The following is a 576,716-nucleotide window of genomic DNA, read 5'->3' as shown; positions in this document are numbered from 1 at the left end:
AGATAAACGCATTAATGCTCTACATGATACTAGACCCCGAACTGCACCAGGGGCTCCGGGGTTCTGGACCTTGGTCTTCTACCAGAAGACATTCAACACCATGGTGTGGATGGCATCTTGGAGCCCTTGGAGGGTGAGATTGAAATTCTCTGACTTTTCCACAAGCAAGGCAGCAGCAGCAGCCTTGTTTCGGTTGATGAACACTTCTTGATCAACCTTGATTCCAAGGTGTGGAGTGGCAAGTCCTAATATCCAGTCAATAGCTCGACAGAATAGCAAAGAGGCAAGAATGAATTGCTGCCGCATACCTGAGGCTGTGTAGAAACACAGTGAAAGCTGTGACTCATTGCACACTCTCACACCAGTACCAGTGTGAAAATCACATGCCAGATTTAGCTGTCTATATGGACTGCCAGCTCCTATCAATGCTAACTGAATTGCTGACCTGTCAACCGAATCAAAACCTGCTTTGATGTTGATATACGACATGTGAAGCAGGCAATTCAGTTCTCAGTCTCAGAAGGCTGAGATTCCGTCCCATAGAGCCTGGGAATGGTGGTTGAAAGAAAGGAGGGAAGCTAGACCCCTTGGGAAATGAAGATCTGGGCGGGGCCCAGTTTAAAACTGGTGTAAACTTGATGTTTGTTTTGGGCTATCAGGGAAGAGACACCATTGCGATCCGTTCACGACTGACTTTGTTGCCAGCTTGAATGGAACTGGTGAAGGGCAAATCAAAGGTGAAGAACAGGCAAAAGCCCCAGAAGGAGGGCCGTGGGGTTCCATTAGTCAAGATGGGAAGGGTTTGGGGCCTAGAGAGCCACTGGAGACTGTCCGCAAGATTAAATAAACTAGACCCCATCCAGAAGGGGTATTTTTGTTTGAAATACTGTGAACTGTACCGTTCTTAGGAGGCCCTGAAGAGGAGGAAACAAAGGCAGGGTGCTGCAGAGTGGCCGCCGGCCAGAAGGAGGCAATCAGGAGGCCGGCCCTGTTACAGTCTCCTTTGACAATAGTCTGCATAACAGTAATTTTCCCAGTTCACCAGCTGATTCTCAGCGGTGTGATATTTGCCAATATGAACTCAGAATATTTCGCATCCAGACAGTGTTTGTACCCTCTGAAAGAGGTTAAGAATATCATATTATTGACCCAATTTGACCCAATTAAGCACCAGTTTGGCACTTAATTGACCTATTGACTAAGCCCGTTATCCTATTATACCATCTCCTCCATAAACTTATCTAGCTTAATCTTAAAGTCATGGAGGTCCTTCGCCCCTACTGTTTCCCTCGGTAGGCTGTTCCAGTATTGCACTCCCCTGATGGTTAGAAACCTTCGTCTGATTTCAAGCCTAAATTTCCTGACTGACAATTTATATCCGTTTGTCCTCGTGTCTACATTAGCACTGAGCTGAAATAATTCCTCTCCTTCCCTGGTATTTATCCCTCTGATATATTTAAAGAGTGCAATCATATCTCCCCTTATCCTTCTTTTGGTTAAGGAAAACAAACCGAGCTCCTCAAGTCTCCTGTCATACGACAGGCCTTCCTCGGATCATTCTAGTGGCCCTTCTTTGTACCCGTTCCAGTTTTAACTCATCCTTCTTAAACATGGGAGACCAAAACTGCACACAATACTCCAAATGAGGTCTCACCAACGCCTTATATAACGGCCTAATGCAACCAGACCGCATTAGCTTTTTTAACCCTACGATCAACCAGGACTCCCAGGTCCTTCTCCTCCTCCGTTACTTCCAACTGGTGCGTCCCTAGCTTATAACTAAAATTCTTGTTAGTCATCCCTAAATGCATAACCTTACACTTCTCACTATTGAATTTCATCCTGTTACTAATACTCCAGTTCTCAGATGCAATATTGATTATCTCGTACCTAGGCTTCAACAGCTCCTCCTATCTTTTAACCCTGAAAAGGATCACATGGTTGCATCATGTTTTTCTCAGGTCAAATTGAGTGGAATACCAACTTCGTTGTTCTTAGCATCATAACAATGCTACATGAAGGCATTGCAAAATAGCCTGCCTGTTGATGGGACTCTCTCAGTGTTAAAGCCCAATAATATAAAGCATTTTAAAAAAAAACATTTACATTTAAAACAATAAAGTTAAAGAAAAACCAACACTGTCAGAAAATGATTTCAGTTTAGGAAGCCAGTTGATCAGGGACTTTGGGCCATATGATTTTGAATATGGGTTCATCGATTAGCAGCAATTCAGTTTGGGGACAGATTCTATTTCCACATATGCTGCTGTAAATACAAGAGCAGCCCATTGAAGCCAATAGAACTAGTCTAGCTTCACACTAGTGTATGTCAGTACAAAATCTGGCCCTTTGCCTACAAGTATTTTAAATTATATTGCCAAAATGCCCATAAATACCCCTGTAAACGAGGGTTTGACTTTCAAACAAACATATGCTATTTTTTTCAGGTGTTACATACTTTAGCACTATCTTATTAAAGAATATTTAATAGGCTAAAATTAAAGTCTCTCATTCAATTAACATATATCTAGGAAGATCAATATTTAGTGTCAAAAATACCTAGAACAATATTGATAAGTACTTTTAACCCACGACAACAACTGTCATTCTTACTAAATACAAGAGACCAAAAAGACTCCCTAAATATAAATGTTGGTATTTTACCAAAAGGGAATCTTCTCTAGATCTATCTCATCGTATGCATATTCATAAAGGTATTAACATCAGCACCCTCTACGCTGTGCCTCATCAGTTCATTGACAAATAGATGTAAAACATGGCTGAACAATGCTGTTGAAAATAAAGATGTTTTGGTAGCCAGCCAGCACGTCAATTGATTTTACATGCTTGGCTTTTCTCTGACATTGTTCATTTCTAGTACAGGTTATGAATTTTCAGAAGCAGACACAGGCAATTTAGACTAAACATACAATTACTGCCTGGGCTGGTTGCTTAAATCGATACTACCATACATTTAAAAAATGTTGCAATATATATTCCTTTATTTCCATTTGCCGTAGGAAGTAAACCTCTCCATACATTTTCCTTCCCCTCTAATTTAAGATAAATATGACTAAAAAACCCTTGATTAGAACTGGTACTGGCTGAATGGTACAAAACAAAGAGTGATTCGGTAATAATTTTATGATTAAAGGTGGTGAATTCACTGCTTTTATTCATGGAATCATATTACTCATTGCAAGTGTTCAGTCAGCTACCAAGCTATTCATGAAAAAAGTGTGTGCAAATCCAAGAAGTTTCATTCATTTTAACGTATTATGCATTGAAAAATTTCCATCAGAAAGTGCATTAAGATGCCATCTTAAATTAAAGTCATCCAATCAGGGAGCAGAAACAATATCAGATGTCTTAGGTAGCAAATCACAGAGACGAAGCTAACAGTTCACAAAATACTAGGATGCAATTTCTTAATTGAAACTATTTAACAAATACTTGCAAATTACAAATACATTGGTAAAAAACAGGATCAGTTCACAAGAAAACCATGGTAACTATCCCAGGTGAAATTTTGAGGGGCATGTCTATCATGGCATAATGGGGATGAAATTGGAGACTGTGGTAGAGCAGGGGGTTGAACTCAGATTTCTCAAATCATAGGTTAACCTTTGGACCATCCTTCCTCTCCTGGCTTTGGCTCCACTTGAAATGGGAATGAACAAAACAGCCACTGATTTGTAGTCCAGCTTCCAAATTAAAAAAGCTTGGATATGCACACCAACTTTGGGATCTATCCGTGACCTGAGTTCTCCCAATCACTCTTTATGACCTGTAGTTACTACAAACCAAAGACGACAATATGTGTCTAGCAGTATAGTATGTAAATACATAACAAGCTGAGCAAAGGAACAAAGCAAATGTGACTCTCTCGGTTACTTGAAAATGTCTCTAGCAATAATGTTACAAAAATACCAGGACTTCAATATCACTACCTTTATTTGGCTTGGTGACACAAGGCAGCATGGTCGGATAGATAGTGTGCTGGAACGGGAGTCAGGAAACCTGAATTTTGTTCACGTCTCTGCCACTAAACTGCTGCGTGACCTCAGGGAAGTTACCTAATCTGTCTGTGCTTCTTTTTTCTTCTCCCACCCATTATCTGTCCTTTCTATTGTAATGTAAGCACTTCAGGAAAGGGACTGTCTCTTACTTATTTGTTTTTGTACAGCACAATGGGACCCTGATTTCAGCTTGGGCCTACAATATAAACAATAATAATAATAATAATAAATAATAAAGTGATAGAAACTTTAAAACAATGAGAAAGTAATTATCTTATGGTTCATTGCCTGATTTTAATTATGCCATTATCCACGAATATTAAAATGTTATGTAACTTTAAAAAAAAAAATAAACCTGAATCAAACAGTGATGAGCTTTTTTTTGGAAGGTAAAATAAAAGTAACCATCTCATTCCAGATTATACCTGTAAAGCGGATGCAGTTCACTTTTGTGGGGGGTTTATTTGTATTGTTCATAACTACTAAATGGATTTTTAAATTCTGATTTGGGTTATGTGTTATTTATAATGCAGCCAAGTATGGAAGTAGCTTGTTTAATATTTAACTTTATGTAGGTACCGAAGAGTCACAATGCCAAGGTGAGGTAAATAGTATTAGAGCCTGGGTTACCTGAGGCACACACTGGGTAGGTGATATCTATTGATCCTCGATATTAAAGAGGGTCAGTTGCCACACTGACTAGGCATTAAGGTCTTGATTTTCACAAACATACATTATAAGGGATAGTTACATAGAAACAGGTATATTATCTGAAGACTAAGATTTCCATGATCCCGCTTTCATTTTTGTGCTGCTTATTAGTGTGAAACTGAAAAAGGAGCATTAAAGAGGAAGAATGGTCCAGATAGGGGGGAAAAAAGTGATCACGCCAGGCTCTTACCAATGACCCAGACAGAGAAAAGTTGAGGGTGTTCCTTCAATGCGCTTAGGAAGATCAGTTTAATTTGAGAACCTGAAGTAGCACTACCTGTCCGGTGCCCATATTAGACCTTTTTATCATTGATGCAAAAGAATACAGTAGTATCTTATTCAGAAATAGCCCCACTGAAGTAAATAGGACTGTACATGGGGTAGGGTGCTAATCAAAGTGAGTGAGGGTATCACAAGCTGGCCCACAATGATTAGGTTTGGTCCAACACTTCAAGGTGCAGATTATTTCCCACACACGTGTTAAGTATCCTCAATTCCACTGATTTCATATGATCATGTTTTTACAATAAACAACATCACTGGTAACAGGCTGTGGGTAAATAAGACTATGATGGTTTGTTAAGTTATTATTTGTATTACAATGGCACGTAAAGGCTTCAATTTACATTGACGTCCCATTATGTTAAGCACTGTACAAAACACTAAAAGGAGAGAGAATCCCTGCCGTAAAGAGAGTTTACAATCTAAAGAGACAGAGGGGATTGGAGCGGAAAAAAGTGGCACAGAAAGGGTGAAGTGACTTACACAAAATAACACACCCAGGAATAAAACGTCTCTTGACTCAGGCCAATGCTCAAGCACCAACTACACCGTTTCTCAAAACGGATTCTAATAACGAAGAGGTAATTTTAATGAATAATGAATCATCATTTTTAAGAATAACTTCACCAATGGCCATCACATGCATAAAATATACAGATATGACAGATTAGAAAAAATAGATTAGGTAGTTATACTCAAGCAAGTAATTATATACGTGTTATACTGATTTGAGCGGAGACTACAATTAGAGATAGTTGTGCTGGCGGAGGAAGAATGAATCCTTAAAAGAAAATACTTCTCATATGGGAAATAAATCTGATGTCTGTCTAAGCTTCCTGACTTCCAGACTTATCTAGACCAACCCTTTTGATGTTTGCTAATCACTATAGTATAGTAATGTGTTGATTGAGTATCAGAGGGGTAGCCGTGTTAGTCTGGATCTGTAAAAGTAGCAAAGAGTCTTGTGGCACCTTATAGACTAACAGACATTTGGGAGCATGAGCTTTCATCGGATGTATTGATTGAAAATGTGATCAGCAGTGGAATATAATACATGATAATATATGATGCATCAAACTGACGGCATCAGTGGATTCAGTCCCAATGGGAAATCACAATTATTGATCATGGCAGCTAGAAATTCTCTCCTGTGAATTTGTATTATGGTCTAGCCTTTTGAAGACTTATACAAGTCCATTTCCTGATTGAGAACATGTGAAGGGATGATTGCCTATGAGCTGTCCTGCACTGCAGAAAGATTTGTTCATACTATAAAAATGGAAATATGAAGATATTTTATGACTTTATAACACCCAAAGCTATAGGGATATGTTACAAACTCTGGACTTATCATTATGATTACCATCACTCCTTGAGAATGAGACCTGAAGTTATAAATATGAGGGCTTGGAAATGACTTTCAGGAAATCTCTTTCAAAAGAGAAATTATGTGCTAATTAAACCAAACTTTAAAAATTAAAAAGTGAGTGGCAGAGATGCATCTACTTTGAACAAAAGTTTACCTATACTAGTGCTTCTGTATCACATTACCACAGAGGTCTAGAATATTGTGAGAGAAAACACTTGAAAGATTTGTGCTCTACGACCAGTCCATCCCCTACGCCCCAAAAAATGGTGTGGGGTTTTCAAAAACAATTAAGAGACTTAGGAGCACAAGTTCCATTTAATTTAATTTGCAGTGGCACTTGTGCAGCTAAGTTCCTTAAGCACATCAAAAATCCTACCCAGGTTAAATGGCAAGTACCAGTAGCTTGAGAAAGATAGTTTGACAACAATAAAAAAAGTAGGGAAGGAAAATTCATTGCAACAAAATGTGCTCTCATTTATATATGTAACCTCATTACAGATAATGGAATAACACCAGCAACTGACAAGAGAATTTCACCTTTAGGTTTCAAAGTCAACATTTTCAAAAATAGGAGACTAAAGGTGAACTCCTAAATTCATATCCACATCCCTGAGGGTGAAATTTTCAACTCTCCCTAAATGGCTTAGGAACGATGTCCCATTGATTTTCAATAGGACATATTTTCCTAAGTGTCTTAGGCACTTTAATATTTTTGAAAATCTCACCTGTAAAACTCTAAACAGATATCTAGTACCGCAATTCCTCTGTTGTTGGTTTATTTGGTTGAGGGTGTTTGTGTGTGTAATTGGGAGAGGAGATGGTTGTTTTGTTTGTTTGAAAGAAGAAGTTTTCACTAGAGGAAAAAAATTTAACTTTTGGTCTAGTGCAAAGTATTTTAAAAATACTAGAAGACAATTTCACACACAATTTCTTTTTATAAGTTATAGAAATGCAGACATTTATATCTTCAAAAATTCTATACTTTATTAGAAATAATGAAGGATTCTATAGAAAGAAAGAACTTACAGGTGTTATTAGAAAATTACATGCTTTATAGCAAGATTTAAAAAAATGATCACAGGATTTTATAGCACAAATGTACTGATGAAATAGTTAATTACATTTTTGAATGACGCCAAATACATTTAAAAAGTTTTTTTCTATTAAATTCTATGGGAGTTTTTCATAAGGCCACACAAATTCTCCAGTGGAAGACTAAAGAGCCACAAGCAAAACCAATGCCTCTGACTTCCAGACCAGTGTCCTATATACTGGACAAAAGAAATTGAAAAATGTATCTACTTCATTTAGTTTCCCCAAATATGACCAATATATTGTAAAATGTTTCATTTTCATTTGTGCACCAAAGGAAAAAAAAACTTAAAAAGATGATACGAGACAATTATATACACAACTCTCTGAAGTAATTCTGATAATGTATTCCCACTTATAAATTAAATTAGCTAGAAATATCTGTCCAGCTTGTCTGAAATACGGTACCCACAAGATGCTGAGCAGTTACATTGGAGGACTGATAAAAGAAGACAAGTTGTAGTAGCAAAGCTCAATATTATGCATTAAGTGGAGGCATGCTATAAGTTATACATTATGCAGTAGGCGTTGCATGGACAGTTTTACAATTTTGGTATATGCCTTAACATGAAAAATATATTTTAGTATCAGGGATGTATATTTTTCACTGCAAATTTTTAAAAAATCGTATGTATATGGAAATAATTAAATTAAATACCATCTGGCAGTTCTATGGATATCCATTTAATCTAATATGCATTAGTGATGATGAGCATACTAGCAAAGATTTGGAGGCCTGGTTCAGAGAGCCACTCAAAAGTCTGGAAGTTTATCTGAAACTTATTCAAACTTCTGGAGTTAACTGTTGGTGTGACTTAGGAGACTAAGTCCATAAGTCACTTTTGAAAATTGGTCTAAGGCTAAAGTCACTTTAGGTGCTTTTGAAAAATGTAGCAATAATAATCATAGTGGCACCATCTTGCCTTAAAAATCTATGAACGATTTAGTTACATTTCCAGTAGCTCTTACTTGCACTTAGGCCAGAACCTGGAAGCATTGAGGAATCTGGAAACATTTTTGTGCAAAAAAAAAAAAATAATAATGTGAAGAAATACCTATTTCAAACCTAAAACCAAAGTTCAACAGGTTTTCTTATTTTATCCAAGTTGGTGTATCTGTTCCATACTATAGTAATATAGTTATACAAATAGTAAATGCAGCTCTCAAGGCAACAATAACATTACTAAGGAAGATAGTAGTTCCTGGGACTTTGTTATGTTGTCCAGAACTACTGAAGATTACGGGCAGTCCTTGACTTTACGATATTCAACTTGCAATGAATGGTACTTACGACACTTCTAGACTGATACCCTGATTCGACTTATGACCATTGTTTTCAACTTTACGACGCTTGGTCCCGCAATGGAGTGGATTGCGGTTCCGAGTTACGATATTTCGACTTACAATTGGTTCCTGAAAATTGTGTCATGTCATAAGTCTGAGGACTGCCTGTATATACCAAGCTCAGACAAACTATTTTCACAGTAGAACAACTGTTTTAACCAAAAGACAAATGCAGCAACGTTTGCTTGAATTTTAACATGCTGAAGTCTTTATGCTCATGAAGACTTCTCTAAAGAAACTTGGCGCAGAAGCTCTGCCTGAAAATTTCCCATTGGAATAAGCAAGCACAACCCAGCTGAAGCAAATTGAATCATATCACCTTATGGCAGTGAGCAAACTGGCTCGTTTATGCTTCGGAGAGAGCACATATAAATCTAGCTTTCCTGATCTTCTATCCAGTGGAAGAGGCTGCCTTTTCTTTTGGTTTCAGTCAGTTCATTTTAGCAGGGAGACATCACAGGAACCATTCAATTTCTCTTCCTCATAATAAATATAGGAAAGGCAGGGTTTTTCTTCATCTGGTGGAAGATTCATGGGTACTAGTACCACAGTGTCCAGATATTTTTTTAAGGGTGTCCACATAAGATATCATCCACAACTGTGTCAGGTGTAGAGGGTGGGATTTTCACCACTCGTCTAACTCTGCTCCCATTGAAATCTCTGGGAGTTTAATTATTTACTTCAATAGAATCAGTTAGGCCAATGTGAGTTTTGAAAAATCTCATCCAGAATATTTCCTCCACTATGTGTTATTGGTTGCTTAAAAGGACAATAGCGCACACCTCGTTTGTGCTGTCACAGCGTATTTCACCAATTCAGATTGGTTATAAATGTGAAGGTGTGGGTGTGCATATTTAGATGGGGTAAAGAGCTAAGGTTCCATTTCCCTTTCACCTTTCACCTTTGCACCTGCAAATTTGCCACCTGCTTTTCACTCACAAAATCAACTGTGGGTACAACTCTGAGCACTCACACCCTCTAAAAACCTAATTTCCACCTGCAGTAAGGTAGATACTCAGACTTGTGCTTTCAATTCAATTGTATGGGGAATGTTTTAGGGGTGCATGCTGCCCTTGCAAATGGAGATCAGGTAGCCGAAAATGGTCCTGGACTTAATATTAAGGCAATGGGTTCTGAAATACACATTAAATATCTCATCATATTCACTGTAATGCCAGACAAGGAGTTGCCTGATGGATCCAGAACGGATTGCCTTTAATAAGAGGTGTAAGAAGAAAGTGAAAATTGCCTGCAGATATTACTGCTGCAGCTCAATGCCAGCAAATATCTGCTGCAGTTGGTTAAGGAATAGGTGAAAAATGAGAAAATAAAATCACATTTCACACATTTAGGCATTAATACAGCATAGTACCTAATGCCACAGGAGTGCAACAGGTTAAAGGTTGAGTTTCTCTTAATAGGTAGTTATTAAAAAAACAAAAGATTCATGATCCAGAGCAAGAGCACAAAAGCACTTAAGACTGAGACAAATAGGGTCACCGAGAAATGAGAAGTTACAAGTTAGACTGTCTCCTTGATTTACAGCTAAATTCTAATTGTGGCTGTCAAAATGCAGGGGATAAAAGAATAGTAAAATAATTTGGGAACACTGAGGAAAATATACTTCATTCTTGTTTCAATGGGGCCAAATTCTGATCTCTTTGCCAGCCAGTGCAATTCCACCTGTGTTCATTACACTGGTGCACCTTGAGTGCGGCTCTAGGAAAACCAGGCTCTGAATACACCACATCTCAATAAGTATTGCTTTGTAACTGAAGTCAAAGGAGCTATGAAAATCTGCCCCAGTATATATTCCTTCATTACAAGGAAAAGGAAAAACACAGTAACTACGGTGTGTCTACCCCATGTTATTTCATGTAATATTTGTCTTCAGTGCTCTTATGATAATTTACACCAGCTGAGGATCTGTCTTACTGTGTTTTGTTATATCATTGTCTGAAAATGGTAATTTTTCAATTATTCTAGGCATGGAGAAATGTTTCAGCTATCTTGTGTAGGCGAACCTGCTACTCAGCATCAATACTGATGCTGAGGAAGACTGAGCAATAGCCTAGGTATATCTTAATGAGGGCCCCATGTGCCCTGTGATTCCAGAGGCTCAGAACACATCATACATTCCATTGCTTTCCGCACAATTGTATTCCAGAATCGAAACTTCCAACTGACAGTCAAAAAATTAAGTGCTTTTATGATACATTCAGATTCACTGCATAGACTTCTGCCACTTGAGATAAGGGTGGAGCTGATAGCAATAGTAGGTTGTCATCCTGACCAGCACTATTGGGAGATGAGACACACTAATTTTGCTAGTGGGTTTCAGCAAAGGAATGGTGAGACTCAGGAATCTTAGTTTCCATTCAACACTCTGGAGGGGAGTATTATCTACTGGTCACAGATCCTTCACCTGTTCCCCCTCTAGCCTGATCAAATAAAGAAAATATAGTTTTCCATACTGTATATTAATAATTATACTCTTATAATATCCACTGATTAACACAGATTCTTTCCCACAAAGAAGATTCTCTAAGAAATGTTTCTCTTTCATTTCAGGATTGACCTGATTTGTGAGTGAGCTATATGTATTCAATTCCACCCTTACAAACAAACCATATAATTCCACTCATCAGTATGACCAAATAGAGAAAATCCTAACACATAGCAAATACTTTGAAGCTGTAAGGTATCATAGAAAACGTACAACAATTAGAAGATGCATACATAGTCAGCAGAGCACCGCAGGAGGACACAGATCAATTGATTCCAATTCAAGAGTCCGAGGAACCTGAAAATTATGGAACTAGATTGGATCTTTTATACCCCTTCTTTAAACAACTTATTGGATACACAACCATATTTAAGCAATTTCCTTGACCATAACAAGATCAATACCTGCCTGTTATCATATGTGACACTCTCGATGTCTATGAGAACGCCACTAATAATTACTATTAATGAACTATGTCAAACCTTTCTTAATTTCTGTATGTTAGGGCGGCCTAACTGCCTAGTTACCCAATTGCCAAAGCCCCCCAAACACCTTTATGGCAGAATTACTTTTGTAATACTGTGGTGTACTGTATGCTTGTCACTGTCTCTCAAAATGAGAGTGCAGAATTCATGACTGGGGCTAACTTCTTGGGCCTGCGATCTTTTAACTAAAACTCTGCATTTAGCAGAATTATGTCCACAAGGCTTCACACTAATACAATAGACTTTTACCCATAGCAAAGCCTAATAACCCAATTATTGGTGTTCCCCTGCTTGCCCCCTAATATGCCACTGACCTGCAGATGTTCAGGATCTTGCAGCTTCATTGCCCATACTAAGAAAAGGTCTTAGCTACAGAGTAACATTAAAACGTTGCCCTAATGCACATCTGGATTATTGTTGAACTACACTCCACTTTGGAGTTCAATAAAATGGGCTATACTTTAATATACTCTAGTGGCATCTGGTATGGTAATGAAGTCATCTTTGCTGTGACAGAAATGTATCAGACAAAGATATCCTGTTTGACCGTAATTAAAGGTGACAGTGTGTTTCCTGAATATCCATTTAACATTGCATCCATTTATCAAAGACAATTTTCTGTGAATAATAAAGCGTGATGAACCACCTAAAGAAAAGTTGAACCATCTGTCTGCCTCCTTAGTCATTAACATTCACCTTCAATAAATGCTTGGCTTGTTTTGTAACTGCTTGAGTGACAGGAGAATTAGTTCATTCCCATGGTTTTTTCCCATAGACTTTATTTTTTTCTATCATCTATTCATACGTTTGTTAAACAGAAAGAGAGAGGGAAAAACGTGAAGTCTAAACTAATTAAAGACACGGTAGCATAGTTACAGCTTGCAGATGTCATGGTGTTTGCATTTTACATACTCATAGAAATAGTTTTCTTTTTCGGGAGTGATGAAAATGCATTTTCAGGCTGTCTCTGAATCACAGTAACATCCTGATGTTCTACACATTTTAAAGATATTCTTAGCCTACATGGCAATTAGGGTTTCAACTCTATGGATTGGCTTGTATGCACATACACGGAGCCCGTCAATGTGTTTGTTGCAGGGGTCTACACATACAGATGTTGTTTTAAAATTGAGATCCAATCATTTATATATAGAATTCGCAAATGTAGGTCAAATAACTGTCCATGAATACTGCCCCACATACTGTTCAAGGTGAGGTCTTAGCAAAGCAGTAGAGGTCAGGAGTTCTGACTATGGGGTATTTGGCTCATCATCATCCTCAAGAAATTTTACAGCATTGCAAATCTACATGGCATTGTTAGAAACAGAACATGACTCATTACCTGACACAAACAGTTTAAAATCTAAAGAAGACAAGACAAGGCAAAGACAGTTCAGATTGAGTGAGAGTAATAGTGACTAGAGATGGCCCTAAATCACCTCGACACTTTTGCAAGTTTTACCTAAAGCCAAGATCTCAAATGGAATTTCCTTGAAAATTGTAAGTAATAAATTCTGGGATTATTGATTTGGATGCATCTGTAATAGGAAGGAAAACATGATAGGAAGCATTCTTGAAATAAGTATGTTTTAAGGAGGACATTTAATAAAAGGCATAATATATGCTGTAGATATTTAGGGCCTGATGCAAAGCCTATTAAATTCAATAGCTGCAGTAAGTGAGTTGATCTAATGTTGACAAAGACAGATGTATTCCTCTGCTTTCCTCCAACTACCTCCTTCTCTTCATCTGTCATATGCGTAACATTTTCTTTTCACTACTGACTTGCTAAGATCATCCTTTAGGGTACAATTTTGGAAAGAGTTCTGTTTTACCTTTAGAAATTAGATTGTTAAGAGCTTAATGTTGAGTCTCATATGTGAACGTGATATGAGCTAGGAGTTTTCAAGGTGCTTGGTTCAAAGTTCAACTATCCACAAGGAGTTTACTGCAAAACTACTTTTACTGAAATTCACAGCATTCTACCTAGAACCTCTAGAATGTCTACTATGTTCTACTTGCAACTTCTTCATGTGACTCATCAAAACTCACTGAATTTGAAGTTAGATTAAAAAATGAGCCAACTTGTTACTAATTTACAGAACAGATCTACTTATAGATTCAACATCTAACCTGAAATTTTTTTTCTGAGAGAATTACTGTTCAAAAGCAGCAGGACTGACACTGAAACCCAATTACTTGGCTCTATTGAATGAAGTAAAAGAATTCAGATTAAAATTAATGTACTTAATGATACATTGAAGTGCTATATTGTATTGCTCAGAGTGTTCAGTCGTAATGCATCTGTAGATGTTGACAGCAAGAAGAATTATAGTATCGGTGACTAAAGGAACAGATGTAGCTTCTGATCATTTGGGTACAGTTCTCCAGCTTTGGCCACTCTTATGCCAAGTTTCACCTGCTCTTCTCAGATACCCTGATGGAGATTTAAATTAAGCATGGTACAATCAGACCGAACCAATAGAGTCACATAACTGAGTCATATTCAATAATAGTGCTTATTAATTGCTTTTTAAATCCCTCTACTCTAGAATTGAAAACAACAGACTTGTTGATAATTTAAACAATTAAAAAAAATCCTTTCAGGTCAAATGAAATGTTTTGTTCAGCCCAAAATGAAAGATTTCACTTTGATTGCACGTTAAGTGTGTATATGCATAAAATAAAAGGATCACATACAGTACATATGCTATGGAAGAGGAAGTGGAAACAAAACATACAACACAAATGTTCATTGCTAGGAAAAATATTGGACTTTATCTGATCTTGAGAGGAAATGTCATTTGTATGCATGTGCTGAATGTGGGGCTTTGTATCTTTGGACAGAGACCAATCTTATTGATAGTGATATACTGAACTGCCTGAAAAACATCGTAGCCAAAAGATGCCTTCCTGAATATTGCTGGATATTTTTTTTATGATACAAATATGTGAAGTGACAATGGCATTCACTGAACTGTGTGTGTACACGCAGGCGGGTGGTGCTGTGCCTCTGCTGGCTGGTGCCCAGCGAGCTGCCCGCTGTGCACCTTCTGGCACAGCCAGGGCTTCCATGTGCTCGCCCGGCTGCCTTTGCCGCTGCCAGTACCACCCCACACACGGCCTGCCCGGGTGATTTAAAAGGGCCCAGGGCACCCAGCTGCTGCCGCTGCTACCACAGCAGCTGCTGAGGGCCCCGGGGCCCTTTTACATTGCCTGGGCCCCTGGGCAATTGCCCCCTTTGCACCCCTCTGTTGGCAGGCCTGCTCCCCCTCCTTTAAATCCACAATGGGCATGTCGCACAACCTGTTCTGCATGCACTGCTGCTCTTAGGCCCTGTGCCTGCATGTGCTTCCTTTTAAGCATGCGAGTAGCCCCTCTGAAATCAATGGGACTTCTCCTATGCGTGAAGTGAAGTACATGCTAAGGCTGTACAGAATCAGGGCCTTGCATGCTTTACTTTACACATCACATGAACTTTAGCAAGAGAGCTATAGTAAAAAAAATGAAACAACAAAAATTGTCTGTGCTATGAGAAGTAAGATTTGGCTAGCATGAAATACTCTTTTACGCTACCTTTAAGGAAAGGTACTGGAAAGTAAGACATCAGTGTAACAAGCCACAGCTGTTTAAGGAGAAGCTATTAGCAAGTTTAAACATCTTTCCTTTCCCTTTCAAGTTCTTAAATAATCTGATTTATTTTAATTTCCATCTTCTCCCTCTGTGTTTAGTGTAAGTAATCTCTCCCCTCATGACTGGCTGCTATACAGACTCCTGTGTATTCAGTATAGCTCCATCTCTAATTTAATTACTCCCCCAAAGATATGTCTATTCTCTTATCCATTCACTTAGCATCCTATTGTACCTGTACATGCCCCACCAAACTAAAGCTCTCCTGTCTGTATCAATTCTTCAGCCATAGTCAGAATAGTAATCAGCTATTATTTTCTGGCTTCCCGGCATGGTGCTGGTATAATTTCAGACACAGTTCATGTCCTCATTTTAGTCTTGTCTTCAGCTTACTTCCAAATCCCTTGCTCTAACTCCAGCCAGCCTGGTGACCACATGGGAGAGTGGCAAGAAGGCATCACATCCGTGCTTTGCATACTAAAATCCAGACCAATTTTGGATCCAGTTCAAAGTTCTGTGCTTGACAAGTGTACTGTCTGCCTTGTTTGGAGTCGCACACTATGGTCTTCACCCTACCCATCACTGTACATGATTTTTACATGGCAGTTTCGCTTACTGACTCCCAGACATCAGCCTCGAATTATATTCTGATGAATTAACCATCTCTGTCTTGTGCCACTTCCTCATCATGGACAAGGGCACATCACACGTGACATTTCCCCATCTCCACTGAACATTCGTTATCACCCTTACCCCCGTAGATAGTTGACTGCTATCTGACAGTATCTCTGGAAGGCTTTTCATCTTAATTGGATACCAACCCTTCCTTTTCCTCTTTTACCTATGTTAACCCAGTTATCCAGCTGCTTGTCAGCCAGCTACACACAGTCCACTCCTGATTTTCCTGCTGTTGGCATTTCAACTTCTGCAAATGTTTTAAATGTATATAGATTTTCCTTGCATCTTCATGATGGTTTGTAGTGAGGAGGTGTGGCCTCCATCAAAGGCTGACGCAAAGGGAACGCCAAAAGCTGCCAGGTGGTGGAACCAGGAGAGCCATGCCCCACACGCCAGAAGCAGAAGGGCGAGATGGGAAGAGAAAGTATAAAAGGCCAGTCCAGCAGCTCAGTCATGAGGGAGCTGCCGAAGGAGACAGATGCTTCTTCCCCACTGCTGGAGTGGGATGCCAAGGAGAACCACCGCTGCCCTGAGAACCAGCCTGAGTTTCCAGAGAGCCCTACCTCTCCTGACGCTGAGGAACTGCTACTCATTGGTTGACTAGCCTTGGGAGACTGAGGACCAACAGCAAGATTCTTGTGAGGATTCAGGTTTGGGTCCAGTCATTCCCCCTCACTTTCCACACACCCCCCACACACACCTTATGATATTCAAATCCATGGTATGAATCCTTATCTACTTAGAACATTTACACACACACACACACCCCAAAACATGAATAGGAAACCAGAGGCACTGAAAAGCAAATGCAAATTCTTCCCCAAATTTGTCAGCAACCCTCTCCAACTCTACACACAATGAACACCAGTTTTATCATCTTCATTAAAAATTGTTTAAACTCAGTTTGCAGGTGTTAGCAAGACTGACTAGCATAATGCCACACTTCCTTGTCGGGCTCATTAAAAAGCATACACATGTAAAACAGGGGGATTGTTCCTTACTCAGCTATATTTCTGTTAATCCACAGTCTCTCTGAATGAAGCATAGCTTTATATATCTTCTGTGCTGTCATCTTTTCTCTTCTGCAATATGGTGTCTAAAAAGTAGTATGTAATTAGTTGTAAGGAGCCTAATGCAGCTAGTTTAATGCCATTTTTTGTGTACTTATTTTTCTTATTTTGTTGTAAAGAAGCCACTAAGATCCAAAATTACCAGAAATCTCTGCTGTTTTTAGTATAGAGGAGAATCAAAAAGCACTATGGGGTAACTGTTGGCAAATGCTGGGTTTCTTTTCCCAAAGCAATCAGTTTCACTTGGATATTAACATCTAATTTATGAAGTATGTGTAAAGTGCTAGAGGTGGGCACTGTGCCTTGCTGACAAAGAAGAACCGTCCTATCACAATTACAAACTAAAGGTCCCAGTTCTGCAATCAGCTTTTTGGGGAAATTCCTGCACCCTCCTGGAGCGGTCTGCTCCTGCAGAGCAGCTCGCAGAATCAGGGATTGTATCACAGTATAGTATTGTACTACAGCAAATTGTTCATATTTCAATGCTCTGGTTTGACCTAGCCTTACATTTCCTGCAACCAGAGAACAGTGGTGTGTGTCGTGGCCAGTGAACAAAGTTATAAAATATCTAAAGGATCAGATACTAATGATGAGTCGGAGATAAAGCAGTTTAATGCCAGCATCTAGTCCTCCTAAATACCTCCTCAAAACATCTCTGCCATGACGCCTACAAATCACACCTGTCTGGCAGCGGTTAGGACAGTGACTAACTGTGATTTCTGCTCTTCCTCTAAACTCTGCAGGTTTTCTCTGAACCTTTCTGCACCCAACTAGTTTCATCCACCAGTTGCATCCTGTTTGTCCTTAAACCAGTGGTTCTCAACCTGTGGTCTGCAGGCTCCTGGGAGTCTGCAGACTACGTCTAAGGGGTCTGTGAAAGACTTAGACTGAAAACTGACTGAACAGAATTCAACTATATATACAGACAATAGATTTCCAAAGGGGTTCACACCTCCATTCAAAAATGTTTAGGGGTCCACAAATGAAAAAAGGTTGAAAACCACTGTTAAAGTTTAGACTGTGTTTTCTGGAGCATTCCAGGTGAAGGGACTGTCTTCTTTGTTCTATATCTGTACAGCACCTGGCACAATGAAACCCTCATCCTTAGCTGGAATTCTTGCAAGCTACCATAATCCAAATAACCAAACCATAACAGTGTCTAACCAAATTTTTCACAAGTATTAACATTCCAACTCCCCAGCAGCAAACAGAAAAATTGTCATTTTAGGATTTCACACTCCTTTTTTCCCCCTCTCTCCTCACATTTCAGAGTAGCAGCCATGTTAGACTATATCCGCAAAAAGAACAGGAGTACTTGTGGCACCTTAGAGACTAACAAATTTATTTGAGCATAAATTTCATGGGCTACAGCCCACTTCTTCGGCTGCATAGAATGGGACATATAGTGAGGAGACATATATACACATACAGAGAGCATGAAAAGATTGGAGTTGTCTTACCAACTCTGAGAGGCCAATTAAGTAAGAGAAAAAAACTTTTGAAGTGATAATCAAGATAGCCCAGCCTCTCAGAGTTGGTAAGACAACTCCCACCTTTTCATGCTCTCTGTATGTGTATATATATCTCCTCATTATATGTTCCATTCTATGCATCCGAAGAAGTGGGCTGTAGCCCATGAAATTTATGCTCAAATTTGTTAGTCTCTAAGGTGCCATAAGTACTCCTGTTCTTTCTCCTCACATTGTTTTTACTCCCGAGGATGATACATTTTATGCTTAGTTTCTGTGCATTTGTTATAGGGAGAATGAGATGGAGAGACTTTTCACAATACAAAGGTACATTTTTACTGCTTCACCTTCTCCCTCTCTTTCACTTTCCATCTCTCATTCTCTTTTTCTCATCTGGAGACCTGGGAAAAACCATAATTAGCAACAAGATGAATTTGTGTAGAAGCGATGTTAGTTTTGTCTCAAGTCCCTCCAGTCCAAACCTTTATTTCCCTTCTGTTTGCTTTGTAGCTTCAATGCCATTTCCTTTACCACCTTCTCACTATCACCAGTCTCCAAAGAATAAACACCGGAGAAGGGCTACATTGTTCTCAGTTACACCAAATGTCAAAGCTAGAGTAAACTCATTGGTTCAAGTGGATCCATTCTAGTTTTACACTGATGTAACTGAGAGCAGAATTTGGCCCTGTATATTGAAGAATATGCTCCAGGCCCTTTCTTCTTGAAGAACTTGTACTAGGAGTTATTACTTCAAGACCCAAGAAAACTAAATATTGTTTACAGTACTGTATATTGTGTCTGCATGTTTGTACTGAATAAATAGCATTTACCTTGTGTTTTATTAATACACTACACATTATTCCCCAAAGGTGACTATATCTTTAAATCTACTTCTAGCACATATATAACACACAGACACACTTTCATATACATACAGCACACATGCAGATATTGTTTGAAGGAGAAACCAAAACCCTTAGCATAGATGTACATGATCTTCAACAAATCCCTTTAGCTGTATACTATATAGGATGTCAACAATAATTATCAAGGTCAGCTCCAAAAAATGTCAAGTTCATTGGAGCATTTCATGCTTCTTGGAAAGAAAAATAATGCTGATGCATTTTAAAAACTTAAGGTACACTGAATGTTCTCTCTGGAGATACAAGTAGTTTTCATAGCGTCTTTGTAATGGCTTCTCATCTCAACCTGCACTACTACTTAGTCCTGATGCAGAGATTTTTTTTTAATGACATCTAAGGTAGAAATGGATGAAAAATCTTGTTTGTCTTTCACCAAAATATTTTGTAGCAAAATGCCAACAACCAAAAAAGGCCCACATTTTCAAACATTCCTAGTTTTGATTGCCCGGCTCATGAGGGCCTGATTTTCAAAGGTGCTGCATCAAACGGGAGTCTCAGGTTTTCAGCACCTTTGTAAAAACTGGATTTTCTAACGTGCTCAGTGTTGGCCAAACTGCCCCCATCACAGTTAATGGTAACGCCACCAGTGACATCAAAAAGAGCAGAGTGATGCCATTTTGAGTACTTTTGAGAAATGCCAGATTAAGTGTCAAAAATGGAAGCACCCAAAATTAGTTTTCACATTTGACAATGTGGGCATGCTCAAAAATTAATTTCTGGGCATTCTAATGTCTGTTTACTAATAACAGACAGGAAATAATAAACTGACTTTTTGTCAGCAAAGAAGATACCTCAAATGATGAACAAGAATACATACACAGTAACGCTAAAAAAAGAAGAAGAAAAGTGTGTTGTGCAACCTTTTTGTCTATTTATTGGACGGTTAATGCAAATGGGCACAACCCCAAGATGAATGGGCATGACAAAGTTTCCCCTCTTCCAGAAAGGCAGGGAAAAGATCCACTTGCCTGTGTGAGGATTATTATTTTGTGGTGGTTATTTTGTGCTGATGAGATTGAACATCCAAAACTTTCACCAATAGCTTTTTTTTTTAAATTAAACTAAACAATCCATTATTCCCCTTTGGAGGAAAATTTCAAAGACAAAAAGGGTAGTTTAGCACCCATCTCCCATCATACTTTAACTGCCCTTCATACCTTCGAAAATAAATTTCCCCTAGAGTACATTGTGGGGATGTACTTTGCTTTGTTAATACTGAATGGAAAATAAACCCTAAGAATATATTATCTGGTATATGAAAATACAGGGAGTATTCCAACTTTGAAAAGTTCTTAATTTTTTTCCACATTGATGGGTCAGTTAATTATTACACAGTGATTTGAATAAGCAAAGTGGTGTCTTCAATACATTGCTCAAGTCTATACTCACACTGGATCTTGGAGCTGGAGGACAGGCTCTTACTTCTCCCCATGGGAAGCGCTGATGGAAGAAAGCTATCGTTGGAAGGACTACCCAGCTCCAGCTGCAGGCCTTTCCTGTGACCCTTGCCAAGGCAGGTCACTGCTTTGAGAGGAGCTGTATGGGGGTAAGGGTGAGAATGAAGCCAAGGAAACAACAGGACTAATGCAGTACAGTTTAAAACCTAACCATGTACGTTTAGGCTAATGGAACTAAACGACTGTAATCCTGAAAAGTAATAGAATGTGACTGAGAATGCAGCTACTGTATTTGAAATTCAATTAACCATTATGTTTCCCAAAAGACTGGTGGGGAGGGTGTTATGTTTTTTCATTAACTATAATTTGTTTTTTATTAAGCTTAATATTTAAAAAATGAAATAGACATTTCTCTAATGAAACGTATCACCTCAAATCCACTCTAAAATCTCCCACAACAGCCACATGTGGGATATTTCATCAGGTGCAGACTCACTTAGCGGAGTCCCACTAAAAGCCACAATTCCCTGAAACCAATATAATGACACAAATTTAGTCTCCTGCATTCACACTTGCTGGACATGCTCAGCAACTAGACCTAAGCAATCTACCACACATATTAAAGTCAGCACCAACGTAGCACTGAGCTGCGGTTCTAACTGATGCTAAAAAGGAGAATAAATTACAGCAACACACAAAACAGGTGAACCGGGGAAATGTGAAGGTTGCTGTTACTGATGCAAATGAATATTCTCTTAATAGGTCTGTGATTTATTACAGTTAAGTTCTCTGTGGTGAATAAGGAAAACAGTGTGATAGAACAAGCTACAGAACTTTTTTTCCATTTTATTTATTAAATAAAAGCCATTAAGCCATATCTTAATTGCTTGGTTTTTATTTTAAGAAGAATGTCAAAATTAGACCACGGGGCACCTTAAAATAGAGAAGTACAAATAAATGAACTGATCATGAGAAAGAGAGAGCGAGAGAAAGAGAGTAGGGACTTTCTGAACACAGAATTAAGGATAGAGAGTCTCTCTTGGCTCCCCTGATGCACTCAGCCAAGGTATCAAATCTCAAGTTATCACAGTTTCTGGACATATAAACTCCCAGACCAAACACTTAAGGCATCAAAAAAAAATAACATCACTATTTCTCACCCGTTTCTTTCCCTTCTCTAAACTTTAGTGCCGAAAAGGGCCCACTCCTGGCACTCTCCTACCTGGTCATCAAGGCCGCTGCGCTTGTGCAATGGAGAAAACATAAATCTGCTGCTGACGGTAAGAGTGGCAGGATTTAGTGAGTTCACACAGGGACATCTGTGCCCCAGGCAAGCTACAGAGCCCTGCTACATAGCATTGTTCCTACATAGTTGTCCGCAGGCAGAGATGGGGCAGCAGATGCACCTGTCTATGGACTTCCCAACCCAGCCCCCAGGGAGTACAGGATCACAGAGGGCTACTGTAGTCTCAGGACTCTACTATTACATAATCTGGGAGGGAAGCATTTCTCCCCTCAGTCCATCACCCCACTGTGCCAAGCCCAGTTACAGTATTCAGGCTCACGGTATGGCCATGAAAACGCTGGACCTCAGTGAATGAAATATTACAAGGGCAGAGCATTGTTTCCTTGGATGTATTTTCCTACTTATTTATGGGTATGGAGACTAAGCCTCCACAAACTTCATGCCACTGGAGAGGAGTGGCAGCGGTGAATTTGGGACCCCCCGCCCAAAAAAAAACCCTCTCTCCTCAGCACAGCCCTAGGGCTGGAGGAGTTCTCGCTCCCTCTCACAGCCCCGGGACCACAGAAGGGTCACAGAACTTTTCTGGGCTCAGGGCTGCAGTGGGGGCAGGAGAGAAGGGGTGGAAGGAGCAAGCTGGGGGAAAGGCCACAGCGAAGGGGCAGAATGGGATAGGGGCTTGGAGCTTCAGCCAGGGCTTCTGCAGCAGTCCCAGCTGAGGCTGAGAGCTCAACCCCAGCCCGGGCTGAGCTCTCAGCCCCCCACCACTCCCCTCATGGCCACAACTGAGCCCTCACACACACACACACACACACACACACGCACACGGTCATGGGGGACTGAGAAGGGGCATGACCTCAGCCAGAAGAGCTGGAGCAGGGAGCTAGCCTCCCTAAGAGGAAGCTTCATTTGCCACCCATGAACATCAGCTTTGCATGCAGAACAACTAACTTCTAGGTGGAATTTGAAAAAAGCCCACCTATGATAAGCATAGCCATCATTTGCTATAGTTTCAATTACTGCAACTTCTGTAACCCTTCCACCAGCCATTGTCAGCAGCAAAAATGACCACTTTGCTGGGCCATCATGCTCTTCATGCACATTTGGTTCAGTTCTCTTGCCTTTTCATTTCCCAAACAGAAATAATATTTTATTACCCACAGGCTTAAAATGTGACAATGTTAGTCAAAATTCAGTTACATGAACACAAATGAGGCCTATGCCATTCACTCATCTCCCCTCACCTATCCACAAACACCGGGAGAGAGGTCCCTCACCCATGGAGCTGCTGTCCATCTGGAGTTCTCAATTAGCTCTGGGCTGCTTTTCTCCCTGTTTGCCAACAGAGATCAATAGCAAGTTCCCAGTTCTCTAGGACTTCAGGACACAGGGCTTGCACATCCAGCCACAAAATTATATCACTGCAGAAAGCTAGGTTCTGCTATGCACTCACTCCACTTAACTGGAGAGGAGAAGGGATTGCAAATCACCAAGTACCAAAAAATAAACACAGATGAGTCTGTGAAAATGGTTTATAGCTGCAAAAATTATGGTTCATATTGCAAGCTTCATCCGCCAGGGACTGGAAATAGAGCTCCAAGTTTTTTAAAGGGACCACTCAGTACAACTCAAACAAAAAGCTCTACTCACAGTATTGAAGGCAAGGGACTTGCTGCTTTTTTTTCCTCAACAAAGTGAGAGAAAACGTCCACTAAGCACAGCAGGAAGTAATGGAGGAGGGGTGAAACAACGTTCCATCCCACAATACTGTGGATAACCGAGTTAACTTGATTATGGCTACTTTACCACACCGAGCCTTAACCCCTTTAAGGTCCTTTCCTCAGGCCTTGTTTATTATCTACCTAATAATCACAAAAATATAATCAAGTGAAAAACACTGAGCAATATTTAATTCCTTCACAGCTTTATCCAGTCAGGAGAGGGAACGACACAGTACTGCCTTTTGACCTAGTTTCCCCTTCCTTTTATACTGTGCCCACACGGCCACATGACTAGCCAGGATTACAGGCTACAATTCCTTTACTTTGGTCACACAGATGTTTAGTGCATGAAAAGGCCACTGAAAAGGCTCTATCTGGTGTAAAATATGGTAGCCCATGTGTTGTTTAACACAGGATTCCAGTATCATATCATGCAATGTCATTCAGTCAGTATACTGCCTCTCTATTTTCTATTATATTGCATTGAAGACACTGGTCTATATCTTTAAAGCCCTTATTCAGTTGACCCTGGGCCATAAGAATCCATGTTCAGACTGTCTCTAGGGTCAGCTATTAAAACGATGAGTGTGGTATAAATGCCTGGACAGATTAGATTAGGTCTAAACCTACTTCATAGCCTATCCTTTCCATAGTACTACTACAGAAAGAAAACACTGCATCCACTCTCTGTTGGTTGAGAGAAGAGCTAGAAAGATCAGTATTTCTTTGTTTGTTTGTAACCCACTTCTCAGTGCATGTTGTGTGCTCTCCGCTGTGCCCAATCCACAGAGGATGTAAATCTTACCATTCTTAATTCAACAGGCTCGCTCTTAAACTCAAGGTATAGCAACTCCTACTTTTAGCACTGAAGGTCTCCAGTTCAATGCATAGTGTCTGCCTAAATGATAACCCATCATATGTTCACTTTATAATCTGGGGGAGATGTTCAGCTACCATGGTGATGAGTGCTATATATGATACTAGACAGGCCGTTAGAGATAGAGCTAAGTACAGTTCTCTTGAATCCATCATTGCCTTCTTTTGGCAGATGAAGATGGAGTCAAGAACTTTACATTTAACAAAGGGGAAGAATTCAGAAATCAAACATTCTTCATGACCTATAATCTATGTTCCCACAAGTACAAAGATTTTTTGTTTGTTTATTGAGATGTTGCAGCACATTCCCTGACCTCAGTAATAACAAGAGACATTTCTCTAGGGAATTAGATAGCTCAGAAGATTGGTAATTGGCTTATAGAGACTTTCAGTTCCAGAATACTGGTCCAAATGCAGCCCTAGATAGCAATTTCTGAAACTTGTTGCTCTCTGATAACTGTTTGGTGATCGACATGGAATGAATTTGATGTTCAAGAAGAACTACTCACATGCTTAAAATCAAGCACATACTGGATCAGGGCATTAATGTGCCTGGAAAGCAAATCATCCCTAAAGTAAGAGATGGTTCTCACAGAACAGTGTGTAGTCACACAGGACCAGATCCTGATCTCAGTTTAAGCAGTGTGAATTTTGAAGTTAAGTCTGCTGATTGGAGTTACACCGGTATAAATGAAACACAAACCTGGCCCAGAAGTATGCCCTACCACCGTACTCATCCAACTCTGTCCTGTGACAAAAGATGTCAGCCTGGTAATTGACAAACAATAAATTCACACACACCCTTATAAGGACATGCTGATTTTTAAGATACTTCTATTAATACTCACTAATGTTATAAACTTATCAAGTAACAGCCGTTTGCTTTAGATCTCCGATTAACAGGATTACAGAAAACACACAAAAACCAGTTCCAGCTGTTATTCTAAATAAGCAGAGCCCAGCTAATCAGAAGGATTTTTTTTACTGGATGCTGAGAGCTATAGAACAAAACACACCTAGAATTTTCCAGAAAGCCACCACACATTTTGTTTTCAGCTTCTAATGTTTGTTTCAGAGGCTCTCTATGGAGAAAGTCAAAGGTATGTTCATGTGCCATATGAACACGGCTTTGTTCATACAGTTACCTAACTGAACTCAAAACTCACCCGCCATTTGCGCTTCAAAAACAAGCTGAAATTCACTTCTGAAAAATATCTATATAGTCAAAAATATATCTGGACCACACATGGTCCAAAGCTGGAATTTACTAGTCCCCCGAACAAAGGCCACCAAAAATGTTCAAGAAAAGGATCTATTGTGAAATGTGGGCAATACAGCTTCATATCAAAACAAACGACTACAAGCATGTTAGGAGCCCAAGAGTGTTAGTGAAATCTGGAAACTAATTTTAAATAAGATCACAACCTCAAAATTAAATAATAGATGTAGCCTGCCTGCTGCATCATCAAATTTTAATTAGATTCTTTACAGCTGTATGTCTTTGATCTTAGCTAAATCAATCATAGATGCATTGTGGGCTTGTTGGGTGTTTTGTGGGGGAGTATATGTCATGCTAAGCTCACACATAAAACAGAATAATGTGCTTGAGTCACATTGCTGCAATTATGGAAAAAGAGGGTAATCCCTGTGAAATATCACCTATTGCACTGGACTACCTTACTATTCACATTTATCCTCATCACAGGAAAACAGCCAGGCTCTTCAAAATAAGATAAGTATCATGTTTGATTTTGGCAATAGTATATTACAACAATCACATTATTGGGGTTCATATAGTAGAAGATATAGGCAAAGATTTGAAAAGGAGGGCAAGGGTTTTTTGGTGCCAAACATTTGAAATCCCTAGGTGCTTAATTCCTTTGTGCCTCTTTGAAAATCCCAGTCTTAATTATCTAACTATATTATGTAAATGGCCTAGATCATAGAAGCTGAATCTGGTAGCCTTACACTGCCTGGAACATTACACCACAAGTAGTCTTACTGAAGCTAATAGGAGAACTTATTTTATTTTTATTTTGTTGTTTTGACCATAACAATTAGCCAGAATTAACACATATTTGCAAAGTGTTTCAGTCAGCTTGAATCTGGTTTTTTTTGGCCCATAGGGGGAAAAAAAAAAGTTGTCCAAAAAACTTCACCTACTTCTGCTTTAAAACCTCAGACTTTATCTCAGTCAATAGTTACATGGTCAATAGTTCTGCTCGCCGGCTAGCAGGGCAAAAGTGCATGACTGTTTTTGGTGACTTGGTCGTTAATACTCTTTCATCTGAGTCAGTTCTGAAGCAATGCCACAGAATCATGTTAGCAGAGAGAGTGCTTCTGAAGGAGCTGCCTTGCTTTTTAATGAAGCATACAACAGAGATCTTGACCACATGGGGTCATTAAAGACCTCGTTGCTCTTTTCATTAAAGAAGAGGTCAAATTTCACCTTAGGAAATTAAATGCTGCCCAAATATACTTTCTTCAATTTCAATCAGGTGTGGCATCTTCACTTCCTGTCATCAACTTGTTGTTGCATTGCTACGTGCTGTTTCATGGCTGTCACATTCCATCCCGCAAGTAGCAGTTTAAGGACTGATGTCTGTCATTCACCTATTCTGAGGCTTAACTCATAGTGCTTTGCAAAGGTTTGCGATCCCACAGTGAGCAGTGCATGGTGCATTTTTCTGACCTACAGTAGTACATAAAAGCAATACAAAATGTAAACAAATAAGTAGAGATGCTTATTAAAAAGAGTAATCTCTGTTCTAATGCGGCTGGATAATGGTGTGTAAAATGTACTGCAATTTTTTGCACAAAAGGAAGAATTTTAAATCGCATGATGTCTGCTTATCACTTGTCTTGAAACCTTCATAGCTGAGGCAGGATCTTAATGTTCTGCCCAGTCTGATTTTTGTTGTTGTTGTTTTTTAAACAAAGCATTTTGCATAGCAAAATATCATCTTGGTTACCTACTCCTGTATGGTCAGGGAGGGAGGGAGTCTGACAGCATTTTAAGCAATAATAATGCAACCAAGTCATCTTGTGCTCAATAGTTTTATTATCTCCCCGCCTCTATTAGTTTGCCTTGAACTACCAAGGCACAGAATAGACTTTAAAAATGTGTAATGAATTCCATTACTTTCTTCATCGTATCGAGGCCTTTTCTGGCGAAGAAACTGTACTGTGCATTATACAATACAGTGTATTTATTTTACCTTTTGTTATGCCTTTATAGCTTGTTAATGGCTGTAATGTGTTACTTAGCTTTCATTTAGTTTAACAACTATTTTTTTTGTAAAAGTGCTTCCAAATCAGCTGAAAATAAGAAATTTATAAAAATGCTTTCAACTTACCTAAGAAAATAGCTTAATTTTTTTTAAAGTGACTTTGAACTGATTTGGGTGCTCAACTTAAGTCATTTTAAAAGGGCATCATCAACTTCTGAAAATTCAGGCGCCTTTAGCATGACATGTTGGGCATTCAAAAATCACTGGTCAATGCTGAAAATTTGGGCAAATACTACATTTTGGTGAGATTTTCAAAAGGAGCCTAAGGGAGGGGGATACCAAAATCCTTTAGGTTCATTTGAAAATTCCATTCTTTATTTTGATATAGCATCTTACATACCATTTGTAAAGAACTGAGTGATTAATTCATAGTAGGTCTGAAAAGATTTACCTCCCCCTTTGCTTAGAGAATATCCATGGGAATGATGATCTTTAAGCAGTTCCTGGGATTTTTTTGTTTGAATTTGTTCAATTTAAAGAAGAAAAAAACCCTAATATACATAATATATATTGTATTGATAAGAGGCCTGTTGCGGTTTACTCCTTCTCCAGAGCAAGAGGGGTGATATGGAGTGACTGTGACTTGTTGAGTCACAGTGTTGCTTTGGAGCTGCTTAGAGAGAGCTGTGCTTTTATGCCCCTTTCTAATGGCTAAAATGGAAATGCACAAGCAAGTCCTGAATACTTATTAAGATCTAAATATCAAAGCAGATTTAAAAAAAAACCCTGTGGAAAAACCGCACATTTTTTAGGTAGTGGGCAGTTTTCTTCCTTCCAATAAAGGATTGAAAATTTTCAATGAAAGCAGACATTATCCTCGATATTTAAAAAGGGCTCTAGGGGTGATCCCGGCAATTACAGACCGGTAAGTCTAACGTCGGTACCGGGCAAATTAGTTGAAACAATAGTAAAGAATAAAATTGTCAGACACATAGAAAAACATAAACTCTTGAGCAATAGTCAACATGGTTTCTGTAAAGGGAAATCGTGTCTTACTAATCTATTAGAATTCTTTGAAGGGGTCAACAAACATGTGGACAAGGGGGATCCGGTGGACTTAGTGTACTTGGATTTCCAGAAAGCCTTTGACAAGGTCCCTCACCAAAGGCTCTTACGTAAATTAAGCTGTCATGGGATAAAAGGGAAGGTCCTTTCATGGATTGAGAACTGGTTAAAGGACAGGGAACAAAGGGTAGGAATTAATGGTAAATTCTCAGAATGGAGAGGGGTAACTAGTGGTGTTCCCCAAGGGTCAGTCCTCGGACCAATCCTATTCAATTTATTCATAAATGATCTGGAGAAAGGGGTAAACAGTGAGGTGGCCAAGTTTGCAGATGATACTAAACTTCTCAAGATAGTTAAGACCAAAGCAGATTGTGAAGAACTTCAAAAAGATCTCACAAAACTAAGTCATTGGGCAACAAAATGGCAAATGAAATTTAATGTGGATAAATGTAAAGTAATGCACATTGGAAAAAATAACCCCAACTATACATACAACATGATGGGGGCTAATTTAGCTACAACGAGTCAGGAAAAAGATCTTGACGTCATCGTGGATAGTTCTCTGAAGATGTCCACGCAGCGTGCAGAGGCGGTCAAAAAAGCAAACAGGATGTTAGGAATAATTAAAAAGGGGATAGAGAATAAGACTGAGAATATATTATTGCCCTTATATAAATCCATGGTACGCCCACATCTCGAATACTGTGTACAGATGTGGTCTCCTCACCTCAAAAAAGATATTCTAGCACTAGAAAAGGTTCAGAAAAGGGCAACTAAAATGATTAGGGGTTTAGAGAGGGTCCCATACGAGGAAAGATTAAAGAGGCTAGGACTCTTCAGCTTGGAAAAGAGAAGACTAAGGGGGGACATGATAGAGGTATATAAAATCATGAGTGATGTTGAGAAAGTGGATAAGGAAAAGTTATTTACTTATTCCCATAATACAAGAACTAGGGGTCACCAAATGAAATTAATAGGCAGCAGGTTTAAAACAAATAAAAGGAAGTTCTTCTTCACGCAGCGCACAGTCAACTTGTGGAACTCCTTACCTGAGGAGGTTGTGAAGGCTAGGACTATAACAATGTTTAAAAGGGGACTGGATAAATTCATGGTGGCTAAGTCCATAAATGGCTATTAGCCAGAATGGGTAAGAATGGTGTCCCTAGCCTCTGTTCGTCAGAGGATGGAGATGGATGGCAGGAGAGAGATCACTTGATCATTGCCTGTTAGGTTCACTCCCTCTGAAGCACCTGGCATTGCCCACTGTCGGTAGACAGATACTGGGCTAGATGGACCTTTGGTCTGACCCGGTACGGCCTTTCTTATGTTCTTATGTTCTCGACAAACGTTCATTCTGCATGCATCGTAGGTGCAGCCATGTTGGTCCCAAGATATTAGAGACACAATGTGGGTGAGGTAATATCTTTTACTGGATCAACTTCTGTTGGTGAGAAAGACAGGCTTCCGAGCCCCACAGAACTGACAAAGGGGCCTGCTGTAAAGAAGCAAGGTTTGTGCAAATTATAAATTGCTTTGAGATCCTAGGATGAAGAATATTCCAAAAAAAGGACAAAGTAAATTATTATCCACCAGACTAGTGGACCAGCTGCTCTGGTGGTGTGCCCGCCAGAAATGCATACATAATCATAGCCAGTATTAAAGATGCACCACAGTACAAGCACCTGTAACTCTCCTCTGCCATTGTGCATATCCATCTTTGATACTTAGATGGCCCCCGTTACCTTTACTATCTGAGTGTCTGACAATCCTTAATGTATTTATCTTCACAACACCCATGTGAGATAGGGATATGCTGTTATTTTACAGTAGGAGAACTGAGGCCCAGAGGGTCCAAAGCCAGGCAGAAAGTCTGTGGCAGAGAAGGGAATTCATAGATTATAAATAGGGCCCTACCAAATTCACAGTCCATTTTGGTCAAGTTCACAGTCATAGGATTTTAAAAATTGTAAAATTTCATGATTTCAGCTATTTAAATCTGAAATTTCACAGAGTTGTAATTGTAGGGATTGTCACCCAAAAAGGAGTTGTGGAGGGGGGTCACAAGGTTATTGTGGGAGGGGGGAGGTTGCAGTACTGCTACCCTTACTTCTGCACTGCTGTTGGTGGCGATGCTGCCTTCAGAGCTGGGCAGCTGGAAAGTGGTGGCTGCTGGCTGGGAGCAAAGCTGTGAAGGCGGAGCTGCTGCCAGCAGCAGCGCAAAAGTAAGGGTGGCATGGTATGGTATGGTATTGCCACCCTTACTTCTGTGCTGCTAGTGGTGGGGTGCTGCCTTCGGAGCTGGGCGCCTGGCCAACAGTTGCTGGTCTGCGGCAATACCGTGACCCCGCCCCCCCCAAATAACCTTGCAACCCCCCCTGCAACTCCCTTTTGGGCCAGGACCCCCAATTTGAGAAACGCTGGGCTCCTCCATGAAATCTGTATAGTATAGTGTAAAAGCACACAAAAGACCAGATTTCACAGGAGGAGGCCAGATTTCATGGTCCATGATGTGTTTTTCATGGCCATGAATTTGATCGGGTCCTAATTCTAAAGCTGGAAGGGACCACTGTGATCATGTAGTCTGACCTCCTGTACAACTTAAGCCATAGAACTTCCCCAGAATAAATTCCTGTTCGGATGTTTATCCAACAGATATGCTCTAGTTCAATCTTGATTTTAAAATTCCCAGGGCTGGATAATCCTCCACAAACCTTGGTAAATTGTTCTATTGATTACTTACCCTCAGTTCCTTGTAGTCTGAACTTGTCTAGCTTCAATTTCCAGCCATTGGATCTTGTTATACCATTGTATGTTTGGAAGAAAACAAGTCCTCACTCTGCGTTTGTTAGCAACAAGTCAGAGAGTTTATTTTGAGCAATTGCAAGAGAAGACTGCAGTTGGACAGTCCCCACCCCCACCTCCCGATCGTAGGCAGATCTTCCCCCTACAGGCAGTATTAGACAAGTATTTATACCTTCCTGTTACATAGATCAACAGCCAACTGTTATCCTTTGTTTATACAAACTCCCTCCAGACACTACCTTATCTCAAGGTTTCTCCTTAAATCAGCATTCCATCCTTATCAACTAAAAGCGAGGTAGAGAAGCGAGCGGAGAGAAGCGAGGTGAGAAACAGCACCTCTTACAACTCTCGCATTGTTAGGGTTAGGGTTAGGGCTACCTTTCATTCTATCCTTAAATTGACTAAAACATTTACCCTACTTTTAATTCTGCTTCCACATATGCTAGACTGAAAAGCCCTAAATTATTATATTTGTGTACCCCATGGAGGTACATAATAAACTGTGATCAAGTCACTCCTTAACTTGCTCTTTGTTAAAATGAACAGATTAAGCTCCTTGAGCCTACTGCTATAATGCATGTTCTCCAATCCTTCAGTCATTATCATTGCTCTTCTCTGAACCCGCTCCAATTTATCTATATTCCTCTTTGAACTGCGGACACCAGAACTGGTCACAGTATTCCAGTAGCACACTTCTGTGTTTGACACTACTGCAGTATAACCTACCCAATCAAGATTCCAAGCTCACATTACCCCTTTTTGCCAACGAATTGTACTGGAAGCTCATGTTCAATTGATTATCCCTAAAGTTCTGTTCAGAGTAATTGCTTCCCAAGATACAGTCCCCCATCCTATATGTACAGCCTAGATTATTTGTTCCCAGATATGTGACTTTTACTTCATGCATCTGAAGAAGTGGGTTTTTTACCCACGAAAGCTTATGCCCAAATAAATCTGTTAGTCGTTAAGGTGCCACTGGACTCCTTGTTGTTTTTGTAACACCGCTACCCACGGATACTTTTTTTGTGGTGGCATTAAACATATTTTGTTTGCTTCCATCCATCTTACCAAATGATCTAGCTCACTCTGTATCAGCAACCTATCGTCTTCATTTATCACTCTCCCAGGGTTTGGGTCATCTGCAAACTTTATGAGTGATGATTTTATAGTTTCTTTCACTGATAACAATGTTAAATAGTGTAGGGTCAAGAACAGATCCCTTTGCGACCCACTAGAAACACACCCAATCAATGATGATTCCCTGTTTACAATTACATTTTGGGGCCTGTCGATCAATCAGTTTTTGATCCATTGAATGTGTGCCACGTTGATTTTGGATCATTCTAGTTTCTTAATCAAAATGTTTGCAGTACTAAGTCAAATGCCTTACAGAAGTCTAAATATATTATATCAACACTATTACATTTATCAACCAAACTTGTCACCTAATAAAAAAAAAATGAACCTGCATCCAGACTAGTACCCTAGCCACTGGCCTACCCTTCTCTCCTTCCGTGCCCCAAACTAAAGGGACCCTATACTTGCGAAAGCGGTATGCATCTCTGCTTAGATCTTGGTGCTTAGATTGCTGACAAGATTTGCTCAAGATTTGTCCCAGATAATCCTGAAGAATTTTAGTTAATTTGATCAGCGTTTCAAGTTCGCAACAAAAACTGCAGAGTTTCAGGGTTTATGGTGAAAATGTCACATGAGGAGATCGCCACTAGATGTGCTCAAGTCATAACAGCTACACACTATCATCATGGGCTAGTTCTGCGTCCATTAAAGCAAAAGGGAATTTGGCCTCTGATTTAGGAGCACGATTAAGCCCCATATTGTTACATTCTCACACATTTCAACTTTAGGGCCTGATCCTGTGAGGTGCTGAGCTCCCTCAGCTCCCACTGAAGTTCCTGTGAGTAGTGAACATTCAGAACTTCTCAGAAACAGGCCCATAGCATGGCACCTGAGGCTTTTATAGGATCCCGAAGTGCTGCATATTGATCCTGCATTTAGCAGTGTGACAGCTACCCCGGGGGTGGGGGGGTTATTTCAGTTTCCTCGTAATCAAGCTGAACAACAGCACTTAACTTAATGCATGCAACTGCCATACTCAGATAGGGCATGTCATAACAACATGAAATTTGAAAATGCGTGATTGCTGAAACCAGCAGCTAACAATAGCTTTCTAAAAATAACCATGCTTTTGATTTTGCTCTGTTTTAAGGAAAGGTAACATAGCCACAATACGTTTATCTTCCATACCCACTAATATTGAAGGGAACCTGATACCTGCATTTTACACCAGTGCTGAGCAGGGTAAATAAATGTTACCAATCTTATTTGAAATTGTTTCAGGCCCCAAGAATTTTCAACTCCGAGAAAGGCAGGATTTTTTTTCTTTAACATATATGCTGGTTTTGTTTTTAAACACTGGGTAAAAAGTTTATTATCATCATCATCAGACTTACTAAATGAGCTACTTTTATAAATAGGGGATCTGGCAGACTATTGATATCAGGCTTTGAAATCGTGGTTTAGAAGTACGTGGTAAGTTACGTTTAATTACATTGACTAAATACCATTCATATCAATGCTAGTTCATGTGGGAAAAAAAAATGAATGAGCTAATGTGAATCCTTCATTCACTATCATTCATACATGCTATGAATCCACTGGGCTTTTGTTAAATATAATTTAATTTAATTGCATAATACATCAGCCTAGCTGTCACCTTCATTCTGATTTAGACACATTTTGTAACATTATTATATTTGTCATGAATTATTTACTGGCTGAATTAACTGCAAACAAAATGAGGCTCACTGGGAAAAAAAGTTAATTCTGAAATGGTGATCTATAACACCCATATTGATCTACATCACTTTCCACTGCTCAGCTGCAGCAAAATTTCCAAAAAAAAAAAAAATCAAGCTGATAGTTCTGGAATTGTAATGGTTTGATCCTTTCCAAAGGAAGTGATGGCAAGACTTCAGGCATCATAGTCTGGAGACAATTACCCTGCTCTAAAAGTCAAGAGGCCTGTGTTCTGTTCCTGGGTGTTTGAATTGGGCAAGCCAGTTCATCAGTATAACACGTGTGCATCAGCATAACATGGATACTGATACTTACCTTCCTCCCATTACACAGTGTTTTGAAATCTACAGATGACACACACACTATGCAAGAGCTAAGTGTTATTAACTAATTTAAAGACAGCCCACACCTCTTCCCCTACCCCAGACAAACTTCCTCCTTTACAAAACAAGATTTTTAAAATTTGCCTAGTGCTTATAAAGAATATTATGGACAAACTTCTATCATACTGTAATTCCCATGCACCTGAATCTCCTGCTCAGGTAAATGGGAGTTTGGGGGAGGGCACATGTAACAGCCTCCTCCCTCCCCCCATGGGGGTGAACAAGGATTGAAAGTGGGATCAGTACCAAAACCACTAGCCTCTACCAAAGTGGCAAAGAGTTCTGTGGCACCTTATAGACTAACAAACGTATTGAAGCATGAGCTTTCGTGGGTGAATACCCACTTTGTCGGATGCATGTAGTGGAAATTTCCAGAGGCAGGTATGAATATGCAAACAAGAATCAGGCTAGACATAACGAGGTTAGTTCAATCAGGGAGGATGAGGCCTTCTTCTAGCAGTTGAATCCTCCCTGATTGAGCTATCAAAACTTGGAAAACCTGATATATATGCCACAAAAGTGCTTCACTTTTTAGGAGATAGTATCGTACAGAGTGAAAACACTCCAAGCTATTTAAAATTATTGCTGATTAAGACACTGTACGTCGTGAACCACAAAGAAAATGATTATATTGATCCTTGAGTATGAATTGATGTTTACAGAATTTTCACTTTGTCTTTTAAATACGCTTACATTTCTTTATAATTTCAAGTTAATATTCCAGTTTCAATTAACTTGCACTTTTGCAGCTCATAAAGCTCAAGATGAACTCTTTCCTAAATACAATTTTAATCTATTTAAGATTTTTCTAAAGGTTCTGTACTATATGTCATGGGGCAAATTAGCAGAAGCTGAATGATTTTTTTTTTAAAAAGCATGCTGCTTCTACCTTAAAATTCTGTTTCATCTGATATCCTCACACAGAAAATTACAAGCTGAAATAGCCACTAAATTTCCACTCTGTTTTCCCCAAAGGATATCTTCCTACTGTAAAATCTTTAGGATTTTTAATATTTTGTACATTGCTCCCTTTACAGCTCTGTGGAAGTATTATTTAGAAATATTAATCAAAATTAATAACATTTTCTGCTTTTCTTCAAAGGCTTTTCTTGCATCAGAGAAGGTGGCTTTGGTTTCTCTCTCTCTCTCAAGTGAATATATTTAATATCTGAGAAATATGAAAGTAAATCCATCAACATGAGTGGATGGCTCAGAGGCTTGGTAATAGGATATTGAGCCTTTCACCCCTAGGTCACTGTTTCAGATGTAACCTTGGCCAACAGTGGCTGAAACTCATTAGCATTAGAAGGCGGTTCAGTGGTCTACAAGCCTGGATCCTTAAAATTCAGCCTCTTGCATGGAAATCTTCTGCCTTGTGGAGAGAATTACATTTAATAATGACAAGATACTGTGAAGAAGCTAATCCATTCTTCACTCATGGCAAGAGGAAGGCTGTATATAAATACAGTTGCTGATTCTCACTCCAGTTCCTAGGCCATGAGCGTCCACGGAACAAAAATCACCACTCCCATTAGCTACTAGCTGGCCCCTTTGGCAGAGAGGGCTAGAATTCAATGAGCATGGAGACTGCACTACTTTCTTGCCCCTTGAGAAGGTCCCAACTGAAGCAGTACTGTGGCACTTTGACAGACGTGGAGGGCTGTATCTATTCTATGGATAAACCGAGAATTTCAGTCTCCAGGGCTGTTGACCCCAATACCTTTCACAATCATTGAATTAATTTATATAAGAGCACAAGTTAGTATATTTAATATATAATTAGGGCAAAGAGTCTAATTATTTTTAAATAGCATTATACCCTGATCTTGAACTCATTGAAGACAATGGATGTAGTGCCATTGACTTCAGTGGAAACAGGCTCCAGGCCTTAGTAAATGGCAGATTTAGCAGTTATAGAAACGCAGGTCAACCGTGAAAAAATCCTTTCAGCTCTGTGATGGGTTATACCAGGCTTTTCATGACAGCCTGCTGAAGGACCTGCGGTCCTACTACATGCCATCCCAGGAAAAGAGCAGCAAAGGTGGGTTCTCCAGGGCTGTCTCAAGAGGCTACATGGAAGCAGCCCAACAGATAAAAGGAACTGCAGGGTTGTAGCATGTGAGTTCCTGGCTGGGACCAGAGGGGCACGGAAGGGAGTTTGGTTCTGGCTGCATTTGCTTGGGATGGGAGACAGAGGAACTCCAAATTTTAACCCTGAGGTTAGGGCTGAAGATAAAGGGGCCAGATGGGAAGACGGTCAGGGAAGTAACCGTAACAAATTGAAGTGGTGGGTGGCTGCTGTTTTCATGCCCCTGGGTTGGAACCCAGAGTAGCGAGCATGCCCAGGTTCCCCCACCGGCCAGCAGTGAAGTGGTTTTAAACACATGCCTTGTTCAGCCTGAGTAAAGGGCCCAGAACCAGGGCTGAAGACCCTGGGGAGGGCAGACAGACAGGTTTGTTGGACTCTTTGCTACCCCAGAAAGGGTTCATTTTTTACTGTGACCCAGCAGGAGGGCCGAGCCACTAAAGATCTGCCAAGCGAGGTTAACAACCTACAGGAGTCACAAGGAGCAGGAAAAGGATTGCAGTACTGCAGGCAGCAGTAGGAGGCGCTCAAGAAATGAGCGTCCCCTGTCACTCATTAAACATCTGCTAATGGAACGTCAGAGTAGTCCCAATGGAATTACACTGATGCCGCTATTTTATCATCATCATCTTCTCTAAAGTGACAGCCATATTCACATCTCTTCCCTGGTGCTTTTCTAAATATCTTGAGTTTGCTACTTTATGGAATTTGAGAATTATTCATTATCCAGCTTCCTGTTGCTCCTACAACATCAGAAGTCTCCATTACCAAGGGGCACTGGCTTCAGTGGGTACTGAGGCAGTTTATTTTCCCTCAGGATTGAGCCCTCTAGTGATACAATCACAGAGAGAGGTCAAGCTGATAGTCATTCAATGAAGTGAAATAAGCACTGGTGCATCATACTGAATGCATTCTAGTTCTACAAATACTTGACTATCATTCTGAAGAGAGTTCCCCTGCCCACTAGAGAACATCCTGTAACACATATAGCAGCTCTCTGGAATAAATGTTTCTGAAAAATTCCTGGAACTACCAGCTCTCTGTGGAAGAGAGAAAAAAGACCTGTCTCAAATACCAACTAGATTTCTTGTGTACAAGCCTTATTTAAAGCCTTTGCTTAAATAAAATACGATGATCTAATTCCTTGGGCAATTCATAACCATACCATCATGGCTGGCTAGAAACTATTAAGAGGCATGTAGCAGAGGAATAATAAATCCAATAAACGAGGCTAAGCATTCGTAAATTAAGTTAATTAAAATGTGGCTAATTAACATACTGATAGAAGTCAGGCAATTTTTGTTGTAAAATGCACTTACTTATAGTTTAGACTTAAATAGCAGTTAAGGACAATTCATGAATTATGTTCAAAAAGTACCTACTACTGAATATGCAAGTGGTGGGAAAACACTCACTTGGACAGATGAGTGAGGGAGAAGACATTATTGGGGCCCAGTCAGGGTCACCTCAGCTCTGTCTGGACTCAGAAATGTGTAAGAAATACCGACACTCTGAGAGCACTAGGTGACATGCAGTCTCATCCTGCGTGCCCCTCACCTGCTTTGGGAAGGAAACTATAGGGAGGAGCCAGCCAGACTGAGGCTGGCACAGCAGCTGCAGAAAGGAACAATTAAAGCAGATACCACAGCATAGGGAGTATGAGGTAAAATAGAGCCCGGGTGGGTCACCCCTTCTGAACCAAAAAGTAAAACTCTTTTTCTGGGGACACTAGGAGCTTGTGGCATTGCCCCCTACCAAGTGGGTTTAGGTAAAGAAGATCACAGGGAAAAGCTGCCACAGCAGCTGCAGTTCAAACAGGGCCTGATGGAAACTGATGATGTCATCAAAGTGCTTTCTGCAGTGTTCATTCTGCTGATTCTCTCACCTGTGCTGATTGTCTATTTGCTCCAACTCCCATAATTTAATCTCAAAGTCTGATACAAGCCCCTTGAACATGGAACTACCTAAACATTTAAAGCATATTGCCATAAAGCTTTGAAAAAATACTACGTCTTAGGCGCTATTAGGGCTTGATATTTAAGAGAGTTTTGATTGGGCCTCTTAAATGTGTTTAATTTGAGAGCTCCATTATTTGCATATGCTAAATGGCACCCCTAGAAAAGGGAACTGAAAAATCTGGCCCTTGATCTTCAAGGTGCTGCATGATCATTACCCAGTTAATCCACCCATTACAAAGAAGTGTACTATCATTCTTATTTATTTGATTTTGCTGTTTGTCAAACTGCCAGCTGTTTCAAACAGCAGTAGATAAATGTGCACCATAGAACTTTTAGTGCATAGCAGCAGGTCCATATGGTCGTGTAGTGCCTGGAAGACTGGAGCATTAAATTTACACCCCAGCCTGACATGCACTAAATTGCCTTCCAGACAAGCCCCCAGGAAGTCTTCTCCAAAGACAGAGCCAGCCATTGTCAGATTAGATTCAAGAATGACTGCTAGTCCTATTACCACAGCACTCATTTCTCTTTTTTTAAAAAAGGGTAGTTCTACTCAAGGAACAAAAGTAGGTTTTGAAGGAGCTTTGCATTACCCTGCTATACAGACGGCATTCTCTGTATAACTATCACTCTGCCCAATGTTTTGCGAAGACCACCCACGCAGCACAGCTTCAGACTGTACAAATTGTTGCAGTAAATAATAGGACTAATGAATTAATTGCAGTCTTCTGTCTATAGTGATGTGAAGGTGGCGGGGGGGGGGAGATCATATGCTGAGATAAATAGAGCAAGTGCCTTGCTGGTGTCTAGTAAAAATGTTTGAATAATTAAATGAACAACAAGCTAGCTTCTGCACAATTTTCAAAAACTCCTGAATAACTAGCAGAACAATGTTTATTTATGTTGAGCACAAAAAGAGGCCCCCAAGCAACAACCAAATCAGAGGAGATTCAAGGTGGATGGCTGTAATGGCTGAATTAATTTTGCTAAGTAAGGGCCCTATTCAGCAGCAATTTGATAGTCCCCACGTGCCAACCACAAAGGCCTTGCAGCTGTAGTGCCTAATCCAGATTTAGTGAACAAATACCTCTACTGCAGATATCTTTTTCTTGGATTTGGCTATGCCACACAACAGGAGGCGCATCTTTGGCAGGTGGGTCATGGGTGTGACTTTTTAATGGCTGCATTGTACTAAGAAATGTACAGTGTACACATGCTCAGAGGGAAAGGTTCTCAGGTGCACACCATAGGCAAACACACTGCTTTCCAGTCTGTGTCCATTAGGAAAGAATTTCCAGGCTCAGGCTCACTAAAATCTCACCTGAGTAGGGACACATGCCTTGACAAGTGGCATTAACTCTTGTTTTGGCAATACAAGGGACCAATTATGCTCCCACTAGAGTCAACCTAACCCTTGTCATTGACTTCAGTGGGGAAAAAACATGGGTACTTTCAAGTCGTCTATTCATAAAACTGTGCCTCTCACCACACAGTTATTTTATTCTGTATAAGAGGCATCTTGCATTTCTATACCATCATTCAGTCCTAATAATCACCACGTGCTTTATCAAGTCACAAATTGGAGAATGAACTTTACACCGGACTCACTCACCCCAGCTCTGATATGAAAGATGACCATTGTTCAATAGCACTGTACAACAACAATTTAGGGGCACCTGGACTCAAGACAAGGACCATGCCTTAGGCCATTGGCCTCATCCCAAGGTAAAGATGTGCAGGAATTCCCATGAGGAGAGGTGTTGATGGATAGGGCTCCCATATGCTCCTTTGAAAATCCCAAACTATATACATTTGTATTGACTATGGAGGTTCAGTTCAACAGCCACACTCAAGGCTGTTGAACTGAACGTTCAGGCACTAAATTAAAAACTATACTCAATTTCCCCATGCAACTGTGGGTCTCCTGTTCTAATGCATTCCCTTACATTCAGTGAAGCTGACCTAATATTGTTTCCCATCGCTTGGTTAGATCACTAGCATTTAGATGCTGTTTTTGCCTAAGATTGCAAATACTTTGCCAATGGCAATTCATAACTGTGCCATGGCTTCAGCTTTCCTATCCTCCAGACCTATTTGACCTGAAAAAGCTGTGGCCACTGTACTCAAGTGGTTAATTCTATCATTTTTATACAAGTGACCCAAGGTGTATTTCTTCTTGTTGCCTGAATTAGTTTTTCTTCCATCTAATTGACTCTGACCTTCCTCGGGCCTTGTGTCAAGTCCCAATCTCTTTTCCCCACATATGACATTGGAACCCCTCTAAGGCCTGGTCTACACTACCAGGGTAAGTTGGCCTAAGTTACACAACTCCAGCTACATGAATAACGTAGCTGGAGTCAACATAGCCTAGGATGACTTACTGCGGTGTCTACACCATGCTGCATCGACAGGAGATGCTCTCCCATCGACTTACCTTACTCCTTTCATTCTGGTGGATTACCGGAGTCGACAGGAGAGCAATCTGCAGTCAATTTAGCAGGTCTTCACTGGACCTGCTAAATCAACCCCTGATGCATTGATTGCCACAGCGTCGTTTCCCAGTAAGTGTAGACATCTCCTAAGAAACAAATCATGCTCCCTGAGCCAAGCTTCCATGTACTTAGTAAACCACCCATCACCCATAGTTCCATCTTCATCCCCAGCACTACATATAGGTGGTACAAGTAGGATACAGATCATTTTAATCCAAATACTACTTGCCTTTGCTTTTGATTGTATAGCATATAGTTGGCTATGGTACATGTGTATGAAATACTTGTGACAGGTTGCTGGGCAACATCAGCTGTACCAGCACTCTGATTACCAATTAAATTGCCCCACAGTCAACTGGGGTAAAGCTGTGCCTAATTGGTTGATTGGGGAGGAGCTGGAGAGAGCTACAAATCTAATTAACCCATTAGTCCAGAAATGGGAAAACGGCGCAGGAAGAACCTACATGGGGCATGCTGGCACGTTTTTCAGGATCAGAGCCAGGACAAAACCTCTAGGTGGAAACTACCTTCTGTCTCTCCCACATCCTGGATGAGTGAGCTAAGGAGTGTATGCTGGTGTAAAGACAGGGTTGCACAAGTTTGTAAAGGTGGAGAAGAGAAAACAGTAAATAAATTGCACAAGGTGTTTGATCGTATCCAGAAGGTTTCTGAGAAGTTTGTGGCTAGCAAAGAGACACGAGTGGGAAAGCGCACTGTCACAATGTTAGGTAAAAATAAATATTTTGGTATAGATGATGTTTTATTTGATTTGACTACATTTTGGAGCATTTCTCCAGAGACTTCAAAAGAATTGCTTCCTTTTAATATACTGCTCTATTCACTGACATTTCCAACACTGGGAGCCTGTTTTATTGTTTATTAGACCTGCTATAATGAAAGTTTGCCACCTGATTAATTTTAATAGTTTAGCTGGGAACCTGGGGATAACGTAAAATGGCTGCCAGGCTATCAATAAATTTTGTCCATTTGGTTGCAAAGATTTTGCAAGAAATAAGATCTGCCCTTTGCAGAAAAAGCTACTGTAGAGAGAGGTTTTGTTGGATTAAGGGTTTTTTTCTGAGACAGAGGCTGTTTCATCTTTCTAGCAGGACATTGATGTATTAGATTTTGATGGTGTCCCTGGGCCCAATTCTGGTATCACTTACATCAGTATTACTTATCCTGGTACCCCTGGGCCTGATTCTGTAACCACCAGTAACTCCATTGAAGTCAATGGAAATGCAGTGGTGTAGAATAGCTAAGTGACAGCAGAATGCTCATCTACTAGACTCATAAGAATGATGTCAAAACAAAACAAAAAGGCAGAACAGATCCAGCCTCCTTTCTGATCTACACTAGAGTGACCTAGATCTGTGCACACCTTTTCTAATAGTTGGTTCCAGTAGAATTTTAAAAGCCTTCAGAGACAGGGTGGAGAAACTAGCTGCAGGTGGAAGTATCGGCTAATTGGCTATGGAGAACCATGCTGAACAAGAGAATTTCATATTGAACTGTCACTCTCAGCTTTTTTGTAAGTTACTTGCGTCCTGAGGTGATCTATTTTGTGTGCATCATTTTTTAAAAAGAGCAGGAAAAAATCCCTTTGTTTCTTTCCATCTTGTATTAGCGTAGGCCTGGATCCTTCAAAGTCATTAGGACAGGTAAAATTTTACTAACAATTAAATCTTTGCGGGATCTGGCCCCTAGACTACAATCTCTGCTTTTATTAGGGATATTTTGAATTCCTTATCTGTAGTTCATTCACTTAATGTTTGAGAACCACTCTAAGAAAAGATCAGTGCCCTGTGTATTTTTATTAGGAAGAGTTACAATACACAACCTCATAAAAACAGACATCTCAGGTACTGGTAAGAAATAATCTATTTCCTGCTTTTTTCAAATCTCAATGCTTAATTTGGAATATGAACATTTTTTAACGTAAAACAGTTGCCCATTTCACTAATAAATTTGCAAGGTAATGTGTAGTCCATTGTGTAGCATAACAGAAGCAGAATCTTAGACCTCTGATTCTGCAAGCTGATATGCTCAGGTGAATGCCTGAAACTTAATGGAAACAATTTCGAGTCAACCCATACAGATCAGCTATAAGGACTGGGACCATAATGTATCCATCTCTATTTTAGAATTGTATACTTCTGCCCATCACTGTAGTATCTGGTCTTCTTCCATGTAAAATCATTAGCAATGCCCTTAAGAGATTTTATAGAAATGCATACCATTTTATATTTTGAGAAACATATATGTGGGGGGGGTTGGTTTGTTAAATGAAAAGGTCTTTCTTATAGTTCTGTGAAGTTTTCATGATTTCTCTTTAGGTAATTTTCTCAAAGTTGTCAAAGATTCTCTGCACTGCTATTTTCCCCACTTTTGTAAAATTTATTATTTCTTAGACCCTGATCCTGCAAACACTTGTGGCTATAGGTAATAATACAAGTTTATACATTAGTAATTTCTATAGAATCCTATTCAATTTCAATTGAACTCTATGGTGCAAGTCTCTGTTCAGTTCTATAGAACTTATTCCCTGGGCATGTGTTTTAAGAAAATAGGTTCATTAAAGAAGTGTCAAGGAAGCAGGTCAGAGAAAGGAGAACGTAGAACAGAACAACACAGCAAACCAACTTAATGGAAGAAAAGCAATAATTCATCAAAAAGCAACTCACTTCAATGAAGAGCACTGAACAAAAATTATATAAGGCAAGGTATTCTCTTCAGAAAAGATAAACTAGATCAAACACAAATATCTTCATATCTACTTTCTGGTTTTGCTACAAACCAAACACTGGACTCTTATTCTTGCACCTGAACTCAAATTTGAGCAAATGCCCTTCCTATCCCTACAAGTTCCAGAGAGGAATTAATAGTTTTAAGGCCAAAACCAGATAAAATATGGTGGCTGCAGCTGAGTTGCTTCGAGTTTCCAGCTCATCCAAACCTGAAACTCAGATCAAAACCCATGGGGGAGAGGAACACAAAGAAACAATTGAGGAAATCTCCTGAAAACTGACACTTCCCCTACACCCCCTCCATTCCATACTGCTCCGTATAAAAAAAAACATGCCAGTAGCTGCTAATTTAATTCCAACGTACAGATCGTGCAGTCAACAGTACTGGGGGCCTCAACTTCTCATAGAGTTTGTTAGTCGCAATCACTTCTTATTCCTTGACAGTTACAGACAAATCCCAGACTGAATATTTTTGCCCAGCTGACATGGAAACCAGGTCCCTAAAGCTCAGGAAAGGACAAACAGTATGGACCATGTTTCATTATCTCTTCTTCCACAGCAGCCTTACTGCTCTAAGAATGTCATTAAAAATAAATATTTACTTTTTTCAGTAGTCCCAACAAGTTTGGAAAAATGAAATCTTTTCCGTAAGAGCTGAGACAGTGGCATAATTTTCTCTCTATCACAAGAGAAAGGATGATTCATAAGTTATCTATAGCCATGATAGAGCCAACTCTTAATCAAAAGTACTCAAAACAAAATCAAGTTCGTTCCATAATTAAAGGTGGTTTCTCAGAAGGACCTAGTGTAGCAATGCATGAAATCACTAGTCAAAAAAATCCCTGTACACTAACAAATTACCCAATTAAATATCTGGCAAAGACATTGACAGAAGTGTTTTATAGCACGTTCTCATCTGCTGAATATGCGTTAGTATAAAAAGACTTTATACTGTAGATCTATATTTTTCATTGGCACACTGGGACAAAGTTTATCCTCACCAACTTTTCTTCCACCCGTAATTCTTTAACCTGAGGCTACATAAACACCAATGGAATAAAACCTACTTGACTTTTCTGATATTATTTTTAGTATTATTTAAATATTATGTCCAACCATCAAGTAGTCTGGACAGGCTCGGTAAAGAGAGAGACCCGCTAAATGATAATCTGAGAGTCATTACTTATGTGAGAGTCCTTATCCATGTGATTAGTCCCCCTGGCCTCTGTGTGAAGCAATTCTCATTGCTGTTTCGCACTGGGGGAAAGGGAGGCTGCTGAGATCGCAGATCATCTTCTATTTTGGAAGGTGGGGTTCTAGACTGCAGGGACAGATTAAAGAACGGTAGACTGCAGCAGACTCTGGTTACTGTATTTGAATAATGGAGCAATGTAATTGTTAACGCTCCTGTTGTTTTAATGGAAAGACCGTTCAGCCTCAATGAGACAGCATGCAGGCTCAGGGGATCTCAATGCAGTATGGCACCCTAACGCTGCATGTTTCCAATCTTTATTGCAATCTACACCAGGATAAAAAAACACACACACACACACCTTTCTGCCATTTTCCAGTTTCGTTACAATCTTTGTCTCTAGAATGACCTATCAGCAATGAAATGCCTAATGTATTCGGTGAAATATAGTACAGCTCTGTGCTACAGTGACCTTTTTAGTATTCTGCATTTTGTATTTTGATTAGCAATGTACTGGAAGGAAATCCCCTCCCTACCTTTAGGTAACAGAACTACCTTCTAGTAGTGCATGCCTTTGAAGAAAGTAGAATATTATAAGAATAATGGCATCTAACCATTTTGTAGCAGCAGCAGCTCAGATCCAGATCCAAACTTTTCCAAAATCTAGGGACTGTTTATAGATCAGACTTTGGGGCCAGTGCATGGAATCACGTGTCACAAACTCTCAGCTCCTGCAATCAGTGTTAAAAACCTATCATATTGTTCTCTTCAAAGAGTATCTTTTCATTCGACTCAGCACAAACTGCCTGCACTTTTGTAAGCGTAAAGAAGTGTTGAGCTCAGACTTAAGCATTTGAATCTCTCACTACCAGTTTTGTGAGAGGACTTATAAAATGGGGGTAGAGTTTTGCGGGTGTGAATTGTACCCTCAAAATGGCAGGACACCCACCTGAAGACTACCCCTAAATGTCTAGGTTTTGGTGAGAAGGGTTAAGATTATGGAACATATTCATCCCTGATATAAGCAACATAGAATCAATGAAGGGTTAAGACAGTACATGAAGGAAGGGGTGAAAAAGTACATGAAAGATCCAATTGAATTATGCTTGTATCCATCCAGGATGAATTAGTGACACATTTTTGATCTATGTATCTTAGATATTAATTTTAAAATCTCCATTTTCAGCAGTAAAACTGATTAATTTTTGTAATTAGGAGAAAAACCAGAGTATTTATTTGAAACCCACGTTTATATCAAATGCAAAGGAAAAAAAATTAAAATAAAATATAACAGTATTTCCACAAATTGACAGAAGACAGTGAATTCAGACAAAAATGCAATTCTGTTGCTGAAGGTGATCTGAGAAGGTTTTTCCAATAAAAAGAAAAAAAACTGTTTACTAGTCCAAATCAGTAACAGACAGCATGTAGGGTATGTGCAGACTTGAAAATTACAAACACATTCACACAAACAAAATATTTGACGATCAGTGCCCCTTATTTACGTGCCAAGAGCTTGAGTTCAGGATTCTGATCAAATTTTAGTAACTCAACTTTACTAAAAATGTCCTGATATCAGAGTTGCTGGACATCCACAGCTCCTCGTGACTTTAATGGGAATTTGTGGGTGCCCAGCACATCGCCCTCTGGGTCCTAGGCGGAGGTGCGACTAGGCGTGATGCCTCGCCTGCAGGTGCCGCTCCCGCAGCTCCCATTGGCCATGCTTCCTGCCATTGGGAGCTACAGAGCTGGTGCTCATGGTGGGGACAGCATGCAGAGCTCCCCTGGCCAGAGAGAGATGTCGCCACTTCCGGGGAACTGCGTGAAGCTGACCAGGTAGGGAGCCTGCCAGCCCGGTGACAACCAGAGGCCTGGCAACCCTACAATATCTGGACAAATGGCATCCTGATCGTACATCAGTTGGGTTGCGGGACAAAGAATTAAATATCAGAACAATCTCAATTTTATCGGGACGTCTGGGTACCCTACAAAGCAACTCCCACTAGCCTCTGAATACCTACTCCACCTTTTTCCTCACTGGGTCAGCTTTCCTGCTCATTTCTGCTCTCATGTTTCCCTGTCAACAAAACACTCAAATTTAACCTTGTTTTAAAGATGTTTCTAGGATATAAATGTCACTGCACATGACATAAGCCAACACCAATACTGAAAACTTTGCTTCATTCTTCCACAGCCATACATCCTAGGGACACAAAAACTGCCAGACCACATCAAACCAGATCAGAGCAAATCCGGTGTCCAAGAGTGGTCAGCACCAGCTGACTCAAAAGGAAGGTGCAGGAAACCCAGCAGTATGCAGTTGTGGAATAACCTGCCACAAGGAAAAATTCTTCCAATCCTCTTTATTACAGGATGGCTTAGATTTTGAAGCTTGAAGATTTATATCCCTCCAAAAACTCCTGGGTTTGGTTTTGTTTTTATTATTTATCTAAAGCATTACTATTATATTCTTGGCACTCCTATAAATTTCTCATCTATTTATTAATCTTGCTAAGCTCTTGATATCAAAGAATAGCTTGTGGAACTCATTGCCACAAGGTAATCTGTACACCATTAAGGTTATAAATTCAAATGTTCGAACAATCTACCAACTACTGGAATAATTTACCTAGGAATATGGTAGATGCTCCCTCATCTACAATCATTAGATCAAGATTGGATGTCTTTCTGAAAGATAAGATCAACTTTAATCAGAGGTTATGGGCTTGACATGGGAACTACTGGATGAAATTCTATGGCCTGTGGTATGCAGGAGGTCAGATTAGATGGTCTCAAGATCTATGACAATATGCAACCTAACTGACTTTGTTTCTTTGAGAAGCATCAACATTTTCATATTCCAATTGGTATGCATTTGAATTCAGAGCCTTTGCATGGTATTAATAGAATTTACACGTTTAATTATATGTAATGCACCAACATAAGCATAGACCCTTATGTACCGTCACATACTTAAACACAGGGGTGTAAACATTGCATTAATACCAGAAGAAATTCTAATATTGGAATAAAAAGCCTTCCTTATCTAACATGAGACTACATTATGAAGCCACATTTTTATTATTTAGTTTTATTGTTTTAAATTAAATAGAACAAAGTGGCTATTTCATCTTACTGATTTAATAGGTTAATAAAGTCTATTGCCAAACATATATTTGATATACTGTAGAGTACAATAGCTCCTTCTCAAGTTGAGTAAAGTATTAAAAAAAATCTTCCCCGAAGATGTTTTCTCCTGTCCTGTGCCTGATGAAGCCAATATTTAGTGAATTAAACTGTGACTTATCTGGCACAAGCCTTTTCTTTCAGTTTACTTGTGCTTTCGAGACTTACTCTGTAGTTATATGTCTCTCAAACCCTACAGCAACTTCCCATTAATAACTTCCTCGGCTTTGCTTAATTTTCAACAACCTAATTTCTTTATTATGCATTCCCCACTAGTCAGGAAGGTAGAGCTGTTGGGGGAGGGAGGGGGAGAGGTTGGTTGTTTCTCCTTGCCTTAACTTGCAGGTATTCTACAAGGAAGAACCTGCAATGGGAAGAAAACGGTGTGCCGCTTACACCACTGCTACACCTACCTACACCTCTGTGGGCTCCCACCTGATGCTGGAGTAGGGTGACCAGATGAGAGACGTGAAATATTGGGACGCGGGGGCGGGAGATGCCGGCAGAGCAACAACAACAACAACAAAAAATCCCAAGAGCCGGCAGTGGAGGAAAAAAAACAAAAAACACCACCGCCACCATCAAGAGCTGCCGGAACATAGGAAAAATTGCTGGGGGCTGAGCACCCACTGGCAGCTCCACGCCCCGCCCCCCTGCACCAGCTCGCCTTCACTCTGCCTCCACCTCCCCTGAGCTGGCTTCCACGTCCTGCTTCTCCCCCCTCGCTCCAGCGCTTGCGCCGCCATACAGCTGATTAGTGCAAGCCTGCGAGGGAGGGGTGAGGAGGAGGAGGAATGCGGCGTGCTTGGGGAAGAGGCGGGGTCAGGGTGGGGATTTGGCGAGGGATCCAATAGGGCAGTGAGGGGGCGGGGCTGGGGGGCAGGGCTAGGGCAGGGATTTGGGGAGGGATCCAATGGGGGAGAGAGGAGTGGAGTTGGGGTGGGGAGCACAAGCCCCCTCCGCCTGTGCTCCACAGGGCAAAATATCGGGACAATTTGCATCCTGACCAAACATCTGTCAGGACGTGGGACAAACAAGTAAATATCAGGACCGTCCTGATAAAATCGGGACGTCTGGTCACCCTACCCTGGAGTCTTACACCCAGACCCTCGTATTGGCCTGCATGTCCCCCGATGAAAGCCAGGCAGGGGTAACCACCCTGAGTGAGAGGTGTCCGTTGGTGGAGTCCCTTAGGAAACAAGTAAGAGAGCTGCAGAAGGAGGTAGCTCACCTGGGCAGCATTCGGGAGCATGAGTACTTCTTTAACAGGACACCCATGGGACAGAGGATGCCTACAGCAGCAGCAAAGGAGAACCTATCGCTCTATGGGGAGGAGACTGGCTGTTGCCACCTTGAGCAGTAAAAAGTGCTCCACCCTCAGCCACCACAGTTAAGAACTAGTATGCTGTACTGGCAACAGGAGGTGAGGAGCAGACCCCAATGGCTGAGAAGGAGGTCCCACCTGTCCCCAGGGCTGGAAGGTTCATAGCCACCACATCCAAAGAAGGAGATGTAAGGTGACGGTGGTTAGGAACTCCCTTCTGAGGAGGACAGAGGCATCCATGACATGATTCCCAGGAGGTATGCTGCCTGCCTGCACCCATGCCTGAGACATTATGGAAAGACTGCTGAAGCTCTTCTAACCTTCTGACCACTACTGCATACTGCGCATCCACATGAACACCAGTGATATTGCCAGGTCTGACCCTGAGCAGATCAGCAGCGACTCCAGGGGCTCTGGGAGCTAGCATGAGGGAGTCAAGGGGTCCGCTTCCTTGACCAGGTGATGCTGTTTCAGGAAGAAGATCTGCTAGGAAGAAATGGGAAAGAGCATCTTCATGTACCAACTCGCCAACCTAGGGAAGTGGGACTTAAACTAGGTTCACAAGGGACAGGTGACAAAAGCCCACAAGTAAGCATGGAAAAAAGCAACCTTTACAGAGAGCTAGATGTTGAAGGAAAAATTGAAAAATAAAGGTCATAAGAGCAAGAAAAATGAAATCAGTGAGGGAACCTGCTTAAAATCTTATCTGTCTATACACGAATGCAAGGAGTGTGGGGAATAAATAGTAAGAACTCGAAGTATTAGTACATAAGCTGAATTATGACTTGATTGGCATCACAGAGACTTGGGATAAATCTCATGACTGGAATATTGGTATAGAGGGGTATAGCTTGTTCAGGAAGGATAGGCGGGGGGTGGGTGGGAAGGGAGGAGTTGTTGCATTATACATCAAGAATATTGTTATTCTGGTCCAGACACAGGTGAGAGGCAGACCAGCTGTAAGTCTCTGGGTAAAGATAAAAGGGGAAAAAGAAAGAGTGACATCATGGTAGACATCTACTACAGACCACCAAATCAAGAAGAGGAGGTAGAAGTGGGTTTTCTAGAACAAAACAAATATCCAAAACATAAGACCTAGTAGTGAGGGACTTTAACAAGCTCATTGAGACTACTCATGTGAATGAAGTTATTCATGTGTGTTTCCAAGAGCAGAACATAAAGGAGTTAATTATATAGCCCTGGTCTATAGTACAGAGATAAGTCAACACAAAGCGGCTTACATTGACCTAACTCTGTAAGCGTCTATACTAAAACGTAGCTCCCATCGAAGTCACTCTCCCATGACACCGACTTAATAACACCACCTCCGCGAAAGGTGCAGGGCTTAGGATGATGCAGTTAGGTTGACGCAGTATCAGTGTAGACACTGTGTTGCTTACATTTACTGCTGCTGCCATTGAGAAGTCATCCCAAAAATGCCTCACACTGACAGTTAAATTGGTGCAAAAGTGATTTAATTACTGCGGTGGCTGTAGGTCAACATAACTTAGGTCAGTTTAATTTTGTAGCGTAGACTTGCCCATACATACACTGTACCGCTATGTTACATACATTCATCAAAGCTGCTCCAGTGAAATAGTACCCGAGATAGAAATCTTGTCACGCCGTCAGTCCCTGCCCCGCAAGATTTGAAAGCATAGTTTAGAGCAGTGCTTCTCAAAGCCGGTCCGCCACTTGTTCAGGGAAAGCCCCTGACCGGTTTGTTTACCAGGCTGGTTCGCCACTCCAGGCCAATGGGGGCTGCAGGAAGGGCGGCCAGCACATCCCTCCGCCCACGCCACTTCCCACAGCCCCCATTGGCCCGGAACAGCGAACTGCAGCCGTGGGAGCCGCGATCGGCCGAACCTGCGAATGCAGCAGGTAAACAAACCAGCCCAGAACGCCAGGGGCTTTCCCTGAACAAGCAGCAGCCCAACTTTGAGAAGCACTGGTTTAGAGCATATAGTATAAATATTTACAAATATTTCAGTGTGTAAAATGATCCTGACTTGCCAATGATGAAGTCATTTTTCACTCCCACTAACAAAGGAACATCAGATGTTAAATCGTTTGTCTTCCACAGATCAGAAACCCTTCAAAAACATGCACTTTGTTTTGAACTGTTATCAAAACACCAACACAAGCTAAGAATCTAGAAAAACTTTTGGGAGACCATCTGTCATAAGATACTGTGGTAGTCAAGTGCCTGGTGAACTTGTTTAGAGAGAATAGTTTTCCACTATAAATTACATTTAAAAATTCTGTTAGCTTTCCATGCAGTTTTCTTCCATACAATACAGGTTGCTCTGAACATGGTCTGCACAGCTTAACAAGAATCTGGACCACCTTGGCTTGCACAGCTACAACTGCTCCTAAAAATAAGTGTTTAAAATTAGAGGAAGTGGATAATGGAGGATTAAAAGAAAATTAGACGACAAAACCGTATTCGGTTATTTCGATTGCTCAATTAAGATGGAAATAAATATTAGATTGGATCCTACTCCTCTGCAGATTAGGTAATGTATATTGGTAATGTACTTGGGACATTGGGCCTAATCCTGAGAAGGCTGAGCTCCCTCATGTCCTATTAGCTCTAGTGGAAGTGGAAAGCGCTGAGCACCTCACAGGAAGCACTCAGCACCATAAAGGCCCTTTCTTGATCTTGCAAATTAATGCTGAATGGCTTGAGTCAACAGGAATTGAAAGTCACTCAGCACCTCACAGCACTGAGCCTAAAAAGTGACGTGAGATAGAAGAAGAGAAAATAGAAATGGACAGGCTCATAAAGCCGCACAGGGAAATTAAGACCTGACTGGGTATGAGTGAAAGTCAATTAGAGGAAAGATAATCAGAGAGAATTTGAAACGGGAGCTTTCATTTTCCCTGACGTTGGTTTCAAAGTCTTGAAGGGAAGAGCACAGTTTTAATGAATGTTATATCAAAATAATTAACATCTCACCATACAGCAAGCCAGAGAAAGAAAAACATTACAGGCTTGGATGTATTTCCTTTGTTCTCTGTAGTGCAGCCATTGATGTGATAGAGCTGGGAAGAAACACCATATATATTGGTGTGGGATATTTAATAACACATTCTTATATGTTCCATAAAATAAAGATTCCTAAGTTTAGCTGAGATAGTTTTGAAGCTAACATTTGATTTTACAGTACAATAACAGTCATAGGACTTTATCTGCGCCATAACCTAGCTTGGAAAAAATGCAATTTTGCAGAGGTAATTTTATGCACATACACTAATTAATTTCTATAACAGCATTGACATTAGAGACCGACCAAAATTGAAGCATGTGCTATGAGCTATTCAACCCACCAATTAACCATGAAAATTGGACTTGGGTATTTTCCACTCAAAATGATGGGGTTGGACATTGGCTCATCAACGCCACTGAAAAAGCAGAAGTGCAGGGATTTGCACTAACGTTTCTCTATGCAAGCCACTTCGCCACTGTTCAGCTGTTTTGCAGATATTATAATGACAGATGCACTAAAAATACCTACACTGACTGTAGGGTAGACACAGTATGGGACAATTCAAGAGGTTATTTGGAGGTATCCTTGAGAAACTGGAACTCCAGCCCAAGTGAAGCAAAGAGAAAGAAATACAAGCAAAGGCAAGTAAAACATGTAATAGAAATTAGGAAGTTTAAAAGGAAAATTAGAGTGAGGAACCTAAGACTTGATAACAAGCATTAATAAATTTTTTACATACATCAAAATCAGAAAGTCCAATAAAGAATTAGTGGATCCACTGGTCTACCAGTGACTTAAGGGAGCAGTTAAGGATGATGAGGTCTATATCAGGTCTAAAATAGACAGACCATTCTTCTAACTCACCCATAGCTGATAACTGCTGAGAGTAAGGCCTATTTCGTCCAACACCCATTAAAGTCCCTGGGTGCTTTTCCACTGGATTTTTATGGGCTTTGGATCAAGCCCACAGTGCTGTGTCAGGCTGTAGCTATGCCTATTAACTTTCTTTGTTACACAAATTTTTACTTTTTTCATTTCCATTATGTCTGAGATACTTCGTTCCACATGAGTAATTATGGAAATGAGCTGGGGAGATGAGATTTTAGATTTCAGAATGAGCTCCCATTTATGCACAAAGCCTTCCTCTTCTCAGTGAAGATATCACATGAGGCTCCCCGTGGAGTAACTGCCAGCTATGAAGAGACCAGACTCTGAATGAGAAATCTGTTTATAGCAGTCATTGTAGTCCCTTACCAGGCCACAGGTGAAATTCACCCCTGCGGAGAGAGTCCAGAGCACCCCTTAAGCGCCACATGAGCCCTTAATGCAGAAGGCCTTACCCAGCCCTCTGATTAGGGCAGATTTCATGCTAAATGCCTTAAACACCAGCCAGCATTTGACTACATGTATACGTACGTAAACAGAGACCCTGTGGCCAGACAGCAGAAATTGCCCCCGTCCCTCTGGATCACTATGGAGAGCTCATGGTGTAGATCTTCTGTGGCATGAACATCTCCTCCTCCATGGTATACAAGAACCATGGTCCAGATATCTATGTACATATTACGCTCAGATTAGACAATGATCTTTATGCACAGCCTCACACCCAAATTACTTCTATTCTTAACAGGAATAGAAAACACTAGAGATCTGTATAAAGGGCTGGTTTCCAGCAGAATATAGGTGTGTGTTAATGCCATCTCTCAATGCTTATATACAGCTGTTTAGGGTGATTCACACCATATTCCCCACATTAACTAGAATTTAGCTTCAATTGTACAGTGAGGCCCCAGTTCAGCAAAGCATTTAAGCACATGCTGAAGTCTGTCCCTATTCAGCCAAGTGCTTAAGCACAGCTGTATTCTTCTTCTTGACTACAATGGGACGTAAGCACGTTTAACATTAAGCATTTGCTTCCGTGATGTGCTGAATTGGGGCCTTTCTGTGCAAGAACTCAAGATTTACCATGAGATCTGTTAAAACTCTGTTGTCCTGTTGATTAAATTACAATAGGACCTTATGATTTTATTTTTGTTCTATTCCGTTGGAAAGCTGTAATAATTATATATGAAATAAAAGAATTACGGTTGTCAATCGCAGTTAATACATGTGATTAACATGAAACAAATTAACTAGAAAAAAAACTGTCGTGATTAATCGCAGTTTTAGTTGCACTGTTAAACAATAGAATATCAAATAAATTTATTATAAATATTTTGGATGTTTTTCTGCATTTTCAGATATTGATTTCAATTACAACAGTGCTCACTTTATATTACAAATATTTGCACTGTAAAAAAGATAAAAGAAATAGTATTTTTCAGTTCACCTCATACAAGGCCACTCAGTCCTACTACTTGTTCAATCGCTAAGACAAACAAGTGTGTTTACATTTATGGGAGATAATGCTGCCCGTTTCCTATTTACAATGTCACATGAAAGTGAGAACAGGAGTTTGCATGGCACTGTCAGGGCTGGATTAACTCTTCTGTGGGCCCGGAGCTATTAGATTTTGTGAGGCCCCTCTATACAAGTCTTTTTCCTAATTTAAAACAAAATGATCACAATTATGGCATCGAGGCTATTAACGCTATACTAAACTTGCCTTTTAATTAACATAAAGCTGTTCTGTGGTTACATTTCAGTCTTAAAACATGTAGAATATAGTTAAGTTAATTCAAAATAGCTTATTTCTTACCGTAGAACAGCTGTTCTATTAGTTTCTTTCTGGGAGGGAGTTTGGGTGCAGGAGGGGGCTCCAGGCTGGGCCAGAGTGTTGGGGTGCTGGAGAGGGTGAGGGGTGCAGGCTCTGGGAGGGAGTTGGGTGCAGGAGGAGGTTCAGAGCTGGGGCAGGAGGTTGGGGTACAGGAGGGGGTGTGAGGTGCAGGCTCCGGCCGGGAGGCCTTACCACAGGCGGCTCCCAGCCAGCTGTGCAGCAGGGCTCAGGCAGGCTACCTGCATGCTGTGGCTCCACGCCACTCCCAGAAGGGGCCGGCTGTTGCCTCGTCCCTGCGCGCCGCTCGGGGGAGCGGGACAGCGTGTCTCCGTGCACTGCCTGCGCCTGCAAGTGCCGCCCACGCAGCTCCCATTCACCGGGAACTGGCCAATGGGAGCTGCAGGGACAGTGCTGGGGGGTGGCAGCGCACAGAGAGGCCTCCCCTCCCCCCCGCCCCATCATGGGCCACAGAGACGTGCCGGCAGCCAGCCACTTCCGGGAGCAGCATGGGGACATGACCTGCAGGCAGCCTGCCTGAGCCCTGCTGCACTGGGGCCCTGGGCTGCACTCCCTAAAGCCCCTGTGTTAATCCGGCCCTGGGCACTGCTGTAGCCAGCGTTGCAAGGTATTTATGTGCACAATATGCTAAAGATTCATATGTCCCTTCATGCTTCAACTTGTAGGCTCTAAAGTTTTACACTTTTTGTTTCAGTGCAGTTATGCAAAAAAATAATAATTTTACATTTCTAAATTACACTTTCACGATAGAGATTGTACTACAGGACTTGTCTGAGGGGAATTGAAAAATACTATTTCTTTTGTTTCTTCTATGCAATGTAATCAAATAAAGTGAGCACTCTACACTTTGTATTCTGTATTGCAGTTGAAATCAATATATTTGAAAATGTAGAAAAACATCCAAAAATATTTATAATGAACTTCAGTTGGTATTCTATTGTTGTTTAGTAGTGCAATTAAAACTGCAATTAATTGTGACTTTTTTTACTCTTGCAACTGTGATTATTTTTTTAATCATTTGAAAGCCCTAAAGAAAATCCTAAAGTATAGCAATGAAATGAAACCCAAAGTACCAGACCTCTCATTAAATGGAAATACAACCTGAACAAACAGCTATATAGCAATATACTACAATACAGCGTGTGAGAAATAAGACAAGTTCAATATAGTGCAACCTGTGAGGGGTTGAGGGAGGAAGGGACTACATCATTGTAAAATTTAGGGTCTAATGTAATAACAGATATTGGTTATAATTATTACAGATTCTATCAATTTTATTGTTAAAAATATAGGTTCTGTCTATGATCCCATTTCAGAGCAGGTGGATAATATATAGTGACGCAGATTTCTAGGGACTATAACAAGTAGCAATGTTTCATTCTGTTACAGTACTTTGAGGGGAATGACACCTTGAGATCAGAGAGAATACAGAATATCCCAGCATATTTAAAGGAGATGACCCAGAAAATAAGTGAGGCTATGTCTGATATTATATGTGGGGACTAAAATAAGATAAATTAAATAAAATATGATACATCAAAGTGAATGATGATTTAGGAGCACAGTACAGGTGGTACTGGAAATCTGCTCATCTAAGTCACCCACTTAAATCAATTCTATTAAATGAACACATTTTATATAATTTTTAAAGGCACCTCATCAACCAACCCGCTCCTGGATAGCATATCTCATATGATACTTGCAGACTGATAAGCTTAAATCTGCAATTACTTCACAATATTTTTGTTGGTTTATAGTTATAGATATATACACACACGCAGAGAGAGAGAGAGACAGACAGACAGACAGACAGACAGAGAGATCTAACAACATTTGAGCTGCATGAATCTTAAGTTTCCTATTGCAAAAGTCTTCCTTCACTTGTTTCAGTCCATGTGGCTTTTCACCTACCAAGTTTTGCAGTTAGTTCTGAGAGAGAGAAATGCAAAATCTCCTGATAAAACAGAATCAAAACTATGTCACTTTGCCGGTGTCAAAGCCATGTGAAACTATGGGTTTGATGGGAAAACCACACATTTCTCAAGGGTTTGCCAAAAACCAGCTCCAAATTCATTGAAAGGGTTTATGAATAGAACGGGTTGGAAATAACCTATTTTCTGTCCTGCAGAATTGTTTCAAGATTTCTAAGGGTTTTCCCCCCCCACATCCTGAATCAAGCCAAAATGCCAAAATTTTCCGTGAAAAAAAAAGTTTCAGATCAATTGGAACATGTGTTTTGATAAATTTAAAATATTTTGTTTAGATTTTGACCCTTTATTTTGTTTATATACAATAAAGTACCTTTCTAAACAAAACAAATCAAACTTCTTCATTCAAAACATATCAGACAGAACATGGTGGCATTTTTTAAATGTTTTCTCAAAAAGAAATTTAATCATAATCAATATGACTTCATACACAAGACAATCAGTTTTCTGTAAATGGCATTTTCCAAGAGAAACCTGTTTCGACTAACATTTTCCAACCAACTCTATTTCTGAACCTTGGCAAATTTTTCAAACAAAGTTTCGAGTTCATAATGAAACTGAGTGAACTTAATATGGTATTTGCTTGGTTGCATGCTATGAATTCATTGTAGACATTTCATAGAGCTTTATGTAGCTTATGCTTTATTTTAGTGTTGCTTAATGTTACAGATCTCAGTTTCCAAGCCTTTAGCTTTTGTTCCAACTCCTGATAGCAAAACAATGGAAGCAACATTAAGTGATATTTTTTCTGAACTCATACCCACAATTTGTTGGCATAGTATCACAAGCCTCAAAATAATAAACAATACTTCACCAATAAAGTAGATCAGTAATATGAGTGGCCTGGACAACAGATTTTCTTCTCCTCCTCAACCAATACTAACCTTTAAAAGACACACAGCACGATTTACCAGTGTCCTGAACTTTGTGCTGTTACTTAGACCAGTGAAAATTGAATTCAAAGTGCTACCTAATCAAAATGATAATAGTTTGCACCCACTTTGTACTGGCATTAATAACTGCACAAGGTGCAGGCCAATGGACCACTAGGTTCATAGTCTTGACATTCCCAACTTTGTCATATTCAACGGGAATCAGAATCACAGGATTAGAAGAGACTACAAGAGTCATCTAGTATAGGATAGAAAGAAATATACTGAATTTAAATGATTTTTACTGATTCTTTCCATGGTAAGTTGATTTTATTCGCATCATTTACCAAAAACCCCAAACCACTAGAAACAAAACTTTGTTGAGATGATTAAAGAACAACAAGGTTGTGGGGAGAGATAACAGGTTGAGGAACAGAACAGAAAGGGAAAAAAATTATTAATGGAAGCCTATTCCAGTCAAAAGGCCAACCTAGGCAAATATGTAAAAAGGGGTTTTTTTTAAGCTTTTAAGTTGTATACATTTACTGGGTTTACTAATCTAAGACAAGCTTTAAATAAAGTCATTGCAGAAAATGTTAAGTAAGGTGCTATCCTGTGGCTTTTAAAAGCTTAAATTTTTCAAGAGATAGAATTCTGGATGGAGGAAATGGTCTTTTTGTGTTACATTTGAAGCAGATACTTGCTGGGCAGTAAAAATCCAATGAGAGACCATAAGATTAGTACCATTTATCAGAGAGACAGAGGTAACTAGGCACCAAAATGAAGGTGTGGTAAAGTGACAGGGAAATTAGAGAAATGGAAATATATTTGGGGAACCATAAGAAACATTGGACAAACATGAAAGGAGGAGAGATGTTTGAAGAGGATATTAGCAAATAATCGAAAATAAAACTAAGATATGAATCTGTAAAGTAATTTGAGGGTCCCACTGGCTTGAATGAGAGTCAAGAGTGCTCACTGTTTCACAGAATCAGGTCCTATGTTTTGGTTGACTGGAGGAGTTTAGAATAGCAGAAGTAGAGCTGTATAGGGAATGGATGAGAGATAATTTTTGAATCAATACAATGGACTGGTCAGTTGCCTGGAAACACCGACCGTTGCCATCTCTAAAGCACTAGGAGAGTTATATTACAATTTCTGTAGAACTTGCTTTTGGCAACCTCAAGGCACTCTTCTCTCACCATCTGTTCATATACAGTAGAGGAGTTAAAAATGTTTCATGGGTTTAGAGCTGGTAGGGGTGACTATAAGAGGGTGGCTTACCTCTTAATGGCCCAGGCTAGCCAGATTACAGAATGAGACACATCTGGTTTGGATCAGGTAGTTGTCAGTAAAGAGCAATGGGTGGCTACAGTGTATGCAGAGAGTAAGGAAAAGGCTCCTGGCAGGAAAGACCTGAGACCATGGGAGTAGTACCAGGCAGGGAGGCCTGGCAGAGACTCTGTCCAAGCAAAGGAGGGACAGCAAAGGCCCTAGGCAAGAAGACATGGGAGGAAGACAAGAAACCTTGTGTTGTGTGGACTTGGATTGGATTTTGGTTTTGGAATTTTGAATTTTATTTGCAGTTTTTTATTTTAATAAACCTAGCCCCCAAGGAGGGCTATTTTTGACCAAGAAAAACCCTGAAGGCAAGTTTTATTTGAACAGTCCAAGAAGGAAAACTGAGCAGGCTGCCTATACCATGACCTTAGGCCATGCGGGGGTATAAGGGAAGGGACCAGCTGACTACAGTTAATCAAAACTCAGCCATGATTCATCAAAAAAGTCATGGTTCTTCTGAGATTGGCTGGGTATGATTCAAAATAAACCTGGGCACAAAAGCCAACAAAAGTTGGCTGATCTGTACATGTATGTGAGAGCTTAATTTGTAATGAAAAAGGTGCCAACGCTCAAAGAATTAGGTGCTGGTGCTCAAGCGGTTTTCTTACTTCCATAACTGATGCGGTAAGAGGTGCCAGGGCTATGAACTGCCAAGCCTTGGGTTGCTAGGAATCAGCCTGGCAACGCATGGGACAAATTAAACATGGTTCTGTTCCAACTATGCAAACCGCCAAATTAGAATTTTATATAGCAACTACCACCATGAAACCTAAACCCTTAACTCAATGGGCTACATCCTTTAATTGCAAAAGTAGATGAAACAGAGAACTTTCAACTGGCTAAAACTCAAGATGTTAAAGGCCCGATTCAAAGCTCATTGAAGCCAATGTTTTTTCCCTATTGACTCCAATGAGTTTTGGAGCATATAAAGGGATGTGAACCTATGTGAATTGAAAATGAAAGTTTACACAAGCCTCTGTGAAAACTACAACCACTTAGTTTTATGGAACACTGCAGCCTAAAACCACAAGTTCTGGATTATTTAAATCTTTTTAAAGCACTCCCATTCCATTACTCAGAAGTAATTTACATTGCTACAGGTTTAGTTTTCTCATGTGCTTTTTTTCTGTGAGAAGTCTGCCTTTCACAAAGATTATTACTTTACTCTTGTCAACTTGAGACAAATTTCTGCAGTGAACATCTGCCTTCCTGTCAGAGGAAGAGCAGTAATGAATATCTGCCTTCCAAAGAAAAGTTGGTCAGAATATTATGTTTCCCCAAGTGTGTGACAGTAGGGGGAAATCCAAAAGGCCTTCAATATAAATACAGTACCTGAAAGATGATAGTGAGAAGATTTTAGCTTATTAGGTACTTGTCAATAAGGGGAAAATGCACCTTATACAGTTGGCAGCAGGGAAAAAAAGATGACTTTAATATTTCTCATCTCCCAAAAGCAATCCAGTTAGTCAGGGAACAGAAGTATCAAAGTGAGCAGTACTATTACTTATTAAGTTGGCCTTCAACTAACTTAAATTTTCTATTACAAGGCGGATTTTCTGATAGTATAGCCAGGCAGTTACCATGCTTACAAGTATAAGTGGGCACTCGGCTATAACTAATTACTCTGTGTGCACAGAGCTAACCTGTGCAATCAATGCAAGCACAAATTAGGTGCACCATCATATTGACATTTTGCATGGAAAATTGTAAGCCTAAGATGTAAAAACCTGGCCCTATCATATAAAAGACAGAAGTTCTGAATGCGCTTGAAGCTGTATTTCAAAACTATGTTCAGGGCAACTTTTGTTGTTGTCAATTATCAGAGGGGTAGCCGTGTTAGTCTGGATCTGTAAAAGCAGCAAAGAGTCTTGTGGCACCTTATAGACTATTACATTGGTGGACGTGCAGGTGAATGAACCGGTGATGGTGTGGCTGATCTAGTTAGGTCCTGTGATGGTGTCACTGGTGTAGCTATGTGGGCAGAGTTGTCATCGAGGTTTGTTGTATGGATTGGTTCCTGAGTTAGAGTTACTATGGTGCAGTGTGCAGTTACTGGTGAGTTACTGGTGAGTTACTGGTGCTTCAGGTTGGCAGGTTGTCTGTGGGCGAGGACTGGCCTGCTATAGACGTCTGTTAGTCTATAAGGTGCCACAAGACTCTTTGCTGCTTTTGTTGTTGTATTTTTTAAAATAGGAAAGGTCGGTTTGATACTACTTTTGCATCCTTTGTCTTGACTCCTCTGTGATTTCAATGGACTCCAGCCATTCTTGTCTATAAACCAACTGTGTGATACACATTGCAGAGACCATGGTCAGGTATTTCATTCCTTGCCATTTCCTGCACAAGGTCTTGCTAAGCACACTTTTACTCCTTCACTGTATGTTCCATTTCAATAGCTCTCTTCATTTCTTCTTTACCTGTCTCTCTCTCTCTTTGATCAGGACCGGCCCTAGGCACCAGCAAACCAAGCACATGCTTGGTTTGGCACAATTTCAGAGGTGGCATTACGGGTGCTCTCAGAGGTTTTTTGCTTCAGCAGTTGTGGGGTTTTGGGGTGTTTTTTTGGATTGGGGTGGCAAAAAACCTAGAGCCGGCCCTGTCTTTGATGTTCCACAGGTTTCACAGAAAGGGAAGAGTTCTCTTGCTCTCTCTTTTTTATAAAGCATTAATTTTATTAATGGACCTAAGCTAAATGGGCCATTGTAAAGAATAAAATATGAAGGCCTAGAAATAGCAACATTTGGGCTTAATTTTGGTCCTCTAATCGTAGCAACTTAAAATATGGCTATTTATAAAAAGAGCTGTGTTAATAACTAATTTTTAGTTAACAGGCACTTCCAAAAAATAATAATAATTTCTTTCAACTCAAAATCAAAGTTTTAAAAATATTTTGGCAACTAAAGAGTTGAATAAAAGGGTTTTAATTTCAAGCATTTAACTTTCTTTAAAATAAAAATGAAGGATATTTCAAAATGACAAGTCACTTCAAATGGAAAAAACTAAATGCTTCATTTCAAACAAGTCAAAACAAAATTTTATTTTTTCAGAATGTTTGTTGTGTATAGACACACGACTGATTGAAACTGACACAAGTTTGCAAAACCTTTTGGTGTTGCCAAATCTGCATTTTTTGCAAAAGAAAGTTTTGGCTGAAAAATTCCATCTAGAGCTATTTTTAAACTACGTTTGAGTAAAATTTAGTATGTGAAAAAGTAGGTGAATTATTAATAAGATTGAACTATTTGAATCTGAGTCAACTTGAACTTCAGTGGAGTCACTCCTGATTTACACCTGTGGTACTCAATAGGGCTACACAAGGCGGTTGCTAGTCACCTTGCTTAAATGTGCTACTGTAAAGCACTCATATGACAGTGACAAGGCAGTATAAGAACGTATATAGAACAGACTACTACAGTTGTAAATGAAAAAAATCAAGCCCTCTGTCTTATTCCACACATTTAAATATACGTATTGATTTCACTATTAAAGAATATTTCACATCTACTCAACCTTTATATATATTTGAGACAATAAAAAAAAACCCAATAATGCTGTCTTTTTGGTTGATCCATTTCTAAGATATACCATAAAAGAAAGTGATGCTTTCCAAATGGGTTATATGATAATGGAATTTGGAGATAATGTTTAGTAAAGGAGAAATAAGATGAGAACAATTCCTATAATATTTAATTTTTTTTTGCTTTTCATCTTAGTGACTGCATTTCATTTCTTCTCATTCTGTGTCAAAAGTTGGCATTTGGAATTATACAAAGCTCTTTGCATTATGATCTTGCTCAGACTCAATTTAATTTCTCTGTCTCCATTTTCTCTCTTGCTCTTCCTCCTGCTGCTAATTAAGATAAATATGTCAAAAATGTTATTGCTGAATGGAATGATGTAGCGAGTGTCCTCAGTCTCTATGATATTTTTCCATTTTGCCATGAACTGTCACCAGTGATTTAGGACTGAGTGCTAGAGATTATATTAATCCTGATGAAATTAAGTGAGTGTTTTCTGATGTTGACATCGCTCAGTGTCTAGTGAGGACATTCTTCTGGCTTGCCCATTAACATTGCTGGAACACCCTCTTCCTTTCCTAGAGGATTAAAATGAATGTTCTCTGGGGAGACAAATTCAGGCCTCATCTACAATAAGAATTTGCTTCCTATTCCAGTCAGCAATCACTAGTGAAAACATGGGACAAATTCATGTTTGGTATAAAATCAACATCGCTCCAATGGAGCTAGGTCAATTTTATACTAGCTGAGTGTTTGCCACTCCTACCCAGGGCCAGGGCCAGGCACCAGCACAGAAAGCAATCTCTTATTTCTACTTCCTTGAGTCAAATCCTGAAGTCCTTATTCACTCTTTACTTATACAGAACTCTCACGGATACCCATTAGACTACTGCTTGAATAAGAACGTCAGGATTTGGTCCATTGATTCTATTGCCAACATTATCCTTAGTGATGCAGGAAACTATTTCCTTAAGAGATTAACTGTCACAACGGTTAAAAGCTGAAAGAATAAGTGGGAAGGTATCCGAGTGGGGGGGGAGGCACTCTTGTTGTATGGTCAGGAAAGCAGGGGCATGGAATTATAGGAGAGTGTGATTTATATGGTGCATAAAAATACGGAGTCAAGAAGCAGCTTTCCAAAGAAATCCTCACTTACTGTCTTTAGATCCTAGAACCTTAAAGCAAAGTTCAAGAGTACAGAGCACCAGATAGATTAACAAACAGTTCTACTCTTGTTGATGAAGGACCAAAGATCAGCGTGGTAGCTGGAGTGTGATGAACATTAGAAAAAAAATGGATTCAGACTAAATAGGAGGACTTGTTTACATTTACAGCACTTCAGCGCTTAGTGAAGACGCTGGCAATGCCAACAGGAGAGCTTTTCCCATCAGCACTTCTGAGAGGCAGTACCTACGTCAATGGGAGAAGCTCCAAGAGTAAGGAAGTTTAGAAAGAAAAAGAGGGAATAGAATATTCAATGGGTGTGTATCCAAATTACAGTAGCTCATTGGCCTGCTTTAGATGGCTGTTACCACTGCTTGGGTAGGCTAATGGGTTACCATTTCTGGGAAGACTAAAGATAATGGGGGAGGGTGCGAAGAGGAATGGAAAAAAATTGATCCAGACTGAAACTTGGACTTCCTGTCTTCTATCTAAACTAGGAATTGCCAGAACAGAGGTCTGTCTAGTGTCAGGGAGCCTGTCGCAGGAGGCCTAGTCTCCTAGCAACACACTGGACACCGCTGATCCTGACAGGGGCTGCCTGATTGACTACACTTCCTGATTGGTGGAAGGATGGACCTAATCATTATTTAACCCAGAAACATCCAGAGCTCACTGGATGCTCCACATGTTCCTTGCCTGCTCCTACTCCTGGCTTGCATCCTCCGCTCTGCCTCGGTTTACAACCCTAGTTGATCTTCCAGTTCTGGCATTTGGTTTCTGATCACTGGCCCCGATCCATGGTTCGGCTTCAGGACCAGTCTCCAGCTCACCCATTGCCTCTGGCATTCAGCTTCTGATCACTGGCTCTGATTCTCAACTCAGTTCTCAACTACATCCCCAGGTGTCCCAAGACCCTGATCCTTCTCTTCAGCTTGAATCCGCTCTAACCTCCAGGCCTGACTATCCCCTGGCTCTAACCACTAGACACAACTGCCCACATCCCAGTCATGTCCTTGACATCTAGTCTAGTATACTGTCTCTGGAACCAGATGGTTCTAAGGAAGGTTCTAGGAAAAAAACTCTTTAATGGATGTTTATGTAAGAAATTGAGCCCATTGAAATATTGGATCAAAACATTACCCCTCCCCTCCAAAAAATAGTTGTTTGTTGAGAAACTGGAAAATATCCATGATATTTTTGGGGGGAAAGTGAACATTTTAATTTTTCATAATTTTTGGTGCAAAATGTTTACTATTTTCTGACTAGCTGTAGCCATAAAGCAGTATAGAGGAAGTATAACCAACGATAATAAAAGGCCCAATCCTTCCAGGTGATGAGCAGCTCCAGGGAAGTAATGTGATCATTCAACTCCTACTTATTTAGGCTTTTAAAACTGATCTCAAGAGGCAGTGAGGGTGCTGAGTGCATCCTTGGAGTCATTCAGCATCTCACAGGATAAGGTCCCAGGCTCTTAGCAGTTCAGTGTAGATTATCTATTGAACGGAGTTATCCGAAGCCTTGCTGATCAGTTTATTAATCAAACATCATCACAAACAGGGAGGTTCACACGCTACTGATCTCAGGGGGAACAGTTTGGCAGCAGTTCAGTCTCTCCCAAAGTGTGAACTTAATTTGACTTATATTTATAGTCCACTCGTTTATGACAAGTAGCAGATTAATACACCTTGCTGTCTTTTTCTTATCTAGTTTCATACCTATTTTTTTAGGATACATAGACATCTGTACCAATCAGACACAATACCATTCCAGATGTTAGTAAACCATAAATTACAAATATCATTAGACCAGAGAGACATGAGCTGTTTTGTACTAACAGTACCCAACACAAAATGTATATACAACTGTCCTTAAGAGAACATACATCCTACTTCTGACAGATTCTGAACATATAAGGAACATGGAGTGGAACACTTTAACTATTAGTAAACTTCCACAATAAAAAGAAGTACAAGTACAAAGCATTCTGGGAATCCGATTAAATTGTTATACAACTTAGCCTAAGTACAAACCATTTGTGAAATACTATATAGATTTAGACTAACAAAGGTCAATCAAAAATTGTGTTTAAGATTCTTCTAACCTGATTTTGTTTTACTGAGAAGCAGCTTGTTAAGATAACATTGACTCTGTTAGGAGAGGCAGCATTACTAGAAAGTAATCTCTCATTTGTAATAAGTGGAAGAACTATTACTGAATTCTTACAGGACAAATGGCTCCAGAAATGACCCTTTTAAACATTGGTAATTAAGGTAGTTTGGGTTCTTACCAACATTTCATAACCCACACTAAAAACCCCACCACTGTTAACCACATTTAGAGTACAAAATGTTAAATATATATCAGCAAGTATCTAACTATTTAGACTAGTAGGATATTCCTATTTTCTCTTGGCCCCAATTCAGTCATTCATCCCCATTCAAACAAGCATGTGATTAAGTGCTTAACTGAATAGGGTTGGATTTAAGTACGAGTTTAAATACTTTGCTGAACTGGGTCCCTAGGGCCAGATTTTTAAATGTATTTAGGTGCCTAACTCTTTCAGTGGGTGTTAGATCGTTTAAGTACAGAGACACATGATATTTAATTATACGCTCAATATAGGCACAGAAATATTAGTTCCCCAAGATGGCTACCAAACAGTGAAGTAGCATTTATAGGTAACTAATTAAAATTTAACAATGGGAGGTTTTCACCAGTCACTTGGTGCTAGTAGGAGAACATCTGTCAACTAGACAGGTGTGTGCACATGAATGACATCAAGGGAAATCTGCCTGCCAAATTAATATCTATAGGAATGATCCATATTCCATGAAAAAAGTCCATAGGCGAAAAAAGTGTGCTTGCCAAGGGAATAATGTACCACAAAGAATGTGGTCAGTTGACCCAAAATTTGGCATGTATAAAGTTTTACACTATGGAAAAGCATATCAAGAGGATAAGAAAAGAATTGCCACTATACATTTTGGCAAAATTAGATTGTGTCAAGTCATTTATATATTATATAGTTTCTAGATAAGTTTGTCATAAACTTAGTTAATCTGTCAGAACAAGATTTCTATTGTCTGTGGCCCAGATTCAGTAAATTCTCTCTATTCCAGAAGGGCACTTAAGCACGTGGTAAGTCCCATTGATGTCAATAGGCTTTAAGCAGCACTTAACGCTAAACATTTTCTCGAGGGCTTTCCTGAATAGTGCTGTACTTAAGCATGTGATTAAGTGCTTTCCTTAGTCTAGCCTATCAAACAAACGCAGCCTAAACTCAGCATATTTAACTAAGTAACAAAGGGCATAGGTTTGTTCTTGCTAGGGTTCGCTAATAGCATATTTTTCCTGTTCCTACAGTGTAGCTACTTTTCTCTTGAAACAGGAAGAGACACTCTACATAGGCAACCATCAACAAACTGTATGCAGTCCTGGACGCCCCATCTGAAAAAAGATATTAGAATTGGAAAAGGTAAAGAGAAGGGCAACAAAAATGATTAGGAGAGAGATTGCAAAGACTAGGACTGTTCAGCTTAGAAAAGAGATGACTAAGGGGGGGGGAATAAAATAGTCTATAAAATCATGAATGGTGTGGGAGGGGGAGGAAGTGTTATTTACCCCTTCATATAACACAAGAACCAGGGATCACCCGATGAAGTTAATAGGCAGCAGTAGAATATTTCTCCACACAACTCATAGTCCAACAGGTGGAACTCATTGCCAAGGGATGTTGTGAAGGCCAAAAGCATTACTGGATTAAAAAATTAAGTAAATTCATGGACGATAGGTCCATCAATGGCTATTAGCCAAGATGGTCAGGTATGCAACCCTATGCTCTGGACATCACTAAGCCACTGGCTGCCATATGAAGGGACTGGATGAATCACCTGATAATTGCCCTGTTCTGGTTATTCCCTCTGAAGCACCTGGCATTGGCTACTGTCAGAACACAGGATACTGGGCTAGATGGACCATTGGTCTGACCCAATACGGTCATTTTTATGTCAAACTACATGAAACAACATAAATGTGGTTTAGAAGTAGCTACCACTATTTGGGCCCTCTCCAAACCAGCAGAAGTCACCCCAGAACCTTCATCACAAGAGCCATTGAGGAACTTCTCTAGAGCGGGGCCAGCTCACATGATCTACTTGTTGGTGCCCAACATTCCTTTCTAACAGTCCTAATGCACATTACTTCTGCTTCTTGCAAGGTTAATTCGGGAGACTGCAGGAACTGGTGCCGGTAAATATGGCCCCCCAAAACAGTGAGATCTTTTCATAGTATATTCAGTGACAACTTTGCTCATGCTTCCTGAATTAGGCCTGAAGTTTGGAATGTGGTTGACAAGTGACTGGATTCCAGGAGAGTTTTTGTTTCAGTGAACCTGACCCTGGGAGGTACTAAGAGTGCTCAGCCCCCATTGAGTTGAGGGTACCCAGCTTCTTTCAGGATTACGTCCTGCTCCTACAATGAGCTCATGACTTCACTGGGGCTTCACGTGAGTCTATTTGAGCATGGCAGTTTGCAGGATCAGGACTTTAGGCTATATCTACACTGCAGTTAAAACACCCACCGCTTGCCTACGTCAGCTGCTTGGGCTCGCAGGGTTTGGAATATGGGGCTGTTTAACTGTGGGGTCCCAGTGCCCATGCCGCAGCCCACACCTGAACATCTACACCATAAATTAAATGACCACTGTGAGCCCAAGTCAGTGGACACAGGCCAGCTGCAAGTGTTTAATTGCAGTGTAGACATACCTTTGCGGTGATAAAGAATCTTAACTTACATAGTACACAGTAGTTACTGAAGTTCACAGATTTGCTGCTGCTGAGCAGGAAACTGTTTTCTGCAAGGTGGAAGGCATCAGCACATAGATTTACACTGGGATAGCTGTATTGTCTTAACAGAAAATGCTAGAAAGTCATTTTTTTAAATGAAAGCTTAAAAAGTCTGTGGGAGAGTGCACAATGTAGCAAAAATTGCAGGCACCCCTTAAAAAAAAATCACAGCATTTGTGATTACATTTACATTCTGGATTTTCATCAGCCCTTTTCTCACTGCAAAATGAACTCGGCAGTTTTCTCACCAATCTGCGACTGAAGTCCACCACACATTTTTATTAAAAAGAAAAATTAAGAGTCTACTATCACACTCACTTACTGTTGCAGCTATCTCCTCTTTGCTAGCAACTGTACAGAACTCTTTTCAGCTTCACATCTTCAGAAAACAGCCTTGAATTTTTTGAAGCACTTAAAAATAAATCAAATATTAAAATGCTTATTTTTATAAATTTCCATACACAGCTATAGCGGCCCATAGTCCCTCATAAAGCTTCAAGGTATTTGTTAACAGCTTGAATTCATGCATCATTTAAGTTGATTTTTTCTTTTTTATTCAGATACCTTCCTTTTTGAGTTTCAGCTTGTATTTTGTTACAGAACAGGACGATGAAATTCAGCTCAATAACATTTAAATTGTCTTTATTGTAAAGGACTGTATTATGATACCCTTATTCACACTGGGTACTACACTGCACCCATGAACACCCACCTTGACTTAAATTAGACATCTCATGGTGTAAAATACTCATGCTGAATAGTAAGTCTATCATCTTCTAATCCAAACAGTCTACCAACCATCTTGGCTAGCTACTCTTAAGTAACAACAGTTGCATGTCATACATATAACTGTTCATTAAAATAAAATATATCCCACCCTTTTTTTAATGCTATGTCTGCTATAAGGATGTTGCTTTTGGAACCCTAATATATTAAAACCCAGTGCTGACTGTTCTCACTAGCACTGCTGCTTTAACACAAAGGAACTGTTCTAAACTTTGCATAACTATAGGGGAGAAATCTGCACACAAAACAAGAGTTCAGGGACATTCATATCCAGAGTTACATGCACACATTAGGATTTAAACTGAAGTTAAATGTACATGTGTCTTAATACAGTGGTTCTCAACAAGGGGTCCGGGGCCCCCTGGGTGGCCACGAGCAGGTTTCAGGGGGGTCTACCAAGCAGGACCAGTGTTAGACTCACTGGGGCCCAGGGCAGCTCTGTGGCTCAGGGCTGAAGCCCCGGGCCCCAGGGCCGCCCGGGGAGCAAGTAGGTAATTAGCCCCAGGCCCCGCAGGGGCCCTGCAAGCCCTGGCCCAGTGCCGGTTCGGGTCTTCGGCGGCAGGGGGCCTTTCAGTGCTGCCAAAGATGCGGAGCGACTGAAAGGCCCCCCGCTGCCGAAATGCCAAAGACCTGGACCACTGCCGGGTGAGTACAAGCACCGCAGCTCCCTCTCTTTGCCCCAGGCCTCCTGAATCCTCTGGGCGGCCCTGCAGGGCCCTGAGCTCCACCACCCGGGGCTGAAGCAGAAGCCTGAGCAATTTAGCTTCACGGGGGTCCCTGTGACCTGGGTCCCCAGGCAGTTTCCCTGCTTGCTACCCCCTAACGCTGGCCCTGGCTTTTATATGCAGAAAACAATTGTGGCACAGGTGGGCCGTGAAGTTTTTATAGCATGTTGGGAGGCCTCAGAAAGAAAAAGGGTGAGAACCCCTGTCTTAAGATATATACATAGATCTGTTGGAAAGCAGGGCTATCCTGCTATCACACTTTTCTCAATTTCAACGGGAGTTTCTATAAGTCATGGTCAAATACGGATGAAACTAAAGAATCTTCTAAGTGACATGTACAGTGGGACAAATTCCAGCAACTGCAGAAAATAGCTACTAGCCTGAAAGCCCTCAGGAGAAGCCAGTCAGGAGAAGCATAAAATGGAAGCTGTCTGTCCCTACTCAATCTCTCCACAGAGCCTATGAAGAGGCCTCTCCACAAATTCTCCATCCCTACAGTGAAATATATGTAGTTACATCAGATACAACAGGAGGGATTCAAGGTCCACCTCCAATCATGTTCCCAGTTCAGCCCAAGAACAAGGTACTCCAGAATGTGAAGTACAGAGGGACTTGGCAGGAAGATATGCTGCGAAAGGGACAAAAACATTTCCCCACCCCCTTAGGAAGAACAAGGGAAGTGACAATGCAGAAAAGAGGAGAGAGACTTATTGTACCTGATGATGTGGGGGAAAAGCCCCAATATGGGTTTTTGAACAGCCTGAGAAGAGGTTGTTTTTTTTTTTTTTTTATAATTGGAGATATACCAATCTCCTAGAACTGGAAGGGACCTTGAAAGGTCATTGAGTCCAGCCCCCTGCCTTCACTAGCAGGACCAATTTTTGCCCCAGATCCCTAAGTGGCCTCCTCAAGGATTGAACTCACAACCCTGTGTTGAGCAGGCCAGTGCTCAAACCACTGAGCTATCCCTCCCCCCAGTGAGTCAGTCATGGGACTGGTAAATGTGCAACAAGGAAAGTGTTTGGGGCTAGAAAGTGAAAGCCTGAAAAAAAGCAAGAGCTGTTAATAGGTCTTCACCGAAATACTATAGAAGAAGGTGGGATGAAGGACTGCTTGTCAGCCCCTGGGACTAAGGCTGAACTTTATACTGAGGACTGAAAGCTGTTGGACTTTCATTGGACTACATTTTGGGGCTCTTGTTTACCCTGGAAAGAGAGAAATTTTAGGACGTGGCTGAAAGGCTAAATTACCCAAGCAGTGGGAGAAAAACAGATGCAGTAGTTGTATGTTGCCAAGAGGAGGAAAGCCACTGCTATGCTGGAGTAACATGAAAGTGTAAATGAGATCAGAATTGGGCCTTGTTTCTTTTTTCACATTCCCCAAAAAACAGACCAGGCAGCGCTACTGAACCAAAAATAAATAAATAAATAAACAAATCTCATTCCAGTAACTGAGCAGCACCACATAATTAACTAACTTTTTGGAGGGGAAAATGAAAAAAGAAAAACAGAAATTCTTGAGGACTATGAACCTACAAAATAGGAGTGGGGGGGGGGAAAGAGAGAGAAAAGAACAAACAAGTGACGGGGAGAAAAATTGCACTAAGCAGAACAAATAAATTCCCCCCTCCTGAGGAAAAGCCTTTCATCTAAATCTTCTCGCTGCTGTTGCTGTAGCAATCATGTCAGATGGTACCTGTATAGATGCAAGGGTAGATGTAAAAGCAAGACAGCAGCTGCAGAGGCAAGTACTCGCATCATCTTCACTCCCTGATTGGACTTCACTGACCTGGGTAGCAGCTAATCCTTCAGCTTTCTGAACAGAAGTCACTTTTCATTCTAGTAATTCGCACCCGCAGCAGCTTGATGAGCCATCTCTTTCTCCTATTAGTTTGCAGCAAGTACCACTGCATTGCCAGGAGCACACAATTCACCCAGCAGGATCAATAATATTGACTGCTTACTTAGAGGGTGCATCAACAATCAGTCCCAATGAGACCAAATCCACCTCATCACTACAGCAGCAACACCAGCTCATTATGAATAGAGCACGTATTTTTTTGGTACTGCAGGCACAGCATGAGTAGATCTGAATATTGTTAGGTGAGGGCAGAATCGAAACAGACTATTACACAGGCATTCCAAATCACTGCAGTGTTAGCAAGAGAGACTTAAAGCAATAGGTAATATCACATGATGCCGAATCAAGGACAAGTTATAGTTTTTATGAAGCTGGGGGCTTTTGCAGTCTTGAGAACAATTTGCTTTTTAATATAATTAAAAGATTGATGTCTGCTTGGTTTGAATCCATTAGGAGTAGTTCTATGTACAAGGTTTCAAAACTCAAGCCAGGCCCAAAAAAAAAAACAAAAAAAACCCCTAAAAATTAGCTACCTGACGAATTAGACCTGGAATCTAGAGAGAATCTTGAGCTAAGTTCTGGTCTCAACTACAGTAAAGTAGAGGAGAGTTTGAACACGGAATGTGGTTCACCTGTTACAAAGAAATGGGAATTAGATGGAAAGTTCTGATCTAGACTTTCCCCAAAGTTCTGGTTCCACTTTGTTAAATGCCAGAGCTATGGCTTTGGTTTGGATCCATCTCAGCTAGCAAGGGAGCTATGTTTCTGTCCGAGTTTGAAAGAATAAAATATCTTCCTCAATACAAGCTTTGCTAGATACAAATGCTGCAAATCTGAAATAATCTTAAAATAAAAGGTACATAACTATTGCATGAACTGATGGAAGAGAGTTTCACAAGGTGTAAATTAAAGTGGTTTTAAATATGTTTACAGAATAGAAAAATGAAGACAGAAAATAGAATGAGTAGGCGATGATGTGGTTAAAGCATGTGGCTTTGACCAAAGGGATCCATGTTTAATAGCAAAAAACATATACCAAAGGGGTTATTACTACCAGTCTCTCTGGATAGACACATTTCCATCCCACACATCTTCCAGAAAGCCATGATAAGATTGTAGGAACTGTAAGTTTTCATGTTGCATGCAATGGCTGTGACCTACCCTGGAGGTGGCTACCCTCTTACCCAAGTTGTTCTGTGCCAGTAAAGCATTAAATTCTTCCCAAAATAGATTGAAATGCACTTTGCAAATGCAAGAAGACAGAAGTAAATCACACAGCCTTAAAAAAAAAAAGTAATCTTGATTGTGAAAAGGATAAGAAAGAAAAAATCCAATAATGTACTGCCAGGAATGCTGACTAGTAAATGGATGTTTGCAATTTGGGAAACACAATGCAATTTTTACAGGTCTGAACTGTGCCAATTAATCCACAGAAACACACGCAAAACCTATATTACAGACAGACTGACCAAGCCTCTCAGAACACCTCTTCATCCAAGGCACATGGGCCAAGCAAAATATGGAGTTTACACTCAAGAAGTGCAAGGTGTCTGCTACTAATCTTGAAAAGGGATGTGGAGGAGGTAGGAGAATGGCCCCCTCCCATCCCTTGGAGCTGGTTGGTCACTGGATGGGATTGCATAGTCCAGCTTCTCTAAGGTTGACAAAGCAGTTGTGCTCCCTGGCTCCATACCACTTCCAAGGAGGGGCTGTGGCTATATGCCACAATATAACCCCACACATGACCTAGTGTATGTGTCCATGTAACGGCCTGGCACCCACCTCATGTGAGCACCCCCTTCTGATCAGGTGTGTCTGCACTTCTCTAAATTCCGGTGACCACTTCTGGCTGTTTCTCTGGTTGTTTTTAGTGATTCAGCCCTCTGGCCGAGTCACTCACAGTCTGTAGAAAACACAACTTAAATAGCCCTATTCTGGGGTATTAGTCCAACAAAATCTTTAAGAACTCCTGGGGGCATGGTCCCTTACCAGGACTTCCTCCTTGGAGATTCTTCACCCACTCTGGTCTGCTGTGGCCCCAGCTCTCCAGCTAGGCCTCTTAACAGTTCAGATCCCCTTCTGGGGGGTTATTGCTGTCCAATTGTTGACCACTTCCCCATTGGCTTACGGAGGGGACACAGGCCCACCCACTACTCCAGGTCCCATCCCAGGGACCCTAAATAGCAACCATGCACCACCACGTCTCTTTAGCTAAACTGCTTTCAGTTCCCTGGGTCACTTCCCCACAACTCCAGCCTTCACCAGTGCTTCACCTTTACCTCAGGGCTCCTTTATGTTCAGACCCAGCAGCCCGCCAGGAGCTCTCTCTCATTCTCCCAATCTCCGCTAGCACTGAGGTGCCCCATAGTGCTACAGTCCCTTTGGCCAGCCAGGAAGACCATTTGCATTCCTCGGGCTTCAGCACTGCAGCTCTGTTATACTAGCCTGCAACCCTCTGATTAGTTAGCCTTGTGCAGCCCTCCTGATTGCCTGCTTCCTGCGCAGTCTCTCTAGGCAGCTTGAAAGACTTCACTACTCCTTTCCTGGGATGGGTGTGGTGGGACCCTAAGGCCTCCAGAAGGGGGCTTCTGGGCCTAATCCACTCTGTCAGAGTCCATATAAATAAAGTTGAACATGATATCTGTTATACCAACAATTCTGTGAGGTGTAGTAAATTATCTCTGAGGTATCCCATACCCATTTTCCCTGTAGCTTCAGGCATAACTTTAAGAAGAATTATTGGTATAGACTTAAAGAAAAATGTTCTAAATATTACAGGAATATGTTTGTCCATGGAAACCATGATTCTTAAGTTTCTAAATCTGTAATATTGGATATTCCACAGAAATAATTTTGTACAGTCATCAGCAAAAGCAAAAAGAAAATGGAAAAACTGTTCATTCTGCAAAGAAAAGAAACCCTGGACTGTGAAAGCAAATGTAATGGGCAGCTGTATAGCAGTGACATGAACAACATGTTGAGAAACTAGAGTACACTACATGGCTATTCACAATAATGCTCCTGCATTATCTTACAGTAACAAATTAGCTTTAATTCTCTTTTCTATCTGTGATACCTGCAAGATAACAATTCCTGAGGAATCCTTGGGAACTTTAATTACTTCAATTTAGTGTTTATCAAGTGCATTAGTAAAACATCATGGATCACCCTCAGATCAATTTAGAAAGCATCTCTATGCAAGTCAATCTCAGAGAATAACAAAATCTGTCCCTGCTTTTGAACTGAGAACTGCCTCTATCTCTGTTTTAGTTTTGTGGGGTTTTCCCCTCATAAGGCTCTGCTATAAAATAAAAATTATGCAGGCTTTTCAAAGTAACACTTCAAATTCCTTTAAAAATGTTTTCTTAATTGAAAAGCCAATTCACTGATTGAATATGCCATATGCTTACTAGTCATTTACAGGTGGCAAAAGTTGGTTATCCTAATTCTGATGTCTTCTGGAAAAGCCTATAGACAGACTGCTCTCTGGTCCTTCACAACTGACTTTAAGGGTACGTCTACACTACGGGATTATTCCGAATTTACATAAACCGGTTTAACAAAACAGATTGTATAAAATCGAGTGTGCGCGGCCACACTAAACACATTAAATCGGTGGTGTGCGTCCACGGTCTGAGGCTAGCATCGATTTCTGGAGCATTGCACTGTGGGTAGCTATTCCGTAGCTATCCCATAGTTCCCGCAGCCTCCCCCGCCCCTTGGAATTTCCGGGTTGAGATCCCAGTGCCTGATGCGGCAAAATCATTGTCGCGGGTGGTTCTGGGTAAATGTCGTCAGTCACTCCTTCCTCTGGGAAAGCAACGGCAGACAAGCATTTTGCGCCTTTTTTCCCTGGATTGCCCTGGCAGATGCCATAGCATGGCAATCATGGACCCTGTTTAGCCTTTTGTGACTGTCACCGTATGTGTACTAGATGCCGCTCACAGAGGCGATTCAGCAGCGCTACACAGCAGTATGCTTTTGCTTTTGCATGATAGCAGAGATGGTTACCAGCCATATTGTATCATCTACCATGCCATAAATTGGTAATAAGATGATCGTGGCTACCAGTCCTTTTGCACTGCTCCATCTGTTGCTGTCATAAGTGCCCCTGGCTGCTCTTAGCCAGGGGCGCAAAAGCCAAAATTGGGAATGACTCCCTGAGTCAATCCCTCCTTTTTGGTATGTAAAAATAGAATCAGTCCTGCCTAGAATATGGGCAAGTGTACTAGAGAACCACTGTATCATAGAACCAGAGAGCACAGCTGCTCTGTGTCAGATCCTGCAGAAATTATGAGCTGTATGCTATTCACAGGGGGTGCTCCTGCAACAACCCCACCTGTTGATTCCGTTCTTCCCTCAGCCTTCCTGGGCTACCGTAGCATTGTCCCCCCACTTGTGTGATGAAGTAATAAAGAATGCAGGAATAAGACACAGTGACTTGTTTGTGAGATATGAGTGGAAGGCAGCCTCCAGCTGCTATGATAGTCCAGACAGGACAGTAAGGCGTGTGTAGGAGAGGAGCCCAGCATCCCTCTGCTAGTCCAGGGGCAATTGAATCTTTTCTTTACACATGAAGGGTGGGGGCTGATGGAGCTCAGCCCCCTGTTGCTATGATGACGATGGTTATCAGCCATACTGTACCATCTACCAGGAAAAATTAGGGCCAGGCGCCCTTGATTGACCTTACTGATGCTAGTCAGCATGGTTACCAGTCCTTTTGCACTGCCCCATGTGCCAATAGGCTGATGATGAGGACGGATACCAGCCATATTGCACCATCAGCCATCCATAGCGTGGGGGGAGCAAGGATGTTGGTGTTGAGTGCTGCACCATCGCGTCTATCTGCAGCATTCAGTAAAGATAGGGTGACATGTAAAAGAGTCAAGAGAGGATTGTTTTCCCTTTCACTTCTGGGGGTGGGTGGGGGGGGTGCGTAAATTGCCTAGCTATGCCCTGACCCACCGCGGACACTGTTTTTGACCCTAGAAGCATTTGGAGCTCAGCCAAGAATGCAAATGCTTTTCAAAGACTGCAGGAACTGTGGGATAGCTTGAGTCCTCCAGTCCATGAGCGTCCATTTGATTCTTTGGCTTTCCGTTACGCTTGTCACGCAGCAGTGCGCTGAGTCCCTGCTATGGCATCTGTCTGGAGATTTTTTAAAAATGATTTTGAATTTCGTCTTCTGTAACGGAGCGCTGATAGAACAGATTTGCCTGCCCTTACAGCGATCACGTCCGCATCGTCCATGCGGGAGCTCTTTCTTTATTGTGATTTTTAACTGCATCACCACACGTGCTGATCGGAGCTCCACGCTGGGCAAACAGGAAATATTCAAAAGTTCGCGGGGCTTTTCCTGTCTACCTGGCCACTGCATCCGAGTTCAGATTGCTGTCCAGAGCGGTCAGTGTTGCACTGTGGGATACCGCCCGGAGGCCAATACCGTCGATCTGCGGCCACACTAACCCCAATCCGATATGGTAATACCGATATTAGCGCTACTCCTCTCGTTAGGGAGGAGTACAGAAACCGGTTTAAAGAGCCCTTTATACCGATATAAAGGGCCTCTTAGTGTGGACAGGTGTGGCGTTAAATCGGTTTTACGCTCCTAAAACCGGTTTAAACACCTAGTTTAGACCAGGCCTAAGGAGAGGCATAACGGGACACAACCATGGGAGAAATAGGTGCAGTTGAGATGAAGATGTTCATCTTCATATGTAGCCAGATCGAGCAATGGGGACTGATTCTTTACTGCTTTTCCTCTCACCTGTGCAATGTAACTACACAAAAGTTAGTGCAAAACACTGCCATTCTGATTTCATAGCATTTAACATTCATTCTGTACAGCTAGACTGCACAGGGTGCAATGCAATCGAGAATCATAATTACAGTCTCTGGACTGATTGCATCAGGATAACTCTTAGAATCAGGTTTCTGGTGTAAATAATCTTTCTTACAAGATTGAAATTTGCTTCCCAGGAATATTTTCAAATATTTACTAGAAATTGCTTGTTTCCTGTGCAAATTCGTGCTAATAAGCTTGTTCACTGGAATATGCATGGAAAGCAAATACAGTCCAAGCATTTTCAGATTTTTCATTTGCGCTAATGTTCACCAAAACAAATGAAGGTATTTGCTCAGCAATAATCCAGAGAGTTTTTCCCCCAAAACATAAAAGAAAGACTGTTTGCAACTCCTTTGTTTCAGACAAATAGCTAGCAAAGTCATAGAAACTGTGGCAGACACAATTTGTTTCATTTAAAATAGCTATCTGGGAGCTAAATACAATCAAAGAAGAATTAAAGCTCTAAAGATTTGAAGATGAGAGCGTACAATTAAAGTGCAAGATAGGTTTTTTTGTATCTCTTTATGAGATACAATTGAATCATTCTACCTAATATGTCCACATTCAGCAAAGTGTTTAAGCACATCATTACCTTCAATCTTATTCAGCAAAGCACATAGAAAAATCCTTAAATTCTTTGCCAAATAGGGATGAACTTAAACACATGATTTAGTGCTTTACTCAAGCAGGGGTCACAGCAGACTAAGACTGATCCATGGTATGCAGCAGAATTTAAGAGGAAAGAATTGAGTAGCAAAAGCTGTCCTCCAGTGACCAGAGCACAAGAACTCCTGAGTCATAATTCTGGCTCGGACATACATCCCATTTTAGAAATGGTTCAGTCTGCCTCACTTTTCTCATCAGTACAATGGGTATAACAATAATTATTCACCTTCTACACAAGAATGTTTAGAAGTGACACAAGGTGTACTATGCCTTCTCTGCCCATATGCTGGAGGCTTTGCCACTCTGAGACACCCACTAAGGAAAGAGGGGCAGTGAGTTTAAACCACTGAGCAGTGCCCAGAGAAGCCACACAGGCTTTGATCCTGGTGGAACCAACAAGACTTGGTCCTCCACTGCCAGGAGCAAAGGGAGGAGGCAGTAGCAAATCAGGACCTATCAGGAAAGAGAAGAAATCTTGCCTTCTTTTTATAAGGGTGGGTGCTGACTCAGGCATGGGTCAGAGCCTAACAATCTGACACACCTTCAGCGAAAGCATGTGACAGACTATTTTGTTGTGGAGTTTAAAAGCCCAGACAGGCATTTGTGTGTTACATTTCAAACAAGTTACAGGAGCAGCAAGGTGCTCACTGCAGGAGATACCTTGCTCCAGCCTCCAGGCAGGCTTTGACAGGAAAACTAAGGTCCTAATCCTGCAATTGACAGCATGCAAGCAGAGTCGGACTCCACATAGGCACAGATTGGAGCTAAATTGCTTATGTTGGGTAAAGAGTTTTAGAAGGGGAACACAAAATAGATAAGGGCCACGTATCATTACAGAAGATATGAAGGTTTAACTTAATGATCTTTTTAGTCAGCCATTAAAATGAAGAAAAATTTTGGTTTTCTGTATTTACTAGACAAATTAGATGAATATCTGAAAAACATGGCAAACTCTTCCCTGGTGCTAATGCGCATCACTGTATTTCAGGTGTCACTTTAAATAAATAGCTTGCCAGTCATCACAGCTCTCTCAGTGGTTGGACCAGGATCATGGAATAAACTCCCACAGGATCAAAGAAACCTCACCACCTTCCGTTCCAAGTGAAAAGTGCATTTCTTTGACTTGCCATCACTAACAAAAAATTAACACTGCAAAAACTAAACGTTTCAATTAGCACACCCATTTCCTCCATGTAGAGGGAGAGAGAGAGAGAGAAAGAAGGAATGAACCATCCGCTAATGAAAGGTGCTCAGTGATTGGTTAGTGGGGATTGGCTATGGCGTAAGAATCTAAAAAAAAATAAATCAAATCATTCTGTCACTCAGATAACACGTGAGAAGAATGGCATTCTCATCTGTCTGTTACAAAAATATTTGATCTAAAGAAAACGTTGAAGGGATTGTCACTAACTGTACAAAGGTTAAAGCTCATCAGAAAACAAAGTTCAATTTGAAATTTCCCACAGAATGGAACTTTCATATTAGAATGAAAAGTTCCAGTTTGGAACCATGAAAACGTTCCATTTTCATAATGTCAAAAAACAAAAAGGTGTTTTGTTTCAGTAATGTCTAAACAATCTATTATATATTATAATGTAAAATAAAATACAAAGAAAAAAGTCTAAACTCATCATTTCAACCTTCTGCCATTAAAAGTTTCACTGAAATTGACACATTTCCACTAAATATTTCAATGTTGATGATACTATGGTTTTTTAGACAGAAGACTGTTCCACTGAAAAATTTTCAACCATCTCTAACAAATATGTTCTCTGCTATTAAGTTACTTACTTGGATTTTATAAGAAGAGAGACAGGTAGTATAATTTAACATAGATAATTATTTAAACTGGAGAGTCTTTAAAATTTAAATTGGTGTACCATACTCCATTCTGAGGAATATCTTGCAACTTACTCTCAGGAATACCATTCAGTTTGCCATTCATTTTAAAGTCACTATCAGCCACTTAACATACCACTCAGATTATGCTGAAATTTCAATTCATTTTACCATTCAGGCTTCTATTGAAATGTTCCATTCATTTACTGTCCAGATCATCATTTTAAAAGCCATTCAATTTACCATAGAGAAGACTGCTGGAGGCCTTGCCGTCTTATATTGAGAATACCATTAATGTTCCACTGAGCATTATTAATTACTGTATTAGTAACAGTAATTACTATTGATAACCAGTGAAAAAGATTGCATAAAGTTATTGAATTCTGCTTCTTTGAAAGTCTAATGATGACAATAATGCTTTAAAGGGGTATGCTATTATGCATCTGTATAAGGGGGAAAAATTGCTCTATTCTTCTCTGCTCCAGAAAAAATTTAAATTGAAATGGGAGTCTGACATTCAGCAACACAATAAGACAGCATATGCAGCTACCATGCCCAGAACAAAACAACTATTTTGAAAGCTTCTGAACTTTGGGACATAGTCTTCTTATGTGGCATCTCCATTACTAGAGGTTTGCAACCATGGTAGCCCATTCTGTACAATTCTCTGCTAATCTTTGTGGATGAATAGTCCTTTTGATCCCCCAGGATACCACATCATCCATCCAAGATCTTTTTCTGCCTTGTGTTCTTCTGTCAACTTTCCTTCTAGTGCCAGTAAACATGTATCATCTTACAATGTGCCTGGCAAATCAAATCTTTCCTTTCATGAGATCTATGACCAGCATTTGCTGAGTTCCAGTAATCTTCAGTACTTTTTCATTGGTTATGTGGTCTATCCAGAATATTCTCTATTAGGACACTGATAAAGTTACTTGTGTTAAACAGCCTCTGAAGAGCGGGCTTTATGCATGGTTTTGACATTTAGGAAGTGAGCTGAAAACTCTTTGTTAAAAAAAAAAACAAAAAAAACAAACTGATGTTACCAGAAGTGACAGAAAAATAGAGACACAATACATGACAAAGATACACAGATAAGATACACTTGAGAAGCTTGGAGAAAGAAGCATTTGTCTGAATGACATCAGTGATATCACTTTGTCACTCTTTGAAAGAAAATAGTTTCTGAAAAAAGAATACTTAGCTGGTGCTTCTCACAGTAATTGGAAGAAGCAGCCTGGCCTCTTCCCTATTGTTGCTGACCAGCTGGTAGAATTAGTCAACTCTTGGATAGCCACTGCTTACAGATTAAAATCCACCTTGAACCTATGCCATTTAAATACAGCCTGATCTAAAGTGCATGGAAGTAAATTGAAATACTCCCCTATTGACTTCACTGGGATTTTGATCAGGCCCATGTAAATGGAGGTCCTAAACCATGTAAGCAATGGGATTTCATGCACAGAGGGTTTGCAGATCAGATCCTTTGTACCTGAACATTAACAGTTTGATAGATGAAAGCCACACAGGAAGTTTTATCTGAATAAAATAGCTATCTTAGATGGGCACATTTTACTCTTACCAACTGAACGCTGCCACCAGAAAACCAAAACTGAAACTGGGCCAGAACCACACCTGTAAAGTTGGGCTTCAGGCCAGGGATTCCAAGTTGAAAATTCAGGGGAAGCTCATAGTAAATTTCAATCTAGTCTCATTCCTAATAAAACAACATCTTGCTGTCATAACATCTTTCACATGAGGTTCTCAAAACAACAATCAGCAAATAATCTAGCCTCACTATACCCCCGAGGAGTAGGTAAAGTACTATTATACCCACTACACAGAAGAATTAAGTGACTTAACCAAGGTCACACAACAAGTCAGTGACAGAGATTGGATCAGAACCCAAGTCCAACTCCTGTACAACAAACAAAAATGTCCATTTGGAAGATGTAGTACATCCCTCCTAAATTATTTTTAAGGGAATGACCTTGTTTACTCAATGCAGAGATGTATTTGGAAATTTATACAAAGGATCTGTGGATGTGTACCTAGACCTGGATTGATTAAAATTAGAAAGAAAAATAAAACACTATCCTCTGCCCAGCTGGTGAAGATTTTGTCTCAGTAACATTGGGTTTACACTGATGTAACTCAATTGACCTAAATGAAGTCACTCCTCTTATCACACAACTGGTGTAAATCAGTAGCAGGTCCATTGCTGCCACTATTTGAAGTCAGATGCATGTGAGTGCAAAACCATCCAAACATTTGGACATTAAACTTGAGGGAAATAAAGAATTAGAGACTAAGAGTAAGAGTTTCTTTAATGGCAAAAGGTTGGTAAAATAAACATAGCGTTTACACCTTTTACTCAGAGTCCTCCATCGACCAGATTACATAGAGAAGGGTTCAAACTGAAATCCCAGATCTGGAAGCTTCTGAACTTTGGGAATATTCAGAAAGAGATTCAGAACTAAACCTAGTAGACCTTCTATAATGGGCCAAACCCCTCAGTTCTCACACACACACCCCAAATTTATAACCCCTTGAAAATCACAGTGATGAATATATTACAAATGCTTAGAGTAGAACACATGGCAGAAACATTCAAAGATTAATCAGAATCCAAACTTGATAACGCATGACCATGTCTACAGTAATACAAGTTTTACCCCCATCAACTTCTGCTTTCTTATTGCCATAGAGGCATTGGCACATGTAACTAATAATGATTATATGTTCTTGTCACAATGCAAGAAATACAACAGCTGGATGGCTGGCAGCATCAGCAATGAGAAATGCTTGGGCTTAAACAAACAAACAAACAAACAACCTCTTGTCCCACAAGTAGCAGTTCATACCTACAGGCAAAACTACAGTAATAAGGACTATGGGTACGTCTACACTACGGGACTATTCCGAATTTGCATAAACCGGTTTTGTAAAACAGATTTTATAAAATCGAGTGTGCGCGGCCACACTAAACACATTAAATCGGTGGTGTGCGTCCATGGTCCGAGGCTAGCGTCGATTTCTGGAGCGTTGCACTGTGGGTAGCTATCCCGTAGCTATCCCATAGTTCCCGCAGCCTCCCCCGCCCCTTGGCATTTCCGGGTTGAGATCCCAGTGCCTGATGGGGCAAAAATCATTTTCGCGGGTGGTTCTGGGTACAGCCTCACCCCTCCCTCCCTCCCTGACAGCGGCAGACAACCGTTTCGCGCCTTTTTTGCTTGGTGAACCGTGCAGACGCCATAGCACAGCAAGCATGGACCCTGCTCAGCTCCATACCGCAATCGTGGATGTTTTAAACACCTCGCGCACTCTCGTGCAGTATATGCTGAACCAGGACCTTCGAACCGAGGCGAGTAAGAGGCGGATACGGCAGCGCGGCGATGACAGTGATGAGGACGTGGACACAGAATTATCTCAAACCGCGGGCCCCGGCGCTTTGGAGATCCTGATGGTAATGGGGCAGATTCTATCCATTGAACGCCGATTTTGGGCCCGGGAAACAAGCACTGACTGGTGGGACCGCATTGTGTTGCAGGTGTGGGACGATTCCCAGTGGCTGCGAAACTTTCGCATGCGTAAGGGCACTTTCATGGAACTTTGTGACTTGCTTGCCCCTGCCCTGAAACGCCATAATACCAAGATGAGAGCAGCCCTCACAGTAGAGAAGCGAGTGGCGATAGCCCTGTGGAAGCTTGCAACGCCAGACAGCTACCGGTCAGTCGGGAATCAATTTGGAGTTGGAAAATCTACTGTGGGGGCTGCTGTGATGCAAGTAGCCAAAGCAATCACTAAGCTGCTGCTACGAAAGGTTGTGACTCTGGGAAACGTGCAGGCCATAGTGGATGGCTTTGCTGCAATGGGATTCCCTAACTGTGGGGGGGCGATAGATGGAACCCATATCCCTATCTTGGCACCGCAGCACCAGGGCACCCAGTACGTAAACCGGAAGGGGTACTTTTCAATGGTGCTGCAAGCACTGGTGGATCACAAGGGACGTTTCACAAACATCCACGCGGGATGGCCAGGGAGGGTTCATGACGCTCGCGTATTCAGAAGCACTACTCTGTTTAAACGGCTGCAACAAGGGACTTACTTCCCAGACCAGAAAATAACAGTTGGGGATGTTGAAATGCCTGTCGTTATCCTGGGGGACCCAGCCTACCCCTTGATGCCATGGCTCATGAAGCCATACACAGGCAGCCTGGACAGTGGTCAGGATCTGTTCAATTACAGGCTGAGCAAGTGCAGAATGGTGGTGGAATGTGCATTTGGCCGTTTAAAGGCGCGCTGGCGCACATTACTGACTCGCTCAGACCTCAGCCAAACCAATGTCCCCTATGTTATTGCTGCTTGCTGTATTCTCCACAATCTCTGTGAGAGTAAGGGGGAGACCTTTATGGCGGGGTGGGAGGCTGAGGCAAATCACCTGGCCGCTGATTACGCGCAGCCAGACACCAGGGAGATTAGAAGAGCACACCAGGAAGCGGTGCGCATCAGAGAAGCTTTGAAAACGAGCTTCATCAATGGCCAGGGTACAGTGTGACTGCTGTGTTTGTTGATGAACACCCAACCCCCTTGATTGACTCAGTCCCTGTAAGCAACTCCCCCTCCCCCTTCGAGTACAGCTTACTTATGCAAATAAAGTCACTCATTTAAAAAGCATGAATTCTTTATTGATTCATTATAAAAAGAGGGAGAGAAGTAAGGGTGTGCTTTGGGAGGAGGAAAGGAGGGATGGAGAAGGCCATTAAAAAAATAAAATTCAGAGTAACGACATCCTTCTGGTTGGGCTGTCCACGGGGGTGGAGTGGGCGGGTGCACGGAGCCTCCCCCCACGCGTTCTTACACGTCTGGGTGAGGAGGCTAAGGAACATGGTGAGGGGGGAGGGTGGTTATACAGGGGCTGCAGCGGCACTCTGTGATCCTGCTGCCGTTCCTGAAGCTCCACAAGACGCCGGAGCATGTCAGTTTGATCACGCAGCAGCCCCAGAGTTGCATCCCGCCACCGCTGATCTTCCTGCCGCCACCGCTGATTTTCCTGCCGGTCTTCCTGCCGCCACCTCTCATCTCGGTTGTCCCTCCTGTCCTCACGTTCATCCCTCCTGTCCTCACGTTCACTGGCCTCTTTCCTGTAATTTGAAACCACGTCCTTCCACTCATTCAGATGAGCTCTTTCATTGCGTGTAACTTCCATAATATCCGAGAACATCTCATCTCGCGTCTTCTTTTTCCTCCGCCTTATCTGTGCTAGCCTTTGGGATGGAGGAGGGACGCTTGAAATATTTGCAGCTGCATGAGGGAGATAAATATTTAGAAAGATACATTTTACAGAACAATGGTTATACTCTTTCACAGTGAAAAGCACTATTCACCTTACATAGCACATGTGATTTCCCTACAAGGTCGCATTTTTCATCTTAATAGTGCCTGCTTGCAACTCTTGGGTTACAGATCTCAGACACAGGTCCAGGCATCAGGATTCAGCTTGCATGCGGCCATGGTAAGCCACTGTCTCAGTGATTTACCCCTCCCCCCCCAACGCATGGCTAATACCACGCTAGCTCCCTGCTAATCAACAACCTTCCCCTCCCCCCCACCCACTGCTTGTCCGGTAGCTTGGGGAAGATCGCCTCGCCGGTGACCAAACAGAAAAGATCATCGGCATTTCACTCCTCCCCTCCCCCGCTTCGCTACGTGCAGGAAAGTGTTTTTTTTAAGCTGCTGCATTCCACGAACCCAGTAGAAAAATGGCCACCCCCCCTTACTTAAATTCCTGATTTCTAACCAGGTTATCCTGAACGATATCACTTTGCTGAGGATAACAGAACAAGATAAAGAGCGCATGCTTCTTGAATGCCAGCAGTCACCGGGACCATACGCCGCTATGCTTTGCCACGCAATGATACCTGATTACTTGCTACATGCATGGCATGGTAAAGTGTCCTACCATGGTGGGCGGAACAAGGATGCTTTGCCCAGAAACCTTCTGCAAAGGCTTCTGGAGTACCTACAGGAGCGCTTCATCGAGATGTCCCTGGAGGATTTCCTCTCAATCCCCGGACATGTTAACAAACTTTTCTAAGTAACTATACTGTCTGCGAATGCGTCCCAAGTCCTCAGGGCAAATCAATCATTAAAAAAGGCTTGCTTAAAAAACACTGTTTGCTATTTGCAAAGGTACACTCACCAGAGCTCCCTTCCATGGCGTCATTCTCTGGAATAGTTGCTTGTGAGGGCTGGGAGCAGGGTAATTCCGTCAGGGTGATAAAAAGCTCCTGGCTGCTGGGGGTCACGGAGTGCTGTGTGCTCTCTGCGAGGTCTTCCTCCTCTTCTTCATCTTCATCTTCCCCGTCTGACATGGCAGAGATTACAACCCCCACCTCGGAATCCACGGTCAGGGGTGGGGTACTTGTGGCGCAGCCCCCTAAAATTGCATGCAGCTCAGCATAGAAGCGGCATGTTTTTCGACCTGCCCCGGACCTTCCGTTTGCTTCTTTGGTTTTCTGGTAGGCTTGTCTGAGCTCCTTAACTTTCACTCTGCACTGCACGGAGTCCCTGCTGTGGCCTTTATCCGTCATAGACTTAGAAATTCTTTCAAATACTTTTTCATTTCGTCTTTTGGAACGCAGTTCTGTTAGCACTGAATCCTCTCCCCATATAGCGATCAGATCCATTACCTCCCGAGCGGTCCATGCTGGGGCTCTTTTTCGATTCTCAGGAGACTGCATTGTTAACTGTGCTGATGAGCTGTGCGTGGTCACCTGTGATGATGAGCTCTCCACGCTGGGGAAGCAGGAAATGAATTTCAAAAGTTCGCGGGGCTTTTCCTGTCTACCTGGCCAGTGCATCCGAGTTGAGAATGCTGTCCAGAGCGGTCAGTGGTGCACTGTGGGATAGCTCCCGGAGGCCACGTCGATTGCGGCCACACTAACCCTATTCCGATATGTTAATACCGATATTAGCGCTACTCCTCTCGTCGGGCAGGAGTACAGAAACCGATTTAAAGAGCCATTAAAATCGATATAAGGTGCCTCCTAGTGTGGACGGTTGTGGCGTTAAATCGGTTTTAGGCTCCTAAAACCGATTTAAACGCCTAGTGTAGACCAGGCCTATGATTCAAACACTGCCTGGCTGAATAAGGGATGGATGCTCCAAGAAGAGACCTAGCAAGTATAGGACATAATGTACGATGCAGTGCACTTAGTGGTCAGAGGCTCTCTGTGTTGAATAAATAAAGAGTCCCTGTTGTATTGATGCATCCACTGTATTCCTGCCTCTGCTCCTGAACTGGCAAAGTTTCAGATTCTAACCTAGATTTAAAACAAAACAAAAACAAAAAAAACCACAATCTACTGTTTAACTACAAGGATTTCAGGATATTAATCCAAAAACCAGACATGGAAAATGCCCATTGGAAAAAAGACAAGGGATTTTTTTTTTTGTTTGCATTTCAATTTTGGGAGAGGGAATTACAGCCCTAGAAACACTACAATCTAACAAGGGAGCGATCCGCATTGATAGGTGGTACCTTGTGGAATGCTGACTATCTTCTCATAGCAAAAGCACTTTAAATCACAGTATGCCACCTACCAAATCTTTTTTTTTTTTTAAAACAAAAGGATGTTTCAGCATAGTCTAAAACTAATATAAAATATATTGTATGTTGACACTGTACTGAGAAGCAGCTACACCAAGCGTACTGTAGAATGGATGCAGTAGAAATATAGAGGTATTAATATATCACTCCCCATCACACTGTTGGCTCCTGATGTGGTCTTTAGTACACAGATTGCCAATGCAAAACATTATGGTAAGGAAGGCTGCCATATTTGATACTAGGCTTGAATCTTTAGTACACACTTTTTTTTGCATGTATCTTCCTCCCTACTTTAATGCAGACTGTTATGCTTGTAGAATTATTTCACTAGTATTATATCTTTTATACTGAAGCCATAAAAAATAATGCAAACACAAAACCACCCCACCATGGCCAGCTGTTGGACATCCTGCAAATGTTCAAAGTGGATTAGCTTTAAGTTCTTCTTCACAGGTGTTTCTGTAATTATGCTAATGATACATTGAAAAATATACATTCTATTGCCCTCTAACTCACTTTAACACCTGTGTTTTTCATTGTGATGCAATATAAATTACTGTGTAAGCAGGCTGGCTCCTTCAAGGAGTCACACATTTTGGGGCTGATCAAATACTATTCTGGGTGATGGGAAGGGAGTTAGATGGGGAGGGATAGGTAGGAGTATGGAGGTGACATGGGGAATTATATTAATTTAAAGGAAAGAGTAAATAGAAAACATGTAAAAATACTCATCTAAATTCTCCTCACATCGGTTTTACACTAGTGTAACTCCACTAGCTATAAAATTACTGCTTCTGATTTACTGTTCTGTAAGAGAAGAATCGGGCCCCTGGTCTGTAGGTGACTGCACATTCCCCATTATTCTATATTTTCCTCAAGGTGGTGGTGTTAATATTAACTATATATATTTTAAAATCTGGGACAAAATTGTGGAAAAGCACTAACAAACATTATTGTTTTGACTTTGCCTACCATCCACTGCAATCAAATTCACAACCAACACTAAAAAGGCAACATGGTTACAGGGCAACATAGTCTAGTGGATAGGGCAGATGACCAGGGTTCTATTCCTGGCTCTGCTGCTTACCTGCTGTAGGACTTTTGGTCACATAATTACTCTGTGCCTCTCTTTCCCTTCTTGCCTTTCATCTGTCTTGTCTGCTTAGACCATAAGCTGTTCAGAGCAGAAACTGTCTCTCGCTCTATGTTTGAATGGTGCCTAGCCCATAGCAAACATCTTCAGTTTCTCTCTACAAATACTGTCTATCCAGGTTTGTCTATTGGTGCCCATCACTGGAATAGCTGAAGGCTTCCCAAGAGAGAAACCTGACAATAGTAGTCTGTCCGATGTGTGTAAATTTTAACTGAATAAATATCCTGTTGCGGGAAAATTTAGCCAAAGAACCACCCACTGTGCTTATGCTATATTTTCCTGGCCTGTTTCTAGCATGGTTGTGGTATTTCAGCACACCCTGCAAGAACTCCAGCCTTTTAAATAATAAAATTAGTTTTGTGTTCCCTTGCTCCTTTTTTTTTTTTGCCTTTAAATAATAAGCATTTCTTCATGCAATAGAGACTGTAAGTTTTATAAGACCACCGTGAATAACGCAACCTGATAATTATCTCCTTTAATTGAACACAACTGAGCTTTGTTCCAAAATTAAGCACAGCAACTATCCCATTAACAGTTAATTAACAGGTTATTTCCTCTTAAGCATAGTTTTTTGTAGATCAAGAAAATCCAAGGTCAATATCAAATCAAGGCAAAAATTCTCAGAAAAGGAAAGTAGTGAAGAGATGTTTGTTGGCCTGTTAGGGAAAACAGGAAATACAAACAATTTCTGGCCTTGAACATTTAACCATTTACATCATCATACAAATATAGTCACAACGACACCAAGACAGGACTAGATTGAGAGATGCTTCCCCAATTCACCATGTTAGTTCAACATGGTATCAGAGCCAACATATGTTCATGTATCTTCTTTAGATGGGTATCAGGAACGGGAGTGGAGGGGGAGGAGTTGTGAGTGAGGAACATACATTTTTTCAGAGAAGTCAGACTTATCGCTTTACTCTGCTTCCAATTTGTAAATCTTTTTCAACATATAAATTTACCATGTGACTGTTTGGTGGGGCAGCCTGCCCAATGCTTCATTGAGTGGTGATATTGTATTTCATCGAATATACAATAAGACTAATACTTTTAAACTTAGTTGTCTCTTGTTAGACACCTGAATCTATATTTTAGGCACTAAATAAAAGTGGTCTGATTTATTAGAACTGCTGAGTACCTGACAGCTTCCACTGAAGTCAATATATCCGTACCTCTAAAAAATCAGGACACTTATTTAAAATGGCTAACTTCAGGCATCCAAGTTTTTAGACATTTAGACATTTTTAGACACTTTAGATATTTTTCTCCTAGTCCTTTAAAAATATAGCATCTAAGAGCAAAATGTAATACCCTAAAAGTGTAAAGATCTCTACATAGGCAATATGCCCCCAAGATTTAGTCAGGGGTATAAGTCACAGGTCACAGGCCATGAATTTTTGTTTATTGCCCGTGACCTGTCCATGACTTTTACTAAAAATACCCTTGACTAAATCATAGCCTTATGTATTAGGGATATGAAATGCACACAAACTATTGAGGCTAAAAGTTTTGATGAAATTTTGAAATAAAAAATATCTGGAAAAATGGAAATTTGTGAAATACTTGCCCCTGTTTTTCAACTAAATATACAGCTCTCCTAAATTTTTCAAGTTTCAAATTTTGTATTACATTTTTCATATTATGATTAAAAAAATAAATAAATAAAAAAAGAGAGGCCACCGGCATTTGAAATAAATGCAATTCCCCCGATACCAGCAGCCCTAGTATTTATTTTTTCATTAGAATTTTTCTGTGTTCCTTCCACTCCCACAAATCTGTATATGTTTCACACTCTGCTCTAGTGTCTACTCTTTATTTTCTTCCCATTGGCTTTTTCCCCACATACACAAAATATGAACAATCCAATAGGAGTCAAAATTTCAAGCCTAAGGAAAATGAGTTCCTTGGTTCCTTATTATCCAAGCAACCAAACTAGACCTGCTAAACTAATAACTAGAATTACTACGACTATTTATTGTGGTAATTTCTTTTTGCACCATCTAGGGCACCTTCACACTATGAAAATCATAGAAACTCATAACCCACCCTTGTGGTTTGCTTATTGTACACAGTCATATTGATCATTTAATGCTGCCATTGACTGGCCCTTGTATGCCTGCACCCCACACCCACCTTCTCATGGAGCAGACAATGGAGAGTGAAAATAAATAGTGCTTCTAATAGTTCAATTTATGTTGGATTTCCAGGAGCCTGGCTACCACCTGGTTTTTAGTTCTCTCACGCCCAACATACCCACTATCTAATAAATTAAGGCCAGAAGGAACCATCATACCATCAAGTCTGACTTCCTATAAAACACAGCCCCTAAGCTTTAGCTTTGATTATATTCTATCTTCTAAAAAGTCATCCAGCCTTGATTTGAAGACTTCAAGAGATGGAGAATCCATCACTTCCCCTGGTAGTTGGTTCCAATGATTAATCACCCTCACTGTTAATTTGTGGTTTGAATTAGTCTGGCTATAATTTCCAGAAGTAAATTCCTGTTATGCCTTTCCTGCTAGATTAAAGAAGCTTTTAATGCCAAATATTTTCTCTCTGTGAAGGTACTAGTAACAGACTGTGAACTCCATTTTGGTTTATGTGCTCAACACACATCTAACCTTGCCCAGAACAAGCCTATTGAAATGTATTCCAGATAGTCTACCTGCCCAGTAAAAGGGCTTGAGCCCTAATTGAAGGACCATCATGGAGAAGCCATCAGAACTACTGTCTGAGGTTATCGACATTAAATGAATCTCAACTACTGATCTATCCCCATGACACAATGGGTTTTCTGCACAGGCACCCACATGGGAGAAGGGTCTGGAGCTTTTCAGCTGAGCTAATGGAAAAGGGGACAGAGTCTGGAATACAATTCAAAAGGGGGGCATTGCGTGTCTAACGTGTGCTATTTTCTCAGCAGTGAGGTGAACGAAAGCATACACCAAAAAAAAAAACACCTACGTAAACATACAACAATGGCAAGTGGGAATCAAAATGGTAATTAAACCAGGAGGAAAGGTGTGACCTGTTTTATTGTATTGTATCCCCTGTGTTTTGCTGAATGGATTACGATTTTATGTTCACTTTCCCACTTGATATAACAAACAGCTGTACATTAAGTCAGGGTTAAACCTTTTTTTTTAAATCCCAAAGTCTGAATGATGGAAGGTTGTGAGGCTTTTAAAAAAAATATTGGCATCAGGTGATGACATTCCGGCTGCAGAACTGGAAGGTGTCAATCCTCTGCTGATTGTTTGGCTTCTGTAATCATCATGGTGTCACCAAGTAATCTTTCACATGGCTCTCCTGCAGGAGAGGACACTGCAGACAGAGAGATTTGGGCTTTTGCAAGAAAAAAAAAAGACAACCTTAAAGGAGCATGTGTGGAGGAAATCCTGAATTCTTACAGCCAGAGGTTAGCGGGCACAGTGTGAAGCAACTGCAACTTCTGTCACTTCAGTACATTTGTTCCCATTTTCCCCACTTTCTTTTGCCATGGAAAACTTTGCTTTGGAATATCAATCTCGGATGCATCTTCTCCAGGGTGGTTGTGCCTACTTTGCAGTCAAGTGGACTTGGTACACAATGAGCCACTTCTAACTACTGTGGTCTGATCTTATACAAAAGATGGTGCAGAGCAGCTAGAAAGTTAAGGGCAAGGGAGGCTCACATCAAATATGCAGAGATGCATCTTTAGCTAAGGATGAGTGCTTTTATTCCGTTTAACTCAAAGCAGCAAGGACTTATGCAAGTGATGCACATCAGGTGGACTAATGCTGTAGTCACTCCGATTTCAGCATACAGAGCAGATAAAGGACCATGAGGTCTGAATCCTCCCAGGTATCTCCACTGAAGTTATATTCGGGACAGAATTTACCCCCTATGGTCAGGGCAAGCTGTCAATTTGTGCTACATCCCTGCTCTTGTGCACATTAATTAACTGCCCCCTTGGACAACCTCTGTTTATTCTAGAACTTCGTACTCACATCAGGGATTGGGATATAAGAGTGGGAAACTGAGCTGTGAATTTAGCAAGTGAAATATATTCCTGTTCATGGCATGTCCAGTTTCCAATGTTAAATAACTGTAGCAACAAATTTCCATATGAACAACCCTTCTAAAATATCAGTAGGTGGGAGACACTCCTCAATGTGACACATCCAGTAAGGAAAGAGGCAGGAGAAACAGTCTTACATGTCCCAACTGAGTTCTGCCCCACCTGCTCAGGAGACCAGTGCTTTTGGTATTGACATTCACATTTGCTAAGAGACATGCTACTGAAGCAGTCATCTGATTCATGTGCACTGCAAGTGATGTTATAACCTACAGGACTCGATTTTTCAGAAGGGTTGAGCAGCTCTCACTGGAGTCATTGGCTGCTCAGCACCTTTGGAAAACAGGCTTACATTGTCTTCAATACTGAGTTACTAACTTACCTATTGCTCCTTATCAAGGCAGTGGCTAAATTGGAAGACTCCAGAGCAGTGGTTCTGTGGCCCAGTATTAACTATGAGTTTGTGCTCATTGAAAATATGTTCCTGTTGAACACATTCTTGTCTGAAGTTTGGTCCCGCAGGTAAGGGCCACGGTGGGTTAAAATTGATTTTCAGATGTGTGTGTCTGTTCAGCTAGTTTCATTCTCTCTCTCTCTCTTGCTTAAGGGCTTTCATTCAGTTACTCTGCAACGTGCTCCAGTAGTGTACGGTTTGAGGCTATACAACAGCATCATGTTAAGGAATATAATATTGTCTATAGTTCCCCAACCTGCTGGGAGCTGTTTTACGCTGTGAATACCAGCTACCCGTGCTTTGCTGGTGGGCTGTTTAGTACATTATGGCTACCTCCTAGTTTTGTATAAGAAGAAGTCACTGAGATTAATTGAATATATGAAAGTAAACCTTGGTTAGTCACTTCTTGCCCACTCCACCCTTCAAACAGATTCTCCTCCCCACCCCCACCTCTTTCTTCCCAATTTTCAAATAATGTAAACCCTGATCATCGCTTTCACTTTGTGCTCTTGGGAAGATTTTTAACTCTGGATTTCTAATCGAATGAGCCAAACCCATCTCAGAGGCTTAATGCGGGATGATGCTAAAACAAACAGCACCATTCAATTATATCACTGTCTCAGGGGACTAGCAATGTAACACCAACTTTCACCACTAAGTCAAGTTAAAATCTGGCTCGGGTCATGAGTGTACAAAAAAAAAATGTACAATGGCTGCTTGCGGTTACCATTAAAATAGTTAGGATTTTCCAATAGTTAGCACATAATAATCAGAAAGCAATAAGTGCCTGTAGGTAAATGTTGGCTTTTCCATTGGCAATCACTGCATTGTTCATAGAGTTCCTCAGTTCATAGAGTTACACGGCCTACATCAATCAACACTCTGTTCTCTATTGATCTCAGCAGCTGGACAAAGGACTGGGTGAGTATGGAGGATTTACTACCCCTTCATGCGGAGAAGCATTTCCCTTCAAGTCAAAGTGGAGGCACATTGATCAGGCAGCCTACGGAAGCTCTCAAGGCTGCTGCCTCTCCTGTATCTAGTAGAGGACTTCAGTCTCCAGAAATATCAGCCCAGCACATTTTACATGTCTTGAATTCACTCTTCAAACGTCATCAGTATTTGGCAGGGATTTCATAGTTTAATTAACAATCTCTCACTTTAAAGGCCGATATGTTCTTTTCATGAGACAAGCAGCCCTGCTGCTTTGAAGACTTCAGAGCAAGATGAAGCCTGGTACCTATTGATAATGCTAAGAAGCCTCATTGCACCTCCCTTGCAGTGTGGTTCAAAAGCCTGATTTCATTCCACGTTGTCATCACCACCTTACTTGTGCTGCTTTCAGGGTTTGCCTTTCAAGCTATAATACACATTTTGCTTTTTGATGATGCAACGAAGAAACTGATGTAAATAAACAAAAGGTGATGTTTTTATAAACTATACCGTTTAAGAGGAGGAAAAAAATCACTTTGTAGAAAACTGCTTAGAGAGTCTATAAACCATATTAAGGCATGTTTTAATAATGGCGCTGAAGACATTTATAACATCATAAATAAAGACCTCAAAAAGTGTAAAATCATTTGTAGAACATGATCAACCAAAAATTGTTGTGCAAGATTATGTGGCAATTTTATTCTTTTTAAAAAATAATTTAGAAGTGCCCAAAAAAACAACAACCCTTCTTCTTTACTTTATTCATCAGCACAATTATCTCTGTTGCTGAATACAGCCAGTTTGGCAGAAACTCGGAAGCAGGAGCGATGAGCTACCTGAATTTAATATCAGAAAAGGTTCTCAAAAACAAAAACAGCCAGACAAAAAGGTATTATGACTGAAGTAAAATAAATGTGGGGTATTAAGAAACCAAGGCCAGATACTCTGAGGTGCTTAGTATCTCACAGAGCTGGACTAATAGGGCCTGATGGAAATTCAGTTGGCTTTGGATCAGGGACCTAATTAACAAATGCAACAAGAGGAATTATTAAAATCCATAGTCTGGAGAAAAAGACTCGGACTAATGCATTGTCTACAATACAATCATAACCATGTTAGGGAATTCTGTTACCACATTCTCATGTCCTACCACTTTGGTTTGCCTTCATATACCAAAACATTAGAATGACGTTAAGGAAATCATTCTATAGAGTTATACACTCTTCATTCTGGAAACCATTCCCCTCACCGGCTGCCAAAAACCTAGCTATCAAAGCCCTAAATAATTTATGCCAAGGTTAGCATCTCCATTTCTAATCCATATCACAACAAGCACTTGGCCTGGATACTAGAATTTAACAGTCCCAAGGAAAGAATTCAGAGTCCTGGCACTTTCTCAAGTGGTTCCATGCTTCTGAAATTCATTCTCTCTAGAGGAAAAAAAAAACAACAGCCATTTAAACATGAACTTGGCCACTTTCAGGAAGAACTGCAAGATATTTCTTGTGTTTGTAAACTATGAAATCCTGGCCATTTATTTGACAGATCACTTATGCTTTCAACCTGTGTCTTGAGAGTTATTCTTAGTATATACATTTATTAAGCACCCATAACTGAGCGCTTTATAAATATATGTACTAACAGCCATTTACATCAAGAGAAATTTCATCTAGGAGATAATTTAGTAGAAACAAAAACCAGATTGCAGAAAAGGAAAGTCTGAGCATTTGAGCCCAGATTACTGTTTTAAGGGCAGGCTGCTAGAGCGAATTCAAAGGGAGATGAGGATGCTCAGAATATTTGCGGGATCAAAGTCAATCTTGCAATCCTTACTGAGGATCTAGCAGGAGCTTTGGCTGAGTAAGGATTGAGTAAAAACCACATAAGGATTTCAGGATTGGGCCCTTCCCAAACTAGAACTTTGCTCACATGTTACTATATTCAGCATGTTTAACTAAAACTTTTTGAACCATTTTGCCAAAGTGGGAGAGAACAGTTCCCTTCCCTGCACATCTTGTTGTCAGGGAAAAGCAGTTCTTGCCACTAAAGGCTGCTTTGTGCTTCACATAACTGAAAGTTGGATAATACAATGGCAAGATCCAGATTCAAAGGCATGAGGTCACATTACTTGGTAGTAAATCTGAAACTTACCATCTCAGCTGTCAGATAAAGGGCCTGATCCTGACGGGTGTTCAACACCCTCAACTCTCAATGCTAGTGGGAGTTTAGGATTTTCAACACCCCACAGGATCAACCCCTTAGTTACCAAAATGGAGGACACTGGGAAAATATAGTTGCAGCTGTCTGAGATATACACAAAGGGCTACGGCTCCCCCAATCAGTTGCCTGACTTTAAACATGTAAGTTGTCCCAGTGAAGTCAATGGACCTACTCAAATGCTTGAAGTCAGGCATGTTCTTAGCTACATTGCTCTTGTTAAGAGTCTAAAAGAAGTCCTCTGCATAAAGTTTTGTAAATTCTTCCACACCATACTAAAGTGTTTTATTTTCATAGCTTTCTCTTGTTGTACGACCATCTGCTGTGTCCAAAAGGTAAATAAAACAGACTGAACACCACGCAAAAAACACATCCAGAAAACAAAATTGAACTGCAAGTCACAATACTAGCAGCTGTATGCCTGCAGCTCAAATACCTCAACCATGCCCTATGTTTAATGGCTGTCTCCAGATGACTGCTGCCTCTCCAAACACAAAGTCCCTATTTATTAAAGATCTGCCCTAGAGAGATAACAGTTCTGAAGTCAATTTGAATAGAAGCCCAGACTTTCCAAATTATTTCCCAAGATTGTGCTGTCCTAACCAAACTCCCTTACAGTTAGAAAAGTGCCCATGAGGCTATTTTTGTAAACTTATCAGTCCATCTCTGCATACAGAATATTAAAAAAAAAACCACAATAAAACAAAGACTCTCAGCTGTTTAGCTAAAACACATACAACATGCTAACTTTAATTGTGCTCAGGTGATTTCAGATCTTCATGTTCGTGTGTGTGCACACGTATGCACCAAAAAAAATACTGCTACTTCAGCTCAGAAAGAGACAGCCTCTAGCTCTGTACATGTCCAGTCCAGAAAATAGTAATAAAAATAATTAAGTTACCAAAAGGTCTGTGGAAACCACAACCATAAAAATGGTTAGCCTCAGTTTATGAGAGCAATAGACTATGTGAATAGCACAGGCCTCTTGATATCTTCAGATAGAGGGTCAACATCATCAAGACACAAGCATCTCTGACAGCACAGGGACACCTACATCACAAATTTCTCTGTCCAGAAAGGAAGAAGCTGTTTGAGCAGCAAAATACCTTTAGCAGAAGTATCTTTGTTCTTTAAAAAAAAAAAAAAAAACCCACAACACAACACAACAACGACTTTCCTCTTTGCTGCTGATTTTACAAACTTCAGTGTTACCCAGAGTACAAATTTGGGGCATTTGGCAGCTCTGCCCTTAAAAACCTCACATTTAGTGCAAGAATAGAATTCATCACTTACTTCAAAATAACTCTGAAAGGTCTTGGCACATTTTTCTTACTGTAGGAAGAAAGGAACGAGGAAGACGACTGTGTGTAGTACAGTTTCCCCAGCTGTAAAATGGGGATAATAAAACTTAACTCCTTTTTGAAGTACCTCAAGATCTACTGATGAAAAGCACTATAAGAGGTAGTAGTTGTAGTAGAACTACATCTATAGAAATCCGTACTATATTATCTACATGGCAGGCCCGGGTTCTGCAATCCAGCCCCATAGCTACCCACCAAGCAGTCCATTTCCTGTAGATTATAGCCATATAAATGCTAACTGCTGCTCAGTTTCAATTATGCTATAGCGCATAAACTGAAATGCCTTTGGTCACATTGGGAAGCTCAGAGCTACAGGCTGGCCATGAAAAGCATCGAGGGGGTGGCGGGGGGGGGGGGAGAAGAGAGAATATTCACCCTATTAGCCCAAAGTGTTTGAAGTGTAAGCGGATTTCATCCCTGCAAGATAGCACTCTGAGTTATAGTAATTCAAGAATACACCCAACAGGCAATTTGATACAAGGGAAGGAGAGTTTAAACTGAAGCTGTTTCGCTCTCTCATTGCTAAATCTGCTAATTCACCATATTTTCTCCCTATGGGTATTTACTTTGCAGTCCAATGATGTCAGGTCACAGGTCAGTTTCTAATGCTCCATGGAACATTTACCATGAGATTGCTAATTAAATTAAACTACTTACAAATCCTCACTCCCCAGTTCTCAACCTGAACACGAAGGCAAAGAGGAGAAAGAGAAATTAACTTCAGAACAAATGGTTCATAATTAAATTTTAATTTTAATAAACATTAAGAAAATTAACAGCCTTTCCTATCCCAACTTGGGAAGATAGCCTCTTTGGTTCATGCACGAGCGTACTACCCATCAATGTTTAATGTTAATGCAATGTTTAGAGCTTTCATATGCAATGATCTGCCATCCCTCTAAACATTGCCAGTTCCAGCTTGTTCCCTTCTGCAGACATTCAATAATGCTTTATATACAGTTTTACATTTGACCGATAATGAGAAAAAAAAATCTAACAAGGCTCAAAGTTAAACTGAGCTAATATGGCATAAAACTGTTTTAAAACAAGTCTGCATTTCTATCCCTTTTATGTTCACTTTCCACAAATGTTTTCGTGAACACAGCCCTAACTAGTAGGCAAGACTACAATGCTAAGCCTAGCAGAGCTCCTACTGAATTGATATTGACTTTTGACTCTAAGTACCGGTGCTAACAATGAAGCTAGAAGTGTTTTGGTTGCAGTAACATACCTATGGAGGGTTGGAGTCTTCTCTCACTCAGGTAAGTCAGAAGTAACTCCCTTAAATTCAATGGAGTTACCCCAGCATAAAGAGAGTGTATGTGAGAGGAGGGGGAAATCTACTGAGTACAGCCACAAAAAGGAAGATTCAGTTAATTAGTTAAATTCCACCCTAGCATCCAGATAAGCTTTGTCTCTGGCACGGTAGGGCATCTGCGAACAATATGTGCCGCTTGCTTTCAACATCAGAGTCACAGTAATGTTACCGTGACAAGGCTTAAGAGGAAGTGACGGATGTCATTTAACAGAATATTTTGAAAACATAGATTTTGACAGAAGTCAATGGGACTATTTGCATGAGTAAGAGGAGCATCAGTTTTCCAAGCAGTGTTATGATGAATAATCAAGGTTTCTGAAGCGTTTTGAGATCCTCCCTAGGTTTTTAGACTGCACTTATCAGTATATTACCTAAGCAACATCATAAGAAAGGTGGTAAAAGAAAAAAAAGGCAGTACACAGTATTATCAATAAGTTGAATTCTCATAAATGAAAGTTTACCAAAAAAAAGAGGGCCGGGGCGGTGGGGGGAGAGATCAGGCAGGAAAAATGGGTAGAAATAATCTCGTACATAAACCATTTGTACTGAGCCCTGTAAACATGGTTCATTGTGTGTATTTAATGCCATGCCACTAGGTGCCAACACTGTGGCAGGTTCACTGACCTTCATATATGACCCAAACATCACTAGAGGGGGATAGAGCGCCATTGAGGGGTGTGGACTACGTTTGTAGCGCCAGCTATAACAAAATGACAGCAAGGCACAACCCCAGCAACAGAACCTCAGCTGCAGTAAACTGGCAGAGCTCCATTGAAGTCAATGGAGTTGAGCCAATTTAGACCAGCTAAGGATCTGGCCCATGTTATTTTGCATCTCTGGAACACACAGGGATGAGTTAGGAGATAATTTTCTCTGCTGTAAGTGTTCCATGCAGCAGTCTGCCTTCATCTCTACTACAGCTACCTGCCTTGATGGAATTCTGCACAAGTTCCTACTGAAAAAATAATGGAGATAGAGAAAGGGGAGAAGGGGTTAATGCAGGTGGAAATTCAGAGTCGGTGTTTTAAAATTTACGAAAAGAAGCAGTAATTTAACTTGCGATGGGAGCTATTTTATTCCCATTTCAACTAATGCTCATGTTCAAATTTTAGTTATTAAAATTAATCTGCTTCAATTATTTATTTATTTATTTATTCTCCTAAGGGGAGGATCTACAGGACCTCAGAAACCCACTAATTTCAGGGGACAACTACTAAAAGAACAGGGACAGGTGTGTGGTCAAAGGGTCATAAGAAGAGAGCCTGACGGGGACACCGAGCAGAGAACCCCGGACAGCGCCCACTGCTCCTCGAAGGCATCAAGAGAGCCAGTGGACGCCGCCCAGAGGAACTCTGCCCGGATACGTGAACGGACAGAGGATCGGAACCAAGCCCCACAGTCACAGGAGTCTCCATTGGCCAACCGCGTCTCCCTGGTTACGTAGAAAAATCAGCGGAATTGTGCTCTGCTGTACTGATGGATAAGAGCAAAAAATGCTAAACGTGACTTTGTGATCTGTACCCACTGGAAGCATCAATACCACCACTAAGGCATAAATAGAAAGCAAAAAGCCATGAAAAATTAATAGCAAATAATATGCCAAAAGAAAAATTTTTCTCCACTTCAGCTGGTTACATGGTATGATCACACCCTTTGTGACTGATCTCACATTCCTGGGTGTATTGAAACCTTGCCAGATGTAAGACTTCATCTTCTGCTAAGTTCTCCAGTGTTCACCTCAGACACAGAGCTCATCAAATTCCAGCCTGTACTTCCCTTACCAAGGGTAAATGGGAAAGAATCAGACTGTGTTTTCTCACTGCCACTTGAGGACCAGCGTCTGCAGTGCTGCAAGGAGGCAGAGCTTTCCCTCTGCAGCTCAGTGTATGGTAAAGGCCCTTTCATTATCACTATGAAGTGATACTTGAAAAATGACTTCACTCTCTCAGTAACCTTTAAAAAGCCTCGATTGATCTCATTTACAAAGGGCTCACATGGAACCTGTTTTATTTTAGTTAAGACCAAGGCAGAATTGGTGAAAGGCCTCATGGCTAATGGCTGTATAATACTACAATATTGCAACAGCTTGCAGTCTGCTTTAGATTTATCATGAGTGACTGTTATTCTTTGAGCCAGTTCAGATCACTTTATCTTCCACACCTCTCTCCCTGGGTTTTTTTTTTAATCCATTTATTGAATAATCAGAAGGCTTCTGCTATTACCAAGAAGAGGAATGGGTCATTAAGTACCTGTGTATCAGGGCAAATCCAGCCTCCACCCTCTTCTCCGTGGTCACAGAGACATCCTTTCAATTCTTCTGTGCGAGAGGAGTGAATATGCAGGAAGGACCAAACAAGGGACTTGTATCCTTTTGTGAAACAAGGATGTTCAGGCTGCATAACCAGGCACAGGTAGTGGGAGAGGGCAGGGCATATACGGGCTAAGCATCCACCTCAATTGTATCCTTCTACCCTGCTTCTGCAGTGGAGCCATTGTAAAGCACACGGTGGCTACTTCAATCATTGGGTAAAAGTCGTCTCTCAGGAGCTGCAGCTCCTCACCTGTTCCCATCCACAGCTTGAGGTTGATTTCATTCCCTCTCCCCGCTTTTTCCAGCCTGGAAGTTCTGATCTAGTCTCATTGTGTGGCTCATATTGCAGTAGTACATTAGAACCAAGAGGAAAGCAATGTAGACAGGCAGAGATATAATATAGCATTAATGCCTCCAGCCATATTGTTGAGAACATGCTCACAATTGTAGAATACTTGTAGTTGTAGAACAGTTCTAGCGCAGATCTGCACAGCCCAGCCCTGCAGTTACTAGCCGGTACGTGGGAGAGAGGCTGATGGTTATATCTGCCTCCATCATATGACATAAACCTGTGACAAAGGGCTGGGCACCAGCTGCTGATCTGGCACTCTGCTCTCGGCAACTGTAATTGCTCTAGGGTAGACCTGATTAAGAAGAGCTGTGCCTGATTGATGGATTGGGATGGGGCTGAAGAGAGCTACGCCCATTAGGCGGAAGAGACACAGGAAGGAAGTGGGGGGGAGGGAGAAAGTTTTTTTTCCCCAGAGTCAGAGCCTAATGGGATTTTCTGGGGGAAGAGTGGTTCCATCTGCCCCCTCCTTGATCAAGGGAGCTAAGGATCGTGTGATAGTGTAAATATGGGGCTGCACAAGCCTGTAAAGGTGGTAGGGAAGGACGCTGAAATAAGCCACGTGAGGTGCTTAGCAGAAAAAGGCCTGAGCTGGTTGTCATGTGAAAATAGGCAGGACTGTGACCCAGCCCTTTCACAACAAATGCCTCGTGCAGTGTAAGTGTTACTGGCACCCTCCTGGCTCAACCCTCCACCACTCAGGAAGCATCATTGAAACGAGTCACATGAGCAAGGCAAGCAGGATGTGGCCCACAATCATTTCCTTTGCACAACAAGGGGATCGAACTCACAGCCACTGGATCCAACAGCACAAGCCTCCGCTTCCTGAGCTTAAAGACCCAGCTCTGCTAGCTCCCAGCCAGTAGCAGACTCAAAGCCCTTTGTGGTCTAGTCATTAGTACTGGGGGAGACAGAGCCACACCGTGAGACGAAGTGGGTATTCGCCCACGAAAGCTCATGCTCCAATACGTCTGTTAGTCGATAAGGTGCCACAGGACTTTTTGCTGCTTTTACAGACACTGTGAGAGTGTGAGTTACTGGTACACACATCACACAATTAAGTATTCATATAGCGTTAAAAATGGTCACAGTGCTTTACAAAACACAGTCCTTGCCCTGCAACATAGGTGAGACAAGAGCCAGGATAACAGTGAAAAATAAAATTATGGGCTATATGACAGATTTAGAATTGGACCTGATTTATTTACATGCACCGACAAACTGAGACAGCAGACTTGACAAGACTAACTTGAAAGGGAAAGTTTCAGAGGATGGCGTTAGTAAAATGCAGTGTAGCAATCTTTGAAAGCAATGTAATATTTTAAATCAAAGAGGCTCATAAATATGCAACTTGTTTTTAAGCAATTCAAGTCCCTAAAGATGAGAAAAGAGCTGCTAAAATGCAAGCGCCCCCTTTGAAATTATAGTTACTAGTGCTGAGCTATCAGATATGATAAATTATGCCAGTCCTGAAGTCCACATTTACTTCTGTATTTTTTCTGCCCTTCACTGCTTCACTACAGCTTTAGAAGAGTTCTATTTAGGGTTATGGTGTTACATTTTGAACTAATGCAAGTCTTTGCTAGCATTGACATTAATTCACAGTTTGAATTATGGGCCATTTCTGTAATGTTGAATAGTCAAAAGATATAGAGGTCAAAATGAGATTTTCTGAGGGCTAATGCTTATGATATGCTAAACTGCATATGAAATTTAACAGCTACCTTCTTCCCACTATACAATTCTTTTGGTCATCTTTGGACAGGACAAAATCTAGTCAATGATACGGGGGGAGGAGAGGGAGGTTGCCACACTAAAGGTTACTTTAAAGAAGTAGACAGCTTTTGAAAGTATGTTAGGATGAGCTGTACATTTCAAAATGGACCTTAAAGATTTTAGTGTTGCTTTTAAAAATAATACTTATGAATTTTTATTTGTATATTACTAAAGACTTATTTTGAATACCTGGAGTCACCTTCTTTTTTGGAGCCAGCAGAATGGGCAAAAGTGGAGCGGAATGAATAAATACATTTAAAAAAAAAAAGAGATTAACTTTCAAAGATGGAAGCTACAAAATGTTTTTGTTTGTATTTGTGTCAACACATCATGCATGATTCTGTATGGGCAACATCTGTCATATCCTGGGCCTGGCATTTCACACTGATGTCTACTTTGAGCAATCTTATTAATTCAAGCTTTAAATGAAGTCTGCTTCAGGGGCTACCAAATACAAACTAATGTCAGCTTAATTATAGCTGTAATTAAGCATCCAAATTCTTATCACATAAACTGAAGCCCAGCTGAAGTTCTTCAGCTGAGTTTGACTTGAAGGTACACAAACCCTTACATGATCCGTTCCTGGGAGGGATGCACATACACAGGAGAAGTGCTAAGAGCACAGAAGAGTTGCTTGCTCACACTCACCATTCCTTTAAAAAAGAGTTGGGGTGTGCGGTGTTATTTTTTTGAACAGGCAAATGACTTTCAAGATTGTATTGCACATTGAGGGCCTGATCCTGGGAAGTCAATGGGAATTGTGGGTGTTCAGCCCCTCGTGGGATTTGAAAAAACACACACACACACACGCAGGGAAGAAGGTTGACTTTTTAAATAATTCGCATCACAATTGCTTCCCATATACCAGCATCCTAGGCATCTCCATGACAACTGAGCTGGATTGCTTTCGAAGGTGACTATTAAAAAACAGCAATCCACAATCATGAATTAAGCACATTGAAGAAACCCATTTATGTGAAATTTCCAGCCTATCTTTCTTTGGGCAGATGGTTACAAAGCAGATGTTTTGGTAACCAGGCACTCTAGAAAATTATTGGTTTATTAATATGTTTATGGGGTTTTTTCTCAGTAATAAACACAGCATATGTACGCTCCAGAAGGGTAAAACAATGTTATTACAGAACCATCAGGGTGGGAATAAAAATCCCTAACAGTAACCAGAGATTATTATTAATTACTTATAACTTTGATCCAACTAATATGCAGAAATGGCACTTCACAATCAATTAAAAGCAACAATTCCTTTACAACCTAAAATAGACCTAACACAGTGAAGGGTGACATGAAATTGATATGGGGAAAGGGATTGATAATGGTTACAAAAATGAGGGAATGAGGAAGGCTTATTGTTATACACATGCAATATTATGTATACAGAATAGTGTCTGCACACAATATTATGTATTTGCATATATATGAGTGAGGGGGCATTTAGCAATTATATATTATTGCAGTGTTTTTAACTATGTATAATTTGGAGAATAGTGGCCTTGAACCTACCATCTGATGCATGTGAGTAGACCCAACATTGTGTTCCACAGGCATCAGGGAGGCTTGATGCACGTGCAACATTCTGCCAGCCTGCATCTGATTGGAGGAATCACCAGCCCTGATCCTTCCTCAGCGTTGGTATGCTCTATAGCAGCCCCCAATCTCTAGGTTTAAAGGAGTCTGAACCATCCCATTTCTATTTTTTATTGCAGATACTCCAATGCACAAGACAATCCTGCACCAAAGACAGTTCTGCCCCATTTTTACCTAAAGACCACATCTACCAATTTAAGGCTATGGTGGAGGTACCCAAGGAAAGGTTAAATGAGCATAGAAAGCACTGAGGAGATTCTGAAGGAAAATTCTGCTGCATAATTGCAACAGACCAGGTGGATCTCTCCAGTGGTGAGCTGGAGCCGGTACCCACCAGTTCGCGGGAACCGGTTGTTAAATTTAGAAGCCTTTTTAGAACCGGTTCTCCCGTCAGGGACAACTGGTTCGAAAAGAGCTTTTAAATTTGACAAAAGCCCCAGCAGCTCCCTGCCCTTCCCTCGGCCCCAGCTCACCTCACTCCGCCTCTGCCTCCTCCCCTGAACACTCCCGAGGCTTCTCCTCCCCCTCCCCAGCTTCCCGCGAATCAGCTGTTTGCGCGGGAAGCCTGGGAGAGCTGAGAAGGAAGCAGCGGCTTCCCGCAGATGAGCGGGGGCCAGGATGCGAGGAGGGCTCCAGGCGCCGCGTGGCTCCGGTCCGGCCCAAGACCCCAACCCCAGGCGGTGCGGCTCTGGCCCGGCCCCTGGGCCCGGGCGGCGCGGCTCCAGCCAGGACCCAGCCAGCTGGGCACCCCGACTCTGCCCCGACCGAGCGCCCCGGCTCCGGTCCCAACCCCCAGCCGAGCGACCCAGCCCCGATCTCCAGGCAGCGCTGTAAGGGGGCAGGGAGCATGGAAGGAGTGTTGGGTGGGGTGGATTAGTGTTGGGGCAGTCAGAGGGCAGGGAACTGGGGAATTGAATGGGGAAAAGAGTCCCGGGGGGGCAGTCAGGAAGGAGAAGGGGTTGGACAGGGTGGAAGGGGGCAGGCAGGGAGCAGGGAAAGGAGGTGGATGGGGAAGGGATCAGGGGGGCTGTCAAGTAACGCAGGGGGTTGGATGGGGCAGGAGTCCCGTGGGGGGCATGACCAAATCATGCAGTGAGGAGGAGGGAACCGGTTGTTAATATTTTGACAGCTCATCTCTGCCCATAGGAACCTTAACCCTAGCGCCAAGTGCTCTACCCTTAGAACCCATAAACCTAGGGTGGGAAGCCCTACCCATGGGAACCCTAACCCTACCTCAAAGGGCCCTACCCAGAGAAACCCTAACCCTAGGATGGGAAGCGCAAACCAAAAGAACACTAACCCTAGCTCCAAGTGCCCTACCCTCAGGAACCATAACCCTAGGGCGGGGTGCCTTAACTACAGGAACCCTAACCATAGCTCCAAACTCCCTAACCTTAGGAACCCTAAACCTAGCTTCAAGTGCCCTACCCATAGTAACCCTAACCCTAGCTCAAAGAGCCCTACCATTAGGAACCCTAACCCTAGGGCGGGAAGCCCTACCCATAGGAACCCTAACCCTACCTCCAAGTGCCCTACCCACAGGAACCCTAACCCAAGGACGGGGTGCCCTACCCACAGGAACCCTAACCTTAGCTCCAAGTGCCCTACCATTGGGAACCCTAAACCTAGGGCGGGAAGCCCTACCCATACAATCCCTAACCCTAGCTCCAAGTCCCCTACCCATAGGAACCCTAACCCTAGGGCGGGGAGTCCTACTCTTAGGGACCCTAACCCTAGTTCCAATTGCCCTACCCATAGGAATCCTAACCCTAGGGCGGGAAGGCCTACCCATAGGAACCCTAACCCTAGCTCTAAATGCCCTACCAATAGGAACCCTAACCTTAGGGTGGGAACCTGTACCCATAGGAACCCTAACCCTAGCTCCAAGGGCCCTACCCATAGGAACACTAACCCTAGCTCCAGGTGCCCTACCCATAGGGACCCTAACCCTAGGGCAGGAAACCCTACCCATAGAAACCCTAACCCTAGCTCCAAGTGCCCTACCCATAAGAACCCTAACCCTAGCTCCAAGTGCCCTACCCATAGGGACCCTAACCCTAGGGCAGGAAACCCTACCCATAGGACCCCTAACCCTAGCTTCAAGTGCCATACCCATAGGAACCCCAACCCTAGCACCAAGTGCCCTACCCTTAGGAGCCCTAACCCTAGGGTGGGAAGCACTACCCATAGGAACCCTAACCCTAGCTCCAAATGCCCTACCCATAGGAGCCCTAACCCTAGGGCGGGAAGCACTACCCATAGGAACCCTAACCCTATCTCCCAGTGCCCTACCCTTAGGAACCCTAACCCTAGGGCGGGAAGCCCTACCCATAGGAACCTTAACCCTAGCTCCAAGTACTTTTATTTTAGTAATTTTGGACAGATCCTAGAAGTTTCTGAGCACCCTCAACAGAAAAGATAATTAGCCAATAGAACATCTTGCCAAGGGATGTTGTGGATTGTCTATCAATGGATTTCTTTAAATAGGGTTTGATATAGATTTGGCAGAATTTTAAGGGATTAGACGCATTGGACGCTACAACCTATCCAAACCTCATGAAATTGGCTTTGAAATTGTTTGTACATAAATATTTTTGCCCTATTCTGGCACAAAAACATTTTTTAATTTTATGATGAGATTAAAGTTATATATATTTGACATCAAGTAGTTTTGACCAAGAAGAATCCAGGCCCTGATTCTGCAAAGCACTTAAGTGCAAGCTTAACTTTAAGCATGATAGAACTATTAACTACTAACTCAGCTACATTACCCCATAACACCATCCTTTCCTTTTGAGGAGAAGGGTAGTCTAGTGGTTAGGGTACTAGTTTAAGACTAAGCAGACTTGAGTTAAAGACTCTGTTCCATCACAGATTTCCTCTGTGAGAAGTCTTAGTCTCTCTGTGCCTCAGTTCCCCATCTGTAAAATGGGGCTACTTCCCTACCTTACAGAGATGTTGTGGGGTTAGACCTAGTTGTGGGGCTAAATCTAGTAAACAGTGTGAGGTGCTCAGATGCTCCGGTAACAGGGGGCCACAAAAGTACCTAAGCTATATAGATGTCCTTAGTCAGACAAACTCTGAAGTTAATGGGAGTTTCCCTGAGTATGGATTTCAGGATTTGGTACTTAAAAATGGGGAGAGATCCTCATTTGGTGTATGTTGTCATAGGTCCATTGACTTCAATAAGTCTATGACAATTTACACCAGCTGAGGATCTGTCCTACGATATCCTGACAGACTTCTAGAATGCATCATTATAACACGAAAAACAACCCCACATGAAAAGAGGATATTTCACATAGTAATTGTACATTCATAAACAAAAAACAGGTGGTTACTGGAAAACTCTGAAAGATTATAGTGGTTGCATGATGCGTCCATGCCATAATGATTCTATCAGGATTTCATACGTTATTAAATGTACATTTAACATGGATCTTAATTTTCCTCATGTAGCCTGATCTATAGATTATGAATAAAAATTCTCAGTTATCACTTTGAGGGTTGGCCCAGTATTATTAAAATTATTATATAGTTGGGAACCCCAATGTGCACAAGTGCAACACTCACACTATAGGAACTCTTTTCGATTTACAAATAATTGATTAATACATTTAGCAAAGTCACACACACTCTACCTCAGAAAGGTAGATAGAGATAATAGAGCAGTACATCTGAACATCCACGCTCACACCATCCCTTGCAGAACAACCTGAAATGTTATCCATTATCTTCCTCATCACCGTCACCTTCCTCATCTTCCCCACTGGCCATCATTCTGGCCCCTTCCTGGGATGCCACTTTTATAATATGTTACACTGACATTACCATGCCTCATGCATATTCAATAGGGGTTTCTCCGCTCTTCCTTTTATGCATTTCCTCCCCTTACCAATGTTAATGTTTCCTTCTTCTATAGGTTAGTGTATTTATGATTTCACCCCATTATATACCGTATGTCAATTCGTTGCCATGGCATTCTTGCGGTTGGATGCTCTGTCCAAAACCTTCCAGAAGCTGGTGTCAGTTCATATTCTGTGATTGGCTGATGTCATTATGGACAAAATTCCACCCCCCTACGCTCTACTTCCAGTTCCCCAAAACGTATGAGTTACCTAAGTTTATCTGTGCCAGTGTTCGTAGGCCTCAAGCCTCATGCTAACTGTTGAAGTCAATGTCTTAGAGGACACAAGCCTCTAGTTTCCTTGCATTACTGCTGAATATAATAAAGCCGAACGTAATGCAAAGCAGTGAATAGAATAGAGGTAAGCTGGCCCACTGGGCCACACTCACCATTCAACATTGGTGAAAAACTACCATAGGCATCCTGTCAAGACCAGGAAACTAGGATTATGGCAGTTGCTTCCCCGCCCCCCCCGAAAGCAAAATAGTTTATGGAATATGCAGATACCCCACCTATAAAAAACTCCTTCGTCCTGGGTGGCAGATCTCTCTTTTTATAGAATTGTTGAAAGAAAGGCTGGCTAGTGAGACTTGTACCCCATTTGCATCATATTAAGTTGTTACATCCCTATGTACACAAAACACTGGAAGGAAGGAGGGGAGAAGCAAGTGGAGAGTTAGGAATTGTTAGCCAAGTTATAGATGCTGCATGCTCACCATCAATAAAATCCATTTCTTCCCGCATCTTTTCCCCCGTTGACTTCAACAGAGAGATGTGCTTTAAAGAGGTGAAAGCACAACACATTTATTAACTAGAGGCACAGTGCGATTTCAATGAGATCAGGAATTCAATGGGAGTTTGGGGAGTTACCCAAAAACTCTAGATTGCCCTTTGAACTCTATCTGACCCATGATAAGACCAAGGGTAAAATATATAAAAGCATCAAAGTGGACTTAATTGCCCAAGTCACATTTTGAAAAGCGATTTAGGCATTTGGGAGTCAAGTCTCATTGAAAGTCAATGGGACTTAGGAACCTAAGTCAGCTCTGAATATGAGACTTGGTCTCCTAAGTAATTTCGGCACTTGTGAAAACTTTATCCCATGGTGGGCTATAGAAAATAAGCTGATAATCTCATTCAATGTCCTTATGGATAAATAGCCACACCAAAATTGTGCAACAATCAAAAGAGATAGTCCCTCCTGTACAGGGTAAAGGCACATTGGTGGAACAGTGTGGAGAAGCCTGCATTGTTGCTGTACCTATCATGTTAAAAAAATGACTCCACCACTGTCACTCCAGTGCCTTTCATGAGCCCTAAATTAAGTTAAGAAAACAAAGTTATATGTTTTATGTCTAAAAATCCTGCTGAGAAGTAATTCCTATATGTTAGAAGGTTAGTACAAGTTAAATATTTCATCATTGTTCCAGTTAAAATTATATGAAAAAAAAAGGTCTACCTTGTATAATATCTATGACCCAGATGCTCCAACCCTTCCTCACACAAACTAGCACCTTACTCTGTGAGGAGGACAGTGGAAAGCACTACTTGATGAGCAGGGTATTACTCAGAAAGAAGGTGGAAAAATCTGATCCTAAATTACACAGAGAAGGACCCTCAGTTTCTTCAGAATTGTCAGAAAAGCCTACATGTTTCTTCTAGACTATAACTTAATGGTCAGCTGACAGTTATCAATTAATTTGTCTTAGCTCCTGGCAGTTTTTATATATTAATTTAATGGTGTCAATTCTATAGAGCGATGGCCCATGCATGATTCAGCTTTTAAAATTAGATTCTTTCAAAATGTGTTAGCAATACCTGTCACTTTTTAAACTTACATTCTACTGTCCAGGAGAATTCACATATAATATTGATTTATTCAAACATTCACTGCTGTGACTTATTCCCACAGGTGTCCTAGAGCCATAAACAGTAGAACACTTCATCGACACCTAACACAGTTGCTTCATAAAGTCTGCCTTCCAATCCTGTTCAGCGGGAATTATAGAGCTCAAGTAGGCTTGCATGGAAAATATCATCTTTATTTGTTTTTAAGCATTTTTAAACAAACATTAGGATGTGAAAAATGTCAAAACCACTTTTCCATAAATGTCTGGGAACAGGTGTGGTTAAACTGATGATATATTTATTTAATCTGTGTAGCCTCTTCAGATTGCAGCAGGAGGCAACACACAGGGTTCATGCTAAATATGGATGCATCACTGTCACATTTCTCATGGATGCTTCTACCAATCTCTGTCTGCTATGTAAGAGCACAAAGAGCAAGAGATAAAGAAATTGGGGATCAGCAGTTGGAGTTGACTGGGTCACAGTCATTTTAATGTGGGTGGTGCCATTTTTGTTTTCTGAAATCTAAGCTTTCATGGAAATCAATTTAGTTTCTCGCTTCTATGATTTCATGTAGTGAACCAAATACAAATTGATGCAGCTATGACTGCTTGAGTCTGCCAGCAACCTGAAACAATAGTTCCGAAATATCTGAACAGGCCCATCCATCACAATGAGGAGTTAACGTTAAAGCCCAAGATGGAAATTTAAGTGTCAGTGTTAATTAATTCATAGTAGTTCAAGGAAATAAGTAGGACAATAGAATGAGAATGTGGAATTTCATTAAGACTCACAAGTGGGCAGAGCTTGATAAAGTTTCACAGCCCCAGTAATTAGTTAACTTGCATAGGTAACAAGAATGTTTCATTAGCAATAAGTGATGAAGCAGGCAGGCAGAGTTGTAGCATAGAAATCCTTACTATGTATGCTTAGAGAATAATGTTACATGCTGAAAGCCTGTATTTGTCTGGTAACAAGCTGGCCTCCACTTTGTAGTCTTGTCACGCTAAGCTGGGTCCCTCCTGAAACCTGACACTTTTTCTCCAGTTTCACTAGTAATGCTACAAAGAAGTAGTAAATATATGAAGTGATCAAGTGATTCAGGTCCTCTTATATTTTCTCTAACAAAAACTTGCATTGTATCCAGGCTACCTCAGTCACTTAAAAACATCTAGTGCTGTAACATTTTTACATTAACTGAACAATGAGACCTAAATTACTGTAGAATTCTCGATAGTATTAGCTCTATTCCAAATAAGTCTATCATAATTAATGTCAGGCCATAAATGCCGAAGGCATTAATAGTGATTAGCGGCTGATTTTTTGCCCATCGTGTTCATTCTGTTAACATGCAAAAAACAACTTGCCTTATGAAAGCATGTTTTTAAATCTCCACCATCAGTCTGTAAATCCATATATTGTATTTTTCTAGGATCAGGGAGTCTGTGAAAAGCACTGTGCCGTTCTCATACAAACAAACAGGATGTCATTATATCATTGAAGCAGATTATCAGTTAAAAAGATGGAAGGACTCTCTACTGACTCCAGATTTAATATCTTGAATTTGGCTATAATCCTAATAAAAAAAGATGATGATGGGTATCTCCATGGAACTAATCTGGGTGCCATCCTCCTGTTGTTCCATCCTCCTCCCATGAATACATGAAACAAACATACTTGGAGATGGATCAGACAACGGGGGAGATTTTCAAAAGTGCAAACTTAGAGGTCAGTGGGACTTGTGCTATTAACCTCTTGGGTGCTTCTGAAATCTGCCCCAGACACTCTATTCAAACCAAGTTCTGTTCCTACACAGGATACAGACTCCTACCTACAGGTGGCAGGAAGTTACCGTTGTTCATCCTGACAGAAGCAAAGGTAATTGAAAGATATGAATGCATTTTAAAAGTCTGATTTAGGACTAAATCCAGCATTCTGCTGTGCTGGAAGGTGATATGTAGAGGACATAAGATGCCTTCTTCCTATTTCCATTGGGATACAGACCAGTACCAAAATTTTACTGCAGATTTATTGATGAACAATTCTAAGGTTGGCTTACAAAGTCTTCTGCCAGGAATGTAGTTCGTCCACTCCTTCAAGCTGCAGGGTCTGCGGAACTGGCAGAAGTTTTGACTCTGAAAAGGATTTCCCTTTTCTCTTGGTAAATTGCAAGGTAGGCAAGAGGGTCAATAGCAGTGACCGAAACACAGAGCTCATGTCTACACAGCACAGCACAGCCTTTTAGAAACGCTCTCTCTCTTACCCAGCAGTGGCTACTTTACTACTTCCCCACCCCCAAAACTTGGTCACCAGCCAGGAGGAGAAACCAACAAAGAATACTGTTTGCTGAGAGAAAACTCAGTCTCAACACTGAAGACCAAGGTCTTCGGGCTTAATTCACCCCTGCTCATTTAGATAGGTACAAATTGCTCTCACTGTGCAGAAGCAAAGAAGCTGCTTACCAGGGGAGCCTTACACTGCTGCTGCTAGGGAGGCTGCTAGGGAGAGTAGCTTTAAGCTGTAGCAAGGGAGGCAGAGGCTGCCCTTGATAGATTCCCTACCCCAACAAGAACCACCCACTTCTGGAGCTACACTAGCTTGCTGCAGACCTCAGACAGTAGATCCTGGGTTGCAGATGCCTCCCAATTCCCCTGCCCACTGACTTTCTGCAGCTTGAGGACACTGTGCTCTGTGTTTACAGCAGAAGAAGCCAGCCGGGAATATCCCAGGCTAAATGGAGTCTTTCTAGCCTTATTATAACAGTTGTTCCAAACAGTATTTGCACAGGAGTGCTTGGATAACTGATTTTTCAGTTTGCTGCCAATTCTGCAAAGGTGAAAAAAAGAACTGTTTAGCTCAAAACCAAGAATGAAATGGTTGGCAAATCAAAAAGTCAAAAACAAATTTCAGGTCAAACCAAAATGTTTCATTTGACCCTGCTCCTCTCACAAACATGCACATTTCATTTTGACTGGGCTTTTTCTTTGTGTTAATTGTATAAATAAAATTGAAAAAATGTCAAAATGAAAAGACCTTTCAAATCAAAACATTTTGTTTCCAAAAATGAAAAACTAAACCATTGTGGGTTTTTTCCAGAATTTAAGGGAGACTTTCCCCACCCCCCACCCCCCCCCACACACCCCCAATCAAAACAAACTGGCAAATCTGACATGAATTCACAAAATGTTTCAGTTGACCCGAACCTGTATGTTTTCTGGAAAAAACGGGTTTTGGTTGAAAAATTTCACCCAGCTGTTTTAAGAACTAACCTGATGCACGTGTTGTAAAGGACAACAAGCACTGGCATTTTTACTGGGGAATTAAAATACGGTCAACATAAACATGAATCATATCTTGCTTACTCTTGGATTCAGTTTCCTCTGGGTTGGCATATGTACAAATCTGCATATAAGCAGGTTTTTATCCTACCTGTGATATCACACTTACACATGGATATTGTGCACAGAATAAGATCTGACATGTCCATACCCACAAGAGTTAACAATATTTGAGCTTATGTACCCTAGCAGGGCATAACTGAATGAGGACACACATTCTAAGCTTGCCTTTCCACTATCCTCCTTGGCTCCTAAATAACAACTTCACCTTGGCGACTTGGATTTTTCAGCTTGGAAAAGAAGTGATTAAGAGGAGATATGATAGAGGTCTATAAAAATCTTGACTGGGGTGGCGTAAGTGAATTAAGGAAATGTTATTTACTCCTTCACGTAACACAAGAACTAGGGGTCACCCAATGAAATTAATAGGCAGCAGTCTTAAAAACAAACAGAAAGAAGTATTTTGTCACACAATACACAGTCAACCTGTGGAACTCGTTGCCAGGGAATGTTGAGAAGGCCAAAACTACCACAGGGTTCAAAAAAGAACTAGATAAGTTCATGAAGGATAGGTCCATCAATGGCTATTAGCCAAGATGGGCAGGGATGGTGTCCCTAGCCTCTATTTGCCAGAAGCTGGGAGTGCAATGATTGTCTGTTCTGTTCATTCCCTCTGAAGCACCTGGCATTGGCCACTATTGGAAGACAGGACACTGGGCTTGATGGGCCATTGGTCTGACCAGTATGGCCATTCTTATGTGTAACAAAGGAAGTGCAAAGTAATTTTTATATATATACACCCATTTTTCCTTTTAATAAAGAGCATTATATATATATATATAAAATCTACTGAATCACAAGTTATAGACAAAAGCATGGAGTCTTCCATTCAGGTAGCTGTATTATGTAATTTTGTATCCATAGGGAGTCCTCTAAAGTTAGGAGCCTGATACCCAGTAAATTATAGGTCAGCAATCTTAGCTGTAAAGAGGGGATAAATATCTGCTGGAGTATGAACACATTTCAGCGTGAAAAAGAAAGATAGAGAGCATCCACATTCAGTCTATTACTCAATTTAACTTCTATAGAATACAGCATAAAAAGAAGTAGCTCCATGAAGAATTTTTGCAACAGGGAACAAGTTGCAGTACAAGACCTTTCATTACCATATAGCCAGGGGTCATTAACACAGAAGCCTCAGGCTAGTGCATTAATTTCCCCAGTTAAGAGTGAACCATGTGCAAAAATAAGCTTTTCATTTACATCTTAACAATTTTGAAGTCTGTATTTATTATTATTCCAGCAGATTACAACAGGCCTTTTATCTCTCCTGCATTCTGACAGGCTGTCGGTGTTAACATGGAAGGATGCTGAACTAGTTCTTTGACACTATTCAAGCTTGGAATTCACTGAGCAGAACCAACCTTAAGCAGTATTCCTCTCATAAAAACCTAATACCAATATACAGAGCTACAGGCGCTACAAATTATGGTTAGGGTACTTATACTGGCAAACGGTGCCTATGTTCTTATGCTCTTTATTAAAAGGAAAAATGGGTAAACAGTGAAGTGGCAAAATTTGAAAATGATACAAAAACTACTCAAGACTGTGAAGAGTTACAAAGGGATCTCACAAAATTGGGTGACTGGGCAACAAAATGACATATGAAATTCAGTGCTGATAAATGCAAAGTAGTGCACATTGGAAAACAAAATCCCAACGATACATATAAAATGATGGGGTCTAAATTAACTGTTACCATTCAAGAAAGAGATCTTGGCGTCATTGTGGATAGTTCTCTGAAAACATCTTCTCAGTGTACAGTGACAGTCAAAAAAAACTGTTGGGACTCATTAGGAAAGAGATAGATAATAGAGAAAATTTCATTTTTGTTGCCCTTTTTTGTACTTTTTTTTCCCCAATTCCAATATATCTTAATTTTATATCTTAAAATTTCATATTGCCTCTATATAAATCCAAGGTACGGCCACATCTTAAATAAGATATATTGGAATTGGAAAAAAAAGTACAAAAAAGGGCAACAAACATGATTAGGGGTATGGAACAGCTTCCATATGTGGAGACCGGGACTTTTCAGCTTCAAAAAGAGACGACTAAGGGGGGATATGATAGATGTCTATAAAATCATGACTGGTGTGGAGAAAGAGTAAATAACACTTCCTTAATTCACTCTCTCATAACACAAGAACTAGGGGTCACCCAATGAAATTAATGGGGAGCAGGTTTTAAACAAACAAAAGTATTTCTTCACACAACACACAGTCAACCTATGGAACTTGTTTCCAGAGAATGTCGTGAAGGCCCAAACAACCACAGGGTTAAAAAAAGAACTAGATAAACTCATGCAGGATAGATCCATCAATGCCTATTAGCCAGGATGGGCAGCTATGAAAAACCATGTTCTGAAGTGTCCCTGGTCTGTTTGCCAGAAGCTGGGAATGAGCGACAAGGAATGGATCACTTAGAATCATAGAATATTAGGGTTGGAAGGGACCTCGGGAGGTCATCTAGTCCAACTCCCTGCTCAAAGCAGGACCAATCCCCAACTATATTATATATCTTCCCAAGTATATACTTGATGATTACCTGTTTTGTTTATTCCCTCTGGGGCACCTGGCATTGGCCACTGTCAGAAGACAGGATACTGGGCTAGATGGACCTTTGGTCTGACCCAGTATGGCCGTTCTTATGTAAAAATCTTGCTCACATCTGACCCATATGAACATGGCTTACATAGCTCTCCATATGAAGACACTTCTTTCTCTTTACCAATAACTCTGCTCAGTGCTCCATCTCCACCAAAATGTCTTCTAACATTTCAAATATATATGCAGGTTCTAGCAGTCTCCATTAAAAAAAAAAATACAGCCAGAGAAAATTTCCCCATTTCCCCCATAATGTGGAATTTTCCCCAAAATTATATGAGTCTGAGATGTAAAATAATCAAAATTGAATCCTGCCTCCATGGTAGATTTAAGGTCTGATATCTTACAACCTGTGAAGTATTCCAATGGTGTATCAAACCCATTGCTAAGAGGAGATTTATCCAGCTTTTCAATGGATTCACTCAAAATTTGCCTCTATTCTTGGAAGGTTCAAAGGTATCAGATTTTAAATTATAACATCATTAGGTATGGAACAGTTATTTTAGGTGAAAAGATGGAGCAATATGGAATCTACCAAGGGCCCAATGTTGACTCCAATCAGTATTTTTTTGTCAGGATAACAATTGGACTTCACCTTGTGCCTACAGTGTAATATGCAATACAGTCATATGACATTCCAAACTATTAAATCTAACAATATGAATTTAACTGAATTAATTGGAGTGGACTGGAAGGAACATTGGAATAATCAATTTTTAAAAAGCTGCATTCACTAATGTGAAAAAATAAAAGTTCACATACCAGGATGCGTAACTGTAGAATATGAGACTATGGACATCATCAGGTTATGTAGTTTCCAGCCAACTCCTACGGATAATATTAGGTTCACTTATGGGTTTCACATTTAGTTAAAAAAATAAAGATTTGGTATAATTTGAAAGTACCAAATAAAGTTGGTGAGTGAGAGGTAAGGGTGAAAGCTTCACCTGTGGAGAGCAAAACTAAGTAGTTTAATTTGTTGAGAAGAACTCCTTTGTCAGTAGTTGCAGCAGAAAACTGGGATTCAAGGTGCCTTGGTTGTTCTGTTCTATAGATTTTTGCTTTGACTTCAGTCTAGTCACTTAATCTCTCTGGGCCTCAGTGTCATCATCAATACATTAAATTTTACCACCACAGCACTGTTGCTCCCCTCAATTTGAGGTCTGATCCAAAACCCACTGAAGCCTGTGCAAAGACTCCCACTGATTTCAGTGCTCTTTGGATTAGGGGTGTGGGTGAAGGCACAGAGGGCACCACCAGCTGAGCAAAGCAATGCAGACATGGGAGCCTCTCAATGTGAAGGGAACATCCTCTCTCAATGGAAACCCAGGGTTTAGGAGCATTGGCCATGTCTTCTCATTTTAACATGTACACACACACACACACACACACACACACACACACACCTTTTGCCCTGGTGTATGTGGGAGCAGAAGGGTTGTTTTGCAGAAGCTGCATCAGATAAGTTTCAGATATTTCTGGGGCCTCCGTCTCTGTCCTCTGAAGGAGTCCCTTAATGGCCATGGGAGACTTTCCATTGATTTCAGGGAGCACTGGAACAAGCATTGTATCATTAAAAGCCGTTACTATAAAAGTGACAGGACTGGATGTAACAGACACAAAGAAGAGGGAGCATTTTTTTAAGTATGCCAGGACTCATGAAGGTGCAAGAAGGCCTATAAATCAAATTGGTTTGTCAGGGAAAGTAGTGAGAAAAGAAAGACTTTTTTTTTTACCTAGGAGAAGTTGTGTTGAAATAACTGCCTTCAAATACCAAAAATCTGCAGAGCTAATCAAACCAATCTTTTCAAGCTACCCGTCTTCTAAGAAACTTCCTAAGTATGAGAAATCCTCCAGGGGAAAATCTCACTACCATTTACTGTTCTTCAGAAATATCCATTCAGAGATGAGAACTTAATCAAGCCAGGTCCTACTACCTGCAGAGAAAAATCTGTAGGGCGAGTCAGTCAGACTTTCCATGGGAACCAGTATGGAATCCTCCCACAAATCACCATGCAGCATTTGGATATCAAACCTTTTGGGGAATGTAAATGTAGGCATTGCCATTTCTCTCATACTGTAGATTAAGGGATGGCCCAAGACTCTGATCACCGCTATATTTACACACACTCATCCAAGTGTTAGTTCACCCAATACCCAAAGCCATGACAACTACTTTAACCATAGTTTTGGAAAATCATTGACTTTCCAATGTCTGCATATATTTCCTGTGATCTCATCTAATTCATCAGACTGCTATAAAACTTAGGCACCTAAATAAAAGTAGCCTGCTTGTCAAAGGTGCTGTGCAACTATAACGCCCACTAAAATAAACTTTTTTGTGGGGGAAAAAAAAACAAAAAACAAAACCACCAAAAACCATAACCATGGTTCACGATGCCCTGTCAAAATGAAACTCAACCATCTGCAACTTGATCAGAAAATTATTTGTAGGTGATTTTATCACATTTAAATAATTTTTATTTAGATTTTCTTTGAGACACAAATTGTAGTGGCATTTTGAATGTGTTACCCAATCAAGTGGGTTAGCAAAGTAAAGACAGATGGCAACAGATTAACCCAAATGTTTCTTTATGGGAACAGAGCCATTAAAGACCTCCAGCACATTGTCTCTAAGATCATACCCAGCTTAATTTCTCCATAACTCACATGCCACCTAGTGACCTACCAAGGATTTGCAACTTATCATTTATTAACAATGCATAAATCAGGCATAACAGTGAACTCCCCGGTTAGAATCTTCCTGCTCTTTATCACACTGTAATGAATGTAGGGGTTGGAGGGAACGACCAACTTATTGCTGAAGGGTTTGATCCTGAAAGGTGCTGAGCAACTGTTAGGGGCTACTATCAACTCTCACCGGCCAATGAAGTCAGTGGGAATTGAGGGTTCTCATCATCTTACAGGATAATGCAATATTTTCAACAGTTCTAACCTTAATAAAGGAAAACAGCCCTATAAGTGTTCACCTTCCCCTGCTTCTGCCTAGTATATACTGGTTCACAGACATACAAGCTTTGTAAGACTGGCCTCAGGAAAGATTGCTTACCCACCAGCCTATTCATGGGTAATGTAAAAATGATCTAAGGCCTCTATTCTTCATGATGACACCAAAAGTGGTACTTGCAGGGAGGACATTCCTGCACCAGCCAATCAGCATGCCCAATGTGAGCATCATGATAGCTGGAAGAATTGCTGTTGGGAACTGTACTTCCATGGGGATCACATAAAACAGCGTTGCACTGCAGTTTGCTGGGACAGAACAAGCAAGAGTAGTACCTGACTTATTCATAGGTGTATGCGCAGCTGCATGCTCAGAAAGAAGTGAAGTTTCCCAAATTAGTTAAGCCCGTCACCTGGAAGACCAAAATTAAATAGCAGCTATCCGTGTAAAGTGTTTGGGGACAGGAACTCCTAATGTAATTCAGTGAAAACAGATTCACAGAACAATGACAGTACACTTAGATTTTCCCAGTGCCATCCCATCAGCACTATTATCATTTGTATTACCGTAGTGCCATGGGCTAGGCACTGTACACACACACACACACACACACACCACACACCGCCCCAAAGAGCTTACAATCTAAGTCAGTCCTATGAGGGACTGCTGGGCTTTGGGATGTAAAACCTTGTCCACTAGACTGAGACCACTGAATTCGTTTCCTATAAGCCAAAAAGCCATCAGATGATGGCACCTTGTAGCAGCTCATTAGAGACCTGGGCTGGATTTGAACCTAGAGATAAAAGCTTGGTAATGTACAAATGAAACCTTCCAAGTCAGCCCGACCCCTCACCCCATTAGTATAAGTCGTAACTCCGTATACACCACATTGCAAATTCTGTCATCCTGGCTACAGTCAGGCAGGAAACATGAAAGGAAACTGCCAGCAAGTGCAGTTTCTAGAACCCCAAGTCTTGTTGGCACCTTCTGGAAACAGGCCTTTATAAATTTCTATATATAGAAAAGGTATGAAGATTATACTTGGTGCTCTACAACAATTTCACCCTAAGCCCAAACTCTCCGGGACAGGGCCCATTTTGTTGTTCTGTGTTTGTACAATGCCTGGCACAATGGGATCCTTGTCCATGCATAATAAATGCACACCGGCTTCACAGTAACCCACTTACATTCCCGTTATACCCTCATTGGTCTGCTTTCCCACAAAGACTGTATTCTAGCTACGGGATTTGTTGTAAGTGATGCAAACCTCGGCCGATGGTGCTACCGCATCAGCCCTCAGTTCTTTTTAAAAAAGCATTCGTTCATTTTAACAACACATCTGCACACAGCATCCTCTTCAAAGTTCCTTCATCAAAATGCCTCTTGCTATGTTCATGCTGCATCTAATCCTTTCATTTGACTCTCCTTTTTAACTAGTGAGCATCCCCGAGATACTAATATGAAGTTTTATAGGAAAAGTAGCCATTTGTCAAAACTGGTACAAAACAATGAAATTAAAAAACCCAACATTTCAATTCGTTTTGCAGTTCATTAGGATTATTTTGTAAACCTCTCCAGTCCAGCCCCAGGGTGCTATTTGAATACATTTCTTCAGAGGGTGCTAATTCAACAGGCACTCTTGTTAACAGGTATACCCAGTTTGGCCATCTCTGCTATAAATGACTGCTCTAAATTCATCACTCTCCGTTACAGTTATGGTATAAATGTACTCCTGTATTAAGGGATTTGCTATTAAAAAAATGAAGAAGTCTTATTCCTCTTTTCTGTCATATGACCGAGCACTGGGATCCATTAGCCTAGATAATTAACATATCAGTATAAATCTTATATTTTGTCAATTAGTTTGATTCATTCTCCAGTGATCATTATCTCATGATGCAGAAATGTCAAAGTAAAATGTCAATTAAACAGTATTTTTTTTAAAAGTTATGAAAAAGAGTAAAGATCCAAAAAGACATTGGAATTAAGTCTATTTTTTCTTACAAAACTATTTTAAAGCCTTTGGGGGCACGCAAACTTTAACAAGGAACAACAGCTGTTATATGCAACACACAAAACGTTTTCCTTTGACAAGATTAATGCTATGGTTGAGACTTTCATATAACAACTACAAAGTTTATAGCATGGGTTTTGGGCCAAGATACAGTGCAGAACAGCTTAATATCTGAAACGTTCCCTACCTGGCACTGTGACCGCAATCCTGCTAGATGAATTTTCCACTATCTTTGACATCAATGGGAATGGAGGGCACACAGCAGATCTCCCAAGTTGCTCAGAATCTTGCAGGATCAGGCTCCATATCCTGCAATTGCAAAGTTACACATCCATTTCTAACTCCCCTGACCTTATGCTGTGGCATCAAAAGCTGCTTTACCATTAAATCTGTCATTTAAACTGTTTTGCAATTTATAATTAGATCAAATCAATCTGAAGTCATTGAAAACAAATGTGTTTTAAGATTAATCTTAAGTGAGGGGGAATCTCTGGTGGCAATATGGAAGATGATAATGGTTAAAACAGAAACCAACAGAGTGACACCTGTCAATCCTGAAGATCCAAGGAAATTTATTTTGTTTGGCCTCAGTTTAGGGACAGAGTCCAAACTATCAAAGCATGTAAGCATATCAATAGTCCCATTGACTTCAATGGACTCCTGATAAATTTAAAATGAACCATATGTGTAAGGGGGTTCTCAGAGATGAGCCCAAACTAAAGCTTAGATCTCAGCACCTCCAAAAGTCTGGAGAAGTTCATATGAAATTTCAGATTCAAACTTTGTGGCTTGAACCTATCTCAAGGAGAAATTTAAAGTTGCTTTATTTACCATGTGCAGCTCAGCTTTGACTCCTCAAACATTATTCTTGATCACTGCATTATACAAAACACTTCATAAAGCTTCATAATCCCCTTAATGCAGTCCATACTCATTTAAATATTAAAAATCACTATTGTTTCCATTATCCTTTTAATTGGGTGATAGCATGACTAATATACAATGTCAGAGTCAATTACTTAATCACACACAATCATCCTATTTTTCATTTTGTCCCTGCCAGGTATTTCAAATCTATTTCAGATTTTATACTATTAATTTCATGAATTGTACAATATTTCATTTGCATGTTATATATCAACTGACAAAACAATAAAACACAAACTATTACTGTAATATACCTTAAGAGTGAAATGCACAACAATTGCATGATGGATACTTGATGCTGGAAATATTTAGGGTCAGATTATTGCAATCCCTTTTTGTGGGTGTGTAAATGGAGGGACATGGTGCTAAGAGCCTTTTCCATATCACTTGAGTCCAGTGTGCAGGAGCCAGCCCTGAAATGGCTGGATTTCCCAGGCATATTTTCATCTTATCTCTGTAATGGAGGAGGAATAAGGGTGGAGCAATGGCTAGGGCCTTGATTCAGCAAAGCAATTAAACATCTGCTTAATTTTAAGTATGTGTTAAGTTCTATTGACTTTAATAGAACTTAATCACCTGCTGAAAAGTGATGCAGGCATTTAAGTATTTTCTTGAGTTAGGGCTCCAGTGATGTAATGATTAAAAAGGTGTCATAGCTCCCCTGCTTCCTCAGTATTACAACATTGTGTCCCAAGGCACAATCTAGGCTTTGTTTGTTTACAGATTTCATTATACAACTGACTAGATGAGCATTATAAAGCAATCATCAGTATAAGAAGGGGACATGCGCTGTAGCAAGCAGAATTGCTAAAAGCTAGAGCAACAACTACACAGGTACTTCCTAAGGAATTCTGAAGTCAGATAGGAGACTAGAAATAGCTCATGAGATCAAATTTCTTGTCTGTCCCCCTTTCTGGAGAATCTCAACCCACTGTAACTTTTCCCTTTTGGTGTCAACTTGTATGTTGTTTTCCACATGGTAAAATTTGCATGGATAGTAATTTATGCAAAGGAAGCAGTTTAAGTAGAGTCCTTTCACAGATGCTATACTAAGTCTATAGAGGACTTGTTCTTCAGATACTCAGCTTTTAGAAAAAGACTCCAACATTTAATATATAGAAATCAAGTTTCAGAAAGTTGAATACAGTCTAGAACAGTGGTTTTCAACCTGTGGTCCACAGACTATGTCTAAGATTTCCAAAGGGGTCCGCACCTCCATTTGAAATTTTTTAGGGGTCCGAAAATGGAGGGGAAAAAGTTGAAAATCACTGGTAAAAAAAGGAATATTTTTCATAATAGGAGTGAAAATAAGTTGCATGCAATTGAAATTGTAAAGCCATTAAAGAAAGCAGTGGTTATTAATGGCTGTATAATACAGTAATTTAAAAAAAAATCACTTGTAATTGTCTGAGCTGTAAAATTCAAATCAAGCTACAGAGTAGTCAGGAGAAGTCAATTCTCTCCTAAATCAAAAAACTGCCACCTACAAAACAGCTATTAGACCACCTCAGATGTGTGGAATTGAAACATTTAAAACAAAGTGGGGGACAGGGGACAGGACCGATAGCCTGTCTTTCAGCAATCTCATCTCACAGACGAGGGGAAATACAATTTCCCAAAGAGCAATAAGAGGCTAAGTGTGATTAGAACTACCAGTTCATAGGAAACACAGGAAAAGCACAAGGCTAAAAATTAATGGATTGTTTAGCTGTAGCTACCTCTTAACAAAAGGAGGTTTTAAATGGTGATTGGATTATGGAAACTTAAAAACACATTTCCAGGAGAGGCAGTGTTCGTTGTTGTAGCACAGCATGGAGCATTTAGTTTATGTTTGCTGGCCTTTGTAAAGTTTAGTGAGAGAATAGCTTGGTGGAGTAATATTGCTGATTGTACTTTGCATGTAAGTTGATACTGGAGGATCTCTTGCAGAAGTTATGACATCTGTTGCACATTTGTTATGCTCCACTTCACCTAGAAGTGATGGGCTTAAGGCAACAATCACGGGGTGAAGTTCAGTGGCCTCTGTTCTGCATGAGGTCAGTCTAGATGATTGTAATGGTCCCTTCTGGCTTTCAAAAAATGAGTAGAGGGAATTGGCAAAGGCTAATAGGATGCTGACATCCAGATTTCTTCCCTGAGATGCACGTGCAACATAGCACATTGTCACACAAGGACAGAATGTGGGCCCGCATGTTATAGTTCATATTCCCATAGCTGCCTGTACAGAAGGCTGCAAGAATGTGAGAGAGAGAGAGGTTTTTAAAGAACAATTCTGCTAAACATGAGACAAAACTCCCATCATCTTTAATAGCAGCAAGATTCATCCCTTGGTTGATACTATTTAACAGAAGACAGTGCAGGAAAGTCCCAAGTTGATAGAACAGGCCTCAACAATGAATCAGACCTTCCTGTTGCTCTGAATTTATTTCTGAGCAACTTTCCAACCTGATCTTTCTCCTTTACTACCCTCCAAAACATGCTGACATAGGAATGTAAGTGGACAGCGTGTTGTATGAAAGAACCATAGCATGCAGGCCTCTCTCCTGGGCTACTGTAACCATTTTCTCTCCGGGCTCCACCATCTCCCCACTTTCTGTCTGCTGCATTCAACATTCAGTGGCTAAAATCATAGAATCGTATGACTGGAAGGGACCATCTAGTCCAGTCCCCTGCACTCAGGGCAGGATTAAGTATTATCTAGATCAGTGGTTCTCAAAGTTGTTCTGCTGCTTGTGCGGGGGAAAGCCCCTGGCGGGCCGGGCTGGTTTGTGTACCTGCCACGTCCGCAGGTCTGGCCGATTGCGGCTCCCAGTGGCCGCAGTTCGCTACTCCAGGCCAATGGGAGCTGCTGGAAGTGGCAGCCAGTATGTCCCTCGGCCCACGCCACTTCCATACTGGCTGCCACTTCCAGCAGCTCCCATTGGCCTGGAGTAGCGAACCGCAGCCAGTGGGAGCCGCAATCGGCCGAACCTGCGGATGCGGCAGGTACACAAACCAGCCCGGCCCGCCAGGGGCTTTCCCTGAACAAGCAGCAGAACATCTTTGGGAACCACTGATCTAGACCATCCCTGACAGGTGTTTGTCTAACCCGCTCTTAAAAATCTTCAGTGATGGAGATAGGGTGACCAGATGTCCCGATTTTATAGGGATAGTCCCGACTTTGGGGGCTTTTTCTTATATCAGCAACTATTACCCCCCACCTTCTGTCCCGATTTTTCACCCTTGCTGTCTGGTCACCCTAGATGGAGATTCCACAACCTCCCTAGGCAATTTATTCCAGTGCTTAACTACCCTGACAGTTAGGAAGTTTTTCCTAATGTCCAACCTAAACCACTCTCCGAGCTCCCCAGCTCTGATCCAATCACAACTGATCCAGAAGCATATGAGGTCACAGCTAAGGGTTTGCATTAGAGGGCAAGCTGGATGAAGGTGGGGGTACATACTGATTTTGGATCTCTGTTGGAGACAGACGTGAGATCGTTATGGACAATTAGAACATTAGCTTTACTGACAATGTTGTAGGCAATATGCTGGTGGAAAGGAACGCAGAAGCCTTTCCCCTCAAAAGTTCAGAAATAAGAAGCTGAGGTATTTTTGGGGTGGGAGCTAGGGGAGATGAGGGGCATCCTGCCTCATCCTTGACTGCTACTAACTGTAGTTTTTGTTTGCTAATTTGATCTGATGCATATGTTGTTTTGCAAGACATAAAAAGTGTTTTGATAGATTCTATGACTCTAAGTAAGGATCCATCAAGATTTTCTCTTCCCCGCACCGATGCCCTTTTACAGCCCTGCATGATCTTACCAGAATCATTTTACATTAATCAATGTCTACTGCACAATAATATCACCACATGTTGTTGGTTAAAAGTATCATTTAATTCTTCCCTTCCTATCCCAATCTTTCTAGCATTTTATAGCTCTTTCATCACCGTGCTACTGCAGCCATTTCAGATCACATCTGGCTGAAATTTGATTGCTGTTGCAGAGGCAAGTTTTCCTATAAGTAACTTTTGTAAATCGGTTACAGCATTTTTTATTTAAACAAAAACAGATGGTGCCTCTAGTTTGAGACTTTTTTGTCAAGAGTAATTTAAGTGTATTTATTTAAAAAAAAATGAAATTTTACAGTCTGCACCAGAGAAGTTTTTACTTTGCAAAGTCTGTTGAAATGAATAATTGAGCCGATTTCAATAGGACTGTGTGCAGAGAAAAAAAAACAATAGTAATGTTAGAGTGGCACAAACAATTAAAGGGAAACAGACCAAAACATACTCTAAGTATGGTAAACAAGCACAGAAATCAAGCCTCTCCCAACATGAAAAATTCATGTCAATTTTTAATAGAAAAACTTGGATGTCTGTTTTTGCATAACATAAAGGTAGCGCTGAACAAAGAGGGTAGTTACCATTTCAACAACAACAGTAACTTAAGAAGCAGTGACAGAGAACAGACACTTCTCTTTTCATTTCATTTTAATGTGGATCTAGGGCTCAAGCATGGTGTTGGATTGACAGCTCTAGAAAGTGACATGCTAACACACTATCCAGGCTCCACCTCTCTGGGGTTTGAGCATTCTATAAATCTACCATAAGTATCCTAAGGGACACCTAACAGATATGTAAGGGCCTGAATCTGACTCCCCATTAGAGAGTCTTGGGGAAAATGCACAGATTGAGACTCCAGAACTCCTGAGTTAATTCTCAACTTTGGCACAAACTTCCTGGGTGACCTTGACAAGACATTTAGTTACACAGAGCTCTTCTTCAGGTCTGGCCCAGCTCTGTGCAACATGAAAGCTTGTCCCAATCATTAACAGAAGTAGGTCCAGTAAATGATATTATTAACCCCAGTGTGTCTCTAATAATCTGGGACCTGCATGGATATAACAATACTGCACACTTACTAGATCAGAGCAGTCACCCATCTAATAATCCAATATCCTGACCTTGACATCACCTAAGGTTGCCAACTTTCTAATTGCACAAAACCAAACACCCTGCCCTGCCCCTTCCCCAAAGCCCCGCCCTGCCCCATCCCCACTCACTCCATCCTCCATCTCTCACTTACTCTCTGGTTTGGGGTGCAGGGTCCCAGCAGTGCTTATCACAGATCCCAGAAAGTGGCCACCAACTCCCTGAAGCCCCTTGACACATGAGTGGCCAGGGAGGTTCTGCGTGCTGCCCTCGTGCCCACAGGCGCCACCCCCACAGCTCCCCTTGGTTGTGGTTCCCAGCCAATGGGAGCTGTGGAGCCAGCTCTTGGGGTGGGGGCAGCATGTGGAGCCTCCCTGGCCACCTATGCATCCTGCCAGCCACTTCCAGGAGCCACATGGAGCTAGGGCAGACAGGAAGCCTGCCTGAGCCCCTGGCCCTCAGGGTCCCTTTTCGTCTGGGCGTTCCACTCAAAAACCAGATGCCTGGCAACCCTAACATCGCCCAATACCAGACTTTCAGTTTCCAGGCCCAATAGCACTGTCAATGAACAACAGGCCTGATCAGCTGCCTGATGCCACAGATAGTGGGAACGTCTCAACTTGAAGTGAGGCAATAAGAGGAATGGCTGCCTGCCTATCAGAGCGTGTCGACACTGCATCATCAAAGCCTACTATTGTGTTAAGACATTCACAGCTATAGATGACAAGCAGGACTTGGTTTTCAGCCAAGTCTCAGCCTAGACATCAAAACTGTGGACACAATTATTTACAGGCACAGTTAAATTAGCAAAAAATGAGGTGCACAAATTACATCGCCAAGTCTTGCTGGGGGCTTCTCTATTACACTGCTGCCTCCTAAGGGTGTTTCATGTTGGTGTCATGCGGTATCCTTGCTTATTGATCATGTCCTTTTATTTTGTCTGTAAAGTGCAAAGCTCACGTACAGCACTATAAAAATAATCAAAGTAAAATCCTTCCTTTTCTAATAGTTTGATTGTTCACTCCCCCATTTTCCTTGTGTCTTGAGTTGTAGCTCCTTCACTTAAAGGTCTGACAGGTTGTGGGAATATTTGGTTGTTGGCTGTAATTACGTTCTCCATCAAAACTAAAGGGGCACAGGATCATGCCCGACATTAGTAAGGCATATTAAATGGCCAGCTAGCTCTGTGAGAGCTTTTGCATTCACAGTGATACATAAGAACATAAGAACGGCCGTACCGGGTCAGACCAAAGGTCCATCTAGCCCAGTATCTGTTTACCGACAGTGGCCAATGCCAGGTGCCCCAGAGGGAGTGAATCTAACAGGCAAAGATCAAGTGATCTCTCTCCTGCCATCCATCTCCATCCTCTGACGAACAGAGGCTAGGGACACCATTCTTACCCATTCTGGCTAATAGCCATTTATGGACTTAGCCACCATGAATTTATCCAGTCCCCTTTTAAACATTGTTATAGTCCTAGCCTTCACAACCTCCTCAGGTAAGGCGTTCCACAAGTTGACTGTGCACTGCGTGAAGAAGAACTTCCTTTTATTTGTTTTAAACCTGCTGCCTATTAATTTCATTTGGTGACCCCTAGTTCTTGTATTATGGGAATAAGTAAATAACTTTTCCTTATCCACTTTCTCAACATCACTCATGATTTTATATACCTCTATCATGTCCCCCCTTAGTCTTCTCTTTTCCAAGCTGAAGAGTCCTAGCCTCTTTAATCTTTCCTCGTATGGGACCCTCTCTAAACCCCTAATCATTTTAGTTGCCCTTTTCTGAACCTTTTCTAGTGCTAGAATATCTTTTTTGAGGTGAGGAGACCACATCTGTACACAGTATTTGAGATGTGGGCGTACCATGGATTTATATAAGGGCAATAATATATTCTCAGTCTTATTCTCTATCCCCTTTTTAATGATTCCTAACATCCTGTTTGCTTTTTTGACCGCCTCTGCACACTGTGTGGACATCTTCAGAGAACTATCCACAATGACGCCAAGATCTTTTTCCTGACTCGTTGTAGCTAAATTAGCCCCCATCATGTTGTATGTATAGTTGGGGTTATTTTTTCCAATGTGCATTACTTTACATTTATCCACATTAAATTTCATTTGCCATTTTGTTGCCCAATCACTTAGTTTTGTGAGATCTTTCTGAAGTTCTTCACAATCTGCTTTGGTCTTAACTATCTTGAGAAGTTTAGTATCATCTGCAAACTTGGCCACCTCACTGTTTACCCCTTTCTCCAGATCATTTATGAATAAATTGAATAGGATACAGTTGAACGTGAGCCTGTCCTAACTGCTACAGAGAAATCTGGTTTCTTTATTTATGCCCTTTAAACTTTAATTTCATTGGCGTTTTTAATACCCTGTAACATAGTGCAGTAGGAGCACATCAAAGCACATAATCATCACACAAGTATTCCTAGTACTTGCTTCTACAAATAAGCTTTGTAAAAACCACTGAAACCCAAGTGGAAAGGGAGGTAAGCCTGGCCCTTAGGTGCTACATGTGTAGCGTAGGGGCAGTCCTTATCTCTCTCTAATAGAGAGAGAGAAAAGATACTCAGGTTGGGATTGTTGAAGATGCCTTAGGAAGTTAGGCACTAACTCCAATTCAAAGTCAAAGGGAGTTAGACACCTGTCTCTTTAAAGTTCCTTTGAAAATTCCAGCCTGAGATACTAAGAGGCCTCACTTGGAGCAGCACTGACCACCCACAGTTTCTACTGATCTTAATTGGAGTGGTGGGTGCTCAATACCTCATGTCGATGAAAATGGTACGAATACATAGAAACAAAATACTGAACCAGCCTGCAAGCCAGCTTGAGGAAATCACAACACAGACACATGATGAAAATACCAAATTGGTTACTTTGTTGTTTTAACTGGAGACTCAGACAAGAGCGTGGATGGATGGCAGAATTCTCTGTCAAGTCTGGCTGGATTCCTAAGGGGAACCTGAGTTATGAAGAATTGTTTAAAATTAAGAAAAACAAAGAAAAAGAAAATTGGCTTGGCCACTTATTGGCAATTTTAAAAAAATCATTTTAACAAACAAACAAACAAAAAGCAACCTCATAACAGCTCTATAGTATTTTTCATCGTCATGGATTCCAAATATGTGTATGCAGTATATGAATCACATCACTTACCAGAAAATGCAGCCACCTTTGAAACAAAATGTGACAGCTGGTTGCTAATACACTACACGCTTTATGGCAAGAAATGAAGACAATAACATCCCATTGAAACAGGAGGGCAGAATTTAGGTGGACAGTGCTATTACCCAAATATTTTCATCACCACAGAGGTGCTATGAAACATTTAAGAAATCAGGAAGAGTTTCTATTCTGTTCTTAACATAGTACATGCACATCAATATCATGTAAAACTTGCCCTCTCTCTGAGGGTCAGCTTTATTATTAACTTAAACAACACAAACCTCCATCTGAGCTTCTCTATCAGCTTGGCTTTTCCTAGGATCCCCTCCCTGCAGAACCTCCTCTATCCCTAATTCCCTTTGCTCTAGAAAGCACCTCTCAATCTTTTAATGTGCCTGAATTGGCACAAATAAGATCCACCTGTTGTGGTAACCAGGGTGGGTCAAACAGAAACTGCATCCTTCTGTGCAAGCTCTTTGCACCTGCTAAATAGAAGGTCAGGACAGTGTAGGGTCACCATTAGGACATCCCTTCCAAAAAGCAGAGAAAGTATCACATGGCCTACATCGGGGACACGGGTTCTAATTCTGTTTGCACTGTTAAGTTAATAGCAACACTCCCAATGAATTCAATAGAAACAGGATTGGGTCCATTTTGTTTCTTTCCCTGAGCTGCTGCAGTCTGTCCCTGGTACATGTTACCACTTGTATTGGTTTTCCTATAGCTCCTATCAAACAACAGCAGGTGGCATGTTGTAAGCAAGCAAAGCCATTTGCTTGGGAGAAGCCAGGCTTATGGCATAATTTCTGCCAAGCTGAAAAGCTGGTTTTACTATGCAAATTGTAATTGCAGCAATCTTTAAAGAAAAGTTGTTGACAAGCTTTAGGCTAGGTAAAAAGGAAGCAATTAATGTATTATTTTCCTCTGTGAGGAACAACGTATAGGTAATAGTCCATTGTGGACATGAATAATACTGGAGCTGCAACCATTACCGTATAATTTTAACATCCTACTGCCTTTTTTAATCAATCTTATTGATGTTCATCACATCCATAAAGTGCAGAGGAATGGTTTAGTAAACTTAAGGAAAATATAAGATCTCATTTTGTTCCCCTCAGTTTCTTTGTTATGATGCTATAATGGCACCACTGTAATATATTCTCCCTCCCCCATCTTTTACCACTGTTTTAATGTTCTTTTTTGATTCCACTGTGATGGTATCTGCTTCCTTCAAGCAGCGACATGAGTTATGAACATTGCTTTAACTCCACTACTCACATCCAGAAAAGGATGGTGATGCGTTGTGAGGACAAAAATTACCTGCTGTAGAAATGGGAAGTTAATAGCAGAGGTCTACTGAGAAGCAAAATATATCATGATTGCCTCAGATACTCTCCTAGAAGATAGGTGGAATATGAACATGGAGAGCAACAGTTGGGGGTGGAGGAAAATGGACCTGTACAACCTCTTAATTCCACATGAAGGATTTAGCCAAAGAGATTAGTCAGTTTAGCAGGGAAGTTGCACTCTTTTGCAGTTTTTTGGGGGGAGGAGTAGCTCAGTCGTTTGAGCATTGGCCTGCTAAACCCAGGGTTATGAGCTCAATCCTTGAGGGGGCCATTTAGGGATCTGGGGCAAAAATCTTTCAGGGATGGTACTTGGTGATGCTGTGAAGGCAGGGGGCTGGACTTGATGCAATTCAATGACCTTTCAAGGTCCCTTCCAGTTCTATGAGATAGATATATCTCCATATAATAAAAAAAGAAGTCCATGGGCTAAATTATGGCTCTGAGAGCCAGTGAAACTCTAGAGCAGGGGTCCCCAACCCCCGGTCCGTGGCCCGGTACCGGTCCGCGGCCTCTTACAAACCGGGCCGCGAACCGACCCAGTGGACCTCCCGCAGGCTCCGGTGGACCTCCCGCAGGCATGACTGCGGACGGTTCGCTGGTCGCGTGGCTCAGCGGGACCGCCCGCAGGCACGCCAGCGGGAGGTCCACCGGCTCCGGTTGAGTTGCCGCAGGCATGCCTGCGGGCGGTCCAGCTGAGCCGCGCGACCAGCGAACCGTCCACGGTCATGCCTGCGGCAGCTCAACCGGAGCCGGTGGACCTCCCGCAGGCACGCCTGCAGGAGGTCTACCCGAGCCGCGGGACGAGCGCTCCCTCCGCAGGCATGACCGGTCCCTGGTCCTGAAAAGGTTGGGGACCCCTGCTCTAGAGGAAGTGAGGGCAGGTAGCTGTTAAGGACTGAGTAGTGGTGAAGGAACACATTATGCCTTCATAAGAGGGGCCACAATGATCCAGTAGACAGTGCTATGTAAGGCCACACAGAGAAGTTCCTAGAATATAGCAGTCTATAATGGCAGCACTGGCTACCATGGGCGGAACTAAATAAGTGAAAACACCAATTAATCACTTGACACCAGAAAGGTCCCCTCTCTTGATTAATTCTTGTCATGACTCACTTGTGTGCTTTTTTTTTTTTAAAAAAGCAGTAACATTCAGCAAAAAAATGAGATTTGTTGAATGCTGGGAATGTATTCTCTTCAATTACCTCCAATTTGAGCCTCATTTTGGATCAACTAAGAGGAGTGTTTTCTAATATCTAGGTCAAGAGGCTCAGTCATGAGTTGAGTTCTAGTCCAGGCTCTGCCAATGGCTGCTCTAAGACACTGCAGCAAGACTTGTAACCTCTGTGCCTCAGTTTCACCATCTACAAAATGTGCATTAGATGTAAGATACCTTTTCAAATACGAGCTTTCTAAGTCCAGCCTACTTTTTCTGTACTTTAGCAAAATTCCTCAGTGTGAGAAGCAGCAAAAAATGGTGGAAAATAAGCTTTAAAAACCTAGATTCTTCCAAAGGTGGATAGAAGAAATCAAATAACTTACACTTCTCTGGCAACTTTTAAGGAATGTTAAGATGAAGTTCTTTTTGGGTACTACTTACCTCAGAATTTATATGAATGTTCAAAGGCCTGATTTACCTAATAAATATACCACCTGCAAAATTTCACCTCAATGAAGGAAAAAGTAATTACTGAACAAATATTGAGACAATTTAATTGAGAGAGTTATAATATTGGATTTGGTGGGTTTTTTAAATTTCAGAGCAGGAATGTATTGAAGTAATTCAAAAGCTTTCTAGATAGTCAAACTGTCTATTGATTCATAATTAGGAGTTTTTTTGACTTTCCCTTCCTTCTACTAGCAATAAGAGAAGAGCAATGCAAAAAAAAAAATTGTTGAGCTGGTTGTTTCTGTGTTTTACTTGAAAAGTTTTCAAAGTCATCACTGAACTTCAATGAAATTATTCAAAAATTGTTTGTTACCACATGCTTGCCCTCAATCTGCCTCATATCATCTTGTAATTCCTTAGAGAGAGAGAGAATGACACTTTTTTCCAACAGAAAACAATTACTTGGACCCTCGCCAATTTCCTATTAAAAATGAGTATCTACACCCAACTAGTTGTGTGCAGACAAAAATCTGTGAACATATAATTCCAAGCACAATATTATGCAAATATATTCAGCAATGTGCCTTTCTTAGGAGGGAAATAGAACCTGCTCATGAAAATAAAACCTATGTGAAGCATTCAAACTGTATCCTGATACGTTTTTTTCTGTGATGTGTTTAAAACCAGTGGTAAAGATTACACTTATACAATTGATTTTATAATTATGTTGTGAGATGAGAATCTACAGGAAATAAAAGGGCACGTGGTACCTAATAAACTATAGAAATAGTCATCAAAAATTAGGCACACATCTGAACAGTTTAAGTAATCTGCTATAAGCCTCTTCAAGGTTAATTTTCTTCCACAGTAGTTAACTTAATCTCTCCTTAAATGTTAAAATTATTTTACCACTGGAAGATAGCAAATTTTGAATAAATTGATATAAAAACTTCAATCCATTTTTCACTTTATAAATGTCTTCATTAATTCGTGTAATTTTAGTCAAACTTCCAGCTGAACGGCAATTTACAACAAAACCTTAATGTAGACCTTTTTTAAAAGTAGATTTGTAAGAATTCCAAACCTTCTGTATTATGTGTTTGGTCATTTTATAAGGTAATCTTCTTTGCCTCAGATATGTGCACACAAGGTGATCCAGTGCTTTTAATCTGATTAACATAAATACATGTATCAAGAACAAGAAAACTATACTACATTTTCAAATCCGCACGGGCCACAGCTGAAGCTTATCAAAGTCCCTAAAGAGACATCTATTGATTGGCTCAAGCCCGAACCTATCAGGATGCAGTCTGAAAGCTTCACAATGCTGTTCAGTCTAGTGAATCACTCAGTACTCAAGTTACTGCATCAACACCTGTGCACTAGACAGAAAGGAGCAAGCTGTATAAACTTGGGGAAACTGGATGGAAGGCTGTGGGGCCTCTGGTAGCCATCCAACATGAACCGATGCCTCAGGAGTTTGCTGGCAAGGGGAGATAATCTACATGTATCAGAGAGAGTGAATGCCTACTTTTTGGCACTGCAGCATAAACACTGTATAGACACATCCCAAAACACTCTACATTTATTAGAATCTATATTAAGATTCTTGTATTAAAGACAGTAAGTGTTTTGTTTAAAAAAAAATCTACCATTTCACTCTCCATAAAAAAATCAAAAGTCATATTGGCAGCATAAAACTTTTGTTTTGACAACGCAGTCGTTAGCTACAGTCTGACAGGCCATTGTATGCTGCACTGCAAAGCATTTCTTTGACTAGAACAGAGATTTAATATCCTGTGAATCAAAGTGCAATGCACTGGATTTTCTTCACTTACAAAACAGAGCAGTGATTAGCAGAAGTCTCTAGCGCATACCACAGAGTCACAACTACAATGATGGATGGAGACAGAGGTGGAAGAGCTTATGACAGTGATTTAGGTATCAGGCAGCACACATTTAACAGCCATGTTATGAGGCCTGTTTGGTATAGGGCGGTGTACTAAAGAGAATGGATACAGTTGTGACTGTACATGTGTAAGGTGAGTGCCATGTAAGGGATCAGGTAAAGCTCCCCTATGCAGGGGCTCTGAGAAGCAGTTCAGCCCACCACCACCACCAGTGCTGAGGGCTGCAATAACTTGCATCCCTGCTTCAATAGCCCCTATGGATCACCGCAAGGGTGCAGAATTGCTAAGGTGCTGGTGTGCTCCAGCCACACCCTTTCTACGCCAATGCTCCCCCCACACACCTTCACCCTGCTGTGCCCCAGCCCACCCTGAATGCTGCCCTGAGCTTAGGGCTGAACTGGAGGCAATGCAGAGCCGTTCTGTGCCTGGCATTCAGAGCCCTCGTGTCAGGGGTTCTCGGTGGAGGGGAGGGGGAGTCATGCTCACCTTTGCATCAGCTCAGCTGGCTCAAAGAGCCCTAGGGTGCACCTAAAACAGGCCCCCAGAACATGAACATTCTTTATTAGTTTGACTGTTTTCCTTAGCCGGCACTGAAATGTAATACAGGTGTGGTATTCAACAGCAAAGCCCAGTGCCCTCCAGCCGAAGAAGGTGAGTGGTTAGCCATCCATAAGCGATCAAAGGAGGTTTTGCTTTGCAGCATTAAGTGAATGCAGGAACTGGGCTGCCTCCCTTGCCGTATTCATAAGCGGCACGTACAGAGTCATCTATTTCCATGATTCCATCTTGATAGCTTTCATTATCATTATTGGACGGCTGCACTTGCTGTAAGATTTCTTTCATCAGTAAGAAAAGCACTGGTCTGAACAGCATCATGTGCATGAATAAAATCTCCAGCAGTATCATTTGCCACGTCAGGAAGAGCACACAGCATATCAGAGGTTGATCTAATGACTCCTGACAGTTGTGAGTGATTAAATGCTTCACCCCTCCATTTTAGTTTCATTCACAATTGATGCAGGAAGAACGTCACAATGTTGCCAACAGCTAACAACTGCAGAAGAGGTAACCGGTCTCTAACTGTCATCTATGAAATATAGTACAGACCAGGGATACTATTTAGTTCGGGTAGTTTAAAGGCAGCCAACAACAGCTGATGGCAGCAGTGCAGTGTCTTACAAGTGTCTTATTCCCCCTCTAGTGACTCATGCCTTATTTGTTAGCACCTATACTTAACATTTCTAAGCTGTGCTACACAGACGCAAAGACGCATAAAAAAGCACATACGTTACCTTGCATTTTAGGATATGCACAAAGCAAACTCTTGTAAGCAGCCCTTAAGAACCACAGGAGGTTTCGTTAGCATATTGCACCAATCCAACCTTCAGGTTAAAAATCTGTTCCCAAAACATAGTCTGGGTGACGGCTTTCATCCTCTGTTGCGTAGCACGTCACTTGGGGCCCAAACCTGCTACTAGAGGTAAGCGTTAATAGGAACAGAATGAGCCCACAAAATGCCAGAGCTGGTTGGTAACGTTGCATTAAATTCCATTCCTTAACATACATCTAGCCATGTTTAGGGAAAAAAACAAACACAAAAAGCAGGTTGTTTCCTGGGCCCCAATTCTATAAGCAGCTGTAGGTGGATTTAGGGCTCCACTGAAGTCAACAGGGCTCCACTTGGGCTCAGGATCCACCTGCAGGGAGATGTTTGGGGGTTTTAGTGCATGTTTTGACCCATCTTTCTTCTCTCTCACTACTGACAGACCCACAGGTAAAGCTTTGCGCCAGTTCTAGCCCACTGGCAGAGCAGCTCCAATGAAGTGGGCTGTGACTACCCCACCCACCCACCCACGGCTTTACAGAAGGGGAGAGACATGGGGTAGTACCTTATCTCCACAGGGCCAGATGGGTATGTGTGTTCTCCACCCACATGCATACACCCCCCTGAATGGATCCCCAAACCAACACAGTATGTTCTTGGGAGAGAGGCCTCTGCAGAGGCAGCTGACTCTTTCCACACAGAAGGTCTGTGACCCTCCATCAAGGCTCTTCAGAGCATCATCACATCCCCAGACTTTATAAACATACATGCATCAAAGTTTTACCTGGAAAAACTTGAACAAGATCACTCGAGGGAGCTGCTGGGTTTAGTCAGGATTTTATTTAAAATTGCTTGATAAATGTAATAGCCCCTTTTCAGGAAAAAAAATAGTTCTGTCCAATCTCCCTTGTGCACCTGCTCTGCACATGGCATTTTAGAGTATTTTAAGGCTCCGGACTATGGACGCCAAGCTCTCATAATCAAACTGGATGCATAAAAGTCTTCACTGGCAGAATGATGACAGGTAAAAGGATACCCCCATTAACTAGAACTGAAGCAAGAGACAGTTGAAAACCCCTACGTTGCACACCCAGCAAGATGGTTTATAGCAGGATGGCACACAGAAGCTTAGGAGGCTAATTGCCCATAAATCATTTAATCACACAGAACCACCAGGACAGTAGAGTAGTCATAATCTGGAACAATTCTTAAAAAATAAAAAAAGCTCTATTTCATTAGCAATGTTCTTAATTCATTCATATGCGAGACCTTGAAATTGAATTCACCACGTATTACAGAAACCTTCGCCACACTCAGTATTCAAACAATTCATCTGTCCCTATACAAGCAATCACTGATAAATGCATTCAGGTTATTCTTAACAGGCGATCTATTAAAAAAGAGTGACAAATATTAGATACAACATGGCAAACGCTAATATTTTATTCCATTACAATAGCTGTTTCTGAGTAGGAATTAACTAAAATATTGAATGTATTCATCTTTGTTTTAAAGATGATATAAAGATAGCAATTATCATACTGCTGATTATTGGTGCTATAGTGTGTAAGTTCCCTGCCATAGTTATGGGATGCTTGCTTTAGTATAAAATTCCATATCATGTCATACTATTTGATCTGCTTTGGCTAATATTAAATATATTCATGAGTATTTAACACAAATGGAGAAAAGTATATGAACACAGCTGCATCTGACTATTATAATGCATGCTGCACAGTAAGTATTAATAGGAAGCCTTTGGTTATTAATATTACTGGAACACCGTTTAAAAGAAGTGTTGTTAACCCCAGCGTCCTGGCCAAGTTCCAGTTCTGGTAATTACATTCTGCATATCAGAGTTCCCCCTGCATTTAGAGACAGGACCTCTGGCTCTCAACAAATGCTGTAAGCTAAAGGAGCTGTTCCACTAGCTCATCAGAGGAACTGCCATATGTTAGCAGAGTTATTATATTCCAATAGAGGGCAGTGGTACAAGCCACTATATTGTGTGTTGCAAAGATCAGAAGCCTCTAAATTGCTTTTAGAGGAGTCAGTTAACAATATATTGCAAAGATAAAGAGCATCTTTAGTTTTCAGAAACATTTGCCCTTAATATTTCTGCTGCCTGTACTGTAGCCGCAGCGTGGAATGTACTATTAAAGCAGACCAACACCAACAGAGAAGGACTTGACGAAACATGCAGCTCCTAGGTGCTTAGCCAGACTCTCTCCCTGCATAGGTCACGTTGATTTGTATGTTCCTGATTAGTTTAGTTTCAGTGCAGAGGAGGAAGAATCAAAGTCAAAAGGAAAAGATTTGACATGGCTCGAGACGATTCCATATTCTCCTTCAAGCCCTTCTCTGTATCTCCTGCTTTTTCAATTTTAAAAGTCAGGGATGAAAGGAATCTTGTCATACTTCATGGGGATTTAGACAGCAGACTCCCTAAGTTTCAGAAGTGATATGCCCAGGCGATTTTTGTTATACGAGTTACAGTGCTTCAAAACGTGCTAAAGTAAATACACTAAAATCTAAATAAGATGGAGAAAAAACATTGTAGGGCCGGATCTTCAGCCAGTGTAAATTGGTTTAATTCCAGCACGACTATGCTAATTTACACCAGCTGAGGATCCAGCCTAGAATTAAGGGCAGGGGCCGCCTCTCACTCTGCACAGTACAAGGGAGCCCTGATCATGGTGTAGGATGCTGCTAGAATACAAATAAAGAACCAATAAAGGTTTTGTTTTCCTTTAGGAAAGTCAGAGTATTCAACCACAGTCTGCCCCATAGTAATGCACACCACTGGAACAAGTGATTCTCTAGATAGTCCCTCTAATAAACTACCCAAGGTCAGAGAATCACAAGGACATATTCTGAATCCAGCACCTCACTCCACCTGTGGTTCTACTGACTATGAGAATCTGGTCCATAGAAATTAGGAATGGGAAAGGCCTATTAAGTCATTTACACCACCCTATCCAGTTCATCCACTTAGCAGTGTAGGATGACACCAGGCAGTACATTTTCTAATGTTTTATCCAGGCTCATCTTAAGTCACGGAGTGTGACTTACACCTCTTCCCTTGCAATGCTATTCCACAGCTTTATACAGTAGAAGGGTTTCCCGATATTCAGCCTAAATGTTCTCTGTGTCAGTTTATTCCCCCCTAACTATACACTTGTGTATCTTCAAATCTCTCTCCCTCCCTGGCATTTGCTTAGGCTTCCCTAATGTTTTAGGCAGGCTAGTTTTAAGTGTCTCAATCAGGATTCAATTCATCAGTTCATGTTTGTCCACCCATTGGGTTCACATCAAGGTTACCTGCTGTTAATATTGTGTTCCCACTTCAGCTGAGTGCAACTGCTGACATATTCATTTAACTTGCATAGATGGGCCCATGCAGAAGCAGTGAGAGGAAATCTGTAAAAAGAGAGGAACTTTTCCAGGAAGAGCTGTGTCTTGCTGGCTTTTTAAACATTTGAAATTATTGTAAAGTTCCCCCAAAAAGTTGCTGTTAAGAGGGGCAAGGAAAGATTACTTTCAAAATAAATCTTTTAATTGAAAATTAGTATATGAATAGATACCATCCATATGGGCCTGAACTTTTAGGATTTCTACCCAGAGAACATACTAAATTTCAATGAGAGTCAGTGCACAGAATGACTGCAAAATCAAGGACACTTCAACCTACATTTCCTAAGTGACAAGTGACTTTTGGGTACCCAACTTCAGACACATTAAAGGAGCCTAATTTTCAGAAAATGCTTATCACCTGCCCTCTGAAAATCAGGCCTCTTTAACATGTCTCAGGTGTTTACCCAAAAACCACTATGCACTTTTGGAAATTCAGCTTCAAGTATCCTGTTTTGGTGCAGTTAAGGTTAGGTATAGTATAGTATAGTAATGGAGAATGAGCCAAACTCTGCACACAAAGTAGGGCCTTTAACTTGCATGGGGCTACTCACATGAGCAAGAATGAAAGGAACTTGCCCAATATTGATTCATATACCTGCCCTCCTCCAACTGAAGCTAAGATCATGTGGCTGGAAACATATAGCATAAAATACATTAGCCTTAAGAGCCATTGATTTCCTTTCCTTCCCCCCCCCCCCGCACCTTTTTTTTTTGGTTCTGATTTTTATCAAAATGCATAAATAAGTCTATTTATGACCAAGCTTAGCTGCCACTCAAACCAGTGACCTTGTAGTTTCTCCTGAGTGTCAACTAATATATTCAGAAAGATAACAATCGCAGTAGTCTTTGCAAAGAAATATAATAGAAAGAGAAATATACCCACTCTGTCTGCTGCAATGCAACATCAGAGCAGGATCCTACTGGAGCATCATCAAAGAAGGAGTGGATGTAAAGTAACAGCAAGTAACTTTAGTTAAGCTCTTCTTAGCTTCATGAGATTAGAAGCCATGAGAACTTTTCTTATCATATATATATTTATATATAAAAATTAAAGCTCATTCATTCTCTAGGCAAGTCTTTGCAAGTTCTCACAACTCCATCCGTCATGCCCACTAGTTCGTCTTCCCCCTTTCTTCCCCCCTGTGCCCCACCCCCCGATTTTAAGTAGAGGTGGTCGTCTGTAGAATCAATCAAGAAGGCTTGATACTGAAGTCCACACTTATGCAAAGCTTCCATTACAGCTAATGAGGGTTTTCCTAGAGAATCACACCTATGATATTATGTAGCTGTGCACAGAGGAAATAGACTGTCTATTGGATGTTGTGCTGGAGTCTACAGTCACAGAATTCTCCTCTGGAGTCCTGTATGAATGTTTTTTAGATGAATCTTATTTTTAATTGTGAACCTACGCAGTAGCTTTCCCGTTTTCCTATGACTGTTACATTTAATGGGGAACTGCAAGCATTAAGATAGTCTCCTGTAAAAAATGATTAACTCTGGCGCTCACGAGTGGATTCTCAAACCTCTACAACAGTAAGCTACTAAGAGGCCCATACATCAGTTACAGCCATGCTACCGCCAGGAAAACATCTCATTTTACAACTTGGATTCTTGTACTCAGATACACATTTACTTAATGTCTCTGGTTACCTCAGGAGCAGTCCACAGGCCGAGCACAGTAAGATAAAGCACAGTGAATCCAAAAGAGTACAGGTTTCAGTGAGAGCACAATATAACAAAAAGAAAATTGCTATTTGTTATAACAAACAGCCCCAGCACACAACAAAAGGCATTGAGTGAACAGTGTATCCCACCTTTATCCTCTTCACTTCTCTAACCCTCCAGCCACGCCTTAGTGCAAATAAACGTCTTTACCTGATTATCAGCCTCTGTGTATTCTGCTGGGTTTCCATCTGTGGTCCTTCAGGCAACACTGCCCCAGGTATGTAACTCTACATCTGCCAGCCTAGTCAGAACTAAGTTTTCTTGGTGCTTAAATTTCTGCCTCTGAGCACATGCACACCTGTCCCATTGTAAGCATTCGTACACCTCTCTCTCACCTAAACCCCAGAGCAATCCATGAACCAGAGGAAGATAGGCGTTCACCTGCCTATCTGGTAGGCATGCTCAAAAGCTGCTTACTGAATTGAGTCCCATTCAAAATCTGGCCGGAGGAGGATGTGGTACCACACACCTTATACCTTTTAGTCCAGTGATTAGAACAATCACCTGGGATGTGGGAGAGCCAGGTTCAATTCCCCCAACTCCTGAGAGGTCACCCACCTCTCAGGAGAATGCTCTACTGAGCTATGGGATATTCTGATGTGAGCCTCCCTCAATGTCGCCTTTTGATGCTGTCCCACTGTTTATAAATACTTAGTCAGTGGGCCAGAGAGAGAATGACTCAGTAGCCTGATAGAGCACAAAGGTGGGAAACCCAAGGTCTGATCCCCCGCTCTAATAACTTTATTTGTACACAGTTCATGGGTGGCAGGTATCACGGGCTGGAGGAGGAGAAGCCACCCAAAACAGCCCACATGGCCCCACCCACAATCCACCCCCAGACCTTCTTTGGCTTCCTGCTCTTCCTCCTGTGTGGGGCTAAAACGGCTGGGATTTGGGGCTGCTGGGGCCAGTGTTCACCCTGCATGGTGCTCCAGGGCTGGACGTGCTGGGGCTGTGGTGCCAGCTCAGCGCTCTGGGGTTGGGGGTGCCAGGGCTTTGCCACCCACCCGGCGCTCCAGAGGTAGGAGCACTCGGGTCGCGAGGAGGCTGGTGTCCATGGGGGAGGTGGCGCTGATGGGGAAGGAGTGGGGCCTCGGACAGAAGGGACAGGGCTGGGGGGCTAGCCTCCCCAGTGGGCGGTTCACACACTGTCCATGACGCAGCTGAACAGCTTTAACAGGAGAGATTAAGGGAGCCCCCATAATCTGTGGGCTATGGGAGAGTCTGATAACACCTGCCCAAAGAGAGGGAGACCCTTATTTAAATCCCTTTTCCCCCCCCTCAGGGAGAGTGGGACTGAACCTAACACTGCTACATCAAAGATAAGTGCCTTAACCACTTCCTCCTCCAGCCATTTTGTGCTGAGCAAGGCAGGCACCTAACTCATTTCTTGTAAGAAACAACTTAGGCACCTAAGCCATCTGACTCCAGAAGATGGGTTCCCAGTGACAGGCACCTAACTCCCTGAAAGGGGTGGGGTTTAGCTAGGGTGACCAGACAGCATGTGTGAAAAATCAGGACAGGGGGTGGGGGGTAATAGGAGCCTATATAAGAAAAAGACCCAAAAATCAGGACTGTCCCTATAAAATCGGGACATCTGGTCACCCTAGGTTTAGCACACACCCCTGTTATCAGCATCTCCCAGTAGCTAGCTTAGATGGCTCCCTGCCTAGCATGCTGGCTTTTGTGGGTTACTCTCTAAAGCACTTATCTGTCCCCATGCAATGTATAGGGAGTATAGGTGCCCAACTCAGGCTTTGTGGAAACATAGTGGTGTCGTTCTTCTGATTTTCTAAGTGTCTAAATGTTAGGCATTGCAACGTTCAGCACTGCAGCACCTAAGTCCCTTCGTGGGTCAAGACCAAAATAATTTGTACAAAAGATCCACCCATTTTCCACACTGCAGAAATGCAACAAAGCTGTGAATTCTCCCCAAAAAGCAGACTACTTCAGATCCTAGGGCACTTTCCTTGGTTTTGTTTTGGGGGAGGGGTTTTACAGAATGCTGCAATGTAATCTGTTGATTATCTGCTTTCCCTCTAGCAAGCATTAGTCCTGCCATGCAGGAAGACGCATAAGTCATTGACAATGACTCCCCCTCTTCTATATGCCATGCTAATCATCACAGTATCAAAGACCTAGATCCTCAGAGGTATTTAGGCTCCTAACTTCCATTGATTTTAGTGGACGGTTCAGTTAACTGAAACCTAAGAGGAGAGGAAAAGAGGGCTTTAAACCACAGTTGTGTCCATTGGCTTGTAGGCTACTGTGGGGGACTTGTCTCACACACACACAGTAAAGCAGAGTGGTCAGAAGTGGCTCTAACTAATAGCCCATTTGCACTGGACTGCCAGACAATCCCCCAGAACAGCTTATGCCATGGTGACTCCCCTTCCCAACGCCGCCTGAGCCAGATCTTGCAAAGGGCTCTATGGCTGTATTACACATTGCCTGAACTGGAGGAATTCTGCTCCAACTGGTTAAGTGCCTTTTACAGCCCCTGCAACATACCATGGTCCCAGTCAAAGGAAATACCTCTCCCTCGGTATTCATCATCTGAGGAAATCTGCATCTGAAGAAATGGTAGCCAGCTCTTCTTCCTTGTTATTAACCTCCTTGCTTCTCTCCACCTAATTCTGAAGTTAAATGAGACTGATATGTAGAACTGGTCAATACTGAAATGGTTTTAACTCTGTCAGGATTCCAGTGCATCCTGGGTTGGATGCTCACTAATGGGCAGTCTGGCAAATGGAAGACCTGGAAAACGAACAAGGTGGGAAATGTTAGCAAATCTCATTCCAACACTTCATACTTTAAAAATATTAAAAATCTATTATAGCAGAGAGGCCCATATTTTCAAATGGTTAAGGCATTTCATTTTCTATTCCCAGTTATCTTTAAATAAGGCAAAGGATGAGACTTGGGGCCCCGCAACACGAAGGTATTTTGGTGCCTAAAGATGCAGGCAGGCACCTCAGCAAATTAGGTACCTAACTCCTTTTGACAGTCAATGACAGTTAGATGCCTACATCACTTAGACATTTTTGAAAATCCCACTAGGCATCTCTCAGCATCTTCAGGTACTGAAATACTTTGTAAATCTGGCTCTTAGTGCAGAGCAGAAAAGTAAAAACACTACAAAATTTGCATGCACTGTGCAAGTGAGGTCAGGCCAGCCAAGACCATTCCTGCAGGTATCAGAATGTCTGGTATTCTGAGAATACATGAGTGGCTACCCTACACACAGAGGTTAAGAGGCTTGCTCAAGGGCACACAAGAAGTCTGTGCCAGAGGTAGGAATGGAACCCGGTATCCTCTGACACCCATCCTTGGACTTCGTAAAATACTGACAACATTAACTCGCCTTCACAACAGTTAGAGTGCCTTGTAAATAGTTACATTGGCCTGTGCATATCTCTGGGATCCTTGCAGAGGGACCCTCAGTGTTCAGGTCACGCACACCCATTGCCTCAGCTACTTCTGCAGCAGCCACCCACCCACACATTACTTGGAGGACGCTGCTTGGTCCAACATCCAAACAGGGGAGAAAGGCAGGAGGTGGACAGGGAACAGTGGGTGGGCTGAAGCCATGACAGATGCATCTCCCCCCCTCCAGCAGCCCTATAGAAATCCAGGTGAAAAAAGACAGAGTCAAATGTTATATTATTTGTTTCCTATCAGGCAACCTCTCTAGAGGAGATTCTCCTTTAAATGAGGTCCTCAGGGCAGCTGTATTGCTAGGGAGCAAGGTGGGATCTTTGAAGGCAGTAAGGAAGCACAGAGAGGGTTTTGAGGCCCAGTCCTTGTTGCTCATTCTGCGCAAGGGGGAAAACACACCCACTGCAAAACCATGAGGCCCCAGAAGGTCACCTGGTTCACATAACAGTATTAGTAGAGATAAGGCAGCCTTAAGCACCACTGCCCCAGCTCTCCTCTCTCCCTGAGTCACATGGGGCTCACCCTTAACTCTTCTCCCAATGATCTAGTCCAGCTGCTGACAGTAATCTGGCCCCACCATAACACTACACAGATCTCAGCTTTCCCCTTTCATCTATCAACCCCATAAAAAGAGCAGGGCTCTGCCCACAGTTGTTATGACAGGCTCTCAATGCTAGATCCACAGAGAGCTTTTGGCACCTGATGGGCACCTCAAGTGGCAAAGTCTAACATTAAGGCACCTCCATTCAGCTCAAAACCTCCATGCAGCTGTTACCTAACCCTGGAGGTGCCTAAATTCCCTAGGACCCAAAGTTACACCAGGTAAAGTGCCCACGGTGCCTAAGTTTCTCAGGCCTGGTCTACACTAAGAAGGGGGGTCGAACTAGGGTACGCAAATTCAGCTACGTGAATAGCGTAGCTGAATTCGAAGTACCCTAGTTCGACCTACTCACCCGTCCAGATGCGGCGGGGTCGAACTCCGCGGCTCCCCCGTCGACTCCGCCACCGCCGTTTGCAGTGGTGGAGTACCGGAGTCGACCGCAGCGCTTCCAGAGTTCGAACTATCGCGTTTAGATCAGACGCGATAGTTCGAACTCCGAGAAGTCGAACTCACCGCGTCGACCCGGAAGGTAAGTGTAAACCTACCCTCAGGGTGGGCATGCACAAAGTTACATAAGTCCTGACAACACTAAGGGGATCTGCACCCTAGCCCATGCCTAAGCCTTGGTGTGATTCTCAGACTTGGCATTCCCCCACCGATTACACTGCAGGGCCTGGTCCTGTAAGCATTCTCAGAGTGCAAAACAGTTCAGATTGTGCACAAAAGAGATCAGGGATTTGGCTATGGTGTATGTGCCAGAATACCCAGTATTTCAGGGTACTCACCTGGGAGGCGGGAGATGTGTTTTCCAATTCCCCCCTCTGATTTGGAGTAGGGACTTAAACCCAGGTTTTCCACATATTAGGTGAACACCCTAACCACCAGGCTATCGGGTAGTCAGGGGTGGTACTTTCTCAGTCTCTCTTGTTGAAACTGTTCCACTTCATATAAATGATTAAAATATTCCTTGGGCCAAACTAAGACAGAGCGACTCTACAGCCCAATGTTTAGAGCTCTCACCTAGGATAAAGTCCTGCTCAGAAGACACCCATGTTCAAGTCCCTACTCCAATGAATAACTATTTATACAAAGGTGGCATCCCTCAGTACTGCCTCAGACCCAGCCACATACAGGAAGTGCAAAGCCATATAGCAACATTCAAAATCCAAACTTTACAGGTCCTTAAGGGAGCTTTGAATCCATTCTCCTTTCATCCAAACTGGCTGACCCAGCCTTGCATCCCAGCTCTCTAGCTCCTGGCTGTACTCCTGAGAGACTCACCAATTTTTATGGCTCTTTAAACAATTATATATAAGTGGCAAGACAGTAACTGCCAAAGCCCAAACTACTATCCTGCTCCTAATAAGACAACAAAGAGTCAAGTCTTATTTTTTTGGTTTCAAGAAAAACCTATAGGCTGCTGACAATATGCTTCTGCTATTATCATGTCACATCAAAAGTTACCATGGCCACCAGTTTAATAATATTTTCCAAACAACACAGAAGATATGCACTTTTTCCATGAACTTCCAGACCTACTATTTGTTAGCTGCACTACGTCTAATACCATAGTACTATATTAGGTGGTTAGTTCAAATTGAATAAAAACATTTTGTCTTACAAAGATAACACATGGAGGGTTTGCACCTAAAAACATGCTTAAGTCCCACTGCAGTCAACAGAACTTAAGCACATGCTTAAGTGCTTTGCCGAATAGAGATGGGATTACTCATGTCCTTAAAGTCAAACATGCCCTTCAGTACTTTGATAAATTGAGGTCTAGCTGAATAATGTGTAACATTCAACAGCCTCGGCCCATCCTCAAACATTGATTCTAATGGATTCTAGTAAGCTGTATTCACCTATATATCATTGGCTGCATGTATTCGTAGCACAAAATGACTAGAAAATATGGATCCAATTCTGCAACATTAATTTCCATGAATAATTCTATTGACTTGAGCAGATCTGACATTCCATCCAGTAGGCAGCAGAGAAGAACAAATACATTAGCCAGTATGTCACATATGCAAAGTTTAAATTAGCACTCACACTCTCAAAGATTTAAGACAGGTTTCAGTGCCAAAGAGAAATTCATCCCTATGGAGAGAGACAACGTAAGTCTCACATACAACCTAAATTCCACTCAATTAATTTCTCCCCATGGGAACTGGATATGGGAAGCAGACTGATCGTATCTTGTGTATGAAAGTGAATTGGGAGGTGGACAATTAGCTAATAACTTATGCTCAAAACCAAATCAAACCTTTTATTTATGAAAACTTTCACACAATTTAATATCCTAGCAATCATAATTATATTGTTATTGTCATAGCAGCAGTACTGTTATTCATAAATGCTGATACTTTCATGAGCAGATTTTTTAAATGAATGGTATCTAACCCCATTGGGTTACTTTTGCTTTGTTTAGTTCACACCTCTTAGCCTACTTCAGTAAGTTACTTAATTGGTACAAAATACTGAGGGATTTATTGACCCCTAAACATTGTTCTTGATAAGAGCATCTTAAGCTTTGCCTGAAAGGGTAATATGAATGATTTGTTTACCTGTCATGGTTGAAGAGCAATATTTTTATCTATGTGTAGACTGGCCACAGTAGATACAAAGCAGAAAATTTTCCTCAAGTTGGACTGCAAAATGTACTCAGTAAGATCAGTAGAGCCATTCTATTCGGTCCCATGCAGATGGGAGATTTCAGCCTTCGTACCACCTTCAAATGCCACTGCATGTTCCTTTTATCGCTTCATAATTCAAAGAGGACATCCTTTAGCCTCTTGAGACTTTCAGGATGACAATAGATGTTAGTTAGCGAGGGTTCTGTATGTTTTATTACAAAAGTCAAACGCTGCTTTAGCCATAATTTTCTAAAACTCATTAATGATTGTTCCGTATTCCAGATAGGATAAAGTAGCACTTTAAATTTGTAAACCTATTTTCACTGCTACATGGAATCTATTGCCATCTGTACTTACAATATATGACAAAGGAATACCTTGGGGTTGAGTCTGTTCAAATGCAGATAAGGTGTCCTGCAATGAGTCACTGTCCTTCGGATGTGACGTGCTTGTTAATAAAAGGTCAAAGATCATAGCATCACTATTTCTCTAACAGAGGGAGAAGCAGTGGCTGGATTCCGCATCCCCAGTGTAAGTACTGAATTCCCAGGTATCTACTCTTGTTCCTGCTGTATCTCATTTGTAGATGGGCACCGTGTTAGCCTTTGTTTTTTAAGCACCACAGTCGCCTAGCTTATTCTTAACAAGCTAGGGTAGCTGAAGCACTGAACTGTATAAAGTTCAGATTCTTCAGCAGAATGTTTCAGTTTAACTTTCATTGTTAAGAACATGCATCCTGTACTTTACTTGGCAACACCTTTTTAAAAATTAAGCTAATTCTGAACGGAGCTCTTTGGAGCTCATTTCTAATTGGGAATTGTCCTGCAGGCTTGGCACTAAAGGGAGGTTCATTTCTCCTAATTCCCACTGCATTTTCTGAATGTAAATAAAGAGAATGAAAATTTCTATATAACTTACCAGTTTATATGTGGCAATCAAAGTTATGTTTCTATTTGAAACTTGTTCCATTTTAGGCCCCAATTCAGCAAAGCACTTAAGCACACAGCTTTAAGTGCATGCATCAGTGCTATGCAAAACTGGGGCCTGGGTGAGTGCATCTTGAAGCAGCGGTGGTTTTAGAGGCAGAATTGACAAAGAGCATTAGGCAGAACCAGGCTTTTGCTTCCAAATAGATTTATATTTGGGCACAAGTCTGGGAGTTGCCCCCAAATCCCCAGATGCATTTGTATCTGGAGTGCTTCACCTAGTGAAGTCTGGAGTTTAAAACTCTGGGAAAGAATAGTCCCATAACTAGATCTGAATTGATGGGAGACTAAGGCCTCTGAACATGTTTTGTTAATTAAAAGGCCAGTATCAGCTTAAAAGTCATGGGCTCAATTCTCCATTCTTATATAGCCACATTGCACCAACAAAGCTACATCTATCCAGTTGGGAATTCTCCAGGAAGGGGGAATTTTTGTGTGGCCTGCAGCAGGCACAGTTTGCTCCCAGTTAGTCAGACATGCATGGGGAGATTTTGGTCCCAGGTTTTTTAAAAACACAAACGGACATTTTCACTAATTGATCTGCAAGCAACTTGTCTGCAGAAGTCAACTGAATAAATAAGACCCTCTCTGAGAAAACCTGTCATTCAACAGAAAGAGGGAGATCTAAAAATATTAGTATTCTGAGTAAAGCTGCTGGTCAGCGTTTAATGGATTGTATCAACAGTGAAGGATTGGATTTCATTAACCCACACAGAAGCAGCCAGAGCTATTTACCTGAGCAGACCAATACATTTTACACTGCACTGGGCTTGTATAATTTGTGGCTGTTTCAACAATAGCCATAGGAGTTGTGAAACGTTGCACAGAGCAAGTCCACATCTGCATTTTATTGTGGAACGGAAAATGACAAAAGGAAAATCTTGAAAGGTCGCTTCTCCCATTTGCCTTTCAGTGTCCTTGTCAGAAATTTTCATTCTATCCCCAGCTTCTCTGACCTCAGCCAATCCCCGGAGAGCTCCTTTGATTTTAAAATGTAGCTCTCTGAGACAGTCATATTTATTATGTAAGCTGAGAACATGCTCTGCATGGTATTCAACATTTTTGATGTTTAAGAACTGCTGCCACAGAAGGCCAGCTGTTCATTCAAAGGGGAATGTACAAGAAGAACTCTTATAAAAGCAGCCTTCAAACCTCCCCACCACTCAGACTGCTGCTATGAATTGATTCTGCCAATGTGATAGTCATTGCTTCTTTTGATGGCTTTGCAGACACAAACATGCAACCATAACTGCAGCTCCGAATGGGAAAGGATGCATTTTCTACTACAAGAATCATCAGCACTCATGCAGGCAGAGGGACACCAACAAAATACGAAATGTCAAGTCCTGCAAGGACTGATATAATTTTGGAGCTAATGAGGGATATTATTAGACTCAGTGATCTAAGTTAAGAAAATGCATTTAAAATTTCTAAAACTTTCTATGGCTGCATCATTTTGCAAACCATTGGAACAAAATGATCAAAGCCTCCTTATCTTATGAAACAAAGACATCTTTCAGTCTCAACATGTGAGAGCATTCTTAGGGCCATTCTGAGATTGAGGGCCTGATTTATCGGTTTGGTGCCCAATTCTGCTCTCATTTGCAATTCTTTCTAACTTCAATGGTAATGCACAGATATAAGTGAGGGTGGATTTTTGCCTCAGATATTTTGCAAGAGGAGAAGGTTTAACTTGCCTGGTTGCGATGTTTCTTTTTGCTTATGAGCTGCTGAGTTCTCCCCAGGATCTGCGACTTTCCTCTGAACTGATTTACATCTTACGTGATCCCACTGGAGTCAATGGGTCTGATTCTCCTTGAGCAGCCACTTACACACGGACAAAGTGGGTAGTATAAAATGCTAGCATTCCAATTTAGCCGGATTCCACACCAGCTTTCACAGGTTTCCATGACTGCATGAGGCGCAAGGAAGTGGAACTATGTCCAACTGGTTTACGTGAGAGGTCAAGCAGAACAGAATTTAACCTACAGATCTGCACATCTTCCATGGAGTTGTGAGATATCCCTTCCCTTTTCTGCTTGAAGTTTTATTGTGCATCTGGAACTGAGAGGAACCTACAATTGGCTTAATATTGAGCCTGATTCTCAATTAGACTAAGCCTCGTTTATTCTACTGTGCCAGTTTAAAGAAGAAGTAACTGCAGTTACATACACTTTAGGGCCCCGTTACTCTGCCAGCATGTTATAAGGAGGCCTTGGTATAAGTGAGAATCAGGCTTATTTATTTTTTAATACAGCACCTTTAATATGGCTGTATTTTATCTTCACTTATATTTATGCATCTCAGGCTTTTGTGTTTTAATGTATTATTTCTATTGCTTGATACTGCACTCATTCTTCCTGTGTAATAGCATTGTCTTTTCAATAAAATATGAGAACGTAAAGGGTGAGGAGTTGCTGTTAATTCAAGTCACACAGACTGAGTACAGGGCAGGAGAATGGGGGCCTGTGTGTTTTAAACTTATGTCTTTTTCATTCCTCAGATGTGCCTGTGGCTCAGCCCTGACAACAGGCCTGTTTCTACAACTTTTATTCACCACCAGCTATTGTCAGCTCACTGCAGAGCAGGAATGTTACCGTAGCTCCTATGACTTTATTGTTTCAAACTTATTTGGGGTTGGGTTTTTTGTTTTTGTTTGGTTTTTTTAGGGTATTATTTTCCACTTTCACAGCCCCGAGACAAAAATCATTTCATTGCCTTTTTTAAGGTGTTTTCTCAAATAAATCATGGGTGTTCCAGCATTTTGTCTTGCAGTTTTTTAAATCTTTACATTTGTTTAAGTTATTATTCATTTCTCTTCACTGCATTTTTGTAGGCTTCCAAGAATGTAAGTAGCTATTTCTAGCTTGTCTCATCTGTTTCATTCCTTCCCAGTTACATTTTTAATTTATTACTAATAATAATTTATATTGTGGTAGGACTTATGAGCTGCAGTCGTGGCACATTGTGCTACACACTATACAAACAGAGAACCAAAAGTCATTCCCTGCCCCAAAGAGTTTCATATTTCTCAAGCCCGCTTTTCACCCCTCAGTCTTTTAACTGTTTCATGTCTCACAATTTTATCTCTCATATATTTTCCTAAGAAATAGTCTTGTTTTGTCAACAGTTTCTCTAGACTATCTCATAAAAATAAATCAATTAACAACCATTTTGGAAGGGATAAACAAACATCATGCTTCAGAGCTTAAGCAAATCTTTTAGAGACCAGCATGAAATGTAATGTGGGGAAGAGATTATCCCACATCTGCCTACTGTGGGATTCTTCCACCTTCCTGGCCACTGCCAGAGACAGACTACCGGAGCAGATGGACTGTGGGCCTGATTCAGTGTCTTCCATCCTATGATTCTCACTTTCTGTCAGTTTGCTCTAGAAACACTCACACCTTCAGAAGCCATACAGGATTCTCATCAGTATTAGGGGTGGCTTAGGGGTACCCAGTAAGTTCAGAGCTCCATCACTTATGGGAGGGGTTCTCAAACTTCCTTGTGCCACGACTCCCTTCTGACAACAAAAATTACTACATGACTCTGGGGTGCGTGTGCAAAGCCTGCGTCCACCTAAGCCCTGCCACCTGGGGAGGGGCAAAACTGAACCCCAAGAGCTGAACCCCAAAGTTGAACCCAAAGCCCAGGGGGAGGCTATAACCTGAGCCCCATCCCCAGGGGCGGAAGCCTGAGCCCTACTATCCGGGCTCAGGCTTCAGCCCCGGGCCTCAGCAAGTCCAACACCAGCCTTGGCAACCCCATTAAAATGGGTCCTGACCCACCGTTTGAGAATCACTGAGTTATGGGCATGGTTCCAGACCTCCATCTCCAACATACCACTCTAGAACCCTTCTCTCTGTAACAGAGTGTCAGGGGCCACCATCATGATTTTCATAAAGCTGATAACCCTGATACAGAACCTTGCTGAAAATTGGAATAGCCTCCATTATAATCTTTCAGTTGGTTTCTATTCATTTCTACACACCTCTTGTTTTCATTTGGGGGTCCAGCCATCTCCTGAAATGACCTCAATAGCCAGGGTTGTTTGTTCCAACGCCTCATTGCTAACAAGAACTCTTAGGTGTCAGCTGAAACTTTTTAATTGGAATTTCCATTAAGAAATACAAGTTTGCAAGGACAGATATAGTTGTCACAGGCAAAGTGCATTCATGTACTGGGGGCAAACACACGGCTTAAGATTTTTATTCTGCTATAAACAGACCTTTTAGGGTGTAATGGTTTTTTAAAACATAAATAGTCATATTGGTACAGCCCTCCTAATATAGATACAGTTATATCACTATAAAGGTGCCTTATACTAGTATAGGTTATTCCCCGTCCCTGTATCCACATTAGGAGAACTGTGCCAGTAGAACTATGCCTTTGAATGGTTTAAACCATTCAACTTTTGCATTTAGACAAGACCTTGGGCACTACCTAAGACCTGAAAATAAAGCTTAAGGGGGACATGAATTCATAGACCTTGCGCTGTGGGGTGAATTTCACTGCAACTGCATATCTCTGCTCAGTATCATTTTTGTTTTTCCTTCACTCGTGGTTCCAGAGGTGGGGTATTCTGCCAACAAAGGCAAGATAATGTCAATGGTGGAGTTATTAAACAATGTCAGTGTCAGAAATAATGCAACATTTGATGGGGAAATACTTCCTGGTTTTGATACTAATAGGGTTACTCCCCCAACCCCATAGGTACTGTAACGCTAAGTGTACTGGACACATACCAAACTGCTACCTGGAAGGAGACTATCAAATACATATTTTTTGCAGAAGGAGAGAAAGACAGAACTAATAAATCTCTCAATATGTTCTTTTGCATGAAAAAAGGCGTGAGGGAGAGCAAATCCCTTTAACTGAACAGCATTCAAAAAAAAACAAAACACACCAGTGGACCATGATCCCTTGAAATATTTTACCAAGTGGGGGAAGTGGAACACAGTTTGATATAAGTATTTCCTTTCATGTCAAGATGATTTTGCTTTGTTTTTCATAATGCCATTAATCCAGGAAGATTTTAGCCAGTTCTAAATGTACATTGGAGTGCCTCAACCTGTTTAATGTGGTTGAGTGTGGTGAGCACTCCTTACCATTAGCACAAATCTTCTTTACTCTGGTTCATGGGAGGATTCGTTGGAAAGTGACAGCTGGAGACATATAATGTTGATGTTCCCCACCACAGTGATAACTGCAGACATTTGTCTAAAGGGCTGGTTCCTGTGCTTGTTGAAGTCTGTGGCAAAACTCCGATTGACTTAAATGGTGCAAACTGATTTTCATGACAGGCCTTCACTGAGGAAGCTCCCAAAGCACTGCATATACTTCGGAAGTCACTTACTTACCATGGGTCAGATTCTGCCCTTGGGACATGTTTGTGGAGCTCCTCCTGAAGCCAGTTACGCAACCTTGGTGTTGCTGCTGGATGGGTAGAAGGGAACTGCTGGGGTTATGTGCCCACAAAGTCCTTATCTCATATTAGGTGTGGGATACCGGGAGGTTTGACTGGTCCCTGCTACAGTGACACAGCTGCTGCTGAATTGCTCCCTCCTAGAGGATGAGGGGAAGTTTCCTCTCAAGTGTGCACCCTAAACCATTCTAAACTGCTCCACCCCTCCCCTATTGTTCATACTAAAGAGTTTCCCCTAATATGCACCCCCACCACATACTGAGCTGGAATCACTGCCTGAATTCTCAGGTACACTAAGGCCTCTTTACATCAGTCTGTTGGTGTAAAGAAGCCTGAAAGTGGGTCTCTAACTATAACTTACAAAAGACTTAAAGGCCCTTTCAGTCTACCAGACACTGCAAAATGGCCTTCGAGTAACTGAGAATCAGACCCAATGCTTTTATATGTGAAAATGTTAAGCAATCAGCTATTACTACTAGCGCTATTAGATTACCTCTGCTCATAAACTTCATAGCGGATCCACTGACCATTCTTTTTCTCCCTTGTTAAGAGAATTGTGAAGACCAAGAAAAGCTTCCTTCGCCATAATAATAGCTGGAGATATGCAACACATGATCCGCCAGGGCAGTGGCCCCCAACCTGTGGGGCACACACTCCCCTCCAAGGGGACATAGAGGACTGCTCAGGAGGTTGTGCAGCAGGGTCCTGACCAGCCGCGCAGCTCTGCCCTGCCCCCAACCCATCTCCAATCCCAGCCACAGCTCCCCTCCACCCCCTGCTCTGCCCCCAGCCACAGCTCCAGACCCACTCTGGTGCCTGTTCTGCCTCCAGCCCAGCTCCGCCTTCATTCCCTCTCCAACCCCAGCCCAGCTCTGCCTCTAGAGCCAGGTCTTCCCCCATCCCCAGTTCTGCCTTCAGCCCAGGCTCCTCTGCTGAGCCATCTGTGCAGGAAAGGGGTGAGGGGGGGAAGATGGACGGATTCCATTACTGGTGGGGAGGGGGGTGGAGGCCCATGAGAGGAAAATTTGGGGCACCACTGCTCCAGGGTCTTCTGCAAGAGTCTACCTGCAGCTCTCTCTCACCTGTGCTGCTTGTTGCCCTTTTATCATCTCATGCCCTTGGAAACTGCTGAAGAGTCACAGGTAGGAGCTAAGCTCCACTCCTTATGGAGCCTGCCCTATGACAAAGTGGTTCTTGACCTTTTCCCTACTGTGACCCCACACTGCAGCAGAAAGAGGGGCCAGGTTCTCCCACACTCTCCAACCCTTGGAAAATGGAGAGAAATTGTGATCCTTAAAAGGGAACCCACGAACTAAGGGAGCGTTGCTGGCCAGGGACTGTTTATAGTTGTATAACTTCATCTGGAGAATTGAGTCTTCTAGAGGACCAGAGCAGCACTTGTGACATGAACATGATTAGGGGGCTGGAGCACATGACTTATGAGGAGAGGCTGAGGGAACTGGGATTGTTTAGTCTGCAGAAGAGAAGAATGAGGGGGGATTTGATAGCTGCTATCAACTGCCTGAAAGGGGGTTCCAAAGAGGATGGATCTAGACTGTTCTCAGTGGTAGAAGATGACAGAACAAGGAGTAATGGTCTCAAGTTGCAGAGGGGGAGGTTTAGGTTGGACATTAGGAAAAACTTTTTCACTAGTAGGGTGGTGAAGAACTGGAATGGGTTACCTAGGGAGGTGGTGGAATCTCCTTCCTTAGAGGTTTTAAGGTCAGGCTTGACAAAGCCATGGCTGGGATGACTTAGTTGGGTTTGGTCCTGCTTTGAGCAGGGGGTTGGACTAGATGACCTCCTGAGGTCCCTTCCAACCCTGAGGTTCTATGATTCTATGATTCTATGATGTCAGGAGCCAAGTCATAGGCAGTCAGGCCTAGTGGTTTAAGCAGGAGTCAGGCCTGTGGTCAGAATTTAAATACCAGAGGTCAAGGGTTAAGACAGAGTCAGAGCCAAGAATCAGAACCAGATTACCTGGAATCAGGGAAGGTTGGTTTCAAGGCAGAAGCAAAGCTGGTACAGGACTAGAATAAGGACAGGTGCAACAAAGGGTCTACACTGGAGCAAGGCAAGCACAGAGAGGCAGAGAATCCACAAACACATATATCCAGCAACTACTCATAGGTTGCAGCTGCTGGGCTTAAGAGCAAGCCACCTGACTGCCTTAGCCAATCTGGTGGTTCTGCTGTGGCCCGGCTGTGCTCACTGGCTATCTGAGTGGGCAGGCACAGCTGCAAGTCCTCATTCCGGACCGTACACACAGTATGAAACTGTCCTCTTAACAATTTCAACACCCCGCTTGGGAGCGGACGGGTCAGAAAAACCAGTGAAATACACTGTAGTGCAGGGGGCTGGCTCAAGAACTAAGCATTTATGCTGATGTCTAAGTAGGACTTAGAGAGTGCTTAGACCAGTGCTGATTTCTTCACAGGGGATGGTTTTCACTCTATGTTCTCATTAGTGGGAGTCCAGTCTGCAGCCCTGAAACCAGAATCTAGCACTGTATTTGGTAATTGTATACAAATGAACATCCCCCATATCCTCCGTTTTAATCTTGTTTCTTGCGCTTGTCTCAGGGTGTTCCTCTTACTTTTATTTCCTATTATTTAGGTTTCAACATCCTGCCAAGAACTCCTTTTAGGAGTGGAAGGATATCTTGAAAATAAGATTTAAAATATAAGAATGTTATTAAAAATTTACTAAGCCATCTTAAAAGATCAATAATAGTCTCCGGTCCACATAGCCAAAAAGATGGAGATTTTTCTTTCGGGTGATGAAAGCACTCAGCCTTCGGCCTAATTTCTTCCAATTGATTTTAAGTTCCTTCCATTTGTGAAATAAGCAAAAAGATTAAACAGCCCTTGTGTTTCTGACAGTAGTGTACTCTGGGGTAGATGGCAGGATGCAAAAGGCCAAAGGGTACATTTTCAAAGTGGTGGGCTTTGGCATTAGATGCATGGGTGTTAATGGGAGTGGAAATCCCTGTGCACTGCTGTAAAAATTTGCCCAGAGTTTCTCACCTAGCCCACAAATGCAATATTCAGTTAAAAGGTATTGAATGGAGCATTTTATGCTATTGCAGCATAACACTACACTTAAAAAATATACAGTCTGATCATGCACCACCTAAAGTGAAATTCACTCTTATGCACAAAGCCTATGCAGTCTGATATGCAACTTAAGTTCTCAAAATAGGGCTTAAGTGGTGCATGAGCATTGTTTTGGGGTCTCTGAACATGGTGATTTTCACCGTAGTGAACATTGCTCATGTTATGACATAACTGATGGCACAGCAGATACCTCCAGTCATGGTCAGAGTTCAACGCCATAGATATTTTTTCATAAAACTTAGGGTGAGTAAGAGAAAAAAAATTTTTTAATTTATTCCATAGTGTTAAAATATATTACAAGCAATCAGTGTTGTGAACTTTTGCCAAGAATAGGTTTACCTCTTCTGTGCCTTCCATCCATACATAGCATAGTGCATCTAAAAAGGTGACAACCTTATATGTACTTTTCACTGCTACAATAATTCCATGGCCCAGATTTCAAGTGTCCCTACCCTAGAGAAATGTAATTCCAAGTAATGCTACAGTCTTGTATGCTCTACTAGAGTAGTTTTTTTTTAAGTAACACTCCATACAACAATTGGTTGCATTCAGCTATAAACTGTCACATTTGGCTTTGATTGTCTCATACAGTATGTGCTTCCTACAACGGTTGCTTTCTCATCATTCAGATCAAACGCATAAATCAGAGAGGGCTCTTGTATTTTGCCAGTTAAGAGTTGTGCTCACTGCTCTGCTGGTATCTTCGTAACGTTCTCTGTGTCAGAGAGGGAAAAGGATAATAACGTCTGTGATCACTGAGTGAAAATGTTTGACATTTATCTAAAAACTCCAAATAATCCATTACTTCTCGGTGACTCTTTCTGATGAAAACTCTAATTATTACTAAATTGACTGGAAAACTTCATTTATATATATATATATATATATATATATATATATATAATAAATAAATAAATGTCTTTGATTCAAGACATTTCATCTAAGGCACAGGATTGCAGCTTTGGCCATTCTGACTCAGCTACTTTTAATGGAGATCAGCATCACCTAATAGTATTTGATGTTAAAAGTCCTGTTTTTCCTGCAGATTTTGTGATTACAGGCTCACACTTCAGTGCAATCATATCTATACGTTATGGTCTTAGCCACATTTATATCTCCAAAGTGTGCATTTAATTATTCTTCCTACTATTCCTTCCTTCTGTCTTACTAAAAGCTGTGGAACATATTCAGTAAAGAAACCAAGCTAAAGCAGGATCAGAGAAGTTATTGGGGATATTGAGGCATTTAAATGGCTCAGAGATTTGGGAGGAGGCAGTCTATTATAATAATCACAGTAGTTTAGACTTCCATTGCACCTTTCAGCCGAAGATCTCAAAATGCTTTCAAAACGTTATTTCATATTCAAAACACCCTGGCCTTGTCATATCTATTTTAGAGATGAGTGAACTATGACAGACGTTAAATGATTTTCTGTGGTTCATAGAGCCAAAAAGAGCACAGGAGTCTAAGTTCCAGTCCCCTTCTCTAACCACAGACTGCAATCCCTGCCATTTAAATAGCAGCTCTCTTCATTGCTTAGGTGGTGGGCCTAGGTTGCAGTTAACTTTGTGACTTCTGTCTTGTAACGTAATACTCTGAGTATTTTGCATACAGAGATATTAGTAATCACTACTTAATGGTTTTTAGGACTACATTATATCATACATATTCTATTTGGTTAAGAATTGCAGCCTGAAGAATAGTCATTTCAGTTAAATATTAGTGCTCTGATTTGTGGAAGTGGCCTCCGATTTTTCAGTCACTATGGGTCAGATTTGGATACTCTTGCTGAGTTGTACCTCACTCCTTATATATTTCCACTGAGCTCCAGTTGACTACCTGCACTGTAAGATACAACTTATTGTGAATGTAAATGGCAGAATCAGCCCCCAAATAATGAAAGCTGTAATTCTACATGCACAAATCATTGTGGGAGCATTTATTTAGTAATTCAAGGACTCATTATAAGGTTGTTGGTGAAAGGTTCATCCTTTACCGTACGTTTGTACAGAATCTAACAAAAGGGGGCCCTTACCTGGTTGAGAATACTATGTGCTACCACAATATAAATGAGAAATAATACTAATAAACTAGGTAGTTAGACATCTAACTGCTACAAAATATACTTCCATATATTTGTATCACCTAGTTACCTTTGGGTGCATATTTGGAGACCAGTCTAGAAAATCTGGGCCTAGAGATTCAAAATTTCCTCAAGAAACAAATTTTTGAGCTTTCAGTTACATGCAGTGCTATTTTGCAAGGGTAGGATGAGAAGAGTGATGTTCAGTAACAGTTCCTTTCACAGTCCCACGGTCACTCAATGAGCTATCACACGCACACTGATGGTTTCTGGGAGAATCAGGGTAGCAATAAAGCAGAGGTATTAAAATTGGAGATGGGGCCTTTGAAGATCCATTTCTAAATCTTGAGTCTTGAGCTCAAATTCAGAGGAGCTTAGATCCAGGCATTTGTGATTGATTGGAGTTGTTTGATTTTTTTCCAGTATTATATGAGTCATTTGTAACATTGGGATTGAGACTTGAATCTAAAACTCTCCAAAGTTCCTATCTTGTGTTTTGACTCAGGCCAATTTCAATTCTGATTTAATTCAGATATAAGGAAGAGCTCTAGAGCTGAGGAAAATCTTGGTTTGGAAGGAAAGAGGAACAAAGAAAATTACCATGCAGAAGAAACACCAGGACAGGGAGCGAAATTGTAGAGAATCTGCTGAGGGAGTGAAAGGTGAATGGAGATATAGTGCTGAAGGATGAAGGGAAACTGTGAGCAGGGACAGAGCTCTAGGGTTTATCCTTCAGGCTTAATGCAGAAATTATTGGGTGAGGTTCTTCGGTCTGTGTTATGTTGGGGGTCAGACTAAATGATCATAATGGTCCTGTCTGGCCTTAAAATCTTTGGCAGCAAAAGAACCTAATCGATAGAATGAACCTGGAGGTCAGTGGATTGTTTAGATCTTAGATGCTATGGTTAAATGCATGATATAAGTACCCTCACAGTCATGTCTGTGCTTGCAATGGAAAGAAATGGATTCAGAGTTAATCTGAAAATTCAGGAAGAAAGTCAGATACGAGTATTGGCAGAGAGAGTATTCGTCAGTTGGATTTCTGAAGGCCACAATGAAGGTAAGCTAATGGAACCTGAACTTGTGAATAGTGTATATTGTTTAATAGGATGCTATTATGTTTCATGTATATGCTTTATTTAAAGAACTACTTTTACGTGCAGTGAAATCAGAAAGTGGAAGTAAAGCATTAGGAGTGGCCTTGAGGCTATCAAAAGTAGTGCTAACTGGTTGCTTTGTAAATATGCTTATTGGTTTGGGTTTTTAAAAAAAAAACTTAAATAGAAGTATTTGTCTACATGTGACGTCTGATGTGTATATTTTATACATACGAACAAACAAATATAAAGAAAATATAATCTAGCAGCTTCTCACAGGGCGAGTGGACCCATGAGGTGGGTTGGGGCTCAGCCACACTTGTGCAGGCTTAGACCATCTCTCCAGGGGCAGGGAATGAATACTGGGGTCAGGTGATAGGAGCATGGATCTCAGAGCCAGGTTTGCTGTGAGGTAAGAACAGCCTGATGTCCTTGAGGGAGAGTCTCACAGGTTCAGGAGGGCAGTGAGGAGGACACCATGCAGGAGGGCTGGGTAAGTGTTGTAGTAGCCTTCTAGAATGAAAGCCTCAGCAGAGGCAAGAAAGGCTAAACGCTCTGCACCAAGAGATTGAGCCAGTTGCATAGGGCTGGGTAGAAGATTTGGGTTGTTCTGAACTTTATCTTAATAAACCTGATTCCTAGAAGGGCAGAGTTACTGAGAAGGTATGTCCAGTGTGGAGTGTGATTTTCAGGGCAATCAGGAGAAACCAGAGCAGCAGTGGGGTCCAGTGCTGAACTGGGTAAGGCCCAGCTACGTGGCCCAAGCACAGAACTAGAGACGCGAGGCTTGGATTTTGTTCCTGATTTTCGACAAATTTCCTGCGTGATGTTGGGCAAATCACTTAACCTCTCTGTGCTTCACTTTCCCTTTTAGCAAATCTGGACCTGGCCTTTATCCTGAAGACAGGTGGACTTCTGCACTCATCAGGAGCCCCACTGACCCCAATTTGGCTCTTTCCAGGTGCTGAGGTCTGCCTGTGCAGATCAGCTTTAGCAAGATTGGAGCCTTATTGGGTATGATCCCAGCCTTCGGAGCCCTGAGCCAAAACTTTAAAGTTCTGTCTATACAACCATTTTCAGAGCACTAGCATGAGCCCCGCTAGCCCAGGTCTGTCAACCCAGGCTGGGAGACTTCCTCCAAAATGCCATGTAGACATGCCCAGTGATGATCCTGGTGAAAGGTTCCATGTAAGGAAACAGTGGGCTTGATTGTCTGTTGCCCTTCCCAGTGTTAAGTGAGTAAAATGTTACCAGATCTGAAATGGAGCATTGTACACTCACTTTGCATTGGTGAAATGACCACCCAGTGCGCAGGCCACCAGCAAACTAAGCTGCCCGTCTCCATTAGATATCTGCACCAGTGCAGCTGCAAGTAAGGAAGATGTGGAGCATGAAAGGGAGTGAAAGAAGAATATAATCAATCAAAACATCTTGTTACATAAGTAAAAGTCTCAATATAGTACGGGGCTGGGGAGTAGAACATCCTGTCTAATGAGCCTCTGAGGACGGTGACATTTCTTCTGTTGTGGTGGGTGCGGATGGCTAAAATAATTCTCAGGAGTTTTGCAGTCAGAGCTCAGATTTATATCTGGACTTAATTTCTGCATTCAGTAAAGGACATTATGTGTTCTCTTCCTACCACTTTAAATAATAAATTAATATAATGCATTGCAAATGTAGCTTGGAAAGAGGCGATGCAGAGGGATAGGCTAGATCTGTTCACAAATCTTCTATGCCTTTTACTAGCTTAATTATTAACATTTATTGATACAAGACATTTTAAAAACTAAAACAAAGCTTTTATATACCTCCAAATGCAGCCGTGGGGATTCCCCAACCCAAACTGACAGTGATAGTATGGAAGGACCAGTGGGGCATGGTGTATTCCTGCAGATTTTTGCTGTAGGATCACGACAATTTTTATGTGATGATTGCACAAGCAAAGTCTGCAAACAGTGTATTCTTCATGGCCCTATATTTTCCAGGCAGTGGAGAGTTATGCAAAAAGAAACCTCTCCCCCATTCCTTAGCTTGGCCCTGTATCTTAGGTTATATCTTAAGGGCAAAATACTGGGTAGAGTGACCACATTTGAACCACAGAGAAGATAAAAGGAATCAGATGTGCAACTTGAAAAGTCATAATAGTGACCTATTAGTTAAAGTCCTGTCCACGTTGAGATCAGACTCAAAGGGTGAAATTATTCAAGGGCCTGCGATACAGAGAATGTCAGAATAGATCTAATGGTCCCTTCTGACCTTAAACTCTGAAAAAAAACAACCCCAAAACGAGTTAGCAACAACTATGCCTCCCAGAATCCCTCTTCTTCCCTACCAGAGAAGCCCTTTTGCAAGGGCTCTGCAGAGTTAAAGTTAACTTGGGCCCTGTTCCTTTCTGAACTGTGGAAACCCCGCTTTTAGAGGCAGTTCTGGGTCAGTCCCAGTAGGGGAAGCCCATAGAGGTTTTTCATCCCCTCAGGAGAGGTGCTCCCAGGAGTCAGCGGGAGTTAATGAGGCCAGGAGCAAAAGCAAAGTACATCTGACCAGATGCCGCGTGCCACCTGCGCATATCTGAGATCTCTGTAGTTGTCAGAGACTTGCAGGCTAAAGGAATGAAACCCTCAAATTCATTCCTGGAAGTAGTATTTATTATTAATCAGGTTTATTACGGTAGTACCTAGGGGCCAAGCAAAAGTAGGACCCGGCTGTGCTAGGCACTGTACAAAGAGTCCTTCCCTGCCCCAAAGACCTTAGGCCCAGATCCACAAAGGTATTTAGGCTCCTAACTTCCATTCATCTCAATGGGTGTTAGGAGCCTAATTACCAGTGATGTGCCATGTGCGTATGTGCAACACATGCATTGCATGCCCCAGGACTGGCTGTGCCCGCAAGACAATTCTATCCAGCCCCCGAACATCCTTGGAGGGTGCCATTTTGTAGAACAAAATGGCGTCCTCAACACAGCATGACCTCACACACACCACATGTATAGGGTCACATGACGTGGAGGATGCCATTTTGCATGCAAGTGTAGAATTACATGCCTGACTGAAAATATCACAGCACTCCACTGCTAATTACCTTTGTGGAGCTGGACCTTACAGTCTAAATATAGTGACAAAGGGTAGGAGAAAGGAATGTCACATACAAGCATAGCAAACAATGACATTGCCGTAAAAGTCAGTTAGTTTTGTGAGTAGGAGGGGCAAATTCCTGTTATTCACTGGAAATTGAAAATTCCTTCTCCCCTACTTGTTATTCCTTTTTGAGGAGAATAGGATTCTGTGCTAGAAGCCTGCTAGCAACAACCATGCTGAAATGTAACTGTAGTTGACTGGGTTCTAATTCTGGTGTGCGCAGGGCATGAATCAATCAGGGAAATTAATCAGGAACATACTTTTTATAATGTAAATATAACAGCCCATTGAAAAGCCTCACTCTCTATAGCATCTTAGGCCTCATGTCTGAAAATTCTCTAAAGAACCAGGTAACTATTTATCATCCTGCAAAATGTCTGAATGGTCCCCCTCTTCTGAAGTGTCTTTATGTGGGGAGTTCAGCTTTGTAGTCCTGCCACTATGAAAATGGTTTCCAACATTGTCATGGATATCTAACCTTAAAATTAAAGCCTGAGGGGAAACATTTTGTTTAGAGGGGACCAGAGTTTAGAAGAGTCTTCAGGGTAAACTGCAGTATTAGTAGAAAGCACATAAATACTAGCACAGAGCAAATATCCTTACTGTATCCTGCTTCACTATGAGCATCCTTTTCCAAAGCTTTGCTTTTAATATTCTGCTAACAAATTTCCCCCACTCTCCTGATTTATTTCCCCTTAGATGTAGCTGCCCACACAACTATATCTTAAAAGCCACCTCACTTCACAGACAGATTACCAGTAACTGGTAAGATATAAGATTGATGACATATTTATACCATTTTAGGAGTAGGAAAATCAGACCTCAGGGTGTGCAGCCTCACAGAAATATCTCTGCTTTTCAGATGCTGGTGTTTTTTCATCCTAATTGGCCATGTGACTCACAGTGCAGTGAAAGTATCCATATGCTATATGACTTTACATGCAAATATTCTAATAATACACCCTCCATGAAGCATGTTCAGGCAATCTAGTGAGGCACAACTGGCAAAAAAATAAAAATTAAAAAAAATCTGAAAAAGAATAACTGTTTCAATTTAACTCTATTCAAGTCAGTTTCAATTTGGCCATATTTTTTATGTGAATGAAAAGGTTTATGCGAGATATATAATGGAACAGATTAACAGCCATCCTCCACTTTTGCACACCCATTTTTGTGTGCCCAAGTCTTGTATTTGTATGTGGAAAGTGAGTTATAACAACAACAGTGTATAATAATGGGGCTGATACAACTACTGATACAGCTCCTTCCTGCCAAGGATCTTAAAGTGCTTTATAAAGCTGGGTAAGTATTCTCATCATTTTATGTCAAAGTAAACTTAGGCACAAGGAGGTTAAGTGACTTGCCCAAGCGCACAGAATGAGTCAGTGGCAGAGTGGGAAAATACAACCCAGATCTCCTACTTCTCAGGCCCTATTCTAATTATTAGGCTGTACAAACTTCCATGTGTGTCTTCATTTGCAGAATCAGTTAATTACCACCCAAAACTGAAGGATGGAGCTGAAAATCTTGACTTAGGGGTCTTCTGCCTACTGCACAAATATTGGCCTTAGTAGTTCTCTCCTAAAGTTTCAGTAGAGGGGGAAACAGTGGATCACTGTTTCCAAGAAGCTTTAAGTGTTTTTGATTATAACACTCTTGGTCCATTGCTTTTGTGCAATATACTTTTATTTCTGGAAATCTGGGTTCAGCTCACAGGTCAAAAGTGGAAATGAGTTTAGTAGTCACATGGGCCTAGATCCTCAAAAGGTATTTAGGTGCCTAACTCCCTTTGAAAGCAAGAGAAGTTAGGCATCAGGTACCTTTGTGGATCTGGGTCATAGCATGTAGCGGACATTGTCCAACTCATTAAACCACTTCAACATTGTCAAGTCTTCTATGACAGGGCCAAAGTCCAGTGAAGTAACTTCCTAAGTAAACCTGAAATAATTTAAGTAATATCCATCATTTTGCCAGCACAGAACTCTAAGATGGAAAGACATTGCAGACCAAGAAGTCCATAATAGGACATAGGACCCCATCTGGCATTTTTATGCATGCAAAACTCCCCCTGAACTCAATGGGAGCTTGGGTTGTGCAAACAGTACAGGGTCAAGCCCACTGGTCCTAGCAAGGCAAAGAACATGAAATGTGATACTACTCGTGATTATAGACAACGATACCGTTGGAGTCAATTCTTTGAAGGAAAAATTCCTGCTGATGCTAATGACAATTTTGTCTGAGAATCAAGTCTTTTAATTGTAGAGTTTGTTGGTCCAAGAAAGAGGTCTATCACCATAACTTGTCCATTTCCAGGTAAACTACTTAACCTGTGAATCAAGGACTGCTGTCAAAGATTTTTATGCCAGGGGTCATAAGTCCTGGCATAGTCAGAAAGAGTTGCTCTATTTGATTCAACTCTTTAAATACAAATTTAGCAAAGAAAATGTGCCAACAGTTCTCTTTTTCCATCAAAAGTAAGATGAATCTAGGAGGATGACTCCTAGGTTTACTGAGCCACTGCATCTGCTAGACATTTCATTCCAAGAGTATAGAATGAAGATAGGACTGCTGAGTCAGAAGGAAAGGATTTGGATGCATGAATGTTATTGAAAAAAATTGTTTCCATTATGGATACTAAATCCACTACTGGTTGTGATTTTTGTGTGTGTTTGTTTTTTGAACAGGCTAAATATAGTTAGTGTTGTAACTTACTGCAGTGCTGTTAATGTGCACGACTTGAATAGGAACATGCTATTCCTCTTCTTAGCGTCATGTTTGTCCTTTTCCTTGCCAATTTTTGTTATTACAGCTCAGTTCAAATTTTACGGTGCCTACCCCTGGAATATTATGATTTCAATGGAATAATGTCTGACTCCAATTTTAAACTACCAAAACACTGCACAGCACGCTGCCAGATCTCAGAGGAGAATTAACTGGTGAGACTATATAATAAGGCTTTGCACACGGGAAAATGACTAAGCAAATAGATGCAACCTAGACTTCTTGGTCAAGTCTATTTTATTTTCTGGGTCTGAACTGTTGATTTCAACTTGGGATAGCGCTGTGCAGAGAACTTTCAGAAGACTAACTACTGGATGTCTTTATAAATTATCTTTTCCTGCCCTTCAAGTTGTTGTTGTTGTTTTTTGCTTGTTTATTGATAAAGTGACTTGCCTTGTGATTAAGAGCCTCAAATGGATAACTATTGTGTGATTTGCAAGCAGTGCAGAGTATAGTATTTCATGAAGTTATATTGCCATAAAAACATAACCTGTGTGCTGTGTCAGCTTATTGAGCACCTTGAGAGCAATATTCCTGTTAGTTTTATGGTGCACTAAGTCTCTTTTTGGAATAAATTGGGTTTATACAAGTGGGACTGGTTACGTCCAAATAAAAGAGTCAACAAAACTCGATAGCTGAAAAGAGATAAAATGAAGAGTAGGGGAGGGGAATTTAAAATTTTAAACTAATGGAGATGAGGTGACAGAACAAGAGGTGCCATACATAAGCCAGGGAAAGTATCTGTAATAAATAAATTGGACAGCAGAGCACAAAGTAATATTTAGCCGTGAAGCAGCAAGGCTTTAAAAGAAAAAAGGCACAAAAGAAAGAAGGGCCCAGTTCAGGAAAGCATCAATATTCAGGCTAGTACTGAAGCATGTGCTTGAATTCCACTGAAATCCATGGGACTTGACCACATGCTTAAAGTTAAACATGTCCTTAAGTACCATCCTGCACAGGGGGAGGGATATATGCACATACTTGAGTAGTTTCCTGAACAGTCTCAGGAGAAGGGAAAGAATTCCAGACAACAACAAAATGGTCTGTCAGAGGAAATTCCTAAAGGGCCTATAGTAAATACAAACAAGAGACACATGGGGAAAAAAATAGAGAAGCACAAAGTATATGCAAACACCGGGTTATCACAGTGATAATGGCTTGAATGAAATGCAATGGAAAATGAAAATCACCGGGAGATAAAGACTGAACCTTGCAGCTGTTCACAAGATGACTATGAGTTATGAATCAGGAAGTGGGGGAGTACCATTATAGATAAGGGAGAGTCTGAGTCACAGCATGGATTCTGCAAGACCCATGGATGAGGGAAAGATGTTTCCGTGGACATTGTTTGAAGACAAAAAATAGATAAATAAGTGTGTCAGCAGCTGAATTCACAATGGGCAGAACACGATGAAAAGACGGTAGTGGAAAGCAACAAAGGGTTATGCAGACTGGTTTTGGTAAAGGAATTGGTGACCTCCTTTAAGTTACGACTGAACAGGCAAACTGATTTTTTTTCCATACAATAAAGAAATTAAGAGATACTTTTATTCTGTTCAAAAGATATGCATTAACATCCCACTTTTTCCAAACACACACAAAAAAGATATTTTTAAACCATCATCAGTTTGGCTTTCAGGAATACAAAAAAAAAAAAAAAAAGAAGTGCAGGGCAGCAATTTAGTAATCCCAGATTAAACCAATTTTAAGAATAATTAGCTGCTGCATAGAGGTACATTAAACTTTCAGCATTGTATGTCAGACACCTGTTAATACAAGTTTACAAAGATAGAGCCAGCTTCCACTCTCAGTAAATGCCAGTGTAAATCTACTGAACATCAATGGAGTTACATTATATCTAGCCCACCTTTTTCAGATGAGTAGTGCCAGTGAAGTTCCATGGCAGTCTTCATTCACGCAACATTTCTAATGGGAGTTTTGCCTGAACAAGGATTGCAGGAGCCATGGATTTCCAGAACTTAATCAAAGCATTAATTTTTGGGGGAAGGAAAAGTCACCCTATATTAAAATCTGTAATCCAAATAAATTAAAAGATCATTCAAAAATTACAGACTGGTGTGTAGCCTGACTAAATTGTTGAAATCTAGTCTACAAATTGCAAGTCATTAATAATTAGTATTACAGAACCTATTACAACCTAGATTGGGGGAAAATGTATTGAGGCTAGTATTACATTATTCAATTAGATCTAATTCTATTTGCTATGTATTTTACTTTATTTTAAATTTAATCAGTAAAACAATCATGGTAGCATCAGTCTAAAACGTCAATTAATCTGTATATAGTGCAAATAGCACATGTAATAGTTCATCATATGGTGTGCCTCTGCTGATGGACAGAAGTGCTGCGAGACTCACTATGGTTAATTAGATTTCTTAACGCATTATACAGCACTGTTACAGAGAGTTATGTATAAATAACTTTATTATAAGTACCCATGACATTCATATAATGAAAGACTGTAAAACCCTGTTGTTTAAATGTATGTTTATGTTCTCACCTTGGTACGCTTTGAGTGCATCTTCACTAGGAAAAAAGGTGTGTTCTTAAGTTAACTAACACAAGGTAAAATCCAAGAAAAGACAAGGCAGTTTGTAGTTTTCACACTTGTTAGCAAATCAAGTTTAAGGGCATGTCAACAATTGCCATTTAAAGCAGAAAAAGTCCTTTTTTTGCACAAAAACCATGGGAGTGTCTACACTTGCCAATGACTTTTTGCAGTGAAACTCAGACATTTCACCACAAAAAGAAAACCACCTCCATGAGAGGCATACAGAAAACTTACCAGTCATGCGCAAGTGAAGACACATTCTTTCTGTTTACACAGCTTTTAGCCTATGGGAGGATATCCCACAGTGTCTAGGTGACCGCTCTGCTGCTGGATAAATAGACATCCACCCCCTTCCCTGTAAAGCCCCAGGAACTTTGAAATCCCCTTCCTGGTTTCTTGGCAAGTACTCACTTATCTGGCCAGCTGACAATGCCTGCTTCTGGGAGCAAAGGATCCCCCGCCTGGAGCAATGCTGAGCTACTGGAGCTCAGGGCCGCCCAGAGTATTCCGGGGGCCTGCGGTCTTTGGCGGCGGGGGGCCCTTCCGTTCCGGGACCCGCTCTTCTCTTGGGGGCCCCTGCGAAGCCCGGGGCCCGGGGCAAATTGCCCCCTTTGCCCCCTTTGCCCCCCCCTCTGGGCGGCCCTGGCGAGGAGGGAGGTGCTGATCAGTGGAGCTGCTGGTGGGCAGAAGGCGCTGGGAGCGTGGGAGGGGATTAGAGGGAGGGCTGCTGACATATTACTGTGGCTCTTTGACAATGTACATTGGTAAATTCTGGCTCCTTCTCAGGCTCAAGTTGGCCACCCCTGATCTTGTGGATACCAACAAGGAGTGATAAGAGCAGGGGAGAGAAATAGCTCACACTAATCATGCTACAAGGTTAAGACTATTTAAAAAAAATAAGGCCCTGATCTGGCAAACACTTGTGCACATGCTTAACTTGGCTATTACAAGTAATCCCATTGATTTAAACAGGACTACGTTGAGTAATAGTTAAGCACATCTATAAGAGTTTTCAGGATCAGGCCCTAAGCTGTCAAATCCTACCCTGATGTACATTCTATGCAAACTCACTGATTTTAACAGTGTGGCAAACACAGCACAGCTTTGATTCAGTAGGGCACAGACACACAAGCTTAGCTTTATCTCTAGTGGGACCTGAGGACATGCTTTGGTGATGGGCTAAACAGGGATGGATGTAAGCACCTGCCTAAGAGCACTCTTCATTGAATCAGGGCCTAAACAGGGGCAGAATTTAGTCCTTGGATCTCAGTGAATTCTCAACAAATAGTTTAGCACACCATTTATTTATATATTAAATGGAGAAGAAGATTTCACAGCTGTTAAAATGATCGATGAAAATTATAAATGGATTGCGCAGTTTTTCAAACACATTCTTAGTTGTTTGTCTCCGCAGAGCATGGCTGAATTTTTAGACCCTATGTGTGATGGAATGACATTAAATGTGCTTTTTTGTCAGTGATGCTAGATACATGGGCAAAAAGCAAGCGTTGGGGCAAGTGATGTAGATTATGATCAATTCATGAAGGAGTTAAAACATTCATCAGCAAGAGTACTTGGAAACTACAGAAAGTTGTGATCCATCACTTAGCTGTGGGTTTATGTGACATTTACAACAACTGTGTACATTTTGCGATAGTTGACAATGACATCTTTATGTCTTTGTTATCAGAGCTTCCATCTTACAACCCCCTTTGGTCTCAGGTATTGTTAACAACATTCTAGGGTTACGGCTGTTCAAACCTTCTCTCTTTTAAGAGGTACAATGTGCAGAGACGAGCTAAGTCTTGATTCCTTCAAGGTATTTGAGACCAACACTAAATGACGTTTATAAAGATTTCTAAAAGTAATAACAGAGCTGAATTTTCTGCCGGAAGGTTTTGTTCTCACACTTACAATTGTGCTAGATACCAACTCCCACACTTTTTCTAGAAAAATACATTTAAGTTTCACTGGTCCTGTAATTCTGCTGATAACACTTACAGACTGGCTGTCTGGCACAAATTTCTTTTTTTGAGTAGCAGCAATTCTTAGCAGTTAAGTAGTGCTTCATGTCTTCAGAGAACTTTGCAAACTTTTACTGATTTAGTCTTCTGTCCCCATGAGAAGCGATCAGCTAAGTATTATCCCCATTTTGCAGGGGAAATCTAAGGGGGAAAAGGGCCAGGGCCCATTTAACACCCAAGCTTCCACTTTAAGTAACTCAGTGCTTGAGACGCACGTAGGAGAAAGGAGGAGAGGAATCTTCTCTCAGCTGTTGAGTTGGAGAGGAGATTCTGTGCTGCTTTGTAATTGTAAGGTTGGGTTGGGGTTTAGCTGGGGAAAGGAAGATGGGTCTGTAACTACTCCAACAGCCACAACCAACCATATTGCCTCTATGCTGTGAGTGGTTCAAGATATGACATTGCAGGTCATTTCCTGAGCCCACACAATATTAAGTACATGAATAATTCCACTGACTTTAATGGAAGTACACATCCTTGAAGTTCAAGAGGTGTATAAATGCTCTGCTGGATGGAGGGATGACTTCAATGGTAGCAGGTTCAGGCCCCTGATCAGCGCTTTATGGACTTCTTGTATGAGAAGAGTAGAAAGAGAATTTCTAAATGCTGAGAACAAGCTCCTTAATCGCAGCTAGGTTCAGATTCGGCTTCTATGGGCTGACTTTGCCTAAATAACTATACGAGCAAAGGATCTGCCTGCACAAGTCACCATGGTTAAAGAAAGCCTTGAGTGCAAATGTAAAAAAAAAAAAAAATCTGAAGACAGACAGGAATGATGCTACTCAGCAACCCAATTTCCTTTTTAAAATTCTATTAATCATTTCAGAAAAATGGCAATAAATTCCCTAGAGAAGATGAGAGAATGTTTCACATCCATATTATCAAATCAATTTTACGTTGTCTTTATCATCCTAAAAAAATAGAAATAGAAAGCAGTAAAAAAAATTGTCCGTTGCCTTTCTCATGCACATAGGAAAGTTGGAGGGCATGAGCACCTCTTTCTCCTAGATAGGCCAGATATCTGGCATGTCCCAGCAGAGAACGGGCAATGGCAACCGCTGGAGCAGTTACTCTCCCTACATACATGGGCATGCAGGTGTCAGGAATAGACAGACCTGGAGTCCACCCCAATGCACAGACAGTACACCTTAGCCAGCACACAGTGGGAAGTAACCTGCTACTGGATATATGACTTCTCCCCTGGAGCATGGGATTACATGGCAGAGAAGTGTCAATCACAATGCCCACCCTGATCTGAAATTTAGTATATAGTCCCTAACAATCACATATGCATAATAGAGTAATATTAATCTGATATAGCAATTACTAACTGCCATAGGAAGCTATGTTAAATAGTCACCAGGTGACAATTGACAGTCAAACTGTAATAAGGAATCAGTTAGATCCCCATCAGAACCATTTTCGAGATTAGTGGCATGATCTCCTCTGCTTTTAATATGAGACGTTAAGAAATCATCACACTCAAAATAGTCTATTGCTTTTGATCTTTAATTAATTTCAGCTTGGAAGGGGAAAGGATGGAGGCAGAAAAAAAACCAAGAGCAGCAAATTCTGTTTTGTGTAAAAGCAGTTTCTTGCAGCTACAGTAAGTAACTTTGGAAATGGCCAGATCCTGGGATGCAATAGGACAGCTTCATGCCTCTCTTCCTGCACAAAGTTGCTGTGAATGTGGCAAAAGTGGCTCTGGCAGGAACTTGGGTGGGTAAGAAGTGCTGAGGCGTCTCCTAGACAATCCCACTCCCCATAGCTGGTGCCAATGTGCGGCGAGAGGAAAGAAGGCATGGAAGAGGCACCAGTGTGCCCCATCTATCTCTGGTAGCTGGAATGTCTCCTTCTGGTCATTGGCAGCTGGTGTAACTTAGAGCAGCCCTCAGGTTGCTCTAAATTGCTCAAGAGGATCAGCTTGGTCTGGATTCTGGATCACAGGAGTGGAAAAGTTTCTTAAATCCCTCTTTGTAACCCCTCTCCTTACCCCAAGCACACTTCGACTCTAGCTCAGGCCATAATATTTCAATTTTTCTTTTTACAGGAAAATTGTTGGATAGGTTTCCTATCTGACAGAGATGTAAATTCAAATTTATCTGGACACTGATACTAACTGCAAACCAGTTTTCCCTCTCCATATGTCCTATTCAGTAAGGCCTCCTCCCACAGTCTGTAAGCAGCCAAAACTCCCATCCAAGTCACAGAGAGTTTTCCCTGCATAGGGACTGCAGGACAATGAAATGCTTTAAAAACATTTGGATTCTCTAATATCTTACTTCTAGAAAATCTAAATGACACTAAAAGACATTCTGTCTTTTTGAATTAAAGGAATGTTATTTCACATACACATTTGATGTCTTAACACTATTTATTGGTCTTCAGATATGAAAGAGTAAATTGGCCTGACAATATGCCTTTATCATAACTTGCAGACTAACTCACAGGGAAAACAAAAAAAAACATTGATTGACAACTGCTAAGTCAATCAGCTTCCTTGTTCCCTTAATTCAAGCAATGTTTTAACTTGTAAATAAATTGATTTACCAGTAAAATATAAATTCCATCTCAGTTTTGATAAAGACCACCAAGAGAGGAAGAGAATTGCCTTAACATACTTTGTATTGATGGCTTCTTAGAAGCTGCTTTTTTAAAATAACAATTATGTTGATTTTTTTTTCAGTTTCCTTAGTGAGAGTATGGCACTATTTATAAACATTTAAGTTATTATCAGAAAAGATAAGACTTTATGGTAGTAGCAATATATACAATATAGTGAATATAATATATACTATCTAGTGTAAGTGCAGTTATATTAGTCTAAATCATCGTATGCCAGTATAGTCTACTATGCTTTGCTGAACTGGAATAAACTATACTGATATAACCACAGATAAGCACTATGGGGATTTTGCCGCTTTAACTATATTGGCACAATTAAAGCAACAAAACCTTACATGTAGATGTGGCCTAAGGGAGTTAGGTGCCTAATTCCCATCAATGGGATCTGGATACTCTTAGACTCCTGTGAAAATCAAAGCCTTGGTGTCTCAATAGTGAAATCCTCATATTTAAAAATGTATAAAGATACTTGAGACCGCTCCTAAAAACACTTAATACTCACCTCTGTCTCAAGACATGTGACTTAAATTGGATGGAAAGACTGGCATAATTAGGTCTTAGTTTCCTCAAGTCCGGACAACCACACAAATATGATGGAATTTTAATAACTAAATCATCCATTTTAGTGAGTTATAGCAGGCATTTTGGATGGAACCTCATTCAATAAAACATTGATACTGCAGCCAATGTTTTAATCTATTTTCAGCTTAAAACTAAACTATAGTACACAAGAGAGCTATCCTCTTCTCCTAGCACTCTTTCCTCCTAACCTAAATATGCTGTACTGTATTGATCTGTTTTCTTTTAGATCAAAAATATTGTGATCAGTTCTGCAGTGAGAGCCTGATCCAAATCTCACTGAAGTCAGCAGAAAGACGCCCACTGATTTCAGTGGGATTTGGATTAGACCCATATTTATAGCTATTCAGCATTACAGAACCAAACTCCGGTGGAGCTGTGCCACTTATGACAGGAGCCAATGTGGCGGAAATGACTTCAAAACCAGCCTTTAAGGCTTAGTAGCAGTCAGCAGAGTTGCAGTAGGGTAAATAAGGGCAGATTGTGGCCTGAAATGTCTGTCTAGATAAAATGACAATGTATCCCATTTCTTTTGTCCTTCCTTGAAATCACAGAAGAGGCAACTCCCCATTTTCTTCAATATCCTGCATACTGGTATACAAGTCTATCTATTGCAGAACCAGAGAAATTGCCACTGTGCATCAGAGGACCATTGATCCATCTAATCTAGTATGCTGTCTCTGACAGAGGACAGTGCCACCTGTCATGCACAGTTGTATGTGCATGCACCTCTGTCTCATCAGCTCTTCATCTGAAAATCTCGTCAAGCTTGTGTATTCCTCTTCATGTCTCTTTCTCTGCAATTATTTTTTTTAGTTACCTCTGTAGCCCCATTTAACTCAGCAATGCAGCTTACATGAAAGATGCTATAAGTAGTAAAATTGTATTTGCCTAACTAGAAAATCCACCCTTGATGGATGTACATGCATACGGTCCCCTAGAGTTGGCCAGAAAATGGTTTCAAATTTTCAGAGATTTTTCCACTAAAAGTTTTTTTTAAAAATATCAACCACCTCTATCCATAGCTTACAGTTCAGGGGGTGATGAATGATTATTAAATAACGTGTACCAAAAGGCCACAAGTTAGGCTGAGACCCTAGGCAGTCTAACAACATATCGTGAGTTACAATCCCTGTCTCAGTGTGCATGTCAATCATCCATTGCACCATTTTGGACATTTCTGGTTCTTCTGCAAGTCCTGCTTCCCTGCTAGCATGAAACACTACGTCCCCCTATTTCCCTACAACTTTTCTCAGCTGGTGAGCCAAACAACAAGACAAAATTATGGCTCAGTTGTTGAGCGACGGGGATAAGTAAAGTTCAGGCAGTTTCTCCTGACAAACAATTAGTTTGATCCTGATGTTCTTACTCAGGAAAAATTCCCTGATGGATATTTTGCATGAGCATGAGGTGCGGGCTCAGGTCTTTAATATTTGTATTCCAATGTGCCTTGGAAAACACATTACAACCACTTGGTAGTCCAATTATAGCAACTCATGTGAATTGAATCCCATGACAGAAAGTGTCACTGCTGCCTAATTGAATCACAAAGGGCAGCGATGGAGATTTTCTGTGGCAGCTAGGCAGAGGGAAATGTGAGAGAAGATGTTTTTCGGGGAAAGGAGAGGGACCGAGGAGAAATGACAACTTAGAAGATCTTTTTGTTTGACTATTTTTTTTTATTTGTTGTCTGCCTTCTGTGTTTGTCCTTCTTTTAGATTGTTTAGCTCTTCCGGGCAGGGAGATTCTTGTTGATTTAGTGACTAGTACGGTGGGGCCTCAAAGCTGGTTAGGGGTTTTAGGCACTACTGGAATAACACCACCATAAACAAAAAAAGGCAGTAAATCAAAAATTTGAGATAACTGGAGCAGCCAGTCAAGGAGATACAGCTAGAGATGTTCACTACTAAGGCTATCTACAAACATGGCACCAATCGTTACAATATATGGTGACTTCACAAATGTGGGACTCTACCCTCCCTGCACCCCTATGAGAGAGAGAAGTGTTAACATTCCCATTTGACAGCTGGGAAGCTGAGGCACAGAAAGATTAAAAGACTCATCCAAACTCCCACAGGAAGTGCATGGTAGAGGCAGGAACTGAATCCAGCCCTACCACATTCAAAGCCTTAAACACAAGATGGGCTTCAGGGAGCCTAGTCTTACATCACATGGAAGATTTCAACAAAGATTTCTTATTTTTATTTGTGCCTGAAAACACTCTAAACTGTTTTGGGAGCAGCTAAATGTACTGAATATAGTACATAATCTAGTAAGAGTCAACCCCTGGGGAGAAATATCCACAAAGGTGTTGTTACTCTTGTAATCTCAAAAACCTAAAGGCAGAGTTTGATAGGTGAACAAAGCACTGGGTACTTCTATTTTTGAGGGGAGTCAATGAGTGACAGTAGAGGGAAAGGATGGTGCAGTGGTTAGGGCACAAGCCTAAGAAATAGAAGACCTGGGTTCAACTCCCTGCTGTGTTATGAGCTTCCTGTATAACTTTGGGCAACTCACTTAGCTTCAATTCCCCATTTTTAAAGGGGGCCTTGGGTTGAGGTGGCAGGGAGTCTAGGTGCCTAACCAAGCCAAGAAACTGGCCATGTTAGTCTGATGCAAGTTAATGTCCTGTTTAAGGGTCTTCTGATAAGTCAGCTCATTGTAATCCTTGTGGATCGTCATTCACAGAAAGCAGTGACTTATTTCAAAAACTCTGGCTTTGAACACTGGGGCATGTTCCAAGCAATTATTTTGTTCTGAACCTAGATGACATTGTAAGAAATGAGCAAGGAAAGCCCAAAAGGAGGTCAAGAGCCAAATCTAAAGAAGATGAACATCGATCTGAATGAACCTTCATATTAGAGGATTGTGGAAACACCTCTGAACAAAGGTTCATAGCAGAGGACAGGGGGAATGTTTGCTGAGTTTCTCCTAAGACATTCATAAACATGACCATCATAGCAAAATAGACAGAGGATAATACTTTCCCGCTATAGTTCAACTTTAAGTGATTTTTCTTGGCAGTAAAACCAAAACTTTAAATAGGGTGCAACATTTTCTGGTGTTCTGAAGACAGAACAAACATGAAGTATTTTGTAAACTCAGGTTCAAACCCCCTAATTCTTACTTTTTCCTGGTGTGTCTTCAGCAAAGTAATGCCAGAACGATAACCTCAGAGGCTCCTGCCTTCTTTAAAAGGGCATGATACAGATACAGAATAATTTTTCTTACTCTAGAAAGAATATAGACCAATTTTCCCCCATGTTTGTGGGTATTACAAACCTCTTAACACATGAAGATATAATGACACAAATTATATGTGTCTTCATGGATGATGCCTCACTTCACCAAATCCTGGGAATTTTCAAAGTGACAAAAAATATTTAATTCCTGGTGGTTTTTTAATAAAATTATATATTCAACCTCTACCCAGTGTTTGTCAATCACCTTAAAGAGAAAATGGCCCCCTTTTACACAGATGCACTATTTACTGAAAATCCACTGCAAAATGATTAGAATTCCTTTAAACCAACTCATGACTCTAATGACATGAGAGAGAGGTCCCCATGCAGCCACACAAAGCAGTTTTCAAAAGGACAGGGGTTGATAACTAACTTGTTGGTTTATGTAAGGCTCAGTTTTAACATCAGCCAAGGTTGGTTGCTGTAGTCTCAGGAGCAGTTAGACTCATAAGAACTAGCAAAATGAATGTGAACTATAAAATTAGACACCCGATTAATTCATTCTAATGTTTCCGATTCGTCCCCTCTATTTCTTTTAAAGCAAAGAATCCAGAGACCTGCACGCAGCAAACCAGCTATGTCGCGACTGAGCGCAAACACGGGGACTCTGAATTGATCAGTCTTGCAAGAAACCTCCGCAGCCTACCTGAGCTTTGGAAGCTCTTAGTCTTGCCTAAAGACGCCCCCCTACTCCAGTCTGGGATCTGGACATGCTCACTCTGCTACTCGAATGCGAGCAAAGATCCGTTTTACAGCTGGGCTCTGTGCTTGGAGCTCTATTTATAACCCCCACCCTATGCTCAATCTATTATGCATGGCGCCTCGGCCGAAATATTTGCAATATCACCTCTGCGCACCTGCCCCAATTTAGGATTTCTAACTCAAAGCTGCCCGCCCCTTCTCTTCCCCCCTTTCTATTATCTCTATATAAGCATCCTCAGCTGGAGCTTTTGCCATATCACCCCTGCGCACCTGCCCTGAGCTGGGATTTTCTGTTTATCACCTAAAGCCCACTTCCTTCCCTCAGCCTATGATCAATCCATCATGCGTGCATCAAAGGTAGGCGGGAGCCTCATGCAATATCACTCCTGCGCACCTGCCCTTCGTTTGCCGCTTCATATATAACCCACACACCGCCTCAGACATCCCCAGTCTCTCGGAATCTATATTAAATTGCCTTCCCCCCCCGCGATTTTTAACACTGCCTCCATTTCCCGCCCTGTCTCCCCCCCCCCAATAAAGCACGGTGACACTATTATTCGTGTAGTTATTTATTTTGCAACCTCAGCTAGTGCCTATTTTAAAATAAAGTGGGAACGAAGCGTTTGGACTGTGCCGTCCAAAAAGCCGAGGTGGCAGCGGTGATTAGCTCCTAGCGCTTTTCAGCCTCGCCCCCCTACAGAGGCCGCGGAGCTATTCCAGCCCCAGCTGCTCAGCCGAGGCGACCCCCTCTGCAGCTGCGGCCGCTTTCTCGCGCGCCGCCTACCCCGGTGGGGGGACGCTGCCTGCCTCACCCGCCGGCTCGCGCTTGTGCGCGCGCGCCGCCTGTGAGCGCTGCTGAGAGCGTCCTGGAGCCCTCAGCAAAAGATTCCCCTCCGCGAGAAGGCGACACCCGCTCCCAGCCCTCAGAGCAGCGTGATGGTGCTGTAAGGTCTCCCCCGGGGGCTGGGGGGCTGCAGCCAGCTGCTTGGAGCTTGACCTCTTTCTCTGGGGGGACTGCAGGCAGGAGTGGCAAGCCGGGGGGGAAAAGACGGACGTTTTTGCGGGGTAAGTAAAAGGTTGCCCTTAAAATAGTGTGTGTGTTTGTCTAAGGGAGGGGGAGGATCAATTGCGTAGAAGTAATGTGGGTTCAGGTCAGGAAAGCAAATTACATACCCGCTGCAATGCAACTACTTTTTGCTAACTCTTGGCTGTGTCCTCTCGTCACACATCCGCACCCCAACCCGTGCAAACTTGCGGTTTTTTTTAAAATAAGTTTTAAAATACAGTCGCTTATTTCCCTCTGCGCGTTGGCACCCTATTAACCGGCCAGGTCATTGCACGCAGCTGCACCCCACCGCTGCTCGCCCTTTCGCCGCGGAGACCTAAAGAGCAGGTTTTCATTTGGGGGGCGCGCGTATGTATTTAAAATAAATTGAAACCCTACCGAGCTACGTTGTTTCTTTGCTTGGTGCTTCGGAGGCTTCATTAACCTGAACAAACTGGTAAATGCAAATCAGAGATTGGAGGCGAACCCCACCACTCTTTTTTTCACACACACCCCCCCCGACGTGATTTCCCCTCTAACTTGGAAACAAGGCGAGGGGAAATCCGTAGACGTGGGAAGAACGACCCCTGCAGTTGCATTGCGGAAAATCTCGTTTGCTTGAAGGGAAATTACAGGAGCCAAAGCGTTTTTGGAAGGAGAACTGGGCTATGATACTGTGCTTTCTAGTTTGTGTTATGTACGTGAAATAACACGCATGGGGGTCTCATGCGTAGCAACGAGTATTAATCACCTTCTGATCACTTTGTAGAAGCAGGAGAGGAAACCCACCCTCCTCCTCCGGCATGGGGCTTTGTGGCAGTGCCCCGGTGAGTCGTGCAGAGTTCGGGGGTAACTTGCAGCGGGCTGCCCTGGAATAGAGACTCTCCGGACCGGATCAGCTGGCGTTTGTTGTCTATGTCTTATTGGGAGAGCTGGTGGATTTTTGTCTCACTCCTGGAGGAAGAGCCCAGGGCTGGTGGTTGCCGCCTTCTTGGTCTTTTTTGGAGGGTGAAAGAAGGGAAGGGATCTCGCTTGAGCCGTGCAGAGAGAGAGCTTGGACATGTGTTGTCAGCACATCTGGGGAATACAGTCTGCAAGTCCGAAAGGAGATTTGCTGGGATCGTTCAAACTGCGATATTGATCGTTGTTATTTCTTTTCGCCGAGGGATGCACTTGGCATGAGACTCGGACGATGGAAATTGTTTGGGAGGTGCTTTTTCTTCTGCAAGCCAATTTCATCGTCTGCATTTCAGGTACGCATTGAACATGTAAGGGGGGAAAATACCATGCAGTGTATTCGGGTTTCGCCGTCCGTAGAAGTGCGAGAAATAAAAAAAATAGCAGTGCTAATCGTGGCTAAATTAGTTTAAGAGATTCGTTAGGTGCCTTTGTCCCATTCTTTACTCTGATAGCAGTGCATTAATTGCGGTGCATTGGTTGCAATAATTAATTGCAGTGATTTGGTAGCACACTGGTAGTCATTCCTAACACACAGTGATTGCAATAATTAATTGCTACATTGCAGTAATCCCAGCATGTCATGGCTTTTACAGAGCTAAAACTCAGTTGATCTGGGGGCTTTAAAAGGATTGCAGTTCACTGGCACAGTTCTCATGTTCTGGTGTGCCATGTTTTTTAGGGGTTGCAAAAGATGGAATGGTAGTGAGCAGTGTGTTTACAGTGTGTGTGCATGTGTGTGCTGTAAAAGGATTTAAAAAAAAATCCCAAACAGTGTGGCTGGGAATCCTGTTTCAGACTCTTTCATTTCAAGGTTGCAAAGATCTCTACCATTCTGCAGAAGTCAGGTAATTTCAGTTGTCATCAGAGCCTGTCCAGTTAATGAATAGGCATGGCAGGGGTATCTAGTGTTAATGATTAGAGCAATTTATTCTTGGGGAAAACACTCTTTTTTTCTACTTAAAGAGCCCAGGCTAGCTCCTTAATTTGTCAGGTCAGTCATGCTGGAATAATTATATTGTAGGAGCAACTGTGGGGGAGCCAGCCAGTTTTCTCGTTTGGGACGGCACCAAGGGGATCCAAGCTGCCTGATCTGCTTCTCTTCCCTGCAGGCTGCTTCTGCCCTGGAGTCATTGCATAAACCAGTGAATGGGAACTCTGACAGCATTGGCTGTTCCATTGCAGGGAGGGAGATCCCGCTGGGCCTCAGTGCAGAGCCAGGAGCGCTTAGCAAAACTTGCAGCTCCCCAGTGACCATAAGCATCTGCACCAACTCTCACTACCAGTCCTTGTACCAACTGGCACTCCCTGCACCAGTCTCTGGTCTAATCCGGCTTCTCAACTGCTGGATTGTCACCTCCTCCCCTCCCCACATTGGCAGTATCTACATCATTTGGCATTATCTGCACCTGCCTCACCTCTCCTCTTACCCTGTAGTGCCTGCCTCAGCCCCCTGAGTAACCCAACCCCTTTTCCCTGCATTCACTGGCATTTAGATTGGCACCCTCTGCACCTGGATGATGTGTCCTCTCGTACTGGCAGCATCTCAGCTGCCCTTGTGCTAATCCACTCTCATATGTGCCACCTGGGTAACACACCCTCTCACTCCTTAGACTGGCATGATTTCCCCCCCCCCCAGCCTCTTTCATCCAAGCCTCACACTTTGCTGTCTAACCTAGTGTGATTCGCCAGCTGTCTAGCACTTTTCAAATTAGACGTCATCTTTAAAAATAACAGCAATGGAATAATGAATTCCTTGGTGTGAGCATGGGAAGGAGGAATGTTCTTGTCACTTTGAAGATTAACGTCTGGAGATGGTCACAGGATAGTATCCCCTGATCTCAGCGCCACCCGCTGCCACCCAACCAAAACCCTGCTTCTGAAACTGAGTGGGATAGTCCTGCAGGGGCTCTTTTGGCTCTCCATCTCCCTCTAGCACTGAGAACAGTGGGATATCCATCCTTTATTTTTTAAGGAATACAGTGAAGTACTGGCTGCTTTTTGCTGTGTGGCCTCAGATCGTTTGCTTTAACCTCATACAGGATGTTTGCATACTTTTAGCCTTCAGTTCCATATATTTTCCCCAGGAATCCTCCTTTTTCATGGGTTCTTAGTACTTGTCATTTCAGAAAGAGGGATTAAGAGCTGCCTATATCTGCTTGGCACTAATGCTTCATTTCTCTCTCCCCCCGCCCCCCCCGCCTGCCTTTTTGTATGCACTATGCTGTATTAGGGAAGCATATACAGTTATCATTTGATAATGCTTGAGGTTCAAGAAGGCTTTGAATCCTGTGTAGACTTGTCCCAAATTAACATGTATTCCAGAACTTTATATTCCAGGTTATTCCAGAACCTTATATGTGTAGCCTGTCATGCAGTCAGCATGGTAATCACAAAAAAGAAACTAACTGAGGAAAGTGCTCTAGTAATACATTTCTTGCAAATTACAAAAGTAAATTATTTTTAAATTAACTATAGCATTTTTTCTTGACCAGTTATTTTAGTAATGGAGTATAAGATTGTGCTTTTTCTATTGGTGTTGTATACATGTATCTTTCACTTGCACTTATTGAGGGGCTGATTCAAAGTCCATTTAGGTCTGTGTGTGTCTTTCCATTAACTTCAATGAGTGTTGGATCGGGCCCTGTTTAACATAGTTGATACATAACCAGAGGCTACAATTCAGTGACATCGTTGGTTCTCAGCTGAATATGGAAAGGTAGGTTTCCTTACCCCATTTGTTGACTGGTTATATTAATAAACATAATAAAAATGTTTGGCTAGAAATGTATGAAACATTATTTCAGGTAGTCTTCTGTGTGTGTATCAAAATATAACTTGTAGTGAATATAGCTTCTTACCCAGTTATGCATTTCTATTTCATCTTTCACATGAAGATTGCAGTCTTAACACATGGTTGCCACTTTCTGATGTCATAACCCCCTCCCTCCCATGTGACAGTTTGAGTAGATTGGGAAAGGAAGACTAATAGGAAAGATCATTTATATCTCAAATATTGTGACACGCAGCTTTAATTTTGGTAGCATGTTAGTGGTGTTCCAGATAAGGAACAGAGTTTCATTTACTAAAAGAAGTACAGATACATTTTTTTTTTAAAGGAATGAATTCTTATTGCCTCATCAGGCACCTTCCACCTAATGTTCCTCTTTCTTCAGTGCCTCAGTTAATGATATGTTGGGTTGGTCTAGGAAGAATGGTACTGAAATGCAGAAGTAAAACAATTGTGGTTTTATATACATTTGATTTAGTGACATTTGTTTCAAAACAAGTACATTTGTTTGCACATGTTCTTAAGCTAGATGTTTTTATTTTCTACAAATACTGAATTAGGATTTTGGCTTCTTGAAGCTATTTAAAAAGAGAACCAAGCTTTGATTGTGTGAATGATAAATAAGAACAGGCTTATTGGAACAAGAAAATCATTTTAACTCCATAGAAGGGAATTAAAACCCTCTTTTAAAAAAATACTCTGGTGCATTTCTAATGCTTTTGTAAATAGTGTCTGTGTCTGATTCAAATGATCTTATAGGTTCATGTCCTTTAATGATGCTATAGTATGGCATTGACAGAATGTTGTGCCAATGGAGATGTCGTCCTTTAGACAGGATGTTAAAATAAGATCCCTTCTGGCTGCTATTTCAAGGGAGTTGCAGATAATCCTGACACTGAGTAAAAGGCAAGGGGATTATGGTCTGTGCTATCATGGCCAAAATTCCCTTCCTGTGTAATACCACTGTAGATTAATTAGCTGCAATGTTCACAGCTATGGGTGGGATGTTGCTGCTCACATAATGGCTGCCACATTTGCTTCTACAGTCACTTACATAAACCTTATGTAATATTCTCATGATCTTACACATTTGCCAACCAAGCGTAATAGAAGATACTCTTTTCAAACCTTTGCAGTATGTTAAACTTTTTTTTTTTAAATGTAAGTTGTCCCGTGCATTTACTGTTCAGGTTTCTGTTAAACAAGTTCTCTTTGGATCCATTCAATAGGAAAGTTTGTGGAACTTGGATGCTCAGGTTCTTAGTGGCATACTGCAATTGTGATACACTACCTCATCATGTCCTTGGTCAATGAGAAGCTCATATAAATGAAATGCATTCAGTTCCCCAGAATTCTTATCTGAGAATAGTCTCATTCTGGCTAGGAGTTTGCTGTTGTCCTGACTCGTATGGCCCCTTTCCACCAATTCAGCAGGCAGCTAAGGCTTCCCACATAGAGGAATTCCTTGGTGATCTAAAACTGATATAACCTCCCCTGGTATTGAGGGGAGGTGTGAGAGGGTGTGCTGGAGCACTGCTGCATGCCATCTGATCTTTAACTGGTGTTACGGTCTCTTGGGGGCGGTGACCAGCTGGCATAATGCAGAATAGCTTTTAAGGTGCTCTGAATTGTGCTGGAGGTTAAATTAGCTCCTGGATGGCTCCAGGATTTGAGAAGTGCAAAGAGAACACAAAGCCTACTTGGCTCACCCCATTTCCAGGCCTATATTTGAGCACCTAAAGTTGTAGGACCTGATATTGCTGTCCCACACCAGTATACTGCAGAAGTAAGTCAGTTGTAGTCAGTGGAGTTTCAATGTTGTAGATGTGAGGTAGGAAAGAGTTCTGTCTAGTAGTTGCTATTGCTGTATTGTACATCAATAGTTCAGGACCAAAAACGATGGAAATTTAATTACTCAGATATTTCTACAAAAGTGGATTTTTCTCATGATTTTGGTGATGGCAGAAGGCTGCGGATAAGTAAACAGTGTGTAAGGTTCCAGGGGAAAGAACTATGCATACATGGGAGTATATGCAACTGATGTGCCATCATTAGACATAATGATCTATGGGAATATACAGCCAATAGTTTGGTATGATAAATGGCTTAGAGCTTTTGGCATCCTGTGTATGATGGCCTCTTGTCCTCTTGGGTCCCAGTCCTGTAAACTAAAGTGTGTGGACAGGCCCTTAGCCTTGCACGGAGTCCATTGAAGTTAGTGGGAAATCTGCACTGACTTGGGGCCTTCAATTTATATCAGACTGAAGGATCAAGGCCCGACATTTGCAGGGATTAGGAAGGGCTTTCAGGTCCTAAAACTTTCAGATTGGAACTAGTTGTATGATTTGACTGCTCTTCCTCTAAATGTTTTGAATGCCTCCTCATGTTGGAAGTGCCACAGATGTTTCATCTCTTTCAAAGGGTGTTAAGTTGCTCCTGTTTTTTAAATGCTACTGAAATGGCCTTGTCTGTTATAAATATTTTCATGTCCTTTTTATATTTTCAGCTATCATATTTGTTTCATTACCTTTCCAGCTACAACACATGACCAGATAGGTGGTAAAATTATGTACTTACTTTTTGCTGGTGTGAGTATATGGGAAAGGCAAGTTTATCAATAATCTTGCAGATGTTATAACAAACTGTTTTCTATTGGACAAATAAACCTGAAGGGAGAGAGCTGTAATCTCTGCTATTGGTTCACAAACAACTATGATTAAAATCTTCTATTCCTAAAGCTGTATCTGTCTTTTGGCCTTGCTATGCAGTCTCATTGTTAATGAATCTGAACTAGACTCTAAGCATGCAAGACAAAATTAAAATAATAATCAGTACTTCCCAGTTGGAGGGCCTTGAAAGTGATCATAGATGTAGAAGACACTCATGACTCTAAGATGAATTTGAAAACAACTGTAACTAATGCTAGTTTCTCTAGTTTTGTTCTTGAGTCCACAAACGGTTTCAATCATATCTTTAGCAAACAACCTAGATGTTAAATCAAGGATTTAAATGGTGGATAGCTTTGCTTTTGCATAATTAATATTCCCTGTACACCAATGAACAGGGAGTAGATGCTTACCATAAAACTAGCGTTTTGAATACTCCTGTGTGATTGGCAAAGTGTTATTGTACATTACTGCTGCTTAAAGGTTGGAGAACGGATGCATTTGTAGCTTAAGCTATGCATCATTGCTGACCCGTTGATGACTAACATTCTTTTGGCAGGAAGTGAACCTCTTTCATGGTGTAAATGGAAATAGCAGGCCACCATGTTAGAGTTCTCGTCCAAAAAGGGAAAAAATCTCGAGTCCTTTTGTTTGTCAGGATCTTAATAATCAAATTAAATTCTTCTCTTTGGATATCACAAATTAAGCCTGCTTGCGTTTTTGTCTTGTAATCAGAGCTGTACTTCTCTTGGCTCTTTGGATCCCACGCTAATAGTTTTTTAGCTTGCCTTGCAATCACTGTAGTGTCCAGGCCTTACAGTATCTTTAGAACATGACTGCTGATAAAACAAATATATAAAACTTTTCTATCTCATACTTACTACAACCTTGTGCCATGGTCATAGCTGGGTAGGGTAAGAGTCATAGTTATGACGACCCTTTGACATCTGGGGATAAATTGATTATCTTGCTCCCATCCCTTTTTTATTCTATTTATAGTCCACGTTTGAGGAGTAGAAAGTAGAAGTAAAGTATTTAAATGGACTGTTCAGATTTGTTGTTTCTGCTTCTAGTGTAGTTATATTTGCATTGATTGATGGCATTACAGTGCAAACATAACCATACTAAAAAGTGGTTGTCAACAATCGAGAATTCCAGCTAGCAAACAAAATTCCATTATGGTAGACGAAGGGTAATGGTAACAATAAATAGGAAATAAAAAAGGAATGATATTCTTTATAAGTACTGGCAGTGGCATCTTCTAGTGGGATTTACTGTTAGAAACCAAATCAAAGTAAGAGAACATCTAATTCTGATGTAACAACACAGATAATACCATTCTTGCTGATGTAGCTATCTTACAGGGATGTTATGAAATATAATTACTGGTTATGAAATGGTTTGAGGTCCTCCAGTGAAATGTGCTAAAGGCAGATATTAATTATTATAGGAACTGCTGTATCATATTAAACTACTAGTCCATCTAATCTAGTATCTTGTCGGTGACCTGTGGCCAGTACTGGATGCTTCAGAGACAAGTGTAAGTCCCCCCACACTGGTTAACTGGGCAGTAACATGCCCGTGGGGGAAATTTCTTCTTAAACCCAGGTGCTGAATTGTTGACATGTCAGTTAGAGGAAGCTTGAGGCTATATATATATATATATATGACGGATTGGATCACAGAAACCCTCTTGGGAGCTGCCACCCAATGTGCCAAGACTACTTCTACCCCTGCTTTTCCTGCCATCTCAGGACTCCAGCACTCTGTCTTGCTGAGCCAGACACTCCCGTCTGCTCCAACAAAGACCCAGGGTCTGAATTACTTGCCCCAATGCTGCAGGTTTACTTGAAGGCAGCTAACAGAAGTGTTCTTGTCTTTGACACTCAGATGCTCAACTCCCAGTGGGGTCTAAACCCAAATAAATCCGTTTTACCCTATATAAAGCTTATTCAGGGTAAACTCCTAAATTGTTCACCCTCTATAACACTGATAGAGAGAGATGCACAGTTGTTTGCTCCCCCAGGGGTTAATACATACACCTGAGTTAGTTAATTAAGTAAAAAGTGATTCCAATTTTTTCCAAGTATCCTGGGGTGGGTGGAGATGCTCTCTCTTTAGCCAGCTGAAGACAAAATGGAGGGGTCTCCCGGGGGTTTAAATAGACTTTCTCTTGTGGGTGGAGACCCCCTCCTCCTATGCAAAGTACAGCTCCAATATGGAGTTTAGGAGTCACCTGGGCAAGTCACATGTCCATTCATGACTCACAGTTTTTACAGGTAGCATCTGTTGTTTACATGCTACTTTGAACATCCTCAAGTAGACTTCTTATGTGGATGGGAGCATTCCAAGATCCATTATCCTTTAAGTGTTTCTTGATTAGGTACTTAATTTCAACATTCCTTTCTCCAGGAACTGACCACATGCTGTGCTATGGTTATTTAGAAATCAATCAGTACACAGCCAACATTCATAGTATCAAATACAAAAATGATACATGCATGCATTAATACATTAATAATAATAATATTAATATATCTCTGTCCACATATCTATTCAAGTGACACCATCATAGGACCTAATCACATCAGCCACGCCATCAGGGGCTCGTTCACTTGCACATCTACCAACGTGATATATGCCATCGTGTGCCAGCAATGCCCCTCTGCCATGTACGTTGGCCAAACCGGACAGTCTACGCAAAAGAATAAATGGACACAAATCTGACATCAGGAATCATAACATTCAAAAACCAGTGGGAGAACACTTCAACCTCTCTAACTACTCAGTGATAGACTTGAAGGTGGCAATTTTGCAACAAAAAAACTTCAAAAACAGACTCCAAAGAGAGACTGCTGAACTTGAATTAATATGCAAATTAGACACAATTAACTCAGGCCTAAACAGAGACTGGGAATGGTTGGGTCATTACACTAATTGAATCTATTTCCCTATGTTAAGTTCTCCTCACACCTTCTATGGGTCATCTTAATTATCACTTCAAAAGTTTTTTTTCTCCTGCTGCTGATAGTTCATCTCAATTGATTAGACTCTTCCTGTTGGTATGCGTACTTCCACCTTTTCATGTTCTCTGTATGTATAAATATCTCCTGTCTGTATGTTCCATTCAGTGCATCCGAAGAAGTGAGCTGTAGCTCACGAAAGCTCATGCTGAAATAAATTTGTTAGTCTCTAAGGTGCCACAAGTACTCCTGTTCTTAATACATTCAGTAGATTATAACCTTTACGGAGATATGTTACATGGCATATGTAGCATAAAACACATTCTAAGCATATTTCGATAGAGCCTTATGGGAGGTACCGTCAGAATATAGAATGACATTCACACCCACTTGATAAAGCCCCTTGGCACGGCTATAATGATGGAAAGTAGTTTTGGGGTAAATGAGAAACCCGGCCCATATCTGGCAAGCTGTTGTGCATGGCAGAGCCCTGCTCTGCCTCTAACTTCAATGGGGCTCCATCTAGGTACAAAGGGGTCCACCCACACAGTCTTGGGGCACTACTAGACTTTACGCTAGTTTAGTATTTGCCTTTTACTCAGCTTGAAAAATGGAAAGAAACTAGCAGTTTATGGTTTCCAGGCTCTAACACAATGGTTCAGTGATAGAATAAGGAGACTGCTTAAAACTAAAACAAGTAGCTGTTGTCATTGGGTTTCTCCCTTTAAATTCCATACAAAAATACATTTTCTGTGTATAGAGGTCTTGTAAATCTATTTTTTAAATAATAAAATGTTGACCATAAATTCCCAGGCAGTATCACCTATTGTAACATAAATATTTGACAGTAAAATACCATTATAGTTTTATTTGGCAAATAACTCACTAAAAGATGATAAAACCTTTGAGAAATGGAGGATTAAAATAGACATAATAGTGTAACAAATAATGGTCAGACCTGTCTGATGCTGCTAGGTGTGGAGCACTCTCAATCATTGCCCATTTGCACTTCTTCCATGGGAGTTCAAGGTAATCAGCACTTTGAAAGAGGTGTTAGCAGATTACGTGATCAACCCCTGGTGTGCAGTATATTTATCCTGATATGAGATCGTGTTGTCAAACTTTTAGGTGTGGAGTGGATGAAAAAGTTTGCGGTTATTGGCCCAAAGTGCCCATTAAGCACATGCAGGAAGGAAGAGGAAACTAAGCATCATTATTCTTCCTTTCCTCTGAAGCTACCTTGTATCGGTAGCTTTTGGGAGCAGTGTCTGTCCATGGGGATAGATTGAGCCATCTTGTGTGACATCTTCCTCCTTGCAGATTGCAGGCCATTTCTTGATGAATTTATTGCTGATCCTTCCCACTATGAACTTTCACAGTGTCCGGGTTTGCTCCAGTCTTATGTCGAGAGACTAGGATAACAGGGCTTCTGTAGCACCTGTCATACCAGTGCGGGGAGAGAGGGTGAGGGAGTAGTACAGGATGCCTGGGTGCATGGACAGCTGTGGGATTTGAAGCAGAGGTGGAATGGGCATGCCTTTGGCAAACCATACCTGCACTCTCAACAAGTTATTTAGGTGAGTAACTGAAGGAATTTCCCAATGTAGAGTCACTCCTTTGGCGAGGTGGCATGATCTAGCCACTGGAGAGAGCATTGATCTGTGCTTGCTACACATGGTGGCAAAAGGAAATAGATTGTTCTCTATGCTCTCTGAAGAGCAAGGGTATTTTTTGCATGCAAACGTTGAATAGGAAAAATACATTTTATCACAGAGCCACCTGCAAATGAGGTTTGGTGGACAGCGAGTCATTTGTCCTTGTGTGAGAGGAAATCCGTCTCCTTTGCAGGTGAATTATATTATTTATTACATGGGAAACTGCAGTTTTAAATTACAGAAGGGAGAAGTGTGGTTGCCAGGAGGAAGAGATTCTGAATGATTGAAGTCTCAAAACATCTGGGTCCTAATCTTTCCCTGAATAGGGAAGTCTGAGGAACTCTGTGATTTCTGCATGAGTTTTGTCTGGACCATAGGATATGGGTCCATCAACACCGTGTTATTTTAGTTAAGTTATGAACAAAAGAAGCCTTGTATTGATAAATACTTAGCTCTCATGTAAACTTTTTTCCCCTTTGATTTCAAAGCACTAAACAAGGAAGGTAAGGATCAGTTTCCTCATCTGCAGAATGGGGGACAGTAAGGCCCAGAGGTGTAATGACTTGCCCAAGGTCACCCAACAGGGATGTTAGGCGTTAATCCTTTAACAACATTTAACTGTTGTCCATTTTCTCTCTCCTCAGCTTCTCCTACCCTTTCCAGTTAGCCTTGGGCCCTGATTCCGATGCTGACTGTGCACAGACACAGCCCTGTCGAATTCAGTGGTTCTTCACACAGGTGCAGGGAGTTTGCCCAGCCACTGTCAGGGTCAGAATTGGGGCTTAAGCCCAAACCAATATATTAGCTCTTTAACACCCTCATGAAAATGGCTTCAGAGAATTGCAGGCCCTAGTCCTTAGTTTGTATTTCTAATGCTCCAGTGTTGCCCTTTATTTCTGTGAGTGGAGGGGAGTCTGCACTCCAGCAACTGATGGGTGATGGTGTGAAATCTGGGAGAGCATTACCATTGAGGGCTGAAAAGGGTGGAGGTGAAATCTGCAGTGCAAAACAATGCTAGTTACTGCTGAGTGAACCTGCAGTAATTTGTGCGGCTTCCCGCACCACCCTATGATATACCCCTCCCCCTCCAGGGAGGATTTGGGGCAGCCAACAGCTGAGGAGCCGCTCGCAGTACAGGGGCTGAAGGAGCTAAGCTGTCAGGAGGACTTGGAAAGCCAAGGTGCCTGGCCTGTGCTGTGGCAAAGAGCTCTCATCTTCTAGTGGAGTCCCTGAAATCTGCAGGTTAGACTATTTTGGTCTCTGTAGCATGAGGCAAACTGCACGCCTGCGGTGGAAGGCTTCTAGGGCCACTGCCCTGTGTATGGACAGCTTACATAGAGAAGCAGAAGGCCCTGAACTCCTTGGCCTTGCTGCTTACCAAAACATGGTGCCTTTAAAGCTTTGAGGCTTAACGGGGAAATTTGAATATGTGATCACATTCTCTCCTCTTGCTCTTAGCCTCTGGCCTCTCCATAGGTTTACTGGAGCTTGACTTATTACTCAAGCCTTATTACTCGCTAAATATCAGTTGCTCTCTTTTATTTGTGCCTTGTGTTAAACTACTAATTCCAAAGGCTTTTGAGAACGTGGAACAGATCAAATAGATAATAAATCTGACTCTTATTAGGTTGACCTTCAAATTGGTGCCCGTTTGCTAGAATTCATCCCTTTGTCTTGTGCACCACATAGTTGGGTTAAGCTCTCTCATTATATTGGGCTTTGTGAAGGGACAGGCTCTCGCTCTGGTGGTGAGGAGACTAACGAGCTCTTCTGGGCCAGTTCAGCACTAATGAGGCGCACCTGCAAGGCTTGTTCTGTGCGGGCGGTGCGGGGTTGTTTAAAAAGGGAAAAACCTGCCACAGGAAGGGTTGGTGAATGGTAGAAGGACTGCTCCACCTCAGAGACTGCTGACAGCAGACACAGGTCAGCCAAGAGGAAAACCATCACAGGCCTCACCACTCCTGAAGCGGCACAGACCAGCTGCAAAGCAGCACACCTGAAGAGGAGGGTGTGACGAAGTGGGAATGTTCTTAATGTTTTCTCTGAATACTGTGTGGGTGCCTCCATTTCCCCTATGCCTTTCTTAAGTATCTAGGTGGTGGGATAAGGGTGTGTGATTGTTGCAGAGCCTTAGAGGGCCAGTGTGATGCTGTCTGCACAGAGAATGGCTGAAACCCTGTCTCATGGCAACTGATGGCCTGGGCCCCGCCCCTGCAAAGGTGCCAACTGAAGGTGTTGTGGATCTAAGAGCTCATCAGGTGACCTCCTGGCCTGGGAAAGAGACAAAGTCTAGAGGAGGGGCTGGAGGGGGTTTCAATTTGGAGCTGGCTGGGGAAAGAGAGGGAGGCCCAGACCCAGGGCCTGGCTTCCCTGCCCCAAAGATGGACCTGACTTAGGGGTCCTGTTTCCAGTACCTACAAGCTCTGTTTTGTACTGTGTTCCTGTCGTCCAATACACCTGTTTTACTGGGCTGGCTGAGAGTCATGTCTCATTGCGGAGTTGGGGTGCAGGGCCCACTGGCTTCCCCAAGAGCCCCACCTGTGTGGACTCGCTGTTGGAAGCGCACGGTGTGAGAAGGGGATGCTGAATGCTCCAAGGTCAGACTCAAGAAGCTCGAAGCTGTGTAAGCTTCTTGCTCTGGAGACAACCTGCTCAGAGAGAGGAGGCTCCCTCAGAGTCCTGACTGGCTTTGGATGGAATAGTTCCAGAGCATTGCCCGGTGACTCTGTGACAGAGGGGCTGGAGGTAGACCCCACTAAAAGACAATGGACCCATTGATAGACCGAGCCCAAAGGGTCGAATCTAGAAAGACTGCCTGAAACACAAGCCACCTTTGTCTGTCTTTGTTTTCACTCACATTTCCCGCTCTCCTAAGGGAACGAGAGGCTTTCATTTGTCTGTTTTGCTCCGAGAACCCCTCATGTGCTAGGAACTGTGGGAGAGGACATGATAAATGACTAGAAATGGGGTCTGGAGGGGACTCTGGGGAACCTCTGCCCCCTACAGTCCTGAAGGTCACTCTCACCTTTTGCCTGAATTTCCATTGTCTTGTACCTAGGTGGTCTAGTGCCAAATGGGTATAAAGAGCTCCCAGAACAGTAGCAGGTTGCTCTGTTTTGTACAGGTGTGAATGACTGCACAAGGTGCAAGGTAATGGGGAGTGAGGGCTATTATCTTCTATCCCAGATCTCATTCCCATCTCCCATTCCTTCCTCTGCACTGAAATGTACATTTTGTCTATTACAGCTGAATTAATCTGTCCATTCTGCTGGGTGAAAAATAATACCTGAGTTTCTCGAAAATCATTTACAAAAACACCTTGTCAGAATGCATTATAGAAATCATGAGGGATTATGACTGCCTCTTGGGTATGGAAAACCCCACCATTAAAGCAGGTCTCATATCGCACAAATTGCAGTCATTAGAACTTGATTCTCCTCTTACACCAGTTTATACTGACGTCAATTAAGTTACTCTAATGTAGGGCTGATGTATCAGAAGTATGATATTAGGACCATTAATATTTAATTAAATTTGGTTTATCTTGATTTTGATTCCCCTGATCAGTGGCGCCTGTAACTGGGGAAATCCTCCCCGGATATGCCCTCACGTAGGCAGAGCCGCCCAGATGGGGGAAGGGGACAAAAGGGGCAGTTTGCCCCAAGCGGGCTCACAAAATGATGCCAGGGCACTGTGGGAAGCCTCAAGCTAGCTGGGTGTGGGAAGGAGCACTCCTGCTGAGAGGGAGTGCCAAGCTTGGCCAGCACCCGGGTCCTGCTTCATCTGCTGGAACCAGGGCAGCTGTGCTGGGAACCACTGCAAAGCCTTGAGCCAGCAGGGAGGGGTAATGATTGGGGGTGGGGTAAGCCGGGCTGTTCTCCTTGTCTGGTGTGCAGGGAGCTGTGGTGCGAGTGAACGGACAGGTTGTGGGGGAGCCTGTGCCACTGCAGTTGGGGCAGATCAGCCTGGTCTGTGGGCATCTGCCCACTCCCAGGTCGCGATGGCATCTCCTTCCCAGGGATTCAGAGTGGTTGTGGGACAGAGAGGGGAGCAGGGCTGGATGTGGGACGGAGACGGAAAGACCCTAAAATCCTTTCCCCCCCAGAAACCTTGAGCTGGTAGGAAGAGGGAAGGAATGGGGTGAGAGGAAGAAGTGTGGGGTCAGTGCATCCATTGAATTGGGAGGCTACATCTGCCTCTGTCCCCTGATGTAGACCAAGAGCTATTAAGGTGCCATTCACTCCTGTTGGGGGCGGGGGGAGCATGGACAAAGTTTATGCATCATTTAAAATTCCATTTAAGCCATTACCATTCAGATTTGGTAGTGTTTGACTCTTCCTTTGCACTGGTGTAAATGACAGCAGAATGTACAGAATTATAGAGAATCAGCCCTTAAATTATTCTTTTCCAGTCTTTGTTCCATTAACGTTGTACCTGCTGACTAACAGATTCCCATAGATATTGACATACTTGCAGGATGTTCCATGCACATGAACGTGAATTAATATTCCGGGCTGAAATGCTGATCACCTTGAAGCCAATGGTATTCAGAGTTTTGCCCATTGACTTCGCTATGGCCTGGATTTCACTCATATCATCTACATTTCCTAGTAGCCAGTTTCCAGTATATTCATCTAATTTTCCTTTTGAATAACTCCTACTATAATCTTCACACTTTTTAAGGGCAATTTCTCATTGTTTTAATATGTTTTCATTCCTGCTGGAAAACAGAGTGATCTACAAGGACTCCACAGACTTCTCCACTCTGCTCAGATCAACCGGAGGGTGCCATGTGGCAGTTAGTAATTGCAGACAGAATTTAAGTTACCTGCAGGTGCATATTTTTTATCCTCAGTACCCTTCTGGCACTCTCCTTGCTAGTTGTTAGCAATACATCTTTGCCAGTCTAGACTTCTCATGTAATTGTGCCTTTGCCCTAGAGTCACAGGTATTTAACTTGGTGAAGAGTGGGATGCAAAATAGAGTAATAAATAATGTGATTTATTTTTAATAGGTAACCTTGAGTGAGTTTTTCATGCTAGCATCCTAAAAACAGTTATCTTCATCTACCTTTTATTATGCCTGCACTAACTCCCAGAAACAGCAGAACACTTAAGCATATGCTTAATTCACATTGAAGTTGATGGTACTTAAGCACATGCTTAAGTGCTGTGCTGGATCGAGGCCTAAGAACAATAAACATATTTATTGATAATCTAAATTCTTTTGAAATGCTCATTCTGGGAAGACACGAGAAGTAATTCTTGTACTCTATTCCGTGCTGATAAGGCCTCAGCTGGAGTATTGTGTCCAGCTCTGGGTGCCACATTTCAGGAAAGATATGGATAAATTGGAGAAAGTCCAGTGGAGAGCAATAAAAATATGACCTATGTTATAAGGAGGAGAGTGAGAACTTGTTCTCCTTAACCTCTGAGGATAGGACAAGAAGCAATGGGCTTAAATTGCAGCAAGGGAAGTTTAGGCTAGACATTAAGAAAAAGCTTTCTAACTGTCGGAGTAGTTAAGCACTGGAACAAGTTGCCTAGGGAGGTTGTGGGATCTCTGTCATTGGAGGTTTTTAAGAACAAGTTAGACAAACACCGGTCAGGAATCATCTAGTTATTACATAGTCCTACCTTGAGTGCAGGGGGTTGGACTAGATGACCTATTGAGGTCCCTTCCAGTTCTACACTTGTATGATTTGATGCGAGAAGGAATTTGCACCATCCTTGATCAAACTACTGAAGTTCTGCAGAAACTGTACTTTGATTAAACAAAGTAAACTCTGGATTCCATATCAGGTAAGGTGAAGATCTAGACTATTCTAGATTCACTAATGTGGCAGGAGCAGGTGTGCATTCAAAATTTTAAAACAAATGTATTAACTGTAGTTTAACCCTGACTTGATAGAGGCCACCAATGAAATACATACCATTTTTCTCTTGACTGTACCAGAAACAAAAGCAAAAAATTATAATGCAGAGAAATCACAGGTAATATAGTGGTTAATATGAGCAAAATTGTAATCTCAATTTATTTTTTTTAAAGTAAAACATTTATCGGCCAGATTGTCAAAACCGTGAGCCTGCAAAATTTGCACTTACCTCACTTGATGTTGCTGGGCAAACATGCATTTATGCATCTAGTTACAGTTATATATTCTAGGTCTAAAAACCTCATGCTAGTTTTATGCAAGGCTAGATTTTGCAAGTATAGTTCAGGCAGAGTTATTCTCAGCACTCCCATTTTTATCTCCCTCCTGCCTTTGCCTATAACTAGGGCAATGTCTTCATGTTTTAAAAGTTAAAATATATCCTTTTGCTTGAATATGACACACAAGGCATCTTTAACACTAACTTCAACATCATTTGTTTGTTTTTAAAAAATGCCCCTGAGAAAATAAAACTGTGGCTCAGATTTGAGACTGAAGTAAATTGCAATTGAATATAACCCTCCCCCCCTTAAAAGGTCTGCCTTTCAGTGATAGGTAAATCAATCTCCAGATAATTCCATTGGGAGCCAATGAGTGCAGAATGTGTTAGATGACCGTATGTCACTCATCAGATGATATGAGATCACATGACTATCTCAGGACCCAGGATGTCATAAGTCTATAAGAACCTACAATGGTAACGAACATTTGATAATGGGCTATTCAGTCTAGCAGGAAAAGATATAATGCGATCCAGTGGCTGGAAGTTGAAGCTAGACAAATTCAGACTGGAAATGAGGCTAATATTTTTAACGGTGGGGGTACTTAACCATTGGAACAGTTTACCAAAGGTGGCAGTGGATTCTCCATTACTGGCTATTTTTAAATCAAGATAGGATGTTCTTCTAAAAGATCTGTTCTAGGAATTATTTTGGGGAAGTTCTATAGTCTGTTATACAGGAGGTCATACTAGATGATCACAATGGTCCCTTCTGGTCTTGAAATCTATGTCTAGAAACAGGAGAGAGATTCTTCTCACTTCAGCTGGATACCGAGCACTTGATTCTAGTCCCTGGAGGTTCCAGGGTGGATGACCTAGAACATTATTATATATTTAAAAAAATCTTCTAGGAAAGTTTTAAGGAGTTTCAGAAACGCGTTGTTTTCATTTTTTCTCTCCTTCAGTGGCCTGTGCAATGGTTTCATGGTAACTAAGGGGGCATGGCTTTCTAGACAAGGTTTACATAACACAGGATCTTCTGCGTTTTTAAAAAGCTCAACACTATTTCTAATATGTCTGTACTGCAGCTGGGAGGTTTCATTGCACCACCTGTAGACACGCTAGTCCTGACCACCCAGAATTGAAGGTACGTAGTAAAAAAGCTGCTGCTCATGTTGAGCTTTTGCTGCTATTGTTGTTTGAACTAGCTCAGTGTTTCCGAAACTTGGGACGGTGCTTGTTTGAGGAAAGCCCCTGGCAGATTTGTTTACCTGCCACGTCCGCAGATCCGGCCGATCACGGCTCCCTCTGGCTGCGGTTCACTGCTCCAGGCCAGTGGGGGCGGTGGGAAGTGGTGGCCAGCACATCCCTCAGCTTGCACTGCTTCCAGCAGCATTCATTGGCCTGGAGCAGTGAACCGCAGCCAGTGAGAGCCGCGATGGGCTGAACCTGCGGACGCGGCAGGTAAACAAACTGGCCTGGCCCGCCAGGGTCTTTCCCTACACAAGCAGCGTCCCAAGTTTGGGAAACACTGATCTAGCTGCATGTGCTGCAGTCACACCTTCTGACGCAAGCGTAGACCTACCCTTAGCTTTTGTGTACACTGTGGTATGTGCAGAATACCTGATTTTAGATTTTATAGGCACTTGTTTGGAAAGACACACACACATTTGATGTACATTTATTTAGAATCCTATTTTTCTCTATGTAACACTATGGATTCATTTTCCCTAAATGAAATGTGTGTTGGGTTTTCAGTCAGGGAAACAAATTAAGCTTTGTGAACAGAAACTGAAATGAAATTTAAAACAACCACCTCCCAAATCAGACCTTAGTTGACAGTGATAGGATTAAAACTAGACAAGACAATACTCTGCCAGACCTTATTGGCCCCAGGTTTGCTAGGTAGTGGGCAGAAAAGGAAGATGAGCTTTTTGTGAATAGTGTTATTAAACTGTGACCTCAACTGCAGGGATTCAGGTAGGCTCGAGAACACTGCTTAGGAGCTTTTTCTGGTCACATGGTTAGAATGATTTTCAATCAGTTTGCTCATGGCTGGATTAAAATTGAGGATGCAGAGATTAATGGCCTGTTGTGACTAATCCACTAAACCACGGCTCCCAGTACTCTGAAACTGACTGAACCTATAGATAGTTAAGAAGCACTAGGCAAGTTGATATCATGTCTCAGTGACTTTACAATCTGTGTTAATATTTGATATGGCCAATAACTCACTAGATCCAAATCTTTTTGTACTCCTGATCTGCTGAGATATCTTTGAGTGCAAGTGAAACTTATTTTTCCATTTTCCCCTTTTATACTCTTCTATGGGAGAGTCAAAGTGGGTATTATTTTAAACAAACCCTGGAGGGGAAAAAAGACATACTGTATTGGGACACAAGTTAGCATTAGGACAGGGTTTAGGCAAGCATAAAGTAGAAAATAAGCATGAATAATTGAAATAGCATTTAAAATGCCTGATCGGGTTGCATGCGTGGAGCGAACTTGAATTTATGTGAAGCTAGTGTTTGTAGGATGAGATTAGCCAGACACGATTTATTTGACAAGTGTGACTAATCATAGAGGGCCAATCTCTGCCAGGTTTTGCAAACTGGGCAGGCCCCTGATGATGGAAAATGTCTGAAGTAGGCTGTGGTTTCTGGGGCCCATTCAGCCGGTACAAACATCTCCCTATTAGAGAGCACCAGCTGGGGAGGAGTGTTCCTTGGGCAGATGTCTACTGCATTGAATTCAGTGCATCCCTGCTACTGTCCTTTGTCCCGTCTCCTGTGAAGTTCCAGCAGAGATTAAAGCGGTCTTCCCTGGTTGGAATTTCCAGAGGGAAAGAGGTCACCCTTGGGAGTGAAACTCTTTCAACCCTCTGTGTGCAACAGCCAAGGCTGATGGTGGGAGGCAAAGTTTCAGTGGGGATAAAACTAGCCCATTTTGTGAAGCTGAAGTGGTGGCATTGCCCCTACCAACCAGAATACAGGGGTTTTGCAGCTACTGACCCAAGAAATAGTTCAGTTAGGCCCTTCCTTGCATCCACAAGAGACCTGGGTGCTCAATGCTCAGTGCGCTTTCAGGCGCCTAGAAAATCACAGAAACAGCCCTGCTATCCACAAAGCCTGACTGAGGTGCGTAGGCTCCCTACACAAATGCATGGGGAGAAATAGGTGCTTTAGAATGTAATCCACAAAAGTCAGCACACTAGGTGGCTCCCTGCCTCAGCTAGCTAACGGGAGATGCCGACGAGTGTGGTGTGTACTAAGTTTCGCCCATCTCACGGAGATGGGCGCCAAAATACAGGCTCCAGGGAGGTGCCTAGCTCTGCTTAGTGATCCACAAACGGGAACCTCTGAGTCAGGTGGCTTAGGTGCCTAAGTTGTTTGTTGTGGGATGAGTTAGGTGCCAACCTCACTCGACACAAAGGGGGGAAGAGGTCAGGGTGGTAGGCATCTTATAACAACTCCTGTTGAAGCTAAATAATGTAAGTGTGACTGGAGCAGGGAAACTGTACCCTTGGTCTCCCATCTCCTAAGTGGATGCCCTGAGCACTGGACTACAAAGTCATTCTCTCTCTCTGGCCTATTGGTTGTTTCACTGTGGATAAATACTTAAGTAGTCATTGGGGCAGAAAGAGAGTGAGCAACTCTGTAACCCTATGGTTAATGGCACCCAGCTGGGAGGTGAGAGACCTTGGGTCCAGTCTCCTTGCCCCAGTCACTCTTCCATTATTTATCTACAGTGGTATAACTTCAACAGGAGAGACTGAGGAAGCTCTGTATCAGAGTAACCTATAGCTCAGTGGTGAGAGAACTCTTGTGAGAGGTGGGAGACCACTGTTCAAATCCTTTCTCTCCCTCCAGCACAGAGTGGGAGGGGGACATTTCTTGGTCTTCCACATCCCAGGTGAGTTCTTTAATCACTGGGCTAAAGTTACAAGATGGACACTTCTTCTGTCTGAGTGGGACCTGATCCATGAGGCAGCCTCTGAGCACATCTACTGGATAGGCCCCCACATGTGACTTGGACAGACGAACACCTGTCTTTCCCTGGTTTGTGAATTGCTCTGGGGCTGAGATAGGAAATAGGTGTCTGGAGGCATAGAGTGAAGTGGCGGTGAACGTGTCCAGAAGCAGAAACTTAGGCTTTGCGAGAACGTTCATCCTGAAAACTTAGGTGGTGAGTGAGATTTAGGTGCCTATGGGATTCATTGGGAGTTTTGAGGATCACAGTGGAGCCTAAAACTGGGACTTAGGTGCCTATGTCTTGAGTTTAGGTGCCTAAGTAATGTATCTTTGTGGATGGTGGCCCAAGTGACTACTGTTGAGATCTCTATACTCTGCTTCAAGTAGCAGCTAAGTCTTCCTCAAATGCTGTGGAGGAAAGGAGGGTAGGCTGTTGGGAAGAGTGGGGTTAGAGTGATGATGAAGGGATCATAAGCTGATTACACCATGTTTTCTGTTGGCATATGGCTGGGAAAGTTGTGAGGGTAGTTAACCAGTCAGAGTAGAGGAATTTATAGTAGCCAGCCAAGTGACAGAGCAGTCATATAGATATTGCAATATATTTAAGGTTGCAAGCCAGGAACCACTGCTTATTTTGTGAAACATTTACCTTTTGGGCAGATATTTTCCATGCTTGGTCTCTGACCAAAAGTGGTTATTTTTTTCCTTTCCAAAAGTTTGATGATTAGTTTCTCTCTACAATTTTTCGGGGTAGAGGAGATGTTGCCAAAGCCCTGTTAAACAACAGCTGAGACATGAAAGTTGCAGTTTTGATGAATATTGTTATTGATGTTAAAGGTAGGCAACTTTTTCTTTTCTGCTTGTGAATTCACCATAGGAAATGCAGAATTTTTCAAGTATAGGTGACAGGGAGCTTTCAACTTGCTACAGTCGTCTATACGTGTGTTTTGCATTACTCTGGTCAGCAAAGTGGAAACAACATTTAATGACTCGTACGTGAATTTTTAGGATTATTAGCCTAAAGCTTGTTTAATAAATACTACCCTTTTGTTTAACTTTCAGCATAGTGATGTTTATGGGGTAACCTTATAATTTGCTGCTTATTCTATTAATGGGTTCTAGTAACATAAACCAGTAGAATAAATAAACCTTTTTTATTATGTAGCCATTTCTGTTTCTGACCCTCAATGATTTGGGTCAATTCTTTGCCTGCTGGTTATCTCAATGATAGTACCTGTGATTAACAATACAGACTGTGTTTACAGCTCTTCTTGTTGTAGAGATGCCTAGGCCAAACTGTTGCCAAAGATAATTTAACCTACATCTCTCATGCTGGCCGGCTATGGACCACCAATTATTTGTTTTGTGGGATTTAATTGTGCATTCCAGTGAGAGCTAGGCCATAAAAAAAATCTTTGCTTTTGCTCCTCCACCCACCCCCACCCAAAAAAGAAAAGAATTTAAACAAGTTTTTCCACAATCTCTCTCAACACGGTGGGGGGGAAACAAGAACAGTTATTTAAGACTGGAGTATATGTGACCCAATGTGGCTGAGAAAGGTAGGGTCTTGTCCTAAGGGATTATTACACTGCTGGCTCTTAGGAAATGTAATCCTCCCCCTCTGGGAAAACAGAGGTTGCCACAGGGCTGAAACAACCATTTCAGTTACTGAGGTGGTTAATTTTAAGAAGACCAATGAGAAAAGCTACGATCTGGGAGGGGAGTGACCTCTTTCCCCTTAAACACTGATGATACCAGGTATCAACCAGACTGAAATCGTAGCACCACAGGGACTGTCCTGAGGCTGTTTTATACATAAAAACCTTTCTGTGAAAGCCATGGAATCATTAAAAACCTCAGTCCAACATAAGGTGTTAGGTATGAGGTTGGAGTTTCTGAAACTGCAAATGTATTGCAGTTGCATGCGGCCACATTTTTGAGAGAGCCCTCTCTTGCTGGTGCTAACAACAGACCTTGAAGTATCCGATTTGTGTGAATGATCCATTCATTAGCTATCTAAATTATTTTATATGTACCTATAAGAGGTTTGTGCTTGTGAAGTAGTGAGTGCAGATAAACAGAGGTGTCCAGGTGTTGGTATGGCTTTAGAGACCAGGTTGGGTCAAATTTGACCCGATGTGGCTCAAAGTAAGGGTACATCTGCCCTGCAGTTGGGAGGTGTGATTCCCAGCGTGGTTAGATGTACACATGCTAGCTGTGCTCAAGCTAGTATGCTACAAACAGCAGTGTGGATGTGGTGGCACAGGCCAGATCCTCAGCTGGTACAAATTGGCATCGCTCCATTGAAGTAAATGGATGTAGCCCTAGGTATAAGGCAATGATTAATCAGATTCTGTGATTTGTCACTTTAGTGAGCCTGCCTGTCAGCACATTGGCTTTATTAGCCCAAATGCATAAACTGGTACAACTATTCTAATTCAGTTTTAAGACTCACTTAAATATCATCATAGTTGCCAAATAAAAAGGTTGCCTGCTTCCCCCGCACCTCCTCGATATCTGCAGAATCATTCGCTTGCTGGTCCATTTTAAAAGCCTCTGCCATTTCCTGCACTGTGGGTATTGCGGTTTTCGTAGTTGCTCTTAAAGGCATTATTGACAGATGGTATGTGCTGCTCATTAAATCCAAATCTACACCTCTCCAGTGACTGCAAGGCTGTTGGGAAACTGACCTTTTCACTGTAGTAAGCACCTAGAAACACAGAGCTTATTGTGGTGTGTGTGTGTTTCTAGTGCCATGGCAGTGCAATTATAGACCTTTCAGCGCAATGTTTCTAATGTGGTCCATAGCCAGGTACCTGGTATTTTGTTAGGAAATTGCTTAAGCTGTTTTTTTCCCTCTCAGACTTTCTTTTCTGTAGCATTAAAATAGATAGCCCCTCATTTTAACACGTCCCACTGTCAGTGCTGAGAACAATGGCTATGGTTCTTTATGTAAATAAGGATAATTAGTATTTTATTGTTATTACTTCTGAGAGTATAGCAGTATGTCTACCCTGCAATGAAACACCCGGGGCTGGTCTGTGTCAGCTGACTCAGACTCGTGGAGCTTGGGCTGCTGGGCTGTAAAATTGCAGTGAAGATGTTTGGGCTCAGGGATCCCACGAGAGGGCAGTGTCCCAGAGCTCGAGTTCAGCCCGAACCCAAATGTCTACACTGCAATTTTATAATCCGCAGCCTGAGCTCCGCGAGTCTGAGTCGGCTACATGGGCCGACTGTGGGTGTTTTATTGCAGTGTAGATGTAGCCGTAGAGACCTGCCCTTTCACATCATCTATTTTCTTTGAAGGGAAATGAAAACTTTCCCAACTTTGGCACCCTCAGTTGTGCTGCTTGGGGACTGATAGACTTGGGTAGGTTTGTACCCTCTCTTCCACTGAGAAGCAGCCGTTTTATAGAATCATAGAATATCAGGGTTGGAAGGGACCTCAGGAGGTCCTCTAGTCCAACCCCCTGCTCAAAGCAGGACCAGTTCCCAGACAGATTTTTGCCCCAGATCCCTAAATGGCCCCCTCAAGGATTGAACCTGCAATCCTGGGATAAGCAGCAGGGCTGGCTCCAGGCACCACCGAAGGAAGCAGGTGCCTGGGGTGGCCAATAGAAAGGGGTGGCAGTCCATCCGTTGTTGGGGCGGCATATCTGGGTTGGCAGCGGTGGCACTTCAGCGGCAGCTCAATCGGCCTGCTTTAGTCTTCGGCGGCAGTTCAGCGGCGGGTTCTTCACTCCCTGTTTTCCTCTTCGGCGGCACTTTGGTGGCAGCTCAATCGGGTTTTTCTTTTTTTCTTTTTTTTTGCCGTTTGGGGCAGCAAAAAAGCTGGAGCCGGCCCTGTTTAGCAGGCCAGTGCTCAAACCACTGAGCTATCCCTCCCCCTATCTGTGCCGTGGGTTCTTTTCTTTTTCTCAGTTTCCTTTTCCTTTCACAAGACACAGAAGCAGCAGTTTCTCCCCGGGTTTCGTTTTTACACTGACTTTCACGGTAACCCAAACGCCTGGGAAGGCTGAAAAATACCTGTAGTACAAAATGCCTGCCTTTGTCTAATGCCCCAATCCTTCCTTGTAAAGTGCCTAGGATAACTAGGTCTTCCTGGTACTAATGCAATATATATAAATAAATAATTCCATAATAAACCTGAAGTTGCTAAATCCATTCATTTTTGAGAAACTTCAGAATGGAGTTATCTCTAGTCCATGATTCAGGTTTTGGGGCCCTTTGGATTTTATTATTAAAACTTACGTTATGGCAGCATGGATCCCATAGTGCCAGGTATTGTACAAACACCGAACAAAGGATGGTCCCTGCCCTAATGAACTTGCATTCAAAGTAGTTGGTGTAGGTCCTGCTTGGAGCAGGGGGTTGGACTAGATGACCTCCTGAGGTCTCTTCCAACCCTAATGTTCTACGAGTATATTGTAGCATGGCTATTGTGGTATTGTGAACCTCCACAATGCCTGTTTTCATGTGCCCCTATACAAGTGTCACCAGCAATACCTTTGTTTCTCCTTCATCTACAGTCCTGTGCCTTTCCCTTTGTCCTGACTACAATGAACCAGAGTTCCTGCCACCCCCCATTAGATAGATTAGATATGTAGACATTACTTCTAGGCACACTAAACTGAATATGTTTGCCTCTGCAGATGAAGCCTTTTGACGTGCGAGTCCAAATGTCATTCTGCCAAAGTGGAATTCAGATTCCGGGTGTTTCAGATTGGTGGTGAGAGATGCAGAAATCCAACTAGCGGATAAGAATTCTCATTTCAGCTCCTTTATTACTGTGATTTGGAACTGATGGGATCTGAGTAGCAATCCCAGACACATCAATACAACCAGATATAAGGTGCTCCTAACTTATTTCTCTTAAGTCTCTATTTTTAGTCAGCATTAGAGCAGAAAGGTCAAGTTGCTGTTGGTTTTACGGTTCATGGAAGGTTTAGGATTTAACTTGCATTTCTTTTATTGTTGACCTGCCATGGATATGCTGATAGGGATAAAGAGGTCACAGCAGGGATGGTATACACAGTGGGAATGATTGGTGCTCCTGCCATTTGTGATGGAAAGTGGCATTTCAACCCTTTCAGTGTTTGAGCTGCTTCAGATTGGTGTAATGAGAAGTGGAAATTCAATAATTGTCCTAATAGCTCACATTTATATTTACTATTTCGGATTGGCTAGAGTGCTAGGGATCTCTTATGTTCCAAGAGCTGGTCTACATGCAAAGTTGCATCAGTGTTTAGTTAAACAGGTGCAAAAGGCCATGTGGACACTCTTAATTGATGTAAATCTGGTGTATATCAGTTTAGTTTAAGTTGATTAGGACCAGGGTTAAACCAAACCTCAATAAACTGCTCTCAGATTGAAATAAGTGTGTCTACACAGGCTTGTGCACCAGTTTAACTCAGTATGTTTAAAAATACAATTAAATTAAACAGGGTCTATTTGATGAAGAGTACCACTTAGCTCACTTCTACATTCTGCCCTTGTTGGTATTTTGTTTTAATATAATCTCTCCTGTGTTTTCCTAATCTTCTTTGCCACAGATTGTATTTTAAGATCTAAAAAACCTCTCATCTCTCTTTTTAAATGATCGCTAAGAAAAACCAACATGATCCTTGTGGGTCCTATTTCACAAGCTTTGAAAGGCAATAGGTCCCTGCCAATGACTCATGGGAGACAAGGATTCTGCTGGTGGATTTGCACAAATGGAGGGACCATGTAAAGTAGCATGAGCAACGGTGGAGACGCTTGAAATCCACTTCTTGATAAAAAGGACTGTAATGCAATAGGGCGAGTGGGACAAGACTTTTCACTATGTGCAATTGATAGAACAGGGCCTCTAACTATGCAAATACCTTATTGTGTTACATTCATTATATTGTGATAATCAGCAGCCTATGTGAGACTATTGGACTCTTGAATAATACTTCTGAAAGCACCCAGATACCACAATGATGGGCCTTATATAAGAACTTGAGTAGACTAGACCAATGTAAGGGATTAGGGCAGGCAGCCGGCCTAGTGGTCACTGCTGGGCTGGCATCAGAGAGTCAAGGATGGCCACAAGCAGGGGTCAGTAGGCAAGGGTCAGGGTCAGAGTTGGGCTGGGGTCTGAGGCTGGAGATCAGGAATAGTTACCAGGACGAAGTCAGGAGGGAAGAGTCAGGATCAGAGTCAGGCTGGGGCTGGAGACTAGAGTTTGGAAAGCAAGGCCAGGCCTGGAGCCATGGCAAGCCAGAAGTCTGCGTGGTTGCCTGGTGCACCCTCCAGGGTTAAATAGTAAACATGAGCCAGCCAAAGGGCTGTCATGTTGTCTCCCTGGTCCCTTTGGGTGGTACTTCCTGCGGCATCTACCCTCCGTAGTGCTTCTTGGAGGTGGCTCTGCATAGCCTCCAGGTGGTGACGTGGGGACAGGCTGCCCCAGGCTCCACAGCTATTAGTGTTTCACATACCGTATTCATACAGCTAGTGCTGTTTTTTCTGAATGGAGCAAGTTTAATTGAATTAAAGGCAATTAAGCAGGAGAAACTCTTCTGTTATGAACTGCTGAGTATCTTGATCAGGTTAGCATGTCTCCCACAGATCAAAGATGCCCTTTTATGTTTTAAAATATTGCTAGAAGGGAGGATGAGGAATATTGTTTACCAGCAGTTACTAAGGAAATTGCATCCTCGGTATTGAATATAATTTTCTTCTTCTATAGGGAAGTGCAAAAGTGGCAGAAATTATTTCCTTTTTTTTTCAAAAATACTTCTAACAGCAAATGGAGTTGGTAAGCAAATCACAGTGTGTTTTTTATCTAAAGATGTCAGGCTAGTTTTTAAACAGTAATTTAATTCAACAAGGTGTTTTACAATGCTCACATTCTGTAAGTCTTTATCTATAGTAGTGAATCCTCTTTAGCTAGAACGCTAAAATTGCTGTTTGCTTATTTTCTATTTGCTTTTAGACTAGGCAGCAAATTCTATAGAAAGGTAATCCTTGAGAACTGAAGCTTCCAAATTTAGAGGCAGATTCATGAGGTGTTTGTTTTTTTTCTCCCCGTTCTTGGTGGGGACAGGTTTTCAGAGACATAGCCTGGTGTACACTGGGGGGTGGGATTGATCTAAGATATGCAACTTCTGCAACTAGAATAGCGTAGCTGAAGTCGACGCATCTTAGATGGACTTAGAATCACTTACTTCGTGTCCTTGCGGCGCAGGATCGACGGCCGCTGCTCTCCCGTCAACTTTGCTTCCGCGTCTCGCTAAGCTGGAGTTCAGCAGTCAACAGGAGAGCCATCTGGGTTCAATTTATCGGGTCTATACTACACGCGATAAATCGATACCCAATAAATCGATAGCTACCCTCCGATCTGGCGGGCAGTGTAGACCTACCCATACATTCCATAGCAGTTAATCCAGTTTAGGGAAGCTTATTTGGCTGTTAAGTAACACTCGGAAGTGAGCCACCAACTAACAAAGGGCTTGCCGTTCCGCCTCCCGTATTCCTGTAAAATGCACGTATTTAAGAATTACAGACTCGTTTTGGAAGGCTGCTGAAAGATTTGCGGAGAGCCAAACACCACTGCTCTGTGCCTATATATATTTCCACATAATACAGATAAATGTGCACAGGGCTCAGCAGTATGATCAGACCTACACCATGCACTCACTTTTGTGAGCAAGGGTTGAATATTACAAGAGTTGGACAGGACACTGGTGCATAAATGCAATCCAGATGAATACAAACAATAAATGAGTTCAGAATCTGCCCTATACTTGTGCAAAGTTGCAGTAACTCCATTAAGTTACTACAGATTTATACCAGAACAAATGAGATCTATATTTACTCTCCTGTGCATGGTGACAGTTTTTAAAGTTTGTTATTCCTAGCTCCAACCAGAGGTCTGATCTTGTTCCCATTAAAGTCACTGGGAGTTCTGCCATTGACTTCTGTGGGAGCAGCATTTCATCGTAGGCTGCATGAGTGTGTTTGAGCTTCACCTAGCAAAATGTGAAAGCCAGGGTGTGTGCAACCCCCACCCCGAAAGTCATGAAGTGTGTGTTTCGAATGGTGAAGGAGAAAAGGGTGGGAAAATGAGAGGAAAATAGTGAGTGGTGGTGAGGATGTGATAAAGAATGTGGCATTTGGAATGAATTAGGATGGAGGGGATGAATGAATGAAGGGGTTAATATAATGAGGGAATGGAACTGGGTGAGACTGCAGAACTGGGTTTTAAATATGGACAGTTGGAAAAGGAACATTAGCAATAATCCCACTTCACTAATTCTCTTGGATTCAGTCGTGCTCCTATTGGGCTGGTCTACGCTACCGTGGTAAATCGATCTAACTTATGCAACTTCAGTTATGTGACTAACATAACTGAAGTCAACGTAGTTAGATCCACTTACCACAGTGCCTACACTGCGCTGTGTCGAGGGGAGAGCATCTCCTGTTGACTTCCCTTACGCGTCTCGGGGAGGTGGAGTACACAAATCGATGGGAGCAGTGCCGATCTACCAGTAGGTGTAGACGTGCCCGTCAGTGTCAACAGGAATTTGCAATCAACAGGAAGAAGTCTTGCGATCCTTGTATGAACTACTGAAGAGTCAGGGCTGTTAGAGCAGGGGTGGGCAAACTTTTTGGCCTGAGGGTCACATCTGGGAATAGGAATTGTTTGGCGGGCCATGAATGCTCACAAAATTGGGATTGGGGTGCAGGAGGGGCTGAGGGCTCTGGTTAGGGGTGCGGGCTCTGGGGTGGGGCTGGGAATGAGGTGTTTGGGGTGTAGGAGGGTGCTCTGGACTGGGACCGAGGGGTTCAGAGGGCAGGAGGGGGATCAGGGCCTGGGCAGGGATGCAGGTTCCAGCTGGAGGTGCGGGCTCTGAGGTGGGGCTGGGGATGAGAGTTTTGGAGTGCAGGAGGGTGCTCCAGACTGGGACTGAGGGGCTTGGAGGGAGATCAGCGTGGGGCAGGGGTACAGGTTCCAGCTGGGGATGCGGGCTCTGGGATGGGGCTGGGAATAAGAGGTTTAGGGTCCAGGAGGATGCTCCATGCTGGGATCAAGAGGTTTGGAAAGCGGGAGGGGGATACGGGCTGGGGCAGGGGGTTGGGGCATGGGGAGAGGCTATGGGGTGCAGACTCTGAGTGGCACTTACCTCAAGCAGTTCCCGGGAGCAGTAGTATGTCCCATGCGGCTCTGCACGCTGCCCCATCCACAGGCACTGCCCCTGCAGCTCCCATTGGAGCATATAGGTGCTGTAGTGGGGCCGAGCTATGTGGTGCGGCTCCCGCCCCAGCGCCCTGTTCCCCAGAGGGAGCTCACAGGCCAGGCCGTAGTTTGCCCACCCCTGTATTAGAGAGTATTATAGGCTGACCGGTCAGAATCTTAGCCTGCAAATCTCAGGTTGGCTTCAGAGGCCTTTAACTGAAAGACAAAGTTTTTTAATAACTAAAGTGGTCCGAAGTTCTTCACTACATAGTTGTTCACCTTTGGGGGAGGTCATTGTTTACTTGGATTATTGAATTTGGGTTTGCACAGTTCCTTCCTGCAAAAAAGGCAATCTGCTTTTCCTTTGCATGGTTTTGTTCGTCCTGAAGGTCTCCAGCTGTGGAATAAAATCCATTTATAGCAGGGAGTTGGTGGAGTTGGAAGCTTTCCAACTGCAACCTTCCCAGATTAAACGGATGCTGAAGCATAACAAGTGTTTGTCTACTCCCCCTTGTGCTTTACCTAACAAAGCTGTTCCTGAAGGAGGGGAACAACTAGCTGTATTTTTCATGACCCTCAAAAAGTCATTGTGTTTGTTATTTATAAGATGGTGGAATTTCTACATCATTTTGAACTTGAAAGCTGACTTGTCTTTCTTTGGTCAATCTTTGAATGATTTTTGTTGACACTTTTGATAGTCGCAATGACCACTTTTGTAGTGCTGAGCAGAGTTCTTACGTGAAGGATGGTGCAAGTCACTGGTGCTGTTATTAAGGGCATGGGCTTTCAATGATAAGAATTCATTAGAGGGGTACTCAGAAGATGAATCTGAGTACCCCTCTAATGAATATACTAGACAGACCGACAGATCTAGGAAACCTGCGATGTTGAGGTTACACCTTTCTAGCAGTGTTATGCTGTGTGTTGATTATAATAACTGGTTAACAGTGATTTGGAAAATGGTGTTTGTCTGTCAAAATAAAACTTACTTTCCCTCCTTCCCCATCTGTTTCTTCTGCTCTCAATTCTTTTGTATGTAATTTCTAAAGAATTAATTTATTTGAGGTAATACTGTGTGTGTTGCACTGTTTATCTTTTGTTGACAGTATTTTTCTTTGAACGCTTTGAGGCAGGACCTGTTTTTTTTTTTAATGTAATTTGTAGACATGTAGGGTGGCATTGTAGTAGCTTAAACGCTTGATTTCTAATTCAGGGAAGATGCTCAAATATGGGCCTATCGAGAGAGCAAGCAACCCGTGTTCTACCATCAACAAACAAGTCAGGTGTATTCTTTTATTTAGTAACATAATGCGGTAGCTTACACAAAGAGATCTTTTCTTTAGGTCTGCAGTCACATACTCTGAATTGTGTAGGATACAGTCTTTCTTAATATAAATAAGAAGATTGATTTAACGCCTTCAAAAATGTTTACTCCAGAGTTAATAATTTTAAGGCATGATGGGTTCAGAAACACCAAAGTGACTTAGGAGTGTAAGTTCCATTTTCAAAAGTAAATTGGTCATTGAAAGTCAAAGCATCTTATGCCTGATGGGTGGGGGGGGGGAAATGAACATAATACAAAACAGAGAAGAAAAGCTATCTGGAACAGATACACAGCAAGATAAGCAAATCTGGCAGACCAATAAGCACTAGGCCACCTGCAAAAGACTTTCCAGTTGATACTGGTAGGGTGACCTATAGCAACTGTGGAAAAAATGGGACGGGGGTGGGGGGCGTAATAGGCGCCTATATAAGAAAAAGTTCCAAAAAATTGGACTGTCCCTATAAAAACGGGACATCTGGTCACCCTAGATACTGAGAGGGGAGAGGAAGGAGAAGATAACAGATGTACGATACATCCCTGTCTCTACCCCACCCCCAAATAAGGGAGCAAAGTTTCAGGGGCGGATCTAACATGTCATCCAAAATAGATAGATGGAGCTAGCAGCATTTCTAAAGGCAGTGAAAGGTTCACTGAACCAAAGGGGAGAGAGCAAATTTGCTGTGGTGGACTGCAACTGACAAGCCTATCAAGTACTTAAGGGCTGGATGATGAAGGTATGTATACTAATATTTGATTTTGAATTATATCCTTTGATATATTGGCTGCTACTGCATTTCACAGGCGATGGGAATAACGAACTCCCTTGCTCCAGACTGATGGAGCAAACAAACAGCTGCATTCTGCAAATATTGCAGATTCTGGATCAGTTTCAAGGAAAGACCAATTAGAAGCATATGAAAGTAGCCTAGCATGGATCTTTGGGATGGACTGCGTGACCCTAGGTGTTCATACAGCACCTGGCAGTACAGAATTCTGATCCTAATTAGGGCTCGTGGGTGCTACCATAATGTAAATATTAAATGATGATGATGATGACATGACAAAGCCATGGGGTTACATCCTCAGCTGGTGTAAATCAGCATAGCTTCATTGACTTCAGTAGAGTGAGATTGATTTACACTAGCTGACGATCTGGCCCCATGAGCTGTAACTTCCTCAGTGATAGGCCCATGGTCCTGATTCTTCTCTACATTTAGTCACTGAGGTTACAATAGTGTGAGTGAGTCAGGCCCCATGTCTTGCTTCTCTCTATAAGCCATACACACCTCATTCACACCGATGTGGCTGCAGAGACTATGTATATATGTAGTAAAAATTAATAGTAGTGAAAGATTGGAGTCAGCATTTGAGAGGACAGCAGACTTTCTGGATAAGCTTGAAATATAACAGGCCCAAAAGACTGTGTCATAATAAAGTAAAATGCTTTGGCTGGATTCTGTTATGAGTTACACTAGTTATAAATCCAGAATAACTCTATTTATTTTGGAGTAATTGGGACCAGAATTTGGCCCTTGAAATCATTCTGTCCATTGCATTCCCTTTTCCTTCAAGTTGCCTCTTGGAATGTTTTATATTGTAGACATGGCTGCCCACCTATTATTAAGTTTGCTTAATGGGCACTTCCCAGTGTAAGACTCGTTCTCAGTTGAGTATGAGCTTTATCTATTTGGGATGAAATTTTCCATGCTGTGCATGTGCATCAGGCTGAAATTTACTGGGAAATTTCAATCAAAACAGTTCAGTTGTTTCTGAAAACAAGGCTCAGGAAAAATGTGTTGTACTCATGGTAAAAAAAATATTGGTGATCTTTTATTTGAACAGCTCTTGCACCTCCATACTTTGGAGCAACGACTTAAAATTTGGCAGAGGTGAGGGAGTGGCCTGTGTGTCAGAATGTACCTCTTTTGCCATCCCCAAGAAAAATCTTCCCAAATAATGACTGAATTAGGAGGATTTGAACAACTGTAATTCGCCCATGCTCACCAGAGATGACTTAGACTTTAGCAGTCAGATGTCTCAAAGATTCTGTCCCCACTGAGCATGCTCCACCCTGGGGGCTGAGCTGGACTTTGCCTACAATTGCAAGTCTGACCTGCTGTTGGCCATGTTGGATCCGAGTCTGGGCACATGAACTGAGAGCATAATTTTTTTTAAAATTTGTTTTCCTCTTATAAGATTCAAGACTTAAGTGGGTGGTTTTGCACTATTTTTTTAGTTATTTATTGGAATAACTAGGTATGGTCTGAGGCAGTGCACATAGTAAATAAGACAACAAACAAATCTACTTTAAATGTTTATTTTGGGAGAGGTGCCAAACTAGTCATGTCTTCTACATAACTATGGTGAAACTTTTTTTAAAGGATATTTTGACATAGTATCAAAGATAGACTGTGTGTACCCACCCCACCAGATTTCTGAGCTTTGCACTGTTAGATATTTATCTACACAGAGTACTTTTTTCCTTGTGGCACACTGTTTTCAATGTTATTTATGCACCTTATTCTGCACAGGAGTAACTTTGCAGACATGTATGCACAGGAGTAACTTGGCAGACAGGAGTGCTGTCCGTGAGTTCCATGGGACTACTTGCAACAGTACTCCTTGGTGGGTTGCTTGGAGGGATTGACCTCTACATCTAAATGCACATGCCTCTGCTGATTGAGATAAATTGGTAGTTTTCAGGCAGGAGCAGATTCATTAGCCTATATTCATGGTCTAGACACTAGCGGGGGTCCAAGCACAATCTATTTATAGATGCTTGAAGAATCAGGGCCTATTTTTGTTTATAAAGTATGAACCTGATCCTCCTCTCAGAAGGTGTAAATCAGGAGTAACTTTGCTCAAGTTAATGAAGTTACATTGTTGTGTATAAAAGCAAAATTAGGCCCTATATTATTTAAAATGAATACAGACCTTTGCCAGTGTTTTCATGTCAATAAAGAGGCGAGATTTTTTTTTGTTTAACTTGATGTATGTGTAGTTAACATGTACCTAATCTGTACAGTAGAACCACCCTTCTTAGGAACTTGTGATGTTAAAGTGCAATTCCTCTTTACAGTATCTCATCAAAAATGTATTTTATAGATAAGCTAACCTGAATGACTATGGGAGAGAACATTAAGATATACTTGTCAGATATTTGTCATCTTGCTGTAGCCTAGATAGGAAACTGGTAATGATAAAGTATATAATATACTCCTACATTGTGTGTGTGTGTGTCTGTGTGTGTGTGTCTGTGTGTGAGAGAGAGAGAGGGAGGGAGAAAACATAAATTTCTAATTTATTATAGGATGTGTAGAACAGATGACATTTAAAAAGTCAGTATGTGCTAACAGTAATCAGTATTTGGTGACTAATGACATATTTTGATGGTAGTAAATTAGATAGTCTAGTGAGACTCTGTTTCAGCAGGTTCTTAAATAATTGTTGGTGTGCACTTGTGGCTAAATTTTGCTCCATTGAAGTCCATTTGAATTTCTCCATTAACTTCAGTGAGAGCAGGACTAAGCCTTTGAAAAGCAGGTGCTTTTGATATCTGTAGAACAGGGGTTCTCAAGCTGGAGGTCGGGACCCCTCGGGGTTGTGAGGTAATTACATGGGTGGGTTGCAAGCTGTCCGCCTCCACCCCAAACCCCGCTTTGCCTCCTGCATTTATAATGGTTTTAAATATATTAAAAAAGTGTTTTAAATTTAAAATGGGGGGTCGAATTCAGAGGCTTGCTATGTGAAAGGGGTCACCAGTGCAAAGATTTGAGAATCACCGCTATAGAACAAGCACATCTTTGCATCACTAGCAGTCTTCCTGTCCTCTATGGTGTAGGATATATGATAACCAAAGGAATGTCTGTTGTGATGTATGAAGGAGTGTTATAAGAAATTATAAATCAGCTTGGAGCAAAGGACACAAAGTTGTGTAGATGCTGCAGTGAAAAGAACTGGTGTTCTAATCCATTTTAGCAGTGTTTGCAGGTTTTATTTTAAATGCTGCTGAAACACAATAAATGCGGGGGGGGGGAACCCAACACCAAAACAGCATTTTATATTTTATAGTACCTTTTATATAAGGAGCTCAGAGTGTTTTACAATAATTATTGTATAGAAGAAAAGATGTAGCTGCTCTACTCACACAATTCCCATCACATGTGTGAGGAGTGCTCGCGTGTCTGTAAAGAACCCTGCCAAATCCAATTGGTGGTATTTTGCTCTCACATTGCACAGAGATAATAAATGACTTTGCAGTTTGCACGGCAGTGGGTGTCTTACAGGATCCAGGTCTAAATTTCACATCATCCTTATTGGTGAGTGGGTGTGGTACTGTGTATAAAATTCAGTGAGCTCCAGTGGATAGAGCAGAAGACTGGAAGGATACCAGGGTTCTATTCTTGCCCCCTGCCGCTGGTTCTTTGTGTCTGTGGGTGAGTCGTACTCAAGGGAATTTTCAATGGGCCCCCAACTGGGTGGTCTGCAGATGATTTGGGAACCTGGTTTTGGGCACTTGGACAACAGAGTTTCCAAACCAAATGTCGGTGGTGCTTGTGGAAATTCCATTCCCGGTATTGGGTGTCCAAACTTTCTGGATGTTTCCCGCTCAGAGTGCCATACACTTTGACTTTCACAAGTTCACTGTGATGTGCTGTGCTCTGCATCCCATCTCTGTATCTTCCCTGTTTTAGATACGAGTGCTTCTCCTCACTCCTCAAGGTAATTGAAAAATCTGTATCAATCCTCTTCTGTGACACCTGTAGCCTGCTTACAGAAAAAGATGGAAGGGTAGTGGGGGGACAGCTTTTCAGTCTCTTCTCTCAGACCCTCTCTGTGCACATAAAGTAGAGCGTTTCAAATTTCCCTCAGTGTGCTTGGCTTCTTGACTGGCAGCATCAAAAATGGCCGAAAGAGATAAGAAAACAGGCATAAATTCAAGAGGATGTTTGACTTGACATGCTCTGCTGCCATCCCTATAGCAAAGGGGAGGAATATTTTATTTGCAGGCAGGGAGGTCTAGAGGCAGGTAAGCATAAATACTGTAAAATGAGACATCCGGGGAGCAGCAATGTCTAAGGTCAGCTTTCTCTGAAATGGAACATGGTAACAAGGCTTCTGCCATGGCATAGAAGCAATCAGTAATAAAAGCTGGAGGTGAAGCACAGCAAGCTGTCACCTTCAATAACAAGTGCAAAATGCCCTGTCCTATTTATAATCCATGTCTAGTTTTCAAAGGGGATTGAAAAGTGCCACACGTCTTTGCGATAGGTATTAGCTAGCCGTTAAGAGCAAATCTGGAACGTGGAAATATATAACACACATTTAAATTCTGCAGTTGCAGTTTCCACGCCGGTGTCAGTTTTACCCTTGCTAATGGCAGTTCTTTTCTTCCCTTCATCTTCCCACGACAGCTGCAGCCTCCAGTGTGAGCGCGATCTGTCTGTCCAAAACTTCAGTGGATTCTGATATAGATGAAGCACTGGGACCACATACATAAAAGGAAGGAAAAATCTTTGCAGGTGCATATTTCTTCATCTGGCTCCCTGGAGCCCACCCCAAAAAAAGTATCGAAGCAGCACAAAATAATAAAATATTCTTTTTAAAAAAAAAAAAAGGTAAGGAATTTACCTGTGTCCAGAAGCTCATCTCTCAGAGAGAGAGAGAGCTCTGAACAATACAGGAAGAATATCCAGGTTAAGCTTTTTCCACCTGGAAACTTTGGACCAATTATTAAGAAAGCGATTAAGATCCTAGAACAGCAAATTGGAATAGTCAGAGCCAATGCAGCAAATGGGAAATACTCTCCAGTTTTTTGTTTTTTTTTTAAAAGAGGAGGAAGAGAGATTGAAAAGGAGCCTGTCATTGCCTTGAATAATGGCTGCAGACGAGGCTGTGTGAGAGGAGAATGGGCACACCTTTGCAAACGCTGCAGAGAAACAGGCAAGCCAAGAAATATAGTAAGGTTCAGAAGAATAAGCTGCTCTCTATGTAATCTCCCAAGATAGTCAGAACTGTGTCAGCTTTAGCCAAGGATACTGTTGACCCATCGGTAGGGGATGATTGTTAATTTTTGGGGGGCATGGAAAATGCCCCTCAAATAACAGAATAGCTGCAGAGCACCAGAATAACACTGCCATCTCAGATAGGGGGAAGGATATCCATTGTTCAAGCTCAGTGGATAAACACAACTATGGACAGATGGATGATAGAAGTAATCTCTGAGGGATATTCAACAGAACTGTGGATAGGAGGGGGGAGTGTTTTATCCCTTTGCCAACTTCACAGGAACCATGAAAGCAGAGGACTGCTACTCCCAGTCTTTGAGACAAATGAGATAAATCAAGAGCTCTCCCAGATCAGAAGAACTTTTAGGGAGTGCACCCCCTTTAAAAAAACAAAACCAAAAACAGAACAGCATTATTTTCTCTTATGGTATCTATATGGCCCTCATCACAATAGCTACACATTAATGAATTTTATCCTCAATACACCTGTGAGATAGATAAATATTATCCCCATTTTACAGATGGGGAACTGAGGAACAGCATAAACTGGGCAAGTCATTTAATTTAACACAAGAAGTCTGTGGCTGACTAGGGAATTTGAATCCAAGTCTCTTGAGTTGCAATTTAGCTCCCTATCCATTAGACCATCCTTTCTATTTAGAACTAAGAGCTGTTTGGCTGGCTTAGACTCATTTAGGAGAGCATCTTTTACATCAGCATCTCCTGAACTGAAATCCATCCTACAGCTGCTAATGTGACTGACCTGGAGGCAAAAGAAATTTTACACCAGATCAGATGTTGCATGTTCTTTTTCATCTGTCAGGCAGGCAAATGGTGGCTGATCTAGACAGAACTATTTTCCCCTCTTTCTGCTGCTCCTCTCTTCCCTGGCAGTCTCCTTTCCTGAGTGTCATCCTCCTTCATTAGCTTTAGATCTGTCTTTTCTGAAGAGAGATGGGCCATCGTCCCTTCCATATTCCTCCCTCCAGCTCCACTGTGTTTTACGGTCATTTATAGTGAAATGCATTGTTTAGTACTTGGGACTTGATCTGGCATTATTCAAGTCAATGGAAGTTTTTCTATCAACTAGAATGGGAACAATCAAGCCCTTGATGGGAATATATGGCTTGATTCTCCACTGGCCTGCTCTTTTTCCCCCCACTTACAGATAACTTATGTTGATGAAAAGTGTGTGTAAACTGCTACTGAAGCAGAATGTGTTCATGTTTTTCAGGTGGCCTGTGTAAGTTTTATGGTGTCCTTAACTATTCGCTTCCTATTGCTTGGACTTAATGAAGTGACTTGTGAGTACATTGTTACTGCTTTGCAACACTACCTCATTTGTGAGACCAGGGCCAGAATCTTTGCTGGTTCTAGCTTCTGCTCAGAGCTGTCTAGGAGTTATTTACCCTGGAGGGTTGCTCTAACCTGCCTCCAGGAGCACTGTTTGCCAGTTGGAGATAGTCAGAGCACAATGAACTCTGTTCACTCTTCTTCCCCACCCCCAATAATATACCTCTGTTCTCCTCAATTCTTGAAATGATTGGAGCAAAGGAAACCAATGTGATTTTGATAGTGCCAAATTGGCCACATGGGCCTTCAGTTTTAGTTATATAGGAATTGTTAGCCAGGCCACCAATCACATAGTTCCATGGTCCAATTAGTGCACCTAAATCCTGTAGCGCTGAAACCCAGTGGGCCTCATTCTCATTTACATTGAGGGCCCTTTATACCACACTGGCAGTGTGAAGGGGGTCTTCAATTGAGTAACTGTAATTTATTTCCACTTTAAGGCCCCTTCACACTGCCAGAATGGTATAAAGGGCCCTTAGCGTTAAGGAGAATCCAGGACCAACATCTTGGCTTTTGAAAGGTCATCACAACATTAGAAATGTTATTTTGTCTCACTTGAGCGCTATTCTTGGTATTAAAGGCGTTTCTAGTAACAGCGGTGCTGGTTTCCTGGATAGGCTCTTTGAAAGGACCATATGGTTGATACCCTTGCTCACACAGAGTAGTACTTCACTCCACAAACACTCCAATTAAACCAGATTTTCCAGTGTATTGAAGTCACGTCCATCTGTCCTTTCAACAAGGGAGTGATTAGCACTAAGAAACTACAATAAATGAGGACAAAGAGCTACTGCAGCTATGTTGATGACATTCTCTTCACAAATTTTGATGGTTCCAATTTTCTGTCTCTACACCAGCACCTGAACTAATTCCGTATCTTGGCTTCGTCTCTGAAATTGGGTTCTTTTATGAAGCTAGCAAAGCTGGTATTACTTGGTCAGAATAATGGTGGGTTTTTTTTTTGTTTTTTTTGCGATCTTAAAATAAGCCAGGACATAAGCTTTAAGTGCTGGAGGATTTAGGAAGTCTGTTTGACCGTGAGATGATTTGGATTGGTGCCATGAGTGTGAGATGTAGTATGACTAAAAACCCAGGCCTATCTAACTAATTCAGTATGATCAAAATTATTTTTCTACCTCTGTGCTCTTACCTTTTGAGGATTTCGTTGTTATATGGTTTTGTTGGCATATAGTAGATTACTTTTCCTATTCTGAGACAGTGCATCTTTTTGTATTAGTTACAGTTAGTAAAACATAGGCAATAATTGCCATCTTCTCTTTATAGTTGTCAGTAGTTCACGTATCAGGTATGCTGTCATTATTATTTAAGTGTTTCTAGTAACATTACCTAAATATCATTTTTACAGTGCTAGGTAGGTCTTTTCTGTAGAGTCAGCGCATAGTAGTTCTTAAGAATGCTTGCTTATGAGTAGGACCCTGCAAATCTGCAGATATCTGCTTTATATCCAAAGAGTGTATTTGTGGGCCACAGATGGATGCGGACCCAAATTTTATATCTAGAGCCTTGCAAATCTGCATCCGCGGACCATGTCTGCAGATTGTGGATCAGATGCGGATACGAATTGTATAGCTGCGCGGGGCTCTACTTATGAGTTAAGCTTGTCCACAAATCTTTGTGGGGATGGGTGGACGTGCTATTGACTTCTGCCGTGGGTTTTGAGGGCACTTAATACTTTGCGTGAGGCACTCAGCTTTTCATAGGATTGGGCGCCTAATTTTGATGCCATAATATTGAGATTAACCCTGAGACGTGTTTTTTTCCCGAGTTTTCCCAAGTAGTGATAGATACATGGATTCTGTGTATAAGATTATAGGCTGGCTGAAGAAACCATCTACATTCACTGTGGCTGGAGAGATTGGAAAAAGAAAGAAAATGCATGTCAGTGACACATGATGGGACACACTTCTGCTTGTATGGAAGGCTGCAGTGGGCCGTTGATAATTAGCTTCCCGTTGAAAAAGATATTCTCTGTCAGGAAAGAACTAAAGCAGAGCGGAACTCTGACATGATGTCAATAGCTCATGTGCCCTCTCAGGCAGGAACTTAAAATGGTTTCCTTGTAAAGGAAGTCCTATTAATTAGCATTAATAATTTATTGTACTATGAAGTCTCAAGGATATTGAAGCCATTTCTTTGAAGTGCTGAGTGCTCCCAGCCCTTATGGAAATGAACGGGAGTTGAGGGCGCTCAGCACCTTGTTAAGGTCAGGCGTGTTGTGAAGTTGATACCAAAACATGCCTACTTTCCTTTTATAGCATCATGTTACAAAGCTTTTCAGACATTAAATCTAGGCACGATTGAATAAATTCTCATTAGCTAGGCATTACCCCTCCTTACACAACACAGGGTGGGCTATTGTAGTGATGCATGCAGGCACTGCCACCACAGATAGGAGGGGTACAGCAGAAACTTGTGGAAGTGAATCTTAGAGCCCGAATCTACAGAGTCAGGCTAACGGGACTCATGCTATGGTGCTAAAAATAGCTGTATAGACATTCAGGCTTGGGCTGAAGTTCAGGCTCTGAAGCCTAGGTTAAAGTTGGTTAAAGTACTTGGCTAAAATTTAAAAAATGTCTGCAAGTGACATTTACAAAAACACTTTTGTATCATCACCATGTTACCCAAATACTATTATTTGGAGTGGATAGAACTGCTGTTTTCTGTACTGTCACATGTATTTGTCAGCCTTGTTAAAAGGAAAGTGGCTTTTATGGCAATGTTTGATGTTTTATAGATGGACTTACGAACAGTATGCAAGATTTCTTGTTAAATTGGGTGCAATGACATAAAATGGTGCACCCCGCCGTGCAAACCGTCCTTTACTTCAGTAGTGTGCTTCAGCACTCAGAGAATTGAGTCCAAAGCATTTTTAGCTTTCTCCAGCTCAAAGCTCGATTTAAGAATTTTGGCTTTATTCATTAATAATAGTACCGACACAGAATTTACGTGATGTGGCACATACCTTTTAAGCATGAGTAAAAGTGCTTATTACCAGTTGTGACCAACCAGACCAAACAAGTGCATGTGTGCAGTTTCTAGTAGTAATAAGGTAGTGCTGTTCAGTTCTTTAGAACTTTCCATCTAAGGATCTCAGACTCTTTATTAACATTAATGGACATGATTCTCATTTACACTCAGGCCCATTTAACACACACAGGCAGCGTAAAGCAACCTGAAATCAGGGGCAGTTGTAATTGACACTTATTTTAAAGGCCCCTTGTATTCTGCCTGGGTGGTATAAAGGGACATGAGTGTAAATAAGAATAAAGCTCCAATGACTGTAGCCTTGCAGCACTTGTGTAAAATAAAGTATGATTATGGATGTATCAGGTGGTTATGGGCGGCAAATATAATTTTATAAATTATAACCGATTCACAGCTTTTGTTGAACATCTGCCACAAGAGCACAGGGACCAATTCCACTTCATCATCTCAGGGGGCCAACTTGTGGCCAGAACTGCTCTTCAAGCATCCTTAGATGCTGCAGACACTACTGCCCGGTCTATCTGCCCTCCAGTGGTTACGTGCAGGGCATTACGGCTACATCTTTTGGGGTTTCGGAGAGAAGTACAGTACACCATGGAGGACCTCCCCTTCAACAGTCATATACTGCTCTCAGAAACCATGGGATGAGTCTTTGCACACTCTAAAGGACTCTAGGGCTACTTTATGGTCTCTGGGCATATCTACACCTACAAATGAGAAAAGGTTTAGTAGGTCACAGAATGACCAGATATAACATCCTGCTCGGTTTTCCGGGTTCCTTAGATCCACTGAACCTTCCCAGACAGAGACATGGATTTCAGAGAGAGAGGGTTGTCCAACCATCCTCTATGATTACCCAGCCACCTTCAAAGCAACAGTTGTGATAGGTTGGTCCAGAGTTTGAATTCTGTCACACCTCTGGATTTACAGCTGTTTCCATTAGCCCTCCTCTCCTTCTTGGGAAACTGCTTTGCCTGTTTCCACCATTCTTGAAGATGGATTGCAACAGACATGTCAATCATAGAGGTGATGACATTGCCTATGCCATCCATTTTATGTCACTCCCTTTCCCCATCCATCTTCAGGGATCTCTCTCAGGCTTTTATTGAGACGATAAGTGAACTCTCCTTCAGTTAGATGCTTCAGAACCAGTTGCTGCTCCTCACAAGGGCAAAAGATTTTTCTCAAAGTATTTCCTTGTCTCAAAGAAAGATGGAGGGTGGCGACTGATCTAAGACTTCTAAGCAAGTTTGTAAAGTCTCAGAAGTTCAGGATGCTAACTCTGGCAGCTATAATTGTTTCAGTACAGAAAGGAGATGGATTTTTTCAGACCTGGACCTACAAAATGCCTATTTCCATATAGTAATACACCCATTGCACAGGAAATACCCACGCTTCACTATAGGTCAGGATCAGGAAGAAGAAGAGGTTACTCGCTTTGTGTGGTAGCTGCAGTTCTTTGAGATGTCCCCTTATGGGTGCTCCACTACCAACCCTCCTTCCCCTCTGCTTTGGACTGTTCCTTAGGGGATGTTTGGGTGGAGAAGGAACTGACGGCGGGTTGCCCATGCAATATACCTTTTTATTCCAAAATGAGATGCATCTGCAGTAGTCTGATAAAATGAAAGCCACAGCTATGTCATTTCTCTTCTGTATAAATATCCTACTGCTGTGTTGAAAGGGGTCTGGCAGAATACCAACACAGCTACTTATGTTCAGAGACCACTGATGTCAACACTGAGAAAGAGAGGGAGCTTTGTGGCAAATGGAGATCATTGCAACATCCTGTCACCCTTAAAGGGAAACAGGAATGTAGCACTTTGGATTGCATCTGCAAATGGCGTCTACAGATGACAGTGCTGGTGCTAGCAGCGCTCTTGGGAAAATACTTCTGTGCATAGTCTGTTCCTAGGGGCAAGTGATCTCTCCTAATTGCCAGTAGCTTTTATGGTGGATCCACAGATTCAGTGATGCTTCCCAGGAGGGGTGGGGGGAGTTCTAAAGGTTCTGTACAATATACTGATTTAGCTATTTTGAATTGAGTCATCAGATCTATGAGCAGATCAGAAATGAAAACTTGAGGATTTTTAACTTTCCTCACAAATACATAGTCTCCTTCTAAACTTTTTCCCACTTCATCATTTTTATAGTGTAGGTAATACCACAAAGAACCGATTCTCAGAAGTGTGTAATACAATCTTACAATGGATAAAACCGACACAACCATTAATTACAGTAATCTGAAATTTAGATAGAAAATCAATTTAAATATCGCTTTCATCAGTGAGCACTGAAGAGGAATTCTACTAATACCTTATCACATGGCTTCAGCTAGCTCAGTATGTTGCATCAAAGGCACTGGGCTTCAAGCAGACAGCTCAAACATGACCTCATCCAATTCTTAAATTGGGCACATTCTGCGGAGTTGCCTAAGGATATGGTCTATATGGCTTGAAAAACTCAGAGTAATGAACTAATGTTGGGAAAGGGGAATAACTTAGTCCATAATTTTAGTACTTTTATTTAATTTAATAAAATTGAGCATTTATTATGTAAGTACGAGAAACGGATTGCACAAGGAACATTTTGTATTGCTACGATGGTGGTCACATCCATATTCCCCACTGTTAAAAGATGGCTTTTTTTTGTTTGGAGGAGTTGGAAAGTTGATTGAATGATGTACTGACCAAAGTAAGGCTAATAATTAACAATTAGGGTGGATGGAGGAATTCCTCGAAATAAAATATAGACATGGCAGAAATATAAACTAGTGGCCATAATTGTGCCAAGCTTTGTCATTCCAGACAGTCTCATCTTCTTTCATCTCCTTCCTTTATTCTTAAACCCATCTTGGATTTATAGGTTAATTTCATGTACCCATAATTTGAATGTGTGGATTGATTCCTTTGAACTGTGCCGTTTTTCATTTTGTTTTTGAATGTTTCCACATAGAGTGTATGTGCCCATGAATAAATAAAAATAGGGGTGTGTGTGTGTGTGTATGTATGTGTATGTATATATATTGTATAGAGTCTTTCAATAAATTATCAGCAGGTAAGTATGCCCAGTTGTCTGTGATGGGATGTTAGATAGGGTGGGATCTGAGTTACTACAGAGAATTCTTTCCTGGGTGCTGGCTGGTGAGTCTTGCCCACATGCTCAGGGTTTAACTGATCGCCATATTTGGGGTCGGGAAGGAATTTTCCTCCAGGGCAGATTGGCAGAGGCCCTGGAGGTTTTTCGCCTTCCTCTGCAGCATGGGGCACGGGTCACTTGCTGGAGGATTCTCTGCAGCTTGAGGTCTTCAAACCACACTTTGAGGACTTCAATAACTCAGACATAGGTTAGGGGTTTGTTACAGGAGTGGGTGGGTGAGATTCTGTGGCCTGCATTGTGCAGGAGGTCAGACTAGATGATCATAATGGTCCCTTCTGACCTTAAAGTCTATGAGTCTATAAATAGTGCCAAACACTGAGTGGGGGATGGAACCTAGGACCATCAGTGGCAACACCTGAGCTTAAAGGAGTGACTCCTTTAATTATGAGTAAGTAGCAGAACTTTATCCTTCATAAGGGCCAGCCACTGGGGCGAGACATGATCACATGTATTTAAGCAGTGTATGAAATTAAGTGCCTAATTACTATGGCAATGGAAACATAGAAATACCTAAATAAATAAACCCAGGGGTCTCATTTAGGTGACACAGCAGTGTAGGAGTTGCGATAAAGTATAGGGGGGTTGTACATTTCCATTGTTCCTTCAAGTGGATTAAAAGAGGCACGCTGAGGGAATTTTACTATTTGCAGCATCATGTAGGCTACGGATGTAAAAAGCCTCATTCCTTGGCCATAATCTTTAAACTATAAAGTCAGATCTGTTTCTGTGCAGCGTAAGGCCATCGTGTCAGATGGGCATGACTATAGGTAGCATAGAGACCACATACTGGATGTGCATCAGGTGTAAATATCACAGATAGGATTCCCAGCAAGGAGCGTCCATATGCTGGTTCATCTTTATTTTACAGTCCTGTGTTTACAGCACAGTTCCATTACTAATCCAGCTTTGGGTGTGATTTAAGTTTCAAAAATAAAGAACAGATTCCTTGCTTATCAAATAAGACCTTTTGCTTCATGCTGATTTGCACATTGGGTTAGGAGGGAAGGGTTTTGGAACACTTCCCACCCCCCCTTCATTCTGTGAACTGAAGGCTTCATGAGTCTGTTTTTTTCCATTCCATTGCAAGTCCCTGTAGGATCTGTCAAAACAGGTCTCTGGCACCAGCGTTTACTTGAGCTGCGCAGCGGAGTGCAAAGTCATGTTCAGTGAGACTCTGCACAATTTTTGCATGATGTTTTGCCTGAACTGGTATTAAATGTTGAGGTTTCAGGGTTCAAGGAAGAACATGGCGCTGGGGATTGTCTCCCTAGCTGCCCTCCGACAGCAACACCACTGCCTTCCACTTGATTTCCTCAGTGGCTACAGACTGCCGTAATACAACAATTGCCCCGGCAATGCTCTTTCCTTATCTCGGATGTTTTAAATGGCTGTGATACGTATCTCAGCGTACTTTGCTTCCTTAACTACTTTTTATATGTGTAATTTTCATGTGTGCTGAACTGATAAAGATCTGATATGTCTAGAATGCACGGAGTGATGCCAGGTCATGCCCTTCTACTGTAGCTGAAACAGTTGCACAGACATCCAATTATTTAGTACAAAGCCTTGATAACCTAGTTTTCTTGTTCATTTCACACAGCTGAGAATGATGGCTTTCCATGCTAATGCAGAAAAGTTTAAAAGGATGGCAAATATATTACTTTTTCTGGTATTAGCTTTATTAAATGGAAGGGAGGACATGGCACGGCACAACAGAATCAGTGTGCTTGTGTGTTTTTGGTACATTAGTTTTATGGTATTGATGAGTCTATTAAACAGTTACTCTTCCCCACCCCCCCCCCCCCCCCCGGATGGTCTGAAATAGATCACTGCATGCAATTTTAGAGTTGGCTATAAAATGGGTAAGATTGGTGGTTTCTCTGTTCTATGTACATATATTGGTTATAATAAATAATTGGCATTTATATAGTGCCCTTCATCTCAAAGATCTTTGAGAGGGGGTGTGTGTGTGCGTGTGCGTATAATCACTTCATCCATTACTGAAATTCAACCACCTATGGGCAACTGTGTATAATAATGCTACGGTGACACTTCAGCATCATTTTAAACTGCAGTGGGATTTTAAATAAGCGGAATAATTCCTAGATTTGATTTGGAACTCCCTCCACTCTTGCTGAAGCATCATGGAATTTTTAATAATGGTCAATACCATGCTATTAGATCTTCTCCGAAAGGCATTATCAATAGCAGTTCTCAGAACCCCTTAGTACTAATGGGGAGAACTGTTCTGTGCTGACTTGGAGGCAAGAACATCTCCTGATGGACCATGTGTCTAGCTTCTTGTAGCTGCTGTGAATTTATGGAGGTCTTCATCCAAATAGTCACGTAGCTTGACCCTAGTGAGGCATCTGTCCTGCAATCTGATATACATAGCTCGGAACCCTGTGCCTATATGGACCTCCGCTCCAGATCTTCTGGAATACACAGGCATAGGGGTTATCCTTTACAGATCAGACTGCAGGATCAGGGATAACATTTATGATCTGAATACTTGATATTCAGATAGTGCCTGCCCCAATGAGCTCAATTTGTACTATCATTGTCTATATGTATATACAGTGCCTAACACAATGAAGCCCCACCTGGTTTGAGGTCTCTAGACTGCAATAGAAATGTTGAATAATGATGATCTATAAAATGTAAAGAGTGCCCAGTGGAATAGCAATTCCAGTTAAATGTTTCCTGTCTTATTGACACACCCTCAGTACTGCAAGCACCCTGGGTCCCCACACAACTCCTATGCTATAATGGTTGTGCTTAGGTTTCTCATAACCAGAAGGTTTCTGTCTTTGTCAGTATCATTAACTGAGTTCGGTTTTACTCGTTTCTGTTGTTTGCAATCAGTCACTTAAATCGTCAAGAGAAACCAAATAAATACAGCTTATATGACTGACAGAACAATGTGTAATGATCCTCGTGTTCTATCATTTTTAGTCAGATTGTTTTGACCTCTTTGTAATTTTTAATCAATAAATGTACTGCCATTAGATTCTTGGAATTTTCTCCGGGGTAATTGAGTGTCTTGTATAAAATAGCTGAACTCAAGATGAAATTATAACAGAAAGCTGTGAACTCCAGCATTTCTTTGACTGCGTGTTTACTTTCAGAAGTTGTCACTCACAGTGCAATGGCTTCAGAATAAACTATATACAGCAAAATATAAGCTAGTGGTATGCTGGATAGCTGAGATTTCCATAATACTCTGAGCATATGAAAATACTTAAGGTCAGAAACATTTAAATGTTTGGCTTCATCTTTTGGAAACCTAATGAAATGAAATGCAAGTTTGTTTTCTGTACCTGTCTATGCAGTTTAGACATTTTCTTTTTTAGTTGAGAGACTTCACACTGTGCTGATAAACTTTGGTGCAATTCTAATTTGCTTTAAGACTAAGAGGAGTAATGGTCTTGTGATTAAGACACTGAACTAGGACTCAGGAGGTTTCAGTTCCTGGTTCTGCCACTCAGTTCCTCTGTGACTTCAGACCAGTCACTAAAGCCAAAGTTTTCACACATGGGTGCCTCAATTTCAGCTTCTAAATGCATACTTAGACAGCTAATTACAAGCGGCCTGATTTTCAGAAGTGCCGAACATGCATAAATCCCATTGAACTCCACTGGACCTGCCGGTGTCCAGCATTGTTGAAAATCAGACCAGTTTTATAAAGGAGCATAACCTTTTGCATCCAGGTTTGAAAACTTTGGCCATTATAGCTCTGTCTTTTGGTTTAACTATGTATAACATTAATTGTATTGTTGTAGTTTCTAAGGGCTCTAGTCATGGATGAGGGCTGCATTGTGCTAGGCGCTGTACAGATGCATAGCAAAAAGTCTGTGCCCCCAAAATGCTTACAGTCTAAGTAATGGGAATAATGAAACTCCTGTGCTGTAATTAAAGGTTGTGATGCCATCAGATACCGTGGTGTTGTGGGTATGTAGACATCCCTATCACCACAGTACCTTGATTGAATTCAACAGGAGATGGGGCTGCTCCGCACCGCACAGATGAAGGCCCAGGACAGTCGTACCAAAAATTATATTTCTCTCTTTTCCCCATGTACCCTTTAATAGTTTAACTACATCTCGTATGTTAAAATTGGTTACAGCCAAAGAATCACATTGGTCAAAAACTGTTGTTCTCTGGGTAGTATTTGTTCTCACCATTGGATAAACAGGGTAAGTACCATCAAGCATTAAAGCAAATTAAAAACAAAGGGTGGGGGCTACTCCAAAAAACAAAAAAACCCAAACCCCCTGGAGTGCTTTTGTGCATGCTGATAGAGTGCATGGTATTGAGGAGCTCCTAGGGAATTGCTCTTACTGTACGACTCCTCCCCCATCTCCTTTGGCACAAAACCATCCTCCAGTGATACTGGATCTGTTGCAGCCTTTGTCTCTAGCTGATCAAGAGCTTTGAACTAGTTCTTCAGAGACCGCTTCCGTAGACAGTGATTTATGGAATCCGTTGTGTCCCCACCTCATGTTCGACAGAATCTGAAGCAAACTGTGACAAGGATCTTTGCATCTACTGCATACCCCCCGCCCCCCAAAAAGGGGGGTAGTACATAGGAATCTCTTGCAACCACAGCTAACGAAGCTGAAGCAATTTGGACAAATATACATGAACTGAAATATCCGATGACTGCAGATCATGAATGATACTCCTTTACTAATTCGATGGAGGAGATTTAGGCTCCAATCCTGCCAAAGAGTTATGCCCATGCTTAACTTTATTCACATAAGTAGTCCTATTGGCTTTGGTGGGACTACTTCATGTGCTTGAGTCAAGTATAGATGTAAGTGTTGGCAGGGTTGGGGCCTATGTTAGGAAGAGAGGGTGGGACAATTATTTTAAAAAAATCATTCTTATGACTGGGTGTGGTTAATTGGCTGGAGGGGTCTGTACATTTCTAGCTATTCTAGACTGATTAATATACGTTAATGAATTGTATTTTCATTTGTACATGTAATAAGAGCCAATGATGGGGTGCATCATTATACTTTTGTATGACACTCCAGCCTATCGGACCAGAAGCAGCCAAAGCAGGGACTGCTGCACTGATCCAGGGTTGGGAGTGGTGTAAAGTGGTGTAAAGCTAGGGCCAACCCTCCCTCAGCACCCAGAACTGTGTAGGGGAGATCTCCACACACTCTGACAGTACAAGGCCCCACAAGCAGCTTGGGCGCTCAGGACATTCTAGTCAAAACAGTAAAATGTTCTCTGACTTCCTCTGCCCTGTGCTGATTGATTGCTTGCTCCAACCTTCCCTCTTCCTCTCCCTCACAATCTTTTCACCTCAGCATCACTTCACACCTGTCTGTCTTCCTCCGCCCTGTTCTTCTCACTCTTCTTCCCTTTTCTTTCTATTTAGCTGATTTCTCCCCCCCCACCCCGACTAACCCCCACCTTGCAAAATCGTGGAACAAACATGACATTTGCTGCCATCCCATTGTTTTAAATTAAAACCGGATGTTTGATACAAATTACTTTCTGGCGCTACGAACATGTGAAAACTGTTTCAAATGGTATAACACTTCTCAGAATGATTAACTGAAAAGTCCTGGAGGTTTCTGAACATAAGACATATCTATACAGCGACAATTGGCTGTTCTTTAATGATTTTTCTTGACTCATAGTTGTCCATTGTGCAATGCAATGTTCCGTTCCCCCCCTCCCCCCCCCACTGCTTCCCTCCAGCCCAGAAGAGGCTGCATTTTGGTGGTTCTGTATGAAGCAATACACATATGTGTGAAACACTTTGAAATTCTTTAAGATGTAATATTGTAATGAACTAGATAGAGTAGTGTGGATGTGTGTATATATAAAATTCAGTCACGCCAATGTCCTCTGGTGGATGTGGATTCAGAACTGCTCAGTTGTGTTCAATAGACTCAGTGTTGCTAACAGAGATCCTTTGTTAGCTTAGGTAGTAGGGCTCTGCAGAGGACAATCTGAGTTTTAGCTGCTGCCATGAAGTTCTGAGTGTCCATCGTATGCAGCATAATGGCTGCTGTGGTGTCTTAGATCTCTATAGATTTGTGATTTTTTTTTTTTAGAGTTTTGAAATTGCTTGTATTATTGAGGTTTTCTTAATGTTTTATGATTTCTTTGGTTGTTTCCTTCTAGCTCAACAGAATTCACCAAAAATCCATGAGGGCTGGTGGGCCTATAAAGAGGTGGTCCAGGGAAGCTTTGTTCCAGGTAAGTGCAATTTTAAAGTCGTAGCTTTTAATATATGGTTTTGTTTTTACATTACACGGTTAACAAATACATCTGTATACACCAACGCATTAGAGTGAATGATGTAAAGGTTTTATTGGTGCGTCAGCTGAAGAACATTGCTCTCTTCTTCAGCAGAAGGTGCAGTGTTACTGATGCCATTGTTATGTCTTGGTGGTGACTGTCCTCATGCGACTGTCCCAAAATTCACATTCAGTTCATTTGTGAAGAAAAGAGGGGACTGGTAAGTCTGACTGTAAATTGGCTGAATTTAGCTTATGGATATGAGACTGTGTTAGGCAAAGCAATTTCTACACACCTAATAATAAACTAACAAAGACAAAGTGAGGAAAAATAACCCTAACATGTAAGTGACTAGTATTTTATTATGCAAGCGTCTTTTATTTCAGTAAAAAAAAAAAACATTGTGGAAAAGTAATGTGTAGTAAGGCAGTTCTGCAAAATGATTACATTAGTTATTAGTAAACAATCAATGTGAGTGTAGAACAGGCTAGATGGATCTAAGCAAGCAGCACCTTGGGAATATAGGCAAAAGTAAAATTCAAATCAGTTGAGTCCAGGTATAAGCAAAACATAAAAGTAACCCAGAAACACAAGGGTACAGGGTAGTCAGAATAATAGGATACGGCTTCAGTGGAGGCCCCAGTGGTAAGATACCATAAGTAGCTTAAGCTTAAAGATGAGAATTATTCTTTCTCCTAACTTTGTTATATATGTAGAAATACATATGACATGTTGTGGGCTGTTCAGTGGTTGACGTGTGCGTGATAACTGGGTGGGAAGGTAAGAGTGAAAATTACAGGATGTATCTCTGTTAACAAGTGAGACAATTTTAACCTGTATTTGACGCAACAACCTCAGGAAATGTTTACCTCAAAACAGCTAGAACTCCCTGTGATGACTGGCGCTTAACTAATGATGCTACTGATGGAACAGTCTGATATATGTGCTGCTTCTGTAATTGTTAGTTCAGTAGGACTGGAGACTTAAGAGTAAGGTAAGATAAATGGTTCATGGAGCAGGGGTGTTCATTATAGTTCAGTTCTTTAACCTCCTGCTATCACCGTGGACAAAGGTATGAAGTAGATGGCTAAAATACCAGCTGTTACCATTATTGTTACTATATTTATTTTAAGTGTCAGTCTGTTTTTTTTAGTATGATTGAAATATATGTCTGCCCACATTTTTTTCTGATGGAATCAGGTCACAGCAGGGACAATCTTTTATGGTACTATCACGGGACCAAAACTTCCACCTATACCTTTTTTCTCAGAGAGCTAGAAAATCTCGGGTTGTGCAAGGCTTTTTTTTTTTTCTTTTTCACAAGAATCTGCACTGGATCAGGTATCAGATTTCTCCATTGTTATGGCAACAGCTATGATTTGAGGATCAGATTAGAAATAACATCCCCAGGGTGCTAAATTAGCTTGATATAAGTGATAGTATATATTAAACAGAACCTATTAAACCAGGGAATTCTGGACATGAAATCCATGCACCATACAAAGAGCAGCATCTGCAGATTTTAAACTTAATTACATACTGATGTGATGTAAAGCAACTTCTCAGAGTTCTTGGAAGTTTTTTCTGGACTGTCAAATACCTGGAACTTTACTGTTATGCATACTCAAATCCTAAGGTCAGTAATGGAAAACAACTTGGAGGTTATAACAACCTGTATTCAGCAGGGAACTTCTACTTTGCTTTCCCTACTATGCAGATTGCCTAGCAGGTCCATAATAGATGTAGGATGGTTCTCTTCCCAGTAGGTATGCGGGAATCGTTAAGAATGAGACTCTGCCATTCTGTACTTTCTAAGCATTCCAGTTTAGCTTCTCTTAGTTGAAATAGTTTATTAGCAATTAAACTAATTCATGTATAGAAACCAATTTGATCTGAAGCCAAATAATGCTGTTACACTCTGGTGAGGTTTCAGTCTTTAAGAGCTCAAAATATCGAATCCAGAGAGCCTGAAACTTGACACCTCTGACAAGGTCAGGCTGCAAAATTGTATTGGGGATTCCAGAAAAAAGGCTGGGATCAAATTTTCAAATGTGTCCAAGTTCCATTTTCCAAAGTGACTTAGGATCTTAAATCCCATTGATTTTTCAGTGGGATTTAGGATCATAAGTGTCTAAGTGGCTTTCGAACATGGTGGACTTAGGCTGCTCTGTCACTTAGTATCACTTGAAAATGTTACCCGGCATCATACTTTGTCACATACTGTATTTATTATCAACCAGCTAGTGCTGACATCAGTCAGAGACATCCAAGTAATTATGTCCATGATTTCAAATGTTGATGTCTAAAAATGGGCTTTTTAAATGCATATTTAGGTGCCTGATTTCAAATTAGAGGCCTGATTTTCAGATGCACTCAGCACTGAAAAACTTTGCCTCTGATATCTATTTAGGGACCTAAACATGCATTTAGGAGACTAACATAAAACACCCAAGTTAGAATATTCTGGTCCTAGATCTTTCAATGTGATATTCTGTTTCAGATGTGTTTAGGTAGAACTCTGTTTTAGTACGGTAGATAGTCTGCATTCATGCTCCAGCTCTTACACAGTTTTATCTTTGGTGAGAACTTTTTAAAATTGAACCATATTTTATAATCCATTTTTGGTGTTGCTTAAGAGGATTACAGACCATCCCACAGAAGGCACCTTTTTTTTTTTCCCCCTCCACTAAAAACAAAAAATCAGTTGGGATTAAAAAAAAAAAAGCAAACAAAATAGAAAGCAAGAAATGCTCTGAAATTTAACTTAATTCAAGAACTAAAGTACATTCAACTTTAAAGGAATGTGCAGGAATGCAGAAGTAGAGGAGACTTCTTTATGCCTGGGGTATTTGCATAATTATCCACATTATGCATTTTTGATTGATGTTACGTGCTGGAAAGAGTCACGAGTGCAAAGTAAACTTTGTAACAAGTTTACTGTAAACACACACGATAATATTATTTGATGTGGGCGGTTTGGTTTTGCAGCCATTATGAATTCATCCCACAGCACTAAAATAGGACAAGCAACTTTGGTTTAGCAGAAACTATAATGAATATCTTTGAGCCAAATTCTGCCCCACCTCCTTCAGTCCAGATCCAGAAGGCCGTAAGCACAGCAGAACCTTTGTTACCCTGTGTGTGTGTGTGTGGTGCATGGATTCTGCTCACTCTGGTCTCCACTGCAGCTTCCTCACAGCACTGTGCAAAAGGGTTTGGGTAAGGATGAGCCACAGAGTAGGTCAGCTTCAGTGACTATGGGTTTGTGATTGTGATGATTCACTTGCCAAAATTCCTGCCTTGTGCTGCAGCTTCTATTAAATTATGAGGGCTGTACTAATAGCACTAGTGCTTTTTTTAACCAGTTGGAGGGTTCTCTGCAGAGTTATGTTGCACAGTGGTTAGGAAACTAGCCTAGGACAAGGGACAGCTGGGTTCGAGACCCTGCTCTGCCAGTCTTCCTGTGTGACATAGGACAAATCACTTAATCTCTCCACGCCTCAACTTCTCCATCTGTACAATGGGGAGAATAGCACTCCTACGTCACAGAGGTGTTGTGAGGATAAATGCACTAAAGATTGTAAGGAACTTGGATAATACAGAAATGTAGGCCATATAAGTACATTAGATATCTAGAAAATACATGGACATGGACTTTGCTTGGGAATCCAGGATCTAGTCCTTTCTGGAAAAGAAGGTAATGCCAGAATATTGGCAGTTTTCCTCCTTTTTCAAGGACCTATATACATAAAAAAAATTCTCTTCTTCAGTTGCCAGTTTCTCCATTGCTTCCTCTCTAGAGTTACGCTCTGCTTGAACACAATGTTCAGGGCCACTGTTACCTTTATATGGGGGTAGGAAAAAGTCCATGTAGCTGCCTACCAGTGAGCTTTGCTTGTGTGCCATGTTCTTTTCCTTTCTTATGCTGTACTGCAGTTTGGGTTGCAACACAGGATTTATGAATGTGTGCCATTACATTTAACACCAAACTGCACAAAGTCTGTCGCTATTATACTGTATGTGTCAAACGGCATCTTAAGGAAAAGCTAGTTAATTTGGTTTTGTGAGTCTTGAAGACTTCACTTCAGATCACTTGGTAATGAGACACTTTTTTCCCCTCTCGATTTGTAAGAAAAATTTGTCAACAAGCGACCTTTTCAGAGAAGGGGCATGTGTAGAGGTGAGAATGAGAGTAAGTGTTCTTGTGCTCATGAAAATGCAACTGCTCTTCAAAATATCAGTGAAAGCAAATACACTGTGGGCAGATATCTGTTGCCAGTGCACACCCTTAGTCCTAGCCCAGAATTGTATCTGATTTTTTTTTGAGGAATAAATTCATGTTAAAAACAGGCAGAACAAATATCTGGGCATTTCTAATTGGCCCTGGTGACAGGGGATACAGTTTCTTGTTTGGAGTAGAGAGGTGTAAAAATTGTGGATTTCTCCATAGTGCATTCATTTAAAAACACTATCTGAGCCAACACATATCAACAGTTGTGTCTGCAACCATGCTTTAGTTGCTTCATTCATAAATTGATATTAGTTCGTAAACGGTATTTACATAGAACACTGGGTTGGGTCTATGGTGGCAGTGGTAAGAGCTCACACATCTCCTTTATATGATGGTGATACTGGGAAAGTCTGAAGGCCTGTTTGTTTATAGAGCTGTCTGGTGGTTAGTTGTGAAAATTTGAGCTATAGGTCATGTGACTACTCAGTGGCACCACCATCAAATAAACAGTGCTCACCATCAGCAAACAGGCCAGGTGGGATTGTAATTGGCCATGTGGGGAAACTTTAAAGTGGAATTTTTGGGGTGTTACCCCTGATTTGAAAATTGGATTTGGAGATAGAATTTGAGTATTCAGGGTTTGACTAAAAATAGAGTTCCTACATGCAACACCTCATCCAGGTGCAAGGGTTGCCATTTAAAAAAGCCAGTGGCTGCACAGTAAGATCTGAAATATCACTGTTTTCCTCTGTAATTACAATAAGGAGTGAGCATAATTTCTTAGGTTCCACTTCATGGTCACTAATAAAGTGTTGACTTTTTAATAGCAACCACTATATCTGTTCTCTTTTGTGAGAATTATGCTAAATGGAAGGGGGAGAGACTTCTGTGGGAGTTTTTCTTGTACAAGGGCTGCAAAATAAGGCCCTGTGGCTTTTTCTTTGTAATGGATGGATGCAGCAGAGTCAGAGTGGTTTTTTGAGCCATTTCAAGATACCTTGTTCCTCATTGAATTATTGGAGAATTAATTTTCTTTATTTACAGCACAGCAGGCAGTACAGACTGAAGTTATTTTTTCAGACTTCTGCAAGAAGCAATCAGACCAGACTACCATTCTTGGGTGAAATTCCTAGCTGCAATAACCTAAGTAGAAATATCGACTAGATATCTGCAGGTTACATGTGATTAGGCTAGTCCACAAAGAGGTAACCAGATACTTTACTAAATTCATTATTTCTAGCCATCAGAGGTTATTTTTTGGCTCTCTGTCTCCCGGTGCAAGTGTAAAACCCAGTCTGGTTCACCATTGGTTGGGACGTTAATTCAGTGTACGACCTCACACAGGCTTCAGCCTACCAAGTAAAGAAGGTATCCATTCATCTTGATTACCGATGGTAGAAATAACTTGAGCAAACTTATTTTTGAGCCTTGCTTTACTATAGAAGAGAGCAAGGACTACTCAAGGATAATGCCAGCACTGAGAGATGGTAGAACTATGGCCTGTTGCTTCTCTGCACCATTTAGCAAAGCTACACCCAGTCCAACGGTGGAACTTTGGACATGTCTTGTTGGCTCTTGGTGGCATTGTGCTTGCCTGGGGTATAGTGTCCCATTGGAGCCCTTATTGGAGCATTGGGACTCCCCGCTGTTCTCTGCTATGGACTCTGGTACTGTACAGCAATTGAGCCTTGCATATTCTTCTGCAAAGAGAGTGTCCACCAACCTTTATTCCCGAGTCATCTCTGTATAGAGAAAAGATCATCTGTTGGTTAAAACACAAGACAGGGTCAGAAGATCTGGGTCTTTCGCTTCACTGTGCCACTGACTTACTCTGTTTCTCTTGGGGAACGTTTTTTCTTCATGCTTCAGCTTCCCGTCTGTGAAAGGGACATTGGTTACCTGTCTCGTGGTGGAAGTTGAGGTTTAAATCACTAATGTTTGTGAAGCACTTTGAGATACTCAGAGAGGAGAAGGTGCACAAAGTTGGTAGTTATTTCCCAGGGAAAGATTAAAAATTGTTAGTCCTGGGCCCAGTTTCCAAAGCCCCACCTACGACCGTCCTAGTACATCCATGTGTTCTGTGTTCAGACAGCCAGTCCAAGTGTTCTTGATTTCGCCTTTGGAAACGTTATTTTACAGTATTCTTGAGTTGCCAATGAATGTCTTTATATAGATGCATGAAACTGACCCCTGTGTCAAGGTATAACTTGAGGCCCATGTTGCACTTAAGCCTTGTCTTGACTAATTGAACCAAAATGCTAGATCTGAACACCCCACACACTTTCTGAAAGGGTGAACATGGTGCTTATGCTGGCCTGTTCTCTAAAAGATGCATTTCATCGCCAGAAGCAACCATTAGATCATCTAGTCTGACCACCTGCATAACTGCAGAATTTTATCACTTGACTGTCACCAAGGGCAATGGGATGGCTCTCATAAGGAGGACTGCATTTTGGCATCCTTGATTAAGATCTGAATTTTTGGTTCAGCTCTTTAAGAAGATATAAAACAGCTACTTTCATATCTAAGGTTAGAACTGAGCCTGCAACATGCCATCTCACACCTAATTTCCTTTCCCCTTCAGAAGTCTCCTCTTGTTCTGTACTGCTCTGAAATAAGGAACTGTGCCCATAATTCTTTTGAAAATGGGCTGCTGATTTTTCCACTTATTACAAGTGTGCACTTATCTCTGTGTGGATCATTTTCTTTTTAAAACAAATTGGCTTGGATTTCCTCCCCTATCCTGTTGTTTGTGTCTGAAGAATTAGTTACAAAAAACCCCACAAACTTTTGCTGTAAAATTCACTTCCTCCAAGCTGCCTTTAAGTGACAAGCAAAACAGAAAGATTATTTATACATACTACCCAAAGCACCAATTGATAAGTGAATGATTTCCAGAAATTGTACTGCAGCCCAGAGTGTTCCATTATACCAGCTTCTTAAAAATAGGGCTATTAGCGTTCCACTAAATAATTATATACGTAAGTGGCAGTCAGGATGATTAATTCTTCAAAACTTCTCAGTCTTGTTAATTCTGAAGAGCATGTGCAGATTATTTCAAACACTACTGTTGATCAGAGAGCACTTGTTTGTACTGACAACAAATGCATGAGAAAGTGCAACACTCTCCACTTCTTGAAGGCTTCAAATCAAGACTGGATGTCTTTCTGGCAGATATGCTATCGCCACACAGAAGCAGGCTCATCACATGACAACTGTAAGGAATTCTATGGCAATATTCTGGCATTACCACCTCAGCAAGTGGAGTAGCGCTTAAATCAAGATCGCAATCCCAGGTTAAAGGTATTGTGGACGCAATTCGATGTTGTTGGCCTCCGGGAGCTATCCCAGAATGCTCCATTGTGACCGCTCTGGACAGTGCTCTCAACTCCGATGCACTAGCCATCCGATGCACAAGGGAACTTTTGAATTTCGTTTCCTGTTTGGTCACCATCAGCACAGTTCACCATCACAGGCGACCATCAGCACAGTTCACCATCACAGGAGATCACGCAGTCCCGGATTCGCAGACAACCTCCAGCCTGGTCCGAATGGGAGGTACTGGATCACATCGCATTTTGGGGAGACAAGTCTGTTACGGCAGAACTATGTTCCAAAAAAGGAACGCAAATACATACGCTAAAGTCTCCAGGGCCATGATGGAAAGAGGCTACTCCAGGGACACAGAGCAATGTCATACAAAAATCAAGGAGCTCAGGCAAGCATACCAAAAAGCCAGGTAGGCGAATGGGCCCTCTGGGTCACAGCCCCATACATTCCGCTTCTACTGAGAGCTGCATGCAATTATGGGGGGTGACGCCACCATTACCCCACCACTGTCCGTGGGCACCTGCAAGAGGGGAGTTGCACGGAGCGAGGAGCAAGAGTAATTGGAGGATGAAGAGGAGGAGGAGGACAGTGCACAGGCGGCAAGTGGGGAATCTGTTCCCCCTCCCCCGAGCCAGGAACTATTCTTAATGCCAGAGCCAATAGCCTCCTCCCACTCCCAAGGTGGCTCCTGGACCATGACCCTGGAGAAGGTACTTCTGGTGAGTGAGAGCCTGATTGAAGCCACATGGTGGGGGGACGGGGGACTCAGCCGCGCTGGGCTGTTCACGTTTAGTTTAAAGGGCTCATCCCTGCTCAGAGCCTCATCGGAGCCATGCGGGGTGTGTGTGTGTGAAGCGATCATCCCAGAAAGCCCGCAGGCTCTCCTTTGATATGGCAAACCCACCAGGCATCGCTTGCTATGGGAAAGGGGGCCCAGCAGTTTGAAAGTATTGAAATGAATGTAGAAGAAACAGAACTCCGCATGACCCTAGGCTGCCTGCAAGCTGAATTCTGTTGCCCGGCCGTGTGTGATGGTTTACTCACACCAAAGTGTCCCCTTTGTTTTCTGAAATGTATCTTTTAAAATACTACCCTCCCTTTTTCTCCTCCTGGAGGTGCAAATGTTTCGACGCGGCCCCTATCTACTCTATATCAGAGGCTGGTCCAGATTAGAAGGTGGAAAAATGAACTCGGGACAACATGTTTGCCGAGCTCATGCAGTCCTCCCGCACTGATAGGGCCCAGCTGAATGCGTGGAGGCAAACAATTGCAGAGTCATTACAGGAACATGAAGAGAGGAGGGACACGCATGATGAGAGCAGGCAGGACGCTATGGTCAAGCTCATGGGGAAGCAAACTGACCTGCTCCGCTGTATGGTGGAGCCAATGCAGGAAAGGCAGCAAGACCACAGACTGCCGCTGCAGCCCCTGTATAACCGCCCTCCCTCCTTCCCAAGTTCCATAGCCTCCTCACCCAGATGCCCAAGAACACGAGGTGGGAGGCCTTCGGGACCCACACACTCAACCCCAGAGGATTGCCCAAGCAGCAGAAAGCTGGCATATGCAAACTTTTGATATGGGGCAGGTAACTTCAAGAGAAACACACACAACTGTCATGCCGTACCCTGGCCAGTCATGAAACTGGCTGTCAAAGCTTCTCTGATGTGCAGCACGCCCTGCTGCCTCTTCTAATCGCCCTGTAGTCTGGCTGTGCGAAATTGGCCACCAGGCGAGTTGCCTCAACCTCCCACCCCGCCATAAATGTCTTCCCCCTTACTCTCCAGATATTGTGGAGCACACCACAAGCAGCAATTACAATTGAATATTGGTTGTGCTGAGATCTAACCGAGTCAGTAAACTGCACCAGTGCGCTTTCAAACATCCAAAAGCACATTCTACCACCATTCTGCACTTGCTCAGCCTATAGTTGAACTGCTCCTTACTACTGTCCAGGGTGCCTGTGTACGGCTTCATGAGCCATGGCATTAAGGGGTAGGCTGGGTCCCTGAGGATAAATATAGGCATTTTAACATCCCCAACAGTAATTTTCTGGTCTGGGAAGTAAGTACCTTCCTGCGGCTGTTCAAACAGACCAGAGTTCCTGAAGATGTGAGCATCATGCACCTTTCCTGGCCATCCCACGTTGATGTCGATGAAACGTTCCTTGTGATCCACCAGTGCTTGCAGCACCATGGAAAAGTACCCGTTGCAGTTTATGTACTGGCCACCCCGGTGTGCCAGGGCCACGATAGGGATATGCATTCCATCTGTTGCCCCGCTGCAGTTAGGGAATCCCAGTGCATTAAAGCCATCCACAATGGTCTGCACATTTCCCAAAGTCACTACCCTTGATAGCAGCTGGTCAGTGATTGCGTTGGCTACTTGCAGCATAGCAGCCCCTACAGTAGATTTGCCCACTCCAAAATGATTCCCGACTGACCGGTAGCTGTCGGGCGTTGCAAGCTTCCACAGTGCTATGGCCACTCGCTTCTCAACTGTGAGCGCTGCTCTCATTTTGGTGTCTTTGCGCTCCAGGCCAGGGGACAGCAAGTCACAAAGTTCCATGAAAGTGGCCCTATGCATACGAAAATTTTGCAGCCACTGGGAATCATCCCAGACCCGCTTCTCTATGCGGTCTCACCAGTTTGTGCTTGTTTCCCGGGCCCAGAATCAGTGTTCCACGGCATGAACCAGGCCCAATGCCACCATGATCTCCCAATCGCCACATGCCGTGCCTCTAGGAACGTCTGTGTCCATGTCCTCATCAGTATAGTAATTGCACTATCGTCGATTCCTTGCCCGGTTTTGCAGGTACTGTACATACCTCGCACATTATCCAGAAGTATTCACAATGGTCAAAACTGCAGCAGAGATCTGAGCAGGCTCCATGTTTGCCGCGCGATGGCGCCTGCACGGGTAATCCTGGAAAAAGGGCACGAAATGTAGGAGGCCTGTTCGGTTCAAGATGGACGATAAAAGGTGGTAAATGTCTGTCTTCTGTAGCTTTCATGGAGTCGGGAAGCTCGCTAGAGCTGCAAGAGCGGAAGAGCAGAGTTTGCGGCGGAAGCGTGAGCAGAGTTTGCGGCGGAAGCTGTGCGGCTCAGGTCACGATGGCCGAAAAAGGGCGGGGAATTGTTGCCATCTGTAGCTTCCACAGGAGCCCAGGACTGACAACATGGAAAAAGCGGCGGAAGCTGTGCAGCTCAGTTCACGATGGCCGAAAAACGGTGGAGAATTGTTGCTGTCTGTAGCTTCCACAGGATCCCAGGAGCGACAACATGGAAAAATTAGCTAGCGACGGAAGAGTGGGAGAGCAGAGTTTGCGGCAGAAGCTGTGCCGCTCAGTTCACGGTAGCCGAAAAAAGGCGGGAAATGGTTAGATAAGAGTAGATAGAAAGATGATGGGACATGTGAGGTGGATTCGTAGTACCAGGAGACAGGCGGTGCACCGTACTGCAGTGTCTGCTGGCAGTATGGTGTCTGCCGTAGCTTTCACGGAGGGAGGAGCGAGTGACGGCACACACCCAGAAACACCTGTGAGATGTTTTTGCCCAATCATGCACTGGGAGCTTAACCCACAATTCTAACTGTGGGAACTGTGCTTCCACAGCTTCCACAGTGCACCGCTCCGACATTCGATGCTAGCCGAATTCACGCGCTTTAGTGGGGACACACAACACCCAATGTATAAAATTGCTTCCAAAAATTTGAATACAATAAGTTTGAATTAATTTCGTACTGTAGACCTACCCTCAGTTGTACGCAGGTCAGTGAACTAATTCTGAATCAGAGGTTGGTGGGATTTTTCCCAGAGCAAGGAGTACAGGTTTTGGCCTTGTCTTTCTAAGCCCCACAATACCATTATGAGGGAGGTATACCCATTTCAGAGCTAGATAACTAAGGCGCAGAGAGGTTAAGTGACTTGCCTGACATTGCATAACAAAGTGGTGATAAACCTGGTAACCACAGTACACTGCAATACAGTGAGAAGTATATTTTATTATTGACTCTGTCCACTGCATTCAGCACACCACCTAAAGGATTTTGAGCATATGTGACTATTTGAAGTTGTTTTCTATATTTACCTGTCTTTAAAATATAAATCTAAATGTGTGATTTAACGAACAGATGGGAATATAACTCAATAATAGGAGAACATTTTTTATAATGAGCCTGACCTTTTGAGATATCCCCAAAGTAATCTGCTGCCTAGTATTTGTGCTCTCTCTTTTACTTCATTGTCAATTGAAGTGAGACTCAGTGTTACAGTTATTAGGCAGATCTCCTACTGAAGACCATAAAGAATGCAAGATCATGTCTGGAAAAAACAGACAATTATATTGAAAAGATAAATCTGTAAGTCTTCTTCCTTATCAATTCCCATTTTTTTAAAAAAAGCAATCAAATACAGACAACTCTAAGTGTTAGCCTACATTCAAGCCTCTCATCAGTGTTTTAAGATTTAAAAGTGGAGCTAAATATTCATTGCTGAGAAGTGAGCCTGAAATGAGAATAATTTTACTCTGAGTTGAGTGATTCCTTAATTAAAGCCTAAAGCAATCAACATGGTGCATGTTTCTTTCTTGTAGACTGTCAACAGAAACCCACTGGGATGCTTTGCAGAGTGAAAAGGTCTGGAGGAGATTTGCTAGAAATGAACCTACAAAATGGAGTGAATATTTAAAATAAAACACGCTTAATTTTTTATTAAAAAGTCGCAAATTCAGGCTATAGTAGACAGCTGGGAGTGCGGTGTCGGAGATGAGTGCTATAACCCAGGGACCCTCATCAAGAGCACTACTTGCTGTTATCAAGGATTCAAATGCAATAGAAAAGTCTCACCTGATCTGAGCAATCACAATAGTACATGGGATCAGAAAGGCAATTTCTCTGGTAGCAAGATTAGGTTGGTGACTTGCAGCCCGATTCTGAGCTACTGGGGCCTGATCCTGGTAGATTAATTTAACTGACTTGGTGGGAGTTGAAATTGCTCAGCAGTTTGCTGGACTTATGCAGGAGTAAATCAGTGATTTACTTTGATGTAGTTTAATTAGCGTTTAACAGACTTAGACTGAAGTCACTGGTGTAAAACCAGAATGTTTGGGATCAGAATCGCATTCGTGTTTTCTGCTTTAGGACTCTTTTCTGCTGAGTTAATAAAAAGAAGGTCCATGTCAAAATTTCCTCCTATTTTATTGTGACCTAATGCTTTAGGCCATAGTCCACTTGATTGCTTTCTGTGACTGCAGTAGTATTGATTTGGTAGGAAACCATAAATGCAATATGAAATGTTGAAAGAGTTATGAGGATTCTCATTTCACTTGTCTGAAAAGCCCCTTGTACTATAGCCCCATTACCCAAAAGTGGAGTCAGGTTCAATATTTGCATCGAACTTCGCTACCTCCAAAACATAAAGGAAGCTGGCTTCCCTGGTGAGTGATTATTACATGCAAATAGCATGCTGTTGTAATGCATGATATGTTGTTGTTTGGAAGCTGTGTAGCTAGTACAGCAGACCTTGTATTACTGCGCAGTTTTGTAATCTATTCACATGTCTTGATGTAGATCAGATGATAGGGGGAGCTGTGGGAATGGAGCAGCTGTTCTTATCCCTTTAAAAACTTAATGCATCACATTTTTAGAGCACAGAGCCCACCGCCTAGCTGTGGGCTTGAGAATTTTGCCTTGTTAACTATGATGGAACTTCTGTTTTGTAGCAGTAGGACAGCAACCCTTGATATTTTTTCTATAATATTATCTAGCAACTACAATAATGGTGGAAACAGCAGTTTGTTACCAAGACAGCAATGTCAGAACTGATTTTTAAAAGGGAAATCACACTTGTAACAAATAGGATTTGTATGTTTAAAAAAACACCCAGAAGACAAAACCCAGTCTAACTGCAAGTTGCTGCCAAACACAGTAGCACTACAGGCATTTCAACCATCTCACGAGCATGTTCTCACTAAGTACCATGTAAATGAGCCCTGCTTCGCAGAAGATATATTTTACATCAGACTGTAGCCGGCTGTTTTGGTTATTTTTTGCTAGTGGGTAAAACTCAACACTTCAGCAAAAATTATAATCCAACCCTTTTTATATTAAATGATTGTGTAACAATCCTCACCATGGATTGTTGGCAGCATTGAACTCCCAACTTTCATGTATATTAAGATGTAGAAGCGCAGAACACTTGGCTAAAGGGATAGTCCTGTTAGCTGCCAGGACTAGTAGGCTGTTTCCTTTTATATTGACTATCCCCTAGAGAGAGACAGCAGCACAGACTTTACTAGTGTGTTATAGGTGTGCTGCTCCTCCCATAGCACAGTGGACCTTCTTGCTCCTGCTACTCAGTGTCCAGCTAGCTTTATATTACCTTGAAAGAGTCCCCCAAGCAACTTTTTCAGAACATCATTCCCTGGATTAGCTCTGTAGTTTCCCCCAGGCCATTGTATGGAGGAGGCCACAAGTAGTGGGATGCATATGGCAGTTGTGGCCTCCCATGCACCCTGCATCAGTTTTTAGAATAAGAAGGCTTCCTAGCTGAGTGCCCAGCTGGACTCTTTTGGGGTAGACTATTATCAGGGGCGGCTCTAGCCATTTCGCCGCCCCAAGCACAGCTGCACGCCGCGGGTGGGGGGGGGACGCTCTGCCGGTCGCCGGTCCCGCGGCTCCAGTGGACCTCCCGCAGACGTGGCTGCAGAGGATCCGCTGATCCCGCGGCTCTGGTGGACCTCCTGCAGACGTGCCTGCGCATGCTCCACCGAAGCCGCGGGACCAGCGGACCCTCCACAGGGATGCCTGCGGGAGGTCCACTGGAGCCGCCTGCCGCCCTCCCGGCGACCGGCAGAGCGCCCCCCGCGGCATGCCGCCCCAAGCACGCGCTTGGCGTGCTGGGGCCTGGAGCCGCCCCTGACTATTATGCTGCGGTTGCTGTCGCTGCTTTAGAGTGGTGTCCTAATCCCAGAAGTGCAAGGGGTAGAGAGGAGAAATAATGGATAAAATGGAAGTAATAACAATAAGTGTAAATGATACACAGAAAGATTGTGTGTGTGTTGATGGGGGAATGGAGGTGCGCAGTTGCATTATCTCAATCAAATGGCTGTTACATATAGTAAATATCTCTCTATGCATGATCCTTTCGGCAGAATCTTTTGCTCATTGAAAGCTTTCCCATTGTTTGGCACATGAGCCTTTGAGGATACTGTGGTGTTCTAAGCTGAGGACTTGTGTTTATAGGCGGGGTCACAGAACTGATATTCTCTGGATGTTCTGTACTTTTTAACACGGCGTGAAATGATTATAGCGGTGAATAAGGTTCTTATTTAGAAAGAAGTAATTTTTACTCTTATCACCCCACATTGCTGAGAAACTAGCTTCATTTAGCACTAAAAGAGGATATAGTGTAGCTGCAAAAGGCAAAGTTCACGGGACACAGCAGACCTGTGGATACCACACCCGTGCAACAGTTCTGGAAGGCATTCTGCATGCAGAGGACATCTGCAGGAACAATACCTCCAGGGAAAGCCTTAGTGACTCTTACAGGAGTTGCATGTTCTGGCAGGTAACATGGTGCAGTATGTCCTCCCCCATTCAGTGTCTCCAAACCACTAACTTGTGAAGAAGGGGGAGACTGAGGCCAAGGCCTCATCCCCTTTATGGTGTCTAGTTCCATGAGTAGCAATGTGACTATTCCCCATCCACTCACCAGTTGATCAAGGAATGCAGGATTCTGGATGTCCCCTTTGCAGGTGCTGGGAGTGGAGAAGCTCCCATACATGAGCAGTCAGGATCTAACCTGCAAAGTGACCATGTCTCAGCTCTGCCTCTGAGACACAAGCACTTTCTTCAGTCACCCTAAACATTTCTTTTTCTAGCCCTACCCCCTTCAAATATCATGTTCTCCAGATATAGCTACAGTTTTTATTTCTTAAATGTTATGCCAGCTCTGCTGGAACTCGCAGGTAGGAATGAAAGGACAACAAGCCCTGCTGTATGATCTTTAAAAGGTTCATCTTGTCAAGATGAATGCATCCTCTTAAGTCTTCATTTAAAGGCCAGGATCAGTCATACATTTCTGTGTGCAGGTAATGACCTCATGATTATTATCACTGGTATCACCTGCAACTGTAAATGTCTGGTTTGTGCTAAAAATAAATATATCTGTATAGCTGGGAATCTTTTGGCGTTTTTTCCTCTAGCCTTTATTTTAGGTTATGATGCTGAAGCAGTTCTTGTGCATGTAACTGAAAAATGCAAGAAAATGTCTCTCCCCTGCTTCATCAGGCTGTTATAGATAAAAAGAAGTTGAAATGTTGGCTCTGGATTGAGTCAATAACTAGGAACTGGCTAATTTATACAGTATTGGCAGGATTACTGGGGGATAGCATATCAGGCAGCCAGCACTGTTGGCGGGGGGGTGAGAGGAGTGAAATAGACCAGAATCTTAAGTGGAGCAAGGCCCATTCCATCCCTTGCTACTTCCATATTATTTGAGGACTTTACAGCAACTCTTGAAGGTAGGGGCATGTTGTTATCCATATCTTACACAGAAACATCAAGTGATTTGCTGAGGTTAGACAAGGATGTCTGTGGTGGAGCCACAAACCGAACTCAGGTCCCCTGAGCCCCAATCCACTGTCTTAACCACCAGACCATCCTCCTTCTTTGAGTTCAGGTACACCAGTATAAATCCAGAGAGACTGCTCCAGTGTATTATCATTGTAATGATACTGATAGTGTGAACTGAGCAATGTGATTTGTGGAGTTACAGTGCAGAACAAATTCACTGCCTTAACAAAAGCATGAAGATTAACAGAATTTTGAAAACTTGGCCAAAGTAGATTTTTACTGGAATTTGAACACGGCTAAGCAGAGCATGCAGCTTGCCTTCTGTTATTGAGCTACTTGTACTGACAAATTACTCACAAGGGGATGCTACATAGATCCGTGTGTCTCGCTTTGATTCAGCTGTTTTGTCTCGGAGGCCCAACGAGCTTTTCTATGCTAATAACCCAAAATGAACTTCAATCATGGCATCTGCCATAGTTCTGCATGTGGGATGGAACTTTATTGGAATATTGGCTCTTACATTAATTATCTGAGATCAGTGCTGTGCTGTGACACCTCTATCCTTTTGATTCAGAGTTTTGTGTGTGAGATGGATGGTTGCAGTAATTGCTCTCCCAGTGCTATAACATACTGTGCTATAAAGTGAGTTTGCATTTCAGACTGTAATTTGAGTCTCAGTTCCCCCACAGTGATGGATGAAACAATGGACAAATAGCACTGAGGACTAGCATTCTTATTTTCCAGTAACATCCTACTGCAAGGCCCATGGATTTGAGGTTTGGGTAGCTCTTAGCAACAACACCAAAAAGCCCATTCTGATTTCTACATCTAGAACAGCTTGAACAAATGAAATGGTCTTCCTGTAAGACCGAAGAGGATTTAGGATGCAGCCTGTTCTGAGCACTCTCCTGACCACTATTCAAGGGGTGATCTGACTGCATAGGAAAAGGGGTACTGAGCTTCAATATGTTCTGATAAAAGTGATGGCACAGTCATATGTGCTTCTCCCAAAGAGAGAGGGAGCCCTTGTGCCATGAGGTATAGGCATGGCCTAGTGGTTGGAGTACTGGTCGGGACTCAGGGACCTAAGTTCTGGTCCCAGCTCTGCCACTGGCCTGCTGGGTGACCTTGGGCAAGTCACTTCAGAGCTCTCTGCCTCAGTTTCCCTATCTATAAATAGTGACAATACTGACTTCCAGTGAGGATCTGCTGATGAAAAGCACTGTATAAGCAGTGTTAGGTGGTATTATTATGCCTGCCACATACCGTTTAATGTCATTGGAGTTGTTTGGTGGGGGTAATGCAGAGGAGCAGGCCAAACAGAAAAGGAAATCAGACTGTTGCGTAAATGAAGACATGATACATTATGCTCATACTCTTCTTAGAGCCCATTATAGTTTATTTTGTAAATATGGAGCACTAGATTTTTTTTATAACTAGCCTGCAAAAGCTATTACTGAATATGTACTTTTGGAGTATGGTAGTATACCTGTTGTGTTTGTATTATTTTTAAGTATGAGATATTTTGGAGGTAAAATATGTGGATGGAAGTGAGAGTGGTTTGAAACTAAGGACTCCATGAAGACCCATTATGTTGCTATGAGCTACCCTAGAATGTTCATTTTATAGTAGTTGGAGGAGGATGACTGCTGGAGGAGAGAATGGAGAGTTGGTAGCGGTGGATGGTTTGGGCCAGGCTTGCTGCAGTTGCCAAAAAGGGTCTCTTTAGGGACTGGTCCATCAGGGATGATAAAGGCCCAGGCTGCAGAGAGCATGGGGATGAGAGCATAGGACTGCGGTTTATGAAAAGGAAGCCTGAGATGGGGCGTGAAAAGGATGGTGGGCTCTTTCAGTTGATCAGACCAGAGTTCGTTCATTGGTTTTAGTTGCAAATAGTAAATTATAAGTTCAGTAATTGAGTCTGGAGTGGAGCAGCCTATGAAGAGCATTTATCGTGCCTATCAGGGATCTCTGCTCCTGGGGTGAGGGTTCTTGTAACAAGGGATCAGAGAGAGGTGAGCCAGGAGGTAATATTTTCCAAGTGAGAAGCTTAGTTGGTGGCAGCAGGTATCTGGAACCTGGCCTAGGAAAACCAGGATTGTGATGGATTCGTGACAGTACTTTAATTATGGATTATCACCATGCAGCTTACTTAGACTCCTTCGTAATTGGATCTCTATTGACCTAACAGCCTGAAATTGCTCACTGTAACTTTTGAAAATCTCCCTGTAAGAAGACACACCTATCTAAAAGGTCAATTTTGAATTCAAATATAATTAAATATGATGATCATTAGAGCTAGTCAGAAAAGCTCTGTCAAGGTCTTTTGTTGGAATTTGCTGATTCTAAAACGAAACATTCCTTGGAGAGGTTCAGATTTGATGAAGTTCCTTTGAAAAATAGACAGGATTATGGCAGAACCCTGCCTGCCGGGCAGGTTTCAAAATCTATCTTGTTTCCTACCAGCTCAGTTGCCTAGCTCTTTAGCTTCCTGGGACTTGAGCACTCGGGGGCTGGGGTGGCCTTCCAGGTAGATTTGCCTCACAGTTGGGGACCCGAGACCATGGCTCCAGGGTAGCATGCCTGGTGGGCTGATGAGGAGCCAGGTGCTTAGAAGCACCTGTTCTGCGGTTCCCCTTTCTACTGTGGCTTCCAGTTCCCAACTCTTCAGTCCACCAGGTGGAATTTTGGTCTGAAATTATCAAAACAAAATGTTTCCCCCCCCTAAACTTTTTTTTTAAGCTTTGTTTCTCAGAGAATTTCATAATTATATTTCTGATTGGGCGCAAAAACAGATGTCAAAAGCTTGAAATCCTCAATGAAATGGAAATTACCTTCTCCACTCAGCTCTAATGATTGTATTGGGACAAAATGGATGCTCAGCATTTACTATGTTTCTTTATGCTTAAAAGTAAATGGAATTATTGTTTAGTAGACATTTTATTGCATCTGCATACTGACGTATGATTGAAGTACTCTGGTGGTTTTAGCTAACATCTCTTCCCTGTCACCGCATTATGCTACTTATGGCCACCTGCTGTTTGCAGTGATGTGGTGAGAAGAGCCAGTACAGTCACAGTCTGTGAGAGATTTAGTGCCTCCTGCAAAGAAACCCTCACTGTTGAGTGCAGCCACCTGCTGACCTGACCAGTGATATAAATTGCATTGCAGTCAAACTATCAAGCTGGCCGGACGGGATAGCTCCCTGCACATTGATTGTTTTTCCTAGTGACAAGACTATTTAGCTGAAATTGTCACTTTTTTGATCTTGAATAGAGAATGTGGGTTTATTTGTTTGTATTTTTCATTTTTTGTATTTATAAAACCAACAGTTCCGTAAGTATTTCCAAACCAAGCAGTGACCAGCTTTATAGTGAGGACAGAAAGCCCTGAAAATAACTGTGTAAAATCATAATGGGAAATGTGATAGATCGTTAACTACAGCTGTCCAAATGGCACTGCCATAAGTCACTAGCACATGTACATAACACAGCCTACAAGATAGTGAGAGCCAGTGAAGAGAGACAAATGTGCACAAAACTGTACCAGATCACACAGCAAGTTGCTCAGTGCTGACCCAGAATGCAGAAATCTTTCCTTAGAATGACCATCTGCTGGACCCACTGATTTTCAGAATGGCACCCCTTTGCTCGCCCTTTGTCTGCTCGGGCATTTAATTTGTAGCAAGCTGGGGTGCAAATCTATCCTGCACTAGCCCCTGCTATACACCAACAGTTCCCTAGTGCACTTTTGATTTCTTCCTGTTTTAAAGTGGGGTACATCAAAGCGTACTAGGAAACTGTTAACACAGAACAAAGACAGTCCCTGCCTCAAAAAGCTTATGTTCTAAGTACAGCTATACAGACAGATGTAGGAACGCAAGGAAACAATGCTAGGTGGCATGATAGGCAGTGGTCTTAGCACAACACCTGCCTCTCCATTGTTAAATTCTTTTGATAGGTGTGACTGGGCCCTTCAAGTGGCAGTGGGCCCCGTGAACCACTGTCTTGTCAGCTGCTTCCTAATTGGGTTTTGAGAGGACACCCTAGGGCTGTATAAATGAATAGCCTGCGGGTCAGTCAGGAGATTATGAGGTGAGATCTGCCAGAGATGAGGGGACTAGAGGAGGTCTCTGGGGGAAGCTGCTGAGAGCAGAAAGCTTTGTAGGCTTTCCCTGGGGAACAGGGAGGAATTGTCCGGAAACCAGTGGAGGGGCTAGCCTGCAGACCCCCTGCCACAGGGCTGAAGACTAGGAGACCAATGGAGGACGTAGCCTGCTGACATTCCTGAGCAAGAGAGCCATGGACAAGAAAAGGCTGGAGAGGGCTAAAGGTAGAGAGCAGCAGTGGAAGATGCCTTCTGGCTGTTGGAGCTGAAGAGGGCTGAGAGGAGGGGGTGAGACATGCTGGAGGGTTGAGCGTAGAGACATGGGAGCTGTACTGGGGAGTCTGAGCATAGTGAGAGATACTGGTGCTTTTCCTGGTGTGTTGATGGACTGTTGGGACTTGCAGGGGAATTCTGCATTGTAGTTGTGGGGCCTTTGTTATTGTTTATGTGCACGGGGTTTTCTTTTGTATTAAATTGTCCCCGCAAGGGAAGATACATATTTGGGAAGTCTTTGTGGACTATTTCCATGGGCCAACGGAATGGGAAACTGAGGCAGGCACCCCGTCATTCAACAGCCTGCTGTTGAAGGGTGCTCCAGGAAGGGCTGCATTGTGCCAATAGGCTTCACTGCAAAAGAGTGTTTTAAATAGGGATTTGAAGCAGGTGGCCTTGCAAAGATGCTTGTTTGAAAATGTAAGATGAAGGTCATGGATGTTTGTGAACTTTTTAGCTCCTTTTATATGATATTTCATATATAGTGTGTTTTGATGTGCCTGCAGAAAAATTTAAAGTGATGTTAAGATTCTGAGTGAAATTTCAGCATTATCCTGATACCTAGGCAATAAAAGATTAATGATATTTGAGAGGGAGGAGAGAGAGGCTGGATATCTGCAAACCCTAAACAGACAAGTGCAAGGCACACTCCTTTGACCTTGCCTTCCCTGTCATAAACCCATAGCAGCTTACAATTAAAAAACAAACAAACATATAACCTCCCTACCAAAACGAAACAATACATTTCACATACAGCTCTTCCTCTGGGGAGCAGATGAGAGAGAATGAACCACACATGACAAATATTACTCATGTTTCTTAATGCACTTCTGGAAGACACAAAGCTACTATGGCGAAGAGAAGACTGTATGAACCTGAATAGAACAGGCAATGCTAAAAGCTTGTCTCCTACCCTTTTGGGTTGCTTTGGAAGTGATTGCTCCCAAGGGTGAACTGATGGTTTGGAGCAGAGATTATGCCCCCAAAACAATAGTGTCCGTCTTCTTTCCAAAGACTTGAGTCTAGCCATAAGGGACTGTGATGCTGAAAACTGCATCCAGCTACAACGCAAGACTGGGAAACAAGATTTACATCATTTTAAAATACGATGCCAAGCATGGATTTAACCCATAAAAGGTTGCGCTTTCTTCTTAGCATTGTACCTAGAATTGATACAAATGCAGAATTCTTTTCCAAAATGGGTGACAGACAGGGACAAATATAGTCCTTCTGGAGAATTGGCCTTAATTTTTTGACTATACATTCACTTCTCAAAGAAGGCAAGTCCATGTAAGCTAAAATGGATGAACTTGACTGTGTAGCAAGAATGTGACATCTGAGAATTGTGGGAATATTTGAAAATGTCAGAGGGGAAATTAGAGAGCTCATATAAGTAAATGATTCATTAATGTGAGAGGAGAAATGGGGAGGACCAAGCTCACTCATTTCTGATAGGTTACCCATATGGAGGGAAAGAGATTACTGACTCCAGTCTTTGTAGGTTGGGAATCCATAGCAATTTGGTGTAGTATTTTAATTGGTTAGACTGTGTCTAGATTGGAGTTATGTGAATTACTCTGGAATCTTTATGATATGGCTGGCCAAGGTTTGCTGATATAAAACAGTGAGATCTCAGTCTTAAATTCAGAACATTTAATCTAACAAAGGTGAGAATTCTTTTCATTTTATAGATTTTTGTTGTCAAAGTCTGGGGATGTGGAGATCTTTATTAAGCCAGGAAACCTGAGCGTCTTACCCAGGGACTCAGAGCCAGTTCATGACAAACCCATACTGAACACATATTGACTCATATTTACTTAGTTTTTATATATTGCAGACATTACATAGTAGTTTTAAATGGCTGTTACTGACTCTTCCAGGCATTCTGTTCAGATTTCCTGTGGTTTGTTAGAGGTCTGTTCTTTCTCATTCATGGGGGTTATAAAAGATAGAAGACCTTTCCTGGACATAATGTGGTATGCAACTGGAGGGCCTATTAGATGCAAATGGAAAGACTCTTAGTACAGAAGAACAACAAAAGAGAAGATAAGCAGAATGTTTTCAGGTTATTTTAAATAGACCATGCCTGAGCGAATTATTAGAAATATGTGATGAAGATTACCACTAAAGGTTGATATTGATTTAGGAAATATTACAATGGAAGAAGTTAGAAAAGTTATCAGTAAATTTAAAAAATGGGAAAGCAACTGGAGAGGATAACGTTACTGGTGACATGCTTAAAGCAAGTGACAAAACAGCCCTTCAGACTTCCTTCTCTTTTTGCATAGAATATGGAATGAAGAAAAGAAGCCAACCCAGTGTAAGAAAGGCCTTATAATAAAATTGCTAAAGAAGGATGGCCTTACCAACTGCAATAAGTGAAGAGGAATCACTGCCTGGGAAATATATGTGGAAAATCCTGGACTGTATCAAGAAACAAATAGATCTTCAATTTAGAGAGGAACAAGTAGGTTTTAGGCCACTGAGATCATGTTCAAACCATATTATTCTCAGACATATTATAGAACAAACTGTGGAGTGAAAGCACCTCTTCTGTTAACTTTTTTAGATTTCTAGAAGGCTTTTGACAGTGTGTACAGAGACCATCTTTGGAAAATTATGGTGTAGTACAGAAAGCAGCAAAAATATAATAATCAAGGATCTATATGTTAATACCAAATGTGCAGTCAGAGATGGTGACATCACCACCCAATGGTTTGCAGAAACAACTGGAGTCAGGAAAGGGTGTGTTATGTCCCCACTATTGTTTGCACAGGTCTTTGACTGTGTCATGAGACAATTAACCACAGAAGGCAACTGAAGAATTTGCCATAAGGGCTTGTGATGCTGAAGGCTGGATCACTTCATTTTTGCTGGTGACATTGTCCTGTTTAGTTAACACATTGCTTAAAGGAAGAAAAGACCGAGCTTTTGATAGATACAGCAAAACAAGTAGGTTTGTTCATCAACAAAGGGAAGACAAAATATATGGCTGTCCCCAAGGTAACCATTACAGTGTATGGGGTTAGTCTGAATTTACAGTGGTGTAATTGAAATTTGGCCCACCAAATCCTTGTAAGAAAAGTCCAGATTCTGCCACTCTTATACATCTGTATGTATAAGAGGATGTTAGTGGCAATAAGCCCACAAAGGGATTTAAATATATGAGGAGCAGTCTTGAAATGGTTTCTGAAATTAATGGAGAGCCAGTGGAGTTGTTTAAGGATGTGCTGTGGCTGTAATTCTTTGTACGTTTGTGTTTTTAAAAAAAATGTGCAGGAGTATTCTGCGTGTATGGTAGAGTCTGCAGAACTCGATGAGTAATTTACAACAGCTCCAGAGCACAGGCTTTTTAATGTCATGATGCAAATGGAAACCGTTAATTCAGGCTCAGCTTTGTAAACAGGACTTTTTTTTCCTGCCTCAGCAAATTCATTTAAAGTGATTTGGGGTCAGACTTTCAAAAGTGCTCAAGTCCCATTTTCAAAACTGACTTAGGAACCTGAGTCCCATTGACTTTCAGTGAGATTTAGGAATAGATTTACAAAGGTGTCTAAACAGGGAGATGGACACTTTTGTAAATCCCAGTAGGCACCTATCTGCATGTGTAGGCACCTAAAATCCTTTGTAAATCTGGTCCTAAGTCTCACTGAAAGTCAGTGGGACATAGGCTTCTGTAAGGAACCATATAGGTCAGCACTCCTAGCTATCTTCGAGACACCACTGACTTCCTGAGGAAACTACAATCCATTGGTGATCTTCCAGAAAACACCATCCTGGCCACTAGGGATGCAGAAGCCCTCTACACCAACATTCCACGCAAAGATGGACTACAAGCCATCAGGAACAGTATCCCCGATAATGTCATGGCAAACCTGGTGACTGAACTTTGTGACTTTGTCCTCACCCACAACTATTTCACATCTGGGAACAATGTATACCTTCAAGTCAGCGGCACTGCTATGGGTACCTGCACGGCCCCACAGTATGCCAACTTTTTTATGGCTGACTTAGGGGACGAGAGCTGAGGAAGTGTTGTTCTAACTCCCCTACTCTACTTGCCTACATTGATAACATCTTTATCTGGACCCATGGAAAAGAAGCCCTTGAGGAATTCCATCATGATTTCAACTATTTCCATCCCACCATCAACCTCAGCCTGGACCAATCCACACAAGAGATCCACTTCCTGGACACTACAGTGCTAATAAGCGATGGTCACATAATCACCACCCTATACTGGAAACCTACTGACCACTATACTTACCTACATGCCTTTAGCTTCCACCCAGACCACACCACACAATCCATTGTCTACAGCCAAGCTTTAAGATACAACCGCATTTGCTCCAACCCCTCAGACAGAGACAAGCACCTACAAGATCTCTATCAAGCATTCTTACAACTACAGTACCCACCTGCTGAAGTGAAGAAACAGATTGACAGAGCCAGAAGAGTACCCAGAAGTCACCTACTACAGGACAGGCCCAACAAAGAAAGTAACAGAACGCCACTAGCCATCATCTTCAGCCCCCAACTAAAACCTCTCCAGCGCATCATCAAGGATCAACAACCTATCCTGAAGGACGATCCGTCACTCCCACAGATCTTGGGAGATAGGCCAGTCCTAGTTTACAGACAGCCTCCCAACCTGACGCAAATACTCACCAGCAACCACACACCACACAACAAAAACACTAAACCAGGAACCTATCCTTGCAACAAAGCCCGTTGCCAACTCTGTCCAAATATCTATTCAAGGGACACCATCATAGGACCTAATCACAAAAGCCACACTATCAGAGGCTCGTTCATCTGCACATCTACCAATGTGATATATGCCATCATGTGCCAGTAATGCCCCTCTGCCATGTACATTGGCCAAACCGGACAGTCTCTACGCAAAAGAATAAATGGACACAAATCAGCCGTCGAAAATTATAACATTCAAAAACCAGTCGGAGAACACTTCAGCCTCTCTGTCACTTGATTAGAGACCTCAGAGTTGCAATACTCCAACAAAAAAACTTCAAAAACAGATCCCAACGAGAAAATGCAGAATTGGAATTAATGTGCAAACTTGACACCATTAAATTAGGCTTGAATAAAGACGGAGTAGATGGGTCATTACACAAAGTAAAAACCTATTTCCCCATGCTAATGATTTCCCCTACTGTCACTCACACCTTCTTGTCAACTGTTGGAAATGGGCCATCCTGATTTGCTACAAAGTTTTTTTTTTCTCCTGCTGATAATAGCCCACCTTAACTGATTACCCTTGTTATAGTTAATATGGCAACACCCATTTTTTCATGTCCTCTGTGTATATATATCTTCCTACTGTATTTTCCACTGCATGCATCTGATGAAGTGGATTTTAGTCCACAAAAGCTTATGCTCAAATAAATTTGTTAGTCTCTAAGGGTACGTCCAGACTACTTGCCGGATTGGCGGGTAGTGATCGATCTATCGGGGATCGATCTATCGCGTCTCATCTAGACGAGAAATATCGATCCCCGAACGCGCTCCCATCGACTCCGGAACTCCACCAGGGCGAGTGGCGGAAGCGGAGTCGACGGGGGAGCCGCGGCCGTCGATCCCGTGCCATGAGGTTGGGAGGTAAGTCGAAATAAGATAACGTCGACTTTAGCTACGCTATTCCCCCCCCCCCCAGTGTAGCCCAGCCCTAAGGTACCACAAATATGCCTCGTTCTTTTTAGTATTGAAAGTGGAACTTGGGCTCCATTGTCATTTAAGCACTTTTGAAAATATGACCCTTAATCCCTAGAGCAGCATTCCCTGCTCCTTTGATTTTTTGTATTAAGTATGGGTTTAAAAATGTTAAAAGGAAACCCAGAGAATGTTGAATGTCATAGAAAGTATGATGAAATGAATAAAAGTGAATGACATTCCTCTGTGTGTGTGTGTGTGTAAACTGGGAAGATTTCTGGCAAACTGTTTTCTCAAGTGCCCTTCAGAAAACTGCTAATGTAATACTGGCATTTAATTTTCAATTTCCTGCTTGACCTTGTTATGCAACATGAGCTGTATTGGTGTTCACATATAATGTACATAAAGACACCTTTCACTAGTTAGTTCATGCTGCTGTTGCTAGGCTGTGTATTTAGAGCAAGAGATTTTTGGAGCATGCTGTTCATAATTGGAGAAGAGAGGGTTCTTACCTTTTCATTTAGAAGCAAGCAACTATCAGAATGTCAACTGGTTTTGATGATGAAATATTTTCATCAGTGTTTTGAACATTTTTTTTCTCTTATCCACTGCACCCTTATAGTTAGATTTCCTGAACTATAGTGTATTGTGCTATATTATCAAGTGCATTATTTCTGTGGCTTAACTTTCTAGACAGACAAATGGCCAGATCCTGGAGTCTAATGAATCTGCAAATAGCACATGCCTGTGAAGCTGAAGAGAAAAGGGGTGTAAAGCCTATCTTTGTGTACTGTGTGATCCTGGGGGTTCTGTGGACAGAATCAGTCCCCTCACATAAATTAAAGCAGTCTGGGAGCATCTCTCATTTATGCTAGCTGTTAACAGTCCCAGGAAAGCAAAGCTGTAGCCATGGATTGGTGCAGCATATGGGCATGTTGGTTACACCTCTTTCTATGCTGGCAGCAAGAGGATCTAACGTAGGAGTCTGTCTTGGCTCTGTGCCAATGGAGATCCCTCTCCTTCCCCTCAATTTTAGTAAGGTTTTTGATACAGTCCCACATGACATTCTCATAAGCGAACTAGGGAAATGTGGCCCAAGTTAAATTACCATAAGGTGGGTGCCCAACTGGTTGAAAGACTGTACTCAAAGAATAGTTATCAATGTTTCATGTCAAACTGGGAGGGAATATCTAGCAAGGTCACTCCCCAAGCCCAGTACTATTCAGTGTTTTCATTAATGACTTTGGATGATGGAGTGGAGAGAATGCTTATATAATTTACAGATGATACCAAGCTGTGAAGAGTTGAAAGCACTTTGGAGCACAGAATTAGAATTCAAAAGGACCTTGACAAATTGATAAATTGATCTGAATTCATCAAGATGAAATTCAGTAAGAGAAAGTATGATGTATTTCAGTTAGGAAGGAAAAATCAAATGCACAGCTACAAAATGGGAAATAACTGGCTAGGTGGTAGTACTGCAGAATAGGGCCCAGATCTTATAATTGGATCACAAATTGAATAGGAGTCAACAATGTGATGCAGTTGCAAAAAAACTAATATAATTTTGGGCTGTTTTAACAAGTGTTGTATGTAAGACTTGGGTGGTAATTGTCTTGACATTCCTCTGATGATATCCAGACTGGTGACTCCAATCCTTGATTCTGGGAGCCAGGCGTACCCTGCTCTGCTGTGAGAACCCCCACTCCTGGGCTGTTCACGCACAGCCTCTGGCATGTAAGCTGCTCCTTGGATTGTGCAGCCAAGTGACACTAGCCAATATCTCCGGTCCCAGACACAATTCTAGGAACCTCCATCTTGCAGTGTCCAGTTATGCCCGCTGGACACTGCAACCTGATATGAGTGCGTCAGTTTAACAAAGAAATTGATATGTACCAGGCTTGTTATCCCAAGGGAGTCTCTGACATGCTTCAAACCAAACGCACTGCTTTAGATAGAATAAACAGATTTATTAACCAGAAAGATAGATTTTAAGTGATTATAAGTCAAACCACAAGAAGTCAGATTTGGTCAAATGAAATAAAAGCAAAAACGCATTCTAAGCTGATCTTAACACTTTCAGTGCCCCTATAAACTTAGATGCTTCTCACGATGGGCTGGCTGGTTGCCCTTCAGCCAGGCTCTCACCTTTGATCAGCGCTTCAGTCGCTTGGTGGTGTCCATAGATGTAGGTGGAAGAGAGGAAGAGCACGGCAAACGTCTCTCCCTTTTATCATGTTCTTTCTTGACTTTGCTCCCCTCCTTCAGAGTCAGGTCCCAAACTTACCAAAGGAAGGGGGGTGACTCACTCAAGAGTCCAACAGATCCTTTGTTGTTGCCTAGGCCAGTGTCCTTTGTTCCTGTGAGTCTGGGCTGGGTTTGTCCCATACATGCTCTGATGAGGTGTTGAACTGTCCCTCTGCTTTTGGAGAGTTTTTGCCTGGGCTTGCTTTAAGCCATGAAGATACATTTTCAACCTCATAACTATATACATGAAATTATAACTTATCATTACTATAACATCACTATAACAACCATGCTCAGTGCATCATGAGCCTTCCGAAGACACCCAACATGACAAACTTTGCATTGGATACCACACGGTCATTTTATAAGGATGAACATAGGGGTGCTGGGTATTCCCCCAAGGTATAGAACATCATTGTCCCACTCTGCTCAGCACTGGTGAGGCCTCAGCTCAGTACTGTGTCCAATTCAGGGTGCCACACTTTAGGAAAGATGTGGACAAATTAGAGAGAGTCCAGAGGAGAGCTGCAAAAATAATAAAAGGTTTAGAATACCTGACCTAGGGACAAAAGTTAAAAATGCTGGGCGTGCTTAGCCTTGAGGAAACACTATGTTGGGACCTGATAACAGTCTTCAAATACAGTAACTCCTCGCTTAATGTTGTAGTTATGTTCCTGAAAAATGCAACTTTAAGCGAAACGATGTTAAATGAATCCAATTTCCCCTTAAGAATTAATGTAAATAGGCGCGGTCTAGGTTCCAGGGAAATTTCTTTCACCAGACAAAAGACATTATATATATTTTACACATAAAAATATAAATTGTATTTAAACATTTTGTTTTGTACTCTATAATCTATGGGTTACCTAGGGAGGTTTTTAAGGTCAGGTTTGACAAAGCCCTGGCTGGGATGATTTAGTCCTGCATTGAGCAGGGGGTTGGACTAGATGACCTCCCGAGGTCCCTTCCAACCCTGATCTTCTACGATTCTAAAGCATATTTATCAGTAATTTTCATTTTGTGAAACTTACAGTTAAGGGATAATACAGGGGAAATGGTATACCTATGATTGGAATTTAGTAGTTGAAAAACAAGAGATGTAAATTATAGTACAAGAGGAAGCGTAACTCAGTGAATTTATATGATGTGTGGGGATGGGTATATTGCATTGTGAATGATAAATGACACTTCTGCATTTAGATGTACAAATAAATCATCATAAGGAGATTCTCTGATTTATTTATTTAAGAGGAGAAAGGACCCTTGAAATGCATATCTTATTTCCAGCATTGTCCTGGCAAGAGACTGTCAACTTGTTTACATTTTGTTTTATGTTTTTCCATGAGTAACTACTGTGAGTATCTTTCTTAAAGGATTTAGCCTTTCAGAAATGAGTTTCCTAGAAATGAGCTGCAGGAAAATGGGAAAATAAGCTAATGTGATGAGTTTATACAAGGCTATGTTAATGTCAGCCAACAAATCATCAACAACTTTGTCCTAATTTTTTTTATTTGTACTGCAGGGTGGGGATTGTGCTTTCACCAAATCTTTGTTTCCTGTCTGCATATTTGTACTTCATTTCTTCTTATGCATTTCAGAATAACTCCTATGCCAGATTAACTCATTCTTTTCAGTTTCTTTACCCCTCAGTGTGGGGGCTGTGTGTATGGTACACGATTGGAATTAATCTATCAGTGTTTACATGGCTCACGAGATGGCCATGCAGCATCAGAGACAAGATTGCTTCTGCCTTTCTGCCCATATGCAGCCCCATCCACAGTCTAAGAAGGGTGCCTTAGAAATTGAATGTATTTTCCAGTTAAATATTCCCCTCGTGGATCTTTTTCTAGGGCAGAATGATTGGGACCAACGTGTCCAACTCAGAGAGCATTGTGTCATACAGTTGTTTTGTGTGTTGATGGATACAGAAGGTCAAATTCCCGTCTTGGTTACAGTCAGTGGAGTTATTCAAGATGTGCATTTTTCTATAGCAAATGGCATTTGGTCCAATAACTCCAAATTATGGTTGAGTAACTTTTGCTGTAATTGAGCAAAGTATTAGAGATCACTAAAATTTCATTTTTACACAAGCCATGGAGGAAGCATAATAATTCTATTCTGTAACTGAAGTAAGTTGATTAAAAGTCAGTAATTTTCACCAAGCTAAAATTAAATGACTCCCTATGATTTTAATAACAGAATGTTCCAATGGAGTGGTTTAAATAAAGACTTATTGAAAGATATTTTAGAGAGTAAAAACAAATATTCTGTGTATCAAGCAAGAAGTGGCCTCAAGGGAATTCTCAGTGAAGATGATAGTGACATAGATGAAAAGAGTGTTTTTTTTAGTTGATGATGACAATAAATTGGGAAGAAGAAAAGATCATAGGAGTGAGGAAGATGGAGTATATTTAAATTTTTTTTAAGTTATCCTCTTTGGGTTTTGTGGTATAAGGAATTAACAGGAACAGACATTAAAAGAAAGTGGTGTTGAATCTACTGAAGATTATTCATTTGATAAAAGATCATAGGAAGTTGAATATTTGCACCTCTTGTTTAAAATGGAACTGGCAGTACACAGTATTCCTGTGCAGGCAGAATGAAGAGCAGTGGTGCTGATCAAAAGGAGGAGTTAGAGGTCTTGGCGGGTATAGGAGCAACATATCCATATTGTGCAGAAGATGGCAAGGGAAAGGAGGAAAGTTGCACATTTTGGCTCTGATTCGGTAAGATACTTAAGCATGTGCCTATCCTTAAGCATATAAGGTAGTCTCTTTAAGCTATCATGCATAAAAGTAAGTGTACGCTTAACTAGTTTGATTAAATCAGACCCTTTCTAAGGAGGGATAGCGTCCCACACAGCAGTGTAGGAAGGTCAACAGCAGAAGGATTTCCAGTTGCGGTTCATCTAGGGGCAGCGGGGAGTTGTGTCCAAGGAAAATGCAGTTTTCTGCACACTGCTTTTTGCTTTCACAGAATTAATGGAAAAATTGTTCTGGTTAATTAAAGGAAAAAACACAGGAATCTTGAACTCTCACAAAACTGGCATGTAGATCCAGGAGCATATGCCTGATTTGCTATGCAAGCAAGAGATTTCTGTACATCTCTAAAAATAAATTGTGTTGTGTATGTTTTCAGAAGGTGGAGGCAACCTTTTAGAGATATCTGAGCTTTCGGAAATATAATTCTGAAATAGGAAATGAATCAGCTTTTGCTGCCTACATTGTTCCTTATTCCTTATGCTAAATGTAGGGTCTGTGGGCCTGATTCTCCTCTCACATCAGTTTTAAAGTGGTGTAATTCCATTGCTTTCAATGGAGTTATTCCAGATTAACACGGAGGTAAATGAGAGGAGAATCAGGGCCTGTGTTTGGCCCTCAGTGTGTTTTCACACACAGGGCCCTCAGTGTGTTTTGGATACTACAACAGTCTAAATATATTTAATAATAATGTAAAGATAACACTGATTTCCATTGTGATCTCCCTTTTCCAGCTGATCCTAAATTTCTCCAAAAAACAAACAAACAAAATCTTTTGTGACTGAAAAAGTCCACACTTGGTCTCAGCCCACACTTGGTCTCAGCCCAATGGTAAATTTATATTTAAACATTTGAAGTAATTAGTTTCCTTTGTCTGTAACATCTTCTAATAATTTTGGTTCAACGGCTTTAATAAAGACAAAACTTAGTAGTTATTTAGACTACCACTGACTTAAGCGTGTAAGCACTTCTTCAGATAGTTGCTGGTTTAGTAATCAAGTTCACAGTAATATTACAGCACTGTCAGCAACCCTACTTCAAAAAGCATTACAGTTCTTGACCTGCAGTTTTCCAGTTTACTATTTGTCCTTCAGACTCTTTAATAGACTATTGTAATTGATTTGCAGATAACTGCAGCTACTTAGATGTCTGTCTGCTGCATAACTGCTTGCTTCGGGGCCCTCTGCTGGTTTAGACAATCCAGTCTGTTCTAGTGCATGTTTCTCTTTGCTGGTTTATGAGTCGAGAAGGGGAGAAAAGCCAAAGGTAGCCCTGGTAAGCAGGCATCATTTATTTTAGTGAAGGTGTATCAGGTCCGAATATGACTACAAGACTAGAAAATAAAGTGGGTTTTTATTCAATCTAAAGAAAGACCATAGAGCATAGAACATCCCTAGAACAAACCTTAAATTTTATTTTAAAGGAAACAATCACATGGAAATTAGACTCCAGAATTTGAAGTAAACACTGTGACTATATTAAGATCAAGTTTAGCATCAAATACAGCAGCTATTGAATTTCATGTGTTACAGTATGGCTGTTTTGTCACTTAGATCCTCAGTTTTCTATGCATCTCCTGGCCAAAAAGGCTATCTGCTTAATACTTCACTGCACATTTTTATGATAAATATGGTAGGTTTTTCTTTAAACTGTGTGACAAATTTTAGGTGCCGTGGGAGGCACTCTAAGTCATTTCCTGTCTTGCTTTCTGAATGGTTTGTGAACACCAGAGCAGAAAGCACCCCTTCGGTACCTTATTCAATGACAAAAGCTGAAATGCCCCCATGCTACTTCACAAGAGTAATTGTTCTCTAACAGAAAGGGATAAGGTGAGACAGATGTGCTGATCACATGGGTTTCCAAGGAAATATGCTGTTTTCATCTCTCTCTCTCTCTCTCTCTTATGTTCCCCTAATCCGATGTGCTGGTGGCTTTGTGGTGTTGCTGCAGTCGGGGTAGGAATTGGCTGCAATTTTAACGAGGTGCACAAACTATGTATTGGTTCCATTTATAATTTATTTCTGAATTGCTCTCCTGGATATGTTTTGCAGTAGTGTGAATGAGCCAGTGTGTGTGCAGCTCAAACTCTATTAGCATAATCTGGGATTTGTGTATATCTCTCCTGTGAATGGTTCTGGAAATGTTTTTCATTAAGCTGAAACAGGTTATTAAGTATGTACGAGCCTATGCTGTAGCTTATTTCTTTGTTCTCTAGACACTTGTCCATCAGACTTATATTTTTAAGTTGTAATCATCAGAGTCTATAAAAAAGTTGCTTAAAAAAGAAATGTAGTACTATGGAGGGATGAGTTAAGGCCTTCCAACTTCTGTCCCTTTGCATCCCTGTTCATGGGATATTTGTTTTAATAGTTTATAAAAATTCACTGTAACTTGAAATAAGAAAAATACCAAGCATGGCATTTTCCATGTCGTATTAAGAAGTGACTTAATTCCTACTAATAAATTATGCTTTTATAGAGTAAAAGGTGTCATTGCAGCTTGAAACGAGAGGCATAGTTACATGGTTTGGTCAGAAGACTACAACACCGCTTTCCTGCCCTCTCACTAACTCCTTTCAAGGTCTTAGGCAAGTCACTTACTTTCCCCACTGTAAAATGAGGAAATACTTGTCTCCCTCAGGCAGGGAAATGTAAGGAGTAATTAATGCTTGTGAAGCAATATCAAAATGAAATAAAAAGGTTGGAATTGCAAAGAATGACAGTGATTTTTTTCTGATATGTTTGATTGTGAGAGTATATAGGTCACTCTTGTATTACTACTTTTCTGAAGAGATTCCAGTAAAAATGAAATACTAAAAGGCAACTGGAAAAGCTAGTTTTATGAATGCACGTGCCATTTGAGACCTAGATTTCAGCTAAAATAGTCTTCTCCCAATTTGGACTGACGTTTAATGTTTATTGATTAGATATGCACAATCATGTCTCTCCCTATGGTGGAAGGTGTTGCAAAAATGTATGACAACTGTGTGGAGAATGATTAGTCTGCTATTTGTTTCTTTTGGAGGTTTTATAGTCGTTTTTAATGAGGAAATCTGTACTGGACAGCGTCTTTAACATGCTAACCAAGTCTTGCACATAAGAGAGAGTCTCTGCACTGAAGAGTTTAGAGTCTAAATAGAAATGACGCACAATATGGAGGAAGAGATAAGTAATTTGCTCAAGGTCACTCAGTACGTCAGTGGCAGAGCTTGAAAGAGAATCCAGGTCTCTGGACTCCTAGTGCAGTGCCTTATCCACTATGCTGCCTCTCTAGGATGCATGATACTAGTGTATTGGTCATTAACTTGCATTTCTTTTGGAACTGATCTTATGTCATATATCAGGGGTCGGCAACCTTTCAGAAGTGGAGTGCCGAGTCTTCATTTATTCACTCTGATTTAAGGTTTCGCGTGCCAGTAATAAATTTTAACCTTTTTAGAAGGTCTTTTTCTAGAAGTCTATAATATATAACTAAACTATTGTTGTATGTAAAGTAACTAAGGTTTTTTAAAATGTTTAAGAAGGTTCATTTAAAATTAAATTAAAATGCGGAGACCCCCGGACCGGTGGCCAGGACCCAGGCAGTCTGAGTGCCACTGAAAATCAGCTTGCGTGCCGCCTTCGGCACTCGTGCCATAGGTTGCCTACCCCTGTCATATAGGTTTGTCTCAAAGCAGGGTTAAAAATGCATTGTTTGGGTTCCTGCCAGTTCTCTCTCCCAGAACATTTTAATTATTAGAGCACCAAGGGAAAGACTGTCAACACAATTAATAACATTAATTAAAGGTCTTTTTTTCCTCTATAATCCCAGTGGTTGGTATTCTTGCAGTTTGGATTAAGAAATGTCTGATTCATCGAAATTGAACAATTGTTCAATAAATGCTTCCCTCTCTGCCTGCCAATCATAGCACTTATTTAGTTGTGTGGTTTATATAAATTACAAAGGCTGGTTTTGTTGTGGGCCCAGTGTGCAATTAAAATGAAAAGAAAGTACAGATATTGGGTGTCATTGCTGTGGGTTTCCTGTTCAATAAAGTCACTGTGTAAGGATAATGTTGCTCCTTTATCATTCTGCTATACATGGAAGATACTATATTGTGGTATACTCATCATACTTGATACTTTTTACCAATTTATTTAAAAGAATTGTATGGATTCCTTTCTCTGTCACTTGTGCATTGCAGTGTTTAGCATATATTTGATTTCACTAGGAAAAAAAAATCATATAGGCCCTAATCCTGCTTCTACTGAAGACACTGGGAGATTTGTCATTGATCACTGTAGGCAGCAGCAGACCCATAGCCAGAAAGCTCATCCCAGGAATATTCCTGTTGAACAAGAGTCAGTTATAGCCAGAACAATAAGAGGCCAATACTGCAAAGTGCTGAATGCCCTCAACTCCCATTGAATTTGGTGTTCCCCACACACTAACAGACAGTGGTGAAAAGGTTTGCTCAGTATTCCACCAAAAAATAAAAGGTGGTTTTGTGCAGCTTCTAGTGCAGTGCAGTTTTAACAATGGTGGTTGATGCTATTCACTTTCTGCATCTTGTATATTACCATTCATGATTCTGTACTATGCTAGTTGTGCTATATTTCATACTAAGGACATTTCTGTTGCCATGCACCTGGCTTTGACTTGTTTTAAAAATTCATAGCAACCCTTTGTGAAGGATCAAAGACCATGTTCAATGTCCGAATCTGACCATGTCCCAGTATAGATCAGTAATATCTCCACTGAAGTCAATGGAGTTGCACTGGTGTAAGTAGGATCAGAATCGACCCCATGCCTTGAAATTAATAATGCATATAATCTTTTAAAAGACAAGTTAACTTCAGGGATCAGAGTTATTTTGGATCATTCACAAAGATCTGCTAACTCAGGTTGCAGAAGATAGGTGGTCCTTCTGGTGAAGACACTGGACAAGTGTTTGAGAGATACAGGTTTATTTTGTGTGTGTGCTACAAACTTCCTGTGTGACCTCAGGTGACTGAATTCCTCTGGGCCTCAGTTTCCCATTAATACATCTTCCTTTCTCTCACTCATTGTCTGTCTTGTCTGCTTAAACTGTAAGCGATCTCTTCATGGTGTCGTGTGTTTGAACAGCATCTAGTACAGCGAGCCTTCAAACTATATTAAAACAAGCGTTAAAATCAACAACAAATGTATTCTCAAATGCTGTTGCACTTTATTCATAAGATGACACCTGTCCAAAATGTGCTAGTCTGTATTATTTATCTCCTACTTTTACACTGAGTGGGAAAATGTTTTGTGTTGGAAAGTTCCGTTAAAGATTTCTGTAGAGCGTATACAGTATATTCTGTGGAGGAATAAAAGTTTTCTGACATCACACAGACATTTGGGAAGGATAGCAGAAGTTCTCAAAGGCCAGTGAGTGCCAGCACAATATGACAGGAGTTACTAGTGGTACATAGGCAACCAGGATGGTTGAACAGATGGTAAAAATCAAAGGGCATGGTTGAGAAAAGGTCCTTCTGACATTCAGTGTTGGAGACAATGGTGGCGTTAATAAAGCAGAGCTAATTCTATAGCAAGAAGTGAAATATTATTTAATCAGCAGTACTTCATACATAATTGAATTAACTGCCTTCACTCATCAGTATTAACGAGAGCTGGAGCTTGGATTAATGTGCTAGAGCTTCATAAAGGAGCTCCCAGCCTACATAAATGCTGCCAAAACTTAATAAAATACTGCCAATCAAATTACAGTATCTGGGCCCAATGCATCAATGCGCTGATATTACAAATTATCCTATGCTCTCATCATTGTTTGCTAATTCTTTAATTATGCTGATCTCTGCACTAAAATGTTTAATTAGTGTACAATGGTACAGCAAGTAAGCTTGCCTACTGCTTTCTTGACTATCTGCATTTAGCATCAAGTAAGCAAAAGAGTTTTTAGTGGAAATAATTTTAAAAGATGAATTCAGCTGTTTTTTATATATCATTTAAATTTGGACATTAATTAGAAGGTTTGCATTAAATTAGGACTGCCACAAGGGGATTTCTGTTAGCGGGGTAACTGAGACCACCACATTCATTTGCTTGTGTTCTAAAAGACATTTTCAGTCAGGCTTGTGCTTTTCTACTTAGATACGCCTTAGTTCAGAGTGCAGGGCTCTCAGCTGAAGAATAGGAGAGGGGATAAAAGTCCCACAAAAGGATTGCAACCTCACCACTGCCAAGGGGGCATCTATGCTGTTAGTGGAATCCCACAAGTAGATGATGCTGACCAAATAGTGATCGAGGCTGGGGCAGCTGGGGAATATGTCAGTTCAGTACATCCCCTGCTCAGCTTCCTTTGTGGGGCTTCTGTATAACCTAACAGACTGCTAAGGGGTGGCAGCTGTTTACAATGTAGCACTTGCCTGCCCTTCCTTCTACTGGAGTCAATCTTCACTGCCGTGCAGGGACATGCAAATGGTATCTCCCTTTTTAGGTTAGCGTAAATCAAGCCCAGGGATTTGATGTGCCCTTGGCTACATTTTCCTGGAGAGTAAAATGCAGTGCTGGAAGGTCCTTGGAACAGAGATTCTCTGGAAGTGTTAACAGTCTGTCAAGAGACTGAGGATGATATAAATGACTTCATAATTCCTCACGGGGAAGTGTAAGGAAATCGGCAGAGATTTTATAGTCCTGTTTATTCCAAGGACAAGGGAAGGGAAGGAGAAGTCAAAGGAATCTCATGTTTCTATACTCAAAAAATGCCAGGATCCCAAATGCTGGTTTGAGAAGAAGGTATTGGAAAATGAATCCAGGCCTATAGATCATTTAGTATCATGCATGTTAGGGGATGCCCCTGTGTGAGACATGCACAGGTTCAAGTCATACTTGACTGGAGCTGAGCTTTTAGTTAGTGACTACTTTTATTGGACTTGTATGCAATCCAAAGAAAGGAAAGGATGCCAAAACCAAGGACAAAAGAGCAATAGCTCCCTCAATTCAGAGGAGAAATAATCTGCCAGGGCTGAACTTATACACCAATGTAACTCATTGACAACAATGGATGAACTTGGCCTTGTTTCTGAGGAGGACAAGTAAGGATTGTGACATTTGCTGTAAATAGAGAGTAAAGAAGATTCAGGTCCAGAATGTTATGAAATGGAGGATTTAATTGGCTCACTCTGGAAGCTGGGGAGAGAGAGGCAGGCTCATAAAAAACTGTTTAGAAAACCGTCTAGTCTCCTGTGAAATACTGGACAATTTTTAAAGGCAAAGAGGCTACCATATATAGTCTCAGCAAATGATAAGAAGAATTGACGAACTTGATCTTGAAGTTATTGAGTCGGAAAGAAAGGTATTTTGCTAGAGGAGGAGCAAAAGGGTCCATCTGATTATCTTGGAGCTCATCCAGAATGTAAGGTGTGCTTAAGGCTAAATTTGGTATATCTGAAAACCAGTGAGAAGATTTAAAAAGTGGTAGGACCAGATCCTTATTCGATATAAAACAGCACAGCTCCATTGACTTCAATGGAGCCTACTAACTACACTACAGCAATTTAGAACTTGGTCCACAATGTTAGTTTTCCTCCTCTACTATACTGAGTCTTATTAAGCAATGGCTCCCTGAAGTTTTTTGGAGCAGAAAATAGAACCTAAAATGAGCTTAAGAATTTTCTGATTTGCTAAGAAGTACTGTATTATTTTCACTATTGAAACCCCAAAGCGTTAAAAGCTTGAGTAAGTCCCTTCCCCATGTCCCATTCTCCCAAAAACCCATGAGATTTTCTTAAGTCATACGTTGTTTGCTATGTTGTTATAGCCATCTTGGTCCCAGGATATTAGAGACACAGGGTGGGTCAGGTAGTATCATTTATTGGACCAACTTCTGTTGATGAAAGAGACAAGCTTTCAAGCTATACAGAACTCTTGCACCAACAGAAGTTGGTCCAATAAACGATATTACATCACTCACCTTGTCCCTTTGAAAGTCATAAGCATATAAATCAGGGGTAGGCGCCTTATGCTACGCGTGCCAAAGGCAGCACGCAAACTGATTTTCAGTGGCACTCAGAGTACCCAGGTCCTGGCCACCAGTTCAGGGGGCTCTGCATTTTAATTTAATTTTAAATGAAGCTTCTTAAACATTTTAAAAACCTTGTTTACTTTACATACAACAATAGTTTAGTTCTATATTATAGACTTCTAGAAAGAGACCTTCTAAAAATGTTAAAATGTATTACTGGCACGCAAAACCTTAAATTAGAGTGAATAAATGAAGACTCGGCACACTACTTCTGAAAGGCTGCCAACCCCTGATATAAATAATTATCAATCATGCTCAGCACCCACAATTGGGGCATATTTTTCTAAAGAGCTAAACTTCAATCTAGAGCCCCAAATGAAATTGCCAGATTTTCAAAAGCAGGCCCCACTCTTCTCAGTGGGGAGTTGCTGGGTGCTAAGATTTTTTTTTGAAAGGTGCCTAAATAGGTGCTAAGGACTTTTGAAAATCTGGCTCTCATCTTGAGTAATGCACATCTAGAGGTTGAATCTTGCTCTTTTTTGTCTTTTACATAAGATTTAAAAATCAATTAAATATAAATAACCACAAGAGAAGAAAATATCTAGTGTTACGAATAACAGTAGGCTTAGATTCATGTAAAAGGATTGTTCAAATAGGCTTTGAGTTACTTAAGCAGAGTACATTATTGAATTCATTAGAGAAAGAAGAAACTTTCCAGCGAATATAATGTATCTGAGTTTCAGAAACTTTTAATAATGTACAACATAAAAAATTGATCAGCAAAATCTGCAGACGTGGTCCAAGAGAGAGCATGTGTTAAATTTAATTCAAACTTTTCCTGATGACAGAAGGAGGAAGGTGTCAGTGAGGAAAGTAGTATTTTAGAGGGAAAACAGAAGGTTTGGCTATGGATGCCCTCATTCAGAATGCTTTCAATAGTGGTTACATTTGCTGATGACATGAAAACTGGCAGCAAAGACAAACTCTCAGATTACAAATCATCTAGATAATTTTGGTTTAAAAAGTGGATAAATGACTCACACAGTTCAGCATAGCAAAATAGGACATAACCTCTCATGCTCCCCTTCATTCATTCCGACGAAGTGGGCATTCACCCACGAAAGCTCATGCTGCAAAACGTCCGTTAGTCTATAAGGTGCCACAGGATTCTTTGCTGCTTTTACAGAACCAGACTAACACGGCTACCTCTCTGATACTTCATTCCAAGTGTTATTTCTAAAAGAGTACAGTGCAAAACACAGGGAGACGAGACAGTGCTACAAAAACACTTCAAAACATCAGCATTCTAGAGAATAAAGGAACTGATCATACTGGGGTTGTTGGTACCAGTCTTTCCTTTTAAAGGGGAAACAATGTGAGCCTGATAGTGGAGCCTTAGTCAGAGCTTTCACTGCAGGTTTACAGTCAGAGATTTCAAGGCCAGACATTTAGTCTAACGTCCTATATCATTCAGTCCATAGATTTTTCACCCACTTACCCCTGTCTTGACTAAACCATCTCTTCCAGAAAGCCATCCAGTCTTGATTTGAAGAGATCAAGAAGTGGAGAATTCAACAGTTACTTGATAGTTTGTTCCAATGGTTAATCACCGTCTCTGTTTAAAAAATTGAGCTTTATTTCTCATATGAATTTTTCTGGCTTTAATTTCCAGGCATTGATTCTAGTTACATTTTTCTCTGCTAGATTTAAAGAGCCCTTTAGAAACTGGTCTTTTCTCTCTATGAAGGTACTTATTACGCCATAATCAAATAATCTCTCGATCAGTGAAAGCAGAGTTTGAATACAAGGACTGTAGGATTGGTTTGTCTGTTGTTTGCATTTATGTTGAAATGTGTGTTGTACTCCAATAGGATGTATATCACATTTTCCTCTAAAATGGGATTTTTCTAATCTCCTAATTGCTGAATAGTTAAAGTAATTTAGCTGTATATTTAGCTGACACTGAGGACCTTTTCCAGACCTGAAGTAGAGCTCTGTATAGCTCGAAAGCTTGTCTTTCTCTCCCCATCTGAAGTTGGTCCAATAAGAGATTACCTCACCCACCTTGTTTGTCTCTCCAGTTAAAGGAACAGGAGTTACAGGTTTATGTCTGTTCAAGTATTATAGAATGTTAGGATTTTTTTAATAGATTAGTGCTGTGTGTAAATGAAATAACAAACAGATGTGAATTATTGTGCTATAATTACATGGAAGAGTGGGTTGGGGGATTCTGGTTATATCTGAAACCATGTGAAGTAACTTCAAATGCTTATATAATTATCGAAGCTTAGAAATGCAGTTATATACTTCTAATTCTGTTTCATATTTTTTAAAGATTCATTTACTTTCCTCCTCTAGTGAGATGAGACAGAGGAAAATCATGATGAAATATAAAAAAACCCCACGGTATTGGTTATTAGGAGCCCAGTCCTGAAGTCAGCAAGTGTTTTGGTTGGTAAAAACCAAGCAACCTGCTGAATTTGGCTTCAGGGGGCTTAATTGTGTTGGTAAAAATTCAACTTGGTAATCAAAACAGAAGGTGTCTTAATTTCATGTCTATTCTAATGTTCACTCCGAGACTGAAATGTTGATATCTTTACATTATAAATGAGTAAAAAGGAGCTTACAGAATCCCTGGTCTATTTACTATGCCTGGTGCCACCTGCTCCCATCCATGCAGTGGCTGGAGCAATAGCTGCCAAATTGAGACCCCTGTGGAATTTGCCCCCAGATTCAGAATTTAAAAATAAGGTTTTCTTAGATTTTTAAAAGAATAAAGTAGTTATGTAGAAATGATAATGAGAACCAGGAAGAGGACAAAATGGAGAAAGTAGGAGAAGGATTATGAGGATTTATTAAGAAACCCATTTTGGCAATCTTGAGGAATTTCAGTTATTTTAATTAGTTAGACCTCATTCATCACAAAATGCGGGGAGTGCGAGAAGAATGAGAAGTTAAATACATTCATGAATGTCAACACTTTTGTCTTGAGAAACTTTTCTTTGTGTGGTATTAAATATTATCCACAGAACAGTGTATTATATACTACTTAAACTGAAGAAACAGCTGTTCAAAGATCATCTTGAGAGGGTGTATCTTAGAGACAGGGAAGGGAGAGTTACAAGCTATTTATCAGCATTCAGTTGCCTTATCAGTGTCATGCATCAAAAAGCTGAAATTGCCTGTTATGTGTTTTTATGTATCTGTCATAAGGGAAATGGGATTTAAGGAGTCTTAGCTGTCTTAAAATAGGACTAAATGTAGTCGATTCCTGGATATCATGTACTATTATGGATTTTGTGGGACAGTCCCAGGGAGAGTGCTGTCCGTAGTGCTGAACGGCTGCTTCATAGGTGCCTCTTGAGATAGCTGTAACAGGAAGTTGCTGAAGTATTTCAAGCAGAGGGGAATTTCCTATCCCAGTATTCACCACTGTATGGGTACCCACCTCCCTCCTGATGCTCTTGAAATTACCATCCATACTTCGGTTTTGTTTGTGGCTGGCCTTGAGAGGGGAATACAAAGGAGTGGGGGTAGAGGACTTTGGGAGAACAACTCCTTCCACCTCTGCCCGGGGGCAGCAACAATGCCCCTGGAGAATACAGGCCCAGGCTAGCCATCCGAACTCATCAGGCATGGAGGAGTAATGCACACTGCCCCCTTTCCTAGGGTTAGGGGGCTGCCTCTGCAACATGAATACTACAATAACCCCTTGAAGGAGTTCAGCCTCAGTCCACTGGAATTCTGTCTGTGAGCCTCCAATGCGTCATCCACACCCACTTCTAATGTTGGCTGTGGCTTAAGCACCGCAGTGTAACCCTTTAAGAATTGCTGTTTCTGCTGGTAAATGACTTTCCCTGTTCAGACTGATGAAAACAAGGTTAATCTTCTTAATGAAGTACAGAGTGACTGCAAGGAATACGTGGGATATGACCTCTAAAGCATTTTAGGAAAACTTCCAGGTGTTAACATAAGAAATTACTTAATGAAACTGAACTGTCAAAACATTGCTCTTCCTATTAGTCAGAGGAATTTCTAGAGTTAGAGATTTTGTAATCACTAGGAACTGCAGAAAATTAGAGGATGTCTAGTGGTAACTATTGTTGCCTTATACATTAGGTAATCCATGTGAACTGCTTTATCCAGAAACATTTCATAAGGACTTCTGATTTGAAATCTATCACAAAAGCCCTAGGTCACCAATAACAGCAATAAGCAACCTCAGATCATTCCAGAGAGTAAAACATTTCTCAGAGGTTAGAGCCTGTGAAGTTTTTAGGCCTGTAGATTAAAGCATATTCTTAGGGGAGGGAAAATGCAGGAGGACAATAACTGAAGGTGAAAGGAAAATTCCAGAAATAGTAGAAGTAACAAAATAGGAAAACTTAGCATTTCTTGGATTTTGTTTAAATCAGAAACTTAATGTAATTATAGTATTTTTATTGCAACTTTTTTCCTGTTTTTAAAAAGTCACGTATAGTATGTCTACACTGCATTTTTGGGAGAGCCTCCCAGCCCAGGTCCACAGGCTTATGTTTGCGTGGCTCACTTTAGCGCACTAAAAACAGATGTATAAACATTGCTTTGACATTGCATCTCAGGCTAGAGCTCAGGCTCTTAAGCCCCCACGTCTATACAGGTATTTGTAGTGGCTAGCGTGAGCCCCACTTGCACAAATCTGTGGACCTGCGCTGGGAGGCTCACTCCCCAGTGCGGTGTAGATGTACCTATAGGTTCATAATGTTGCCTTTCGAAGTTGCTCTGTTTTTCACTGGAAGAGCAAGAAATGCTGCCATTGAAATCACAGTGGGATGACAATAGAATGAGTGTGATTTGTCCATTGTGACAAAGTTCCTCCTCTACCTTGGTGGGTCCTGTGCTTATTGGTGGATTTGCTCGCCTCAGAGATCTTCCCTCTTGTGGAACCCACAGTCTGGGTCAACTCCTCCTGTGTCTGATCAGGAGTTGGGAGGTTTGGGGGGAACCCGGGCCTGCCCTCTACTCCAGGTTCCAGCCCAGGGCCCTGTGGATTGCAGCTGTCTATAGTGCCTCCTGTAACAGCTGCATGACAGCTACACCTCCCTGGGCTACTTCCCCATGGCCTCCTCCAAACACCTTCTTTATCCTCACCACAGGACCTTCCTCCTGGTGTCTGATAACGCTTGTACTCCTCAGTCCTCCAGCAGCACACCCTCTCCCTCTCAGCTCCTTGCGCCTCTTGCTCCCAGCTTCTCACACACGCACCTCACTGACTAACTGGGAGGCTTTTAACTAGTTCCAGCCAGCCCTTGATTGGCTTCAGGTGTCCCAATCAATGTAGCTATCTCCACTGCCTTCTAAAAGGATCTTAATTGGCCCCAGGTGTCTTGATTAACCTGGAGCAACTGCCATTTGGTTACCATGGTACCAGGGATTTGTTTAGCCAGGGGCTAACATACCTGTTCCTTACTACTTTACTGTAGCCATCTGGCCTTGCCCCATCACACCATTTAATATCATAGCAGATCATTGGCATAACACTAATTTACTGCACTGGGCGAGTAGCCACTTTCTATGGTATTTAAGTATCTTCCGGGTTTAAATGAAAAAGGCAATAAAAGCAGTTAATCCAAATTATGGGATAAGACTGTGAAGAAAATCACTGGGCCAAGTCCTGGAAGATGATGGGGAGCCCATTTGCTTAGGGAATTGACTGAACTTATGCTACAAAAATACATTAACAGCCCTTTGTACACTTGCAGTAAGTGTCCAGGGGTTGTCATTTTATCAGCTCGGCTTGCTTCCTTCAATAGTGTAATAAGATATATCAGCCACTGCAGTTGACAACAACTAATATTGTAGAACAAAGGAAAGGCATAATTCTCAATGAAGGTGAAGCTACCCACTGACAGCTCCCTAACCAGGAGACTCAAAGGGGTGGCCAGGTTTGAGAGTGCCAATCTTAATAGGGTAGAGAAAATTTGGTTTGATTACTCTGGCCAGTAAAAATAAAGAACACAGGAGATGGGGTTGCTAATGATGTTTTATTTTTTTCCTTCTTTTTCTTCTTGTTTACTTAATTCTCCTGTTCACTTCTGTTTAGCTTTATAAAAAGGTCAGATGGACAGGCATGAGTTTAGCCACTACACATGGCTGAGGTCACTAAACCACTATTGACATTTTTCCTGAAGTTAAATCCAAACTCAGTTTGAGAAACAAGAAAAGTTTTCCACACACCGGCAGTACAAACAATTTTCCATGGCTCTTTGAACAGTATGCTAAGGACTGAATTGTTTTGATCACTGAATTGTCCTCCTTAAAGCTCAGACACACAGTCATTGCGTGCATTGCTGTGATAGATCAAGATAGAACCTTTGATTATTTTTATTAAGCTTTGTATTCACCGGTCTGAGTTATAAAAATTCATTCCTTTCTGTGTATGTTGAAAAAAGAAAAAAAAGACATTTCCGTTGACAGGGAATAAAATAAGACTTTGGTGTTTTCTTTCCTTTATTCAGACAATGCATATACTGCAGAAACTAATTGAGAATGAAACACTTTAGATACTATGAAGAGGTATTTGTAGTGATTTGTTATTTTAATGGGATTTATAGGTCTGTCGCATCTTACGCGCATTTAACATGCACGATTTCAGCTATACGCGGTCGGCAAAAACAACAAAAAAGAGAAAAATAACAATTTTAATACTGTACCTGTAGTGCGGGCGATTCCGCCCACCTTTACACTCAATGTAATTTTGACTATACATGATTTTTGCTTTACGCGCTGACTGTGGAACGTAACCCCAGTGTAAGATGCGACAGACCTGTAATATGATTACTGATTTAGCTTTGACAGCTTTGTATTAAAGAAAGTTTAAATAGAGACAAGAACACTAAAGATAGCTAATCTTTACTTAATAAGCCTTCTGAAAGCTGTTTGTACAAAAGTGCTTAAGTAATACTAAGGCACATTACCATATATCTAACTATATATTGGGCTTTTTATTCCTTTGTATAATGAATCATTTAGTTTTAACGTGAGCATGTTTTAATAAACTTACTTTTTGTTATGTATCTAGCACATATAGCTTTATTTAACTAATAACATTTTAAATGCTGTTTTTGTGCATTTTTATTTTAATTCCAATTTCCATCCAAATGTAGCTTGACACACATTGAGTCCGTCGTTTAGTGAATAAGAAATGCATCATTTGCCATTTTGTAACATAAAGTAAAAATTAAGAATCTGAATAACTATGTTAAGCTATATGTAATTGCTTAAATAAATGTGTATAGCTAGAGTGTATCGTCCTGGTTAGCAAAATGAAATACCAAATTAAACCAACTAATGGGAACTATCCTTCCTTTAGGAAAATAGCTAAAAAGTACAAATGCAAAACTAGATTAAAATTGGTTATTTAAATAATAATTTAAGTAGTGATTTAAATTGCTTTGATTTAAATCAGTCCATCCTGGTGCATTATGTGTTGCCACTTCTGTTTTTCAATGGCCACTTGCTGCTTAATAGTGTTATTTTTGTGCACAAATTGTGCATTCTGGATTGGACTCGCCGTATATCTCGTGTTGGAGCATACAGCCAAATTATTTTGAATTTCTTTTTCTTTTGATGTGGTCTGTTGCTCTAACATGGGCTTCTCCAGAAAGCAGCAGTGAAAATTCAAAGGTAAAAATGACTTGAAGAAATTAAGGGAGTGAACAAAAGCCCATCGAAATTGATCAGACTCTGAAAGAAACAGTTTTTAGAAAACTGATGCTTTCCAAGTTTCAAAAGGCCAGTATTCAACATCTTGCTTAGATGTGGTTTTTGGTCAACTCTGTCCTGTGTTTTTGATACCAATATATATTATTTTGTGTGCTTTATACTAGTTGCTTTTCATAGAAAACCCTAAGGAAAGGTAATATTTTGGGGTAAATCTTCCACCAAGCACACTGGGAGAAACTCTCATAACTTCTGTTATTGTCGTAGGGAATTGGGAGTGCAGCCTTCGATTCAGAATGTGGAGAACTGAAATTTTTTTATTTGAACTCCAACAGTAAACAAAACTCAATCGGTCATATTTTATCATTACAACATCTCTCTTCCTCCTGTGTTAAAGTTGTAATAATTTAACAGATTTTATTAATATTAACAAGTAAATATCTTTAAAAGAGTAATTATTAAATGTTTCTCCTGTAAAGTGTATGTCACAAATACAGAAAAAGCATTATCAGCTGCTTCCACATCTTCCACTGTGCAGGTCACCCTAATAGGAACAACAATCAGGTTGATTTTCAAAGTTATATCATGTCACCATGCACTGGTATAAATATGCAGAGTGCGCCAAAAGAGTCCCTTTATGATTTATCTGTTATTGAGGCTGCAGCAAGATAAATTGTATCTGTTCTTCCTAAGTTTAGTAGTAACAATATTTACCACTTTTCCAGTGCTTTCCATCTTTAAAACACTTCATAAATATTAGTTTCTTAGATATCCCTTCACCGTTGAGAGTTAGAGAAACTTTCATTCTCATTTTACAGATAAGCTGTCTGCCTCAATTTGTCTATGTGGCCCAGACAAGGCCAGAGATCCAAGTGTTAAAACCAAAAGGTGAATTGGGGAATTTCACACATTCCACTCACAAAATATAAAAAGCATGTCCTTTCTCCCTTCCCCCCCATGAGCTAACTCCCTCTTCGGACCTGCAACAGCAGCAACTCATTATGCCAATGTTTTTGGACATTTCAGAAAGTGATTATTTTGTCTGAAGAAATTAGGGAGAAAAAATCTTGAGGTCACTTCTTTCTTTTTGCGGTTTTATAGGAACACTGAAAATTCAGAAGTGAATTTTTTTGACTGTAGAACGGTCAAGAATATACATTTCTTTGATGCCATTATGAGTAGGACTCCATTTCTCAGTTCCTGTATTTTATATGTGATCTCTCCCTAATGCACCTAAATCTATCATACCTGAGAACCAATATCTGGTAACAAAGCACATGTCTACACTACGACTTTTGTTGGTATAACTTATGTCGCTAAGGGGTGTGAAAAAACACCCCTGAGTGATATAAGTTACACTGACAGAAGTGCCGGTGTGGACAACGCTATGTAGGTGGGAGAGCTTCTCCCACCAGCATAGCTACTGCCACTCATGAAGGTGGTTTTATTATGTTGATAGAAAAGCTCTCTGCCGTCATCTTAGAGTGGCTACACAAGCGATCTTACAGTGGCTCAGCTGCATCAGTACAGCTGTGCCACTGTAAACTGGCTAGTGTACATGTGGCAAAAGTTGCCAGGTTACTCTTTGCTTTCATCTCCCTCCTCCCTGCAAGTGTAAAGACAAAACCAGGGTCAGCAAGACCTCTTGTGAGGTTGAGGAGTTGGAAGCTCTTGTCTTCTGTCTTTTTATATACGAGTTCTCTCTGGATTTGGTCAGGCTCATTAACAGAGAAGACCCAGTTTGCCTCACAGTTAAAATTTCAGCTACATTAGTCATTAAAGAGCACAAATGCCCTTCTGACCTCCACTAGATCTTGGAGAACTTCTTACCCCAGAGAGGAAGACCTCCAACAGATTTTCTCTAGGGTTATACATCCATTACAAATAAATTTTACCAAGCACAACCCACATTCAGCTAGATGTGGTATCCCACTGTCTGGATCTTGTCTCTTCCAGGAACACTTGTGGCTGACACATCTCTCATGACAAAAGATGTGTATTGCAGTTGCACCTTTTTGGACTTGTGGATTTACGCTGCCTTCTATATTGCTGCTAGCTAGAGAGGTACGGAGCGCCAAGAAAAACGAGACTGAAATCATCTTGATTGCATTATGCTGGCTTCACAAATCACCATCTCATTTGTTGGTTGTGTTTATCAGCCACCCATGGCAAATCCCCATCAAACGGGAATTTACCTATTCAGATTTGAGTAGACCAGGATTAACTTCAATTAGAATAATTTGCTAATGTTTGTTTGCATAGTGCTTTTGAACGTGAAGCATGCTATGAAAGTGTCTGAATAGTATTAGTATTTATTAGCTACATGATGCCAGAATCAATCTGGAGTCTATCAGTGTTTTGTAGAAAACCATGGTTCAGTGGTGTAATTATTGTAACAAAGACCACTGAAGTTTTTTCCAGGACATGTACTTATTTAAGACCACCTTCTTGCATAATAAACCTAATAGTCTCAGGGCACAGGTTTCTGCAGTGGATGCTTCAGCTGTCATAATTCCAAGATTTTCTAGGTTCATATCCTTCCATATCACCCGTCCTAGAAGCAGTGTCAAAGCTATGATACAGAGGTCAGTTGAAAATATTGACCACTTCTGAGACCATTTGGCTTTTAGACGATGTATTGCTGCATAGTTACATTATCCAATTAATCTTTTTAATCTTCAAAATATCTGCAAAAGAATTTTTTATGATTTAGGAGTCTGGATGCATTAGGGGAAGCTTTATTCCATTTTTCCACATTGAAGTCATCTTGAAATCTTTTCTCTATAGGTAGCCATAAATTTCCCATTCCATTTGGACCAAATAATTTCATTTTTCCCCCTAATCCTTTCTTTCCCAAGGAGTGTACATTTTTTATTCTCAGGGTATAAGGAAGGCCATCAAATGCTATATCCATTGGCTAGAATAATTCAAAAATAAGATGTATTCTGTTCTGTTTGAAGGTCACAAGTAATAAAGCCTTCCAGGCACTATCTCCTGGTGAATCTTTGCTGCCGAAAAGGTAACATACATTATCTTTTACATGTCTCCCCTGGAAGCGATGGATGTTCATTCCATCTGAGCTGTAATAGTCTCAGACAGAAAGAAATGGGCTGTCGTGAGAGTTCTTGAGCTACAAGACAAACCACTATAAAGTAGGTTATGGACTACATGCATGTGAGAGATGTTGTGAATGTGTATGCTGTGCATTGCATCTTTAAATGCAAGGAGCCCCTCTGCAACTTGGCTACGGGTAGGAAGGTGTTGCTGTGTCACCATTCCAGGTGGAGCTGAGATCTTGCCAGGAGCGACATATACCCTCTGCTTTCTTTTGTGCAGAGATAGCATATTTGTTCTCTTTTGTTACTTTCCTTAATCTAGAATAAGTCATTTTGCATAGGGAACATAGCGTAGGTGTTGCCCTATCAGCTTGTTCCATCCTTGCTTGTTGGGTCAGACGAACTGCAGTATATACGTTGGAAAATTTGTGTCGTGCTGGGTGAAGGGGTGAGTAGTACAGGAAATGAGAACTTATCTATAATTCAAGAATATGTAGTGAGCTCAGGAAAGCTTCTGGGTTTCATTTGATCTCATGCAACATCATCTGTTGTACTGATTGACCCTGACACATCAGTCAGAAGAAATATGATCTTGTGATTAAGGCACTGGACTAAGGCTTAAGAGATCTGGGTTTGGTTGTTGGCTCTGCTGCACATTTCCTGAGTGATCCTAGAAAGTCACCCAGTCTTTATGTGCATTTGAACTGTGCAGTCAGTTACTATCAGAATACAAATAACAATAAGCATGTTAGAATGACACAGAAGAGAGACACCTGAATGTTGCTTGCATTGTTCACCTCCGTAGCACTACAGGCAAAATTAAAAACACTTGCCATCATCTATCCCATAGTGGCTAATTTTTATATGAATATTCAGAGTAGCTGAAAAGACTCTTTGATTTAGTCACTAGTTCTAGTGTTGGAGGATTTTCCTCCCCTTTTTATAATAAAATGAAAAAAAATTAGTATGTAAAAGAAACAAGCTAGATACATAGCCCTATATAGTTTAATACCTTGGTATCAAATTTCAGATTTTTAATCTTTTTATATTTACTTATTGTGTGTTAGTGGCATTGAAAACAGAGGATGAAAATAACTTGACAATGGAGTTCAAATTCTGTGCTCTGTGCCAAGCTCCTTCTAAAAACAGGTGCAAGGTTTTTCTCTGAGACTTAAAGGAGAAGGAGCACTCCTGTCACTACCTCCCACTAATCTATAGCTGCTCTCCCAGCTTCAGAGCTGAACTAGCACTCATGAGTTACATGCAATGTGAAAGGTGGACAAGAGACTCTTGTCTGCCAGCCTTCCTGTTCTGTACCCAAGCACTATACTTGCACACTCCGCTACTGGATTGCTTTTGCAGGCACCAGCCATTCTGTGTGCCCCTGTGCCATAAAATGCATACGTTCTATGTCCAGCGTGCTACATGCCCACTAAGGAAGTGGGGGAAGGATTCCTCACTAGGATTTTCCACAGATGTAAGGAAAAAAAGGGAATATTTGGTAGTTGGTTGGTATATTTTCTGTTTTGGTCAGCTTTGCTGTACACAGAAGAGGCAGTCTTGAGAAACTTACCAATTACTCTTTCTTCCTTGAGTTTCAGAGAACATATTTCAATGTTTTGACTAGCTGCTCTGGAATCTTCAAATGAGAGAACACTTACTCATACTATTAAATATAGCAGTAGATGGGTATTTTAAACATTCCCCTAGTATCATGAGAGAGCCAATATATTTGCAGAATGTTTCCTTATTGGCAGAAGAACTCAGCAGTTTCTGTTGCTGTTTCTCTCCAAAAGCAGCCTCAGCAACTTCAGCAAGCTTGTCCTGAAGCTCAGATTTACATCTGGGTACAAAACCTGCTCATCAAAGCACAGTCCCTTTGGTGGATTAGAACAAATATAAATGTGTGAAATATAATCTTGTAGGTGTCAGTTCTCTGGTATATTTGAGAAAGATGCATGTGGAAATTAAAATATAAAAGGTCTGGGAGGACAGGGGAGGCTTCCTTGCAGTGACCACAGTAAGTTTGCTAAAGATGAAGAAAACTAAGAGACGTGCTTGACTGATGAGTAAAAACGTGTTTGTGCCAACATGTGGAGGTTTCACTTGCATAAAAAGTATCCATATATGGTGCAAAAGTCATCAAGACTTTGGAGTATTTTGCTGAATAAGAGTCGAAGGCGCACAAACTGATGCAGCCTTGCTTTTAACCTGTTCACGTGCCATATGAAAAAAAACGTTTCCAAGGTATGTTGCTTTTTTTTTTGTTTGGTTTTGGGAGTTGAGGCATAATACAGAATACAGAACTTCAGGGCTGCCATTTTGAACTGGTAGCTTCTATGATTACAGAAGCTAACATCAGTACTCAACGATGAACTCATATTTCTGTGTATTTTCTTATCTGTACCTTCTAAGAGAGAGATGGCAAGTCAGCAGAGCCAGGAAATTTATGCGTTGCTTGATGTCAGTAGCCCTTAGGGTCTCATGGAAAACTAAAATAGTGTATAGCTACCCGTGATTCTCATGAGGACTCTATTGTAAACTTTTTCTACAAATTGTTCTGGAGCACAAGACAGATTAACACATACTGTTTCATATAATCCTTCGCTGCCACTTGGAGAGAATCCTCACCCGATTATGCTAAAACCAGTGATCTAGCAGTGCCTGCCTTGTGCAGGTTGAATCCTTGTAAACTCCTACAGTCTCATGAGTGAGAGATTCATGCCGTTAATGCTAATGGAAAGATACATCAGTAAATTCAGGTTGGGCTACGAACAGTTAATTTCCTATTTTAAACTGCTCAGGAAGGGCTTTTTATATTACTAACACAGTTGTTGGTTGCCCTGAGAAGCTTTGGTATCAGAACATAGTAGTTTAATAAGTGTGCTTAGCAGAATAAATTCACTCCTTTCATTTATATTCTTCAGCTAAAGGAACAATAGTATCCCAAATACATTAGAATAAAGCTGAACCTACAGAACAATGCTTGAGCTGTCTGCCAGATGAACAATCTTCCTCCTTTCCTTAAACAACAAAGTGCTCATGTTACTCGTGTCTCTACAGCTCCTCTCTATTTATTCTTGATCTCTCTCATCTATCCAGATTTTTTCTGTGCACACAGCCCATGCCTCTTTTTTACAAAAAATTTACTCATTTACTTTGCCACATGTTTCTATTGTAGTCCTGTTGTAGAAATGACCAGATGCCCCAGCTGAGACTTCCTCCCCCAAATAACTTACAGTGTAATCAGAGAAAGGGTGAAAGAGGAAATAAAGCAGTGAAATGATTTGCTAAAACTCTGATTGGAAGTCAGTGGAAGAGCAGGAAATAGAAACCTGGTCTCCTGAGTCCTAATCCAGTGCTTTATTCACCAGACCATGCTGCCTCCCCATGTCTTTTCCACATCTTCTCTTTCCCTTCCCAACCTACTTTTCATGCCAACTACATCTTCTCACCCTCTTTCCTCCTATCCCCGCCCCTTAAATTGAATGGCAGGCAAACGTATTCTGTGTGATTGTCAGCTTGTTGTTTGGCTCTTACAAGGAGATTCTGTTGGGCTGCCAAATCAATTATTTGCTCATTCTGATTGCTGTCAGTGTTCGATGGCTGAGTGGGTGACCATACTTGTTTAGAAACCACCATTTGAGTGTCAAGTCATTGATCTGGCTCGTTACTAGTTCAAGCATCCTAGGCACTGGCAGACATACTAAGGGAGTCTAATGTGTGACTGGCTAGAGAATTGAGAGATGGTCCAGATATCTTTTCTTTCTTTCTTTTTTTTTTTTTTTTTTTTACTGTTGAACCCTAGAGGGTTTTTCCACCAGTGATTGACTCTCTGATGAACAGTCTGTGCTAGTTGCACTGAACATCTCAGTTGCTTTTTTTATCTTTAAATCAAATTCTCTCTTAATCTTTTCCCATCAAGAGCTAGAATTTTCCTAGTGGGATTTCACTTTCTCACAATGGATGTGATAAAACCATCAGCAACAAGTATAATAAGACTCCCCAAGGAGATAGTTACATTTGCACTCCGATTAATATTTTTTTAATTGGAGTGAGAGAGAAGTACATTACAAATATCAAAGCAGTAGCAATGGTAGCCCTAAAAGAGAGATTATTAGCAAAGTTATTTAAGGCTGGATCTGAACATGATTCCATTTGTGGGAAAATCCCCGACCACGTGGCATATCAGGCAGTATCGTACAGAGAAAATGTATAATAGATGGCTCTTCCATGTAGCTGTTCTGACAAGCTCCTCTGAATAAAATGCAAGTAAATTTGAATCAATCACCCCAAATTGTTGGAATTCACTAAAGTAATCTTTCAACATGAAGGTTAGTATTTGTGTTAAATCTAATCATATTGAGGCACAGGCAATCTAATTACATGCAATTGTGTAACTGCTTTTTTTCTTCTTCCATGATTAACACAATTTATAAAGGGGAATTAGTCTTTTTCAATCAATGTAATGGAAGAAATGCTTCTGTCTGTGATCTACGTTGGTAGTCTCAATGTGTAGATGAAAACAAACAAACTCTTTGCCAAGGCCAAAGATCACTAATTGTGATGATTAAATATTTTTCCCAGGTAATACTCTTAGCTGAAAAATACTTAATTATAGCTACCATTTCTGTATAATTAAAAGTTAAAGTCAAGAGGACGTTCCAGTGTGTGTGTGTATTCCATACACAGCAGAGAATGAGCGTACTTTTTTGTGTACAATTCCAGCCTGTTGATTGAAAAATGTTTCCCCTTTCTGTTTTCTCCACTCTTCTCCTCCTATTTTTCTCTTTCTAATTTCCCCTCCCATTTCTAATGTAGAGAAACATAGTCATAGATCTGTATCTGGCGCTAAGATTTCCTTGTGGTAAAGAATCGGAGAGAGCAGCTTAGAGCAGAGGAAACAGAATCAGGAAATGTATTAATTCTGTATTTGGATCCTGGTTTCTGTTCCTGACTTTAACACTGATTTGTTGTGTGATGTTGGACCAAAACAATGTTTACATTCATTCCTTATCTATCTCCTATAGGTATTTATAAATTTGTTTGTAAATCTCCTCAAAATCCTTAGATAAATGGTACCATAGATTAGTGAAGTTTTATTATATTATTATAATAAATATGATAGGAATAAATGGCATTTTGAATCAAACCTAGGCCTCTTCTTGTTTTCTTTATGTGCCAAGTTCCATGCAGGGATTCACGTTCCTTTGCCAGTCGCCTAGCAGCACTCTCCAGCAAGGTTTTATCTCTGCAAGGTATTTGTCTCTCTTTCACAAACTGCCCCGCTGCCATCTCTTAAATGCAATGCTAATTTTGTTCCTCATTTTTTTTAAAAAGTTGATTAAAATTGTTCCTCCTCCTATTCTGCACATCTCGCCCAGCTCACCGCAAAAAAATTAAACTATTTTTTGCACAAATTTGAACTTAAATATGTTTACCAGGCTGATTGAAAGCAAAATCCAAACAGTTAGGACTATGAAAGCAGCAATATACAATATGGTGCAGCTATAGTGGTACAGATGTTCCCCCTTTGGGTTTGTTACAAGATACACAGGTGAAAAAGGGCCAGTAGTTTTAATCACCTGTGAGTAGTGATAGTTCACGTTGTTGTTATACTTTCTGGGCTGTGTTTCATTATATCAATTCTTGGACTGTTACAAAGGACTCAGAATACCTTCTCTTAGTTCTCTGATTTCCTAGTTACTGTGACTACTGTCTAGTCTTGCCGTACACTGGAGATTTCTATAACCAGTTACTTCCGTGAATGCCTTTCTACAGTCTGTAGTTTCTTTGGTGCCCTGATTTAAGGCTGTCTTGACTTTACATTTAGCTTTTATGTAAAAGCAGAGCAGGTCATGTGCTTATCCAAAGGCATTAGCATGGTAATTTTCTTCAAGTTGAGTAGGTGGAAATAATTAATGGACTGCTTTATTGATGTACATAGCTGCTTCTCTCTCTGGTTTCAATTCCCGGCTTCAATAAACTAATTTGAGATTTTATCTAAGGGACCAATAATTACATGGGGCAAGAATAATTGCTACACAAATACAATCTGATTGTGTTTTATACCATTGCTAGGGCCAATTTTAGAGATTAAATATACTAACAAGGATCTGCTGCATGAATAAGTTGACTGGTTTTTATTTCAACTCATGTACTCCAAAAAGAGTTACTTATATTGGGGAAAAAAATGTGTTCTTGAAAGTTAGGTAACAAATTTCCATTAAGAATCATAGAATATTAGGGTTGGAAGAGACCTCAGGAGGTCATCTAGTCCAATCCCGTGCTCAAAGCAGGACTACCAACTAAATCATCCCAGCCAGGGCTTTGTCAAGCTTGGCCTTAAAAACCTCTAAGGATGGAGATGCCACCGCCTCCCTAGGTAACCCATTCCAGTACTTCACCACCTGCCTAGCGAAATAGTGTTTCCTAATATCCAACCTAGATCTCCCCCACTGCAACTTGAGACCATTGCTTCTTGTTCTATCATCTGCCACCACTGAGAACAGCCTAGCTCCATACTCTTTGGAATCCTCCTTCAGGTAGTTGAAGGCTGCTATCAAATCCTCCCTTATTCTTCTCTTCTGCAGACTAAATAACCCCAGTTCCCTCAGCCTCTCCTCATAAGTCATGTCCCCAGCCCCCTAATAATTTTCATTGCCCTCCGCTGGACTCTCTCCAATTTGTCCACATCCCTTCTGTAGTGCGGGGACCAAAACTGGACACACTACTCCAGGGGTGGCCTCACCAGTGCTGAAGAGAGGGGAATAATCACTTCCCTCGATCTGCTGGCAATGCTCCTACTAACACAGCTGAATATGCCGTTGGCCTTCTTGGCAACAAGGGCACACTGCTGACTCATATCCAGTTTCTCGTCCACTGTAATCCCCAGGTCCTTTTCTGCCGAACTGCTGCTCAGCCAGTCGGTCCCCAGCCTGTAGCAGTGCATGGGATTCTTCCTTTCAAAGTGCAGGACTCTGCACTTGTCCATGTCGAACCTCATCAGATTTCTTTTGGCCCAATTCTCCAATTTGTCTAGGTTACTTTGGACCCTATCCCTACCCTCTGCATATCTACCTCTTCTCCCAGTTTGGTGTCATCTGTGAACTTGCTGAGGGTGCAATTAATCCCATCATCCAGATCATTAATAAAGATCTTGAACAAAACTGGCCCCAGGGCCGACTCCTGGGGCACTCCGCTTGATACCGGCTGCCAACTAGACATTGAGCCGTTGATCACTACCCGTTGAACCTGACAATCTAGCCAGCTTTCTATCCACCTTATAGTCCATTCATCCAATCCATACTATTTTAACTTGCTGGCAAGGATACTGTGGGAGACCATATGAAAAGCTTTGCTAAAGTCAAGATATATATATATATGTCAAGACAGATTGATAACTTCAGTGCATTGTCAGTTTTGCTTTCACAGACTGTTTTATTGTTTGTCAGTCCTGTTCTACAGTGATCCTTATTAAAAAGTCGTCAGTTAGCAAAAGTTACCCGATAGTGGAAAATAAGATACTGCAGTCATTTCCTATTCTTTGTATCGTTCTAGAACCTTCAATCCCGCATGTCTTTTCTACAGGAAGTAAATGTTATTAAATGGAATTTCATCAGTAGGGGCAGCATGGGAGGAATGGAATGTTCTTTCTCTGTAGAGCTGAATAACTGCAGTATATCAGTTATCACTGTGTAGTAACTGTTGGCAGATATTGACTTTTAATGCCAAAACTTTTGATACACTAAAAAATATTAACCCAGGAAAATACATTACTAGATATTGTTCTCCAGCAGGTGCCAAATTTTTGCAATCTGATACATGCATGTAATGCCTACAGATTTCATTGCTGGGGTCAGAATTTGGCCACTTGTAAATAAGATGCCTAACCCCCCATGTCTGTTAGTGAAGTTATAAGCTTGTGCTCAACATTTCCCTTGAAAAAGTTAATCTCCTTCTTCTCCTTTCAACCTTTGCCTTATCTTCTCTTTCTAATTTCTGTTCCTTCTCTTCTGTCTCCGCTCCAAGCTTCCACATAGTTTATGCTCTCTCCTTGGCACACTGCTATTACCTGTCACACTGACAGCTGCAAAACAACCTCATCAAGCTCCTATACTGAAATCATTCTGTATGTTGCAGTCTCTGGAATGTAATTAATTGTAGCCATTGTGGAACATATCTAGGGTGACCAGATGTCCTGATTTTATAGGGACAGTCCCGATATTTGGGGCTTTATTTTTTTTATATGAGCTCCTATTACCTCCCCACCCCCGTCCTGATTTTTCACACTTGCTATCTGGTCTCCCTGAACATATCTCCCTCCCCTCCCTTGAGTTGGGTCTCTTTTCTCCCTTCCCTTGCTGCAGTTTTGGTTTGTAGAATTAGGGAGAAGGGGAGGGAGGGTGGGAGAAGTTGATACTAGCATTCAGACCAGGCAGTACCGTATTTATCGGCGTATAACACGCACTTTTTTCCCCTGAAAATAGGGGGCAAATGATGTGTGCGTGTTATACGCCGATATAACCTTGGGAGCTATGACAGTAACCTCCAATAGGGTCCCCGGGTCCCCGCCCGACCCTCACCGGCCCCCCGGGCCGGGTCCTGCCCCCCCCCCCCCCCGCGTTCCCGGCCCCGCGTTCGCGGCCCTGCCCGCCCCCCCCCCCCCCGGCCCCGGGTCCCCGCCCGACCCTCAGCGGCCTCCCTGGCCGCGTCCCCCCCCCCCGCGTTCCCGGCCCCGCGTTCGCGGCCCGGCCCGGCCCCCCCCCCGGCCCCGGGTCCCCGCCCGACCCTCAGCGGCCTCCCTGGCCGCGTCCCCCCCCCCCCCCCGCGTTCCCGGCCGCGGCCCTGCCCGGCCCGTCCCCGGGTCCCGACTCCCCGCCCGACCCTCCCTGGCCGCGGCCCCGCGTTCCCGGGCCCGCGTTCGCGGCCCTGCCCGGCCCCGGTGCCCCGCCCGACCCACATCGGCCTCCCTGGCCGCGTCCCCACCCCCCCCCCGCGTTCCCGGCCGCGACCCTGCCCGGCCACCCGCCCCCCCGGGTCCCCGCCCGACCCTCCCTGGCCGCATCCCCCCCCCCCGCGGCCCTGCCTGCCCCCCCCCAGTCCCCGGGTCCCCGCCCGCCCCTCCCTGGCCGCGTCCCCCCCCCGCGTTCCCGGCCCCGCGTTCGCGGCCCTGCCCCCCCCCCCCGTCCCGGTCCCCGCCCGACCCTCACCGGCTGCGGCACGGCCCCGCGTCCCCGACCCCCCCCAACCCCTCCCTGGCCGCCCGGCTCCGGCCGCACCCCCCCCCCGGCCCTGCCGTGCCCCCACCTACCGGGATGCTCGGCTCCAGCTCTGGCCGCAGCCCTCCCTGGCTCCACCCGGCCAGCCACCTGGCTCCGGCCGCTGGGCTCCCGCTGCATCCTCCGGCCGCGTGACTCCTGTCCTGGCCCGGCCACGTCCAGGCAGCGCGGTAAGGGGGCAGGGAGGGGGTGTTGGAGAGAGGGTAGGGGAGTTCAAAGTCCTTTATTTGAAATTTAAGTTTTTGTCCTGAAATTTCCCCCTTAAAATGAAGGTGCGTGTTATACGCCTGTGCGTGTTATACGCCGATAAATACGGTAATTGCAGTATGGAGAAGTCAAACTTGGAGCACATGGCCTGATTCCAGAACTAGGCTAGATAGTTGCTGCTGGGAGTTGACAACTGCCAGTGTAAACAATAATAAAACATAGGTGTTTGCTGCATTGGCAGCAGGGTGGGAAACACACCAAGACCTGTAGTCCAAGTTCATCCCCTTTTCTGAGGGGTTGCCTTTATGTAACATTGCTCAGAGGTTGGACGGTACTTATAAACACACATCTTAGGCTGAGCTGGCTGTCCCTAGGGTTTCTCCAAACAGGGCTTTCTTGTCCAGCCAATGTCAAAGTTACTCTTGTCTGTTTATACTCCTGAGCTGTAGCTATTGAGATCCCTTTGGTTTGCCTGCCAGGGTGAGTCAGCATAATAGTTCTGAGTCTCTGTAGTTCTAGGAACCTATAGCCTGACACCTGGTCACAGATGAGGAGAAATACAACTTAAGCTATTGATCCAAGGGGTTTCCCTAATTAAGAAAGCATCTCATCAAGGGTTTGACAAAATATCCTGAGAGATCATTAGAGGTAATGAACCAAATCCTACAGTCTCTCACAATGCTCCTGGTGCCTTCAGTGCATGAGTAAGAACTGTAAAATGTAGCCCAAAAATATGCAGTTGTGAATTTGAGAACACCAAGAAACCTGAGAATGCCAAGAAGGCAGATGAAGCCTTGGTAATGCACTAGTTACGTTTCCACTTTTGTACCTGGTGAGGTTGAGAGAAGAGTCCGCTGTACTATTTTCCAAAAACCTCAGTCTTTCTACAGCAGCTAACTAGCAGAGACCAGAGAAGACACAACACATCACTATGTTGAGGAATTCAATATTAGTGCTTAGTGTTCAGTTTAGATGTTGCTTTGTTGTGCACATGGCAACACTGGTCTGTTCGTAGTGAAGATGATGGAAGATTCATTTATCTCACATCCTCAAGGCAGGCTAGAAGGCAGTACCTCCCACTGAAATTCAGCTGTCTCTGGAGCGACATTAAGAAAAAGTTTTAGACAGGAAGAGGAAGGATGATCCAGTGGTTATGGTATTAGCCTGGGACTCAGAAGACCAGAGCTCATTTCCCTGCTGTGCCACAGATGTCCTGTGTGACCTTGGGAAAGTCATTTAGTCCTTATGTGCCTTGGTTCCCCACCTGTAAAATGGGGATAATTGCACTTCCTTAACTTGCAGGAAGAATGTTACCATCTAATTATTCATTCAAGACTACATACGTTTGCACTGGTGCTGAGGGTGTTAGGTATTGATCCTCTGTATTCACACTGAAGAATGCAGTGCCTCAACAGAAGCCTATCTATCAAAACAAGAACGAATATTTTTCAGGGTGATAACTAGTATCCTTAAACTCTCTTTAGGCTTAGAAATTGAGAGCTTGAGCCACATGATCCCTCCCATGAGCAGAGGGGAGCCAAAAGCCACGGATCCATGTTAGAGGAGAATGGGAGAGAGACTGGTCCCACTTATGTGGTAAAACTTCACAAAATGAAAACTGGAAATTTTGCACTGCTCCGATTGGAGAGTGACCTCCCATAAGCTTGCTGTCAACGCCAAAATTCACTTTCTTTTTAACACTCTGACACAGGGAGATGGAAGTGTCTGATCAATGAGTTACATGGGATTTCCGTACCGAGATGAATGACAACAGAGACTCTGTCCCACCGAGGGCACTTTAGGTAGCTGTCACAGTACTGAACAGTTTTCCTGTATCTTTCCACCTTATAGAATGTTCCATCCATATCCATCTATCCAATGAGTTGTCTTCTCTGCAGAGTAAACCTGGTGTTCTTACTCGATCGTTGTCCCTAACTTGAGTCCTGTCCACATACAAAAACACTTAATGTGAGCATGGGGCTGCTTTTACCTCAGAGTGGCTGGCTTGTCGGGGAGTACATAAGCTGGAGTTTGAGGCAGCCTAACTAGTCAGCTACGGAATCACTCTGTTGCTCATCCAGTCACTCTGCAGCTCATGTTCTTTCACAGTGTGACGACTCTCACTAAAGCTAAGCTGATGCGAGAGGAGTCAACTGGAGTTAACTTTGCAGGGAGGACATAGCTATAGGTACTTACATGGCCCTCTTAGCCATAGTGCTTCACAACTGTCATGTACTTAACTTCACCAACACCCTTGTGAAATAGGGCAGTGCTGTTATTCCTGCTTTTTTACAGATAGGAAACAGAGGCACAGAGTGACTAAGTGATTTGCCTAGCATCATGCTGGAAGCTTGCGGTGGAAAAGGGACTTGAAGCCAGGTCTTCAAGTCCTACGCTAGCACCTTAACAAATGGACTATCCTTCCTCTCACAGAATCATGTTCCTTTTTTCTCACTATAAACTTCCCTCTCCCTGTGCTATTTACCTCACTAGCTGTCTCATTGAAATCTGTAAAGCACTGTGAAAAGCAGTCTTCATGAAATATGCTATTTTACCTCACATAAAATGGTGTTGAACTGTGAGCTTGGCAACAACTTTGGGAGATCTTGGGTTACACCTTTACCCCGATATAACACGACCCGAAATAACATGAACTTGGATATAACGTGGTAAAGCAGCATTCGGGGGTGTGGCTGTGCACTCTGGTGGATCAAAGCAAGTTCGATATAGCACGGTTTCACCTATAATGCAGTAAGATTTTTTTTTTTGCTCCCGAGGACAACGTTATATCGGGGCAGAGGTGTATTTTGTAGATATTATGTAATTGTGCTGTACTGGGAATGAGACATCATTTGCACAGCATGCATTTATTAGGCTTTCCTATGCCTTACTGCTTCCTTGCTGACTAATGTACCCCTCTCTTTTGCTATCGTGTACAAGGTTCATCACTTCTGAAATGTTGTTGAGAGAGAGGAGAGAGCGAGAGAGCATTTGTGGGAGTTGTAAAAGAAGTCAGCCGCAGAGCAAGGGTGAAAGGGTTAATAAAATTGTAAACTGAAGTGGGACTGAAAACAGGAAAGGCCGTGAATCTGTGAGCAGTGAGATGTAACATTAAGGGAGGGAACATTAGGATTCTTTTTAGATTTTAAACATATTAATAATGTCTCCTAAGAGGTATTAATCATGGCTGAGAATTGAGAATGAGGCCGTAAATCAGCAGAAGGGAGGGGAAGAGAGATGGGATTTTAATTTTAAATAAAGACTTGTATGTTTTATGGCTCAGAAGTGAAGATTACATAGTTGGTGCAGAATCCCCGCAGAGCAGCATCTCGCCAACTGCAGGCATATTTCAAAGTAACTGAAAGTATCTTTAAGCTCTCCATAGTTGGTGAAGTTGAGAGCTTTGCATCTGGAAGGTGCTGGGGTGACGCTTTCTTATCAGGTACAGTGCGTTCTTCCAGGCTTTCCCAGCAAGTGCAGACTATGAACACGTAATGGGCAACTTTATATTTAGGGCCTGAATATAGCAGACAAATGTAGTCCAGAGTTGGAATTGGGATAGGGTGCACTGTCCCATTGTGAGCTCTGGGGGGAGCTGTCCCCGGAACAGGGTATGCAAGGGGAACATGCCATAGAATCCATTCCCCTCTGTGTCAGGTCATCCATTTCAATCTCCAAGAGTATTGCATGGCACAAATCCATGGTTACGCTTCAAATACTTTCTTGGATTCCCCGGGTCAAATTCTGGCTGTAGACTGCCCATGGGTATGCTCTAAAAATAGTAGCTGAGTGGAGAAGCACAGGGTGGAAGTGTTGTGCCCTTATTCTGGCTTCTGCAAATTTCATGGAGAAATTTTCTGTAAATTCTCCACCGCTGCAGAGAGGCATTCTGGAACTGGGCTTAGGGGTCTGAAATCATCTGTGACCTGGAGATTTGAGACCCTACTTCAGCAAAGTACTTAACCATTTGCTAGTCCTGTTGAAATCAACCATACTTAAAGCTAAGCAAATACTTCAATATTTTGCGGAATCAGGGCCCAAACATGTATACCTCTGAACCCACATAGCCTTTTCCACAGAGGAATTCCCTGGAGGGAGGGAAAGGGGCAGCCAGAACGTAGGCACAGTGTTGTATGTGTGTTATCAATATGCAGCTGTTTTGTGGCCATACCTGAAGTGGGCCAGAAACTTAGACCATTATATTTAGCTCAGTATTTGGTATGGCTACAAAAAGGGCAGGAGTACCTGACTCTGTTCCCTCACTGCCGTTTGGTGAGGGGAGAAGCGTTACTTACCCAGTTTTCCTTCATATATCACTAGCAGAGTAGCAATCCATCCTTCATTTAGTATTCTGGACACTGATATATCACTCTTATTATGTTTACATTTGGAAAAAGGCATCAGAATTCTTAATTCTATTGTGGGATGCTGATACCAAAGTGTTTCATTATATCTCAGTGTAATATGCTATCCACAAATTGATCAAAATGGCAGCAGCAGTATGACACAGGCCATGAATAAGTGTCTCAGGCATCTTTGCATATACCTAATAAAGATGATTCCCCACTTTCATCCAGTATTCAGATAAGGCTGTCAAAATCATCAGCAGGTGTCTTTGATGTGCCAATGTTAAACACTTAACTTCTCCATTTTATTCCCCTGATTCTGAGAAATGGATATACTTTGAGCTGGCCAGTGTCCTGCATTGGAAAAGCAAATAACATATTATGCATGCCTAGCATGTTTCTGTGGCAAACTGGATCCTTAGCAAAGGGAATTTACTGGGATTTATAGCTGATGGCAGGGATGACATGACTGGGATACCGAAACTTTTGGCAGAATGACCAGTATCTGGAAAACTTTGTTTAAATAAGATTGCAGTGTCTGTGTAGACTGCATGCAAATTAGCTTGAGAGAGTAGCTTTTACAAAGTAGGGTGTTGTGTGCTCCAAGGTGTTGAGCATGATAGGTTTAAAATATTTTCATATAAAGATGGTCATGTAAATTGGTTTACTTGAGCTATGCAATTTTTTTACGTACTGTTGATAAACTACGAAATTAGTTCATTAGTGAAACACGATAACTTGGTTTGTGTGCAAAACCTACCTGTCTGTTAGTAATTTTATTGGCTTATGTTTTTCCATATTGTTCATAGCCGGATAAATCCTGTCAACTATTCTAATTTTTTTTAACTACACTAATAATGTGTGATCGATTGTTAAAGTTTTGTTGGTACTGTAAGAAACTGATGACCACCTTGGACATTGCTGTCATGGTGCTTAATGTGTGGATCGACCGCTTCTCCAGCACCTTACTGCTGTATGGTCTTCTCCGTCCACGAACCTGATTCTCCTACATCAAACCTGTAAATATTTTATGTGAGCCTAAACTGGTACGATGATTGGTACCAGCAAAGGACAGACAACCATCCCATGCATCGTCAGTACCAACATATGCTTCTGAGACGACATAGGAAGATTTACAAGAAGACCCCTCATGAGCCCACAAATATACCACTTCAGAGGACATTACCATCCTCCCAGATCTGGACTCTCCCATTCTATCAGAACCGATTCTTACAAAGGTGTTCATGACTCCATGAAAGAAGCCAGTCTCCTATTCTCTCTACTAATCAGGTTATTTCCTCATCGATGATTCTGACAGTTCTGAGGGCACTAACTTTGGAGAGGGAGTCCACATTTTCTTCATAGGGTGATTCTGATATGGGAGGACGGTTGTCATTTCCTCCAAGAGCCATCAGCACTGATAGATGTTCTAGAATCTTCTGGGGCCTGACATAACCATGTAAGATGGGGTATTCCTTTCCCTGGAACTCATGGTACCCTATACCTTGGGGTCCACCTAAACCCCTACTGGACCCTTCTCACTGTTTGTAGTGGGCACTGTGGAACATTATCCTGAATCCGCATGGTCTCACTGAGACACTCACCATCCCTTTCCATTGAGGGACCAGCCTGAACTGTTTATGGAGCCCACAGGGGAAGAAGAAAAAGAGGCAGATCTAGCGGATCCATCAAGCATATAGCCTTCCATTCCTGACGAGGAAGTTGCTACAGCATTACATTTGCTGCTGGACAATCACAAACAGTTTCAGGGGTTGTTAAGAAGGATTGTTGAAGCCCCCCAGATTCCCCTGGAAGAAATCCAAGAATTATTAAAAAAAAAACTCCTGGATGTTTTGCAGAATAAAGGGCCTACTAGAGTAGCATTCTGAGTCAACAAGGCTATCCTAGAGCGAGCCAATGTGGTGTGGCGTGCCTCAGTATCAAGTTCACCCACTCCTGGGTGGAAAAAGTACTTTGTTCTCCCAAAGGAGCAGTCTGTCTTCACACAACTGTTCCCAACTCCCTGCTTCTTCAGGCTGCTACAGAAAGGAGTAGACAACATACAAGATCTACCCCTTCAGATGAGGAGGCCAAATGCTTGGACTATGTGGAGAGATAAGTATTTACATGTACCAGCCTACAATTCTGAATAGCAGGTGCTACTTGCTGATGAAGTCATACTTTGCTACTCTACATTTTTGGAATTTAGGGACAAACTCCCTCAGGAGGACAGAGTACTGTTCTAAACCCTTATAGATGAAGATAGTCTGATAGCTAGATCATCTCTTCACGTTGCAGTAGACACAGATAATACGGCCTCTAGATCAGTGGTTTTCAGCCTGTGGTCTACAGAGCCCTGGGGGTCCACAGACTAAGATTTACAAAGGGGTCTGCACCTCCTTTCGAAATTTTTTAGCAGTCCGCAAATGAAAAAAGGTTGAAAACCACTACTGTAGATCGATGGCCACTACTGTCATTATGCACAGGGAGTCCCAGCTCCATTCCTAGTGTTTATCTTGTGAAGTACAGTCCAGTGTGGAGGACCTGCCCTTTGAGGAGGACAACTTGTTCAGTCAAAAGACTGTCATTGTACTCATTAAAACACTCCAGGGCAACCCTCCATTTCCTGGGAATATACATGAAGAAGACACTGCAATGGTAAATGAAATAAACAGAGGAAGCTATATACATACACCTGTGTGGCTCTTCGGAGTGAACTATCTTGGCAGTAAAAAAATAAATAAATAAAATCAAAGATTGCAGGACAGATTTAATGTCATGGTGACGCACACAATCTTTGTTGAGCACCATCCTAATGTAAAGACTATCTTCTTGGAAATCATAGTGTGCTGTTGTGACAGGCAGCATTCAAGATGCAATGTTGCCCTGTCAAAATCAGAAAGAACCTAATAAAACAAGTGCTTACGGCAGCCATTTTCAGAGAGCCTCCATGCTCTTTTTTTCTGGATGTTCCTAGTTTCATCAATAATTCTTGAAATAATTGGCCATTGTGAAAGTCACCATTTCTCTACTTTGCTTGGTATTCTTTACTGCATTATCCATCATCATCTATAAAATGTCTCTTTATAAAGCTTGCAAAAAATTGTACAGTATTCATTGTGTATTCTTTAATCCCTTTAGCAAATGCATTTCTCCCATCAGAAATCTCAGTAACTCTGGGAAGCTATTCAAATAGCTACAACCTCCTAATGAATATTCCACCTCTTTGAAGTTATAGGTCCGAAGTCCCACCATTAGTACTAATGCATTTTGCATTAGCACTTGGTAATGCAAAAGGTCCTCTTTAGTTGCCATAGTTTTAGAATATATCAAGGAGAATTTGGCTAAACTTGAACACCTATAACCTACATGAAAAAAAACAAACAGTTTTCTCCCAGGCTCCCAGACAACATTAAATAGAATAGTGAGGTCTTGTGGTACTGAAACGTCACTTTTTAGAAAATATGCTACAATGCATTTAGTAGGAAATCAGGAAGTACATCTAATTTAAAACTAAGCTACAATTGACAAAATACGTACGCAAAAGTACATTTTGTTCCTGCTTTGCTATTTTGTAAAATGCACTCTTTTGCAGCAGCCCCCTCAATCATTAGTGTAATTTGGAGAAGTTCTTCTGTGGCATATAAACCTCAGATAGATGGGCAGACATAGAAAAGGCAGAGAGATATTGTGCTTCCAAGAGGGGGATGATGCGCTTTTTCTTCTCATTGTCAGGAAGCAGTGGTGGACCCAACCCCAGCCCAAGCATGTTTATAAACTTATTTGGGGAGATTTTTCGACCCAGTTAGAAACAGGACCTCCCTCCCTCTGGGCTGAGCTTCTCTGAGGAAGAAAATTACAAATAATAGGCCACCTTATTTCCTTGAATGGGTTTCATGGAATTGGAAACTCATTTAGTGTTTGTTCACAGTCTTCTCCTGTTTCCCACGTCAAGGGTGGTGGGGAGCAGAGTTGTCCTCTTCACAGAAATGGCAGGAGGGTCAACTCTCTCTAAACCAAACATCCCAACACTGACTGAAGGCAGAACATCTATGAGCCAGCCTAAGGCCTCAGTGTGGCTTCCTTAGCTCCTCTCTTAATCATGGCAGCAAAGCTTCGATAGTACCCATTCTGTGTCGTGACCTTCTGTCAGCCATTGTACCAGACACCATTCCAACCAGGTGATAGTGGGTGGTTTGTAGCCCCAAAAGGGGGTGAGGTTGCTGGTTTGACCAACAGTAATTTTGGTGTAGATTTCTGCCCATGTCCATTGGAGAGCAGAATACCCTCTGGTGCTGTTCCCCACTTCCTCCTCCACTCTGCCCTTCTTTTCACTGTATCATAGCCCCAGGTCCTGGGGAATGAGGGTGCTCTCCTTCACCCTCTCAGACTTAATGCAGTGCCCTATGTTCATGGGAGTGCGGTGGCTGTGGCCCCAGTAGCAGTTTGTAGTCTGGACTTGTTGAACTGATTTGACTGTCAGTATTATGTCATTAACAAAAGCTTTTCAAGCATGATGGAAATAACATGTCAAGTGGGATAGACATGTTACAGGGACTGCACTGAGTCATTTTGTTGTGGATGTAGTGAAGCATGAGGTTTATCCTGGTGTACTTGTTTGCGTGGGTTAATAGGTGTTGTGTGTCAGAAGGAAGGACAGGAGCTCTGCTTTTAACAGCATCCTGCCATAAAACCTTCCAATACAGTTTGATGGTGTCAGATGCCACAGGTCTCAAGCCCAGGCCTGTGGGGTTGCCAAGCGAGAGCTTTACCCTCTGCACCACCGCACCACAAGGCCAGATGAGGGAACTGCAGCCAACACCCCATTGCCAGAGGCTACATCCACTGATACAGCTGTGTCAGGTCAGGCGACTGGCATCAGCCTACTGATTAGACCCCACCAGACATAAATCTTCCTGTTCCTATCCCATCCTTTGTCAGAGCAATGAGTCATTATATCTGCTCCTTACCAGACCCTGAGACCAAGTTTCAGTCTCCTTGCTTGGCTCCTGCTCCTTGCTCCTGTTGCCCCACCTTAATCCTTGTTCCTATTTCCTGCCTCTTCACCTGATTTCAGCTCCTTGTTCCTGCTTCCTCACTCTAATTCCAGTGACTGACTCAGGCTTTGACCCTTGGCATGGCTTCTGATTCTGATTCCAGCTTAATCATTGGCATGGCTACTGACTCCAATCCTCCTGGTTTGGCTAAGAGTCTCCCGGAATCGAGCTCGATCTCCCGCCACTGAAGCCAATCCAGGAGATTTTAGGCAGCTGAAAGTCCGGTGGCACAGCAGGGCTAAGGCAGGCTACCTACCTGCCCTGGCTCCGCGCCACTCCCGGAAGTGGCGACATGTCCGGCACTGGCTCCTAGGAGGCGAGGCCAGGGGGTCTCTGCACACTGCCCCCACCCTGAGCGCCAACTTTGCAGCTCCCATTGGCTGGGAACGGGGAACCATGGCCAATGGGAGCTGCGAGGGACAGTGCTTGCAGGCAGGGGCAATGTGCAGAGCCGCCTAAGAGCCGCTGCCAGACATGCTGCTGCTTCCGGGAGCCACCCAAGGTACGCGCCTCCTGGCTGGAGCCTGCACCCCAGATCCCCTCCTGCACCCAAACTCCCTCCCAGAACCCCCACAACCCCTCCCACATCCCAACCCCCTGCCCCAGCCCTGATCCCCCTCCTACACCCAAACTCTCTCCTAGAGTCTGCACCCCAACCCCTTCCCCCAGGCTCAGCCCAGAGTCCCCTCCCACACTCCGAACCCCTCTGCCCCACCCTCCAGCCCATAGCCTGCCTCCCAACCCTCTGCCCCAGCCCTGTGAAAGTGAGTGACGGTGGGGGAGAGCGAGCAACAGAGGGAGGAGGGCTGGAGTGAGCAGGGGCGGGGCCTTAGAAAAGGGGCAGGGCTGTGGCCTTAGGGCAGGGCAAGGGTATTTGGGTTTGTGTGAATAGACAGTTGGCAACCCTAACCCTGACCTTTAGCGTGACTTCTGATGGGTATCTATGAAACTGGAAATCAGTGTACTAAGAGGAGATGCATGTTTATTACAGCTGTTCTGCTACTTCAATCTCTTCATAATTTCTGAGCTCACCCACCTCTTATATCAGCACGACATCAAAGAGTTAACAGAAGGAGAAAAAAAAGAGACCCTGGAAATTGAATTTTCTCTTATTACTCTCAGCTCTACTGTTTTTCTGTATCTGTGGCTGATATATTTCATAACACTGCAGAAATGGGAAAATACTCAACAGCTGCAAAACATTTTCCCCTCAAGTTCCGTGTATATTTGTGTTTACTTTGTGCCGCACAAAAAAAAAAGTCATTCTAGTTTTGTATAAAGTTTTCTAGGTGAAATCGAATACTGAGTCCCAAACCAAAATCCTGCATCTAAACAACCCTAAACGTTGGGGTAGTTTGTAGCTCTGAAATAGCTGTGTAGGGTTTGTGGCTGGTATAATTATAAGTACAGTCTACAGTAACAATGAACAGGGTAGCATTATATTATCAGCATCTATGAAAATTCAACATAGTATGTTATCGAAACAGAAAAAAAGTCATACAAATGTTACAGTTGCATGGAAAATGCTCTGGAAATGGAGTACCACAGTTGAGGCTGGAAACACAAACTTAACTCTGTCCCTTTCCATCCATTATGATACATTCTTTAATCACAGGGGCATGTACTATTTGTAAAATAAAATACAATATCATGCACATTTTCTTTCAGCAACAGTACAGGGGCAGAATTAAGGTTGAGCATCATCTCCCAACTTCCTTCCAATCCAGGTTAGCTATGCAGTGTGGTTCATGTGTTACATGAGGAGTATTGTATATTCCTTCCCATCAGACACTTTTCTTCCACCTCCTTATGAGGCCGTACCACCCTCCAGAGTAACTCAACACCGGTCTGAGTACTAGTCACAAATCACTGATTTCCCTTAATCCACTGAATGGAATAAAAACTCTCTCTCTGATAAGTCTCAAAATGTAAGCAGGGAATTCTCATTAAGTGTGTGTGTGTTTCCAGTGGAATCCTGCAGGGATTGGTTCTTGGCCCTTGCGCTATTTAACATTTTTATCAAGGGTGTGTGTGTGTGTGAGAATTGTGTGAATCAAAAAGAGATGAATAGATCTTGTCTATGGAATATTAATATTCTGTGGAATAGTGACATGTCCATGTCTTTTCTAATAATACATTATCCTTATTGTCAACATGTAGGAAATATTGAAACTTGTTTTAATTTTCTTTGAGTGGCTATGTGTTGGCCTCAGTCCAAGGAATAAGTGCAGTGTATGCATGTAAAATGAGCATAAGAACATGAGATATTCAAGTACCCGTTGAGAAAAAGCAAACATTCTATACCCATAATAGTGGATGAGCTAGTAACAGCTAAATCGGGAATGATTAAATCCAGATAGCTTACAAGGGGCCAAAAAAAAAATCTCCTTTGTTGATATTAAAACGTCTCATTATCTCAGATTTGGGTGTCTGTGTATCATGCATTAAAATTCAGTTACTTGATTAATTTTCTTGAGTTGTTGATTATATTGTGAGCACAGACACTACAAGAAGCAGTTTAATTGTTTCCACATCTGTTTTGTGTGGATTTTTCTTCCTCCCTCCAGATTCTTTCTTAAATGTGTATCTTTTTTCCCCCCTTATAGTTCCTTCCTTTTGGGGATTGGTGAACTCAGCCTGGAATCTTTGCTCTGTTGGAAAAAGGCAATCACCTGTCAATATAGAAACCAGCCATATGATCTTCGACCCTTTCCTAACTCCACTTCGCATAAATACAGGAGGCAGAAAGGTAAGTTTTCTGACATGTCTTGATATAAAAACCAAGAGTTGTTAGATGAAAAATATGTGCCACTTTCTGTATTTATGAAGTATTTTCACCTTGTAATGCCAATAAGCTCTTAGGCAGAATAATAACAAATGTAATGCTGTGCAAATTGCACATTGTTACCTCCCCTGCAGTGATCAGAACCGTACACTTTTAGGTGTCCTGAAGCACTTCTTAATTGCCATACAGTATTGGTTCCTTTAAACTCACCTGTGAGTAGAATAAGTGTCATTTACAAAAACTCATGGCTAATCAGTGGTATTTGTCCTGCAAGACAGGTAGGATTTTAAAGCCTCAGAGATGCAAATATTGTCTCGGAAGGCTTGATTCTCCTCTTTCGCTGGTTTAAATCAGGAGTAACTTCTCTGAAATCAGTGCAGTAACATTTGCTGTAAATAGAGAGTAAAGAAGATTCAGGTCCAGAATGTTATGAAATGTAGGATTTAATTGGCTCACTCTGGAAGCTGGGGAGAGAGAGGCAGGCTCATAAAAATCTGTTTAGAAAACCGTCTAGTCTCCTAATTACTCTAGAGATTATCAGTACTTGTGCTCCTAAAACCAAGTTACGCTGAAGCAAAGCGCCTCTGCCATGCATCAATTAGAAAGCATACAAAAATATTTATAATCAATAAGTCTTTGGACACATTAGATCAGATGGAAATGATGGGTCAAAGACGATTTATCTTACTTGAGCTCAAGAAGACTACACGATGATTAAGGTGAGCACGATTTGGCCCATTGGCTTATTTGCAGTGTAATTATTAGAACTGCTTGGTTTTCTAACCTAAATCTGCAAATCTCTATTAATGTATAATATTTTTTCCAAAAACAAAACCAACCCCCCCCACATACACCCAAACAATTACATGGAAAATTCAGTTGCCTTCTGAAATATTTATTGTGCCAATTTGGAGGCTACATCCTATTTTACTGAAGTATGAAACAGGAGGGATTTTAGTCCTGTTTTAAGTGCATATTTTAATGTAACCTTAACCACAGAGTTACTACTGAAAATTCCATAAAAAGAGTTGTATGTTCTAGTAATGTGGGTCACCTTCTGACCTTTTTTATTGTTGCCTTATAGTCTTCTGTATTATTACCTTTTGATTTATTTTGTATGATTAGATATTATGGAAAGGGCAGAGCCATGGGAAAACTCTATTTACAAATTATTTAAATGTTGTGAATTTAAGAGGATTTTAAAGGATTTACCATACTCACAAGAATATATTGTTAAAATTACTTTCCCCTCAATTTAAATATTAAAAAGTTAAGGGAAACATGTTTTGTCAGAGGCAACTGATAAATAACAATATCAGGATAATTCATTGTGTTTGCTATCGTCTGTGAAGGGTAGTTACACAATCTATTATTAATAAACTGCAGCTTTTACGTTGCACACATTTTAGAAACTATAGACCTGATGGAGAATCCTATATGCTTAATTGAGGGATTGTTTAATAATAATAAAATAAAATTCGTTTTATTTATAGTTATCAGGTTGGTTTGTCGTTTTTACCTGTTCATTGTTTAGTATAAGCCAGTTTGTTTTTCCTAACAAGGATCGTTATTCCTTGTCCTCTTTAATCCCCTTCCACTCACATTTGAGGAGTGTTCTTCCTCTGTTGAGGAGGTATGCCAGGGTCACTGGGATTCAAAGTTGTCTCACTTGCCAAGAGGCTATTCCAATCAGCAACAGTCATTCCTGATGCATTTGTTGCCTGGGGCGTGCGCATATCTCTCAGAAGTGCAATTTTCATTCAACCCTTAAGAGCAGGGCCAGTAAGAAGCAGGAGATTAGGCTCAAACGCCTTATGAGGGAGAGATCTCTTTCCCAGGTCAGGAGGACTTCTCTTATGTATCAGTCTCTGACTGAGCATAGTGCACTGTCTACCTCGGCACTGCGTTCACCCAGACCTTGTGAGGGAAAAGTTGGCAAGTACTCAATCTCCAAGAAGAGGCGTCCTAGTTTTCCTCATAAAAAGCCTTTCTGGCCTTGGACTATATATGAGGTTGAAGTATGTGAGTCATCCCATTGACGTTCCTAACTTAAGTACGTAAATTAACTTTAAACACATGCTTAAGGGCCTTGTGGAATTGAGTCCCATCTCTTCATACACAAAATACACCTGAAATTATTTAATTGTGCAGGATGTTAGGAAAATATCATGTATAGTATATAAATATTTGCGTTTAGCAAACAAAAGATCTTATAAATACATATCCTTAGGTCATATATGGCCCAAAATTTGTTTTTACTGAACCAAGGACCAATCGATATGTTTCCAATTCTTTAATTAAAAATTGCACTGGAAAGTTTCATATTAACAAATGTTTCTCTGCGATGTTTGCAACACAAAATTGATAGCATTATACTAATGTTTTAAAACTTAGAAGTAAAATTCTCCAGAAATTATTCATGGTTTTAGTTCAGTAAAATACTTAAGCATGTGCACAAGTGCTTGCTGAACCCAATCCTTTGAGCAGAAATTAAATTATTTTATGTGCAATGTACAAAATGAGAAATGCAAAAAATGAAAAGAAAATTAGACTTAAAGCATAATTTCTAAGGACTTCTTAATTACATGATTTTTAAAGTAATAGTGTTCCTTTAGTTCTAGGCAGAGCTCATGCATTATCTCACCTTTCTATTTATATTTTTAAAAGAATAATAACAAATATACATCGATTTACAAAAAAAAAGCTGCAAATGGGAACAGACGCATTTAAAAATGAATAGATGATGTCTGACTTATATTCAACTCATTTCTAAATATGTCATTTTATGAAAATTGCCATTCAAATGGAAGTAGTTATTTGAAAGCATATTTCAAGGAGGAACTGATCCTAATGATTGCTTTGAATGAATTATTGCTAACAAAGGTGTATTTGGCGTAAAAGTTTTTAAGAAAAACACAGGAAGTAACCAGAGGTCTCAACTGTATTTATTCAAATGCAGGCATGGTATTTTTCAACTCTAATATTAATTTTAAAATAAAATATATTGATCTGGTGAAACCTGTTAGCAATCACAGAAATAGTGTATTCTTTCACCAATCACAGAAATAATGTATTCTTTCATAACATTATATCTCTTAACAGGAAAGTGCTTAAAATGGTATTTTAATATTTCATGACTTACATCTATATAGCAGTTCTCTTGTTTTATTCAGTCCTTTAGTGACATGGAATAATATGGATGAATAGATAATGTGAGATAACAGGATAACCAAGAACACAGAGGACAGGGACTCTTCTAACAAAAGGTGTAGATATTCCAAAGTGATTTATCTTCACCTGTTGTCCCGAGCAATGAGCTTTCTTTTGTGCATTGCTGTTGGAAACAATATGGGACATATGAAATGTGTCCTAATATATTTCCATAGAGAGACTGAATTTTTATATAGACAGAACTGAGAATCAGTTTCATCTGTGGCACAGAATTTGAGAAAATGCATTACTCAGTTAAGTTAATTCTATTAATTAGAGCTGGTCAGAAATTTTCCATTGGAATACTTTTCCATTGAAAAATGCGGATTTGACAAAATTGAGCGTTTCACAGAATACATTGATTTCATCAACATTTTCTATGGTAAATTATGAAAAAAATTCATTTGTTAGGTCAAAACATTTCATGTTTACTTTGTTCTGACTTTTATATTTTGTTATAATTTGTAACATAATAGTCTAAATTAAATGTTTTGATAATGCTGAAACAAAATATTTCATTTAACGAAAAACTCCAAGATTTCTAGTTTTCATCCTGATTCACGACAACACAAAATTTGGAAATCTCAGCGGTTCCCACAGGATGGGAATTCCATTTTTTGACCAGCTCTGCTACTAATAAAACACTGGCAGGGAAGGAGTTCCATGGAGATGTTATATCAGTGGGCCAGATCCTGCTTTCCTCATGCACACGAGAACATGTGCTCCTCCCCTGGATGAGATGATCAGCCTTTGGCCTATATGTGTGAGTTAGCCCCCTATGCAAAAGATTTCTAAAACTGATCAATAAGGGTCAAATGATAAAGGTAGAAAAGAAACTCCAGTCTCAGGGTCAGATTGTGACTGTCAGGTCCCATGGTATGGAAGTCCTCTCACATGGGCCATAGACCCACACCCATGAACTGATCAACAGAGCAAAACTACATGTCTGGGAGAGGAAGCATGTGGCAATGGCCATGTTTGTCTGACTCTGCACTGACCAGCTCATTATCGTGTGAAGTACAATGAAGGCAGCTTGGGTACAAAAGGTGATTCACAGAATACATGGTTTCATTTCATGACACCAGGTATAGCAATCCAATGTAGTTTCACATTTTGGGAAACTTGATTACTTTCAAGAAGTTGCCTTGAAAATTACAACACTTTCTTAGCGTAGCTGCTACTTTAGCAGCACTGCAGTTGATATCTAGGGAAGTAGGTCAGGCCTTTGAATTTGAGAATTAGCTCTTGAAGTATGTTAGATCAAGGTGGGTTGTGGAGTTCTACTACTGAAATTCTACAAAGGGATTTGATCCTTGTCAGAAGCTTCTAAAATTCATGCTGGAAATGTTTGCATTTTCCATTACAGTGCAGTAGCAGAGATATATAACATACTTCTCTGATGTGGTGCTGTCCAAATGTGAAACTGGAATACTCTGTCCATTCATTTTTCATGTGTATTGGCTTGGGTTACTGTTTCTGGAGCTTGGAACGACATCTGTTCTTAACCATTGATATGTTTTGCATTAATTGTTGTTGCTTGTGGGAACCCAGATTGATCTAAATGTTGAGGAAGTGGAATAACAAATAGCCCTTTTTGATTAAGCTTGGGGGGAAAATCCAGACATTTTCCTGAACATCTCTCCACTTTGTTCACTGAATTAATTGTCCTTGCTCTAAGCTGAGTGGTGGTGGCTTTATCTTTCATGGTGTATATTTCAACAGATTTTCTTACATTCTCCATTTGTTGCTAAACCTTGTTAGTCCTTTCACACTGAGGATTTGGTTTAGCAGGAGCCATATTTATATATTTTTTTCATGTTGAAAAAGGAGGTGGCTTTTATGTAGGTTGAGGCACTTGGGTTTTCAGGGCTATTAACCAATTGATATAGCAGCCAGGGAATTGCTTTGACAACATGTAACTTGTGGTTATCACATTATACAGTAAGGGATTTTATGGAATTGATACTAAGAAAATTAAGTGCAAATAACAAGAGACTGTAAATAGGATTTCTTGTAGTTTCAACCACAAGTTAAGATAAAGAAGCACTAGTGAAGATACACAGTAGTGAACCAGAAAACCTACTAGTTGTGCAGTGAAATGAAAATCTTCATTAAATACATCTTCAAAAACTGATTGATTCCTGTACATGAGTGCAGATGGGCAGGGAAAGGTTCAGTTGAAGTTATCAATTCTTGTAACAGGAACATAGAATCTTGAACCCAGGTCTTGTGCAGGTATGTAAAGGGGGAACTGATTTTCTTGTACTTAGATTTTAACAGTAATATTTTTAATAGGACTTTTTAAATTCAGTGCGACTATCCTAGGCCTAAAAAGTCTATAGGCGGGCAGCCCTGTTCAAGGGAGGTTTAAGCAGGTGACCTTCAGGAAGGGGCTGCTTCTTGGTGGTGCATATCACTGCCATGTCATTCTATAAGTTTTACCCTTTTTCAGTTGGGCCTTGATCCTGCAACATGCTGACTTCCTTGGGAGTTGACTTCCATTTCTGCTGACTTCAATGGGAGTTGAAGGTATTCAGCACCTCATGGGTCTGAGCTTTTAATGCCAATGTTGAATTAAAAAGCCAAGTGCTTGATATCACACCGCAGAAATCAGTTGGGAATTTGCCATAGCCTTCAATGGGAACACGACCCAAGTCCCACTTCTGCAGCAGTCCTAGTAACATATTTGACCATCCTGTTACTATTTCCTCAAGCCTTCCGTTGTTAATTGCTAATTCAGTTTGTTCACGGAGCCATCTAAACTACATGCCTGTTGATTTCTGATTCAGCAGCATGAAACCATAATGGCTCTAAAATATTACCATTACATTCTCTTTAGGACTAAGGGCTTGTTTAGATGAAGAGTTAGTGCATGGCGAGCTGAGGTGTAAAGCTACAGTGCACTAGTATGCTGCACATTAAACTGTCTGGCTGGACCCTGCTACTGCACACTAGGAAACCTTTAGTGTGCAGTAGCATGGTCCACGCAGATAGTTAGTGTGTGGCATGCCAGTGCGCTGTTGTAGCTTTTACACTCCAGCTTGCCATGCACTAGCTGTTCATCTAGACGAGCCTAAGAAAATCACCTTTACACAAAATAGTTCCACTCCCAGTCTCCTCCTAACAGTCTCTGTCCTTTCAATATTAATGGAGGAACCCAAGGGATTTTAGTCTTCGAAAACTTTGTTTCAGACTTTTTCAAAAACTTCGTAGAGCTTTTGAATAAACACATTGAGCTAAGTTCCTCCCAGAGAGAACTCCACAGAAGTCAGTGAAAAAATCTGGTCCATTGTTTGTCTGGAGTACGGTACAATCACTTTTTAGCTACAATTCTGATCTATTTATTTTGTAACTGGAAAATCAATAGAAGACTAAAAATGTTGTATAGCCCCTAATTGAACTTTGAGCCAAAAAGCATAGGATTTCTCACCCCAGGACCTCTGCCTCCTTCCAGTGCTTTGTTGACTCAGGCTTTGTATTAGAGCTGGTCAAAATGTTTCCATATTTTTAACAACCAAAAGAAGTGTGAAAATATTTCTGAAAGTTTTCATTAAAAAAATTCTCACCATTTTCCAACCCTCTTCGCTTTCTATACATCCAGACATTTTCCCCCTGCCCCAGGCACACTCTGCACTTAGGATTTCTGTCCTATCCTAGCTCCTCTTTGGGGCATACAACGCATCTGCTTATGAGTATGACAGCTCAATCAGCATCCGTGGACTTTCCTTTTCATCCTGTAATGGTCTGTCTCATCAAGATAACTCTCCTGTTCTTAAATAAAAGGAATGGCCTGAGGGGAGACTGGAGGAACATTACCCCTCTTGTCCTCCCCAGCATTCAGCAAGGGGTGAAGAGAGAGATGCCTGTGATATACAGATCATGCTAGAACATTAATGGTCCTTGTGTCTATAAAATCTCTGAATAAATTAAAGAGGGTGTGGGAGAAGGAACATCTTCACATTCATTCGCTCCCAGCAGCCAGGAGTCAATGGGATGTGTCATGGGTGATCAAAGGGGGGAAAGATATTCCAAAGACGAATTTGGCCCCTTGTTTCAAATGGTATTCATGAGCCACAAAAGAACCATTATGTGGTGTCATAGAATCATAGAAGATTAGGGTTGGAAGAGACCTCAGGAGGTCATCTAGTCCAACCCCCTGCTCAAAGCAGGACCAACCCGAACTAAATCATCCCAGCCAGGGCTTTCTCAAGCCGGGCCGTAAAAACCTCTAGGGATGGGGATTCCACCACCGCCTTAGGTAACCCATTCCAGTGCTTCACCACCCTCCTAGTGAAATAGTGTTTCCTAATATCCAACCTAGACCTCCCCCACTGCAACTTGAGACCATTGCTCCTTGTTCTGCCATCTGTCACCACTGAGAACAGCCTAGCTCCATCCTCTTTGGAACCCTCCTTCAGGTAATTGAAAGCAGCTATCAAATCCCCCCTCACTCTTCTCTTCTGCAGACTAAACAAGCCCAGTTCTCTTTCCCAGTTCTGCAATGGCAGAAGTGTCCTGCCATTGCAGTGCAGTGTTGCAGTAGTCCATGTGGACACTGTTTCGTGACCATGCAAGTCATGACGTGGACACCTCAAGGTGGTGTTACAGTACCAACTTTGCAGTTATTCTGCCTCTCTCTGCTACTCCATTTCATGGCAAGGCGGGTCTCCAGCTCCCCAAGGCTGCATATCACTGGTACAGATAATTGGATTCCAAGATCCAGAATTTCAGCTTGAGTTGCTTAATGAGTTTACATGCAGATGAATTCCCCAGTAAGAATGCTGCTATTGAGAACACCCCACATGCTGCAATTCTTTCGCAGTCCTGGCTTTGTCTCTTGATTATCAATTTTAGTAAAATTTAACACGCAGCCCTTTGGAGATTAAAAAAAATCAGTTTTAATAGACAATCCAAGCCCTTATTAAATACACGGTGCACTCCTCCACTCGCCTGCAAACAAATATGATTTCACTTGTAGTTTCTCTTTATGTTCACTCCACATAAGCACCGCAGCAATCAGCAAAAGAACAAAATAATTTTACTGAGAGGCTAATGTAATCTGGTGTCACTCATGCAACAAGCACTGTGGACCCCAATCTCTAAAGCAACCACAAAATCTCATTAAAACAGAATGACCCACTGTAACAGGGTGGCAGCCTGGCTGAACCACCCATCCCTATTAACAGGAAATGAGATGGCTTAAAAGTGAGCGGGAGTAGCCTGTAAGAGGGGTGACATTTTCCAATCTGTTATGCAGCAGGTCTGACTACATAATCATAATGGTTCCTTCTGGCTTCAAAAATCGATGAATCTCAATTCTGGTAAGAGGGTTTGGTCTGTTGCTATCAGTGGAACCCTGCCGGAGAAGACATTGGGGTGCTTTGACATATTTTGTGGTGTTAAACAAGACCCGGGAGGAGCTCAGGTTTTTTGGAATGGGATGAGGAAATAGTTCTTGCTCATGCCAACTAAATAAAAAACTTGGATCTTTCTGAAACTAGGAAGTGGTGGCCAATTTTACCAGCAGTAGTTTTCCTCATTTCTTAAATAGTTTGTTGAAAATGTATTCCTTTTATTATAAAGTGTTTATCATAGCATTGCTCCCCAAAGTTTACAAATTGTGGAGTTCAAAAGGAAAGGCTGCTGCTGCTGCTTACAGCAGTTTGGGAGTCAAATCTCAAACAGGTGCCTACGAAACCTTCACGTGACAATACACCATCATCTATTTTGTTTAGGCCATTTTTAGAGAGAGGTTACTTTTGAATATTGTGAAAGAAAAATACTATTAGTGGAATTTCAATTATCTAGGTAACTTTTCACTAAATCAGAGTTCCCTGTATTTTAAGACATGATATCTTGCAGCTTGCCAGGACTAGAAACAAGTGCGCAGTTGCCCAGTACCAAGAGAAATACAAACAGAGTTTGATCCGTAGCTGGTTAAACCAGCTGAGCACTGTTGAAGCCAATGCAGCCAGACTGATTTACACTAACTGAGAACCTGGCTCCAAATGGATATCTAATCTGTCATCTGTAAATCAGCAGCAAATAACTGTCATCATTGTGAAATGATAGGCCCCAATCCTGCAAACACGTACAACATTTACCCATGTGAGTAAATTTGCACACGTGATTCCCTTTTTTTTTTTTTTTTTCCAGGATCAGGGTCTTAAATAGTTTTTAAAACACGGTTTATACCACAGCTTATGCCCAATGCCTTCTCAGATGCCTAGGGCCTGCAATTGTATAACAACATGGTGTCTTATCTCTCTACTTGAGCTCTTTGCCTAGTTTGCCTTTTCCTCTGACTAAAAGGACACTGTCACCGTCATTTTAAAAAAACAACATCATTTTCTAGATCTTCTGCATTCCAGGTATGAAGATAAAATTCATGTTTTATTTTGTTGGAATAATTCAAACTTCATGATTTGAGATGTGACTGCAATCACCACTTCTTAGGACTGGCGGAGGAGCCAGATGTTGCTTAATATGATGATGATAAAAAAATTCCAAAACAATTTTTGTCATATTTAAAAAAAAACATACAAGACTAAGATTGTCTCTCCTGTGTTGTAAGTCTTTCTTTTGGAGATGTCTGCTTGCTGCTGCTAAGTTAAATATTATAGGATTTCTGTTCTAAGAAGTCACACTGTTTGAGGGATTTCAAACACCGATTATTTTACTAGTTTTTATTTGATTGTGGAGGTGGTCAGAACGTTGGTGATAATTTGCCTCTTGTTCCCAAAATGACATTTTGACAATAGGTTAGCAAGCCAGCATGTCCGTGTCACTCCTGAGCCATCTACACTACAATCAGTTGCAATTCGTCTTGACCTTGACTGTTAGACTTCTGAAATGGAAGTTCTGTGTTCTGTGTATAGTAGTTAGTCGAGGGCTGGGTTTTCAAAAGTGCCTTCAGGATTTAGGTGCAGAGGTCCCATGGAAATCTTTGGGACTTAGGTTTCTGAATCCCCACCTAAAATCTTTAATACTTCAGCATGGATTTGGCAGCAGAAATACAATTCTCTGCAATATGAACAAGCATAATTAAAAATATAAAACTACTGTATTGGTAAGGTTGGGGCAAAATCCTGGCTCGGGGATACACATGTTCCCTCAACCGTGACTGTGCTAAGTAGAACCATGGGGTAAAACCATTGCATTCCAGTTCTGGTTCCCTGAAAAACACAGGCCATGTCCACATTAGGATAAAACGTGTTAGCTAACACATTTGAACTAATATGTAGAGCTGATTTTTGCTGCAAAAAATGTCAGTGATTTTCATCCACATTTTCACTCAGTTTTTAGGCGAGTGGGCTCAGAGCCTTGGTTCTAGTGCAAATTCAAACATCTACAATGCTATTTTATAGCCCCCCAGCCTGAGCTCTGTGAGCCCGTGCCAGCTGACCCAAGCTCTGACTCGGTGCCATGGGATTTTTATCAGTGTAGCTATATCCTGAGTCCACAAGCCAATCCCACAGATCCCAGTTTACACTGCAGACATACCCACTAGGATTAACATGTTTTGAAATTATACCTTTTCCCCTTAGTTTTTGCAGTGCCATGCTGAGCAGCAAATGAGCATTGTGTGATGGGGTTTAAGATTTATTATTATGAGTGTTACTATAACATCTAAGAGCCCAAGTCATGGACCAGACCCCAATGTGCCAGGTGCTATACCAGCACAGAATGAAAAGACAGTCCCTGCCCCAAGGAGATTACAATCCAAGTATAAAATGAGGTTACTGATTGTTCATCCCTGTCTGGCTGTATGTATGAGACAGTACTGGGGATAGACAGTGGTCACACTAGCAACCTCACCATTGAGTTAAAGGGGTGTGGTCCATACATTGTAACACACACCTTCAAACTGCTTCTGGTCCCTATTCTCACTCCTCCACTTCAGTTTCTTATTTCCTGGCATTTGAAATTGTGTGGGTATTTTGTCCTTCATAGTACTAATAGTGCTCATTTTCAAGAACTCCTTGTTACCCTGATGTGCTTTTAATTTTGGATGATATCCATAATGATATAGAACAACAATACTGTGTTTTGCCAAGTATTGAAATTACAATTTGCCATCCTTCTTTTTTTTTCCTAATAACATGTTAGAGTAATGGTAATAACATGATAGAGTGACAGTATTTACAGTACTTTAGACACAGTGAATCCTGACCAATTAATTAAACCTTGGCAGTTTGGTGATGCCATATGTTGTTAGTCATTTTAGGTCATGCTTGCTTTTAAAGGCACGTAACAGTCTGTTGCAAATTACCTTCTTTTTATGATCACTAAAAACTACTCTACCTGATTTTGATCTATTGGGAATGAACAAATCAGTGTACACTGGCCAAGGCCTGTTATATAAACTCTATAGTGCAATGTGTGTAAATGAAAATGATTCAGTATCAGAAAATGCCTTACATCTTTCCTTTCATACGGAACTTTAATAAATGCATTCGTATATTATTTAAATTAATGCCTTTATAAATAATTGGTTCATTTGGCACATGCTACAAAATAATGATATTATTTAGCAGTTTTCCAACCTAAAATAGGGTGGGGGAGAGAGAAAAATTGTGACTAGAAATCAGTGAAATGGTTTCTCGGCCAGCTGGTTCTGATTCCATGCTGTTCAATCAATTCTGAGTATTACTAGCATTTTTCTCAAGAGTGTAATATATGGCAACTGCCAAGTTTTGCTTTGGTGATTACTAAAAGGACAGATACTGTTGTGAACCATATTTCAGCACTGCAGAAATATAAAAAATGAACTGTTAGAAATGGTCCAGGAGGAATGAATAGCAATAAGACATCAATGTCATCTGTAAACTGATTTGTGTGAATTTTAGAGGACTTAATAATATGATGCTTTGATGTATAGTGTGATCGGAAAGTTAATAAGTCTGATACAACTGTCAGAAAGTTTAATGAATAAAAAATGTAAATGATATACTATCACTAGTTAAAATAAGAATGTATCTTCCCTAATACACCTAGGGCACTCTATTAGTAAGAGAGTATAAAATGCATTTGGCAAGTTAAAATAAATTTTGCATATCAGTCTGTCATTTGCTATTTACAGGAGAGTAAGACATTTTTAAACTCACTGCTACTTGTATATTCTGCTATTTGTAAAATATATGTGAAAATGTGAAAAATGCACTTTAAAGGAATATTTGTGAGCATTCACTCAGGGTTCTATTTTTTTATCACTTAAATGATCCTTAACTGAGATTTAAGTGAGTTGGAGGATTTGTGTAAGTTTGCCACACACAGTAACACAAATCCTTTTCTGGAAATGCCAGGAATCTCTGAGAATTTGTCAGCTTCAGGAGGATTTGTGAAACCTAGAAAAGGAAGGTGACCTGATGAAACCCATTTAAAAGTAAAGAAACCTGGTCCTGAGAGTTTTGCCTGCCTAAGAGCTTGCAGGATCAGGCTCTTTGGAATCATAGACTATCATAGTTGGAAGGGACCTCAGGAGGTCATCTAGTCCAACCCCCTGCTCAAAGCAGGACCAATCCCCAGACAGATTTTTGCCCCCAATCTCAAAATGTCCTCCTCAAGGATTGAACTCTCATCCCTGGGTTTAGCAGGCCAATGCTTAAACCACTGAGCTATCCCTAAATATCCTGCTTAGATACACAATCTTCTTGGGATTAGTGCCCGTGTAAGAATAAGCATCATGCTATCCTTGCATTTACTTCAGAGAGACATAGTAGATTTACCTTACAGTGTGTAACATCCTCCAGTTACTTGTCTTGTTACCCCACAATTACAGCCTCATGGCATATACATTATACCAGTTTTGCTCCCTTCACTGAATATGACCTCCTAAATATAAATGAATTTATGGAAGGAAGCAAGCAATAGAGAGTCCTGTGGCACCTTTAAGACTAACAGATGTATTGGAGCATAAGCTTTCGTGGGTGAATACCCACTTCATCAGACGCATGTCTGTTTGTAGAGATGATCTCCTTCAAATCATATGTGAAACTAGTGTCTTGCTACATTGGAGGAATTAAAAGTGCCATGGGACTTTTTGGAAAAAGTTGGTATGTTCATCCTGATGCCATATTCAGAACTGAGTAATTAAAATTTCACCTGAATAATATGCCCCTAGAGTTTTAGTTGGATAAAATATTGTCCACATTCTTTCCTGAAACGTGTGTGCATTTAAACAGCTGCCACTTGTTATCTCATTGATTGGAAAAAAGCTATCATGTCCTCACATCCAGGTTATCTCTAAATCTTGCAGATTCTTTCTGCATAACATCTCTAAAATACTGCCTTTCCTATCCATCCACACAGATAAAACTCTCTCGCTCGGGCTCTCATCATCTCCCGTTTTCATTATTGTAACGTCCTTTTCTCTGACCTTGACAAAGGTAATTTTGCTCCACTCGTATCCATTCAGAATACTGCAGCAAAGATCATTTTCCTACCTGTTGCTTTCACCATTTCACCTCTTTGCATCTCTCCACTGGCTCCCTCCTCCTTATTGTATCAGTTATAAGCTACTTGTCTACGCTTTCAAAGTCCTTCATGACCTGTCCCTGCTCTACCTATCATCTCTCATTCAGTATCAGAAAGTCGGTTCCCATGTTGCTGGCCTCCACTGGCCACTTGTTAAATTTTGGAAGAAGCACCTTCTTGCTTTCTTCCATGCTGCCCTTTGCTCTTGAGAGAAGCTCCCCAGAAGCTCCCTCAAAGCTAACTCATTATCCTCCTTCAAAACTCTTCTCTACCATGAGGTCTATTAAAAAACACAGCTTGGCAGTGGTTACACAGCTCATGAACTGAGACCAGAGCCTATCATGGTGACCAATATTGTCCCATTATTTCCTTATGCTCCCCAGTCAGTCTGTGTCTATTGTTTATCTCTTGTCTTGCACTGAGATTGTAAATTCTTTGGGGCAGCGACTGTCTTTGTGTTCTGTGTTTGTACAGCACTTAACACAATGGAGTCCCTGTCCATGACTGGGGCTTTTATGTGCTATGATAATACAAATATTAATAATATATATGCATGCGCCAGTCCAGGGCCAAATCTGTACTAAATGTTAAAGTCTCAGTAGCTCTGTTGAAGTGACTTATACTGGTGGGCAGAAGTTTTGCCCACATGTACTAATCAGTTTGTAATTTTCATAGAATGTTTGAGACTGTTGGGTGCAAGGTAGCATATAAAATGTCAGTTGTTAGGTCATTTGAAATGAGGGTGACATATTACCGTGTGGTTTGGGCAAGTGATGCCCTGGAAGGCGAGGAAGCCCATATCAACTTTAAAATATCATGTCTCGTCCTAAACTGGTGTAAATCAGCATAGCCCTATTGACTTCAGTGAAACAGTGCTGATTCACATCAGCTGTGGATCAACCCCTTTTTTTTCCCGTCCCTGGTTGTTCCTCTGTTTGTCATGATATTGTTTTGCCGTACTTGATGAAGATGTTGCTCTAGCCGTCGTTCTAATATCAATATGAGAAAATTGTGGTGCAATTCCATGCAATCATGTTTGGGTAAATTAACAAAAAAAGATCAGTGACTGTTCTCATTTCTGAGTACTGAATTGTTTGAAATATTCAGATGGGTATAAAAAAGATCTATTGCGTGATTTTTTTTATGCCCTTTTTCTGTTTAGCAACACACATGGTGCAGTATTTTGATAATATGCTTTTTGGGTTTATTCCATCCTGCTTTAAATCTGTGCACAAGTCCAGATTTTTATTTTAACACTCACAGATGTAAAACCTGTTTGTTTGTTTTTTCATTTGATTCTGTGTGAGTGAATATATCTGATGATGGGAGAAGATTGAGGATTTTTTTCTTTCTCATAGATTCTGATCTCACAATAAGAGTGAATAGGTCTCTAGCAGTGTATGGTTCAAATAGAATTATAATTTGTGTTTCAGATTCATTAAAATATACTTCATGGGTTTCAGATGGATATTTCATTCTTTACTCGTTCATTATAAAGGATGAAATTATACTGTGCTGTATGGGAGTATAGTAGAGCTTAGTAAAATATGATGATTTTTTTTTGCATGCTGATCTCTTGGGTTCAATATTGAGGAAATGTTTTATACAGATGCCTGCCATTACAGATGAAAATATTCTGTCATTTCATACAGGGCAGCAGTCGGCAAAAGGCTGAGTTGAAAAGCAAATTTAAGATTTCAAACAGACTTTTTTATGATCATTGACTGAATTTTGGTGAAATGTTTTGTTTGAAGAAGGCAAATTTCAGATACCTATTAATTTCAAATATCAGTGACATTGTGGTGATTGGAATGAAGCAGTTGTCCTTTGGGACGATGGCACGTTGCGGACAATAAATAAGATACAATGTAAATATGAAAATAGCTGACTCCATAGTTGTTACAAGCCAACATTTTAACAGCTTCACAAACATTTAGTAATAATAATTCTTCCTTGTGTCTTTCACTGCACTTAGTTTATTGTGGTAACTCATCTGTTTGAATTGATGTACGCCGTGTCCTTGTTAGCAGGTGAAGGGTGTAGCATAATACCTGTAATGGTATATAGACTTGATCCAGCGATAAAACTCCCACTGACTTCAGTGATAGAGAATCAGGCCTTACGGCCCTAGTTGTGCAAACAGTTATGCACATGCTTATCTTTACACACATGATTAGTTCCATTGACCTCAGTGGAGCTACTTGTGTGTGAAATCAAGCATGTGGAACTAGGACCTAAGAGGCGAGGTGGATTTTGGGTCTCCAGCTCTACATATTGCTGTTCTCTTGGTCAGGGCTCCTACTGCTATTTTGCTCTGTTTGTGACAAGAAATCACCTTGTATTTGTCAGGGCTTTCTGCCTGCTCTGCAACTAGAATGCTTTACTTGATAATGAACATGTGTCAATTCCGCTAGAACTAGCTGGGGATAAATTCCACAGTTGGCAGTGTGGAATACAAATTGCTGTAGCAGTGGAATGTGCCATTCAATATTCTGAATAACATCTCGGTATTAGAAAGAACTGCAAGTCTGTTGCCTTTCTTCCCTCTCCTGTTAATCACAGGTTGCAGAGGGGAGAGACAGAGCATGTTTATAGACAGAATTAAACTATGTATTTGGGATTAGAAACTAGAAAGGAGCTTAAGGATAAAACTGAAGAGGTGGTCAATGTACTGCTTCTAATTGGCAAAACAAATCCCAGATCTGTGGATCAGCAGCTACCCATCAAGTCTGAGATCCTGGTGGTAAAATGATGCTGTATTTGAGCTCAGTGTCACTCTGGAACTGAAGAGGAAACTGCAACAGATAACAAATATGGGAAGAACATGAGCATAATTTGGGGATGACAAACTGATCCTAGTGAGAGGGATGGTGTATCCTGCAGTAAAGCTGCAGAAGTAAGAGTTACAAGGAGATTGGAAGGGGAACACAAGTTGAATTCCTAGCCTGTTCTGAAGATATGCTTTTTTATTGTGGGTATGTTCTTGTTATTCAAATAATGTGACAGAAAACCATGCATCATCCTCGTCTTGATTAGTTGTATGCCAGCCCTATCTGTCGGGTGCCTGATTTATAACCATTGTTCATTGTGGATAACTTTCAACTGAAAACAATTATGTTTTCAACTCACACCCCCTCCCCCGTGCTTGCTGTTTTCAACGGGGCTCCGTGTGTGTGCAAGAGACTGCCCGCCTGAAGCAGGTTGCAGGGTCAGGACCTAATCATGTGCATCCTGTAAATACAAGCAGTTCTAAGGCCCAGTCTGTCACTTGCTACTCAGACAAAAACCTCCTGTTGGATGTACTGCCACAGGCTTCCTCACTGCCTCACCTCTCAGAGAAGCCATTGATCAGGAGTGAGCATTGCATTGACCACCACTATCTTACATGGCATCTTGCCACATAACTTAGGTTAGTTTGCATAGGAGCTTGCGTCGTCGTATAGTGACTGTTCCCTACCTCTCCTTAGCCCCCTCTTCTCCCCATCCCTATAATAGGTGCAGTCTAAATCAGGTGATGTTACTGCAGAGAAGGGTCTTTTAGCTGCTAAGTGAGGTGGATGGTGCAGGGACACACTATTAAAGTCCATTTTGCAGCCTCCTGCCCAGTCTCCAATTTCACTGGGCTTCACATACATTGCTCCCCTCCATACGTGGTTGCAGAAGTGTGCACCTGACCCTACGGCCTTTCTTTAGGTGGGTTATTCTCATTAGAGTAATGGAGGCAAAAATACCAGGTGAAATATACTTCAGTTGCTAGAAAAGAGAAGTTATAGGATAGCCACCTCGGTGTGTAAAGACCCACTCAGAAAGTGGGCAGCCTTATAAAGGAACCCAAGTAGTAAAAAGCTGATGCCTACGCTAATCTCAATAGCAGGATATCCAAAGCATACTTTTAGAAGCCTCCCTTTAGAAGTGTGTGTGTTCTTTCTTGAAGGTATTAGAAAATTATATGCTCCATCTCATCTCTGCACTATAATTTTATTCTTGCAAAAAATTTGTACTGTTTTTCTCCAAATCCTATTGTCTGTTGACATAAGTAGGATAAATAGACAGAAATAGCATGCCTTCAAGCTTTCCTCCAGTTCTAATTAGAGCTCTTATGCTTTCCCTTGCTTTCACTGGATAATCTGCCTTTAAAAATATAGTCAACAATACATATAATGGTTGTGAATATTGCAGATGATAAATGTGCTCTGTTGCAGATGCTTGAAAAAAGATAATTTACTGTTTTTGGTAAAACAAACTTGATCTGAATATACCAAACATGGAGTAATACTTTGTGGATAAGTAAATATTTAAAGAGCAAAGGAAGAAGGTTAAACATTATTTTCAAGATTTTCCTAGGCAGAAGTGAGGAATAAATACATAAAGTCACATAAATTCAAAACTGATGCTGGGATGTAGGCTGCATTTGGATTCTTGTTAACATGAACCAGAGATACCAAAACTATTAAATTTATATTTTATCTGACCTGCCTGTTTGAAAATAGTTTCACATTTATAACATATGCCCATAAGATAACAAAGCTAGCAAATAATACTGGGCCCAATAACCCCTTATCCACACCAATAGTCCCACTGAGGCATGAATAAAGATTGCAGTATTGATATTCTGTGGTGTGTAACTGAATAATGATCTCCTGGGTATAAAACAAGATAAAGCCAAGGCATTCATAGAACATAAGGTTTGAGGTGAAGCCAAGACATTTATTTTGGGAAGCTAGAGAACTGAATCCAATTAAAATGTTCTATTCTAGTGAAATCAGTACAGAAAATTAACAGAATCGCAGCTTCATCCTCCCCACTGCAGGATGAATGTCTAATATTATATACTGTGTCAAATGATTTTTGTTAATTGACTAAGTAGGTTGATGGAAGAATGAAGCTTCCTGAATTATTGCTGAAAAACAGTCTTCTGGTCAGCATTTAAGGCCGGAATGGACGACTAGATCATCCAGTCTGACCTCCTGTGTCAACCCCACCACCACCCAGCACCTAAACCCAACAATCGTAATTAGACGGAAGTATTATAGCGCACAAGAGACTAGACTGTATGTGCCACAGGGAGAGAACAGGAGGGACCGAGGTGCACTAGGGGCTGAGGCCTTCTCAGTGGCAGGGAAATAAGCCCAAAGCACAGACGTGTAGCCCATCTGAAAATGGTTTAATTTACAGGGTGTGGATTTAAATCAAAATGAAACTCCAAGTCAAAGGATACCCTCCCAGGGCTCTAGACACCCTGGACATACGTTCAAAGACTGAGTAGCCTAGGAACTATAACAAAGAGGGTCAAGCTCAGGGGCATGTTCTGATTGCAGCACGGCTTGGGGGAAGAGATGTGATCTCAGATAGGTAAGTCCTAAGCTCTCTAGGGATTTATAGGTCAAAACCAACACCTTAAACTCCACCCAGAAACTAAGGGTATGTCTACACTACGAAATTAGGTCGATTTCATAGAACTCAATTTTTAGAAATCAGTTTTATACAGTCGATTGCGTACATCGACACTAAACACATTAAGTCGGCAGAGTGCATCCTCACTACCATGGCTAGCATCGACTTACAGAGCGGTGCACTGTGGGTAGCTATCCCACAGTTCCCGCATTCTCCGCTGCCCATTGGAATTCTGGGTTAAGCTCAGGGGTGAGCTGGAGCCGGTTCGCACGAACCCGTTGTTAAATTTAGAAGCGGTTTTAGAACCGCTTGTTAACTAGCTTCCCTGCGAGGGAAGCTTTGATGGGCTCTGCCTGGGAAGCCTGTAATTCCTCCTCCAGGCCGCCGGGGGGCGCTGCGCTGCGAGAGCCATGTGAGCTGCCTCCTGGCCCTGTTGCTGCTCCTGCTCTTTGGACCTCTGGCCCTGGGGCTCCTGCTGCTGCCTGGTGAGTCCCTGGCTGCCTCCTGCTGCTCCCAGCCCCCCCCCCGTGTGAGTGTCTGCGCCCCTCCCCCGCCTTCCCTGCCCCCAGCCAGCCCCTGCCCCCAGCCGCCCCCAGCCGCCCCCTGCCCCCAGCCAGCCCCAGCCGCCCCCTGCCCCCAGCCAGCCCCTGCTCACAGCCACCCCCCTGCCTGCAGCCAGCCCCACCCCCCAGCCAGCCCCTGCTCACAGCTGCCCTCTGCACCCAGCCAGCCCCTGCCCGCAGCCACCCCCCTGCCTGCAGCCAGCCCCAACCCACAGCCGCCCCCTGCCCCACCCCCCAGCCAGCCCCTGCCCACAGCCGCCCTCTGCCCCCAGCCAGCCCCTGCCCACAGCCGCCACTGCCTGCCCCCAGCCACCCCCTGCCCCCAGCCACCCCCAGCCAGCCCCACCCCCCAGCCAGCCCCAGCCAGCCCCTGCCCACAGCCACCCCCCCCCCCCCAGCCAGCCCCTGCCCACAGCCGCCCTCTGCCCCCAGCCAGCCCCTGCCCACAGCCGCCCTCTGCCCTACCCCCTGCCCACAGCCGCCCTCTGCCCTACCCCCTGCCCACAGCCGCCCTCTGCCCGCAGCCAGCCCCTGCCCACAGCCGCCCTCTGCCCGCAGCCAGCCCTTGCCACAGCCACCCTCTGCCCGCAGCCAGCCTCTGCCTGCAGCCCCTGCCACAGCCACCCCCTGCCTGCAGCCACCCACAGCCACCCGCAGCCCGCCCGTCTGCATCACCTGCCCACAGCCAGCCCGTGTCACTCCCTGCCTCCAGCTAGCCCTGCCCCACGCCCCTATCTGCAGCCAGCCCCACATCCACTGGTGCCCTGCAGTTCCCAGGGCAGTAACCCTGCACACCTGCTTTAATGAGGGGGGGGCAGGGAGCAGCTGGGACCCACACATGTGCACACCCTAGAGTGACCAGACAGCAAGTGTGAAAAATCGGGACGGGGGTGAGGGGTAATAGGAGCCTATATAAGAAAAAGACCCACCCACACATGTGAAACGGAGCTCATTTCTAGTTCAGCCCCATCTTTTTAAAAAAGAACTTTAGGTAGTGTTAAAATGCATCTGTATTTTCGTGGACATGTCAGGCTTTTCGGTTCTTAATCACCTCCTGGGAAAATATGGACGTATGGTAACCCTATTGGTACAAAAAATACATGCTGTCGCACATCCCTTAAATCAGAACTTTTTATAGGGAACCCGTTGTTAAATCAGAACTTTTTATAGGGAACCCGTTGTTAAGATTTTGGCAGCTCATCACTGGTTAAGCTCCCAATGCCTGATGGGGCAAAAACATTGCCGTGGGTGGCTTAAGGTACATGTCGTCAGTCTCCTCTCCCTCCGTGAAAGCAACGTCAGACAGTCATTTCGCACCTTTTTTCCTGGATCACTGCTGCTGTTGTGAGCTGGAGGCTTCTGCCTCAGGCTGCTCTCCCAGCCGGCAGCACTGCACGGTCACGCCTACCTCAGACTACCCCTTGCTTCCATGGCTCATGAAGCCTGGACAGTAGTAAGGAGCAGTTCAACTATAAGCTGAGCAAATGCAGAATGGTGGTAGAATGTGCCTTTGGATGTTTAAAAGTTCGCTGGCGCTGTTGGTCAGACCTCAGCGCAACCAGCATTCCCATTGTTATTGCTGCTTGCTGTGTGCTCCGTAATATCTGTGAGAGTAAGGGGAGATTGAGGCAAATTGCCTAGCATCTGATTTTGAGCAGCCAGACACCAGGGCGATTAGAAGAGCACAGCAAGGCGTGCTGAGCGTCAGAGAGGCTTTGAAAACCAGTTTCATGACTGATGAGGCTTCGGTGTGACAGTTGTGTGTGTTGATTTTAATTCCCTGTAAGCCAGCCACCCTCTCCCCTTTGAAATAAAGTAATTTATTGTTTTGAAACCATGCATTCTTTCTTTATTAAAAAAAAATAAATGAGATAATGGACAAGGTAGCCTGGGTGGGGTAGGGGAGGAGGGAAGGACAAGGCCACATTGCTTATTGTAACCACATTAAAAATCAAACTGTTTGAATGACAGCCTTCTGTTGCTTGGGCCATCCTCTGGAGTGGAGTGGCTGGGTGCCCGGAGCCTCCCCCCGCCTCGTGTTCTTGGGCGTCTGGGTGAGGAGGCTATGGAACATGAAGAGGAGGGTAGGAGGTTATACAGTTTATGCAGCGGGGGTCTGTGCTCTTGTCAGCTTTCCTGCAGCTCTAACAGATGCTTCATCATGTCAGTTTGCTCCCCCAACAGATGCTTCATCATGTCCGTTTGCTCCCACATTAGCCTCAGCATCGCGTCCTGCCTCCGCTCTTTGCGCTCACTTAATTATTTCCTGGTCTCCGCCACTGAAATGCCTCCATACCTTAAGCTGTACCCTATCAGTGCAGGAGGACTGCATGAGCTCAGAAAACATGTCATCGTGAGTGCGTTTTTTTTCGCCTTTTAATCTGCGATAACCTCATGGACGGAGATGATGGGAGCATAGAAACATTCTACGGTCTATGATTCTGGGAGGACTGCATGGTCACATGTGCTGCTGAGTGCTACTGAGTTCGCCATGCTGACCAAACAGGAAATGAAATTCAAAAGTTCCCGGGGCTTTTCCTTTGTACCTGGCTAGTGCATCAGAGTTCAAAGTGCTGTTGTGAGCTGTCACACTGGAGCACTCTGGGATAGCTCCCAGAGGCCAGTGCCGTCGATTTGCATCTGCACTAGCCCAAATTCGACCCAGCAAGGTTGATTTTAGTGCTACTCCCCTTGCCGGGGAGGAGTATAGAAGTCAATTGTAAGAGCCCTTTAGCTCGACGGAACGGGGTTGATTGTGTGGACGCAGTCATTTTTAAATCGACCGAATGCGGCTAAATTCAACCTAACCCTGTAGTGTAGACCAGGGCTAAGGGACTGACAGTGCAGATCATGGAACACTGGCAAGATATGTTACCACAGGGAGGCTCTGCTTAACCGTAGTAGTAGAAAAAAAATCTCTGCTTTTTTTTTTTTTAAAAAGACCTGGCACCTTTTGTGTATTGTGCCTGCCGTCTTATGCATAGCCCAACTTGCTGTACTGTGCAGCACTTACCAAATGATACAGCCTAATAATTCTCTAGCTAAGCTAGCTCTATCCTCGTTGAAGCTGAGTACAAGTTTACTTAATATTATTAAGGCTTTGAATATTGCAGGCGCTTTGGTGCTGAGCAGCGGGGAGTACAGAGTTGTACTTCAGCATAAGTGTAAGTAGAGGCAGTGAGTGAGTGCAGATGGGCTTAAGCAAGCAGCAGAATTCTTTGCACTGAGGATATGTCCGCACTTCGAGCAGGAGGTGTCGTTTCCAGCTTGAACAGACATACGCACACTAGCTCTGTTCAAGCTGGTGCCCTAAAAATAGAAGTGTAGCCTCTGCAGTGGGAGGGGTTAGCCACCTTGAGTACATGCCTCGGATCTCAGATGGGATTGTATTTGGAGTGGCAAGCCCCTTCTGCCACTGGTGCTGAACTTCTGTTTTTAGGGTGCTAGCTCAGTCAGAACTAGTGTGGTATGTCTACTCGAGCCGGAAATTACACCTCCAAGTCTAGACATGGACTGAGTGGCAGTAACTCTGAAGCCCTTTGCGTGCCTGTTCCTTTACGCTGAAGGTTTCCGAGGATGTGTATGTTTATATCTACATATAAAAGGGTGTGGACAGAGAAATATGGTGTTACCTTACCATAATGAAGATTGCATTTATCATGTTAGCTGCCGTCTCCATTCTTCGGCCTCCTTCTTGATATTGGACAGAAGTAATTTTGCACTCTTACTAGGTTCTCCTGCTCTCTCTGCCCTACTCTATAACTTTTCTGTTTCAGCTCCCCGTGTGACACTCCTACCTTCCACTGTGCAGGATCAAGCCCCAAATATAGGGTAGCCCTCCAGCAACCTGATAGACTGATGCCAATTCCAGGTGGTGCAGTAAAGGAGAGGATTGAGAAGTGTCTGAAATACAAATGAAGGATAAGGAGAGCTGGAGCTTATCAGTAAGTTTCAGCGGGGTTCACAAACTTCATAACTAAATCTGTTCTAGCAGCCAGGAGCTGTCAGGATGATAAATAGACTAGTCTGTAATATCAGTTTCCATACTAGGGCAGCAGAAAAGAAGAAATAATTCACACTCCAAAATCTGTTAAAATAACATTATTTGATTTAAAACGGCAAAAGCGAGACAATCCAGAGGTAAAATAGAAACACAAACCTTAATTCATCTAATATTGCAGATATTATAGGCAAATGAATGGCTTTTCTGAAGCCCCTAAGTCAGTGTTGATACACAATAATTATCCACTTACCTGTTAGATCTCCTAAGCTTCACCCCACATTTTGCTGTAGCATTATTTTGTCAGACTGAAATAGGTGTCTCAATAAATCTCATTTCTGAAATAAAATTATTTCATTATACCTCCCATAATAATTATACTATGACTAGGCGTGAAAAGCATCAAGGAAATAACTATTTAATAATATTTTGCATGTATTGTATCTTTATCTGAGCATCTCGAAGTGTTTTGCAAACTGTGCATGTTCAAGAGATTTTGATGTGCATCCTATCTCAAAGATCCACATTGTTCAGCATAAATCCTTTTGACTAGCCCACGGCCATATACTTGCAGGATAGTGTGCCCTTTTTGTGTGTAACTTTTGGTGCTCTCATTTCAATTATCTCCTCTTTTGATTGTGATACACAGAGGCCACTAGTAGCAAAGTTTCAATTGAGGTCCGAACTCACTTAAAGTTTAAGGATGTTCCTGTCCATGGGGCTTGAGTCAGCCCATTATAGAGGTAAGCATCCCAAACTGCAGATTCTAGATCTGTAGTCATTTGTGAATGTCTCCAAAATTGGGGGATTTTCAGATCCAGAGTTTTGATTCAGGACCCTCTGTCTATATTAAACTTTACCTGAACACTTTTTGTGTCAAAGGTGCAGAAAGAAAGAGGGTGCATGTATAAGGAAAATGCAGGCCCATTTACTCCCCATGCTTTCTCCAGGGAAGGTGGCGGAGAGGACTGGACAGAGGTTGTGCTCCATCCCCCAGTAGTGTACCAGCCAGCACAGTAGTGCCACACATGCACACCCACCTACCAGGGCAGGAATTGTGCCTCAGAGTTGCATCTGTGCCACCCAGTGCTACAGCTGGAGTCACACACTTTTCACACAGTGCCTTGCTGAGAGCTGTGCTCTAAAGGCATCAGTTAGCCATGAATAAGAATTTTGCCCAGCATTCTGATTATTAGTGTAAATCGGTGTTTACCCAATGTTCTGTTTTAGTGTATCATGCAACTACTCGTTTAAACAAAATTTTAAAACATACACTTTTCTCATCGCATAGATGTCCTGGCTCCTTCAGACTCCATCACAGCTCTTCTGTGTAAATATGTTTGTATCTGGTTTCTTAAGGCATATTATTTCTTTGATGGACCCTAATAGCATCTTCTGAGCCATCACAGCTTTTGATATGAATACACATTTATGGTCTTTATACAAATATGTATTATTAAAAATGATAGCCTGTTAGGACTTGATCGGCACCATGACAGACTGTCAGGTAAATCCCCGTTTGACCAGTTTGGCGCTGTCTCTAGTTTTTGTGTCAGTTAGAAGTACAGAAATGTTGTTTAGAGGATCTCTTGACACAATGGCACCTTATGGCTCATGCTGCTGGGCAAAGATTTTTTCAGCACTTTATTCCTCTGATGTAATTTGCCAGTTAGATTGTAGATGATGCTCTATTGGTCTAAGCATCCGTTTACAGTATCTAGACTGCCTGGAGCTGCAGGTTCAAGTGTTGTCAGAGTCAACTCAGCCCTTTATCCCCTCTGTCTATAATCTGGTCAATGCAATCTGTCCCCTGCTCATCAGCAGGATATCTGTTGCATCCTTGTCTAAGGTACATGTACTGAATTCTTCTGCATGGGCATTTTTAAAAAAAAACCCACAGTATATTTTTGAAAGAGTAGGAGTGTGCACCAGCATGCTTGGTCATCATTCAAACCCACCAATCCTAAAATGTTACGCAGCATACTGTGCAAAACTCCTTCCTGTTTATCACCCAGATTTTCCTCAGTCCCAGAGGTGGCTGCATTTCAGTGGTAAGTGATTCCTGTATCTACTTTGTGACACTTTGGGGGAACCTTTGGAATGGAAAAATGTGTATTAACAAAAGTGTCTATTATGATTATGAACGTTAGTTATTTGTAACATCTTTTATTATGGGCATCTCTTATCTCAAGTAATGAGTTCCTAGAGAAGCAGGAGCCTTAGAGGAGAGGGTTTGATGTACAGAACGTGGAATTGCATAGGTAGACATATATTAAAGATTAAGGTTGCTATTGCAGAAAGAAATTTGCCATGCTTATATGCAAATGTGTCCTGTAGGTTTCAACAGTACCATAGTTCTGCATTTGAATGTTTGTCTGCTCCCTTCTCCAGCAGAAATTTACCATTTTTAGTATCTTTGGGGGAGAGGAATACTGAAAATTCAGTATCATAAGCAAATAGTTCTGTAAAGCTGATAAGCATGTTAGAATGCTGGCTCCAAAACAAAACAGAATATAAAACCTGCATCTCTGCAAATTATTTTTTTTTAGCTTGCGGAAATGCTGGGAAGATTTGAACATAAATATACTGCTGTCATGTGAAGAGTGTGATTAACTCAGATTGGAGAACGTGCGTTGTGAAATTTCCTGATCGGCATTGCAAACTGAAGTGTGAGGACACATGTAATCATAAGGATTAATATAATATACAGTGTAATATACAATATAATATACAGCCCTATTTTGAGGTAGACTGTAGCTAAGCTTCTCTTACAACTGTGGAGTGAGTGTCCTAGATGGTCTCAGGGCATTTCAGTAGACTAATATTTTTCAAATGCAACGTTCTTTAAACTGTTTAAAGTGAGGTTTCACTTCATGCCTCTTGGAATACATTAAATGCCACCTAGCATCTCTGTATTCCAAGTGGATTATCACCTTCCTTTCCTGCTTTACCCTGAGCCAATGCAGTGGAAGAGGAGAAATTACACAGCAGGCCTGTCTTGTTGCGGATGCTCCTCACTGGAAGTGGGGGCATGAACCTTGACATGAAGAAACCACCCATTTGGGTGAGGAGAGTACTTCAGTTTCCATGTGTGTTTGGGTCATGGCATCTCTGCTGAGCATGCAGACAAAAATATAGATTGTGAATGTGCTTCCTCCTCAAAATGAGCCCCAGTTTAATAGAAACTATATGCAGATATTGTGATGGTGGGTACCCGCATAGAACTGCAAAATGCATATTAATGGGAGTGCAGAGTTTTTCCCCAGAACTCAGAAAGCACTCCAAATTAGGAAGCATTCAGGTTCTCTTATATTCCATGAACATTAGTCCTGATCCACTAACATTTGCCAATCTGAGATGATGATGCTTAGATCAGCCACCTCTCTGTCCTCTAGCCAACCCCATACTAAGGATTATGAAGCATCCTAGCTTGCACATTGTTGCTAGTGCCTTCCCTCTCCTCCCCCTGTTCCTAGAAGCATTTCAGCTATAAAGAGCTGTTTGTTCTCTATTGTACCCAATCTGTTTGTTCTCTATTGTACCCATTTGAGCATATAAGATCATGCATGCTGAGACTCTTCTGTGCATTCGACACAAGGTCACCCATTTTCTAGTTCTGTGTGCATTTATGGCCTTATATAAATAATTATCCTCACTAAAGGTGGGCACACTCTAAGATGCATACTGAAAAAAAGAGTGATTACTGAGGAAGAATAAAAGAAAATTTGCATTTCTTTATGCATCTGACAGATACAATCTGTTATCCTTAGCATGTTGGTTGGGAATAATATTGAGGTTATTGCTGGAGAGGGGTCTGCATTTTTGAATCACATGCCAGTTCCACATTACATGAAAGTATGTCACTGCCTTTAACTGAACACTCCATATATAAATTAGGAACAATATTATGGCATCTGTTGTATTTAATGGGGGAATATAACAGCTGTGCAATATGAAATATTGACTCTATCAAACGATTACAACAAATTTTATAAATATTCCTGTTAGTTTGGCTGTAGTCATTGTTTGATAGGATGAGAAGGTGGTGGTGGGGAGCAGTTCGGCATATCAAAAGTGTTACAATAAAAAGTGTGAATTAATGCAGCTGGGTTTTGTCTAGCAGCTAGATCTCCGGAAGTAGCAGAGAGAGAGTGCCCTGTCCAACCAAAAGATCAGCCTAGGTGAGGTGTCTTGCCCGTCAGTAATGGTAAAGCTATCAGACCCTTTACTTCTGAGATTTCTTTGATTACTCTGAAGGATGTGATGATGGATAAAGTCTTTGCAATATAAAAATCCTTCATTTTACTCTGTCATGCACACCTTACAGAGCCTTTGGTATCAGTTCTGCAAAGGTTCTTTGAGAAGGCTGGTAGAAGAGAAAATTATCTTAATGTTGGTGTAGCAAAGTGAAATATACAATTACTGGAGCATTTACATATGCGTAGAACTCAGAAATAGAATAGTAGTAATAATAATACATTATGGTTATATAGCAATTTTCATCCAAAAATGCTTTACACGATGAGATACAAATGATACACTGTGATTACTTCTTCCATCACTACAGTATGTTTCACCCTAGAGGTGGCTGCAGCAGGTTTTAAACAGCTCCCAACACAAGAGTTTAGATTATTAGACCAGAGACTAGGCCATATATGAGTTGGTGTATATACTGCTCCTGATCTCTCATTTACTTAAGAGGGGCAAGGTATAATCTTATATTTTATACAGATATAAGAATGTCCATACACAAACTCTTTCTCTCTCTCTCCAGTTTAACTAAATTAGTGCAGCATCACACCTTTAGTCAAATAGTCCCACGCTATGTGCAAACCAGGCCTTGAAGTTAAACTGAGGGTGGACAGTCCCATTCAGCTTTTACTTTTCCTAGCTCCATTTGCTCTTAAGGCTTTTGCTCACTGGTCTGTCTGTCAGTTTAGCATTTTACAACTTCCTTTATTTTCCAGTAACCATCCATCTCCCACTCCAAGGGGCAACCTGGGGAATGGCCCTTGGGAACAGAAACTGCAAGGTTCTCCTTGTGGATTTCCCAAATCATCCCACTGGGGAGAGACTGGGGGGTAAGTGGGTGCGAGTAGTCCCTGCAGAAGAAACAGCAGGGTTAGTTGTGCATCAGCCAAGGTCCACCAATATGTGTCCATTGCAAGGCCCTGTTCTTCATACTTAGGGACCTGCTGCCCCCGCTTCTGATTCCCCTGACATCTTGAATCCTCTTCCCATGGCTAACAGGGTATGTGTGTGTGTCTCTCTCTTCCCATGGCTGACAGGATGGGGGGTGGGGGGGTGTTGGTTGTTCCTCAGAGTGCAGAGGGCATTGTGCATTAACTTTTTGAAGATTTTACAACTGATGTTGGGGATGATACTTTCCCACCACTTCCACATGAGCCATGGGGTATCCTAACATGAGGAAAGCAGCAAATCCTAGGGGATAATCTCCCCCTAGCTGCAGATCAACAGCTTATTTTATCATCTTTTCTTCTTCCTTAAACTTTTAAAGGGGCACTGACAGATGTGTATAGGTAGAAACAATTTTGTTTTGTAAAATCAGAACCTGAGCAAATGGAAGTATTGCTGTGAATTGGTTTTTAAACATTCCCACATGGTTGTTTTTTTTAAACATTGCCATGCAGTCTTTGCAACCCAGGCATTACAGTATTGTGCATGAGAACCAGAAAATGAGACTCAACACAAACTGAAGGTGAAACTGAAAAACAACAAACAATGTAAAGAATGAGAAGTAGACATGGCCCCATTCTTCCCTGCCCCTCTTGAAGATGTTAAATGCAACTGCAGAGTAGCACAAGGACTACGACTGTGTCCTGCCTTTATCCTGGTGACATAAGTTCCAGGGGCAATGCTCCTTGCACACCCACACAGCAGCTATACGTAATCTTGTGCTTTAAATGGAATGTGTCTGTTCTGTGGAGGCAGGAAGGCTCTTGTGCCCTTGTACAGAGGATTATGTAGAGATACTTAGTAAGGCATTAAGTGTTTCAGCTACATTTCATTAGGTTTTTTTCTGATATTATTTTGATTCCAATCAATAAGTTTTATAACCCTACTACTCCACTGGCTCATTGCAGATACGTTACCTATCAGTTCTCTGTCATGATATGCTATAGCTGGACAATTACTGTATTTAGTGACTAGAATGTGACACCTTGTGTGAAAACTGATCCTTCTATGTGAGATGTAATTGTTTCCAGGTTATTCAGCGCCTGTTGAATTAGTATTGAAAAGATAATTTCATGCTTAGTTAAGTGATAAATCCAATTCATTTCTAGCAAGACAAAGTAACAAATGTGACTTTAACAGTATTAATTTATAAGCAAAGAAGAAAGTAAATACAGTACAGCTAACGAGCAAAAGTAAATTAACCAGGCATTTCTGTTTATCAGCTGCCTATTCTTTTATCACTGCTGATGGATTTTAAAAGGGCAAGCAAAATCCCTTGAGTCCAGATGAGTTCAGTTCTGATGAAAGGCTGTAGCTGGCCGGTGACTGTTCAGTGATCTGTGTGAAATGAATCTTATGGCCTAGTCCTTATCCTAATATACAAGATTTAGTGCCACAGAAACCACTATCACAATTGGTCCCAAGTTTTGACAGTCTTAGTATAGGGGCCAGGGGTCAGGCAAGCCCCAGAAGACTGACTGGCCTCCCCAAAACATGCCTTGAGTGAGGTGATCTCTCTAGCTCTCAGCTGAGGCACGCTGGCATGCAGTGGTTGAGGAAAAGGTGGCATTGCCACTGGCCATGCTCTGCCTTCAGAACTTCAGTAATTAGGGCTGTCACTCTAGCATCTCACTCTAGCTTTAAATGTATGCGCCTGTGTGCAATATTAGAAGTACAACCAAAAGGCCACACCAGTAAGGTCCTTGCTCCATCCTTAGTCAGAATGAAATCAGTGGGAGTTTGCCTGAATAAAGATGGAGTAAAGGGCAGCTGGGGCCGTTTCCCATCGTCCTCTCTCCAGGCAGTGCACAGAAACCCTATGAGCAGCATTAAAAACTACTGCTTACTCTACAGTTGCATTTTCTGCAGGGAACCAGTAGGGGGCTCCTTTCATCAACACCCTGCCCACCTGAGGTCTCCGGGAGAGAGAGAGCACAGTTACAAGCCATATTATGCCTCACAGTTGTGGCCAGAAATTGAGTCATTCGTTGTTCTCCCTTAGTACTCCCCATGATCATCTCTGCCTGCATTAGAAGTCATTACCTTAGCTGAGCAGAATTCTGATGCTTGTTCTTTGCTGCATTCCACTCCTGGCTTCTCAATCGAGATATTTCTCTGCAGTCACAACACTTCAGACTGTTGGACATATTTGAATCAGAATTAGACTGTTTCAAATAAAACTGCGTTTAAGAACAATGTACAACAGATGGAGATAAAAATTCTGTGAGTTTGACAAGATTAAGCATTCCTCTACAAAGAATAGTAGCAATTCCAGATCTGACTGGAGCTCTCATCACCACAGAGTAGGATTTACGGAAAACCTTATTTAATCTAGAGTTACTCAGACTTTGAGTATTTCTGACACTAATAGTTAAAGTTCCATTGTTAGCTTGCTGATTGCAACTGATGCTCTTGTAAACATAGCAAAACTGTATTATAGACCCTTAAAAATTCCTTCCCTGGGTTCAGCCTTTCCCTGCTGCTTTCCCCTGGCCAGATCCTTTCCTCTCTGCAGTGAAAGGCTCCAGCAGCCAGGCGGTAGCACGGAAATTATGAAGCTTTTCCTTGCTGTATCTGCCTGCCAGACCTTGTCACTGACATGTGCAACTGGACAGCAGGCTGTTCACTGCAGTGTGTAGCTACACATACCCTACGTGCTGCTGCCAGAGGAGCAAAGCAGATATAGCCTATGGTGATATCCTTTGTAGACTTTCCATTAGGATTGACTATAATTTCCTTTATTTTCTTCTCCGTTTGCATGGACCTTTGGGTCCTTATTGCATCCCATTGACACCAATGAGTAAATCTACCATGCAGCTTGGATGGTGCCCCTCAGCCTGAGGAGGCAGCACACTCTGCTCAAGCTAGCACACTAAAAATAGCAGTGTGGGTGTCATGACACGGTGAGCAGATCAGGCTAGCCGCCCAAGCTTGAACCCAAGGGGTCAGGTGGGCATGGAATTTGGCAGCTAGCCCATACCACCACCCATGCAAATCATCCCCACTGCTATTTTTAGCTTGCTAGCTCAAGCAGAGCTAGACATCTCTGTCTACCTGGGCTGGGAAGCATGCTCCAAGATACACTATAGACATTCCCAGTGGGACTCTATCCAGAGCCAGGGGTTTGTGTCAGCAGATCATGGTGCAAGATTGAGAAGTAAGGTCAGTTTGCGAGGTTTAGATTATCCTCAACTCCTAGTGAAGTTCCATTAAGTTGAGGAAACTGAGTACCTTGTAGGATCAGATCTTAATTTATTCTCAACAGCCAAATCCTGCTTGATTTACTCTAATGTGTAATCCATTGAAGTCAATGGGCTTGCTATTGGAAATGAAAGTCGGGGGGACTGTTTGCACAAGGAAGACAAGTGCTCTTTGGCCCCAAACGAGCTACGAGTTCACATGTAAAGCAGTGGAGACATCTGTGGTGAGGAAAATAGGGCTCGAAAATCTATTCTGTAGAATAAGTGCCTTTGAAGAGGAAAGAGAGGTTGCTTGGTTCATGAAAAGCGAGGGTATTGGGCGCATTTCCAAACATAAGAGGTGATATAAAACCTGTGCTACTACAACTTTTAGCCATTGAAATTATGGTTCTGTGGCACCCTCAAGCTTTAGCTCATAGAACAGTTAAGGAATGGTTGGCCAGTTAGGAAGGAAACCCTGGTTTAAATAAAAATGTCTGATAATTAGCAAAAACAATGAGCTTGAGAAGAGTAACTGGAAAGTATGAAAATATATATTAAATAGGGAATAGATTAGAGTTTAGGGTATAGAGTTTCTTTGGCCTAGATGCTCTACTTGGAAGGCAAAGTGATAAATCAAAGCTACTGGTTTGCCGGTGTTGTGAAGCATCTCTGCCTGGGAACTTTGCAATATGCAAGAGACAAGGAAAGACCATTTGGCCCAACAATGTTGTCCCAATCCCACCTTCCATCTTTCTCATTGCGCTTATTTTGTCCCCTTTCTCTTAAAATATGGCCAGATCTTGACCCCAGTGAAGTCAGTCAGTTTGACTAGAATTTAATAGAGCTGGGATTTAGACACATTTATGTGACTGCATGTAGATCTCAATTGCCTTCTCTGACATTATACTGGTCACTTTTTTAATTTATTATTTAACTGGATTATTCTAGCATTTTGGGGCCCAGTCATGCTTCCATTGAAGTCAATGACTATATTTTCATTAACTTTAGTGGGAGACGGATCGTGCTGTTAATTGTTAGAGGTCAACATGCCCCTTAATTTTTCTTTATTTCTTACCCAGAGTCAACATTCCTTAACCAATTAATCTGCTTTGTAACTTTGAGCACACTGAGTTGACTCTAACAATCATTTCCCTTCCCCCTCTCCCTCCCCTTCCACCATGAAGGTATTAAGCCCAACTTCTTTAGCCTTTACTTAGAACAGGGAACTGTCTTTTTGATGTGTTTGTATCATGTCTGACACAATAGGAAGGTGTTAGCCTCCTTAGGATAGGGTTCCTATAGCTGCACACAGTACTCCTCAGTGGATCTAACCAGTGTTTGGTATAGTATCACCTTTTTTATTTATATTCTCAGTCTCTCTACTCCAGCATCTTTGTGTCCTGCTTTACTCCTGGGGGAATTCTGTGCCACTGTGTGCGCGCATAATTAATGAGTTGTGCATATTTTTCATTTTTTGCCTAGAAAAAGCTTCTGCTGAAAAGTTGCTGCGGTTCCAGCTTTTGGCCACCAGAGGGCGCTGTGGCGCTAGAACACAGCAGCCTTTCCCAGACAGCTAGGGAAGAGAGAGAGCCTGCCATCTTTGCAGAGCATGTCAGGCCAGGTCAGGAAACGAGCTGTGGGAAGACAGACAGCGTGGAGTGCTGGGGGAGTCAGATGGGAGCTCGTAAGGGCTACTGGGGGAGGACAGACTGGGGCAGGGGCTGAACGGGAGTAGAGGCACAGGCCCACAAGGGAGAAGGAGGTGCAGGGCCACATGGTGATGGTGAAGGGGGTGCAGGGCCACATAGGGACGAGGAGTAGCTGAGTGGGGGCACAGACACACATGAGGATGGGAGGATGCAAAGACACGTGGATGAGGGGAGTGGGTGTCTGACTGGGAATCGGAGGACATGTGCCTGACTGAATGGGAGAAGCTAGGGGGTCAGCCAGGGTCTGCATGGGGAAAGTTCCCTAACAGTCCCTCCCCACCCTTGCAAAAAAAACTGTTCCATATTTTCCCCTCCAAGTTCAGACCCAGGCTCCTTCCTAGCAGTTATTTCCTTCTCCCTCATCTCCTCTGTTACCCCTGACTCCCCCCAGCCATTGCACGGCTTCTGGGGGGTGCGGGGAATATGGTTCTGTATTGAGTAATAATTCATTTAAGCTACAGAGTTCTTTATTAATATGCCTAGTAAGGAATCTATTTGTCAAAAAACATTTCCTGAATCTTCTTTGTTTTCTCTATTGTTAGAGACACAGTTGCTGACAGGTATTTTGAAATAAATGACCAAAAATAATGGTAATGGAATAATTGAAAAAATTTGAAACTGGTGTGATTATATGGTGTTGTTTTGATAAAGAAAATGTGCAGAATTTTGCAGTATTTGAAAATATTGTGCACATAATTTTTTGTAGCAGAATTTTTATTTTTTTGGCACAGAATTCCCCCAGGAGTATTGTTTGCAGTTGTTGTTTTAAACAATGTGAGCTGAAGGTCTCAACCTTTTTTTTTTTTTTCCTTCCCCTCCCCACCCCCCCATGCTAACTTTTCTAGATCTATCTTTCATGACCCTTTATGGGTCTCTCCTTGAACATATACTTCCTATTTTGATTGTTTCATCTGAAGTTGTCACTGTCTTTCATCGAACAAGCCGGTGTGTATTTTAATGGCTAAGCAGAATATGAGAGCAGCGTGCCTGGGAAAGCACTCCATTGTATTACTGTTGCTTATCTTTCTACTTCCATGAGAAATAGGGAATGCATTTTATGATCTGTAGTCCTAGGATAGGTATGCTACATTTGTGCTTGCACATAGCTGCAGTGGTGCCTGGTATCCTGGCCCACCTTTGTCCAGGCTTTACACATCATGCTTTATACTTAAGGGATAATGTTCATGGTGGGGGAGTACATGAGGCAGTGGACAGCTTTTGCAGGCAATTAAACACACTGAAGCAAAGCCCAGGCATCTGAGAAACCCCAAAACTGTTTGTTGTAACTATAGCCCAGTGTCACAAAGAGAAGCCTCGCTCAACAAGACAAGCATTAAATAAAAAGCTTTTCCTTTGCTTAGCCTTGCGAGGGCTGGAAAGTTCTACAGTGCTGCTTTCTAATACATTCCTTCAATTGAGTGAATAAATCTTTCCTTTTTTTTTTTTTTTAAATAGAGTGGGTGTTTTACACGGTGTCGCTTCTGGTGGAGCAGGAGATAGTTCCAGTGTAATTGCTCTGGATAAAAGCAGTGAAACCTCTTTCTTTAAATCAATATGGAGGTTCATGACAGTCATTTTTTTCCTTCCACAAGTGGCCCCTTCCTACAATTCTCTCGATGCGTCATACGTTGCTTTTTCTTACCGTATCTTTGTCTCTACTTTTTTCAGCATTTCAAAGTTTTATTAACAAGAATGCTTGAGCCTGAGGCGTTCAGACATGACATGAATAAGTTGGAGACGGGAGTGGTTATGAACCACAACACTTTTCTTACTTTGAGGCCTTTGTTTATACAAGTTCCACTGCTTTTATAACTTCACTCATCTCTGACCGAAGAGCAACCTTTTCTTTTTCTTCTGTTTGTCATTATGAACTGATTACCTGAAATATCATGGGTTTTAAGGGTGTGGTCATTTTTTCCTTGAATGTACAAAGGGTCTGATTTTACTCCCAATGAAATCAGTTGAAAAACTGTTGTTGGTTTTCAATGGGAGGTGGAAATGAAAAGAGGTCTCTGTGTCTGTAGGTGCAGTGTTGTGCTCTCACTTATTTATGGGCACAAATACTAGCCCTCAGGTGGTTGCACAATTATTCCTGCAAGTCAGATAGCTTAGACACTAACGTGATATTATTTGTGCCCACAATTAGTTGCTAGTACAAAACTAGATACCAGGTTAAGGCCCTTTACAAAATCAGGTCCTAATTTGCTATTGATATGAATGGAAGTTTTTACAACCAGGAAAAGAGGGAATCCTTCATATTTCATAGTGCTTCAGAAATACAAAGCATTTCTGCTGTATAGGTCTTTGAATATAGTATAGAGCTTCTTGTTTATAGATCAGTCATTTGGATTATATCTTCTATCAAAAGCAAATACGAAAGGAATAATAGAAGTTTCTCAGCTAGAGTGGATGGATATCTTCAAACCCTATATTGTAAAACACCATTCATCAGATCAAGTTATAGTCTGAATAAAAGACTGGTTGGAGATTCAAAATGGTGATCAGCTGAATTGCTTTCTTTCATCTTGTCTTTTTATTTATTATAGTTGTTTTTATGGCAGCAATATATTTTGCACAGACTAATATACAACAGTGCATACGTAAGCCTCTCTAATAGAATCACTAAAACATTGTGGGTCATTCTTGTCTCAATTTAGCTGGTGTAAATCTGGTGCCTGAGTATGTTTATAATTATCCATTATGACTGGTTAACCTCAGCTATTAAGCCTGATCCAGAACTGTTGGAATCAAGCACAATCAAGATGAAAGGTATATATGCAAAGACTAAGGATATTTCTACACCTCAGCGGGAAGATGTTATTCCCAGCTCAGGTAGACATACGAGCACTGGCTCTGCTCATGCTGGGTTGCTAAAAACAGCAGTTTGGCTGCTGTGGTATGGGCAACAGCTCAAACTAGTCACCCAAGTGTGTATCTGTGGGGGTCAGGCAGGGTTATACACGGGTGCTAGCTTGAACAGAGCTAGCAAGTATCTATCTACTTGTGCTTGGAACTACCTCACAACTGCTGTGTAGATGTACCCTAAGTTGGTAGGCCTCAGCGGTGTCAGCAATGAAGCTGTGTCGGTTTATACTAGCTGAGGATCTGGCCCGCTGCCCAAGATCGGTGTTGAGGACAGAAGCGTACAGCTATCTGTGCATTTCAATAACATACTGTGCTTTTGTTGATGAACTTCTACTTTTCCCACCCGCAGCCATTTCACACTCCCTGTTATGATCAGAGATGTTTCCCTCAAGAGGGTTGCACAGATTCTGGGTCAGAAGTTCCATTTGTCATGAGTTGTTTCACCTGCTGATAGAAATATGGGAAAAGTCAGAAGAAAATGGCACTTTATACACATCTCTCCAAGGTGATACTTTTTTCATTATATGGAACTGTGGGTTCAGCTTTGATAAAGTGATTAGTCATTGTGACCAACGCACTTTTTGGCCTGTCATACATTTCATTTATTCTAGAAACGACAGACAACTTGCCAACTGCACAGTTCTATATATCTTTATAGAAGTATGTGTTTTATGGATCTGATGAGTAGGTAACAGAACCTGGCTTAAACATGTAGGTAGAGAGTATTCTTTGTCGTCTTTGTGATCCCATTCATTGATTATTCGGTGTGTTCAGCTGACCATCTCTAAAAGTGTGGGGAAAGGATAACCTAGCTAATCTAGGTGAGGATATGTCTTTAAAAAATGTCACACTGTAGCACTCCCTAGGGGTCATTTTAGGAATAATGTTGCACATCTATAGCCTTGCCTGCCTTTTCAGCTGCCAGGGGAGCATGTGACCAAAGGGAAAGATAGGTATGAGATCATATGACCCACAAAAACTCCAACCTAGAATGTGAAGATGAAGTGAACCCTTCCAAATGTGAATTGTGCTAGATGAAATCCCAACATTACTTTCTCTTGAGGTCATTGTTCCACTAGAGCGAGGAGAGTAGTGCTTTCTAAATACCGCCCTTTTCCCTTCGCCCACTACATAACAACAGAGTGAAAAATAAACCAAAACGGCTTTGGGGGGGTGTTTTTTGGGTTTTTTTTGCTGTTCCTCTGTAGGGGAGTTACGGATTATTTTTGGTATCAATGGAAAGTCCCATTGTCCCAAGATTTTATTAGGATTTTGAACAGGATTATGCATAGAAGGAAAGGTTCTTGTTATGAAAATATGGGCCTCTGCATAGCAAATTGTGTTCTGCTGGCAGATAAAAGTCTTTAATTAAATTCTGTTCCTTTGGTTTCTTTACCCCTGAGTTCCTAGTTTAGCAGTGACCCTCCTAGCTTAATTGCCACCTCTGACACACTTCCAGTCTTCCACATTTAACCTTTGTACACCTACACCAGCATGGTCTGCAGACAATGTCTACATGCATTATACTGGTAGTCCACCCTTATCTCCCTTCCTTTCTTGGCTGACACTTGTAGAGAACAGACCGAGATGTGAAATGCATTTCCTTGTTTGATATCAAATAGCTGCAGCATTGCTGAGGTGTCTGTGGTGTTATTCCTCACCTTGCCAACAGCTGCTCTGAGAGAATGATACTGGCTGAGAAAGATGCTTTTAATTGCAGATACAATATTAATGTGTGGCTTTTTCCTGTTGCTTTTGAGGATATTCTCATGCTGTCTCCCTGTCTGCCTCTACCTCCTTCTCTCTTCCTGTCATGGACTCTTGATCACTTGGTACAACTGACCAAAACACCGCTGCTTAGATAGCAGTGATGATGTTCGTCCATCGTTTTCGAAGAAGACCTTAACATCTAGCAGGTTGTGAGCTGTCCACGGTGCGTCCGCAAATGGCTGGTAAGGCCAATACGGGCACGGAATGTTCTGCCACATGTCGGGCAGACATGCGTGGGCACCACTGTTACAACATTTGCAGCTCTGGCTTTACGGAGTGCTCGCTTCTCTTGTGCTAGGGTTATCCTTCTAGCTTCAGATGTCTGGCAGCCTTGGTGGATCAGCGTACGCCATGTCGATCGGTCTTGTGCCAGGGTTTCCCAGGAGGTGATGTCGATATCCAGGGACTTAAGAGAGGCTTTCAGCGTATCTTTGTATCGCTTCTTTTGTCCCCCATGCGATCGCTTTCCTTGAGACAGCTCACCATAGAAGAGCTGTTTGGGGATGCGGTGGTCTGGCATCCTTACAACATGGCCTGCCCAGCGTGTCTGGGCTTTCATAAGCAGAGTGTAAACTGACGGCAGGCCTGCTCTGGAAAGGACTTCTGTGTCAGGCACCTTATCCTGCCACCGAATCCTCAGAAGTCTGCGGAGGCAAGTCATGTGGAAGTGGTTCAATTGCCTAGCGTGCCTCCTGTATACAGTCCAGGTCTCACTGGCATACATCAAGGTAGTTAGCACTACTGCTTGGTAGACTTTAAGCTTTGTAGCAAGGCTTATTCCATAGCGGTCCCACACGTTGGTCAGCAGTCTGCCAAATGCAGAGCTTGCCTTGGCGATTCTGCAGTTGACCTCGATGTCAATTGTCACTGCGCGGGAGAGGGTGCTGCCAAGGTATGTAAATTGGTCCACTGCTTGCAGCTTTTGCCCCTTCACTGTGATGGTGGGCTCTTGGTGTTGGGCTTTCGGAGCTGGCTGGTGCATCACTTCGGTTTTCTTTATGTTGATAAGAAGGCCAAAGTTATCGCATGCTGCTGCGAATTTGTCCATGCTGGCTTGCATTTCCTGCTCTGATCCAGCATTCAGGGCACAATCGTCAGCAAAAAGGAGGTCTCGTAGCACAGTCTCCTTTATCTTGGTGACAGCGTGGAGTCTTCGCAGGTTGAACAGTTTCCCATCAGTCCTGTATCTCAGGCTGACTCCCAAGGAACTGTTCTGAAAGGCGTCTGACAGCATGGCTGAAAACATCATGCTGAACAGGGTCGGTGCCAACACACACCCTTGCTTGACGCCATTTGTGACGGGAAAGGCCTCTGAAGCTTCTCCGTCGTCCAGAACACGAGCCGTCATGCCGTCGTGGAACTGACGTACCATCAGGATGAATCTATCAGGGCACCCAAACTTCAACATGATACGCCACAGACCTTCACGACTGACAGTGTCAAAAGCCTTAGTGAGATCCACAAAGATGGTGTACAGTTCACGATTCTGCTCTTGACACTTCTCTTGGAGCTGTCGGACTGCGAAGATCATGTCCACAGTGCCACGCTCTTTACGAAAGCCGCACTGTGTCTCGGGTAATAGACCCTGTTCCAGGTGGTCAATCAGGCGATTCAGCAACACTCGTGCAAGGATCTTGCCTGCGCTGGAAAGCAATGATATTCCTCTATGATTGTCGCAGACTTTTCGATTTCCTTTCCTCTTGTAGAGGTGTACGATGGACGCATCTTTCAATTCCTGAGGAATAGACCCTTGATTCCAGAAGGACTGAAACAGTTGAGTGAGTTTGTCAACAAGCACTGCACCACCATCCTTATAAACTTCTGCTGGGATCGCATCAGATCCTGAGGCCTTGCCACTGGACAGCTGGCTGATGGCCTGTAGGATTTCAGACTCTGATGGTGGAACATCCAGACTGTGGTTGATATCCGCCTGGGGCATTCTATCAATCGCCTCGTTATTAATGGAAGATGGGCGGTTCAGTACGGATTGAAAATGCTCAGCCCAACGCTGTAGAATCAGTGTCTTCTCAGTAATGAGAGTTACACCATCTAAATCCAGTAAAGGAGAGCTCCCTGAGGGCCGAGGTCCGTACAAGGATCTGAGGGCTTTGTAGAACCGTTTGGCATCGTTTCTATCAGCAAACATCTGGATTTCACCTGCCTTGGCACTCAACCAGGAGTCCTGGATCTTGCGAAGCTTGTTCTGTACGGTCCTGCGAGTGTTGTTAAAGGCATTTTTCTTAGCTGATGACGACGGGTCGTTCTGATGAGCACGGTAAAGGCGGTGCTTTTCAGCAAGTAAGGCCTTGATCTCTTCATCGTTTTCATCAAACCAGTCCTGCTGTTTCCTGTGTGAGGGTCCAAGAACCTTTAGTGCAGAAGAGTGCACAATATTCCGGAAGCGTTCCCAGTCCTTCTCAGCATTTTCCTCTAATTGCAGCTCTAAGAGTTGGTTGTCAAGATCTTCTGCTAGTAAAGCTGCTGTATTGGGGTTCCTCAGTTTACTGACGTTAATCTTTTTCACCACAGCTCTGTTTCCCTGCGGACGTCTCTTTGGCTTGATGTAAAGGCTTAATTTAGAGATGATGAGTCTATGATCAGTCCAACAGTCAGCACTCGGCATGGCCTTAGTCACCCTTACATCCTGTCTATCTTTCCTCCGCACGATGACATAATCAATGAGATGCCAGTGCTTGGAGCGTGGATGCATCCAGGACGTCTTTTTGTGAGTGGGCAGGCGGAAGATGGTATTGGTAATGATCAGATCATGAGCCACACATGTCTTCAGGAGTAGTAGGCCATTGCTGTTACATTTGCCGATTCCATTTTTTCCAATGACGCCATCCCAGGCAGAGTGATCAGATCCTACTCTCGCGTTAAAATCGCCAAGTAGAATCAGCCTGTCGGTACGCTTCACGGATGAGAGTAGGGCATCAAGATCTTCATAAAACTCGTCCTTTACTTCATCCGGATTCGTCATTGTGGGTGCGTAAGCGCTGATTAGTATAGCTTGCTTTCCTCTCGGTAGTGGAAGATGCAGTGTCATGAGTCGGTCGTTCACACCCTTGGGAAGACTGGCAAATTTGCGGACAAGTTGATTCTTAACCGCAAAGCCAACTCCAGATTCACGACGTTCGTCACTGCTACGTCCACACCAGAAGAATGTGTAACCACCCCCTATTTCTGTGAGCTGACCTTCGTTGGCTAGACGAGTTTCACACAAGGCTGCAATATCGATGTTAAATCTTGCGAGCTCTCTAGCGACCAGGGCTGTTCTTTCTGGTCGATCTGCTGAGGGGTTATCTTGAAGCGTGCGTACGTTCCATGTACCAATAATGAGTGGTGTCACCTTGCGGTTTGTTGTTTGAAGTTTTGTTGTTCGACCGCATAAGATGGGATCCCCTCCAGCCGCGGTAAGCTGGCCAGGGTTCTGTGAAGCAAACAATGTTTAGGGCACCTTTTCTAGCCCCTTCCTCTTGCTACGGAGGTGAGCAGTGCGGTCCTAAAAAGGGCTGCTCAGTCACTCAGGTAGACGCCGAATCCAGCTGTTGCTTCGATCAGCAAGAAGACGACCATTAGACCTGAGCCGCCTGTGTGCAGGTCCACGGCTACAGCTCCCAGTGTATCCACACCTGCTGCTTCGTCGCTCGCCCATCGCCACAGGACTTTGAAATTTACGGAAGTTAGATGTCAAGACTTGCGCGTGGATTGGTACAATTGACCAAAACACCGCTGCTTAGATAGCAGTAGTGATCGCAAAAAGACCGTGTACAGCAAGGTGCTGAGCACCCTTATCACCTGTCGGTCCCAAGGGCCTTTTACTCTCTCTCCTTTCAGCAAATCTTCCTATTTGCTTTCTCATGGGCATTTCTCTTGTGCTGAACTGTACAATCCCCATTGGTTTTAGCTTGCCATGGACCAGTGCTGTGAAGTTTGGATCTAAATCCAAAGTTTGGCAATGTTAAGCTGTGGGGGTTTGGCCTAGGCTGGTCTCTAAGGCAGTGGTTTTAAAACTGTTTTCTGGTGACCCAGTTGAAGAAAATTGTTGATGCCCATGACCCAACGGAGCTGGAGATGAGGGGCTCAGGGGTGGGGCAGAGGGTTGGGGTGCAGGGGTGAGGGCTGCAGGGTGGGGCCGGGAATGAGGGGTTCCGGGTGTGGGAGGGGGTTCTGGGGTGGGGGTTGGGGTGCAGGAGGGGGTCAGAGCTCTGGGCTGGGGGTGCAGGCCTTGGGGTGGGGCCAGGGATGAGGGGTTTGGAGTGCAGGAAGGTGCTCCAGGTTTGGGGGGCTCAGGGCTGGGGCAGGAGATTGGGGCGCAGTGTTGGGGCATGGGCTTACCTTGGGCGGCTCCCGGTCAGTGGTGCAGCGGGGCTGCTAAGGCAGGTTTCCTGCCTGTCCTGCACCATGGACTGCGCTGTGCCCTGGAAGCGGCCAGCAGTAGGTCCAGCTCCTAGGCGGAGACGTGCAAGCAGCTCCACATGGCTCTTACCTGCAGGCACCGCCCCCTCCAGCCAATGGGAGTGCAGAGCCAGTGCTCGGGGTAGGGGCAGCACACGGAGCCCCGTGGCACCTCCTGCCTAGGAGCTGGACCTGCTGCTGGCCACTTCCAGGGCGCAGTGCAGTGTCAGAACAGGCAGGGACTAGCCTGCCTTTGCCAGGCAGCACCACTGACAGGACTTTTAATGGCCCAGTTAGTGGTGCTGACTAGAGCGGCTGCGACCCAGTGCATTACATTCTGTGAACCAGTACTGGGTCGTGATGCACAGTTTGAAAACCGCTGCTCTAAGGCGCTTTGATGCAGTGCTATAATTATATAAATGCAGTGTATCGAGATAGACGTAGTCTGACATTTCAGGGAAGGAAATAAAAGTCAATGTAGCTTGTTGCTAGAGGTGTGTAGTGGTAATTTTCATATAGTTTTTTGTGCTAGGGAAAACCACCATTATCCTCTCTCCTGCATACAGTACTGATATAAATGCGCTTTAGTAGTGTTTGATTGAAAAATGTTATATAATTATTAGTAGTTTCTAAAGGCTTTCTCTTTTTGCTTATCCAGTAAAGTTAAGGTGATGCCAAGTAGCATGGACTGTGAATGAAGACCCTAATGAATACTTTGCACCTTTATAGCAATTATATGTCCATGGATCTCAAAGCACTTTAGAGAAATGTATGAATTAAGCCTCAGAAGTCTGTTTTACATATAGGGAAACTGAGGCACAGAAAGACTTGGGTATATTTACATAGCAAAAAAAACAACAACCCAGCAACGAGGCTCAGAGCTCAGGTCAGCTGACTCAGGCACATGCTGTGGGGATAGAGGTGCAAACTTTTGGGCTCAGGCTGCTGCTTGTGCTCCATAATCCTCCTAGCTCTCCAGGTTTCAGAGCCTGAGCTCCAACCCAAGCTCAAATGTCTACACTGCTATTTTTAGCCCCACCGTGTGAGCCCAGCGAGCCCAAGTCAGTTGACCTGGGCTCTGAGACTCACTGCCATGGGTCTTTTTTAGCTGTGTAGTCATACCCTAGGTAACTTGCCTACAGTCTGCAGCAGAGCCAGGAATAGGATATGAATTTCTTGACAATTCATACTGTACCTGAATACTCTATAAGATCATAGTTGTCGAGGCCTCAAATGCCTTATGAAGTGCTGAAACATAAATACATGTTTGTGAAGAGGGAAAAGGAAAAAAATGCATGTCTCTTTCACCCCTTCTCCGTTTTGCAGGTACTGCTTTGAGAAATTAAAGGCTGTATTTCTCTTCATTCTTTCTTTGTTTATATATATCAATATAAATGTCTGCAGTTGTTCACAAAATGAAAATACAAGGATCCTATTTCTACTAGTGTAAGTCAGAAGTGACCCCATTGGAATCTGTAGTTATACTTGTATATGAGAAATCCGAATCAGACCCAGAATGCTTGTAATGTAACTTCATCACTGTAGGAAACACAGGACAACAGGGAGATCAGGTGCACAGATTTCATTACTGGAAGGAGAGCCATGGGGAAGGGCTACCCCCCACTCCAGGCTTCAGAGCCTGAGCTCCCAGCCCAGCCTGAACATTTACATAGCTGTCTGTAGCACCCATAACATGAGTCTGAGTTTGTAGACCCACACTCTGAGTCTTGTCGCCACGGGTTTTAAAACTCACTGTAGATGGAAACAGGCTGCATGTGAGAGATCTTTTTGAAAGAAGTCCTTATATTGTGAGAATTCTAATGTACAGGAGCCAGATGCCTATTGTCCCTTGCCCACAGCTGTTGATATTTATGTGCCAAAATAAAGTGCTTGGTCCCTAGAGGAGGAACATGAACACATGGAGTACTTAGTCTCACAGGGCAGCTGCCGGTAGAGTTTACATTGTATCAGCCTTCTGGGAAAAAATTTTAAGGCCAGTGAAAGTTGAATTGCATGTACAGACTATGATGACTCTTTGAGAAGGCAAATCCATGACAGATCGTGGCAGTGCAGGGCAGGAGCACGTAGCAAAGAGCGATATAATTTCACTTGTAGCCATTGGTACCCATTCAAAAGTAACTGCTCAGCCACAGACTCCTGCAGCACCCTATTAGGATAAATTCAAGGAGACCATGCACATGTTTGTTCTGAGAATGAAGTCCTTAGATGTGTAGGACAGAGAGATTGGATTGCAGAGCAAGGAGACAATTTAGTCACTGACTGTGGCTGGAAGCAAACTGACGAAGAGCGGTGTGTGGGGTGATGGCAGTGGGGTGAGGATTTTACTCTTAGACTCAGAAATAGGAATTAATAGTAAAAGGCAAGTAAAAGGTGGATTTTAATTTACATTTGACATACTCATTCTCCTTTTGGAAAAACATGGATCTTTAGTTTATTCCTGCCTCAGGTTCTAAAAGACATTTCTACAGATTAGTCTAATTTTTTTCCTTTCTAAGGTTCTTCTTCAGACTTTATACTGCTGCTCTGAAGTGATTTTGCTAGAGCACTGAACTGACCATGTAACAAGCACGTTTAAATAGCTTTAGTAAATATAATCCTTAAATAATCTTAAAATAATGCGAACTGCTAGTTTTAGGGTTTGGGGGAACAACTCTATGATGTCCTGTATTATCCAGTTTTATATTACCTAAATCGCTTTATTGTTTTTATGCCAGTGATGTAGCGTTTTCCATGCCTAAAAATTAGAATGGCTAATAAAATTTGCCTAAGTGCTGCTTTTAAGAGGTACTTGAATGCCCATCACTTTTAAGTCAGTTCGTACTGGTATTTCTACATCATAGAATCATAGCAATGCAGAAATGATGTTAAAAGATTACTAATTAGAATATTACTATTATTATAATCTTGCCCCATTGACTAGCACAGTTCTTTTTCCCTGATCTTAAATGAAAGTTAGATTAACATTGTGGTAATTTTATTTTTACTAGTGAGCAATTTGGCCTGGGAAGCAAAAATGCAACAAAAGAGTAACACTGTCTCCAACACATTTAATTATTAGGAGGAGGGAAATCATAATCAGCTTTATTAATAAAGGATCATATATGAAGGGCTTCAAAGAGCTGATGTAAATGGAAATAGAGTTCTGTAAGGAGATTTGATTAACAACTGCTCTAATCAGCTACACCTACCTTCTAACGTTATAATCACTAGAACAATTATGTGTTCATGTAACAGCTTGAAAGAGGATTTAAATACAAGAGCAGGGGGAGAAGAATTAAATTTGACAATTTCACTAAATATGGCTGCATAGGTGACCCTTGAAAAGGTATTAAAGTGATGACAGCAGCAGCTGGAGACCCTGCAACAAGAGTGGAAATAGAGAGTTGAGCACAGTACTGAAGAGCAAGGGGAATGATTCTAAATATCTCATCACACATTTTTGTGCTTCCAGCTTGATTATTAATGGAAGGCCCCTGGCACATTTACGTGGACCCTTGATTTGCTGAACTGCAGTGTGTGTTTATTCTGTTGGGTATCTGCCCAATAACCTACTCTTTGAAGGGCTTTCCTAAAATTGTATTTACATAGATCTTGCCTAAGAATGGCCATCCTGCATCAGACCACCAATGGTCCATCTAGCCCAGGATCCTGTCTTCCAACAGTGGCCAATTCCGGGTGCTTCAGAGGGAACACACAAAACAGGCATTCATCAAGTGATCTATCCACTGTCGTCCACTCCCAGCTTCTGGCAATCAGAGGCTAGGGACACCCAGAGCATGGGGTTATATCCTGAACATCTTGGGTAATAGTCATCAATGGACCTATCTTCCATGAACTTATCTAGTTCTTTTTTGAACCTTATTATAGTTTTGGCCTTCACAACATCTTCAATCAAAAAATGTTATACCCAGAAGCCTTGCTAGGAGCTGTGTGTGCTATCCCTTCCCTTGCCCAAGTTCCATCTGTGAGTGCTTTATATACAGTACCAGCTGTTAGTGGTGTCAATAATCTCATGATAGCCCAGAAAGGAAAATAACGATATTAAGGTTTACATGCAATCAGAATCTCTAAAGAGGGTTAAGAGGTTGGAAAACTGAAGAGCCGCTTTTCAAAACATGTACTGAAGATTCCTGAATGCAGATCTCTATATCATCTTACTTTCCATAACAGAAACTTTCACTGCCATTATTCGTTTGCTCAGAAAAAGAGATAATAGATATTTTTCTATGTAAAAAGTACAGGAGATCTAGAACCCAAATACCTTGGAGTCGAGAATAAATTTCATAGTAAACTGACAAAAAGCAGAGAAATAGTTGTGGAGCATGAACCCAATTCTTTTTTAAAACACCATTGCATGGAGCTACTCCAAACTTATACTGGTGCAAGTGAGAGTAGACTTTGTCTCCATAATGCCAAAGAAATCTAAAGGATCTTGCTGCCATTTTAATCACAAAGGACAAAGCAGTGAAATATAGCATACCTGCAGCTGAAAATAAACTCTGCACCAAAAATAATCAAGTTGTAGACATACCATAAGACATTGGAAAGAAGAATCCAACTTTTAAAAAAAAATCTCTAGCTCCTCAGACATAGACAACGATTTACTATACCTGGCAAAATGTTTTCCAATCCCAGCAAGAAAGAACAATTTAAACAATACATTTTTAAAGAGGTAGAACATTGTGTTGAATTTTGGAAACAAAGACTTGAGTAACGGTAGTGGTACAAAAATAATACACTTCCCATGAAATTTGAGGCCACCTATCCCCAGATACAACCAAAGGTAGTGTGAATACCATCCGCCTAATATGTGTGGAGTAAAATATATACAGGTTAATTTTTTGAGAACTCTTAGCCCTGAGAAGCTATTTCCAAAGTTCCACAAACTCCAGCTTGTTCAACTGAAATCCCAGCCATACCTCTCACCCCTCCAAGGCTCAACTGTTGGATGTGATATGTATCAAAGGCCCAAAATTAGGAACAACACAAAACTGCTCATATAGGAAACTCAAAATGCTGTGAGATCAAACCTTTAGTGTATGTAACTTTCTTTAACCTCTGGTTTTTTATTTCTAGTGATTCTTTTTTTCTAATCTAAATAATTTTCAGCAGTACAACTGTGGAACATTGGTGACTTTGGGTCTAAAATGAACAATGCCCTTTGAAATGAGAGAGACTTGAGAGATACATCATAGGGTGCTATATACCTAACAGAAGGTCTGTAAATCAGGTAATTAGAAGACTGATGTGCATTTTTCAGAGCTGAGTGCAATCCGCCTAGTCATCTTTGCATTCCTCCCACTTATACGGCCCCATCACTTCTAGATAATGTCAGACAACATGGTGACCGTCTTGTATATACACAAACAAGGCAGGGTGAAATCTCTTCCTTTATGCATAGAAGTGGTCAACTTATGGAACTGGTGCATCTGGAACCATATCATGTACAGAACTCCTTGGCAGACAATCTCAGCAGTCTCTTCTCCACAGAGTTCCACAATTCCATCCTAGATTAAATCTTCACCCAGTGGGGAATGCCATCCTGGGACCTGTTTGTTTCTCAGACAAAGAAGTTGTTCAACCTATACTGCTCAGAGCAGCATTGGGTGGGGACACCAGAGGCAACACCCTTCTGTTCTCCTGGACAGACCACCTGAGATATGCTTTTCTTCCTATCTCACTGTTACCCCAGGTCCTGCAAAAGATTTATCGCAAGAAAGCTCTATTATTCTCATTGCATCCAACTGGCCCAAACAGTTCTGGTTTCTGGACTTCTTACAAATGTCAGCCCATCCTCATATTATCATCTGCCCCTTCCTGGATCTGTTAACTCAGGTGACTATCAAGATCAAACATCCCAACCTGGATACTCTTGACCTTATGGCATGGTGTTTGGATGGGCATCAGACCTAGAATGTTCCTACTCAGAGTCTGTTCAAAGACTTCATCAGAAAATGTAATCTAGCCGAATGGAGACATTTGTCTAACATATCCTCATCCTCAAGATGTTGGGGCTTTCCATTAGCTTTCTGAGGGTCTACCTAGCAGCAATCAGTGCTTTCCCTCCTCTGTTGAAGGTTATTCTATTTTTACTCATCCAACAACAGTCAGGTACCTGAAAGGTCTCATTAGGATCTTTCCACTGGTGGTGAAACCAACACCACAATGGGACTTCCATCTTATGCTCTCAGTACTTACCAGACTCCCTTTGAACCTCTGACCACATATTCTGTGTCTCATCTATCCATGAAGGTCACTTTCCTAGTCGCCATCATAACAGCCAGAAGGGTGAGCCACCATACACCATGTTTCATAAGGAGAAGATTTCCCTGAGCTTCACCTGAAATTTATCCCGAAGATGATTTCCAAGTTTCACTTAAATCAGCCTATTCGCTTACTGGTATTCTTTCAAAAACCTCATGCTTCCAAAGGAGAAGAGACTTAGCTCTCTTGACATCAGATGAATATTAGCTTTCTATTTGTAAAGAACAAAATCTGTTAGGAAAAGACTTGTTTGTTACTATGGTAGGGAACAATCATCTGCTCAGAGACTCTCTAAGTGGATTTCCAACTGTATCCTCCTCTGTTATCAGCTGGTGTGTATTTCTCCCTTGGACAAAGTGCAGGCCCCTTCCACTAGAGCATAGGCAATCTCTGTAGCATCTCTGAGATGCACTGAATTATTTGTAAAGAAGCTAACTGGAACTCTACTCGTACCTTCATGAAGCATTATGCCTTGGTCCAGGGCTGTTCTGCAGATGCAGATGTTGTCGGAACAGCAGTGTTACAGACATCTATACCTATTGCAGCCTTGCCTTCCCCTCCTCTCCCACTTTGAATCCTGCTTGCCATTCACCCACATGTGAAAAATATAAAGTGACCAGAAGTCAAAGAAGAAATAAACATTACTTACTTGTAAGTAACTGGAGGTTCTTCAAGATGTTTGGTCCTTATCTCTATTCCACTACCCACCTTCCTTCCCTTCTGCTTCAGATCTTTCTGATTTGCAGTAAGATAGAAACTGGAGAGATGTTGGTCCGTGCTGCACCATATACCTTCGGAGGGGAGCAACTGCACAGGTGCAGACCAGTAGACACTACTTGCTAGAAGTCTTCAGTCTCAATTGCATGAAGCACATGACTACCCAGGTGTGGTATACAGGTAGGGACCACACATCTCAAAGAACCTCCAGTTATAGGTAAGTAACCTTCATTTCCTGCAAAAATATTTCTTTTGGGAAAACAAGCCTATTTTCCATCAAAAATGTTTTGAAAAGAAAATTTTTCATTAGTTCTAGTCTTTTGTGAAGTAATTTATCATTGATGGCAGTTTTTGCCTCCACTAAATTATGTAGCATTCTTTTATTACAGTAAATATTTTCTTCATGTAAATATTTTCTTCATTCTTCATTTTCTTCCCTTGTAGTTTCACCTGCGCTGTACTCACCACAGTTAATATGAAATGCACAGTGGTTTGAAATTGATGCATGAAAGGAAGATTGATTTATTTCATATAGTTTATAGTCTATTTTATTATTCACATCGAGCATTCATCTGTTCCCTCTGCATCCATATTTTACAGCATTTTAACTGATTGATTTGATTTGACCCATCACTTCAATGGACCCCTTGCCACGGAGGGCACACATGCACACCCCACTAATCATTTACTTGATTTGTTTCAAAACTGTTTAGCTTACCCTTAGATGGTTGTTGTGAACTTCCGGCCTTTTGATTTTGATCAGATTAACCAAGCACGTGTGTTGTTGTCTGCGAGTCCCAACCCCCCACAGATGAAAGCTTAGTGCTCCCATCTTTTTTTACAGTGTTGATACGGTCTGGGTCAAATCCTTCTATCCATATTCAGGTTAAATTCATATAGACTGAGGAAGAGCCCCAGGGTTCGGTTCTATATACATGTAATGAACCTTGTACAGATGCTTCTAAATCGGATGAAGTGTCATATTCTGTGTCAATTGGAGAGGCAGATGGTGTTGATACTGGTGGTGGAGTCGGTAATGAGGTCCAGAAGGGGTCCTGTACTTGCATTGGTACCTGAGGTTGGTAAGGATGTTGAGTTGGTACTGACTGGAAATATATCTGTGCATCCGCAAAGAGTTTCTTCTGCAGGTAGCTCTTGCTCCTCTGTACATCATGTTATCTTATGCTGATGATTCCAAGGCCTTTAACGACCTTATGAAACATACAGCTAAGACCCTATATATTCTGTTGGAGGAGATACAGGATACTGCTTGTTGGACATTTTCCATACATCTCCTCTTGGCAAAACCACTTTGCCCATAAGTGATGCTCTGCTGGCTCCTGCATGTTTTATGTGGCAAACCCCATATGTAAATAGGCAGATATAAAATACCACCTCCTACCCAAATGATCGGAATGTTTCTTTTCCCATCCTGCATCCAACTCACTGGTCGTAGAGGCAGTCAACAAACGGAACAGACAACGCCAGTTCTGTTCTACGCCATCCAATAAAGAAGTAAACACATTGGATCTTATGGGATGAAATAGCTACTCTTTGGCCACACTGCAATTCACAGTAGCCAATTACCAAGCCCTAATGGCTAAATATGATTTTACAGACTATTCCAGATTCTCGAATTTATTGAACACCTGCCACAGGATCAGAGGGAGCAATTTCAAGCTCTTATAACAGAAGGCTAGACAATCTCCAAGGCCTCACTAGATGCTGCTGACATATCTGCTCACTCCATGGCTCTGGCAGTAGCCATGCACCAAGCTGCTTGGCTGTGGTCCTCTAGTCTGCCTCAGGAGTTACAAAATATTGTCAAAGATCTTTCCTTTGAGGGATCCAGGTTATTCAGTGATGCCATGGATGGATCCCTTCAGTCTCCTAAGAACTCCTGGGTGACGCTGCAGTCTCTTGGCACTCATACACTAAGGCAAAGAAAAAATATAGTAGACTGCAGATGGCTCAGTTGTCTCATCCGCTACCCTTGCAGCCCACTAGAATGACTGACACCACCAAGAAAAAAGGACTGTCCTCTCCTGCAATCTCTCAGTTGGCAACATCCTCAAAACAACCATTTCAACCCTCTGGTCGAGGGTCACAATCTCTCTCGTGCTCTGGATTTTAAGCTGCACATATACCCCCCTCCACCCGCATGGGGACTGTCTTTACCATTTTCTACTTTCTTGGGAGTTCATTACTTCAGACAGATAGATCCTGAAAGTGATATCTACAGGTTACTCCATCCAGTTCCCCTTTGCTCACCTCCCCCCACCCACACACACACTCATAAGAGTCTCTTGAGGCAGAAGGTACAATCCCTTCTAACAGTGGGGACAATCAAACTTACCCCATCCAATTTCACTGGGAAAGGATTCTATACCAGGTATTTCCTGGTCTGAACGAAAAACTAGGGGGTGGAGACCAATTCTGGACCTCAGGACGCTAAACACCTTTGTCCGCATTCAGTGATTCTGAGTGGTAACCCTAGCAGCTATAGTTCCCTTTCTGATCCAGGAGATGGGTTTGTCTCTCTCGACCTCTAGAACACTTATTTCCGTATAGCCATGTATCCTTTGCACAGATGTTTCCTATGTTTTGTGGTGGGCAGAGACCACTACCAGTATCCTGTCCTGCCTTTCAGCTGCTCCAAGGCTGTTTACAAAAGTCCTATCAGCTGCCACAGCCCATCTTTCTCACCTGGGAATAATTTTTTTCCCTACTTGGATGATTGGCACCTGAATGCTTGGTCATTTCTCAAAGCTCATACAGCAACCAGCAAGACCACTTACTAGGCCTCTGCCTCAGTGTGGAAAAGTCTGCTCTCACACCCCCTCAATGAACAGACTTCATCGGGGCCATTCTGGACTCTTCTACTGCCAGAGCATACTTGCCCAGGGATGGATTCAACTCTAAGTTCAGCTTTATCTCAACAATATAATAGAGCCCATGGACCACAACAAGGGCTTGCCTACAACTTCTGGGCCATAGGGCAGCCTGTACATTTGTGACACCTTTAGCTGTACTACACTCCTGATATCTTCAGAACCATCTACAGTTCCAACAAACACAGCCTATCCAAGTGGCTGTCTGCACCCTGAAGGGTTCTCAATTCTGTAAATTGGTGGAAGGCTCTGCAGAAGGTCTGCGTAGGAGTTCTGTTCTTACAGCCCATTCCCTTAAGGATCATCACCACAGATGTCTCCCTGATAGGCACACCGTTTCAAAACTTCACAGCTCAGTGCAAGTGGACCCCTCAGGAGGTTATCTTCCATATCAATGTACTAGAGCTCAGAATGGTTCATTGTGCTTCCCAGCATTTTCTTTCACACATCAGGGACCATTCAATCAGAATAAACCTGGACAATAGAGCAGCAATGTATGGTGTCAGCCGACAAGGAGGAGCAAGATATCTTATATGCTGAATCCATAAAACTGTGGAAATGCTGCATATCACACCACATATAGATCTCAGCAATTTATCTACCCAGGTTACAGAACACAGTCGCAGAATCCCTCACCAGATATCTCAGCATCAACCATGAGTGGGAACAGAACAACAAGGTGTGCAGGGAGATATGTTTTACCTGGGGCCATCGACAGATAAAACTCCATCCAATGTGAAATGCAGATGATTCTGCTCAAGGGGAGGGCACAGTTGCACCTCAGTAGGAGATGCCCTAACCATTCCTTGGCCTCACACAGTACTATATGCTTATCTCGCAACTCCCCTACTGCTCAAGGTTTTGAACAAATGAGACAAGGAAAATCAATAGCCATCCTCATGGCACATTATGGCGGAGACAAGTGTGGTTCCCAGAGCTGGTTTACATGTCTCTGTGACCATCTCTCTTCCTTCTCCTGACAGTGAATCTTCTCACGCAGGAGTCCAGATCCATCACCCACTCAAACCTCTCAGTGTATTGCCTCAAGGCGTGGCTACTAGGTGGCTGTCTGGTATAGAACTAGATTGAGCCCAGACAGGGCTGCTTCATAGCAAGAAACCTGCAATGAGAAAAATGTATCTGCTTTCAGACTTAGTGCAGTCACTGATCTGTGCTTCCTCTCAAGCCTCACATAACACATACACCCAATTACCTATTCAGTTTTAAAAATCACAGATGATCCCTGAGTTCAAAGTTTGCCTAGCTGCTATCACTGCTTTTCATTCCCACATTGAGGGGTTTTCCGTCTTTACCCACCCAATTCTGACAAGGTTTCTCAAAGGCCTCTTCCCTCCAGCTAAAGAACCAGTTCCATTGTGGGATTCTAGCTCAGTCCTCAGTGTGCTGAGGAAACCACCGTTTGAACCTATGGTGAACTGTTCCTCCATCTGTCTCTTAAAACCTCATAGCCATTACCTGGGCCAGGAAAGGAGGGGAGCAGAGATTGGAATTCCACATCAGCCAAGAGAGTCACCTTCTTGTATTTTATCCCAAGCATCACTCTTCGAGAGAAGAAAACAGCCTTCATACACTAGATGTAAGAAGAGCTCTTGCCGAGGCAGAACTAGGTCCATTAAGGGCTTCACCTAGACTTGTTATCTGAATTGCAGAATGCATACTCCACTTAGGAAGGAACAATCAGTTGCACACATACAAAATGGGAAATGACTGCTTAGGAAACAGTACTGCTGAAAGGGATCTGGGGGGTCATACTGGATCACAAGCTAAATATGAGTCAGGTAGGGTAGTGCAACGAACCCCACTTTACAGATGGAGAACTGAGGCACAGAGAGACTAATTCATTTGCCTAGGGCGTCTGTGGTGGAGCAGGAATTCAGCCCAGGTGTCTCACCTCCCAGGATAGTTCTGTAACTATTGGACTACCCTTGGTCTCTATCTAAGGGTAGGTTTACACTTACCTTCTGGGTCGACGCGGTGAGTTCGACTTCTCGGAGTTCGAACTATCGCGTCTGATCTAGACGCGATAGTTCGAACTCCGGAAGTGCTGCGGTCGACTCCGGTACTCCACCACTGCAAACAGCGGTGGCGGAGTCGACGAGGGAGCTGCGGTGTTCGACCGCGCCGCGTCTGGACAGGTGAGTAGGTCGAACTAGGGTACTTCGAATTCAGCTACGCTATTCACGTAGCTGAATTTGCGTATCCTAGTTCGACCTCCCCCTTCTTAGTGTAGACCAGGCCTAAATGTGAAATACGTTTGATTTTTTTATTTAAAAAATGCCAGGACAAATGCAGAGAAGTGGTCACAGCGTTGGGGCTGGAAAGCGAGCCTGCCCTGCATTCACTCAGCCGCCGCAGCTCCTGCGGCTCCTGTCTTGTGGGGCAGCATCCGGGTTCCAGCTTCAGGCATTGTGACCTGTTGTCATGAAAGACTGGCCAAACCTGAGTAATGCTGCAACCCCGTGCACCAGGTTGCCATAATACTCAAATTTGGCCTGTCTGCCCTCCCCATCCCTGATCACAGTGGCGGGGCAGTTGGGTCAAACCTGAGTGGCATTGCCACCCCGTGCTCCAGGTGGCGATGCCTTGAGTGGGGAAGCAGGCTTACAAGGCGGGAGCAGCTGCGGTGGGGTGAGTTTATACCAATCAGTGAGAGAGGCAAGTCACAGACAAACAGAAGAATCGTGGTACCCACCATGACCAACTTGCAGCCCTACTTACAGCCACTTTCTGAAGGCATAGACTCCTCACTAGAGCGCCTCCTTGTGGCCCAGCATGAGGGGAGAAGCTCTCTCGCATTGGCTTAGAGCGTCTTCATTAAAGTGCCTTTTAAGTGTAGACCTGCCCATCTGGCCACTTTTTGGGTACTGTGTATGCTGTCAACCTTGGCTTCATTGGGGTTTTTTGTCATCTTTGGCCCCAGTCCTACAAACCCTTTAACGTATGAATGAAGAGTGGAAGTGCTTACATGAGAAAATCTACAGGGTTTGGCCCTTGAGCAGTCCCTGAGTTTTTGCTGCTTTCCAGGGTTTTAGACCTCTCCTCTAGTTGGAAGAATTGCTTCCAGAAAGCTTTTTGCATGTCAGAGTTAGTCTGGCTGCTGCGATCTCTCTCCCTCTTACAAACTGCATCCTAGGTGCTTCTTCCAACTGAATGGCCAACCGCTGTGCCTTCTAAGCTATTTCTAATAGCTGATGGTACAACAAACTCTGAAGTGACACTTGCTCAATGGGACAGTTGTGCTGACCTGCACATCAGAACCACTATTCCATGCTCTTTCATTCTGGGGACTAACTCCCATAGTCTATACCTGCGTCAAGTTTCTATTCACTCAAAGTATGTCTCACCTGATTCTTTCTTTCCATTCTCAAACTAGGATCTGACAAAAAGTAAACATTAGAAAAACTGTGGTGGCTACTATTATTTTGAAATGTCTCAATTTACAACCGACTTGGATTAACTTTAGTTTTGGTGGGAAAACTGCTTCTGTTGGCAAGCTTCACTACTAATCAGATTACGAATTGAGTTCTGGCTGCACAAGGAAAGGGGCAAGAAACTTAGTCTGTTAATGGAAGTTGAGCCAGTCATTTGAGTCGATGTTCCGTATTTACATTACTATTTAAATTCCTGATAACTTCAAATTAGAATTTCGACTTTAATTAACTAATCTTTGATTCTGGGCACGAGATTTCAACCAGGAGAAAAGAACAAATTAAATTTTATCTCTTTTTTTAAGAAAGTAGCAAAAGAAAGTTAGCCTTTTTGAATTCTGGTGAATAGCTCTAATTTTAGGGTGTCCATAATGCAGAATCTCTAGTCCAAGTTGATTTCAAATTTGGGAGAAAAGTTCTTCCTCAGTACCAGAGCTCACTTATCAGTTTTGAGGCCAATATCCTTTTCTTTGTGGATTCTTCTGTGAGGGCAAAAATTGGTCTTATAATGGAAATTCAGATAAAATCTTAGTCCCTGATTCATGTAAGTACTTAGTGTGTGTTTAAGTCCATCCATGTTCAGGACAGAATTTATGCACATGTTTAACTTCAAGCAACAGGTAGTAGTAGGAAAACTTCCCTGAATTGGAACCTTAGCTATAGAGTGGATATCGTATCCCCAGACTGCTACTATTTCTCTTTCTCTAAATGGAGATATATTTTTCTTTAATTTAAATATTTAAATGGTTTCTCCACTCAGTTGTTTTAAATCACAAGACTCTGAACCCAATTATAACTTTCTGACAACTTTCTGAATTCCCTTTTCATACTTCCATTTACTTTTAACATTTCGTTACACTTTGTGTTTACAAATAGACTGAAATTATTTTAAACCTCATTAGAGGGTAATATAAAGATTTTAAATAATAGATTGCAATTTATTAACCTTTTGTGCTGGATGTATTAATGGTTCATGACTTATTTGCTGTTTTACATGGGTGCTTTCAGTTTCTTTTTCTTACAACAACAAAGGTCTTTGCTGAAATGGTCATACCTGGGTTATGATGGAAACTATGCTGCTGTTAGGTTTACAGTACAGTGTATGTCAAAAAACAGTCAAAGTAATTTGAGCATCACGGGAAATAATATGAGAGATTCCAGTGCTTTCTGTAGAAACCTTCAAATTCCCATTTCATTAAAAATTCCATTCTGCAGCTGGTAGCAGAGATTACTGTGTTTCACCATCTGTGCAGATTAATGTTTACTAAAAGAGAACGGGAACAACAGATGAGATGGCTGGCTTTGCAGATAAAACAAAAAAACTCAAAGTAGAATATCTTTTCTTGACTTTTGCATCTTATACCTGTTTCCTTTTAATCGCATGGCTAAATTGTTTAAGGGAAACAATTCCAGCTTTATAAAAAGCTGATTAATTTAGAAATTTCAGATCATCAAGCTGTTTTTGGACTTGTAATTGCACGCTGTTAGTAATGGGAATATTTTGACTTCATTAGGAATTAGCTGAACACCTTGCATTATACCACCTTCTGCTAATCTCTGAATATGATTTCTTTACCCAAGCACCCACAATGGCACCAATTTGTGATATTGGAGAATAACACCAGATGTGCCATAGACTAGATTACCAATGACCAGCTAGCATTTGGAAACTCAATTGCTTAAAGCCCATGCTACTGTTTTTATTTCCATGCCCTTCTTCTCTGGGAGCCTTTACTAATCATTCCAGAGGGCGGCCACCTTGTTTACTGAAACTGCATTTTTAATCAATTTGATGTCACTACATATCCTACAGTATTGTAATTTTCAAATTACTTTAGCCTCATTTTTATCCAAATGCATAACAGAGAACAAAGGAAATATAGTGCCGCCTTCTTACAGCACATCAAACAATGCAACAAATTGTTGGCAATGATCATTGTACTGGGATTCATCACTAAAATTAATGGCTTTGCCAGGAAATGGGATAATTACTTTGATTATTTCTTGAGAGCAAGTGGAAGGCAAAAAAGGCAATTAAGATAACCTTGAACCTCAGCATTGCACTGCACCCCGGACCAGATGGCCATTTTATGCTTTTATGGTATGTGGGAGGAAAAGTGTGTCCATTCAGGGCTCCCCCCCCCAATCAGGATAAAAGGTATTTTGTTGTGTTTTTAAATTCATTAGCTAACACATTTTAACCGTCCAGTGGAGAACAGGGCAAGTTGTTTTGTAATTAGAGTGACTGGTTTTCAGTTTTACCCAATAAACACTGATAAAACACCCCCCATACAAAATAAATAAATTAAAATAATAAAAAACCAAGTAGGTGCTGTTCCAATAAACACCAGAAGAACTCCAGAAATGGTTACTGGTATGTAAGGGCTTGTCTACACAGAGCTGTAATGCAGACTACGAGGCTGTGATTTCTAAAGTGCACTGAAGTGCAGGACATTAGTTGGTCTACATAGACATTGCTGGGGTACACTAAAGGATCCCTAATGCACATTAACATTGTGCTCTTTGAACAGTACTACATGAAAGCTCACAGTGTATACAAAGAGAGAGCCTGGAAAACCCCCAATGTTTGGACATCTACATAAAACTCAAAAATTGCTTAAAAATAAAAAAACTGAAAAATTAAATTAATAAATCTGCTAAGCCAGAAGCCCTAATTTTAGTATATGTTGGCTGGTCAAAGGTGAAACTAACCGGGGGTGCCTAGGATCTCTTTGTTTTTATTTTTATTCAATGCACCCCTTTGTTCAGGCTGTTTTCACTGCTCTGTTGTTAGCTGTAATTTGTGCAGTTCTTCCAGTAGTTTGTCTTAATTATTCTTAAGGAGTAACAAACAAGCCAGCAAATAGTTTGGGGCTATTGTTTCAGTAATATGTAATAAACATATATTGCTGGGAGCTCCAAAGCTTCTCTGTTTCGGAGGATGCCTCTTCAGAGTCATTACTCTCTAGATATATTTCAGATAGTCAGTTTCAACTGGTGCATAAGTGTAAGAAATATAAATATTGGCTCTAGTTTCTCTGTTGATTGCATAGTATTTTGTAACTTTACCAGCTTGAGGTGTGCATAACTCTAATTGTTCTTCTAGTCTCTTGTTGTGTTATCTCATTTTCATCTCTTGATTTATATGAATGTTTTCCCGATAGAAGCTCCACTTAGGAAAGAGAGCTGCTGCTTAGGAAGAAAAATAAAAAATCTTAACTGAGAGTCAGTCCTTTTGCAGTGCATCTTGCATATTCGTGTTGCTTTTTCGTATCTTAAAATATTTGGAATGACAACACAAGTAAAATAGTCTCCATGGTTTTAGATCTGACTAATAATATTTATTAGTGTCATGATGAGTTAGGTGCTCTAGTAACATTGTTAAGGGAGGAACAATTTAGAATGAAAGGGATTAAAATATATTGCTGATACAAAGATGCAGTTGTGTGGAAATTGAATTTCCATCTCATGGAAAATTCAGATGTTTTTACTTTATTTTCATCCTGAAATTCAATGAAAACTTGAAATTGATCCAAAACATTTTGCAGAAAGAAAAATTCTGAAAAATTTCTTTTCAGAAATATATAAACCTAATATTTCTAATAGAAACAAAACACTTTATTTCAAAGTTTCCTATAAAATTTTTGAAAAATTTCTTTGAAAAATTCCCACAATTTTTTTTTAATTTTACCAAACACCATATTTTGGGGCAAAATTTTCAGTTTTTGAAAAATTTTCCTCCCACTCTAATGATTTGCATTTTCTTCTTAGCTGAGACATTGTATCATGCACATTTCACTTTAAAGTGGAGCAGGTGGGAGCTCAGCTAAAAGGGGTGGGGAGCAGCCCTTCATCTCCCTGCGTTTGCTGAACAGCACTTCCCAGTAATGCCATCTCTTGCCTGGCTGGTGCAGTGAGAGCTCTGCCTCCGGTTTGTCTGCTTAAACCGCGGATCCCGTCCTGTGGAAATGGTTGGCTGCTCTTTGCCTTGAAGGTAACAAGTTACCTCTTGAAGATAACTTTTGCCAATAAGACTTTAACCTGCAAGGACATATGTGTCCCAGGTGTAATGAAAATGACTAGGAGGAATGTTCTATAATGAAAATATTTGAGTGAAGGTTGTACTATTAGCATAATGTGTTATGAAATCGAGAGGTGTTGCGTGGTCAGTACCCATGACTGGTTGAAAATTCTTTCCTTACCTGGAAGTTACTGTATCTTTTTGTTGTTTATCTAAGTGACACGAAACTGTAGGGAAGATAAAACTCAAACTACAAAAATGAATGGGACGGGGTAATAATGGCTAGTAGATGCAATGGGAAAACACCTTTATCCAAGAAAATAATATCATAACTCTTAGCACAATATTTTGTTTTCAGGACAAACAAATACTCTCAAAACACCTGGTGTGGAAGGTAAATACAATATTATCACTATTTTACAGTACAGAATGCTGAAGAGGAAGGTAAATGAGTTGCCCAAGGCCCCATAGTGAATCATTGGCAGAGTTAGAGTTATACCCCTGGGGTTCCTGATGCACAGCCCAGAGCACAATCCACTAGACCATGATGTCTCTCAGCATGGAGTTTATAATGGAAACTCAGCACAGTGGTGCCAGCAGCCCCTGTTATAATTATAGCAGGAACTTTTTGAGGAGTAGCAGGTCTATTCAGTCTTTGCAAACCAACTGCTTTTTTTGTGTAGTCCACAGTTCATTTTAATATAGCTTTCTGCCAAGCAAATAGTTTATGGAGCTCATTAAAGCACTTTCAAAGGAATAAAAGTCAGATTTTCATGGAAAAGCAGAAGAAAAATCAGTTCTTTTAATATGAATTTTTTGGTGATTGATCTTTCACTTTTTCTGTATATGACTTTGAAGTGGTTAGCAGTATACGGTATGGCTTAAAACAAGTAATTTTTTATTCTGCTTTTTATTTTACTTGTATGTGTCCATTGTTCATTTTAGATTTGTTTTATGTAAATTGCGTCCCCTGACATGAACCAAATAAAACAAAGTTAGATTAATTGGCTAATTTTCAAAGACTCATTCTGTGTTGATGGTAATCTTTTCATGAATTTTGTATTATTCTCTTGTTTTTAGTATGTCATTGATTTTCTCTGAAAAGATGGTGTGTGAGTTTTTTATGAATATTTTGGAGTGGTGAACCAAATTCAGCTTTGGCATAAGCAGGCGGTAACTCCCATTGATGTGAATTGGAATTTCACCTGCTTTCTATTTTTTACTTTTTAAATGTAGTGCAATCCAGATTTTCTCCCACAATGTTTGGAAAATGGAGGAGCTAGCAGAGAACAGTGCAAGCTGCTGGGTTCTGACCGCTTCTGAAAAGCTGGCTGCTTATTTAGGTGACTAGGAGATGCTGGGGCTTTTGCTAATCAGGTCAGTGATTAGTATGAAAGAGGTTTCTCCATGCTAGTGGAGTTTCTGCTGTTACTCAATATTTGTATCTGTTTTGGTTTTTTTTAAATTTACTTCCGTGGAACTGTTTGTGAGAGTAAAGCTTTGCAGCGTTGGGCTCTCAATTAATATAAATTTGATTGATCAATTCTACCATGTTTTTTCATTTGCAGAAAGTGAATGAACATATGCTGTTAGATCCAAATCCTATTTGTCTTATTCACGCAAGTAGTCACATTGATTTCAGTGGACTTCTCAAATGAGCAACCAGGTCAGAGTTTGGCATTTAGTGGTACCTAAATATCTTGTAGGAAGCCATGAATAGTGTTCAACTACCCCTTTAATGCTGTATCAGAGGTTTTCAATAGCATGAATTTTTGCTGTGCTACACTCAAATTAAGTGTTTTCACTGGAACTTGATACAAGCTGTTTCTGCAGATCATGCCCTCAGCTGTTACTAGCCCTTTTTTAGTATGAGTAAAGAAATCAATAGTTGTGCTGTCAGTGGAGGGTGAATATAAATTAAATACTTGAGAAGAAATTATGGGCTAGTTCTGCTTGATGCTTCATAAATTAAAGAGCTGAGTCTGTCTTACTTGCTGATCATCTTCCAAATTCACAATCAATTTCATGTGTCTGAAATTCAGGGAGATGGTTATTTGAAATAGCGTGCCTGTTTGTTAGAGGAATTTGTCCCAGTACAACTACATGAATAGTTACCCATTAAACCCCTAATGTAAGTGCACTCTACTGATGTAAAGTGATGATTACATGGATTCACTTTACTCTGGCAACTTGCATTAGCAGTTTGTATCATTAGCTACACAAGTGCAAATCTTCAATAATTTTCCTAATGTAGACAGGCTCAGAGCAGTGAGGACAGTTCTGGTGGCTCACGGTGCCTTTATTCGGGTGAATTAGCATACCCCAGCTTTTGACAAATATTCACTAAACCAAACCTTCATTCAGATCCTTCTTTAATACTGGAAACCCTTCCTCTTCCAATGCACTGCCGTTGAAATACTACTTCTCTTATCTATTTTGCTTCCCACGGCTTGGGTTGTCTCAGGATTTTTAATAGATAACTCACTAATTAGCTCCCTGAATCAGAGAAATTCTTCTAACTACGGCTTCTAGAAACTGCAGCCATTAATAAAACAGCATATTCAGTAAATTTTCTGGTTTAAAAAGTGCAGTCCTAATGGTTGAGGTCAGTGACAGATCATCCGTTAAAATTAAGCATGCTGTTTAGGAAGACTCTACCCATCCAGATGTGGAACTTCTTGAAGTGTCCAGTGGAAATACTCCAGAATAGAGGAGAAAAAGCAGAGGTGAGAGGAGGAATCCATGGCCTAGTTGACAGCACATCTGAGTGGGTTAAGGGAAAAAGAACAGAAGGGAGATAGTACAAAGAAATGCAGAAAGAAGAAAGGAGAGCATAGATGGTCATCACGTAAATGCAGAGAAATGTGTTTTAATTTGGCACACTAACAAAAAATGATTTTTAAATGGAGCTGATTTGCTCACCTAAATGAAGAAGAATTAGGGCTGTCTCTTAAGAGAGGAGATTGGCTGATAAAGGTGGTTTCTTGTACAGCTTTTATGCATATATAGCTATTCTGCTCCGCCTATACAAAATATATATGTATTTAGCCTTTACAAGAGACCATCCTTATAAGCCAAAATCCATTAGAAGGGGACTTGCATAAGGGAGAAGTAGAGCTCCATATGAAAACACACGTGACACAAGCAGTACATTGATAGAATTACAAAACACGCACCCCCAGAAGAGTAACCCAAATAAATAAGCGTACCCCAAAGTAACGAGTAACAACACTCAACTGTTATCCTGTAATTACATTATCGCTACAAATAGGACTCTGCCCCCAGCTGCTAAGACAGACCACCCCAGGTGCTGCTAGCTTGGAGCTGAGCTACCATGTCCTGCCTGCAAACCTTGCAGCCGGTTCTCGCTCCCCAATATTATGTCTAAATAGAGGATTATTGGCTCCCACGTCTGAGAAGTGGGCACCATCCAAATAAGAGTCCAGGGCAATAATCGAGAATCCTCTTGTGCTATTCCTAGCTGAAAGGGTGGAAGTTCTTTTTGCTCAGATAAAATCCTTCCATGTCCTCTCTGCTGCCATTGGTCTGTGAGTGCTTCCCCAACCCTGTTGTCATAGCTGCTAAGACCATACTAGCATGGTCAACTGAAAAAGTTCCCCTATTGCAGCACATAATTCCTCTTGACCCAGTTGAGCAGCTCCATGCCTTTCTTCCCAACCAAACTGTTGAACCACCTCAAGGTTATATCTGTGGGGAAGGATTCTGTTGCCACAACCCATAAATCAGAACATCTCATGATGGCTGGGCCCCAAGAAACATACCTGATTCCACGCAAAGCCTTAACTGAGATCCTTGCAGATGACTCACCATCCCCGTGTAGGCATGGCACATAATGAAATGGCAGGTCCCTGGGTTGAGAAAGATCTGCCACTTCAGTCCTGTCCTGTCCTACCCATGGGAAAAGCTATAAAATCAAAGCCATGAGGTTACATATAAACAAGTGCCCCATCACAAGGGATGGGGGAAGAGGATAGGTGAGTCCTGGGAAGAAAAACAGAGCTCAGGATTGTTGGATACTTCACAGGGTGCAGCAGAAAGAGGCCTGCTTCTACCAATCACCACCTTTTATGGGTGGCACTGCAGCCCACTGGTCAGTTCTAGCACTTCTTAGGGTATATCTACACCGCACAGTTAAACCAGGCTCTTACACGGGTTTTAACCGTAATTCTCCTGACATGTTTGGTTGTGTTTCAAGCCTTGGTTAGCTGGCCTGGGTGGGAGGGGGTGTGTGTGTGCACGCACGTTAGACCCTGCACTCTGGTTTAACTATGGCTAGAACCCACCCATTTTGCAGTGAGGATTCAGGCAAAATCGCTCAAGTGCTAATAGTCCCCCAATTCTCTTACCACAGTTTCCCCTGAAGGACAGACAAGTTTTCCCATAATTCATACAGTTGACTGGGAAAGGATCCATAAAGTGCCTCTGCACAAAGAACCATGGGGTAGGCCCCCAAACACATGAGCAATTGCAGAATCAGTGGGGACACAGGCGCATGGTGAGGCCTTGCAATGGGGGATGCTCACATCTGGTCTAGGCTAACCTGGGTGCCAATCACCTGGATTAACTGTGTGGCGTAGACATAGCCGCAGAGGCCGTGGGCCACTCATATGGGGTGCTGCTATTGGCAGAGGCTCATTGCTGGGCCGTCCAGAGCTTAGCTGTTATATCCTTGGGGCAGCCGGTGTAGGAAGCAATCACTTGAGGCCAGAGAGCAGGCAGCTAACCAAAACCTCCATTTTATTTACATATATACAGAGAGCTCCTCAGCCGGTTGAAACCGGTTGAGCTAACCCATAATAATCTAACTCAGTTGCCATAGCAACAAAACCATGACAACCAAATACACAACATATTCCTCCCCCCCTAATAAGAACATCCCCTAAATAAAACATACACTAGACTAGAGAAGGAGGGTAGACTGCCTCCATTCCCGGCTAAACCCTGGGGATTATTTTGCCCCATAACCGTGGGTTCGCCCTAGCTAAAGATCCAGCCGATGAGGAGGCCTTCTGTCTCTAGGTGGATTACGGCGAACTACTGGTGTTATTGCACCCGAAAGCACTAGGGGCTCAGGGTCCGCAGCACGAACAGGTGAGGAGGTGGTATCAACTCGTGCTGGGCAAAGGGGTATCTCAGCCGCCGGCAGTAATGGAGGAGAACAGTCAGAAACAGGTGACTCGTGATTCGATCCCTCACCAGAAGAGGTGAAGTCAGACCCCTCAACTGCAGATGGGTCCTGAGGACTGGCATGACCTGGCAACAGCTGATCTACATGTCGCCGCCAGGTAAGATTCTCTGCAGTCCGGACTGTGTAGGAAACAGGTCCTGTTTGAGTGATGACTGTGGCCGGAACCCATTTAGCTCTGGAAGTATAATTCCGAGCCAAAACTGGCTGTCCCGGGCTAAAGGTTCGGTCTTTTGCTCTGGGTGCCCGTCTGATGACTTGATATTGCTGCTGATGTTGCACAATTTGTCGGGGTTCAGAAGGTTTCAGCAGATCAAAGCAAGTGCGCAGCTGTCGTCCCATCATTAGAAAGGCCGGAGATGCGTGGGTCGTAGCATGAGGTATGTTTCTGTAGGAAAGTAAAAAGGTATCCAGACGCTTTTGAATGGAGTGTTGTCCCCTTGCTGATTTCAAAGCGTTTTTCATTGTCTGCACAAATCTTTCAGCTAATCCGTTGGTGGACGGATGATATGGTGCTGACGTGATGTGGTGTATCCCATTTGCTTTCATAAAATTTTGAAACTCCTGAGAAACAAACTGCGGTCCGTTGTCGCTCACAAGTTGTTCTGGCAGACCAAAACGACTAAAGAGTCCTCGTAGTTTTTGGATAGTACTCTCTGCAGAAGTGGACTGCATTATAGAGACTTCTGGCCATTTAGAATGGGCATCTATTGCCACCAAGAACATGCTTCCTTCAAGGGGGCCAGCAAAGTCAACGTGAATACGTTGCCACGGGTTTTCAGGCCAGTCCCATGGGTGTAGGGGTGCCCACTGGGGTGCATTCCTCACACCCTGACATGACATACAAGCTTTTGCCTTCTCTTCAATAGCGCTGTCCAGTCCAGGCCACCAAAAATAGCTTCGTGCAATTTCCTTCATGCGCACTATTCCACAGTGACCGGAATGTAGCTGTTCTAACATCTGTGATCTCAGTGGTGGTGGAATAATGACACGTCTCCCCCACAACAAACAACCAGATTGGACCGATAACTCCGTCCGCTTGGACATGTAGGGAACAAGGTCGGATGAGACCAGAGAGGTTTGTCGAGATGTTCCATGCATCACCAGGTCCATAACGTGGGACAATACTGGGTCAACGCGAGTTGCCTTCTTTATCTGAGTAGCAGTGATGGGTGTATTCTCTACCTGTTCAAAGTAGAAGATTTCCTTGTGGGCACTATCTTGGTGTTTGACCGGCAAAGGCAACCTTGAGAGGCCATCTGCATTGCCGTGTAGAGTGGATTTCCGATATTTGATTTCATATGTGTGTGCTGAAAGTAACAATGCCCAACGTTGCATACGACTAGCAGCTAATGGGGGAATGCCTGTGTAAGGTCCAAAAATTGATGTCAGAGGTCGATGGTCTGTGAGAAGAGTAAATTTTCGCCCAAACAGGTACTGATGAAACTTCCGAATTCCAAAAACAATTCCTAATGCCTCACGTTCGATTTGGGCGTAGTTAGTTTCTGCTTTGCTTAGAGTGCGTGAAGCAAAAGCAATAGGTCTCTCTTCTCCTGAAGGCATAATATGTGACACGATTGCTCCCACTCCATAAGGGGAGGCATCGCAGGCCAATTGCAGTGGTAAGGATGGATCAAAGTGCGTTAGAACTTCAGAATTTAGCAATGCATCCTTAGCTTTGTTAAACGCAACATCACAGGCTTCAGTCCACTTCCAGGCCTTGTTCTGCCCAAGGAGCTCATGAAGTGGTTTTAGCAGTGTGGCTAACTGTGAGATGAACTTTCCATAATAGTTCAGGAGTCCTAGAAACGAGTGCAGCTGGCTTACATTTCGAGGTGGGGGAGCCTCCACAATAGCTTTAACTTTTGCAGGGGCCTTATGAAGACCTGCAGAATCAATGATATGTCCCAAATATTCAACAGAGGGCTTGAAGAATTCACACTTGTCTTTGCGAACTCGTAGGCCATACTCTTCCAGTCTTTGTAGGGTAGCCTCTAAATTCTTTAAGTGATCCTCTTCATTTCTTCCAGTGACCAGGATATCATCCAGATAGCACTGAACTCCTGACAAGCCACACAAGATCTGGTCCATAGCCCTCTGGAACAGGGCGGGAGCAGATGTTATTCCGAAGGGTAGACGACAGTATCGATAAAGCCCCTTATGAGTCACAATAGTCAACAGCTCTTGGGACTTTTCATCGACGTGCATCTGTAAATATGCTTGACTCAGATCAATCTTACTGAACTTTTGTCCCCCAGCCAGGCCTGCGAAGAGGTCATCGATGCGGGGAAGCGGGTATTGCTCTGCACACAACACTGGGTTGACAGTGACTTTAAAATCACCGCAAATCCGGAGAGAGCCATCTTTCTTCACGATTGGAACGATAGGAGTGGCCCATGAGCTATGGGTAACTGGTATTAGGACTCCATTGGTGACCAGGCGCTCCAGGTCTGCTTCAACTTTTGGCCTGATGGCATATGGCACAGTTCGGGCTTTCAGATATTTTGGTGGACTGCCAGGTTTAATGTTCAATGTCACAGTGATTCCCTTCATACTTCCCAAATCATCTCCAAAAACAGCAGCATGTTTCCTTAGTATAGGGGTTAGACTGGTTTCTTCTTTAGTCATCCGGTGCACTTCTGCCAAGTTCAGTTGAATCTTCCCAAGACAAGACCTACCCATTAAGGCTGGGTAGTTACCTCTCACCACAAACAGTGGCAATTTAGCCACCTGTCCATTGAGCTCCACCTTAACATCAATAGTGCCCAGCATAGGCACAGCTTCTCCCGTATACGTCTTCAGAACAGTTTTTGTTGCCTTAAGCGGAAGATGCTGTAGCTTTTCTTTATACACAGTCTCGGAGATCAGTGAGACGGCTGCACCGGTGTCCAGTTCCATGCGTATACGTTTGCCATCCAATAACGGGGTTACCCAGTATTCATGTGAGCCCATTGCCAAAGACAAAACATGCAGTGGCACTTCCTCTTGCGATGAGGTGTCACCTTGATCATCCTGGGTCTGCTCTAGGGTATGCAGGGTTCCTCTTTTTGTCGGCCAGACCACAGGCCTCTTTTTCTTTTGTTTACAGGCACACTCAATGTGTCCCTTTTTGCCACAGTGTCGACACACCAGGTCCTTACACCAGCATTCTGATGCCTGGTGACCCGGCTTACCACAGCGGTAACATTCTTGACTCTGCACAGTTTTGTGGGTCGGTTCTTGTGACACTTTTTGCACCCTAGGGGGTGCACCGATGTATTGTGCCTCCCTTGTAGCTAGTTCCATGGAGACAGCAATATCAACAGCCTTCTGTAAGGTAAGCTGAGCCTCTGTCAGTAGGCACTTCCGTATAGCTTCACTGTACAGGCCACACACTAACCTGTCACGCAGGGCATCATGTAACATTTCTTTAAATTCACAGTGTTCTGCTAGCTTTTTTAAAATGGCTACAAATTGTATAACTGTTTCATCTTCCTTTTGGTCTCTTTTGTGGAACCTATATCTTTCAGCAATTACCAGTGGTTTTGGGGAGAAATGAGACCCCAGGATTTCCACAATGTCACTGTAAGATTTAGTCTCAGGCTTAACAGGGTGTAGTAAGCTGCGTAGCAGAGAGTAGGTTTTAGCCCCTACAACAGTTAAGAATATTGGCACCTTCTTCGCTTCTGTAATGTCATTTGCAATACCAAAAAGCTCAAAACGCTCAGTATACACATGCCACTGCTCTGTATTCTCATCAAAAGGCTCCAGGGGCCTGGTCAGAGTAGCCATGATTTTTAGTTTCACTTTCACAGTCAGTGCAACAAGCAACTTGTTTGTTTGTTCTTTACCTTAACTTCTACTTCCTTCTGTTACTGGAGCAGCACCGGAGTCTCACCCTCGTCGCCAGTGTTATATCCTTGGGGCAGCCGGTGTAGGAAGCAATCACTTGAGGCCAGAGAGCAGGCAGCTAACCAAAACCTCCATTTTATTTACATATATACAGAGAGCTCCTCAGCCGGTTGAAACCGGTTGAGCTAACCCATAATAATCTAACTCAGTTGCCATAGCAACAAAACCATGACAACCAAATACACAACATTAGCCCACCCTTCTGGCCCTGCCCTGCATTCCAACACTAGCTGAGCCCTCCCTTCTGTATATTTGGGGACCTAATTCCTTCTAGCATAATGAACAACAGAATTCATTAGATTTCTGTATGTGTTGGAAGGGAGATTGTCAACAGCCTGATTCATCCATCAGCCTGCCATACAAATTGTCATATTTTCTGAATGAAGCAGAAGGTGTGAAATCTTTAGCTATTGCCGCCCTTCTAGTTCTGTCTGAAAATGTGTCAGCCCTTTCATGATGTGTTCTCCAAATATCTAAAGAGGTGTTTACAAAGGCACACTGCATTTCAAAACAGTGGTTTGAAGAGCTGCTTGCCATTCCTTCTGCCTGCAGCATCAGTTATTTATTTTATATATATATATATATATACACACACACACATCTTTATCACTGCATCCTCCGAAATGTAATATATTCTGCCACATTATTATGCAGCACATGCTTATACAGGGATGTTGTCCTCTAGGTTTGTACAGGCAGAATATTTGCATATATTCACAGAGATTAAGTATTAAAATAAAAGCCATAAAAAAACCCACAACAATTGTTGGGCTAAATTATTATCTCGGTTCTTGTATTGCTGTAAATCCATCGTAGCTTAATTGGCAGAGATCTGATGTGTTTAAAAACAAAAAGAGAGTGGCATAGTTATGTCCCCAGAGCATTATGCTAAGGGTCACATCCTGCTCTCATTCACATTAGTGTTAATCTGGAGTCAATCCAGTGAAAACAAAGGATTTACTCCCTGTTTTATATTGCTGTAAGTAAAAGCAGAATTTTGCCCTGTGATGGAGCCCCACAACCCAAGCCCCACGAGCCCAAGTCAGTTGACCTGGGCTCTGAGACTCAGTGCCATGGGTTTTTCTTTGCAGTGTAGACATACCCTAAGTGGTCAGCTAAGGGTCAGGTTGCCCTGTTCTGAACACACGTGACTGGCTAGGGGTGGTGAAGCAAGAGGAAAAGCCAGTGTTAGGTTCCATGGAGGCCGTAGGCCCTCCTAAGGTGCTTTGCAAGAACGAGGCCCACACACACTGTGAGTTATTGGCTTTAATGAAGGTAAAGTAACACACCCGCAATGGGGACTTCAAGCGTTGCTGTTACGGAGGCGGGGAACCCAGCGCCTCGGAGCTTGGCCTGGTACGGAGTCTAAAAGCAAGCACAAATCATGCTCATATTTATATAAACAGCAGCAAAGCAGCTTATGCATAATGCAATAGGGACTTTTTACCCTTCGGGGCCGCCCCCCTTGGCCAACAGCCTAGGGGCTTTCCACACAGCGGTTCCAACCGGTTATGGCAGGTTGGAACTAGCATGCCGTGCCCTACAGTAACCGGGCGCTGAGAAAGCGGAACTGCCTAAGCTAGGCCGTAACAAAATCTTCCGTGATTCCCTGTCCTTCTACAGCCAGCAAAGATTCTCTTCATGGAGTTTTCCCTGGTCCGTCTGTCATGGAATATACAGGAGGGCTTGACCACCAAGCTCTGTGGAATTGCAAAGCTTGGGAGTGGGTGGGTCTGAGGTTTTATTTCAGGGCCATCTGTAACGGGAACTGCATTTCCAGCCCGTTGGAATTACCTTCATGGTCTAATCATCTTCAACACGTGCCCTGAGTCCCTGCAATTGCAGGTGTTTCAGCTTCCTGCAAAGATTTAAACAGAGCCAAATAATCCCCACCTCTTCCTCATCCCGAAAATGCAAAGCAAACTAGATGAAGAAGCCCAGCAAAGCAACAACAGCTCTGCCTTTCCCAAATAAATAAGCTGCATTATTTCCAGGCGGCTCCCGCTCTGCTGTATTGTAAACCATGAGCATCCAAGCAGTAATCCTGTCACCTTGGCTTTGCTATGGCGAACAATTCCAGCGCCTGATGACAGCTCTTTTTGTACCCCACGAAAGGGAGGTGGCGGGGGAAGCATATGTCAGTGTGTGTACTGAGTGTGTTTGTGGCTTTCAGACTTGCTGGTATACTCGGAGGCAGAGTTGACTGTATAGTTTCATGGGGAGGAGAGAAACTCTAGGATCGAGACGTTTTGTTTGGAAATAAATTGTTGATGAAGCAGGTGGTTTTGAACTAATTACAGTTTGATAAGTAGCTAAGAGTGTTTTGTCTGTCTGAATCCATCATTTTTTCTCTGTGAGGCATGTACCATGGTTTAGAAAATAGCCCAAATCAAAATGCTGGATCTAAATATCCCAAAACTCTGGAGGAGTTTCCATAATAATACTAGTACTTAGTTCATATATAGCACTTTTTTATCAGTAGATCTCAAAGTGTTTTTGAAAGGAGGCCAGTATTATTATCCCCAAATTACAGATGGGGAAACTAAGGCATAGAACTGGAAGTGACTTGGCCTTGGCCACCCAGCAAACCAGTAGCAGAGCCAGAAATGGAACCCAGGTCTCCTGAGACTTAGTCCAGTGCCCTGTGCACTAGGCCACAGAATCAAACTGTGTAGCATTGATTAATACAAATTTTTTTGTTGTCTTCTAGTTTAACAAGGACTTCTTTTAGTTTCTGAGGGTTGGGTTTTACTTCTTTGTTTTGGTTCATTTTTGTTCTTGAGGTTCTTTCTTCAGCATGTCTGAGTAAAGAATGCTTGCATCCTTCAGTGGAAGGAGGTTCAACTTCAATGAATAAAGTGCTAGAGTTCCCTCACAAGTTTCATGCTAGATCAAAAATTTTAGGCCTGAGAACAGCAGACCAGATTTCGATTTTTATTTACTAATATAGAGATGTGCAATAATAATTAATCTAGTATCCTACTAGGGAATAATCCATTATGCAAGAAAAGAATAAAAATGCGAGTGTTTTGTGAGGGTCAGTGAGACAGATGTGACACTATAAAATCGCTTTATCTACTAGTGAAACCGGCCAGTGCAAGCGTGCGCCTGGCAGTGCAGAAATTCCACAGCAGTATATTAGCTTTGCAAAAGAATCTTTTCTGCCATTTGTTCATTTTTAATGCCTGACTAGTAAACCTCACTGGCAGAATGAATAATTACTACCATTCTGGTTTTGTGTTTATTTCCTTACAGTCCCAATCTATTCTGCAACATCGATATGAGATTCAAGCACATATAATAAATTAGACTAGCTGCCACAGCAGTGTTCTTACTGCTACAGATTTGCATCGGTTGACACTAGATAAATTGCAACAAAAAAAATAAAATAAAAAAGAGGAGAGAAAATGCATGCATTAAAACCATGGAGTGTTTTAAAAACTTTCTGAGGCCCAGAAGTTTGATTCAAATGCTGATTTAGATCCCAAGTCAAATTAAAATGTGAATGGTCTACATTATGCCATCAGAATGCCTCCGAGCACCACTGTTCAGTTTCTGGTTTTACCACGCTTCCCAGCAGCTCTGCAAAGGGGAGCTGGGTGTAATTTGGCTCTGAATGTGTATTGCAACATAAAGTTAAAGCTACCCATGGGCAAAGTTATGGAGACAAGATGGCAGATCCTGTCCCCAGGAGAATATCCTTACTCAAAGGAGTAATACAGAAAAGGTTATCCTGCCTCAGGTAACAATCCCAGCAAATAGAAATGTCTTCTCTTTTTGGGTAGGCAACTTGAGTATTTCCTTGGGTGAATTCTGCAGGCTCTTAATTATGGCGAGGCAGTAAAATTGTGTAAGGGAAGACCTGAGCTGTGATACTGCATTGTACTGTGGGGGGTATTAGTGCCATATAACCAGAAGTTATGGGAAGAAATTAAAAGAAAATTGAGGCTGAATATCAGGAAAAACTTTTTGATACTGAGATCTACTAGACAGTGAAAGAGTTCCCCGAGGGGGAGTAGTGGAAACTCTGTCACCTGATATACGTAAAACATAACTGGACAAAGCAACTGCTATTGAGTATACTATAGGGAACAGCCCTGCCTTGGCTTAGATCTGATCCTGCTATCCTTGTGTATCCAAAACTTTCCTCTTCAGTGGGAGTATTAAATGTACAAAGAGTGCAGGATTGGGGCATTGATACATGACCCCTATTTTCCATCTCCCCCCACCCCCACAAATGAAAATATTTTACACCATTTTTAAATAAATCAGAAAATCCTAGGGTTTGCTCAATTAAAATGATTAATTGCTTTGTTCTCATGTCAGATTATCACTAACTAAAGCAAGTGCCCATAGCTAGGCTGGTACATGTGGGTGCCCTATATACATTTATTTGTCAATTAGAAATTTCCTCTCTGCTCCTTTATTCACAATCCCTGGTAAACAGAACACAGACCTGCTAACAGGTGATGAACTTTTGAACCCAGGATGTTTGAGTGGGTTTTAAATTAGGCTAAGCAAGCTCACCCATCCCCAGTATTATTTATTACATACATTTGTTTTTACTAGCAACGTTCCGAAAAGTGCATATTTCCATCCTGATGTGCGTACATTTCTTTAAAGTCCCCTTCTAGTAGATCTAGTCTACATACCATATGATGTGACAGTTCCTACTGTGGCTTTATTTGTATTGCCAAATACTAATGTCTGTGGGTATTATCTGTGGGTATTATTACTGACCTGCAGCTCTGGTAGTTTTTTTTATCCCTCTGTCTTTTTAATGATTACATGTATCTTTCCTCTAAATGCTTATTCTGCTTTTTGCTGGGGTTGTCTCTCATTCCAAGTGAAGTGCTCACTGACTTCCTGAGTGGTGACCAGTGCATAAGAAGGAAACACGATTTGATTATTTAAATCATATGGACATATATATGTACGCAGTCAGATCAGAAAAACATGCACAGCTGGATTCTCACACTGGTACAAATTATAAGTACCTCCATGGAAATCAGTGGAATTATACAAGTGCAAACCCCAGTGTAAGTGACAGCAAAATCAGTGTATTGAGTCTATACTAAAAAGAGAGACTGCCAATTTAAAATCACATTCCAGTCTGAAAAATGTCTACCTATAATTGTTTCAAGTAAAGCCAAAGGTAACTACAACTGGAAAAGGGATGACAATTTTTTTCTAATTTGTTTTCTTTATGCCTTTGACAACATTTTGCTTGTAATCAATTTCACTCTTTCCCCTGTATATTCAACTAGCTTCCTGTTTAGTTTGTGTGGGTCTTTCCCACAACAACAAGAGAGAGAAGCAATTGTAAAAATAGGGCCATATGTCTCTAATACCACACAATTTGGCAGGGGACTCAGGAGATGTTTCAATACCTGAAACTGTTTTAAAACTTATCTTATGAAATGTCGGCTTTCAAGGTGGTGATGCTACTTTACGGGTTAGACTCTGCTTTGTCAAACCAGCATCAATCTGGGGTAACTCCACTGACGTTGTTGTAGATTTACGCCACTATAACTGAGATCATGACCTGACCCCTGTAGCCTAAATGAACCATGAAAACAATTGAAACAGAACAAATTTGAGAGCATTTTTCCCAAGTCCATGCTTTTCTTCACCCACTTCTAAACTTTATTATTCTGTTATTTATCTAACTCCAGAAATGTGCACAGTGCTGTACAGAAGGATAATTGTTCCAAACAACTAACAGGCTCCTGCTTTCAGAGCTCACTGCATGGGCATGACTGGAGACAATGCAGTGTGCAGAACCAATACAGCCTGACATATGGTCACTTTAGCAGAGTGCTGCGCAGCTAGAATGCTTTTCTGAGCCTTACTTGTGAGCTGGTGGGTGCTTGTGTTACTATACAGATTCTATTTTTAAATCCTGACACAGAAACATCTATGATGGCATCATGGAACTGGGTGAAAGGGTTTTTTTTTTTTTAAATGATCTGGGTTCTGTTTATTAATAATTTTATGTTACTGCTGAATAACAATGCAACCCAGATGAGGACACACTGTTTCCTTTAGTTTCCCCGGGGGTATCCCAAGAAAAAGGAGGATTGCAGTGGGATTCGTCTGATTATATTTGTGCGGTTTAAGAGATTTTTCAATTTTATCTATTTATAAAATTACTTGGAGCTGAGGATTAAAGAGGAAGGTTTAATGCAGGAAAGCTGATTTAAGACTGAGGATCTTTCTTAGCAGCATCCATTTAAAGTTAATCTTTGATCATCTGTGAAGCTGATTACCTAACATATAAAACCTATAAAAAATCCTCTTTTATTATGCAACAGAAATTTTTTTTTGTTCTTCCAAATTCAGTTGATCACACCAGCAAATTCATGAAATCATTTAATGAAGTACAGTCATACTGGGGGAAAGCAAAAAAAAAAAAAGAGAGATTGTGGGATTGCATCATTGTTGCTCTCAATAGTGAAATAGGATCATAGGATCTTAGAGTGAGAGACGGAAGGGAACTGTAAGATCAGCAAGTCCATCCCCTTGTAAGGAATGGATATAGTCCATCCAGCAGAGGATGTATCAGTGGATATGCTTGATCTTAGCCAAAAGACTTACCATTTAAATATGCTTGGAACAACGCATGCTAGTGCTCCCCTTGGTTCCAGGCTGGCTTGTGTAGCTCTGCCAGAGATTCATTGCTACATTAAAGCTAGCATGGGTATGTCTGTATGAACTAAAGTCGCACCACATGATTGCAATGCGCTATGTGCGCAGTCTTTTAAAAGCACAGCTGCTATAGGTGCAGTTTGGGGGTTTTTTGGTGTGGTTCTCTTGACCATTTTCTCTTGGAATCGCACTCAGCTTGAGGGGTTCCACAGCAAGCCGGAGAAGCCCTCGCACATTACAGACTCAGACTTGATAAAAATTGAGTTAATCTAATCCATGGATCAGGCAGGTAGATTCGGGAGGCAGCGTCCCAGAGTCTCACCCTTGGTCCATCTGTCATCACTCCTTCATAGATCTGGATCGCCACTAGACTCCTGCACAAGGGCTTCCATGAGTTTAACTGTCAGGGAAGAAGAGAGAGAAAAGTACGTTACGGTAGCTCTCCTGTCCACCCAGTCCTCCTGCAAGCTAGTTCTGCAGGTTTTAGCTCACCTTATCTCACACAGAGTGTGGTGGGAGCATTGAAGTCCCAAATACTGTGTGGTGGAGGCTGGGTTGTGACTACCTGTACACATTAGTGTTTATGGAGAAAGTACCATTGTTGCCATTTTACAGAGGGATACGGAGATGTTCAGAGACTTGCCAAAAGCTATGTGGCCACTCTGTAAATTAGTTGCAGAGGTAGGAATAGAACCCACATCCCAAGCAATGGCCTGTATGTCTCATCTTTTAATATTAGCATACTAAAGAGAAACTGCCTTCACTACAGCTAAGCCAAATTATATAGAAACCCCAGAATCCTTGGCAGGGCCCCACCTGTTGCACTTCAGGAACACATGCTAGACAACCACCATCCTTTTTATAGCAGCAGCCAGCAAGCAACTCAGTCAAGTGGGTGACAAAGATTGTTCAGTAAAATATTAGGCTGCTTCCTTAACTTGCAACAAACTGACACTTTCCCTTAAACAACGATTTACAAAATTTAAATTTAAAAAATCATGACACCTCCCATCATCTATGGAAAGTAGGTATTGTCCCCATTTTACAGAAGAATAAACTGAGTCATGTTAAAGTTAAATGACTTGCGTGTTCCTGGATCTGAACCAAATCCTCTTCCTGTTTATCTTCATATTTACTCTGTTTTCCCATGGGAAAAACCATAAACACATCTTTTTAATTGAAGAGTAAAAGAAAACAATGCTGCCCTTGTAACCCTAGCTATTTCCAACCACTATTTGATCTGTAGTGAGGAGCTTGATTTTAGCAATCGTGTTGTGTCCCTCCTCAGTCAATACACACACTGATGTCAGTGGGAGTTTTGATGGGTGATGGGACAAGGACTTACCTTTCAGCAGGAAATGCAATTTGTGTCATGGTAATGGGGAGAGACAAGTCTGTCAGGTAACCCAAAGCCGATCAGCAAATTGCAATGACTCAGAGCCAGGTCCTGACATTCATTAATTTGTCTGATTAAGGACCAAACAAGAACTGGGTCCCAATGCTGCTCTCCACTTCCCAGAGTAGGAGGTAACAAAAGCCTATGGCTCTGGCAAGAGGAAGCATGGGAAGGGAAAGAACTTGTGCAACATTTCCCCACAGCCCTGCAGATGCCCCTTGGCAGAAATCCACAACTTCAGGTGGGAAGGAGTAAGTGGGGCTACAGGCCCAGATTATGGATGTGCAGAGTCTGCAGGAACTTGTGTATGTTTTCTTCCCTTTCTATGGACCTTTTAAGCCACTATTTGTTCTGGGAGATGTGTTGGTTGGGAGAGCTTCAGGCAACACAGCTCCTGCAGGAGCCATGCTATCAAGGACCAGAGCCAGGAGCTGGGAGCCAGTGCAGAGGCAAAAGCATTCTGCATGGATGCCCCTTGCCTCAGGTGAGGCAAAGGAGATTGGGGGGAACTGAGCCCTCACTCTTTTCTGTGGAGAAGAGGATGGCCATAACCTGCACATCCCCAGAAGAGAACCAAGAGAAAATTCTGCAACTGCAAACCTGCAGCATTTCCACACTCTATTGCCAATTATTCTCAGGAAGTGGTAGGGGGCATGGGGATGAGTCTAATAACCTCAGGATCAAGCCCAGTATTAATAAGAACTAAGATTTGCTTCTCAGTGTTTGAATGACTCCGTGTTCTACATCTCCCTGATGTGTAATGCATTAAAGAAAAAGATCCTAGGCACATCTGAAACAGGTTTGTTTTTGTTCAAATAAATAAATCAGTCTTGTTTTTTAATTCTCTTGCCATACCTCTACCCCTCCCCTCAAAAAAAAACCCCATGCGATTAACAGTTCAAAGTGCCAGCTGGAAGTGAATTTGGAAAGGTCTTGGGTTGTTAGGAAAGCTGATGGCACATCCTCTTTCTATACCTTCCAAGCCCTTTATCTGCGGTTTTTACATACAAAATGAGACATAATACACAAAATCCCAGGCTTATACTTACTTTAGCTGAAAAAAATCTTGCTTCTCACAAATCAAGACTTTACATTATCTAGACATGAAACCTTTTCAGCTGATTACGAGCGTATCTGTATTACACTGCAATAAGGGGTTTGTTATGCCTTCTGCCGCACAGGCCCATTGCACATGAGATTTATGTTTCAGGTCTATACTGTAAGCCCTCCAGCTTGAAATGAAGGGGCAAGTCTAGTTAGTTTTATACTGAGAGAGACAGAGCAAAGCTCACATGAAAAGAATTAAGTATTTTGGGGATATAAAAATGATTCTAGGTTTGAGGTGCTCCTGGTTAGAAATGTCACGGGCAGGTCTGTATTACCACTGGCAAAAGGTTTTCTTGTTTTCTCCGATGCAGCTGTTCAGACAATTCAGGATGTAGACGCACTTGGCTTACTAGGCGCATATTCGGTGGCACAGAGAATCCTTTTTGAAGGACAGGGATCCACCCGTGCAGACCCCAGGTGAAATGAACGGGGCTCTGTGTTAATGTAAGGGTCCAGCCAGGCCCAATCCAATCACAGGATTGGGCTTCAGTGTGCTGTATATAGTACATAATCCATGGTCAACCCAGAAAGGGAGCAGTTTCCAAATGGAAGCTTAGTGTCATATCTTCAGAACATGAATGCTTCAGTTCAGTAAGTGACTGATGCTGTTTGTTCTTTGTTTCTGTACAATTTAGGCAGCTTGGCTTTGGTAAGTATTAAATTGAATTTCAGTGGCTTTGTAAGAATTATTTTTTGTCATAAAAATGCTACTGAATACATTGAGTCACTGGCACATCCATAGATATAATACATTGTCACTAAAAATAAGGGATTTTTATGTTTTCAAAATGATTTGGACTGTTTAAAAGCTCACATTTTAATCATCCCAAATAATACAAGTTTGGTACCTTAAAGCAATAAAATAATCTCATTTAGAGTAATTAAAACACATTGGGCTGATTAAAAATGCTCCACTGTATTTGTATTTAATGGCTAGCAGCTTTATTGCTCTGTCGGTATCAGTGCAAATTGAGACGGCTGTGCTCTATGCCAGTCAAATAGGCACGTTATTTGAATCGGAAGTTGAAAAGGAAAAAGGTGCATTATAATTTATTTTTATGAATGACAGTTTTTTCACTGTTGTACTTGTTTGGAGAGCCAAGCAGACTTTCAAGGATGGAAGTAACATGCTTGTTTGAGCCTCGGAGGACTGGCAGTGTAAGTGTGCTGTGAGCCGCAGCTCGAGGAAGGTAGCTAACCTGAAACAAAACAACCAAAAGATTCAGTAAAGCCTAAAAGAACAGAGGTACTTGTGGCACCTTAGAGACTAACAAATTTATTTGAGCATAAGTTTTCATGCGCTACAGCTCACTTCATCGGACGCATAGAATGGAACATATAGTGAGGAGCTATATATACAGAGAACATGAAAAGGTGGGAGTTGCCCAACCAACTCTAAGAGGCTAATTAATTAAACTGAACTGTTGTCAGCAGGAGGAAAAAAATCTTTTGTAGTGATAATCAAATGGGCTATCTTGTTTATCACCACAAAAGTTTTTTTTCCTCCTGCTGATAATAGCTCATCTTAATTAATTAGCCTCTTAGAGTTGGTTGGGCAACTCCCACCTTTTCATGTTCTCTGTATATATAGCTCCTCACTATATGTTCCATTCTATGCGTCCGATGAAGTGGGCTGTAGCGCACGAAAACTTATGCTCAAATAAATGTTAGTCTCTAAGGTGCCACAAGTACTTCTGTTCTTTTTGCGGATATAGACTAACACGGCTGCTACTCTGAAACCAGTAAAGACTAAATTTGCCAAATACAGTCCTGGTATAACTCTACTGATGTCAATGGAGTTTCAGCATGGATGAATTTAGCTGACTATCTTATAACTACTCCACCACCCCATGCCAGGATGTTAAGTAGATTAGCAGTAAATTTTTCTAAAACACCTAAGTCCCATTTTCAAAAGAGATGTATAGTTGGGTTTTTAAAGGTATGTGGGCACCTAACTCTGCTTGATTTCAGTGGAAGTTGGATTCCTAGTATCTTTAACAATCTGGCGTTCAGGAGCCAGTGTTGTTGAAAGTCAACGCAATTTAGCTTAAATGCCCTAAGTCCCTTTTGAAAATGGGATGTTAGCTCCTGCTTCACTTAGGTGTTTTTGAAAATTTTGCCCTAAAACACCAACTCATTGCAAGTCAATAGGACTAGTCATACTGTGTGTGTGTGTAACCTGACTAGTTATGGTCACTAAAGAAGTGATGGCACTTTCAAGAAAAGGAGGGCTGTTAACTCTTGTGTCCTAGCCAAAAATCTAATTTTGATGATCATGTTCTGCTGATATAAATTCCTTCTGTAACTTAAAGCACAGAAGTTATTTTTCTCTCCTCGTTGCTGTTGTGTGGTGTTATTGGAGCAGAATAACTACGGCGATCCACCACAGAGGACCAAATTCTGTTATATTACACCCTTGCAGCAACCTGATCGAAGCAGTAGGATTACAAGACTAGAATTTGGCCTACCACCTAATAAAGTACTTTAGGATCTGTCTAGAGGAAAGATGGCAAAAGTAAGTTTTGGTTTTTTTAATTACATAGGTGTTAGCTGTTATCTGTACTATTTATTCTCTCCTGTGTCTGAGTCATTTATCAGATGGACAAAGTTGTTCGTCATGAGTGATTTCAAAAATCATTAGTAACAACCAATATGATGTTTTCCTAGGTTTGGTGTGTAGCTGTTCTTCACTCTCACAAATACTGTCTTAAAAGCTAAGCACCTTACAGTATAGGGAACTGGTTGCTTTAAGCTTGTGGTTACACTGAGGACAAAGGAAAGCACTGTGTACCATTTTGTACCTTATGAATTTGAAGCATATTGAATATAAATCATTCTCATGCATCATATGCTACTTTTAAAAACCAAAATATGCATTAAAAAGATTTATTCAATCTTAAGGATGCCTTCTAGCATCAAAGATCAATGTGTAGTCTGATTAAGTTGTGCTCTATAGATTTCTGCAGTCAAGTTCATCAAAGAACCCATTTCTCTTCCTCTAATGATGCTGAACCTAAAGTTCTTCTCTGAAGTACTTTAATTTTCACTTGGTCATTACAAGAAGACAGTGACTTAATGAACTGCAAATAGAAGAAGAAAGTAACATAAATCATTTTTGCATCCTTTTTTTGTGGTATTAGCATAGCTGTTCTTTCATCATTATAATGCCTCCAGTGATTTTTTCCTGTATGATGGTGAAAATTAAATTATGCTGCATTTTCTGTAATTCAATGCACCAATAAAAATATAAAATCATTACAATAAATAATCAAGACAAATTAATGTTAGGAAAGTATAATATTATTTTACATTGTGCTAAAATTACTGTTGCACAGATGATTCCTGTTAGGATAAATAGTCACTAGACATTTATCATAAATAATCAGTCTGAAATTTGTAAACTCTTCTTCGATGAAAGGGCTTGTTCTTGTCATTCTTTCATGGTTTTTTCCTTGTCCTCCATAAAACAATTGCCTTTAAAAATATAAGCTAATGGTTTCATGCTTTGAACACGTTTCTGCTCCATGTAATAGAAAGTAACATTGAATACTAATTTAAGAAACAGTTTTCCTCTAGTGATTTTTTTTTTGCTAAGTATTATGCTTCATTTTGTATAACTATTTTAAAAAAAACATACTGTCACAGTTCCGGGCAACTGCAGCTATATTCCCCCTCTATGATGCACTAAGGCTCCCCAGACATGAACTCTTCTGGGCAGAGACATGCATCTCTCCCCCTTCTGACAGGGATATTTCCAGGCTACTCAGTTCCCTGCCTACCCTGTGAATTCCCCAGCAAGTGAGACTGCCTAAGCAGGCCAGCTTTTCCTTCTCCTCAGAGGCTATAATAGTGTAATTGTCCTCAGGATACCACACAGCTCTTCCTAAGCAAGCACATTTATTCTTAAGATGAAAGCTTTACCGAGAAAACATATTAAAAACAGTGAGCACCTGTACACATGCTAATTAGCTTGATCACCCCATCTCCACATGGGCTCTTGTTGGTGTCAGTCCTTCCAACCCTTCTCTAATAATTGGGGCCCTCCCTTGGACAGAAGGTCCTGTCCATTGGATCAGAAAGCAGGTCCTGGGTCAGTTTAAACTTAAGCTATTTATCCAATAGACCATTCTTAGTCTGTTGGCCTCTGGAGAATCCAGCTGAACTAGTATAGGTGAATCTCTCCAGGTGCTGGCACCTCTAGCCTAATCACCTTTGAATTTGTCTAATCACTCCCCACTGTTCTTAGTTCCTGGAGGGGCTGTTGTCATCCCTTCTCCCATGTTATTAAATCCAATCACTAGCCCGCAATGATGCATAAACTTAGTACAGTAAGATCTTCCAAAGATATTGCTGGAAATTGCCATATCTGTCACACATACTACTAGTATATTTTACCATAGGTAGAGTGGTAAATCAGCTGTGAGAAGAGTAAAACTCCCAAGGATTAAAAAAAAAAGTACTATACATCAAATGTCTGTTGCAAAGTAAACTGATGGGGCCAAATTCATCCCTGGTATAATTCCATTGAGTCTTGTGCAGTTGCGTCAAATTTAGTTCATCACATGTATAATTTGGGAACAAGAAGTGAGACTAGCAAATGATTTGTCTTTTTTTCACCATGACAAACTATGGACAGTCTGATATACTGTCAGAGCAGATCTAGATAGATATAGTAAATGGACTTCCAGAATTAATATTTGAACTTACTCTTCTAAATTCTTATTTATGTGACTTTGGGTAAAAAAAAAACAATTGAAAATTGAAGTGACTTAGGAGCCTGAGTTCCATTTTCAAAAGTAACTTAGGCACCTAACTCCCATTGACTTTCAGTGAGACTTTAGTCCAGATCCTCAGAGGTGTTAGGTGCCTAACTCCGATTTATTTCAGTAGGAAGAAAACACCTAAATACTTATGCTTCTAAATGAGTTAGATGTAGCAATGTCTAAGAACCTTTAAAAATTGGGGCCTTAGGCACTTTTGAAAATTTCACTTGGCACCTATTTGCATCTTTAGGTGCCTAAGTACCTTTAAAATCTGACTCTACAGTGCTTTTGTAAATAGGGCTTATGCTTCTAACTCCCTGAGACATTTCTTAAATTTTTTACCTTAAGCTTTATAGGGCTTGCTTTGGTCTTGATAAGTGCATGCAATCCACATTAATGCAGATGCGGAAAGGAAAAAAGGCAACTATTTTACAGTTATGCTACCATACAAATTTACATTGCTGCCAAATAATCTGGAAAAATGCTCTCAGCTAAAGGAATATTGTCAAGATTGGTACAGAAGATCTAACTCTTGGCCTACACATACCATGACTGTGACCTCACCTTGGAAAATCTGTGCTTTTACCTATACCTCTTATGGTTGGGAATGATGCTGGACTTACTAAGAATAAGCACACTGGTGCTTGGGCTCTCAGAAGGAGAGCTGCATATAACACAGTTTTTGTCCTACCATTGTCATACTGTATTTACTGTTTAAAATATATGTATATACTTTAGAGGGTAACAACCTCCAGATGCTGCACTGTTTGTTTTTAGGTCTGCGGTCTTAATGTCCTTTGGAATTTCCTTCTTTCTCACCTCAAAATTTGTGGTTGCAGCTTTCACATGTGCCAGCAGCTAGGGGCTAAGCCTGGTTTGCCACTTCCTGCAAGCAGAGCCAGACTTAGCTTGAGGCTTGCATTAAGAACTTAATCAAAAGACACTTTTTCTTCTGTATTAAAAATTGTATTTGATTTTAAGAGTTCTTTTTTCTATTTACATATTAAGCTATATGGATGGACTGGACTCCTCATAAGTCCTTAGTTAGGCAGAACTTTCACTGACTTTAAATGGAGCTGTGACTGAGTGACAGCTTGAAGATTTGATCCTATGAAATCAAATTTTAAGAAACAAAATCTAGAGTCCCCAAGATACTTAGTTTTCCAATGTTTGCTCCAACCTGCGCTGTTACTTGCAGCTTCCACTGAGCCTATTTGTAGTTGTTGAAAAAGCAACATCTCCAATAAAGCTGCTCAGCTCAAAATCCAGGATTTGGGAAAGGAAAATGTATATTTGCTAGTCACACCCAGGTTTTGAAGAAAATGGGGTTAGGAAGATATCAAAAAACCCCTTTCATTTATGGCTTTGAAACACAATTTTGTCTACAGAGATGAAAAGCTGGTTCAGTTAACCCTCTGTACCAACTAGTCCTCTCAGTTTGGAACTCGATCAGTTTTGCTGCAGACGTTGGGGAAAACTGATAGATTATCTAGGATCAGCACAGGGGATCCCTGAAAACTGATCTGGTTGAAAGCAGGACACGTTTTAGAAAGCGAACGTCAGCAGAGTCCCTTTAATTTAGCAAGAGTCACTTCTGGGATGCTCATCAGGGGTTCATTGTGCTGAGTTTAAGACCAGTAGCAAAGCAACCCCTTCAAATAGTGCAGGATCGTGCCTTAGAACCAGGGGGAAAAAAGAGACAGAGAAATAATTACTACTTGAAAGTATGCTGTTAGTAACAGTAGAAGTTGTGAATGTATAAACTTTCCAAAAACTGTGGTTTCCAGTAATACTCTGTATTTAAAAGTAATGAACAAGTGCAGTGGTCACCCTTTAAACCCTTCTTGTTTTGACTTGGATAATTGGGTAGTGTTACTAAATTATAGGCCTTGTCCAGTGGTCATTTAAATCAGTAAGAGCCTTGACCTCAGTGACACCGAATCAGTCCTATTTGCAATATTCCCTACGTTTAGGACATGGAGTATTTGCACTTTCTGAGGTAACGTTATCAAGTTATCCAAGATAATTGAAAAGTTTTTATGAGGGATCCCTGTATACAGAAAAGAAACAAAGTAACAGATACCGAATTATCCCAGCAAAGGAATAAACACACATTCATGGTCATTCCTGACTATAGTATGATTTTTGTTTATCATTGATGATAGTGCAACACTGAATCTCTGCATGAAGATATAGTGTATTTTCTTGTTCATATGACTGTATAATTTAACATCTATGTATTGTAACATAATATGCCAGATTCTCAGGCCTAGTTTTATTATTCTTATTTATTATTTGTATTGTCATGTAGCCTAGGGAGCCCCATTGTGGATCAGGACCCCTTGTGCTAGGTGTGGCACAAACACCGACCCCCCCCCCAAAAAAAGACCCTGCCCCAAAGAATTTACAGTCTACATTCTGTGTCCTTTGCGTTCCTTAGGCAGGGGAGAGCCAGGTAGTCTGGCCACAACTCACCAGTTGAGAATCCCATGATGGAAAGGAATTTTAATCCAGCATAAAGCTGGCAGAGTTGACTCCTTCACCAATCTCACACTGTAGTGATGGTCTGACAGACATGGGGAGGAGGCAGAGCCAAACTTCACTCTCCTGGCACTATTCAGTTGGTCTCTGAGGGATCATGACCAGCTTTTGTAAGTTAGAGCAGCCCTTAAATTGTTCTAACTTGTCAGAGCCAGAGCAGCCTGAGAATCAGGGAGCTGTAACTGGCTACTTTACTCCCCTGACTTGCACCAAGTGCATCTCCTCACAGATGAGAATCTGATCCCCTTTCTGTTCTTTTCTACTCCTGTGTTGTCACATCCGTTCACATCAAATACTTTTGTACTGGCGAATAGCTGTTAGGTTATAGAAACCCCATGAAATAGCCATCTGTCAAAGTATTTAAATGCTTCATGCTCTCATTTGTAAGCTCACATTGTGTTAAACATAAAATCATTTTTATCACTGGGCAGAATATTGCTAGTTTCCTTCATTTTGCATTCTTATTGGCTTTATTTCTATAACCTCTCCTTGGATTTATAAAAAAAAATGTTTTAACAAGATTAAAGTATGTATTTTCTGTATCAGTGAAGTGAGTTATTGCTTGCTTCCAATCTGCAATGCCGCTCGCAGACAGTTGGGTCTAGATACAACTCTGTGTTCTGAAAAGGCATCTAATGTATTGCACTTCTGATAATGAATGTTTATAGCCACTGAGGGCTGTAAACTTTAAAAAATAATAATTATATCCCTTAAAAAATTAAAGGAAAAAGCTGCAGGGTGTTGCAGATTAATGCTCCAAAATTGCCGCATCCATTCTTGGGCAGCACTGTTTGAATAATGTAAATATTTTCAGCGCATGCATTTTGTTACTAAAAACTGAAATCAGTGACTAAACAAGTCTATAAAGATATTTTTGGATCCTTTTCTGCAAATTAAGAAGCTTTTTTAACTTGGCACAGCTATACTTCTGTTTATCAGAACAGCATATTCTTGCAGCACTAAAGTTCCACTAATACCATCAGGGGGTAAATTTCCACAGCAGTAGCTTGAAATTATGTGCATAAGCCCTGTACAGTGCTTTGCGGATAGGATCCCTGGTGGTTTTTAGCATTCATTATTAAACACACACAAACACTTAAGTTACTGAGCAACTCTGAACGTGAAGGGGGTAAATCTTAAATGGTTGACTGATAAGCTATACAACTTACATGCCAATTGTATATCTTAGTGCGTTTTAACCTATTTTATCTATTGATTTGCTTATTCATTTATTTTATAAAAATGATTTTATTTCAATAGCTCCCCTGGGACCCATTGTATAATATTAGGTATCAGCAACACAGTACCAGAAATGCATCTTTAAATATAATGTAGCATTATGTAACAGAAGTAAGGTTACAGGACCTTCAGGTTCAGCTTCATCCAATCTCTACTGAATGCACCTTAAAGCAGCTCTTTATTGGATTTCACAGATACAAAGGGCCAAATCCGGCTCCTCTTGAAGTCATTGGGAGTGTGGCCTGATTACTGGCTGGGAGGAAGAGGGAAAGAAGAATTCTACCCTCAGTTACTTATGTGCAATCCCAAAGCAATGGGCTTCCATGGTGTAGCTGAAGGCAGAATTCAGTCTAATAGATCCAGAAAGAACTTGATTTTATATGATTCTGTTGTGAATTTAGTGAAAAAGATAACATTCCTTGTAGCTGCTGTACTCTTTAGGTCAGAGGTCTCAAACAGGCGGCGGAGTTATTTCCTGCGGTCTGCCAAGCCCCCCTCGCCTCCCCGAGCATGCTGCATCCCTGCTCCTTCACCTGCCTCCCAGTGCTTCCCACCGCCAAACAGCTGTTTGGCAGCGCTTAGGACTTTCCAGGAGGGAAGGGGGAGGAGCGGGGACATGGCGTGCTTAGGGGAGGAGGTGGGGATTTGGCAAAGAGTTGGAATAGGGGCAGAGACTTTGGGGAAGGGGTTGGAATGGGAGCAGGACAGGGGTGGGAAGAGGCAGGGGTGAGGCCTCATGGTAGGGGTGGAGTGTGGTTTTTTTTTTTTTTAGGCATAAATCAACACAGCTTCCCATCACAACACACATTTGCCCACCCTCACTCATACTTACCATAAACTTGAGTGGCTACGTGGCAAGTCCTTTGCTAGTAAGCATATATTGGGCTACAGTAGAAAAATCACTGTAAGATGCTATACAATTTAAGGGTGTAGAAAAAAGATATATGAGAAACAGTATGTGACCCTGTAATTAAAAGATTACATGATAACATATAATCTCAAAGGGGCAGAGAAAAAGTTGTGTGTGCAACCCTAATTTTGGCACGTGTGCTTACCTGTGCAGGCTTCACATTCTCTTAGTGTTGTTTTTTGTATGGAATGTGGTACAATTTGCAAGCAACACTGAGATTGGTTTCGTCTCAGGATATCAAACCTAATATTGATGCTCTGGTTGATGCAAAACACTGCCAGTTAAGTGGCCAAAAATGAAATGACTGTCAAAATTAGCACTGACTTTTCGCATTAGTTTTTAAAAAGTTAATACATTGACTTTTAATAGCATATTATAATACTATTCTTTTTTTCATTTTTGACTGTACTTTTGTATCGTTGTATGAAAAGGTTTCAGTGGTGCAGCCCTCAGGCAATGTACTAGTCCTCACATGGCCCTCGTGGTGATTTGAGTTTGAGATCCCTGCTTTAGGGCCTCAATTCTGCAATCTCTTGCACACATGAATAATTTTGCACATGTGCATAGATGCTTTTTGCTCAACAAAACTGTTTGTACTCTTAAAGATAAACTCGTATGTGTTTGCTGGATGGGTGTCTAATTCCCTTGCTTCAGTCTATGTGTGCTTTAAAATGAGGTTCGTCTCTGAAAAGTGACTGTAAAAATGGCATTGTAAGGTTCCATGCTTACTGTGTCTCACTGATTCCATATCAGTTTTAATTAATCTACCAATATAAAGATATTTTTTATTCTGGAGACTTAACATGGGTTGTGACAGTCGAGCTGGTTTCTTGCCTTTTCATACATAGCAACCAGTAACATAAATATACTGCAGACACACAGAATTACTCCTCTGCCACTGAACTGAGAGCTAACAATGTTGTGTGGCTATAACACAGGTTATAATTTCAAGAAAATGAGTTGCACATGTGTAACTGAAGATACAGTTTGTCATTCAATATCTTTAGTATTTGTAATTATGTGGAAGGAAAAAAGAATCCAACTGGGGTCTTAGATCCCAAATTGGGTGTTCAGGGCTGGCACTTACTAAAAACTTCTTTTTATTTGTAGACTGAGCAAATCTTAGATGAAGTTAGTAAGATTCAATGAGTACAGAATTCCAAGCAGCCTAATGTGATTTTTTTATAAATGTTAAGATTTGTAAGGGGTGCTTGTGTCTTCTGTGTTGTATAAATTTAAATAAATAAAACGTACTTTTACTGTCACATTTCAGAGCACCATCTCACTTTACAGCCCTGTCAATATGTGCACAGCAGAGCTATGAGGAACTGTTCAGAAAATACCTAACTAGGGTCCTCAGGGAAGGGAACAAACCTCTCTTTATGCTTGTGTGTTTTCCCCAATCCCCATCAGTATGACTCCTATAGGAGCCAACCTGCCAGACATTCTGCATCAATGCAAAAAAAACAAAAACAAAAAAACCCACCCTCCCAGCCTGTAGGAGATGTGAGTAGAGAGTTTGCATTAATTGCTGTTTCATCTTAGGCATGGAAATCCTGTCTGAAATCAGACAGTAACGGAAATCTTCACCTCCAGAAAGCAACAGCTGCTCTCATAAGAATTCCAGACTAAGAGGAATGAAATAGAGAAAATATGCTATGAGGTACATGCAGAATTGTTTCCAAATAAAATATTTTTCAAAGATTTCCCACAAGACATCAGCAGCTTCTTACTACAATTTATTCTCAAACTCCCTCTGGGAGCACAATAAATAAAGGCATCTGTTCCATCTCTCTGCAGGTCCATGTGAATGAGCACATTAAAAAGTGCTCCAGCACTGAGAGAGGTACCTGCAGGATGTAGAACAGTTGATGAACAGTTGACTATTGTTTCTGGTCTTATTGAGTTAGTCGGGGCAATTTCAAAGGAACCAAATGGAGTTAGGTGCCCTCTTCTTAATTGAAATTCAGTGGGAGCTGAGTTCCTGGCTTCTTTGGAAATCCCAGCCTTGGTTCAATGGTGTTGAAATAAATGAATAGCAACAATTCTAAAAGCAAAACATCTGTCCATGTGTCTCATGCTGCTGTTCATCATTGTAGTATCTGGGAGCCAGACTGTTTAAGGTATTTAGGCACCTAACTTCCATTGGTTTCAGTATGAAGTAGACACTTAATTACCTTTTTAAAATCTACCCCTTGGTGCCTTCCACCTAAAATAGCAATTGCAAAGTCCCTAGTAGACTTCATGGGATCTCTGGCACATCTTCGTTTATGAGAGTCAAAATTCTGCTTGAGGTAGTCATTTTTCTTTCTTTTTTAGAGCTTATTTCCTCTCTTCTTTTTGTTGGTTGGTAGGGGTTTAGGGATAGAAAGGGAAGCCTGTATTTTGTCATCTTATGGTGGAAAGGCTTTTATGAAGAGGGCAACATTCACTGAGAAACACATAAGCAAAAACCAACAGTTTTGATGTGTTATGTTTAAAAATAAATTATGCCTGCTGTATTTTAATTATGGATGTGTAAACCTCCAAACTTATGGTCCAAGAGAGTGAAAACCTCCCCTCACCTGTCTAGAGAGAGTAAATTTACAACGTTCAAGTCTCCTCTGACCTTGAGCAGCAAGAGCAAAACATTTTATACAAACTCATGACACACGATTTTTTCAGATTCTCATGTTTAAATCCTGACCACTGAGAAATACCTCATTAAATCTCATAGGAGACAGTTCAATCTAGATTTATCCCCAAAGGGGGACTACACAAGGAAATTATGAGGTAAGACCTCTAGTTAAAATGTTGTGAGATGTTTTACAGAACTATAGGACAGTACTGGTAGTGCCTGGCAATGTTTCCAACTCTGCAAAGGATTAAAAAGATGTAATGCTATTCAGGGCAGATAATACAAATTTCTCCTTGTGGAGAAAATACTAGTGTGATATGAAGAAATATTTTTCAAGCTAGACTTACAAAACTAAACACTGCAAACACACAATTCACAACAAAAATGGCATGGTATTGGGAACTTTATATCTTAGGTGAATGTCCATTGAAGGTCACCTGCACTGTTGCAGGAATATTTGATGCAAGATATTTCAGGGATATATATCTCCTAAATCCATATTTTTATGGTGTAAGGGAAAATGTATAGGCATTAACATAAAAATTCCCCACTGAAATTAAATGAGTTGGGTGCCAAACTCCCTTAGGCTCTTTTCAAAATCTAAGCTTTAATCTCTGTGATCGCAAAACCAATTAACCTGTGCAGAACAATGGAAAATTAAAAGCGATGCAACATATGACAGCTGTGTTAGGTTAGGACCTGGAATATTCAGGAAAAGATGGAACAAGTGAATTAAACTCATTGGAACAAATGACTGATTGTAAATGAGTGTGTCATCTATATATGACAGGTTTCAGAGTAGCAGCCGTGTTAGTCTGTATCCGCAAAAAGAACAGGAGTACTTGTTGCACCTTAAAGACCAACAAATTTATTTTAGCATGAGCTTTCGTGAGCTGCAGCTCACTTCTTCAGATGCATCCGAAGAAGTGAGCTGCAGCTCACGAAAGCTCATGCTAAAATAAATTTGTTGGTCATCTATATATATACACTGTACGAGAGTACAGCAGAGTTGATATAGAGTATTTCTACAATGTGTTATCAACAGTTCTGTTTACCTTTTATAAAATGTTAATAATGAAAATGAGTGGGTGTCTCTTAAGAAGTTGTGTCTGCATTCACCCAGATATAAGGCTGTGTTCATGTACCAGCTGGTGTGCACCTTCGCTGGTGCATAGGTGACATGCCACAATGACTTCAGATTGGTAGTGTGCATAAAGCTATATAAAAGCTCTGTTTTGTGCAGGAAACTTGTCCACTGTGATAGATTGGAGCCTCACGCAGCTTGACACTTGCTCAAACCTGAGGATGTTTTTGTGCCAAAATAGAAGGAAGACACTGCATATTCTAGCTTCAATTGACTGCCAAAGAAATATGTTGCATTTAAAGCTGTGCAACCACATCCCAAGTTTGGCTTGAATAGGTTTTGCAAATAAAGATGTGGGTTCAGAAGTCCTGGGGGTGAAACCTTGGCTGCTTTGAAATCCGTAACCAAACTCTCAGGGCCTTCAGTGTGGCCAAGATTTCACCTCTGAACTTTGGAAAGGTTGAACTAACCCACTTGCCTGTTGTCAGATCTTGTTGCAAACCCCATGGATGAGGACTGGGGTTATGCCTGTTTTCAGAGGCCCCCCAGAAATGGCAGAGATCAGTCCTCAACTCAGCTATAAAAGCAGAGCACTGATCTCAAGCAACCTCATTTCCCTTTATAAAACTGGCTAATGACAAAAAATGAGATTGTTCTCAGAACGGAGTGGTATTACAAAATGAAGCTCTACCTAGAATACTAGGCCTCACTTCTCTCAGAAAACTTATCTTGAGGAAACTTTCCAGTTTAAATCTTGGATATAATCGTGTGAACCAAAATTTAGAATAAATAATGGCAGGTTCCTATAAAGAGAGAATTTACAGCACACTGGGCCAGTGCCAGTGTCAAAGAGGTTAAGGGTGTTCATCCAATTAGCAATGAAGTCCATAGTCCACTGACTTCAGTGGGAGTAAGGCCGAGTTCTTGTTGACCAAAAGACTACAGAAGGAGTTGGTAGCAAAGGCAGGATTAGAATTTGGAAGTTCCTGGTGGGCAGTCCCAGGTGCAGTTCACTAGACTACTCTACTGCTGGATAATGGTGTCCACCTTCAGACCCTTTGCCCACAGGGTAACACAGCTCTGGTCTTGCTCTGTGCTCAGTTCAGTCACTGTTGGCCACCTGGTGCATGTGTACATTGTGTGGGCGGGTGTTTGTTTTCAGTTGTCCCTAAAGTTCCTTCCGTAAGCAACTGTGGAAGTACAAGATGAGCAGCCCCCAGATATGAAGAGCTTGAAAGGCCTACCTTTAGATTAGAGTGACGACTGTTAAATATTAAGGGCAAAATCCTGCCCTCTGTATTAGTGAGGGTAGAAAGCATAAGGAGCCTCTTGTCCTCATATACCAGCAGATGAAGATTGCAATCTTGCACCTGAGGATGCTAGGATGGGAGAATGGACAGCAAAGATTGTCAACGGCAGAAACGTGAGTTCGGCACACAATTTCTATTGAAAGTCAATGTGCCTCTTGAAAATCTCCCCTTCCGTGTCCAAGGGGATGTGGTGTACAGGCTTGAAGGTATGGTCAGCCTTTGGACCACTGGCATATGTGATGTGCAGTTGGCAGCCTACCCACTGTGCTCCCCTAATGCTTGACAATCCCTGCTTCCACTCAGGCAGTCTGCTTAGGCCTGGCAGAATAACTGTCATGCAGGATGCACCATCTGTACTGCTCACCTGCCTCTTCTGCACAAATGAGGTCAGTAATTTTGCACTGGGTGTGTTGTTATATTAAGGCTAATGACCATTTTATCATCCGTGATAATTTGATAAACTTTTTTTTTTTCAAAAAAATATTTCAGATTTTTTTTTTATCACAACCAAATTCCTTCCTGAGAGAAAAAACACCCTGGGACCTGATGCTGTCAGTGCAACTGACAAACCTTTAACTTAACTACAAGATTTCTCATAAGTTTAAATAGTTTGTGATTAATTTCTTTCTGCAGAGAGAGAGGGGCCAATACTGTACTGAAAGGAAAATATTAAAACTACATTTTATAATGATAATCCAAGAGATTTAAACTCGCAGTGATTTTCCCTGATGCCATTGTTTAATCGTAGGAATTGGGCACATAGCCACCACTACACTATCGGGAGCGGTTTAAAGCATAATACATGTTTTGCTTTCTGGTGGTTCTTCATAAACAGTATATAAGATGGTATTAAAGCATGTAACATGGGCTCTAAATAGAACCATCCATTGCCACCTTTAATCCCTTGTTTATAAAGATTTTTACTATTTGATAATTATTTCCAGTGCCATGTGATCTTTTTATATGGTTGCAAGGACTAGTTCACATTGATGGCTGATGCTGATTGGAGGAAGCAAATAAGCTGTAGAGAATTAAAACACTATATTGAGCAAACAGACACAGCAATGAAATTCTGTGCCTTGAAATGTTAATAGCAACCAAATGTAGCTCCTGGCCCTGTTAGTTCCGTGATAATTAAAGGATACATTTGAGGTAATTTTTATATACACTCAGGGCCTGATTTTCAGGGTGCCGAACACCCACAACTCTGCTTATCTTCAACAGGGGCTGCAAATGTTCAGCAACCTTTGAAAACCAGGCCCAGAACTCTAACTTTAAAGTGCAAGGCTATCTTTTTCTTTTCCTTTTCTTGGCCAGTTTTGAACATATCTCAGCTTCAGAATTTTACTGTCTAATCTGCTGACCTCTCTACAGCATTCCTAGAGCAACTATTAGCTTGGTATCCAAGGCCTCAATGTCAGTGTGATACTTAAGAATGTACATAACTGTAAGCAGGTGAGAGTTCCTAGAGATGTCACTGAGGCTACTTGTTTGCTTAAGGTTAATCACATACTTATATACGCTGCTGTACTGAGGTCAAAATGCAGAAGTCCTTTCCATGGAATATCTAGGCACATTCTCTCTTCTCTGGCATTCTTTGATAACATATTCCCAGTGCTGAAGCTCACTTAAAATAATTGGTCAGCTTGTGCAGAACCAGTAATGAAGGGGTACTTTGTTATAATAGGCTGTCCTCATCTGTGGTCCCACAGCATTTTTGCTGCCGTGCCCTTCTCAGCTTTAATATTAAGATCCATATACACAAAGCCTAGACGCAGTCTACCTAAGTAGCTGTTAGTGACAAAACCTCAGTATTTGATTTGTATTGTCACTGCTTCCTCAGGTTACATTTCAGTTATATAAACCTTGAAGGAGGAATTACTCCTAACTGTAATAACTCTTTTGGGCTCTCTGAGTAGAAGCCCTCAAAATGATGATTGATTTGAATGACGCGAAAGGATGGTATGATTTTAAATCACCAAGAACAATAATGGAAATTGAGCATAGTCTACATGCATGGATTGAAAATCTGGGAATAATTAGGTGCAAGTAAATTATCTGTGTTGGACGTGTATTCAACTGAGTTGTGCAGAAAGAGAAGACCCGTTTAAATCACAATTCAGAATATACTGGAATGCAGAGTAATAGAAGATCTAGTGAAATTGACTTGAAACACAGTATCAGAAACAACTATTTCCCTCACTCACCACCCTCTTTCTCAAATGTAAAACATTATTTTAAGGGCACACTCCTCCCAAGTTGACACACACCAGCTGTGTTTCAGTTTTAACCATCAGTTTAATTAGTAGCAGTGTGTATAGAATTTATTGTTCCCTATTCCCATTATAATCTTTGACAAAGTTGTTTGACTTCCATGATAAATGGAAAAGTTAAAAATATACAGAAGACACAATGGGCCCTATTAATGAATTCACTGGAGTTCAGGTAAGGATGACTTTGGCCTGTCACTGTTACTTGGGATGTGAGTTATTGTGAAAGCAGGAAGAAAGCAGTTTAAAATCCCATTTATAGTATAATCCTGTGTGACTGAATGTTCTAGGGAGGCATGATGTAAATCTGCCTTCACTGAAGCAATTGTTGACGTACAGCAATGCAACTGAGAACAGTCCAAAGTGACTAGAGAGGGGTAAAAAATGTCCGTACCAACATATTTTTAGAATCCGTAAGGCATGATTCAGCCATAATACAGTTGTGCTAATGATATTGATGCTACAAGGTGATTATAATGTAAGAAATCTTGTAACACTGTGATGCAAAGCTTGATTCTTTCACCATTGGGTCTGCGTAACTTCCATTTACTCTTGCAATGGGAGAATCGGCCATCGTATCCAAAGCAGAATTCACTCTCATTATTGTGGTTTCTCCACGTGCATACACCATGCACAGTTTACAACTGTCGGCATAAATCATTTTTCCAGTAACTGCCACCTTGTACTCAGAGACTGATTTGACAAATGCTTTACATATAAAATCATTGATTGGATGATGCATGTTAGATCTATTTAGTAAGCCAAAATATATTTATTTGGAGAGGACAGAGCAGTGTATTTTTCCAGGACTTGTCAGTTTTGCTTGTAACTCTTGTATAGCACCCAGCTATTTGGTGACTGTAACAACTGTTAAGTATCAACTAGAATAAGTAATTTTCTTACTATGTATGGTGCCTGATCCTTCTCTCCCCATGCACCCAAAACTCTTCTGAGTATACATGAAAGACAGAGTTGGACTGAAAATTAGTAAATAATCTTTTATGTTGAATTTAATAGGGTTCTTCCTTGGGGATGATGCTTCCTTTGTGAATATTAGGGGAGTGCCAAAATTAAAAGCTGAAACTCATATTCATAATACTAGTGTACAGCAGGGCTGAAGTGTAAATTATAAGTCTTTCAGCTACATGATATCAGTTATGCTAATTTGCATTAGCAATGCACACTGCAATTGGACTACTGTCCACGAGGAGTCCATTTCACTTAGGCATGAAGACTGGCTTGAATTAGAGTTTCCAGGCCTCTACCTATGAAAAGTGAATTATTTTCAATATATAGATATCCTCAGTGTAGGTGTTTCATTATTCTACAGCATACGTGCTGTTTGTCATCCTTAACCTTGTGAATTCGAACAGCTAAGCAATGAGCAGAACTTGCCTATAAAAGGTTTCTAAAAGTACAGAAATAAAATGTTATTACAGTAATATATAAATTGTATGCTGTAATATTATAATTGTGTATACTATAGTGCTTGTCAATCAGGAGTATTCTTAATCTTGCAAATGTGCAGACACTTAAATACTGATAACATTTCTTTAGGCTAATAGTATGCAATTCAGATGTGCAGTTACACATCTGCATGTAACAATAAAAGGGTAGTAGTATACATGCTTGCTGTTAAAAAAAATAAAAAAAATAAAAAAAAAAAAAAATTGGACACGTATTTCTGTGTAGAGAGACCCTGCAGACAGTATGTTAAAAGAAGACTGAGTCATTGAGATCAGACGTAGTGTTATCTGTGTGCTGTCCATATTACTAAAAAGTATCATGTCATTCTTGCATCCTTTTTACTCAGGTGGGCCCATATTTTACATTACTAAGAATGCATTGGCACTGTTTGGAGAAATGCAAATGTCAAAGCTAAATGAATAATTTGGGTAACTGGCACACCCTCTTTGGAGAGTGAATCATTAGAATTTTCAACCACCTGAGCAAACCAGCTTGCTGCACACACCTGTAGGTGCTTTAAGACTGAGATTTTCAATTTGCATAAATCTCTTTAATTGTAATGGGAACTAAGCTTCCAAATCACTTTAGGTGACTGAAAAATCTCAGCCTCAATTATAAAACTGGTATAACATACCCTACTGATAAATTGTGCAATTGTATTGGTTTTTGGCCTACTGCATGTGAGCACAATCTTGCAACCCTACATACGTTGATATGTTGCCCTTAAATGCATAGGTATTTACAGTAGGGTTAGAGCCTATATCTGCAATGCCACTAGTTACAATTGAAATGTATTGTTCACTCAACTCCTGAAAAATAATCTAATTCTTTTCAAGCCAAAACAAAATTGTGTGAATTATTCACCAGGGTCCACTATTATGAAATAGTTTATGGTGACACCAGAGAAGTCATTGAAACATATTAGATCATCTTATATCAAATATTTGCTCTTTTATCTTTTTGTAGATATCTTCAAACTGTAATGTAAATCTTGACTCATCCATTGCAAATTGCCAAACCATGATAAATTGCCATATTATCAGTACTGTGGTGTTTCTCTCAAAACTCTCTTAGCTTTTATTTTAGAAATGGTTTTGATATGATTTTTTTAAGTGCCTCACTTCATCATAAAGTTGTATATCCTGCATAAAGTTTAGATACATGTGGAACAAAAAGTAGGATTGTAGCCTTCTGCCTTTGAAAGACAATGCGTTAAAATTAACACATCCCTTTAAAATGGGAGGGAATTCTCATTTACTTGTCTGAAATGACCCAGCACGGGGAGTGTTTAATGATATATCCCTGTAATAAATTTATGGGTGAAATTATAACTTCACCAGTCAGACTTTGGGAGGATCGATTTAAAGGTTATGTGAGAAGGTGCATTTTAAGTACCATACCAAACTTTTGCTTCTGGAGTTGTAGCTGAACTTCAGCCAGGGACACTTAGAAACAAGTCAAGTTTCCAACTCTTTGTCAACAGGAGCAATCTTTATCTGGTACGTTATTACACTTGTAAGTATTTTAGCACAGCATGTCATTCTATCCTTAGCTAAAGATAGTTGTCAGTGAGTATAAAGAATGAATGATCTGGCGCCACCAGAGAAGATGTTCCCATCATATTGGAGTTCACATTGTTACCACACATCTCTGAAGTAATAAATGCTGTGCTGTCACTCAGATCTATAGAGATTAAGAGATGACTTGGATTGACAAGTAGCATGCACTGTAAAGAGGTGGTGCTGATTTACCGTTTATAGTTGATTAGCGTATCATTTTGCATTGGCCTTTTAACTTTGCCCACATAAACATGACCTGAAAACATGCATATGCATCTTATGAGTGTTAGAAAATAGCTTGCACCACAATATTCATTTCCCCTGAGCAAATGTTTCTCAGCCTCTCTCTGCTGGAACCCATCCTTGTGTTGGATTAGCAGATGAATCCCCCACCAACCCCATATGGCCTAGAGTATGAGAGGTTACTGGTTCAAACTCAATAAAAGGCCCTTTTGCTAAAGTGAAGATCTTTTCAGGTCAGAGTAGATAATCACAAGAGTCTCTGGATAAATCCTGCCTCTATTAAAATCTCTGGAGTTGCCTGTCTTCAGCGGAGCCAGGATTTCACCTTCAGAAGCTATGTACCTTCATGTTACACCCCAGTACAATTAACAGTACACTTTTCCTGCCCTTTTCCTCCTCTCTCCTTTTCTGCCTCTTCTCTCTTTCCCCTTTATTTCTTCCCTCTGCTTGGGAAATGATTTTGAAGTCAGTGAAGTTGTAAGAAGAGAATTTGGCACATTCCATAGTTGGGAAACTCTTTATATCATATTAAAACACAGACATTTCTATATTGTTCAAAAATAGGTGGTTTATTTTATGGTGTTTTCGGACAGTACTACATAGCCCATGTTGATATGTATATTTTATACTGCAGGCTGTTGATATAGTGAAGTAGAATTCATAGGCAGTGAATGCAATGGATTGTGTGCTGAAAAAGAATAAAAAAGCATTGTCTTCCTCATTAGCATGGTGAGCCACATGCTGTCTTCATTTATACCTGTGCCAATCCAGAGTAGCACCATTTAAATCAATGTTGTTCTGGCTTTACACCAGTATTCTTGAGAGCACAGTCTGGCAAACCCTCGGCACTTCAGCTGTGTGTGAACTAAGCATTCTGAAAACAAAAGTCACGGGACGGAAAGAAGAGCAGAATTAGGTTAATATTAGAAAGGCAAAAGATTTTTGTGCAGTAAATTATGAGGTGATGTCTTGGTGTTTTAGTCTCTGAGGCACGTTGAAATTGTAGCTTTATGTTCTGTATTGACAGGTTCATGTAAAATTCAGTACAGCCTGTTACCCCTTGGCAGCTATTCTCTGCAAGAATGGATGTGTCAGCCCTCATCAGCAGAGGTGGTGGCTAAGAGAAGCCTTGCCTCAATGCTTCTGGAGTTTCCTCTTTAACAGGCTGCTGTGTGGGCACTTTAACATTGTTGTCAGACAGGCAGGCAGCTGTTCTGGGTGAAAAGGCCTTCCCATTGGTGCTAAAACTGGCAGATGTTTTCAGTGTTCCTCACAACATAGTGACAGTTTAACTGAAACAGGCTGCACAGTAAACAGTGAAATGCACTCTTGGATACCTATGCAGATGACCTTGCAGGTCTTGCTTAGTTACTTTCTATCGACAGCATCTTTAGGTATGGTATATTCTGTACAATCAATACTTGTCCTGATAGAACAGAAAGGAATCTGGACAGCACAGACCAGCCTGTTTTCACGGCTGCTAACGCTATATTCTCATTTACTAATGGGACTCTGAAGTGTGAATAGGGAGAACAGGAGAACAAGACATTTAAACGTTCTTTTTAAGATTTCCTCCGTGGGCACTGAAAACTCTTTAAAGGGTCCATGTCCTCTACTTGTGAATTATTTTTTAAAGATGGAGTAAAAATATCTGACCACTCCAGTTATCTTCCAGAAATCAATAGCAAGAAAACAAACTACTGTTTCTTTCTCTTCTGCCTGTGCAATTGTGGTTTCAATGAAGTAAAATCACTCCATAGTTAATTAGATTAAAAAAAATAGCATAGCTTCTGCATAATTCCCATGGTATTTCTCTACCTCCCAAGCATTTAAAATCCATTTCCTGGAGATGAAGCATTTAGGTAGGGAGATTTACTAACCCACAGGTGAAATAGCTGATCACCTGACAGGCCCTAGAGTGTAAAAATTAGGAATTTCACCCGATTCTAACTGGAGCCATTAACAAGGATCATCACAGGCTTTCCTGAGCGAGGTTGAAGACTAGGGAGCAACGAACTCTATTAATGAAACAATTACTCAGAAAAGTACATCAGGATTCCTGCTATGATGAACTTTCTTTGTGATACTGTAGGGGAGGAACACCTTACTTTTTCACTCTAGAAGCTCTTTGTCCTTCTTTTAATTACATGTCAGTGTGGATCTCACTGTAGCTGTGTATGTGCCTCATGTGCACAAGATGGGATCTTTTTGAGTAGCAGTGTCTATTGGGGCCGCACATGCCTGTGACTCCTTGTGCGCCCATGCAAGGGGGTAAAGGGCAGAGCAGCCATGACCCTCCCTTAGTTCCCTCCTAGCACCTGTAGCAGCAAGACGGAGCCCTTCTAGTTTCCAAACCCTCTTCTGATTTTTCTATCTTACTACTTACATTCTCAATGAAGAAACTTCTGCTCATCCGCCCCTTCTCTTAGAGAGACCCTCCTGGACAGCAGGATAAGGCGCTTCACGCCAACCAACATGCAGGACTCCATATCCTCTGGGTTTAACCCTGCCCAACTTGTTACAGACTCACTCCCCTGATTTCTGGACATAACCATTGGTTATTCTATCTGGGGGGAGAGCGCCACATCCCAGATCGGTGTTCAGTGTGTAAATCCTTCTGCCTGAGAACTCATAAATCTAGGGATGTGTGACTGAATCTGTATCTACTCAAACAATTGATGCCTATCACTTCAGACCCAGAGGAGGCAAACAACTCCAAAGAGTGACTGAAAAAGGTCATCCTAAATAAGTGCTCCCTTGAACACACATCACCACATCCTAAGGTCCAGCAAAAGGAAGGCAAAAAAGAAGACATCATCAAAATCAGCACTGTGTTGAGACTGCCTCAGTGCTGCTCATCTCAGTGCTCACACCGGCAACAACAGTCTCTGCATCATCCTTGGTTTGGTCCAATGTCACTTTGGAGAAATAGGTGTTGGACATAGTTGCTTGAGGCTATCCCATTCACTTCTGCCCCTCTCTCTCTCTGCCCCCTTCATCTTTATGGCTTGCACAGTAGAACAGGGTACATATGTAGCCCTGATGGACATAGCTATTAAAAAAAAATCCAATCTCACTTGCATGAAGCTCATGCACACCTGCAGCGGGATCCACACTGAGTACCAATGTCTCAAAGAACCCCAGTTATTGTAGGGTAAGTAACTGTTCTTTTTTCCTTTTCTCTTTAATCTTCTTGTCCTACCTTATGGCACTTGCCCTCTAGATAGAGGACTCATAGAATATTAGGGTTGGAAGAGACCTCCTTCAGGTAGTTTGAAGGCTGCTATCAAATCCCCACTCACTCTTCTCTTCTGCAGGCTAAACAAGCCCAGAATAAACACCTGTACCCCCCGGGGCTACATTCAATTTGGCTTCATACATCATCCAGCAGGAGGAGCTTTGGAGAGAGGATATTGTGTGCCCTCCACTTCTGGCTGGCAATGTGGGGTTCCAGAGTTTTCACCCCAGGGGGTCCTGTATTGCTAGTCTCGGTGTTGTGCTGCCAATATTTTGACAAGGGTCTCCCACAACACTTTCCCTCTTAGCTTGTGAGAAACCACTTGTAAGTGGGGAGCCCGTGGGCTGCAGACAGAAGTGGTGAAGAACATTTGCTAGAAATGTTTATACTTTGTTCCACCCAAAAGACATTTAAGAAATAACATTATTGTATTCAAGTGCTGAAGTGTGGAGTTGGAAAGTGAAGAGCTCATAAGGGACCTTAAGAAACCTCCCTGAGAAGTTTCATTAAAATACCTGCCATTTTCTGCAGTCTAGTGCATTCCAAAGGCAGAACATTTGCTCTTCAGACATACTTTCATCTCCAGAGAGGTCATCTCTGGCAGGGTTGATTGAATAACATCTGGAATGGCAGTGACCCTCTCAGAGTGAGGGAAATCATCCTAACCTTCCCTTCAGTTTGGTGGTAGAATTTTTACAAGGCATTTTCTTTCCAACAGATCACTGGCTGAGCTTGGCACAACTGGGAATCAAACAGATCAGTAGCAGATTTGTGCATGGTAGAGCCAGGTTCTTCTCTCAGTAAATCACATAACTTCAGGGGGAATTGCACAGGATTTACCACGGAGTAACTGAGATCAGTGTCTCACCTTGGATCATTGCTTTTCCAAGACAGCATGATATTTATAAACAGAAACCTAGGCAAACAACTGCTAATTGAATTTCGCTGTTTGACTATAGGTTGTTTCCCCCTCAAAGAACCAGACGTTATCATTAATTAACACTACTTAATCGAGGTATTTTCCTTAGCAATTATTTGAATGAAAGAACGTTAGCATTTACCTAGGATGATTTCAAAAGCCTTTTCTGTATCCTCATGTTTCACTTTAAATGTAAGATATAGTCATTAGTCCTTTTTCCTTCATCCTTTGGTTTAATTTCCTTGTCTGGAGTGTTTTGCTTTGTTTTGTTTTTTAAGTCAGAGCTGTGCATGATTATTCAAGATTTTTTCCCCACTCTGCTTTATTGCAATGTTGGTATGAACACCATGAATTAATTATTCCCATTCTGTACCAAATGTTTAAAAAACATGATTAACTTTGTAATGAATATTTTTCTTCATAATATCTGTATTAAAGTTTTAAATTTTTCCTGTTCCTTGGTTAGTCCTGTATTCCAAGGGCCTGATTTTTAGAGGTGCTAATTCCTGTGTTTCCAATTCTTGTGTTTTTATTAGGGCTGTCCATTTTAAAAAAATAGTCACAAGTAATGGTGAAATAAAAAGTTGCAATTAATCGCAGTTTTAATCGCACTGTTAAACAATAATAGAAAACCAATTTAAATTTATTATAAATATTTTTGGATGTTTTTCTGCATTTTCAAATATATTGATTTCAATTACAATACAGAATACAAAGGGTAGACTGTTCACTTTATAATTATATTACAGATATTTGCACTGTAAAAAAGATAAAAGAAATGTATGAGCTGAATTGAAAAAATACTAAGTACTGTAGTGCAATCTCTTTGTCATGAAAGTACAACTTACAAATGTAGAATTATTTTTTACATAACTGTGCTCAAAAACAAAACTGTGTAAAACTTAGCGCCTCCAAGTCCATTCAGTCCTACTTCCTGTGCAGCGAATCACAGATGCTGCTGCTGATATTGTAATGTTTGTTGCTTGCGATATACATTTCCATCCATTCACCTAAAGTGCTCAGTAAAGAAGTTTGCATGCATATACAGTAGCATATTTCAACCTAGGTTTATAAAACCAATCAGTTCATGCAAGTTCATCTTTCTTTTCTAAGTATAAAATCTGTGTGTGGTGGGGTGATTGGCAGGTGAGTGCATGGGATAGGAAGGTACATACATCTCGATAGGAAATCAAGTAAATCAAAATATAAAAATAGATTGTGGTTCTGATATCCAGATCTTTGTTTCTCTTTCATTCCATTCCTTAAGCCTCCAGCAGACTTACCAGAGCCTGCCTTGCTCCTCTCAGGCCTGGTCTACACTAGGCGTTTAAATCGGTTTTAGGAGCGTAAAACCGATTTAACGCCAAAACCGTCCACACTAGGAGGCACCTTATATCGATTTTAATGGCTCTTTAAACCGGTTTCTGTACTCCTCCCTAACGAGAGGAGTAACGCTAGTATCGGTATTAACATATCGGATTAGGGTTAGTGTGGACGCTGATCGACGGTATTGGCCTCCGGGAGCTATCCCACAGTGCACCAGTGACCGCTCTGGACCGCAATCTGAACTCGGATGCAGTGGTCAGGTAAACAGGAAAAGCCCCGCGAACTTTTGAATATTTCCTGTTTGCCCAGCGTGGAGCTCCGATCAGCACGGGTGGCGATGCAGTCCGAAATCAAAATAAAAAAAAGAGCTCCCGCATGGACCATGCGGATGTGATCGCTGTAAGGGCAGGCAAATCCGTTCTATCCGTTCTATCAGCGCTCCGTTACAGAAGATGAAATTCAGAATCCTTTTTTAAAAATCTCCAGACAGACGCCATAGCAGGGACTCAGCGCACTGCAGCGTGACAAGCGTAACGGAAAGCCAAAGAATCAAATGGATGCGCATGGACTGGAGGACTGAAGCTATCCCACAGTTCCTGCAGCCTCCTAAAATTATTTGCATTCTTGGCTGAGCTCCAAATGCTTCTAGGGTCAAACACAGTGCCCGCGGGTCAGGGCATAGCTTGGCAATCTACTCACCCACCCCCCACCCACCCCCAGAAGCGAAAGGTAAAACAATCCTCTGACTCTTTTACATGTCACCCTATCTTTACTGAATGCTGCAGATAGACGCGATAGTGCAGCACTCAACACCAACATCCTTGCTCCCCCACCGCCATGGGCGGCTGATGGTACAAAAGGATGGAAATCCATCTTCATCATCAGCATAAGCTGATCGTGCAAAAAGATGGAAATCCATCCTCATCATCAGCCTCAGCTGATGGTACAAAAGGACTGGTAACCGTCCTCGTCATCAGCCTATTGGCCCTAATTTTTTCTGGTGGATGGATGGTGCAATATGGCTGGTAACCATCCTCATCATAGCAACAGGGGGCTGAGCTCCATCAGCCCCCACCCTTCATGTGTAAAGAAAAGATTCAATTGCCCCTGGACTAGCAGTGGGATGCTGGGCTTCTCGCCTACACACTGCTTAATGTCCTGTCCGGACTATCATAGCAGCTGGAGGCTGCCTTCCACTCATTTCTCACTAACAAGTCAGTGTGTCTTATTCCTGCATTCTTCATTAATTCATCACACAAGTGGGGGGACAATGCTACGGTAGCCAAGAAAGGCTGGGGGAAGAACGGAATCAACAGGTGGGGTTGTTACAGGAGCACCCCCTGTGAATAGCATACAGATAATAGTTTCTGCGGGCTCTGACACAGAGCAGGTGGTTCTCTAGCACACTTGCCTATATTAGGCAGCACTGATTCTATTTTTAGATACCAAAAAGGAGGGATTGACTCAGGGAGTCATTCCCAGTTTTTGCTTTTGCGCCCCTGGCTGATCGGCCAGGGGCACTTATGACAGCAGCCAATGGTACAGGCTAGTAACCACTCTTGGCTTTTGTGCCCCTGGCTGATTGACCAGGGGCACTAGCAGCAAATGGTACAAAAGGACTGGTAGCCATGATCATCCTCAGTTCCAATTTATGGAAGGGTTTGGATGGTGCAATATGGCTAGTAACCATCTCTGCTGTCATGCAAAAGCAAAAGCATGCTTCTGTGTAGCGCTGCTGAATCGCCTCTGTGAGCGGCATCTAGTACACATACGGTGAGAGTCACAAACGGCAAAAAAAGCTCCATGATTGCCATGCTATGGCATCTGCCAGGGCAATCCAGGGGAAAAAGGCGCGAAATGCTTGTCTGCCGTTGCTTTCCCAGACGAAGGAGTGACTGACGACATTTACCCAGAACCACCCGCGACAATGATTTTTGCCCCATCAGGCACTGGGATCTCAACCCAGAAGTTCCAAGGGGCGGGGGAGGCTGCGGGAACTATGGGATAGCTAGGGAATAGCTACCCACAGTGCAACGCTCCAGAAATCGACGCTAGCCACGGACCATGGACGCACACCACCGATTTACTGTGCTTAGTATGGCCGCGCTCCACCCGATTTTATAAATTCTGTTTTACAAAACCGGTTTATGCAAATTCGGAATAGTCCCGTAGTGTAGACGTACCCTCAGGAACTCCCCCACTCCCAAAGCTATTTGTCTATACTGTGCTGTGAGGTGTGAGCGATCTCTGACTCTGATGGGCCCAGCCGAGCCCATCTGCTGAAATCATGTGCACTTCAAGATATCTTTGAGTTTTACAACCCTCAGACTTCACAGAAGAAAAGTGTATCCTCCCCCTCCACCCACTCACAGGCACAACTGGAAAATTCATTGATTCCAAAGCTAGAAGAAACCTTTGTGATCATGTATCATTAAAATGGATGACCCGGGGGCCACATCCTGTTCCATTGAGCGCAGGACTGGGTCCTGTATTTGCTTACATTTAAAAAATAAATATATAAATATCATCATGGAGTTTAGACCAAACATGAAAAATTTCAGCCCCAAAAGAATTTGTTTGAGAAACAAGAATGCTTGTTGTTGGTGAAGGCTGTACAATATATTGACATAAGCTCATGCATACACACACATTTTACTCTTTCCATCACCCACCTCTTGTGTATAACAGTATTGTACAAATAATTCCATGTTTATAGGCTGCACTAATGTTATTGCTCCTCTTGTATTCCTGTGCACATAAGACTAATTAACAGCTATCAGTCAATTTTCTCATGATTTGATCATAATTAACGATATACATAAGTAATGATTTTGCATATCTCTAGCAACCAAAGCCAAACTTGTCAAACTATTGCTTCCAGTAATTCAATTCTTCCTCTTTATTTAGGGGAATTAAAGTACTCTAATGCAGTTAGTCCTACAGACATTTGTTGTCCGTTTTCTTCTGGTGCCTGAATATTTCTGCACTATTGACTGGGTTACTGTAATTCATTGCCTAGGGAGTGTGTAACCAAAGTACAATACCTTTTTAATTGTCATGTACATGACTGTCTTACAAAAACTCTACACCTCTAAATATATTGTTGTGATTTGGGGAAAGAGATCAACAAAATCTGAACAGTTTCTTCTACAAAACTCTCTTCCTCTCCAATATCTTGTTACAGAGAGGAGAAAACAGAAGGTCCAAATAGCCATCATGATTTGTATGGTCTTATGCTGTTTGGGCTTCCAAGGGCCAGATTCGCCCCTAGTGTCATGCCAGTTCTGCCAGGATGAGAAATCCTTGGCAGTGAGAAGTCTCCAGAGGGATATTACAATAGTAGAAAGTGGCCACAGCATCCCATCTGCGGAGGGCAGTGTTGGCTGGGAAGAGGGCATGGCCGTGGGCTGTGCTACTTCAGTACACAGTCCATCAGTGATAGCAGATTAAACCTGCTATCTCCTGGCCCAAGCCTTGCAGGATGGCAGCAGCAGGAATCCTGCCTTACCCCCAAAGATGCTTGGTGTTGCTGACTGCACCTGCATGTGCCAAATGGGCAAAATAAGCCCCAGGAGTTAAAAGGTTCATGTTACCTGATGCTACAGCATCTCAGCCACAGAAAAATACATACCAAACGGGCACAAACTGAAGGGTTCACAGTGCAGGTCCATAAATCCCTAAGAAAAATGTCTATAGGACAGTCCAAAAATGTCCTGTTTTATTTCCACTCTTGCCTTACTCTAAAACAACAGGGGAACTCAAGGATTCTGGCTATGCAACTGTTTTAAATGATCAGGCTTAATATATAGTAATTAGATTGCAAAACCATTAATGTTTAATCACTTTTTGTGATTTTTTGCTCTGAAGGTTTGATATTTGTATAATTAGTATCATTATGGGTTTTCTTCCTAAGCCGGTGGGTTCCCAAGCCTACATGATTTATGGTGAATTAAGGCATAACAGTATCACCAGCCCCTGGAGCAACAGTATTGTGAAGAAAAGCATTGGTTGGTCATGTAGAGTTTTTTTCCAAGGAGCTCTAATCTGGATGCTTCTCGGGCTAATTTGCACACCTGTCTATTTTAGAAGTTTTCCAGTTTTATCCCTTGCGGGAAAAGGTAATTTGCTAATTGGAGCTGAAAACACCTGTTTTTAAATCAGTATTAATTCATTTTGCTGTCTTAGAAATCCCAATAATTAGTTTTGCTATGCAGTGCAAACAAAGCTACGTACAATAAATACCTACTGATCTGCAGTACTGCCACCTCAGGCTGTGATCTTGATAGATCTTAGGCAATGGATATCACAGAGCTAAGCTGGGTTAAGCTTGGTTAACACATGCAAGGGAGACCATCTAGAAGCCGGGTCCTATATAGGAAGTCGTGTTTCTGTGTTTCAGAAGGTGAAACTCTCTTTCCTCAGCGTCAATAAAGAATCAGTGTCCTGCAGCGTGTTATTATTCAAAGGTAATAAAACCAAGATCCTATCACTTTCTATCTTTAAAGTAGGATTTCTATCTTATGTAGGATATCAGTCATTTTAGTCTCTAGGTGCAGAGGAAGACTCTGAGATTGCATGCTGTACCATTTTGCAGTTGAGTAACTGATGCCCCTCAGTTACTGGTAAAATTATGTTTTTGTCCAGCTTTTCAAAATATTTCTGTCTTGCCTGGTTTAAGTGTCAGACAGTTGTTCATCTAGGTTCTGGTGTCCTTCAGGGTCCTGGAAGGATTGCCAGTGACACTACCTATGTTTGTCGTAGAAGCCCAAGGCATCTCTAGAGGTTTAACATATAAATTGAATAAGCTAGAGCATAGGAAAGTATTTTGTGGGACTCCACATGCAAAAGTTCTCTCCGTAGGGCAGCAGCTTCTTGTCACAGGCCTCTGCCATCAGTCAGAGAGTCTTCTGGTCCACATGGGGCAAGTCCATCCACTCCCACTAGGACTCGCCAGCAGCTCAGCAACAGCTCGTTTTACTCAACAGGGAGGCAAGGGGATGGCATTTCATGAGTGGCTAAGCCTTGTAAGAACTCGCATGGCAAATTAAATTACTGCATGCGCTAACACTTCTGTAAACAAACAAACAAAAAGTGAAATCCATTAAATCAGAGATGAAACTCCCATTCATTTCAATAGGGCCCTGGAGTCTTAGGGCCTTATGGTCTTAAATCTGGCTGATACTGATTTAGCTCAAGTTGATTGTTGACCCAGTTTAAAGTAAATCAATATAAAATTAAATTAATTTGAGTGCCCACACACAGGAGGCTTGCATGGTTTAACTAATCAATTTAAAAACACACCTTTAGTAAAACCAGAACACCTTGTGACATAGATGAGGCCTTTGAACCTCCATGCATTCAAAAAATCATGAGTCTGGCCTTAAAAAAGGAGAGATTTTTACCAAATTAAAAAATATTAGGTGCATTAGGGTTTTCAAGCTGTTCTCCCCACAACTGAGGGCTAGAAACATATTTTTGATGTCTGTTTACTTGTTTATAAATGAAAGCTGAGACTCTCAAATATCACCAGAATCAGGGAGAATATCAGGAAACTTGGCAACAATGAATACTATCGGTTGCGTAACCAGGGACAAAATGAGTGGTTTGTTTTATCCATCTTTTGTATGCTGCAATCTTCTTCCACATAAGATAAACCTAGAAATAAGAACAGATACGTTTATAAAGTATATTTCATTTGTTAGACTCTGGATAGTGGTGTCCTGTTCCCCAGGAAACTCCCTTTCCCACTCCAGGTCTCCTGCCAAGCTGGCTCTTTGTTCTTTCTACTGCACAGCAGGAAGCAGACTTCATTTCTGCTTCCCACTGATGAGTGGCTGGCAGGAGCAGCAAGTCTGTAGTGTTGGTCAACAAGGGCGGTACGAAGGGTCAGAGATGGGGGACCAGTTTCTCCTTAAAGAGGGTAGGGGGAGAAGAAGAGACAATTATAACTTCCTTGCGTTATGTTGAAAAAAAAGCTAGTTCGGTGTCAGTTTGAATGAGCTTTTAACAGAAGTCGTGTGTTTCCATTGTGAAAGGTGGAGTTTGGAAGTTTCAGTTCCTAGTCATTGTAGTTGTGTAGTAGGATGCATCTAAACATCTAATATTCAAGGTATCACGTAGAGGTTAGGTGAAATGGTGCTGCTTCCAAGACAGAAGTTGGAGGGGGTCTGCTTTGAGGGAGAGTGCTCAGAAATCACTGTGCTTCAGAAGTGACTGACATACATCCTCTTAGTGACTGCCTAAAATATGTAAGGGCTGTAAAGGAGACAGCTGAAAGGACAGATCTCTACCAACATCACAGGGATAAGCTTTGATTTGCTCTGCACTGTGAGTGACTACTGAACTTCTAAGAAAAAGGGAGAAGAAACAAAGGGAAAGAGAAGACAAAAGAATGGCATGCCAAAGAGAGAGAGATGGAGATGATCGCTAGAGAGGTGTTAGGAAGATAAGAAAGATGAGTGCTAAATGGAAAGTACATGGAGAAGAAGGAAAAAAACCAACACAGAAAAAGTTTTGAATTAGGGAGAGATGCAGAAGATGAGTGTGTTAGGCTGGGGGAAATCAGACTGTTGAAAGGGACTGCTTTTACTCTGGCAGTAAGTGTTGACGAGATGATACATGGTGTAGTACTAGATAAGCATTCAAGGATAAATTCACGAGAGATGGAGTCATTTTTTTTTTAGGAGGCACCATGAAAAGCAATTTACCAGACCACTGCCAATACCGTCATGTTACCCACAGATTGAATGGCACAAAACAATGTCACTGCGAGTCCATGGAGATGGCCTTTTGTTACAAAGGTGACATGTCACTTAATCTACAGAAAGATGTTCTTGTGTCAAACCTGAACATGATCACTTCATTAATGTAACATGGGTTGGACTGAGAGGTGTGGGGGCATGCATGGCCTTCCTTGAAAATGTTAATATTAACTGTGTTATGGGTCAGTGGAATAGAACTTCTTGCAATCTAGACCCTTTGGGCTATAGCCAGGAAGTGCACACAACTCTTTCAGAACAGGACTCTTTTGAAGTTACACTTTTTGGACAGTGTAACCTGATGTCTTTGCATTACCTCACCTGGCCCTTCGCAGCATTTTGGATCCTCTTCCTTTTCTAGACCAATAAAAAACTCAACGGGGGCTGGGGCAGCAGGGGTCCCCTCTCCCCATGCATTCTAGAAACCTATTTCAATGGCAGTAATTGATGCCAACTAATCTCGCTCAGATTTGGAGCCCAGCTATACCTACCAAAGGATGAACTACACATGAATTAGCTCACTGCTATTAAAACATTGCACAGAACTGTAAAGTCCACTGTTGTGGGAGTAATCGTTGAATCTCTCAGGCTGATTGCATGTTTGCTGAGATTCATGTTGTTTGATGGAATCAGTTTGTCATTTCATCTCCTAATAACTTACCAGGGAATTCTGGAATGTTTATGGAAAGCAAATCAGCATATTTTAATACAATAGATTATTATTTCCTTTGAAAAACATCTCCAGATATAGGATCGAATTTCCAAATGGCCCCCACAGTTTTCACGTATATGTATTTGCACACAAGCTCATATGTGTATTTGCATATGCAAATGACAAAGTTGGGCACATGACCACCTGAGCTGTATATGTACGTGCAGAAGTTTACTATGGTTAGAGAAAGAGATCCACAATTTCTCAGCCATGGTAGTTGAGGCAGACTGAAATTTTACCTCAAACCTGACTCTTCACATATTTTCACTTTTAATATTTGATAAACTTGGTTTAGACTAGCCTGCCGCAAATGATCATTGAATAAGTGTTCAAAATAGGAAACAAAGTGAAATATCCTGTTCAAAAGAATGATTGCTTAGCTTTGGAAGGTGTGTTTAACTATGCTTATTGAGCACTTTGTCTTTTCAATGGCCATTTTAAAATACACCAAATTTGGGGATGATTTCCCTCTGACATGTAAATCCAGTCCGACTGAACAATGGATCAATCTCCAGTTGACATCCAATGGAGAAAGGAACAGACTCCAGCTGTGTGCAAACAAACAGCACAAACGTCCTGGAGTCTCTTCCACTTAGAAGTTATTTGATAAATGTACTTTAATGACTCCCTTTCCAGATGTGTTATTTTCACCTGATGTTTATATGGTAATTCCCACAAACTTGTTTACTGCATGAAACATGAGGTATTGTGCTATAGTCACCTGTATGTCTATGTGAGAACAGGAGGTAGGGTACCACATAGAGTGAAAATGTACAGTTTGAGATTTCCAAATGGCATCTTTAAACATTAGCTTCAAGATTTAAACAAGCTGAGTAGCTCTGATGATAAAGAAGAAACATAAATGTAATTAAAACTAAAGATAAATGAATAACATACATTCTTTTTATTTATACACAACATAAGTGCTACATAACAGTCAAAAGACTGCAATATGACAGCTGCTAGGTGTATTTTCCATGATAAATAAGGTGGTCACAGGCAGTTAAATCTTGTAGTAAAGCGATACTGGATTTGAATTATTTCTTGTATTTAAAATGCATTATTTTGGGTATCATTAGCCATTCCTTAAATTATCATTTTGCATATAGTTTGCCTAATAATTTTATTCCATTTTAAAAGTGTCTGGATTCTCATAGGCCTGTGAAATAGCTAAGAATGTAGATTTCTGCTTTTAAGAAAGATAAAGCAGACAAGTATCTGGTTACCAGTTGCCCATTCAAAGCATTGCACAGAGCCCGCAAATATTTCTGATAATACAGTTCTCAGCAAAAAGCACTATTTAAAAACATTTTAAAGAGCAGCCTTCCTGCATGTCCACACCTTGTTATATTTTTATTTATTTTTGTAACTGACTGTAACATGCTATCTCAATGCATGAATAGAACATTCTGTGGGCTTGGTATTTACCTGAACCATTACTCTGCCTCCATTAATGCATCTGGAATTTTGTACCTGCAAATAATTGGGCCTACACTTCTGCCCACAATGAATTTGCAAGTGCAAAATATTAATTAGGGGCCTAATTTTCAAAGGTGTTGCTAATCTATAGCTTCTGCTGATTTCAGTAAGATTTGATGGCCCTCAGCATCTCTAGTAATCAGGCCACTGGTTGTCTGTCTAGTTGATTTGTGGGCATACAGCTGTAGCATATTGACAGTATAATTCTTAACAGACAGAGAAGAAGATTCTAAGTAAAGTGTATTGGCCCCTTATGCATGAAACACCTGTCCCATACTAGTCTTGTGAGGTCCTTCAAATTCCTAGAAGACTCATTCCTACCATGTGTTACCCAATTGTTCATGAGTCTTCAGTGTGCATTTATACAGAATTCATATAAATATTGTACTTATTTTGATATCCTTCCCCTACTTGTGTCTCCTTTTCTGGGACTAAAGGGGAAAAAAACAGCTGGAATTACCAAAACAAATGCCTGTCATGCCCCCGTTACCTATTCATAGATTCTAGGACTGGAAGGGACTTCGAGAGGTCATCGAGTCCAGTCTCCTGCCCTCATGGCAGGACCAAATACTGTCTAGACCATCCCTGATAGACATTTATCTAACCTATTCTTAAATATCTCCAGAGATGGAGATTCCACAACCTCCATAGGCAATTTATTGTCAGTATATTGTATTCCATTTATTCTCCCTTCATTTTTTAAAAAATTCATAGGTCTTGATCCACGTGGTTGACCTAAGTGTGGTCAAACCACACTGAAGAAAATGGGTGATGGATCATCCACTCAGAGCAACTTGCAGGATCAGGGTATTAGACTTTATGGCCTTCAGGGTAGGAGCAGTCTCTTCCTTTGTGCAGTGCCTAGAAGAGTGATCATGTTTTGAGGATCTTCATCAATATCCACAACAAAACCTTCTCCTTCAAGTAGGGTCCCTGTGGGTACTTCACTTCAGGTACGTATGCATCCCCATGTGTCTTTGATCAGAGATTTTTGGTAGCATTCTGCTTTCAGTCCACATCTGCACCCTACACATCCTTGGGCCCTGTAATGAGGATAAATAGGGTTGCGCTGGCAAACCATTCTTAGTTACTTCTCATCTGCCTTCATCCTGAAACGGAGCATTGAGTGTGCCTGTTTCACTTATATTTAGATAGATAATTTAGCTTAGTTGTAAATACTAGTTTTGGGGTCTGTTGTTTCCTCTTTCCCCAACTGAGGGGTTCTTCTCGACTTTTTCATTTTCTGGGCTATGCTGGGATCTCCAGGCTATAAGTGCTGTCTTTCCTTGCCAGGAAACCATCCTGGTTAGTGACAGACACTCTCTGTGTCTCCATTGTTTGGGAGACCCTATGTACCAGCCAAGTGTAAGATCTGCTCATTCTTCAAGAGCAGATCTCATAAAAACAGATATAAAATTTAAACTGTTGATGATGGAGCAAGCCCTAGGACTGGCTTCCAACTCTGGCTCCAAGAACTCCCCTGTACACTTGCCTCAGAGCACATTTAGTGCCCCACGTACCACGGGATCTCAGTAACAAAGAGCCCCGTGGATTACAATTGATGGGACCCTGTCCACCTCCGGGTCTTGTTCACTGAAAACCCCAAGGGATGCAGCACCTAAATCCTTGCCCATGGTACTGAGACCTTCAAATGCTAACTCTCTGGGTACCAACAATGGAGAAGGAGTGCTCTATAAGTTGGTCTAAGGCTTCTTAGAAGTCTCGGTCACGAACTGAGAATGTCGCTTCTTGTGAAGGAAGAGATTATTCACTTCGTGCAGTAACTGGAGTTCTTCCAATGTGTCCCCTTACCTGCTCTCCTTTCAGTCTGCTGCAGATTTTCCTCTGTGGGACTTTCTGGTAGAGAAGGAACTGAGGGCGGTTCCCCTGCACAGCCCTATATATCCTTACCGGGCATGGGGACGCACAGGGTGTATGCATGAGCCAAATAGGCGCTGCTACCAAAAATCTCCAGTCAAAAGCTCATGTGGACTCATGCACACCTGAAGTGGAGCACTCTTAGGGGGACACACATCTCAAACAACTCCAGTTACTGCACATGGTGAGTAATCTCTCCTTTGCCACAAGAGGTGTGGACTGGGATTTTCAAAAGCACTCCTTGTTGGTCTAATTTTTCTCCCATAGAAGCTTTACTGTTTATTTAGAGCAATGTTAAGCAAACACTGAGCACTTATGAAGGTCTGGCACTGAGGGTGAGGCAGCAACAGCAGTCTGTGTGTATTAATCGGGGAGCACAGGAAGGGAAGCAAGAATAACTGGCTTTATGGGGTTCTGAGAATGTCAGTGTTCAGAAAAGGAAATGTGAGTCCGTAATACTGTGAATTGTAGCATAATACAGAAGTTGGATCGGGAAGACTTAACATTTTTGCTGAGCCAGCCAATGGCTGTAATGGAAAATGTAGTAACTTACAGCTGTAAATTGGTGTTTATACCATCTAATAAACTCCTGTGGCAAACTATAGCTGTGAGATAGGCAGTGGAAAAGAATATGCAAGGTACCATATAGCTGGGGCATGCCAATTACTTTTAGTTTCCTAGTTTATTTGAGTTTAGCAATAATAAGAAAGTAAGTACTTGATTTGGTCTGAATACTGTGGAAATGATTCAAGTAACCTGATAAAAAAGCAGAATCCAGTATTTTTGTACAATAGTAAGATACCTACCTTTATATAAATCTTTGCATCAATAGGTCTCAAAGCACCTTAGAAAGGAGGTCAGTATCATTATTCCCAATTTACAGATGGGAAAAGTGAGGCACAGAAAGGAGAAGTGACTTGCCTGAGGTCACCCAGCAGGCCAGAGGTCAAGCTGGGAATAGAACTCCGGTCTCCTGAGTCCTCATCCAGTGCACTATGCATTAGGCCATGCTGCCTCCCATAGATATAAGGAATATTTAATTTTCAAAAATACAATGCAAATTTATAGCAACCCTGAGGTCACATTTGGCATTTGCTTTATTTTGTTTTGTGGAATGTCAAAGGCCTGATTTGAGCAATCATTTTCTTGCTAGAACACACATTAGCAATAAACAACCCTGTTCCGTTTAGCAAGTCAGCAGTGATACACCTTGCCTGAATCTGGGTTTTTAATTGAAACCAAATCATTTTATCTTTCTCAAAAAAAATTCTTTACCAATTCTTTGTCACTGTTAATTTTCGTAAGTGCTGCCATTGCACGTGATACTCCGCTACTTCAAAACCTGCTCACAGCTGTATATTCCCAAAGGTGATAAAAGACATTTTGCTTTCCATTGAAAAAAGCTTGAGGGTCCTGCTTATTGGATATCTTTTACAGACAGGTCATGTTAATTCTATTTGTATGCATGTTAAACTATGAATTCCACACACAATATTAGTAGTTCTGCCTTAACAGGGTAAAGGCTGAATTTTAGAGTGGAATTAAGTTCCAGGTACAGGAATCGCAATTTTCTAACCTGGTAAACATCTAGGATTCAAGTCTTCCCTGACTTACTCCCTGAACTTGCAAACTGCTCCACACAGTGCTTAAAGTGGCCTGAAAAAAACAGGATTGTCTATCATAATCTGAGATCAACAGCTTTGGCAAGACGGTGCTTGAAAGTGCACCCCTCAGCGACCTGGCTCAGTTAAAAGAATTTGTTGACAGGTCTGCAACCCCTTGTGACAGCCCCTGCACATGCAATTTGTGCACTGGCTCCACCCAGATGGACCCCCTGCAGAACAGTTTTTCCAAATGGGGCATTGCGTGGGGTAGAGTGGAGTTTTCTAGAATGTAAGTCATATGGTTTTCAAATTAATTTTTTTCCTAGGAACAAAAATGCAGAACATCTCTATATGCTGGACAGGTACCATAAGCTGCTAAATGCTCCCACAACTATCTTGAGAAGTAATCCAGTTGTTCTTCGTTTATATTTATACACTGTAACTTTAGGAGATATTAAGGAACCCACGTTGTATAAAAATGTATATTCCCCCTTCTCCAGCTGTTACGAGCCGGAGAGGTGATAAGTATAGGCTCAATGGTGATTTTTGGCAATTGTCCCCCCCTCCCTTTGAGGTTAGTATGGAGTTGCACTGCCTCAGCAGGGTAATACCTTCTCAAGGTGGGAAGCCAAGTCCCTGTTACATTCCTTAAGCGATGCAGCAGAGGCAGTCAGCCCCCTTTGTTGAGGCCAGCACTGGTAGCAGTATTAGCCCCACACAGTCTTTGTCCTCATTTGTGCCTAGGGACTGCAGTTGTTCCATTGAGTGTTACAACCCATCTGATGGATGCAACTGTCAGCTTCAGGATATTAGAGAGACAAGGTGGGTGAAGTAATATCTTTTATTGGACCAACTTCTGTTGGAGAGAGAGACCAGCTTTCGAGCCATGCAGAACTCTTCTTCAGGTCTGGGAAAGGTAATGCTTTGTGTGGCTCAAAAGCTTGCCTCTCTTATCAACAGAAGTCGGTCCAGTAAAAGATATTACCTCACCCACCCCGTCTCTCTAACTCATCTGATCCTCAAGAACTAGAAAATACACCCCAAATATCCAACCACCAGAGTGGAAAGTGTGATAAGCATCTGCAGAGTTTGCACTTTGAAAGATTACTAACAAAATCTCATTAGTAGCGGAGACCCTGGTCACAGATCAAAAGGATATTAGGAAACATGAAGGAGCTTCTTAATTGATTTCTGATCCTTTTAATCTTCCTTTTTGTAGTAAGATCTGGCATCACATGCTCTCTATACACATGCTTTGTACATGATGTATATTGTGTCTTAGATCTATGATTTGTTAGAAACAGCATGTCAGCTATTACTAAAAATATAGTTGCAAATCCAATCCAAGACACAAAATTAGTGTGGTATGAAGACTATTACCATTATGTAGAAGTCCTATAGACTTAAATAGGAAATTATAACTTTATTATGAGGGTTTTTTAAATCATCCTATACAATTCAATACAAGGATAGAAATTTCTTTTACATTCTCTTGGATGGTTGAAAAATACCTAGGATAGACTTCTATCCCTGCTACAGAATTATAAAGAATGGTTCAAAAGTCCTGTAGAAAGGGTATCATTGTCTATTAAATTCTGTAATTATTTACAGTAATCATTGATTCTAAGGCTAGAAGGGATCATGATCATCTAGTCTGACCTCCTGTACAATACAGGCCATAGAACTTCCACACAATAATTCCTAGAATGGATCTTTTAGAAAAATGTCCAAGCTTGATTTAAAAATTGACAGTGATGGAGAATCTAGCACAAAGCCCAAACCTTGGTAAATTGTTCCAGTGGTTAATTACTCTCGCTGTTAAAAATATACATCTTATTTCCAGTCTGAATTTGTCTAGCTCCAGCTTCAGCCATTGGATCATGTTATACCTTTCTTTGCTAGATTGAAGAGCCCATTATCAAATATTTGTTCCCCATAGAGGTACTTATAGACTTTAATCCAGTCACCCTTTTATCTTCTCTTTGTTACGCTAAATTAATTATTATAATTGCAAAGAATGCTATAGGAACCCTATTGGTTTTGTCCCTGTTAAATTCTATAGGAGTTTTCCATAGGGCATTTTATAAGCAAGGTGTATCTAGCACTATATAGACAGCTTACTACCTGATTTTGTTTCCATTAACTTCACTGGGAGCAGAATCAGGCCCACAACTGAGTGTATGTACAGTGCAATATGCTCGTCCATTTAAACTCAGAAACAAAGCTAGCTGACTATGCCATATATGCTGTGCAGCACCATCAGATCCACATCCTTAAAAGAGAAGAATTTGTTATCTGTTCTGCTGCTTCAATCAGCATAGAGATTTGTTGGTGTGTTTGGCTTAAGCGCTGTCACAGCTCCAGGTGGTTAATTTAGAGCAAGTGCTCTTATCAGCTTGTGTGTGTGTCTGTATCGGCATTCAGACTGCAGGGAAACTCCTATAGATGTCACACAAAATGCAGAAACAATTCACATAAATACAACTAAAACTGGCATTATGTCGAAGACCAGAAAATTCCATGAAATCACTAGGGACATCACCATACAAATGTAATTTACCTGGAAAGTGGATGGGCACCATGGTCCTGAGTGCAATAAAAATCACTAACATGACTAACTGATAAATATAACTATGCTGACTGTACATCTATAGAAAACAGCAACAAGGAAGCTAAACAAATTACAGTAACTATAGGGTAAAGGAAAAACCACCGCACAAATCACAGAGTTAGAGATTCTAAAATGTTCATACCTAAGCTTCTAAAGGCAGGCTTCTAGATGAGAGTGGTATGATTTTCAGAGTTGTGGCTGCTCAGCATCTCTTAAAATCAGGCCACTTCTATTAAGGTGCCTCACTGTGAAAATGTTGACCTAGACTCTCTGTCTAACAAGATATGGAATTTTTTTAGGGGGGAGTAGGCTGGGGGGGGGGTTTAGATGGGATTTTTTAAAGAAATACTCATATTTTTAGATATACATTTTAAAAAAACAAGAATATTTGGGTCAAAGGTGGTTTTGGATGTAAGATTTGGATTCAGGCCCTTCTTTGTCTGCATTACTATTCTTTAGGAAAACCCATTATTTTTAATTGCATGTCTCTACTGTATAGAGTGCAACAAGTGACTTCAGCTCACTGCAGTTACACGTGCAGAGAAAGAAAAGGCAGGTGCATGTATCCCAACCAACCATAACTTATAGGAAAACAGGTGAAAAATACAACTCCATAATGTTTACTATCAAACTCATTGTGAATGAAGATTAATTGAATACGTTCTCGCCAATCAGTTGCTTTTTCCTGGGCAGCCACAACTTCCATTGACTTGAGATTTGCTTGAGTCTAAAACTGATGTAGTTTAAAATATAGAACCATTCTGCTTAAGGAAACAAGATTGCATTTTTTCAGAAGGGTAGCCATGTTAGTCTCTGATACTTGGTACCATGCAAGGCACTGAATTTAGCCATATGAAGTGGAAATCCATCAGTTTCATGAAAAAACTTGCACAGATACAGACACAAGGTGCCACCAGACTCCTCGTTGTTTTTGAAGATTGCATTTATAAACTGTTCACTACCATGTTGTCAAGTTATCAGTCTCTTATAAAAAGTGCTTACCATTAACTTCAGTGGGAGTTATGGGTAGGTTAATCTGAAAATTAATTTCTTCAGTTTATTCTGTAAGCACAGCATTTTGCTGAGAAGTCATTAGATGGGTCCATTATTTTAATTTTACATGCTTTTGCCCATATAAAGTTAAGTTGCAAGTCATTTTGTGTTGGGGGAACACTGGTCAGTGGACAAAAACAAAGGGCTGAATTTCCAAAAGAGTCTGCCATACATGTACATATACCTACTTTATCATGCAAATAGACATTTGGATATTTGGGTAATTGTTCATGTTTTGCACATATACAATTGTCCATTTTGTATGCAAATGTAGATTTTTTTTGAGTACTCTAGCCTAGAAGAGCAAAACCTACCAGTTTTTCTCAAGTTAAAGCTTTTATACATGTTACCATCACATGTATGTGATGATAGTCCAATATCTGCACAGGCATCTTATTGTTTTCAGTGTAAATGTTTGCTTTACTAGTACCCATGTTATCATAATATAAGCCTTCTGTCCATTTAATCAAGGAATGATCTAAATAATCATTCAAGCACTGGTTTCTCTTTGAGTCACATCAGGAAGAGTACGAACAGATGGCATTTGAAGACAATTTAACATTCTATAAAATGTGTCAACGTTTCTTACATTCACAGAAAAGCAAAATGATTTCCAACACAATACTTAAACTATTGTTGAAATGATAAATGATTGCTTCTTAACTCTTATGTCTATATATCATCTGTTCTTTAATCAGCCTTTTTCATTTAAGTAATGTGATGAACCATAAAAATAATTTGGAAATTTTACACGTTCTGTATCTAAATACTCTGTGCCAGAGGTAAAAATATTTCTCCCTGTTATACATTATGGATGTTTCCAGTGATTCCTTCACACTGGAAGGGAACAATTATTGGAGAATATGTGTTTGTAACTGAGGAAAATAGAATGCTCCTTCTGTTTCCACAATTGCAAGCTCTGTGAATTGAAGGTAAATACTCTCTCCCTCCCAAGTGTAAAGCACCTGTGAAAACTCACTTAGGGGCCTACTGCAAGCTCCTTACTCACTTCTTACCCTGGCAAAGCTCCCATTGCAGTCATAAGTGTGAGCCTATTCAGCAGGCTACTTAGGTGTGTGCCTACATTTAGCATGTGAGTTATTTCACAGAAGTCAGTGGGACTACACAGGTGCTTAACCTCGCTGACTTGGGGCCTGGTGAATAAGGAGTTGTGGGTTGGACCTTCATTCAACTGATCAATTATTTTTAAGATACTAAATCTCCTTTTTTTTAACGGAACTATCACTGTAACAGTTGCCGTTGGGCCATATTTTGTAATTGAAATGATTGGGAGTTTTGCTGAACTAAGTACAGCAGAATTTGGACTATTGACCTCATTCCACAAGAATGTCAACAACAAAAGGATTACAGATTACCATTTTAGTAAAAACTAGTCTTGTCAATTCAGCTACCTAGTCAGTCAGTGTCCTACTTTCAGGATTGTCATAGCAAACAATTCTACATAGTCTCTGCTTATTAAAAACAGTGCCAAGATCAATATAGCAGTATTTTGTAGGAGAAAATTCAGTTTATCAAACAGGTTTGTCATTTTAAATATGATTAAATGTCTTGTTTATTGGGCATCATAGAGTCTTTGGGAATATTTGGAGTGAAACATGAACCATAACAAACCTTCAGGCCTTTAAATCACATCAGAAAGTGGATACTACTTTTTTTTAAGTGAATCTAAAAGTCTAAATCCTACTATCCCAAGTTATACTAAATCAGGTATTGATTAAATTGTTGTTGCTGCTCCTGCTGCCATTGGTTTCAATGGTCCAGGATCAAAACCTATAATCTAAATACTCAAGAAATTGTTCCAGTTGGCAAATTGGCAGATTTGTGTGATTTCATAATTTATTTTTAAGATTTACCTAGGTCTTGTCTGTAGGAGTTTGTATTTCAAAGCTCTGATGCAGGAAAGACTTAAATACATTCATAACTGCTGTACTGGATAAAGAAGTTTTCCTAAATTATGCTGCAGATTGGCTCCCATTAAATAATGTTGAGTTCTTGTTTTAAAAAAAAAAGAAACATACTGCCTACCTGCAGGACAGGTAAAATGTTCACGTTCCAAGACTGTACATTAAAAAGAATAATATAATGTACATCTTCTAGGGCAGTGTTTCTCATCCTTTTCAGTTTGATACTCATTCAAAGTCTATATGTTTTCACAATCCCCTTTACATTTATCATAAAAGTAAGAAGAGAAAATTGTATCAGTGATGATGATGACAAACCTGCATGTGTGTGTGTGTGTTTCAAGTGGTTGACAGAAAATACTTGAATTTGAAAGATACAAGAATATGGGGATAGGAGAGGGCAAGATTTTCTTTGCATTAGATTGTAATAAAATTTTCAACTCCTCCTGACACTCCCCCCGAATGCCTTGTGGTTCCCTGGTTGACAAACATTTCTATAGTGTAACTTTAAAAGGATGTTTTTTTCAATCCTGGTTTATCTAGCACTCATCACAATGGAGAGGGGAGATATAATCTCAAAAGGTGTTTAAAAAAATGGAGGAGGAGAAAGGAGCTTGTTAGCAGAGGAGTTGCTGAGTCATGACTAACTAGTATACATAACTTAAAAGAGTTTTTTCCTGAGAAGCAGACCCTGAATGTGTCAATAAGATGAAATGTTCTGCAACTTTCCTCAGTTTATATCATTAAATATTCCAGGTGGACAAACTTGCCTTTTGTCTTGGGAAACCTAAATTCCTATCCGGTCTGGGCTCATGTCCCAAGTAGGAAAGGCATTTGGTTATCTCATTCTAGTTCCTAGCAGACCTACATTTGTTGTACAACCCTATCACACAGTGATAAGCTCCCTCTTCTCAAGAGCTTCTTCACTGCAACAGAAGGGAAAGATAATAAAACATCTAATAAGGAAAGTGCTGCAAGTCCAGAATGACAGACATTGTCGTGGTTGCATGGGGAAACTTGCATACCACCTCCCGAACTTTTTCCTAGTTGTAGCAAGCTCTCTTTTAGGATACTCAAATGTATTCAGAAATGGAATTCCTTCCTTCTCTAACATGCTAGTCATAGCACTTTTTAAAACTGTAAACATATCACTGGGTGACAAAATGTCCATGTGACCATATTTGAATTCCCATATTTCCCTCTTTTTGTGTAATATTAGTGTGGTGTAACAAAAGAGCAGTCTTTACTAAATCTGTCTGATTATACTGAGTTCCCCTGCAAGGCTCCAGTGTCCTAGAAAACCTAATGCTGTTGCAGAACCTTCTACACCAGTGGATTTGTCTTTGGGACTAGAAATGTACTTCCTTCACCTTGACATGGAAAATTTCAAAATGCATTCATTTATAAGTAAATGAGGCTCCAGTCCTCATAACAGTTTTTTAGGCATCTCAAAACTCTGTCATTCAGTCTGTTCCTTGGTCAATGTAGGATTGTTTCCTATTTCTTTTTCAGTCTAGGTTTAAATACTGCAGGTACTGGGCTTTCACCAGTTTCATTGGGAGACTATTCCATAGCCTAACACATCTCTCATTTAGACAGTGTTTTCTTATAACTTAATTTTTCCCCTTTCTTAAAATAATCCCTTGCACCACCCTAAATAATTCCTCTTCATACTTAGTGTTTATACCTTTCTATTATTAGCTCTATCCTCAGCCTCCCTCACCCCCCAGTTCTTCTCTTAGCTCTTTCATATGGTTTCTTTTATATTTCCCCATATATATTCATTCCTCTAACTCTCTGCTTTATTTTTGTTGCTCTTCTCTGAACTTCCTCTTTGTTAATATCTTTCTTACAGTGTGTGGCAGAAAACTGTCAACTAAATAAAAGACACAGTAAGAGCACATGTCAGTGATGCAGTCTTTGCTATAGTTGGGATGTTAAGCATGTCACATCAACTGAGAGTTCTCTTGTGGGTGTTGCTTCTTAGTTGATTAATAAGGGGGAAAGTCTGGTGTGTGTTAAAAGTTGTACAATTAACTTTTACTGACTTCTTTGAAATCCATATGTTCGGACAAAGTTGATCCAACTCATTCCAGATACTATCTGGTGCTCATACAATGTCTTTATTTCATTGTTTCTGAACGTGGTGCACACAATTAATGCATATGCCTTCCTGAGAATGAAAACTGTCCCTGTATAGATGAGATGCCAGTCCGTGGTTTTCTCAGTGTACAAGTTTGCAAATAATTTGTTAGTACCACAGATGCTTGAGTGATGCTCTGTCATCCAGAGCCCCTCTAGCTGATTTGGGATCGTCCAGATTGCCCTTGCTCTTGGTCCCAAAGTCTTGAGCTGACTAGAAGCTGGGTTGTGTAGGTCAAAGACCTAGTCAGTTGAATCCATAATGACACTTCCATGTCCCCCAACTGACTCTAAACCTACAATACATGGCTGAACTCAAAGCTGGGTGCAGGAACATCTAATTCAGGTCAGTCCATAAGAGACCATTTTAATCCTCAAAGTCCCTTTCCTTAAATAGTCTTAGGGTGGCTCTCTTCAGCTTTACCGGTATTTCTGTGGCCCATCTGACTCTAATTATTGCACTCTGTGCTGTGACTCAGATGTTTTAAAGAAGGGACATTTTATTCTATTATTTCAGTAAAAGTGAGAGTGAACTGGAAACACAGTTTTTAAGGACTTATCCTTAAACTGAGAGAAAGGGTCAGTTTCTCAAATAGATGAAAATGAAAACAACACACTCTCAAATGATTGATCTTGCAAGTTAAGCATGAAAATGACATGGAGGAAATTCTAAAGCAACAAAGCTGTCCGGAATATTTTTAAGTAGCTCCATTCTTCATCTAAATATCTTGAAAAGCTTAAGAACAATCTGTGTTCTGGTCAAATACGTTGACCATAAGAGAGAGATGCAAATTGACATAACATGAAAATATCTTTCCTGAGGCCTTTGTCAGATAGTTACATATGGTACCTTTGATTGTCTAATTGTAAGTATCTTTAAAATATGTTCCCCAAAAAATCAGCACTTATATATTGTGTGCACAGGTGAAAAAAGTGTCTTTGTTCCTCTCTGTTTGGAGAGACATGCTTGGAATGGCTTAAGATAAGAAACCGCATCTTGGTATACTAGGCTTCCACTTCAGTTGATTACTTAGACATTTGTTATTTACACAGCACTATGTATGGAGTTGTACAGTAGGTTAGAGGACAGAACAAACAGTTTTTTCCCCAAGGACCTGGCAATCTAAAGCCACAGTGGATAATATACACTGGAACCAAACACAGAATAGTGTTGAGCATGTTGTAGCTGGGATGGTTCACAGAAGTGGGAGTCTTCAGCAATTTTCTGTTGGAGGGAGGAGAGAACTGTGTGTATTCATTTACTAAGAGGATGCTTCACGTTTATGGCACCAAGTTCAACAGGAGCAGAGGTGATAAAGGGAATGATCAGAAGAGACAGGTGAACAGCCCGAAGGGAAGATGGCACTGATATATGCACATGCATGCATGCAAAATGGCTTTGAAGAAGAGAAGCCAACAGAGAGAATGAAATAAGTTGTGGTGTTGACAGGCTTTTAGTGGTGGAAAAGGGAACATCATCTAGCTGATTACATTGTGGGAGTGAGGAAGGTATGGAGACCACCAAGGTGTTAGCTGCACTAGTGAAGACAAATTTACAGAGAATAGACTAAAGAGAAAACAGCATACCATTTATTTCTCTTAAAGATTTCTGAATCCCAATGTGAGTATAAAAACAGGAAAGGACTTAATGTCTGTGGTATTAGAGAAAAGGGAAAGAGGAGAGGGCTCGGGAGAAAGATTGATATTGTGAGTTTCAGTTAAATTGACTCGGGCTGGTCAAAAAATATTTTATTTAGTCTAAGGAAAACTGTTTATCAAAATTACTTCTCTGTGTCTGTTTTCCTTGAAAAATTGTCATTTTGGCTTTATGACAAAAGAATTGTTTTGTTTCCAGCCAAACTTTTTCAGTTGCTGAAAAATGTTTTCAACTATTTTTTTGGGGGGGGAGGGGTAGTATGGAACCATTTTCTAGCCAGCTGTACTACTGCGTCTGTAGTGATTGTGAAATACTGAAGAAATGGGCAGAGATGCAGGGGAGAGAAGCCAGGGACTGAGATGTATTTAGGAATTAAGTCTAAAGATATCAAAATTGAGGGGAACTGGTGAGATTGTACAGGGGGCATGCACATGTGGATGTATAGAAGAAGCTGAAGAGAGGAACCAGGAGGGTGCTGTGGAAGACTCCATGAAAGAACAGGAAAGATAGTGTTAAGTGTTTGTAAACTCAGAAAGATTTGTATTTATTTTTTTTAGGCACCTGTCTCCACTGAGTATATGGTTTATGCATGCTAAATTAAACCATGTTTTAGTCTTTCCTCTTCATTTAATTTTTTTTTTCTTTTGCAGTTTTTCAAAGTAATTGGAAAAGCTTTTAAATATCCCTTCCACAGCCATCTAGTGTGGATAAGCTTTCCAAAGATCCATTTCAGATGAATGGAGGCATTGGAATTTGGAGGAAAGCAAAAATAAGTTCAAAATAGGGAAATTGCTTGTTCAACCTCATGTATACTGGAATTGCCCTATTTTCTCAGAATAAAAGGTGCATGAATGCTTTTGAAGTAGATAAAATGAAAACAATCCAGCTGCCCCCCAAATAGGCAGGATCTCAAATGTTTGTGATTATAGGCTTTCACCTTGTTTAAAGAACTAGAAAAAAGCCAGGCTATATTAAACTGCTCTCTCTCCCCACTAAGAGAACACTGAAACATGCTGATAGGCAGAATAGCTTGTGATTTTTGCATTCAACAAAAGGTTTGTCTTGACACAAAATGAATTTTATTGAAGTCAGATTTCAAATTAGCTAAGTGCTAGTTTACCTCCAGACATAAAGGACTCGGGAAATTATTTTGAGCTAGCTATGCATTTTTTGTTCCATGACAGTAGCATTGGAGCACAGCTTGATATCAGCTGTGTAATTGGCACTCAACATAATATTTCACAATTTTTTCTCTGCATGGGGCAGCTTTTGTCACTGAGCAAAATTCATACATTTCCAAAAATGCTTAGCATAAATAAGAGTGACTTATAAAAAATTTGACTTGTGAATAATGTATTGCAAATGGATCGCTATCAGAAACATGCAGTAGTTTTACCAGAGCATTTTTGCTCCCAGACAAAATTTAGCAAGCTGAGTTTTACAGGTTTTTTCTATTAATTCCCTCATTTCTATTTTCAGGAAAGGGTTGCTATGCTTATCTTGCTAGAACTTGGATGATATAGCTCATATTGTGGTGTGTGTAGTGGGGTTTCCTGTATGGGATTCAATACATTTTACTTGTCTGGGTCTGTTTTTGTGGCCATAGTGGTTAGATACTTTCAGAAAGTAGCAGCCTACCCGTCACTTAATTATTTCAGAGTGCTTATGAAAACTTACGCTGCCTGGATGTTTTTGCATATTAATAATCTGAGAGAGAACTAAATAAAACATTCTGTTTTGTCACATTTTATACAATTGTATCAGTCTTAACCATGTTAGTTTTTGATTGCATCACTAAAGGAAATAAATTTGTATTCACTTTCCTTAAAACTATATGCTCATTAATTATTCAGTCATATCTAATGCTCTAGTAACAAAACAGCAGGATGGTTTTGTTATCTTATTATTATAGTGGGGGGGGTGTGGACAGAAATGTTTTTCTTCCCACCAGAGTGTATTAACCTGCAACAATACTTTTTATTAAGTGGTGATCCTGCATGTAACATGCACTCCTACAACATTGATTGCATCACTGTTTAGAGTTTAAAAGATGCTACTCTGTGGTTAGGGAAGTATAAAAAAAGAATGTTGTTATCCTTGGAAGTCAGCATGTAGCATATAAAGACTATGGCCCAGGAACAGTTTCATACCTTTAATTCCTGTGTAATTTACCTCTTGATAAGGAAGACCTTGAGGTTCCTCTCTTAAAATTATATTTTTGTTACCAGAATAGACTATACACCATTGAAGCATGTTATTTTGATCACTGAATTGACAGACTGTGCTCGTTAGCCAGGAAGTTTGAATTTTTAATTTGAGATTTGTTCCAAGTTTTCTCACAGATCAATCATTTAGAGAAATAAACAGCCAAAAGCGCACTGTAATGAATGGGAAAGATTATTAATGCAAACATTGCTTTAAAATAAAAATGCTGAAACATGATGCATTTCATTTGGCAGGTAAATGGTTTAATTTTCCTCATTAATATAATTTCCTTTTTGAAAACCTTCAAACTAAACAGATGAAAAGATTATTTAAAACCTTGCATTTATCTTTCCTATTAATTTTTCACACAGCCCTTTTTTTAAATCAAATATTGATGCTGCTGCCTGTTGTTCTTCAAAGCTAAGCAATTATATTGGCGCTCCCTCCCAGTAAGTGGCAGTTTTTAATGTTTTGTTGAGGGGTGGTTTTTTCCCCTCACAAACACAGCATAAGATCTACTGGATTCTTGCCAGGAATGGAACTCTGGGTAGATCATTTATCCGATGGCCTTCAAGCAACCTGCTGAGGCTGCACCCTGAAAACACACAGCTGCAGGCTAGTAATGTGTATGATGTGAGTCAGAATTCACTATGGTCTCAGCGATACCACCACCATCTAAGAAACTGCAAGCCCCAGATTCTAGTAGTGTCACTTACCCAAAACGATTTGCTTTAATTTCTTTCTTGGCTGCAGAAGTAAGGATGGTATATGCATAATGGCAGTATGTAATGGGTCCACAGTGCTCTCTGCTGGATTCAATTAAAAGTTGCAGGTATCATATCTGAAATGAGCCTAAACAGTGTGTAATTATACAGAGTGGGAAATCATTTGAATATATACATTTATTTCAATTGCTGAGCTCAAGAAGACTGAGAGCCAAAGATACTGTAAATCATGCTTTTCAATATCTGAAGTAGATGGTGTTGATTAGAATATTTTTTCTATAGCACTTTTCATACTAGTTGTATCCCAAAATGCTCATTCTTAAGGATGGTTAAGAAAATCTATAGAAAAGTTACTGTTTTCTCTGCAAGTCTGCTAGTTTTTTTTCCATAAGTGTTAAATGGTTAAGATTCTTTAACTTTTTTTTAAAAGACAGTTTTTAAAAAATGTTTAATTGTTTTCCTATGGAATTCAGAAAATTGACAAGTTCAGCCATTTATATGAACTGAGAGTCTAGCACCATGTCTCAGGCGCACCATCACTAATTCATCTAAGATCCTATTCTGAAATCCTAATTCAAGCATGGCTCCGAATGAAAGCAGTGCCTAGATCCCCAGAAACTATGCGACCTGGTTTTAAAGGGTCCCACCATCCCATTGGCAATGGGGAGGAGCAGGTTCCCACCCTAATGATAGACAGGCACCCAGGAAGAGACTGTGTGGGTTGTGCAGCCTTGTATAACTATTGCTTTATATTAGGAAATGTTGCACAAAGCTGAGCAATGGACGTTTGTGTGTTATGTTTGAGACATCAGTTGTTATGATGTTTAGTTGCTATTCCCAATGTCAGATTTCAGCTGTTGCAGGCTTTCATGGACGCCTGTATAAGGCATAAAACCTTCAAGCAGTCTACGCTTTGTATATGAAGGACCGTTACAGTACAATTCAGATTGACTAGCATCTGAGCATTGCAATCTGGCTGAGGGGCTATAAATAAAAGGTAGTGAATAAAAAAATGATTGATGGTCCAGGGTGCTAGCCTGGAATCTGAGTTCAAGTCCCTGCTTCTCCCCAAACTTCCTGTGTGCCGCAGCCATGTCTCTGTGCCTTTGCTCCTCATCTGTAAAATGGAGATACATCCTACCTTGCAGGGATGTTAAGAAGAGAAATACGTTCGAGACTGAGAGAAATGCAGGTACTTCAGAACAGGGAGCCAGGTAAGTCCCTTAGGTGGATGGCTGGAATAATAGTCGTACAGAGTTGTGAGGTGATACAGTAGGGTGCTGCAGAAATCTGGGTTAGGCATGAGTTCTTTTAATTAGCATTTGTAAAATACAGTAACCTGAATAAATGCTTAACTGGAAGGTGATGTTCATACCAATAAAGACCAAAAAAACCCAAAAGGCATAGAGAAGCCTAGAGAAATATAAACAGGTGTTAGCACAATGAGATGCAGCTTAATATAATATAAGGTAAAAATCTGAACAGGAGATATTTGGAAAGTAATATTTCTGGATAAGAAGTGAAAATGAATAGCAAATTGAATATAAGCTTCTGGTGTGAACTGGTGACTAAAAACAGTCATTGCAATATGTTGGCAGAAGTCCCATGTCACAGTCCACCTGGAATGGGAAAATTTCTTGCTGTATTGCAGTGCATCTAGAATACATGGTACAGATCTGGGATCTGATTCAGCAAAGTACTTAAGCGCTTTGTTACACAGTTTGGCTAAAAGGAGATATAACCGCTTACAAGTATGTATATACCAGGGAAGAAAAGGATTGAGTTGGGGTGATGCAAGGAGTAATTGGATGAAATTTAGAACTGGACAATCTAACCTGAATATGAGGAAGAAAATTAAAAACTACATAATTATATTTACCTACTTTGGGGTGGAGGAGAGTGAGAGTCTTAATTGTATTAATCTTGCAAAGCAATTTGAGACTGCCCCCAGATGGAAGGACCCAGCTTTATATTAAATTAAAGCTATAATTTTAATAGTAAAATACTATCTGAATCACCTCACAAATCCCATTAGGTGCAGCGTTAGGTCCTGCTCCAGCATCAAGTTGCAGAATGCTCTCCACCCTTAGTATCTTACTGATGGTATTCAACACTTTGCCAGATCAAGTGCCCAGTAAAGAATATGGTGGAGGCAGATTGTTTCTCTAGGACAGTACACTTATGCTGCTAAGCTTTTTGAAAGCTTACTATTCTTTCATTGTCTAAAGCGTGAGGACTAAGCTTTCAGAAAAAGTTACTGAAAAAATCTAGTTCAGGACTGGGTAGGGAGGGGAAGAATGTCCTTATAGAAGTTTTAATCCCTTAGAGGTAACTTGTAACTGCTGATAGTGGTTGGGGGGGGGTAACAATTTAAAGGTTCTGGTGATGTGCAGTGAGGTACAGGGTGGGTACTCATGAGACAAAGGAGTCTTGGAACAATATCCTTCTTCCATGCAAAAATGTATAGGAGGGGGAAAGTCACACAGAAACTTCTACATGGAGTTCCGGAGTCGTCAACATTTGGGTAGAAGAGCAGTAGGCATAGCCACCTAATTGCATAGAGCCCTGAAAATCCACAGGTAAGCCCATTTGCAGTGGATCTCAAGGCTTCCATGCAGAGTGCCAACCCTTGCATTCGTCTCCCAGACCCACTGCTAGAGTAGTAAATACATAAAATATTAAGGTCACTCATGATCCATGCTGCCATCAGTGGGCCAGCTGCTGCTGTTATTCACTTTCCCCTCTTTGCCCCCTGCCTTCCTCCTGAGGTGTACTAGCAGAAACCAAAATTAATGATGCTCTAAGTATCATTAATAGTTTAGATGCTGTTAACTGGTGATAAAAGACTTTTACACCCTGGACAGGCAGTGCTGGTTCCTTTTAGTACTGGAGTGTAGAAGACAGAGAGGAAAGGGCGAGCAACAAGGTGGCGGGAGATGGGGCTTTACCAAACCTCCAATGGACTTGTCAGTTCTTGGTAGTCTGCTTCCATATGCAGCCTGGGTCCTTTGCATTTTCAGCTTCTAAAGGAGAAACTCATCTGATCTTGCAGCTAAGACCCAAAGACATCACAGCAGGCAGGCATTCACAATTGATTGTCCTGGTTCCTTATCTTCACTACTATTCCACTGGCAGACATTGATACTAGATAAGAAATGCTATTGGAAACTGATCTGGAGCCTGCTGTCTGCCTGAATAAACCCAAAATTTCGATGGAAGCACCATTCTTGTCTTTTGTAAATGTTCCTGGAGAGCAGAGAGCATGTATTGGACCTTGAAGAAGGGTCACAGAGGATGGTGAGATAGGGAATCTTACTTTTTTTTTTCTATTCCCCCTCACCACCACCCCGCTTTCTTTTTCTCCTCTCCTTTTCTTTCCTCACACTCCTAGCTTCAAGTTGTTAAAACTGTTATACCTTGGAGCTGGCAGATTGTTTCTCTAGGACAGTACACTTATGCTGCTAAGCTTTTTGAAAGCTTACTATCCTTTCATTGTCTAAAGCATGAGGACTAAGCTTTCAGAAAAAGTTACTGAAAAAATCTAGTTCAGGACTGGGTAGGGAGGGGAAGAATGTCCTTACAGAAGTTTTAATCCCTTAGAGGTAACTTGTAACTGCTGATAGTGGTTGGGGCGGGGGGTACAATTTAAAGGTTCTGGTGATATGCAGTGAGGTACAGGGTGGGTACTCATGAGACAAAGGAGTTTTGATTTCTGGAGCTACTTTTGATGTCATGTTTTACAATACTATGTAGTAGCAGATAGAGACTGTTCTAAATGAGAGCTACACTTGAAAAAGGTGCATTTTATCAGTTTGAAGAACAGGCATATTTGTTAACCAGCCTTTTGATGTCTTTTAGAGCTCTTGTGATAATATCAGCACCCAATAATTATGTCAGGAATAAGTTCTAATATAACCACATACAGTTATTTCCCAGATCCCAACACTCTTGTGAAGTGGCTTGGGTTTGGATCTGAAATTTAGGAATTTGAATCAAAGCTTCACAATTGACCCACTTTTGCTATTAACATTACAAAGTTGAATAGCGTGGCTTTGCAGTTTTTAATTATTTATTACAATATATTCTGACATTAAGCCCCTAATCCAGCAAACTCATAAGCATATGTGTAATCCCACTGAAATCAATGGAAATACTCAAGGACTTGGATTTACGTAAGTACTCTGTTGGATTAGGGCCTTTAGAAAAAATGAAATTAAATATTGTCACAGTTTCTGGGGAACTGCACTTATATTCCGCCCTACCTGCGCATTGATGCTGGCCCCCACTGCCTTCTCCAACCTCCGGAGTCCCCGCTGCCACCCTCCACCCATTGTCCTGAGCTCCTTTCTGCAGCCTCGCGCACACCACAGGCAGGCTCCACTGTTGAGCTGTCGTAACTGTGGCTGCTTCCAACCAGGTCTCACTTCCTTGCTCCCACTGCCACCTGGTGGGGGGTTTAGCGGGAGCGCTCCATGCTGGTGCCTTTCTCTGGCATGTTCCCCTCATCTGTGCTTAGCCCAACTCGCATGCCCCTAGAATAAGGAAGAAGCACTTTCAGAACTGCTAAATCATGGAACCATTGGGGGGGGGAAGTTGGACAGCAAGATAAAGATAGCAAAATATTTATTGAATTGTTCTGTAATGGCCATAAAGAGCTGTCAAAACTTTACATGCATCTGACAAAGTGGGCATTCACCCACCAAAGCATCTGTTAGTCTTTAAGGTGCCACAGGACTCTTTGTTGCTCAAAACTTTAGCTACAACTGTGGATCAAATGCTAATCATTTACTGCTTATGTATCTCCACTGACTTCATTTGTGCTGCACGCTTATAACTAAGAGCAGAATTTGGACCTTTTGTGACTACACAGATGCTGTATGTGTAGTAAAGCTTTATTTACAAATCAATATAAAATGGCAGCATGTGCTAACACTACTGTGTTGCATCAAGATAAATAGAGGTATTATGTGCACAAAGCTCTGTGAAGCAAGAATTAAATTGAATGAGATTAAATAAAAAATAACTATCAGGAAAATATTAATAATTTAATTAAAACCAATCAAATCTGGGATATTCCACAATTAAGGTTGAAATCCCCTAGATATGCTCCATTGTGCCTGGGGATTTTATCACATGTAAAATTACACCGGTAGGGAAACACTTTGCAATATCTAAATGAAATGAGGTGAATTGAAAATGTGGTTTTATCTTTAACTTTGAAGTTACTGGATTTAGATTTTTTTATTTATTACAGACTTATACAAAGGACATATGAGAGATGCAGGTATTCATTCCATTGAGGAAGCGGTACTCGTCTTTCCTAAGGGCAATTAGTACATATGTATTTTTATACCACTCTGTTGAAATCAAATAGGAAAGCACAAAATAAAATAATTTTGTTCTATAATATGCCATGAAGTAACACCAAGGCCATGACTGCAGTTGTGAGAGAGAGAGAATGTTATCTTACATTGTATGCAGTGTTAGTCCCAAGACATTAGAGGGACAAGGTTTTTTGTTGAACCAACTTCTGTTGGTGGGAGATGGGTTTTTGAGCTTGCAGAGTTTTTCTTCGAGTCTGGGCGGTGTACAAGATGAAACAGATCACAAAAAGCAGTCACTCTATATTTGATCCCTGTCGTCATCCTCAAAGGAAACTGCACAACATGTCCAAAAGATAAGCCTGTGAGCTTAAATTCATAATTTTGTTAGATACTAAAAATCATGGACTGAATAGAGAGACTGAATTTAGGGCTTATTACAATAATCTACACTCCATTAAAATCCCCTCATCTTTTTCCCCCTCTCCTCCCTATGACTGGCCTCTTCACGTTGAATGATCTCTTGAAATGTGTGTTAACTACTTATGCTACACAATCTGTTCCACTGTGTATTTAGCTGTGACACTCTGACTACATTTCCCAGACCTGAAGAACAACTCTGTGTAAGCTAGAAAAGCTTGCGTCTCTCACCCAGAGGATTTGGTCTCACCTACCTTGTCTCTCACACTAAGATGTGTCACTTTTCTCCATCCTGTGGGGGAAAATGTGTGTCTTACATTATTAGTGTAACTTGGTTGTGAATTTAGTAATGCGTGTGACTTTGCCTTCCACAAAACAATAGTTCAGTGTGTGAAGTGCTAAAATGAGCCAGTCAGCTTTTACAGTCACTCACTGTTTAAAGGCTGAATCTCAACAATTGCTGAGCTCCTTCATTTCCTAGGCTTCAAATTCATAGTAAATGGGATTAGAGCCTTTTTTTATCATAGCGAAATTCTGCTGAAAACACAGCACAAACTAAGTAGATTTCCTCATATCTACAGTCTTCTTTACAGACATTGCAAACCCATTACACTGCAGAGTATTGAGATATGAAACCTAAATTTAAAAATGTTTATGCTAATGATGGTCTTTGCTTGCATTCTGTTTTAATCTACAATATAAACTGAATTCTAATGTCAATAGAACAGTATCACTTGGCAATATTCCCAACTATACTAAATACTACAAACAGAAATTATTGTTCTCAAAGTACATTTGTGTTATAGTGCATATTTATGTATACATACAATATACATTTTAAAGGATGTAACACCTACAGAGTATTACTTGTGGACAGAGGGTTTTTTTTATTTCACAGAATGATAAGCAATGAAGAAAATTATCATTTCAGTGTAAATTTAGTCTTTTTAATCTGCAGAGGTTTTAAATGAAGATTTTATGGTCTATTACACATATTAATAAGAATCTTTATAGGTTGACCATACAAGAAGCTATCTTTATTGGTTTATTCAGAGTCATTATGAACTACTTTCAGAGTATTCCTCTGAAGCATCAGCCAACTGACACAAGCCCTTTTGATCCATAAGAACAGCCATAATGGGTCAAACCAAAGGTCCATCTAGCCCAGTATCCTGTCTTCTGCAGTGGCCAGTGCCTGGTGATTCAGGGGAATGAACAGAACAGATAATCATCAAATGATCCATCCCCTGTTTGCCCATTCCCAGTTTCTGACATCATATATGCAAATTATTGAGAGGATGAATTTTTTGGCCATTTTGATTTACAACCTAGCTCGAGACCCTCACATTTGAGAAGATGCCTCAAAGCTCCCACCCCTTCCCTCTGTACCCCAGGCTTTTCTATGCTGTGGTCCATGTCAAAATGAAAGGGGGGCGGGGGGACTGGATGTTCTATTCTAAGTATATTTCAAAAGCCTGTCTTTAAAATGTTGTGAGAAAGGATGTCCAGACAGATGTCTCACCTGATGAAAGGCAATATTTTCATTACCAAAATGATAAATATAAGCTTTTTTAAAAAAAATAAGATACTCAGTCTTTGCAGCAACCCTATGTAGGCAGAATGTTGAAATGCGTTTTAAGATAAGTCTATTTTAAGCAAGCAAAATGACCCTTCTGTAAGACTATTTTAAATACTTTACACTTTAAGTGTAAACAGAACTGGAGGCTACAAATGCTCATTAATGGTTTCAAACAACCTCGGTCCTGTTCCTGTTTATTAATTACTGATTTGATTTGTTCACCTCATACAAATGGGCCAAAATACATGCAACTGGTTATTGCTGACTCATCTGCACCAGTCCTGTCCTTAACTTGCCATTTTAGCAGTATGAGTTATTTTATTTTTTCTGTTTGTGTGTGTGTGTGTGTGTACACTAGAAATTCCGTCCTATATGTAGAACTCCACAGTTCATTTCTGCAGCATAAGATGGCAGATACCATCAGCCTCTCTCTCCTCGAACAGCTTCAGCCAGACATTCCTAGGGCTAGCTTCAGATTTTGCAACCAGCCACCAATTCTCTGGAGGTTTCTGTGACAAAACCGTGGCCTATTGTACAGTGGTTAATTTGGGCCAAGGTGGAGGGAAGGGGACACATGGATTTTTTTTAACCTCTCAATCACTTATTCAGATGTGTTCCAGGTCAGTGGTTGAACATAAATTCTCTCTCTCTCTCACCCTGTCCAATTGTTGGTGGGCAAGTGCCTGCATCAAAATCTCACTTTGAAAGTTAAGAGTAATAGCAGCACTCTCAAGAAAGAGGACAGGGATTAAATAGGTCTGGGGACTTTTGGTTCAACCTGGTTTGGGGGGTAAATTGAGCCTAATCACCATTTTCAAAAGGGATTTAAGGAACCTAATCCCACTGAGGTTCCAAAGTGCTTTAGTCAGTTTTGAAAATCTGATACAGGCATTTTGGAAATGTTACCCACTGCCTGTAAGTGCTACCTCAGTATAAATGCTAAACATAAAAGTATTCCCTTGAAACACCCTATCTTAGTATATCTGTTCATGTCTCCCTCTTGTGTGGGCCCAGCAAGGATAGGGGCCTGACATCCTTAGTAGTTCAAGTGGCAGGAGCATATGTATTTGGAGTTGCAGGTCTCCAGTTCTATCCTTCCTGACAACTATAACGTTTCTGTGTATGTGTCCATGCAGCAGTTTCCTTACTTGATCCTGCCAAGTCAGAATAGAGGCACACTGGAGCATGTAATGAGAGAGGCTTGCTGTGCTACTGGTACGCTGTACCTGTTGTGTGCATAGAGGACTTCTATTCCAAGCACTCACAATGTGGCCTCATTATAAGTGCTGCATTTCTGAAAGGAGATAGAGAGAGGAAAAAAGAGTCTCTCTTTTCAGGAGTCTGGCCAGCTTACTTTTTTTGCCTATATACTTTAGAGAGTTATTTTGAGGCATTTTTACCTTGAGAAAGAGAATGGTGATAACCTAATTTAAGATTTGTATCAAGCAGAGTAAGAAAATGGATTGTGAATATTCTGTAGTTACTAAAACTAACTGAATGTTCAATGAAGTGTGAATTTCCAAAATAGAGAACCAGCAAAATGACTTTAAACAATTTTCCCCACCATTTGTATTTGAAACTACACATTACTTGTGATTAGCAATTTTATGTCATTCATAAGCAGTGTACTGTAACTGGATTCAATAAAATTGACCTGCTTCCAAATATTAAACTAAACTTGCTATTTAATTATTGTACGTGCTAAAGTTAAACCAGAAAACTAGAGGACATATATTAAAAATTCCAATCAGGTTGAATGTGAAATAAATAGCAGTATTCACATTTACTGCTTTGCATGAGAAATGTATTTTTTCCCCATTCTAAATTGAAATAACACCAAATAAATGTAGAACACCTGTATCAAAATAAAAAAACCAGAAACTATTTTATCTTACCCATTTAGTTCTGTCGCACAGTTTGTATAATGTAACTTTTTACAGCATACTGTGCAACAAAACAGATCATGTAAACAATAATTAGTATTAAAGATAAAATGTCACTGCAGCTATGTTAATTACTAGAGTACCAATGTACTATAGGATATAATACATAATTGTCAAGCCTTTAATTTTAAATTAAAGTGCAGCAAAGCATACCATTGCTACACTTCCTTCTAATTAATATTAATTAATGTTATTTAAATGTACTATTTACATCCCTGCAGAATTTTAGGAAGTAAGCCTCAGTCCTGTTCTGTATTCAAACGAATGTGTTTTTCCCTACAATAGCATAAATTAAAGGCTGTTCTTACACTATTTTTCATATAATTAATAAATTTACAGTATATTTTTCATTTAAAATTAAACACTTTTCTGCACTAATTTTTTTCCCTTCCATTGTGTACTAACTGGGTTGTTATTTTAGGGTCACTTTTGTTTATATTTTATTTTACAAACAAAACGTATCTTTCCATTCTTTTTTAATAAAATAAAGATTAATTTTAAAAGGAGATGGGACATAAGAACTAACAAAGGTTAATTCTGTATTGATATAACTAATGTATCTGGGACATAAAATACAGAACATTCTTATCAAAATAGGGAGCCTTATAACTGAGATCAATGCAGGTTTTACCATTGATTCCAATGGGAGCAGAAGGCTTTTGTAGCATCTCTGCATTGAGACAATTTTCTTATACATTTTTCAGTAAGAAAAAATGAGTTAAATATCTGATTTGTTTAAATATACTGTGAATTATTTATACAGCAGTTGAAATGTTCCTCTTTTTCAGTGCAGAAATTCTGTAATGAAGTCATTATTCAGGTCTTGCATAAAGAATATGTTCACATATATACTTATTTAGAGGTATAATAATCACATTCATTGTATTAACCACATGCCTAAAATATGTACATAGGGATTTAGCAAAATATTTGAATATAAAGTATAATATTTAAAAGCAGAACTTGAAATACATCCTTCAGTTGGGTATTTAATCTCTGATCTTTTTAAAGATTTATGGTTGGATTAATCTGAAGGTGTTGAAGTAGAAAAAGCTCTAAGTCTGTATCATTATTTTCTAGGACTCACCACTGGTTTAGAAAAACTTAATTTTATATTGTTTGTTCATTTTGTTTAGGTCAGTGGGACAATGTATAATACAGGGAGACATGTTTCTCTACGATTAGACAAAGAGCATTTAGTGAACATCTCTGGAGGGCCCATGACCTACAGTCACCGCTTGGAAGAGATCCGGTTACACTTTGGAAGTGAAGATAGCCAGGGATCAGAACATCTACTTAACGGACAAGCTTTTTCTGGGGAGGTACGTCAATGTACTTGGAGTTCAAAATGAACCAGTATGAAATACCTGCTCTCCATTTCTGCCTAAGGGTAGTGTCAAACTAATGGCTGCTCATGAAAAACTATCTCCTTTTCTCTATTTTGAAAAGAAGGGAATTTTTTTTTAAATTGTGCATTGTAATACATGTGTATCATATCAAATCCAGCATGTTCACTGCCAGGTGTGTGGAGCAATATAGGGATTGTTGTGTTAGATACATGCTACTCACATGTTGAAATAACCAAATTGCAGCTGGGGATTTGGTTTTTCAGGCTGGAGTTTTCAAGGAGACTAAGGATGAAATTCTGGGTTACTGAAGTCAGTGGCAAAACTCCCAAAATAGGGCCAGGATTTCACCTTCAGTGCTTAAATCTTATTGAATTTCAATGGGTTTGGGGCACCTACCTTTCTTAAATTGGGATTTTCAAAGGAATTGGATAGCTAGTTAATATTCTATTCAAAGAACATTCTGAAATTGCAGCACAATATTTTTCATTCTTTATGCTGCTGATTGTAAAATTTATTTTTCTGTTTTAAAGACCATAAAAGCTTCCTGTAAATTAGACCCAGACAAAATGCAGATAGAACACGGCACACTCAGATTTTTACCACTCAGTCAATTACAGAAAAAGAATCTGAATGCAGTGCATTTGCCATCTGTGTGATTATCCATGACAAGTATCATTAGGTTAGTCCATCATATTCCTAAGAAAACTTAAAACTAATTATTCAATTCTAATATTAACGGTGGTAGTTGTTTCTAAAAAAAATTCTACCTTTATTGCTTACCATTGTCCAACATTTCTACTGTACACCATAATCCTGTGAAGAATATGCAGAGCTTAATTTTACACATGGTGAATAGTCCCATTGAAGTCAGTGGGCCTGCTCAAGGGACAGAGAGTTAACCACACACATTATATCTTTGCAGTATCAGGACCTGATTTAGAGACCAGATAATAGCAGGTAAAGTAGTGATCCTGCCCTCTGATACATGGCTCTCATTAGTCTCTCAGGCTATGTCTACACTAGAGACCTAACAGCAGCACAGCTATACCAATGCAGCCGATCTATGCTGACTGGAAAGAAATCTCCTGCCGGCATAATTAAACCACCCCCAACAAGTGGCGGTAGCGCATCGCCTGCCGACATAGTGCTGGCCACATCGGCTTGGTGTAACTTATGTCGGTTGGAGGGTGGGGGTGTTTTTTCACACCCCTGAGTGACAAAAGTTTTACAAACAAAAGTGCTAGTGTAGACGATGCTTTCAGCAGTTTAGGAGTACATGCATTGGTAACAAGTTTTTCAGGATACATGGTAATGCTGACAGACTATGGCCAGGACTGAGCTCAAAGGGGACAATCATTCAGTCGCGTTGTATACAGAAGGGATACAAGAGTTTTAGTCTCCCATCCTTATTTTTTGTTGTATCCAGGGGTGCTGGAACAGGGGGCCATAGTCCATCACTTTTTACCAGGCTGTAAAGGTGACAGATGTGGGGGTGGAGAGGCGGGGGGCGGGGCAGGGGTTCCCCCCACTTTTAGGAAGCTTTCGCCACTCCTGGCTGTACTCATCTCCCATTAGCTTGTTTCCGGTCGGTGAAGCACCTTGCACGCTACAAATTCTAAGTAAATAATTAAAATAATGCTTCAGAAGAACTGCATCTCACTACGGGTATATTAGAGTTACCTTCAAAGACATCTTGAGTACCCTGTTGACATTCTTTTAGAAGACCAAAAGGAATAGTTTCCAGCAACAAAGCACTTATTTATTTTGTTGAAGATGAATAATCACATTACCATCTGTACCACCTATCACAGACTCTGGTGATGAGTCAATTAATGCATGGCATTTTCTTTGGCATTGTGCAACAACAGTTATCTGAAGAGCAGCAGATTAATTGCAGGCTTGTCAAATGATGTTATTATAATTGATGGTAATCATTTGCTTTGTTTTGTATAAAGCTATGTAGCTGTATAATATAGTCAGCGGCAGTGTTTTCATAAAATTATTCATGTCTTACATAACTGACTAGTGGATACCTTGTTTAAATTCTGTGATAGATGGACACGTACATTGGATCCAATGTTTAACTCGTAAGTGAACATTGAGTGTTTTAATAAATACGACCTTGCTTTGTTAATCACATCTAAATAGTAAGAGTGATATTCAATACAAAATAGTTTGCTTTAACAAAGAAGCAAGAAATACGGCTGAAATATAGCCCTGCATTTGATTTGGCATATCAGCATTGTTTCAGAAAGTCACAGGAGAGATTGATGGATTAGAAATATATCAGCCATAAATTTTTTGTGTTGAAGGAAAAGTCACACAGAGTATAGATTGTAATGAAAGGTGAAAACGTACAGCACTGCAGCCCCAATATTTAATACCATAAAGCAAAAGAGGGTGGTTTAAAAAAAAATCAACAGCATCTTTGACAAAATAAGAGAGAGCTGGAGGACAGAATACAGCTGACAGATGAGAGAGGGAAAATAAATTAGGGGGGACTTGGGAGATGGAGCAGTTGGGGGAGAGAACCAACAAATGAACACTTGACAGGTTAAAAAAACAACCAGAATTGACAAGTATGAGAACCAGAAAACAACACGTGAAACGGAGGGAGGTGAACTGAAAGGGCATGGAAGGAGTGGCCAAGGGTCCAGAACTTTTTTTTTTAGCTTTGAAACAGGGTCGTCCTGTTATGTCTGTCGTAGTACATAGGTCGCCAATATTTGCCAACGGATACACCACCTCTTTCCCAAGTAAAAGAAGAAAACTGCTGGCAAAAGTGGTGACCACTGTCAGTCATGGTGAATGACAGGAAATATAATGCAGGAACTAGACATGGGGCTGAACCTTTTGAGATTTGGAAGTGCTTGGAGCTGGCACTTTGCTTGGACTCGGTCCATCTCTTATGTAAAGTATCTATTACCGAATAGCTGCGTCACATTCCCACATACTGTGCTGTACCCACAATACAAACAGAGGGCCAGACAGACCCTGTTGTATAGAGTTGGTACAACTCCTCAGCAAAGAACTAGCTTTCACACCACAGCTGAATTTGGCCTGGGAAGTATAATTCCATCCAACAAGCTCCACTTTTAACAACAGGGTGATTTTAGATAAGCTCTCAGGTCTGGGAAGGGTTACTTACAATGTTTACAATTCCCAGCAGTAATACTAAGGAAATGATACACTAGTTAATTGCTAGCTGACTTTATGGAGTAACATATGCTTTCAGGCCTGCTATTGTCCATAGCTGTCACTATAGTGATAGGATAATATTGGTCAAAGAATAAAGAAAAATACAGTACAAGTATAACTAGAAAATGCACGTCTTAAAATATTTGCAAAACACCTCAGCTAAGAGAAAATAAATACAAGTCTAGGACCTGATCATCAAGGGCATTCCATGGTGCCCAAATGCAATCCCAGTGAAATCATCGTGACTCCTCCGAGAATCAGGGTGAAGGACTGGTGCCAAAATTGATACATTGGCGTGCATATAAAGGAATTACGGTAACTATTTGCCATGAATTTCAAGTCCTTTTGCACCTTGTTTGTACTAATAGTTTATGAGCATCTTTCCCACCATTGGTCTAGCAGTGCTGGGAGTTTTAGCGTAAATTGGATACAGGTGTGATTCTCAAATCTACACGCACCCTTCCTGAGCTGCACCAGTGCTAGGGAAAAGTTTGAAAATCACTAGTGTGCTAAGGACATTTTTAAAACATTTTCCACTATTAACAACACTCACAAAGTTGAATCTGTGTGGCAATGGGGAGATTTTTTTTTTCCGCAAAATTTCTCCAGACCTCCAGGGCCTGATGTAGAGAGTTGCTGATTATTATTGTCTGTATTGCAGGAGCACCTAAGAGCCCTAGTCATGGATCAGGCCCCGCATTGTGCAAGGCGCCATACAACCACAGAACAAAGACTGACATTGTCCCAAGGAGTTTACTGTCTAAGGCTTGATTTACACTTAGATATTTTGCTGGTGTATCTGTATTGGTTATTAGTGTGTTTTGTTTTTGCCAACATAGCTATGCCAGCAAGAGCCCTACTGTAGGTGCAGTTGTATAGTCTGTTTTGCTCAGGGAACTGATAAAAGCTATACTAACAAAAGGACTCTTGCTGGTATAAACTGCATCTATGCTAGAAGCATAGACCAGCACATAATAGCAAATCTTTCAAGTCTAGACAAGGCTTGGTCTGCATTAGCAATTTATGTCAGTGTAACTACATCACTCAGCAATGTGGAAAATCCAGTTATGTCAACGTAACTCCCAGTGTAGACAGTGCTATGTCAACATAGCTGCTTGAACTCCCACTGAATGTGGTATGAGGGTGCTTTATGCGCTAGGGAAAAATTTGTGTTCTTACCACATGGTCCAGACAACATACAAGTGGGCAAAGACTTAGGGCAAGCTTGACAGCAACAGGATGGTGCAAAATTGTGAAGACAGAACCCAGTAATGCCAAACTGTTTTAAAATGTATTAGGGTCTGAACACCACTAGGGTGGCCTAATTCGGTGTTAAAGGATGTCGAAAGAGAGAGAGAAATCTCTACAGTAATCTGGTTACCTTTTAGCACTTAATCATCACTTCACAGTGGACTCTGGGCAGATAATTGAGAATTGTAATGCTTAAAGGTCTTGAAACAAGCGGAAGCTTTTTAAAATATATATAAAATTATTCTATCAGGAATGTGTTTGACTGTTTCCAGCAACATGGAATAAGAAAGGATTTGAAATATGAGTCAGTTAAGCAGTTGATTCTTCATCTGGTAAGTAATTAAGTGGGCTCAACATACTTCTCACAGATTAAAGCATTTAATTGTACTATGAACATTAAAAGAGGATCTCAAAATCAAGACATAGTGTACACGTAAAAATTAGATTGATGCAGCTACATCACTCAGGGGCGTGGAAATTTTTGCACCCTAAGCACCGTAACTAGGTTCACCTAACCCCCAGTTGAGATGCAGCTACGTTGGAAGTATTCTTCTGTCATCCCCCTAGCTACTGTCTCTTGGATAGGAGGATTAACCCTTCTGTCAATGTAGAAAGCATCTACACTATGGCAGGACAATGCGCCACCATAATGCAGGCCCAAGTGAAGTCCCAGACTATGTGTACACTACCACTTAGGTCGGCAAAACTCATGTCACTCAGGGGTGTGGGGAAAGTCATTTTTCAGGCCCTTTGATTCAGTGTCACTTCCTTCTTTGAATCCCTCATCCCTGTCACCACCACCTACAAACCTCTATGCAGCCCTGCCATTCACATGAAGAACTTGGAGCTACAGATTTTTCCTCAGGAAGGGAGAATTAAATAAGTGAGACCAGTGAGCATAGGAAAGGAAGGCCTGCTGCCTCCCCTCTAAACATCTTCAGGAGACTAAAATCTTCTTCTTTCAGGTATAGGATCATTGTGTGAAGCAGAGAAGAATGCAAGCAATAATTAGCAGGCTGTTTATACTGTAAGGGGTTAAGTATTTAGGCTTATGTAGCTAAAGAGCCAGCTTGTGCCTTCACTCCTGTAAGAGTAGCTGAAGAGGGCTGCAGAGCCAGAGAGCCCAAGCAGAGGTATTCTGAGACTTTACACTGTGGAGGGCAGACACAGGCAGAATACCTCTGCTCTCCATGTGGGATAGCACACCTGCTGGGGAAAAAGGTGTAACATGCGTTCCTCCAGCATCTCCTACCAGACACTAGTAGGCATGCTGAGGGAGAGGGGCTCTGATCCCGCTTCTTGGTTCTGCGGCATCCAGTTAGGCTTGCTAGCTAGCCAACCTGCCCTGAGGAAGCAGGGAGCATTACCCATCAGCATTGTGCCTGGGTCCTGCACAGCTGTATGGGAGTGGGGCAGGATGTCTCTCTGCTTTGTTCCCCCATAGTGCACCCATGCAGGACAATTCAGCACTTGGCCAGAAGGCTATATAGTAATATGTGTATAATACTGTAAAAAACAAAGTATAAAATATCCATAAATGTCATAACACACAACAAACTATATCCCGGCAATGTCCAAAATTAAAGCTCTAAATGGTGTGTGTTGTCTCCCAAATTTCTCTGATTAATTTGCTTTGACATATCTATAAACCTTTTTCCTAAAAACAAAGTGAATCATCTGAGAAGCACAGATTTAATTGCTAGTCTGTTGATGGATAATAAACAGGTCTGCAGATTAAAATATGAACTAATTACTGTACTCAATTCCATTTACTTGATTTCATGTTACATTAAATTTTGGTGTCATTTGTTGTGGGAGGTTTTAGATTTATTTGCCCTGTAATGAGTTATGCTAGAGGGTTGCAGAGGGATAGATTCCTTCAAATTGGAAAGTAAAAATGAGTGGTATTCGCTGCAGTAAGTGAACTGTCTAAACATCTATCAATATGTGACAGTAATAACAATCCCAAAATAATGTGTTGAAATCCAAATGTTCTACAAGCAGCAAAAGGGCAAATATTTAAATAGTGCCCAAAGTCATTGTTTCTGAATAAGGAAAATTTTGCTTTTAAGCTTATTGTGTTGTATTAAGAGGAGCTTTTATGTACTTACTTTCCTGGAAATTGGGACAGGAACATTTTGCCATAGAGCAATATGAAATATTATACAGTACAGCAAACTTCTTATGCTGTCTGATTGTAAAGAACTGCATTTTAGTGTCCAATAATATTAGGAAGTGGGATTTTGTTTTTAATATCTTTTTAAAAATGGGATGTTTGGATTCTAACTTAAGTTCCCTCTTATATTCTTTGGCTGAACAGTCTCCTTCTGTTGATTGATAGGATAGCCTACTTAAATAACCCAACTCCAGAAATCAATAGCTGTGAGAAATCATATGGTAAAAGTTAAGATGTAATCACTGCATGGCACTGACTATCTTCTCGTCTTCATTCTCCCCTCCCCTCATTTATTTATAAACATCAAGTCTAAATCTTTTTTACAACTGGTTTTACAGTTTAAGCAGTGCCAGTGTCATCTTGCTGTCAGGGTCTTACATTTAATGCTGTTGTGGTCACACTGCCATTTTAGAGGGGAAATTAGATTTTATAACTAGCTTCCTTCATCCCTTCTAAGGTAAAAGCCTTAATTCTACGAATCAAATTATGTAATGTCCAAACTTTAAACTGAAACTTAAGAATTTTACCTCATGTATAATCAGTTTCTAATATTATTTTTACCTCTCCAAAACCTTTAGTAGTAGAGAAGAAACAAATGAGAATTTTGTACTAGTAAGAAATATGTTTCATACTGCAGGGCTAAGTGTATATTTTATGGTAGAGCTAATGAAACTAGGAAAGGCTTATACCTTCAGTTGTAGCACATCAAAATGGTACATTTTGCTCAGCCCTTGGTATAAACATAGTCTAGGATCATGTTTTTAGTCTCAAGAGCCACTTATTTATTTGTTGCATGAATAAGGAGTCAGGATTTAATCTAGTTGAAACTTTGGATCTGTGTCACCAGGGATATAAAGTTAAGGGAGTTGGGGGAGAATAGTGGATTTAGCCCTGTTGGTGCTAAGACTAATGATAACACACACAATTGGAAAGAAGGGTCATTTAACTTTACAATCCTGGACTCTCATTCTGTAACATCTTGATTTTGAAAGATGGCTCAGAGTCAGAACAACTAAAAAGCTGTTAAAGGGCTTACAGAATTTCAGACAACGGAATTGGATTTCTAACTCTGTTTTGGGTTTGCTCCTTTTATAGAATTTTTGATGTGCATGTGTAGTCAGAACAGCAGCAAAATCCATCACTACATTGAATGAAGGCAACCCCCTCTGAGCACCATTTATCTATTTCCTCATCCTGATTATTCAGACCTCATGCAGTTACCTGTAATAAGTTGCTTGTGTCTTCAGTGCCTCTAAAGACAGAAGCATGACCTCCAGGGAAGGAATGAGATGTCCGAGAAAGTTTTGCATTAGATGCTGCTGAACCCATTGGACAAAGGTTTTAGTCCCGGTCTAACTTCATTGACTTTGGGAGTTACATCAAGGAATACTATGGCATAGAAATGTAGGAATGGAAGGGGACCTTGAGAGGTCATCTAGTTCAGTCCCCTGTACTCAAGGCAAGACTATGTAATAACTAGGCCATTCCTGACAGGTGCTTACGTACTCTGACACTGAGTTTTTTTCCTTTAGTCAAAACAAAAGTTCCTAAGAGCCTGTGGATACGCTCATGTTGTCATTTTTCTGCCTTTTTGGAACAATTGTTTAGTATATCATCTTGGACTAAGATATAGCATATAAAAAACACACCAGAATTACTTACTATAGGCTGTTTGGTGTGGATATTTCTGGAGCATGTGTTACTGTATGTCTTTACACTTAGGATGAGATTTCGGAGCATGGGGGAGATTTTCCAAGAGCAATACATGGCAGTTAGACACCTAACTCCCTTTGAAAGTTCATTGGCGCTAGGAGACCAAATGCCATTTGTGTTGTTGAAAATCCCCTTACAAGTCCCATTGACACACAATAGGATTTGCACTCCTAAATCACTTAGACCTCTTCTATACATGGAGTTACTCAGCAACACCTATTTCTGGATAACTCCATGTGTGGCCACTGTTATTCTAGAACAAGAATGCCATCCCTGAGTAACTATGTCTAGACAAACCCTAACACACCTTGAAAACCCCACCCTTTGTATATCCTTTTATCCATACATTTGGGGGGGTAGGGGCAGATACACACTAAACATCCAAAGATGGACTTTGCCACCTGACTACAACAAACTCTACCTTCATACACAATTTAAAATTAATTGAAACATTCTCCGAACTCTGAAAGGGGAAGCACAGCGGTATTTTAGTTAGGTATTTTCCCCCACTTGCTTCACAACTGATACATAGACTGGTGTTCTCTGCTGCAAAACTTTCTTCTGTGTAGACTACTCCCCCTGACTCTCCTGGGAGTATGAGCTCATCCATTAGCAGGATTGGGATTAATACACTGGAAAGCAGTACCAATGAACATAGGGCTCGTGTATGAAACTGCAAAATGCCCTTGAATGGAACAAAAGCTGTTGCATTTACTATTTTGAGTGAATTAGAACAATTCAGTAATAAGTATTTTTTCTATACTTATATTTTTCAGTAACCAACTGTTCATTAGGGGTGGGGGGGCAAGCAAACCGGTGAGAACAGGACTGTCACAGAATATGATCTAAATTCCTTTTGGTAGCTGAATTTTTAACTTCATCATCATAAAGCAACAAGGTACGGTTTTTCTGCTCAGGGAAGTAGCTGTGTAGGATTTGCTCTTTTAAACCTTTGGAGCATTAAAACATTCAATATGCTAAACCTCTAGTGTCACTTATGAAGTATTCATTTCACCTGATTTTAGATTTTCATTTGCTTAAAGGTGACTTGACTTGCTGTGGGGTGATGTCTTTAATTAAACAGCCAAGTTAGCTCCACAGGCAGAAGACTTTGTTCATTTTTACATAGTTTTTAAGTAACTGGAAATTATTTTTCCATAAATTGTTCTATGAGTTTTAACTTTTTCCTAAGTGCCTTTAACATAACGTTCCAGGGGAAAGGAGAAATCTTTACAGCTAACAGAAGGTAAATAATGCAGTAGTGAGCACATACATACTTTGGTTTTGTTTATGCAAAAAGATGATAAACAAACGGTGTACCAAATCTGGAAGTCCTTTACCCAGGCTAAACTACCATGAAAATCAATGGAGTTTTGACTGAGTTTGACTGGGTGATTTGTCATTTAAATACTAACTAGTTAATTATTACTGCTAAAATTGTAGATCCCTCTTAACTCGTTAACCTTTAACTGATTCTACACAGGGACCATCAGGTGCAATTCTGTCAATCAGACCACTGGCACTGGACTCCAGACTCAGGTAGTGGCTGGTACCTGACACTTCAGAGAAAGCCCAATCCATTTCCAGAAATCCCATTTACACACCACCCTGCAATGAATCTAATCAGTCATGTAATTCTGCTGATGGCACGGGAACTTCCTTAGTGACCCTCCATAGATAATTAGTTTGCATCCTGATGAATTAACTTTGATTTCCCATGTCATCTTAGCCTGCATGGCTACAAATGTTATTACCAGGCTGTAGAGCAGGTCAAAATTTTCGTGCCAAAAAATGGGGTTTCACTGAAAAAAGTTTTCAAGGGGAAAATGTCATTTTCTACAGAAAATAAACTAAAAAAATCTTAACAAAAAAATTCATTTTCACATTGAAATTTTTGTTGTTAATCCTTTTCTGCCACTGAACACAAGAGAATGATTGTGGCTAGAGTTTGGGGGGAGGGCAGGTGCGAGGTTACCACTTTTTTCTTTCTTTATTCCATTTTTCCACTCTAACTTTTCCAAACTTCCTCTTTTTTTTTTTTGAAAAGTTACACTCTGGGAAAAGGAAACACTGTACCTTTGCCACGCTGTAACTTTTCTAAATTTTGGGACGTTCAAAAGAGTCACTGAATGGAAAAAGGATATGTGTTGGGCAGGGGTGGAACTCTGGACATTATTAATTGTGTGGCACTATGGGGGAGAATGAGAATTCAAAACTTTTCCAAAAAGAATTACAAAAATATTTGAATGGAAATAACTTTGAAATGTTACATAACATTGATGCTAGCCTATTGCATTATTTGTCTCAAGGACCTGCGGCAGTGAAATCTGTTGGCTGACTACATGCTGCATTGAGCAGTGTTTCCATCACCCGGGCCAAATTTCCTCTGCTCTGGATAATAGCTTTCTTGCTATGAGAAAACAAAACCTAGACACTGTATTGCAGTTAAGGACATATATTTTAATAGTCTATCTTAACACTGGTATTTCCCTTCATTCAAGTATCCTATGTCTGCTTTTAAACTTCCATTGTGATGCTTCATCAAAGGTGAGCTTCAAAGAACAGAAAAAATTGGGCTTTTGAGATATATAAAAAAGTCCTGAAAAGTTTTTTAATCCCCCTCCCTCACATGGTTTGTTTTTTAGATTAGTAATTCATGTCTTGTCTGCCTTGGAAAACTAGTGAAATGGTGATATTGCCAAGTCAAGGGAGTGGAAGTTGAGCTGTTTAAAATTATTTTACTAATACATTATTTTGGATAAAGGAAGCCTTTGTTAAAGGCTGAAAACCATTTTCTCGCCCCTTAATTTAAAGGTGTTACAGCCCCAAGAGATCCTCCAACAAATTCTGTCTAAGGTACTTATTATCACATTGTCTGACCATCTTGCCATCTTTAATTATTTATCTGCACAACCTCCCTATGAAGTTGGAAAGGGCTGTTATCCCTATTTTACAGATGGAGAACTGAGGCACTGACAAGTTAAATAACTTGCCCAAGTCTCAGAAGAAGTGTATGGCAGAGCACAGGCATGAACCCAGGTCTCTCAAATGCTAGGCTAGTGCCCTAACCATCAGACCATCCTTCCTCCCTCTGGGAAAAGACCAGACTTTAATCTTTGCAAATATTATACATCATAAAGTGGACATCAGAAAAGGGAACAAGCCCAAATTAAAAAGAGAAAATCCCTATAGTTTTTCTGTAGTGACTTATTTATTTTTCTTGAAAAAATGAGAAAAGTTAGGATTATTTTTGCTAGTTACTACATGCCACGTAAACCGCCCTATTCTCTAAAGTGTTTAAATACATCCAGAATTACTAGCAAAAACTTTTTAAAATCAATCAACCCCATGATCTCCTCATCTACTTCCTCCTCCAGATTATAATTATTTACGAATAAATAGAAGCCTAGCTTTCGACCCTTACTGTTAACTCTCTAACCTTCAATTTATTTCAAAAGCATTACATTGGTCTTTGTCCCTTACCTGGTGTTTAATAGTTTCTTCTGAGAGATTTTATTAGCTTATTAAAAAGCCAAGTAAATCATGTCAGCTGCATCTGCCTTTTCATTACATTTGTCGGAGAACTCTCGCAAGTTACAGAGTTACTATTTTTTTGTACAGAAGCTGTGCTGGTTTGACCCTACTCAGGCTAGACTTATCCAAGTGTTGTTGTACTCCTCTCTCAATTAAAATCATACAGATACCACATACCATAAAGTCAATATACTTGTAACTTCAAGGCATTTTTATTTTACAACCCAGCTTACTTTTATTGATACTTTCTGCAAACTAAAAAGGAAAGATTTTTTTTTGATGCTCAGTTTCTTTAGGCAAAAATTGTCATAAGAGATTATAGATTAATAAATTCTTTAAACCAATAAAGAGGAGCAAATCTGAGTTTTGGCTAAAGTACAAGAATAAAATCTATCTACAATTATTACAATAAAGGATCAGTTTTTCAAGATATTCATGCCTTAAAAGAAACAAGCGTCACAATGATAACACTGTAAAAGGATTAGAGTTGACTAGGATAGAACAAATTTCTTCCAAATCACTGTTCTTTCCATTTCTCTCTTAATATCACATCTCCTTTTGTCTCTCTACACTTTTATCTCTCTATAAACTAGTGGAAATTAATACACACATCTGCCAAGACTTGCTGGATTAAAAGCAAAGGTAGGAAGGACTGGACAGAGTCACTCTTTAATACATATCCTTATTTAAAATTCCAACGACAGAAAAAAGTTCTCTGAGAGATGGTTTACTATGGGCACATGAAAAGGATTATATACTTATTACTTGGAAAGTTCTATCAAAGGCAAATTAAGTTCTACATTTTAGCTAGAAAGGGGAAACCTATCAATACCAATTTCCTTCTGTCACCCTCTATTGTTGTTTATTTTTTCTATCTAAGGCATGGAAACACCAACACTAACCCATCCTGATAAGCCTCTCCCAATGACAAATCCATAACTCATATTTGAGCTATTCTCCTACATAGCACTCGACAGAACCAGCTCTAATCACAGTTACGGTGATATTCCCTCAAGTGTATGCACTGTAGTTGTAACCTTGTCAGTCCCGAGATATTAGAGAGACAAGCTGGATGACATAACTATTACTACACCAACTTCTCTCTCACCAACAGAAGTTGGTCCAGTAAAAGATATCACCTCCCCCACCATACCTTCAAGTGGATATTTCTCAGGTTAGGCTTTGCTGTACCCATTTTTTTTTAAATCAGATACAGCATGATTGTTATCCACTGGGCATTCCTTTATAAGGTCAGTTTTGCCCTATTCGGTAAACTCCCCCATTCACTCCCCAACACTAATGGCAAGCTAAGCAGAAAATCCAAGGACTGAGGAATCACTCCTGCAAGCGGCCAAGCACTCTGTTCTCAATCCAGCAAGAATTTAAGTACATGCTTAACTTTAAGCATGTGGGTAAATGCGAGTCTAGAGGTGAGGAGAGGGGCAGCTCGGTGGTCTTGCTTAATCAGGACTTGATCCTGGAGCATTTATGATCATGAAACTAAGCTAACCCTCACCTCTAGACTTCTCTTCCCTACAGGTCAGGAGTGACACACCTTGGCAGATCTCTTGTGGAAGAAGGCTTGTACGGTTGCATCAGTCTCTCAGCCAGTCACTACAGAACCTTTTCACCAGCACTAAAACTCATTAGTTTAAAAAACAAGGGGAGCGAGTTTCCAGATTCAGTTTTGATCACATCATTTGTGCCACTGCATTCTCCAGCAAAGCAAGAGTCAAACTCTTATTTTTCTTTTTAAATAAGGGAGCAAATTTAAAAAAACAAATCTCTGGCAGTATGTATAAATGATGACTTGCTACCCTTGTCTGAAAGAACAAACTCTGATTTAGAAGAAGATAAAAGGCTCACCAATACCAAGAACACAGTGACTAACAAGCGGGTTCAGGAGAGACTTCCTGACATATAATTCTACTCTTCTTCTCATCAAGGAAAAGGAAAAGGAAGGGTCAGTAAAGTTTCATTCAAAGTTCCTTATGGTACTAAAAAAGTGCAATAATTATAGTTACTTACAGAAGTACAAAGCAACACAACATATGTGATTTACAGTCACTCAGGTCACAGGTTGCTCTACCAAGACACATCCATGTCTGAAGGTCTCAGACACATCCCAAAGTTGTACCTTTTATGGTACGGTTCCTAGCTTGTCTCAATAAGTTCATTTAAACGTATTCATCTTTGTGTATGGTTTACAGGAAAGGCTTCATCTATTCTAGGATTGGTGGTGGGAGCCACTACTGCCTACAAGAACTATAGCATTTTGTTGCACATCATACCAATTAGCAGACAACAGATGGTTGGTTTTTACTTCTTAATACTATAAAACCTATTTTTAAGGAAGTTCTCTCACTATGTGGATTAATATTGGTTTAAAAATACTGGGGGGAAGGTAGAATACATCATGTACAAGGACAAAACTTTCACCCAAAAGGTCATCAGGAGGATGAACCCTCGACTTTCAGATCCATGGCATGCACCAATGAGGCTAAAGGAATAATTATCATCCTTTATGTAGACAAGTCACTAAGGGAGAATTGACAAGCTTTGCAAACATGCAACACAGCTCTTTGCCCAAAGAGCAGTGGTATGTTGCAGATCAGGAATCCTGGGTTCATGTCATGGCTCTGTCAAGTGAGTATGCTCCACTGGTTAGCCAAACCCACAGATTTGGCCTATTAATTTAGAAAAGCAATGTAGCTCAGTGGATGAGACTTGGGTTTGCTATATGAGAGATCTAGGATCTGTTCCTAGCTCTGTTTGAAGTGACCTTATGCAACTTTTAAGTTATTTCTAAGATAGGAGAGTGACACTTCACTGCCCTTCTAAGGCAGAGTATAAGGTCTTGCTCCGTGAGGGCTCTTTAAGTGCAGAGAAATATAAACCGAGATGAGACCAGAACTTCTGGCTCCTAGTACTGTGTACTTCCCCCATGCTTCTGGGTGTTTGGATAGGGAGTCTCTCTCTGCAGAATATTGCCTGATTCAGCAGAGCAGCCAGATTTAACTAACATGCAGATCATCCCACAAAACCTGGTGCACTTGAGAGCTCTACTAGAACCATGTCTACCCTAGCTCTTGCAATGTTGTTGCCTCCAGAAAAACTAATCCACCAGTGACAGCAGTGAGACATTTTCAGCAAAAGAACTAGTGTAGACACCCTGGAAATTATTTTAATCTGCGTTTGGGAATTTGCATTGTAGGCCTTTTTCTGCCCTGGTGCCAGAACATCCTGTGATCCCTGCAGAGCATAGTTCATGTGAAGCCCAAGGATGTGCTTAGTTAAGAAAACTTGCATTCTTTGATTTGCAATTTACAGACTGGTTTCAGAGTGGTAACCGTGTTAGTCTGTATCAGCAAAAACGAGGAGTCCTTGTGGCACCTTATAGACTAAAATTTATTTGGGTATAAGCTTTCATGGGCTAGATGCATCTGATGAAGTGGGCTCTAGCCCACAAAAGCTTATGTCCAAATAAATTTGTTAGAATTTACAGACTGAGTGCCTCCAATTCCTGAGCTGCCCACGGCCCAGTAGAGAAACTATTCTTCCACCTAACTGGTAAATTCCCCAAGGCCCCTAATTTTAAAAATCTACCCATTTGCTTCCAGATTCTAATTAACAGCTATTCCAGTCTCACAGGATTTCTAAAAAAGGAAGCAAGATGATAAAAGGAAAAAATTACAGGGGGCGAAATCAGTATCTAAAGTTCCAAGGATCCTTTATCCTATGGCCTATTTGAAATATAGATGTGTTTGAAATATTTTAGATCTCCAGCCCTGGGTTTGTATTTAAAGAGAGAGAATTACATTGAAAGATTTCAAACTGAGCAAGTTTCCAATAAGCCAATTTAGGGCTTGTTCCCACAAATCTAACAGCCCTATTGAAATGAGTAAAGGTTTGCAGGAAGAGCCCTTTTTTAGCAAACTGGTTTTCCTGCTGTGTTACAGTAATCATTCTAGAAAGGAATTGAACTGAGGGCGTCCACTGCAGCATAGCCAGACATTAATGGTGGTGATGTTAAAACATGCTGCTCCTGAACCACGTACAGATTTAGGTCAATTTTAAACAGAATTAGAAGCAGACAGACCAAAACAAACAGCTTGTATCTACCATGTCACACTCATAATATGGCTGCTGCTCCCAGCATGTCTTTCAATGATTATATCCTCTAACCACAAGATCGACGGGATTATATTAAACCAGTAGACAGCTCTATATGCTGAATATGGTTATAACGCACTATAACCTTATACTGTCACAAAATTTTCAAGCGCAAAGAACACATCTCACTGCAAGTTGCCGCAATCACTTGCCATTGCCTCCTATGGATAGTCATTCTCATTTACACAGGCCACCAGATCTCAGGATGATGTGATGACCATACAACTAATGTGGGCTGTCCCTGTCTGTCTCTGACACCAGTGCAGGCCTGATTGTTAAAAAGCCGCTGACTGTTACTGGTTTCCCAATTTCAGGTTACTCTTTGTAAGCATAGATTATATGAAGTAAAGGAACCCTGCATTCATAAAGCCTGGAGTTCTGGTAACAAAATCAACACAAGCTTTGCTCTTGCAACTTCATCGGAACATCCTAAAAGGTAGCATTCATTGTAAGGCAGACAGCTTCTGCATGCCCTTTTGCTGTACTTAAGCTGTTGGGGCAAATGCATCCCTAGTGTAAATACTCTAAGACTTTTGTCTTAAATCATTCAAATCGTATTAGGGATAAATTTTACCATTAACTGGATTTAAATTGAGTTTATGTGGAGCTGGTGCATTCCCTCCACACTGGAGGGGGTTATACCCAATGTGTATTCTGTATTTAGTGGGATACATCATTTGCTATTGTCCATTTCTACCCTGGCTGCAGGTGAGTACTGTAATGGGATTTGCAATTACAGCAGAACCTTGTTATTCCCCAAACCTCAATAATTTTACTTCACTGCTTGACAGAGACCTAATAGTAGAGCATGGTAGCGAAGTCTCTTGGTACTAAGACTGATAACTTTACAGAATGTACTAAAGCACATTTACTAGCATAATATGAATTATTATAAATAATTCACACTCAACTACACTTGTCAAAAGGAAGTACATCTGATGATGGATGGAGTAGCCTTGATTTCTAATAGTCTTCCCCACCACCACTACCACATACTATTTTTGCAATCTGCAGGAAGTTTCCCATTCATTAGTGAATGCTTTAGAGGTTCTACTCCTTGATGAATTTTGAGAAGATGCATTTCAGTATGTTACAATTAAAAACCTGGATATTTACCATCTTAAGTAGTTCCATTTATTGTGTATTTCCTATTCTAAGTATAAGCAATAAAACAAATTTTGTTGTATACAGTGCTGTGAACATCCATTTTTTAAATGAGACGCAGGGTGTAAAATCTGGGATTACATTATAACCACGTATATACATGCTCATGTTATAAGTACTTTTCTTCAAAGTGCTTTACAGTCAATAACAAACTCATTGTCATAACTAGCAGTTACCCTGCATGGTAATTATTACACCCATTTTCAAAATACGTAGACTGAGTCACAGAAGTTAAGTTATTTGACTGAGGTCAACAACAGATATCAGTATTATAGGCCTGATTAGCACTCATGACTTCCTGGCTTCCCTTAGTGTGCTCAACACAGTAGACTTCGATCAAGTAGTTACTCCAAAACTTTTCCATGTAAATCTATAAAGGGAACTTACATGTGTTACTCTGTGGTCATTCCTTCTGTTGCAAAAATTATATTGTATGTGCGTGTACACAGAGTGTAGTAGTATGTGAGTACACACAGCTTCATAGAAAATATTCTTATAAATGACACACACACACAAAGACAAACATATACTAAACACACTAATTTTATGCTGTCCAGAAAATCTTGTGGTGTTAATATCTGAACCTGTGCCACAGGTGAATGGTATTTTTAACAACACTCTAGAAAAACCGTTTTAAAACAAGAGCTTTTTAAAGTTCCAAACTTTTCACTCAAATATACCATTATTAATAGAAACTAGATGCTGTTAAACAGGAAAGTCTTAGCATGTCTGAAAATATGTTGCATATGCCAAATATGCAGAGTCAAATGTCATAACTATTACTCAAAATAAAAGTGTTTTATGTAACTTAACAATATTAAATTTGATGGAGCAGCTAGAATACATTTCTAAGGCTCATGGAATACTGGTACAGTAATTACCTTTTAAAAATGTCTCTAAGCATCCTTTTAATATCTTGTAATTTTTGAAAGTATATTCTCAAATTTATTGAACCATTTAATTAACTTGGCAATGTTCAAACTTTCAGAGATGTTGACTGAGTCTAATCAGTAGATTCTGCAGCTGTAACCAGAAGACTTGTGTGTCAGATCATTGTTAAAGCAAATAAGAAAAGGGCTGGCCACATAATTTTTCAGTGCCTAAAATGGAATGTTGGATGCTGAGCTCTTTTGAAAGTCTGCCTCGATGTTAATAGCTGGCTAGGTTGCAAATATTTTTGCTTTGTTGCTTAAGGAGTTGCCAAAAATTGAAACACAGTGTTTCAATTCTTTTCAAATCCTCTAATTCTACTTATGGTCATTTTTCTCTCTAAAAATCCTGTCCAGTCTGAGCTCTCTTGAAGCACCTTCTCCTGTAGACAAAATGTGTTTGTGAAAGTACGAGTTTGGAATAGCCACAGGCTTTTTTGCTCTAACTGCCTGTAGGCCATTCCTGAACTCCTGACGAACCTCCTCTATTGCCCCCAGAGTGAGGAGCGATTGCACCTCCTGGAGAAGGAGCTGCTTGTGAGAAGGAAGGGAAGAGGGAACAGAACTGGATAGAATATCCCTCCTCTATTGTGCTCAGAACCCAGCAATCTGTTGTGATCTGGGGACCAAGTACAGTAGAAGTGGGATAGCCAGTTCACAAAGAGTGGGTAAGGATCCAGATTGAGTCCTGGTGCTCTGTCCTCGGGCGCACCTTCAAAAGTTAGGGTTCAGCCAGCCCTGGGGGCTGTTTGGGTGAGCCTGAGGAGGACTGCAACTGGTGCCTCCCATTATTCCTGCCTCTTCTCCTGGCTGAGTCCTGCCTTTGGGGTCCAGAGTAGAAGTGGGAGGGGATTTGGGGAGGCTTCCTTTGTGGTGTGGGAGTGTGGATCCCCAGGGACTTCAATGTCGCCCTCAAGTCTTTCAGACTGTGCAAGTGGAAGTCCGTGTTCTCAGCAAACAAGCCTGCATGGTCACAGGGCAGGTCCTGAATGGGCTGTTGGACCTCCGGGGGTATGCCCGAAACCCATAACCAGGTGCTCCATCTCATGGTGATCACTGTGTCCATGGTCTGAGCCACACAGTAAGCTAAGGCTAGGGCAGCCTGGAGGGAGGCCCTTGACACCACCTTGCTCTCCTCAAGAAACGCTGCAAACTCCAGGCATGAGTCTGACGGGAGCAGTTCCTGGAACTTGGCTAGTGCTATCCAGGAATTGAAGGCGTAGCGGCTGAGCACTGCTTGCTGATTAGCAACGTGAAGCCGGAGCCCCCCGGTCAAGTAGACTTTACGTCCGAAAAGGTCCAGCTCCTTAGCGTCCTGTGACTTTGGGGCAGGACCCAGTTGACTATGCCGCTCTTCATGGTTCACCGCATCCACCAATAATGTCCCATGGTGAGGGTGGGTAAAAAGATGTTTGTACCCCTTCTGCGGTACAAAATACCTCCTTTCTACCCCTTTGGCTGTGGGAGGTATGGAGGCTGGGTCTGCCATAGCAGTTTTATGGTGTTTTGTATGGTCTTTATAAGGGGCAAGACTGTCCACCATTGGGTCCAAGTCTTCTGGCATCTCCTCACCCTGTAGGTGTACGTTTTGGGCCATCCTCCTATGAAGGTCTTGGTGCGCTCTATGTGTCCATTGCAGGGTGTGTGGTGGTTGGAGGTGCCAGCCACTGCCTCATCCGGCGAAGAGAATGATGAGGTCCGTGGACGGGGTCCTCCTGACCCTCAGGCTCTCTGGAGGCTGGCTCGGGTACGTCTGCCCTATTCAGGGCAGACTGTGTGGCATTGGTACCACATGGGGTGCTGACTTGAGAGTTGCATCCACTTGCAAAGACCCAGGGTCCTTGTCATGTGGGGGCGTCTTCAGATGCTGTGGGAGTATGGTGCGGCACCAGTGTGACTGAAGGAGCAGCACGTGGCGCAGATACCACAGACGTGGCCCTGGAGCCCTGCCCTTGAGCCTGATGGTAGGCCCAAGGAGTCCAAAAGGGCCACTGTTCCAGCGTCTGCCACTGTGGGAGCCAGGATACCACTGGCGCCAGCAGGTCCCACAATCTGTGTGCCAGGATCAAGACCAGACCAACTATGTCGGGAGGTCAACGACTCATTATCGGAGTCTGACAAATAGTCTAAGCCAGACTATGGAGGGGCGGAGCCCAACGGGTGCTAGGGAATGGCACCATAGCATCATTGGCTTGTCCTGGTGTTGAATGGGTGGCCGTGCCGCCATCAGTGCCACAAAAGGTACCGTAGACTGCGCCAGTGCCGTCGCTGGGTCTTGCGCTGCCACTTGGACCATTGCGAGTGGTCTCACCTACATGGCCAGGGACTGTGCCGTCATGGCAATAAGGTCCCGTGTGGCCTCAAAGTATCCCGCGTGGAGGGGAGATTAATCTCATCCTCCAACTCCTCCCAAGTCAGGGAGTCCATAAGCACTGGACTCGGAGCCCCTGGCAGGGCTGGAGTCGACAGTGCCAGGATCTGAGGGCCAGGCCGGGGGTGCCCCGATATAAGATGCAACCCACTGGGATCCCTGTGCTGTTTCCTGGCGGGGGACCAAATCTTGTCCACCGTCGCCTTCTTATGTGGCACCAGGGACTGAGAGCAGTGCTACATGCTCAAATCCACTTTGTGAGCCGGGGAGTGGTGTCCATGCTCCCTGGAGGAGTTTTTTTCCGTGCCAAGGCATCCTGCACCAAAGCCGGTGCGCTGCGTACCGATGTCGCCGGTGCCACTTCCAGTGCCGGCTGAGGGCGAAGAGCTGCCTCCATTAAAAGGAGCTTGAGGCAATAGGCCTGCTCCGTCTTCATCCTGGGTCTAAAGCTCCTGCAAATGAAGCACTTATCTTTTTGATGGTCCTCGCCCAGGAACTTAAGGCATGACATGTGCGGATCGCCCTTGGGCATCAGCTTCCCACAGCTTTCACAGGATTTAAACCCCTGAGACCGAGGCATACCCTGGTCAGGGGAGCTAGCAGGGGGGAACCCCCCGAAAGAAGCTAACTATAACTACTACTTAACTACAACTTTCAAGAACTATTTACAACTAACTAGAAGGTAACCATTAGGCAGGCACTTGAGAAGCAAGAGACTGAAGGAAACTCCAACAACCGTCACTGGCAGTAAGAAGGAACTGAGCAGGCGGCGGGTCGGCAGTGTCCTATATACACCGCCATGAGGGCACCACTCCAGGGGGCTCCACTGCCGACTCGACGGGTACTGCTAGGGGAAAATCTTCCAACGATCATGCACACGGCACGTGCACACACCCATTGGAATGGACATGAGCAAGCACTCGAAGAACCACCATACTTGCAACGCTGCTGCAAAAGTCCTTGGCAGCGGCAGAATTCAGCAACACAGTTAAAGCAAGGTTCAGTCCCATCTGCACAGCAAGAATGATCTATGCTTGAACCACATCCAGAGCGACTACAGTGTTTTATCAGGATCTCCTGACACTGCAGGAATGAATTACAGTGGAACACAGGACCTAAATTAGAACTCTTTTGCCAACTGTGAAATTGTTTATTCACAGGACTTTCGTTCAACTGAAAACTGTAAATATCCTGATGTGTCAATAAAACAGGCTCCCCTGCACAGAGGTGTGGGTGAGCTATAGCTGAGTGCCTATGCCTACATAATAACTTGTCACTGTTCCACACGTGGAACTCTCATTGATGTCAGCAGGAGTTATGTCTGTAGATCTATGCCAGGATATGGCACTGAACACACCATTTGTAAAGTTGACCATGAGCATGAAAAGGTGCAATAACCAAACTCTATTCAATTATATTGTTCTCTGAAACTCTAGAAGTTCCAGCAAAGATAACACTGATATCAGATGATTTAAACAGAACCACCACAATTGCATGGCCTTTATATTAATTGTTTCAGTCTGGTTAAGGAATAGGTTTGGACTAGCATCTCATTTCTCCTACGTGTTCAATTAAAGCAATTGCTGTGTCAATAGTTCTACTCTTACTTATGCCCCCAATGCAAGTGGCACAGGTATATTGTGTACTTTCTATTACACACAGAAAACTATGTTAAAAGAACATTATTAAGTTAGCAAAGTTAAGCACACAATTGCTAGGAAAAGCCAAAACAAAGATTGCCCGTGCCCAGGCCAGTCTCCTTGCCCACCCAGCCCCAGCATCTCATCTGATCTCTCTCTTCCACCCTGGCTTCCAGTCACACCTGTAGCAATTTCCTGCAATATCCTTGTAAAATCTTAGTGAATTAAGTACTTTGGAATCCATTGTATTAAATGCAAAGTTTATGTATTATTGATCTATGCAACTCTTCTGCCTCTCCTTCCCTAACACCCTATGGGTTTGACTAGGTCATGGACTCATGCAATGGTGGCAGTGGAGGGGGATTTACTGGAAAGTCTAGTGAAGAACAGGGCGTCAGTATGTGACACGTCTAATGGAGTCTGATCCCTGATATGCACATCTGCTCAGCCAACCTGTGGTCAATTTCACCAACGCAGCTGGCACTTCCATGGGGTGGCCAGAGGCAGTAGAGGTTTAACAAGGACAGGACAAAGCCCTGATGTTTGTAAAGCTAACAGGTACATCCTCAGTTTTCAGGCACATATGGTTATCATAACCATTGCACGAAAGCATAGGATGAGTGAAGAGGATAATCATGTCTAGTTGAAACAACAGGGGGAAATTTAAGCAGAAAATTCATTATCCAAGTTAGAATTTGACCAGGGTCAACACCGCAGCTTTCAGAAAATGTGCCATGAGATCCTTAATGACCGGAAGTAGTTAGAAACACAATTTTACATCTCATCCCAGGAGACTTATAGATTCTATCTGGAGTTGTCCTAGAAATCTCATTTCTTTTGTTCAAGCTCACAATTATTTGAACAAACCAATTCCCCCGGTGACCTGCCCTCTTTTCTTCCGGGGTGATTCTCTTCTACTTGACTCCTGTTCTACACAAAATAATTTATCATAGAGATTGCATTTTTTTTCCTGCTGGAAAGTGTCAGTTTCTGAACTAGATCAAACCACCCTCCTGCTCATCAGTATTGACTCATTTTAATTATTGAACCTTTCTCCGAGAAAAACCTCTTCATGCTGCTTGCTCAGAAACTGGCAGTTTTGAACACAATTTGGAAACTTTTTCCTGGGGAGATCAGAGAACATAACAGATACAAAATTCTATCTCTAAACAGAGCTTACTTCAGTGGAATTTTTAAAAAGTGAAACGAGTTAGCCTTTTCTTCTTTAGTGTTCTTCTGTATCTCTCTCTCTTTATATCTGCAGTGATGAACTGGTATTATTAGATTGGCTACTTTAATTTTCTCTTTGTAAGGGCAAGATGATGGTGACATATATTTTGTTACACAGTAAAGGCTTAAATAAATATAGTTAATTAATTACAATTAGTGAACTATATGCTTTGCATGAAAACTACACCAATTAATATCAGACCTCCATCAGAAATCAATCTTTTGTTAGATTTCAGTTCAGTGGCATGCTGTTCCCACTTCCATACTCTTCCGTAGGAGTCTTTCTTCACAACAGGCTAGCAAACAGTTGACATTGTTACAGTGTGAATAGAAGATGTATAATGGCTCCATTCATATTACATTTCATACAGTATGAGTTCTTGTTTGTATCATACATAAATAATTAGATATTTTATCAAGATAATGGGGCATCTGCACTATTGCTCCATAACTCAAAATGTGTTGTAACAGAAGACAACAGTATCTGAGTTCAAGGAATGACTAATCTAATCCAAGTTTATATACAATCATTACAACCTAGCATGTCTTAACACATGATAACAAATAGGGCAATACACCATAACAAAAGTAAATACCTATATAATGCTGTACACATGATATACTAGGTAATACATACTGTCATCCTAATCTGCAATTTGGCAGTTGTTATGGTTAAAGATTATTCTAAATACAACATTTCAATAATCTTGAATTTATCTGCCATAACAATCAGTTCTATTTCATCTGTGTACCAACAAGAATGTTCTCCTTCACTGTACCAAACTACAGTGAAACTGAGTAAGAGAGTTGGAGACAGGTGCAGTATCAAAACTAATGAAAGGTTCTAACTATAGATGGGTCAAATAATAAAACATTTATTTGTGAATAATAATTGGATATGGGGAAATGCCAAAATCCACAAGAAATATTGTTAGCAACTAATGTTTTCACTTAGCTCTAAAAATGATACGATATCGTCATTGCTAGTGAATGAAATTACCAGTGTACTCCAACATATTGATAAATATTTGTCCAGGGCACAATCTCATGAAACTGGCACAAATTCAGAATTGAACTCTGGCATTAAGTCACAGCCCTACATCAACATTGTTGCAGAGCTGCACTACCATTTGTGAGTGCAGTGCCGCCCAGGTGCACAGGGCAAGTGTGACCCAGGCCCCAATCATTAAAAGGAGTGGAGAGCACATTCCCACTGCATTCTGGCCAACAGAACGGGCTGGTGTGGGGCTGGAAGGGCTGGCCTGGCCTTACCTCCTCCCTGCCCCTCTTCGCCACCCTCTTTAGCAAGGCTGCTGACCAGCAGCGTATTATCGCCTAGGCTGACAAATTTGCAGGGGTGGCTTGCGCTCTCTGAAGTCACCCTCCCCCCTTTGGCCCTTCGGCCCTTCTCAGAGTTTTGGGGGGTTTGGGGGGGGGGAGGGTTGCACTTCGGCACTACTCCGAGTTTTTGTTTGTTTGTTTTTTGCTTCAGGACTTTCGATTTTGGGGCGGCAAAAAACCCTGGGCCTAGGGGTGGCCAAATCATTAATCTGCCACTGCTGCTGTCTCTAGTGGAATAGTCCTTGTGATCAATAGAGTCAAAAGACTCCCTTTGTGACTGGCTCTAGTCGCATGACTATGCCCTCCCATATGCCCACAACAAATGAACCTGTCTCAGCATCTCAGTGTCATGCAGAGAACAAAAGAGGACTCCTTGATTAGGTCTCAAAAATGTACTTATTACACATTTCAGTACAAAAATTACCGGACAATTCTTCCTGCTAATTCGGTGATAACTGGGCTAACAAAACAACTCAGCCTTCTGCTTCAATTTATTTAAATCAGGATACACTTTACCTACTTGTACAACAGGAACCTTCTTGAAATTGTTATTTAAACATTAAAAAAATCTGCTTTACCTACTTAAAAAACATCAGCATCTCTTCTCTCCCCCAAGATGCTAGATTTCATGAAAGCCAGGGAAAAGCAGAATAAAAGAAAAACAACCCATACTCGGGCCTGCTTCAAGCCAAGTTGCACCATCCAACATATTTCCATACATATGACTGTGTAAGCTATGAGTTTATGAGAATTGGGAATTGGCAATGAGTTATACTGATGATTTCATCAGAAAAATAAATTGTACTACCTGGCAACCTCAGTGGAGTCCTCCAAGGATTCAGTGGATATATAATCTGTCTCTGACTTTGCAGTTCATACTGAACACAGAAAATAGAAGCAATTGGGCCTGACCCTTATTCATTCAGGACTTTCAAAATGAGGACAGCTTCCTTGAACTAGACCTGAAATTCAACTTGCTGTCATTGCAAAGTGTAGAATGCTAGTGGGGTGCATTTCATGCTGTTCTGCTCTCTTCAGAAAGCTAGCTCGTGTGCTAGCTCAGGTAAAGAAAGTTTCAGTAGTCTAGTCTCAATGTAAGAAATGCACGAGTTACTTTTGGTAAGTCCGCATCTCCATATCCACTCAGTTATTGGTGTGTCTACTGAGATTGGCAGTTAATGCTATTGTTTTTTTGTGATGAGGCCTTCGTGCAACTCATTTCCAATCCCCATCCCCTAACCCATCCAGTCCACCTCTCCCATTAATTCATAGCTCAGACCTACCTATGTAAATACATCAGATAGCACAACTTTGTTTGATGAAAACTGAAGTTCTTGGTTAGTTTTAATTATTTGTTGCTGGCCCTCTTTCGTTGAGCTTTACATCATAGGCGCAAAAGAAGAGACAAAGTACTCCTGATTTTTTTTAAAGGCAAAGAAATTATTTTTATCCTTCTCAGAGTATTTAGAGGATCATTTCAGGATGGTTCCTGTTTACAAGCATGTAAATGTATCCTGAGCTAAATAAACTCTGAAGCAGAAGGCTTTGGTGTTTGGTTAGCCAAGGAATCAGTTATCACTGAATCAGCAGGAAGGTTACTTTTGTACTGAAATGTGTAATGAATCCATTTTTGGAGCCATTATCAAGGGATTTCTTTGTTATATAGATGAAACTGAGAAGTTGAGGCAGCCTCATTATTGTGGGCATATGGAGCAGAGTTCTGAGGGATGATATGAAACAGTCTGCAGGAGTTTGCATTACAATACGGTTACTAAAAATTACAGCTACAGCTGTGAGTTAAAATCGATAAAGTATCCTTGTGATATGACTGGCTGAGGTGATGCCACTGAAGTATAATTAATTATATTGGGAAGCTTTTGGTAGCAAAATGACCTCCCTCCTCCCCTTTCTTTTTTTAATTAGTAAGATAAAATGTGCAGGTATGTGCTGTAGTGAATGGCTCTTCCCACCTTCTCTCTCAGGTGGTCAAAAGGCATTTGTCAGTCCCTTTTGCAGTGAATTCTGAAGCATGTGTTCTTACAATAAGCAAACACTTCTGTGTGTTTTATATAGTTTTACTTCCTTTGACTGATACTGTACTGCATTCCTCCAGCAGTGGATATCAACCTCCTACTTCCTTTCTTCACTGAAACTACCTTAAGACTTTTAGACTCATATGTTTTATTTTTCTTTAAGTGCCAGTTCTCTTCCCTGATTAGTATAATGCAACTCAGTTCATTCAGCAACTGCTTTCTCCCCCGCATTTGGTTCTTTGCTGTAAGACACATTCCGCCTTCAACTAAATTTTCTCATCTGTTATCTCAGGTTCTTAAATGATTCATGTCCATTTGGTTTCATGGTGTTAACTATTTTTTGTGCCTTCACAATTACTTTCATTCTACAAATTTGCAAATCTCTCTTTTATTCAAAACAATTTATTCAAAAGTTTGTTGTACCTGTAAACTTCTTGTAAGCTAGAAAAGATACCATTTAGGGATATCTGTTGTTTTCTGCCCTGTAGGCAGATCTAACCCACTGTACCATCTCTCCTCTTAATTTCTGACTCTCCACCTTACACACAAAATCCCAATGTGAAATTTTCTCAAACAATTGCCAGACATCTAACTCTGTAATATATCATCTCATCTACCACAATATTAATATCCTAAAGGAACTTCAATAATTTAATAAAACATTAATTCCAGAACGCTGTTGGCTATTTTTAATCAAGCTGTGCTTCAAATGTTTATTCATTGGAGCTCTCAGCCTTTTTTCGAAGACTTGATGCTGAAGTCACCAACATTTATATTCATTTCCTATTGTTTCCCACTTTTATTAGTCTTTTAAAGGTTTCCCTATTATCACTCTTCATCTTTTTGAGATCCAAGTGTTCTGCAGTGCTGTTGCCCAGGCCATTTATCCTCTAGGGGCCTTGCAACACCTTCAAAACAAGCCTTTGCACAACCCTAGGAGACACGTGCTCTGTGACAGAAGTCAGACTTTGTAATAGCGTTGGGTGTGCTGTCTATCGTAGGAGCTTGTATGGATCCCCTTTAATGTAGTACCTGCCTGACCACCTCAGTAATCTTTCAAGTATTCATATTCACAATAACCCCTGTGAGGTGGGTAGTAATATTTATCCCCATTTTACAGATGAGAAACTGAGGCACAGAAACTGAATGACTTGCTGAACATCACACAGGAAATCTGTGGCACAGCAGGGACTGCTACATCCTAGACTAGTGCCCAAACCACTGGACTATCTGAAGAGTAAAGCATTTAAGAGAGAGAACCATTTGTCAATAAGCCAAACAGCAAACATCCATGTGGCTGTATTTCCTAAGTTTGCAAAGAAGTTACACTTTCTCAGTAAAAATCTGCTTTTCAAGGAAGATTTTACCTGTGTTATAACATCTATAGATTATTAAAATTGGAAGAAATATTTTAATCTAGTATATTTTTCTTTATGTGAGTTTTCTTTTTACTAGTTTACCTAGGTTTGACAGTGAAAATAAACAGGTCAAGCATTAGTTTCATTTTCCAGTTGTCTCATGCACTAACATTATGGTAATTTAAATTTTGAGAACCTTTGCCCATTTATTTCACCTTTTTTTGTTTTTGGTCACTGGAAAATATTCTTAATTCAAACATATACTTGTCATAGGCAAAACTGTTGAATTCTTTTCTCCTTTTTTGTTTATTCCTAATTTATTTGACCATCAAGTCAACACTGAGTTTAATGACTTTTTGCAGATTGGTGTAGGGGATTTTTTTTGTCAACGTGAAGGTTTTCACCAGCCTGATTCAATGACTAATGTCAGTGTGTAAGTCCTCTTCTCATTCTTTTATCCTTTGATCTGTGTTTGCTGTTGCACATCACTTATACTGTACAGGAATATCTGTATATGGTACTTTTCCATTGACAGGGTAAACAGACAGCTACACTGGTTTACACATACTAAGTGAGAGAATGGCATTGTTAATGCAATTCCATCACACAATGACCAAGCACCAGTCTCCTTTTGAAACAGTCTCATGGTAACACAGTGACCAAAAAATTACTCTGGGCCATCACTGCATCATTTTTCTTATTTGTAGAAACCATATGTAGCACCTCATGGATTGACAGCTAGGACATGCACAATTCTTCCAGAAAATTAGAGCCCTGTAATGCAACTGGATACATAAAAGCTACATCCTATCTAGGCATGGTATCTGAGCATCTAGTGTACTTGACATGAAAGAGTAGTTAAAATTACATGTAGCATTCTTTGGTCAAAAATCCCTGCACATGCTGATGGGAGATGCACCAATGAGTGTCTCAGGGAGTAACATAAAAAGTTTGTGGTTGATCTTTATCTAAAATACCATGAAACAGCCATTCCCATTTGTTTGAAACAGATGCACCAGAAAGTTTAAGACACTCGCTCACCTTTCATTCGTATGTCTCAATATAACAAGAGTCAATTACTTGCAGCCTAAGCAGCAACTGTTAATTAATTGAAAAAGGTCATATGATGAGAGTAACTCATGAGGTTAGCTCCTTGCAGGGGAATCACAGACAAAGCTTACTAGTCATTACTTGGCGGTAATATCACCATTTGGTCATAATGAAGTTTTTTCTATCATCTGCAGCGTAAGTATTAATTCCCAGTACATAACTCTACCAGGTACAGAGTTAACTATTGACTATTGCATTTCATATCAAATACCTTTATATAGGTATCTTTTCACAAGCTAATAAAAGACAGAGCTCCTCCTTTAACTGCATTTTCCTAGGCCTATTCTAGAAAGGAAAAACTAGAATCCTATATTTTTTTATTTATTTAAGGTAATTGGTGGCATACTGTTATGTATTTAGATGATGAGACGACTATTAATCCAGTGTTAATGATGCCCGTACTGTTGGGCTGCTTTTTTCCCCCTCTTTTTTAAGACATACAATAACTGGCTAAAGCAATAAAAAGCAAAAAGCAATTTGTCACTAAGAGGCTAAACAACTTTATTTTTAATACAGTGAGGATGCCAAAGGTACTAGAGATTTATAAAATAAAATGATGTGAAACAGATGTTTTTGGCATTCTGCTTCTTTGCTGTATTAAATTTAATTAAACTTTTTAATCTACTTTAATCTTGAAACCACACAGTAGTGTGATAAAATGTTAAGTAAACTGCTGGAAGTCTAGGTGGTCATGTAAAATTTATTTCACCAATATACCAACATATAAAAGCATACCACTGCTGTGATTTTAGCAAAATAAAATAACAAAAGACAAGTAGATGTATGGATTAATTAATAAGGAGTGTGTGGATAATAGCATCTTGGGCAACATTAATATTTCTTGGTGGATCACCCTGAGAGAGAAAGACGGATGTTTCAGTTTTGCAAAAAGACAACTAACATGCATCATAACTCTTAACTATTTAAAGTGCGTCAGCAATGTTTTCTAGTACCGAGTCTTCCAACCTTTAGTCTCCTTGAGAGGAGTGTTTGGAGAGACTGCAGGATTGGACCCCAAGGGTGAAATTCTGGCTCCACTGAAGTCAGTTTGAGTTTTGCCCTTGGCTTCAATAGAGCCAGGATTTCACCCAATGAGAGGATTTAAAAAAAGGTGTATGTAATTTTTGTAATTATTTATTTTATCTTTTTTTTTTTTTTTTAAGTAATAGCAATATTGTTTCATAGCAGGATCAAGAAGGCGGCAATATGGCACAAAAATATTAGTTAGGGTATAGCTCCAGGCTTTAACAGACTATGGCAAACTATAATCTACCTTCTCCTTTCTGAAGTAGCTCATACTGTTTTGGTAACTTCAGAAAGTATCTTCATCATTTGACAAGGTGCTGCAAGTTGTTCCTTGAGAAACAATTAAGGCTGTTCATCAAGGAGGACCATGGGTCTAAGGTGGAAGAATAATCTATTGGCTAATAGGCTCAGATAATATTTTTGAGAACAGTATAAACAAATACATTGCTTTTGTGTGTTTTTAAGGACTTGTTCAAGCTTATACCAACCCGGGTGGATTTTTTGATCTAATGGAAAATGCAGCTGAAATATTGTCTCTTTTCTTTTACATGTCTTCAAAAAGCTAGCTATTTATGATACTCTAGAGTGCAAGTTCTCTTGGGCAAGAACTGTCCTGGTATCTGTGCCTTATGCAGTGCCAAGCACACTGTAAGGAAGAGCTTAACAAAATAATAAATGAGAAGTTGTCCAAAGAATACAGTGCATGAAATAAACTCAAAAAACTTTTAAGACCTGGAATTTACCAATAGTGTCTTTTATATAGTAAAGAATCAGAGATACAGAGAGACAGACATATTCTTGTACACACATGGACATCCCTACAGGTGTCAGGAACGCTCAGAGCATGTGTTCTAATGTAATCTGTAGATCATTTCACCAAATTTTGTTGTTAAACATAATAGTGGCTCAAACCCTGTTTTGAAAAAAATGCACATTTTTAGAAATAAGTGACATCAGCAGTCCCAAAAATACACAGTCCCAAATACAGTACTAGCTCAGCTACTGAAACAGCATCTACTGACTTGGAGTGCTATGTTTTTATGTTTTGCAACAGAAGTGCTTTCAGATGGTCATTGTAGACCTGATCCTAAAAGGAAATGAACTGTCCATCTTCACATGTGAAGTGATGGGTGGTACTGGCAAAAAGGAACAGCAGCAAGCAAGATCAAATGTGCTAAGAAACCCGAGCTATCATTCACAGCGGCCAAATGCCATAACGTCTTGCAGGACACACACTTTCTTTCACTTATTTAGACCAGCGGTTCTCAAACTGTGGGTCACTACCCCATTTTAATGGGGTTGCCAGGGCTGATGTAAGATTTACTGGAGCCCGGGGCCAAAGCCCAACGGCTTCAGCTGTGGGTGGCAGGGCTCAGATTACAGGCCCCCCTCCTGGGGCTGAAGCCCTCTGGCTTTGCCCCCTCCATCCCCCCCCCATCTGGGGCGATGGGGCTCAAGCTTTGGCTTTCGACCTCCCCGCCAGAGCAGTGGGGCTTGGATTTTGGTCCCCCCAGGCCAGTGGGGCTTAGACTTTGGTTCCCACTCTTGGGGTCATGTAGTAATTTTTGTTGTCAAAAGGGGGTCGCGGTGCAGTGAAGTTTGAGAATCCCTGATTTAGACCATATCTAAAAATGACTTTAAAAAAAAAAAGACAAAGTAGATGGTAATGTCTGTGGACATCACAGAAATTTCAGAATCTCTCTTACAAAGTGAGGACAATAAACTAATATAAAATCCAGAGAATGAATGTGACAAAAGAATTCTGACCTCTCTCCTCTTCCCGAGCTCTGCTTTAAAAGAACTGTAGCAACATCTGTATTTTAAGATACGACAGTCAAATACTTTATTTCTTGGTTTTAATTCATTACACTTTCATTACTGAATGGACGCTAATTACATTCAAATTTAAATCTATTTCTTTAACTGTTACTAATAAACCTTGTATATACAAAAAATATCTATTTTTTCCTTAATGAGATCTTAGTCACTTGCTACAAAGACTTTGCATCAAAACCCTTAACTTGTCTACCAGAGCAATTCAGTTTGCTTCTCCTTTCCCGCTGGGCTGGAAATGTGCTCAGTACTCTGTGTTCACTCTAAATCAGGTGTCACAACAGTTTATTGGGCAGCATAGTATAATAAAAAATGTTACAGTTACAGATTAGCTGTTCCCTGCTGTCATTCCCTTCCCTTGAGGCCCTTGTCATTTACAAATCAAGATGGTTATATGCTCAATTATAACACTTGCAGGTAGGACAAAGGTTATTTCCATTACTCCCAACAGCAGTAAGGAGAACGTTCTGTGTAATGGACTGTGGGATTTTAAATGCCATCAATCTAATAATTCTCCATATCTCAGTGCTAAAGAACCTTGTATTGTCCCCTTGCAGCAATCTAACGTTTATCATGGTATTGCGTATGCACACTAGATTAAACAGCCATATTTCCAGGTATTTTTAAAAGATTGCTGAATAGAAGCCATGGAATTTGTGGTCCCCAGGAAAGCTAGCACAGCAGTCTCATCTGACTTGGACAAATGGTTTTGATGAAATGCCACAATGGAAGCATTCCATATGACCAGATATGCGGCATGCTTTACTGGGGTATGGGTTCAAGAGAAAACTCAAGTAGAGTATCTCTTGGCATCCAGAAAGAACTGCACCTGACACATGAACATCTGAGCAATGTAATTTAAATATTTCAGGCAAATTATACGTGCATAATAATTAAGCTTTATAATGATATACACCCGCATATATACATACATGCTTCTTAGGGGAGGGAATTAAGCCCTTTCCCCCACATTAGCCAGAAACTGTTCTATAATGTCCACATACTGCAAAGAGGAAGCCTTACCAGGGCAGTGCATGTAAACAACTCAATACATGGGATACGTGGTAGTAGACGACCCCTAGTATACTGTAGTCAGCTCATACTGATACTCCCAATGCTGCCAACCTCAGATATCTAAAAACTTGTGTGTGCACTTCTGGTCCGGTGCACATTCTTGGGAGAGATGGAACAAGGACACGTTTTGGATTTCCATTGACTAAAATGAGAGTGATTAATCTTAATACCCTCTCTCTCCCTGAAAAAAAAACCTTCTGTTGCTCAAGAAAAACAAAGAACTATCTGTTGTTCTATGGCAAATTGATCTTAGTGGGAGAATCTTCCAAAGAAAATCAATAGCATATAACAAAATTCTATATTGTTTAAGAGCCCTGAAACTCAAAGCAGAACTGAAAGGGATTTTCCTCACTATATTGACTGTGAGTTAGTTAAAGAAAAAAGAACAATGCCATAACTTGAAAGGTGAGATTTGTCTAAGGAACAAGCTTAACTCTATAGGGCCTAAGCACCACACTTTACAGAAAAGTCCTACTGAATATTATAGGGATTAAACCAATAGAGTGCAATAAGTATTTCACAAGTTTCTATAGAAGTTACTCTGAAGATTTATAGACTTTAATAAAGAATTATATCTTTTTAAACCATCCTATAGAATTCTGTACTGGGATTTTCTACATAGGCCTGCTGCATACGGGACGCTTTGAAAGTGACCACTCTGTATATAGAAACGACCTGTGTGCCTAACACTAAAGAACATCCTAATAAATAAATTATATGAAGTTCTTCTGTGGGGAAAACAAAATACCCTTGTAGCACTGCCATGTTCATAGTACTGTGATCTTAAGTGATTGACTGTGCAATTCTTTAATTTATCCACCGTTTTATAATTAATATTTAAATGTATTAATTATATCTCCAATCCCAAAGCGCTGTACAAATATAAAACATACAACCTAAGGATAAATATCTTTAAGAGAAAAAACAACAGACTAATACGCCACCTATAGGACAACCTACAAAGCTGTTTGTCCATAACACAGAGAGTTACCACAGATAATACAGTCACCTTAAATACCTCACCTCATTCTTCCAGGAAAAGTCCCAGAGTATTGATAGGCCTTCCAGGTTACCCTGAAGGTTAAAAAAATCTGGGCTCTTTTGGACCAATGGGGAAAAGGATCCCTCCTCAAACAGAAAACACGGCCCTGCCAGAACTCTCCCCAAGGATTTCCACTGGTTACAACTGCAGCAGTAACAATCTATGAGATAATCAATATCAAAACCCTTTTTATGTGGTGTGATCTAGCAGGGCAGTGTCTCCACGAGCTCCTGGCTGAATCCTTTTGAGATTCTCATTTCAACTGCTAATTTTTTTTGCTCCTGTGGAAAACTTTTCGAGCACTAAGACAATACTATAAAAAGGCCTGGGAGAGGCAGCTGGATCAAGAGGACAGCCAAGATAGTGGAGCCACACGAACTGCACAATACAGAAAGCACATACAAGAAGTTACCTTAAATCCAACTACAATACTGGATAGTAGGAGCCTGTCTACCCTGGGAATTTGGCTTGATTCCAGCCATTAGTGGCCAGCCACATGTATGCAAGCTAACTCCTGCTACTGAGAGGGTAAACTGAAAATTGCACTGGTGGATCTTGCCCCTACTTGAAAGCAAGGCAAACTGCACTGGTACAAGCTGTGTTTTATAGCAGTTTATAGTAGAAGTTTGCACTGGTACAGCTACACTGGTGGATGAGATTGGTACAAATTCGAATCTAGACAACATCTCTGTTTCAGAACTCAGTGTCTCTGCAATTCCTCCTCAGACTGAATAATTGAAAGGAGCAGACTACAGTATTTCAAAACCAGCTAGCAGCAATAGAACAAAGAAAGCAGCATCTGATTCAGCTCAGACTACACACCCTCCTCTGCAGCTGTGGGGAAACAGTTGTTTACTTAGTGGATAAAGCTAAAGATGCTTGAAAATAGAAGCTGAGGAGTCTGTAATCTGAGGACTCTGGGTCTCCCTGAATTAGATTAACAAGCATTTTGTGCCTTCAAAAATTCTATAGAAAGTTTAACGCTCCATATTAAATTCTGTAGGTCTTTTCCTTAAAGGCAAAACCTGCAAAATTAATGCACACTCATTCACTCTCTGTCTCTCTCACTCCCACACACCCCATTTCTTTATGCAATTTTTATGTTTCTGCATATTTAGAGAATAGTTTTCAAAAACTAATTCCTCAACCAGTTTAGTAACCTGTAGGTCAATACCCAATTATTGGAGACAAGCAATTTTGGGGATCCTCAGCATAAAGCTTCTTTTTACCAAAAAAAAAGAAAGAAAGAAAGAAAAGAAAACACATTTGTAATACAATGAACTTCTCGTGCTGGAATTAAATTGAAGTAGCTGCAATCCCCCATCTGCTCAGCTGATTTAGAGTAGTTGGGTTGTCATTATAAATGGAGTTTAATCTAGTTGCCTTAAAAATTAAGCCAATCTGGTTATTAAAATGTCTGATGTAATCAAATAATGTCATGAGAACCGAGATCAGTGTGTCTACTCAATGCCAGTCCCATGGGAGTTTTGCCACTGTATGCAATGGGAGCAGAATCAGGGTTATTTAGCAACGCATTTTAACTAATTTATCAGCTTAATTTTGATGGAGGAAATTGCTTGTTTGGAGATTGTATTTGGTGTACATTACCAATATGACTACATATTCAGCAATTACTAACATAAATTGATTCTTGTTGTTAATTAACATGTTATGAACAAAGGGAATGAAATGAATGAAACCTTTAGAAGGTTTTAATCTTGATCATATACTCATCCAAAGGGACTTTTTGATTAACAGGTAGTTGGAAGCAGTTGTTGATATGCAAATTATTTGTTTATAAAATTTAAGTTCCAGGGGGAGGGTGGGAGAAGAGAAGGAGAGTTGATACAATCTGAATTTTTAACTGTTTTTGATGTATTGATTGCAGTGTTGCTGCAGCAGCCAGAGTTGGTCCCAAGATACAAAAAAGACAGGGTGTGTGAAGTAATATCTGCTATTGGACCAACTTCAATTGGTGAGAGAGACAAGCTACCAAGCTTCACAGACAAGTGGAGCTCAAAAGCTTGTCACTCACCAACAGAAGCTGGTCCAATAAAAGATATTACCTCACCCACCTTGTCTCTCCCTCGATTTATTAGGTCATTTTTTTCTTTTTGGCCGAGTGACTAATCATGGTACGATAATGATACGAAAGCCTAAGTCATTCCCGCCATGGCCTCTCACTGTTCATTCTTTTACCTCATTGGAGAGGTGGATTAATCAAGGCCCAACTTAGCAGAGCTGGTCAGAAAAAAATTGAATCTCGGTGTTTTTACTGTGGAAAAAGAAACATTTTTCGGCAACAATTTTCACAGAAAGAATTTCCCATTTTTCAACCAGCTCTTCTTAGTAACAGTAGCTCATTCCACACTATGGTAGTTAGCAAGGTTGGAAGTTCAGCCTCAACCTACGTTGAAACAGTTTTGTTCTTTTTTTAAACATACTATTTGGGACTAGCCCTGGAGCAATTTGAGCAGTTGTGGGAGGAGGGATAGTCTGTGTGTGTCCAGGGCTATCGGAACAGGGAGCTGGGAACAGGCACCAGTTGGAAACACTGGTACAGGTGAGGGAGTTTCAAGCAAATAGTACAAAGAGGGTGACCAGAGGTCCCAATACTAGGGGCTTTGTCTTATATAGGCAATTAAACCCCCGACTCCATCCCCCCCCCCGAAAAAAGTGTCCCAATTTTTCACACTTGCTGTCTGGTCACCCTAAGTACAAATGTTCCTCTGGATCAAAGTGTATTATAGGAAAGAGAGATTCATTATAGAACAGTGGATAAATTAACTAGTCATCCAATTTCCCATCAGGTCAAGCCTGTTAATTCACACATGCATAGATGCCACTAATCACCTGCAATTTGAGCCCACGCATTTGGCATGGATTGTAGAGCCCCATTCCAGCATTATGATTTCCCTTCACTCCACCAATTAGTCTTGATCCTACAAATTCTGTCTCTGGAATGGGAGCTGAGTGTTTTCTCACGGTTTCTGCAAGTTGTCCTCAATAGGGATTGCACTTACAAAGAAAGATGAAGTTGGTCTCTTATCTTTACTTTACTCAGTCCAGCCAGTCTTGTACTTACAGTTTGGTTCATTAGATCAACAAAGCTTACCTAGGTAACTGAGGGACTTACTATACAAGAAAATCCCATCTAAAGCAGATTTCATGACCTATTTCCTCACAAATTCACTGACTGACTTTGGGTGCTGGAGTGAATGCTAGTAAATAAAATCAGAATGTATGCTGCTGAGCTTAAAAGTGTCAACAAGGGCACAGTCCCTATGGCTAAGATGTTATAAAAATTCAGTAACATCACAAGCTGATGACTAATGAGCCTAGAACCTCTGGTTGCAGTTAAGTGAAAACTCTCATTAATTCTTTACAAGACCTTTAGAAGACATGCTACAATAGGATAGTTAATGCTTCCTCCAACTCTGCTGACTCTCGAAGCTCAGAATATGACTTCATTGCCTACTTTGACATTTTTTCTTCCTGCTTCCAGGTTGTTTTTGTCTTGCTTAAAAATTTCCTACTGTGCCAGTTGTAAAAAGGTCAACTGATAGTTCACAATCCAGCAGAGGAGAAAAACAGTCAAAAATTAACACATTGTCAACCATTTTGACCCTCACAATCAGATTTTTTTGTTTTGTTTTGGGTCGTTAAATGAGAGTTATAAAAGGTAAAGCTGAATGCTAAGCGTCCAGGCCTGCTCAACGTACTAAAGCAAACATTCTCTTGTGTCCTTTGGGAATTTATAAACTCATCCAATATCCTTGTGGCTGAGCATTATGATGCCTTTATTGAACATGTATGTACAGGTTGGGTGTTTTTCTTTATGTGATTCAGGGCAGCAAAATCAGGCACTTGCACATAACATGCCAGATGCATTTTGCAGTCAAGGCACTGTATAGGAAAATACTGAATACGCCCAATGTTTATAAGGCATCATTTATTTCTCAAGTTATGATTAATGAGGCAGTAATCATGTAGGTTATGCTTGATTTACAAATGTATGCCATAACTTTGATTGCTGCTGGCTCACATATTGATGGACATACATATTTTGGTGGTAAACAAAGGCCTTAACATTATTATTTTTAATAAATACATCACAAAAAAGTCAGGTCACTCTTGCTACACCAATCTTTGCTACTATATCCTTGCACAACTGGGGCACTAAGCATTCCATCTGTTGTAGGGACAGAGTCATTGCGATTATTAAAACTCATTTTAGCGAGATTTTTCTCCATGACCATGATCACTTCATGGGAGGAAAGCCTTCTATGGTGCAGCTTCTTTTCTGGCTATAAAAGACTTTAGCCATTTGGAGGGTAAAAGAGAATCTTTGGTCTGATATTGATCTGATGTTGTGAGCTAAGCAGAACATAAACTTTGTGAGTTCAAGTAGTATGAATGGAACAAAACTTTTTCAAAGTTTCTTTAAATTCAAAATTCCAAGTTTAATTTTGCTAACATTATTTAATAGTAATATACAAAAGTCAGTTTGTGTTCTCATTTCAGCTGGTGAAACTCCTTTGACTTCAATGGAGTCACTCCAGATTTTCACCAGTGTAACAGACAGCACAATGTAACATAGTGGTTTTTACTTTTAAATCTGAGTTTAAATCAGCATCCCAAGTTTGGGAAATATTGCCAACTTTCAGTGCTGATCTTAGGTCCAAGTATTCAGATATTCTGAATTCAGATACATACTAAAATGTAAATGGTTAGCTCAGTCCTTTTCCATCTGCCCATGTAGTCTGTAGCTATATGCATATCCTACCCAAAGTTCCTACTTTAAGTCAGCAGTGGCCACTATGATAGTCTGAGATATAGAAGTGCCTAGGGAGAATGCTTCATGGTCTGATGTTGGGGGAGGATCATTTCTCCCAATCGCTGGTGAGCTCCCCCTTCATAAATCCCATTTTCTATGGATTTGCAAAAGGAACAGAAATGTAGACCCTAATGAGATGTGACCATTTTTTAAAATCTATTATTATTACATAACATACATGATGCTCTGTACCTGGCATAATATCACACCAATTAGCAAACAGTGAATCACAGTAAGTTCAGTCAGGATCATAAAAATGCTTTTTATGCCATGAATGTTGTTTTTTGTTTTGTTTTGTTTTTTATTGCCAGTGGATTTTTTTTCTCCCATTAAGTTTAAATCATGATGACCCTCTGAGGAGCTGGGGTTTAAATTCCAAATGCCATGCTGCTAGGCTTTTAAAAATGCTGAAACAGTGGCACTAATTTTTCAGTCTTGGTTGCCTAAAGCGAGGCACCTCGGTAAGTTGCCTAATTGTCAGAGATGCTGAATACCCACAGTTCCCTCTGACTACACTGGGAGTAAAGGGCATTCACCACCCCTGAAAAATCAGGCTATTTATTACTATTATTTATATTACAGTAGTATCCAAAGGCCCCAATCAGATCTGAACCCCTTGTGCTGTGCACTTTACAGACATACAGGAAGAGAAACAATCGCTGCTCCAAGGACCTGACAATCTAAAATATAGATTTTAAATTAAGATAAGATGCAGCCAAATAACAAGCAGGAGGAACAAGGGAAGACAAGTGTTAACGACAGGTGCTTAACTCCGGGCAACCAATTTGGAAAATTTTGGCAAATGACATTAGTCTCTTGAATTTTAAACATCTACAAAGCACAACAACATTTTCTGTCTTATATGTTTGTCAACCCCTGACAGCTCTGAGTTTGAGCTGATGCTGAAGAGTACATATTACTTGATGCCTATGGCAACTGTTGTTGCAGCAGAGAAATTATGCCAACCCCTGCAGTGCACTTCATATGTGGTAAATTCACTTAACAGCAATTCAGAAGATGACACCCTGGTGCTGTGCCAGTTTGAGCCAGATGGTCACTGAGATTATTAAAATAATGCATGTTGCAAAAACCTCTGAAAAATTGCACAGTTACAAAGTTTACTAGCATGGTGGGGATCCTAATAAAAACAATCACCATATATATATATATATATATATATATATATATATATATATAGTATTTGCAGACAATACACAGTATGATTCTCCACTGTTTAATGATCATTTCCCCTCCTGCATCTTTTAGGTTCAACTAATCCATTATAACCATGAGTTGTATACAAATGTCACAGAGGCTGCAAAAAGTCCCAATGGCTTGGTGGTGGTTTCTATATTTATGAAAGTAAGTATTTCAATTTCATAAATATCATCTAATGTTTAAATTACTGAGATTTTGCCATGAACAGAATTTTAGAATTAACACAAGTCATCCTCATTTGTATTCTGTCAGCGCCTGTTGCTTCAGTCAGAAGTCAAGAGACCCCTTTGCGCTAGGCAGTGTACCCTCCTAATGAAAGAGACTGTCCCTGCTCCACAGAGCCTGCAGTCTAATGGGGAAAACATACCGAGAGGGAGAAAAACAGTTTTGTGGGGAGGACAAGGTACAGTTCAACGAACATATTTGATACAGTAAACAGCAGCTGTAGCTCTGTTAAAAGCTCATGTTAAAATGCTCAGGGAAGTTATTAATTCTGCAGATTTGAGGTGTCTAAAGAGATGCAAAAGTGAGTATATAATTAAAATGAACCCCTTTCTCGTGGGGGTGAGGAGAGAGGACAATTGCATTTTAGAGGAGTGATGACTGGTTATAAATCAAGAAATGCGTTTCCCTACCAATGTCATTTAAAACACCTTAGATTATCAAGACTGAAAGAATGTTGAAAATCTAGTTGTCTTTTACTTTTTTGCATTTCACGCAGGTAGAAGACCATATGATTATTATCTATTAACCTTCATACCAGACATACCCTCTACACTCCTCTACATCTATCGTTAATACTCAGAGCTCACAGTTTATTCAAACACTTTAGAATCCTCTTCTCCTCTTACTGCCTCCTTGCGGCAATACATGTGTTATACCATTGTGCATCCTCCACCTTTCCTTAGTAACTGTTATTGCAAAACATTAGCTGCTCCTTCTAGGGGAACAATGCTCTGATTTACTCTGCACCTCAAAATATCTAGCCAATGTCCCCAGAAATTAGATAGAGTCCGTTTTTTAAAAGAAAAAGAAAAATCCCTTTTAGTATACTCTGATCTAAATTTATAAGGATCAAACTTTCTGTCAAAACAGTAACCTCATAACTAAAATATCTATTTCACCAGTTATCTTGGAAAGTTGGACCTCCTTGCTGCCTTTTGTACAGCTCTAATATTTGAGGTATTTGTCAGAAAGATCTTCAGGTTATCTCTTTCCTCCCTGATACACTGTACTGTGAGGCAAGCCCAGTGAGTTAACTGTAGTTCATGCAAAGGGATACAATTGAAGCATCTTCTGGATACTGCCCACAATTTTCAGTTATGTGTGAATAACTTCATAATTCCTGTGTACTACTTTAGGTGCACTCCTAATGTAATGAATAACCCGAAGTGTAGAACCTGATTTGTTGTTTCCCTTCACACAGATACTTGGGTCTTTGTCTTCCATATATAGTGACAGTGCATGTTTTGTTTGGAATGTCTGAGTCGGTGTAAATCATTCCCTGAAATAATTATGCATCAAAATAGACAAAGTGTTTGATGACCACTGAACATAGCTGTTACGTACTGCCAAATATTTCAGTATGTTTAAATGTTGAGGGATAAAAAAAAAAATTCACAGATAAAAGCGCTGAATGCACCAGATCCTGTTCCATATACCACTCGAGCAGTCATGGCCCTGGCCACCTCTCGATATTGGGGGATGAGCTGATTCTGGGGAGAATCCCTGCTTGTTTCATGGGGAGGAGCGAGAACAATCTGGGGAAACAACTACAAGGATTTCAGAGGTTTCCTGTCCCTCAAATGGTGAGGATCCAGAACAGAACCTTGGCAATGCCTGGGGGCCATTTGGAGGTGGGATTCTGGTTCAGCCCCATAATGGTTATATTACACATTTTATGACATTTCCAAGCCTCACAATAAAAGAGTTTCGAAACCTGCATATGTCACAGCAGTATCCATCCAATTGCTAAGAAACATACTGTAACCCAGACAGGACAGGACAGAACAGAGAGAATTGATTAGAGTACCAGGAGGCCAGGTACAGAACCAACCAAGCTACATACATGTGTTGTACACATAGGACTTTAGAGGGCATGGCCTAAGTGACAACACCACTTGTTAGCTCTGCCACTCACAGTGCAATAAAATATCCCAGGATGAATAGCAAAAATAAAATGCTAATACATGTAATATTCTGCATACAACCTTGCACAGTATGCAATTGACTCAGTCAGACTTCTCTTGCAGCCTGCATAGCCTGTTGTTGGGAATCTCACAGATAACATATAATTCTAAATAAAGATAAAAAGTGACTTGAAATAGATACAACAGAGAGGAGGAGGAGGTCTGAAATAGGAGATATAAAAGATGTCACATGATGACACTGAATATTCTATGAGAGAATACCAAGTAGAGTGCTAATCACCCATAAATCCACCCAATTCAATTATGATGAGATCGAGACCCTATTTCACATTTTTAACCATGTGTCAATTTTTCCTTCTATTTTCCATTGAATTTATATTTAGAGGCAAACTTTCTGACCACTTCTGTTAGAGACATACCCATCTATAGTTGATTATGCCTCTCCCCGCAAAAGTCCTGCAAAGCAATCACATATATCTGCCTTTTTTTCCATACTTTTCTCTCTCTCTTTCTATACACATACACACAAGCTATATTTTCCTGAAAGGTGAAGCTTGTAGTAACAAAGTTTTTGACATTATTAATTTTTCTCCTTTAGGTGTCTGAATCATCAAATCCATTTCTAAATCGCATGCTAAACAGAGACACCATAACAAGAATAACGTATAAAAGTAAGTTTATTTTTATTCACCATGACTATCAGCTGCATGTAGTTAATGTAAAAGTATATATTTAGTGACCCACAGGATGTGAGGGACATCTAGTAATGAACAAAAGCTACAAGGTTTGTATCGCCAGTTATCATTTCCAGCTGGCCTGGTGATAAATTTGGGGACATAATATAATCAGAAGAACCTAGTAGAGCCATCAGTCCATATAGTATTAACTTGGAAGTTCAAAGCATATATTGTGTTTGAAAGAGCAATAAATTAAACTAAATCCAGCAAATGTACATATACTATTCTTACATGGGGGAAATGCATGTGTGTTAATAATGGAAGTTATATGTGGAACAGTGTGAATTATATCAAATCAGAACATATTTTAATTCACAAAATATTACTTAGTTCCTTGTTTCATGCTCATGTATTTTAACATGCAAGTGGGTATTTCCCATTTGATTCAATATTAAGCAATGGTTCCTTCTTATTAATTGTGTGTAAAAAGATGCTATTTCTACTGAATTGCTACTGCATATAATGGTAGTAGTATGAAGATGTCACGAAAATAAGTATTGTACATTTGCTGTATGCGGAATGCATTTAAGTGAGAACGTTCAGTAATTCCATACCATTGAATGGAAAACTAAAGCTTAAATGTCAGCTAACAATAAAGGTAACTTTAAGGCAGGAAAATATAAAGATCTTGATTGAGCAAATGAAATCTCGTCTCTTGGAAATCCTAGCCCCATTTTGCTTTTGAAAACTGGGAGCATATGTAGTTCAGTGGTTAGCTAGGGGACTGGCAATCAGGACTCTTCTGTTCTATTCCCAGTTCTGTGACCTTGGGCAAGTTACTTAAGGTATCTGTGCCTCAGCTTACCCATCTATAAAATTGAGTTTACCACCATCTACCTCACAAGGGGTTAGGGTTCATTTTAAACCTTAAAGTCTGGCAAACCTCATTTGCTTTGGACTGAGCCTGAAACTCTCCAAGGCTCTCTGAAAGATCCATTAAACCTTGACAAATTTCATATTTGTAACAAAACTTGCCTGATCTCAGGTTTATCTGTGAAAGGCTTGGAGAATTTCCTTTAAATAGATATTTACTATATGCATGCTGCCTATTATGGGACAGATCATGCCCTCCTATGCAAACCCGCTTTTTCCCTCCCCCGCAGTGGTTGCAACATTGAGAGAAAAAGATAAATATATTGTGTTCCAATAGTTAATTACTCTGTATTAAAAGTGTGCAACTTATTTCTTCTCCCAATATAGGTACTTATGAGAAGGAAAGAATCACAGGGCTCCCCTCACAAACTTTTCCCTCCGATCTTTCCCTCACTGGGTAGGGTTTTCTCCCCACCCTTAGAGAAGTAGTAGGGGTTTGGGCCCACTTTATAGATGGTCTGCTTTCCTTCCCCCAAATACCCCGGCAGACAGTACAGCTTCATGGTAGCTAAATTGCTAGGCTTTCTCTCACCAGCCACTGCCCCTAGAATACCCTGAAGGGATGAATCACAGCACAGTAGTAGTTAAGGTATTAACTTTTCTGAGGATTCCCTGTGGACTGATAAGGAAGAGATGTGTGTTCCCCTTGCGGATTCTCCAAATCCCGAAGTACGGATTCCTGGGCCAGCAAAGTGCTCTTCAGGGGCCAGACAGACATCTGGACTATGCCACAGAGGGAGCTCTTCCTCCTCTGTCCCGCAAAATACTCCACCCACCCAAATCTATGGGAGGGAAGCTGCTTCTGTCTAGAGTGTAGATACATGTTCTTTAACCTTTCATTGATTGTTTTTCCTTTTCTTTTAAACCAAACCTTGAACTATGAAATCTGTTCCAGTCACACTGAATATAGGTCATGAGATGAGCCATGAATTTAGGCATTAAGGTGAAAATTTAAAATGTAGGTCGTTTTAGATTTCATAGTCAAATGTTATTGGACCCATTTTAAAAATTTAATTATGGTTAACATTGACCCACATAGCTGTTAAAATCAAGCCCTAAATAGATACACACAGTGTGCCACTGCAGTACATTGAGCTTACTTTCCGCAGTAACAAGTATTGATTAGAAGTGGTTTTAGTGCAAATTGGGAATGTGAAAAAGTTATTGAAAGTAATTCTAAAGTTGCCTTGGGTGATGGATTATAGTGTCATTGCTGAAAAAATAATTTTACTTCATCTATTACAAGGATTTCCATACTGCATTTAACAGCTAGGATTTTTTTAAACTTGCGCTTTAGGGATCCTCAGTGAATTCTCGTTGTACTCATAACAAAATGGCCAGCCTCAATTACTTCAGTGAGAACATGGCCTGAATGACAAGTATAGATTGGGTCCAAAGTCAGGCACAGTAAGTAGGGCAGTTCAAGCAATGATTAAAAACACAGTAAGAGATGTTTAGTCTGTTACATAATAAGCCCAAGGACAAAATGTGTCAAAAAGGGGAATTTGAAATATAAGAAAATATTTAATGGTTAAAATGGACGTAACTCCTCCCCTCCCCCCTTGGAATTCCAAAGTGGATTTTAAATGCCTGTTTTATTCTTCTGCCAGTGGCTCAGCACAAAGAATTGGATTTGAGCAAGTTGAAATGACTGTTCTTTTAAATAGACTTAGTCAGGAACTATATGAATATCTCTAAAGAAAAATTGCTTTAATATTCATGTTTAAAGTAGGGCAACTAAGGGGCTGAAGGTGGTTTTCTTTTATTTTAAAACAGCAATATTATTTTTTAAAACTGAAATATGCCATGTTGGTTTAAGCTTTTGCTGGTAGAGGAGCCCACACTTCTCTTAATGTTGGATAAAACCAGCACTTTAGCTTCCAAGGAATCTGTGCAGAAATTTGGGCTTCATGTGTTGCACCAGAATTGCTGCCAAGAAGCCATCTGAAAGGCAAAAGATGTTGAATTTTGGACTTACTTCCTTAAATTTAATGCTTAACACTTAACTGCCTCACAGGGGAACATACGAATAAGTATCCCAATCTCAGATTCGGCCAAGAGAATTTCTAGCCAAATTTATGGACATAGTCTCAAATTTCAGAGGCTTCCATTTTTGGATGCCCAACTTTAGACATCAAGGACCTGACTATCAGAAGTGCTGAGCTCTCAAAGCTCCAGGCATAAACAGTGGGAGCTATGGATGCTCGGCATCTCTGAAAATCAGGTCCACAGTGTCTAAAGATGGGCATCCAAAATTAGAGGCCACTTTTCTCAATCTGGACATAAGTAATTGGTCCAAGGCAACAGGTGGAGACACGAAGAGCTAGAATTAAAACTTGGAACCACTTATGATTCCATATTATGAACCTAGAAGATGCAATGTGATAGTGATATTTTACAGGGAATATAGTGTTTAAAAACTACTCTATGTATTTGAACCCTAATTATCCAGACTCAGAAGCCCAGTCTTGCTCCCACTGAAGTCAATGGGAGTTTGCCACTGACAGCACTGGGATTAGGTTCCACCATTTTAGCATGTTGCATTTTTAATTTCATAAAGGAAAGTATGTGGCTTAAGTAGTTTCTTAAAGAGAGCTAATTTTGTTATGTGTGGTTCTTGCTATGAAGCGGGGGGAATTAGGAAAATCAGCTAACAAATGCAGAGAAAAGAATGAGAATTTCATCATCCGCAAAGAAAATTGTCAGAGTCGAGACCTTTATGTAAATTAATGTGAAAGCTAATGAAATGTAATTTGTGTAGAGAAAAGTTCACGAGTTCAGAAATTATCCTGAGACATAGGCAGCTCAAGATAAACAGAATGTGGATTGCAGATAGGAATGATGCTTAGAGTTTAGCAAAATCTGAAAACGGTTATTAAAGGATATTGACAAAGGATGCAGAGAAGCCTCCCCCAGAATAACTTTGAATATTATGAAGTTTATACCTTCAATAGAAATCATACATTTAAAAAGACATCACATTAAAGGGTGGCAGTCTATTACTATTGAAAACGCAAGATTACAGTTCTACTAGAAAAAAACTTGACTAAGATATGGAAAAATGGGAGTGGATGGGAAAAGATAGTGGTGGTTCAAGGCAAAGGTTGGTAATAAGGTGCCGCATCCTATAGGCTTTTCTCAGTGGAGTCTGTCTATTTTCAGTATGAGTTTGGACTAAATAAGGACCCAGCTCAATATTTGCTTTTATTGGGCTACAAAATTTTCTTCCACCTCTTCATTACCCTTTCCAGGGTCACATTAAGATGGTAAGAGAAACTCTACCTCTTCTGTCATTCCCATGAATTGCTATTTAGGGGGTCTGTAGTATGCAATGTTCACTTTCTTGCCATAAACATGCTCCAGCTGAAAACAGATGCAGTGGACCCGGTTCATCCCAGGTGTGGCTCCATTGCTCCGTGTCTCAAGTGGAAAAAATAGACCACAACTTAAACATAATTAATCCTAAACATCAATGTGGGCAAATAGCTCTCAGATCAACTGAATACTGGTCAGCCCCAAAGAATCAGATTACATCTTGCGGGGCCCTCAGACTCAAACAAGGTAATATGGGGCCTGATCCAGAGGCCAGTCAAGCCAGTGGGAGTCTTTCCATTGACTTGAATCAGCTTTGCATCAGACTCAAACCCCAAGTTTTTTTTTCCCCCCTCTGGGCCCGACAACCTGGTAGACAGCTCACTTCTAATCCTGTTTACATGAATTCAGGGTGTCACCCAGGTCAGGCTTCATCTGTGCTGGAGTGTTTAGGCTCTTACTTCCACTCTATATAGAAACTCCATATTCCTACCCACCTCTGTGCCTGGTTTTTGATGGTCTAAACCCAATCCTCACATGCTCAGTTGGTTGCTCCTGCTAATCTCAGCCTTGTGACTTCCACCTAAAGCTCTGTTGTTTATTTCTTGGATGGGATATGCAGAGCACTATTATTTTATAACTGCAGTTCAAATCTGTGGAGTTATTAGTAACCCAAATGGTACTTACTGATTGCATTACATCACAGTAAGCAAACAGATCTAAGAGTGGAAGAGAAGCACACCAGGAGATACATTGCAAATGATTTAGGGAATGAATGGTGCTTGACTCCTGCATAGGTACACAAGGGAGGCAGAAAGCCCAAGGCTCTTCTGTTCCCCATTCAGAGGTGTATCACAGAGGGAGTCCTTGCATTGAGGAAATGCAATGACTCTACAGCTAGTTCTGCCCTATGCAAAGGGGGCCAGGTCTAGTCCCTACAATTCTACACTGGAGAGGTGAGTAACTGCTGCGCTCTCCCCAAGGGTATTGCATCATCAGCCAGGCTCTTCTTGTGTTCCCAGAGGGTCTGCCAGACCTCGCACTAGAGTTGGGGTGCCCCCACAATGGCTGAGTACAGTCATTTGTTACATGCCTCAGTCCTGCCCTGTCTGAGGGGACTGACCAGGGCCACTTAGGTTAAAAATCCACATTAAGAATAATGGGCTAAATTCACCATTGGCATAAACAGGGACAATTCACTGAAACAAGTAGAGTTTCCTGCATTTATACCAACAATGAAGTTGACTGCATGTCTTCCATGTGATACCTTGCTCTATTGCTTCTACCCTAAATTTTCGTAGTGCCCATCTATAGTAGAGCAGGTGAAAGAAAAGAGATGTGACCCAAAAAAGCCATAAATTATCAACATCCCAGATCTTCACTAATTTCTTAGGTTGGCTTTTAGTCTCCTGGTAGACATGTCAGAGAAAATTCTGTTCTCGTTTAAACCGTTGCAAACCCATTGAAGTTAATATGGATGTCAGTAAGAGAATTTGGCCCTTGGAGTTTGAAACTATCTATTCTTACCGATTCCATGCCATTTAGAATGAACACACCAGGCTCTCTGGTTTATAAATAATTAAAAGGATGTTCATGTGGGGAAAAGAGGTGTGTAATGACTCATACAAAACAATCACTGGCATGAAAAAATGCATTCCATGCTCACTAATTCCAGCAAAATTATTGCTGCAATGCTTTTTTTTTTTTTTATTAATAGGGCTTAGCTGTATTCAGTCTTCTCTAGCTGTTAAAATTTAACACCATTCTGGCTCAGTAATGCAACAGCAATAGTTTAGCACTTTCATCTGGAACATTTTTTGGCTTGGAAACACATTCAGAATCCCAGGCCTTAGGCCAATGGAGGTTGAACATGTTAACAAAGTCGAAAGACTCGGTCACCTAGGTGAGAATAACAACGTATTCCACTCTATTAGTAAACCCCACAATTAATATATAGAACTGCATTCAGATTGACTTCAAGTACAAAAAGGGGTGGGACTTCAGATTTCTCACAGCCAAGAAAGTACATCGAGACATCTTTCCTGAAATAATGAAGATTAAGTCTGAACAGATTTTAAATAGATAACCTGATTCCTGTGTAACCCACTGGTGAGTGTGTCCAGTCTCTGCTCTGTCACCAGTGGTTATGAATTATATAGTCCCAGCTAGGGGAGACATGACTGTTTAGTTAATGCTGTAGCAACTCATGCAGTTAGCTCCCTAAATCCCCAGTGTGCTGGTCAAGATAGCAGCCATCACACTTGTATTCCCTGGGTACTCCAACCAGAACCATCTACTGCCTGAGACAGGCGTTTGTGATGCAAAAAGGTCTTCTTTTCCCCTCACACACAACATAGAACATATCAAGTATCAGAGGGGTAGCCGTGTTAGTCTGGATCTGTAAAAGCAGCAAAGAGTCCTGTGGCACCTTATAGACTAATAGACGTCTATTAGTATTTTTCCTTATCTTTTAGCAACAATCTCTCAAATGGAGATGAAATATCACATTTTTAAGCGCTTGCATGCTTCCTTGATCATTGCAACTTTTCTGCTTTCTTTTTGGAAGGTAGAAGAGGGAAATAGAGGAGGAAGGAGTGGAGGTAGTTTAACTGTGCAATACCATGAATGTTGATCAATGACATTTTATGTAAACATTGTTGTAAATGAGGATATTGAAACAATAGGTACCGACTTTATTATAGTAGTGACACAAAGTAGAGCATGAATAAAGTAAGTTGATATACTTCATGAGTGACACCTGGAGAAATGTGGCTTATATGACACACACGTACTGCAACTGAATCAGTCAAAGACTCAAGTCATTTACTTCCGTTGAGTCTTCACATGCTTGACCATACTTTCATGGCTATTTCTGCTGCTGTCATAGAAAAGAGTGTAACTGGTGAAACGAAGTAACTGCCTGACTTGTCAGCTGTTTAAGGGGAAGTGGTCTACCCTGAACAATTTGGCTAATAAAAGCTAAAATTTATCATGAATTTCATAACTTTCTTAAAAGTGAACAAAAAATATATTTACAATTTCAAAAACTCTTTCCCCCCTTTTCTTTTTTCAATAGCTTGTCTAAAAGATGTATTGATTGTAAATTAATTGCTCATTAACATGCGGTTTTTATTCTAGTTAAGTTTACAATAAATGTTGCATGGGAAACTTCAGATAAATTCTGTGGAAAGTCGTGACCATTCTGATACAGATTAGAAGTGATATGTTTTAGACTGAGGTCTCTAGTCTATGAGCAGGAATCTTAGCATTTCATTTCCACTGCACTTGCTTCCGTATCTCCCCATCAATGTCAATAGGAGGGCCTTTCATTTACTGAAAGGAGAAGAAATGTGCTTAGTTGGCAGGATGGTAGCACACCTCCCTTGCCCACATAGTATTTGCTTAACTAATGAACCATACCAAACACACTACATGCAATTGAAAGCAACCAGTGAGATTTCACCATTCATCTTACCAGCCCAGCTTCCACTGTGATGCATCATATTGGTAGAGGAGACAGCTGAAGAGTTTAAATGTAAAGTACCCCAGCACAATATCCAGTAAGGAATTGTTGGAGTCTGAAATTCTGCAGAGAATCCTGGAAAATCAGCGTTACAGCTTTGAAAGACTTGCAGAAAGCACTGCAGGGTTAGTGTTATGTAACAGCAATAATACATACAATATAGCAAAGGCTGAGCAGCTTCGATGACACTTAGAAGTTATATCCATTTCTAATGATATGCTGGCACATGTCCACACTCTGCAGTCGTCTACAAAGGGACACCTCATTAATACCAGAGAGGATATGAAAAAAGTGGGAAGCCCAGTAAGTTTCTTTACAGCATATTGTCTCACCTCTGACTTGAGCATTCTGAGTTTATATTGCATCCACTCCCACTGTGCCCACTAAAGGACAGCAGGCTTCATTGAGCAGCTTTATCATCAGACATTAACCTTAAGAAGGCAGAACAATCTTTTCTCTTAAACAAGGGTAATTAAGCTTTAACACTCTTGGCCTTCCCAAGGTCTTGTTGAGCAAAAATTGTTCATCACTCCAAAAATACGGTAAGTCGGCATTCTCCAAAGACTGCTGCATCCAAATCAATAAATACAACTTCAACCAGCTTTAATCCCAAATACCTAAAACAAGGCCCAATTCTCATTGCAAATGCTTGTGCTAAACTCCTAGTGAAGTCAACAGAACCTGTGAGCAAGCATCTAAGGGCAAAGTTATATTAAAATCATAATATCTGTTAATGTCTATGTGTTGAACAATCAATTTGTACAGAGCACAATGCATATTCATTTGACTTTCTATTTCAGTAAAAGTAAGGTTGAGGTTGTAGAGTAAAAGGGATGTGCAACAAAGTTTGTCTTGTGAAAGTATTGCTTGATCTAGATCATTTTCCCCCTTTGTTCTCTAGATGATGCATACTTACTGCAGGGACTTAATATTGAGGAACTTTATCCCGAGACCTCTAGTTTCATTACATATGATGGGTCCATGACCATTCCACCCTGCTATGAAACAGCAAGTTGGATAATAATGAACAAGCCTGTCTACATAACAAGGATGCAGGTAACTAAAATGAACATAATGGATCCAGTAAATGTCATCAGAAGAATAAATATTTTAAATTTATATCTTTGTAGCATCATATTTGAAATTATGCTTCTCTCTTTGGTTTAGTGCAGTACTGTATCTTAAACCATGTTTGTTTTGTAATTTCTACACAAGGGGGTGCTAGAATAACTAAAAAATACCCACGTGCAGAAGCATAATTGGGACCCTCCTACACTAGGTTAGAAAAGACTAAGAACTTCAGAAGAGTGAGGATTGTGGTCTCATGAGGGATTGTGGCAGCCAGTTTATGCAGTGGGACTGGAGCTAGGACAAAGACCCTTTGCGGAAGGCTCCAGTCTACATTGTCTGGCGCAGAAAAAAGGTGGCAGGATTGATGCCAGCACATGTGTGTCAAAAATTTGGAAGATAGGCCTTTGGTTCCAGAGTGACATATTGAGGGCTACTGTTAGGTAGCTGCAGCAGAGAGCAAGCAGTAGGAGCTAGATTCATTCCATTGTGTTGGCCACCTGGGGACCACATTGGTGGAAAAGCCACAACAATGGGGTCTTTGCAGCACAGTTCAGTTGCTTTCAACCCCCACTGAGAGTGTCACAGACAGCAGATCCTCAAGTGTGGGTGCCTGGGAAATGGGGCATCCAAGGGTGGCACCCTCTGGCAGCAGGCCGCAGCACTACCCGTGCACCTCTGGCACTTTCCCTTCTCAGCGTAACCCAAGAGCTCCACTTCAGGCTCTCTTGCTTAAATAATATCCCATAGTTCTAATAGTCTGTAACAAAAATCCCAAAACATAGTCCATAGCATCCCCAGTCCACGTTGTCCTTAAAACCCCATTCTTCCCAGCAGGAAAACCACCAATGCCACCCCCAGCCTCTCTGCTTGGAGTGCATCCTCATCATATTCTGGTGTCTTCCACCACACCTAGGCTCCTTGTTGGTGCCCTTCTATCCCTTTGCCTGGACAGCCACCCCAGCCCTCCCAACTCGAGTGCAACCCCTCTCTTCCCAGTGGGAACCCCCACAGCCTCTCTTTAGGAGATCATCCTGGCCAGAGGAGCATCCCTCACTGTCCCAGCCCTCTCAGTGATCCCCTGGACCCAGCTCTCTGGTGATGTCAGTGGTTAAGCACTTATGCTGCACCCCTGCCTTCAGCCCTCTTGATCCTTAGCATCAGCTCTCTGGCTTAGAGACAGCAGGCACCTCCCTCTGCTCCCTCCTCCTTGCTTTCGCCTTCCAGCCCTGGCTCTCTGGCTTGGAGAGGTCAGCTGGTGAAACCCATTTTCTGCCCTCCTGCCTTCAGTCCCTCCCCCGTCCCGCAGGAAACACCTTCTGACTCTGGCAGCTCTCACTCAGGCAGCTGAGATTCACTGGGTCTCCCTCTCTCAGATTCTGCCTGGGCCTTTCTATCCCCCAGGTACTGCCTTGACCTCTTAATTGGCCAAATGGGAGCCTATTCTGGCACAGAGCACTGGACCTATTTAATTTAGTGGGGCCAACCACGGGATGCATTGATTCACCTCATCCCCGGTATATCCTCCATTAGTGAGAATCCTAAGAGCCCTAAGCAGATCTTAGAGCCGTTTTCTCACCTCAACCCAGAGTAGAGCAGCTCTAGCTAACACAGTAGAAGTTATCTAGTCCAAGGAATGAAATAAAGGATGAGAAATCAGGGCTCAAAAAATCACATTGGGGCTTCAAGTCCTGTCATCTTTGTCAATAAGATGCTATAGAAAACATGCAATGTATTTTAACTGCATTGTATTAATTCTGTCCAACTGTGCATGGGTTTGGGGAATACAGTTTGTTGTTCTGTTCTAAATGGGTAGAGTAATTTAGGGGACACAGTTGAGAGAAAACGGGTACATATCATACATACTAAACGTCCCAATGAACGTGCATGTTTTCTACAAGAAATATTTTTGTTACATTATTACAACAATAATGCAAATTGTTTAGTAGAAAACGAAGATCAGAATGTTTCTATAGCCTACACTGGTACTCAAAGGACATCATCTCATGATAGCTGCTCCTTGTCAGCCTTTACTGGTTAGACGCATACTACCATATTAGTACTGCAAATTGATTTAATGGAATACATACTAATTATACAGTATACACAGAAAGACGGAAGATTTCCCTTGTAGTCATTAGCACTTCTACAACATGCAAAACACACCTACTGGTATAGTTCTCTTCAAAACTCTCCAAGCTCATTCCCCCACTTTCCCACTACTCTTAACTAATGAGGTAGCCACCAGAAGGAAATGGATAAATGCCCTTTAACCTTTAGATTGCCACTTCAAAAGACATCGTAGCTGTTTGGTTGTTTGCAATCCAGCTGCTAGTGGACATTTGCTCACCCTACAAATACCACCTTCACAACTGGCAACTTTGTTAGTAGTCATGATAGGTAAAGACTGTCCCATAAAGACAGGTTCCAGAGTAGCAGCCATGTTAGTCTGTATTTGTGGCACCTTAGAGGCTAAATAAATAAATTTGTTAGTCTCTAAGGTGCCACAAGTTACTCCTGTTCTTTCTGTTCCATAAAGGAGTCCCAGGTCAGGGCCAAAGCGCAGTAGGAGGGCAATGTAGGGATGACTGCACTGGATCTTTCAGTGAACAGAGATTTCAGTCTCCAGGACTGTCAGGTCCCAAGCCTTCCAGAAGCACTAAACTTCTTTAAAAATACAGATGTGGTGCCAATCAGTCTCTGCATTCAGATTTCTGTGGCATAACCAGTAGTTGGGCACTTTCACCAAGAGCTGTCTTCTCAATAGCAAGCCAGAGTAGTTACCATAACATCTTCGGGCAATTTTCTCTCGTCATTCATCAAATTCCCTTTCTCTGCACCTGCCGCCACGATCTAGTACAATGGATTCCATTTACTTCCTGGTCAGCCAAAGCTCCCTTGTGCCATTTCCATTTATTCTGCACAAAACTGGAGGAAACGGGGCTTAGAAAAACAGGATCATGACCACAAAAGGAATGGTTTTGTCTTTACTTAAGGTATCCCAATTGCCCATGTGTCTAAAACTATGTTTAGTATAGACTAGGGTGACCAAATGTCCCGATTTTATAGGGACAGTCCCGATTTTTGGGTCTTTTTCTTATATAGGCTTCTATTATCCCTCCCCCACATCTCGATTATTCACATTTGCTGTCTGGTCACCCTAGTATAGACTGAACCTCTGTCAACCCTCCCCAAATTCCAAATCACAAAAGTATTGTTAGAATACTTTGCATATGATGATTAATCTAAATAGTTTTCAATATTGTTTACTTAGAGTGAAGAATAATACTACAGGTCCTTGTTTTGTGTTTTGTACAGATGCATTCTTTACGACTGCTAAGCCAGAATCAGCCATCACAGATATTTCTGAGCATGAGTGACAATTTCAGACCAGTCCAGCCTCTCAACAATCGATGTATCCGAACTAATATCAATTTTAGTTTACAGGGTAAAGATTGTCCAAACAACAGAGCACAGAAACTACAGTATAGAGGTAGGTTTTACATAAGGCACTCTCCAGAACAATAATTTCTACACCTATGTAGAGCTCCTTTCCTCTGAGGATCCTTGTTTGATTTACATAATGTTGTTAGTAGCGGTGTACAATGGGACATATATTCAGATCCTATCCCACCTATTTATATATTGATTCGCTTTTATAAGTGTCAGATTTCAGCCAGCAAGTTTAGAATATCTGAAATCTGAGAAGTTTTACAATGATACACAGCATCATAACATCTCACTCCAGTTTATGACAATAGGATAATTTGTAGCTGTAGGTTGTTTTCTTGAAAAAGAGGTATGGCAAGTGCAAATGAGAATCAAAACATAATTGTAATAGGAATAGCCCCACACTGCAGATTGTGATATAAAGTGGAGTAAAATAATAGGCCGTATGACAATTGAAGGAAATGTTATAAGGAAATAAAATTTATTTCTACTCTGAAAGGTAACTCCATAAAATTAGTAATGTAAGGTTCCACGCTGATTATCTCTTAGCTATTTCCAGAACACATCTTCTCGCTTCATAATTATGATTTTTCCAGTTGCAAACTGATGATCTAGCTGGGTTCTCTTTAGTTTTCACAACATCAGCAGATGCTGTGCATTTGGAACTCAGTTAACAATTTCTGTTCCTGCTGTTGCATCCAGAATGGCATCCAACTCTCTCTCCCAGAGCTGTGTTGGCTCCACTGAGATCATGGGAATAAACATTGGTAGAAATGGGATAGTATTGAAAGTGAGGAGGTATGCTTTCACATATACTTAAGCAGCTCAACTGAGCAGTCAGGTGCCATTGTGGAGTTGAATCACACTAAATAATTTGATAAAAACACTATTTGAAAATATCAGAAAGGATGATAGTAGAGCTGGTCTGAAATGGGGAATTCAGGTTTCAGAAAGGAATGATTTCTCGGATATTCCAAATTTTTCAGTTCATATTCCTCCCCCTGCCTTTTTTCTGTTTTCCACTGAAAAATGAGTGAAGGGGGGGAGGAAGGGGTAGAAAGGAGAAAAAAGGCAAAAACATGACTAAATATTTCATTTCCCAATTTAAAAAATTTTAATAATTTTCTATTGAAAAAGATATTTTCAACTAAATATTTTTCATTTAAAATTTTTTGACCAACTCTAGTCTAGTGTTAAGACTAAGAGCCACATTCTCAATTCATAATTTTGAAATTACTCAACTATTTTCTACACAATACAAACATTGAAGGCATTTAATTTTTAAAAACAGCAATTTTATATTTGGTGTTTGGTAAAGTATAACTGTTGTTACTTTTCTTTCAGTAAATGAATGGCTCCTCAAGTAATTAAGACAAACAGGAAAAACTCCTAACCTCAGTGGAATGCTACTACTGTGAATTGACATAATCTAGAATGCACCCAGCCTCATTCACTCTTTGGATTCATGGCAGTATGTGCAAACGTGCTGCAAGAAAAAAGCTGCCAAGATGGAAACTTAACTAAAAATTCATTCATATGATTGATCGTAATAAAAAAGAGACAATAACTACAGTAAATGTGATTACAATTTTGATACAGTTTTCCTGAACTAATTTAGCTTCACAAAGAAAGACTTTTCAGCCTTTGTACATATGAAATTCTTTCTTTCCTCCCCTTCAAAAGAAAAAAAAATAAAAAAGAAAGGTGGCTCCATACAGCATCAAAGTGGAGTTGTGTTCTGTGTGCCAAGTAATCCTTGGAAAGCTCTCATTATATCCCTATCATTAATGGATACTGACAAGACAGAATAAGAAGATTGTAGAGGAAACGTATTTCTAGGTTATGATCCTTCTGTTTATTTAATTAAAAAAGGACAGACATTGAGAGATAAGTATTGTAAATATATCACCGCAGAATGTAAAAGAAATTGAAATATATCCCCCTTTGTCACATATCTGTAGTAGGATTTGCCAAGATCAGAAATGATCCATTTTCTGTTTCTTGTTTTACAAAGGTCATACATTGTGTTTGGTTACTGTTAACAACTCAATAAATGTGTTGAACAAATTAATTTAGTACACTCGCTTTGGTTTATTTTTCCTTTCTGAAATGATAAGCCTCTAGCACTTGAGGCTTCTTTTCTTTTCTTTTTTACTTTATTTGTTTGCAGCCAGTTTAACTGAGTTAATGGCAATTAGGAATGTATTTAACAAAGCTAGTGTAACTTTAATTCCATTTTATGGTTCATCATTAAGAAGAATTAGGCTCCAGAAGCAGAAGGCAACTGAAAAATGGGTTAGTTTAAAATTACCATTTCCCCGGTTTGAGTCCATTATTGAGACATACAAATTCAACCTTGTAAATTGCTAGAAGGGATATATTTCTTTACAGATGTAGCAGGAGCTGACCAAGTTAAAGCTAATGCCTTTTTTCTTGTTTATAATGGTCATTCACTGTGTTTGGTTACTGTCAAGAACTCAATAAATGTGTTTAACAAGTTCATGTGTGCATTTTTTTTTATATTACCAATGTTAAAGTTGTCAAATCAGTTGGGTCCCAACTAACCAGGAATCATCCCTCTCTCTGTGATCTACCATGACAGCTGTGATTATAATGGGGATGTTGCAACTGATAGATCCAAAGGTGAAACTATCAGGGGCTGAAGCTGGGGTGTGGAATTCTCTATCACCAAAGATCTGGATGAGCCCAATTTTGCAGTCAGGGCACAGCGTAAGGTATCTCTTTACACAGACCCCCCTCAATAACAACAGGGCAGAACAGCTAGCAGCATTTCTCCTGGAGACAAACAAGCAAGAAAAAAAGCTGCTTTAAGAAAGTATCATAAGTGGTTGAATGGTGAGGAGTATGGAGTGGATGGAACGGATGTAATTGTTTATAGCGTGCATGGCACCCAGTTGGTGAAAGGTGCATTATAAATACATAGGCTAGATACACATTATTGCCTAGCTACACTCAATTATATGGCGGTCAACATTGTCTTAGCTGTAGATTTGTGTGTATGTTCTTATCCTAAATTGAAAATATACACTACAGTGTCAAAGTTTGAGAATACTGAAACCAGCTAAAAATGTGAACACCTAGACTCAATTTCACCAATCATCATCGCTTTTGCAACCCCACTGACTTTAAATGTGAGAAATGTATCCTGAGGCGGAAAAGGGCGGTGCCAATTGCAAGTGGCATTGGACAGGGAGCTACACACACAGCTGCATGTGGCACTGAGTGGCAGTTCCACCTATTGTAAGTCACAGGCTGCTGCTGTCAGTACGTCTGTGAAATGAACTGAAAGGATACTGTGGAGGTGAATGTTTCCTGTTAGTACTCATGGTCATTAGGAATCCAGCATGAGCTAGATTCTGGCGGCTCCTGAGCAGGAAGCTGTCTCATCTCCTTGGCACACTTGCACAAAGAGCATCCAGAATTCTGGTACTTGATATTAGGTGCAGGGAAATCAATCTCAAAGGAGTTGGGGGAGCTGGGCACAATGGCACGTGGCCTAATAATGGCATGCTGCCTACTTGCAAGGTTAGGGGCAAACAAGAATGACTACCTCATCCAGCTGGTAGTGCTGGTGCAGTATCTGAAGGGCATGATCATCCGTAGCCTAGTCAAGTCAATGAGAGTCTTTCTATCAACTTCCATTTGCTTTGCACCTAGCCACTAATGCAAAGACTGATCAATCCACAGTCCAGCCATATAAATGCCAATTAAAGTTAGATTTATACTGTGTATTAATAAGGTCAAGTTCAACTGTTGAAATAAAAGCAAGATTACAGTATTAGTCCTTTGTAATTAGTAGTAATTGACAGTGCAATACAAAGCATAGATAATCTACTGCTGTTTCCTAGGCACTTCACTAAAAGTCACTCCACAGAGAGATCTCCAATGTCAGTGTAAAAACTTTAATGGGATCAGTTTTGTGTTTGCTCTTTGAAGCCTAATCTTGGAACTGTTCTCAAGTTGCGGAGCAAAGTTTCTGAGAGTACAAAGTCCAAAAGGTTTCAATCTATATTTTGGACAAATAGCTGGCAGCTGTTCATCTGAGTTTGTCTGGTGACAGAAGGTAGGGAAGATAAGCCAGGTCTCCATTATGAAACTTTTAATAAGTAATAAAACCTTTTTGGTATTTCACCGAAAGCTAGTTGAGGGGATTTAAGAAAGAAGGAATGATATGATAGAAAAGGCTAGTCCCAGTGAGGATTCGTGCTGTGCTTTGGATTAAGTGAAGCTGGTATATAGAAGCCTTGCAAATAGAGAAATGCAGTAATCACACTGGGATATTGCAAATGCATTTGTCAACATTTCCAAATCCATTTTGCAAACTAATGAACTCCATCTCGGCAAGATTTTTTTTTAATGATAGAAATAGTAGAGATAAGTCCAATCTATGGCACATGATCATTTGTGAACTTTCATAACTGGATTCAAAAATCAGAGCAGCCCCTTATCAGGGGCCAAATCGAAACACTGAACTCCAATACCCACGAACATTGGGAACATATAGATCATGATTCCAATTTTGCAGCTTCTCTGTTCAAAGTCAAACAGAGCTGAGCATAGATACAGAATGTCATCATAGAGGCATAACCTGGCATGGAGTATAACCCCCAATATCTATGGCCAATCAACAAGACCTGTAGATAGCAGTGCATTCTCAGGCCACGGTGATAAGAGACTGAAAGTGCTACATGAAAAACTGAAATGGCAGAGTGCTAAGCCAAAGCTCTGAGTTATATAAAATAACCATCCTACGCAGATCAGATGCAGACTTGCTGATAGAACCCACAGGGGAATGCTGAGAGAAGCAGGAATGCGACTTGGGTTGGGAAGCACCATTGCAGGTGAGCCAAGTGGAGTCACTTCATTGGCAGTTCAGCCAAAGGGTCACACAAGATCAGCAACAAAAAAATACATCAGCCAGAGTTGGCATCATAGATCTTGGCAAGCATAGTCTCAGTGCTAGAGTATGGACAAGAGTCTGAATGGAACTGTACACATTTTCATTGAATTAGCTTTTTCTCATCAGGATTTTAAAACTCAACCCACACAGCTTGGTTTTTCTAGCATTTTGGATGAACAGTGAGGTTTCAAACTGGGAGACAGCTGATGTCTTCAATAACGTCTGCCAAAGCAGTTCATGCCCACTGTAAACTAAAATGTCTTTATTTCCTTCCTGTCCCTATTAGCATAGATAGGGCTCTCTCTGTCCGGAATGCAGTGTCTAAAGTTATTCCCCTTCACATTAATGAGACCTCTCATCAATGCTGCTTAAATTAAAACTTAATGGAGTCTGTCCCTTTATGTGAGACATAAGACAAGCAGCAATGTCACTCTTATGTAAATCAGAATCATGCCCATGCTGCAAAATTCTAAACCTTCCATATTTTGTGAAGGTTTGGATCTGGGGTCTTGGGTGTATCCATTACAGATAATCTAATTTCTCTCTTTTTAAAAATCAGTTTAATCTAATCATGAACCTTAAATGGCTTTAATCATAACCATACTTTTTTTGTATACCACTACAGGGCAAAGTTACGGTTGTTTAAATGCCTTAACTTTGCATTTCTTACCTTACCTTACCCTTAAAATAAATCCAAACATGGCAAGGTAACTGTTACTCCAGCTTTCCTGGGTTTATAATGGTTGTTTTGGGGATAATTACAACATCCCAGTAATTTATTTTTACCCATAAATAACTGATCCACTCTTTTACCCTTCCTTCCATCTTAATGTAGTTTTTACGGACATAGATATAAGGGCCAACGGAGACATTCAGCCTTGGATGCCGGTCCAGATTCCAAAGTGAACTAATGTTAAAACCAGCTTTAGATATAGAGATGGGCCTGAGCCAAAACCTCATAATAAATTCAGAGTTAAGTAGCTTGTAAAGCTGAGCAAAAAAATATATAAACTGCAGTTCTTAGACACTATAAACTTTTATAAATTTTAAATGCAAGAAAACTACAGAAAAACTAAGACCCCAACATTTAGTACAGGGAAAGCAGAGAGCAGAGAACTACATTGAAAGATTAGCAGAGTAAGGATGAACTCTGGGAAATTTACATAACAATTGCTTGTAAAGTGTTTCCGTTATCATTAATAGGAAAGAGGAAAGTAATGGGAAAGATACTTAAAACTGAAGTGATATTTCCAAAGCCTAGAGAATGGAGGGGAATCAGAATCCATATGGAAATTTGCTGGTATTGATGTCTAAAGTTGGATTTAAAAATCAACAAGCCTAAGGAAGAAAGTGAGATGGTACCATTTATGTCTCAGGTCTAAGCAAGATTTTCCTCAAGATTTCTTCATGCAGTTGGTCCATTTGAAAAGGGGAAAGATATGTCCTCCTCGCCCTTTGGCAGAAATAGTTTAGATAGCTGGCTTTAAAAACCAAACTCCCCATGCTCCAAAGCTTCCTGGTTAACAGACCAGATTACCTTGGATTACAATTGCAAACTGCCATCAGGAAGAGGTGGTTCTGCGCATTTTCATAACCTGTATAGTCCTAGAGATTAGGTCAACATAAGAAGTTATTGGGAAAATGGCATATTAATTATTAAAATAGTGTTTAAAAAACCTATTTTGAGGATTACATAAAGAGGGAATGAGAAAGAGACAGAAGCATGATGGAAAAGAAATGTTTACAAAATACACTAGAGACTGTGATAGAAACAAAGAGAAAGCAAAGCGCTCCCTTTCCCTCTCTCCTGTATTTCTGTTTTAATGACACAATAATATAGCAGCAAGAGAAGTTGATTTCAGGTCTTGATTTGAAATTTGACAGTAACGAGGAATAACAACATTTGGTGCCAAAGTTTTGCCAGACTGATGGTCCCATTCATTAAACATTTATGCTCTATGCCTGTGTTCCATGTACTGAAGACAAAGCCACAGAAATGAAATTTCATCCAAGTGCTGCCCTCGCTCCTCTGATGAAGATGTGCAGTTGAAATGCTTGAATTAAAAACTAAAGCACTGACATTCTGTCAACTGATTTACAAGTGAACATTTCAACAGGGGTGGGTAGAGAGGCAGTTCTGTGAATTCCTCTCTTTAAAGAGTGCAAAATACAATCTCCCTTAAAGGTACCTTTACCAAAGGATAAAGCAGAGTCTGAATTCTGTGGGCAAGGATTTCAAATCATTCAGATGACAAGCTACCAGCAGAATCTTGTAATTGGCATTCAAGATTGTTATGCATTTGTTATGCTTTTGCATTACATTTCGCAGGAGGCTCATCTGCACAGACCAATGCCTGGGGCTTCAAGTCTGAAAGAAAACCAAGTCTCCCACAATCAGACTCTGCTTAGCCTGAGGAAACATGCCATCAAATAAAGCTAAGCTAGATGGATAGGCTGTTACGATGCCCCAGGTCACCAAACTGAAAGCCAGCAAAACAACATGGGCCAGTGAGATTCAGGTCTCTCGCTGCTGTAAATCTGGAATAACTTGTCTGACTTCAGTGGAGCTACACAAGTCAATGAAACTAAGATTAGAATCTGGATCCACATCCTGAAAAAAATTTTGGTGCCCCTGCTGGCTACCTACCTGAAAAAGGCAGTGATACCCATGAAGACCACTTACAAAAGACCCACACTCTCCTTATCTCCTGCACTAAAACTTTAAGACCAAACCCTAATATGAAAATGAAAGACCTGAAAAACTTGCAGAATGTAACAAACTGAACCCCTTAACCCCTGTGGGCAAAGAGCAACCTTTTGTCATGCTAACAATTTCACCCTCAACATCCTTCCTCTTTTGTCTGGTGCCCTCACGTCCTGCCATGGCACAATGAAACGGATGCTCTAAGCCCAACAGGCACAGCATCGAGGAGCTAAGTGAGGGCCAAACAAGTGGGAGGAAGAGAGGCTGGGAGTTGGTGATCCACATAATGAGCAGTGGGTACTGGGAGCATGTGGAAAGGAAAAGGGAAGAGACCAGAAGAGTGAGGAAAATGTAGGGACCTGGAGAAGAAAGAGAGTTTAAAATAATTCATATAAAGAGGAACAGAGCACTGAGTAGAAGGGAAGAGAGGAGGACAGAATAATCTGAATTGAGAGGTTTGATAAGACAGAACAGAGAAATCAAAAATACTGAAAAGATTAAAAAGATTTATTGAAATATATATTAGAACAAAAAAGGGTGAAGGGAAAGAATGGAAGGGTGAAGAAAGAGGAAGAATAATAAGCAGCAGATGTAGTGGTTATTCTTGTAGCATTTAGTTATTTCACAAAGTTTGTTTCCAGAATATTGCAAAGAATACAGAAATGAGTGATGTTATGGATTCTGATATTTTAAGGCACAATTAGACTGATGCACAAGTTTTTCCCTGCAATTGCTTGTGGGTGCAGTTCTTTGTGACAAAGTTGTATCTGCACAAATCCAGGGTGCAGTTCACATTCTACACACACACACACACACACACACACCCCTATCTACATCGAGAGGTACAAGCATTCTCCAAAACACTCAACGTGACTATGTAGTTGGAAGTAGCTTGGGAGACCTTGGGCCAAATATATTCAACAGCACCCAAGTCAGTGGTGCTGCATCCCCTTCTAACAAGTTTGAACTTGGCCCCTGGTTGTGGCTGGGAAGTGGGCATGGAATCTAGTACCCTGGGAAGATACTAGAACAAATTATTAAATAATCGGCTTGTAAGAACCTGATAACAGGGTTATAAGGAATAACCAGCATGAATTTGTCAACAACAAATCATGCCAAACCGACTTAATTCCCTTCTTTGATAGAGTTACTGAAGGGGAAGCAGCAGATGTGATGTATCTTGATTTTAGCAAGACTTTTCACAGTCCCATATGACATTTTCACAAGCAAACTAGGGAAATGTGATTTAGATGAAATTACTATAAGGTAGATGCACAGCTGATTAAAAGATTGTGCTCAAGAGTAGTTATCAGTGGTTCACTACCAAACTAGAAGGGCGTATCTAGTGGGGTCCTGCAGAGGTCAGTCCTGCGGGTAGTACTACTCAATATGTTCATTAATGACTTTAATAATGGAGTGGAGAATATACCTATAAAATTTGCAGATGACACTAGGCTGGGAGGAGTTGTAAGCACCTTGGAGGACAGGATGAGAATTCAAAATAACAAATTAGAGAATTGTTCTGAAATCAACAATATGAAATATAATAAAGACAAGTGCCAAGTACTTCAATTAAGAAGGAAAAATCAAATCCACAACTACAAAATGAAATTGAATATGAGTCAACAATGTGATGCAGTTGCAAAAAAGGCTAATATCATTCTGGGGTGTATTAACAGGAATGTTGTATGTAAAACATGGGAGATAATTGTCCTGCCCTACTTGGCACTGGTGAGGCCTGTGTCCAATTCTGATCACTATATTTTAGGAAAAAGAGTCCAGAGGAGAGTGACAAACGTAATAAAAATGTTTAGAAAACCTGACTTATGAGGGAAGATTTAAAAAAACTGGACATATGTTTAGTCTTGAGAGAGACAACAGAGAGGGGCAGTGTCATAAACAGATAGTTAAGGGTTAAAGTCTGTTTTACCTGTAAAGGGTTAACATGTAGTACCTGGTGACCACCTGACCAGAGGACCAATCAGAGATAAGATTTTTTCAAATCTCTGTGGAGGGAAGCCTTTGTCTGAGAGAGAACTCTTTTGGGATCTAAGAGGACAGTCATGTCTCCAAGTTCTCCTGGAGTAGTTTCTACTAATTAATAGTGAGTATTAATTAGAAAGGCGAATTAGTCTTATGATTTGATTTCTATATTTGCAATTGTGTGTTTGCTAAAGGAAATGCTTTATTCCTGTTTGCTGATATTGCTTTTACTGGAGGGGATTCTCTCCAGAGATTGATAAGGTTATACCCTATGAGTGTCCAGCTTGGGCTCATAGAGATTCTGTATTTTCTTTTTATTCTTTAATAAATTCTTTTCTATTAAGGACTTGTTGGTCTTTCCTTGGGTGGATTCTCAGGGAAAGGGGAGGGGGAGGTATCCCTCTGTAGTTGGATCCCGGTATCTCTCCTAGGAAAAGGGAGGGGGGAGAAAGCAGGGGGAATGGTTTGTTTCTCCTGGGTGTAAGAACTCCATGGATTTGGGGCTCTTGGAATCCCCTAGGATTTTGGGGAAGGACTGTGTCTCAATTCACATTTCCTAATTGAGTGGTGGCAGCTTACTAGATCTAAACTAGGATTTTAGTTTAGAGGGAAACCAAGTCAGGTCCCCACATTGGAGCCCAACAGTTCCAAGTGGGGGTGAGACCTTTGACATGGTGGCATGCGGGTCCTCACCTTGAAACCCCCCAGTTTCAAGTGAGGGTAGACCCATGACAGGCAGTCTTCAAATATGTTAAGGGCGGTTATAAAGAGGATCAATTGTTCTTCATGACCACTGAAAGTAGGGCAAGAAGTGATGGGCTTAATCTGAAGCAAGGGAGATTTAGGTTAGATATTAAGAAAAAATGTCTAACTATAAAGGTGGTTACGCTCAGAAACAGGCTTTCAAGGGAGGTTGTGGAATCCCCATCATGGGAGGGTTTTTGTTTTTAACAGGTTGGACAAACACCTGTCAGGGATGTTATGGTTACACTTGGTCCTGTCTCAGCGCAAGGGGCTGAACTTGATGATCTGTCAAGGTCCCTTTCAGCCCTACAGTTCTATGATTCTATATTTTACTTCCTTTATTTTTTTGAATTTAGTTTTAATATGTCAGATGAAAAATACCGAAGTGCATTTTTAGAACAGCATAGAACCTGACAAATTACACCTCCTTGGGCCATCTTGGGCCAATCTGTTTAGTGGAAATTATATTAAAGTAATTCATATAATGTAAACCTTAAGTGTTCTACCAAGACAACAGGCTTAAGAAGCAGGGTGCATATTCAATAACACTTCCTTTGAGTTTCCATGGGTAGAAACTTGCACAGAGCCCTCAAAAAATTTCTCAGGGCTTTTCCACATTAGAGTTTGTTTTCTTTTAACAGAAGTAAGTGATTACAAAATATAGCACAGGATTAATGTTCTTCGCAAGTAGTTTCATAAATATTGTAAAATGACTGTCACAACTCAGGCCAACAGCACTTGGGGTCCCTTAAAGGCACCCACTCGAGGCTCCCAGCTGTTCTGTCATGTTTCATGGGAGCGACTTGTGTCTCTCTCCCTCCTGCCCATGGTTGTTCCAGGCTGCAGTTCCCTGCCTATGCTGTGATATATCTAGTAAGCCAGACTGCCTAAACAGGCCAGGACCTGAGCTTTGCTTTCTCTCCAGAGATTAATTGCCAACAGTTACAAGTTATCACACAGTTCTTTCTAAGCAAGCACATTTATTCTTAAGGTGAAAGCAGTAAAGAGAAAACATATTTAAAAAACATAAAAAGAACCTATATGCATGCTAATAAGCTTACCAGAGATCACTCCCAACCCCAACAGGTATTGTGATCAGAGTCCGTTCTTCAAACCCAACCGATGGGTTTTTCTGTGGTAACAAGTTCACAATAGCTTTAGCTCATAACTAACACACCCATGAATAGGTTAATTTTCCCTTTTTGCAGTTTGGGCTTTGATTTTTGAGACTCTGGGAAGAGGGAATCAGCAGATAATGATCCTCTCCTCAGAGAGAAGCTACAAAAGGCTGGGTTTTTGCATAAGTGTTTGTGTGCCTTTGGGGGGTGCGGTTTGCATATTTTGATCTGGGGTGTGTGTCTAGTGCTTTGGAACTGGAAGAACCTAATGTGTATGGTTCTTGGTTTTAATAATCATTTATCACAGACTTCTGGTTTGTCTGGTTGGTGCATGAGGAGCTACAGTGCCTGAAGGAGACTGTCTGTGGCCTCATAATAACTAGTAGAGTGTTTTGGAGGCACACATTTGTTATTGGCTTGATGAAATCTTACAATAGAATATACCACCAGTTTGGGGTACATGCCCTGTTTTATGGCAGTATGACCAGTGATTGGCACTTTTAGCTGTGTCCCATACTAGGGGGTGTGACATCTGGATGAAATAAGAGGGAGCTAGTGGAAACCCTCTGGGTAGATATTGAATGAGCATGGAGTTACCCGAACTGTGCACTTTTATCTGTTGACTAGTCCCAGACATCTAATATTAAGGTTGTGGCCTGATTAAAACCATATCAAGTGTCTCCTGTCCTCCTTTCAGTGTAGCTGGACAATAAAGAGAGGTAAGCAATTGTGAAAGAGTTAGTGAGATAGTAAGATAGTTTAATCATTCCGTTTTAGAGCAGATGCCCATGTGGAAAGTATTCTAAAAATCAGAAAAGATTGACTGCAAATTGTTTTTCATACCTAAACTTTAAAAGTGACAACAGTCATTTCAATGCTAATTTCAACATTATTTGGAACAAGTGGTACCTTGCACCATTCATTAGGGATGTCATAAACATCCCACAACATATGGTGTCTCAAATCCAATTACCTTCCTATTCAAATAATGACCTTGAAGAGTTTCAAAAAACAAAAACACAAAAGTCTTTTAGCTGCTTTTATGGCTATGTGTTATATTGAAGTAATGGAAGAGCTTTATCAAAAGGTGGTCCTGGTAACACTTCTTTTATAGATCCGACGAAGTGGGTATTCACCCACGAAAGCTCATGCTCCAAAACATCTGTTAGTCTATAAGGTGCCACGGGATTCTTTGCTGCCTTTATAGATCTAAGCATTCAAATACATTGTATCCTCAAGGTGGGTAAGTATGCTCTTAAATCTTGACCAATTTCATGGTGAAATTCCCCCAGTGCAAAACATCTGGTAAAATACAGGTACTTTAAAAAAAAAAAACACCCAATACTTTTCCTTAGCAGCTCCCCACATACCCAGGCAAGTGAAAATTAGAGAAGGTGCTTTTCTCCTGTAAGCTACAATGCTTGATTTTGTTTTTATCTTCTGCCAGTAGCAGTGCAATGACTACTTCAGCTCATGGCTGAAATTTATGTACTACATAACTTTTCCTACTTTGCATGTACCCAAACACAAGGTTTGGATCTGACAGCTGTGTTGTTATATTGCTTTCAATTGCATTTCACCACCCCAGAGGCAGCCGCATTTCATTCCCAAGGGGGAGTTTCTCGCTATAGCTTATAAAGCATTTTGTGCTCCTTTGAAATGGAGGATGGCATTTAAATGCAAAATACCACTGGGCTGAGACTGAGTAATTGCAACCCTCAATAGCAAAAACCAGTTCTCGGGTTTTTCAAATGGAGCAGCAGGTTGTGCTTAGCAGCTCTCAGGATTAGGTCCATAAAATAGACACAAACACATTACGACAGGTTTCAAACAATGAAAGGACCCGCAGAAACTGGTTACCTTACAAAAATAGTCAAACAAAACTTTACAGGGAATGTTTTAGAGCAGCCACTAAGAGAAGGCACCTTGATAAAGATCCTGGGAACAAGTTACATTGGATTTCCCTTTTAATAAATTCCTTAATAAGTAGAGATCCACAGGAGTTACGTATTGCTGTAATATTGAAACAACACACAGAGATTGCAAAGGCCAAGTGGTAACTGCCATGCTGAGCTCAAGAAGAGGTTTATGCAAGCATTACAAACACAATCAATGATGCTCTGCTGTACATACTTCTTTATACAAAACCTTACATAAAATACAGGACCAGTAGGGTTACTGCTACGCAGAAACATAACACAACACAAAAAAACACAACACAAAAATCAACATGGAATGCCCTCCTCCACAAATCCCATTTTGCTAGGTCCTGTGAACTCTCAGCACCCCCTGAGCCAAATTCTGAGCTCCTTAACCACTTGAATTCCCACTGATCTCTGCAGGAACTGAGGGATGTTCAACACAGTGAAGGATGGGGCTCAGATTTTTTTAAAAAATTGAAACTTAAAATTTAAAAACAACCAGGAATGCCAGAGCAGCACTATGGTCTGATTTAAAATCCCCCAGAACCAAGACATTTAAAGTTCAGCCTGTCACTGGAGTCTAGTGAGCAGTGGTTACATTTCAGCATGTCTCTAATATTATGCTTCCACCTGCCTTATATTCAAATTTGCTTCTCAATTAACTTGTGCTACAGAAAGTACTTTTCCATGACTTTGCATATCATGCTAATGCATAAGATAAGCTGCATTAGCTTATCTCGTTAAGTTATACTATGCTTTACAGTAGTATGCAGAATTTCCCTCTGAAAATTGACCACAGATTCCTCTTAAACCTATGCCAGGGTCGTTATTCACCTATGTATTTATTTGCTTGCAAAGGAACCAGTGTTTTAAGGAGATGCCAACTCCTCCCCCTCCCCACACCACACACCATCATTATAACTCTCTTCATAATGCTAATTACTGTAGTGATGTTTGAAGCGAAAGCATGTGTGGCAGTCACTGATCTTCCTCTAATGGTAGAAAGATTCATATATCACATCCCTGGCATGCAGATGCTACTGTCTTCATCTTGTGTTTTCAGAGCCCTGAGGAGTTTCATTTTTTTAAACTGATATGACAATTTCTCATGCTGTCAGTTACAAACACGTATATTGACAAGAATGTCAAGAAGCTCCCTTTTGTGCATCTATTTTCTCTCCCCCAGATATTCAAAGCTTTGCAAATAATGAGAAAGATGATTTACCCTTTAAGGTGAAAACAAATTCAAAGGAGACAATGCATTTAAATTCCTGTAATAGTATAATTAGCAGATCTTCTCCACGAAGCTTATTTTTATGGCTCATTGTCATTCAACTAGTATTCAACCTTTAGTTCAGGAACTGAGGAGAGGAAGCTCAATAGATCATTTTATCTGATAGTTGGTGGTGCCGTTTCGAACCAGCATGGAGATAAAAAAAAATCTAATTAGATGCTGTAAAGGGTGCTGAAATATATTTGTTTATCAATCTCAGCCATATAGTCTTCATCACAAATATCTTTCCACTATAATGGAGAAGATTCCAGGTCAACTGTCAGAAGTCAAGACACTTTCATTTCTATCACCTATCTTTCAACAGCCAATAAATAAAGAGAAAAGTTAAAAAATAAAGCTTCCTACACAATAGGAGCTAGATTCACAAAGGGGACTTAAATGCCTCACTGCCATTTTAGCTACCGTAAATCTAACATTTAGGTGCCACTGACATTCACATTGCTCTGCTGCCAACTAACCCTGGAGGTGTCTGGGTTTCCACTAGTAAAAGCCCCGAGGAACCTAAATTTCTGCCGGTGGGCATGCACAAAGCCACATAAGTCCATGTCAGGCGGCTCAGTGCCTAACTCACAACTAAACCCCAACAGGATTCACAAATTAGGAGTTCCCTCCAAACTCCCCAGCAGGGCCCAATCCAGTAGTCATGCTCAAAGCATGCTTAACCTCCACAAAAGATGGCAAAAGGAAGAGACGGTGCTGGAGCACCCCTCCTTTATATCCAACAGACCAATGACTGGAGCACTCACCAGTGATGTGGGAGACGTGGGTTCAAATCCATACGCTGCCTGATTCAGCATGATGACTTGAAGTCAGGTCTTCCATTGCCCACTGTATGCCATAATCCTTGGGCTATAGAGTATTCTGGGATGGGTCTCTATCAATCTCTCCAGCTGTCGCTGTTCCATGTTGTATGAACTACTTATCCAGTCACTGAGCCAGAGAGAGAGGATGACTCCAGGATCTCCCACATCTTGGGTGAGAGTTCTAATCACCGCATGATTGAGTATTAAGGAGGCACCATCTCCTCTTCCTCCGTTTTTCCTGAGAAAGGACTGGCTTAGTCATTAACTTTAGGGGAAGGTTCATGGCTTTGAATCCTGAGCAGAGGTAGATGTCTCACTCCCTTTGAAGTGTGGGACTTCTGTCAAACCCCTCTCTCCACATTTCTTACTGGCACATCCCTGCTCAATGTGCTGACTTCTGTGAATCCCTTTTTTTAGGCGCCTAACTCTCTCCATGGATTGTATAGGGAACCCAGGTGCCTCATTTGAGGTGGTGAATACTACTAGTGGGAGGGCTCCCAAAAGTTAACTGCAACAAAGCTGAGCCTGGCAACACCCAAGTTCCACTTCTGAATCTAGCCCTAGAAGCCTGAAATGTAAGAGAGCCTTTTAATGGAATAATCAGTCGGAGATGGGCCTCAGCCCATTTGATCCCAAACTTTCCCTAAGTTCAGGAGCATATGGATGCAGAGCATTCAGACAGCATGGGACTGGTGCAGTGTAAGAATATGAATGGAAAAGAATATGGGCCAATATCTAACAACCACCACACACTTACAAAATCTCATTCATGTTCAAACATCACTGGACTTGATGAAAACTAATTTCAATAACCGAGAGTTCTTTTAAAAAAAAAGTCATTTGCGTTTATCCTGAACCCACAGAATATTAAGATTCTTTTCCAGACTTTTGCAATGTTTCAAAGGGTAATAAACTAAATAGATTATTCAGCAGTGAAAAAATTCCACATCTGAGGTGACCCATTAAGTATAACCCAATCTTCCTGTTTCATGGAGAAAACAATAAAGACTTTTTTCGTTTGTTTTGGGGGTTTTGCTTGTTAGTTGTTTTTGCTTGCTCAAGCAAAAAGCAATTTCCATAGGATGTTTTGCTCCAACAGCTTTGAAGTAAAAATACATCTTCTGCACAAATATTAACTGCAGATTTTACTTTCCTGGACAACAACCAATATTGAAGGTAAGCTTCTGAAAACAGTTACTACCTAATGATAACTGAAATCATCATTGTTTTTCCTCTACATTTAGAATAGAACCTATATGTTTCCCAACTGTTGATAAATGTTGACCCATTAATGAGCAACCACTACAGACTTATACAAACATTCCTTCACAGATACTAATGCAGATGGTCATGTCTGCAACTAACATCTGCTTATATTGCTGAAGAAATTCCCAATACTTCACACTCCACTGGAAACAGTATTTTTTTTTGAGCCACTGTAGCACAGATTGACATATACAATATATAAGCACAATATAAGTTTTATGTTGTTAGTATTATGCACACTCACACCCGCCCCCAAAATAAAAACATTATTGGACCCAGTCTTAAAGTCTTTATTTTGTCAAAATTGAAAATATGTTTCGGGAGTGCACTGCCTGAGTAAGGACTTCGGGATTGTGCCCACTAGTCTTAGTAACCTAAAGAGTATTAAAGTGGGGGGAGGAAAAGGGGGGAGAATGAAAGAGTTAGAAGTATAGTCTACAAAAGACATCAATATTTAATGTGCATTTGTTCATACTCACTAGATTTCTCGAGCCTGAACACACTTTAAAAACATGACCACTACTGTACACTTATATAGCATTTAAACCTGAAGGATCCCAATGATCAACTACTTCATAGATCACCAAAATGAAGTCACCTCTGGGGTTGGGCTTTCCCAGGGCGCCAGCCCAGCCAGAGGGAAGGAAGGAACCTGCCAGCCAGGCTGTTGGTGAGCTGAGCACTCCGACCAGGGGCTGCCCCCTGGCGCCTGCCCGCACTCGCTAGCCACCTCAGCTCGCAGCGTGCAGCCGGTGCCGGCCAGAATGGGGACGAGGGCAGGGCCCCGTTGGCCGAGAGCTGACACGCAGCGGAGGCTTTGCTAACAGACCAGCAGAGGGAGTGGCCACCCCTGTGTGCCGCATGTTCGCCCCGCCACCAGCCTTGCACACCCGCCCCCCTCGTCTGCCACTGGACCCTCCCCCTCACTGTTGGAGGGCAGGCGGCTGGCGAGCAGGGATCCACTCAGCAGCAGGACCAGCCAGTACTGATGGGGGGAGACAGAAACTACGGAACAATTTGCCCATTTTTAAGAAAAAGTCAGGACCACCTGCAGGCAGGCTTAAATTCAGGAGCATCCCTTTAAAACCGGGAGGTCTGTTCACCCTGCTTTTGGTTCTAATGAATAGGTTTGAATCAAAATGTTCTCAAGTGTTTAGTCTAAGTCGGCCTGTGGTTTTCACTGCAAATATTTACACAGGATTCTACTTAAAACCATAAATCGGTTCTGCTTCACTCATGGGTCAATGCCTTCGCTTTACGTCTCAGCCAAAAAAGTGACACCTCTAGCTAGACTGTTACCCACCACAACCAACAGCATTGTTACTGAACATGGAAGGCATTAGTTCCATGCAGATTTAGAAGGAACAATACCACCTACTGGCCCGGATGCCAATTCCTGCAGTTCACAGGTGTTTCTTTGTTGACTCCCATCCAGGTACTGACCTGCGTGTTATCTTTGCACCCACTCTTTGATCTTTTAGTATAATTTATTGTGCCTGTATACAACAGAAAAGCCTACAGCAGATGTACTATCCTTATTAAGATAAACCACGGAGTTACAAATAGCTAACAATGGAGTTGGAAGCGCAAACTACCCAAGGGTGTTAAGACAACAGTTACCTCCCACAGGGAGGTATTAAAACAACATTGACCCAATGGCCTACTTACCATGCATCACTTGATCCAGTGCAGACATCTACTAATATTCAAGCCGAATTCAAGCTGCTGTGAATGCTCATTACAAAGTAAATACCTAGAACAAGAGAAAAACATGAAAAAATGTAGTTTGGGGTTGAGAAAGGTTCGTGCTAGTTTCCCCACGTAGTGTATAGGCATTGGGTAGTAACCCTTTAAACAGTTTGTGAGCCCTCTAATGGCCCTCACTGTCTCATATTTCCATTTGTAGATAGTCTTGGGCCAGGTTGGTCTTGGAGAAATGCCTGCCACGAGCTAAGGAGACAAATATATCGTCTATTCTGGGTAAAGGATCCAGATCTGGATGTAATGCTGGATTAATGGTAACCTTGGTCAGTCACCACAGATATGGACATCCCCACACTTTTTCATTACTGGCACTACATCAGCATTCCATTTGCTCCAGTTAATCCTGGATATAATTCCAGAGTCCTTTAAGTGCTCATCGTCTGCCTCCACCTTTGACTGTATCACAAAAGGTACTGGACAAGCATTGCAAAATTTAGGAATTTTTCTGTTTTGTCCACATGATGCAGATATGCATGCACTGAATTTTGATCAGGTTTCGGAGGTGAAACATACTGCTAGGAGGAGTAATTAAAAATGTAGGATGAGCAACAGATTTGGGATTCATATTCTACGTCTCTCTTTTTAATATAAAATCAGTCCATTAAATCCTTGTCTGTACTGTCATCTTTCACCTTAGAAGGAAGGCATTAATATTTAAAGAAATTTTAAGATTCATTTTAAGGTGTGTGAAGTACTTGAGATTTTCGGGTTATCCATCTGAGCCTAATCTAAAGTATCACATAAAAACAGTGCCATCTGCTGCAATAAATATGCAGTCAGAATAACTTCATTGTCACGAGCAAGAAAGATATGCCTCATTCTCAGATAGTATACCACAGTTGGCTCCTTTTTTCTGATACAAATACTGTTCATTTTATGTGCTGCCTTTGCATGCTAGCATATTTCTCTTGTAAGTACATTTCAGCTTTGGTATATTATTTTGGACAACTTTCCCCTAGGGTCCCATGCTCACTGCCCAGATGGCGTCAAACTTCTAATTCTGTTTTCCCCTACATGCTTTTACCATGCTAGCTTGGGTCTTCCAGGATTTTCCCTTTTTTTCCACATGAAGCCTATTCCATTGCCCTCTAGAATGGACCATTCTTTGGTTATGTAGCATATGCAGCCAGAGTCACTTGTCTCAACACTAAGAGCCTCCTCAATAGCACCAAGTCAATGTTATTTCAGTAAACACTGTGTTCCCACAGTCAATCCCAATAGCTGTCATCTGTATCAATCTTAAAATATTTATTCTCTCTTCTCTCCCTCTTAGTTCCTCAAGTGCATACTAAATGTGAGCCTAACTGTGCAGCATGCAGTCTTCTAGCCCAGATCATTCTATTCTGATTAACTGTATGCGGAGCAGATGACCAGACACTTTTCATCTCTCAGACCATGATTCAGATTTACATATGTTTTCTATTAATTTGAATGGAAACTTATTCTAATTACACTAGTCTGCTTTGAAGATGGTCAACCTAGATATTTAATCTTCCATGAGAAATGCTTGTTTTCCTTAAAAAACATTTGCCCAGGGAACAATCCTTCCTTCATACGCTCCATGAGTTTTACTTACAGGCTCATGTGTGTGAAAGAATCTTCCTCACTTTTAGCCATCCATATAACTTGTGTCTGCTCTCACATATTTGCACTCTATTATATACAACATGAACAACTGTGTTTGGATAATTGGAGGCAGCTGTTAAATCCACTTTTGTGCTTTCAGCAACCAGAACCAAAGCCAATGTAACAACAAAGAACAAATCCAGCAAGAATGATCTCATCATCTGTATATTAGAACCATTTGTCAGACCTATAAATCTTACATTTGGGAAATCCTTGGCCAAGTTCTGTATTCACTTACAAAGAGCTACCTGTCGACAAATTTGCCAAACAATACAACCATATTACAAAATGATGAGGTTATGGGGCTACTGGAAAACCGAGAGAAGAGTTAGTTGAAAGCTAAGATGTATACGCGTCTCCACAGGATGTTAACGAATGGAAATGGCTAATTATCTTTGGTGGAAATTTGTGGTTATATCTGGAAACTTTAAACAAAGTAAACCGCAACTTTTTAGTATAATTCATCTTAAAAACCAGGCCACTGGCCACTCTAAGTGGCAATATCACAAGGACCTGGATCAACAACCAGGTGTCCTACAATATGCCATCATTACTAGGGCAGTAAATGAGTTTTCAAAGCTACAGGATAGCAGAAGACAATATGCTACGAAGAGTTTTATATAACGTTTTCCAACATAAAAACATTATTCTCTGTAACAGTTGAGTTCATGTACAACAGCTACCAGCCCAAATAGTAAAAAAAACCCAATGAAATCCAGTTAAATAATATAAAACATAAAAGACAGCAACTGCTCAACAATTTATAGAAAGCACAGTATTCATCCAGCTCTATTCCAGCATGCGTATCATGCATCACAAACATACACAAATACTCCACCAAAATGAACTTAACCATAGTGTAAATTTTGGAAAGGCACAAAGTGTTCTTCAAGTGAAACGAAGAGGCTGAATCATACTTTAAGTGAAAAACTAAACATAATCTTAACTGTAGCATCTTCATAATACATATAACATAAAAGAATTGGATTAGTGGAGGTGACAGCTTTGGCTTAAATGGAATTTAACAAAAAGTTGAAGTTTAGATCCTCTTCCTAGCAAAAAAATGCACATTTGTTTGTTTCCCTTAATCTGAGAATTCATTGTACACCTCCATTAGCAGAAATGCCAACAGCACTTTTGCAGCAGACCATTTGGTGAAAAGAAATTTACTCAACATTACTCAAATAGCTCAAATAGGTTTCAGTGTCTGCATTAACACTGTATCTTCTTGATGATGAATACTTTGTCTACACAGAAGCATTTTAAGATTAGGAGCTTAATGAATTATTACCAGAATTCTTGTCTACTCTTCCCCCTCCCCCACCCTTGGAAAATTGATGAGTCTCAAAAATTTTAGCTCCAGGTATTACTCGCACACTAAAATTAACGCAAAAAATCTTGGGTGTTTATAATTAGGCACCTAAAGCTGTATTAAGGCACATATAAAATCAGGTCACTTTCATTTAAGATACTGAGCACTCAGTGGGGCAGGTCTCACTTCACAGTGTTATTGTTTTAGTCTTTCTGCAGATTCATGAAAATAACTCTGTAAGTGATCTGATGATGAGAGAGAAAGGACAATCTTCAGATGTTAGTAACATTGCTTAATGCACTACTGAAAGGTGCTTTGATACTATGATGAGAAAGGCAGTACAAGGATCTACATAGAATAGAATGAAATCACAGCATAAAGAGAAATCATAAGATCTAACTGTTAATTAAGAAATTGAAGTGGCTGCCTATAGGTCAGACCTTGCTGTGGTTAAGAAGAGTATCAATGTTTAAATTTCAAAAATCTGATTTTTTTCTAGATAGGTCAAAAACATTTTTTGTTGCAAAGAAGCCATTTTAAAATAAGCATTCTCTATAGTGTACCTGACTATAGATTTTGTGTGCTTAATTTCAGCCTGTAGCTAAGGCCTCCAAGATGAAGATAGATAAGGAATACAGGATAATTCCTGGAGTGTCTTGCACTTTGAAGTCTACATTATGCTTGATACAATTTTCCTCCACCTCTTTCTGACAGAGACCATGGAAATCAGAGCTGTTCTTAAGCCTTAGATGCTGCTCTGTTTTTGCACTGTGTTGCTCTGTGCACTTCATAGGTTACCTCAGTGACCTCAGAAGATCCTTACCAGTACACTGAACACTGCAGTTAGCATGAGGAATTGGGGAGGGTGAAAGAGATGCTACATACTATGATGATTGTTTCTGTCCTTTCCAATAATCATGAGTATATGAGAGAGAGCAAACAATTAGTTACTGTATTAATCACCTAGCTGCTATGGAAGAATGTTCTTTTACCATTGTGACAGATTAGATCTAGGTTTTTGCTAATGTCCCATGGGTTCAGAAACCTCCCATGGCAGCCTTGTGTGTAACAATTCTTTTATGGCCTAATTATATATCTGCCATAGAAATATGACTTGATATTATAACTAAAATAATGGCAGAGTGTTGCCCACAAAAGGAACAGACACCCCCACCCCACCATCACCATTATCTGAACACAGTACAGGAAGGAAAAATAAAAGTCACATTTGATTTTAAATAAATCACCTCCAAGTATGGGTTGTTCTTGCTTACAAAAGGCCCCTATTAATACATTTTTTAAAAAGCACAAAATTTGACCCCCATCACATTTTCCTTAGATCACTGCCCACATTCACACCTTGTAAAATTGTCTTTTATATTTGTATGGCCATTCCAGTAAAACAGTTTTTCTAATCTATGCTTCCCGGCCAGGCCTAAGTCCAGGGACCTGTGAAAGCTTAGAAAAAAAATCAATGCAGAGAAGAAAAAGAAAAAGAAAAAGATATATAATCACTCACATCTTTGAGCAGACATACTAAGCGTTATGACACACTAACGGCCTATGGAGAGTTAACTAAGGTCTCACACAAACCTAGAGGACTCTGTGGATCAGGACCTAGGCACATTGATGGAACACAGTGCATATGGGGAAGAGAGGGTGGGACTTGCATTGCCATTGAATAAGTGCTGTATACATGTTCTATGCATAAATGGAGCTTTTCAGGCTGCCAGCACCAGCACCTGAATGCCAGCACCTGATGCCAGATCTTGCACCACTGAGTAAAAGTGAGTGTTGCCATTGGTTTCTGTGAGAGGACTGGTCCCTAAATTAACAAACAGTAGGAGGACTGGGAGAAAATTCTCAATAGATTTCCCAAGTCCTGTTTATCTGCTGTAATATTATTTTATTAATATGATCCCTTACTAATAAACAAATTATTCTTAAAATGTACATGAGCAATCCCATTTCTTCTTCATAGTTGTTCCACAAATGATCCATCTTGCTATTTTTATTAACCAAAAATAGTATCATATTTTTAAAACATTGTACACTGGTATCCTCTCTTGTTTACCTTCAGCAAAAGTTTGTTTTCCTCCACTGCTCTTCTGAGCTTTCTTTAAATTCCTTTTTAATAAAACAAAACTTCCCTTGCTACCTCTCCCCTTATCTTTCATATGATAAACAGCAGTTCATTGCATCTCTCCTGTCATTTCCTTTTGTGTGTGTTTAACCTCCTGAGTCTATATACTCCTGTACTTATTCTTCTCAGGTAACTTGTTCTTTCATCAGTTTCCAAAAATTCCCATCTGCTCTCCTGTCTGCTTTCCACAATTCACTATTTTATATTCCAACTGAATTTTGATCATTTAGCCTGATTTCCTTTATATTTTTATGACCTATATTTTACTTGCAAAATTTCATTCTAAACTTACTTTTGAGGTCTAACAAACAGGGAAATTTCAGGAAGAAACCATGATTCAATGTTCAACACGTGCTCTAGGTGCAAAATTCAAATGTGGAGTTTAAACATCTCAAGGGCTAGAACAGAACAAATCACATTTGGCTGGGGTTCATTGCCCAAGAGCAGTATTCAGTGCCCAAAGCTCCCTTTCAATGTGCATCTGCTCATAGCAAGTCTATGTGGGACTTACATATCCCACATTGCCATAGTAACTGAGAACTTTGCAAAAATTAATGAATTTATCCTCACAACTCTGTGAGATGAGAAGCTCAACTAGAGAAAAATTAAGTGACTTGCCCAAGGTCACATGGGAAGTGTGTGTCAGAGCAGGAAACTGTACTCATATCTCTTGAATCCCTAATCCACTGCTTTGAACAACATGACCATCCTCCTCCCCATGTTTAAGGCTTCAAAAACCAGGTGGGGGGCAGGGGGGAAATCAAGTCCAAGATTTTCAAAAGTGATCCATGATTTTGAGAGCCCACCCTAAAGTGTCTTATAGGGGCCTTATTTTCAGAGGGCAGGAGGATCAGCATTCTACGAAAAATCAGTCTCTTTTAAGGTATCACAAGTTGGGCTTGCAAAATCACAAGTCACTTTTGAAAATCTCAACCAAGGTCTCTGTAAATATAAAATAAACCTGCCTACTGTACTCAAAATATTACTCATGACCCATAATCACTCCTTGAGAGATGATGCAGGCTGAGTGCTGCTATTAGAAGCAGAGGCTTAGATTAAATTCTGGCAAGACATTTAGTAGGAGGAAGCAGCCCTCCCCCTCTAGCCTCAAGGTCACAGACATGGAACATATCCCACTGTTCACACAGGAGTACAGAAACTGACACTGAACAGCAAGAATAAACTTCACCAAAAGAGAAACATATTGGTATCACGCCCTTAAGACATTGGCTCTGAAAGGCTTAAGTGAGGAGATGGATTTCCCACTAAGGCAAAATTGTTTTCTCGAGCAACAAGAAAATATCCTAAAGGCTTCTGTTTTCAGTCATCTGTGACGTATATGGCGATATCTCACATCACGAGCATTAAGGAAGGTGGCAGGGTTTGGATCCTGTTATAAGCAGAAGAGGGAGAAAGACTGGGCAGTTTGCCAAATCCAGCATCTGCCAGTACTGTTTTTATTTTTTTAAGGAAATAAAAAGCATCCCTTAAAGTTATAGCAGTTGTTGTCTGAGACTCTTGCTATTGTTATGCATTTCTGTGAAAAGGATTGCCATGCTCCCAGTGTCAAGGCAAGTGCAGATGTTTCAATTAAAGCTTTTAAATCTTGTGTCTCCAGAAAAGTTCAATATTGCTGTCACTAATCTCTCTTCTCCAACACACTCCCAAAGCTTGATAGGTCTGACCTTCCTTTGCTTCTCTCACTTTATCTCCTTATGGTTCTGTATATATTAACTTTGGCAAAAGTTCACGTCCTCAATTTCCCCCCCGAGATTTGACAGCCGTAACTTTCTTCAGCATTACAACTCAGACCTCATCACTGCGATACTTTATATTCCTGGCACTGAATTTGGAGGTTGAATAGCTTTCCCTGATTTGTTCTGGGATAAGCATTGAACAGCTTCTGTAACAAGGAAGGGGTCTGCTAAGGAAACAAGTCAGAAGGCCATGCACGCCAGCCATACCACCCTGAGCTCCTGGACGTTTATGTGGAGGTTCAGATCCCGAGCTGACCACAGACCTTGGGTATGAATATTCCCCACATGGGCCCCCCCATCCCAGGTCGGACGTGTTGGACACCAGCTTCAGCGAAAGGGCCCTATCCCTGAATGGGACCCAATGGAGCATGTTTATCGGGGAGGACCACCATCGTAGGGAGGTGATCTCTGGCTTGGGTACCATGAGGATTTTGTCCATCCTGTCCCTGGCCTGGGAGAACTCCCAGGCCAACCAGAGCTGGAGGGGCATCATCCTGCTTCTGGCGTGACAGACCACATACGTGCATGCCGACATATGACCCAAGAGCTGGAGGCACGCTCTGGCTGTTGTCACCGGAAACCTTGTGACTGTGTCGACGAGCCCCTTCTGGGTCTTGAACCTCTCCAGTGGGAGGGAGGCTCTGGCCGATGAGGCATCTAGTACCGCACTGATAAACTCTATGCATTGAACCGGGACTAACGTGGACTTCGTATTGTTTACCAACGGGCCCAAAGTGGTGCATGTGGACAGAAGGAGCGCCACGTGATCCCGCATCTGCAACCAGGAGCTGCCCTTGACTAACCAGTCATCCAGATAGGGTAAGATCTGGACCCCCAGTGCCTGAGGCAGGCCACCACCACCACCAACATACATTTCATGAATACCCTGGGGGCAGTGGACAGGCCAAACGGGAAGACCATAAATTGGTAGTGTTCCTTCCCCACCATGAAACAGAGGAAGCATCTGTGCCCTTCAATATATGAATGTGGAAGTACGCGTCCTGCAGATCGAGGGCGGTGTGCCAGTCCCTGGGATCCAGGAAGGGGATGATGGAGGCCAGGGAGACCATGCGGAACTTGAGCTTCACCATGTACTGGTTCAGGCCTCGCAGGTCCAAGATGGCCTGAGCCCCACTTTGGCCTTTGGGATAAGGAAATAGCAGGAGTAGGACTCCTTGCCTTTGAACTCCCCAGGTACCGCTTCCACCGCTCCTAGGCCCAAGAGCCACCCCACCTCCTGCTCGAGCAGGGCCTCGTGCAAGGGGTCCCCCAAGAGGGACAGGGGCAGGGGGTGGTTGGGTGGGGAGGAAGTAAACTGGAGGGTGTAGTCCCGAGAGATGGTGTTGAGGACCCATCGGTCCGAGGTCAGCCGTGACCACTGTGGGAGGAAAGCACAGAACCGATTGGAGAAGGGAAGCTTTACTGAGGGTGGATCCCTGATGAGAACTGGCAGGGCGCCCCCAAGCATCACGTCAAAACCGCCTTTTCCCCGCTTGCTTGCCCTTGAAGGACCAAGGCTGGGGGGCAGGGTGAGACTGCCTCTGCGGGCGCCTCTTATAGTGCCACAACTTCTTATAAGCAGTCTCGTATTTTCATGGGTCACCTGAGCAGGAGTCTGCTGCGGCTTGAACTTAGGTTTAGCCGGAGCCGGAACATAGAGACCTAGAGTCTGGAGAGTTGTGCGGGAGTCTTTTAGCCATGCAGCTTTGTATCCATTTGTTCCACAAACAGAGCTTGGCCGTCTAACGGGAGGTCCTGCAGGGAGGTCTGTGTCTTGCTGGACAACCCAGATTGCAGAAGCCCAGAGCCTAATGTCCCTTTCTCTCTTGGTCTGAGGCTTAAATGACTTGCAAATCTTGCAGCGATCGCTGAGATGGGTTTCCCCCAAACAGTGCAGACAGTCCGCGTGCGGATCACTCAGTGGCACAGATCACCTACAAGTGTTGCACGACTTAAAATCTGGGCATGGGGCATGCCCTGGCCCAGGCGCTCTAGCTAAACTAAACTAACTACAGGTACCATATACTGGACAAACAAACAGTGTTGGGGACAAGCTACAGCAAAGCAGTTCCAAAGCACCTTCACTGGCAGCAAGAAGGAACTGAGGGTGGCGGGAGCGCGCAGCGCCACTTATATCGCGCCATGGAGGCGCCACTCCCAGGGCCGCTGGGGCACTCCCCTACGGGTACTGCTAGGGGAAAAACTTCCAGCACCAGTGCACGTGGCGAGCACCCACACCTATTGTGGAATACACATGAGCAATCACTCAAAGAATTTAAAATTGTAAGTAGCAGGCTATGGTGTCCTAAAAGGCAAGCAACAGTTGTACTGTAAATATCATTCATGACCGGTATACTGCCAGCTAAAAAACTCCATGTTTCCAAGTGAACTTCCCTTTCAAATCAGAATATTTTGGCAACTAACCTTCCACCATGTGTTAAAAGAACATGAGTGCTGAAGTGGCAGACCAAATCTTTCTGTTATGTTTGAAAACACCAGGAAGATCAAGCAAAGACTTCCATGGCCTTTTGAGCTTTTAATCTCACATTTAAATCCTTTATCTTTACGCCACGTGACACCAACCATACAAAATCTATACACACCTGTCGTCTTAAACTTAAATTTAACTTATTACAGGTAATTATAATTCTTACAAAACTCCAGCTTCCATGCAAGTGTGAAATATAAATGTCTGTTCTGATCCCAAACAAATATACTGTATACAGATGTGACAAACTGGGAAATATCAGTATTATTTATGACTATGGTACATGCCTCTGGGTATTTGTTGATGACAAGTTACTTGCTATGAAGTTAGATCAAAAGGCATTGTTAAAGGAACCAAACAGGAAAGGTAAAACAATGGCCTAGATAAAGAACATCTCATAAATACAATAGCCAGGTATGGCTTTGTCTACACTGGAACTTTGTCTGCAAAACTTTTGTCATTCGGGGGTGTTAAAAAAACCACAACCCCAAACAAAAGTTTTACTGACGAAAACTGTCCATGTGCACAGTGCTTTGACTGCAGGAGCACTTTCCTGCCGACAAAGCCACTGTGGCACATGGGGGGTGGAAGTTTTTTGTCCACAGGAGAGCTTTCTCCTGCCGACACACAGCAGCTACACTGTGCGCCTTTTAGTGGCACAGCCATGTCGTTAAAAGCTGCATAGTGTGGACAAAGCCTATATAACCATAAAGAGAGACTCCCTGACCCCAACTCTAGTGACATAACTGTTTTGCCAAGGCTGAGAAGTACGAGATCAAAAAGAACACTTAAGCCTCGTCTACACCTAAAATTTAGGTTGGCATAGCTATGTCATTAGTCATCCCTGAGACATGTAGTTAAGCCAACCTAAGCCCTGGTATAGACCTTGCCAGGTGAAGGGAAGCATTTTTCTGCCGGCCTAGCTATCGCCTTTTGAGGAGAGAATTTACTACAGCAATGGGAAAAACCCCTTCCATCACACTAGGAAGTGTCTACGCACTAGTGGTGCCACTGTAGCACCTGTAGTATAGAAAAGGGAGGGGACTTGGTTAGACAAAGGAAACGCAGTGGATCTAATTTACCTCGATTTCAGTAAGGCATTTGATACGGTTCCACATGGGGAACTATTAGGTTAATTGGAAAAGATGGGGATCAATATGAAATTGAAAGGTGGATAAGGAACTGGTTAAAGGGGAGACTACAACAGGTCATACTGAAAGGTGAACTGTCAGGCTGGAAGAAGGTTACTAGTGGAGTTCCTCAGGGATCGGTTTGGGGACCAAACTTTTTTAATCTTTTTATTACTGACCTTGACACAAAAAGTGGGAATGTGCTAATAAAGTTTGCGGATGACACAAAGCTGGGAGGTATTGCCAATACAAAGAAGGACCGGGATATCATACAGGAAGATCTGGATTACTTGTAAACTGGAGTAATAGTAATAGGATTAAATTTAATAGTGAAAAGTGCAAGGTCATGCATTTAGGGATTAATAACAAGAATTTTGGTTATAAATTGGGGTGCAGCATTTGAGGTAACAGAGGAGGAGAAGGACCTTGGAGTATTGGTTGATCACAGGATGACTATGAGCCGCCAATATGATATGGACGTTAAAAAAGCTAATGTGGTCTTGGGATGCATCAGGTGAGGTATTTCCAGTAGCGATAAGGAGGTGTTAGTACCGTTATACAAGACACTGGTGAGATCTCATCTGGAATATTGTGTGCAGTTCTGGTCTCCCATGTTTAAGAAGGATGAATTCAAACTGGAACAAGTACAGAGAAGGGCTACTAGGATGATCCGAGGAATAGAAAACCTGTCATATGAAAGGAGACTCCAAGAGCTTGGCTTGTTTAGCCTAACCAAAAGAAGGCTGAGGGGAGATATGATTGTTCTTTATAAATATATTAGAAGGATAAACATCAGGGAGGGAGTGGAATTACTTAAGCTCAGTACCAATGTGGACACAAGAACAAGTGGATATAAACTGGACATTAGGAAGTTTAGACCTGAAATTAGATGAAGGTTTCTAACCATTAGAGGAGTGAAGTTCTGGAACAGCCTTCCAAGGGGAGTAGTGGGGGCAAAAGACATATCTGGCTTCAAGACTAAGCTTGATAAGTTTATGGAGGGGATGGTATGATGGGATAGCCTAATTTTGGCAATTAACTGATCTTTGATTATTAGCGGCAAATATGCCCAATGGTCTGTGATGGGATGTTAGAGGGGGTGGGATCTGAGTTAATACAGATAATTCTTTCCTGGGTGCTGGCTGGTGAGACTTGCCCACATACTCAGGGTTTAGCTGATTGCCATATTTGGGGTTGGGAAGAAATTTTCCTCCCGGGAAGATTGGCAGAGACCCTGGAGGTTTTTTGCCTTCCTCTGCAGCGTGGGGCACAGATCACTTGCTGGAGGATTCTCTGCACCTTGAGGTCTTTAAATCACGATTTGAGGACTTCAATAGCTCAGACATAGGTTAGGGGTTTGTTACAGGAGTGGGTGGGTGAGATTCTGTGGCCTGCATTGTGCAGGAGGTCAGACTAGATGATCATAATGGTCTCTTCTGACCTTAAAGTCTATGAGTCTATGAGCTAACAGAGATTGCTATGGGAGCATCAGCAAAAGCCAACAGGCTGGCAAAGAGACATGCAGAGACAGAGAATATGCTGTGAGCAGGACAGTTGGTTTCTCCCAGCCAGACCGGGGTTAGCTGGGCTGAGGCAAAATTACTTCTTAATCTTTCCTTACCAGTTTTTGTAAAACAGATTTATGCCCTTTGCTTTACGTGCTTTCTCCTTTTGGGGGAATGTATAAACAATGCTTGTTTTGAACATGCTGGTTTTGAGTCACAGCGGGACCAGATTAGACTTTTGGGAGTCCCAGTGCCTGGACTGTGGCCCCACCCTCCTGCTCAGTCTCTTCCCAAAGCCCCACCCGCCACTCCCACGGGGAGGAAGGGGCAGAGAGGAATGAGGATCCGGCAGGCAAGGTGGAGAGGGCAGAGAGGAGCAAGTGTGGGGGGGAAGGGGAGGGGGCAGAGAGGAGCAAGCTGCAGGCAGGGCCTTGGGGGGGGGGGGAGTAGGGGCAGAGTGGAGCAGGAGGACAGGTCCACAGTCTGGGAGCCGGGCCCCTTCTGAGTGTGGGCCCAACGCCACAGCACCATTGTAAACCCAGTACTGAATCTCAGTGATCAACTCACTAGCTGCAGGTCCCCAGAGTGAAAGGGCTAGGGCACGTTTCATTAACACAATTGGGAAACGGGGCTGCAGCCCAGAAATGCAAAGTGTGTTTGGACAGCCTGGTTCCATTCAGAGCTAGGCTCAGGAAAAAGCCTTTTACCTAGAGAGTGTACTTGAAGGGGTGTAAGCACAGGTCACTCCGTAACTGTGACAAACAGTTTCAAAAATGAAACAAAGAAGATACATCTAAAGCAGGGGTTCTCAAACTGGGAGTCAGGACCCCTCAGGGGGTCGTGAGGTTATTACATGGGGGGTCGCGAGCTGTCAGCCTCCACCCCAAACCCCGCTTTGCCTCCAGCATTTATAATGGTGTTAAATATATAAAAAAGTGTTTTTAATGTATAAAGAGGGGGTCACACTCAGAGGCTTGCTGTGTGAAAGGGGTCCCCAGTACAAAAGTCTGAGAACCCCTGATCTAAAGGGATATCTGACATTGCTGGAAAGATGTATTCCAGCCTTCCTGAAAATGGTATTTAACTCTTTGGAGGCTGCTGACATAAAAGCATTCTCTCAGCATATGTTGGCTGCCTTTTTTTTTTCCTCTCTCTCTCTCTCTTTTTTTTTTTTTAAACTTTGGTTCCCCATCCAGATAAAATGGGAGGGAAGTGTGTAAGTGTACATTTTGACTATATGTCTTTACATTGTGTAAGGGCATGCCTTTATTTCAGGGGAACAAGGGGGAACCCTTAGGATAATCAAGTGGTTATCTAGTTTCTAGAGTACCACAGAGAGTGTGGGGACCACTTATATTATACTGGGATTCCCAGAGTCACTCACTAATAGGTTAATCTCAAACACCAGAGTTTGTGATTATACAGACCCTAACTCCAAAAGGTGTCCCTGTGTCTTGCAGGTTCAGTGGACTCTGGGTAGAGATAGGCCTGAGCAGCAAAGAGAAGGTCTGTATCTAAACTTCTCTCCAGTGTTTGGGATTTGTTCTTACCCCTAGTTCTGGGACACAGTTGGGAACTTAAAATACTCACTGAAGGGAACTGATCAAAAATGGCTGTGCCCTTCTTAAAGGGGAAATTACACATAGAAGAAAATCAGCTGGGTTGCTGAGCTTGGAGTGTTGTTATGGGAAGGGAGTGATGGGAGAGGTAGAGGAAAAGGCACTAAATCCTTTCTCCACTTAGGGAATTAGTATCATCGAGGGCTGCCCTTGTCTGATATATATCACAAGTAGACCTACAACTCTTATTCACCTACATAGCCCATTGAACTCTGTTCAAGGACTGTCTGGGCTAGTGAGAGTTCCAAAACTGAGTCCCCCTGCAGGTGTCACATTCTAGTAATTCCAGAACCTGTAATTTGGTTCAATCCTTGAAAAGACCACATAACCCCAGTTGCTATGTGCATGCAGTGAGGATAGCTTTAGGGTAGGGTGAAGATGCTGGAGACAAATCTGTCCCATGCTCACTGCTTAGGCTAAAGCTGTCTTAAAATAATCACAATGCAAAAAACAGGGAGTTCAACTATATCTTTGCTGCAGCTGACAGCTCAATACTTTTCCACTGTTGTATGAAAACCACATAGGTCTGAATTCATATATTTTGAATTTGTGACAGAAAATCTTTTATAATGATCTTTTCATTCAAAAAAAATAGCGATGGGATTGCAGGGTGAAAGGAGATCTGGGGAATTCCTAGAATGCAGGAAGTGAGTTCACACACATAGCCCTGTTCACCATTTGCTCCCTATGAGAAGGTTGCATTGGTGGCATTTATCATCATAGATCTATCCAGCATCTAATCAATGGTAACACAAAATGTTTCATTATATTTATCAATTAACTTTCAGATCCTCTGCCTCCCTCAAGTACTGGATGTAATCACCCTGCTGGACACCAATGTGCGGTAATTCACCTGCTCAACGTGATTTATCACTTCACCTACATTAGCAAGGAAACCTATGGCAAGGCTGGCAGTACTTGCCAGAATCCCCAGCAGCCATTAAATACCCATCTACACAGCAGCAATGACATCCCAGCCCTAGGTGCCCTGTCACCAACCATGAGGAAGTTTCACCTCAGTCACAGCAACATGATGCTAACTGGCTGAATGCATCACTGTGATGAAGCACATATGTGCAGTTACTCCTATGTATAATACATGAGGTGACCAAATTTCTCACTACTGGAAGAAAATCCTTCATTACAGAGAATAGCTATCTTTTGTTTTCCCAGCAGCAGCCCTAACAAGAACTGAGAACTTCTGGCTCCCAGGTAAGAAAACAGAGATCTCTTACCCTTAACAGTCATGATGAAAAGCTACCATGCCATATTTCCCAGGATATTTCACTCCTGCTCCTCCTGAAGTCTAATTTTATACTTGACACTCTCAGCACTTTCTATATGAGGATCTCAAACACTTTAGAAATATCAATGAATTAAGGCTTCCCACTTCTGCAGCATCCTTAAGTGCATCCTTCCACAAAACAGGGGTTTGATATTACTTTAGCAATTCAGACAGATGTGAATGTATCCACACGTTATAACAACTAATAAAGCCTCAGACAGCAATTATAGCAATTGGCTACATCATGTTCTGTCTGGTTTGCCCTAATGCAATGACGCCTTAGTAAATACTTGTCTGCTATTTTGCAGAACTAAGAGGTAATAAAGAAGAACATTTTGTACCAATCAGCATATTATGGTCACCTTTGAATTACACATTTATACAAATTTATTGTACTTAAAAATCAGAGTCTAAATAATGGCAAGAAAACAGATGTGCACCATTGTCACAATAATCAATCATTCACCTACAGAAAAGCAGAGCCTGTCTTCATGTGGATTTGCCAGAGTAATATTACAGGACCACAGTATATCTCGGCTGCATTGAGAACACTGAGTTGGGCGACAGAATGGTCTGTGTAAATTATATTAGCAAGGTGATGGCATATTGTGCCTACATCTGTCTCATTAGGACTGTAATAAAATTTCAATACAGTAACATATGACATGTCTCAGACAAAATAAATGTTGATATTTTCCACAACTTTCTTCTGCTGTTAAATATGCATCATGCTCATTTTCCAGCAAATAAATCTTGCAAACTGATAAGTGTTATGGTTTGCTGGGATTTTTGATAGCCATCTGGCTTCAGTACAATTGCATTGGTACAGAAAGTTGCTTGCCAAACTATTGTCTATAATCATCATTTAAGGAACATATGCTGGCAATGTAATTGACACTATTCTTTTAGAAAGTCAGTTATACATTTCTACCCTCATTTTTAGTTCATCTCAAATAGCCAGAGGTTAAACTGGCACAAGCAAATCAATAAACATGAGCCATGACAAAAACCCACAAACTAGGATAAGGTTGCTGTGGCAATGTATTCAGATAAACTGCTGTGCGTGGTATCATAGAATCATAGAATTCAAGATCAGAAGGGACCATTATGATCATCTAGTCTGACCTCCTGCAAGATGCAGGCCACATAAGCCGATCCACCCACTCCTTAAGCAAGCGACCCCTGCCCCATGCTTCGGAGGAAGGCGAAAAACCTCCAGGGCCACTGCCAATCTACCCTGGAGGAAAATTCCTTCCCGACCCCAAATATGGCGGTCAGCTGAACCCCGAGCATGCGGGCAAGACTCTCCAGCCATACCCTCTGGAAAAAGGCTAACAATATCCTATCATTGACCCATTGTATGATCCAGATTACTCTAAAAAAGCTACTTTGTTGCGGTTAACTTAGGGAGTATGAATTGCAGTGTTAATTAATGAACATGCTAGAACTATAGCTATAAAGATGCCTCATTGTTTGGGGGGGAAAACTCAGGTACTACAAGGAAATCAATTTGTGGAAATCAACACACTTTAATAATACAAGATATTCATGAGGCACTTGATAGAACAGGAACTGGGGAAAGATTTTAATGCAGAAATGAGTAAACATGTTCAGGAATAATTCACAGACTAGTTTGCTACTATTTGTAGCAATAATTTTAGGAGCTGTTTTACAGAGAGAATGATGAATATGAGGATTAGATTTTGATTCAAGAACTCATAATATAATTGGGTAACTAAGGATTTCAAGCTATTCTTGCTATCAGGAGACAATTTTTTGCAGATCATACTTCTCTATCCCTGTCTATCTATGAGTTGTTCTCTCTTGTATCCAAGTCTCTCAAACAGGACATTCTACTTTTTGTATGGGAGTGTATTTTGCCCTGCTGCTGTACAAAAACAAAACAACAACAAAAAACAGATAAGTCAGAAAGGCCCATGACCTGATTTGCAGTCTTTCCTATGTATTTTGACTAATATTGCATGCAGGGTTTGTCACTGCAATCCTGGCTATCATGTGGTATAATAAGCTGGATCAGGTACTGATCCTGAACAGCTGTTGAGTATTCACTTCTCTTTAAAAACTGTATTTTTACTGAAATAGTGCCAAATACTGCATAGGAAGAATTGGGAGCTTAGAAGGGGGAAAAAAACAAGAAAGGCACATGAATGTGATCTAAAAATATGCTTAGAACTTGTAAGGAATCTCTATGGACAGCATCTTTCATATCAACACATGCTAGGAAAAACCAGGATTTCTACAAAGTCCTGATCTAGTATAGTCTTATGATTGTCATCACATTTCCTGCAGAGAATACTAAAGAATGTTTAAGTGGCATTTCCGTGCTACTTGGCACCATGGAGTCAGTTTTGATACTGGCTGGTGACAGCATACAAAAAAATCACATGATTCTTGCTAAAGTCTTTTGCTGGCTACTGCAGATCACAGGGGGGGAAATATTTCTAGACTTGGTTGAAAAACAAGAACAATTTAATTAAAAGCATCAGAACTTCAAAGCAGTTTCCTATTTTGCAGCATTCTCTACGGAGGGGCATTCAGCACCTCAGGCCCTTGCTGCATGACCTACGGCAAGTCACGTGGTTTTATTATGCCTCACAACAGCCACCTTTTAAATGGGTGGAATAAGACATACCTGCCTCACCATGGTGGCATGAGACTTTATTAATATCTGTAAAGTGCTCTGAGCTCTGCAAATGAAACGTATAAGTGCAAAGTAAGCTACCTTTTTCAGGGTTTTGCTATTTGAAGTCATGACCTTTGGGTAACATTTTCAAAGCAATGCCTGAGATTTATTCATAGGATTCCCACTGAGTTTTACGCCAGGCTAGGCAGCCACAATCTGTCCCCTTCTCTGAAAGTTTACCATCTGTGTTTTCAATACCTTTGTATTTAAATCCCCTTCCAATGTATTTGTTTAAATATACAATGTACCTAATAGGTGCAAAGAACTGTTTGCTGAGCACACATAGAGATGACAGAGTGCCATGGCTGCTTTCACATGGCTACTATATTCAGCCCATTCAGAACTGTATTAGTACTGACAAGGAAGTGATGCAGACAGTTAGGCTTAATGCTAGGAGCAGAAAGACCTTCAATAAACTCGAAGTGCTTTCCAGCATCTCGCCCCCTCAGTTTCAGAAACTGTTAACAACACTGAAAAGGCCAATCAGGCCTACAATATTAAGTGCCTTTCAACACAGCTAGCCTGACTCTTTTCTGTCACTGTGCCCTGGATTTGGCATATTAGACTTCAAAATGTTACTTCATGCCCCCTATGGAAATCTTATGTCTACTCTGCTAGTGAAGATGTGAGTGTAGCACAGGTAGGCATACCTATGCTAGCTTTAATCTAGCTAGAATGGGTAACGTTAGACGTTCAGATTTGGCAGCACAGGGTTCAACGTGGGATCAGAACTAGAGTACATGCCTGCCAGGGAACCTGGGTATGTACTCTGGTTGGCAGCCCCTGGCACCATATCTGCACTATTATTGTTACCCATATTAATGAGATTAAAATTAGTACAGGTTTACCTACCTATGCTACAATACCATCTTCACTTGCAGGGTAGACATACCCACAGTATTGAACTACAGTATCATAAAGGTCAAAAAGGATTTACAGTTTTAATTTCACTTTGAATTCCTTTGTTTGGAGGGTTTCTTGTAGCTTTTTGGAATAACTTATTTATGTTTTTCTTTATCGTATTTTTAAAATACATATATTTTCAGGGATTTATTAAGTTCCCCATACACTTGATTTACCAGGATTATCAGGTAAATGCATTTTGTGCCCCTTTAAAACATTAATATTGGACCTGATTATTTCAGCTATAAGGTCCATAGGAAGATGTACTTAACTAACAGCATCATGCCTGCCCTCTCACATTCACACATGTACACCAAGCATGAGCCTAACTGTCAAACCCTTCAGCACTATCAACGGCAGTACTGAAGGAGCCTTCACTCTGTAGCATAAAATAGTTGATCAGTCTTGCTGTACAACACACAAGTGGCATAATGGGACACATCAAATGATGGGGGAGGAAAGTTGGGCTGGTAGCTGAAAAAGAGCATGTGCTAATAAGGAAAGTGAGGACTGCCAGAGAGAAATGCACACAGCTTCTGAGATATTATTTATTGTAGCCAATAGAGGTTTCTCCACGTGTATTGACAGCATTCCAACTCCAGTCTGGAAATGTACTAATTTATGGAGCTATTCAGTTCCCTCCTATAGTCAAACACCACTTTCATTGATGTCCATGGAAGATTTGCATGAGCAAGGATTGATAAGGAGAGCCCTTAAGAGATTTGTGTGCCTCCAAATAGGCCAATATTAAGCCTATTAGGCTTGATTCATGAACTTCTTCCACACAGCCACCCCCCTTTGACTTTGCTTTTATACAGTTATAGGGCTATCCCTCCCCCAGTGATGAAAATGGCCACGAGAGGGAATAAATCTACTGGAAATGCCACACATTTCATCTTGAGGAATTGTTCCTTCTCAAACATGGAGGGATTTCAGACCTCATGGACAGGAGAGCAGTATAGCTTGCAAACCCAAAACAGCTAGGGCTCAGCAGGGAAAACAGCCTGTTTCATTCCCAAGGGGATTGTGGGTCTTTCCATGGTGCTGCTTCTTGTATCACAGCTCCCTTAAAAGCCATGCTGCCATTGGCCTCTGCCCTGCATCTGTGTCCTACCCCTTTTTGGTGGAGTTTAAGAGAAGACAGTACTGTTTGAAGCATTTAATTATGTATACATGCCTCAGATAGATAGATATTAAGTATTCAGTTTGCACACACAAATAGTTTGATCTCACACATCTAAGTTTTTGCATATATAAAAATTTACCTATAAAAACTGTGCATGCAAATTTGCAAGTGAGGTTTTAGAGGCTACTTAACAGTTTGTTCCGAAATGTTGAGAAACTCCTATCTTGAGAAAGTTCTTTAAAACACTAAATTTTTATACAACGTATGTACACAAGAGAAGTGCCAAAAAGAGGATAGGTGTTCAGAAATGTGTTCACCCCTTCTAGCATACCTAAAGAAGGAGGTCTCCCCCGCCAGCAAGCCAGAATATTTAGCCAGTTTCTTTGAATATTAATGTAAGTGTGAATAAGTAATATACTAGGTGATATATGATGGATAGCTCAGTGGTTTGAGCATTGGCCTGTTAACAGGGTTATGAGTTCAATTCTTGAGGGGGCCACTTAGGGATCTGGGGCAAAATGAGTACTTGGTCCCGCTGGTGAAGGCAGGGGGCTGGACTCAATAACCTTTCAGGGTCCCTTCCAGTTCTGTGAAATATATATATTTCTATATATTATTATTATTATATTATGTTAACATTTTATTGTAACTTTGCTTTAATAAAAAAAGTTATAAAACAAACCAACCCACCGCAAGGTGGCCAACATAATTCCATTATTAAAAGAGGGTTTTGAAGGCAAGCCAATGAATAGCAGCCAACTTGGAGTGACCAGCAGAGAATATGTTGGGAATTATTTTAAGAGATCAGATTAAGAAAATGAAGCATTTCATCTGACACTCATTATAAGACTTTTAAAAAGAATTTGAAAATGGAAATGCTATGGGTATTATAGCCTGTGTTTGAGTTGACAAAGAATGTTTGACACAAGGAGTTACATGTAAGGTGTAAAAATCACAAAAAGAAAATTGTATTGTTGGATCAGGAACTGCCTGAGACCCTTGAGGAAAATAACCAAGCCACAACTGGAACTTTCCCAATGTTAGAAATAGCTTAATAGTGGAATTGTACTGATTATGGTGATTACTGCTGGACACCAAGTTTTTGTTATTTAAAAGGCTTGGATCTGTATGTCAATAGGAAAATATTCCAATTTTGCCAATAAGAGTGAGCCAGGAGGTGCAGTAAAAAAATGCATCTGTAACTCCCCAAAAAGAGAAATAAAAGGAAGTAAGGTAACATGAATAACTTTAAAGAAAAGCCTACATGGCCTTAATACAAGAGAGCAAGGGAAGGACAGATAGCAGAAAAAAGCAAATGGAAATGAGAAGGGGAAACAGCCCCTCCCATTGTTACTTTCAGTACAAACTTCTCATTTTCTTGGTTTTAAATTATGTCACATAATAATTACTCGGCTACAAAATTAAAGGTAGGTAACAATTTCTCCCAGGAAGAAATGAATTACCAGTAATTTGCTGACTCTCCTTAAGAAATAGCAGAGCAATCACAGTATTTACATTGGTTCTAATTTTCCATGAATTTGAGTGTTACTACATTATGAACCATATTTTGTAAAGACAGAGACTCTTGAGTGTGCACAGATTTGCACACCTGATTTCATGTTCCCATCAACTAACTGTCATGCAAACGGATGCCAGTAGTTTATTTGCACATGCAGTTTCCCAATGTGTACATTCAAAATTCCCGAATAATGAGTGGACGTTTGTCCACATTTCTGCCCATAAATCTTCACTCTTCATAAAAATGTGGTCCTAAAAATATTTATCTTCTACCAGTATCCAGAACAAAAGGAGTGAAAACATAGGTAAGGTAAAAGCTTAATAAGAATTAAATGTAGAGCTCATTAAAGTTTTCAAAATTTCAGCTAAAATCTTTTTGAAGTTTTTCATGAACAATTTTTGCTGTTTGTGAACGATCTTATACAGTGTCTCATTATTTGATATACAATTGCTATAAAGAACCTGACAACAGTTATATTTTTAAGAGAGAGGCCACCTAACCAACTTCTCACTAAAATTAACAGGAAGACTCCCATTGAAGTCTATTCTATTCTTCAGTGTGTTAGTAAAGGTACAGGAAATAAAGACGGAAACAACTAAAACAAAATTAACAACGTAGTTAACCACTGGAGAACTCTACCCTTCATAAAAACTTACTTTGCCAAAAAGCAAATATTTACATATTTGAGTCATCTAAAGAGACCAAAGAGAATAAATGATTCCACCAGACATTGACAAATTTACACTTACTCAACTGGCTTCAAATCTGATCGTTTCAAGTGGTAGCACAGGAAGAATTTCTATATTTGACTAAATTTTAGCCATCTGTTCATAAGCAATTTGCCAGTAGGAAGAAACTAAAATTTGTTTAATAAATTACTTGTCATGAGTTGTTCACTCAACTCTGCTATGGATTCTGCACGACTACAAGACAAATCCAACTTGAGACCAGCCTGAAGCAAAACTGGCAATTAATAGGACTCTCACACTTCCTGTACAGAGGACTCCAAACGAAAACAAAATCTATATTAGCAATAATACTAACCTAGAGATTTTATTAAGATTCAGACAAATACTAAGGACTTGATTCATGCAACACTCTCTAACATTGGGACAAATTGTGACCTCTTAACTCACAATGGTGAGGCAGTTACTCATATGAACTACTCAAGAGAAAAACTCACATGTAAGTATGAGTAAGTAAAGTCTCCATAATCTGGCCCATGGAGTAGATTTTTCTCACCTAAGGATTCTCATTGAGCTGAATGAAGGTTTGCAGATTTTGCATTACTTTTTCCATGTGCAGATACAAGTGTGCCAATACACTTTGGCTATGCTAGACTTGCATATGCTCAAGGGGAAAGGAAGGAGTAGCAATAAAAAAAAATAATTTAGAATGTACTGTACAAAAAAGTCTGTTTGAAAAAAGTATATCACTGGTCTGTAGTTTTCCTTATTTCAGTTATTAGAAGCTGCCAAGGTAGGTCAAATAAAATAAATTAAAAAAAAAAAAGCCTCTCCAGTGTAAAACATTTTGTCATTTGAAGCACGTTGGATAATTTTTCAGCAAATTAACATTTAATCACAACATTTTGCACTGCAGACTTGCACAATCATTCAAGTTCTTCTGAAATCCCATACAGATCTATATCCAGCCATAGACTAAATTAGCTGGGTGCTGATTCAAACAGAATAAAAAAATCCTCAACATTTGCTTCACTCTTTTCTGTACCTTCAAAGTACATTCTGCTGCTTCTCTGGTACGGGCAGATAACAGGCTTCCTGTGTTGCAGGACACCCTGAGGTTCAGCTGTTAAGAGAGAAACTGAACAAAGGTCTGGGTTCTTCTGAACAAGAGGATGTTGATGCACATGAGAAGGACAAGAATTTTGTTGCCTGCACCAGTACCTACCAAAAGTAAGAAAGGCCATATCTTGTCATCCTTCTTCCAGGATTGACTCCCTCCTTAGTGAATGTGCATTTCCCACTTATCATCAAAGTCAGTGACTCTCACTAGAATTTCTTCCTTGGAAAATAATCTGTCAAATCTGGATATGACGTCTGGGAATGAGGCTAACAGGATTGGCCATACAACCAAATGCACATCTACCACCATTCCCATCCCAAAGAGAGCTTTCCAATGAGTCTCCACTACCCCAGATACAGAAGAAATCTGGATTTTTCTCTCATGCTAGTCTGTTACACTCTAGTTATACTAGAAAACTGGACAGCTGGTAGGTGAACCAGTTAGACAGCACCTTTGTAGGTATCAATAATGCAATGTATCCACACTAGCCACTCTGTTGGTTTAAGAGTTGCCCTGCATGCACATTTTTACTAGGCCACACTAAAAATGTACGTACCAACCTAAAATAGGTGAAAAAAATCATCTGAATTTTCAGTGGAGCTTTTGGACTTGGTTTGACAAGTTCAGAGCAAGGCATTTGCATAATTTCCTATTCCACCAGCCCCATACACTTTGGACCTAATTGGCTTTGAATTGGGCCGGGTGAGCTATAGAAGTACAAAGCCAAAGTTGTCCTGAGATTTACTGACCGCTGGATAGGAGTGTGTCCAGCGTGAGCAGCACAGAACTGGATGATCTCCATTCTGCTCTGAATTTTAAGAAATGCCCCAATCACTAAGAAGAGTTGGAACGCTGCTTTTTCTGAGAGTTTTAATAATAGAAATTCACTTTTTGCTAGCTGGTTAATATACTCTTAACCTTCCAAATAGGTATAACACTTCTAGCAGGTCAATATTTCTAAAATGAAACAACACTGATTATAAAAAGAGTCTTAAATCATAATTCAGCTATGGAACAAATTGTTCAATGTTACCAAAAACTGGATCTAAAAAGGTCCTTTAGGATTTTGGACACAGCAACAGACTTCCTCACTCTACTTTATGCTTCTGGTCAGAAAACAGCATAAAGAGCAGCCAGAGAGTTTAATGAGTAAATAGGGGAGAGGTTAACATGTTAAAGAAACCCATGCAAAAAAGGGCTGGCAGCTTTAATTATGTTTGCTGAAATTAAAATAATGAGCACTGGTGGTAATTGCCCCCAAAACTTTAGCCAAATGATTCCATTCAAAGCTGTTTGGAGCATCCTTAATTACAACTAATATTTTCAAAAGCCAGGATGAAATTAAAATGGACTATTTCTTCATTCAGATGAGGAATTATCTTTTTAACATTCTGGTCAGTTTTTACTGCCATGAATAAAAATTAAGGCACTGCAAGAAGTAAATTTTGCAACATAGAAATGGAATTCAGCTCTTGAGATCTCTGGTATGTCATTTTACTTTCACCTTATAGCAATACTACCATACTTCATTATTGTTGGGTACTGAAGAAACAGAAAGCAGAGCACCTACTTTAAACTCTTTAACAAAATGCTTAACTTTTACAGAACACGGATGAGAGCGTCCCAAATAGCAAGAGATCAAAACAGCATTCTCAACACCATAGCAAGTAGTACTCTTTGGCAGCAGCTCTCAAAAGCCTCTACAGTTTTGTCTCCATACTAATTAATTGAAAACAGCTGCACTCTAAAACAATCACCTTTTGTTTATCTGAAGGCACCATTAGCCAACAGGAACACAGCAACTCCCATAGACTTCTATTTAGCCCATATACATACACCAACAGATAATTAACCTTTTACTTACTGAATTAAAGTACTATACAATGCACATATTTAATATTTGTTTCAAAGTTGTAGTCTGAGTGTTGATCATTAAACATCTTGAAGATATAAAGCTCTATAAGTGCTTTGTATGATTCTAATTAAAAAAAAAACTTAACACAATGCAGAACTCCTGACCAAAAAACATTATTGTCCTATGTAATCTGTATGCATGATAATTTGTAATATCCTATATGCTGCCCTTGGGGGGCGGGAGGAGAGAGAGAAGTTAATTCTTTGAACTGATAAAATTCAAAATCTGCTAAATCAGTTACCTTGAAATTTGGTCAAATAAACTGCGCCTACACTGAGACCCTGAAAGATTCAGTCATGGTGCTGGCTGATCCAATGCCCCATTGCCTCCATGATCCCGGGTACAACAGGACTGAACGTGGCTGATTTGTAGCTCATTGTGAATATTTATCAATGAGCTACACACCCCTAAAAGAAGGGTTGTAATACAGTGGCTTAACTTTAATTATGCTATTTAAATATGCACTGCTATTGAAAATGTATTTACATACATGGCTCAGTTCACGTCCTTGGGCTTTGGAATAAAACATGTAGTGAACATTAATAAGTATTATCCAGAGGACCTATTGTACCCAGATTCAAGTAAAGAAGCGATCCATTACACACAGTTACCTTATGTCAAATTAATATGTTTAAGCAATATGTATACACACACGCACCCCATTATTTTAAATATACGTTGGCACTTGAATTCAGACAAGTCCCACCAGATGTCACTATGAAATTTCAATAGCAGTCAATGCACCTGTCCTAGCAAGTGAGCAGTAATAGAAAAATAAAAATATGTCCGTAAAAATTAATTTACTACTAAAGTAAAACTGGGCATTATTTGTCTGTCCATTTTATTCCATGTAGCCGATGAGTCCAACCATTAGCAATGTCTTAATAACTTGAGGCATCCAACTGTGTTGTATCGTGTGGAGCCAAACAACAGGAAACCCAGAGGGATGGGACTAAATGCAGGGAAAGCCAGGTATAAGGTAGCATTTTGCCACCACATTACTGCCTTTGTCCTCTCCATAGCCACAGCTGGATCTCCACAAGATCAAGCAGGACATGGTCAGAGGTAGGAATCTGGTGAACAGCCACCCAAGACGGCATGTTTCTCTCACAGAACAGAACTTCCTCTGCACTCTGCTGAAACAAATTGTGCAGAGTGTGTGGGTGGCTGTGGGGGCAGCCAGTGGCAGCATGGAAGGGTGAGGAAAGGTATTGCTGGCTGTGTAGGGACCTAGGGGGAGGGAGAGGCCTAGATGCATGGAAAGCGCTCTTATTCCCTAATATCTTGGCCATCTGTAACAACTGTGTGGGCCACTCTGATGCCAGCCCCTCTTTCCAGATCTGGAAAGTTCCCAAATAAAGGTCACAAAATTAGAATGAATTTGGGCCACGAAAGCTTATGCCCAAATAAATTTGTTAATCTCTAAGATGCCACAAGGACTCCTGGTTGTTTTTGCTGATACAGACTAACACGGCTACCACTCTGAAACCTATAACTAGAACGGCTGCTCTTCTGTGCAATTTTGTGCAGGTAGGGGAACTTTGGGCCCATAAGATGGGGGCAGGGAGGAGAGAAAGATTCAGAATGCCTTACAACCCACATTTCAAATGTCACATTATAAGACAGTAACAACAGGGACAAGATTAAGTGAGAGAAAACAAGGGATGCAGCATTTCAGTAATGTGGTTCCTCAGTCCAGACATGCGTTTGTCTTGGTAGTTTAATAAAGTTTCCATATTTTAATATACAAAATAAGAAAGCTGAAAAGACAAGGAAAGGAATATAGTTTTATATATTGTGGGCATCACAGAAGAAAGCAGACTTTTCACTAATTTCAAGAATAAGGGAAATGGCTTGATGGAATATAGTAAAGAGGGCATGTTTACGTAGAGGGCAACATGAGTATTAAAAAAAAAAAAGACTTGTAAGAGATACAAAAAGTGCATCTACACCAGGTGTCATTAGCAGAATGAAGAGCACCACAACTGAAGGCAGTATCACCAATTGCTGTAGTTTCAGTGTTTCCTGTAGTATTTTCCTATAAAGAACCACCTTGTTTATCTGAATGTAATGGAAACCACTGCATGATTTCAGATAATCAAGGTTTCAGATACATCAGGGAAATTTTTGAAGTAATTAACAGAAGGGGAACACAAGACCCATTTTAGAAAACAGAAAGTTTCTGGATAACTGTGATTTGGTCTATACATCATGAACTGTATAGACTATCTCCCACAGAGAGCTACAAGGAGTCCGGACTCCTCATTGGTTTTTGTGGATACAGACTAACACGGCTACCCCTCTAATACTTGGCACAGAGAGCTAGTGATACCATACCACAGTAAAAGTTCACTGCTGTCTAATGGTGCTCACTGTATATATCAATTTTCCATTAACAATAAATCAGAAACTATCATTAGAGCAAGCAGTTATTGAAAACAATTGATTGCATCACTTATTAATGTTCTATAAACAAAGAGTGTCCATGCACCATTATCTGATGCCTTTATCTAATCCTCTGTCTCAGCAGTCAGATGCCCATTGACAGGTATCGAAATGTAAGTCATGTTCAACAAAACGTTAATACTTCCTCCTCTCTCTTTTTATCTGAGTCTCATTCTCCCACAGCCGGAAGGTTGCCATAGTTGCAGAGATATTAACCAAACAATACTTTATTACGTTGGCCCCAGTTGGTCTAAAGAAAGAACTGACTCTCTTCAGACAATGGCAGTGGCAAAGAAGAAATGAGGAAATAAAAGAGCAGCTATTTCACACACTCTTGACTAAGCTGGCATCTATTTTATTTTGATTACTGTATTTACTAGGGGGTGAATAAGAGGTATGTCTGTGGAATTATTACTACTACTAATTACATGCACATGATTTTAAGTCTCATGGATCTGTAATCTACGTGTATAATTGCTAACAATTTATCAATTAATTATTTTAAACAGTATATGAGCCATTGATGGGAAGACATTTGATGGGCTCCGGAGTGCAGGAGCTAGCATGGTGAAGCTACAACATTCTTTAAAAGTTTCTTCCCATGCGTACAACGCAGTAAGTTTTGCAGCATTCTCTGTTCTGTTACTCTCTAGAAGTATGTGCAATCTAATTTTCTCCATGATGAAGTGGAAGATACACACCTAATATGATACCCCAATTTCACATATAGTGGTAGCTGTTCATTTGTACTATAATGGTAGTTTTATTATATTTTGTTTTACATACACAATTTTAAAAGTATATGTATTCATTAACTTCCGGTTGGTTAGTTCTAGCCATTCGTAAAGTGCCAGAAATTTCAGGGACAATAAAACACTCCCATCTTTTCAGATGCCAAACAAGACCACCTTGGGCATCTGTCTTATAAGTCAACAGAATGGCTTAACCACATTTTGCTTTAAATAAAGAAACCCCTTTGCTATAGGAATTATTTTCTGTCTTCTGAAAATAATGTTTTAAGAAAAAATTTCAGCCCAATTACTAAATTGCTATAGTAAATAAGATGTAACTGCAATAACATGGCTTCAGTAAATACATATTTTACTAGGACTTGCATTCAACTAAAATACAAATGCAAGTTTTGACATGAAAATGTTCCACAATCAAGTATATTATATAATACATGTAACATTTCCTTTTCATAAATTAGAATGTTCAAGATTTAATTCTGTAGAACTTTAATTAAGGGCCATATTGTTTCATCTATATTTTAAAGAAAACCCCTCACAATTTCAGTGGGCTGGGCAGTTATGCTTAAAAACTGATGTCACTTTGTACAACAGATGTTTAAGAATCAATTTTTATGCACCACAGAAGGCAGAAATACACTATAGGAGCACAATGCAAGTTCTCACAGTATTGTTACTTCATTAACATTCATGTTCTCTATTTCTGTCAGAAAGCAACTATTTAGGTCAGCCTTTGGAAAATTGTTTAATCAGAAATTCTTACTGTTCTTTCAAGGGGCAAACTAAACAGTTGGTATAATTGCTTGAGCTTTGGAAAAGCAAAAAAGAAATCAGAAGTTTTTGGGGGATGGGGTGTTTACAGTTAACCTTAACTCATATATATTAGCACTTCATATGTTCAGAGTGCTTTACATACATCAGCTAAATAGTGCGCAGTCACATTTTTGGAGGTAACTAAATATAAAATAAGGATTATCACCTCCACTTTTGAATAGGGAAACTGAGGCAGAAATATGTGGTGATGACGACGAGGAGACAACGACAGGACCACAGAATGAGTCAGTATCAGAGCCAAAGATTAGAATCTAGGAGACCCTGATGCCAAATACAATGCTGGTTCTTCTAGTCCACATTCCCTCAAATTAACTACTGTTGAGGGGACTTGGACAGGATTCAGAAGACTAATATTTTTTCAGGCAGCAAATGCAACTGGAAAAAAAATTTTATACTGACACACAAGATTTGTACATGATTACAGCAGACAAATTAACAAGGCTGCCATTGACTAAGGATATATAAAGCAATCAAACCTCTGTTCTTGCCTGAAGTGTATAAACTGTAGCAAGGACTAGCAAATTTGCATAAGCCGGGTTAAATATTTTAAAGATTTCTTTCATCACCAAATAAATAAAATATTAAAGAAGAATTTCATTCCAGTACGGCAGTACTCTAAACAACACTCATTTATACCCCACTTGTTTCACTCCTGCTATTATTTATTGGGTGCCATCGGAACAGGAGGATATGGGTTTCTCTCAGAGATCACAAAAGCCCTTAATAGTTAGCAGTTTCTTTCAAATGATCACAGTGAGACATATGGTTTGGGAAATAAACACCTGATCTGACACACCATGTTGTAATCAAACTAAGGCCTAAATTCAGGACATCTTTTTTATGATATGGAAGCCCACATAATTCCCTTCGGGAACTTTTGAAAAACAAGCATGCATGGCTTTCTGTGGTGTAAACCCTAGATTGTTACAGACCGACAGCCTTTATGTTCTTGGAACACTGCAGGGAAAGGCTCTGGCAGCGGGAAAAGGCTAAGTCCTTCCCTGTTGCCTCCCCCTACCAGAGACTTTCCTTGCCAGAATGCAAGTTTCTGGTAGCGAGGAGCTGCTGAAGCCTTTCACTGCTTCCCCCACTGCTGGAGCCTTTCACTGACAGGTGTCACTACACACTGCAATGTGGAACACAGCCTGCTTTTTTCTGCAGCAAGTAGTAAATGGGACTTGGGAGCCAAAGTGCCTACGTCACTTCTGAAAACAGAACATTTTTTTTTAATTTTGCCCCTAGTTTTGCTCCGTTTTTGGTTCCTATATGCATATTTCACTAGGAAAAAACAGATTTATCTTCAGTTTTATCTTCAATTGTACCATGAGATTTTGGGCCCTTCTGCAGGTAAAACGCTGAATATAAACTTTTTTTTGTTCCTTCGTGTGCTACCACCCTACTGCAAAACTTGTGAGGGGTCTCTTCATAGGGATCTCTTATTTTTGTTAAGTCACCAGTTGACCGGAAGTGCTTTACAATTTTAGCTATTGTGTGAAGTTATGTTTGTTACCGAGGGTCTACTGTGTGTTCACTTATCTAAATGGGGAAACAGAACATTTCTGGGAGCACAATGGGCTAAATTCTGCTCTCAGTGACCCCAAAATAAATTGTAAGTAGCTCCATTGACTGCTGTAGAATTACTTGGCATTTACACCAGTGTCGATGAGGGCAGAATCAGGCCCAGCATCCACTAAAAGGTCTGGTTATCCTGGAAATTGACTCAACGAATGCTCATTTCTATAGTCAAATATTTCTATTTCTAATCTATTATTATTAAAAATAAAAGGAGGTGTCCCCCCCTAGTTAAGTAAATATCCTGGTTTTGAAAAGAAATGAGTTTCTTCATTTAAAAATAAAAGTCAGCTCTAATTGTCTGCCCAAAGTAGTGGTGCCCAAGTTTGGTATTTAATAACACGTATAGGGTGTTTGGATCTGTGGCTTTCGTTCCAGCTAGTATTGCCGCAAAGTTCAATACACCATAGTATTTTCAGCCAATGTTATTAAAAGGGATTTCATGAGATGAAGTGACCTCTCTGAGAAAATAAACCTCACTGCTAAGGCAAGATGATAAATTGCGATGAACCTGGTCAATAAAGAAATATTTACAAAAGGAAAGAATTGAATAGAGTCTCTTTCTCATTAGCTATCATTCTAGTAGATGAGAAATTGGCTTAAGGTTCTTTTCCCCCTTCATCTGGGCACCATTTAATGAGTTCCATGTTGGATCCCTTTCTCTGTAGCTCAGTGAACGTCAGAAACATTAATCACTGCACCAGTTACACTAGTTTTCATTTATTTTACTGATCATGTTAATACCAGAAGGGTGAAAAGATCTCAGATGTCAGTTGGAGAAGGAGAAAGGTACATTTTGCTCTTCTCACTCTCTAATGAAGACTTACTTTTTTTATTGTTAATCCATGAAGGGACATTGAGTGCATCTGGCACGTAAATATCTTGTGATGCCAGCTACAACAGTGTCATGAGAATACCTGTTCTCACTTTCAGGTGACATTGTAAACAAGAAGCAGGCAGCATTATCTCCTGCACGTGTAAGCAAACTTGTTTATTTGAGTGATTGGCTGAACAAGAAATAGTACTGAGTGGACTTGCAGGATCTAAAATTTCACATTGTTTTATTATTGAATGCAGCTTTTTTTGTACATATTTCTACATTTGTAAGTTCAACTTTCATGATAAAGAGACTGCACTAGAGTACTTGTATTAGGTGAATTGAAAAATACTATTTATTTTGTTTTTTTACAGTGAAAATACTTGTAATAAAAAATAAATATAAAGTGAGTCCTGTACAGTTTGTATTCTGTGTTGTAACTGAAATAAATATGTTTGAAAATGTAGAAAACATAAAAAAAATTTAAATTGTATTCTACTATTAACAGTGCGATTAATCACACTATTAATTTTTTTAATCACGATTAGTTTTTTTAAATTGCTAGACAGCCCTAGTTATAATACTTTAACTTTTCTGAATTGCAGCATCTACTCTCATTAAATAATTATTGTCTGACCCTCTCAGTTTCCCAATACTGTGAACATTTAAATTGATAAAAATTGAAAAAATACTTACCAAAAAAACAACCTAGATGGTCTAAATCAGTGGTTCTCAAAGCCGGTCCGCCGCTTGTTCAGGAAAAGCCCCTGGCGGGCGGGGCCGTTTTGTTTACCTGCCACATCTGCAGGTTTGGCCAATCACGGCTCCCACTGGTTGCAGTTCGCTGCGCCAGGCCAATGGGAGCTGTGGGAAGGGCAGCCAGCACATCCCTTGGCCTGTGCTGCTTCCCACAGCCCCCATTGGCCTAGAGCAGGGGACCGCGGCCAGTGGGAGCCATAATCAGCCAAACCTGCGATTGCGGCAGGTAAACAAACAGTCCCGGTCCGCCAGGGGCTTTCCCTGAACAAGCGGTGGACCGGCTTTGAGAACCACTGGTCTAGATAATACTTAGTACTGGCGTGAGCTCAGGAGACCAGACTAGATAACCTCGAGGTCCCTTCCAGTCCTACGATTCTATAATATTATCCATCAAAACTGACATCTGCCAAGCCTAGTTAAAGCCATGTTGTTGTCTTAATTAGTCAAGTGTAATATAAATTGTTTGAGAAGTTGAGGGAAAAAAGGAGTATAGGACCAGGACACAGAGAAGCGGTTGTGTGTGTGTGTGTTATATCCACTTGTTTAGTTCTACACTGTCTGTATTTTATTTTTGGAAAAACCATATGCAAAAAACTAATTAACCACACACGCACACGGATTGGTCCTGTGAAGTGCTGAAACCCTCAACTGCCACTGAGGTCAATGGGAGTCAGGGTCTTCACCATTTAGCAAGAATGGCTCCAGAACGTCAGACAAAGTGTCTATGCCACGTGTCCGCATGAGGCAGTTTCCTTTTTACAGCAGAATTACAAACCTATGAGAAATGGGCTATGTAATGAAAACACCCTAGAACATACCACTTTAATTCTGGAAATTACAACATGCACATAGGGAACCAGTGAAGGTGACTAGTGAGGCTTGGCATAGAGAGTCAGGCAGACACCCATACAAACTAGCCTAGACACCAACAGATTTATTGTGTTGTTTTAACAATACTCAACTGGCATTAATTATAGTTAACCACTTCACTATATTGCAATCACAGCACATTTTACCATAGTGACATCCTGACCACAATATATCAGTCACACCACTGTGATGTCTTCGTCACAGATTACTTGTAATACCTGTGCTGTTCTGCCACATCACAGATCAAACTGCCTAATATTCTTATTAGTAATCCAAAGTATTTGCCCAGCATTTTCCTTTGGTATATACAAGAAAAACCTTATTACAAATGTAACTGAGAGCAAGAAATAATAACAGAATTAAGCTAATTGTCACTGACTGGAAGGAAAAGTTATCATTCTTCATTGATTTTATGGTTATATTAAATACAAGGCAGTGAATGAAAAAGCAATGATTCTATCTGCTGGTTATGCTCAAAGATAAAATGCAGATTTATGCTTGAAAGATACAAGACACTGGCAGAATAATAAGAACATAAGAACAGCTGTACTGGGTCAGACCAAAGGTCCATCTAGCCCAGTATTCTGTCTACTGACAGTGGCCAATACCAGGTGCCTCAGAGGTAGTGAGCCTAACAGGTAATGATCAAGTGATCTCTCTCCTGCCATCCATCTCCACCCTCTGACAAACAGAAGCTAGGGACACCATTCCTTACCCATCCTGGCTAATAGCAATTAATGGACTTAACCTCCATGAATTTATCCAGTTCTCTTTTAAACGCTGTTATAGTCCTAGCCTTCACAATCTCCTCAGGCAAGGAGTTCCACAAGTTGACTGTGCACTGTGTGAAGAAGAACGTCCTTTTATTTAATATATAATAATCCATTGTTAATGACTTCACCATTTATTCTGGAGTTACTGTGCATGATGTAAAATAATACCAATTCTTCATGTATGCAAAGTTTTTGTAGCCATGTTGGTCTCAGAATATTAGACAGACAAAGCAGGTGAGGTAATACCTTGTATTGGACCAACTTCTGTTTGTGAGAAACACAAGCTTTCAAGCTTACAAAGAGCTCTTCTTCAGGTCCTGAAAAAAGCTTGTCACTCTCACCAACAGAAGTTGGTCCAGTACAAGATATTACCTCACCCACTCTCTCTCTCTAAATTCTTCAGCCATTTGTATTTCAATACTGTATTTACATTACTATTTCTTTATGTTACAATATAATTGAGATCTCAACAGCCACTGTATATGTCTTCTCATTGATTCCTTAAAAATACTGTACCAATTTTAAAATGTTTTGGTTCTCTGACCTTCTTCTATTTTTAAAATTGACATTATGACCTTTTTATTAATTAAATATCTACCATTCATCATGTATTTTTACTATGTCATAACCCTTATAGAAAAGCCCTGTGGAATTTTACATATATATATATATATATATATATATATACACACACACACACACACACACACACCCCTCTACCCTGATATAACGTGACCCAATATAACATGGATTTGGGTATAACGCGGTAAAGCAGCGCTTCAGGGGGGCAGGGCTGCACGCTCCGGTGAATCAAAGCAAGTTCAATATAATGTGGTTTCACCTATAACTCAGTAAGATTTTTTGGCTCCCAAGGACAGCATTATATTGGGGTAGAGATGTATTTTTGGACTAGCCTATAGAATGTATTCAAAGTTAGAACCTCAAAAATATTGCTATATGCAAACCATGAATATTAGCATTTTAGAATTGGTTCCTATCAAATTCTGACGTTTTAAACTAGTTTGCCATTTCAACAGATTTTTCATTTGAGAGAGATGGAGACAGTCGTGTTGCAGGGCTATCTACTCCTTTGTCCTCTTTCTGGTGTCTGAATGTTTCCCCCCCAAGATGACAGCCTCTTCCTTTACCTGTCTTCAGGGACCGGAATTTTATGATTCTTCCAGTCCTAGACAAGATCAAGATACACGACCCAATCACTTACCCTACAGGCCTGACTGGGTTTCAGCCCCTGCATTTCTTCCCTTCAGAAACCTCTGACTAGTGATATTGAACAAAAGTCTTCTTAAAGAAAAAATATTTTTATTCAGTAGCTAGAACAAAGTATTAGAGAAAATGGGATTTTAAAACAGACGGACAGATTTAGCCCCATCTAATCTTACACTTCCTTACAAACTACATGGGATATGCTTTCCTCTTGAATTACAGGAATGGAACAGAACCAACTTACATTCTCTTAGCATGCCCAGCTCCTCTTCTCTATCTTTGGATATGTCTTCACTAAGAAGTAAATTGGGAGATCAGCACCCAGGTTTGCCATACATGAGTTTCTGTGTCCTCAGTGGTTCTACCCTCATCTGTGGATCTGCTAGGGCTTCTGGGGACATACCCATGGCTTTTTGAGAGGCAATAAACTGAGCCACTTTAAGATTCTTTCCCAGTGAGTTGTGGGGGAACTTGTCTGTCCTTCTGGGCGCATGGGGGAAATTGTGGAATGGCACAGGAGGGCTATCAATACCCATTTTAACCCAAAGCAGATGGGTTACCCTTACCAGCCCAGGTAAAATCAGTACTCAGATTTTAGCCTCTAGTCCCAGGCAATCCAGCTAATCAAGGTTGGAAGAATCACTAAACCCAAGTGTGAGGGTGGTGTGCACACTTGTGGACAGGAGGAGGAGCGGAGCCTAGGGGCAACATCCATGTAAAAACCTGAGTAAACTTTGAATTGCAGACATCTCTCTGGGGGTCTCAATCTGGGCTCCCCTTGTTCAAACTGGTTTGGCTTCTCCCCATGAAAGCAGGCTTGAGCCATTAAGGCTTATCACTTTGGCATTATCTCTTAATGACCCTTAAGTCGACTTTTAAAAAGGGCCTTCTCTTTCTTGCAATTGTTGCACAAGCCCTGTTACCCCGACAGACCTCTAGGTGAAATATCCACCCAATTTATGGTATGCTAGTCACAGATCCAGATACAGTATCAATAATTAAAGCACACCCCCATATTCCTGTGTCACATCTTTATATTTTATATATCAGAATCAGGCCCACCTCAATGTCAGAAGTGTATGTCAGGAGGGATAAGACTCTTTTTGTAATTGTAAGGTGAAATCCTGGCCCCGCTGAAGTCAATGAAAACTTTGCTGCTGACGTCAATGGGGCCTGAATTTCACCCCTAGTGTTTAGTGACATGTTCTTCTATTCTGAAATCCTTTTAGTCCCTCCTGGCTTCATCTTTGTGACGGCCTAAACCCCCTCAATTAAGAAATTGAGTGTATTTTCCCTAATTTGGTTTTCTGTATATACACCGGTACCATACAGTCTCTACATTACTCCCTTTGGAGTTTATTTTCCTCAATATCTGAACTGGAAAGGGGAAAAAGACTCAAAATGATTAAATCTAATGTTAAAGGTTGTTGCACTGAAGGAAGCCATGAGAAAACATCTATGGCATCCAGAACGAGATGTTAAACACTGAATAATGTGAAAGCAGAGGCACTGTCAGATTTTTCAACAATATCTAACAAAACAGGCTGTCTGCCTGAAGATTGACTGAGAGGAATAATTCCCTCCATACAGTAGCAGAAAGCCAGCTAAGCAATACTGTGTCAACTATTCAGGCAACATGCTATCTGCTGTGGGGAAAATGTTCCAGTCAATTGTCTTGGATCAGATATTCTAGATCTTGCATTCTGAATGAAAATCCCTAGCAAAGCAAGCTTTACTAAGATACGGCATGACTAATCAAATATGTAATATTTCTCTAACTGTTACAGGAATTGAAAGGCACTGGGATTCTAATGTGCACCATACTTTATCTGTATCTCATGGATTTCAGAGCAGATTCCAATTCCACTGACCTCAACTACCCTAGCTGCTAGTTGAAATATGCTATTTAATTGAAGCCCAAACATTTTGCAGAGATGTATCAGTTTCCACAAAACTTTTATTGGGCAAATTTTTGGGTCCAGGGCAGAGAGAAACTATAGCCCAGTGGTTAGGATACTGGCCTGGCATACGGGAGATCCAAATTCAAATCCATGCTCTGCTTGAGTCAGAATGATCCGGGATGAAAAACTGTGCTCTGGACAGGGGCGGCTCTACGTTTTTGGCCGCCCCAAGCAGTCATGCCCGGGAGGCGCCCCGGAGCCGCGGGAGCAGCGGACCTCCCGCGGGCATGACTGCGGAGGGTCTGCTGGTCGCTCGGCTGGACCTCCCGCAGCTGCGGACGGTTCGCAGGTCCGGCGGCTCCGCTGGAGCTGCCGCAGTCATGCCTGCGGGAGGTCCAGCCGAGCCGCGGGACCAGCGAACCGTCCGCAGTCATGCCTGCGGGAGGTCCACTGGAGCCGTGGGACGAGCACCCCCTCCGCAGTCATGCCTGCGGCAGGTCCGGTAGTCCCGGGGCTCCGGTGGACCTCCCGCAGGCATGACTGCGGCAGGTCCGCCGGCCCAGCCTGCCGCCCCCCCGGGAAAGGGCCACCCCACGCGCATGCTTGCCGCGCTGGGGTCTAGAGCCGGCCCTGGCTCTGGATCACGCAAAATAGGGACTTGAGCCTGGTTCTCCCACACCCTGGCCCCATACTAATCACCCACACTACAGAGTATAACACTGACACAGAAACAAAAATAAATTTCAAAATCTTGAAAGATGCTGCAAGACAGAATTGTCATCCTCTGATCAGCTCTAATGACAACTGTGTACAACCGTGAGATTGGATCACTTATGAAAAGTTTTAGGCAGCACGTCCCTGATGCCATCCTAAGTAAGTTCTTTGATAAGACTTGTTATACTTAACCATTCTGAAATCATCTTTAGACTAGCATGCACTTGTGCAAGGGTGAAACTTTGATTGCAAATAATTAAATGATATATTAATAATTAAATGATGCTGCACACTCAGACCTTATTGCACCCAAAGTAGCAACATCCAACTGCCCAACCACTGCACCAAGATTTTCCATGCGGACATGCCAAGGCATTTTCACCCAAGTTTATGTTGTGGCAAACGGCAGTAAAGGGGCAAGATATTGACAAGTACATGGGTTAAATCCTTAAGATAGGTACAGTCCTACAAAAAGAGAAGATACATTACTGACAGTGGCTCACAATTTAGCTTTCTCTATCTAGTGTCTGATCCTCCAAGGTGCTATGCCCCCTTTTGGAGCACTTAACATATTGCAGAAGGCCTGCTGCAACTGACCCATCAGAAGCCTAATATAAAACTTAATAGGCTTTTTAGTAGGAAATCTTACCACTGCTGATATAAGAAAGATACTTTCAGAGAGTATGTCTTTGTGTTTCATTTGGTCTTCTGTTACTCTCTTTTCAAGGTTGTCTCCTTCTTATGATCCCTGTGTGTTTTAGGTTGCACACGTCAATTCATATTTAATAGAGTGAAACACTGAAAGCCTAAGGAGACACTGGAATCAGAATCAGGACATTTTTAAAAAAACACTGGCTTATGTGGGTTATAATTTGTTTGCGCTGTGGGAATTTATTATAGTGGACAAAAATCTCATTGCATCCCTTTAAAGTTGGAGAAAAAGCAGCTAATGGAGTTGGAGACACAACAAAACATCAAGAGCCAGAACTTTCATTTACACTTTTGCAGCCACACTGAATTGCATGAGTGTAAATTTGAAAATGGCCTTTAGAGGCAAATCCTTCAGTGCTTACAGGAACAATGAAATCAATGAGAGTTTTGCCTGTGTAAGGATGCAGGATTTGACTGTTACATTTTTAATTAATAGTTAACTGATTAATTATAGGTTACACTTTCGTGGTTAACAGTGATGTGTTCTCAAGTAAAACTATACATTAATAAATGTACAAAGCTCTCAGTGAAAGCATGCATCCTGCATTCCTACAGGCTTTACTCACTGAAATAATTAAAGTCAATGGGTTTTTTGTTTGAATAAGAACTGCAGTCCTTGTCCCCTGGTAAACATTTCCATTTGCAGCAGCCCTCAATTAAAAAACATGCCTCTGTACCAGAATAAATATTAATAGATCAAGTAAAACAGTAATTTAATTACTGGAAAGCTCTTACTAACAACCATTAAAATAAGTGTTGGAGGGTTTTTTTAGTTTTGAAGCTTAGAAAATGGGCGGGTGAGAGGAGGAATTAATCTTCAAACTAGTGATGCAAATAAGTGATAGGAAACTACACTACTACAATAGAGAAGCCACTTAGAAAACACCACTGCTTGTATTCCTCTGGCCTATCTATATTTGCATATAAAAGATAGAAAAAATATATTGAATTGTTTTACCATACAACAGAACATGATCCTGTGCTCAATGAACTAACTAGCAAAGGTCCCATTGACTTTAACCATGCGTCATCAGGGATTTAGAAACTAGTGATAGTGGCTTAGTTTAGATTTCCAGATACAGCATTCACTACAGACATTAAAGATGTGGGGGGAGGGGAGGAATTAGTTGTGCAGTGGGAATGCATTTTGATAAAGTATTTGAAGATGTCTGCCTGTCTTTGCAGCTGTAAACTTCTGAGAAAGCCCCAAGATGCTTTGTCATTAGCATCTCAGTCAGCTGCAGTGGGATTTATTTTGGAAGACGTCTGCACAAAAAGTAGCACACTAATTAAAATAGAATTCTTTGCATGTGGATTAGCAATGGCAATTACTTCGCCATATATATTCTTCTTTGCTCGCTTCATTTTTGCACTAGTTATACAAAATTCTGTACTGTGCTGCCCACAATGTTTTGCTAAAAAACAAGTGCAAAAATGGCAATAAGGATAGACAAAGTGCCAGCGTTAGTGTAATGCAGTTGGGTCTTCAAAGCTTTGTGTGGAGTTTAACAAAGTTGCTGCTGACGCTGTAGTCTCATTGAATTATACATGGTGTCAGAAATATTCCTGAAAAATAGATTACAGTCTCCTTCACATATTAAACTTAATAGGAATGCTGCAGAAAAGTAAAGGAAGTTTATGCAGTGACTTTTGATTTATGTAATAACCACGGTGACTGACTAAAGTCTGAAACTTCACTGTTTGACTGGAAGAAAGCCTTAGAAGTTTATAATGCATTGACATTTACAGTCAAGGATGACTGCTACCATTGTCAGTAACTTTAATAAATATGTTAACTTTCCAACTCTTGAAATAATGAGATCTCTTCCCATCTCTGATATTTTGTTATCAGAACTCCATTACCTGTCCTTCCCAGCCCTATATACAATAAAGCATCCACAATGAGACACCTTTTTAAAATGTGATGAAAAATTTCATTCATGGCCTGAATCTGAGCTGTTCAGAGCACCAGAAATTCCCACTGAAGTAAATGCCTAAATTTTCAAGCCTACAGTTCTACCCAATTCTTTACCCCACTGAAGTTGTGTAAGTTACATGGATGTAATTGAGAGCAGAGTTTCAGCCCTATGAGAGTTTTTCCTAAGGGCTGCAGGATTTGATACTTTTGTTTTGGGAGGGAGCATGCGGTAGTGGACAGAACACTGAAATGGGACTCAGGACATCTGGGTTCTATTCCTGCCCCTGCCTTACTGGGTGATCACAGGCAAGTCACTTTGCCTCTATTTCTCAGTTTTCCTTTCTGTAAAGTGGGGATAATTATACTGACCTCCTTTATAAATCATTTTGAGATCCCCTGAAGAAAAGTGCTGTGTAACAGCTAGGTATTATTATTAGAGCTGTTTGGGAAATATTCCCACCCACAATCTTTTTTTAATTAATATTTTTGCTATACTTTCTTGGATTTTTGTTGAAAAATCCCCAACTTTTCATCCCAAGACTGACATTAAAATGGAAGTTGCCATGGGAAATTAGAAAACATTTTTCATTGAAAAAACATTTTGACCAATTCTACCGCTAACCCATTTCCCTGATAGAAAAACTTCTCTCTGACTATACTGTATCAACATTCATCTCATAGAACCAGGCCTGTCTGGATCACAATTACACTGAAGGGTGATGAATATAAAAAACAGCATCAGCCTGGAACAAGGCTCTTCAGGCCCACCACAGATTAAATGTACAACAATCTTCCTCTGTATATGAATCTGTAACATGGAACTTTGTAAATAATGGACAAATGAATTCATGGCTATTAACTGTACTTTCCTGATGCTTAGAACATTCTGTATTACCTTCATAGATCATAAATAGGTCCCTAACAAATTCACAGCCATGAAAAACACGTCACAGACTGTGAAATCTGGTCTCCCCGCATGAAATTTGGTCTTTTGTGTGCTTTTACCCAATACTATACGGATTTCATGGGGGACACCAGCCTTTCTCAAATTGGGGGCCCTGACCCAAAAGGGAGTTGCAGGGGGGTCGCAATGTTATTTTAGGGGGGTTGCAGTACCCTTACTTCTGCATTGCTGCCTTCCCAGCTGGGCAGCTGGAGAGTGGTGGCTGCTGACTGAGGGCCCAGCTCTGGAGTCAGCAGCGCAGAAGTAAATGTGGCCATACCATACCATGCCATCCTTACTTCTGCACTGCTGCTGGTGGCGGCTCTGCCTTCAGATCTGAGCTCCCAGCCAGCAGGCCCCGCTCTCCAGCTCGAAGGGCAGCGCCGATGACGCCTGCAGCAGCGCAGAAGTAAGGGGAGCAGTACCACAGCCCCCCCTACAATAACCATGTGACCCCTCGACAACTCCTTTTTGGGTCAGGATCCCTACAATTACAACACTGTGAAATTTCAGATAAAAATCGCTGAAATCGTGACGACATTTACGATTTTTAAAATCCAATGACAATGAAATTGACCAAAATGGACCGTGAATTTGGTAGGGCCCTAATAATACATTGTAATTTCTACTAAGCAGCAGTGTTATATAATGTGTGTGTATATATATACACACCCGCTCTACAGTTATATACTTAAAGTTATATATTTAAGTTTAATTCTCAGGTTTGATTTATTTTGTATGGAAAAATCATTAAGATTATACAAACACACACCTCACTCTTTCTTACATGATTTTGGTGTGACTTAGGTCTGGAAAGGCTGTGACAGATATGGCAATTTCCTGCAATATCCTAGACAAACTTTACTGAATTAAGTTAAAGCTTACTGTAGTAGATGTACGTATCACTGTGGGCCAAGGATTATATGTAATTACATGGGGTAGGGGGACCACAGCCCTTCAGGAACTATGGACAGGGCAGCCTGGGAGGGTGCGATTAGGCAAATTCACTCAGGTTTAACACCTTCCAAAAGGCAATACAACCTGGAGATACTTGAATACACTGGTTCAAACTGGATTCTCTAAAGACCAATAGGACTTTTGCATAAATAGCCTGAGTTTAAACTGACCCAGGGCCTGCTTTCTGATCCATGGACAGGACCTTCTATCCAAGGCAGCCCCCCAATACTTAGGGAAGGGTTGGAAAGACTAACACTGACCAGAGCCCTTGTAGAAACAGTGGGGGACGATCTCTGGTAAGCTTATTCGCACGTGTGTAGGTTATTGTTTTTAATATTTTCTTTGTAATGCTTTCATCTTCAGAATAAATGTGCTTGCTTAGAAAAAGCTGTGTGGTAACTTAAAACCGTGGGCAATTACCCTGTTCATAGCTTTCAAGGAGAAAACAAAGTGGAGACGCTGGCCTGTTTAGACACTGGGTCTAAAGAGGCCAGCGTCTTCACTTTGCTTTCTCTTACTGTCTTGCTGGGGATATCACATCATAGGCAGAGAACTGTGCAGCCTGAAAATACTCCAGTCAGGAGGGAGAGAGACACATGTCTCCACCCAAGAGTGGTGAGACCTGAAGAGCCGGAAGCCTAAGAGAAGGTGCCTTTGCTGGGCAACAGAGGGGAAATACAGGTGCAGTTGACCTGAAATGTGGCAAAGGTAACTTCGAATCCTATTTTAACCTACCATGTCAGTTTTGCTACTTTAAAGAAACAACGGATTAAATCCTGTAGTCCTTCCTGTAGTCCGTCCTTCTATGGTCTAGAAAGGAATATCTAAATTCAGCTCTTAGCAATATCTGTATATATTAAGGATTATTCCATCATGGAGAAACTCTAGATGCCCACCAGTGTAACTGAGAATAGAATTTGGCCCTCAATCCCAATTCAGATGGCAACGAAAATTTTATGGCTCATTTTCAGGCACAAAAGAGAAATTTCTTCTCTCCATTGCAACTGTGAATATCCTTTTAATGCAAGTTACACTGATGTAATTGAGGCTAATTTAGGACAAATCTTTGATTTTTAAATTAACGAGAAGAGGTTTTTTGGATTTAAAAATTCCCCTGCAGTGTCTGCAGCTCAGACACTGCAGCACTGTAATAGCCCACAGAATTAGCAAATGAAATGATCGGTTCAATGGAAAAAAGTAAAACAATTAAACTGTGAAAAGTTGATGAGATTTTTAAGGATCTTTCAATTGCAATAATCTCCTGTTATTTTAGTAACAAGCAAAAAATGTAATTATTTAGATATCCTGTACATGATTTTTAACCTGATAATCCACCACATTTTCAAAATTCTGTAAGTGACTTCAGCTCCTAAATACCTAGGTCACTTTTGAAAATAGGACTTAGACTCCTAAGTCACTTAGGGCAAAATTTCAAAAGTGCCATATCCCTTGGGGCTATCTCCAAGAGTATCATCAGATTTCTGCACTTGTGGGCAAAACTGTAGCTCCCATCCCTGCCATCCTTCTAGGTGCTTCAGATAGACTAGCTTATTTTGTTCATCACTATAATATAAGAACATGATAAATAAATACCTCCTTTGATTTTATCCTTGTATATCAAACAACAAGGATGAACACAATGAAAGGTTGAAAGGATTAAAAGGTTTTGGCATCAAGAAGGTGGTTTCAGTTTAAACGACCAACATTTTCTAGGAATTCTAAATACTGCCATGATGGAAACCATTTTAGTAAGAACAGAGAGCAGAGACTGGCCTGAGCAACTAATTCAAATTGCCAATCTGGGTCTTAACTTTCAATGCTTCACGGGTTTGGGGATTTAGATTTTTGGTTTAAGCTTCTCTTATTTAGAAGAATTACAATGAAAATTTAGGAATTAAAAGCAGCAGTTAATGGAATCCCTAAAGTAATTAAATTTTAACACCGCATACAGAAGTTCACAATGCAGAAAACAGAGCAGCACTCCAGAGAGTAATCTTCTTCCATAAAGTACTTTATGTATGGTACACATCAACTATGCTCAACTCTTGTTTACACTTCTATATAAAACTAAAAAGCTCAACATTTCAGCCCAGCCACGCTTTAATCCAGGATTTTCCAGAGGTTGTATTTCTGCTCTTGGTTACACCAATGAAAATGCAAAGTGGTTCCCATGAAGTCTACGGAATTACTCTGGATTTATACCAATGTAACCATGAGCAGAATTTGACCCACGTGTTGTGTTCACATACAGTGGGGGTTACCAGTTTTTGTAAGTTATTGTTAAGGGCTTTTTCTGGTCTCCATTACTATAGTACCTGAGCACCTAGTCTGCTTATTCTTACATAGCATGAAATCTATGCCAAATAAATCGGCTTCTTGTTTGTTTTAAATTACTAGATTAGCCTAATTAGAGAGAGTGTATAATGTTCCACCTTTTATTGAACCTACAAACAATACAAATGTTAAATAGCACATGAAGAGCCTTTGTAAAGCATGAAATAGCTTCAGGGGTTGCCTACGAAGTAGGATGTAGCTTCAATGTTTCTCCACCTATTTATATGGATTCCTGACCCATCTCCAGTTTCCTGGTCTCATAACTCTTTCTTCATTATTTAAACAGAATTAATTTGTTTTCTAGTGGAATACATAGATATTCATACTACATTGTTCTCTAAAAATGTCTACAGAGATAGATTACCCTAAACAATGTGACAGTGATTTAAAAGCCTTAAGCAAGTCTGCTAACAAGTCCATTAGCACATTTTTATATTTCCACTAAGGATGTTTCTTTATAAGCCTGTAATAACATTCCCAGCTGGAAATATCTTTTTAGATTCAAATATTTAATGTGGAACCAACCAGGAGTTTGTTTTTTCTGCATTCCGTATCAAAAGGCATTATACAGTGTATTAATGTGATGTGTTGTAATAATAGCATTATCTCCCCTTCAGAATGAAATTGTGTGGGGTTTTTGCTCAAGTGTCTAGAGGCCACCATTGGCATAGTCTCATAAATGGGAAAATAAATATTTTTCCTCCTTTAGCCAAGACAAAGGTTGTTGCTGATGAGAAGAGAGTGTAGTGCCTGAAATAAAAATGTGACCATATGAAAAAGACAACTTTCACTGTTGGCAGAAATACTTCTTACCGTTTACGGTTTAGAAAGGGATAGAAACAGTAGGCAGTCAATACATCTCTATTTAGCAATAAACAGATCAGAGAGCCAGATGCACAAAGCAAGATGTGGAGTAAAGAGACTCTCCAATACAATAAAAAACAAAACAAAACAACAAAGGGTCATGAGCATTAAATTGATGGTAAGGAAAATAAACAGTGTGTGTTCTGCAAACAGTATTGCTCCAAGCAGGTGGCACTAATCACATCATGCATATAAAAACCTCACCATTATTGAGAGAGAGGGGAATTTTTCCTAGTTTGTATACCACAGACAAAGCACCAAATAAATGACTGGGCTACTTTAGAGTTAACAGGGAAAGATTTGAGGGGAAAGAAAATGTAGTAGATAAATGGTTTTTCAGAGGAAGATTTGCCTTCAAGCACAAAGAAAGAGGAGATAGGTGTAGAGGGCCTGATTCTCTGTTGCTTTGTACCTTGTGTTTTCACACCAGTACTAAGTTAGTATAAAGTGGTTGTAAAATACTACAATCAAGGATCAGGCCCATAGAATAACAGTAATAGAATCAGAAAATTCAATGCATTTAAGTACTCTTTGCTGAAGAAAATTGGTAAAAGCCATTTTTTAAATATGAAACTGCAGCCTGGAGATCTTCACAGCATTATACTCACAGCCAGTGTGAAGATTTAGCCTTCAACCTCATGCCTGGTAATATCGCCAAGAAATAGAAATATCCCTCTCCTGATATTTGATAGTTAATTGGCAATTAAGTAACAAAGTATCAGAGCCAGGATGCAAATAAATTGATAGTGATCAGTTATGCTGGAGAATATCTTCAAACATGTGGCTTTTACATCCAGTGTAGTTACCTCAGGCTGCAGCAAAGAATAGTATCATGGATTGACCAAAAGAGCCGTATACCCAGCGTAGGATACATTTGACTACAACAAAATCCATTAAACCATAATTGTCCAGTTCTATACCTAGCTTCTTGCACATAAAAAAATTATTGCTAAATGGGAAAGTTCCATCACAGTCCCATTGCTAATGGGCTAAAGACTGAAGAAGGGTAACAAAAGCAGCTCATTTATTTAGAAAATCTCAGGATGGTGCTGATAAAGGGTCATTTTAGAAATGAATTTAGTAATTGTCTATATAGTTACAGAATATAGTTCTGATTTGAGGCATGTCTAACAATACAAGATTGGTGCCCTCTCTGAACACAGATGAAGGGACATTTAAAAGTACAAACTTGGAGTCAGTGGAGGCCAGATATCACACTGGCCTCTGAACACTTTTCCAATCTTGTCGCAGCGCTGAATTGGATCCAAAAGTTTTCTTATATTCAATGGCAATGGCACAATCTTAATGGAGTTTAATTAAACACTCCAGGGAGCATATCAACACTTTCATACAGTGCAGAGTACTGTTATGTACTGGCTTGTATATATACATGTAGCCCTTACTTTTTACTACAGGAAATATCTGAGAGCTGATTGAGTGTTGATTGAGTCTACTAGATGAGTTGCATCTTAAGGGGGGTCACTGGATAATGGCATACAGTTTCCTTACAATGTAAGTGTGTGTGTTTAATTCCGCCATCCCATGTATGTAGTCAGCTGACACAGGGTCTGTATGGAACTAGAGCTGTGTGAATAACTGGTTTTTCAGTTCACTGGCAGTTTTGAAAAAAAAATAAAAAACATAAAACATTTTGATTTGAAACTAATTTTTGGGGAAAAATCAAAAAAGCTGGGAAAATTTCATTTAAGGTATTTTTTAATTAAAGCAAATAAAATGAAGATCTAGTTTCAAAAAAATGGCGGAGGGGAGGGAGCCCTCCTTATGTCCAATAAGCCGGTAGTTACGGCAGTCACCGGGGATGTGGTAGACGCAGGTTTGAATCCCTATTCTGGAGCGGGGACTTGAACTCAGATCTGCCCCCTCCCAGATGAGTGCCCTAACAGTCAAGCTATGGGATATACCGGGGGTGGAGTGCTCTCCACCTTTTTCATTTAGTAGAAAAATACTTGATTAATCACTGAGCCACAAGGAGAGAGCAAAAATGACCCTATAGCCTGGTGGCTAGGGAACTCTCCTAAGAAGGGCTAGAGACATCTAGGTACTAGTCACATTCCACATTCCAGGGGAGTGCCCTAATCAATGGGCTTGTTGGGTATAAAGGTGGAGGGAAGGAGGCTGCTGCCGCCACAACCAGCTCCTTCTCTTCCTCCTGTTTTGTGAATCATTTTAGCTTGAAAAATCGAATTGTTTTGGTACTGTTTGAAATGGTTCATTTTGACATTTCAGATTTTTTTTGTTTGACTGAAATAATTTGTCAAAATCTATGTGAATTCATTAAATGTTTTGGTCGAGCTGAAACTACACCTTTCATCAAAAAAAAAAGTTTGAAAAATTTTGCCCATCTCTATATGGAATTCAAAACAAATCCACAGAATACAGTTCCCATAAGCCACAGAACAGTGTCAAAAAAACTTAACCCTACATATTTTATTTTCACTTTATGACAAAGATACTTTGAGATGCTCCTGGTTGGTAACACAATATGGTCTGAAGCAGAAATATCACACACACACATCTACAAAGAAGTGTGCATTTGGAATCAGAGACCAGGCATTATTAGAGGGAGAAGAATAATTTTAACATCATCAATAATCTTTCGTACCCTACTTTTGTCGCACCCTGGGGTAAACCAGCTTTCTCCATACGCTACTAATGCAGCCAGTGTCTTTGATTGTCATGCTGGCAGAAAACTCAAGTATTTTCTCCCAGATTGCCTTTCATAAGAGGTCACATGTTGTTTTCCCTAAAACACACACACACACACACACACACACACACACACACACACACACACACACACACACACACACACACACACACACCCTCCAAAACAATCAGAGATGCTTACAGAAAGAAGTATTGCGAATACGCCGTATTAAACCGGAATATACTTTCCCATGCTTGCTTCTCAGCACCATTACAGTTTCAAGGTTACTTTGGCATGCCTTCCTTAATGTCATACTTAAGACAACCTTAACTAAGGGCTGTACCAAGATATCCCAGCTGGTGGTGGTATTACAGTGTGTCTCAGGTCATGGACATTGAATGTTTTTCAGAGTCGCTCACGATTATAATTTCTGTCTCTGGGTAAGGTGGTTTGAGTTACTTTCTTCTCTGTACTCCACTTACATCTTATTTTCAAACAGGCCTTGCCCCACATGGTTAGCTTTGTCGTAGCTTCACAACCATGCTTTTGAATGTTAATTTTCCTGACTGGAGGTATCAACGTGACTCTAGTAAACTGTCTTTAAAAATGCAGAGATCGTTTCCCGATCATTCAATTTTAAAATTATGTCTCCACTATTTCACAAGTGAATTATTAACAGATTAAAACTAATATGTCAGACTAACATAAAATCAAGGAAAGTTTGACTCATCTGCACAACCATTAGCTGCTTTCCCCATTTTTTCCCCCACAATCCTATTACTTCCACTTCACATCTAATACCGCCAATCCTAGAATAAGAGTGTCCATATGGGCAGTTATACCAGTATAACTATAGTAGTTGTGATGCATGACCAGAAACGGTTAAACATCCTGCAAAACGAATTACTCAAATTCAACCCTTAAAGACATATGGGGAGATAATGTTTGTGCTTTTGTGTATTTACATATATATGGGTAGTGGTCAACAATGTAATCAACAGTCCCTGTCTATGCTGTATTCTGTTAATTCAGAGATCAAAAGAACATCCTAGCATTTAAATGAACTGTAAACATAGGATAGCGATGTATTCATCTCTCTTTGAAATGCACAGCCAATTATCTGTGAATGGTGAAAAACAGGCAATTCCTTATGTTAATTTGTATAACTAAGTACAGTGATGGACCTACTTCAAAGTCGCCCTGATTACCTGTTGTAAGCCAAGGGACTCCAGCCTGTCAAAGGAGGCTTGAAATTGTATAAAAGATGTTTGGGTCCCACTCCTTTTTATCTCAAATCTGCTTGAGGTTTCATGCAGGGGAAGCCTAAGCCATCAGGACAGAGATCCCAGTTCTGACTGGACTGCCCTGAAGATAAACATTGGACTATAACCTATGGACTAAATTCTAAAAGAACTCTTTGCAACTACAAAGCTTACCATCGCTACTATGAATCTGAATCTCAAGATTGACTCGTGTCTGTATGTATATTGATCTTTTAACCATATTCTCTCTCTCTTTTCTTTTTAAATAAAATGTTAGTTTAGTTAATAAGAATTGGCTGGAAGCTTGTATTTGGGTAAGATCTGGAATATTCGTTAACCTGGGAGGTAATGTGTCCAATCCTTTGGGATTGGTAGAACCTTTTCTTTTATATGGTGAATAAGATTTTCATTAATCCTCATCATATCTGACTTGGATAACTAGATGGAGGTCTGAGGCTGGGTTACTTCAAGGGAACTGTGGTTTTGGACTTCTAAGTAACCAGTGAGGTATAACAGAAGCTGTTTAGTGCTGGCTTGGTGAATCTAAGTATTGGAATATCCACCAGCTTTGAGGATTGTCTGCCCCATTCTTTGCAGTTCACCTGAATTGAGTGATCTCAGCTGGCTCCCCTGGGATCCTGGTCACGGTAGTGTAAATATATTGGGAAATTTTCCCATGTAAATAAACCCTAAAGCAAACATGAATGCAGCTTGCTTCAGAGGTTATAAGCCAAGAGTGGTAAAAGCTGAACCTTCCCATGCAATGGAGAGAAAAGTTAGTTAGTGACCAAGACAAAATGTGAAAAATTGCTATTGTGCAGGATAATACTGCTGAGCTAAATAGACTCCACAGCCTTGTAAATGACAGAGTAGAAACCAACAGGACATGGCTGGAAAAGCAAGAAACTAGAACAAAAGTGCGTTCAGAAATCCCATTTCATGTGATGGGTCTGAGAAATCGTTTACAAAAAGTTCCAATGATGCAAAGCAGCATTAGTGCGCTCAGGCAACATCCACAGTCTATTAGTTTTTCCAACAATGAAAGAATAGAGAGGTATGAAAGGTAAATAAGCCAACAGAATGCAAAATGCACAAGTATGAGCAATCTACTGGCCTTTCCCTAGCCCCAGGATTTCTTCTGCCCTTATGAAAAATTGAAAATAAACATTGGAGACAGAAAAGCTTAGGAGTTAAGCATGCAATGAAAAACAAACAACTCCCCCACTTTATTTAATAAAAGAAGAGCTTAAACCATAAAGCCAAAACTAGGACAAACCATACAGAGAAAGATTCTCTGTATTTTCAAGCCTCAGGTAGGGACTGCAGGCTGACATCACCCTGAGTATTCCTGTATTCACGACATGACTTGTTTATTTGAAATGAAAACCTCAGTGGCAGATTAGTTTTAAACTATTTGTGTTTCCCATTTAGGTTTAATATTCTGTAACAAAGTTCAAAAACTGGGACAGAACTTGTACTGAAAAAAGTGATAGTTTCAACAAGCAGTAAGTTCCCAGCAGTCCAGGTGGAAATGAGATTTGCATAAATTCCATTATGATTTTAATGTGTATTTTTGATTTTACTTAATGCCATGTTTTGCAGCAATATATTGAATTACAGCTGTGCTGTTTGTGCTATTAGGTAAGTAGTTTGGGTTCTCTCCTGGAGCCAGGTAAAATTATAAGTTTTATCTCACCAGGATTTTGAGAAATAGCCAATATAGTTCCTGAAATGGCAAAAAAAAAAAAACTTCAAAACCTCCTTTAATTGTCTCCTTTCCATAGGACAAAAACCACTGGAGGAATGAGGCCTTAGGAGACAAATTCTAGGACCATAAGATAACCTCGCATCAGGGCACTACATAGCATGTAAACAGGTAGGAGTGGGAACTGCCTTGAATAACTCCTTTGACAGACTGAAAATCAGAATGCAGAGGTGGAGGGGTGGCAATTTGCACATATACATGTGTAAAATATATATTATTGTAGTGTACAAGCAGGAAAACAAATACATAGTATCAACTATTCATACTCCCCTTTCAGTCCCCACATCTCGTCTCTCCACATTAGAAGATTGCTTTCTTTTATGAGGGAATTGCTGTTGCAGTCTGTTGTAATGATCAAACACACTGCATCTCGTATTACGGATGTTGCAACAATACTATAGCATAACATGGTATTTTAAGGGTCACGCGCCCCACTAGGAACACGCTTTCTGACTGAACCTACATGACTGACAGCTTTTAAGATCCTTTTTAAACCCATTTTCTTCTCCTTGCCCTAAAGCTTATTTCAATTCCAGTAAAGGAATCAGATCCCACATCTTGAGTCACCTAGTTTCCTATATGCTCTGTTACCCAAAATGCTATTTGTTTCCTATTTGTCCTCTACCCAACATATATACTGATATTTCTTGTATATGATACAGCCATAGTAAAAAATAAATAAATAAATAAATAAATAAATAAAAAATACCACTTGTACAGCAGTCACACTTAAGAAATTCATCAATTTTACCTTACATATATAACAGTCTCAGTCTTTCCTAGGTATTGCTTATTGTTAATCTCTTTCTATAGCTACAGTATAAAGTTGTCTTGGTACTTAAATATAAAGGTATATATTTCTAGGCTTTATATGTTCAAGTTTCTGTACCAACATTAACAATTAATGTATCTAATACTAATGTATATATTAATATATCCTCACCTACACAGTTTATTTGCATTCATATGTACCATGCAGGCCATCATCTTCAGGGAGTTGCTCATTGGTCCAGTTTCTCTCAGAAGGCTGAGCCAGAACAGACATTCCCTTGTGCACTCAGAGGACTCTCAGGACCCAAGAAAGAGGCACATAGTGCGACAGATATGGCAATTTCCTGCAATATACTTGGAAGACCTTATTGTATTAACTACGTATTATTGTGGGCCAGGATAGTATGTAACCTCTCGGTGGGTGACTGCTGGAAGCCAGAAGCTTAAAGTGGCTGTCTTTGGTGGACTCACATAGGGAGTGGCATCAAGAGTAGGGGAGCACAGATGAGCAATGAGTACTAGTGGGCTATGCTAAGGGCTCAGAGCCAAAAACTCACTGAGTTTTAAACCTTGTTCCAACACTTACATATTGTGTAACTTCGGCAGTCACTTGACTTCTCTGAGACTCTGTTCCCTCATTCATGAGAAGGAATAACTTACCTACATACCTCACCTGGGGCTTGTGAGGGTTTGCTGACATTTATAGTGCTTTAAAAATGTAAAGTATTCTAAATATTATTATTTCCTAGTTCCACTGCTCCCTTGAAGACCCTTCCCAAGCATTTATGGAAATGGGAGAGCCAGCCCCTGTTAATGCCCTGGATGGAGAAAGCATACAAGCTTGCCACCTTTTAAAGATGGTGGGAAGGCAGGTTGCAGGATACCATAATCTCCCTGAAAGACAATCAAAGGTAATTTAGTGTGTCTGTAACCCAAGAACCTTTTAATGTCAACTGGCAAGAGTGTGCAGAGGGGTTACGTGAATTTTCTTGGGTTTGCCATGTATATTCTAGTTCAGAGTGTCACATGAGGTCTCAAATAAGAGCCAATATCACAACAGTCATCGATACCATTGCAAAATGCATGTGCAGATGTTGTGTAAGGAGTTATGTATATACACTGAAAAATATGTTCTTACAGGCCTGCTGGTGACTGGTCCCTAGAAACAAAGGTGAAAAACTGGTTTGCTGGCAGACAAGTAAAGTTAATCTAGATGAGTGTTTATATATAAATTAAGTATTTTGTAATTCATAATGGGTCTATCATCTGTCTGAACTGAAAGTTAATGAAGGATTGTGGGAACTTCAAAGAAAGAAACTAACAGGAAGAGGAAAATGGGAGAAGAGAACTATATCTTGAGGTACACTACAAAGATTTTTCTACTATATTTAGGAGACACAGAAGATACCCCTCATGAAGGAAGTAAATGGACAGTGAGTTTTCCCTCACAAAAAAAAGTGTTATCAACCAAGCTGGGCTGAAAAATGCTGGTGAAAACTTTGAGTGAGATAAGCTTCCCCAAACAGAAGGTTATGCGAGTTAAATTTAGTCTCTAAAAAGCATGTTTTGGGTTTTTTTATATGTAAGCATTTATTTCCAATATCCTTACTCATTATCAATTTAATCTCTATTCTTGGATAATAAACTTATTCTTTTTTTCACTATAAGTATATCTCAGTGCTGTGATGTTAAGCAAATTACTGGTCCTCAGTTGAATTTTACAAGCTATTATGTACTGATCCTTTGGGAACAGCAGGCCTGGTAATTCTGTAAGCGTTCAGTGGATAAGTGGCTGCACACTGCAGGGAATGCTCCAAGGACTCAGGGGTTGGTATGTGCCTATCTACCTCTACAGAAAGCATGAGGACTGTGGAGGTCTGGAAGGCAATGCTTGTATCGCCAGGTGTCAGTGGTTTCAGAGAGCTGATCCAGAGCAGGGACAGACAAGACTTCCTCATGCTAAGGGCAGGTGGTGGTGAGGTGCATCACAACCCCAGGTGCCCCTTGGAAGCATCACAGTGTCCTGAGATTTGGTAGAAGAATGGTAAGCAAAGTTGAGTGGGAGCAAGGTTTCTGCATCTGTGAGGATGGAGAGGAACAACAGTCCCTGGCTTCCCCCAAGCTAGCTAAAGTTTTCTCTCTGCAGTTTAAATGAGCCTCAGAGAGTTCAGAGTTTGATGTGGAATTTTCACACAGCCTTACTTATTATATACCTTTATCATTACCAGCGTATCACAGTTCATTTCTATGAAAAGCTCTTGGGAGGGTTTTTTGCCAGCAGTACTTCACCCTTGAAGATTTTTTAAAAAACATATTCTTAACATATATTTAAATACATCTTTAAATATGAGCCTCATTAAAACAACAATTAGAAAGTTATCCATAATACATCAGTGGCCATACTTCAGCTCTTCGTTGTTCAAGTGTGTCACCCCCATAGAGCCTTAGGGTGCTTTAGAAATTATAATGCAGTTTACATCTCATTGTAATACTAATTTAACAACTGGAAAAAGAATATCAAATAAACTTATCTGCAACTATTAAGAGATGTTTACACTGTTTGCTAATGCAGCATTAAAATATGGTCTGACTACAACAGTGACTCTATAAAAATAAGAATTGAGTATTGCCACATCTTGTCTTTTCCATTGTTACAGGCCACATTTGCTCAGCTTACAAGAAGAAATGTGATTTCACACAATCACAGAAGGCAGAAATTAAAGCCTTATTTGATCCTCTCACCAAAACAGGATGGTTTTCTACAGTACATTTTCTTGTGGTCTTTCTAGTTTTCAGAAGTCTCAAGTGATGGGGCCGACTGCATTTGTGACCTGATGAGGGGCTATGATGTGCAGCATTAGTGATAACTGTGGAGAACTACATGGTTTTGGATTAACTACAATATGAACTTTCAGAATGGCTCGCTGAGGAAGAGAGGGCTAGGTTTATTCAACATGGCATTTGTTATGTACCATGGCAGCTCAGAGGAACACTGCCCTTACCTTCTGCAAGTAAAGGAACTTTCAAAATTGCCAGATCTCTATAACATCCTCTCAACTCCTGCCACTCCGTAGAAGGGTCAGAGCCCCATTGCCTTAGGCCCTAAAAGCTCTGAAATTAGACAGTTGTTCCCCTCATTTCTGCATGATCAATGTTTTCTACTAGCTGGAACCATTTATTTATTTATTTATTGGGTGAAGAAATTTCATGGGAATAATTGTGGCTTCTCACTTTAAATAGGAACTTTAAAAATATTCATCTGCACTTAAAATATTTTGATTCTTCCCCTTTGTCTCCAGGGCTCCGTAAAGTGTAATAAGTTATGTTAGTCTAATTTCAGTTTACCAGATCATTGGTTCCTGTGGGCAAGACAGTTTTCCCAGGAATTTTTAACAATGTGCCAATTCAGTAGTGTATTGCTGTCTTCTAGCCACTAATAATGGCCAGCATACAGAACACTTCGAAATGAATGGTTCTGCTGCCTCCTTAGTATTTAAGCATCTTTGGGAAACTCCTTTTCAGTTTGAAAGCATTAAATACAAAAGTGTCATTGCTTTTCAGTTCATGGTCTCAGTTTTGCACCCACTGAAGTCAATGGAAAAAATCCTGCTAACTTTAACAGACGCACGGTCAGCCCATTGTAATTAATAGTATGAGCCACATAATAGCCTCAATTTCTGCTTTGTCTTGCAATATATTTCTCGACTTGTATGATGAGCATGAAGCCTTTTTTACTCTATGAATATTTTGGGTGTTTGCACTCAAGTATAGTATATCCTATGAGACCTCCCTCACTTATTAATTTACCAGTGGTTCTCCTGAAAAGTCAAGAGGGAAATGAAAGTTCTATTTTCTCTGCTTGCTGCTTCTAAATCAGTCGGTTATATGGCAATTTATTTATTTAGGCATCTCATCAGCATGCACAAAAAGGAAATGAGTTAGTGGCTGCCTTTGACATAGGATGCATCTTCAGGTAAAATGATCGCGCTGAATATTTTTACCCAATTAAAATTTCACATACTTCAGTGGTTTGCAGCAAGGAACAGATGAGCATAGATAGTGTCTTCTGATGGAATATCTGAATATTTGTTCTAACAATGCATTACCGTACCAATTTATATAATCAGGCAGACACTACTTCACAGACGTATGTTTCCATAAAATTAATGCATTAGCCCAAGAGAGGACTTAATGCAAAAGACTGAGATCACAGTGAAACACAGTACAGTTTGGGGGTCTATCTTCCCTCCACCCCAGTGGGGATTTGTAGTGGGGTCCCTGGAAGAATGGCAAATCTCTGGGTATAAGAACCTCTTGGAAACACACAGGGAAAGAACCCAGACATGGTAGGAGGAAATTGGCTGTTCAAGGAGAAAGTGACCTGCTCTGGGATGGTAAAATGGTACACAGTATATTGGGGGGGCAGGGAAAGGAAGAGATGGGGATTGGAGATAGTCTCTGGGTTCCTGGTTGTTTCGGAGGCAGTTAAGGATGAAAAAGCAGGGCAGAGGTATCCCACGTCACACTTGACAAGTACAAGGAGTAGCAAAAGACTACTTTAGCCCCCCTAGGTAGCTGCCCTGGACTCCTAGACTGAATGCCCCTGATACACACAGCGTGACAGTTGAGAGAGCTCCACCATCATGAACAGACAGGAGAAGAGGAATTGCATCCATGTGCTCACTGATTTGCACAGATGGTTCTTATTTAGAGAACATGGCCCTGTCACTAACTGCATCAGCAGTAGGCATTTGTGGAAAGTGCTCCCTCTAGTGGTCTGCCAAAGCCAGGCTGAGTCAGGGCATGGCAGGAGGCTCATTTGGGCCAACCTGTATTTTATTTTAAACGGAAGAGGTTAGAGCTTCCTTTGCACCGTGGAGTGACGATTCGGTCACTGGGTTGTTTTAAGGAAGAGGTCTGGATTTTGCTCTTTTGCACAAAGTAGAACGATTCCACTAAAAGCAACTTAAAATGAGAGAGCCTACCTTGAGAGGCATGGTCGTCTTCTGGACAGAAATGAGGGTGCCCTTTATTAAACATTGCTCTGACAGAACTGGTCTCGCATGAAGAACTGGTTAACTTCAGTACAGAGACTCTTTAATAAGGAGGCTGCATGAGTAGCTGCTTAGAAGACAAAGGGTGGAGTATCCCTTTGAGAAGGTCAGGTACCACACCCAGGGTAACAAGATAGAAAAAACTCCTCATAGGTGGGATTCATCTATTTTCTTTGATTATATTAAACCCATTTCATTTTTGTTGAAGATTGTACTTTCAGGAAAAGGCTGCAACTGATATTTTTCTCCTGCTGAGCAAGTGATGCCAGCCTGTCTAAACATTCTGCAGTGACAGGTGTATTAGAAATATAATAGATACTACACACATTAATTAGATGGTACCCAGCTGCTTGCAATGGAAACAGCATACATTGCTAAATAAATGCATATATTAGAGATGGGTCAGGAGATGTATCAACAGTGCAGAGGTGGCCAGGAAGGGGAAGGGAAGAGAATAATTTTGCCACTAGATAGCTGAATGATCAAAAGAATCATTTTCAATGAGCCAATCTGCAATGGCTGGTGCAAAATGTTCATGCAATACAACTTTACTTCCTTACATTTACATACACCCAGCAAAAAGTGCTGTCCTACATAGGTTTCTGAAAAAAAGGAAACCTGCAAAGCAACATAGCACAGAGGGAATAAAGTGCACTTTCTACTGGACACCACCAGCATATATATATAAACTTCTTATATTTACAGCTACAACAGTCTCATAAGCTCTGCAGAGAGGTGTCCCTCTTGCTCACTGTCTTGACTCCAACTAACACCAGATTAAGCAAGCTCTGTCCTCCTAAACTAAGCCTTCCCAGTTTCTATATCCTGGGTACTGTTGGTTGCTAAGCAACACTTCACAGGCCACAGGCTTTCCCAGACTAATTAACAGATTTCACCTGAGCTTCCAACAGTTGCTAGGCAACAATCACTGGTATTTTTCCCCTCCCAAACCGCTTCCAATCCTAAAAAGACAAAAAGAGAAAAATATTTATCACTGAATACGTGTCAATTATCCCCTTGCTTTTTTTTGTCCCCCACTCTCAAGATTAATCAGAAATAAATCGGTTTTGAATCCCTGTGCTAGTCTATAGAGCAGCTCTGTTACATAAATCAAACTCATTCCCTCTATAACGGCAGCCATTTTCCTAGGGAGGGAATGGTGACCAAACAAAAGAACAATTATGGATAACTGGGTGTGGAGGTGGACCAGAGATCAGGTGACTCCTGTCTGACCATCTTTAGGCTGCTAAAAATCTTTGAAAAATCCTTTCCACTATAAGAATAAACATTCACACCACTAACACCCCGTTGTACTCCTAAACCTCTAGCAACCAACAACAAAAAGTAAATTGATAAAATCTGAACAAGGAAAAAATGTGGAGGAGGAACATTAGCCCCTGCAGAGTTTTAACCCCAAAAAGTAGTACCAGAAACCCTATGAAGTGCTATTGATTTTACATAGACAGTGTGAAAGTAGAATGAATTATTGTCATAAGTAGTTAGTTAAGGGTTAAGGTCTACCTGTAAAGGGTTAACACAGACCTGGTGAAACACCTGACCAAAGGACCAATCAGGGAAGAGAATTTGAAAATCCCAGAGAGCGGGAACTTGGCTCTCTGTGTTCTTTGTTCTGAGTTCTTAGCCGTCTGGACCTACACCAGACCAGACGCTTAACCAAGTCTGCTCATCTTTCTGAACTAATTTCTTCTAATACTCACTAGCTTGAATAGAAGAAATTAGTTCAGAAAGATGAGCAGACTTGGTTAAGCGTCTGGTCTGGTGTAGGTCCAGACGGCTAAGAACTCAGAACAAAGAACACAGAGAGCCAAGTTCCCGCTCTCTGGGATTTTCAAATTCTCTTCCCTGATTGGTCCTTTGGTCAGGTGTTTCACCAGGTCTGTGTTAACCCTTTACAGGTAGACCTTAACCCTTAACTAACTACTTATGACACGCCCCCCAAATCACCAACAGTGGGAGCACTGGCGGTGATTTCCTCCTAAACTGCAAAACCAACAGAGTAATAACCACATGCACTATTACATATACTACTAAGCATATAACATGTAAAGAACACTTTTTAGCCACTAGATTCTGGGAAACTGTCACGAGAGAGTGCATCAGCAACTTTGTTGGAAGCTCCTGAAATGTGTTGAATTTCAAAATCAAAGTCTTGGAGAGCTAAACTCCATCTGATAAGTTTTTTGTTGTTT

At 41.1% G+C, this 576,716-nt stretch overlaps 1 protein-coding gene and 1 long non-coding RNA gene across 9 annotated transcripts; both read left to right on the top strand.

Moving 5' to 3' along the window:
- Positions 1–181,076: 181,076 nt before the first annotated feature.
- CA10 (carbonic anhydrase 10) lies at positions 181,077–501,730 on the top strand. Of its 5 annotated transcripts, XM_044983404.1 has the most exons (12): positions 181,077–181,606; positions 182,356–182,839; positions 218,682–218,789; positions 220,510–220,579; positions 232,938–233,012; positions 304,484–304,626; positions 443,668–443,853; positions 484,180–484,275; positions 486,880–486,952; positions 495,628–495,782; positions 499,113–499,287; positions 500,589–501,730. In XM_044983404.1, exons 3-12 carry the CDS (start codon positions 218,742–218,744, stop codon positions 500,609–500,611), a joined length of 1,044 nt encoding a protein of 347 aa, XP_044839339.1. In that variant the 5' UTR covers positions 181,077–181,606; positions 182,356–182,839; positions 218,682–218,741; the 3' UTR covers positions 500,612–501,730. The 5 variants fall into 5 exon arrangements, with proteins under 5 accessions (XP_044839339.1, XP_044839340.1, XP_044839342.1 ...); XM_044983405.1 differs by lacking the exons at positions 218,682–218,789; positions 220,510–220,579 and having other exon boundaries at positions 182,356–182,413; positions 182,752–182,839; positions 500,589–501,729; XM_044983407.1 differs by lacking the exons at positions 218,682–218,789; positions 220,510–220,579; positions 232,938–233,012 and having other exon boundaries at positions 182,356–182,413; positions 182,752–182,839.
- A 43,844-nt stretch (positions 501,731–545,574) lies between these two features.
- Positions 545,575–572,734, top strand: LOC123346162. 4 transcript variants are annotated; one of them, XR_006572936.1, is made up of 3 exons: positions 545,575–545,661; positions 568,701–568,792; positions 569,661–571,119. It is a non-coding gene; the product is annotated as an uncharacterized LOC123346162 (long non-coding RNA). The 4 variants fall into 4 exon arrangements; XR_006572937.1 differs by lacking the exon at positions 545,575–545,661 and adding an exon at positions 566,962–567,132; XR_006572935.1 differs by lacking the exon at positions 545,575–545,661 and adding an exon at positions 572,110–572,734 and having other exon boundaries at positions 567,304–568,792; positions 569,661–570,363.
- The last annotated feature ends 3,982 nt before the right edge of the window (positions 572,735–576,716 follow it).

This window comes from Mauremys mutica, chromosome 12 (genome assembly GCF_020497125.1).
Source record: "Mauremys mutica isolate MM-2020 ecotype Southern chromosome 12, ASM2049712v1, whole genome shotgun sequence".
Classification (NCBI taxonomy): Eukaryota; Metazoa; Chordata; order Testudines; family Geoemydidae; genus Mauremys; species Mauremys mutica.
The sequence above is the reverse complement of the archived record's forward strand: the minus strand, read 5'-3'. Positions and strand labels throughout refer to the sequence as shown.

What these genes read in the sequence shown, in the direction of transcription:
- CA10 (XM_044983404.1), top strand. Translation starts at nt 218,742, where the DNA reads ATGAAGCACTGGGACCACATACATAAAAGGAAGGAAAAATCTTTGCAG. An exon ending in GACAAGCTTTTTCTGGGGAG is followed by an intron (nt 443,854 to 484,179) that starts GTACGTCAATGT and finishes TGCATCTTTTAG; the next exon opens with GTTCAACTAATCCATTATAA. An exon ending in ACAGAAACTACAGTATAGAG is followed by an intron (nt 499,288 to 500,588) that starts GTAGGTTTTACA and finishes CTTTTCTTTCAG; the next exon opens with TAAATGAATGGCTCCTCAAG.